Here is a 573,496-nt window from a genome sequence, read left to right as displayed (position 1 = left end):
CTCTGAGAAGGGCAGAATGGAGGGGGATTGGAATTTCGTTGTCCATACCTGATCTTATACATGGCGGGGAGAAGGGAAAAGGCAGGGCGGCCTCGTTAGTGTTTTACACCTAACCTATGGAGTAAAAGATGTCTTCAGTTGGGAGAGAGGGTTGTCCGTGGATGTGGATGAACCGATGTCCCCTGCAGGACTTCTTCCCCCAACCTTAGGTCGCCCTGAAAAGATTATGGGTTTCCTGGAGGGCTCTGGACGCGTTTCCCCACAGATCAGATTCAAATGATTAGAACCAGGGACCCTCCTCTCCCACTAGAGGGGGATATGAAATTGACATTGGCCAATGGAAAGTTTTACTGCTTAAGATAAGTGGTTTGGTCACAGAAGAGGGTGGAGAGCATTTCTATTAGAAAATTCTAATTGTCCCTCAAGCTTGGCTACTAGGACGGAATTGGTTTTCTCCACTTTGGATGCAGGGAGTCACCAGGGTCGATTTGTTGCTAGGCACCGTGTTTTGAAGGAAGCTCATTTTCTGGAATCAAATCTGGATGCTAATTTCACTAAATAGCTATATGAGGTATAATCGCTATTTAACTTCTTAGGTGCCCTCTGGGAATACGAACTTTGGTAGATGGTTGTCAGATTCAAATGACATAAAGTATATAAAGTTCTGACATGTAGAGATGCTTAAAACATGGTAAATTTCATTATATTTTAATAAAATGGAACCAGGTGGACCATTTCAGGAACCAAGGGTATACAGAGATTCTGTTATTTTAAAATTCTCCTTAGATTTCCCTGGTGGCACAGTGGTTTAAGAATCTGCATGCCAGTGCAGGGGACACGGGTTTGATCCCTGGTCCGGCAGCAAAGCAACTGGACCCCTGCGCCAAAACTGAGCCCGCGCACCTGCAGCCGGAGCTCCACAACAAGAGAAGCCACCGCAATGAGAGGCCCGTGCACTGCAACAAAGAGTAGCCCCCTCTCGCGGCAACTAGAGAAAGCCTGAGCGCAGCAGCGAAGACCCAACGCAGCCAAAAATAAAATAAAGTAAATAAATTAAAAAAAAATTCTCCTAATCATCTGTTCACATTCACTCTAAATCTCCTTGGAGCCCTTGGAAAGAGGCAAAGGGAAAAAGCCAGAATGGAAGTTTCAGCATGGATGTTCTTTAGAGCGTTCAGTGAAATACTTGACAAATACATCCCTAGCTTGATAAGGACATAGCAAACTACTACCTCCTCTGTTATAGGAACACCCTTATATCTTAAGTTTGACTGAAGACTATTTGTTCAATAAAGGCCAAGGAAAATTCATTATATTTCTTGATCAATACCTTTTAAAACATTAGTTTTGATGAATTTGCTTACTGTTGATAAATGGGTAATGTCTGACTGGCTATTCCCATTGTCCTTATCCAAGGAAATGTAAGAAACCCCCAAATCTAACCGATTAAACTTCCTCTTCACCCCCTCTTTACCGCAACAGAAGAGCTCAAGCCCATTTGTAGAATGCAGTGATTTCATTATTTATTTATTTATTTTATTTTTGTTTGTGTTGGGTCTTCGTCGCTGTGCGCAGGCTTTCTCTAGTTGCGGTGAGCAGGGGCTACTCTTCGTTGTGGTACGTGGGCTTCTCATTGCAGGGGCTACTCTTGTTGCGGAGCACGGGCTCTAGAGTGCAGACTCAGTAGTTGTGGCACACAGGTTAAGTTGCTCCGCGGCATGTGGGATCTTCCTGCACCAGGGGTCGAACCCGTGTCCCCTGCATTGGCAGGCGGATTCTTAACCACTGCGCCACCAGGGAAGCCCTCATTATTTATTTATTGTTCCTGAAAGAAGGGACAAAAATGGTGTAATGACCTTGGAGAATAAAAATATTTTCTCCACATGGAGAAGTGGTTAAACAGATATGGCTTCCATTTTGGGCCAGGGTCTTCAAGTGCAAAGTGGGGATGATAACACTACTTGTTCAGAACATGAACTGAGAGAAAATAAGCCCCTGACACAGAGCCTGGCACATGACAATTGATCAGTAATGCTTAGCTATTATGATTACTTTTACTATAATATTATGTATGTGAATAAAAGTCTCTGCATCCAGGGTAGCTGTAAGGATTAAAGATCATTAGGTAAAGTGCCTGGCCCAGAGCCTATTTAAACCCATGTTGGTTATTTTATTTCACTCTGATGAAAAAACATTACATTTCATCTTTGTATAACTTTAAAAATAATTCACCTAAAATATTATTTTTTAAAAATTTTGTATATACATGAGATGATGTTCACTAACTTATTGTGGTAATCATTTCATGGTGTATGTAATGTAAGTCAAATCATTACGTTGTATGCCTTAAACTTATACGGTGCTGTATGTCAGTTATATCTCAATAAAAATGGAAGATTAAAAAAAGAAATTATGAGAGAAGGGGAGATGTCCCTGCCCCTCAATATTCTGTGATTAGATGTCACCACTGGTGTATAATTTCTATCAGTTGTGGGGTTCTATGTCACTGTTCCTCAAACACTGAGTGAATTTGGCCAGTTCTGGGGCCCTAGACCTTTGGATGCTTTGGAGCTTTACACCTGTAGGCAGAGGACTAAGCAGTGTGGACATAAGTGGTGTATTTTATAGTGAATAAAAGGATAGCAAGCTTAAAAAAAGAAAGAATTCACCTATCTCTATAACTTTTGTACAGAAGTTATTTTTAGTGGTATACTCAAACGTAGAGCACAATTTAGCTCTGGCTGGTGCATTCAGGCCGCTGAATAAATTACAAAAGTATGTATCTAGTGAGGGTTTGTTCTAACAAAGTGAAGGGGAAAAGCCAAACACACTTATAAAAATGTTGAATCACCCCCACACAACTATCTTAAACTCACAGTTTTTAATGGATAATTTTTTTTATCACAGACCTAATTGTTAGCAGAGCATCATAAAAAATGTTTAACATTTAGTGTTTTTCTGATTATAAAAGTAGTACATGCTCATGACAGTTTGCAAGATGAAGAGAAACACAAAGAAAACAATAAAAACCACCTTAGTCAATAATTTTATTTTTCCTTCTAGCCTTTTTGTGTGCATGTATATATTTACTTTATAAAACTTAGATTAGATAGTGTACACGTTAGCATCCCTCTTTGCTTAACATTCTCTCCAATGTCTTAATATGTCCCCAATGTCGTTAATAAGTCTTCAAAAACATTTTTAGTGGCTATACATTATATAGTATGTATAAACCACAATTTATCCATAATTTATTCAACCAGTCTCCAATTCAGAAATTTCCGACTCTTCTCCGGTAATTCCTTCTTTCAAGAATATTTATTGAGTGCTTATTTTGTATTAGACACTATGCTAGGCATAAGATTTAAGTGGTGAACAGTAACCATAAAAGTAAGGTTTTGATGACATCTTTGTAAATAAATCTTTAATGGCATCTTTCATTCTTGGACTGAATTCCTAAGATTATGAAAACATAACTTCAAAAAGCAATTTTCCAGCTTCAAAGGCAAACTTAAGGAATAAAATTCTGAACTGTAAAATATTAACTTTTTGGAAAATTACCAACAACAGAATTAATATTTATTTTGTGCAAAGTGTGAACTTACCCAGAAGATGCTTTCTCGTTAGTGTCTGTGAAACATCAAGGGTATTTGAAGTGTATTGACTTTGGCTTTTCCCTCTAATTCTTTGCAGGATTTGCAGGTTTTCTCAATAGTGTGAGATCGTTTGAAGTATATGTAAATTGCCCTGCTTCCTCCTCTCACAGTTAAAATGTTAACTATTTTATTTCCAGCTTTCCTCTTGTAAACATAAGGCTTTTCTACATTTCTTTCATTTATCTTCCTGTGTGAAACAGTTTGTATCTTTACACTTTTTAACCTAAAGGCAGACTTCTTTTTTCTAAACCCAAGTTATAACATATATATTCTTATAAGACACTAGATTTAACATATTCTGTAGTTAATTTTGGCCAAGAAACATCATATAAGTTAACCAATGTATTTAGGGAATTTCATAGTAGAGTTTATTAAAGGTAATAATCCCCCCCCAAACACACACACACACACACACACACACACACACACACACACACACATCCTACTATTCTTTGACGATTAAATGTTCATATATAAGGTTGAACCCTATGAAATTGCCATTTGTGAATTAAAAATGGTTAACCAACTTCATATGGTTCTATCTATATAAATATTTCATTAACTAGTTTATAATTTTTCAACTCTCTCCAAATAGTGAACTTCCTGATTACCATACTAAGGATACTAAGGATATCCTTTATTATGTACAAGATTATGTTTGCTTTGACTTTCATAAATGTTGGAATCTAGTCAGGAGAGTGCTATAAAATGTTTGTTAATTATTTCAGAGACAGTAGAGGGAGCCTGGAGCCAAAACGTTGTTATTTTAAGTCTCGAGTAATGATAATTGTCTTCCAATTCTTGATGTGTGGATGAATTTAAATATTAGTATATATGTGAAATAGCAATCTTTTTTTTTTTTTTTTTTTTTTTGCGTTACGCGGGCCTCTGACTGCTGTGGTCTCTCCCGTTGCGGAGCACAGGCCCCGGACGCGCAGGCTCAGCAGCCATGGCTCACGGGCCCAGCCGCTCTGCGGCATGTGGGACCTTCCCAGACCAGGGCACGAACCCGTGTCCCCTGCATCGCCAGGCGGGCTCTCAACCACTGCGCCGCCAGGGAAGCCCTCTCTTTTTTTTTTTTTTTTTAAAGGGTTGGTTGTACTTAATCACTTCAGTAAGATGGGAAGGGGAAGGTTGGCCACCAGTTCAGGCTAGACCCCATCAGAGTTCACAGTGGAACCAACCTGAATCCCACCGTTCTCTGCTCTTCTCTGAGTCATGCTGAAGACAGTACGTGGCCACACTGACAAAGTTGTGCTCCACAGATTTCTGTGGAGCACAGAAATTCCCTAAATACCCATAATGTGGATCACCCCATTTCCATGGGCATTATGTCCTGATTCTTCTTCGTCTTTTTTTTTTTTTTCAGTTTGGCCACACAGCAAGGCATGCAGGATCTTAGTTCCCAGACCAGGGATGGAACCCGTACCTGCTGCAGTGGAAGCACAGAGTACTAACCACTGGACCTCCAGGGAAGTCCCTCCTGATTCTTCTTTATTCCATCAGAACTTTCAAATATGTTATCATCTCCAATTGTGTGTCTTAATTTAAGGTGATTGTAGTTTAGTTGATTGTTTCCTCCAGACATATAAGGAGGCACTTTGATCCTGTCTTCAACTCACATCCTTCTGGGAAGGTTTGTAATAAATGACCAATCCTTTCACAGAGTGGGAAACTTCATTAGCCTTCATTAAAGACATTGTCTCTTGCTGACCTGTCCTCGACCATCTTTATCCTCAGTCCAATCTTTTAATTCCACCCCCTACCCTGCTGTTACAAAAAGGTCCTCAAGGTAGTTGGTGGTGACACCACTCTTCACTGTGGGTAGTCTACAGAGGGCTCCAAGTCCCTGAGGTAACATGAGTCCCTAAATCTAGAGCTAAGATGAAGACCCGCTCTACTGTAAAAACCTTACAGGAATCCACAGAATTTAGATAGAACCAATTTTCCGTGGCAGGGTTTCCTAACAGGTGTTAAGGGGAAATTCTTTTGATGTGTTAACAACAACCAGAGAAAAAAGTATTCTCCAGGAAAATAGTTTGTTTACCAGGGTGGGGATTTTTTGTGGTTTTTTTTTGGGGGGGTTGTTTTTATTTTTGTTTTGCTTAATGTAGGGAGCCTCAGAGGAAGACTTTGTCAGTCTAATATACTTTGTCAGTCTCTCAGAGGGAGATTTCCAATGTATAGCCTTTCTCAAACTTGTTTTACTAGGAAATTTCACTTCTTTTCTTAGCGTCATTTGGGAATTCTTAGAATACTAGATACTTCCTTTGTGATTTGGAAGATAGCTCCGAGTGAGAAAAATGCCCTGTCTCTCCCCAACTCAGTCAGGAGTCAGCTAACCTAAAATTCTAATGGAAAAAGCAGACAAATCTGGGAATTTTAACCAACTATTTATAAGAGGAAGGGTGATATTGTAAAAACTAAATACAAGTAGAAGAGTTTTTCATGAAAGCTGGAAAAGTGGATGTTGGAAAAAATATCCCGTTAGAGTGTAACCCTCTTTTTTTAAAAAAACGACTTCTTTCTTCTCAATTAATAAACAACCTTAAGTCAAATAGCCTTAAAACAAACTAAAATAAATGAAAACCAAAACACTTGGCCCTTGAAAGTTCCCTCTTTCCCTCTCCTCTCTGTGCAAGTCTCCTTACCCATCGGCATCCATCTTCTAATTTTCAGTCACTGCCCAGCGTTGCCGAAACTGCTCTGGTAAACGGTGCCAGCTTCAATGGCGGGGGGGGCGGGGCGCGGGGAACCTTCTGGTTCCTGCCTTCCTAGAGCAGAGGCTGCATTTGACACAGTTACTTCTCACTCCTTTTTGAAACTCTAATCTTTTAGCTTTCATCACATCTTTCTCTCGGTTCTCCTAATTCATGGGCTTCTTTGTAGTGTTTTCTGCCAGTGTGGACCCTCTAAAAACCTTGGTGTGCCCCACGATCCCACTCCACATCATCTCCCTGGGGATTCAGCCACACTAATGGCTCTATCACCTACGTGCTGACTAGCCTTAAACTTTGCACTGGGGGCTTCCCTGGTGGCGCAGTGGTTAAGAATCCGCCTGCCAATGCAGGGGACATGGGTTTGAACCCTGGTCCAGGAAGATCCCACATGCTGCGGAGCAACTAAGCCCGTGCACCACAACTACTGAGCCTGTGCTCTAGAGCCTCTGAGCCACAGCTACTGAGCCTGCATGCCACAACTACTGAAGCCCGTGCGCCTAGAACCCGTGCTCCGCAACAAGAGAAGCCACCGCAATGAGAAGCCCGCGCACCGCAACGAAGAGTAGCCCCTGCTCGCCACAACTAGAGAAAGTCTGCACGCAGCAACGAAGACCCAACGCAGCCAAAAAAAAAAAAAAAAAAGAATCAACTCAAGGGCTACTTTAAATAAACAAAAAAACAAAAAAACTTTCCACTGGGCTTCAGGCTCATATAATCTATGTGCTGGACAGGCCCACTTAAATATCCCACAGGCATCTCAAACTCTGTCTAAACCTGAACTTATTAATTTCCCCTCTGCCCTAAATGTCACTGAGTCACCACGACATTCCTGTCATTAAATCCATCAGGAATTTTTCATTTCATCTTATTTGACCTTTCAGCCGTATTTGATGCTGTTAATACTCCCTTATTCACAAAACACCTCTTGGTTTCTGTGGGTCTATTCCTTGTTGCTGTGACACTATACCTTCCTGATTTTCATCCTATCTCTCTAGCTACCACTTTTTTTTTTCTTTTGGCCAGGTTTTGTTTCTCTACCTGAAATTTAAATATTAGAATTTCTTGACTCTTTCCTGGGCTCCTGCATCCGTGAGTGATCTATTGCTGCATAACCTCAAAATTTTGTGGCATAAACCTAGCAGATATTTTATTTGTTCATGATTCTGTGGGTCAGCAAATTGGGTCTGGCTTGGCTGAGGGGTTCTGTTGCTCTTGCCTGTGGTGACTCAGGCAGCAAAAGTCATCTAATAGCAAATTGAGGCCTGGCTCATCTAACATGAACTTAAGAACATGTGCGGTGGTTAGTGATGGCTGCTGGCTGAATCTCCCTCTCATTGTCACTTATGCTTAAGAAGGCTCATCTAGGCTTCTTAACATGGCAGTCTCAAGGGCAAGAGTGGAAGCTGAAGGCATCTTGATATCTAGGCTCTGATTCCCCCAACATTACTTTCCCTGTTTTCTATTGGTCCAAGCAAGTCACAACACTGGTCCAGCTTTAAGAGATCTGGAGAAATAACATCTACCTCTTCACAGGAGACAAAATCATATTGTAAAGAGTCATGCAAACCAGGATGAGAGGAATATGTGGCCTTTTTTTTTTTTTACAGTATACTACAACCCCTTCTTACTGTGTATTACAATCTTACTCTGTATTCATTTCCTAGCAGAGCTCATACATTCATCTGGCTCATTACCCATGGATAACACCATCAACAACTCCCTAATATATGTGTCCTTCCAGACCTTACCTCTGAACGTGTAGAGCATGTTCCTCCTTAACCTCTTCACTTGGATATATCAATAATACTTCAAGCTCATCAGCTCTAAAAATATAGCAATCATCTTCCTCCAGAAATGTTGTCCTACTTCAGTGTTTACTATCTTAGTGAGTATAACCATTAGCAAGAAGCCTGGACAAATACCTCTTTTTTATTTCTCATTTCTAGTCCATAACTGAGTTAAGTCATGTCATCCTGAATAATTCTCCACGCCATGTGCTTTTCTCCATGTCTACTGCTACCACTTTAGACCAAACTACCAGCACCCCTTACTTGAATTACTGCAACATTCCCCTAAGGTCACTACAACCACTCTTGTCTCCTCCACCAAATCCATTCTCCAAGAGCTGGAGTGATCTTTTAAAATGTGATTTGAGAACTTTTTGCTCAAGATGACAAACTACACACATATTTATCACCTCTTCCTGCCAACACCCTAATAAAGATCATATAAAAATAAAAAAGGTCTAAATCCACAACAAAGAGAAAGGGGGTAGACAGACTGGTCTTAGAGAGTATGATGAGGTAGGAGCTAAAGTCTATAGAAAAATGTACTGCTACAGAATCTAGTAGTGCATTGTGATTACATTTTCTTTCTTGAACAGTCTTTTTTTTTTTTCCTTTCTTTCTGGGTTTTTTTTTTTTTTTCTGTTGTTCATTGTCTGCCTGTATCACATCTTTAAATTCTCAAAACTACATGCTTGGTTAAATCCACAATCCTGGTTAAATCCAGTTCTCTACCTTCTTCCTGCCTGTATCAGCTCAGCAGACTGTGGCTAATGGAAAACACATGACTAGTTTCACTTTAAATTCATTATGGTTAACCAAAAGGGGGTGGTCAATGCTGCCCTACCATCATGCCACATGCCACATGTACATCTGCTCTCCCTCTCCTGAACCAGTGGTCTTCAAACTGTGGTTGCTTTCAAGAAGAGAATAGTTAAGGAAATGGGCTCCTGGATGCTCAACATCTGTCTGGACTCTTTCCTAAAAAGTTTCTGCTTCTCTTCTCACTTTACAAAAGAAAGGCATACCTCTCACCCACCTTAAACCTCAGAGGTGGCCCCCATGCTGTACATGCCTCCTGGGCCAAGTCAAAGGGCAGTTATTTTTCATGATGGAGCAAGTTGTCATAAACATGTTGCATTGTCTGTCTTCCTCTGTTCTAAGTATATTTCAGTTAAAGGAAAACCAGCACTAGAAATAGGGTATTTTGGCCCACACTGATATGTTTTCAGTGTAATATATCATTGAGTGGGGTGGTGGAAGTGATGACAGGTTTTGTTGAAAGACCTAGTCTCCTCCACCCCTGGGACTATTGTCAAGATCCTAGAGCATTCTTGGGGGGAGTTCAGGAGAACAAAGAGGATTGGTGAAAAATATTGAATGCTAAAAATGGCTTTTAAGATGTATTTAGTATTGGCAAATCTTTTTAGCTATTCTCAGTATTCATCCTTAGGGCCATGCCATTAGCTAGAAAGAAAAGAATTTGAACAGCAAATCAGTGTAAGTTAATAACACTGATTCTTTACAGTGTAACTGGAATGATTTCTGGTACTACTAATTTTTAGTAGATGAATTAGATAAAAGCTACAGATAAAACTTTTATGTGATTTCCTTCAGATTGCATGTACATTATTAAATAATGTAGTTAGTACCTATTTTATTAAATCATATCATGAAATATTTATTTCAATTACAGTTAATCCTCATCTTCTAAAGTGTTAAATATTGTCTACGTCCTATTAAAATAATGGTTGCTAGATTCAAATTTTTTTTTCTAGCTGGCTATACATTTCAATTTTGTTAAACAAATAGAAAAATCTAATTATGATGTCTAATTAAATGAATGGAGTTGTTTCTAATTTTTATTTGAAATTTTAATTAAATTATTCTCAAAAACAGAATGTTAGAGATCAATATATACACATAAATATAAATGCTATTATTTAAATAAATAATAACAAGACTAGTTAGCAATGACAATTAGAAGTGATTAATAGTAGGAATAATTAAACAAATATATGTAGAAAAATATAACAATATTTTAAGAGTTCTCCTTTGATATAGCAACTTATTTTATCTTTTTAAAATACTCTATGTTGGATATTTAAATTTTGTAGGCTATGTTATTGTATATTCTTAAGATCTATAAACATTTTAAAAGGAGAATATAAATAAATGCAAAGTATTTTAATTAAACAGATATTATCTGTATTTAATAAAAAATAACAATGACATGTTTTCTTCTGTTTCATGACGTAGTAGGTTATTTTATTTTTATGTGTTTATTTATTTTTATAAATTTATTTATTTATTTTTGGTTGTGTTGGGTCTTCGTTGCAGTGCACGGGCTTCTCATTGCGGGAGCTTCTCTTGTGGAGCATGGACTCTAGGTGCGCGGACTTCAGTAGTTGTGGCACACAGGCTTAGCTGCTCCGTGCCATGTGGTATCTTCCCAGACCAGGGCTCGAACCCGTGTCCCCTGCATTGGCAGGCAGATTCTTAACCACTGCACTACCAAGGAAGTCCTATAGTAGGTTATTTTTAATCTTTCTGTTTTCTTTTCCAGTAATATTTCTATGAACTGCCTACACCCTTTAAGGCATCCATTTTTTCTTTTATGTAATGGTAAAACTGAATACAGTCAAATGTAAATTTTTTTTGACTTGCAACTCTGCTATTATCAAGTCCACTTTATAGAAGTTTATAGATTGAATAGAACTTGCCAAGATTTACATTTGCACTCTGCTGAATCTGCAGACAGATAAACTCTAGCTTTTATTTGGACAAGATATCAACAATATTTTGTGTTTTCTACAGTTTTATTAAAATCTTCATAAAAATCAAGAAAATGATTTGAAACTCCATTTTCAAATTAAAATACCTAAGAGTGGATAAACATTTTTTTGTTGCTGTTATTTGACTCATTTCTATATATTGTAGAAAGCATGATCATAGGTAAGATTTGACAGAATGAGCTCTGCGCCATAAGGGGCTGTACTGGATTGAACAGTGTTCCCCCAGAAGTCATGTCCACCTGGAAGCTGTGAATGTGGCCTTATTTGGAAATAGGGTCAAATTAAAAGGAGGTCATACTGGAATAGGGTGGGCCCTTAATCCAATATGACTGGTGTTCTTGTAAGAAGGAAATTTGCACACACACACACACACACACACACACACACGGAAGATAACCATGGGGAGATGGGGGCAGACATTGGAGTGATGAACCTAGAAGCCAAGGAGTCCCAAGGAGTGCCAGAGCCGCCAGAAACTAGGAGAGAGGCACAAAGCAGATCCTTCCCTAGAACCTCAGAGGCAGCATGGCCCTGCTAACAGCTTGATTTTGGACTTCTAGTCTCCAGAGCTGTGAGGATTAATTTGTTGCTTGTTTGTTTTAAAACACCTGGTTTGCACTAAGTTGCTATGGCAGCCCTAGCAACTTAATACAGAGGCCGACGTACCTGTTCTCAAATTTCCCCACAGGACATTTTATTTCCAACCTATGAATCAGTAAATGGTACTCTACTCAGTTCCACAGCGCCACAAAGGGAATGATACTATCATGCGTGTTGATCGTGTGGTTAGCCCAAATTAATTCTGTGCTCACTATTTTCAAATGAACATTAGTGTTTCTTTGGGAGACCACACAACCGTTTGATTAATTTAGAGGTATTTCCCTGTCTAATCCCAGACTTGTGAAATTCATTCTCCATATGTGTCTTCACAGTGTCCTCCTCTGCCATGTCCAATCCAAAATTATTTTCGGCATATTGTACAGCATGTTCTGGTTCGGCTCTTTTCCTCCCTAATCCAGCTGTATGTGTCCTTCCTTCTATTATTAAAACGACCCAGTCTGGGACTTCACTAGTGGTCCGGTATTAAGACTCCAAAAGGGCGCTTCCACCACAGCGGCCCAGGTTCCACCCCTGGTCAGGAACTAGGATCCCACAGGCTGCACGGAATGGCCAAAATGTAAAAAACAAAAAGCAAAACCAACCAAACAAAAATCCATTTAGCCTCCTGTTTCAGTGATACCTGGGTCATGCCTGTGATATCACAGTAGTTCTCCATCTTCATGATCTGAACTTTCAGAAAACATTGTCACAATATTCACATTAAAAATTAACCTAGCACTATCTCTGCAATAGGAGAGTGGCTCCATTTTGATGTTTGACAGCCAAGAGCTTTAGACCTTATCTCTTCATCTCCCCGTCTGCCCTACATCTGGGCAAGCTTCTAAGAAAGGCTGAGCACTCTCTCCTTTGGTGCTGGCAGAGATTCAAGCCACACAAGTCCCTACTCGTACTGGGAACCCTCACCCCCCACCATCCCCTCACCACAGTAAAAACCCCAAGCCAGTATGTCTCCTATTCAGCTCTCTCAAGGCATTCTGGACCTGCTTGAGAGGCCTGCCTTGCCCTTCTCAGGGACCTCAGTGGTGTAAATAATTAATCTTTCCATAGCCTCTTGGTGTGTGCATCAGTATCAACGTCCGAACCAAATTTCGGGGTGGGGATCTATCCTGATTATTCAAGGTGGCCTCTATAATCTTAATTCAAAGCACAACAGTTAATTCATAGGCCAGGTCAAACTTGGACTGTTAACGCCATGATCACACACACTTACGTTGCACACCTAACTCACATCACTGGAAATGAGGCAACAATGGGTGACCCATTATTGTGAACCGCAAATCGCGGTTGCCAGCATCGGTGGTGAGGGGAAAAATCAGTGAGTGACGGTGACGACTGGACAGATAGTTCATGCTGTATCCGTTTGACACTAAAAACATCCCTGCTTTCAGTCCTTATATTTTTGGCCACTGTACCGGTGTTGTACTACCCCTACTCCTCAATTCTTCACCCATCACCGAAACCCAGAACTTTTTGCATCCTCGGGAGGGGCTTCCCAGGACACAAGACTTTCAGTGCTAAAACTGGGATTATTACAATGAGAGACCTTAAACAAGCACTGTTTGGTTAACCCCCATCGAATTCCTGGCCAACAGAAACCATGAGACATGATAATTAATTCTTGTTTTTTTAAGCCACTAAGTTTTGTGGTGATTTGTTATGCAGTAATAGAGAACTGAAACAGCAACTCAAACCGCCTAAGTTGGGTCCCTGATCTTTTCCCTCAAACCTATTCTTCCCAGTCTTCCCTTCTACTTATATGTCAGCTCCTTTCTTCCAGTTGCTCAGTTCAAAACCTTTATAGTCATTCTAGGCTCCATTTTTTCCCTCTCACATCCAACTATTCACTAATCATGTTGGTTCTACCTTCCAAATATACCCAGATTCTGACCACTTCTCCTATACTTCACTGCTGCAACCCTACTTCAAGCCACTGTCATCTCTTGCTTAGATTATTTCAATTATCTCCTTACTACTTTCCCTGCTTCCTGCCTTGCCCCCTTCAGTCTCTTTCCAACACAATATCCAGAGTGGTCCTGTTAAAATGTACATTAAATTGTGTCACTCCATTGCTCAAAACTCTCTCAAGGTCTCCTATCTCTCCTATAATAAAAGTCAAAGTCCTTGCTATGACTTACAGTGTCCTACACTATCTGCTCCCCATTACTTCTTTCTTTGTTTCTCTCTAAGTCTCCCTCTTGGTCAGTCTGCTCCAGCCACATGAGCTTCCTTGCTCTTGTTTGAACACAGTAAGCACATTCATGTCTTAGGGCTATTGTACTTTCTGTCCCCTTTGCCTAGAATGCTGTTCCCTTTGCCTAGATGGTTGTTTGATTTGCTCCCTTGCTTTCAGAGGCTACCTTCTCAGTGAGGCCTTCCCTGCTCAGAACACCTAAAATTGCAACCCCCGGGCCTGAGTCTTCCTATTCTCCTTCCTTGCTTTACTTTCCTCACAGTACTTTTCACTATCTGTCATACCATACATTCTATATATTTACCTTGTTAATTGTTTGTCTCCTCCACTGACATGAAAGTTCTGAGAGGGCAAGGATTTCTGTCTGTTTTGTTCCTTGTGTTATCCCTAGAGCCTAGAGAACAGTGCCTGAGACACAGCAAACTCTCAAGAAACTTATTGTTCAATGAACAGTCATCATAGTATATGCACTGTATATACTATACATAGTATATACATGCATTGATTTTCAAATATAGAATCAGCACTTAGGAAGATGACAGAAGACAATCATGATTACAGAAAGAATGCAAGTGCTGTTAACCTTAAGGATGTGAAAGTATGATGCAGCGGTTTAGGGATGGAAGGAAGAGGAGAAGTACAAAGAAGGAAGGGATACCAGTATCTCCATCCTGCAAAATATCAGAGCCAAGAGATACTCTCTCTGGTGGTTGGAAAAAGAAGTATCGTTAGGGCTTCCTTGGTGGCGCAGTGGTTGAGAGTCCGCCTGCTGATGCAGGGCACGCGGGTTCGTGCCCCGGTCCGGGAAGATCCCACATGCCGCGGAGCGGCTGGGCCCGTGAGCCATGGCCGCTGAGCCTGCGCGTCCGGAGCCTGCGCTCTGCAACGGGAGAGGCAACAACAGTGAGAGGACCTCATACCGAAAAAAATAAAGTAATGTAGGAATGAAGGAGTAGAGGGATGCCAGGAAGAGGGTGGCCTGGAGTGGCAAATTAGAGTTACCAAAAATGGCTGCAACAGTATCTCCTATCCCATGTGTCCTTGTGCAGGGGGACTTTGTCACTCTCCCTTTAAGAGCTGAGCCTGATTCCCTCCCCTTGAATCTAGGTTAGTCTGAGTGACTCACTTAACCAACACACGTGACTTCCAAGGCAGGTCAGAAAAGGCTTGTAGCTTCCACCTGTCTCTCTCAGAACACTCACGGCCTGGCTGCTTGTCTCAGGACACTCCCTCACAGAGCTCAGCCAATGGTTGTGAAGAGCTGCAAAGAGCCTAAGCCAATGGTTGCCATCCTCACCTGAGCCCAATCTTCAAGTCACCTCAGCTCAGGCATCAGGATGTGTGAATGAGGCAGCCTCCTGGTGGGTCCTCCCTCAGCCATTAAGTTTTCACAGCAGAGGCCCCAGATGTTGTGGATCAGAGACAAGCCATCCTTATTAACCCAGTCGGAATTCCCGACCCACAGAATCTGTGAGCATAATAAGATGACTGTTGTTTTATGCCACTAAGTTTTGGGGTGGTTTTTACACAACAATTGGTAACGAGAATAGAGTTTGGTACCCGGACATGGGATTCTCCCATAACAAAACCCCAAACCCACTGGCTTTTGACTGGGAAGCAGGAAGAAGCTTGTGGAAATAAAGGAAGACCAACCAAATGAGAACAAGCAAAGCTATCTATTCAAAACTTGCTATAGCAAGGGAGTCAGCCACCATCACTTGCGTTTTGGCAGACACTCAAAGGCAGCAGAGGAATGGGACAGTTTTACAGTGGAAAAAAGGGGACGACTTCAAATATGCCCTGATTGGAGGCTGTTGGCATGGGGATACTATAAGCAGACTGACTGGAAGTGGGAAATCCTATCTGATTGGTTAGAATGAATATTTGGCTTTCTCTGGTTGGTCCTAAGTTGGAAACGGGGACAAAAATTAGGGAAGAAGTTGGTTATTAATTAAGTCCTGGTCATTTGGGGCCAATTTTTACAGGAGCTATTGTTTTGTTTCCTGGATTGTTGCCAGAGATAGCCGTCTGATTTCCTAGTCTGTCTTACAGTAGGTTGGCCTTCTGGGCTGGTTACTGTAGATAATAGGTTAGTCTCCTAGGCTGGCTGCTGCAGACTGTGGGTGAGAGTTCCACTTTTATATATTATCTGGCCATTATCTGTTTGTATATTCAGTTTCCCAAGGTCAAATGGCCTTAGAAGTTAGCAAAACCTGGATGGACCTTGAGAAGGCTGTCAGTGAAAGCTAGAGGGACAAAGAGGAAATTATCGTTGGAAGGTGGAAAAAAGATGACATTGCTAAGTTGTAGCAAAAGGTTTAGCAACACTATCACCTGTGGTAACATGAAAAATAGAAACTATACTGAGTGAACTAGTGGATTTGCCTAAGGAGGGAGGTTTCCTGACAGAAAGCTGAAAGTGTCAATGGGTTTCTTTTAGTTACTGATGACAAAATATGGCTATGTTCAATTTTGCAGTAACATTTAGAAGAAGTATAGCGAGCTCAAGTCAGTCTTTCCAATCAGCAAAGCATCCTCAAAGTAAGAAAGGCCCTCAGTGCAAAGGTCGAATCAAGGGTTTGATTAGGAAGACACGGTCTCAGAGTAAAGAGGAAGCCAACGATGTGACTTTAAATACTTTTTCTAAGACCTCAGAATGATTTAAGATGGTGCCTCATGAACCATTTCAGACAGATAGATAATAGGCCTTTAAAGGATCTTAAGACTAGAAGACTCATCTGTTTGGTTCACAAGTCTTCAGACCGCAAGGAATTTCAGTGAAGGGGCCGTGCCTGAGGAAGGCACTGAGAAACCTCATCAGCATTGGACCCAACTAGATAGCAAGATCTTGGAATTTGAATTGATGCAGACTTTGAAGATCTTGGGGATGAGACTTTGGGGTTCTCGAGGGAGGGATGAGGCAATGTATCCGAGAGGCCATGTGAACCGTCATTGCCAGGGTACAGACTGGGGCAGATCATACTTTTCCAAAGACGGCAGCAATGATGGTTCTTTTGCAACGTGAACTTGCTGATCTGGAGTCTACTTTCCCTTCCCTCAAATCTAGGCTAGCCTTGGTGATTTGCTTGTAACCAACAAAATATGGTAGAATTGTCACTCAGTGACTTCTAAAGCTAGGTCTGAAAAGGTCATGTAGCTTCTGCCTGTTCCGGAAGGCTCACTATTGGGATGGTCAATCTCAAGACATTCCTTCTGGGAACCCAGCTGCTATGTTTTGTGAAACCCAAGTCACGCGGGGAGGCCACGAATAGGTGCTCCGGTTGACAGAGTACTCAGCTCAGACTTCAAGTCATTCTAGCTCAGGGACCAGACATGTCAGTGAAGCATCCAGATGAGCCTAACTCCTAGGCATTCAAGTTACCTCCAACTGAGTCATTTCTCAGAAGAGAGACCCAAGACTGTGAGATGAACTACCCCCACTGCGATCTGGGTGAATTCCTGTCCCCCCAAATATGTGAGCATAATACAATGGTTGTTATTTTATGGCATTAAATGTCGAGGTGGTTCTACTTAGCAATGGATAAACCAGAATACCTGGCTATATATACAAGCGTTCATAAGAGTCATACCATTTTCAAGCAGGAAAGGACCTCAAGATATCATCCAGTCCTACTCCTTCCATTTTCAGATAAAGAAATTGACCCTCACAGAATCACATGACTTGCCTAAAGTCAGGCCATTAGCAGCAGACCAAGAGTCTGAACTCCTCTTCCACTGAAGTACAGATGAATCCATTATACAGTGCAGTCACCTATGAACTGGAACAGCTACAGCTACTCCTCACAAAAGGTCCACCTCTCTGGAGGGAAAAGGTCTTGACTTTGGGTAAACCTTTCAGCTAAAACTCCCTATAGGGCCTGTCTAAGGAGTCAGCCCTCTGCATGGGTCACATTACTAGCCTGGCCAACTTGTTTCTTCCCTTTTCAATCTTCCCTGGTCTCTTTCCCTCTCCTCCCCCTGGCTTCTCCCAGTCCACTATTTTCTTCCATTTTCCTTTTTCAGCACTATGTATTGAAACCTTGTGTATCAATGAATGGTTATGCTTAGAGTTCATGTGGTCCAGCCTCATACAGGAGTGGAAGGGATCATCAACCAGCTGGTTAGTGGTTATCAGAGGAGCTCAGAATATGGAACAGAAGGAGAACATCTCATCTATGAGACTCCTGAAGCATCTCATCAGTCACCAGGGGTGCTAAGGAATTACATTTGGAAACCCCTTAAGCTCCCTCCCATTAATAGATGAGGAAACTGATCTCAGAGAAGTAGAGTGATTTGTCTGTGATCATACAAGTCTTGGTGCCTCTGTGTGGATCTCAGGACTAAAATCCCCTCAAATCAAAATGGGCAGTTGTATTTTTCCCCTTAAAGATCGTATCTGTGGCAGGTTAATATTAAAGTCACTGGTATTCAAAGAGTACATTTTCAAATCACAAATTTAGACTTTATAGATAGTGGCATTAAATTGTAGGTTTTAATGGAGCATATGTGTCTTCTCAAGAGTCATACTTTAGATGGATACAAAGAGAGGAAAATATAAACGAGGACACACTTTATGGAGGAAAAGAAATAGGCCTTGTGAAGAAACAGTACAGAAACTCAGATTTTTAAAGACTGAGCTGGGAAGGTATTTGGGGTTGTGTCTAAACTGAACCCAAGTGTAGAGGTTGGCAATTAGTCCTCTGCTCCAATGAGGAGCTGGTACGTAAAATGAAATCATTAAGTTTAAACGTAGTAAAATTGTTGGTTTTGGGTCTATGTTTCTGTTTTTGCCTGTCTTCTAGAAAGCTTTCACATTTCTAGGAAAGAGAGAGGAGTAATGAAACTGAACACACAGAGGAAAGGACTGGAGCATAAAGAGGTAAAATTATGTGATCAAGTTAAGGACTGGCCCATTTAAATCACAGTTCTGCTTTTGGATTATGAACCCTTTTAGAATGTAACTAAGTTTTGTATCCACTGTCCAGAAAAAAAAGTACATCAAGAACTTTGCAAAAAAGAAAAGAAAGGAAAAAAAAAGAACTCGGCATACAGTGCCCATTCATGGACTCCATGTCCATCAATCTCTCCACCAAATATATATACAAATGTAAATACAGACAACAGAATACCATAAAGCAGTTAAAATGATGAACTTCACCTTCTATGTTTTGAAACGGAAAAAGGAACATCACTGAAAGGGTTCAAGGAGTAGACCGTAGTTGTATATAAGTATCGATAGTATAACCCTGTTTATATAAAAGCAAATATTTATATTATACATATAGCAATAGTAGCAGCCTCTTTTTTTACTAAGTGCTTATTCTAAGTTATTTAACCTATATTATCAAATTTAATCCCCTCCAACAACCCTATATATTAGCTACTATTTTTATACGCATTTTGCCAATGAGGAAACCGAGCCTTCGGGAGTTAAGTGGTTTGTCTGAAATCATACAGCTAGGTATGGTACAGACAGTTTACAAACCCAGGAGGAGACACACACACACATACACACACACTCAAGCTAGAAGCCACATGAGGTTAGGAACCATCTCCAGCATATTCATCATTAAGGACAGGGCCGGGAACAGTGCAGGAGATCAATAAAGATGTGTTGATTGAATGAAGGAATGAAAATGTTAACAGTGGTTATTTATGAAGGGGAAGGATAAAGTGGCCCTTTAATTTTCTGCTTGATGTGTTTTTTATTTATTTGGATTTTTACGATGGGTATGTTGGTGGAACACTGTTAGTGTTCAACAGATATCCATGTGCATCTCTATATTTTCCATCCACCACGCATATAGGTGTGTTCATGGGACTAATTCTCACCAAAGGGTAGTAGGTGGAAATAATTTGTCTCCTTCAGTCTGAGGCAGTTATGAGACAAGGACTACTGGGGGCCATTCTTCAGGCTGGAGACCATGAACCATCCAGCAATGTGGCTGAGACTCAGTTTCCCTGCGTGATCTTGTAGGGTAAATGAAGATGAATTTCAAGTTGTTGTTTTATTTTATGATTCCCTGAATTACCTTATTTGTTGGTTTATTTGTTTATTGTGTCTTTAATGCCCTACTAGAATGTCAGTCTCCTGAGAGCAAAAAGCTGGTCTGTCCTGCTCACTGTTGTATGCCCAGGCTCATGTGACTGCCACATGAGAAAAGCCCCATAAATAGTGCAATAAATGAATCACTGAATGACTGAAGTCCTCTGGGTACCTGAGTATGGGCAAAGCTGGAAAGCAGTGATAGAGTTTTCCATAGCAGCATCCTAAGAGGATACCCTTTTGGGGGTGAGAACTCATTTTGAGGACTCCAGCAGACATAGCCTTGGAGGAGCTGGAAAGGTGACACATTGTGACATCTTTTAAAGCCATGTAATTCACAGCTGCCACAGGAAGACTCAGCAGGAGCACTGTGAATACTTGCCTCTGGAAGCACTGTGTGATCCATCAGTTAGGATACTGGTTTAGTTACTGTAACAGATAGCAAATAACAGTGGCTTAAACAAGATGGTCTATTTCTCTCTTAGATAGAAGTCCAGCTGGTAGGCAGCCCAGGAAAGTTGGGCTACTCTGCTTCAAGTGATGGTCTGGGGACTCCTATTCCTTCTGTTTTATTTTTCCAAGATCTTCCAGGGTGTTGCCCTTATCTACATGATTGAGCTGGATGCCCACCACCATATATGCATTCCAGCCTCAGAAAGGGAAGGCTAAAAAAGAAGGGGAGGGCATGCAACTTTCTTTTACGGATGTTACTCAGAAGTGGCATATATCACACAGGCTCACAGCCCATTGGTGGCAACTCAGTCATATGGCTATACCTAACTACAAGGGAGGCTGCCATATGTAGTCTCTAGATGGACAGCCATATGCCTCCCTAAAATTGGGGGATTACTATTACAATAAGGAAGAAGGGAAAGATGGATGCTGGGGGACAGTCTCTCACGAGTGAGGAAGCATCATAGCTGATGCTGAGAAACTCTTTGTCCAAACCTTTATGGTCTACATACATGACTCCATTATTTTTATTGTTTTTGACAAGCTGTGTCAAAAGGTGTGACAGTCACCCTCTAAAATGGCCTCCAATGATTCCCACCTCCTGGTATTTGAATCCTTGTGTAATCTTCTCTTGAGTAACCTTCTTCAAGTGAGTAGCATGTTGATAGGCTGTCACTTCTGTGAATAGATTACAAAAGATGTACTTCCATCTTTCTTTTTCTTAAAAAAAATTAATTTAATTAATTTATTTATTCATTTTTGGCTACTTTGGTTCTTTGTTGCTGTATGCGGCTTTCTCTAGTTGCGGCGAGCAGGGGCTACTCTTTGTCGCGGTGCATGGGCTTCTCATTGAGGTGGCTTCTCTTGTTGTGGAAAACGGGCTCTAGGCACGCGGGCTCAGTAGTTGTGGCGCACGGGCTTGGTTGCCCTGCGGCATGTGGGATCTTCCCAGACCGGGGCTCGAACCCATGTCCCCTGCATTGGTAGGCGGATTCTTCAGCACTGCGCCACAAGGGAAGCCACTTCCATCTTTCTAGTAGACTTTATTGCCTTCCCAGCTTGCATGTTGATGAAGCAAGTGGCCATGTTGGAGAGACCCATGTATCAAGAAACTGTGGGTGGTCTCCAGACTGCAGCCAACAAAGAACTGAGATCCTCAGTCCAACAGCCCACAGAGAACCAAGTCCTGCCAGCAACCACTTAAGTTTGGAAGAATATCCTTCACTGGTCAAGCCTCCAGATGAGACCCCAGTCCCGGCCATCACCTTGATTGCAGCCTTATGAATGTCCCTAAGTAGAGGCTACAGCTAAGAGGCTACAGTCTAAGCTACAGCCTATACTCCTGGTGCACAGAATCTGTGAGATAATAAACATGTGTTGTTTTAAGCCTTTAAGTTTGTGGTATTTGTTATGCAACAAAAGATGACAAATACAGAGGAATCTGCTGAGACAGTTGCCAAGAGCTCTGGATCTAGACTTTTTTACAACTTTTTAACCTATTCCTTCTGAGGTATGGTCCTTCCACGTCCCCAGATCTATCTGTCTTCCACATGACACACACCCAACACCACTATCAGCTCTTTTCCATCAGAGAGGCTCTCTTTTTCTCCTCAGCTCTGGTTTCTTCTACACCCTGCCCTTCTGGTCTTTGCTTTTTTTTTTTTTTTTTTTTTTTTTTTGCCTTTGAATGGTCACTTTAACAATCTTCTAAATGAGTTTACATTTTGATAACATAGGAAGACTGTGGTGGGGGGATGTCTTTAAAAGCTGAAGCAATGAGACTTAGGCGTGTTAGACTGTTAAGGCATTGGGAAGTTGAGATTGCCTCAGAGAAGGCACGAGGCCCAGGATACTGGAAGGGGTAGAGCAGCCAGTTAGCAGCTTCCTAGGACCACCACCCTACCTCTGCCCAAACAGCTAAGGGTAGAAAGGGATCTTGGTCTTGATCTCTGAGTCTTCTCCCACTCTTTGTGATCCTTAACTATCGCTCCCTTTTCTAGGCTGCTGGGTTTCTACTGAGTGTACTTACTCTTTAATGTACCATAGATACATTAGATAATGGTTGCTTCATTTGATTAAGCATGCCCTCAGTTGTCTCCTCTGTTAAATGAGGTCAAACTGGATGATTTTAAAGGTCTTCTCCAACTCCAACCTGTTAAATTCGATTTCTATAAATCCTGGTTGGTGAGATTTATCTGGTCATAGAGAGCTCCCTTGACCTTTCAGGGTTCTGGGGAACTCCTTGGGAATATGCCATAGTCATCATCAACCTAGATTTTTGTTGTCATTCACTAAGTGTCCTCCTAAAGTACCCCAAATCAATGATGGATAGTTTAGATTTCGAGGCACAGGAAGAGGTTCATTCACTGGAAAAAATTTTGGAGCTATTCTCATTTATGTTACAAGTTTCCCTGGTACGGGTAATTCCCAGCATCCTTCTATAATTGCAAAGGTCAGAAATAAAATGTTTTTCAAAGAAATCTTACAAAATCATGCTCTGGTTTGAGAAACAGCCCTGAGATGCACCTTGAGCAAGAAAGATTTGGTGGAGGAGAGGGGCGGGCTGAGGAGGACAGCAGTGAAGTCAGAGGAATTGAAGACCCCGGGTTTAGATAAATATCTACAACTTCCTAAGTTTGAGCCTCTACGAAGAAGCCCTAGGACTCTGTACTTCCCTATCAGTAGTTTTAAAAGACCCCCCCCCTTTTTTTTAGCAAAACAAAGGCTTGAAGCAACTGTGCTTGTGTTTTAGAAGTGCCATCATTGTATTTCTGCAGCACTGAGTGTACAAGTATTTTTCACTCTTAGTGGTAGAGTTTATACGTGCCCTAAGATAATTAGTTATTAATCATCCAATGACACTAAAAAACCAAACTGCTCAGTTAGCTGAGCACTCCTTTGAAGAAAACAGATGTTGTTAAAAGTCACTGTTCCACATTCTTGGGAAAATTCCACTAACATAAAATATGATTGATGATTCAAAAATGTAAATCTTCTATATGTATTAACTACTACTATAAAAGAACAGTTGTATACATAATTGTAGAAGAAGCAGAGAAGAATCACTCTGTAATTAAGACTGTTGCTGTCTTCTCATCAGGAGTTAGAAGATTCTCAGTTGGGTCTCTTGAGCGGGTGAGGGATTTCAGCCAAGTGACCTGTCCATTCTCTATTTCCCCCGAATAGCTTATGAGAAATGTGTTAGGCTTGAATTTGCTTATTTTCCATAGGTTACTCTTACGCATTGTAAAAGGTACAATTTCCTAGACCAGTGGTTCTCAAACCTCAGTGTGCCTCAGAATCACTTTCAGGACTTATTAAAACACAGATTGCTGGGCCCCTTTCCAGAGTTTCTGATTTAGTAACTTGGAAGAATCTGCATTTCTAACAAGTTCCCAAGTGATGCTAATGCTGCTGGTCTAGGGACCACCGTGTCTGGAACGCTCAGCTCCATGTAAAAACCTAAAAGGATTCTGAAGGCTGCAGGTGGAGTCTGTGGACTGCTGTTTATGAAGACAGAAATATTTATGGCACAAAATAGTTTAACATTGTTTCACCTGAAGTAATTTCTTTTTCCTTTTTGTTATAATAGGAATTTCATTACTGGGTTTTTAGTTAGGCCTTGTATTACATTCATCTGTGTATATGTCTTAACTCTTTATGACTGTGAGTTCTTCGGATTATGTTCACCTTTGAATCCTCAATGTACCTTACACCTTGTAAGCTCAAATAAATGTTTGGTGAATTGAATTTAGTTATGCATACATGTTTTGAATTTGTTTTGCCTGAGTTTTCTGCATCTAATAATTATAAATAACAAATACTGAATTAAGTATGCAGCTCACGTATTAATTATATCTATCAACTTGACTGACTTCGAGGGTATGGGGAAAGAATGGTTTCCTTAAATTTAGCTAGGCCACAGTTTGTAAATCTAAATGATTACACCTATATAAGTATTGAAAAGTTACCTATATTTTTCCATCCTGTCATTGTACTGTGAAATTTCCATACGTAAAAACAGGACTTGGTGATATGCACCTTGGTGCAGCATTTACAAAGACTGACACTCCCAGAAGTGTTATTTTCAAAAACCAATATTAAGATCATGTGACTACCTTCTGATATTACTTGCAGAGGGGCTGACTGACTTATCCCAAATTACTCTGCTGCTCTTTAATACCTTTAACTATTTAAGAATACACTATACTGGGGCTTCCCTGGTGGCGCAGTGGTTGAGAATCCGCCTGCCGATGCAGGAGACACGGGTTCGTGCCCTGGTCCGGGAAGATCCCACATGCCGCGGAGTAACTAAGCCCGTGAGCCATGGCCGCTAGGCCTGCGCGTCCGGAGCCTGTGCTCCGCAACGGGAGAGGCCACAACAGTGAGAGGCCCGCATACCGCAAAAAAAAAAAAAAAAAAAAGAATACACTATATTTTCAAAAGCTGGATTTCTGAAATCAGCTGCCAGAATGCCAAGAATATTCATACAGTGGTTGCATTTTTAGTAGCTTTAATAAAATGTATTTGGATTTTTTTATTTACAGATTTTAGATTTGAAGGATTTCAGCTTTGGAAGAGACCATAAAGATCCTCCAAGTCCAACTCAGTCAAGGTCTGCATCTCCCCTACAGCCTACTCATACTAAGCTTTGGTTTAAGGAAGAAAAAACCAACCTGGGGTGAGGCAGGCACTTTCCAGGGGTCCATTCTAACTTTGAGAAAGTGATCAAGCCTTTTCCTTCAGCTTCTACCCAATGGCCCTATTTCCATCCCTTTAGGAACATCCTGTCTAAACAGGATCTTCCAAATGTCTGTTATTCCCCATGGTCGTGTTAATCCCTCTGATCTGTTTCCTTTTTCACTACTTCTAGACCTCTGTGCTACAGAAGCAAGGGGGCAGCTTCCAGCTACTAGCTACTCAGGGCACACAGACTTGCTATTGACAAGCCTGAATCATGATCGATGAAGGGAGTTACTTTCTCCTTACAAAACTTTAGCAACTTTCTACTCCAAACCCAGTCTCGGTACAAAATCTGTCACCAAAATGACTTTCTTGGCAGTTGTCTGAGGTATGGAGAGATGACATGAACTTCATCAAGGATCAAACAGAGGAGAATAAAGGCTTTGAGAGAAAAAGAAACCTCCATCAAATATAATAACCTTAACAAGGAATAAAAATAGATAAATGCTTATAGGTCTTAGTTCACATCCCCTTCATTAAAACCTTAGCTCAATAAATAAAGGGCTATGTTTACAGATTTCGGTAATCTACTTCTTTTGTATGCTTTTTACTAATTAAAATCTATCCAACCTGGTATTACCTCAAACCACAATTCTCTACCATATTTTACAATTTTACTCTCAATTGTCATGGAAATATTTTTTCCATGACAACTGAGAGTAAAATGTTCACAAATCCACAGTAAACAGCAGCCATGTAATGCATAAATAAAACATGATTTGAATCTATAAATAGAACTCTAAATTTAACTCACTCACATGTAAAATTTAGACCAAGGAATATGTGTCTATTAAAAATACAACAGGTTTTAAATAACTGGAGTTTAGAATCCTGTCAAGTCCTGCATTATAGGGAGCAAAATAAAATAATGGGCATAGACACATCAAGAAAAGGAAGAGAGACACACGACACAAGACGAGTTTCCATGCTAGAGATGAACATGGATATGACGAAGACGTGGCATCCACAAGTTAAGAGACATACAGAATATAAGAATAAAACTTACAAAGACAGAAATAAGAGAAATAAGCTTTCATGGTACCTTACATAGAGTTTTAGGTAACTGCCACCAAACACTTTTCAAATTAAGACACTTTTCCCAACCATAAGCATAAATGAGGATTTAGCTTTGATACTTGCCTTGTGAACTGGATGAAATTAAGCTGAGGGCCAGATGTTTTTCATCCGTGTTTTAGATTATGCTAAACACAAAATCATTAGAAAGCATCCATGTGACTGAATGGTTTAACATTGTATTAACAAATCAGGTGGTATCTAGACACTGCCTTAGACCTCAGAAAATTTTAGTGTATTTTTGATGTTAGGGTTTTGGCAACTAATGAAAAAGAATTAAATAGTTTTGCTATAAAACAAACTTCCATTTTATAATGGGCAAACCAAATCTTCATAATGCTGAAACAACTTTTTGAGAAGTGAAAGTTGCAGATTTTTATATACAGGCATCCCTGACTTATGAAAGATTGACATACAATTTTTTGATTTTTATGATGGTGTGAAAGTGATACACATTCAGTAGAAACCAAACTTCAAATTTTGGTCTTTTCCTGGGCTAGCGATATGTTGTAGGGTATTCCTGTGATGCTGGGCAGGGCAGTGAGCCAGAGCTCCCAGACAGCCACGCCACCACCAAGGTAAACAACCGAAACACAATCATCCTGTACCTATATAACCACTCTGTTGTTCACTTTCAGTATAATATTCAATAAATTACATGAGATAGTCAACACCTTGTTATAAAATAGGTTTTGTGTTAGATTTTGCCCAACTGTAGGCTAATGTAAGTGCTCTGAGCATGTTTATGGTAGGCTAGGCTGTGATGCTCGGTAGGTGAGGCGTATTAAACGCATTTTCAACTTCGGTATTTTCAACTCACGATGAGTTTATTGGGAGGTAACCTCATCGTTAGTCAAGGAAGATCTGTATCAAACTAGGAACTTGATTTATTTCCCCTGAATTGAATTCTGGTATTAGGTAGACAACCAAAATATATTAGTTAATATAGTTTATTATGTGTTGTGCAGAAACTACTGCAGTTCACATGCATGGGTTGAATTACGAATTAAGTGTCAAATACCCCATTGAGGATTATGCTTCAGCATAATCACTAAAGAAATGGAAGGAGAAGTATATAAAGTCTAGAAAGGGAAGTCATCAAAATGTCATCATGAAAATGAATACTATATCAATCACCACATGCAAATCTTCAATTGGTAATAAACTGTAACAGTAAAACAACTGTGAAACTATCAAAAAAATTATGAAGGTCGATAGCTGTTTGATTACATCTTTGCTGAGCAATATCACTTACTCATTTTTGGAAGTAACATTATGTAAGTTATTTTACAATGTCCATAAATTAACTTGAAACATTGCTGATTCTTCAAAAACAATCAAGGGAGGAGGAATTGACACAAAGATCTTTATGCAAAAATGTGTCGAGTCTGAATACCAGAGAAAAATATACTATTTACATACACACACACACACACACACACACACACATATATATATTTGTTTTTTTGGCTGCATTGGGTCTTCGTTGCCGTGCACGGACTTTCTCTAGTTGCAGCGAGCGGGAGCTACTCTTCCTTTTGGTGCGCAGGCTTCTCACAGCGGTGGCTTCTCTTGTTGCAGAGCGTGGGCTCCAAGTGCGCGGGCTTCAGTAGTTGTGGCACAAGGCTCAGTAGTTGTGGCTCGCGGGCTCCAGAGCACAGGCTCAGCAGCTGTGGCACACGCGCCCAGTTGCTCTGTGGCATGTGGGATCCTCCTGGACCAGGGATTGAACCCGTGTCCTCTGCATTAGCAGGCAGATTCCTAACCACTGTGCAACCAGGGAAGTCCCTGTTTATATATATTGAATGCCACATGAATCAGGTTACAATTATAGTGGCCTAATAATGAAACCTGTCATTTTGGTGTATTAATCTAAATATATGTCTCATTACCAACATACATCCTTCTATCTAGATGTTTTCCTTATTTGTTCCTAGTTTATCAAACTATGTTGGCACATGTCCTCATGGTAAAGCTGCCCTTGGTTTCATACTCGTTTAAGTTCCTCTCTACCATGCAAACCAGAGGAAGGAAATGACATTTAATAGAACATTAGTATGACTTATTTTGAGTGGCCCTCAATCTGGGACATTAGCAAAGCATAATCACATTTACTAGAAAACAAAGCTTGAGGTTTGAATCTGATTCCACAACAGATGATTTCCCAGTGAGATGATGTCAATTTACCACAACTTGTCATTATTTAATGTGGTGAGCTAACACAAGTAAAAGTGGTTTGCAATTTTAGAGCCCTAAACAACTTAGTAGGTGTTCACGCTAGTGTGAAGGTATAGTTACCGCTAAAGGTTCTGTGAAAGTCTCACAGCAGAACCAAAACAGATGGGAAACACTGAAGATGCTGCTTTAAACTGAGTATCTAAAACCCAACAGTATTAAAATAGAAATGGAGTGCAAATTGGGGTAAAAAACTGCCTTTTCTACAAATACTGTTTCATGTAGGTTTCTGCCAGAAGCAATCTCATCAATATTAATTTTTAAAATAGGCATGTGTTGTCTGATTGACTCAAGGGAAAATAAGTTAAAACAACATACACAACATAGTTATAAGATTTAAACTCTAACTGAAACTAGAAAAGACTTATTTATTAACACGATGGTGAATAATGTAGCGTATTTTCTTTAACATAATTTGCTTTCATTCATTACCAAAACTATTCCAAATTAGTGGTCAGCAAAAGGTGAATTTGCACAATTTTCCCTTGAGAAAAGCAGAAAACTAGACAGTGTTGTTAATAAGTTCAGAAACATACAATTCCAAATTACCTAAATTACTGATAACTCAATTTCTCCATGTTTCCAAGTTTTTGGTCAAATAGTTCATTTATCAATTGTGTTAAACAATGTAATCATATCACACTTATTTTAGAATTTTCTAAAATATGACACTTTACATTATATTTGCATGCTACTAAAACAGTTGCTTAAAAAACAAAATGTCTATTGACATTTAAGGCCATCATTAACATAGTTTCATCAATTGGTTTTTAACTCAATTGAATTTGGTTCTGGGGTTCTTAAGTAAAGCCTTGAATTCAGTTGGTGGATTAAACTTTCTTTTTTGATGATGGCAAAATTCCAAATAAAAAATAAATTTCATTTACATTTAAAAGTAATTTGCTTCTGAACTTCTTTTAATTTGAATGTCATTAAAATTAAGTTAAATGTGCTTAATTTACATCATTTATGCATATATTTCTTGCATACTGATTTATTTTAAAATAATTTTTTAAAGTTATACATGGATAATACCATAGTAGGTTGCAGTTTTATGAACCAAATAAAGCATGCAGTAACAGTTCACGTTTTAAAAGCTTACATAATCTAATACATTTCTTCATCATCAAACTTGTATTTCTGAGCATTTATTAGCTTATTTTTCAGTATAAACATGAAATGTTTTCCTACACTTGGATAATAATATCACATTATTGTGACTTCCTGGCTTTTATTTGGATAATGGCATAAATATTTTTTTCTAAAGTAATTGGAACATAGATTTGCACTGACAATAAGGAACAGTCTTTAGTCTAGAGCCTATATACTTTTACCGAGCTTTTAAAATTTGCAGGTTCAATTACCTAAAAACTAAGAAAGTGATTTGTCATCAAATGACTTCATTCTGCTTTTTAAAATTATAAATATTGTATTTTTAGATAAATTCAATATATTTTATCTTTCTCTTAACCACCACAAAGTTATAAGAAAACTATCTTCCACACCTTATCTGTTTAGATACAAAATTTCATACATTTTACCTATTTTTTCCTCTTAACAACAAAGTTAAAGTTATAAGGAAATTTTATCTTCAACACTTCACCTGTTTGGATGCTAAATGATCGTAGCTGTCAATAATAGCTAGTAGAGTCACTTCAAAATTGCCAGTTTTCTTTCTCTACCAAGAGCATTTTCTTTCACATGAGAGAATCATTTCAAATTTTCCAAAGAAAGCCCTTGGTCTTTTCACTCTCGAACAAGCACTCCTCTTTCCCTATCATCTGCCAAAAATCCTTTTCTGGCTCTGAAGTCAATCCCAGGGCATGGTTCAGATGTGAGAGTTTCTGTAACTCTTCATATAAATTATTCTCAACAGTCTTGATGTAGATTAAGATTACACATTTAAATGCATATTAATGTTACTGTGTAGTAACTTTCTTATTACTATTGCTTGCAAAACTGTCACAGCCTTGAGAATTTAGCCCGCCCAAACTGCCCTTTCCAGGTAAAGAACCCTGAAGACTCACATTCCATGTTGTCATTAAATAGTTCCAAAATCTCTAATGAGAGTAACAGGTTCTAAGGCATAATCCCACAATGATTTTAATAGTTACCACCTTGTCCCAAGTTACAAAATAAAAATGCTATTTCTTAGGAGTATAAAAGTAATTTTCATCTCAACTATGTTGCTGGTTGAGTTTTACTTAATACAGTAAGTCTCAAGCACAACCCTCCTGGTTTTTAAGAACTCACCCTTCAGTTTGGCTTCAAATGAAAGGCAAGGCAACAGCAGTGGGTAAACTGTGAAATCCTATCAATTTATATACACTTCTACTACCATGAAAAAATTATTCAGTTCCATTGAAATTTGGCGTTAATGATGCCAGCCAGTTTAACATAGTAACAAAATTGAGAACCATTTCTTTTCTTTGCTAGTTCTAAATCAGAAGATTAAGGTTTTGGTTTCAGGTTAAAAACTCACATATTAGAAAACGTCCAGGAGTCAGTTGAGTTGAAAAAACACTTGTAAACTTCACATTTAAAACTTCACATTTTAGAGACAGGTGAGAAACCTACTAGATATGAGTATTCCTGGCTCCTCTCTGAGAAAATCTTAGTCTATCGCAGTGATTGAAAAAATAAAGTCCCAAGACACAAAATGGAACTAAACTTCCAGGCCTAGGCAGAAATCCCTAAGAGGCTATTGTGAAACAAGACTGGTAAGATTGCCACAGCAAAAGGATTAAGAAGAAAACAAGCAAGACAAGGTTGTGTATCATGACGGGGCTGAAATACAGGAGAGCCGCTTCTTTCCCAAGCAAAGACCAACCTGAACAAGGGCCCCTAGTTTCTCTGTAACTCTCCAAAATCTCATCTGTGAACAGATCCTTGAGTTAGTAGTACCCCTGCAGACAGCGGCATAGCCGGCTGCCAGGAGGAAGCGCAGCTCGCCTGTGACCTCTGAGAGTACCAACAAAATGGAAAGCCACAGGCAATTTGCCAGATATAAAGATCGTGTATTGTATGTGCAGCAGGTATCAACTTTTAAGAGAAGCCCGACAGTCTCTGGACAAGTCCTAAGGCCGCGTGAGAAACTCAAGGTGGGACTGGAAAATCTTACCCTAATCTCTTTACCACAAAACGGACCCTGCCCTCCTACTTTTTGTATCTTTGCACCCGACACACTTGCCCAGAACCTTCCAAACCAAAGAAGCCTCCGACAGAGGCAGCCTACAGGAGCCTTCAAATTCCCGGTGAAACCTGACAGCTTTGTAAAGCCTCCCGGAAGGAGAAAAGATCAAATGAGACGGGCTCAGCGGGGTCTTCCCGAGGTGACCCCGGAGTTAACGTATTTATTTTCACGCTGCAACTGCTGATTGCTTTACAGAGACATTTCATGCTGTAGCTCTGCATGGAGCTGAGGACAAAAGTAACATTTTAATTAAAGTTATAATTATTATAATTCTTCTTTAAGAAAGCTATTAAATAACCTGTACAAAGCCCGGCCCAGTCCTAGCAAAAAACCCAGCACTATTTCAAATCTCTCAAGGTTCTTCCGCTTTGATTTCAGCAGCGTTTCCTATATACAAAGGTCAGTCCAGGGTAATCCCCCCCACCAAACTGTAGGTCTCCCAGATGGTGGGAATGGTTCAGAGCCTGAAACTGCTCTTTCGCGACGCAGAGCTCTCAACCCTACCTCCCCTGCTCTTCCTGGGCACACGGTCCCTGTCCGCAGGCCGGCCAGGGAGCTGGAGGCCTGGCGTCGCTTTTGGGAGGTGGACAAGCAGGAAGGGGCAAGTAAGTGCCTCTGTTGGGTCTCCTCTCGGCCGGCTGCCCACAGGCCCCCGGAACCTCTCCGAAGAGGTGCTGGGTAGGGAGCCCGAGGTGGGAGAGGCACCGGGTCGCCCCCGGGTGGGCTTACAGGTCCCGCGGGTCCTCCCGCTTGACTCCGGCCTCAGCAACTTTGAGCTTCTTATTCTGGTGCGTCTTCACGTGCTTGGCGAGGTGGTCGCTGCGCATGAAGCGCTTGCCGCACTCCGGACAGGCGAAGCGCTTCTCGCCCGTGTGAGTCCGCAGGTGCCGCTGCAGCTCGTCCGAGCGCGTGAAGCTCTTGCCGCAGAAGAGCCAGTTGCACACGAAGGGCCGCTCGCCCGTGTGCCAGCGCAGGTGCGCCTTCAGGTGCGACGTCTTGCCGTACACCTTGCCGCAGCCTGGCACGTGGCACACGTGCTGCTTCTTCTTGCCCGGCTCTGCCTCCGGGGCGCCGCCCGCCGCCTGGCAGTTGGGGCAGCGGCAGCGACGGCACCTCCTGGCCGTGGCCGCCAGGGGGGCCTTGGTTTGCAGCAGCGCAGCGATCTGGCTCTGGTATTGCGCGAAGTCCGACGGGCCCAACACCAGGCCCCGCTGCAGCGCGGCGGCGGCGGCGGCGGCAGCGGCGGCCGCTGAGGCCGGGAAGCGGGGCGCGTGGGGCCCCCCTGCACAGGCGCCGGAGAGGCTGCCCCCCGGAACCCCCGAGGTTCCCGGACCGGTGCCGGCCTGCGGGATACTCCACCACGGGAGGTCGTCGGGAGCCGAGTTGGGGGACAGCTGGCGGCACGTGGGCGGCGGAGGCGGCGGGGGCGGCGGCAGCAAGTTGGAGTAGCCGGGCGGCAGCGCGGCCTGGGCCGCGTAGGGCACGTAGGCGGGCGCGCAGCTGGCGGGCAGCGCCGCCATGCTCGAGGGCAGCATCTTCACTGGTGAGAACTCGTAGGGGTACGAGGGGTCTGCAGGGGGTGTAAGCGGCAGCTCATGTGCCGCCCCGAAGGACGGCTGCAGGTGCGTTTTCTGCGGCGTCAGCCCCAGGCTGGGGTGCGGGGATGGCAGCGCGCCGGGCGAGTGCGCCGGCATGTCGGCGGTCCAAGGGTGAAAGAGCCTGGAGGGCGAGCCCAGCGCGGGGTCGTACGACACCTGCAGGAAGTCCGGGGGCGCCGTAGCGCCCGGCTGGCCGATCCGGCTACAGGTGGCGGCTAGCAGCGCCAGGGGCGAATGCTTGCCCAGGTCCGGGGAGGCGCTAGGGGTGCGGTCCTGCATAGGCGGCGGCAGGGGAGGGCGAAGAGACAAAAGGTTAGCGCTCCAAGCGCGGTCTCCGGGCCGGCCCGCCACACCCACGCCGCCTATTATACCGCCGCCCCTCCCCCGTCCCGGGTGTCACTCCCCTGCCACCGCACACCACGCACGCACCCACCAGTCCCGGGAAACTTTTGGTGCTTGCGCTACCTGGACGCGGAGCGCGGGAGCGCTTCCTGTGAAACGACTTGGTGCAAAGAGACGCCATCTAGCCTCAGAGGAAGGCAGGCACACAGTGGGAGGGGACAGTGATCCGAAGGGCCACTCCCGGCTCCGCGGCCAGAAAGGGTCTGGAAACACCCACAGCCCGGCTGCCCATCCGCCTTCCCTCGCATCTTTTAAGCTCTCATTTCCACGCTACTCTCGCGCTCCTCCTCCGCCCGCTCCAGGAAGGCCCAGCGGGGTGAGCTGGGACCGGTTCTCATACAGACGCGCACCTCCGAACAACCCCCGGATACGCGCGTCCCACCCCCAAAGGCCACACTCTTGACACCGGGGTTCAGTGTGAAGTTGGTGTGGGCACCCCTAGGTCTCACTCCATTGGCATCCACCGAGCGGGATTCCCTTTGAAATTCAGGGTGCACAGAATATCAGGAAAGATTCAGGAAAGATCCAGACATGACCCTTCCCACCTTTCCCTCGCCCCCTCCGAGCCCAGCCCTGACCTGGAGGAAGGCCTGCAGCGAGTCGTTCCGGAGGACGGCCACGGCGGCCATGGCTATGGCTTGCGGGTCGTTGGCTGAGGAGCAGGGCGCTGCTGAGGCATGGAGACACGAAGGCGAGGTCGAAGGGCCGCCTTAGCGTCCCTCCCGGGCGCCCTCTCTGCGCGCCGGGGCCCTCCCCGCCCGCGCCCCTCGCTGCAACCCGCTCGCTCGCCCCGCGAGCGGTCTGAGCGCTTCAGGCTCACCTCCAAGAATTTGATAAGGACTTTGCTGGGCCGCCAGCCAGTCAGAGGAAAGATTTATGGCTTTGAAGTTTGCCGCTACCCAATCATCAAAGAATAGCGGCTCTTTCAGAAGCGAAAGCAAATCCTTTGAATCCACAAAGCTCCTATGGTGTGTTTGTTGGTCTGGATAAAAGAACTGATTATTAGGGGGGATGGGAAGGGAGGAGATAAAGGCGGGACAATTAATGAAGTAATCACTATGTGGGAAATGTATATACACAAATAATTGGATTTTCCTGATCAAAGGGGGCCTTGCCGCCTGGAGACCCGCGCTTGGGTTGCTTGAGACACTCTATCCCCCTCTTCCCCCACCCCCGCTCCCTTGCAATTAAAGATTTGCGCCAAGGCAGCGCCCAAAGTGACAAAGTATCTTTGCTATCTCCAGAGAAATCTGCCTTCGGCTTCCAGGAGCGGGACTTGGAGACGAAGATGAGGGTAATTCTCTCCTCTCGGTTCCCCGTACTTACACACCCAGCACCCGGACAGCACAGGCACCGGCCCGCACGTCGTCAACCCGAGCACACTTTGGATCCGAGGGAATTCCCGGGGCTGAACGTGGGACGCCCCGCGCCCCGCCCGCCTGGTGCTCCCCCTTCCTCCCCCAGCCCAGCCGACGCGGAGCGGTGAACAGCCCTGGGACCCGGGGCGGGGCCGGGTGGCCGCCCAGGGCGGCGGTGGGTGGCGCGCACGCTCCAAGGCTGCCCGCCTCTCTTGCGACGTTCCTGCTGGCGACTTGGAAGTTCTCGGGCCACAACTTTTGCAAATAGCCTGCGAAAAACACCCGGGCCACGCTTACCCCCAAAGCTAAGCTTGGCGGGACACCAAGAGCAACTCGAGGGGGAAATGTTTGGTGTCTTGCTCTTCTCTCTCGGAGCAGGCAAGCTGACCGCTATTAAGCCCTACTGAAACCCACAGAGATGCTAGAAATCTCCACCCCGGCGCCAAGCCCGGCCAGGCAAGTGCGCACTCCTGCAAGCCGCACACACCTACGGGGAACTAACCGAAAAAAGTAAGGCGCGGTGGAGGAAGCCCGTAGCTGTTCTTGTTGAGTAAACCACAGATAGTACGAGGGTGGCTCACTAACCGGAAAGAAAAGTCAATAAAAACGTGTTCCCAACACCTTTGTAAAGAAAAGAAATTTCTTCACGCGCTGGCCGTGCTTCGCTGGGGTCAGGAAAACGCTCTCCAGAGTGTGGTCTCCCCAAACCCTCGCTGCCAGCCATGCCTGGCCCAGGAGGGACGGCAGGCCACCTGCCTTCCTCCGCGTCCTCCTCACCCGGGAGAGCAGGAGGGGCGCCTCGGTGTCCTCACCGCGCTGGAGGGCATTAGGGGCCGGGAATGGCCTCTGAGGCCTCCCGCCTGCGGCCACGCTCCGTGAACGGCGCAGCAGAGTGGGCCGCCTGGGCTTGGCCAACCCCGCTCCACTTGCGGCCTCCGGGTACACCGCCTCCTCTCTGCGACGCGGCCGACCGGGCAGGGATCCTCTGAGCCAACTCGCGCCCAGGCTTCCTGCGTATGGTCCTCCCAGGTACCGCACAGCAGCCGGGACTGACGTGGAGAGGTCGGATCAGGTGGGCCAACTCGCCGTGCGGCGCCAGCGGTTACCCCAACACCAACAGGCTTTTGCTTTTTTTTTTTTTTTTGTGGTACTTGGGCCTCTCACTGTTGTGGCCTCTCCCGTTGCGGAGCACAGGCTCCGGACGCGCAGGCTTAGCGGCCATGGCTCACGGGCCCAGCCGCTCCGCGGCATGTGGGATCTTCTCGGACCGGGGCACGAACCCGTGTCCCCTGCATCGGCAGGCGGACTCTCAACCACTGCGCCACCAGGGAAGCCCTCAACAGGCTTCTGATTCGGAGTCTGGGCTGTGTATTGGTGCTCTCTGCACTCCCATTAGGGGTCAGGACACTATGCCACCAGGCCATTTCCCCACACCCAGGGCCCGCCAGCAAAATAGAAACATCTTGCTGAAGACGAATGGGCTGAATGCAGCCCAAATACTATGCTTGAGCACTTCGCAAGTCCCATCCTTGCACGCCCCTCTTCTCTGCAACAAGGTGTCACCCAGGAACGGTGAGCAGTGACTGCACAGCTCAGCCGACGCGGTCTGGCTCCTGAAGAGGAGGTCCGAGTGCTCTGGGAGCTAGGAAAGAGAGGGGACTTAGTGTTTTGCTCCGGAGGCCCGCAAGACCTACACTTGTCCACACCGCGTCCAGAAAATCGATTACCCGCGAAGCCTGGGAGGGGAAGGAGCCCTTTCCCGCCTGCAAGTCAGAGGCCGGGGAGTCCCATGGTGCACACACACGCAGGCACCTGTCGGCACTGTCGAAGCGAGGCTGGTCCCTTAGTGAGTTTCCTCTCGGGCTCCTTTGGGCTCTTCGACCTCCACTATAAGTGGTTGCAGGCCAGGCTGGGCCAAGCAGGCTAGAAGGCATTCTCGTTTGCCGAATCTGTTCACTATTTTAACAAAAAGGCAAGAGAAGCCAATTCACATCTCCATAGTCGTTACAGAAGAGAACTTTTTCTCCAAGATGCCCCGTTAGCCAATAAGCCACCATCAATGGCTAGCAGGGTGAGAGTAGTGGGTTGTTGTTAAGAGCTCCAACTCTGAGAATCTGAAGGCCGATTTCTAGATGCCACTTTCTAGTTGATGACCTGGGCCAGCAACTTAACCACTTTGTGCCTCAGTTTCCCAATTTGTAAAATGGGGGTTATAGCAATGCTCACCCTGTAGAGCCCTTGTAGGCTTAAAAGAGGTAAATACATTCAAAGTATTTAGGATTGTGCGGGTGCACGGTAGGCCCTCCCTTGACTGTTTGAAGTCCTGGCTCTGGGCCTCTCCATTTGAGAACACCCGCCGGGATTCCAGCCCTCCCAGGCGCAAGCTGAAGTCTGGAGAGAGCCTTTCACAAAGTGCTGTTTAGCCTCTCTCCCTTTGCACTCGGGGCTCCTGAAAAACTTATTCTTAATGAAGTAATGTTCGGAGCGACCATTAAAAATGCAATGCCGGGAGATCAAAGTACAATATTTATTTCTGAAATTTGTTGCAATCACCAAGAGATACAGGTATTAAGGCCAAATGTCAGTTCCGTTACACAAAGCCCTGTGCCCAGGAAGAGCGTGTGGCTGCTCTGCCATAATGTAAAGAGACATCAAAGACCAAGCGCGCTGCAAAAGTGCGCAGCCGGGAGGAGGGAGTGAGCCCAGGAGGGCCGGGCGAGCCCCAGACGGCGCGGGGGCTGCGGGGGCGGGGTCAGTTCAAAGAGGTATCCGCTGGGGCGCGAGTTCGCAGGAGGGAAGATTTAATGGGCTTTCTTTTGTTGGTGGGTGTGTTTGTGCACCGAGGACCCAGGAACTCCTCTGTGGTCCTCCAGCCCGAGGGCGGAGGCAGGGGGCGGGGGTGGGAAGCGGCGAATGGGGAGCAAACTTTAACCACGGCGAGGGGGGGCGGGGAGGCGGAATATCAGCCTCCCGGCGGCTGCTGGCGCAGCGGAGCCGTTCTCCTAGTAGCTCTCCATGCAGCAGGGTTCCGAGGCTGCGAAGTTGGCCTCGCGGTTTCTTCGCGGGCGGGCAAGTGCTGACCAGGTGCTACCTGCGAGGAGAGGCGGGTAGGTGAACCCGCACAGGCATTAGCGTGATGGACTGACCTGGTGTGCGCGCTCCGGAATCTACTCCAGGAAAAAAAAAAAAGTGTTTACTGAGAGCTCTGGGGTTGCAACTTCGCGCCGAGCCTGGTACCTCGCCTCAGGAGTTTTCTTGCAGCAACCAGGGACTCCTGCCCCTGGGGTCAATCCAACCGGTCTCCCATTTTCAGTTGATTTTTTTAAAGTCTGTACATGATTTAGGTCATTTCGACAAATTCTTAATTCACAGGCTCTTTACAGCAGGGTGTTGCTTGTCCGCCCAGTCTCGCCCCTTATCTGCCAAAGCCTTAACCTTCCAAGATCGCGCATCCACCTAGTTAATACAGTACCAGTCGTTGTTTTATTAAAGGTTCTGGGAGGGGAGGGGGCAGAATTTCCCTCGTGCTGGTAGAGCAGAGTCGCAGGAGGAGGCCAGTGCGTTTCTTCGATCATCTACAACCAAGTATTCTTAGAGCAGTCACTCGGCAGCCTTTTGAAGTTATGCTAGAGCAGAAAGCTGCTATTGTTTTCAGCTCTCAACAGGGAAGAGATCAAACTTTGCCTCTTCAATTTGAAAGTTGTTTTTTTTTTTTTTTTTTAAATAGTGGTGGGTAGGGAGGGGGTGTTGCAATCGGACACACACTTAACTGTGAGGGTTTGGAGCCATCTCACAGTTTAAACTGCAAACCAAATCACAGATGCCCTAATGCTTGCGCCTGAAACAGGGCCGGGACCGTTATTACAGCCGAGAGCATTTAGTAGCAAGGAATTACAATGCTGGGAATCTTTGGAAAACACTGGCTTGGCTTTGGAAAGTTTCAACTAGAAACCTTGAGCTCACTTTAAGATTACTCTTCAAATTTGGATCAGTATGTAACGGAGGAAGAAGTGGAATTCTAAATCTAGGAGGGATACTTTATATCATCCAATTAGACTCCCCCACTTGATGGCAGAAGGAAACAATGTTCACATACATGTGTCATGCCTGTTCAGTGCTGTGAACTTCAGTAGCTATTCAATAGGTGCTTATTGGTGTTGGGTGGTAGTGTAGAATTGTGTGTACCAGTGTTATGTGCATAGTGATTGGTGTCACAGAACACACAAGTGCAGTAGGGACACAGAGGAGAGCACTGGCAAGGGCTGGGGTAGTTAAGGGAGGTTTATCAGGGAGCTGGGGTTTGAAGGAGCCTTTAAGGACCTATGGAATTTTAATTGGGTTCATAGAAGGGAGGGGAAAGTACAGCAAGGAAAGAGAACTCCCATTCTGGGAGGAGCTGAATAATCATGGAAGATGAAATTTTGCATCTTTGATTTGCTGGTATAAACTGGGTGGGGCCGTATTAGAGAATCAGAGAGAAGAGTTTGGCCCTGATGCTATATGTATTCATTAGTAGGACTTTAGGCTCCTGAGCAGGTGAATTACATAAATTCAATTCATTTCTTAAATTTCCTTCTTTAGGAAGGTTGGCTTGCTGAGGGCTTGGAAGGATAGACATGGATGCAGATATCTCTGTGTGAGATGGTAAAGGCCTAATCTGGGAACTGGTGTGGTAGTGAAACAGTGACAGACATTTTAAAGGGAAAAAGAACAAAACTTGATTAACAGGTTGGAATAAGAGATAAAACAAAGGGAAAATATTAAAAAGATCCCTCTCTTGACAAATGGTGCTGGGACAACTGGATATCCACATGTAAAAGAATGATGTCAGACATTTTCCTTACAACATGCATAAAAATTAACTCTAAATGGATCATAGATCTAAATACAAGAGTTAAACTATAAAACTCATAGAAGAAAACATAGGAGTAAGGCCTTATGACCTGGGGTTAGGTAATGCCTTCTTAGATATACCGAAAGCACAAGTGGCAAAAGAAAAAATAGATTAATTGGACTTCATAAAAATTTAAAACTTTGTGCTTCAAAGGATACCATCAAAAAAGTGAAAAAACCCACAGAATGGGAGAAAATATTTGGAGATTATATATCTAATAAGAAACTTGTATCCATAATGTATAAAGAACTCTTGCAACTCAACAATTTTAACCCAATTTTTTAAAAAAGGCAAAGGATTTGAATAGACATTTCTCCAAAGTAGATACGCAAAAGGCAAATAAGCACATGAAAAGATGCTCAACATCATTAGCCATCACTGAAATACAAATAAAAACCAAATGAGGTCCTGGTTTACACCTACAAGGATGGCTATGATGAAAAAGATAGTAAGTTTTGGCAAGGCGTGATAAAACTGAAACTCTCATGAACTGCTGGTAGGAATGTAAAACAGTGCAGCCACTTTGAAATACAATTTGGCAGTTCTCAAAATGTTAACCACATAGTTATAATTCTACTCCTAAATATAGATCAAAGATAATTGAAAACATATGTCCACACAAAAACTTGTATGCATGTCATAGCAGCATTATTCACAAAAACCAAAAGGTAGAAGCAACCCAAATGTCCATCAACTGATGAATACACAAAATGTGTTACATTTATATAATGGAATATTATTCAACTGTAAAAATGTCTTAAATACTGATACCTGTTACAATATGAACTCTGAAAACATTATACTATGTGGAAGAATCCAGTCACAAAAGATTACATATAGTATGTTTCCATTTATATGAAATGTCTAGAATAGACAAATCCAGAGACAGAAAGTAAATCAGTGGTTACCAGGCCCTGTGTGGAGGGGAGAATAGGAAACGATTGTTTGGGGACTTTGGTGGGGGTAAAATATTCTAAGATTTATTGTGGCGATGGTTGTACAATTCTGTGACTATACTAAAACCCATTGAATTGTGCACTTTAAATGGATGAATAGTGTGATACCTGATTATATTTCAATAAAGCTGTTAAAAAATCAAAAGGAACTCAAAGTTTTAGCCTGTGAGGCAGCAAGAATGGTTCAATTGCTGACAAAGTGGCAGATTAAAGAAAAAAGACAGATTGGAGTTAAGTGGAAGTCCTGAATTCAGTTTTGGGCTGAATTGAGTCTAAGATGTAGGCAGGATGTTCATGGGGAAATGCTTGCAGAAAGCCGGAAGTGTGGGGAGTGGGCAGTGCACGCGAGCGAGCGATGGGGCTAGGGATGAGGACTTGTGAATTGGGGGGAAGTAGTAATGGTGGAATACGTGAGCTCACTGAAGTGAGTGGAGGTCAAGCAGGTAGAGAAAAGCTACAGCAGAATTTGCGAGGAAACCCCAATGAGAAGAGGAGAGGGAGAGGAGCCATCAAAGCAGCCAAAGGATAAGGAGTCAAGAAAGCCCAGAGAAGAGGGAGGGAGACGCAAGAGGGAAGAGATATGGGAACATATGTATATGTATAACTGACTCACTTTGTTGTAAAGGAGAAACTAACACACTATTGTAAAACAGTTATACCCAAATAAAGATGTTTAAAAAGAAAGCCCAGAGAAAACAAAAAAATGTAGTGGTGGGAGATGAGTAAGGACACTGGACATGACCAAGGGCATCAGAGGTGGGTTGAAGGGCTAGAGAAAGGGTAGGACGAAACACAGAGTCTGTCTGATCTGGGAGGAAGCTTGGAGAATCCACTCTCAGAACTGAGGTGAGGACAGGAAGCGGATTAGTCTAAGCAGCAGATAGCAGGGTCAAGGCAAAAGCCTCATGTGTGTGTTTTAGGATGTGGTTAAAAGGAAATGTTAGAGAGAGGGGGGCGGTTTTAGGTGGGCAGCCTAGAGGCTGGGTGTTTGCAGTGGAGGTGTGAGGCCTTCCTTTGATGAATTGCCGAGAGAGGCCAGCAAGTGTAACTGCAGGAGGGAACTTCTGATGGTGGGGCATGGCAAATGAAACTCAGGGGGGAAGCTCCTAATTTATTCATTTAAAAGTACAAGGTATGTAGCAACATGGCTGGACCTAGAGATGATCATACTAAGTCAGACAGGAAAAGACAAATATCATGTATCACTTATATGTAGAACCTAAAAAAAATGATACAAATGAACTTATTTACAAAACAGAAACACACTCACAGGCAAAGAAAACAAAGTTACAGTTACCAAAGGGGAAAGGGGGTGCGGAGGCATAAATTAGGAAGTTGGGGATAACATGTACACACTACTGTATGTAAAATAGATAAACAACAAGGACCTAGTATATAGCACAAGGCACTACATTCACATCTTGTAATAACCTATAATAGAAAAGAATCTGAAAAAGAATAAATATATATGTATGTATAACTGCTGTACACCTGAAACTAACACAATATTGTAAATCTTCAATTAAAGAAAAGGTACAAAGTAAAGTCATCGCTGAGAGTGAAGGCGGGTGGTGGGGGGTCCCACGTTAAAAGTGCAGCTGGAAATGGGTTACAGATCAGGCGATGCTTCTACCTACTTGTGCCAGGGCTTGTCCTATGTGTTTTACTTGATTGCATTCAGGCCTCACACACTTAAGCCCTGCCTTCTGGTCCACTCTACCGGCATTTGGATTTCCTCAGACAAGAATGCAGCCCCTCTCCTTACCTTCCTGTCTGGTAAGGAGAGGGGCAGTGCAAATGTCCTGCACTGGGGGCTGTCATGTGGGGCAGGGGGAGAAGCCCTGGGGTGTTACCTGCCTCCCATGGGAGGGAGGTGCCCACATAAACATGCTTTTTGAGGGGAGCATATAAAATTGCTTTCTCTGGGTTGTAGGCAAAAAAATTGCTTTCAACAGCACTACCATGGATATGAGTGATCTTTAGGTACAGACAAGGCCCCCTTACAAAAGACATATCCTAGAAAAGGTAGTACCAAGCTTCCTTTCTTAGTGGTGTTGGTGGTATAGTGGTGAGCTTAACTGGCTTCCAAACTTCCTTTCTTAAGGATATCTTTTCCTATTTTAGTTTATCCATTAATATTCATGTTTTAAAATGACCCCGTGTTTGATTTGTGACAAGGTCCACTTGATGCCAGAAGAAATAAAGGCACAGAGAAGTGTGAGGACTGAGGTCGTGGCAGGAGCCTGCGGAAGCTTAAGCTCATTCTGCAGCTTGTCTCCCATCTTTATTCCTCGGCACTGGGAACCCAGTCTGCACGGAGTACAGAGGATGTGTGCGCAGCTGAGCTGAGGCACAGTGGGGGGTCCGGGAGATAAAGAAGATGTACCCCGCCCTTGGATAGTCTGGAATCCAGTCCTGAGGACAAGAAAGCTCGCAGGGGAGCCACAGTTGGGTCACAGGACCACAGGGAGGATACTGAGGGCAGATGAAAGGACTGAGGCCCAAAGATGTGAGTGGCTTCCTGAGATCACACCACACAGTGGAAGAACTGAGTCGTGCATACATTATTTCTCCAGGGCCAATAGAAAACAGGACTATTGAAAGATTTTCCCACGACCTGTTACTCATTTGTGGGAGTATTTTTTCCCCTTAAAAGAGGAGAAAGTGATAAATCTTTAAGCTATACAGTAAGTTCACACATAAATTTCTGGAAATAGCAATAAAATGAAAACATACATTAATATATAGGAAAATTACTTTGGATGCAGGTCTAATAAAAATTCTGTCTGCATATCAAGAAATGCAAATAAACTCTGGACCCTCCATTTCTAACCCTCTCAGTCCAGTCCCCCTGGATGGAGGGGTGTGTGTGGCCCAGAGGCTAGAAAAAGGAGTGCTGATGAGGTGGTGGGTTTGCACCACGATCTCTCTGGTGTGCTGGTAGTGGTCTCTGGGTGGCCACGGCGTGTGCCCTGTCTGTGCACCAGGCACTTTCACTCACGGTGTGCTTATGTGACTGTGTCCTGTGGGTCACACTGTCACTGCCCATCACAGCAATATAAGGTCTCACCAAATCTCTCACAACCCTATTTTATGGATGGGGGAATTGTTGCACAGAGGGGTTAAGTTATTTGCCCAAGATCCTGTTGCTGGAATTGGATCCAGGTAATGTTACTCCAGAGGGCAACCTTTTAACCCTCAGGATAGAGTGCCACCCTGAGAGAATGCAAGTCTTCCTATTATTAGAAAAAATAATATATGTGTCTATGGGTCTGCAGTGATGGTATTAAATAAGAAGCCTGGGTGATTTATTGGCCACATTACAGGTTGTTTGTTATTTGCCTCGTGGTTAAGATGTCAGATCTACATGAGACGTCTGCTCTCTGTTTTACCCAAGGAGAAAGACAGGTTGACCTCAAGGAGGATAGTATGGATCTATGACCTTTTCTTTCATGGCTAGAGTACTCTTCTCTCCCCCCTCTCCCTCATCCCAAGCCACCAGGGGGCACACAGAATCAGCTATTTACCTTGGAAGGTTTAGGTCTCCAATTTTAAGGATATAAGAATGAGTCCGATATCTTTAGGGGTCCAGCTGGGGACACACTAACACAAACATCAGGTCTCTGAATGTCCCCAGTTCTGTTTAAAAGGTCAGCTCACCCATGGGCCTTTTGCTCTTGAGAAACAACACCCTTTTATGTGGGTTCTAGGATCATGGTTTGGTTTCAAGTAGGAACTGTTCTCTTTACCCTGGACCTTCCCCTGCAGAATCACTCAGACCTAGATGTTACCTTTGGGGACCCTCACTGATCCTCCTCTCCATTTGCTCTCTTCTCTCGCTTTTGCCTTTTCATAGCTGTTCCCTGAAATCTCTCTCATTTATTATTTTTCTAAGATTCACCTATGCGGCCGCTTCACAAGGCCCTAAGACCTACAGCAGGATCCATACTTGTTTCTTGCTTACTGTATGGTCAGGGCTCAGTTAAGTGAGTAGAATTCACTGGACCTAGTTTAAGCATAAAGGGACTTATTCCAAGGTAGCCAGTGTCTTACAGATTGACAGGAGGGCTGAAAAAACAAAGTCTCAGCTGAGCTATTAAGGTGGACAAGGAAACCACTGCCTCTGCCACGATCAGAAGGCTGTGGAATTAGAAAGCTGCCTGCCTACTGGGAAGCCACAGTAACACCTGCCCAGTTTCAGAATTATGCCACCTCTATTGTGGTGGTACCACCTCTATTGTGGTACCTTGTCTCTTGACAACTGTGTATGTAGGGCTGTGACATTAGGACCTCTGTTACAACTGTCATAGAAAAAAAAAAATGTACCAGAACTCTGCTTACTGGTAGAGACAGCAGAAACACAGTTCCTGCCTCACAACTGTTTACTTCTGTCTTCCAAATTCGGTATGCTGCATCTGATTGGAATAATCTAAATCACAGATCTGGAACCCTAGCTGCAAGAGAGTCTGGAAAATATAGAATTTTTTTTTTTTTAACTTTCTGGCCTAGAAAGAGATTAGAGTAGCTACTAAGTGAACAAATCCAAATATTTGCTACATTTGCTGATTATGAGGTTGCTTCACTTTAATTCCTAGTCTACATCCCCAGGTTCTCACTTCTCCTTTAGGGAACTGCCCAGGGATTGATATTCTCTTTCATCTCATTATAAGCACTAATTTGGGTCCAGTCACTCTGGTCCCAGCTACAGTGCAGTTATGTCATTCAACCAATATTTATTGAGTTCCTACCATGTGCACTCCCTTGACCATTTCCTAATCTCATGATTCCCGAATCTGTCTTCAGCTTTAACTTTGACCTTTCTCTAGAACTCCAGCCCTGAATTATTAACTGCCATTCTTGATATATCCTCAAGAATGTCCCGCCAGATCTCCAAAATAAATATATCCCCAGGAAACAGCTCCTCTCCCCACTTTTCAAACCAACTCATCTTCCCAAGATTTCTGGTTGGTGATTTTTAAATTGGTTCATGTCCAAACTCAACTGAGCTTCCTCCTTCTTTAGTCTCCACTTCCATTACTCTAGTTGCATTTCCATGCTGTCATCCAATTCTTACTTCTTTCTTTTCCCATTTCCATTTTCCTGGTTGAAGCCTTCATTATCTTTCAACTCCCTTTTGGTGGCCTTTGTGGCAGACTATATTTTCCAGAGATGATTCCAACAATATCTCTCATCCCACAACCTGACTGGCCTTAGTGACTTGCTTATAACCGATAGGAGGCAGCAGAAGTGACTTCCAAGGCTAGGTCAATAAAGTTCAAGTGGCTTTCACCTGGACTTATTGGAGTGCTTGCTTTCCAGATGCTCCCCCTTGCAACATTCCCTCTTGGAACCCAGCACGAGAAGCCCAAGCTACACGAGAATCTGCCTAGAGGTGCTCTGGTCAACAGTCCCAGCTGAAGGAAGCCTTTGGGTCATCCCAGCCCAAGAGCCAACATGTAAGTGAAGAAGCCTGGGGGTGATTCCAGCCCCCAGGTGTTTCAGTCATCCTAGCCGAGGTGCCAGACATCATGGAGCAGAGATGAGCCATCTTTTCTGTGCTCTGTCCAAATTCTTGACCCAGAAAATCCATAAGTACAATGAAATGGCTGTGGTTTTACTCCACTAAGTGTAGGGTGGTTTGTTATACAGCAATAGGTAAACAGCCCTCAAGTCCATATTGTGCATTGTCTAATGATTACCTTGCCAAAACACCGAGCAGCTCATATTTTTACCTTGCTCAAAAAACTGAAATGTCTCCCCACTGAATATGGAATTAATTGTATGTTTTCCAGGTTTGCATTCAAGGTGCCACATAGTTCTTAATCTTCCTACCTTAGATTCCACTTTCACTACCACCTTTCATTCCAGTCTTACCTGGCCATGCCTGCAGCTTTTTTACCTTGACGAACTTTCACAAGCATTACCCTTTGCCTGGAATTTTCACTTTCTATATGTATCGAACTCCTACCTATCCTTTTATTATTTTTTATTATTATTATTATTTTTTTGCGGTAGGCGGGCCTCTCACGGCTGCGGCCTCTCCCGTTGTGGAGCACAGGCTCCGGACGCGCAGGCTCAGCGGCCATGGCTCACGGGCCCAGCCGCTCCGCGGCACGCGGGATCCTCCCAGACCGGGGCACGAACCCGTATCCCCTGCATCAGCAGACGGACTCTCAACCACTGCGCCACCAGGGAAGCCCTACCTATCCTTCGTAAGCCAGCTCAAATCTCACATCCCCTAAGACTATGCTGTCCAACATGGTAGCCAATAGCCACCTGTGGCTATTTACATGTAAAGTTAAATTGATTAAAGTGAAAATTCAGTTCCTCGGTCTTACTAGCCACATTTCAGTGCTCAGCAGCCACATCCTACAGAACAGCACTACTCTAAGAAGCCTTCTTAGCCTTACCTTTTCCAGTGAATCTCTCCTTTCCCACAGAACCTTAATCTGAAATTTTAGCAATTTTGATCTGAATGACATTTTGAAGGTCATATAATCCAATACCATAAAATTACAAATGTTTCTTGGCTTTCTACTCTTCTAGAGCATTGTTCTGTATATGGTAGGTGGGCTCAAACATTTCTTGAGTTGCAAGGAAGCAGCAATGAACTTATCTGTACTAAGAGGTTTGGATTCAATGACCTCTTAGGACCTTTGCTAGTAAAATATTCAGCAAACAACAAATCATATGTCTTTGACAATATGTAATCTCCCAGGAGAACTGTTTTTCAAATCACAAATGATATGGGAGGAGGGTCTCTTGGGAGGGGCATCTAGGTGTAGCCTTATTTATTTCTCTCCAGCAGCTAACCATTCTAGGGATTTAATTATTTTGGAATGGGTGTGTTTTGTCTCAAAGGATGCCAATTTTTGCTCAGTCCTCGTGACATCTTAGTCAACATGCCAACTCTACATCCCGTCGAACAAGGAGGAATTTCCTTCACACAGTTTTCTCTGACAAAGGAGGACATGGTACCAGCCAGTTACCAGATGGATGAAATTCTATTCAGGTTAAGGTTTTTACCAGTCCCCAAGTTATTAAATTCATACAAATAAGACACATAAAACTAAGCTCTAAAATCATATACTATGTAATAGGACTACTTCATTGTGTGTGTGGGGGGGGGAAGAGAGGGAAGAGAGAGAAATTTTAAGGTTAATCATCTAAATTTCCACTCATATAATAAAGCCTGGTTATTAGGGATGCGGTAGATTCAGTGTGTTCAGGAACACAGCCTTCCACAAGCCCCATAAGGGAGAAGCTTTGACGATTTTATATATGACACTACGTGTTCATGTTAGTAAGTGTTGATCGTTATCATCTCCCTTCACTCATTATCACAGAGTGAAACTCCTATTAAACCTGGGGCATTTTTGAGGTTAATATTTACTTAATTTAAACATTCAGTTTTAACAATAAAACCTGGACTCTGTACCAGAAGCAGTTTTTCAGTTACTCAATTACTTTTATCCGACAGTACTAAATGGGAATTTATTTACCTATTTCTGGAATAGATAATGAAAATTAGCACATAGCTGCCTGTTGAAAACCTCTGGGCCACTCTCCTAACTTAGCTGTCCCTTTAGAATAATTATGACTTCACCCATAATGACAATATTTTATGCTTGCTTAGGTAGGATGGGTTTTTAAGGTGCAGAAAGCATTAATTTTTCTTGATAGTTTAGAAAGGTGCCCTCAGGTCTTAGCACTATTACGCAGCACTTCAGGGAGGCGCCTTTGGGCCTCAGGCATCTCGGTGTGGCCCAGGGCAGGGAGGCAGCCCTCCCGAACTCCCATGTGCTTGCTGAGGGGAGGGCAGCTTTGTCCTTCTGGATCAGGATGGTGCCTGGACTCCCATCCTAGCGCCAGGTCAGGGTTTTAGTAACTTTCCACATCATTTGCCCTAATGATGGTATTATTCTTCAGACATCAACAACTAAAGAATACGATGCCTTCAATTTATGTCTGAAAGGAAGAACTATATGCAATACCTGTGTAGTTTGTTCTCCATAAACCTAATTAACAATTGACAAAAATATATATTGCTCTGTTCCCTTGGCATAACATGAAGAGTTAACATCATTTTCTTCTAAAAGCAGTACAGGGAAACGTGAAGCTCTTTAACCTTCTTATTGCGATTACAAGATAGTAAGAAGTCCAGCCCTCTGTGCATGCACACGGGCAGACCTGAGTGACCCTGGGCAAAGCTCTCAACCATTCTGGGCCTCATTTTCTTCACCTGTGTAATAAGTGACAATTTTTTATTTTTATTTTTTGCTTCTGCTTTTCTTTCCAACACATAGTAATGTGTTTCCAACACATAGTAATGACACTTATTTTTTTGGATATGTTCAATGTGAGGGTTTTAAAATGAGATTAAATTGGGCAGAAAATGCATAACTAAAATTGACCATCTGAATCATTCTAAGTATACAGTTCAGTGGTGTTAAGTAGATTCACATTGTTGTGCAACCAATTTCAGAACGTTTTAATCTTGCAGAACTAAAACTCTATACCCATTAAACAACAACTCCCCATTTCCCCAGCCCTTGGCAACCATCATACTACTTTCTCTTTCTATGAGTTTGCCTACTCTAGTTATCTTATATAAGTGGAATCAAACAATATTTGCCTTTTTGTGACATGATATCCTCAAGTTTCATCCAGGTTGTTGCATGTGTCAGATTTCCTTCCTTTTTGAATCTGAAGCAATGACACTTTTTTTTTTTTTTTTTAAAAGGAAACTTGTTCCTGAAGGTAGATAGGCTCATAAAATTTTAGAGTAGAGATAGGCCTTGAAATCCAATCTATTATTTTACTGATGTGGAAGCTGAGGCCCAGAGAAGTTAAGTGACTCATGCAAGGTCACCCAGCAGTTTCGTGTAGGGGTCTGGGCCAGAACTCAGGCTCTCAGGACTGTCAGCCCAAGTACTTTTTCTACCTTAGGGGATGAGGGGCTGCATTTCAGTACATTCGAAAAGAAGGGTTATGGGGTTTAAAATAGCATTAGGTAGAAGGGAAAATAGCATCAGTTGTGCTGGAAAACAAGGTGTGCACCTGGGAATGTGGGGCAGAGCCAGGGGAAGACATTAGGGTCCGAGGAGGGGATGGGAGAGGAGTAGGAGCAGGAAGACTGACATGGGGAGAGGGCAGTGAACTGGGGGGAAGGGAGGAGTTGGGGGAGAGACAAAAGAGGGAGAGGGGAGGGAAGGAGGAGAGCCAGATGGGAACTCAGTGATGGTCTAAGACCCAGGCTTTAGAACAGGCTAGGGAATCCAACCTGCAAATCTCTCTGCCCCAGAGCAGCTAAACCACATTGACTTCAGGCCCACCGCCTCCAATCAGCTAAGTTTAGTGAAAAATCATGGAGTGGTCTATTTTCCCCATAGCCACCTGTCCATGGATGCTTCAAATACCTGAACATAGGACAAAGGCTTACAGTCTCTTAAACTGAAAATGCTTAGTTAGGGTAAGTTGACTGACACTCTGCCCACTAAACCAATCCCCTTAACAAGTGTAAGTGATTTTATCAGAAACTTTCTTGTTTGGGGCCAGAGAGTGAGCACAACAGGTGGGTTGCTGGGATTGCTAAAAAGGTGGGTATTAATGCAGGAGAGCGAAGGAAGGGGAAGCCAGGAGTGGGGAGATCCGTGCACCTCTGCCTGTACTCGGCCTCAGTTGTCTGCAGTTGTCGTGGGCCTGAGCATTCAGAGGTAGATCTGCCTTGACCAGAACAATGACTATGGACCCAGAGCTTCACAGGATTTATGAAGATTTTACTTTTTCAACCCAGTTAATTCCTTTCACAAGGAAGCTCTGTCCCAGGTGATTCATAAAGAGCGGATCAGGCAACACGTGTTCCATAATATCTACGTTTCCTAGATACCCAGAACGCATTCATGCACACCCTGGGAACTCTAATTGGATGTTCATTTATTTTGAGAGTCTTTGTTTTCCAAGAACTAATTCTTCAAAGACTTGCAGAAGAGAACAGAAGCCGCCACCTTTACGGTGGACACAATTTTCTTTCTCTCCCATGCTCCAACTCCTGGCTGGCTAGAAAGCTACCAGGCTCATTTCCATATCAAACAAAGAGAAGGCAGGAAAATACTCCCCTGATCGACATAAAAAGACACATTACTGGAGACTGTCTAAGAACTTGTTTTTACGGCCAAAATTAGCAAATTATTCACAGTAATAGGTGAGTTGGATGACAATAGTGTTTAAGAGAACAAAGCCACTCATCAGGACTCCGACCCCAAATCCGCCCCACAGCCGGTCCCCAGCTGCCAGAACATCTCTGCGCACAGACAGCCAAGAGGCTATAAAAAAGAAAAAGAGGCAGCCAGGAAGTCTGCCACTTACCCAGATGCAGCTACCAGAAAATGCATTCCAGGGCTCACTCCTGCAGCTGCTTAGAAGGCTCTGTGGGTGGCCACTGTGTTAACGTGGGAGCACACGTGGCTCCTATCTCACTAGGGGTCCCAGGGAAACCAGGGAACTTCAGACGCCCCATATCTATTTCCTTTCTTGATCTGAAACTCTTCGGAGGTTTTGGAGACTTTCAGTGGAAACCTGAGCCGCCAGCTGCCAAGTATAAAGTGCTTGATTTCTTGACCTGCACTTAATCAATACCAATTTAGTAACCCCTTGCAAAAGGTTAACGTCCGCTGGGTTGCAGGGTGGTGAAAACAGGCTTGGCACCTTTCTGTATGAGATCTGTCCCAGAGACAGTTTGTCACCTGGTAAATCACTGTTGGCCATCTGGGTCTCAGCAACCCTTCCTATGAGGTCCTGGTAAAAGATTAAGTAGACAAGGCCTCAAAACTACCTGGGAGCTAGGGCCTCCAGAAAGCGAGGAAAGTCTTAAGGCAGGACTTGGGATCCAACTGTGGACACCTGGGCTAAGGCTTGCAGCGGTAACAGCAAGGAGCTCGGCCAAAGGAGCAAATTGGGAATTGAATGCTGCTAATTGCTGATCATTCCCTCTGCTTTAGGACATCCCTCCCTCAACTCATAACTAACGAGGACCTGTCTGGTATCCTCGCCTCTCAGGGATACATCCTCTGCCAGGTGACAGCTAGCGAATCTCATAAACTTCCTCTTACCTTCTTTTAGGGCCTCTTGAAGATAATAGCTCAACTCAAAAGAGTGCCCCCAGTCATAGGATTCTAGGCACTGTCTCCGAGGTGTTCAACTCTGGCTGCAGGTGAGAATCATTTAGGGAAATTTTCATGCTACTCAAGGCCCCACCCAGACACATTAAATCAGAATCTGTGAGGCCCAGGCACTGGCATTTTAAAGAAACGTTTTATTTCAAAAATAGGTACGGCTTCATAGGACGTTGCAAAAACAGTGTAGAGATGTCCTGTGTATCCTTCATCCCGTGATTACATAATACATAAAACCAGAAAACTGACACTGGTACAATGTGTGTGTATAGTTCTATGTCATTTCTTCACATGTCTAGGTTAGCGTGACCGCCGCAACACTCAAGATACACAACTATTTTATCCTTGCAAGCCTCCTTCCTGCTACCCTATACAGCCACACCTAGCTGCCACCCCTCGCCATCCTCAATGCCGGGGAACCACTGATCTCTTCTTCACCTCTCTAATTTTATCATTTTGAGAATGTTACATAAATGGAATCATACAGTACTTGACCTTTTGAGATTGACTTTTTTCATTGGACATAATGCCCTTGAGTGGGAGCCGTTCAAGTTGCTGCACATGTCAATAGTTTGTTCCTTTTTACTGCTGAGTACTGTTCCATTGTATGGCTATGACACAATTTACCCATTCACTTTTTGATTATTTCCAGTGTTTGATTATTACAAATAAGGCTGCTATACACATTCATGTACAGGGTTTTGTGGGGATATAAGTTTTCATTTCTTTGGAATACTTTTTTTTTTTTTTTTTTTTCCAAAACCTCAGGTCATTCCAATAGGAAGCAGGGCTAAGAACTCTTAGACCAGGGGAAAGTGAAAAAGTAGCTACCACACGTCTCAAACATTTGCTACGTACTCTGTGTGACACTGTGCTGTGAGGTAGGGGGTCTAGAAGAGTAATAAGAGCACAGGTGTTGGAGACAGACGGCCTGGGCTCAAATCCTGGCTCCAACACTTTGTAGCTTGACCTCTCCATGCCTCAGTATCTCATCTATAAAATGGGACAGCAACACCAACCTCAGGGTACTGTTGTGAGCATGCAATGAATATTGCTATGGACTGCATGTTTGTGTACCCCCAAGTTCATATGTTGAAGCCCTAATGCCCAATGTGATGGTATTTAGAGGTGGGATCTTTAGGAGATAATTAGGTTTAGGTGAGGTTGTGAGGGTGGAGCCCCATGATGGTCTCTGCTATAAGACGGGACCAGAGAACTTGCTCTCCCCTTCTGTCTCTCTGCCACGTGAGGATGCAGCGAGACAGTATCCTTCTGCAAACCAGGAACAGAGCTCTTCCCAGGAACAGAATCGGTCAGCACCTTGATCTTGGACTTGCCCAGCCTACGGAGCTGTGAAAAATGAATTTCTATTGTTTAAGCCACTTAGTCTATAGCAGCCCAAGCTATGACAAATACAATTCAAATATAATTCACGTAGAGGCTTAGGACACATTAATAGCTCAGTGAATGCTAGCTAGCACTTATCCTTATCATAGTGGGAACTGAACTTAGGTCACGTCAGTTCCTGGCTTAAAACTCCTCAACGACTATTTTAACACCTCCCCTCAGATCCTACACGCAAGCCTTAGTGAACTTTGCAGCAATCTTGCTGTGGACGTTTTACATGTGCTGCGAGCTGAGGTGAGAGTGGGTGGCACTTCCTCCTGAGAGCCTTCCTCCGGAGTGTGCCCCTCGCTGAGCTCCACAGCGCGCCTGCTTATCCGTCTCTCTTATGACACTTGCTGCCGCATATTGGAACAGCCTCCATCGTCTGTACACTGTGGGCTCCTTGGCGGCTCCTTGGCATGCGTCCTGCTCACCAGTCAATCTCCAGTGCCTGGCACGGTGCCGGTCGGTAGGCTCCCATTAAATGTATGTTGAATGAGAGAACAAATGAATGAACCGGGGGTCCAGTTACTGTGTGTGGTGGGAAAGGACTCAGCCCCCAGTTAGCTCCCTAAGGAGGTCCTGCTATCCTCCTTATTCAGGGTAGTCAAGGTCAGGGAAGCCTGGGCAGAAGGCAGGAGCCTCAAGTTAGTTCCTGACTCCTGTGCTGAGAGTTTCAGGGCTATAATGGGTCATAGAGTGAGCCCTCAGAGTAAACGTGACAGGCTGGAAGGATGCAGACAAGGGCACCAACATCAGCATCATGAAGACTGTCAGAGCAGAAAAAAAGATAGAAGAGGCAAGTTCAAGCTATGTGACTTGGAGTAAATCAAATAACCTTTCAATGCCTGAGCTTATCTGTAAAATGAGGAAAATAATTGGTGTTATACCTTAGGCACTGATCCTGGAGCCAGACTGCCTGGGTGTGAATCCAGCTCTGCCACTTAATGCTTTGTGACCTTGGACACTTTACTTAACCTCTCTGTGCCTCATTTTCTCATCTGTACCAGGGGGATAATAATAGTACCTAGCTTATAGGGTTATGATGATTAAAACAGTTCATAAATGTGAAGGGCTCAGAACAATGCATGAAATTAATGTTAATTAAAAATTTAAACATACATAAATAAATACAAAGGGAATAAAGGATTGCTGTGAGATCAGATGAAAGGAAACTGAAGCCATGTTGCCTGTGATTCTGGCAAGGCTTCCTGAAAAAAGATTTTGTTTTCTATTTTGGTCTACATTCAAAATTCCACACTCTGATAACTATCCGGAAAATAGTGAAGCTGTAGTGGGGAGCCGATGGACACAATGGAACCGATCTGCTCAGGAGGGACCAGAAGATGCTACCATCTGATGTCTGTCTTGCAGCTGCATGAAAGGAGCTGGGGGTGTAAGTCCAGCTCCTAGTGGACAGGTGTTTGAAACCCAGAACCATCCATATAATTGGTACCCTTGGTGAGTTCTCCACAGACGGGCGAGGATTAAGTCAAGGGGAGACCAAATTACTCTTCCACCTGGAGCTGGTAGCCCCAGCAGGCAAGGCTGAGGCTCAGTGACAGAGACTGGGCAACCAGAGTTAAATCCTTCGCTGCTGTGGTCTACACTCTGCCTTGCAGAGATATCTCAAGTTTTGGCCCCCGGAGCAGTCAGTCCAACAACTTTCATAGACACTGTCATGTTCACATTATACTTCCATCTGGCCACAACTGTTTCAAAGAATTAGATGCATCTCTTTTGTTATCAAAAGAATAATATAATTAATGCAAAGTTTTAGACTCTGAATTCTGCTGTCAGAAATGAAGTAAAAAGAGCAGTGTCCTGGATATTACCTTTTCTTTAGAAGTTTTTATTTCAGTCAAAGAAAAGAGAATGCCAGGAAGGAAAGGAGTTTTGAAGTATCTTGTTCTCGTTTTCTGTTAGGAGTTCAGTTTTAGAGTACTGATTTTTATTGATATACAGGGATTTTCAGAACCTAAGTGGAGTGTATAGCCAAAATTAGCAACATAATAAGAAAAGATCTCCCTCTGAAATTTAAATAACATAAGCATGTAGGAGATTATTGTATCTTTGGAAATCTCTCATACTACCAAGAATTAGCCAATGTGATGAAATTGATGTTTCTCCTAGAACTCTCATCTGAACGTGTGACTGACACAGGATGAGCAGTATTCTAATTATTGGTGTTTTGCCTGCCCTGAGACAATGTCGTAAGGTCAGAGGATCATGGTGACATGAACACTGGAACCAGTCTTGAAGAATGAAGTATTTGTCAGTCGTGAGAAGACTGTGCTCAGCCAGCCTGACACAAGCAGTCCTGCCTTCTAGGAAAACATATCCCCGGGGAAGAGGGTAGTTGATGGAGCTGGTGTACCAGGCCATCTTAACTCCACACACTCTCCCTACAATAACCCCCCCTTTGGAGAGTGTGCCTCAGCTCAGACTCCTGGGCCCTACCCCCGGAGACTCTGATCAGTGAGCCTGGACTAGAGCTTGGGACTCTGCAAGCAGGGTGCTTGGCCTGCCATGGTTGTGATGAGGGTGGGTCTCGCCAGCACCCTGAGAAACGTGCTTGCTGCTCCTCTGACCCACTGGCTTCATCCTCCCCAGTCGTCTTAACTTGACCTTCTCAGAGTCTGCACAGTAGGTTTTCCTACTGACAATAAACTGGTATCCTGTTTGATGAACCTGTCTTCTACAAAATTAGGTGGACAGAGGTTTCACCGTGTCTAAAAGGCTAGGAGTTCAGCAGAGGTGCACTAGGGTGTGTGGCATTGGGGAGCTGGAGGAGGAGGGGCTGGGGCCCCCCCTCTGTGCTTCATGGACTTCTGTGATTTCACAGGAAGGAAGTCAAGGGCTCTTGACTTAAAACGTTCTGCAAATTATTGGGTTATATTTATCAATCCTCCAGAGCCGGACCATCCCTTGATAAAGTGATTAAACTGAGCTGAGCTTGCAAAGATGAGGCTGTACCCCTTGATAAGTGGTGACCCCACAAAGGTGCAGGCCCTCATGGGGCTTGGTCTAAGTCATCTAGCTTTTCTCTCACAAAATTAATCCACTGTCTACTCTCACAGAGCCCCTCTTTCTGTATTTGTTGCAAATTCAAATGAAAACATAAAAATAAACCTCATTATCCATCATTTCACCCTCCTAGCCTGTCTCTAGTCATCTTCATATCTATCACCTCCTGTGTTCCCATATATAATACATTGTTGAAACGATAATGTCCATCATATATACTTATCCAGCCAGTCTTGCTTAATATTTTACCATGTTTTCCCATCTTTCTCCGTAATTAACACCATTTTAATTTTTAATAATTGTGGAATAGTCCATGTGTCATAATTTTAAAATGATCTTAATAAAGAAGTTTATAAGACCTTTCCTCTGGATGACTGATGGAGCATCCATCCCAAAAGCTTTTAACAGGAAACAGAACAATTTAAAACAAGATCGGACAATGTTAAAATGATTACACAGAAAAGCATTTTGCATTAGAGAATGAATTAAATTACTATTAGATTTTTTTCAAGCATAAATAATGCAAATTTCTAGTGAAGAAAAAAGAGCCAGTTACTTTCTTTCCTAAGAACAATTATTAAATGTTCAATTCAGAAAGACAACCATTGACAACCTTCTAGGATATGTCCTTCTAATAATTTTCATGGCTACAGAGACCTATTTTAAAATAGAAAATAGTGTCATTTTGCACTTTTTAAAAGCCAGGCTTCTTTTTCCATCTTTCTGAGCCATTTTAAAGACTATACTATATTATCCCATGGTATGGCTACACTATAATATACCTAATTAACACCTTACTATTGAATATTTAAATTGTTTCTAGTTTTTTTGTTATTATATACAATGCTGGGGAAAACAACATTTTGCACGTATCTCAGACCATCCTCTCAGGATGCATGCTTATGAAGAGTGAGGGTAAGCTGTCTTAAGGCTTTTGACATATACACTTAGGTTGCAGGCCAGGAAGTGCATGCTAATTTTTACTACAACCAGCAGAGCTTGAGAGTGCACATTGCCCTGTATTCTCACTAACACTGAGCACTTTAATCCAGGAAAAAAATTGCCATTCTGAAAGTAAAAATAGTATTTTATTTGTAATCTGTTTTATTACTAGAGTTTGCCCTCTTTTCCATAGGCATCAATTTGTATTCTTCTTTGTGAACTGCCTGTGCATGGCTGGTTTTCTTCATTTCTTTTTTGGGGTGTTTTTTGTTAATAGTTTGTGGGAGCTCATTATGGATCTTGAAAGCAAGACTACAACGTCTTGATTTCCATTGTATTCTTTGTGCATCGTAACAGTCAATACATATTCAATGAAAAAGTAGTAAGAATATTAGCCTTTATCATATATGCAACAGATGTTACTTCTGGCTTATATTTGAATTTTAATATTAAAAATATATTTACTGAAAATTACATACAAAATTAAAAAATTACCATTTTAACTATTTTTTAGAGTTTAGTGGCATTAAGTATATTCATATTGTTGTGCAATCATCATCATCCATCTCCAGAACTTTTTCATCTTCCCAAACTGAAACTCTGTGCACATTAAACAATAACTCCCCATTCTACCAGTGCAATTGAATTTATTGTATGGTGTCTTTGACGTGGAGAGCCTTTAAATTTTTATGTAGTCAAATGCATTATTCTTTTTCCTTTAAGTTGCCTTTGATAATACGTTTAGAAAGGTCCCCCTTCCTAAAAACTATGGAAGCATTTGTATATATTTTCTCTTAGATTTTATAGTTTCTTTTTTCTTTCTTTCCTTCTTCTTCTACACTGAACTCTTTCTTTAATCTACCTAGAATTCTTTTTAAATAAAACACTAGCCAATGACTGTCGGGAGATAATTCTCCATGTGTCTCTTGTGTGGCTGCACGTCTTCTTCTGCGCAGAGGCAGTGACTGCGTTTGTTCTGAATTATGTTTTCAGGGATGTGTGCACAGTGATCAGCCTGGGAAAATGTGGACAGTGTCCCCTTAGGAGCAGAGAGTAGGTTGATAGGTTGTCCAATGTAATAAAGATAATGCCTCATTCAGGTCAGAGGTTAGGCAGGCTTACTGCCTATTACAAAAGAATAGAGTTCCTTAAGTTTGGGGTTCCTCTCTGTAACACACCCCACTGTATGTGCAAGTATCATCTGGCCCTCTTTGCATCGCCCTGTGGGAACTGGGGCTCAGGGAAGCAGTGCCAATGCTGATCTTTGGTTATTGCTACTGCACTTTGTCTCTGACCCAGGAGTCTTGTGTCTTTTGCCAACATCCATGAAACTATGGCAGGCTAACTTGTTAGTGTGCAAGTGAGTAAAAGTGTGAGAGCTTCACAGTTCTCGACAAAAACTGAAATTTCTTTTTTCCAAAAGTTTATTTAATTTTCCCAGCACCATTAATTGAATCATTTCTCCACTGATTTGAAATTTCAGCTTTATTAATGAGATATATAGTTGTGTTTATTTCATATTTTTCTTGTCTGTTGCATTTTTAAAATTTGTCCAGTCTGGTGCCAGTAAAATTCTGTTATTTTTTGGAAATTTGACAGCATATTTAAAAAATCCTCCTTTCTTCTTTATTTTCCTATTTCTTGTTTTCTTCTTTTTTTCCCTCCATGTCACCTTCAGTTTTTTTTGTTTGTTTGTTTTTTATCGCTTTGTCCCAGATGAATGGTATCTATTTTGTTCACCATTCTATCTGGCACACAGCAAATATTTAATACATATCTTCCAAATGCTATTAATGACACTGAGAACTATTTGTCAAGTATTTCATCCCTTTTGAATGTTTTTAATTATGTTAATTATAGCAATTAAACTCCAAATAATTTAATTTTTGAATGCACAACTAATTTGTTAAACTGGTCCTGTAAGTGTTAAGGATTTAACTGTTACTGATCTTACAATTTAGGAAAAGAATTTATCTTCTTAGAAAATGTCTAATAAAAACAAAGAGTTCTTGCACTTTTTTGAATTTCAGAGTTTCCTGGATATTTGGAGAATTCTGAAATTAATGACATTTCCTGACAATTCTAAGGAAATTTATGTCAATATTTATTTATTACCTTTTAATGAGTTTTATTATTTCATCATTCCCAGCTTTTCATTAGAATAAAATTTCACTTTTGTCTCTGCTAGGAATGTTACAGTTCACTATATCAGGAGAGATTTCTTAGAAAGAAAAATGATGTCAGAGCATTTATTTATGGGAGAGCATTAAGGAAGCAGCATAAATATGTGGACTTGGTTCATGACAAGAACTGCTACTTAGGTGTCATGGAGATTATTCCTAGAGTTACTCCTTTTTCCATGGGCTACCCTGCTGGTCGCTGCTGGGGCCATAGCCACAGCTGGTGACCTGCCCAGCAGCTGTGGAGGTGAGCTGGGCAGCCATGGCAGTAGGAGTCTAAGTCTAAGCAACCTCTGGATGCTTCCCTCGCCCATAGACAGGGATCCTAACTTTGTTAACCTAAAGACATTTAAAATGGCAACTAGTCCCAAATTTTATGTTGTTCACCACTCCCATATCCCCTGTTGATTTGATGCTATTCAAAGAAAAATAAAAGTATAATACTCTCTAGAGAAACAGATGAATTTTTCAGCACTTGTAAAATCCATGAGTTTCCTCATTCTTCTCTTGTATTCATGGGGAGCGACATTTCTACATTCTGGAAAAACTGGCGAATTGGTGTCAGTGTTTATATTGACTTTAGTACTTGTGACTTATAAGAAATAAAGGTATTGAAATTTTGGAGGTAAGGGCTGGAATTAAATAATAAAATCTGCCTTCCAGTTATGAGATCAACCTAGTTTTCAGATGCAGTGTTAATGCTCCTGTTTCTATAAAGTAAAGCTCCATTAAAATTTTTTTTTTTGCCTACTTGTTTAGTCCCAATAAGTTAGAAAAGCACTCTGTAATGTGTAAGGATAATGCATATAATTTCTGGATGATCATAGTTTAGTGAGGGCCTTATGATGTCTGTGTGAAACCAGTGACTGGAAAACAAAAATGATACAATGAAAAGCCAGAGGCTTTACTACGGATCTCTAGGAAGAACATGCAATTGCTTCTACCACTCTTCCTGAATGCTTTTCCATTGAAAGTGGAGGCCAAGTTTGTTCTCCCCCACATTTAACTGTCAAACTCATCTGCATCATTTAGACATGTTTTTTAGTTGGTGGAGGTCTTTATAGCATTTCTCTCACTCTTTATACAGTGAAGAAGTTATGGGGTTATACAAGCTCGCAGAGTGCAGGAGTCTTTTGTATCTTGTTCACCTCGGGATCCCCAGCTCTTGGCACAGTGCCTGGCCCATAGTAGGTGCTCATTAAAAATGTATCTACTGAATGGTGATCTGGAGTTACAGACTACAGAAAGTACCCTCTAAGGAAGAACTATAATTTATCTAGGGCATTTCACAAATCGTGATAATTGGGGAATTAGAAATGGTATTCTGTTAATTTGGGTGACTAGCTGGATATGTGAACTTATCCTAGATGACTGAGCTAACTTGTTCCAGGTAGAATTATTCATTATTCCTTTCTCCATCACCTACCCCTGGCTAACTCTTTAGAATCCATACATCACTAGTAGTCCTGCAAAGAGGCAAACTGGAAGCTAAGCAAAAGAGATTTACTAAATAAAAATGAATATTGCATATGCTTTAGGCATCTAAAAAGGTGTGTCTCGTTTCTCCTAATTTAATAAGAATTTATATTTTATTGTTGCAATTTATTTGAGACAAACACTCTAGGATCTATAACAGGCCTGTGGACAAAATAAAGCTTTGTCAAATGAGAGTGCCTGTTGCTCAGCCAGGAATCATGGAAATTTTCAAAAAGAGTAGTGTTTGTGGCCAATCAGGGGAGATGCTTTATAAACAAACTCTCTCTCCCATAATTGAGAGTTGCTGTTTAGTGGGGAAAAAATGCCAATTTTACAAAATATTTTAGGCAGGAAAGAAAATCTCTTAGGTCCTGTCCTGAAAATAACTTGACATGAACATTGTTCCCATTCCCTGTGGTCTGGAGCTGGGCTCTGTAATTTACTCGACATGATGGAGGATTCTATGCCATTTTAGACTAATGATGTAAGTTGGAGGGTAGTCACCCCTTCATTCATTATGACAAAGTATTTACTGCCTATGAGAACTAACTTCTAATAAATGTTTAGTTTGCTTCATTTTGTAATGCTGTGCATACTTGCCTTAAAGTGTTATTTGTCAATGAGCGTTAAACACAATAACCAGACAGCTCTTTTTGAAAAACCCAAAATAAAATCCCATGTAAGACCCAATCCTAGATAAAGATACCGATACAAAATACATTTTGCTGGTAGTTAGTCGTCTAATTTGGCAGAGAGGAATTTGTTTTTGAACAAATTCCTTAAAAGTACAATGACAATAAGCTAGTTGATTAGATTTTTTCCCCTTTAACTTTTCATAATGTTTCCAGGCTTTACTACTTGGCAAAGACAATTTGGGACAGATTTCTTTATTTTCTCCTCTGGCCTAAAACAAAAAACCCCCACTTTCCAAACTGTTACCACCGAAGAGTTTATTAAATGGCTGAAAAAGACAGCTGGTCCCACCATCTGTTAAAATTTTTCAGGGGCCAAATAAAACAGGTTACACCTTTAGCCATGCCAAGTCTTGCAATACCCCCTTCCTCTCACAGCCTGGGGAGGGCTAATCTGAATTTCACGCTCTGATTTTGCTATTGCTAATGCCTGAGCTGCTTATGTGTGCTTCTCAGCGTTGCTTCTGTTACCTCTCTTTTTTAGTTACAAAGCTATTCTCACATTTCAACCAAGCTTATTTGCAACCATTACCCTACACCTCTATAGTCTCTATAGTTACACCCAGCAACTAGAAGAGAATCCACAGACACCTAATTTCTGACTTTTCAAGCAAAAGGGAAGAGCCAAAAGTATGTTTCTGTTGTTTTGCAACCATTTATAGCATTTTCTATAAATGCTAATGGTGGTAATTCAGATTTTGGAACAAAGGCTTAGCTCACCACACACTGCAGGTGTGAGAGGGTTGAAACAAAAGAGATGCTAACCCTAATGGTATTTCTTGTCATTAATGATTCTTTGATGTTCACACTGGAGCCTCCCTTTTATCTTTTAGTTTTTCAGCCATCTTTGTTAACGCGCAGCTCAATTGAATCTTTTTTTTTCCCCTGGCCTTTAAAGACATCTGCAAAATGTTTATGCTAAGTTAGTTTCCACTGCATCTTTTAGTACCAAGGCAAAGTAAGATGAGCTAAAGCTTGTGAGGTTATTATTAAAACATCAGTAAGTTTCTATCATTAAGCTGAAGGGGAAGATCAATAAAAAGGGAGCACTTAATGTTACTTTAATAAGGATGAGTTTCCTGTAACAGGACTTGGGATTAACTTTAGTATTACTGAAGTTGGCTTTACAATAAGGATGTTGCTGTGATGAGAAGAGTTTGACTTGCCTTTACCCAATTAAACACTTTGCAAATACTTTGAATGTACTTGATCTATTATTTCCTGTTTTATTAAAAGCTTTCATGATATGGCATATTTCAAGAATATTTGACTATGGCTTTTCCTTCCTTGTAGATCAGTTCCTGGCAGGCTGCCAAAGACCTTCTAAAGGCAGGTTTGCCTCTGTCTGTCCTTCTGTCCATTGAGGATTGGGGGAGGGAGGAGGTGCAATGACAGGGAGTAGAAATGCAGCTTCAAGAAAAGTTTAACTCGCTTTGATGACAGCAAAGAGTAGGGAACAGTCAACGCTACATAATATACCCATAATATACTGTCCTAAGCTATTCAGCGGCGGGATCTGCAGCTAGACAGTGGGTGCAAAGTAGAATCATATGTTTCATGCCAAAATTGTTTGACTGATCTTACTATTCATTTGTATATTTTGCAGTGTTTTAAATAAAGTAGAAATGTTTATTAATTGCTTCTTAATTAATACAGCTTTTCCTTTAACTGCTGGAGGGGACAAAATGTTTAACTAGTTAATTGTTCAACCAGTATAAGTGCTGATCTGGACAGTTAATTTGTTTCCACTTGAGGACTCATTTTTGGCAAGTATTAATTTGCAGCCAGGTTAATACTACCGTTCATAGCTATAATAAATGTGGCAACTCCCTCAGCCTTTATATATAGTTCAGCCCCAAATGTCAAATGCTAGGGAGCAGATAATAAGAAAAGATAAAATACAAATTAATGTTAACAATGTAACTGTTTTATGGTTTTTCTCTCATATTATTTAATAATTCTTAGCATTTATATGATGCTTTTCATCTTCAAAGCACTTTACAAATGTTAGCTAATTAATCACGAGGTAATGAGGCCTGGATAATAATTCTGCAGTAAATTTTCTCTAGCTCAGATTATAAAGTAAAAATGGAGATATATGTATTCATACATTAAAAAAATAACACTAGGTGGTCTTAGAGATTTTTTTGAGTTCAATACACAGGAAATTTATCTCCTATGTATAACTTATGTCTCTCTGTAAAAAATCTTGGGCAATTCAGATGCTCATGAATTGTAAGGATTTTCCCACCTGGCAGGCAGTTGGCAAACTTTCTTTCATCTTAGCCTTGTCTGTCCTTATTCCTTGTTATTTTTACCTTGATCTCTCTCCTCTTACCGAATAACAGAGAAAGGTCTAAAGGTAAGGACATTCACTATTAGGAATTAGGGATAGACACCCATCTTGTTTTTCCCCAAATTTTTCATGTTCTTTTCCCAAATGTTTCCCATGTAGTTTTCAGTTTGTGGACTACATGGTAAAACACTTGTGCTATTTTACACTGTTTTGTATAATGGCACTAGTGCAGGTATATTTCATTACTTTAGAATGGGTGTATATTTGTGCTGTGGGCAGTCTGACTTTGTATAAGACCTAAATTATATAGCTTTTCAAAAGGAAAGCATACTTTATTCAATATGAAATATTACTGGTATAAAATGGACTCCAGTAAGGAAAACTGTTACTAATCAAAGCACTGTAATTCATAGCTGACTTACATTACAAACTAATAAACACACCGCTTTATGAGAATAGAGAATGAATTGCTGCACTCAGGCTCTGAGACCAGGTCTTATTTTGCTGAACCCTTAATTTGGAAACGCCACTAAATTTAATAAGACTCTTCTTATTCATGAATAAGATCTTGACAATTCAGAGGGAATTTTATTTGAACCACAGAAAGTCCTATATACTGTAAGTCAGGGAAAGTTAATTTAGCAAGCATTTATCCTGTATGTTAAAGGATTTCCCCTCTTTTTCCTATGAGTTATGGTATGGAGCTATGTCTATACAACCCACACAAACGACTGATAAGTGGAGGTTTTAGTCTGGACACTGTCCTTCTGAGACTCGGGGAACATGCTGATGCTATTTGGAAAAAGCCCAATGATGACTGGTGTGCCACACACAATGTCCAGATGACGAAGGAACTTTTTCACTTTCCAGTCTATTTCTGAAATCCTGAAATCCAGCATCAGCTTGCATGCCTTCACAATAATAATAGATCACCAAAGAGAAGAATCAATTGCTTAGATACATCAAATCTGGTTCTATAAATGTCTTAGTGATATGGCCTCTTTACCAAAGTAGTACCTGCTGACAGAGTGCACATAAAATGTACCATTATCGGAGGACTGGTTTCCCCCAAAGAAATGAATTATGCACTTAACTTGCCATGACATAACTTGGTCAACTGGAGCTTACAATACGATGATCAGGGAGAAGTGTTTCTGTTACAAATCATGACCTTATCTCCAGCCTTTTATTCCTAAGGATACCCTTAGTGTGGTGTGTCATTATGATGGCTTCAGTCTTCAGATGGGGGTGGAGAGGTCAGGAAGGCCAAGAAACAAAATCAAGATTAATTTTTAACATCAGTGACACCTACTTCCCCCCCACTTCCTATTTGCAGGGGGAAAGAAGTGAACCCCAGTGAAAATGGGAACTGAACCAAGTGCTTTCATACTATTCCAATTAAATCTCTCAAACATTTCTTCACTAACTGATATTGCTTCTGTTGAGATGATCATCACTACATATAACAAGAAACTAACCTGATCCAAGATGCATACATTTGTCTGCAGTTAGTTATTAAGGATATACTGCCAGAAATATACTGCTGAGGTCTTATAGACCTTTGGATTCTTGCAGTGTTTAATGAGAATTGTTTCCTGTTATATGTAGCTTGTATGTATAAATATTGGGGAAGAGATGTGAATTTGCTAATAATTTTTAAGAAGTTGCTAAGTCACCCAGACAGATTATACATACACAAACTAAAGATGTTTAGTTATAGAAGTAAGTAACTGGAAAGACCTAGTCTACTGAATAGATGCTTCAGTGGTTTGATGGTTGTTGATGGCAGGATTCAAGAACACATCCAGATCTGGGAGTGAATGTAGGATGTTAGATTTCAGGACATAAAGTCTTGGGATTTCATGCTGGTTCAGGAAAAGCCAAGGAAGCTACTGATTGAGGGTCCCTGGAAACCCAGGCATCGGCCCCATGGAGAAGACCAGTGCCCTCACTGGACAGAGCAGGAAACTACAGTTCTGAGGGGATTCCTTCCCAGCTCCTTCCCTCTCTGGCCCCTTCGTTCATGTTTTCTCCCCTCTTTTCTTAAGTTGCTCGGTGAGCTGTTCAGCATCCCATACTGTCCTCCTTCTTCCCACAGTCAATGATCAATTAAGGCTTATATTCCATAGTCCAATTTATATATTAGAGTATTAATCACGCAACTTTTAAAAAAAGCGCAACAGAACCATTTTACTAAGTTTTTGGTCCAAGAATTTTTCACTAGGCTAAACCTATTTGATGTCCCCCCAGAATGGTTGGAAAGTGGTTAGAAAAAAGCTCCCCTCCATTTCTCTGAGTAACAGTCTAGGGCAGGGGTTGGCAAACTTTTTCTGTAAAGGGTAGATAGTAAATATTTTAGATTTTGTGGGCCATGAGGGTTTTGTCATGCTGACCTAACGCTGCTGTTACGGTGTGAAAGCAGAGATGGACAACATGCAAATGAATGGGTGTGGCTGTACATCAATAAGACTATCTATAAATAGAGGCTATGGGCCACATACAGCCCATAGGCTATAGTATGTCAACCACTAGCCTTGAGAAATGCCATTTCCCTGCATGGCCACGGTTGGGAATAATTCTGCATATCAGTAGTTAAGAAAGTCCATATTATTTATTTTACTAGCTGGATATTAAATACCAAATAGCGGAGGCAAAAGGCTGATGAGTTTTAGTCTTTGTTTTTTCAGTCTGAATGTTCTGTGAATGAAAGCAGAAGTGACTGTTAACCAAATATTGTGTGCCATAGGAACAGCATGCTATTTCTAATGAAAGCCTTTTGAAAATAAAGACACTGTGAATTTAGAGTTACATTTGTACAACGGTTGGATATTTGCCTGGGTTTTTTAGTTTAGGTTCTAACAGTCAGAACTACTGCCAATAGCTGTCTTTGCACAACATGCCTCAGACTTTCTACTGCCCGTCAATCTCCAAAAAACATGTTTTTCCTGGTTCCTTGTTTCAGCACCAACTCTCAGAAGTTAGCTCATCTGAGAAACTAATCGCAACAGAAGTGTAGATTGTAACAATAGTTTAATGCACTCTTCTTTGGGATAAAAGATGGCTTAGGTGGTCTCCAAACAGAAGGCTCACCATCATTTTCCCCATTGCTTTGTAAATTTTCACCAATAAATCAGGAATTTCTCTGTAAATCCCTGCGGAGGCTATTCCACACTGCCTCAAGACCTCCAGTAATTTCATATTTCATAAGTTAATAGTTGTCTGAAGGCTTCAAGTTTTTTCCCAACTCTGCCCCACTGAGCTCCACTGAACATTTCCACACCTTGGTATTCTATGAAAATGCTACTAATGATGATGATAACATCTATCTAACAAGTTACTGTGAAGATTAAATGGAGTGTTAGGGGTAAAGCACAGGACTTGGCACAAAATGGGTACTCAATACATGCCAGTTATATTATTCTCAGATAAAAATTACATGAAAGCATGAGCATATTTTATATTAAGCTGAGTTTTAGTTAGCTGGCCCCAGAGAGATTGTCATTTAACTATCAGTTAATGGGCAGTGAAATGCAGGCTGCTTGGCTCCTGGAAAGAGCATGGTTTAGGACTCTGATACACCTAGATTTGCAGATAGCTTCTTCCTCCTAGCTCTCTGACCAGGGTCAGGTAGACGTAACCTTTCTGAGCTTTACGTTTATGCTTTTCACCTGCTTAACACAGCTGGTGTGAAGATTAGATAGGAGAATGCCAGTGAAATTGCATTAAATAAATGCATTAAATATTTAAATTCCAATAATGGCTTTAGATGTCCTCAGATTATATCTGTAAATATCTGTTGAGTTCTTGCAAGGCACTAATGTCTGGTATCAACATCTTACATTTTGGGAGAATTAAAGAAATATTTTTGGAAAGAAGAACATCTCTTTTCTAAGTAGGTTATTTGCTGTGTGTACGAATGAGGCAGGTCCTAGATAGTGCGACATCACTGGGAAGGCTGACAGTTTGGTACAGAAAGTACCAGAAAGTAGAATAAACTGACTTAGATTCTTGTCTCTACTCTGTTACTGACTCACTGTGTAACCCCTGAGCAAGTCACTGGACCTCTGCTCTGTCATCTGTAGAAACAGTAGATTGACCTAGGGATCTTCTAAGTCTTCTTACTGTTCCAAAATAGAACCTTTGTATATATAGGGCAGTGACATGTCATTTTTATGTCCATAGACCAGCAAGTGACATCCAACCATCCAATGTTGTCAAGGGAATGTTAATTAGTAGAAATATTTTCTGTTTTTAGCACTGTAGGGTGAGCGGCAAACTTCTATTGTTTTATTTTTGTTCTCCTCCTTTTGTTTTGAACTATATGTGGCCCAGTAAAACCACAAGCGTGTGTGAATGAAGAAGACATTCTCGTGTGACTCAAAAGACAAGCATTCTTGGCTTCCCTGGTGGCACAGTGGTTAAGAATCCGTCTGCCAATGCAATGGTTAAGAATCCATCTGCCAATCCGTCTGCCAATGCCAATGGACACGGGTTCAAGCCCTGGTCCGGGAAAATCCCACGTGCCGCAGAGCAACTAAGCCTGTGAGCCACAACTACTGAGCCTGCGCTCTAGTGCCCGAGAACCACAACTACTGAAATCAGCATGCCTAGAGCCCATGCTCTGCAACAAGAGAAGCCACTGCAATGAGAAGCCTGCGCACTGCAACTAAGAGTAGCCCCTGCTCACCACAACTAAAGAAAAGCCCACGTGCAGCAACAAAGACCCAACGCAGCCAAAAAAAAAAAAAAAAAAAAAAACTAGCATTCTTTGCTGCTATTGATCAAGGGGCTGGTTTGGAGAACAGTAAACATCAGAGGTTTACATAAGTGGGAAGCATTACGCAAGTAAATAAATTAAGCATAGGCTCTCCCCATGTATGGTCCATGTATGTCATGTGTAAATGCACAAAATCCTTCTCTATCTTTAACATAATTTGAGTACACTGAAAACCTGATTTGGCTGGGCCCCTCAGTAAAAACAGCCAAACTGGTGTTTACACATAGACACAGTCTGAACTGATGACCAGGTCAGTCATTCAACCAGTTAGCCTGATCAATAACTAGTCTGACTTTATTGAGAGGTCCTCAATGGATCAAATGACTCTAACCACTCCGTATGATTAGACACAGTTCTATGAGTGAGTCATGGACACAAATAAGAAAATATTTAAGAGGAGATATCTCAACATCCCTTTAAATTTTCTACTTCACACAAATTTGACTTAGGATGAAGACTAATGTAATTTAATAATAGCTATATAGAAAAGGGGCAACATACGTAATTTAAAAAAGAAGAAATCCCCAAACATTTATTTTAGGAAATAGTCTGTGAACTTTGAAATGTATATCTAAAATGATATCTATGATATAACAGTCTCTCTCTTGAAGGTTATGTTAACTGTCATCAGGGAGCTCGCAATAAATACCTTATGAAATCCCACAAAGCAACATTAGCAGTGTGAAACTACAACACACACAGCCCTGAACAAACTACCTTTCAATGATGGCTTTAATGTCCAGTGCAGTCCAGTTATTACAATGATTTTTTACTTCTGAACCTCACCTACTTCATTAACATAAAAAGTTTAATCTCTCCTGTCTTCAGTCTAAACCTCGATCCTAATCCTTCTCTTCAGCCTCTGATTGTTTCCATCCTAAAAATCTGGACAATCCTACTATCAACTGAATTACCTCTCCACCTTTTTCCTTCTTTTTCCTACTAAGTTTCTGGAGAAGTAGTCTGCAGCCACAGGAAACTAAAGTGACTGTCCCAAACATCCAGTTAATAAATTATAGAGCAGTTCCATTTCTTCTCCATAGGGTCATCTTTAATTTATCCCTCCTCATCCCTTCCTTTCCCACCCCCTACCACCCAATATGTAAATGGTAGTTTTGCAAGAGGTATTGGTTTCATACCCTCTTCTGTTACTCTTACTCAGGTCCTCATTGTCTTTTGCTGAACTATCGTGTAAGTCTTCCAGCTGATCTTGCCTCTCACTTCTCCCCTTCACTCTACTGCCAACAAACTTTTGCCAAATCCTAGCTCTGTTCATGGCATCCCTCTGAACAAAGTCCCCATTGGTTTCTTTTTGCCCAGGAGAGTACAGACTCCCTAGCACAGCATTCAAAGTCCTCCATAATCAATGTCTCCAGTTTTACCTCTTATACATATTCTATGCTCTAATCAAGCCAGAACAGGACCTGAATTTTCCTGCTGCTTCAGATTGATGGGGCTCTTCTGGGACACTTTTGGTTGTTCAAGTTGCATAAGGGTGCTTGGGATGGGGAGGGAGGAGGTATTTTTTTTTTCTAGTTCACACTAGGGTTATAGCAGCATCCCTTGAGTCTCACTTTATTGGATGCCAGTCTGTCCTACCTCTGCCCATCTCTGCTGTATCCACCATTCAAGATTCAGGATGAATACTGATTCCTTCATGAAGCATTCCTTTATGGTCCCTGCTCTGACCTTACTTACTCTGCCATTTCCTAGTAAATATTTATGCATATGTCACAACTTCCTTCCTATATTGTGAGCTCGTAGATCAGCTCAATGATAGTGTCTTAAAACAGTAATATCTGGAGGTTAGTCATGAGGTGTAGAACAAATCATTTTTTAAAAATAATAGTTCAGATATTGAACTGTACACTTTAAAAGGGTGAATTGTACCGTATGTGAATTACATCTCAATAAAGCTGCTGTAAAAATAAAAGTTCAAATACTAATATTTGTAAATAATTTTAAATCATTTAAATAATTTTAAGCAGGACAGGTTACAACATAGCAGATAAAGCATGCACATATTTTTATCTCCTATTTCTTGAGACCTCATTTAAATGGCAGTAAAGAGGAACAAAAAAGAATAAACTCAAAGTAATGATGAGAATGGAAGAGGGAATTATCAAGGGAAAAGATTTTAACATATTTCTGGAAGACGAAAAGTAGATAGAAGAAGGTATCTGCTTCCAGTCATAAAGGACTAAGTGATTCAAACTGCCTTTCTTTTGAGGCTAAATAGTAAGTTAGGACAAAATTTAAAATAAACCTGATAAGTCAGACAAAAGAAGACAAATACTGAAATATATCACTTATATATGGAATCTAAAAAATACAACAAACTAATGAATATAATAAAAACAGAAGCAGACTCACAGATATAGAAAACAAACTAGTGGTTACCAGTGGGGAGAGGGGAAGGGGCAATACAGGGATGGGGGAGTGGGAGGTACAAACTACTGGTTGTAAGATAGGCTCAAGGATATATTGTACAACACAGGGAATATAGCCAATATTTTGTAATAACTGTAAATGGAATGTAACCTTTAAAAATTGTATAAGATTATTTTAAAAAACCAAAAAACTTAATAAAATAAAAATTAAAAAAAAATATATATATACCTGACTGAAGGCACTGGAAAGCTAGCAAGAGAGTGAAAAAATACCGAACCAAGGTCTAGGAGAGGACAGAAATTCCGAGAGGATATCTGAGTGCTGGGGGCAACTTTTCTTCTAGGAGACATTTGCCAATTCCAGAAGAGACAACTAAGGAGAAGCTGTTAGGCTGTGCAATGTGGGGTCAAGCGGACAAAAGCTGGAGTCTTGAACACCTACCCCTGCAACACACACACATACTCTGACTTGGGATTGCAAAGAACTCCCCTCTAGCAGAGACGGAACCAGATGCAGACTGCTCTCACAGGGACTGCAGGTCCGTTTCCAACCATCCCAGGCTCTGAAGTTGGAATAAAGTGGTCCTGATTTGTTCATGCCCGCAGCAAATATTACTGTTTTATGGAGGAAGACAATACTACCCTGGGCCTCAAATTACCTTTACAAATAATTTTGCAAATATAATTTCCAGCATGCAATAAATAATAACCAAGAGAGTAAGAAAACACGAATGAGAACCACATCATAGTAAAACTTCTGGAAACCACAGAGAGAGGAAACCTTAAAAGTGGTCATAGGGCTTCCCTGGTGGCGCAGTGGTTGGGAGTCCGCCTGCTGATGCAGGGGACGTGGGTTCGTGCCCCAGTCTGGGAAGATCCCACATGCCATGGAGTGGCTGGGCCCACGAGCCATGGCCACTGAGCCTGCATGTCCGGAGCCTGTGCTCCGCAACAGGAGAGGCCACAACAGTGAGAGGCCTGCGTACCACACACACACACACACACACACACACACACACACACACAAAAGTGGTCACAGAAAAAGACAGATTACCTTCAAAGGAACAACAATTTGGCTTACAACTGACCTTTCATCAGATACAATGAGGACCAAAAGATAAAGTGCTGCCTTTAAAGTTCTAAGAGAAAATAACTGCCAATATAGAATTCTACACTCATCAAAAATATCCTCCAAGAATTAAGGTGAACTGATGACATTTTCAGTTAAACAAAAACTTACAGCAGCAGACTCACACTAAAGGAAACACTCAAGAGTGCTATTTAGGCAGAAGGAAACATTCTAAAATAGAAGGTCAGAGATGTGGGAAGAAATGAAGAGAAATGAAAACAATAATAACATCCTGTGGGACATAAAATGTATATGAAATTGAGATACACCATAACAGTGGCAATATAATCAAGGAAGAATGTATATAATGTAGATAGATTGATAGATAACTACAGATAGTGTTTTAAGGTCCTTGGATTCTTGTGTGATCTAAGAAGAGGTATAAGTAGCACAAGTAACATTAGATTTTGGTAAGTCAAGGGTACACATTGTAATTTCTTGGGTAGTCACAAGAGAATGATAAAATTGTGTGTATATACCTAGTAACATAGCCTCAAAATATATAAAGAAAAAAATATACAAAAATAAAAGGAAAAATAGGCAAATTCATAATCAGAGGGAGATTTTACATACTTCTCTTAATAACTAACAGAAGAAGCAGTCAAAAAATCAGTAAGAATGGGGAAGATGACAATTATCAAACTTGAACTACTGTGCGTATATTGAAGGCTGCAGAATACACCTAATTTTAAAGCATATATGGAATGTTTAGAAAAGTTTTATCCAAAAAGATCATATGCTGGGCCATAAAGTCTCAACAAATCATACTGAATTAGTTTTCTGGCCATAACACAATTAAGCTAGGCTCAACAACAAAAAGAAGAGAAAATGCCTGTATGTTTAGAAATTAATAAATAAAATTCCAAAAATCTCATAAAAAAAGGTCAAAAAAAGGAATGAATGTTTGAAACATGTTTTGAGTCCAATAATAATAAAAATACTTGTATGTTGCTGCTAATTTCATACTTAGAGGGAAATGATAGCTTAAATGAATGTATTAGAAAGGAAGTCTTAAAATTCTAAGAAGTTAGGAAAAATAATGGCAAATTATATCAAAGATATAATAAGTAAAGGAGTAAAGTTTAGTGAAATAGAAATCAAATAGGTAATAAAAAAGATGAACAATATCAAAAGTTGTTTTCCTTAAAAGACTAATAAAATTGACAAACCTGAAAAGACTAGTCAAGGAAAAAGAGAGAGAACACAAATTATCCCCATCACAAATGAAAAAGGGGACCTTACTATAGATTCTACAATATTAAAAATACCTTAAGATATATTTTGAACATACTAACCAAATTTGAAAATGTAGGAGAAATGGACAAATTCCTTGAAAAATGAAACTTACCAAAACTGACACAGGAAGAAATAGAAAACATGAATAGTCATGTTATTAAGGAAATTTAATCCATAATTAAAATTTTCCCCTTATAAAAAACTGGAGGCATGCACTTCCCTGGCAGTCTAGTGGTTAAGACTCTGTGGTTCCCTTGGTCTGGGAACTAAGATCCCACATGCCACGTGCTGTGGCCAAAAATTAAAAAAACACAAAAACAACAACAAAAAAAACTGCAGGCACAAATAGCTCCCTTAGTGAATTTAAAAAATTTTAAGAAGGAGTTAATGTCATTCTTACACCAACTTTTCCTAAGAAAGACAAATTGGCTATTATGAGAATAAAAGTTTTACATGTTAATTTTATCATGAGCATAGCTATAAACATTTTTAAAAAATAACAAATCAAATGCAGCAATATGTAAAAGGATAATACAACACGATAGAGTTGTATATATTGTAAGAATGCAAGATTTATTCACATTAGAAAACCAGTATAACTCACTATTTAACAAAATAAAGGAGAAAAATCATAGGTTTCGCAAATCAACAGAAACACTCAGCCAACCCACAGGAGTTGTGAGAAATACGTGGTTGATTCCGGTGGTTTATAGTGCACCAATAACTAACTGAAACAGGTAGTAAGTCAAGAAAAAACAGAGTATAAATATTGAAAAGGAAGAAAAAGTCCATGGTTATTTGCAGAGATTGTGTATGTAGAAAATCCAAAATTATCTACAGATACATTATTGGAATTAATGAGTAAATTTAGCAAAGTTGATGGATCTCAAGTGCAAAATATCAATTGCATTTCCATATAAGGACGATGTCTTAGTCTGTTCAGTCTGCTATAACAGAATACCATAGACTGGGTGGCTTAAACAACAGAAATTTATCTCCCACAGTCCTGGAGGCTGGGAACTTCAAGATTAGGGTGCTGGAAGATACGGTGTCTGGTGAGAGCCTGCTTCCTGGTTCATAGACAGCCATCTTTTTACTGTGTCCTTACAAGGCAGAAGAGGCAAGCAAGCTCTCTGGGGTATGTTTTACAAGGGCATTAATCCCATTCATGAGGGCTCCATCCTCATGACCTAATCAATTCTCAAAGGCACCACCACCAAATACCATCACACTGGGGCCTAGCTTTCAGCATATGAATTTTTTTGAAATTTATTATATTTTTAATACAGAAGGTTCTTATTAGTTATCTATTTTATACATATTAGTGTATATATGTCAATCCCAATCTCCCAATTCATCCCACCATCCCACCACCCCGTTATCCCCCCTTGGGGTCCATACGTTTGTTCTCTACATCTGTGTCTCTATTTCTGCCTTGCAGACCAGTACATCTGTACCATTTTTCTAGATTCCACATATATGCATTAATAAACGATATTTGTTTTTCTCTTTCTGACTTACTTCACTGTATGACAGTCTGTAGATCCATCCACGTCTATACAAATGACTCAATTTCGTTCCTTTTTATGGCTGAGTAATATTCCATTGTATATATATACCACATTTTCTTTATCCATCCGTCTGTTGATGGGCATTTAGGTTGCTTCCATGACCTGGCTATTGTAAACAGTGCTACAATGAATGTTGGGGTGCATGTGGCTTTTTGAATTATGGTTTTCTCTGGGTATATGCTGAGTAGTGGGATTACTGGGTCATATGGTAATTCTATTTTTAGTTTTTTAAGGAACCTCCATACTGTTCTGCATAGTGCCTGTATCAATTTACATTCCCACCAACAGTGCAAGAGGGTTTCCTTTTTGCCACACCCTCTCCAGCATTTGCTGTTTGTAGATTTTCTGGTGATGCCCATTCTGACCAGTGGGAGGTGATACCTCATTGTAGTTTTGATTTGCATTTCTCTAATAATTAGTGATGTTGAGCATATTTTCATGTGACTCTTGGCCATCTGTATGTCTTCTTTGGAGAAATGTCTATTTAGGTCTTCTGCCCATTTTTGGATTGGGTTGTTTTTTTTAACAATGAGCTGCATGAGTTGTTTATATATTTTGGAGATTAATCCTTTGTCTGTTGATTTGTTAGCAAATATTTTCTCTCATTCTGAGGGTTGTCTTTTCGTTTTATTTATAGTTTATTTGCTGTGCAAAAGCTTTTAAGTTTCATTAGGTCCCATTTGTTTATTTTTGGTTTTTTTCCATTACTCTAGGAGGTGGATCAAAAAAGATCTTGCTGTGATTTATGTCAAAGGGTGTTCTTCCTATGTTTTCCTCTAAGAGTTTTATAGTGTCTGGTCTTACATTTAGGTCTCAAATCCATTTTGAGTTTATTTTTGTGCATGGTGTTAGGGAGTGTTCTAATTTCATTCTTTTACATGTAGCTGTCCAGTTTTCCCAGCACCACTTATTGAAGAGACTGTCTTTTCTCCATTGTATATCCTTGCCTCCTTTGTCATAGATTAGTTGACCATAGGTGCGTGGGTTTATCTCTGGGCTTTCTATCCTGTTCCATGGATCTATATTTCTGTTTTTGTGCCAGTACCATATTGTCTTGATGACTGTAGCTTTGTAGTATAGTCTGAAGTCAGGGAGTCTGATTCCTCCAGCTCCGTTTTTTTCCCTCAAGGCTGCTTTGCTATTCGGGGTCTTTTGTGTCTCCATACAAATTTTAAGATTTTTTCTTCTAGTTCTGTAAAAAATGCCATTGGTAATTTGATAGGGATTGCATTGAATCTGTAGATTGCTTTGGGTAGTAGTCATTTTCACAGAATTGATTCTTCCAATCCAAGAACATGGCATATCTCTCCATCTGTTTGTGTCATTTTGATTTTTTTCATCAGTGTCTTATAGTTTTCTGAGTACACGTCTTTTACCTCTGTAGGTAGGTTTATTCCTAGGTATTTTATTCTTTTTGTTGCAATGGTAAATGGGATTGTTTCCTTAATTTCTCTTCTGATCTTCTGTTGTTAGTGTATAGGAATGCAAGAGATTTCTGTGCATTAATTTTGTATCCTGCAGCTTTACCAAATTCATTGATTAGCTCTAGTAGTTTTCTGGTGGCATCTTTAGCATTCTTTCTATATAGTATCATGTCACCTGCAAAAAGTGACAGTTTTACTTTTTATTTTCCAATTTGTATTACTTTTCTTTATTTTTCTTCTCTGATTGCCATGGCTAGGACTTCCAAAACTGTTGAATAAGAGAGGCGAGAGTGGACATCCTAGTCTTGTTCCTGATCTGAGAGGAAATGCTTTCAGTTTTTCACCACTGAGAATAATGTTTGCTGTGGGTTTGTCATATTTGGCCTTTATTATGTTGAGGTATGTTCCCTCTGTGTCCACTTTCTGGAGAGTTTTTATCACAAATGGGTGTTGAATTTTGTCAAAAGCTTTTTCTGCATCTTTTGAGATGACCATCTGGTTTTTCTTCTTCAATTTGTTAATATGGTGTATCACATTGATTGATTTACATATATTGAAGAGACCTTGCATCCCTGGGATAAATCCCACTTGATGATGGTGTATGATCCTTTTAATGTGTTGTTGGATTCTGTTTGCTACTATTTTGTTGAGGATTTCTGCATCTATATTCATCGGTGATATTGGTCTGTAATTTTCTTGTTTTGTAGTATCTTTCTCTGGTTTTGGTATCAGGGTGAAGGTGGCCTCATAGCATGAGTTTGGGAGTGTTCCTTCCTCTGCAAGTTTTTGGAAGAGTTTCAGAGGGGTAGGTGTTAACTCTTCTGTAAATGTTTGATGGAATTCACCTGTGAAGCCATCTGATCCTGGACTTTTGTTTCCTGGGAGATTTTTAACCACAGTGTCAATTTCATTACTTGTGATTGGTCTGTTCATATTTTCTATTTCTTCCTGGTTTAGTCTTGGAAGGTTATACCTTTTTAAGAATTTGTGCATTTCTTCCAGGCTGTCCATTTTATTGGCATAGAGTTGCCTGTAGTAGTCACTTACGATGCTGTGTATTTCTGCAGTGTCTGTTGTAACTTCTCCTTTTTCATTTCTAATTTTATTGATTTGATTCCTCTCCCTCCTTTTCTTGATGAGTCTGGCTAAATATTTATCAATTTTGTTTATGTTCTCAAAGAACCAGCTTTTAGTTTTATTGATCTTTGCTATCGTTTCCTTCATTTCTTTTTCACTTATTTCTGTTCTGATCTTATGATTTCTTTCCTTCTACTAACTTTGGGTTTTGTTTGTTCTTCTTTCTGTAGTTTAAGTGTAAGGTTAGATTGTTTATTTGAGATGTTTCTTGTTTCTTGAGATAGGATTGGATTGCTATAAACTTCCCTCTTAGAACTGCTTTTGCTGCATCCCATAGATTTTGGATCATTGTGTTTTCATTGTCATTTGTCTCTAGGTATTTGTTGATTTCCTCTTTGATTTCTTCAGTGATCTCTTGGTTATTTAGTAACATATTGTTTAGCCTCCATGTTTTTGTGTTTTTTGCTTTTTTTCCCCTGTAATTGATTTCTTATCTCATAGCACTGTGGTAGGAAAAGATGCTTGATATGATTTCAATTTTCTTAAATTTCCGAGGCTTGATTTGTGACCCAAGATGTGATCTATCCTGGAGAATGTTCCGTGTGCACTTGAGAAGAAAGTGTAATCTGCTGTTTTTGGATGGAATGTTCTATAAATATCAATTAAATCTATCTGGTCTATTGTGTCATTTAAAGCTAGTGTTTCCATATTAATTTTCTGTCTGGATGATCTGTCCATTGGTGTAAGTGAGGTGTTAAATCCCCCACTATTATTGTGTTACTGTTGATTTCCTGTTTTAGAGCTGTTAGCAGTTGCCTTATGGATTGAGGTGCTATGTTGTGTGCATATATATTTATAATTGTTATATCTTCTTCTTGGATTGATCCCTTGATCATTATGTAGTGACCTTCTTTGTAAGATTCTTTATTTTAAAGTCTATTTTATCTGATATTAGTATTGCTACTGCAGCTTTCTTTTGATTTCCATTTGCATGTAATGTCTTTTTCCATCCCCTCCCTTTCAGTCTGTATGTGTCCCTAGGTCTGAAGGGGGTCTCTTGTAAACAGCATATATATGGGTCTTATTTTTGTTTCCATTCAGTGATCCTGTATCTTTTGGTTGGAGCATTTAATCCATTGACATTTAAGGTAATTGTCGATATGTATGTTCCTATGACCATTTTCTTAATTGTTTTGGGTTTGTTTTTGTAGGTCCTTTTCTTCTCTTGTGTTTCCCACTTAGAGAAGTTCCTTTAGCATTTGTTGTAGAGCTGGTTTTGTGGTGCTGAATTCTCTTAGCTTTTGCTTGTCTGTAAAGCTTTTGATTTCTCCATCGAATCCGAATGAGATCCTTGCCAGTTACAGTCATCTTGGTTGCAGGTTCTTCCCTTTCATCACTTTAAATATATCATGCCACTCCTTTCTGGCTTGTAGAGTTTCTGCTGAGAAATCAGCTTTTAACCTTATGGGAGTTCCCTTGTATGTTATTTGTTATTTTTCCCTTGTTGCTTTTAATAATTTGTCTTTAATTTTTATCAGTTTGATTATCATGTGTCTTGGCATGCTTCTCTTTGGGTTTATCCTGCCTGGGACTGTCTGTGCTTCATGAACTTGGGTGGCTATTTCCTTTCCCACGTTAGGTAAGTTTTTGACTATAATCTCCTCAAATATTTTCTTGGGTCCTTTCTCTCTCTCTTCTTCTTCTGGGACCCCTATAATGCAAATGTTGCTGTGTTTAATGTTGTCCCAGAGGCCTCTTAGGCTGTGTTCATTTCTTTTCATTCTTTTTTTTTTTTTTTGGTGGTACACAGGCCTCTCACTGTTGTGGCCTCTCCTGCTGCAGAGCACAGGCTCCGGATGTGCAAGCTCAGCAGCCATGGCTCATGGGCCCAGCAGCTCCGCGGCATGTGGGATCTTCCCGGATTGGGCAACGAACCCGTGTCCCCTGCATCGGCAGGAGGATTCTCAACTACTGCGCCACCATGGAAGCCCCATTCTTTTTTCTTTATCTGTTCCACAGCAGTGAATTCCACCATTCTGTCTTCGAGGTCACTTATCCATTTTTCTGCCTTAGTTATTATTCTGCTATTGATTCCTTCTAGTGTATTTTTCATTTCAGTTATTGTATTGTTCATGTCTGTTTGTTTGTTCTTTAATTCTTCTAGGTGTTTGTTCTTTAATTCTTCTAGGTCTTTGTTAAACATTTCTTGCATCTTCTTGATCTTTGCCTCCATTATTTTTCTGAGGTCCTGGATCATCTTCATTATCATTACTCGGAATTCTTATTCTGGAAGGTTGCCTATCTTCACTTCATTTAGTTATGTTTCTGGGCTTTTATCTTGTTCCTTCATCTGGTACATAGTCCTCTGCCTTTTCATTTTGTCTATCTTTCTGTGAATGTGGTTTTCGTTCCATAGGCTGCAGGATTGTATCTCTTCTTGCTTCTGCTGTCTGCCCTCTCGTGGATGAGGCTATCTAAGAGGCTTGTGCAAGTTTCCTGATGGGAGGGACTGGTGGTGGGTACAGCTGGCTGTTGCTCTGGTTGGCAGAGCTCAGTAAAACTTTAATCTGCTTGTCTGCTGATGGGTGGAGCTGAGTTCCCTCCCTGTTGGTTGTTTGGCCTGAGGCAACCCAGCACTGGATGTTACGGGCTCTTTGGTGAGGCTAATGGTGGACTCAGGGAGGGTTCATGCCAAGGAGTAGTTCACAGAACTTCTGCTGCCAGTGTCTTTGTCCCCTCAGTGAGCCACCGCCACCTCCCACTTCTGTAGGAGACCCTCCAACACTAGCAGGTAGGTCTGGTTCAGTCTCTTATGGGGTCACTGCTCCTCCCCCTGGGACCTGATGCACACACTACTTTGTGTGTGCCCTCCAAGAATGGAGTCTCTGTTTCTCCAGTGCTGTCAAAGTCCTGCAATCAAATACCACTAGCCTTCAAAGTCTGATTCTCTGAGAATTCCCCCTCCCATTGCCAGACCCCAGGTTGGGAAGCCTGACGTGGGGCTCAGAACCTTCATTCCAGTGGGTGGACTTCTGTGGAATAATTGTTCTCCAGCGTTTGAGACACCCACCCAGTGGTTTTGGGATTTGATTTTATTGTGATTGTGCCCCTCCTTCTGTCTCACTGTGGCTTCTCCTTTGTCTTTGGATGTGGGTATCTTTTTTGGTGAGTTCCAGTGTCTTTCTGTAGATGACTGTTCAGCAGTTAGTTGTGATTCTGGTGCTCTCACAAGAGGGAGTCAGCATACGAATTTTGTGGGGACATAGACATTTCATCTATAGCAAGCAACCAATAGTTAGAAAATTTTAAAATAACATCAAATTATATATGGTACATAGGAATAAAACTAACAAAATATGTGTAAGATTTCTCACAGAAAATTATAAACCATGATTGAGAGAAGAAATAACTAAATAAATAGAAGGATATACCATGTTCAAGGATTTAAAAAATCCAATATTGTATTGTATACATGATAATTCCTTTCTGATTGACTTATAGACTCAAGATGATTCCAAGGAAATTCCAACAGGTTTTTTTTTTCCCTCTAGAAGTTGACTATTTAATTCTACAGTATGCAGATGGCCCCACCTAATCACAGGTGTTTTGGAGAAGAGAAACAATGTTGGAAGATTTGCTCCACTATACACTAAGGCCTATTATACAGGTATGGTATTTAAGGTAAGGATAACAGATAGATCAATGGAACAGAATAGAGACTCTGGAAATAGGCCCATAAACACTTGATTTATGTAAATGGTAGTAGTTTAGAACAGTAGGAAAGGGATGGCCTTTTCATTAAATGGGGCTGAGACACTGAGTATCTATTATAGAAAACCGGAAAATTGACCCTTACTGCCCACCATTCACAAAGTCAATTCTGTGTGGGTTGAAGGTCTAAATCTGAGGCAAAACAATATTGCTTCCAGAAGGTAGTAAAGGCAAATATCTTTATGACCTTGGAGTACAAGATTCTTAACAGGCTATAAAAAAGCACTAATCAAAAAGGAAAAGACTGATAAGTTGTACTATGTTAAAATTACAAACTTTTTTTTTAAGCAAAAGTCACTTTAAGAGTAAGCCACCTCATCAAGGAATTATTTGCAACACATGTAACTAACAATATATGATACATTTCTTCAAATTAAAAGAAAAATAGTTAACCAGTTAAAAATGGACATGTAACAAAAGGAGATCTCTAAAATGGTCACTAAACACATACAAATGTGCTCAATATCATTATTAGTCAGCCATGTGTGAGCTATAATCACAGTGAGACTATATACCCATCAGAGTGCCTGTATGAAGAAGACTGATACTAGCAAGAGTCGGTGAGAATGCAGACCAATGGGAGCTCTCTTGTACCACTGGAGCGACTATATATTGGTATATCACTTAGGAAAACAGTTTGGCATCATCTACTGAAGTGAAGGTATGTGTACTTTAGGACCCTGCAATTCTAATCCTAGGTATATAGCCAACAGAAATGCATGCAAATATATACTAAGACACATATACAACAATGTTGTAGTAGCAATTTGCAAAATAGCCCCATATTGGAAACAAGTCATATTTGTCTATCAAAAGCAGAGTGGGTAAATCAATTACAGCATGTTCATATCCTGGAATACTACACAGACATGAAAATGAACTATATTTACATCCCACAACACAGATGAATATCACAAATATAACATTGAATAAAAGGAACATGACCCCCCAAATTACATACAACATGATTCCTCTTATATAAAGTTCCCCAAACCTATTTATAAGAGGTGAAACCTAACTATAGTGTTTAGGGATACATGTAAGTGGTAAAACTATAAAGAAATCAAGGAAGTGTTCACCATAAAAATCATGAGAGTGCTTATCTATGAGGAGGCAGGTGGGGGTAGGAGCAACTGTAAAGGACATGAAGGAGGCAGTTGACAATGTTCTATTCTTGACTGTAGGAGTGGTTACATATATACTCACTTTCTGATAATTTACTGAGCTGAGTCTTCTGATTTGTGCACTTTTCTCTATTTGTATTATATTTAAAAATTAAGTTTAAAAAGTGGATGGAAGTATATGTGCAGATGAACCAAAATGGAGGAAGAAACAGCAGCTCAGAATATGAACATCAATGGTTGTAGTGAAGTTTTAAAAATTGTTCTATTCTCATAATTATTTTTATTTTGTCCAGGGACCATTATTCTATTAGTCTTGACATTACCCTTCAGCCTGTTGGTTTTCTTCATGTCCGCTATCCTCACAGAGACACTATCTAAAGTCAATGGCACAAAAAATAGGTGTTTAATTATATAATTCAAAGTTTAAAAGGTAATAGACAAAAATTTAAAAACAAAATTGTAAGCACTGGAAGAAATAAGACAGAGGGGTGGAGAAATTGAGATAAATGCACATCTTTCATAGAGGGGGAAAGTAGATATTGTCTAAAATGATGAATCAACAACACAGAAGCAAATTATTCAGAGAGATGATGGAAACCATTAAAAGAATTAGAAATAATTTTTAAAAATGATTGCTTCTGGGAGAGGGACTAAGGAGCACAGAGAAGAAGACTGCTCTGGATGATTTGATTTTTGATTTGTTTTTGCCATGTTCATATTACCTTGATAAAACTAGTAAGACATCTATGAAATTCCAGGTTGTATCATTCTAACCTACTGATTTAAGAACTGCTCTTTGAGTTTGTGGCATTATGACTTGTCAAAGAATAATATCTACAGTCTGTCTTCTCTGTGTTGTAGCTGATAATGAACACCATTTCTAAAGTGTTTTTTTTTGGTTTTTTTTTTTTGCGGTACGCAGGCCTCTCATTGTTGTGGCCTCTCCCGTTGAGGAGCACAGGCTCCAGTCGTGCAGGTTCAGCAGCCATGGCTCACGGGCCCAGCTGCTCTGCGGCATGTGGGATATTCCCAGACCGGCGCACGAACCTGTGTCCCCTGCATCGGCAGGCAGACTCTCAACCACTGTGCCACCAGAGAAGCCCTCTAAATTATTTTTAGGAGTTATGGCATTACTGTGGCAATGACCAGTTATTATAGAGCTTGTGAATTATGATTTTATAATGGCTTCTATTTCCTTTTAAACTTTATAGATATATTTTAATTAGAAACAAGGCAAGTATACAATTGTACACTGACAAGTTGGAAGTTACAAACATTTGTATTCAACAGCTTGAAAAGCTAATATTATCAAATCAAAAGTACATGAATTGATGAAAGTGAAATTCCCCAAACCACTCATATTAATAATAACTTTAAATATCTATATATTCTAGATACTATATTTTAAACGATAAAATAAAATTCATTTGTGTTTCTCCTGCTCTACTTGCATACCTTATGAACATTACCTTTGGGGTGAAGATCTGGAAAAAAGATCAAGACTCATTTTTTAAAGAGTAAAGTGTAACTACTGAATAATTGGCTCTATCTATTTCTTTTTCTTGTAACATTACAATTTCTGAGATCTTTAAATGCCTCATTTCATTACGTTTGTAAGATGCTTATTAGAACTCTCCCCTTGAAAGCTCTAGTAACAATTATTTTTTCTATTTCCTCAAGTTTATTTTTCTCAAAATCTGGGTACCCCCATGTGTACTATCTGCCAAATATTTTAAAGTAAGAAGAATTTTTTGGGGGGTGGGGACTTTATTTATTTATTTATAAAACATCTTTATTGGCGTATAATTGCTTTACAACAGTGTGTTAGCTTCTTCTGTATAACAAAGTGAATCAGCTATACATATACATATATCCCCATATCTCTTCCCTCTTGTGTCTCCTCCCACCCTCCCTAACCCACCCCTCTAGGTGGTCACAAAGCACCAAGCTGATCTCCCTGTGCTATGCGGCTGCTTCCCACTAGCTATCTATTTTACATTTGGTAGTGTATATATGTCCATGCCACTCTCTCACTTTGTCCCAGCTTACCCTTCCCTCTCCTCCCTGTATCCTCAAGTCCATTCTCTAGTAGGTCTGTGTCTTTATTCCCATCTTGCCCCAGGCTCTTCATGAACATTTTTTTTTTTTTAGATTCCATATATATGTGTTAGCATATGGTATTTGTTTTTCTCTTTCTGACTTACTTCACTCTGTATGACAGACTCTAGGTCCATCCACCTCACTACAAATAACTCAATTTCGTTTCTTTTTATGGCTGAGTAATATTCCATTGTATATATGTGCCACATCTTCTTTATACATTCATCTGTTGATGGACACTTAGGTTGCTTCCATGTCCTGGCTATTGTAAATACAGCTGCAGTGAACATTGTGGTACACGACTCTTTTTGAATTATGGTTTTCTCAGGGTATATGCCCAGTAGTGGGATTGCTGGGTCGTATGGTAGTTCTATTTTTAGTTTTCTGAGGAACCTCCATACTGCTCTCCATAGTGGCTGTATCAATTTACATTCCCACCAGCAGTGCAAGAGGGTTCCCTTTTCTCCACACCCTCTCCAGAATTTACTGTTTGTAGATTTTTTGATGATGGCCATTCTGACTGGTGTGAGGTGATACCTCACTGTAGTTTTGATTTGTATTTCTCTAATTATTCTTGATGTTGAGCATCCTTTCATATGTTTGTTGGCAATCTGTATATCTCTTTTGGAAAATGTCTATTTAGGTCTTCTGCCCATTTTTGGATTGGGTTGTTTGCTTTTTTGATATTTAGCTGCCTGAGCTGCTTGTTTATTTTGGAGATTAATCCTTTGTCAGTTGCTTCATTAGCAAATATTTTCTCCTATTCTGAGGGTTGTCTTTTCATCTTGTTTATGGTTTCCTTTGTTGTGCAAAAGCTTTTACGTTTCATGAGGTCCCATTTGTTTATTTTTGTTTTTATTTCCATTTCGGTAGGAGGTGGGTCAAAAAGGATCTTGTTGTGATTTATGTAATGGAGTGTTCTGCCTATGTTTTCCTCTAAGAGTTTTATAGTGTCTGGCCTTACATTTAAGTCTTTAATCCACTTTGAGTTTATTTTTGTGTATGGTGTTAGGGAGTGTTCTAATTTCATTCTTGATTTTATGTATTTATTTGGCTGTATTGGGTCTTCATTTCTATGCGAGGGCTTTCTCTAGTTGCGGCGAGCAGGGGCCACTCCTCATCGCGGTGCATGGGCCTCTCACTGCCGTGGCCTCTCCCATTGTGGAGCACAAGCTCCAGATGTACAGGCTCAGCAGTTGTGGCTCACAGGCCCAGCTGCTCCGTGGCATGTGGGATCTTCCCAGACCAGGGCTCGAACCCGTGTCCACTGCATTGGCAGGAAGACTCTCAACCACTGCGCCACCATCGAAGCCCTAATTTCATTCTTTTACCTGTAGCTGTCCAGTTCTCCCAGCACCACTTATTGAAGATACTGTCTTTTCTCCATTGCATATTCTTGCCTCCTTTATCTAAGATAAGGTGACCATATGTGCGTGGGTTTATCTCTGGGCTTTCTATCCTGTTCCATTGATCTATATTTCTGTTTTTGTGCCAGAACCATACTGTCTTGATTACTGTAGCTTTGCAGTATAGTCTGAAGTCTGGGAGCCTGATTCCTCCAACTCCATTTTTTGTTCTCAAGATTGCTCTTGCTATTTGGGGTCTTTTGTGTCTCCACACAAATTTTAAGATTTTTTGTTCTGGTCTGTAAAACATGCCATTGGTAATTTGCTAGGGATTGCACTGAATCTGTAGACTGCTTTGGGTAGTATAGTCATTTTCACAATGTTGATTCTTCCAATCCAAGAACATGGTATATCTCTCCATCTGTTTGTATCATCCTTAATTTCTGTCATCAGTGTCTTACAGTTTTCTGCATACAGGTTTTTTGTCCCCTTATGTAGGTTTATTCCTAGGTATTTTATTCTTTTTGTTGTAGTGGTAAATGGGGGTGTTTCCTTAATTTCTCTGCCAGATTTTTCATCATTAGTGTATAGGAATGCAAGAGATTTCTATGCATTAATTTTGTATCCTGCTACTTTACCAAATTCATTGATTAGCTCTAGTAGTTTTCTGGTAGCATCTTTAGGATTCTCTATGTATACTATCATGTCATCTGCAAACAGTGACAGCTTTACTTCTTCTTTTCCTATTTGGATTCCTTTTATTTCTTTTTCTTCTCTGATTGCTGTGGCTAGAACTTCCAAAACTATGTTGAATAAGAGTGGTGAGAGTGGGCAGCCGAGAAATGGTTTCAGTTTTTCACCATTGAGAAGGATGTTGGCTGTAGGTTTGTCATATATGGCCTTTATTATTTTGAGGTAAGTTCTCTCTCTGCCTACTTTCTGGAGGGTTTTTATCATAAATGGGTGTTGAATTTTGTAGAAAGCTTTTTCTGCATCTATTGAGATGATCATATGGTTTTTCTCCCTCAGTCTGTTAATATGATTTATCATATTTATTGATTTGTACATATTGAAGAATCCTTGCATCCCTGGGATAAACCCCACTTGATCATGGTTTATGATCCTTTTAATGTGCTGTTGGATTCTGTTTGCTAATATTCTGTTGAGCATTTAAGCATCTATGTTCATCAGTGTTATTGGCCTGTAGTTTTCTTTCTTTGTGGCATCTTTATCTGGTTTTGGTATCAGGGTAATGGTGGCCTTGTAGAATGAGTTTGGGAGTGTTCCCCCCTCTGCTATATTTTGGAAGTGTTTGAGAAGGATAGGTGTTAGCTCTTCTCTAAAGGTTTGATAAAATTCGCCCGTGAAACCATCTGCTCCTGGGCTTTTGTTTCTTGGAAGATTTTGAATCACAGTTTCAATTTCAGTGCTTGTGATTGGTCTGTTTATATTTTCTATTTCTTCCTGGTTCAGTCTCAGAAGGTTGTGCTTTTCTAAGAATGTGTCCATTTCTTCCAGGTTGTCCATTTTATTGGCATAGAGTGGCTTGTAGTAATCTCTCATGATCCTCTGTATTTCTGCAGTGTCAGTTATTACATCTCCTTTTTCATTTCTAATTCTATTGATTTGAGTCTTCTCCCTTTTTTTCTGGATGAGTCTGGCTAATGGTTTATCAATTTTGTTTATCTTCTCAAAGAACCAGCTTGTAGTTTTATTGATCTTTGCTATTGTTTCCTTCATTTCTTTTTCATTTATTTCTGATCTGATCTTTATGATTTCTTTCCTTCTGCTAACTTTGGGTTTTTTTTGTTTTTCTTTAGGTGTAAGGTTAGGTTTTTTATTTGAGATGTTTCTTGTTTCTTCTTCTTCTTTTTTTTTTTTTTTTTTTTTGCGGTATGTGGGCCTCTCACTGCTGTGGCCTCTCCCGTCGCAGAGCACAGTATCCAGACGCACAGGCCCAGTGGCCATGGCCCCCGGCCCAGCCACTATGCGGCATGTGGGATTCTCCCAAACCGGGCTATGAAACCGTGTCCCCTGCATCAGCAGGCGGACTCTCAACCGCTGCGCCACCAGGGAAGCCCTCTTGTTTCTTGAGGCAGTATTGTATTGCTATAAACTTCCCTCTTAGAACTGGTTTTGCTGTGTTCCATAGGTTTTGGGTTGCCATGTTTTCATTGTCATTTGCTTCTAGGAATTTTTTTTAATTTCCTCTTTGATTTCTTCAGTGATCTCTTGGTTATTTGTGTATTGTTTAGCCTCCATGTGTTTGTATTTTTTACAGATTTTTTTCCTGTAATGATACCTAGTCCCATAGCATTGTGGTCAGAAAAGATACTTTATATGATTTCGATTTTCTTAAATTTGCCAAGGCTTGATTTGTGACCCAAAATATGATCTATCCTGGAGAATGTTCCATGAGCACTTGAGAAGAAAGTGTAGTCTGCTGTTTCTGGATGGAATGTCGTATAAATTTCAATTAAGTCCATCTTGTTTAATGTATCATTTAAAGTTTGTGTTTCCTTATTTATTTTCATTTTGGATGATATTTCCATTGGTGAAAGTGGGGTGTTCAAGTCCCCTACTATTATTGTGTTACTGTCGATTTCTTGTTTTATGGCTGTTAGCATTTGCCTTATGTATTGAGGTGCTCCTATGTTGGGTGCATAAGTATTTACAATTGTTATATCTTCTTCTTGGATCGATCCCTTGATCATTATGTAGTGTCCTTCTTTGTCTCTTGTAATAGTCTTTAAAGTCTATTTTGTGTGATATGAGAATTGCTACACTAGCTTTCTTTAGATTTCCATTTGCATGGAATACCTTTTTCCATCCCCTCCCTTTCAGTCTGTATGTGTCCCTAGTTCTGAAGTGGATCTCTTGTAGACAGCATATATATGTGTTTTGTTTTTGTATCTATTCAGCCAGTCTGTGTCTTTTGGTGGGAACATTTAATCCATTTACATTTAAGGTAGTTATCGATATGTATGTTCCTATTACCATTTTCTTAATTGTTTTGGATTTGTTACTGTAGGTCTTTTCCTTCTCTTGTGTTTCCTGCCTAGAGAAGTTCCTTTAGCATTTGTTGTAGAGCTGGTCTGGTGGTGCTGAACTCTCTCAGCTTTTGCTTGTCTGTAAAGGTTTTATTTTTTCAGTCAAATCATAATGAGATCCTTGCTGGGTAGGGTAATCTTGGTTGTAGTTTTTTCCCTTTCATCACTTTAAATATGTCCTGCCACTCCCTTCTGTCTTGCAGAGTTTCTGCTGACAGTTCAGCTGTTAACCTTATGGGGATTCCCTTGTATGTTAATTGTTGCTTTTCCCTTGCTGCTTCTAATATTTTTTCTTTGTATTTAATTTTTGATAGTTTGATTAATATCTGTCTTGGCATGTTTCTCCTTGGATTTATCCTGTGTGGGACTCTCTGTGCTTTCTGGACTTGGTTGACTATTTCCTTACCCATATTAGGGAAGTTTTCAACTATAATCTCTTCAAATATTTTCTCAGTCCCTTTTTTTTTCCTCTTCTTCTTCTGGGACCCCTATAATTTGAATGTTGGTGTGTTTTTTGTTGTCCCAGAGATCTCTGAGATTGTCCTCAATTCTTTTCATTCTTTTCTTTATTCTGCTCTGCAGTAGTTATTTCCACTATTTTATCTTCCAGGTCACTTATCTGTTCTTCTGCCTCAGTTATTCTGCTATTGATTCCTTCTAGAGAATTTTAAATTTCATTTATTGTGTTGTTCATCATTGTTTGTTTGCTCTTTAGGTCTTCTAGTTCCTTGTTAAACGTTTCTCATATTTTCTCAATTCTATTTCCAAGATTTTGATTATCTTTACTGTCATTACTCTGAATTCTTTTTCAGGTAGACTGCCTATTTCCTCTTTGGTCTGGTGGGTTTTTACCTTGCTCCTTCATCTGATGTGTATTTCTCTGTCTTCTTATTTTGCTTAACTTACTGTGTTTGGGTTCTCCTTTTCGCAGACTGCAGGTTCGTAGTTTCCGTTGTTTTTGGTGTCTGTCCCCAGTGGCTAAGGTTGGTTTAGAGGGTTGTGTAGACTTCCTGGTGGAGGGGACTGGTGCCTGTGTTCTGGTGGATGAGGGCGGATCTTGTCTTTCTGGTTTGCAGGACCATGTCCAGTGGTGTGTTTTGGGGTGTCTGTGAACTTATTATGATTTTAGGCAGCCTCTCTGCTAATGGGTGGTTTTGTGTTCCTGTCTTGCTAGTTATTTGGCATAGGGTGTCTAGCACTGTAGCTTGCTGGTCATTGAGTGGAGCTGGGTCTTGGCATCGAGATGGATATCTCTGGAAGAGCTTTTGCCATTTGATATTATATGGGGCTGGGAGGTCTCTGGTGGACCAATGTCCTGAACTAGGCTCTCCCACCTCAGAGTCTCAGGCTTGACACTCGGGTAGAGCACCAAGACCCTGTCAGCCACTCAGCTCAAAAGAAAAGGAAGAAAAAATTAAAAAAGAAAGAAAGAAAAATAAAATAAAGTTATTAAAATAGAACAAATTATTAAAAATAAAAACATTGAAAAGTAATATAAAAAGAGAGAGAAAGAAGAGATCAACCAAACCAAAAAACAAATCCACCAATGATAACAAGTGCTAAAAACTATAGAAAGAAAAAAAAAAGGACATTCAGAACCCTAGGACAAATGGCAAAAGAAAAGCTATACAGACAAAATCACACAAAGAAGCATACACATATACACTCACAAAAAGAGAAAAAAGAAAAAAAACATAAATATATATTTTTAAAAAAGGAAGAGAGCAACCAAATCAATAAACAAATCTACCAATGACAATAAGCTCTAAGTACTAAACTAAGATAAACATAAAACCAGAAACAATTTAGACACAGAAAGCAAACCCCAAGTCTACAGTTGCTCCCAAAGTCCATCCCCTCAATTTTGGGATGATTCTTTGTCTATTCAGGTATTCCACAGATGCAGGGTACATCAAGTTGACTGTGGAGATTTAATCCACTGCTCCTGAGGCTGCTGGGAGAGATTTCCCTTTCTCTGCTTTGTTCACACAGCTCCTGGGGTTCAGCTTTGGATTTGGCCCTGCCTCTGCATGTAGGTCGCCTGAGGGTGCTTTTTGGGAAGTCTGAGGTCTTCTGCCAGTGTTCAGTACGTGTTCTGTAGGAGTTGTTCCACATGTAGATGTAGTTTTGATGTATCTGTGGGGAGGAATTTGATCTCCATGTGTTACCCCTCTGCCATCTTGAAGGCGCCCCTCAAGAAGAATGTTAAGAACATCTTTTCTAGAGAAAGGGTCTGATTAGGTTTTCATATCACACAGCAATCTCTCACATATTGTTGTGCACAGAGTAGGTACTCAAAAAGCTTGTTGTATTGAATCACACTGAGTAATATAATATATGGTAAAACATCATTACAATAGGACTAGCCCAAACTTCATTGAAAAATCAGAGCTTATGGTGTAAGAAAAGTGATTAATAGTCTATCACATATAATTGAAAGTAACTTTCCTGTCAGATATGTTGTGTAACTAAGTCTCTCCACTCACTCAAGGGTGGGCATTTACTGGATGTCCTCTCTGTGCCAGGCACTGTGCTAGGCTCTGTGCACAGAAAGGTGGACGAGACAAAATGCTTCCCTTGCAGCCACTCACAGCCTCATGGAGACAGCCAACCAGAGAATGGACAGTTACAAAACGATGTGACACGGACTCTGACAGGTCCAGATTTTCTTTCCGTCTCATTCCTTTCTTTTTACTGCCAAGTTGATGAGGGTGTTTTGGTAAGGCAGAATAAAGAGGCAAAGGCTTTATCAGGATAATAATTAGCAAGAGAGGGGTTCATTTGTCTTAAAGGAAGAACCTGAAAGATTCAGGTTCCCCTGAGCATGAAAAATTATCCTGGCCTCAGAGACCTTGAGTGTACTCCTCAAGGATGGGGGCACTCAGCAATGGAGTCCTGACCCTGGGGAGAGGCAGGATGGGGTAGAAAAGACCAGCAAAGGGAAAGGGGATGCAGTGTAGACGCGAGGAGGAAGAGGACCCCTGGATTTTCACAGGGGCGGATTCTGCATGGAATGACATAGTGGGAAAAATAAAGAATTACCATCAGTGTCCACACGTGAGACTGATACCCTCTTAGATGTTGGGGGCATGAATGATGGTTATTGCTGTAGTGGAGGTGTGCTCAATGTCCCACAGGTACCCATGGGATGAGGAAAGGAGACGTTGCCTAGGTCAGGCTACACAGCAGATGTGGGGAGGGTGATAGAGGTAGGAGTAAATGGTTTGAAATCTGAAAATTGTTCAGTAAGGCTCCAGAACAGACCACATGTCCATAGAAGCTAACCCCATTGCATGACTTTCTTATTAAATGACAATCAGTCAATTACCATGATTTTTCTTACCCTCAAAAGACTTGGGGGGCAGGAAGTATGGCTCAGTGCTTAGCAGAAGATGCTCCCTTTGAGGATGAAGAAAAAAAGAGAGGGTGGGCTGAGCTGTCCTCCTCGGGGATAGAGCCCACAGGTGACAGAGATTTGTAATAGTCATCTTCCCCATCAAGCACTTTGATTTGGCTGCAACAAAGGAAAGAGTTTCAGCAGAAAAAGAAAACAAGTGCAGCAGTCATCAATGGGGCAGCTTAAGTTGTGTGAGTACTTGGAACAGGGTTGGGCCCAAACACTGAGTTGGGGGGCAGCTTACGGTAGCTCAGGGTCCCCCACAAAGCCTTTCACATCTAGGTCACACACTAATAATGGGCCCAATTTAGTGGTATCTGGAAATTGTAATCATATTGCAACTTAATTTATGTGAATTAACTTGTCTGGTTCCCTCTAGATGAGAAAGTTCCCTTCCTGACCTTCTTTAGTTCTCAGACTAGTACCAATTACCTACCTCACTCCTATTCTTTTTTTTTTTAACATCTTTATTGGAGTATAATTGCTTTACAATGGTGTGTTAGTTTCTGCTGTATAACAAAGTGAATCAGTTATACATATACATACGTCCCCATATCTCTTCCCTCTTGCATCTCCCTCCCTCCCACCCTCCCTATCCTACCCCTCTAGGTGGTCACAAAGCACCAAGCTGATCTCCCTGTGCTATGCGGCTGCTTCCCACTAGCTATCTATTTTACATTTGGTAGTGTATATATGTCCATGCCACTCTCTCACTTTGTCCCAGCTTACCCTTCCCTGTCCTCCCTGTATCCTCAAGTCCATTCTCTAGTAGGTCTGTGTCTTTATTCCCGTCTTGCCCCTAGGCTCTTCATGAACATTTTTTTTTTTTTTAGATTCCATATATATGTGTTAGCATACGGTATTTGTTTTTCTCTTTCTGACTTACTTCACTCTGTATGACAGACTCTAGGTCCATCCACCTCACTACAAATAACTCAATTTCGTTTCTTTTTATGGCTGAGTAATATTCCATTGTATATATGTGCCACATCTTCTTTATACATTCATCTGTTGATGGACACTTAGGTTGCTTCCATGTCCTGGCTATTGTAAATAGAGCAGCAATGAACATTGTGGTACATGACTCTTTTTGAATTATGGTTTTCTCAGGGTATATGCCCAGTAGTGGGATTGCTGGGTCGTATGGTAGTTCTATTTTTAGTTTTCTGAAGAACCTCCATACTGTTCTCCATAGTGGCTGTATCAATTTACATTCCCACCAAAAGGGCAAGAGGGTTCCCTTTTCTCCACACCCTCTCCAGAATTTACTGTTTGTAGATTTTTTGATGATGGCCATTCTGACCGGTCTCACTCCTATTCTTAATCGAGATGCTAACAAGCAAATCAGCCACAAACTCCGCAGTGTCCCCGGCTAACCACTGGGGGAAATTCTCCTTTGTGTACCTTTCAGGCCCACAGGTAGGGGAACGTGGGGGAAGGGGCCTGTTTGCACTGCATGGAGTGCTCTGATTTGTGGGAGAGTTTTATACAGCCTGATACATGTCTCAAATTATGAGTACAGTACAATTTCCTGGGATAATTATGAAAAATAACACTTGTCTTTTGGTGGCAAGCAATTTCAGTCTTTTCAGACAGAATAGATTCAAGTTTTGTATACTTGCTACTGTGAAAAGTAGTTTCCAGTGTCAATAATAGTGGTGATATCCCCACTGCATATTTTTAGCAGCCTCTCTGGAAAGTTTTGCATTTTCTATTATATCACAAAGGACCCCTTCTGTTTACAGTTGCTTAGAACTAAGAAGACAGATATTTACCCAAGTTTTCTTGGCTTCCTCTTGCTCCCTTGATATTCTAGAGTTCCCTGTGGAGAGGGCCAAGAACACACAGTCAAAGCAAAGCAGCAAGTCGTTAATTTTTAATTCAAAGTGATTTTGTGTTGAATGCAAGCAGATGCTGATAATATCAGAAGTCACAGCATAATTTTTTTGATCAAAGGGCTCAAGTGAGCCTGATGAAGCATGCATCTTGCTCGTCTTTGATAAACCACATCAATTATTCACCGTGAAGGCAGACATCCTGACATGAAAGCAACAGATAAAGGGCCTAAGCACATGTTCAAGAGGAGAGTATAAGAGAGTGGGGGCGGGGCTGGAGGGGCTGGAACAGGTATTAATAACAGAATTATTAACTGGAAACAAAGCCAGTGAAACAGCTTTATGGCCACTTTGAACTCACATTTAACTGGTTATAGTACATGGTGTCCTCAGGACTACTCAACATTTTGGGCTGCTGACATCTTCGGTGAGGTGTTCGCTGCTTCTGTGCAAGACCATTTTCTGAATCTGCAACAGGATAGCAAAACTTTACTGTAAAGCATCTGAGGTTTTGGGAAAATTGAGTGTAAAATTGCTCATCACATAAATGCACATAGCAGAAACTCTGTCCTATTTTAACGGGCACATTAGAGCTTTGCTAATATTAGAAATATTATGCTACACACACACACACACACACACGGATTGCTAAGTGTAAAAAAGGGCAGCTGTTGGGGACTTTGCCTTCATCTTTCTTATCTGAGTCACAGTCAAGAGTGAAGGAAAGAAGATTGGTTTGTCCCTGCTGGTGAAGTAGAGGTTGGTCGTCAGCCTTTGTAGAGTAGAGAATGCCCTCTTGGTGAGATAACTCAGTTAAGGCAATGAAGGCAATCTGGGGCAGTTTGCACCACATCCTACAGTGAGAGTTCAAAGACATCTGGAGCACACACACTCTTGGGTAGATGAGAAGCAAACCTTTTGGTGGGATACATTTTGGGGGGATACATTTTGGAGGGCAAATGGCTTGAGCTAGTATTTTCTGAAATGCTTTGAACAATGCCACTGATCCATGCAGTCTCTGGAGGTAGCGTAAAGGAGAAGGGGAAAGGATGATTGCACGATTTCATGGAGCAGCCTCTCCGTGTTAGTCCTGATTTTGGAACCCTGGACCAAGAGTGTACTAGAAATTAAGAAACCACAGGTCCAACAAAGTCATGATTTATTTCCCTTCCAAGCAGATGATTTTCATGAAATCTGCTGTCCTTTTGGCACTATATCTGAATCGGGATTCAGCAGTTCTAACTTCTTGCCAACACACACACGCGTGTGCGCGTGCCTGCATGCACGCATACACAGCCGCCATAAAATATTGCTCATGAACGTCATGGTTTGGAGAAGACATATCACTTTCTTGGACCAAGGGTATACCATAAACTAATTATTTATAAAAAAGAGTTGGAGCTTTGTATTTGGAATCATAGTTTGATTTCATTAGAGATTCCTACTATACAAGGAAATTCTGGGGGAATTTTCTAAGTGAAGAATGACTCAGCAAGGACCATAATGAAGAGTGAATTATCAATTTCCTAAGTATGAAGTTTTGCATCTTTTGTTTTTGAATTGGAACATATCTATGTTTGAACAAGACTATTAGAACCTTACAGGACTTTAGGAACCATCCATTCTAAATACCCATTTTTTCACAAAAGGAAAAAATGAACGACACACCCCAGTTCAAGTGGCAGAGCGGGGACCCAACCCTAGATCTCTTACCTCCTGTTCTAGCAGTTAAATAAAAACTACAGCATATTGTCTTTCTTGATAAAAAAAATGTTTTAAAAAGTCAAATTTAAGTAAAAGTAAGCTCCATGAAAATATATTAATTAGCATAGCCATATGATGGTGCTTGCAGAAGGTTCCAGTAACCTTAACAGACATCCCTGTCCACATCTTCAGGAACTGTGCAGAGAACAGGATTCCAGCCTCTCGTACTGGCATCATCCTCAGAGTACAAGGAATCCAGAAATGATAAAGGTACTTTCTGATAGTTCCAACATACCTACCTCCATACGCTTTGTGAAGTTCATATTCTGTAATATGTTAGAACATGAGGTTGTGAGGTTCTTTTATGTTATCTCCTCTGATTCATAGATAAATGAACAGAAACATCTAGAGTTAAGGTTGCTGGTGTCAGCATGCACTGGAGATCTGACATCTACTCCCTCTTAGACTTTCTACTATTACAGGAATTCCAAACTTGACAACTCAAAAGACTGATCTTAAATAGTTTTGGGGTTCAGCTGACATTCAGTCCCATTCAGTTGGACTTTATGTAAAGTTTACAATTGATCAGAAGCTTTTATTTTATATTCTTAACTGGGAATGCTTACTACAAGACATGGTTCTCAACTTTTACTCTTGATGAACTTGCTGTTTCATAGGTGGGTGTTCTTTTCCTGATTCTTAGAAAGAATTCAGTTATTGGATTGAATTTCACCTATTTTAATATTTTCCATAAATTAAGACAAAATGTTGGTATCTGGTGGTATTTATATCATACTAGAATCTAATGTAAGCTGGTGTCTGATTTAGCATCAAATTTTAATTTTCATTATTTTAACTTTTAATATTTCCATATTTCATGATGTTTTGCAAGAAGTGCCACAACTTCCAGGTGCTTTGCCATTGGAACAAATCTGAGTATCACTGATATATGATCGATCACAAGCAACCAAATAAATAATTGGGAAATGAATCATTATTCAATCACTGCTGTTGGAACAACTGGATAGCAATATGCAAAAAATGTAACTTAAATATACACCTTATAAAACTTATTCTATATGTAAGGAACTTTTCTCAGTATTGTAGGGAAGACAAAAAGAAAAAAGACAAGGTCCCTGCCTTCAGTCTAATAGAGGACGTTGAGTCTTAAGAGGTTAAGTGACTTGCCTAAGGCCATAGCTATTGCTGTTGGACTCAGATTAATTTTTTAAAATTCTAAATCTTTTACTTTTCTCAATATACTTCCTGATTCTCACCAGCCACAATAAATTCCAGATGAGTTATATAGTTAAACATTTTAAACATTCCCATAAAAACTTTAGAAGGAAATGAAATAGACTATATATCTTAAATGTGGAAGAAGATATTAGGGACAAGGATGGGTTCAATTATATTCAAGTAAAATATTCTATATGATGGACAGTAACAAAACCTTAAGATGAAAGTGCAACAGAAAGATAAAAACAAATTGAAAAATATAGACACAGAAATCTATTATCCATAATGTGGAAAGGCTGAGGCAGGAGAAAGATGGAGAAATATTTATACATGTTGAAATACAATTATGAAATGAGATATTGAAAAACATTCAGCCACCTTGACAAAGAGCTTCAATTAAAACAATTACTACTGTCTTTCTATTAATTAGGATAAATCAAAAAGTAAAAAGACAATGTGGGAGAGGCCCCAGGTACACAGATGAGTCCATAGGCTACACTTCTCCTGAAGTTATCTGACAATAGATAACAAAAGCTAAGCAACTTGCTCCAAGGAACATGTCCCAACAAAGTAAACCAAAAGAGAACAAAATACCAGTTGTATGAAGATGGATATAATACTTTAACAGAAAAAAGCTAGAAACAATGCTTTCTTTAACAGAAAAAAGCTAGAAACATGATAAAGATTTGATAATTGGGGACAAGTTACTCTGAGATATAAATATGATGTCATACCATGAAGGCACCAATGAGGATAAATATGGGCATGATACTGACAGATGAAAATTCAAAATTCAGAAAAAGAAGCAAATACAAAATAGCATATGGCACACTGATTAAATCTAAGTATGTGTGCACTTTGAGAAGTTTGTCATCATTTTTTCCCTTAAAAATTTAAAAATAAAAAATTAATGAGGCATGTAGGATAAAAATTATGATTTCTTTCAATATATAAAGAAACTATAGGTAAGAAAGGCTAAATCTGTAAGTGGCAGAGTGGAAGCTTAACCCCTGTCTTTTGGCTCTTGAGCCAGTCACTCTGCTCATAGGAGATACAAAACAATAGGGTTATCTGGCACTTTCCTAGTTCATTTGACTAGTTTATGTAGATAAACTGAGCAGTTCAAGTTTGAAGATATACATTAGAATATGAATTATTACTTTGAAAAAAATGATGTTCATATTCTGTAAGTAGCCAACTTCTGTTTCACATACATATTTGTTAAGCCAAGCCAAATTCTCCAGTTTGTAATACTCTGGGTGCTACCTACCTATTGTGCTTTTTAAAAGTATATCATATCATGAATACCAGTTTGAACTTAACATAGGTTCTCTTTCCTTTCAGGAAACCCTGTACATTTCTTTTCCCCCTGCACTTTTTGATTTCATAGTTGAGATCTTGAACACACCCTTCTCTTCTGAGTTGTCACAGAACTCCATAATAAACTGGAGATAAATCTGTCAGAAAATGGAAGAAATATGGAGAGTTTCAAGAGCACCAGGAAATGCATACTCCTTATTCCCTAATTCCCGATCATTGTGTAGCGGCACAATTGGCCAAGTCCTTGGTGAGAGACAAATGGCTGAATTTAGTTGATAGCTTTGTTCCATAACTTTAAACAACTGGTTTGGAAATTTAATATTTCAATTTTCTTTATTGAATATGCAGGTATATCCAAACTAGAGTTGCCAGATCAAATACAGGGTACCCAGTTAAATTTGAATTTCAGATAAACAACCAATACCTCCTGAGTGTAAGTATATATTCAGAACATACTTATATTAAAAAGTGATTGGTTTATCTGAAATTCAGATTTATCCAGGTGTACTTTTTCCCCCCTAAATCTGGCAACCCTAATTCAAACACAATTTTAAGTTACAAATGAGGCTTTCTGTTTTCTCTCGGGGTCTCAGAGATGAAGAAGGAAATGACTTCCTTTGCTCTATTTGACTTGCTGAGTTACAGCTATTTTGGCCACAAATGCTCTTGCCTAACATTGTCCCCTAACACTTAGTTTCACTTTCCATCACCCATTACAGATGTGCGAGCTCTGGTAAATTTCCTAGCTGGGTTTGCAGCGGGGGAAGGACAACCACAGGGATGGCACGATGGCACATGCAGCCCAAATATTCCCCGTCCTGGGTCGGACAGTATGGATTCCAGGTCCATGAGCAGTGGACAGGCAGTGAGCAGGGTTCTTGGGAGAGGGCATACTGGGAGAGCCATAGTCTTTGCACCGTCCTTGAGGGCCCCTGCAGACATGGATACTTTCTGAGCAGTATGACTGCTGATCTGATTGCCATTTTGTGGATGAGGCATTCCCAGGGTCACTTTCCAAGTAAAACATCCCCCTGAGCCCTTGAGGCAAACAGAGTGTTCAGTGTTCTAGATTTACAGATGGCAAATCCTATATAGAGTTACGAGATACACCCTACTTAGGGTCATTCTCTTCACACTACAGTAGATGTTCAGCTTTTTAAAATACCCGTGCTCAGATCAGGACCTTGATAGATCTATCTATCTATCTCATATATATATATATATATATATATGACATATATTTTATCTCCTTAGGTGGTTCTAATGTGCAGCCACGGCTGAGAGACACGGTACTAGACCATCTTAAATCTTCCCTTCCCAATAAGAACCACACTGGCAGAAAGTCTGCAATAATCTGTACTACCTTAAAAATGCAGTCTTTGGAAAATTATGGAATTATGAAATCTATGGAATTAGGGCTGCCAGATTTAGGAAAGAAAAAAAGGACTCCGAGCTAGATTTGAATTTCAGATAAACAACCAATGTGTTGTAAAGCATTTGCTCCTGATCTACTGAGGCATGGGCTATGTCAGGGATGCTCAGAGCCTTGACAGGGAGTAGAAGGGGAGAAATTATGTCTGGGAGTTCAAATTTGCAATTCTAAGTTATGACATGGAGGATGATAACCTTTGTGGTTAGGTTCCTTGCTTTTATATCTTAGGGGTCTGAAGCCCAGGTAGCTTGGGCCCCTCTGCTGGTCTCCCCTCAGAGCCTAGCCTTGGACTCAGGTCTTTTGATTCAAACCTCAAGGCCCAGGCCATGGCCTCTATTATGATGCTTTTTCTTTAAATGAGACGTTCTTATAAGTTTTCACCTTACCACATCTAACTTCAGGAGGGATGAAGGAATTCAGTAGGCTTTTGTAAAACACACACACACCACCAGAAAGAGAGATTTTCTCCTGGGGTGCATGTAATTCAGATCTTCCTTTCTAAGATGAAAGGAAAGCTACAAATTTTCCCAGTTGCCATGTTATGTCATGAACAATCTTCTTCAAAATTGCAAAATTGCTACAAAGAAAACATCCCTGAGTTAAATTAGTGCCTGTGGAAGATGGTGGAGTTATAAATTTTCTATATGGAATTCTCCCCTTATTAGTTAGGGAAGTGGTAATAACTTCTGCTGAAACGATTTCACAGCTCAGGTCCTGGCACACACTCAACAAACAATGAATAAATGAATGAATGAATGGTTACTATTCATCATTCTTGTTAAGGTCTGTTGCATCACTGTGGTCCACTCTTTGTTTCTGTCAATTGGAATATTATTGCCAAGGACTTTCTTATCCTGGGACATCGCTGGGGAACCTTAGTCTACCAAGGAGGGGGGTGACATTGGCCTTTTAAAAACAAGGTTCATTAAGTATTTTTTTCTTAATATCCTTTCAATATTTTTTCTAGGAATATGTATTCACATTTTTGGCCAAAAAAACCAAAACCAAAACTTAATCATTCATCTAATTTGTTACTACTTTTCCCCACACTTAACAATAAAGTCATAAATGTTTTCCCATGATTCAATCTACTTTAAAAATAGTATTATACTTCTAGAGTTACATTTTTTAAAGTAATGAATGAACATGATGTTCAAATAAGCAGTGAAAAAAAATCCAATCCCATTCCCATAGTAGTAGCAAATGATGGAACAAGTTTCTTATCTGTCTTTCAGTTTAGTCTAAATGGCATCATCTCTAATAGTTGCATGCTATTTCATTTTATGAATGAACCATGATTAACTTATACAATTTCCTGTCTGGGGCATGGAAGTTGTTTCCAATGTTTTTCTCTAAAAAGCAATGCTGTGAGGAACATACTTATAGTTTGATCTTTGAAAATTCACATTATTTTCTTAGGATAAATCCCTAGAAGTGGAATTACTGGCCGAAGACTATACGTATTTTAAAAACTTACAATTTTATTTCCAATTGCCTTCTAGGAAGTGGGTAGCAAAATATACTTCTACCACCTGTACCTGAGATTACCTGTTTTTGAAGGCCTTCACCAGCATGGGTCAGCACCTTTAAGAAAAAGCCTGACAATTCAATAGGTGAAAAAATGGCACGTCATTTGTTTTGATTTGCATTTCATTGATTACTTGAGAGGGTAAGTGCCCTTCCTTTCCCCCTTCCCATATTATTAGCCATTTGTGTTTCAGGATTCCTCTTGAGTTGCAAGCAGCAGCAAAGTTCAAAGCTCCCGGCTGGACCTAAAAAGGATGGAACTAGTTGCCTGTCTGGTGTGAAAGGATGAGGGGTCCCATTGGCTGATAGGTGTAGAGATGCCCATTTTTCAAAATTACCATGTGTGGGAAAGTATTTCTCAAACGTCTGCATTCATCTGCCACTTATTTTTTGCTATATTCGAGACACCTGTACTATTCTTTATTTAATATTTTAAAGTCAGCCAATTTCTTTTTCTCTTAAATACATTTCTTTAAAAATGAAACTACTACTGTAAAGGGAAAACACGTGTCATTTGCCATAAATAGAAGTAAACCGTAAAGTAAATACAGTAAGAACAAAACAATATTCTCACAGCTGAGCTAGGTTCTGTTTCCCACAGAACATTCTGAGCTTCTTAAAGGTTTGTTAAAAAGACAGGTGAGTAAATGTGAAAGGAGTTTAAGACATACTAATATCACTACGACTTTCTCCTTAACCTGAAAATTTAAACTGAGGATTGTAAAAGGAGTAACTTTCTTCTACACAATTCAGTGTTATTTAAGGTCACATCCACACACCATGTAAAATCAACTTGCAGACCACCAGAGGTCCATGTCCCACACTTTGAGAAACATGAATGTTACAGAAGAAAAAGAAAGTCAGAAAAACCTGACTATGAATCCCATCTCTAGCACTTGTTAGAAGTTTGAACTCACTGATGATCACGCAAGTAAGGCTGTAGTGAGGATGACAGATAATGTATGAAAAGAGAAAGCATGGCACCCGAGGCAGAGCAGGTGCGCCTAAGGGGTTGTTGTGGTTATTGTTATATGAGAGTGAGTCTCCGTCCTGGTTGTACATTAGTATCACCTGAAGGCCTTTTGAAAGACAGCCTTATCCCTGGAGATCCTAATTCAGTTGGTTAGGGTTAGGTCTCTGGCATTTTTATTGTTTAAAAAATGACCCTCCCTCTTTCAGATGATTTTAATTTTTAGCCAGGGTTAGAAAAACCGATTTAACTCTTTCCTAAGAGCTTAGGTTGATTTTGCAGATTAGCTAGCTGCATCTTGAAAAGTTGGCCTAGGGTCAGAGAGGTTTTGAGATGGAAGAAGGAATTCTGGGAAGGGGAAGCATCTCCAGTAGAGCCCCCGGCATCGTCAAGCATTTTCTTTGCACTGGAAGCTGCATCAAATGGCTTGAGCCCAAAGCAAACATTAATTTCCCTGGACACTGGGAAAATAATTTCTCTTATTCCAAGAGAACAGTTTTGCTGATCATGGAAACATGTCTGGTTTCCAGAGGTATGATGCTACTCAGTGATCTTCTGGAGGGTTCAGTATGAATGCATGACAAAACTGAAAAGCCATTTGGACCTAGTAAGACTCCTTTTAGAGCAAAGCCTAAAACTCAGCTGTCAGGAGATTTGAAACTAGTCAAAAAAAAAAAATCAGTTATACAGATTCTAATGGGTTTGCTGTTGGTTTTCTTTTTGTTTTACTTTGCATATTGGTCAGATTGTTTGTATCATGTCCCATCTCTCTGCTTTTAGGAGTTTTCTAACTGCTTATTTTGATGTCTCACAATATTCCTTTCCAGCCAGGTGTCTTCATGTGGGATGACTGACTTCCTCTGTACCCTCCCCGACAATGGCTCTTCTCTAACTTTGGTCTTGTGGGGGGTGGGGGCAGGAATAAAGGCCAAAATGGCCACCCAAACTGTGCCCAGTGGGAAAACAGCATTAATTCAGCTTTTTCAAAAATGTCAACATGAAAAAAAAAAAATCTAAGACCTGGATCTAATGCTTAGTGGACCCACAGCGCCAGGCAGCAGGCTGGGAGATGTCATTTCTGGAGCTCCTAATGAGATGCAAATCACCTAGTGAACTCCTCGGAAGCTGGGAAACAATGTCCTAGGTAAAAGCAGATAAAAATGGAACAGAAGAGTGTCTTTGAAGATTGGAATGACATTTTAAATGCTTGAGGATATGGGACACCAGATAGTGCTGGTTTTTACTATACTAATTGTGAATGGGTCTTTGATTCCTCGTGGCAGTGGATTCTGGGGTGTTCATCCCCAGCTCTGCCTGGCTCTCTAAATTGGGGACCTGGTTCCGGTACCTGCTGTTAGCGTGCAAAGGGCCGGTCAGCTGTAGTGACACCAGCACTGGACTTGGGGTCAGAAGGCCTGGGCATAGTTCAAGTTCTGGGACTTACTGGTATGTGACCTTGGGTGAATTGCTTAGCCCCCTGGGCTGCCATGTTTTATCTGTGAAACAGGGGGTTGGACTGATATAGTGAGTTTTTCAAGAGGGTGGTGATGTGGGACATTACAGCTGTTCTTGCCTGGAGATTCTGAGCTGTTCTCCTAGGAGTCATGCTCCTTCCCAATGTGTGAGCAACTGTGTGCAGTGAAAGATGTACTTGATGGAGGTTTGTTGCATGAAACCAGTGTGAAAGCAGGTAAAGGGTGAGAACCATTAGTTGAGAGGCTCTTTAAGGTCCCTGCCAACTTTAAGATGCTGTGACTACACATTTCCTGCCGCTTAGCCTCTTAGTACCTCATCTGCAAAATGGACATAAATGCTATTGACCTTACTGGCTTGTTGGAATTTAAAGATGACCAAACAAAATGCATTCAGGGCATCAGGGAGGAAAATTCTCCATAACTACACAAGAACTTTATTCTAACGCAATTCACTCATTTAAAAAGCAATGCTAGAGACGGCTTAAAGATGGCGGAAGAGTAAGACGCGGAGATCTCCTTCCTCCTCACAGAGACATCAGAAATACATCTACACATGGAACTTCTCCTATAGAACACCCACCGAACGCTGGCAGAAGACCTCAGACCTCCCAAAAGGCAAGAAACTCCCCACGTACCTGGGTAGGGCAAAAGAAAAAAGAATAAACAGAGACAAAGAATAGGGACGGGACCTACACCAGTGGGAGGGAGCTGTGAAGGAGGAAAGGTTCCCACACACTAGAAGCCCCTTCACGGGCGGAGACTGCGGGTGGCGGAGGGTGAAGCTCCGGAGCCGCGGAGGAGAGCGCAGCCACAGGGTGCAGAGGAAAAAGCGGAGAGATTCCCGAAGAGGATCGTTGCCGACCGGCACTCACCAGCCCAAGAGGCTTGTCTGCTCCCCCGCCGGAGCGGGCGGGGGCCGGGAGCTGAGGCTCGGGCTTCGGTCGGATCCCAGGGAAAGGTCTGGAGTTGGCAGAGTGAAAACAGCCTGAAGGGGCTAGTGCGCCAAGCCTGGCCGGGAGGGAGTCCGGTTGAAGTCTGGAGCTGCCGAAGAGGCAAGAGACCTTTTCTTCCCTCTTTGCTTCCTGGGCGCGAGGAGAGGGGATTAAGCGCGCCGCTTAAAGGAGCCCCAGAAATGGGCGCGGAGCTGCCGAAGAGACAAGAGACTTTTTCTTGCCTCTTTGCTTCCTCGGGCACGAGGAGAGGGGATTAAGAGCACCGCGTAAAGGAGCTCCAGAAACGGGCGTGAGCCACGGCTGTCAGCACGTACAGTAGAGACGGGTGTGGGACGCTGAGGTTGCTGCTGCCGCCACCAAGAGGCCTGTGTGTGAGCACAGGTCACTCTCCACACCGGCCCTCCCGGGAGCCCGTGCAGCCCGCCACTGCCGGGGTCCCGGGATCCAGGGACAGCTTCCCCGGGAGAACGCGCGGCGCGCCTTGGGCCGGTGCAGCGTCACGTTGGCCACTGCTGCCGCGGACTCGCCCCGCACCCGTGCCACTCCCTGCCCCCAGCCTGAGTGAGCCAGAGCCCCCGAATCAATTGCTTCTTTAACCTCGTTCTGTCTGAGTGAAGGGCAGACGCCCTCGGACGACCTACACGCAGAGGCGGGCCCAAGGCCAAAGCTGAACCCCAGGAGCTGTGCGAACAAAGAGGAGAGGGGGAGTTCTCTCCCAGCAGCCTCAGAAGCGGCGGATTAAAGCTCCACAATCAACTTGAAGTGCCCTGCATCTGTGGAAAACCTGAATAGACAACGAATCATCCCAAGTTGAGGAGGTGGACTTTGGGAGCAAGATATACTATTATTTTCCCCTTTTTTCTTTTTGTGAGTGTGTATGTGTGTGCTGCTGTGTAAGATTTTGTCTGTATAGCTTTGCTTTGACCATTTGTCCTAGGGTTAGACCGACCCGTTTTTCTGTGTTTTTTTTTAATAGAAAATTTTCTTCTTAATAATTATTTTTTATTTTAATAACTATACTTTATTATTTACTATTTATTATTATTTATTTAAGTATTATATACTTTATTTATTATTATTTTGTCTTCTCCCTTTCTTTCTTCCTTTCTTCCTTCCTTCCTCTCTTCTGTCCTCCCTTCCTTCCTCCCTCTCCTCCTTCCTTCCTTTCTTGCTTTCTTCCTTCCTTCCTTTCTTCCTTCCTCCCTTACTTCCCTCCCTCCCTCCTTCCTTCCTTCTTTCCTTCCTTCCTTTTCTTTCCTTTCTATTTTTTCTCCCTTTTATTTTGAGCCGTGTGGATTAAAGGCTCTTGGTGCCCCAGCCAGGCGTCAGGGCTGTGTCTGTGAGGTGGGAGAACCAACCTCAGGACACTGCTCCACAAGAGACCTCCCAGCTCCACGCAATATCAAACAGCAAAAATCTCCCAGAGATCTCCATCTCAACACCAAGACCCAGCTTCACTCAAGGACCAGCAAAGAACAGTGCTGGACACCCTATCCCCAACAAAGAGCAAGACAGGTCTACAGCCCCATCCATTAGCAGAGAGGCTGCCTAAAATCATAATAAGGCTACCAACATCCCGATACACACCACCAGACGTGGACCTGCCCACCAGAAAGACAAGATCCAGCCTCATCCACCAGAACAGAGGCACTAGTCCCCCCAACCAGGAAACCTACTCAACCCACTGAACCAACCTTAGCCACTGGGGACAGGCACCAAAAACAATGGGAACTACGAACCTGCAGCCTGCAAAAAGGAGACCCCAAACACAGTAAGATAAGCAAAATGAGAAGACAGAAAAACACACAGCAGATGAAGGAGCAAGATTAAAAACACACCAGACCTAATAAATGAAGAGGAAATAGGCAGTCTACCTGAAAAAGAATTCAGAATAATGATAGTAAAGATGGTTCAAAATCTTGGAAATAGAATAGACAAATTGCAAGAAACAGTTAACAAGGACCTAGAAGAAATGAAGAGGAAGCAAGCAACGATGAGCAACACAATAAATGAAATGAAAATTACTCTAGATGGGATCAATAGCAGAATAACTGAGGCAGAAGGACAGATAAGTGACCTGGAAGATAAAATAGTGGAAATAACTACTGCAGAGCAGAAGAAAGAAAAAAGAATGACAAGAACTGAGGACAGTCTCAGGGACCTCTGGGACAACATTAAACGCACCAACATTCGAATTATAGGGGTCCCAGAAGAAGAAGAGAAAAAGAAAGGGACTGAGAAAATATTTGAAGAGATTATAGTCGAAAACTTCCCTAATATAGGAAAGGAAATAGTCAATCAAGTCCAGGAAGCACACAGAATCCCATACAGGATAAACCCAAGGATAAACATGCCAAGACACATAATAATCAAACTGTCAAAAATTAAATACAAAGAAAACATATTAAAAGCAGCAAGGGAAAAACAACAAATAACACACAAGGGAATCCCCATAAGGTTAACATCTGATCTTTCAGCAGAAACTCTACAATCCAGAAGGGAGTGGCAGGACATATTTAAAGTGATGAAGGAAAAAAACCTACAACCAAGATTACTCTACCCAGCAAGGATCTCATTCAGATTTGATGGAGAAATTAAAACCTTTACAGACAAGCAAAAGCTGAGAGAGTTCAGCACCACCAAACCAGCTCTACAACAAATGCTAAAGGAACTTCTCTAGGCAAGAAACACAAGAGAAGAAAATGACCTACAAGAACAACCCCAAACAATTAAGTAAATGGTAATAGGAACATACATATTGATAATTACCTTAAATGTAAATGGATTAAATGCTCCCACCAAAAGACACAGACTGGCTGAATGGATACAAAAACAAGACCCATATATATGCTGTCTACAAGAGACCCACTTCAAACCTAGGGACACATACAGACTGAAAGTAAGGGGATGGAAAAAGATATTCCATGCAAATGGAAATCAGAAGAAAGCTGGAGTAGCAATTCTCATATCAGACAAAATAGACTTTAAAATAAAAACTATTACAAGAGACAAAGAAGGATACTACATAATGATCAAGGGATCGATCCATGAAGAAGGTATAACAATTGTAAATATTTATGCACCCAACATAGGAGCACCTCAATACATAAGGCAAATACTAACAGCCTTAAAAGGGGAAATCGACACTAACACAATCATAGTAGGGGACTTTAACGCCCCACTTTCACCAATGGACAGATCATCCAAAATGAAAATAAATAAGGAAAAACAAGCTTTAAATGATACATTACACAAGATGGACTTCATTGATATTTATAGGACTTTCCATCCAAAAACAACAGAATACACATTTTTCTCAAGTGCTCATGGAACATTCTCCAGGATAGATCATATATTGGGTCACAAATCTAGCCTTGGCAAATTTAAGAAAATTGAAATCGTATCAAGTATCTTTTCTGACCACAATGCTATGAGACTAGATATCAATTACAGGAAAAGATCTGTAAAAAATACAAACACATGGAGGCTAAACAATACACTACTTAATAACGAAGTGATCACTGAAGAAATCAAAGAGGAAATCAAAAAATACTTAGAAACCAATGACAATGGAGACACGACGACCCAAAACCTATGGGATATAGTAAAAGCAGTTCTAAGAGGGAAGTTTATAGCAATACAATCATACCTTAAGAAACAGGAAACATCTCGAATAAACAACCTAACTTTGCACTTAAAGCAATTTGAGAAAGAAGAACAAAAAACCCCCAAATTTAGCAGAAGGAAAGAAATCATAAAGATCAGATCAGAAATAAATGAAGAAGAAATGAAGGAAACAATAGCAAAGATCAATAAAACTAAAAGCTGGTTCTTTGAGAAGATAAATAAAATTGATAAACCATTAGCCAGACTCATCAAGAATAAAAGGGAGAAGACTCAAATCAATAGAATTAGAAGTGAAAAAGGAGATGTAACAACTGACACTGCAGAAATACAAAAGATTATTAGAGATTACTACAAGCAACTGTATGCCAATAAAATGGACAACCTGGAAGAAATGGACAAATTCTTAGAAATGCACAACCTGCCGAGACTGAACCAGGAAGAAACAGAAAATATGAACAGACCAATCACAAGCACTGAAATTGAAACTGTGATTAAAAATCTTCCAACAAACAAAAGCCCAGGACCAGATGGCTTCACAGGCGAATTCTATCAAACATTTAGAGAAGAGCTAACACCTATCCTTCTCAAACTCTTCCAAAAGATAGCAGAGGGAGGAACACTCCCAAACTCATTCTATGAGGCCACCATCACCCTGATACCAAAACCAGACAAAGACGTCACAAAGAAAGAAAACTACAGGCCAATATCACTGATGAACATAGATGCAAAAATCCTTAACAAAATATTAGCAAACAGAATCCAACAGCACATTAAAGGATCATATACCATGATCAAGTGGGGTTTATTCCAGGAATTCAAGGATTCTTCAATATACGCAAATCAATCAACGTGATACACCATATCAACAAACTGAAGGAGAAAAACCATATGATCATCTCAATAGATGCAGAGAAAGCTTTTGACAAAATTCAACACTCATTTATGATAAAAACCCTGCAGAAAGTAGGCATACAGGGAACTTGCCTCAATATAATAAAGGCCATATATGACAAACCTACAGCCAGCATCGTTCTCAATGGTGAAAAACTGAAACCATTTCCACTACGATCAGGAACAAGACAAGGTTGCCCACTCTCACCACTCTTATTCAACATAGTTTTGGAAATTCTAGCCACAGCAATCAGAGAAGAAAAAGAAATAAAAGGAATCCAAATAGGAAAAGAAGAAGTAAAGCTGTCACTGTTTGCAGATGACATGATACTATACATAGAGAATCCTAAGGATGCTACCAGAAAACTACTAGAGCTAATCAATGAATTTGGTAAAGTAGCAGGATACAAAATTAATGCACAGAAATCTCTGGCATTCTTATACACTAATGATGAAAAATCTGAGAGTGAAATTAAGAAAACACTCCCATTTACCATTGCAACAAAAAGAATAAAATATCTAGGAATAAAGCTACCTAAGGAGACAAAAGACTTGTATGCAGAAAACTATAAGACACTGATGAAAGAAATTAAAAATGATACAAATAGGTGGAGAAATATACCATGTTCTTGGATTGGAAGAATCAACATTGTGAAAATGACTCTACTACCCAAAGCAATCTACAGATTCAATGCGATCCCTATCAAATTACCACTGGCATTTTTTAGAGAACTAGAACAAAAAATTTCACAATTTGTATGGAAACACAAAAGACCCCGAATAGCCAAAGCAATCTTGAGAACAAAAAATGGAGCTGGAGGAATCAGGCTCCCTGACTTCAGACTATACTACAAGGCTACAGTAATCAAGACAGTATGGTACTGGCACAAAAACAGAAATATAGATCAATGGAACAGGATAGAAAGCCCAGAGATAAACCCCCACACATATGGTCACCTTATCTTTGATAAAGGAGGGAAGGATATACAATGAAGACAGCCTCTTCAATAAGTGGTGCTGGGAAAACTGGACAGCTACATGTAAAAGTATGAAATTAGAACACTCCCTAACACCACACACAAAAATAAACTCAAAATGGGTTAAAGACCAAAATGTAAGGCCAGACACTATCAAACTCTTAGAGGAAAACATAGGCAGAACACTCTATGACATAAATCACAGCAAGATCCTTTTTGACCCATCTCCTAGAGAAATGGAAATAAAAATAAACAAATGCGACCTAATGAAACTTAAAAGCTTTTGCACAGCAAAGGATACCATAAGCAAGACCAAAAGACAACCCTCAGAATGGGAGAAAATATTTGCAAATGAAGCAACTGACAAAGGATTAACCTCCAAAATTTATAAGCAACTCATGCAGCTCAATAACAAAAAAACAAACAACCCAATCCAAAAATGGGCAGAACTAAATAGACATTTCTCCATAGAAGATATACAGATTGCTAACAAACACATGAAAGAATGCTCACCATTATTAATCATTAGAGAAATGCAAATCAAAACTACAATGAGATATCATCTCACACCGGTCAGATTAGTCATCATCAAAAACTCTAGAAACAATAAATGTTGGAGAGGGTGTGGAGAAAAGGGAACCCTCTTGCACTGCTGGTGGGAATGTAAATTGATACAGCCACTATGGAGAACAGTATGGAGGTTCCTTAAAAAACTAAAAATAGAACTACCATACGACCCAGCAATCCCACTACTGGGCATATACCCTGGGAAAACCATAATTCAAAGAGTCATGTAACAAAATGTTCATTGCAGCTCTATTTACAATAGCCAGGACATGGAAGCAACCTAAGTGTCCATCAACAGATGAATGGATAAAGAAGATGTGGCACATATATACAATGGAATATTAGCCATAAAAAGAAATGAAACTGAGTTATTTGTAATGATGTGGATAGATCTGGAGTCTGTCATACAGAGTGAAGTAAGTCAGAAGGAGAAAAACAAATACTGTATGCTAACACATATATATGGACTCTAAGAAAAAAAAATGTCATGAAGAGATTAGTGGTAGGACGGGAATAAAACACAGACTTACTAGAGCATGACTTGAGGATATGGGGAGGGGGAAGGGTAAGCTGTGACGAAGTGAGAGAGTGGCAGGGACATATATACACTACCAAATATAAATTAGATAGCTAGTGGGAAGCTGCCACATAGCACAGGGCGATCACCTCTGTGCTTTGTGACCACCTAGAGGGGTGGGACAGGGAGGGTGGGAGGGAGGGTGACACAAGAGAGAAGAGAAATGGGAACATATGTATATGTATAACTGATTCACTTTGTTGTAAAGGAAAAACTAACACACTATTGTAAAACAGTTATACTCCAATAAAGATGTTTAAAAAAAAAAAAAAGCAATGCTGCACCAGGTGGCCTTATCCGAACCCCTTTCTGGATCATTTGGTCACCGATGGACTAAAAGACCACATTTTAACCAGTTACTTAGCCTTTCCCCAGCTGTGAGCAAAAACTGCAATGTACAGGTTAATATCATACAGCTGTACAAACACCCACCAAGGTTCATAAATTCTAAAATATTTTTACAGGTAGACAGACAATTCTTAGTATGGATGAGTTGGTTGGGGGCGATTATACACACAAATGACTGGCAGGTGTGTGAGCGTGCCTGTGGGCAACAGTAGAGAATGTGAATAACACGAAATGAAATCACAGGTATGACTTTTGTTTGCATTAAACTAATGAGATGCAAAAAGTGAGATCAATGCAGTATTAGTGGTGAAAAAGTAGATCGCTCTGGTGCTTTCAGTTTTAATCTCCAAAAAAACCAATAAAATAGGAAGTGTCTGGGGGAAACAAAGTTAAATAGAAAATAATTATATTGGGGTTATTTTCCTATCTGTGCTTCATGTTGGAAAAAAATTCCTTAGTACACTGTAAATTAAATCTGGTTCAACTATTCAGTAAACATTTAAAGATTTATAAAAATAGTGAGACACAAAGCTCCCAGTTCTCTGCTCAGATCAAGTTTAGACTTCGGTTCCTTAGGCACATATAGAATTATTTAATTTCTTTGCCTTGTTTTCTTACAATTTGATATGAGGTTAATGAAAACCCTTGATGAAACCATACACGAATAATGACCTCTCAAGCTCTCCACTTCCCTCTATTCTCCATTAGGTACCCTCTAATGGTAGGTTATTTTGTCATGAGCAGGTCCTGAGAGATCTGAGTTTGAGTTTCTCCACTGGACTCAAGATCTTTCAACAAACTAATGTCATCAGCTTTCTTCTCTTTTAAATCCCCCTTCTCTGAGTCACCTGACCAGTATGTTGCAAAAAATACATTCCAGCATGTTGCAAAAAAACAAGCCAAGCTTAACCGAAGTAAATACAGCTATTATCTGCATACCTGAAATGGGTATCTCCCGTGTTATACAGTGATTTAGGCCTACACAAGGAAATTATCACCTTCACTCAGGCTTCTTTGTAGTGACTTTGTATACTGACACATATGATCTGCTCTGATCACTAAGTTCGACCAGACTAAAAGACAGTTCCAGTGCAATTTAATTTTAAGTTTCCAAACTAACATATTTCAGGGGATTCATATCAGTAGTCCTCAACTCTTGAACCCTACAGGAAATGCTCTTTCAGTGTTTCCTGGCTTAGTCAAATGAAATTTTAACAATCTGAAGCCTGGTAGCATTTATCTGACAACAGAGTGAAAACCATGTTAACAGGAGCTTTCCACTGGAGCAAGGTTGGACATGCGTGATGGCACCGGGAAACGTGCCACCAGCTCTGGAAGGGCGGGAGCTCCTGGATGGCTTGGCACCTTCCCACTTCCAGCTCTCATTGCCTCTCGCCCTGCGTGAGATGGGGACCCAGCAGGGAGGGGTTAAATGGGTTGAGGAGCCAGTCCAGCTGGGGGTCATTAGCAATCAAGGAGCAGCATTAAAAGGCAGCAGGAGACTAAGGGTCTCTGACAGGCTTGGCTCTGTGCACCATCTGGAAGGACAGAGGCTGTCAAAGCTGGATTTTTTTTTTTTTAAAGACTTCATGGAGACCCCTTTCTTGGAGATACAAACATGAACAGTGACGTCGTTTTCCAAGTCGGTTCTTCCTTTTTGAGAGTAGGTCCAGGTAGCCACATTTCCAGGTCAATCCCTGGCCATAATGGACCAGTCATTGGCACCTGAGGTGGGACCAGCCCAAGAAACTCTGACTAATGGTTTGCTAGCGGCTAGTGATCAGAACACCCATGCTGGATAATGAGGTACCAGCACTGTGAAGCCTGAAGTGTGGGGCAGAGTTCATAGCAAATAACACATTTAACTGTAGTCTGTGCATTATAATCCAATCTGTGATGAAAAAGAGAAAACCTGACAGCTTTACTTAGGATATGCACAAGTTGATCATTCAAACTATAATTTTTGACACAATAAAAATTTAAAAACAACTCATGGTTCACTTCCTAAGTCATTCTAAGGCCATCTGTACAAAGAGGTGGCAGATACAGGCAGTCACAAATGTCACAATTGCCCCTACCTGGTCACTGACAGTTCACATTATTCATTAAGTTGCTTTTCTCTTCTTTTTCTTTTTAGACTTTTGGGTCCCCCTCCCCCCTCACCTTATCTATAAATAAGAAAGAAAAATTGTTTAAAATACAGAATTTTATTTCTTTTGGTCATAGATTGTAGGCTTATAGAATAAAGAAGCCTCATAACATGATCTTTAAGATATATTACAATACTAATTTAGAACAAGCTGCTAATCTCTTTGTCAGAATCATTAATATTATAGTTGAATTTGCATTCCAGCTCATTATTGTATGATTCTAACACTGGTCTTTGGTATACCTTTAAATTCTGATAACAAAGCAGCCAGTGCAAGGAAAAGGACTCAGGGTTGTATTTGTTTTTGCATGGTGGATGTACTGTACTGGTATTGTTAAGAATAAATAGTAGCTAAAATTATCCTCATGGAGCTTTTGGCAAGTTTACAGACGCCTGGGAAAGGGAAAAAGTAACAAGGAAGATCTAAGACACTGTGGTCTCTCAGATTCAGGGTCACCAGAGTGGAGTGGAGGGTCAGGTGACATTGCCTGCTGACCCAGGCAATAGACATTATTTGGAAAAGAAATCAAGGTGGTTAGCAGACCAGTAGAAACACAAGATTCTGAGAGTTGGGATTTGGATAATTTTTAGTAAACTCTGGACAAATTTACATCCATTAGTGGCTAGCCTGTCAGAAATCGTGTTTTAATTAAAGGTCCAGTCACACAGAACAGAGCTTGTTTAAAAAGAGACATGCAAATACCCAGAGATAGAACATTGTGGATATAATGCATGGAGGAATCCTATCCTTAAAGTTCTGTGGTTGGACTGGACATATACCCTAAGAAAACCGTAATTCAAAAAGAGTCATGTATCACAATGTTCATTGCAGCACTGTTTACAATAGCCAGGACATGGAAGCAACCTAAGTGTCCACTGACAGATGAATGGATAAAGAAGATGTGGCACATATATACAATGGAATATGACTCAGCCATAAAAAGAAACGAAATTGAATTATTTGTAGTGAGGTGGATGGACCTAGAGACTGTCATACAGAGTGAAGTAAGTCAGAAAGAGGAAAACAAATACCGTATGCTAATACATATATATGGAATCTAAAAAAAAAAAATGGTTCTGAAGAACCTAGGGGCAGGACAGGAATAAAGATGCAGACGTAGAGAATGGACTTGAGGACACGGGGAGGGGAAAAGGTAAGCTGGGATGAAATGAGAGAGTGGCATGGACATATATACACTACCAAATGTAAAACAGCTAGCTAGTTGGAAGCAGCCACATAGCACAGGGAGATCAGCTCGGTGCTTTGTGACCACCTAGAGGGGTGGGATAGGGAGGGTGGGAGGGAGATGCAAGAGGGAGGGGATATGGGGATGTATGTATACATATAGCTGATTCACTTTGTTACACAGCAGAAACTAACACACCATCGTAAAGCAATTATACTCCAATAAAGATGTTAAAAATGATTAATTAATTAATTTTTTTTAAAAAGAGAGGGCCAGGAAAGGAGGCTATAAAAATGTAAAGAAAATAATAATAATGATAAAATTAAAACGTGTGATGCGAGAAGAAAAATGTTCTGTAGTTGGGTTCATGCTGATTTTGACAGTTCTCATGGGAGGTTTTCTTAGGTAAGTGTGACTATCTATGTGAACATGACTTTTAAATAATGGAAACAGCACTGATTAGGGTTATGGGTTCCTGGGAACGGATATGAGAAGTTTCTTTTAAATACATTGTTTGGTAAAAATATCCAACCTTGATGCAAACTTGCTGCCAATCTTATACTAAAACTTTACAAAAGATTTGTCTACTGATTACTACTGTTGTCTCTTTACTGTGCTATCTTTTATTTATTTTATTGAATGCAATAGCAGAGGGCGTTTTGAGCTCTTATGCATGTCCTCTCCCATCTCCAGGAATGGACTTCTCAGAGAGGAAATACTGAACTGCTCCTGATTTCATTTCCAATCTGTAGAGTTCCCTTAGGCTCCACTGTGCTTGAAGCTCCCATTTTGTGCAAATGGTGAAGTTTTGTTGCAATAAACATTATTCCAGGAGTTAGTTGCTGGACATTCCATTTTTTCAAATGACTCTAGCCCTTGCTATTTAAATGGATAAACCAAAAAAGCATAATCATTTAAGACATATGACTTGTTGATAGAACCTTTATTTAAACAAGTTTCCCCAATCATGGGTTAAATGTCCTGCTTCTAAGTGATGTTATGTAAGTTATTATGAGGCACAGTGTTTTAGGTCAGCCAAATCTCTGCTCCATGAGGATCTAGGTGATGCCTCATCTAATTGCCAACAGAGCTGACCTGCTAATTCTGTCCATTCCAGAACATGGTTTGTTTGCAGTGCTGATGAATTTGCTGTGCTGTTAGCTGGGGTTGATCTGTGAATCCTACATGAAGGTTAGTAAAGTCAAACTATGCTTATCCTGCCTCCCAAGCAGTAAAATAGACTCAGTGAATCTTTCTGACCTTCCAGATCTACAACTACTTACTTGCTTCAGAGATTTTAGTCTCTTTTCTGTGATAGCATAGTTTTGAACAGTATATTTCCATCTTGTCTCCATGTACTGAGAATTAAATATACTAGGTTCGTAATATATAAATTGCTCAGTAATTAGAACTGGCATTTCACATGAAAATATGCAATTCAGATTCTATCTACTACCCAAATGCAAAATCCTCAAGAGGGCTGAGTTATGAAATTATTCAAACAGAGAAGTATTTTTAAAGTTCTCAACTGATAAAAAGTACTATACCCGGTTTCTTTCTCCTGGGTATGACTTAGTAAGTATTAGGATACTTAGTGCAAATATGTTCCACGAACTAGAATAATACTTAAACACATATAGGGAAATAAAAAGAAAGTGACTTTGAGAGAGCTACTATAGCTGTAAAAGGAACATCCATAGGTGCCTCATTTCTGCTATTCAAGACCCACAGGGAGTTTTTGTTTAGAACTTGATAGAAAACTACCCACAACCTGATGGAGGGTAGTCAATTTTGTCAGAGCTTAGACTTGTTGTGTAATCACAGAGATCTCTGCCTTGGTCTCCCCTTCTGAAAATTAGCTACATTCAGCAACTAGCATGATGAATATGATGGGAATAAAAGTTTCCAGGTGGATACTGGTTGTTTTGCCCTAATATCTCCTCCCCTCTGCTTTGGTAAAAGAGCTTCCTCTTTCCTGTGGGGAACACCTTTCAGGAATGTGGATGTGGCTGCCCTCCCCTCCTCTGCCTCTTCCTCAGACCAGGCTGAACACGTGACCCAGGCCTGGCTGGCAGAGTCCCCCTTTCCCACCCATGGTGACTAGTTCAGGGGTGGACACACAAGCCACAGGGCTAGAGTTCCTCTAGGAGATCTGAGTGTGGACACTGGAGGAGAGAGAGCCCTTTGTCCTTTGGGATCAAGTTCTATGAAGTGGATATTGGCTCAGGGCTGGCAGTGGCCAATTTACCAATATTGAAAGTGGCAGCCCAAAAGGGGTAAGCAGTACTGAGAGAGAGAGGGAGAGACAGGGGCCTAATGACATTGTCTAAACCCTAACAAAGTGCATATGGCCTAAGCTAGTATGAGATGGATTTCTGGTTCTTGGATCTAAATGAATTCTTGCAATGTCCTTACAGAGGAGTAACTTACATAGTTATTGCCCTCTCTGATAATCACCAGCATTGACACTCCACACCTACACCTGGCGTGGAGTCCACCAGGGTCCACCGTCAGCAATGCCTAAGTTTCTCAGATGGGTGTAGTCCATCACAGATTAGGTCACTAGGTCCTTCTGAGCCACTAAAAAGTTAATACATGGAGGTTCCTAAAAAATATCATGCTTAAGAAAAAAATCATGCTTATACGGTGTGTGTGTGTGTTTGTAGCATTTCGTGATTTTAATGTTAGCTAGAAGTGAAACAAGCCAAGTGTGCCAGTGTAATCTTTGAGACATCCATTTCTTATTAATGAAGTAAACAGAGGCATTTGTGAGGAAGCATGAGCAAGGAACTCAGCAAACACGTGGCCAATTTCCCACCTACATCAGACAAAACATGAAAGAGCAACTCTTAATTACAACCAAATATTAGCTCTGGCCCCTGGGAACTCATCATCCCATCTCAAGGTCTATATTTATGAAAATTTAAGCAATGTCTTAAAACATGTTAATTTGTTCTTTGTTTATTTCTTTCCCTGACAGATTAATTTATTCCTAGGGACTTTGGTTCTCAAGCCCTCATATATCGATTGGGTCCATGTACGACATAACTAACAGCCTGGGGAGGAGATTTTGGTGGAAAACAAAAGTCTTTCTTGTAGCTTTCCTTAGGTAATTAACTTTGTATTTGTGGGCCCTGGAATGCTTCCAGTTTTCTCTGGATTTGCATCCCTTGACTTTTAGATCAATGGTTAATTTCATGAGGGAGAGGGTGGGAGCATGGGGAGAGGGGGGAAGGGAGGGAGAAAGGACTTCAGGCTCCAATGAGCCACTCAGAGCACATGGAGACCATAAGTGTTTTTTTAATTTTATTTTTCCCAAGAGTTTCTATGTAAAAAACATTTAGACATTAATAAGAACCTGCAGTACTGGCGCTGGAGAAGGGCAGGTGAGGAGGCTGTGAGAAATGCTATTTATCATTTATGGACACTTCTCTCTGTGAGTTTTGGATCCCTCCATCTTATATAATCCCACTGGGAAGTCAAAGCAATGCTTACAAAGTGCCATCCTTTCAAAGTCTATTAATTGATTATCAGTTATTTTGTAGTCCATGAACTGTGCTGAGAAGTCTGTGGAACTTACACTCTATAAATTTTTGTATCTTTTAGAAAGAGAAAGTACATAGCAAGTAAGACATGGGATTAGCCCCACACCGTGTTCCATACCAACCTCATGCCTATAACTATATCCACAAGACTAACTAGCAGAATAGAAAACCTCAAAAAATGCACCTGTTCCCAAAATTCAGGCAACTTCTTAAACATCCCTGGATTTTGTCTATAGGTTGTTTTAAAGGTATACGAGTTTTTGTTTGTTTGTTTGTTTTTGCGGTACGCGGGCCTCTCACTGTTGTGGCCTCTCCCATTGCGGAGCACAGGCTCCGGACGCGCAGGCTCAGCGGCCATGGCTCACGGACCCAACCGCTCCTCGGCATGTGGGATCTTCCTGGACCGGGGCACGAACCCATGTCCCCTGCATCGGCAGGTGGACTCTTAACAACTGCACCACCAGGGAAGCCTGGTATACGAGTTTTAAAAATTACATAAAAATCAGCAACCCCTAATGATATTATTTCCCCTTCACTAAACAAATCTTTCAAATTAGCAAGCAGAGAGATTTCTGTCACTCTTTAGAATTCCTGATTTCTATGAGCTTTGTGCCTTCTCCTAGAGCTTGTCATTAAATACAACAAACTTACATTATTATGTATAAAATGCTAAATACAAGTCAGAACACTAAGGTAGATATTTTTACTATATAATATTGCTTTTACAAATGGGCTAAAGGGCATAAACCTAGTCCATTTTACAACTAGGACATATACTTGAAGTATAGGTACCTACTATCAGGTGGAAGCAGTAATTGCTCAGGATTACTATAATAGACTATTACTTTTATACCAAATATTTCTATTGCCACCCCTAAAGTGCATCTCCCAGTAGAAAGACTCACATCACCACCCTGTTGAACTCAGGAGTGGTCCTGTGACTTTTTCAGGCCAGTGAAAACCCACAAAAGGATGTTTGTATTTCTAGGTAGAAGCTAGAATGTGGTTCACCAAATCTCTGCCGCAACTACCAGCAATGATCTAGACAGAAACCACTACACCAGCCTGGGCCCTGGAGTGAAGATAACACACAGCAAAGCCACAGCCGAGCCATAGTGGCGCAGTAGGAGTGAGAAATGAGCCTTTGTGGTTGTAAACCACTAAGGTGTGGGAGCGTTTGTTTCTGCAGCATAATCTAATGTATCCTGAAACAATGGCTTAAACCAGAGAGAGACACTTTATTTAACTGTTTATTAGCTGGCACCTTATGAAATTGCCATTGGTAGTAACAAATGATCTAATAGCAGCAATCTCATGTGATTCAAATTATTATAATTGAGAAAAATTGGAACGTAAATTTGTATTCATGAATGTTTTTCCTTCTAAGGTGTAATTGCTTATTAAGAGAAGAACATAATTATTACTTTTAGTTTCCTTTTATAAGGAACATCATAGCAGAGTTAGAAAATGGTGGCAATTTAAATATTTATTCCTAAAACCATAGCAATATCAATGATCAACTGAGTGTCTTCCATGTGTCAGTTCCTAGGGATGCATTGGTAGGCAAGACAGGCATGATCCCTGCCTTCATGGGGATTTCATTCATTCTAGTGATGGAGTCCAACTCTAAACAGGTAGATTATTGCAAATGATCTTAAGTGCAAACAAGAGAACAAATAGGCTGTTTTAAGTCACAATTACATAGGAAAAGGAGCTAAAGGATAGGGTGTTAGGAGATGATCCCTCTGAAAAGGTGACAGTTAAATGAGGCCTAAAGAAGGACAAGAGCCAGCCACGCGAAGAGAAGGTAAAAGTGGGGGTGGGGAGCATTCCAGGCTGAGGGAACAGCATATACAGACACCGTGTCTGTGTCCTCCAGGCAGGTCAGATCTGACCACGGTGGCTGTAGTGAGGAAAAGGACCATAACGTGAGATAAAGTTGGAGAAACAGGCTGTGGACAGATCATCCAGGGCTTTGATGGCCATGGAGGGAATTTGAATTTGAATTCAATGGGAAGCTACTGAAGGAGATGGGAAGAAAAAAGACATGAGACAGTTTATTTCTTTAACGAAGAGCATTTTCTCTGGCTGGAGTTCCATACGTGTGGAGGCACAAGTATGGAAGCAAGAAGACCAGTGAGGAGGCCACTGTAGGTCAGAGGTGATGGCTGTCTAGACCAGGTTGTAGTGGTGAAGAGGAAGAGATGGGGACAAAATCAAGATATATGTTGTAAGTCAAAACAAAAACAGAACTTGAAGGGCTGGATGTGGAAGGTGAGGAAAAGGGCACGGCCAAGAATGACTTCCAGACTTCTGGCTTGGGTCCTTGAGTGCATGCTATGCCATATACTAAAATAGGGAACACCCAGGGAAGATGGAGGTTTCTGAGGCTGTGGGGAAATCAAGGGTTCGGTTTTGGACACGTGAAGCATGGGATGCCTGCGAAATGTCTGAGCGGAGATGTTGAGTGGGAAGCATGTCTGCAATGCGGAGAAACGATCTGGGCTGGACACAGGAACTGAGGAGTCATCAACACATCAGTGGGATTTCAGGTTTGGGGAATAAATGTAGGTGGAGAAGAAAGAAGGTTTTTGGATGCCTGAGGAACCCCGGCATTTAGAGGTTTTAGTAGGAAGCAAAGAGTAGCCATGAGGTTGGGGCAAAGCCAGGAGGGTGCGTCTTCACAGACACTAAGAAAAGGGAATGGTTTATGAAGGCTGAGAGAGGTGGAATAAGAAAAGGACAGAGAAGGTCCTTTGGACCTAGCAAACTGGAGGTGTCCAGCGACCCTGAAAGTGTGATTCAGGAGAGTGATGAGTCCAAGGAGTTCTGCAGGGGAGGAAATACAGGCAATAGGTACAGTAAAAAATGTTTTAAAATTTGGGATTGACATATACACACTATATATAAAATAGATAACTAATAAGGACCTGCTGTATAGCACAGGGAACTCTACTCAATACTCTGTAATGACCTACATAGGAAAAGTATCTAAAAAAGAGTAGATATATGTATACGTATAACTGATTCACTTTGTTGTACACCTGAAACTAGCACAACATTGTAAATCAACTATACTCTCTAATAAAATTTTTTTTAAAGTTCATTTGCAAAATCTAAAACGGCAAAAAGAAATTGGCTAAGAAGTAGAAAAGTGAAGAAGGGTAAAGGAGGAGAGCCCAGAATTAACAGTATTTATTTTAAAAAGACTATGAAAAATCCTGGAAATGACTGAGTTTACCTGGAAGCTACCAGATTGTTTTCTTCCATCAGCAAAAATGTAGGCTTGAGAACTAGCTAACCAGTTATAATCCTGCACATCTGCATGATGTGGCCGGTTTCTGAAATACTATGCTCCTCAAGCATCGCCTCCTGCTCCACTTTCTTTTCCTATATTTATGGAAAATGCTGACCTAGCTGGTTTCTGTATCTCTTGGTACAGTTCACTTCCCTGTTAGCTTAAGGGTTATTAAACGAGAGTAAAATTTCATTATATATTTTAGTAAAAACAATGTTTAATTAATATTTTTAATTGAAAAATGTACACACTTTAGGTATAGGAAAAAGACAAATAGCACAAAAGATTATAGAATGAATAAGAAGTCCTCTCCAGACCCCCAGTCCTTGCTCCAGAGGAAACCACTGGCATTACTGTACTGTGTGACATAGTCTATGCATACAATTCTAAAGCTATAGCTCCTATTGTTAGAGCAAAACCCCAACCCCCAAGCCCCTCAGGTGTGGGCATATTTCTGCACTCTGTACCTTGCTTTCCTCATATTCCAATATAATATGGAGGCTGTTCCATAGGAATACAGATGGATACAACTCATTCTTTTTTGTGGCTTCCTAGTATTACATTTTTATGGTTGTGCCATCATTTAATAAGTTTTCTGTTGACGAAGATGTAGGTTTTTATTAGCATCTTAAAACCATAAGATAAAAAATGTTTTTAAGTGATTACATAAGACCGTTGCCCAAGAATACACAAAACTTTTGCCCAACGTTAATTAAACAGTTGTTATTCCCAATCCCAGAGAAGGTTAGACTGGGAATAACTGATATTTTTATAGTTTGTGATAAGAAAGATGGCTGGTGTTTTGGTGACTTTTTCACTATGACATCTGGGGATAACAGCAACCCTAGCCTTTAGGAATAATAAGCATAAGTCATAGGAATAATAAGGAAAGAACAAATATGAAAGTTTTAAGACATTTAGAAAAAAAATCCTTTAGAATAAAGAAATAGTATATGGGCTATCAAATGGCTTATATAACAAGTATGTGGTGTTTTTTTTTTTTTCTTTTCTTGGCTAATATGCTACAAGACTTTTTCAAAATGGCAAAGTTTTCTAAAGATGCTTTCTTTCAAACTTTATATTACTTCCTCACTGGCCATCTCTCATTAGCAGGGAGACCACATGTGGTCTGAATGGACCCAGGTCCTCAGCCTGTAGCCACAAACATGGTTCTTGGTAGAAGGGCTGTAGTTCTGAATTTCCACACAGGATGGCTGGATTCTCCAAGTGCCATGAAGCATCAGGCTAAGCTAGGAGACTGAGAGACTAAAAAAAGGAAAAGCTGCCACAAAAGAAATGGTCTTTCTCGGCCTTCTACTTTCCAGTGACCAAACTGCACTCTGTTTATTCAGATGGAGGCGGACTCTGGTGCCAAGCACTGTACATTGAAGGGGAATTCGTTTGTGAGGTCCTTTGAAGTCCCATGCATCCCAGGAACACCCAGCTAAAACAGGGAGAGCTGCTTCATGTTTATGCCTCTAAATAAAACCATTTGAGTACACAGACCAAAGACCTGGTCTGGGAGCACTGCGTTTTCTCCGATAGGGTGATTCATTACTAATGTCTTCATTTTGGACACTGCAGTTGAATGTGAAGCCATATGCTTTAAATTAAAAGCACACTAAACAAATCACAAGTTTTTCAAGATGGTGCTTAAAGTCCGTTTTGGCATCTGTTGGTTGCCAAAAAGACCCATATGATCCTGTAATTAAACAACAAATATTTTCTGCAAAATCAATCACTTTAGCTGTCCCCAAATGCTCTGATTACGTTTAGATGCTATGTTGAGAAACAAGTTGCACAACTAGGCCTTTTTTAGAATTGTTTGTTCCCTACTCCAATACTGTCCTGATCTTTCTCTTAGCCATTTAATTCCAATTCATTATATTAGAATGCAAAGCTTTTTAGTTACATGAGCTATAAACAGCAGAGCCCCAGAGGCAGAAACGTTGGCGGCAGAACCATCACTAATAGATACTGTTATACCTACGTGGTCAGAAGATTCCTTCACCATGTGGTTGGTAGCAGAATCAACTATGGGTCTTGGCTGCAGTCATCAGACACCAACTGAGGTCATCTTAAGTAAAAAGGGGAATTCACTGGAAGGAAGTCAGGGACTCACAGAACTGAAGGGGAGGTAGCCAGCCTGGACAACAGGTTGGATCCAGAGGCAGTTTGGAAAGCCAGGGAGTGGAAAGAAGCACGGCCACTGCTATGCTGATGCCTCCACCTCCTCCCCATGTCTTTGCCTGGTTGGCTCAAGAGTCTGGGGGGCACCAGCTCGGCAGGGCCTCTTTTAAGGGCTGCTCTGTAGTAGAAGTGGAGGTTGCCCGTACTTCCCACCTAGATAGTGAGGAAATTCCCCCAGGTGGATGGGGTTGCTAAAAGCAAGGCAAGGTCAATGCTAGGCAGCCAAAGATTCTGGTACCACACTCCTAAAATGGAGACCATTTCCGTTTTCAGGCCATGTTTTCCGACCTAAGCAGGAAAATGTGTGGATAGAAAACCAACTCTATGAGGGTCACAGAAGAGGTAAAGGTAGGATGCAGCACCTAATGAGCAGGCACCAGCAAGTGAAAGAGACTCCTTCCTGAAGGAATCGAAGCTTATTTCACAGGCTTGTGGCTGGTGAATGTATGTTTAGAACAATGGCTTCTTAGGCCTACTTCAGCTGGGAGGCGGCCTTCTACACAATGCATCATTTCTTATCGCCTTTAAAGGGCCTTCTCCGCCCTGGAGGCAGTGAGGTGGGTGGGATAGTGGTAGTTGAGGGGCGGTGGGTTGGGGGGAGAACAGAAGAAGAGATGCTTATTTAAAATGGGTCATTCTTCCGCCTGTGAATGTTATGGGTAAGAGAAAACATATAATCAGAATTAAGGAATTTCATGGCAAAATTCAGGCCAATTAGGAATGTAGGGTAATGCTTAGGTGCGTGGAACAGCTAGAAACAGTGTTCCGCACGATTTACTTTGCGCTCAGAGGCCCAGCTGAACGTAGGTAAAAGCCCGCTCAGGTGAGCAGGGACAGAGAGACCACCTGAGGGTGAGGCGCGTGGGGCGCCAGGGCCGGCTTTCTTTCAGTCCTGGTACCGGAAATGACAGCTTTCTTGGGGAGAGGGGTTAAGGTAGGGATGCCCCTCAGAATGGTTGTGATGGGGCTTCTTAGATTATTTTCAGTATTCGAAAAAACCCGGCCAGCATCAAAGTCAGGCTAATTAGAACTTCACGTTTCTTTCCTTTTGGCCTGAAATGAACTCACTCAATGTAGTGCTCTTGACTTTATCATGCTGGTGGGTTAAGCCCTAATGGCAAACATTCCCATAATTAATAAAGTGGGGCAGTTAATTTTACTAAATAAACTGTGTGCTTGGAAGAAGATATAAATTTCAAAATAGCCACAAGAGAGAATAATAGAAGGTGTTAAAAGTGACAAGAAATGTTGGGAACACCTGGATTTGGGCATTTTGACTGCAGAGGTCTCCACTAAAATGCAACCAGATTTAGGAAGAGTGGATTCATTAGGAATAGCGACTAGAGGCCTCATTCATTCATTAGACTAGCTGAGAAAGGGGGAAGAAGTGGTTGGGGTTAAGAGTAAGAAGGGAGGCTGATGAAGGCCCAGATGGTATGTCCTTTGGAGCTAGGAGATGTCCGAATGCCCTTAGAGCCCTTGGAGAGTAACAGTAAATGAGGAGAAGTGAGCCGTGTGGGGAGAAGGGGCAGGGTGGAGGTATAGGGCCAACAATGGCTTCTACCTCGTCATTCAATCTTGCCTGTCTAAGGACTGGCAGCTCATCTCCCTGGTGGCCACGAGCTTCCCATCCCACCATCTGGCCATCTTCAGTCGAGGAAGCATTGCAAGAACTACTGCCATTTTTTGACCACCTCCTACACACCAGGGACTGGGCTGCCCAATTGGCATATATTATCTTTTCTCCTCCCCCGACCTCTGCAAAATGGTGGCTGTGGTTCCTATTTTACAGATGAAACTTAGGTTCTAGGCGGGTAAGTGACCTGCCCAAGATCCCAAGGCTCGTGGATGTCGGAGCCTGCATCCCTCTCTTGCACAGGTGCTCTGGAGACGCGGGTGTGACCCTGGCCTTAGGGTGCCACACAACCCTCACGGCTGAGTCAAGCGTGGCCGGTGAAGCTTTAATGATCACCTTCTGTGCCTGGTACTGGGCTGCCTTCAGCAAGAGAGAGAGAAAAGTGACAGATGAAGGCGCGTAAGAGTAGCTGGGCACTGAAGGTGTGTGCACAGGGAGGCACTGGGGGGCCGCGAGAGACGGAGCAAAGCACGGGGAACCCTGCGAGGAGGAAGCAGGGGCTGGAACACGGGGGGGACTGAGGTGGCGAATGAGGGGCCGGGCTTGGGGCACGGTTTACCTCGACACATCCGCCGCTGGGTGGGGTGTCGGGGGCTGCTCGGGACCCGCCGCCCTCAGAGAGATGATTCTGTAGCACAAAGGTAGCCATTTTGCTGTTTACTCCCGTGGTAAAATTCCTATTTGCTATTAGATAATGTGTTAAATGTCTGTTAGCTCAGGTGACAGGAGCCAGTTCAAATGTTCTCCTAGCACAGGAAACGTAGGCTTACTGGACAGAACCATCTGGGAGGAAGAGCTGGCTTCAGGTGTTCCAGGGGCTCACATCATGTAACCTGGAATTTCTCCTGCGGTCCTGTACCCCCACGGTCCCCTATTCCTTCTGTCCCTAAGCCCTGCTCCTCCCTAGACATCGACCACACTCTCTTTTACTTCAAACAGCCTCTCTCCACCTGGTGGAGGTGGGAGAGTGACGGTGCTGGAGGATGTGATTTGGGGGAGGGGGAAGCAGCCATACATAAAATCTCAGGTGGACCTAACTTGAGGCGTTTCTCCCACTCTGTACCAATCACAGCGGCCGGGGGTGGGGGCGATCAGGGATGCTGATAGACCAGGCCTGGGTCTCATTTCCAGAGGTCTGACCAGGAGTTGGCATAATTTGAGCATCTCATCAGAACCGCAGCAAGTATGTGTATGTGGGGAGCAATTTCCCAAAGGAAGGCAGGTGACATGATCAGAAGTGGAGGAGAAGGAATGCTGACAACACTAACGGTTGTTGGCTACAGCATCATGAATATCACAGTGTACAAAATCAGAGCTCCATGAAATAATATGGACTCTCTATGAAAAATGGGCAGACGTCTCATGACATAGGAAAATCTTACAGATGCTCCTGACTAATGACTACCAGGGTGCACATCAGAGAGAATTGGAAACAAAACAGTGGAAAGCCAAGGCTGCATCGTGTTCAAGTATATGGAGCTCATTTATTTTAAGATGTGCAGTTCTCTTTTAATTATTTATGATACCTCACAGCCTACTGTAAGTGGATCCCAGTATGCTTTGTGAGGATAATGACGTCGTAGGAGTAATAGACCTCACTTGGGTCTCTGTTCTCCAGCTTTCGCTAAGAATTGAGAGAGAGGCAGTGGAAGTTGATATTCAGATCTGTTTATCTGCTTGGAGATGTATCTTTTCTATGCTGATGTGTGCCAGGGGCCGTGGGCTTTGGAGTCAGTGGACTTAGGGAAACTCTGTGAACCTCGGTAAGCTACGGTGGGTCACTGAACCTCAGTTTTCTCCTTTGTAAAACAGAGGTGGTAAGACTCATTAAAATTGGTGAGGAATTCGTGCCTTACTATGTTCAAACAGTGATGTTTATTGAGCATCTAGCATGGCTGTGTGATGGGCACCAAGGATACAGCACTAAACAGCACGGACAGGATCCCTGCCATCAGTGAAGGAGACCAATGAAAGGAAATGATATTCAAAAGACACCTGGCACAGAGCCTGGTACACAGTAAGTGCTCAGTAAGTGTGAATTGTCTTCCCTTTTCCTGCCAATCCACTCACTCATCCTGTCTTAATCTAAAAATGGTAGCAAATCTCTTAATTTCTCTGAGCCTCAATTTTCTCATGGGGTTAACTGAAGGGTTTGGAGAGATTTTCTGATGTTTCATCTTGCTTTAAAATTCTGCGAATCTTTGGCTCTCTTTCCTCTTCACCCAGGGCACAGAGAATGGGCTTATTAAAGGGAATGTCATTGGGGACTATCACTTGAATCCTGTCTTTAAAGGGCAGCTTTGTTATTGTTGCCAAGCTGGCCCCTATACCATCAACCTGACCCCAATGTAAAGCTTGCAGAGATACTTCTACCCCACCCCATCTAAAACAGCCTCAGGAAGCAACTCTATCAACATAAAGGCACCTATAAGAGTGATTTTACAATACCCATAAGAGGCAGTGTGGTTATGATAAGGGCTTTCATTCAGATAGATTTGGCTGGAGTCTCAGCAATAGTATGGGGTTTTTGGACAAATTATTTAACCTCTTCACGCCTCATTTTCCATATGTGTAAATGGGAAGAAAAAAAAACTACTTCAACAGGGATATTGTGAGGATTGAACAAGATAATGTATGGGGGGTTGCCTGGTGTGGAGTGTATTAGTAAATGGAATATACTACCTTGACTTGAGAAGTGACTGCATGTTAATTGCAAAATGGCAGATGTAAGGAACTCCTGCTGGAAAGTAAAGCACCTGGAGCTAGTTCTAGATTTGTATTATCAGACTTAATGTGTTTTAAATGAGTTTAGTACATAATATTTGTGCATTCTGTGAATACATTATTCTTTTAGCAGAAGGCTGGGGGAAGAGACATTAAGAAGGTTAACTAGGAAGTGTGATGCTTACCTATGAAACAAGAGGGCTGGACTAGGTGACCTCGAATATCCTTATAAATTCTAAAGTTCTAGGATTCCAGGCTTTGGTAAAAGTCTGTGAGGGAATTTACGAAAAAGGAAAAAATATCTTTCATTCTACTCTACCTCACTCTCTCTTCCCACACTGGACCTGCTGACTGATGACTGTTAGCTTTCCTATGTTACCACCAACCTCTGTTGTCATTAAGCTCACGTTTTCATAGAAAGCCCGTTTTGTCCAGGGAAATGTGAAAAGGTGTGGTTTACAACCCCATCATATCTTTGATTTTTAATATTTGATCTCAGAGAAAATGGTTTGAACTCACTTAGCAAGATCATGAGAAACAATAGAGGCCCTATGTACCTTTAACACAGAGAGGCAAGATTTCTAGGCCTCCTAGGAATGAGGTTAGTGTTTGTGAAGGTCTAAAATTGCAGGCACATATTGACACTGTACAAGCTCTTAAATCCACAGGAATCCGCTGGTGCTCAAAGGAGAGCAATCAAAAACCTAAATTAGTAATTGTGTCAATAGATTTTGCTAAGGAAAGGAAAAAATTAGCATGCCTGAGGCTATTGGGAAAAAAAAGTTCCAAGCAGGGAGAAGAGGTAGTAAAATATCCAAAGGCCCAGCTTGATGATGTTCATTTTTAAATGTTGAGAGCAAATGTGGTATTATGACGTTTTTCTTCTATCAGCCCTTTGTGGCAGGACGCTGTGGCCTCTGAATATTGGGCCATAGTCAAGTTAATTTACTCAGGGATCCAGCAACAAAATCAAAAGTGTGAGGGATGGCGAGTGTGAAGAGAGTGGTTCAGCCGAGTGTTTTTCCCAGGAGCACCCTAGAGGCCCTGATGGAGAGAAGCTATTTGAATACTCCAGCCCCCATCCCAGGAGATTCTAAATTTGGTATCAAAGTGTAGCACCGCCCCTCCCACCCTTCCTTCCTGGGTTTAACAGACAGCAGTGGACCATTTTTTTCCCCTCCAAATTCAGCTAGATTTTCTTAGCTCAGTTCTATGTCTTGTCCTTCACAGCGATAAATATGCAGATGAGGAAAGATCTTTCAGGTAACTGGATTTTGTAGATTCAGAGAGATTTGAGGAAACAAAACAAAACAAAAAGAAAAAACAAACAAACAAAAAACTATTTAGTGCATGACTTCTGATAATGGAAAGGAAAATGTTTGGAAAAAATAGTTTGGAGACAGTAGTCTTAGCTGGTGCGAGGAGAGGAGCATTTGTTTCCTGGTCTACTCGGTGCCTGGCTCACTCATTACAGGTGGATTAAGAATAAAATATGTCAATGTAGGGGCAGGGCCATAATGAGGAGTTTCATTAGAGGTAAAACCAAAATATGGAAGAGTAATTCCATTTGTTTTCAAACAGCTTAGGGTGCCAACTCTTATTCTCAAAGGAGAAAAGTTAGGATAGAACTTTTGAGGAAAAAAACCCTCAATATTTGAACATTTGTCCTTTTATTCATAGAAAGCATTCACTCTCCTGTGCCTTTTGGTTGTTCTCAGAGAAAGTAACTGTACCAAGAATTCTGTACTGGAAAGTAATTTCCTATATATATATATAAACATATATATATTTATATATATGTATACTCATATTATTTATATGTATATATAATATGTATATAACGGAAATAATATATAATATATACATACGTGTATATGTATAGAGTGTGTCTATATATATGTATATATATAACAAACACTTTTGTCTCTGAGCTCACTATAATTTGGACAGTGGTTGTGATAAAGAATATTAACTACAGGAAGTAAAACAAGTTTGAGGCATATTTTGACCAAGCTAATACAGACGTAAATCCTCTATGGTTTTGTGTTTGGGAATAGTTGTTTTCTTTCCTTTACCTGTGTTCGTGTGATTTCAGCAAAACAAAAACCCATGTCATGCACTGTGGCACAGGCAGGTGTGAAAAGTTATCTAAGCCTTTTCTGCTACAGTCGGTTGACTTTTCTTTATCACAAATTGCCCCTTCCGAAAAGTGCTGAAATTCTTACTTTGTTGGCGTTGCACAGAGTTGGCAAAGCTGAAAACTAACATACCCATTTATTTTAAAAAATCTGAATTGAGTTCCAAAGCTTTTACTTAAGCGTTGTTACAAACTGTTAACTGGATAATCAACTGTCAAAGTAGCAGTTCCTGGAAGAATTATTTTCCATGAAGCTGCCAAAGTATCTGATTTTTTTCTTTTCTTTCTTTTTTTTTTTTTTTTTTTTTTTTCGGTACGCGGGCCTCTCATGTGTTGTGGCCTCTCCCGTTGCGGAGCGCAGGCTCCGGACGCGCAGGCTCAGCGGCCATGGCTCACGGGCCCAGCCGCTCCGCGTCATGTGGGATCTTCCCAGACTGGGGCACGAACCCGCGTTCCCTGCATCGTCAGGCGGACTCTCAACCACTGCGCCACCAGGGAAGCCCAAAGTATCTGATTTTGACATCAAAATTAATTTCACAAAATCTTAGATTTAGTTTAAATCAAATTTAGACTTGATTCAGAGCCACCAATAATTAAATTTTATGAGCACACAGCAGAATCTCTGGTGCCTGGCAAAGTCTTCAGGGTCACTGAAACTGAAACTTCTACCATGTGACCTTTATTCAGGGGCAGCTCTACTTTTAAATTAAGAACTTTTCATCTCACAGAAAATGAAAAATAATGAGCGATTTCTTTAGGTCACGTATCTCTGTTGCCAGAAAAATAAAAGACATCGAATTTTTCAGTAACATATATAACAGGCACCATTTTTGCTTTTATGTAAAGTATCAATTCCACATGTAATTGCTGAATATTTTCTAAATTAAGAACCCATGTGGTGAGCGGGTGCACACAAAAAGATAATCAGAAAAATCTCGGCATTAAAATATAGCCTGCAAGTAAAAACACATAAATCACTTTGGTGAGGCCCAGCCTGCTGTGAAAATGATGGCTCTCAGCCTTGTATTTCTGTTGAGTCTAGTACAAGGAACCAAAAATCCACTGGGCCTGTGAACTTTAGGTCACAAGGTAAAGGCAACTAAAACAAATAGCTACAGAGCACGAAGTCAAAGACCAAACCCAAAGCAGCATGGAGATCTACTACTGGCTTATAATAGAGTCTGAGCTAGAAGGAGACCTGCATTCTAGTTTCTACTTTTCATTCCACTGCTTAGTAAATTCACTTCACCAATGGCACTGCTTTCCCAAATGAGGATAATAAAACCTCTCCCTGTACCAACACCGTGTGACTTCTTGAAGTGATTTCCAACTCCAAGAGATGTGACTTTGCTTATTTCTTTATTCAGTTGCTTGTTTAGAGACTGTTGCTAGTGAAGTCACAGCTGTAGGTTTTCTGATCACCTGGGTCTGTTCCAATGTCCACAAATGGTACCCTTGATGCTGGCTGGTCATCTCACAAATGTCACTGGGTGGCAAACCCGAGAGCACGCCTGTGCCCCATGTGACCTTGTGTCCACTCCTGGAAAACCATGAAATGGTTTGCAAAAGTGGGGATGGCTCTGCAAGAGCTCAAGGCCCTACAGTGTGGTGAGGGGAGGGGTGGGGGGGTGGGGAAGGTGAGCAGACCTCACAACTGTGCTGCTTCTTGCTGGTCCTGATGCACTTTCCGAGGTGAGCGAGGTATAAGAACTGATTATTTTTGGGCCCCCCGTAAAAGAAAGACATATTCAAGTGACTCCTGAAACTTTTCTTGGCTCAGAACACAAAGAATCACTGGGAGTAACACATTATTCGTCTGCGATGCATTATTCAGGCTAGTAGAAACATTTGCAACCTGAGGACATGCTGGAATTTATGTTCAAGACTTATTTATCAGGTTTCCTCTCTCTGCATGTCCCTGGAGCTGTAAGTTTCAGCCTTGGCTGCACATTAGAGTCATCTGAGGAACTTGAAAATAATCTTGACGGCCAGATCACACCCCGGAACAATTATATCAGACTCTCTGGAGGTGGGACCCAGGCAGCTCGATATTTTTTAAAGCTCCCCTGGTGATTCCAATGTGCAGCCAAGGTTGAGAAGTGCTGTATTAGAGGAATGACAGGTGTATGGACCCCGACTCAGGAGCTGAGAAAGGTGGAAATGCTGTCAGTTATGCTGACTTGTTAAGAGCGTCCCAGATTTCTAGGGTAACTACCTAGTGTCTACTGAAAAGTTATTTCAGTTTTCCTGTTAAGGGTCAGAATCAAAGGCAGACAGCCTAAAAATAACTCATCAGCAGCTTGTTTGGCTGATGAAAATTGTGGAAGCTCTAAGTTGCTTTTTAACTTTAGCTTATTGCCTTCTCCCTTTGAAATACTTCAAGTATTAAGAATCACCTTACAGATCAATAAAAGGTCTTGTTCACCGTGTTAACAAGTGTGAAAGGTCCAAAACAACACACTATGAGTATTCCCCAGTACTGACATAACTTTCCACCTAAAATTCAAGAAACACTTAAAGGAGAAAAAAAAACCCCAGCAAAGATTGTTGAAGAGAACTGTATTCCCTTAAAGGAATGACAAGTGATACATTTTCCACATTAATTTATATCCACCCTTCATCTCCACAGGCTCAATTAATAAAAGTTATGCATAAATCATAGGAGAGATAATTAAATCAACCAGTTCACAGTGCTGTCTAATTGGTAAATAAATACTTCATGAAAATGGTGATGGGTCTACAGATTCTGTTTTTCTTTTTAAAAAAACCAAAATAAACAGAAAAAAACTTTAGTTGTAGCTTTGGTAGAGATAACCACACCTCATCTACTTCGATTTTGTAATACCTCCAAGTTTGTTGGAGGGAATTATACAACAAAGATAGAGCCCCACAGGGTGACCACAGTCCTGGATGAAAAGTTTATAATCAAATGAAAAATTCAGATGTGTTTAATTAGCCAGATGCCTGGTAGCACGTACACAAGACATCCTAAATCTGGATGTTTCCACATTTTCGTTTTGGTCTAGTTGTTTGTCACTGTGTGAACATAACTACAGACAGAGGAAAAGAAAACAAGACAGGCATAGGAGAGGATGAAAATAGATCTTTGCCAGGATAGACTAAAAACAAAAGAGACACTTTGTAAATTAGCTTGCTTTCTGAGGTTTAATTTTTTTTTAAATCTTATAAGGTTACTGCTATATATGAAAATAACATCTTCAGAGATAAAGCCTTTTTTTCCCCTCACCATGAGACCTGAGTCTGAGGTCAGGCTGTACTGCTTGCCCATTGTGTGACCTTGGGCAAGATACTAAATCTCCTTCCCCATCAGGGAAGAAAAATGGTACCTACTTATAAAGATGTTGTCTTATTTAAGATATCGTGTGAAAAACATTTGAACCTGGTGTGGGCACAGGGGAAAATGCTCATGAAATGTTTATTATTGTTGTTACTTACTACGGGTAGACAAGCCTAGTACCCATCTTGATTTTTCTCAGAGAAACTCAATTCTTACAGAAATGGATCCCTCAGAGCAAAGACCTAGATTCAGATGTAAATACAGATCAATGACTCTACATAACATAAATGAAAATTTAGAAGAGTGATGACTCCAGCCTTGACCTGTCATCCCTGTTTCTCATGGAGACCTTGGATGTGGCCAAGGGAATGGTGAAAGCAAATTTAGAAGGGATACAATGTTCCTAGAAGCCAGTGGAGAAGGCTCAGGGAGAAAGGACCCGGCTGCTCACCGAGGGCCTCTGTCCACGGGGAAGCTGAGCTCTCCTCCATAGGGTCAGGATGCAGAGAAGACCAGAGGTGGAAGGAGACTTGGTCCCCGCTCTCAACAACCTGTCAATCTGGTAGGGGAGACCACAGTTAACTATACACACAAATATGCTCAAATGCTAAAATTCAAGCCCATTGAGTTCCATTAGGACCTGGGGGTGGTTTCTGCAGTGTGCTAGCAGTCCAGGGGCAGCAGGAGTGACAGGACTGGCCAGAGGGCCTGGGGCATGGTTGGGTCCCCAGTGCTCTGGCCAGGGCTAGTTTTGCATCTGTGGAGAGGGGTTGTGTCTCTTTGCCAAGCTGCAACGTTCACCCTTTGAAGTGAGCTGTTGCAGAAAAGGGTCTGTCAACCTCCAGGGAGTAAGCTCAGGAGGGCATTCTGTGGGAGAGTGAAAAAAAAAAGTCCCATTGTTCCTCTCCCCAGGGCCCCAAGAGATAAAAGCCACAACAACAATTGTTTTTCTTAATAAAAGGTGTAAATATTGAATGTCTGTTGCTGAGTACTTATTTCACTCTTCTGGGGGACCTTAAAGTCACAACTCCTGCTGGGATTTGTATTTTTTAAAGAAAAAGATGAGAGAGAAGTAGAGGAAGGAAAGGGGGGCAAAAAAGAGAAAGGAGAATTGTGAGGAAAAGCAAGAAACTGTGGGAAACTGGAGAGTCCTCACTGGGTGCTATTTAGAGCGGGACTAGCCAGGGACGTGGTTAAATGCAGCAACTCCAGCAATGGCCCCAGCAATTGGAGAATTGGTGGTGAGGTCATCTTTCCTCAAAAACAGTGCTCTTCCCCCAAGACTTGACTCCATCCCACACATTTGCCCCAAAGCCTATATTGTTTTGTTTTCTTTCCTGAGTCTAAGAAATGAAGCAGTGGTTGTCCACCAAACTTCTATCTCCACCCTCAACCCTTCCTAAACTGCTTCTCTGAGTGACATAAAATCCCAGGAGCTCCTGTTCCTTGCTTCCTGGGAATTTTCCAGACCTACTGGTGGTGTGTCTCTAGCCATCACCAACTTCAATCTACTTACAGTCCTAGAACCTCTTCCTCACAAAGTTATGTTACATTAAAGAGCCTTTTCTTTGCCACTGCAAAAGCTTTTTTTTTTTTTCTTTCTGAAAAGTGGTTAGAAGGTAGTTTATAAATCAACAGGCTGCCTTACAATTGTTGGCCTGTCCAACTTTGGGGTGTATCTTACATTAGATTAAGATAATTCTGACTTTGGGGGTTGTTTTCACTTGTTAATAATGACATGTACCTTTCAGCTCCTTTACACTACATACTTTTTAACAGCTTCATGAAAATTGCCACAAAAGATTCTTGAGTGAAAAGATAGCTCATTAACATATGCCATCACCAAAACCATAATGTTATTATTGTACCTAAAGTAAATATTAGCTTTTGTAATAAATCAGATAGCAGTTAAGTTGCTTAGCCGTAACTGTGAGGGTTCAGCAAGAGCCAAGTTTGCAGAGAAGGCTGAAGCCCATCAGAAGGCCAAATGAGAGGCTGGCACGGCTTTAGGGGTCCCTCCCTATAATCTGCACCTGCAGTCCTTCCACAGCCACCTCAGTAAACACACAGTCTCAGAAGAAGCCATGGGACTACAGTGTAAACACAGCTTCAAAGCCAGTCTTCTAGCAGCTCTCCAACCAGGTTGTGGTCCCTTAATATCTGCCCCTGTGGGGATTCTGGAGCCAGCACTGGCTATAGCTATCAGAGAAGCAGTGTTTGGAGTTTCCTATTTACTGAGGAGATGCATAGAGAGAAAGAAATCCAAGTGACTTTTGTATTAAATCATTTAACAAACATTAATTAATATCTGCCAGTGAGCAAGGAGCCCTATTAAGGTACATGGAAAATGTCTCTAGTATAACATCCTGAATCCTTAGTCTGTTGACAAGACCCGCCCCTTGCCTCCCTCTCCAAGCTTATGGTACACTATACACCAGGTGGACTGAACTTCCTCCAGTCCTTCAAGTTCTGTGAATGTTCCCTGCTTTCTTTTGTCTCCCAGATTTTTCATCATTCCATCTGCGTGGAACACACTTCCCGCTATTTCGTATGAGACTAATTATTTCTCATCCTTTAAATCGAAGCTTAGTTGTAACTTTTCTAGGATAGTCTTCTCTGATCCTTGGGACTAGGCTTTGTTAATTTTCTATTTGCTCCCATAGCCTCCTGAACTTCCCCTTTCAAATAATCCCTTTCATGTTTATCACTGCTTAAATGTCTTTCTTCCCATCTGTAAATTTCATGAGGGGAAAGCCTCTGTCTTCTTTACAACTATGTGCCAACAGCCTAAAACTTCATGCCTAGCACATAAGTTGCTTCATGTTTATTGAATTCTTTAATTGAATATAATGTCCCCTGCCTACAAGGACTCCTATAATAAGAGAGGGGAAAAAAGTAGATAAATGCCAGAGCACATGTGTGCGTGTGCCTATTTAAGTGTACAATTAAAACCTGGCAACAGCAACAATGAAGAAAAAAATTCCAAACCAAGACCTGCCAGTTTCTGGTTCTCCTAATACTGAGTAATATCACATGGGTTTCAATTCCTACCTATGGTCATTGCTACTGTGGCAAATATTCAGCCACTGCCCATGATAATGAGTAAAAGAAACTCAATCTTGGAGTATCAAATCTTGTTCCTCTACAGCTCAAGCCTAATATATATATATATATATATATATATATATATATATATATATATATATATATTTTTTTTTTTTTTTTTCCCCAGGAACACAGCATCCAGTCTTTACCTAGCTTTCCCCACATAGGCAAGTTGTCTGGAGTATTGTGACTAATAGTGAGGTGACAGCACAGGGGCTCTGGCAGACCAAAAGCACCACAGTTAAGAGAGCACCCAAGAACTCTGTCAGTCAGGGTTCTGCATATAAACCTCTGCAAAACATTTACATAAGTCACTGACTCCACAGAACCGTGCTATGCTCTGAGGAAAACTACAAAACTACAGCGAACGCTATAAAGCATTAGCAAGTAAAATTCAGTAGTGTATAAAAAATTACATTATAATCAAATAGAATTCCAGGATTTTAAGGATGCCTCAATATTTTTAAAGTCTTAGTAACGTGTAATACCAACACAGCATACTACCTAGAAATTAAAGAAGAACTTTAGTTCTGTGGTTCATCTAAGTAGATACAGAAATAGCTTTTGACAAAATATACTCTTAAGTATTATCAAACTAGGAATAGAAGATAATATACTTAATCTCATTAAATTAATTTATTTAAAACACAGTAAAAATACTTAGTGGTGAAACTTTAGAGGCATTCTCATTAAGGTCAGGAAATAGTCATACTCATTAGTTCTGCTAATATCCAGTATTGTACTGAAGCTTCTAGACAACATGATGAGGCATGAAAAAAAGAAAGGTATCACTGGAAATGAAGAGAGAATTTTTTTCTCATTTGTAGCAATGTTATAGGCTATATAGGAAGCCTGAGATAATCTATAAACTATTGAAACTAATAAGTGTCCAGCAAGTTGATATTCAGAATCAACATACAAAAATCAACAGTGTTTCAGTGCCATTTATAATAGTAACAGAAAATATAAGTGTGGTAGCCCACCTCCAAGATGGCCCCCAATGGACCCCCCCCCATTCCCTGCCTTCCAGGTATTCCTGTGTAATCAATAGGATACCAAAGAAATAACAATGTGTGACTTCCAAGGTTGAGTTGTAAAAGATATTGTGGCTTCAACCCTTCTCTCCTGGATCCCTTGTGGGTGGAAGCCAGTCACCATGTCACAAGGACACTAAAGCAGCCCTAAAGAGAGGCCCATGTGGTGAAGAAGTGAAGCCTCTTGACAACAACCAGAAAGGAACTGTGGCTTCCTTCCAATAGCCATCTTGGAAGCAGATCCTCCTCCAGCCCTAGTCAAGCCTTCAGATGACTGCAGCCCTGGCTGATATCCTGACTTAAATCTCATGAAAAATCCTGAACCAGAATCATACAGTTAAACTTCTTCTGAATTTCTGACTCTCAGAAACAGGTAAATAAGTTGAGATAGTAAATGTTTGTTGATCTAAGTAACTAAGTTTTGGGGTAATTAGGCAACAATAGTTAAATAAGTTTAACAAAAATTTAAAAAATTAATCTAAGGAAAGATATGAAAGGCTTATAGAAAAAATATTTTTAAAGACATTATTGAATGACATGAAAGACAAACTGAATAGATACAATATTTTTTACTTGAGGATAGAAATTCTTTCAATTTAAACTACATATTCTGGACAAAATCCCAACCTACTTCCTATGCAACTTGATGAGCTAACCCTAAAATTTACATGGATAGTAAGAAGAGCAAGAATATTCAAAAACAATTTGAAGAATAACACCAGGTGTGTGGAGGGGGATAAGCCTTGTCTACCAGCTACCAAAATTTATTACAAAGCTGTTGTAATTAAGATGGTATGGTATTGGCACAAGAACAGACAAATAAACCAATGGAACAGAATAGAAAGCCCAGAAACCGACTTGGAACCTTGACTGATGTGATAGGCAGAATAATGCCCAACCCCACCCACCCACCAAAAGATGCACACATTCCAGTTCTCAGAATCTGTGAATATGTTAGGTTACATAGTAAAGGGGAATTAAGGGTACAGATGGAATTACAGTTGATAACCAGCTGACCTGACTTTAGAATAGGGAAATTATCCTGGATTATCTGGGTGAGCACAATGTAGTCACAAAAGTCTTTTAAAATGGAAGTGGGAAGCAGAAGAGTCAGTGTCAGACAAATGGCACTGTGAGAAGGACGTGGCCTGGCATTGCTGATTTTTAAGATGGAGGAATGGGGTCATGAACCACAGAATGCAGAAGCCATGCAGAAGTTGGAAAGGCAAGGAAATGAATTCTCCCCTAGAACCTCTAGAAGGGATGAAGCTCTGCCTACACCTTGATTTCAGCCCAGCAGGACCCATTTTGGACTTCTAACCTCAAGAATTGTAAGATAATAAATTTGTGTTGTTTTAAGCTACCAAATTAGTGGTAATTTGTTACAGGAGCCATAGGAAATGAATATAATCTATGTTACAAGTCAGTAGGGAAAGAACATACTATTCCACCAATGGAGTGGGACCAACTGGTTTTCCATATAGAAGGAAAGAAAATTAGTTCCCTCTCTCATGTTATATACAAAAATAAATTTGAGGTGGAGTGAATACCTACATGTGAAAAGCAAAATAGTAAAACTTTTAAGAGACATAAAGTTTAATATTTTTATGAGCTTGGAGAGGAAAGACTTCTTAAACAAGGCACAAAAAGCACAAGCTATAAAGAAGAAATTAGTAAAACTATGTTAAAATTAAAATCATCTGCCCAGTAAAAGATACTATACATAAATACAGAAAACAAGACACAGACTAGGAGAATATATTTGCAATGCATCTAAGGCATAAAAAATATCCATAATATAGAAATAATTCTTCCAAATCAGTGAAAGAAAGACAACTCAATAGAAAAATAAATGAAGGACATGAATAGGCAGTTCATAAAAAAGAAATTCAGATACCCATTAACATATAAGAAAGTGCTTTTTTTTTTGCGGTACGCGGGCCTCTCACTGTTGTGGCCTCTCCCTTTGCAGAGCACAGGCTCCAGACGCGCGGGCTCAGCAGCCATGGCTCATGGGCCTAGCTGCTCCGTGGCATGTGGGATCTTCCCAGACCGGGGCACGAACCCGTGTCCCCTGCATCGGTAGGTGTATTCCCAACCACTGTGCCATCAGGGAAGCCCCATCACTGTGTTTCTGACAGGAAAGTTTTTTTTTTAATCTGAAAATTCTTAGGGTTAGTGAGGATATGGAGAAAAGGAAGGCTAATAGTCTTCTGGTATGAGTGCAAATTTGTATATTATTTTTGGAGAGAAATTTGGCAGTATTCTGAACAGCAGACGTGCATCTTGTTGACCCAGTAATTCCTATTTAGGAAGGGATACACCCTTGTACTTTTATATAAGAAGACATGCACAAGAACATCCATCACAGCATCATTTTGAACACTGAAAACTCATGAACAACCTAAATGCCAATGAAAAACAAAATAGATGCTGTGTTGTTTCCATGAAATTAACAAAATACATGTATCAACATGGATAAATATTGGAAATATTTTAAGAAAAAAAAAAGCTTTCAGAGTGATAAATATATTCTGCATTTATAAACTTTAAAAAATATACTATTTATGCTTTTTTTTTTTTGGTGGTACACGGGCCTCTCACCGCTGTGGCCTCTCCTGCTGCGGAGCACAGGCTCCGGATGTGCAGGCTCAGCGGCCATGGCTCAGGGGCCTAGCCGCTCTGCGGCATGTGGGATCTTCCCAGACTGGGGCACGAACCCGTGTCCCCTGCATTGGCAGGCGGACTCTCAACCACTGTGCCACCAGGGAAGCCCACTATTTATGCTTTTGTATATAGAAGCTTGAACAGGACCTGAAGCTTATACAATTTGGGGGGGAGGCCTCATTAAGAAAAATTTTAAATATCAAATAGAATATAAAATTATGTACAAAACTGAATATTAATTTTGAATAAGAAAAACACAACAAATCATAAATTTTAAAAAGCTGACAATACCACGAATAATAAAATCCAGAAAAACCACGTAATATTAACTATTCAGCATACCTCTATAATACAATCTTTTCTTACATTTGTTAGCTTAATTCTCTTTGACTTCAATTTTGTAATAAATTTCTCTATAGAGAGTGTTAAAAGCCAATTCCATCTTTTTTCTAGTAAGGCTGATCAACAAATATAAGAAAAAAAGGATCCTTTAGAAAAGATTCTTTAAGCATCACAACTCTGTAACTTCTCTCCTTCTTGCACAGCAGAATGGCCATTTGACCTTCTGGGCAGGGCTCCCCAGGCAGCCTGGAGCATGGCCCCTGAGCAAGGAGCAGATTCTTCTCACAGGTTGAGGGGAATCAGAGGTGCAGGGAGATCTACCAGGGGCAGAAAATCTCTGGCTGCTGGGAGCTGGAAGGGTACACAGGTCATCCTGGCAGCCCCAGGGCCCCCACTCCAGGCCCAGAGAAGCCCCCCCCCCCCCAATCCTTGGGTGGTGCTCCAGACTTCTACCCTCACAACTTCTGGGTCTTGGAGGAAGGGGTGGGAGTGGCTGCTCCTGAGCCTCAAATTCTTTAGTTTCAGGATAAATTGGCTTCTGCCTATTTTTTTCAACCCTCTTAGGGTCCCTGGCTGGGTCTGAAAATTAGACTGACAAAGACAGATTAACAGGAGAAAAACAAATTTACTTCATATAAATTTTACATGACACGGGAGCCTTCATAAGGAAATGAAGACCCAAAGAAATGGTTAAACTTGAGTGTTTTTATGCTAGGTTTGTTGAAGAGTAGAAAGATGTGCTAGGACAAAGGTGAGCTAAGGGTAGTAAACTGGGGGAAACTTAGCAAGGTGTGTTTGATCAGATTCCTCTCTGTGTCCCTTCTCTTGGTAGACAAGGATGCTCCTTTCCTCTAGGCATCGGGAGGACACCTCTTACATGAGAGTTTCATGATGTGCTTTAGGGGAAGGGCAGAAAGTCCTTCCTGCACATGCCATTTCTCAAATTCCTTCAGCTTGAAATATTCAATATGGTGTCATATTTTGGGGTAGTGTGTCCTGAACCAAGTCACTACACATTTAACAAAAAGTTAATAACATGTTAGGGAAAGAAATGAAAATTCAGAATAGTGATTACCATAGGGATAAGAGAGGAAGGATAGGATTGGGATAGGGTGATGGGGGGTTTCAACAGTATTTTAAATTAAAAAAAAAAACTTGATGCAAACAGGGTGGGATATTAAGACCTCTTATGGGGGTGTTTTAGTACTATTTTTCTTCTTTTCTGCATGTTTGAAAATATTTTATTACTTTATATATATGTATATAAAAACCAAAGCACTGACAATTGGGGTTGTAACTGGCAGTGCCCACTCTGTGCTCAAATGACTTGAAAAGGTCTTGTCCAAGGAAAGAATACTATTTGCAAATTACGGATCTTTAAATTAGGTGATGTTGATTCTCCAGTTCTCTGCTGGTCATAGTTTCTCATTTTATTACACAACCAAGAAGCATATTTTATTGCCTTTCTACGAATAGTTGCTTCTATAGTGACAAGCTCTACAAACATGCTGAGTAATTAAATGCAATCCATAAACATTTTGTTGCCCAGGATTTAGGGACTAATTAGAATATGAATTTCTTAAAAATAATAACTTGTTCCCCATACTATGTAGAATTTCTGTAACAAAGTCATTTCTCTAAGAAAGTGCAAAGCTCTTTGGAGCTACTGCTAAAGATCCAAGCCTTCAGTAAGCTTTCCAGGCCCTCCATGTAATGCCACCATCAGTTGGGGACAACACAATTCCTTGGGGGGTCTGTTCACTTAGACCATAATATCTACTCCTTTAAAGCAAGTTTTGCAAGTGAACAATGTGAATATTTTAGCAGTTAGTTCAGAGAAATGAGTGCAGATTGTGGATAATACAGCAAATATATTACTAACCTAGGATATTTAATATATTTTAAACAAAGTATAAATTATGTAAAATGTAAATTTTGAACAGTAATTAAGAGTGTTCACTGTATTTACCTTAGGATGCTTTTGAAATCCTTTAACAGAAAATATTTATTAACTTTCCAATACCCTCTCAAAGGGAACTACTTTTGATATTATTTATTTAAAACAAAGTACTTCATAGCAGCTCAGGTGAGGGTGAACCTTCAAATATAGAACAGCTGTTCTGTTTTTAAAGTCCAGGCTAGCCCTTAAAATTGTGCTTTAGTAAAACAGATCTAATTAAAATTAAGCTGCTTGGTACGTTTTTGTCCACCCCTGCCTCTTCCCCTGAAACAAACCATGTTGGGTCACCAGATATTATAGCCCTGAGAGAGCACAGCAACCTTGTGTGCATGAGAACCCACATTCTCTCAGGCTGACAGCTTGGCTGTGTTTGGGGGAGGGCACACATACCTCCTACTTCTTCCTAATGAACCCTTGAGAATACCCCAAACAGGTATTGTTTATGCAACCTTGTTTAGAAAGGGTTTGGGCATAATATTCAATTTATCTCAGAAGTATTAAATGGGAAACACACACACACACACACACACACACACAGAGGCATTTTCACATACCCTGCAGTTGTAGAACACTTTGCAGTTAGTGCAAAATCTTTCCTCTTCACATTTAATATCTGGAAATGCTTGAGGTTTGCGGAAAACATTTTCATTAAATGTTTGATGTTGTGAAGGAGCTCCAGGCAGTGGAAGGCTGCTTTGGTTCACATTTCAGTAGCTCCTCAGGATTTGGGAAGAGGAGCTAATGAAGTATTTCCCTATTTAAAGTCACAGGAAAATGAATCTTCTAAAATTTAAGATATTCCATTTTAAAATGAGCAGTAATGTAAAACACTATCCGAAAGCCATGACACTCTGAAGGGAAGTAGGGACCCACCATCTCGTTTGAGGAATTCATATCCTAGTAATCTTCAACCCAATACTGATAAATGGGGTGCTGAGTCATAAGTTACTAGAACTTATTCGTTAAGTCCAGACTGAAGAAACCTAGCCTTCATGTGTGAGCTAGCAACATTAAAGTGAAAACAAAAAAAATTTTAGTCTTCTGACACACCCCAGTTAGCCCATATCTAGCTATCTATCTACTAATACATTCAACCAGCATTTACTGACTGCCTCTCAGGTTACAGATGTTATAAAAGGCCCTACTAGGCATCCAAAAAAGAACGAGTTGGAGACTTTGCCCTCCAGGAGATTGAAGTCTAAGGTAAAAACATTTTGCAAGGGAGTAATAAATCAGAGATAATGGATCCATTCTAGAACTTTTATTACTTCCTAAATAATTAAAACAGTTTGATATAGAATTTTTGCTTCTTATCCCCACAACTTTCACTTCTCCTGATCTGAAGGTCTTGGTACCCAGAGAGGAATGCTTCCAGCTGGGGATATAACAGTGGTCCCACTGAATTGGAAGATGAGACGGCCGCTTGGCATTTGGGGCTCCTTATGCCACTGAACCAAGAGGTTACAGAAAGGGATTACTGAATGGAATGATCCTGATTGTCAGGGAATTGGGAGTACACAATGGGGCAAAGAGGACTCTGGAACTCAGGGCCTTCTTTGGCCCTCTCAGTACTTCCATGTCCAACAGTAAAAGTTAATGGCAAACTAAAGCAGGCAGAAATATGCAGAACCAGTGAAGATTCAGACCCTTCAGGAATGAGGTAAAGATCCTCAGCAAGCTGAGATCCTCAACAAGCTGATCCTCTTGGCTGAGAGATCACAGGTTAAGGAATAAGGAAATTATAAGCATCAACTATGGCTTTATGACCATTTCATTTATAGTAACAAGGACTATAGCAGCTCTATGTATTTTCTTCTTGACTTTCTTATGCACGAGTGTGTATGCACAAGCACACTAATAGTAATACTATTACTATTACTCTCAATTCCACACTCTCTGATGGTAGGGATGGGACCTGACAAATCACTTCTCCTTTGCCATATGACTTCCTATTAGGCTCTGCCAACGGGGGGCGCTAGAGGGAGACTGTGAGGCAGGGGAAGGTGGAACGTGCTTCTTTCTGTTTGCTTCTTGTTCCAATCAGCATCACTGAAGCCACAAATCTTCATCCTGGCAGCACTGTTGACTCCAGCAGTCACAGTTAGTTCCAATGTTCAGCGTGCCCACACACCAGAACTAGCCCCACTGCATCCCCTCAGACACCAGCACCATCTGGACAGTGACTCTTCTCAGAGGTCTGAACTTCAGCTCTGGGAGGCCCCTCATCCAAGCCTAAGTTCTAACAATCACATCTTTTGGTCCTCAAACTTTAGGAGTGGTAGCTGCTTCCTAAAGTTATTATCTCCAGGATACTGCAGGGTCTCCCCTTTTGCCTTTTCAGTTCTCTAATATCGGTTACCAACTAAAGAGTTAAATTCTATCAGTTAAAATATCTGGTGTGGTTTCTGTCTCCTGACTGGACCTTGACTGATAAAATGAACACTGTAACCTCTCCAATATCCTTTCTACCCCTTCTACAATGCCTAGCAGTTGTATTTGGGAGAGACTGATCCTGCCCCTGACCCAGGGATAGGCTCTAATTGGTCTAAATTGGGGCAACTTCATTCCCTTCCTTAGAGTAACTGGTGCATACAACCCAGGCCTCAGCCAATGAGCTCACAGCCACAGGGATTGGTTAGGGGTAGTCCCGTCAAACTGTGGGACATGGAGGCTCTATCTCCATGTGAACAGGGTTTTATTTAAATGTAAAGCCTACAACTGCTGTAGCCACTTTGCCATCTTAAGAGAAACCAAACTAAGAGTGAAGCTAAACCAGGCAGGATGGCAGAGTCAAGGGAATTGCAAAGAACAGAGCCTGAAGTCCTGAGCAAGTCATGCCTCATGTACTCAGGACATTTCAATTAAGTGAGCCAATAAATCCTCTTTATTGTTTCAGCTAGTTTGAGTTAGGTGTGCAATTACTTGCCAGCAAAAGCCTTACAACGAAGTCATCTTGTAATTAAACATATGTGTGACTATAAAGGACCATGTGGGCTTATATTATGATATAGTTTTATATACATGCATTAAGCACTCATAGGGTATATAACCCATATGAGGTGAGTACAGTAAATATTGAAGAATGAGAAGTCCTTCACCTTTATTTGGGTCCTTCAACCAGTTATACTTTATAACCTGTCTTCCCTCTGCACCTTAAAAATAACAAAAACTTTATCTGAATAGGAAAAGTTTTTCTGAGTCTGTTTTTCTGTGGTCATCAGGACATGGGAACCTGTTTATTTTTAAATTTTTGGTTGGTATTTCTAATATTCTGGGGATATGAATTCAGAGCATTAGAACACATACAAGTTCAAATGAATCACAACCTAGAAACTACTTCAACTTCCAACAGCTTCGCTTTCAGCTCCTTATGCTAGCATGTTGATGCGCCAATTGGGAGGAAAGGACCAGGGGCAGCCTGCTCTTATTTCTAAAACCCTGATATCTTGACGCTCTCTCAGGGCCTGCCTCTGCTCTCCTTCTTTTTTCTTTTGTTGGCTGTGCCACGCAGCATGCAGGATCTTAGTTCCCCGTGACTGAACCCGTGCCGCCTGCAGTGGAAGCTTGGAGTCCTAACCACTGAACCGCCAGGGAATTCCCTGCTCTCCTTCTTAAACATTCTTAAACACTGTCAAAGCCTCAGCCTCTAGCCTTTGACTCTTTAGTAAAGAGCAAAGGCACCAGTAATAAAAATTGCCTCTCTGCCACTGATTGCCAGTATCTTGAATGCGTTGTTAAGTTTTGGGAGTCTTCACTTCCTTTTGTAAAATAAAGGGTTGTACTATTCATACATCTCTAAAGACTCTTTTAGCCATGCGATTCTAGGGGGCACTGGGTATGGCAGAAAGGGGTTCTCTGTTCAAAACCTGCCCCTGCCACTTACTTTTGTTAAACTTGGACAAATTCTTTCTTTTAAAAAATAATGCTTATTTTTTTCTTTCTATTATTAGAGTATAATATATGTACTATAGAAAATATAGAACATATAGGCAAGTATATTAAGGAAAAAAATAAGGATCTCTTATAATTCTGCTACCCAGAGGTAATCAGCTATTTTTGGGTGTTTCTTTCAGTGATGTAAATCAGGGGTTGGCAAACTCTGACCCTCAGGCCCACTGCTATTTTTGTATGGCCTGTGACCAAAGAATGATTTTTACATTTTAAATAGTCCAAAAAAAATCAAAAGAGTAATAATATTTTGTGGCTTGTGAAAATTATATGAAATTTAAATTTAGGTGTCCATAAATAAAGTTTTATTGGAATACAGTCATGTTGATTAGCTTATGTATGCTCTATGCTGCTTTTACCTTACAACAACAGATATTATGGCCCACCAAACTTAAAATGTTTACTCTCTGGTTCAACACAGAAAATATTTGCCAACCCTTGATATAGATAAAATATAAATATGTGGGTATATGTAAATATATATGAAAAATTACATTATATATCGTATATTCTACTTTTTTCTCTTAACACTTAACTTAAATACAAACACTTGATGGTAACTAAATATTCTTTGTAAACATCATTTAATAGCTTCCTAATATTACATCATTTAAGAGGTTGTTGGACATTTGGTTTATTAATATTTTTCACTTCTAATTGCCACAAATATCTCTTATTATTTCCTAAAATTAGATTGCTAGAAGGGAGATGACTAGCATAAACTATATGAATAGTTATAGTCTAAAAATGTTGTTTACACATCCATTATTCTTAGTGAGTGAGAGTGCTTATCTCTGTATCCTCTGAGTAACCATCATTAAAGGAGAGAGAGGGGAGAGGAAGGGAGAGGAGGAAGGGGAGAGAGAGAGAGAGGGAGGGAGGAGGAGGTTAAGACTGAGGTTGAGATTAGGTCCAGGTTCATTTGCCTCTATGAGCATATTTCCTCTTCAATGATATGCTGGCAAGAGTTCTAGGACCTAAAAAGTTTGCTTTGAGGGTCAAAAAAGATGTGAAAGCACTTCGTAAACTGTTAAAGCACAATCACTGTCTCATAATTATTATCATGATTCTATGAAAGCTACATATATGAACCAACCAGTAGTTCACCCCGAGGGTGGAAAAGCAACTCACCATAACTGTCCTTTTTATGAAAGAATCGGGTCTTTACAAAGAGTATTTTATCCCTGTGTTACATTCTTAAAATTAGATCCATGTGTTTCTTTTAATTAGTATTTGATACAGTATTAATATTCTTATTTATCTTCTGCATGCCATATGGATTAAATTCTCATTACCTTTGATCTTAATACTTTTAAAATATGTAAATCAGCAGACACCCTCTTTAAAGCAGTGTTTACATCCCTGTCTATTATTGCCTTGGGCAAAAGGAAAATATATGCATTGCAAAAAAATCCCCAAATTGTGTTGAAATCCTGAAAGCCATATATTATACTGGTCAATCTCAATAGGTTAAATAATGGCCAACTGAAAATGAAGCCAATTAGAACTAAATATTGCTTAAACCTGACAAAGGTTAATGAGAGCCCACCATGCATGCACATCAAGATGGTCACATTTATTTCAGGGACAAACTAGTTAAGGCTTTGTGATTTACTTAACTTCAGTAAACAGAACACAATAAAGCTTTTCTGATTAAAAAGATATGCATGCTATGTTAAGTGCTTCAGTGTTCTGGGTGAAAATCTTTATCTTTGTGTTGAGCTATAGCAAGTCATTTCTCTTTCTTGGTCCTTAGTTTCTTCCTCTGTAAAATGGGGTGATTAGGCTGGTGAATTCTAAGGCATATTCCAGCTCTAAGCACTAATAAGAAGTAATAGCAGGACTGTTATCTAACACATTTTAAAGGAACTTTAAACTTTACCGGGACTATAGTTACTAATGAACTCAAGAGGACTGGAGAGGAAAAAGTGCAACTATCGTCAACTGATGGAAATTAATCTTAAACAAGACCCTTTACATATCCTTTTTTATGACTACACAGTCTTTTAGAAGGTCTTTTTCTTTTCTTAAAAAAAATGTATTGTGCAACATATATTGGCATTATCTTTTCACCTCTTAACTTGAAATGTTCTTCTAGCTGATGCTGGGATAGTCTTTCCTTCCCCTTAGAGCTTATTCAGTTAATGGTATAAAATATTTTTAGGGGAAATTTGTGTCAATCAAAGGTCCATAACCTGCACACCACTAAATGTCACAAATTATTCTTGCTCATTTCATAAGGTTAATTGCCTTTTGTCAGCTATTCCTTTTACTTTGGAAGATAAAGTTTCCCAGACTTCTAATGGAGTTGAGAGCCCTCCTTGGTTTGCAGGAGGGCTTATGTTCTTAAGCCCGGATGTAGTTCTTTCTGGAAGAATGCAATCATGTGTTCATCTTGAATTAGTTGCCAAATAGCCAGTCTCTAGTTTCTTGGAATTTAACTGACAAACACCCTACAGCCTACTAGTTATTAGGTAATGCAGTTTGATTCTCAATTCAGTCAAACTTTGCTGATACAACATAGTCTACATACATATCATATCTCCTAGAAGCAGTCTAATCTCCAGAATAACAAGTATCTTCTACAGAGGGTGGTTCTGCTTTAGAGTTTACAATCTAGCTGTATATATATATATATATATATATATATATATATATATATATATATATATGCCTTTTTTTTGGAGCCCTTTTCTTGACTAGTAACACATTGAGACCAATTTCAAGGCACATACAGCTGAATATCAAGTATGGAAGACTGGAGTTTATATGACAAATTACTGAAGGGATAAGGAATATCTAGAGGAAAACCACTCGTGACACAGATTCTTTCTCATAATAGATTGGCATGGAAAAATGAGAACCAAGGATAGATTCACAATACATATTACATTGTGTATTTGTTTCCCCAATTTAGCCAAATATGTTTATAGATATTTATCTTTGTCAAAATTATTTCAAGGAGCATAAGGCCCAGTGGAGCATCTGCCACATTGCATTGGGGGGTGTCTTGCATAAGTGGGTGCCAACCTTGACCATGAGGGTGGGGTCTGTGCCGTTGGTGGGTGGAGGAAATGCCAACCTTTTACAGCCTCCTCCACTTTTCTACCAACTGATCACCAATGTTTCAATTGTATAGTGAAAGATTAACCCTTGTTTCCTATTTATTTCTTTAGCATCATTTCATCATAACCTTAGCAGCTGCCATTGAGACTCACTGCCTTATAAAGTTATTGAAAAGGCATCACTTTTCTGCAGTGTGTTCAGGAAAAGCACAGAAACAAAGGAATCTCATTCCAGGTTCCTCTTTCCACTGCTCCTTACCATACATCAGTCACCAGGCCCTGCACCTTCTACTTTTAGCCTCCGAATGGAAAGCATTCCATCTATCTCACTGCTGTAATGCAGGCCCTCCTCAACTCTTGCCTGGACTACAGTGACTGCCTCTCTGTTAATCTCATCTCTAGTTTTGACCCCATCCTATCTATTCTCCACATGGTAGCCAGAGATAATTTTCAAAATGAGCAAGTCATTCCTCTGCTTAATACCTTCAGTGGTTTTCCATAACTTTCAGGAGATGGCACTCTTCAGCTCAGCACACAAGGCCCTTCCTGATCTGATACCTACTTACCTCTACAGCTCATTTCCTACTATTCCTCAGAGCTCAGCCTATGCTCCAAAACAACAAACTCCATCTGTTAGCCCTGAAGAACCATCTCAGGCTCATCTTCTCTTGGAACCTTCCCTTACTCCTAAGTGCAAGCTGAATGCCCGAACGCTGGGTTCCCATTTCAGCCTGTACATAACAACATAATAACAATTATCCCACCTGACAGCAGGTATAGAATCATATTCATCTTTCTATTTCTGTGGTGTGTATCAAAGCAAATGATAAATGAGTGTATATTCAAGAAATGAACCAATCTTTTAGTTGCTTTTGCTCAAAAACATCCACCAACATCTCCAATTCCTTTAGAAATTACTCATTGCTAGAGGAAAGCCAGCTAGTCTGATAAATTAAATCTAAGCGTTAACTATCTTGAAAAACATAAGGTTATGTAAACAGCAGGCTTTTAGGAGGTAAATCCTAAATCAGCAAGGGAGATGTTATTGGTGAGTCTTTCAGGATGATCAGATAGACTCATTTATTTCACAAAGATTGAGTCCCGACTGTGTTCCGAGCACCGCATTAGGGAACAATGATAGCGAGAGGCTTAAGGAGGAGGCTGTGAGAACTTCAAATTCCTGCCTATCACTTACAGATGGGTTGCTGGGGTGCTGCTAATTTGCAGAATAAATGTTTACACTGATATCTGCAATAATTGAGAAACTGTCCGGAGATCTGCAAAACCACAGTGAAAAACTGCAAATAAAGAATCTAAAAACTAGGCCAGAATAAAACACAAATGATTATTTTCTTAAGGACCAGTAATCAGAAGGGTCACTTGCTAAATAAAATCAGCCCTGCCAGCCATACAACAATAATTAAGGAAAACCACCAAAAAGCAGGGTTAGGTGTCTGCTACAGACTAGAAGTCTGTATCCGTCTCCCCACCCCCACTCCTAAATTCATATGTTGAAATCTTAATCCCTAGTGTGATAGTATTGGGACATAGAGCCTTTGGGAGGTGATGAGGAGCCCTCAGTGGGATTCTGCCCTTATTACAGAGACCCGGGAGAGGTCCCTTACCACTTCTGCCATGTGAGGACACCCAAAAGATCCTTGTCTATGAACCAGGAAGAGAGCCCTCACCAGATACTGAATCTGCCAGCACCGTCATCATGGACTTCTCAGCCTCCAGAACTGCGATAAATCAATGTTTGTTGTTTAAGCCACCTAGCCCGTGGTATTTTTGTTACAGCAGCTGGAACAGGCTGAGACAGTGTGCAACGACACTGAGTTGAATAATCAGTTTGCTGTGGAAGATGACAGAGCACAGTGGTCCACAGCCCAGGCTTTCCAGTGAGAAGAACCCACGTGGAATCCTGGCTCCTGGCTGTGTGAATGTGTGCTAGGCACCTAACCTTTGGGAGCAGCAGTCTCCTCATCTGTGAAATGGGGATATTCTGTTACTTGGTTCACAAAGATCCAATATGAAAAAGATAAATTTTATCCAGAGTAGCCTAAGGCTATCTAGCCTAAGAAAAGGAGCTAAATTAAAAAGGAAGACAGAAAACCAATTGGACTCCAAGCCTTCAAACCAATTTTTTACATGCAGGTTTTCTTTCCTTTAAACACCATTTTCATGCTTCTGTTACAGCAGCTGGGAGAAGCTGGTTTTCTCTCCAAACTGGAAAACTCTTTTTCTTCAGCCAAGAACTTGTGTATGAGATCTAAATCTGATTTCACAATGTCTGAAACAATAGTTCTGGCAGCTCAGTACATTACTCTTGGCTCTTCCCCCCGGATCATACCAGGGTCTGAGTCTCCTTAATCCTCTTCCAAATTAGTTAAATTAGGTTTAGTCGGATGAAGCATTTACCAAATACTCTCGTCTTCAAATAATCCACACCACCTTATAATGAGGACACTTAAAAGGAGCCAGATCCCGCAGAAAAAAAAATTAGCAAAATATCCTGAATTCTAGAATTTAGGGAATAAAAGAGCAAAATATTTCCATGACTCTCAGTTTTCTGTGGACCACAATTCAAAACTTGGAGCTTGAGAAGATAACTCAGTTTGGTTTTACAGAGTCTCTCTCTCTCAAGGTCCCAGGAAGAAAATGACTCCTCTGCTTATGGGTTACAATTCAAGTGCAGCTTCACAGCTTCCAGTGAAATATCCTGCAGAGGCTGTTGGTGATTAAGCATGCGTCTTCTAATATAACAGTTTTTACCTAAGACATCAACCATGTTAGTGCGAGGAGAAGAACATATTACTTGAATATTGCTGGGAGTTGCATTTTTTGGTGGGGAAACGTTGACTTTAGCTAACTTTTGGAAAGATGGGTGAAGAGCTATCAGGAAAAGCTAAATACAGACAAAAGGGAAGCTAAATACAGACAAGGGGAAAAAAAACTGTCACGCTAATGTTCCCTGTAATAATATTCAGGTCCCAGCTAATGGGAAAGTACAGGTATGATGATAAAGTGACATTCACAATTTTATGAATTTCCAGTATGTTAAGTTTTGGTTTTTTTTCTCTCCTCCAACTGCCCTCACCACCAAGGTTGAAAGGGAAAAATGACAGACTGGATGTCTAAAAATATATGTGTATATTAAAAACCAACTTATCTAATAGGACACATATGCTACTGACTTCATTTTTGTAAGCCTCGTCCCTGGCCATCCAACTTTTCAAAGAAACAGTTGCCTTAACCCAAGATCCAGCTGAAACCACTGTTGAGAGTCACTGTAATCTCACTGACAAGCAAACGTATTTTAGGGACAAAAGCCTGTAACTTTGCAAACGTGGGGAGGCAGATTATGAAATACAAACCTGGGAGCTGGATGTTTCAAAGAGCTATGGTTCTCATCTCTTTATTGAGAACAAAAAGATACAAAGGCACACAACAGCTAAACCAATGCCATCTGTTTGGAAATCGTATTTTAAACACAAACAAAATCAAACGCTCCATATGCCGTCACTCCTGAACATTTGCTAGAACTTTTTTGAGTATTTATTGTTAGAGTGTCAGTGTGGTCAAGCGAAGAAAGCAAAAAAGCCCGAAGGGAAGTCCCCTGGACTCCCTCCAGGCCCGTTATCACCACGCATGTCATGTGTCCTTTTAGGGGATGCTGAACTCTTTCTGCCTCTGTTTATTCACTCATAAAATAATTTTACATGTCCCTTCTTTTAGACTTCAGGAATTTTGCAAAGCAGGTTTTTAGCCTCCACCAGGTCATGACACACATAGAAAAGGGGTACTATTCATGTGGCGCAACCCGGCGAGTCAGGCCAAGGGAGGCGCTCCGGTTGCCCAGTTTGGCCTGACTGCTTCGATATCTTGGCACAAGCATAACTCCACAACAACCCACCAGTGCACTGCAGCACATCACGAAGACCGATTGGAAAATGTATTTGCTTCTAGGTGATGTTAACACTATCACTTCTTTAAAAAGCTCCTAAATGGAGTATGAAATTTTTATTTCAAAGCACATAAAAATGTGCATGGCTCTTCATCACCCCACTCCTCAATCTCATCGAGCTTTTCACAGTTTGGGTCTGTGTTAAGACTACTTAAGACTCTACAAACACTTGTAGTTATTTCTGTTCCCCATAAGAAGCAATAAAAGGTGTGGCTTTCCTCACGGTGACATTCACTTTGTGAGTCTGGCTGAGAGTTGTTTTTTCCATTGGACTTTCTTCCTGGAGTCATCTCAGCATCCTGAGATGAGCCACACAGCACATCATTCCTTTCTAACTTTAGACAAAGGACCCAAACAAAACATCTTACGCTGATCAGAAGTGAAGCTCAGTGATTTTGTTCTTTGCGGCTCTGATTCGATCTGTACCCTGTTAACTTTCTTAAACATTTCATTATGTGACTTTTTATATGAGCAAAGGAATGTCATACTTTCAGGTCCAAAGACAGCTTCAAACATTTCTATAAGTCCTTTTCTTTGAATCTCCTGCAATCTTCACTAGCATCACCTAAAATCTATCAGTAGGGGAGAAATTTAACATTTTCAGTTGAGAAACTTAAAGAAATTTACGAAGATCTTATTGAAATTCTTATTGATTTCATTAACACTCATCTAGTTATAATTTTAGTACTAGAATGACAGTTTCAGTAGAATATATTTTTATTATTATTACAAATATATACTAATAAGCTTATAACTAAACATCAAGTTTATAACTGAAATCATTCCTTCTTCTTCCTGCATTGCATCATTTTATTTTTGCTCTTAGAAGGAGTCTCTGGAAAGACAAGACAACACCCTCCTCATGACAATAAATGCAGTTCAAATTGTTTTAACTGAAGGTTGCTTGCAAAAATTCTATAGCCGGTTTCCCACAGGCCACCAGGCTGAGTGTCTCATTTAAAAATACGACAATATTAAAGATTAGATGGTTGACAAATACCCGTGCTAAAGTTCTAAAGCTTTGAGTCTGTGACTCGGGCAGAGAAGGCTGCACTTCTTCATCAGGTCACTGCCCTCCTCTCAAACCTGGACTCAATCATGCCGAGATGTGAGGACTGCATGCACTCTACTAATCTTTCTGACTCACAGGAGGTACCAATAAGACAGCAGGACACTAATCAGAAACATTTGAGCTTCAGAATTATACTGAGAAGATTTACTTACTGAGAGTGAGACCCTCTTCAAAATGCCAACTCTATTCACACTTGGTGTATAATTTTTTAAAAACTGAGTTTTCTTTTGCCAGCCTCGTCTGATAACACCATGGATTTCAATACTTTGAATAAGTTTGGCACAGATAACGTTAATAAATTAGGGGAAAATGCTGTAGAAAAAATTAGGATTTTCTTACCAGCCACTCATAACTTTCTCTGTAAAGTGGATAATAATATTTAGTTGCTGGGGTAAGCAGAACTTAGAAAAATTCAGATGATAGAATTCTAGCCATAATGCATATTCAAAATGAGACTAAAATGTAAGCTTTATTTTCTTTAATTGCCTATACAATTCACATGGTAAAAATTCTCAGGCATTACAATCAATAAAAAAATAATGCCATAGCCATTTTCTAAAACTCATTTTTCTTCTTAGACACCATGTTATATACCTAAAATTGAATTTTCTATCCAAAGTCTTTCTAACTGAGTGGCGTTACTTCATCCTTCCCTTTGTAACACAAACAGTTACGAACTCTTAACCTATTTTAGATGCTTTCTTACATTGAGTGATTTAAACATATTCTGTTGGGAATTGCTGAGAAAATAATGCAACTTGCAGAAGTTTCTAATTCGACATATTTTCATCCTTAAAATCCAAGCGTATTTTAATGTGCTGTAACTTGCTGATATGAAGTCCAATATTTCAAGTTGTCTTCACTGATTACTGTAGCTAAATTCTTTTGCTGCAAAGGTTGGGGGATTTTTCAGGTGTGTTATGGGAAAAGTGTTTGAGCAGAGGAGGAGAAAAGACTTGAAAGCAAGCTACACCTCCTTTCAGCAGGGCCTGAGACCATCTCTCCAGACTATGCAAATTTATCTAAAATGATTATGCTTGTCAATCAGATGACCCAGTTAATTTTTCTCTCACCCAAAGCACAGCATAAGCTGAATAAATCACAGAGCAACCTGATTTGGTCTACCTTGCCCCCTACAGACTTTTCCAAGGCTCACTACTAATCTCTTTCTCCGGTCTTGTTTGGATACCACATTCATTTTCATAGCTAATTTGTACAAAAAAGACAAGAAAGACAGACAAACAAAGAAATCTCATCCCTTAAAGTCTCCCACTGTTCTTGACAGATGGCTGTGCCCTATCTCCTAAGCTCTAGTCCCATAGCTACAAATGTTGACCAGAAATATTTAGAACATGAGACTAAAATGCAAGATACTCTTTGAGACAAAACCTATTTCCCCATAAGTGTCTACCCATCTGACTTAACCTATTGTTTGATAAACACTTATTAAGCACCTACTGTGTGCTAGGTACCATGTCAAGCGCTTCCCTGTTGGTTATCTACCAAAATTCACAGAGTGACCAAGAATTATCATCACTGGGTTCTTTTTATACTTCAATACAACTAGCCACAGAATAGTATATATTGCTTCCAATGTGCTTATCCAATTATGTACAGAGGATAAGTTTATGGAGCAGGTATTGCTGGGCCAAATGATATATTGGCAGGTTTACCCTAAAAGAGGCTGTTGCCCTGCCACAAACTATACTGAGTGCCCTTGTTTCCTCGTTTTCCTGACAGCCCAGGTATTATCTTTTTTTCATCATAGCCTGTTTGATAAGTGAGAGAGATTTTTTCATTTCTCTTATTAAATTTTGAGGTTGAACATTTTTGCATATAGTCATAGGTCATTTGTATTTTTTTCTTTTATGAACGTCCCTTTAAAGCTCTTGGTCAATTTCTTTCTGAAGGGGTGTTTGTTTGTTTGATGAGCAGCAATGGAGTAGAGGGTGTAAATCCTACTATTAATACTAGGATGGGGGCTCCAGCCATTTCGGTTGGATATTAAAGGAAAGGGAGACCTAGAGAATTAAAATACTCAAGAAAAACTGCAGCAGAACCTTAGGCTAATATGATAATAAAACCAATCCTCCCATGCTATCATAAATGCATTATGTAATGTAATATAATTTTAATAGTTATACATTATTCCACAATATAGCGGTATCAAATTTATTTAGTTGTTCTCTTAACTTTTTCTAGACTTTTAAAAGGCAGATTATGAGTAAATTATTGGGATAAAAGATCTGACCATTTTTAAAAGTCCCTCAATATACACTGCAAAATATTTCTGCACAAAAACTGTTCCTTTATACTTGGTTAGCATGCTAACCAAGTGTGTCTTTTCCATTTCTCCCATTTCTAGACTCTACCAGAAATAGTTTCATTTTGTTTGGACAAACTGTTTCAAAGACACACTTGAAAATCTGCCTTACAATTTTATAGCCACCTCTTATAAGTGGCCTTTCTTTCTACTGCAGGCCTTGGTATTCAATGAAGAAAGATCGGAGGCTAAATCTGACCATTCAGGAGGGAATATTTGATTCATATGACTTGAAAATTCCCCAGATCAGAAACCAGCATGAAACTATGTCCTTAGCATATGCACCTGAGATGATTAAATTCTGTCTTGGGTAGACAATATTAGTGTCTACTCAACATTCATTATTTCTTGCTTCTTTCCCAATAGAACGCTTATATCATAGGGGCAACAACATGATCAACTTAAATATTTTTTTTAGGTTCTCCTGCAGATAAAGGAGGGCCATGAGATGTAAACAGAAGGCACTGCATAGGGCCTCTAGGAAAATCCTTTTTGTCCTTTCACAAAGAACACAGCCACGATGGCTGGAGCTCCAGCAGCCATCTTGAGACCATGAAAAAAAAAAAGCCAAGAGAATTGCAGAGGCTTGGCCTTACCTGACATTCTTGATATCCTGAATGAATACCAAAAACTGCCTACCCTCTGGAGTTCTGGTGGCATGAGGAAAATGAACATTTATCTACTGAAGTCACTGTATTCCAATGTCTCTTATTTAAGCATCGAACAATTCCTTACTAAGGCATTATTTTAAAAAATACATTCCAGGGCTTCCCTGGTGGCGCAGTGGTTGAGAATCTGCCTGCCGATGCAGGAAACACGGGTTCGTGCCCTGGTCCGGGAAGATCCCACATGCCGCGGAGCAACTAAGCCCGTGAGCCATGGCTGCTAGGCCTGCGCGTCCGGAGCCTGTGCTCCGCAACGGGAGAGGCCACAACAGTGAGAGGCCCGCATACCGCAAAAAAAAAAAAAAAAAACATTCCAAAGAAGTATTTTTCATCTCTTTGAAAGAGAGTGTGAATTTTTTATTAGGAACTGAAGTTATATTGGATCCTTTTAAATGGTGTAGCATTTCTTCCCAGTAGATCCATTCTCCATCTATTTTTACCATGTTCTCTGACCCAGAAACTAACCTATATGGAGGACTCTGGCTTCCCAGTGGCTTGGCCAATGAAGAGCCCTAGCAGGACATCAAAAGGAAGGAAGAAAGTGAGGAAAGAGAGATAAAATACTCTCTCTTATTTCTCAGCATCTTTCCTGTGTGGTTGTCTTGTGTTGACTGTGTTCTTGACTGAAGGTCATCTCTCTTCTCGAGACCTTTCTACTCACATGGATCTTTCCTTCTGGGTTCCAGATGCCATGACCTTTCCTTGTGTTTTAGGTGTATGTGCTAACAGCTCCACTCTCATTAGCCCCCAGGGTACCATACTATCCTTACTATCCTTTATAGTTTCCTTACATCCTGCCCATAACCTTTTAGAATAATCCTTTTATTAAGCAATCTCCAATCTATCCTAATTTGAGTGTGCAATCTATTTCCTCCTGGGATACTGTCTGATACATTTCTTGAACTTACATAGAATCTTGTAAGTTTAGGGAATTCAGGCATGACTTGGTCCAACCTACTCATTTTTTTAGTGATGGCTAACTGACTGCCTAAAACCAAGTCAAATACCTCATCTCTAGACAATCAGTCAAGTTTGTTTTGGTTATTTGGGGGTTTTATGAGGTTTTGTTATTGTTTTATCTGTATCTTGATTCTTCCTAAATTCTATCTAGTTATAATTCAGCCTTCAATGAAAGAAAAAAACCAAGTGCGATTTTAAAACTCAAAAATACAACATATGAGATTTCTGGGACCGTTAATACTTTTATAAAATTAGTGGCCTAATAAGTCAAAATAGGGTAACATCTAAGTTCAGACTGATATTAATGAGAACACAAAAATACTAATGTATGTTGTGCATAAAGTATCTGAGCATTTACAAGTGGCTCAGAAAATATTAGCCCCACTTTGCAGGGAATTCAAAGTAAAATGTAAAATGATTTTATCTCAGTCTTTATGTTCCATCTTTCAGTCTAGAATTCTACTAAGAATTCTCCTTCTCTCTCTATTAAGTATGGAAAATTGAGCAATAGCTAAGTAATACATTAAAAAAAAATTTTTTTTTTGATATGGACCATTTTTAAAGTCTTTATTGAATTTGTTACAATATTGCTTCTGTTTCATGTTTTGTTTTTTTGGCCATGAGGCATGTGGGATCTTACCTCCCTGACCAGGGATCGAACCTGCACCCCCTGCATTGGAAGGCAAAGTCTTAACCACTGGACTGCTAGGGAAGTCCCCTAAGTAATATTTTTTAATTAAAAAAAGAGTTAAGGTGATGGAGAAATAAACAGAGCTCAATGTTTTAGTCTTTTAGAGAATTCTGAGGTTAAAAAATTTTTTTAAAAAAGGGATCAGTTGTTTTGTTTTGTTCTGTTTTATTTTAATGAAGAAGGAAAATACTATAGCAACCTACCTTGGCATTTTTGAGAACTACACCCCTATCTTTTTTGGATTGCATGTATGTCTTCTAGCCCCAAGACCTTAGATCCTGGCACAAAAATTTCCTAATGTGGCCATCGCTTTTAAGGGTTATTTGATGAATTATAGTGTCAAAGGCCCCAAAGAGAAGTCTCACTGAGAAACCTATAACAATCTGCAGATATTTGAAGAACTAACACGTGGAAAAGGAAGTAGCCATTTTTTTAAATTGTTCTGTTACTGCGAAGCAAGAAGAAAAGCACTTCTGTCAAGCTTTCTAACCATAAAATTGATAGTCTTCAAAATTAGTCAGCTACTCTCACTGGTATAGAGATGCTTAACGCATGATGTAGACCCTTATGGAACCATGAAGATGTTCAGGAAGTCCTTGACATTATGCACAAAATGGTGCAGTTGTGCATTTGTCCATTTTTCTGGGCTTAGGGGGCGTGGATTACATCAGCTTCTCAAAGGGGCTCAGGATATAAAAACGTCTGCAAAAGAATGCATGAAATCAGCCTGCATGACCATTTGTCAGGAGTGCTAGAGAGAAGATAATCACTCTAAGGTCAATATTTATAATTCAGTGGTTACAGATAATGTAATCAAAACTTTTATGCAGTGTGTGTTCAATCCTCTAATCATTCAGCCATTATTTACAGGTTGTTCCTCAAATAATTTGCTCAGAGTGGTGGGTTGGAGGGAGCATCTATTTTAACTCCCCCTTTATGGGGAGAGTTAATGTGATATACTTTTTTCCAGTGCTTTCCCACAGTGTGCGGTAGAAACTGCTACATGAAGTGGGGCCTCCATTAATAAACTGAATAAGAGGATGCAGTCTAGAACAAACAATGGCAGCCCACAACACATGAGAAGAACCTGGACCCCAGACGGCAACCCAAGTTGAAGATCAGAGGGCAGAGTGCAAGTGTGAGGCTGTGAGCTGAACTGTTCTGGGTGTGGATAAATATAGCAGTGAAGGGCAAACAGAAGGGACACTTTGTAATTTGACCCTTGGAGATTTGGAGTGGATCCTTGGATGCTCTGTCCCCCACCCATACCCCAAACTTTCAGACCCTGGGTAATGAGTTAGCATGCAAACTGTCCTTTTGGAGGACATATCAGTTAAGAGCTGAAACAAGCTTAGAGCTCTTTGCACTTATCTGATTTCTGCACAAATGCAGAGTTTGGCATTTAAAGTTGGTGTGTGCCCACTGGGAGAGCCCAGCCATTGTGTCCTGGCATCAAAACTTCTCCTTTGAAATTAGGATAGTGTGTAAACTCATCCCTTAAGAGCTTTGTAGATCTCTTGCATTTGTTTCTGGGGCCTGTTTGAATTTGTTCTTTAAAAGAGGCTGCTTAGAGAAAATAACCGGCACCAGTGTAATGAAAAGGGATATCATTAATTTCTTCCTTTAAAAAGGAAGTGTTCCTTTGGGACCACTGATCTTTGTGTATATTAGGTCAGTCAAACCTAGCCTAATGTCTGGGCCGACTGGCTGTTCTAACTACCGATTGCCAAGCAGCCTAACAGGCCCTCTGCACAGCAGAGAAAGGAAATGGGGCTCTGAGTCGGTGGGAGCTCTAAATAGTCCTTATACCATTTAGGCGGATTACTGAAACATGACTCCTTCCCATTACACAAATTGCCAGACACAGAAAATACCAGCAAATTAGTCCCACGCTTTTTAAATGTGGTAAAGTTCCAAGGTGATAAACTCTTAAGACTCGTGGTGGCATCGAGAAAGAAACAAATGCAGTTTGTAGAAATCTTAGCACACTCCATAAGACTTGACAGTTTTGAATAGAAGGAAGGAAGGAATTGTTAACTTGAAAATTAAGTGCTTTCAGAAGTGATTCACATTTCAGGAGGGAGAAAAGGCAGCGGCAGCAGCTAAACATTTATTAGGTGCTTTACATATGCCAGGCTCTATTCTCACGCATTAAGCCCATAATCTGGCGTCTTATTATTGAAGGACAAAGTTCTGACCCAGAGTTCCCTCAAAGCTGCCAGAGCGTCTCCAACACTCACACACACATGCGTGCGCACACACACACACACATCCTAGGAACACAGATCACAGAGCAGGAAAGTTCAGTGTAATAAAAGTCTTAAATACGAGCAAAGCAGTGGAAATATGGGCAAAATGTGGGAGTGGACAGGTTTGGGGTGGTGGGCAGAGCTCCGGAAGGCTTTGGTTTAGGATAGAGTACAGTGACTTGCAGGTGATCAGGAGATCGCTGTGGATTGTTCTGAGTTGGGAGAAAAACTGTGGGCTCATTTAACATCAATTGTTTATCTTGAACTTCTCCCTCCTGTCATTATCCCAACTTCATGTTCACAGTTTTATAAAAAAATGTATCTGTTCCCTTTTTTAAATCACAAGTAATTTTAATCTAAATCCAGCAGCAGTCTGAGCTAAACAAAACACTTACACCTAATGCCAATAATCCCCCAGGCATGGCTTTATGTCCCTTATTTTGCCTTCTTGCCTTTGAGCCTAATCAGGATAGAGCCCATGAAGTCCTAAACTCTGGCCAGGAACAAAGAGTCAAATAACTTGAGTGTAATGTAGCAAGACTTCAGAGTCTACAACTGAACATACAGCTAAGTGTTAAACCCCTTGAGGTTTCTATTTTTCTCTGTTCCTCTGAAGAGCAAAGAGGAAAATACATTTAAGAGGCTAAAATGGCCATCCAAAGTACCATCAAGAATGATCTGGGCCCTGAGAGCTGGTCCAGAGGCATCACTTCCTTGATTTCTCCCTAGAACACGACTCTGGTTTGGGTTCTAGCTCTGGGTTGACCAACTGGGACTCAGTTTTCTCATCTGTAAAATGAGAGGGTTGAGCAAAAGGATCTCAACCAGATGCCCAGCGACACAAGAATGGATTAATAAAATGGGATATTGTACAGCATTGAAAACAAACACGTTAATCTTAAAATATTATGTTAAGAAAAAAAGAAGAAGAAAAAAAGCTAGAAACCAAAGAATATATACTGTGTGATTCCAGTTATACAAAGCTGAAAAGCAGGCAAAATGAAACTATGATATTTAGGATGCATACTTAGGGGGTGACCTCTAGGGAGGGGGAGGAGAGTCATCATCAGGAAAGGGTAGCAGAAGTCTTCTGAGGTACTGCAGGTTCTCTCTTCTGATCTCAGCTGTAATTGTGCAGGGACTTTATAATAATTCATTATGCTGTCCATCTCTTTTTTAAACCTTTTTTTTTCTGTCAGCATGTTACATTTCAGAATTTAAAACTAGGTTAAAAACAAAACAACCACAATCTGATATCTCTCGTGTGTGAGTGTTTCCTGGTGTGAAGAGGGAACAGGCAGAGGGCCAGAAACATCTTTCACTCTTTGCCTGGCTGGTTCTTGATTCCCCTCCAGTTCTCAGCTTTGGTGTCAGCCCACTGACCCTTCTCTGCTTCCATGAGACCACGAAGGTATCCCTGTCGTAGAACAACTCCAGGGGTCACCAAGGCTCGATCTTACTAACACCCTGGCAGAAGGAGATTTGATTTTAGGTTTACTTATCCATTTCTCCCTAGGAATGTAAACCCACAGGGCAAGCCTGGATCTTGCTGCATTATATACCACCAGCACCCAATATAGCACTTGCCACTTAATAACTGCTCAGTAAACATCAGCTGACTGAGTACCTGAATGAATGAGTAATAAAGGTGCATTTCACTCTCTCCCAGCCCTCTTTGAACTTAAATGGACAATTTCTCTCTTGCTAAGTACAGTTTTTACTGGAAGCAGACAACCCCAGAATCTTCCTGGTCATTCTAGGAGTTCTAGTTACTTAAAAGAGAGTCAAATAAAAATGAAAACAGAGAAAAATCTTACCATGGTTCTACAGTTGTATAACCACAGTGTCTTCCCCCTCATTTAATTTTGGACTATGTCTCTCTTGCCTCCCTATAACACTTAGAATTGATTACATTTAATTCAGGGAACACACTCTTGTCGGGGTCCTCACATATTCAATTACTGAACAACCAATCACCTCGTTCCTCTCAGGCTGTTTCCTTTTCTGGGAAAGGGAGTGGGTGCTATACTAAGATGAGAGCCAGGTTTATTTTAAAACATTTTTCTCCCTGATTATATACATAAAAATTCATTACTGCTCCACAAAACACACTGTTAAGAGAATGAAAAGACAAGCCCCAGACTGGGAGAAATATTTGCAAAACACATATCTCACACAGGACCGGTATCCGAAATATGCAAAGAACTCTTAAACCCTCCAAATAAGAAAACGAACAACACAATTTTAAAATGTGCAAAAGATGTGAACAGACACTTCACCAAAGAAGTTATACAGATAGCAAATAAGCATATGAAAAGATGCTCTACATCAGGGAAATACAAATTAAAACAACAATGAGATACCACTGCACACCTATTAAAATGGCAAAAAGCCAGAACACTGAGAACACCAAATGCTGGTGAGGATGAGGAACAACAGGAACTCTCATTCATTGCTGGTAGGAATGCAAAATGGTGTAGTCATTTTGGAAGACAGTTTGGCAGTTTCTTATAAAACTAAACAGGTACTCTTTTCATATTATCTAGCAATCACACATTTTGGTATTTACCCAAAGGAGTTGAAAACTTATGTCCACACAAAAAAGTTTATAACAGCTTTATTCATAATTGCCAAAACTTGGAAGCAACCAAGATGTCCTTCAGTAGGTGAATTGGTGAACAAATTGTGGTACGTCCATATAATAGATTATTTTCAGCAATAAAAAGAAATAAACTACCAAACCATGTAAAGACATGGAGGAATCTTAAATGCATATTGCTAATGGAAAGAAATCAATCTGAAAAGGCTATATACTGATGTATAATATGTGTGATTCCAACTTTATGACATTCTGGAAATAGCAAAATTATGAAGACAGTAAAAAAAAAAAAAAAAAAGAAAAAGAAAAAGAAAACATTGGTTGCCAGGAGACTAAGGAAAAAGAGGAAGGGATGAATAGGTGGAGCACAGGGGACTGTTAGGCAAATAAAACTATTCTGTTTGACACTGAAATGATGGATACATGTCATTACATATTTGTCAAAACTCACAGACTGTACAACACAAAGAGTGAACCTTAATGTGAATTATGGACCTTGTTAATAATAATAAATCAATATTGGCTCATCATTGTGAACAAACAAGCCACATTAATGCAAGATATTAATAATAGGGGAAACTGGGGGGAGAGGGAGAGGTAAGGGAATATATGGGAACTCAATACACTTTGTGCTCAGTTTTTCTAAAAACCCAAAACTATTAAAGACAAGTATTAATTTAAAAAAAACTCAAAAAATTTATTACTCCCAATCTTGGAAAACAAAAGTAAAAAAGAAAAATCACTCCACACCTACTACACAGCTATGTTTCATTTTAAAGTTGAAAAGAATCCTTTAAAATGAAAGAAATGAGGCAGCCAAGGTTAACAGTGAATTTGTGCTGTTTCAAATACATCGAGTAAGAAAAGAATGTAAAAATAAAATTCCTCTAGGCACGTTTTACAGCCATGTCATCAACGCCCAATTCTGAAAGCCAAGCACCCTAACTTGACTCACACATGCCCCCACCCCTGCCCTGCGTTGTTTGGCAGCTACGTTCCTGACATCCTGGGTCAATGCCAGAACCTAACTTGGCATCAGCAAAGAGGGCATCCTGACCTAATGCACTCAGGAAAGCACCGTAAAAGTTTCTGCTGAACCCTCCTCAGAAATGTTTGCAGTAACAATCTAAGCAGAAATAATGTCCCCAAACTATCCAACTTTGGAACAGCCTTTAATGAGCTGCAAGAATGAGAACAGTCTGTCACAAGGCTGTCCCTGAGGTATGTGACCTTAAGAACTGTGACTGACAAATGACCTCGTGGCTTCTACCTACCAGCCCTCACAGTGGCAGCCACTTTCTCCTCCAGCCTCAACTCCTCCAGTGGAGCCCAAATCTCACTGACTCAGCTGGCTGAGGGGTGGATGCAGTGCTGACCTATGTGGACTGCATCCCTTCTTCCTTATCCTCCACACCCCCAAATCTTTGCCAAAAGGAATCTTTGCCTCTTGGTAAGGTACCGTATCCGGTTCCTGTAGAAAGCCACAATTCTGCACAGAAGCCTCAGCTGGCATTAACTGCTGTGACTGCAATTGATGACCCAAGCACTCTGCATTCTCCAAAATTACAAAATTAAGCAAGACCCAGACAAGATCTAGTAAAATGAGGAAAGTCTTTTAAACAGAATAGGGAAGTTGTGTGTTTAATATAAATGGGGCTAGGTTAGAAATTAAATTTGGGATTAGGAGAACTATAGTCTCTCCTCTTTCTCCTTCCATTCCTCTGCCCTCATGCCTTCAAGCCTCAAACCGTGCATTCCTTATGTTGGCCTTGCCTAAATTCTTTTGCAAAAAGCCAGGACACAAACATTATGGCAATGACATACATATTAGAGGTACAAGCAAATATTCAGATCTGGTAGGGTTTTGAGCACTTTTGCCTTGCGGGAGGCTAGCAGAGGCAGTAGAGTTTATAAAATAAGAAATATCTTTTAAAGGCAGTAATTTCTAATAATTTTAGAAATTGAGACACTTTTAAAAGTCTGGAACACTCCCCTCTTCCTCCTCTATAGCAAAGTTACAAGTAAATGAAACTTTGTTCTTGATAACTTCCTGAGAATTTAATGAGACCACTTGAGATAAATGTGGACACGCAATATGTTACCAAACTTGCTTTGAAAATAACAGCTGCAAAGACCCAGCCATTAGAATTGCATTTGTCTCTTAAGTGTCTTACTTCACTGCTGGGGCTGTGTTTGGCATACAGTAGGTGCTTGATAGGTGTCTGTTAAGTGAAAGAATAGAAAGCCATACATATAAAGTTCACTTTTTCTGATTCAATATAGTATCATAGAGATAGGGGATGTGGTTCCCAAAGGGCAGTCCCCCAACGAGCAGCACCACATCACCTGGGAACATGATAAAAATACAAATCCCCCCTCTCCCATACCCCACACAAAATCGTAAACTATGGAATGGGCCAGCAACTTGTGTTTTCACAAGTGTTCTGGGTGATACTGACATCTACTGAAGTTTGAGAATCACCAGCCTAAAAAAGATCCTTTAACAAAGGTGTTTTTCTACCCCCCCCACCCCCCACAATAAAGGTAAGAATTCTAGGCCTGTAATTCCTTTACCATCTCACTGAGAAAAGTCCTGAGACCGAGGCTTCATGATGAGGGTTTATGGTGAATTCCGTGGCACCCAGGCAAGAAGAAAAGATGGATCAGCTGTATGGGAGCCAAAAAGAGCAGGGATTTGAAACACCAGAGATGACCCATATGTGAGGGCACAAGAGTGGCCTCTAAGCCTTGTGTGTGGCTTTCTGCTATGGCATTGGGTGCGGGACAGGGAGGCCCAGTAGCCTTGCCTCCATAGGGTCTGGTTTCCATGTGCTTTCCCGACAGGGACAGGGATTATGTTGCCTTTGAGTCTCTGTTGTAGGAACACGCTCTCCCTGTCAAATGGGCGACATCTGAACCCTTTATGATCACAGTGGCTGTGGTTTGGCAAACTGCTTGTATCCCCTTCCAAACACAGGCAGCAGTGTGAGGTGGTTCTGTAGCACAGATCCAAGGCTCAGTCTTGCCTGATACAGTGATCTAATTAAAAAAATTAGTTCTCAGCCCAATCAAGTTCAACTTCCAGTATTATTATAGGATGACCAACTTGCCCCCGTTTGCCTGGAACAGTTCCGAAAATCTACATCTTGGAAAACCTTCAGTCCTGGGAAAATTGAGATGCTTGGCCACCCTAAGGATTAAGAGTTCCAAGGATAAAATACAGCCCAAGTTTGCTTTCTGATAGCTGAACTTCTGCCAAGATCAACAAAATTTAGTGATGAGCAGTGAGGAAGGTAAAGGCAAATAACAAAGTAGATGGCATTAGAGAAGTAAGGGGGAAAAGAAAGGGTGTGTGATTTGCTCAGCAAATCTGAAGAAAGATCTGAAACCAGATCCCTAAAGCCCAAAATCAGACTCTCTGGCAGAGGCAGGGGGCTCCACCACACCCTGACACTGCACGCTGCCACTGTGACGCCCTTGGGAGGCTGGTACAATACCACCTGCTCCCCAGCTCCCTAAAAATGTACTAGGCTCCATCTTTTAAAAGCCATGTAGTTAATGTTACTCTTAGCAAATGCAATGACTTTTTGACCTTCAAAAAAATACGAATAATTTATACTACCTGTAGACGGGAAGATAGCCAAGGGCAGGACTACCCCATGTAGGTGAGGTATCACAGGAAACCCAGGGGCAGGCAATGACGGTCCTTGAACAAGCAGGTCACAAACTTAAACTAAACTTGTATACTTCACACTAAGAAAATACAGGTAAAGCACCTAGCATGTGCCCAAAGTCAATACCCACTACATCTGTGGCAGTTCCCTTTCCTTCACTCATTGGGATTTCCTCACACTCCCCCACTCAGATCCCTTTTTTTATTGATAAAATGCAGAAAAAAATGCTTAAAACCTATTTTTTTTTAGGCCACAACCAAGGAGAAAAAGAGAGAAGGTGGAAGGAAAGTATGTTACAAAAAATGAGCACATTAACAATAGCAGGAAACACCAGCTTTGTGTTGAGAGAGGAGAAAGTTAAAATAATTAGGCACATTAAGTAAAAATCATAATGGCTGAGGGTCATTTAATGCACGGGTAGGTGGTGTCATTTCACAATGGTCTCCAAGGATCTCTGCATTACAGCCAGTGTGACAACTGTTGTTAACAATCATGTCCGGAGAAGCTGAGAATAAGGAGAACTGTACAGTACACTTAATATGAAAGGGAGTTGTAGGTTTTAGAAAGTTTCAGCTGTCTGGAAATTGTAACTTACATAGGCTATCTCATACATTGATAGTGTCTGTAGTCTATCCTCAACCCAGTCGCTCCCAATTCACTGAGTTTATACCCTTGCTACTCAAAATGTGGACGGTATCAGCAACACCTGGAAGCTCCTTAGCACGGAGGAATCTCAGGAGCCACCCCGACTCGCTGAATCACAACCTTCATTGTAACCGGATCCCCAGGCTGTTAGGACCTGCGTCAGCTGGCTCCGCACCCCCTATGACACTCTTCCTGCTCTCAGCTCCAATCACCCGGGCTTCCTTCTACTCTTCACATTGTCCACGCAGGCTCTCGCCTCAGGGCATCTGCCTCAGCTGTTTCCTTTGCCTGTAATGCTCTTCTCCTAGACATCCACATGGCTAATTAGGTCACCACCTTCAAGCCTTCTCAGTGCAGCCCACCCTGACCACCCTATTTAAAAGTAAGCCGTCCTCCACACTTTGGCCACTCCCAATCTCTCCTGCTGTATTTTCTCCCCTGTAACACTTTGCCTTTCTAACACCCCATACAACTGACTCATGGATTATGCTTATTATTTACTGTCCCTCTGCTAGAATGTAGCATCATGAGGACAGGACTTTTTTTTTTTTTTTTTTTTTGCGGTATGCGGGCCTCTCACTGCCACGGCCTCTCCCGCTGCAGAGCACAGGCTCCGGACGCGCAGGCCCAGCGGCCACGGCTCACGGGCCCAGTCCCTCCGCAGCACGTGGGATCCTCCCGGACCAGGGCACGAACCCGCGTCCCCCGCATCGGCAGGCGGACCCTCAACCACTGCGCCACCAGGGAAGCCCCAGGACAGGACTTTTTGACCGGGTTGCTCCCTGATGTATCACACATGCCTGGAACAGTGCTACTGAAGTGTGGTCTGCAGGCTGACTCTTGCTACTGGTCCCAACTATCAATAGATCACTAAAGAAATTTAGAGTAATTTAAGTTAGAGCAAGAAATTTTGAAAAGTTTAGATCAATTTGATATGGACACCACACCTACATGTGTGATTAATTTACCTAGTAATTCATTTTTACTATATTTCACAAAAGTATCAGACTGTGCACATTGGAAATTAAAACACCCAACCCAAAACGGGTCTTTTAAAACTGTTTTGAGAGGCACTGGCCCAGGAAAGTTCGTGGTACTTAGTAAGTGTTAATAAATGTTTGCTGAATAAATAAATAGAAGAACAGATGGTTAAAGAATAAATTTTTGGGCGTCCCTGGTGGCACAGTGGTTAAGAATTCACCTGCCAATGCAGGGGACATGGGTTCGAGCCCTGGTCCGGGAAGATCCCACATGCCGCGAAGCAGCTAAGCCCATGCACCACAACTACTGAGCCTGCGCTCTAGAGCCCGTGAGCCACAACTACTGAAGCCTGCAAGCCTAGAAGCCTGTCCTCTACAAGAGAAGCCACCGCAATGAGAAGCCCGCGCACCACAACGAAGAGTAGCCCCCGCTCGCCACAACTAGAGAGAGCCCACGCAGCAAGGAAGACCCAACGCCGTCAAAAATAAATAAATAAATAATTTTTTTTTAAAAAAGTAAATTTTTACATAGTAAAGCCAGATAGGGTCTGTATATATGCCTGTGAGTACAATTAAATAATTTCTGCTTGGATCAGTGGCAAAGGGATTCGTACTATGAACTTCCTGGGTATACTGTGCTTTCCTCTCCTGTATGAGGAATCAGTCGATCTCAGATGGATCAGTTAAGGACCTTCCTGAGATTCTCTGACTAAGGGGCAGAAGACAGCCTTTGTCCAAGCCCCACATCTGCGCTCTTTCACCTGCCTGCTCTAAGCAGAGATGGCCTGATTAAGCAACTTTAGATTTACTCCCAGCCTCCCCCCACCCCCATATCCCCCAGGCCCCTTTATGAAACAGTGAAGTTAGCACTCACGGCCAGGTAGAAGGTAAAGTCGTTGGGTGTTGGTGTTTTCTTAAAATTGAAAAGGTCATAATATTCTCAGGCTTTCACAGAAACATGGATTGAAATAACGGGTCATTTAAGGCAAAGAATTAAACATAAAGGTACAACTGGCTAAAATGTCTCTTGCAGAATAAATATACTCTTAGTTTTGCAGCTTATCACCTTGAAAACGTAAACAAAACTGGAAAACTTTTGTTCTCCAATCCATCTTTGTTTCCTTCTAAGGTCAGGAGGAATCTGATTTATAAATGCTTTTTCCTGCCCAAGCCTTCCTTCCCTCTCCCCCTGCTCAGAATAACAACAGCAACAAAATGAAACGACTTGGATCTTTCCAACTTGTTCCACCAGTATGCTCTACCTATTTGGGGGTGCCTAAAAGATCTTTTATTTTGTTCCAGGATTATTAAAAATACGGTTTAAAACTTTCTTTGACTCATTTACTCAAGAGTTTCATTTCATTCTTGCTTCCACTATATTTCATCACAGCTTTGGATGCTCAAGAATTCAATTTGGGAAAGTAGGCTAGGTTGCAAGGAGAGAATTCAGAAGTGAAAAGATAGGACCCCAGAGAGTTTAAACCCTAGTAGATGCATAAAAATAACTGTAATACAAGGCAGAATGCAATAAGTACTAAAGGAAAGTCAAAGGGCTCAGAGGAAGCCATTGTGGACTCTGAAGAACGGAGAGGATTCAGAATGAACAGTAAAGGAGGACAGGTGGGTCACAGGGAGCAGCATGAACAAAATCACAGTCTCGAGAGAAAGAACACACTGGGCATGCGTGGAGGATAGAGAGTAGTCTGGATATTCTGAAGCACAGGATTTAAGGGAGAGAGATCAGCGGATGATAGAGCTAGAAAGGAAGATTAGGACCAGAACAGAGACAGCCTTGTGTGTCATGCCAAGAAGTTTAGAGATGATGCTGGAGCAATGGGGAGCCACTGAAGATTACAGTGAAAGAGAATGTTATGATCAGGGTATGCTTAAGAAAAGCTCCTCAGATATCTGTGCATGAGGGAAGTTGAAGGAGGAAAAGAATGGAAGCAGGAAGACCACTTAAGATACTGTTTACAAGAGTTTAAGGAGAAGTCATGGTAGGGGTGGCAGACCCAACAGAAAACCATCTGAATTGGAAGGAAGGAGAAACTGTGACAGGAAAGTGCATATGAGCCATTTACAACAAATCAGATGTGAAACTTATTAAAAAGTTTGACTTTTGGGGATACTTTTCTAAAGAGAGGGAAAGATGATTATAATCCAACAAGTCTCTTTAGTAGTTAATTAAAAATGCAATATATTTTTACTACTCCTAAACTATACCATCAAAACTTAATGCCTTACAGTAAGAACTTTATTTCTCTACCCATTTTTTATACTTAATTTGCATTTATATAATATCAATAGCAGTAAATACCACTGCAGCATCTGACACAATAATGTACCCTTACTATGAACCAGACACCATGCTGTGCCCTTTACTCCTACTAACTTATTTAATCCTCAGTACAACCCTTTGGCTATGAGCTACCATTTCCCTATTTTACATGTGTAGTTATTGAGGTAAGGAGTTGTTACATAGCTTTATTAACACTACACAAGAGAGCAGAGATTTTAATCCAGGCAGGTCTGACTCCAGAATCTGTGCCTTTGGTTACTCAACCATGCTTTAAAATTTTCTTTTTACATATATTTTAAAGTAGAATGCTAAAAGAGAACAAAGACTGGATGGGACACACGGAAAACAAATAGCAAGATGATAGATATAAACCAAAATATATCAACAATCTCATTAGATGTAAATGGTCTAAATATCCCAATTAAAAGGTAGAAATTATTTGGACAGAGAAAAATGCCAACCAAATTCGTGCATAATGGTTTCTGTTCCACCCACGATCTTTCTCCTCAATTTTTTTTTTGCACTACTCATACCCCTACCTCATGTGGCCTTATTCCTAAACACTATCTGGCTGTGGGGAAATTAGTCCATTGGACAGTTTTATCATTTTTGGCACAGTCATTTAAAAGGTTCTGCTGTAATACACTAATCCTCTCTCATCTCTCTTGAAGAGTTTGCTTTGTATGAACTGAAGGTCCTAACACATTTATTACGCATTTCCCACTTCATATGGTGCTACTTTGTCACTGAAAAACAGACTAAGAAGAAAATTTGAGAAACCTAAGAAACTACTGCATATTTCAAAAAAATAAATTAGGTCCACAGTAAGTGCAATATTAGTATTTTAAGTTGAAAAGATTTTTTCCTTTGGAATGATCCACCTTGTGCTGAGTTTTTCCTGGTTCATAAATATTTCTTATGATCATGCTTCTATTTTATCTTCCAGAAGTATTGATTATAGCCATACATATGGCCCCAAACTGACTTTTTACCATATTCTGTAGCGAATAATTTAGAAAAGGGGCCAAAAATTCTATTTTCCATAAGAGTGTGGCAAGATGTCTACATTCTTGCTGAAAGAACAGCTGTGTTGCCAAAAGGGCAGAACTTCTCTCTAAATCCATGGTCTTTACCAAGCCCTAGATTTTGACCCTGAACTATCTGCTCCACTGAAAGCTGGTCAACTGTTTATCTTTCCTTTAAGAAAATAAAGTTTAAAAATATGGAACACTTCACAAATTTGCATGTCATCCTTGTGCAGGGGCCATGCTAATCTTCTCTGTACCGTTCCACTTTTAGTATATGTGCTGCCTAAGCGAGCACTAGAAAATAAAGTTTTAAAGCAGTTTCCGAATTTGAGGTTCTTACAAGTAAAGGGAAAAGTATGGCTTTCGATATTCATTTTCTTCCTTCAAAAAAGTAAACTTCAGTGGCACAGGTGGGCGATAAACTACTTTTAATGCAAGTTTTGTTTCCAGTCTTTATGGCTTCCCAAACCTGAACTTTCTGCTAACATTAGGTTATATTACTATCTGCCTTCTACACAGTCCTGCCTAAACAACTCATTAAAAAGTACAAAAGCATGCAAACAGTAGAAACAGCTTGCAATTCAAAATGTTCTTCTTACCAGATTTTGCAGGGGCTCCCCTCGAGGGATTCAGTCCTGGGCGATCTGGAGCAGCATGGCATGTCTGAGAAGACAGAGACTCAGTCTCAGAAACTGAGTGCTTCAGAAAGACCCAGTAAAAGAAACATTATTTTTATCCTCTGATGAGGCAGCCTTAGAACTTGGCTTCCATTTAACTAAGGGACCCTTAACCTCAATGGTACTAGGGAAAAATCTAAGTATATTGGGGTCATGTGGTTAGTTGCACGTGTCTTGCAGTAGAATTGAGTAGAGGTCCTCTCCTTGGGGCAATTAGCTGCAAAGTCTCAACACCTTTTGCTTCATCCATTTCTTTTTCCTCTGAACAAGCCAACCTAGCCCCCTCTTAAATTAATTATAGTCCATATAGAAAACAGCTATGTGTTGATTTTCTCCTATACTAATTTTTATCCCTAAGAAAGAAAAAAGGAAACCTATAGGAAGGTATTAATCTACTTAACATTTCTAAGTATATCATCCAAAGGATTTTGTTTTTTAATCTTACATATGCTCAGCAGAGTTACTGGCAAAAACTGTACATTTTCTTCATTTCATCCTTTCAACATCAAATAGTAGGCAGTAAAAATTGGATCAGACTTCAAAGCCTGCTGTGGGCTCCAAGTCACAGAGAGACGCCTCCATTTCACATATTGAATTCGAGCAGGATATCAAAGTGCTACCAAAGAACCTCAGGTCCTTACTCAAAAAGAGGCTCTAACATCTGTAGAGAGTGGAGTGCACAGACAAATCACCTCAGGGAGCAGCTAGCATTTATTCTCAGCAGCAAATTCCCAGGCTTTTGATTCTCTCTTCACTGTACCTCTCTGTCTCTCTGCTGAACCAAAATTCTTTAGCAAGCTGGGCTTTTGTCTCAAAGCCTTCGAACTATCACTAACAGTTCATGTTTGGATGGCCTGACCAAGCTGCCATAGACAGGCACCATGACCACGGACTCGGAAGAGTCTGTAATAAGGATACACAGTTACTTCAGAATCAAGATGTCCTTCTACCTTATTTGAATGTCCTGCGAAGACATCACACCCTTTTGAAGAACTCTGGGCTTGTGAATGCCTAAAAATAAAAATAATAATAATTTTTAGAAGGCCTGAAAATGATAATTAAAAAAAAAAAACTTAAAGAGGGTTGCTTTCCTCCAAAAATGGATCAGAAAATACTCTTTAATTAAGATTCCATTGTTTTCTATTCCAGTCCTTGGTTAGAAGGGTATGGTCAACTTAAGGAAATGCATCCTACCAGGTGCTGCTCATACACCCACAGTCAGCCTGAGATGCTAAGACCCAAGAAACTGCCCCTTTTAAAGTTGTGTAATCCAATCTAGTTTACTATTGGCGTTCACTGACTTTACCAAGTAGCCAACCAAGTTGATGCAAAGGCTCTACTTCCCACCCAGCACATTAATCACTTTGTTAAATAATTCAAAATCGATCCTGTAGTCAAATAAGTTTGGGAAATGCTGAACTGTACATAGTTTAAGAGGTTTCCTTACTGCAGAATGATCTTTCACAATCACAATATGCATTTATGGGTTTCTAAAGTAGGGTGTATGGGGGGAGAATTCAGTTTCCTAAACTACTGTGACCGAGAAATTTAAAAAGTGATAACCTATTAATATCTAGTAATGTTTCATGGAGCAAACTTTGGAAAAATCAACTGTGCTGTGCCCCAATTTCCAAAAATTGGAACACACTGTATAAAAGTGTGATGATTATAACTCACTGTTATACAAAAAGACTCTTACAACTCCTTTCATATGGAACCCAGGAATGTGGAAAGCACTGACGAGGGGAAGGGAAGTCTGGATTCTAACTCCTGCCTCAAGATCCCTGATCTTCCTCTCTGGTCTCTCTGTCTCTGTCTCTCTGATACACACACACACACACACATACACACACAATTGGGTAAATTTCTGTAGTATTCTGGGTTCTAGTTTTCCTCATCTATGAAATGAAGGGATTGAAATAAGTTATTCCTAAGGGCTCTTCTAGTTCCACATTTAAAATCTTATTCTTTATTTCAACTGACAATTTCATTTTCTGAATTTCTGTGAATGGTTCATTGGTATTACCTTCAAAATGCATCTATATAGATTATAAACAATATACCCATTTAAAAAATATCACATCAGTACCTGGGGAGGAAACTATGATGAATATAAATATATATTTATTTGTGTGTATATAACTGTTTATCATATGTCTCCCACTATGAAATATAAGTTCCAAGAAGGCAGGGACTAGGTCTGCTTTATTCTGCACTCTCTATTAGCACCTAACCCTGTGCCTGGTACACTGTAAGTGCTCAATAAATATTTGACAACTTGAATGAATGAAAGGGCTAGTGGACCCCCAAAATATGGGCCATGAAGAATACCCTTTACATTAAAATTAAATTAAGTAGCATTTAAATAGCACTTCATATTTTTTTAAAATGCTTTTATATATCTAATACGAATTTCACAACCATTTGAGCTAAGTGCTTTAACTGTCCCTATTATATAGCTGAAGAAACTGTAGTTCAGAGAGGGCAAGGGATCTGCCCAGGGATCATGGGACATACCTGGCAGAGCTAAGACACTGACCCCTGTTAGTTTGACTCCAAATCCTCTGCTCTTCCTCTGAACAATGACACCCCCCTCTCCAATGCCCTTGGGTCTCTGTGCATTGGCCCAAGGAACTCACTCCTGTCAGCTTAGGCAGGTCTCAGTGGCAGTGGGACACCTATAGGACAGGTGGATTCAGTTCTTCTAGGAGTCCTGGTGGGCTTTGGAGAAAATCTAAGGAAGAGAGTTTAGCTGTTGAATTACCATGGGGTCTCCAATTTCTGCCTTTCCTGCACCTACAAGAAAATGAAACCTCTTAAGAACTCCTCTTGCTTGCATGGCTTTTCAGGTCCAAAGGTCAGTGCAGATACCCTCCAACAATACACTGGCAGTCGGCTCATCAGTTTGACTACCTTCTTATTCAAGCCTTTGGGAGAATCTAAGGCATCTCAATATAATTTTTACATGTGTTACATGGTTTTAAAAGGCAGAGGCAGGATGGGTGGTGTCCAAAGGCAAATAGATGAGAAAATACTTGACTGTCAAAGTTAGGCAGGTTTCTTCCCCAAGAGGATTTCCAGAACCTTTAACTTAATAATATGCACAGTGAAACCTTAAGAGTGGGAGAGAACAGGCAGCATCCCCCAGACATTATCCTAACAATGCAACCCTCCCCTGGAGCATGTCAGAGGCCCTGGTTCTTATAACATGCCTTAGAAAACACTAATCTGAGCAGCCCTTATTTGAAACAAGTTCCAATTTGCCTTTCAAAAAAGGGTTAAGTCAATTTTCTTCAAAAGCCTAACTGCCTCAACTCTTTCGCAGCAAATTTATCAGATATGTTGTCATTTGCCTCAGGGACTTGAGCCTGGCAACAAATGGATAATGCTTTTGCAAGCTGTCACCATCAAAATGAGGAAAAGCACAATGAAAAAATATCCAATGCTTATTGCCTGCACACATGCCACCAGGCCATGGGCAAAGCATGGATACATGGTTATCTCATCTAATACTTCCAACAACCATGTGGATTGGTTCTATTTTTATACCCGTTTTACAAATTAAGACTCAAGAAGCTAATGACTTGTTTCATGTCATAACTAGTAAGTAAATAGTGCAGCATAAAACCTGCCTACATAGAAAAGGAGACTCCAAGGGAAATTATTGATTCAGATATGAATTATCAGTTACTGATAAAACCTTAGACAAATGATTGATGGTGAACAGGACATGCATATGGTGCCAAAGTACCACTGTACAGATTCCTTCTTTAGGTCACAAGGGGAGCAAGGGAACTGCATATGGGAGAAATTAGGTTACCATCTCAATCCAGTGCAAATCTTAGCACCACTAATGCCCAGACAATACTGTCTTGTGATGTGAGGCAATATGAAATATTTGACATCACTCAGGATATTTATATTTTTTCTTTTAGTCAAAACATTTAACTTTAATCTAATCAAAGCTTTAGATCTAACTTATAGTTTACCCCAAATACAAGGTATAGAGAGAGGGGAAAAGCTAGGACTGCAAAGAATCAAGCAGACAAACATAGAAGGTGAGTTATTTTATGTAATAATTGGCTCATTCTCTTAACAAGTCAGTACCATGAAAAAAGGGAGTATTGTATATTAATAGAGATTTAGGGAAATAACAAGTTGATGTAATGTCCTAGATTAGATCTTGGCTTGGACAAACAGGTGTAAAGGACAATTCTTAGAACAATTGGGAGATTTTGACTGGTATTAGATGATATTAAGGAATTATTCATTTTAAAGCATGATATTATTATTTTGAACCTGCAGGAGAAATTTTCTGAAATAACACTCTTCTCAGCCTCTGTAAGGAATCTGATGCTAAATGACAGAAGCAATACATTTTGTTATCAAAGGGTGGTGAACAGGAGGTAGTTGTCTCTCTAGAAATGATTCACTGCATATTTCTAGGACTCCTGTAGCCTCTCAGAAGTCATGACTGAAGTCTTAAGCAGATTGCCTCCAGGGCTTGGCCACTCTGCTGCTTTACTGCAGTCATTGAACTGTGGGTTCTTGGGGAGACGAAAACTCTCCGTCACCACTGAAAACCCTTCTGCTGGGCCTCTGCCTGAAAAGCCCCCCAGACGAAAGTCACATTTAATTCCCTTTTCTTAACCCCCAATCCCAGTGTGACCGGATGAGAGGCAGGGGGTAGGCTGGCTCCTGAGCACACGGCTGCCAAGAATGCCCTAGCATCTCTCTTGTGCAGCAAAGAACCATGGGGCCAGCTGGCTTAGTCATGCTGGGCTGGCAGCACTAGGTGAAGTCACCTTGTTCCAGAACTGGGTCTCAGCTTTGCAGCCTCCAAAAGTCAGTTCGTTGAGGGGTAATGATTTTTTCGAGAGCTGAGTTGTACTAACCAAGCTCGGAAGAGTCATATTTGAAAAGTAGAATGCCAGTGTGTGATTTTACAGTGAATACAATAATCTGGACTATACTTTCCCCCCCTCACTAGTTGGCTGATACACTCTGGAGACCAAATTACACATAAGAATGAAAACAAAGGAAGCAGGGTGCTCTTCCAGGATCTGACCAATCGGGCTGGTCTTGTAACTGGCCTTTTTCAAGTTTAGGGTTAGAATCAGTCACTTTTTTCTTGGACAGGAATAGAGACACGCTACCCTTTGACTCTCCATTTTCTAAACTTCATTTAAATTTCTTTGCACAGTTTTTATTAACTTTGATAAAATTTGCAAGATTGTGTGTTATCTTTTATCAATTATAATTTAGAATGGCTTCTAGACAAACTGAGAAATCCATTAGTCATCCACAAATGAAAGCCATTAGTCATTCACTTGCAAGCATAATCTAATTTCAAAACAGGATAGGTTGCAGCTTATTCACTGTGGATTGATTTTTCTTAGCTTCCCGCTGTGTCCAGATTTGGGAGAAGTTCTCATTGTAAACTCATGTCTTACTTGGTAGCCCTGGGAGAAAGGCTAATCAGCAGAACCAAGCAAATTTGTTCCTGCCTCTTCAACAGCTCTGAAAAAAATCTTCTGTACGTGGAGCTTTTAATACAAAGAGGTCATTTCTTTTTCCCAAGAATCATCAGCCAATCCACCCTGCAAAAGATATGCTCAGACCAAGATATTTTAACACAGTAGGAGGCCCATGAATCTTGAGGGAGGTAGGTTTCAGACAAATAAGTCATACAACTTTCCTTCTGGAAGTTATTACCATGAAAGATAATAGAAAACATAAACACCTTTAGAAATGGTTTCAATAAGTTCAAGTTCTGAAGGTAAATTAAGACATTTAAGGGATGACATAAGAGAAGAGGACAATGCCCTGTGTAAAAGATCCTGTGCTAACCTGAGTGCTAATAAGGTTTCTATATGAACTGGCCATAGGTTGAATTGGCAACTCAAGCATACTTACTTAGCTCTTACATGGAATCCGAATACTTTAAGGGTTGAGGGTGTAAATGTGGAACAACACTCAGATCTGAACCTACCCACACTGTCACTATGTATCAACTCTTTCCTGATTTATATCCGTTAGGTGTCATTGCATATTCTTCTTACTGCTTATATTTATTTAAATAGCTTTGAAGGCACAGGAGATTGGAAGATAATGTTTTAAGAACACAGATTATTGTGTTAAGTTCGAAGGCACCCAAAGGGTAGAAGTTAATGCATCTATTATTACAAAAACTGAAAGGTTAGGATTTCTAGAAAGCTTTGTTGTTTTCTATTCACCACCACCACCTAAGTATTTGCCAAGCACACACTAAATCTCCCCAGGGTTGTATTCATACTTCTGTGCTTTTACCTGCAATTATCATCTCCTCTCTTGCCCACCTGGCCACTGCATCCATACCCTTTAGCTCAGGGGGTCGGCTGCTCTGAAGAGCCTTTCCTGTCCCATCCCCATCCTGGCCACCTCTTCCACTCAGGGCAGAGTTGGAGGCTCCTTGGTGTGTTCCCACAGTCTACTGAGCATAACCATACTGAAAACTTGGTTCTGTAACTGACTCATCTGGTACCACATCTTGACCAATTAAAAATGCAAATCATCTACCGAAGGCAAGCTTCATCAAATTTTGATCAAGGGAGGGAAAGCAAAGAGCAAGTACCATAATTCACTTGGCTTTTGAGATATCACACTTCTTCTTATTCCTGTGCTCATCGGTGTTATCTTTTCTTCTCTATTTTTTTATTTGATGAAAACGCTCTAAACTCACAAGAGGTCTGAATACTCACCAATCACTAATCAGTGAAAGTGTAGCAATATCTGACTTTCTCCCCAAAGTAAATGACTAAAAGAACTGGAGGTAAAATGTTTTCTTTTTTTTCCTCTGTCTGATTAAAGTTTTTTTCTGATTAAAAAATAATATATATTCCCTGTTGTACTGTATAAAATACAAATATTCAAGGAGAAGAAAATAAAGTTCTGGGAGAATCTCTACACCCAGATATAATATCTTTCTGTATATATTTTCAGATGCTTTTCTATGTATATAATATACACTTAAAAAAATAATGGCTCATGATATATTTGCCATTTTAACTTACCTTTTGTATTATGAGCACCTTCCCATACATTTGTGTGGAATACAACATATGTAAGTGTGCACATATGTCATATTTATGGTTGTACACTATTACATTGGTTGATTATCATAAATGATTTAAGTAATCTCTTTTCTTGGATTTTTAAGTTGTTTCCAGTTTTATGATATTATAAACAATGGGTCATTAAAGATATGTGCATATAGTTATGAGTACCCAGCCAAATCTGACTAGGATAAATCTAAATTTAAGGCCATTAGGTTAAAGGGTGAACAAATTTTCTGTTTTAAGCTTTTGAATTGTATCATCAAATTCTCCTTTAAAAAGCAATAAAAATGAACACTCGTGGCCATAAAACTATGAAAGGACCCATTTGCCATATCACCAACACTGGGTATTATCAGTCTTTTTAACCTTTGCTTACCTCTTTAGCCAAACAACAACAACAAAAAAGTGGTAACTCATGATTATTTAAATTGGCATTTCTTGATTTCCAAAGAGGGAAAACATTATTCCTGGGCTTTAATATATGATATGAAGGAAATACAGAGTATAGGAGAAATGAAAGCAATAATCATGCAAAATAAGATCACCATCACAGTAGGAAAAAAGGGAAACAAAAAGGAATGACAACAGCTTTTGTATTATTTTTTTCTCATTGGATTTGGCTACTTGGTTAACTTTTCTGTTTTGAGTACATACCCTGATTCTCACCCCAAGTCAGTGTCATTACTGAACGAGCTGAATGCAAGTTATACTTAAATTTATGGATATTTGTTTGCTCTTGGACACAATTATTCTAAGTATCAGAACATGGCTCAAGGAGAAATTCATCACAAGGGCTCAAAAAGGCTGATAAATGTTTCATAATGCCATTGCTGTAAGTTAGCACTACTAGTTTATGTACTTATGCTAATTTCCCAAATCCCACTGAGCCCTTTAAATTTGATCATATTTGTTTGCCCCATTGTTTTTTCCCCAACTATGAGCCCATACAGCCTTAATTTGCCACTTTTTGTATTCTCGTTTCTTTTTCTTCCTCCTTTACTATTTTACTGCAGGCAGCTGTCACTGCGTAAAGACTAAGGTAAGAACAGAAGGCTTTTCTTCATTCTGGTGAGAATGCTTTGCCTTATTGGAAAAAAAGGACACTCAATGGAGAGCCCTTAAAGTAACCCACAAAGCTTACTTCAGTTCTTTGCCAGCAACCAAGGGAGCCAAGAGAAAACCCGGCCTCAGGGCTGGGGATGCAATTAAGATGCAGTAGTAAGGAACAGCACATGACCCAGAGGACTGTATGGCCATGGGCTGAGGGCCACAGCACAGCCAGAAGAGCTGACCATTCAATCCTCGCATCCACACTAGAAATGTAGATCCTGCCAGGGTCTCCATTTCACAGCTGGAGCTTGGGCTGTTTGAGGAACCTGCCCAGGAGGTACCCAGATACGCAGACACAAACCCAGATCCTGCGGACACAGAGCGTGTGCTCTCAGCCTCCAGTGCCATTTTGTTACTGGGCTCTTCCAGATATTCACTCAATCATATTTGGGATCTTAATAAATGACACCTGGGGTGACAAACATTTAACTCTAGAAAACCTACCAGGAGGCAGATTAAATTAAATCCAGGCTAGGTCTGGAGGTAATCCTTAACCCCGACCTGCTGACCTATTACTCACCTTATGTCTATGGACTAATATTAAGATTATACACATCTGTGCCACACTCAAGGCTCTAATTTGGTGGCAAGTCTTCTTGAGATTCTCTATGATTATAAGAACGGATATCACATTGTGCAATATAGGGTCCTCGACAGCCTCCCAGACATCACTCATTCATTCCACAAATATTTATTGAGCCCCTTTAATTTGTCTCCTACTGTTTTGGAGGATACAGAAGTGAACAGGAAATCTAAGATGCCTATGCTCATAAGAACCTACATTCTAGCGGGGAAGGTAGATAAATGAAAAAAATAAGTAAATATGTTAGCATGTTCAATAGAAGTAAGGGCCAAAGAAGAAAATTAAAGCAGGGAAAGGGTATAGGAAGTGCTGGTGGCAGGCTCTGCAATTTTAGATGAAGTGGGTACAGTAGATGATATGTGAGTAAAGACCTTAGTAAATAAATGGGAATTGATGTCTTTGAATATGTTTTCAACTGAAAGCGCCTAACGGGTAAAAAACTTTATATGTTATGGCACATAGAGGTCAGAGAACTGATGTAAACACTTGGTAAAAGTTTAGCAACACACTGTATGATATATATATATATTCATGATATATACATACATATTCATGATATATTAGTTCCCAAGCACTTGGGCTAGGGTTGCCATATAAAATACAGAACACTCAGTTAAATGTGAATTCCAGGTACAAGGTGAATAGTTTTTTTAGCATAAAAATTTTCAAGTACTTCATGGGACATACTTATGCTAAAAAGAAATTTGTTGTTTATATAAAGTTCAAATTTCTGTGGGTATCCTGAATCTTGATTTGCCAAAAATGGCAACTCTAACTTGGGCAAATCAGCACCTCACCTTCTTCATTGGCAAAATATGAATAAAAACTCTTGCCAAACTGGGGCAAAAAGATTAATTTGTCCTTTCTGGCAGAATAAAATGAAAATATAAGACAACAGGATTTTAAGAGGATTAAATTGAGAGGTATACATGGTCAGAATTTAGAAATAAAATGCACACTCAGCCAAGTGTTATACTTACTGCACTTCTGAAAGACAAATCCCTGAACTTGGACACTTCAGGCTCGACAGGGTGGAGAATGACAATGACAGGTATCTGGAGTGGCTTCCATTCTGTAACCTTTGTCTCTCCTTCGGGTGGGGTCACAAGGTAACTTGTGGGTTGAGTTACAGTTTTAGCACTTTAAAGAGTGGATTAGGCCAGGCATAGATTTGTGGAGGCAAAGGAAACTTTAGACACCGGTTACTACATATATTTTTCATGTTGTAAGGGGCGTGAGGGTAGAGGAGGAACACTTTAGGGAGTTTTGAAAAAGTGAAGTGAAAAAGCCTGAACAAGATTGTGTGCAGCAGGTGCTGAACAGTCAGCGAGGTCACAGGGGAGAAGCTTGAGGACAGACCCTGAGCAGTGCCATGCTGATGTGGACAGACATGGAGGTGTGGATGGGGAGGGATCAGTTTTTAAAGAGAAAGTGGCTGATGGACTGCCCTGTCTAAAGGAGGGAAGTAGCACTGTCTTACTTTTTTCATTTTAACATTTTATTTTGACCTAATTTCATATTTATAGAAAAGATGCAAGAATTATATAAGGAATTCTGTATCTTCCTCAGCAGGTTCTCCAAATATTAGCAATGTATACATTTGCTTTATCCCCTCTCTGTGTCTCTCTCTGTCTTTCTTTTGGTACATGTATACTGATAACCATACACACATACAAATACATAAAATTTTTTCTGAACCATTTGAGATTCAGTTGCACCTGATACTCCTTTATCCCTAAATACTTCAGTGTGTGTTTCTTAAAAGCAAGGGCACTCGCCTATATGACGATAGTGCAATGATCAAAGTCAGGAAATTAATGTTACTATAATGCTATTATCCAACGTATAGATTATACTCAGATTTTGCCTATTGTCTCAATGATGTCTTCTACAGAAAAAGAAAATTCTGGATCATACATTGCATTCAGTTGTCATGTTCCTTTAATCTCCTTTCATCTGGAACAGTTCCTCAGTCACCTTTGTGTCTGACTTTGAAGCCCATAGGTCAGTCATTTTGGAAGAGGTCCCTTTGTTTGGTTTATCTGCTGTTTCCTCATGATTAAATCAGGTTATGCATATTTGGCAGGAAATCCACAGAAGTGATGTTGTGTTCTTCTCAGTGCGTCCTATCAGGAGGCACATGTTGTCAATTTGTCTGATTACTGGTGATGCTAACTTTCATCACTTGGTTAAGGTGGTGTCTGCCAGATTTCTCCCACTGACCTTTTGTAATTACTAAGCATCTTATGGAAATTTACTCTAAGACTATGCAAATAGCTTGTTACTCCTTAAGCTTTCACCTACCAGTTTTAGCATCCGTTGAAGATTCCTGCCTGAAACAATGATTATTTTGGTAGCTGCCAAATAGTGATTTTATGCCTTCATCATTCCTTTTACATTTATTATCTCACATCTTACTGCAAGGACAAGCAGATTACTGTTTTTTTTTTCCTTCCTCCCCCACTTCCCTTCCTTCCTCTCTCTCTCCCTTCCTTCCTTTCTCCTTTCCTTCATTTCCTCCTTCCTTCTATCAGTGTGGATTCATGAATTCTTACTGTATTCAATATATAATATTCTTTTATTATCATTATTTACTTTGATACTGAAATTGTCCTCAGTTTGGTACTGGCTTAATTTTAAAGGGTTGGGATTAACAGACTTCCAAATAAGGACTTTGGAAGGGAATGTATAATACTAGGGATTACATAAGAAAGGTGAATGCCTCCGAAAGAACAACAGTAACTCTCCCTATTACTACTATTCATGAGTCCTTTTTGTGTGTCAGATGAAATGCCCTGTGCTTTGTATGTGTTCTCTCACTTAACTTTCATGACCTGGTGAGGTAGTCATTATGCCATTTTTATCTTCCATTTAAAGATGAGGAAACAGAGGCTCTGAGAAAATAAGTAAGTTCATCAAGATCTTACCCTCAGTAGTAGCAGGTCTAGTGGAGTCCAGGGCCCCTGCTCTCAACCACCAGGCAACCCTACAAATAGGTGTGGAAACCTTCAGGAAAGGAAAAGGTCTTAGAAGCAAGGCTGCCCTATTACTGAGGGTAGCTGGACATTTGTTCCAGGATCTATAGAGTCATCTGAACTTTATGCACTTTTACAAATGGGGCATTTGGAAACTGCCTACAAGTCTGTCATTAGTCTAGCAACTTCCCTAACCTGCACTGTGTAAAGTGTCCAACCCTGCCTAAAATCCAGGGAGGGAAGCATAAATAAAGTGCTCATTTGTGCCAACGTCAGCTGACACAGTTCGAGAAAGACAAGAATTGGCCAAGTCACCCAGGGAGGCATTCTCATGGGTCAAGACAAGTGAAAGCCAAATTCAGGCAAAGAAGAGAAAACTAAGGGAACAGTAGAGCAAGGATTCTTAAGAAATTAAGTATCTATTCAACTACGGAGATCCCAGGTGAAGACAGTGCTGTGGAGCCCTTCCCCCCAGGCTAACATACTAGATCCTTCTTCCTGCAACAATACCAGAACCTCCATCACCACCACACCACCACTTTTATTATCACATTTCAGATTCTATGCAAATGAACTTGGGTGAAAGAAATATGGTGCATGCTAGTGAAACTAATTCAAACAACCATCCTGCCCTAGAGGGAAAAGCACAACTGAATCTGAGAATAACACCCTTACCCTCCCAGGAGGAACAAACTAAAAATAAAAGACAACAAGGTGCTTCCTTCCAGTCAGTAAATCCAATAAGCAAAGAAGATGCCTCAACCTGGCGCTGGAGAGTTAACAGTCAGCCCGACTCCCTCCACCGGAGAACGGCCATGTGGTTCTCAGAGCTGACAGCTGCCAAGCAGAACCCCTCAGATTAACCCATAGGTGGTGTTGAACCACTTCCCATTAAGATATTTGCAAAGCAAACAAAAATGATAGCCCCATTCTGAGTGCTGGGAGCCGGCCAGGAGTGCTGGCTGTTCTTGTTGACACAAAGAGCTCTCCAGGGAGGGTCTGGGCCAGAGCACGGAAGGCCACTCCTGCCTGCGTCTCCAGACTCTGTTGATCTTAGGCCATTAGAATCTTGGTATCAGGGACTGTTTATTATCTAATTTCCCAATCACAGCAGTTGCTAGAGCTCTGTTTCACCAGAGCTCTCTATTCCTCTCTGTCTCCCTGACCTACACCATTCAGATGAAAAGAAAAAACTCAACTCTCCTCCTGTTATGTCTACTCATCAAGGAGACAAGTCTGAGAAGTTACTAAGATGCACACAGAGAGTGTGGCATTACCACTGTCAACAGCTTCTGTGGCAAACACTCATTCAGGTTCCTTCTGAATTTAAAGTAACCGGAGCAGTGCTAATGGGAAATATGCTGGCATATTTGTGTCCTACTGGTAGGAGCAAACTACTGTTTAGTTCACAAAATACACTTGGAACTGAAACACTAATATTTTTTCCTTCTAACCCAGAGAAGACAATGAAATAAAGTTAAAGAGGCTGTGGACATGTGCAAAGTTAATCTTCTTTCAACCTGAAGGATTATAGTCTCAGTTTCTTTAAGTGTTCATAATGAAGTGCTTTCACACAGAATTCATTTTTTAGGCAAATATTGTTTCCTGCAATATTTTCAACTTGAGCAAATTTTCTTTTCTCAAGTTTCTTTCCTTTCAAAATAGCCTCAATATGAAAAGGTACTTTTGTCAAAAATTCATTCTGAGCTTGAATATAGCAAAGGTCTTAATGAGGATACAAGCACAGTAGATACCAGAGATGTGCTGAATTTCTAGAATTTCCTAAACTCACAAAAAGAGTAATGTAGGAAGGGAACAAGGGATGGTGAAATGGTCAGAAGAATTTGTCAGATTTTGTCATTACTGGAAATTGTCCTTTAGATTGGAAAGCAGAACTTTAGAGATAGAGGTATTAATTCTATAAGAGAGAGATGAAGAAAGAGAGAGAGAGAGAGAGAGAGAGAGAGAGAAACAAGGAAAGAAAGACAGAAGGAAAGGGAGAGAGCTAAAGAGAGGTTGAGATTACTTTAGAAAAAGCAGAGGCATTAGCATACTAAAAATTGACTATTTATAAATAAGAGAACTGCTTGACATTTACAGTATAAAGTTAGAAAGCAGTTTTTTAGACTATATCATTCAGTTTTAGATGATGTTTCTCCAAATAAAAGTAAATGTTGCTGGACCCAAGTTCCCTGTAAATGTGCAAGTTTTCCAGAGAGAAAGTGAATCCAACCCTGCAGGTCAACTTCGCAGAGCTCAAGCCATCATTTGCTGATGTCATCATCATTTGCTGATAGCAAACGTGTTTAGGGACTAATAAGCACAAAAGTCTGTCCACAGGTCATCACGTTAAAGACCTTGGTGGAGTGGTACAGAAACCTCAGTTACGTATGAGATGAGTTGGACGTACTGGATACCCCTTCTGACAGACTGTCCAAATTGTTTCTGGACATGCTCCATCTTTGAGGCACCAGACACAAAATCAGTGCCTTGAAGTAGGGATCTCATGTAGGGGTGGGGGTCGCCAGAGAACCCAAGTCATACATGCGTTCTAACATCATTTCTGCTTAAGTTCACTATGTGCTGATTCCTGGCAACTGACCTTTAAGTTAAGGAATTAACCACAGACAGCTACCTGCCAATAACTGAGCTTTTAAAGAAAATACATAATTAAACATCTTCCCAAACCTGGGCCAGGCTTATTTTTGACTTAGGAAAGCAGATCCATTACAGAAAAACTACACAGTATTAACAGCATCCCCCTTCACTTATTTTGTTAACACTATTGGCTTTTTGAGAAAGCCAGCTTATCAAAAATTAATTATTGTGGGCTTCCCTGGTGGCGCAGTGGTTGAGAATCCGCCTGCCGATGCAGGGGACACGGGTTCGTGCCCCGGCCCGGGAAGATCCCACATGCCGCGGAGCGGCTGGGCCCGTGAGCCGTGGCCGCTGAGCCTGCGCGTCTGGAGCCTGCGCTCCGCAACGGGAGGGGCCACAACAGTGAGAGGCCCGCGTACCACAAAAAAAAAAAAAAAAAAAAAATTAATTATTGTGTTCAAGTCAAACCCAAGATAAATAGGAAGCATTTCTTGAGGACAAAGTAATAAAATTTAGTTTTGGACCCAACTGAAATAAAAATTCAAGAGCACATATGCATTCATCCATTCATTAATTGCTTTTATTTTATGCCTATAATGGGCAAAGATTCTAGATTCTAGATTTGGTGAGTCATACAGAAATATGTGACAGATAGTTTAAGCCCTGGAGTTTACTATGTCGTGTAGAATATAGTAATAACAGCTAATATTTTTTGTGTACTTACTACATGCTAGATAGTTCTCTAACATTTTACTATGGCTTATTCTCACAACCGCCATATAAGGTAAATACCAGTGTTAGAAATACGCTTAACTTGCCCAAGGTCGGACACAGACCTGGGCCTAGAAGAGAAGCAATTTGGCTCCGGAGTCTGTAGCCTACTGTTTTCTCTACCTGCATGGAGGCCCTGTACACATAGGGCAGGAATCAGACTCAGATGCTGGTGGGGTCAGGCCATGAATTAAGCAGGCCAGTGGGTTGGTATCAATGGAAAACAGTCTCTATTCAGTTCTAAGAGATTGCTGCTAGATACTCCAACTTTTCAGGAACCATCAGAAATGTGAATTGTTATATGAAATATTTCTATTTTTATATGTTGGAAACTAACTGAGAATTTCAAAACTATTGTTCAGGCCAAATTAAATGTCTGCAGACCATATTCTACCCAGTGACTGTGGATGTGCATCTCTTGGCTTACAGAATAAAGTCCAAAATATTCATGCAGCTTTTAAGGCTTCCCAAATCCTGGCTCCCATCTGCCTTATTCCCTATAGTAGTTCTCCCTGCATCACACCACTCCCACCCCATCCTCAGTCTTTATCCCACTAGACAGCTCACCCTCCCCAGAATGCCCCCCACCACATACATCCTGCCTCGGGGCCAGGGCCCACTCTATTCTGCCACCTGGGCTGCTCTTCTTTTGGCACTAGTCTGCTTGAAGGCCCTGCAGGAGGTGTCACATGGGTGAGACCTTGAAGGATGGTTAAATATCAACAGGTAAAGAAAGAACTGGCAAGGGATTTCTATTTAGAAGGAACAGCATTAACAGAAATACAGAAATAGGAAAACAAAAGATGTTGAAAACCACCAAACACCTCCAAATATTTTAAAAGGCCTCTGGCCCTTGGAATCTGGTCCTATAAAGAAAACTCTAATTTCTGACATTCTGGACATCCACGGTCCTTCTAAAAGAGTTCTTTGCATAAGGATCACTGATGATTTAAGGTTTATTGAAATAGTCCAGATAAATATTTATGTATAGCCATAAGCAAATCCACAAGGAAAAATATAATTCAAAACAGATGTTTTGTTAAAGCTCCTTTCAGCTGGTGAAAAGATTTCTGGCTTCAAAAAAGTTTTGAAAATAAAATGACCAATTAATATTTTAAACTCTAAGAAGGCTCTAACAATCAAGGAAGCTCTGAAAGTTATCATTTGACGGTGTTGCCAGTGAAACCTGGCCATATTGACAAGGGTGAGTCTTGGGCCCAAAGTCAGTCTCAGATTTATCCCTGAGATAAGAGCCAGGAACATAGGAAAATAAAATTTGGCTCTCAGTTTAAAGCTGTGAGTAAGTATTGTTCTAAAGTGTTGGAATCCTCAATGTTTATTTTAGTCCACAGCTCTAGAGCTAAACCAGAGGGGTCTTGACTCTTTATATCAGGATAGCTTTACAGGAACCTTTTAAATACTACTATCGCTACCATTATTACTACTACTTCTATCACCATGACCAACAACAACTTGCCATCATCTTTAATTGGGCATTTATTATGTCTAGAACTGTGCTAGCTCCTTTGCATAGATTATATCTAATCTTTTTTTTAAGCTCTATCTCAGATAACTGATTTTAAAACACTTTTTTCTCATTTTTTAAAAATTAAATGATATTGGAGTATAGTTGCTTTACAATGTTGTGTTAGTTTCTGCTTACAGCAAAGTGAATCAGCTATACATATACATATATCCACTCTTTCTTAGATTCCCTTCCCATCTAGGTCACCACAGAGCACTGAGTAGAGTTCCCTGTGCTACACAGTAGGTTCTCATTAGTTACCTATTTCATACATACTAGTGTGTATATATGTCAATCCCAATCTCCCAATTCATCCCACCCCCACCTTTCCCCCCTTGGTAACCATAAGTTTGTTTTCTACACCTGTGACTCTATTTCTGCTTTGCAAATAAGTTCATCTGTACCATTTTTCTAGATTCCACATATAAGTGATATTATATGATATTTGTCTTTCTCTGATTTACTTCACTCTGTATGACAATCTCTAGGTCCATCCATGTCACTGCAAATGGCATTATTTTGATCCTTTTCTTGGCTGAGTAATATTCCATCACATATATATACACCACATCTTCTTTATCCATTCCTCTGCTGATGGACATTTAGGTTGCTTCCATGTCCTGGCTATTGTAAATAGCGCTACAATGAACATTGGGGTGCATGTGTCTTTTTGAATTATGGTTTTCTCAGGGTATAGGCCCAGTAGTGGGATTGCTGGGTCATATGGTAGTTCTGTTTTTAGTTTTTTAAGGAACTTCCATACTGTTTTCCATAGTGGCTGTATCAATTTACATTCCCACCAACAGTGTAAGAGGGTTCCCTTTTCTCCACACCCTCTCTAGCATTTACTACTTGTAGATTTTTTGATGATGGCCATTCTGACTGGTGTGAGGCGATACCTCATTGTAGTTTTGATTTGTATTTCTCTAGTAATTAGTGATGTTGAGCATCTTTTCATGTTTTTTTTCTTCTGGCCATATGTATGCCTTCTTTGGAGAAATGTCTATTTAGATCTTCCACCCATTTTTTGATTGGGTTGTTTTTTTTTGATATTGAGCTGCATGAGCTGCTTGTATATTTTGGAGATTAATCCTTTGTCTGTTGTTTCATTTGCAAATATTTTCTCCCATTCTGAGGGTTGTCTTTTTGTTTTGTTTATGGTTTCCCTTGCTGTGCAAAAGCTTTTAAGTTTCATGAGGTCCCATTTGTTTATTTTTGTTTCTATTTTCATTACTCTAGGTGGTGGATCAAAAAAGATCACCGTGATTTATGTCAACGAGTGTTCTGCCTGTTTTCCTCTAAGAGTTTTACAGTGTCTGGCCTTATATTTAGGTCTTTAATCCATTTTGAGTTTATTTTTGTGTATGGTGTTAGGGAGTGCTCTAATTTCATTCTTTTACATGTTGCTCTCCAGTTTTCCCAGCACCATTTATTGAAGGACTGTCTTTTTTTTTTACTATTTTTATTGGAGTATAATTGCTTTACATTGTTGTGTTAGTTTCTGCTGTATAACAAAGTGAATCAGCTATACATATACTTATATCCCCATATCCCCTCCCTCTTGCATCTTCCTCCCACCCTCCCTACCCCACCCCTCTAGGTGGTCACAAAGCACCAAGCTGATCTCCCTGTGCTATGTGGCTGCTTCCCACTAGCTATCTATTTTACATTTGGTCGTGTATATATGTCAATGCCACTCTCTCACTTCATCCCAGCTTACCCTTCCTCCTCCCCACGTCCTTTGGTCCACTCTACATCTGCAGAAGAGACTGTATTTTCTCCATTGTATATTCTTTCCTCCTTTGTCACAGATTAGGTGACCATAGGTGTGTGGGTTTATCTCTGAACTTTCTATCCTGTTCCACTGATCTATATTTCTGTTTTTGTGCCAGTACCATACTGTCTTGATTGCTGTACCTTTGTAGTATAGTCCGAAGTCAGGGAGCCTGATTCCTGCAGCTCCATTCTTCTTTCTCAAGATTACTTTGGCTATTTGGGGTCTTTTGTGTTTCCATACAAATTGTAAAAATTTTTCTTCTAATTCTGTGAAAAATGCCATTGGTAATTTGATAGGGATTGCATTAAATCTGTAGATTGCTTTGGGTAGTACAGTCATTTTCACAATATTGATTCCTCCAGTCCAAGAACATGGTATACCTCTCCTTCTGTTTGTGTCATCTTTAATTTCTTTCATCAGTATCTTATAGTTTTCTGAGTACAGGTCTTTTGCTTCCTTAGGTAGGTTTATTCCTAGATATTTTATTTTATTTTATTTATTTTTTATTTTTTATTTTTTTGTGGTATGCGGGCCTCTCACTGTTGTGGCCTCTCCCATTGCAGAGTGCAGGCTCCGGACGCGCAGGCCCAGCAGCCATGGCTCACGGGCCCAGCCGTTCCACGGCATGTGGGAACCTCCCGGACCGGGGCACAAACCCATGTCCTCTGCATCGGCAGGCGGACTCTCAACCACTGCGCCACCAGGGAAGCCCGATCATACTGTTTTTATTCTTCAATTTGTTAATGTGGTATATTATATTAATTGATTTGCATATACTGAAGAATCCCTGCATCTCTGGGATAAATCTCACTTCATCAGGGTGTATGATCCTTTTAATGTGTTGTTGGATTCAGTTTGCTACTATTTTGTTGAGGAGTTTTGCGTCTATGTTCGTCAGTGATATTAGCCTGTAATTTTCTTTTTTTTGTGCTATCTTTTTCTGATTTTGGTATCAGGGTGATGGTGGCCTCATAGAATGAGCTTGGGAGTATTCCTCCCCCTGCAATTTTTTGGAAGCATTTCAGAAGGGTAGGTGTTAACTCTTCTCTAAATGTTTGATAGAACTTACCTGTGAAGCCATCTGGTCCTGGACTTTTGTTTGCTGGGAGTTTTAAAATCATACTTTCAATTTCGGTACTTGTGATCAGTCTGTTCATATTTTCTACTTCTTCCTGGTTCAGTCTTGGAAGGTTGTACCTTTCTAGAAATTTGTCCATTTCTTCTAGGTTGTCCATTTTATTGGTGTGTAGGCTGCTTGCAGTAGTCTCTTATGATCCTTTGTATTTCTATGGTGCCCGTTGTAACTTCTCCTTTTTCATTTCTAATTTTATTGATTTGAGTCTTCTCCCTTTTTTTCTTGATGAGTCTGGCTAAAAGGTTTATCAATTTTGTATATCTTCTCAAAGAGCCAGCTTTTAGTTTCACTGATCTTTGCTATTGTCTTCTTTGCCTCTATTTCATTTATTTCTGCTCTGATCTTTATGATTTCTTTCCTTCTACTAAGTCTGGGTTTTGTTTGTTCTTCTTTCTCTAGTTGTTTTAGGTGTAAGGTTAGGTCGTTTATTTGAGATTTTTCTTGTTTCCTGAGGTAAGATTATATCTAATCTTTACAATTGTTCCCTTTTTGCAGCCTAGGATACTGCTGTCAGAAAGATGAAGGAACTTGCCCAAGTCTCATAGTTTGTAAACAGTTAAACTAAGATTCAAACCCAGGTCTGTCACCTGATTTTCTACCAGAAGAAGGTAACACATAGCATCACAGGCATCTCATGAAAGAAGGCTACCACCCCTACCTCCTCTTACACCTGCTGCCCTTTCCCCTCTGGTGCCATAGGGGGTCCTCTAATGCTTTAGTGCACTAACTTGGTCAGAGGGGTGGGAAATTTGCTGGAGGGCACTAGCCCCCTGAGGGAGTGAAATGAAAGTGGAAGGAAAAATTAGCATGGGAATTGAAGGGTGGGAGAGGAAACCTCCTCCGGATACTGATATGGAAAGAAAAGTTTTGTTTTGTTGAATCTTCTTAGCACTGCCACGTATTTCTACAATGACCCACCACACAGTCTGTCAAGATATGTAGCAATCTGTACTTCACAGCCCACAGGAAAATCTGGCCCACAGTTGGCCCTAATAGGGAGGCTGTTTCTCTGGCTCATCAATTCTGAGGTCAGCCCGACTGGCTCCAAGCCCTGGGGCCGCAAGGATGACACACGGGAGAAATATGTGCTCATTTTCCCCTCTTGTGAGGTGCCAGCTCCCCTTGAGCTGCCTGAGTCACGAAGGTTCCGATCTCTCTGAGTATGAATCCTCACTGAAGTGGCCCGGGATGAAGCAACTTCTCTGGGGGTGTGTTACAAGCTGCTGGGTAAAAACATCTGCACCAGTACGATCAATCTCCTGCCTCCCTCATAGGGGCTTCTTTTTACACAACAACAGGCTAGCTGTGCTAAAGAATGTCAAATAAAAGCCTTGTGAGAGCTTTGCCATATGCAGGCCAAATTAAATTAGGGGCTAAGGGGCATAATCCTCACTATTGTACTTATCAGCATTAAAATGGAGGATTACCATCAAGGGAACAAAGCACCCCCCCTCGGCCAACATAAAAGACTACTTCCATTCTGTCATTCACTGTACACAGTTACGGGCTCACACAGGAAGTGGAGCAGAGAAGCACCAGGCCAACCACTGACTTCGACTTGCAAAGTGAGCCTTCCTTCTCCCCAGCCAAGTGAGCCCTGCCCCACCATGCACCCATGGGAACACCTTTCCCATGAGGCCAGTGGCTTTCTCCCAAGATTTGGTGCTGGCATCTTCTCCACCAATCACAGGGTGAAAGTTTGATGCTGGTCAGAGTTTACTCCTTAGCTGGCTGTGATTTAAAATGGGTACATATATACAATGGAATACTACTCAGCCATAAAAAGGAATGAAATTGGGTCATTTGTAGAGATGTGGATGAACATAGAGACAGTCATACAGAGTGAAGTAAGTCAGAAAGAGAAAAACAAATATCGTATATTGACGCATATATGTGGAATCTAGAAAAATGTACAGATGAACTGGTTTGCAAGGCAGAAATAGAGACACAGATGTAGGGAACAAACGTGTGGACATCAAGAGGGGAAAGTGGTGGGCGGGGGTGGTGGTGGTGGTGGTGTGATGAATTGGGAGATTGGGATTGACATGTATACACTGATGTGTATAAAATAGATGACTAATAAGAACCTGCTGTATAAAAAATAAAGAAAAAAAAATAAAAGTAAAAAAAAAAAAAAAAAAGGTTTGCTGCAATGACAGTTATAGAGAACATAGAATAGAAAAAGCCCTGGGCTAGGCATTTGGAACCCTAAAGAGGCAACAGAATGTACTGGTTATAAGTGTGGGCCCTGGAGTTAGAAGACCTGTATCCAAATCTTTACTCTGTCACTTTACTGACTAGGTGACAATGGCAAGTTCCTTGTACTCTCTAAATGTCAGAAATTATATTGGGTAATATCTTACTGAAAAACCTGAACAAACTTTTTGGCCAGTCCAATATAATATGCACTTCTCCCATAGGGTTGTTATGAGGATTAAAAAGAATCATGCATGTGAAACACTTAGCATAGTGCCCAGGAAGCTGTTAACAAATATCAAATATTAGTTGTTATTATTGTTGTAGACAGAAGATCTGGATTCAAACCCCAGACCTGCCATTTACTCTCTGTGACACTGGGTGACCCCCATGCTAGATGACTGGGGCAGGAGTAGGTAAATCTGATGCCTCCAACTCATCTCTGGTCCAGAGTTTGGGAGCTACTTGATTAGCCCTCCCCATGTTCAGTTTACTCATCAAGAATGCCACCCAAAAGACCCGTGTGTGAACTATGTGAGATAATTGTGGGAAAGACTTGCCATCACCATAAATGTTGGGTGACCTCAACACGTCCCTGTCGTACTATCCTCACAGTATTTCTTGTCATGTCTGGGTCTTCCTTATAAACTCTTCCTCTGATTTTGCCTTCCCTCCATCATTCCCCAGTACTTATCTGCTCCTATCACTACCCCTTCAGGACTCTTCTGGAAAACTTTGCTGGTTGCTTCTCCAACCCCTTTATTCTTTGAATACTTTCTCTTGCAGAAGCTGAAAATGCTCACTTTCCCAGCCTCCCTTGCAACTCCCCTGTGGCGCCACCTCTGCAAATTCTGGCTGATGAGATGGGATGGGAATGTCCTGGGGACTTCTGGGAAAGGTTCTCCCTCCTGACAAACAGAGAGAGATTCCTGAGGAGAGGCCCTTTTCCATCCATCTCTTCTTTCCTGCTTTGGACAATGCTATGTGAACAAGTGATACTTAGCACATTGCTTCAGCCAACTTGTGCCCATAAGTGGGGGTACCACTGACGTGCTGAGATAGCAGAGCAAAGAGATGGAAGGAGCCTGTGTCCACATCCCTGAGGGGCCGACCCAGCACTGGAACTTCTCTCTTTGGACCTCTTATCCTGAGGGATCCTTGAATCTATTGATTTCTGTTACTTGCCGCTGAGAGCATCACCATTGGCATGACCCAGTTCTCATCTAATTATGCTCTGCCTGCCCACCCCCTCTCCCCCCAAGATTTCCTTCCTTTCAATCCCTGACTTGATCTATCCACAGGGCATTGAGGTGACTATCAAACACAGTGGGAAAAATGAGCCCCCAGTCCCCTGGGGAAGGAATGTCCTGAAAAACTATCTGATACATTATTCTGGATCCTGTTGTTGCCACCACCTCTTAAAGATTGAGGAGGAAGAACATTTCTTTCATAAAAATCTGAATTCTGTAGAGTGGTCTTGGAAGTCAGCTTGACTAAGTTATTGAGACACACTGCATGTACTGGAAATAGGAAGAATGAAGACTCAGCCCTCACCCTTGAGAAGCTGACCTGCTAGCAAATGGTCAACCACAACACCAGGCAAAAACAGGAAGAGCCACAGAGAGTGATACACCAAAGTGTGGTCTGAGGACACAGTCTGTGAATGTTACCACTCACAATGTCATAAGGGCTAGTACCAGAATGCAAGTCAATTCAATTCATTACCAAGTATCTTGTTTCATTTGGCTGAGATTACATATGTGTTTGTGTGTGTGTGTGTGTATTTGGGGGGGGTTGTTGACACAACTTTCTTGATGAAGAAAGCAGTGGATTGATTTACATTTGGACACAAGCTCATTATTTTGTTGTGAACCAGCACATTGGGTAGTACTGTCATAAATGGACTATGACGGTCCAAGGAGTTTTAGAGAGAATTAAGGTCTCTGTGGAAGAAAGGGATATGATGATGTATCTTTATGAAATAGGTAAGAACTGAACAGAAAGGAGTGGAAAGAGAGAACAGAAGTAGGTACATTGGTAGGGACAATATGAAGTCTGACTCCAGGTAGCCAGACGGTGCATATAGGGTCATACAGGAGGTGAGTCTGGAGGACAAATTGGAGCGAGACAGGGAGGGGCTTGCAATAGCAGACTGAGGAATCTGAACCTCTTTTGGTCTAAAATGGGAAGCCATTAATGTTCTTTGAAAAGTCAGAGTATGCTTTAGGACAATTGATCAGGTGTCAGAAATGAGAGCTGGTCTGTAAAGAGGAGCGAGTAGAGAGAGACAGAGATAGACGTAGGCCTGGGCCAGGGAAGGATGATAAGAAAGTGATTGGAATGGGGTTAAGTGAGAGGTAGGGATCACAAATGAGTACCAGGTTTGAAGACCAGGTCACAAGAGAGCACTGACAGAAGTGGCAAGGTCAGGTGAGTCGGGGGAGGTGCTTGGTGGACTTTTCTATTGAGGCTCTGGTATGTGGATCAGGAATCCATGGGCAACAGGAGGTGCGTGTAGGAGTGTGGAGCTCAGAACAGAGATCTGATCATCACACTCACTCATCGGAGAGTTGGCACCAGAATACGCTAGTGAGAGAGGATATCACCCAGGGGAGAAGTAGAGAAAGAAGACAGTCAAGGATTTGGAGAACTGTCTACATTTCAAGGTGGGTGGAAGAGAAGGAGGATAAAGATGGAGTACATCTTGGAGAAAGAAGCTGAGGACCGCGGTGCTGTAGAAACCCACAGAAGAGTGTGGTCCAAAGAAAGCACAGCACATGGCACTGAGAGCTGTAGAGCCTGATGAATATGAGGCTCCTGTGACTGGGAGCTGAGCTTCCCAAGGATTGTTTGAGGGATGTGGTGAGGGCACAGATCAGATTTCAGGTTTAGGGAGGGAGGCGTTGGTGAGGGAATGAGGCAGCTGAGCTGGATGTCAGTCTGAGGAAGTCTGATGGTCAAATAAGAAGAGGGAGCGACAGGGCCAAGGGCAGGCTTTTGTTAGAATGGGGAGAGGAATCAGCAAAAGGCGAGAGGCAGCGGAAAGAGAAGATGTGGCAGAAGGGGCTGGGCTACCTGATGATGGCAGGGCCTGGAGGGCAGGGACACCACGGAGGGGTGAGCCAGGGAGGGAACCTACGGTCTTCTGAGATGGGAGCAAAGGAAGAAAGGACAGCTGAACAGAAGAAGCGATTCTAAGGTGGAGGGAAGGGAAGTGGACGTTGTTCACAGCACTGTCCTGATATTCTGAGTACAGTTAGTCGTCAGCTGACGTTGACAGCAGTCAGGCTGGGGTTGGAGCCATTTCCCAAACTGGTTTACTGACGTGCCCAAGATCAAAGAGCTGGAAAATGCTAGCTTTAGGACCAAAACCCAAGTCTTCCACTGCCAAGTTCAGTGGTCTTTCTGCTGCAACGGAAATTCTAAACTTTGTTATTCTAATATGAGATGTTAGGTCTATACTATTTCATCAAGTACCCTTAAATAAGCTATTCTGACTATTTAGGAAAGGACAATCTGCCCTCCATATGCGTGGGTTTCGCGCACATCCAAGGTTCGTTGAATTTGCGGTTGGAAAACCCATGGATATGGAGGGCAGACTCTACCGTGACATCTTACATATAAGGGACTTGAGCATCTGCAAGTTTTGATGTCCGTGGAGGCTCCTGGAACCAAAGCCCAAGGCTACCGAGAGGCAACTTTAGTGTACTTTGAAAGCAGCTTGAGCAATTTGAGACCACTAGTGAAGGACTGAGAATTTAATTTGTCAAGTTCCAAAAATATTAATAAAATGTCTCAAAAAATTAAGAATTATTTTTTAAAGTTACAAATCAAGGCCACCTCTTTTTCCAGGTGAAAATATGTGAAGAACTTTCTAATGGCCTGCTTATTTCTCCAAAATCCTGGAGTAAACTTGTAATAAAAATGATACACCCTTTTTGCATTAGCTTAAGCCCACAGTTTTGTTTAACCTCAGGCCTATTGCCTTTTTAGGTTAGGCAATTCTTTGCTGTGGAGGCCTGTCCTGTGTACTGTAGGATGTGTAGCAGCATTTCTGGCCTCTACCCACTAGATGCCCTTAGCACAAGCCCCTCTGAGAAGAATTGTGACAACCAAACATGTCCCCAGAAGGAGAGGGGGAGAGGGGCAAAACTGCCCCCAGTTGAGAACCACTGCTTTAACCTAATGAGGGCAAGTACAGGTATCACCACGACAAGAACCCACAGGAGAGGGCTGTAGTCAGGTTGCCCTGTGGAACAAAGACTTTTGCCCACAGAGTAATGACCTCTGACATGGAAGAATCTGATGGGCAACACTTTTTGGCTCCACTCTCTCCAACTCACCAAAATAACACAGTGTAAGAAATACTGTTGTTTCATTATACACTGGAATGAAATCTTATGGATAAGACTCACCGATCTTTCTCAGCGATAGCAGGAGAGTTGCTTGAAGTCTCTGCATGGCCATTGCTGGATTCTGCTTGTGGACTGCTTTTACGATCAATAGAGCCCCTCAGAACTGAGAGAAAGCAAGTAAGTACTTAGAGACTAAGGATAAACTCAGAAGTAGGCAGGGTTTACTCTCCGCCGCACCTCCCTCCCCGTCCTCGTCCTCGTGCTGCTCCCTGACTTTCTGCAGCCTTCGTCTAGGACACCTCATCAAAACTGACCTGCTCTGTGATTACAGGCCTTGTTCAGTACTCGGTCCCAGCCAGCAAATTGGATAAAATGACTCATCTATAGGAAAACAAGCTACCTCTCTTTGCAGGAACTCAGTTCTGTATTGTGATTAAGGACAGCTTACTGGTGAATTTCTCAAGAGTCGGGGGTCACAAATACAATTCCTCCTTCCTGTGACCATGGCATCCATGACTGACTAATCATGGCCCCTCTCTCTTGAACTTTCATTTGGCTTCAAGTTCCTTTCTAACACAACATTTCACATCAGTGGTTCTCAAAGTATGGACCCCACATCATCACGGCTAATCGAGAACACATCTCATGAAGCATCAACATCACTTAGAGACTTGTTAGAAATGCAAATTCTTGGGTCCCAGCCCTGACCTAAGTGAACCAGAAAGTCCGGGGGTGGAGACTGGCAATATGTGTTTTTAACAAGCCCTTGAGGTAATCAGGATCCATGTTTAAGTTTGGGAGACACTGCTCCAGATCAAAATTCTTAATCCTAGCTGTACATTAGAATCACCCAGGAAGATTTTAAATATACCTGAATCCAACTCCCAGAGATTCTGAAACTTATCTGGTGTGGGGTTGGCATCATTTTTTAAAAGCTCTCTAGATAATTTTAAAGTGTGGCCAAGGCTGAGAACCATAGTTCCATGTAGTCACTACCAATCCTTTAGGGTTGTAAAGAGACTCTATGCCTATTTGCTATCCTTGTTTCAGATCATCTAGGAACATCCAAACCAAAATACAACCAATGAAGATAATCTATAAATTTACCAATTGTGACATATTGTGGAAGGTGCATAAAATATAAAAGGTTGATGTTATAATGATGAAACATATAATACAACAAAAATGGAGTACAGAAAAAGAAATCTGGAAATCAATTGGTTTTTGTGTTGTCTATTCTGGAAAGAGTATGCTCTGATTCTACATTATTGGTTTGGTTCCTTAGGCATATTTATCTCTTGTGTAGAAGAAATGTAATGCTTTTTCTCTATCAGTAGTAGATAAGACCATCTGTTGTTGTTATTACTATTGCTATAAACACCAAAAGGATAAAGAGAAAATTTTATATGGAACATTATTACATTTTTATTATTACACACACACACACACACACACACAAACATTATGACCAAACAGTGAAACAACAATATTAAAAGAAGAGGGATAAAAGGAGAAATCAAGAAAAATAGTCTTTTAGAATTTCATGAGCTGATCCCCTCCCCTCCCCTCCCTGCCTTCTCTTGATAGATGAACTCCTCTGGTTAGAGGTCCAGGCAGGTTTCCTCTCCCGGAGATTATAAAACATTGTTTGGCCCAAGCTCACTTGTAATACTGTGATAAGCAGCATAAAATCAAGAACTGACATTTAAAAAAAAAAAGAGAAGCCCACTTCAGGGGCACAAATATCTGTTTCCTTATTAAGAAGGAAAATTGACACAACTCTTTTTTTTTTTTTTTTTTTTGTGGTACGCGGGCCTCTCACTGTTGTGGCCTCTCCTGTTGCGGGGCACAGGCTCCGGACGTGCAGGCTCAGCGGCCATGGCTCACTGGCCCAGCCACTCCGCAGCATGTGGGATCTTCCTGGAGTGGGGCACGAACCTGTGTCCCCTGCATCGGCAGGCAGATTCTCAACCACCGAGCCACCAGGGAAGCCCACCACAACTCATTTTTAACCTTGTTCTCTGGCCCAGTTCAGCAGCACCAAGGGCTACCACTCACTGATCAAACCCTAGATGGTCTTGCCACGTGGGAAGTTGAGTTTGCTATTGTCTGCACCTATTTTGAGATCCTCAGTATGAAAAGGAGCAATTCGGAGAAGAAGAAGCACAAGCAAAGCTAGGAAAGACCACCAACCCCTTTTGGTTTGGGGCTCTCCTTAGGAAGTTGCCCTTTCCACTACCAGGAAGAGAGAAGGCAGTAACACCTTTATTTGGAGCTTAGTAAAACGCCCCCAATTACTTTGCCTGTGTTTCCAGTAAAAACCCATAGAGTTTCTATTCGTGTAATTAAAGGGAAAACTCATTTCTTGTTTTTTATTCACTTGCACTTCAGCCATCAAAATATTGATTTTTTAGAGTTATTTGAAGTTTAAAAACCAAACAGAAACTTACAGAATATTCTTATTAAAGCTTAGATGAAGTCTGCTCCTCCATCTCCCAGCTCTGCCAGAAGAGCAGGGATAAGTATTTGGGTCAGAGTAAAGAGATAAACTTAAATAAGAAGGAAGTAATCATTATGTTGTACACCTGACACAAACATAATGTTGTAGGTCAATTATACCTCAATTTTAAAAGTTTTTCTTTTAATGAATAAAAAATAAGAAGGAGGTTGTCAAACCATTGAGTTCAAAGCAAAATCCTAAATTGTCAAATATTGTTAAATATGTCTGGTGACAGTTGGAATCACCTGGCATCTCTCTGGCCAATTAATTGTTAAACAAGGAGATTGGAGAAATGGAGCTATGGAGAAAAACAGTAGAGTAAAATAGGGTGATTCATTCGAAGTGAGTAGATCAGGTTAAAGGAATTAGACCAGTGACATGGCTGAGAAAACTAAATAATGAACTTCAACAGCAGAAACATTCACAAAATATCAGACTTGAGTATGTGCAGGTGTTACCACAGAGGCTCCTCCAGACATGGGTCTCCTGTCTTCAGGGAAGCATCCTTAAGTATTCTGGTTAAGTGGAATAAAGAAATACTGGGGGGCTTCCCTGGTGGCGCAGTGGTTGAGAGTCCGCCTGCCGATGCAGGGGACACGGGTTTGTGCCCCGGTCCGGGAAGATCCCACATGCCGTGGAGTGGCTGGGCCCGTGAGCCATGGCCGCTGAGCCTGCACGTCCGGAGCCTGTGCTCCACAACGGGAGAGGCCACAACAGTGAGAGGCCCGCGTACCGCAAAAAAAAAAAAGGAATACTAGGAGGGATTTCTCTGGAGGAGTTGAATCCTTCCAAAATCAGGCTGAACTCTAGAGCCATTCCCAGGAAAATTGAGCCAATTCTCCACTGGACCATTTTGAAATAAGATGAAAAAGCATTTGACCATCAGGAGAAAAAAAAACAAGAAAGAAAACAACATAGCAGGTATTGCAAACTCAAAATGCCTTTGGGGTCACTCAGGTAACACGAATATGTGCAGTGTCAGGCAGAGGGTGGGGAGTAGTGGGGTTTGTGGTGAGCCAGAGGACGTACACCCCACCTGAAAACATTCGGGTTCAATGTTTTTGTAAAAAAACTAAACAAAAACTGTGTCTGGCCAAACAAAACATACCTGTGTGCTGATTGCAACAGGAAGACTCCTATTTCTGACTTTTGCTAGGGAGAAAGGGTCTAGACTGCAGGTCTGTAACAGCTAGACATCCTTTTTTGAAAATGAAAAGTGTCTCACTGTCTCCACCACCATGTCTCCTCAAGTTCAAGAAACATTGCTGCTCCTGGGGCTCTCTCTTTCCTTTTTTTCCCACACCCTAACCTCCTTGACCCCAGGTAAAGCTCCAGTTGTGTATTTTCTTGAAACCTAGGCTGGGCAGCAGATTCCAAAGGAGCTGGAAGCGCCCAGAGCCTCGTTACTGGGCCTGGTGGATAAACTGTAGCTACAAACTCTACCGTGAAAACCAGGGCAACTCAGCTTCTCTTTCCATACAATGCTAGCATTAGCGTTAAAGGTCATATTTTTTTAATTCGTAGCTTCTCCTTCAAGCAGAAGTCCAGGGAACTTCAAACTGAAAAATGGGAGGATTCTAATATTTTTTAAATGTTTGAAAACCACTGATTTAGTCCAATTCTCTCATTTTACAATGATGGTAATTAAGGGAAGGCTTAGATCAGATACCCAAGCTTTAACTTCTTGTCCACAGTGTTCCTTCCCCCCATGAATGTTCTCAATATGTTCCAGTGTCAGGACCATAGAAAGATCTTCCTGAGAAGCGAAACTTTCAGAAGGTCTTAAGGTAAATCAGAGAGAAACATGTCAGCGTCTGCTCCAAGAGGATGGGTGGAAGGGAGACAGCTGGTACAGAGAGCTGCAACTAGACCAGTTTCCCCAGTGAACACGTAACTGGGCACCCAGGACAGCTGCGGAGGGAGGGCTTGAGCTTATCTCTGTCTACTCTCTCCCCTTCTGTGAAATCACCTTGCAGGGTCCCCTGCAAGGCTGCCCCTGAATTTAATCAGCTGTCACCTGTAGGAAAAAAAAGAATGCCCGACAGAGGGTCCACATCAGGTGATCATTTCCAGCTCTGGAATCTTCTCTGGAGTGTCCACAAATACAGGACACCCATCCCAAACCTCTAATGACCTCACCTTTGTGGTCGCCGGGCTCACTGCAGTCTTGAACCTGGGCAGTTCCCCTGGTGCCCCCTGCCACGTTGGGGTGTAGGTCACAGCTTTGGTCTGAAGGGCTCCCTGTGGAATGAAACAGAACAGAATCTTCTCTAGGTTATGCCCTACACCTAGACGGATTACCAAAGTGGGAGATACAGGGTGGCTAGGGAAACCCACACTTTTCTTATGGTTTGAGGCTCTGAGGTGATAAATCTCACCCATGGGTTTGGTGTTGTTTTGAAGATTTAATACAGTGTGGTTGTGAAAGGGCACAACCATAGGGAGCAAGAGAATTAGTAACTGTCTTGGCTGGACTCCCTGCTAGCTTGGTGACGTTGGGTAGGTTGGGTAACCTCTCTGTCTCACTGATTGCGTTAGTCAAATAGGGAGCTGGGAGACAAATAGAGGCCATGCGTGTACTAGGCCAGGGCTCCCGGTGTGACAACTGGATGGCTTTCCTGTGGCCTCTCAGTTTCCGCCTGAGAGTAAAAAGAGAGACAGGTCTCCTGCTTCCCTCCAAATGTCTGCTCTAGGGCTGGCCTCTTTTGTCATGCAGTCCTGTTCACTGACCTTTGTGGGTCAACAGTCAATTACTCTGCCGTGGAAAAAACAGGCTACACACAATTCTCAGTCGAGGCATGTCACCACTGCAGCTTTTCATCCTCCAGTTTAGCTTACTTCGCGTTGATGAACACCTAAATACTTCTCTACCAAGACAGCTGATGGCTTGGGTGTAAAGGTGCTAAAGGGATGTTCCCGGCTGTCCCATGTCTTCTTCCATGCTCCACCACCCTCAAGGTCACAATGGGTTGAAGATGTCCCAACATCTCAGACCACCTCAAGTATCTGGAGAGACCAGGTCCTTTCCAACTGGATCCCTTGGCTTTAGAAGAAACCATCCTGCCAGCAGGGCCTCCTCTCCACAGAGGAGACCATCTTCGGGCTCTTCCCTTAGGCATCAACCCTAACTCTGTCCCATCTCCCTTCTCCCTAGCCTGTGATCTAGACCCTGTTTTCTCTCTCGTCTGCGCCTCCTCCTAATTCTGGCTGTTTCCAGTTCTGCTGACAGTGCTTTTAGATATACCATATTAGAATATTTGGGATCTCTGACCTTTCTCCTTTTGTATTTCCTCAGATGTGGTTTTTTTCATGCCGTCCCTCTCCCTCTTTCTGGATGGCTCTCCTGCTTCAAGCATTGCTCTCCCACCCAGCCATGTCTCTCCATTCCTTTTAGGAGGCCTAGTAAACATTCCCGTGTTAACTAATGCCGGCTAACTCAGACTATACTTAAGGAGGCACACACAGTCCCTACCCTCATGGAGCTTGCATTCTGACACAGAGAGTGAGAATAAAAAGAGATATCTACCTGGAACCTCAGAATGTGTGAACTTACTTGGAAATAGGATCTGTGCAGATGTAATTAGTTTAAAACGAGGCCCTACTGGATTAAGGTGGTTCTTAAATCCAGCGATTAGTATTCTTATAAGAAGGCCATGTGAAGACACAGAAAGACACAGGGAGAATGCATGTGACAACAGAAGCTAAGCGTGAAGTGATGGGTCTAACAAGCCAAGTGATGCCAAGGATTGCTAGGACCCAGAAGGAGCTAGGAGAGGGGTATGGAAAGGATTCTCCCTCAGAGCCTCCAGTGGAAACCAATCTCAGTGACACCTTGATTCTGGGTTTCTAGTCTCCTGAACTGTGAGAGAATAAATTTCCGTTGTTTTAAACTACAAAGTTTGTGGTAATTTGTAGCCCTAGGAAACTACAATAATATGAGAAGGGGGAGCTGATGGATGTTAAAGCTTTAACTAGAAGAAAGAGGAGAAAAAGATCAAGTATGTGCATTCAGCTTGAATTGGCTAGCAAGGTGGGGATGGGGTGGTGGGAGAAAAACTAGGAACAGGAGCTAGGGAAATGGCCATTATTTGTATTTAACAAACACAAATGTATTAATTATGATGTTCCATCCATTGTCCTAAGCCCTTTATAAAAATTAACTCATTTAATCCTCATAGGAACTGTAAAAGGCAGAGACCACTATTATTCGAATTTTACAGCTGAGGAAACTGAGGCACAGGGAGGTTAAACGATTTTCCCAAGAATGTCACACACAGCTGGAGAAGGGCGGACTCAGGGTTCAAACCTAAGCAGTTTTGCCCTAAAGTCTGAATTCCTAAATATTACAGGGTAGAGCCCATTTATTTAAACATTTAAAAATGATTAACCTCCACTGTCCTATTTTTTAATTTACCAATGGAAATAAAATTCAGACTATTTCATTCACATGCCTGGGCCTTTAAGGGTCCTACATATTAGCCGCTGCAGAAGGAGGCTCTGGCCTGGTGTTTGATGACCCACCCAGAGGACAGACCCAGGCATTATTTCCAGCAGGGACACTGGGTAGGTTTACTGCTTGGTGATCTAGGCTGGGTAAGCTTTCCTGCCTTCACCATGGACCTGGCGAAGGTGCCCACTGTACCTGGCAGAGAGGGCGCATAAAATGAGGCACAGAAGCCCAGCCTTCCCCTCCTCACCACTGCGGGCCAATGGCGTGAGGACCCTGTGGTTTCTGGCTGGAGTGACGGCTGGTCAGCAGCCATCTTATCAGAATTTAAAGAGGCCAACTTGTTGGAGGTCCAACAGGCAAATGCCACCAAAAGCAGCACAAAGTCGAATTCTTAAAGAATAGAATCTCACTGACACTTTCCCCCCCCCCCCTACAGCTGCATCAGAAACCCTGGCCTCCATCTCCACCACACAAAACAAGTCTAGTAATTTTAGGCCTACGAGAGCATTTTCCACTTTGATTCTTCACTACTTAATTCCAGTTATTATTCCAGTCAAACTTTGACAGAGTTCAAAGAAAGTCTTGTCTGGTAACTGCTTTCTCTAACTTGGAGACTAAGGAGGGAGGCTTTCCCTCACCCTAGAGGTCAGTTTCTTGCCTATCGTGGAGCATCCCTGAGGAATTTCTCTTCCATTCCAGCTTCTAGGGACTGCTGCTCTCTTCCCTCCCGACTCCCAGCAGCCTCAGGTTGGATTCATTTCTTATAATTTATGCCCTGCCTGTTTCCAAAAAGGACTCGGGGGGAGCGTCATAGATCATTTGCTCTTTGTGGCTGTGTTAGTTGGCTCTAGCTTAGTACTCCTCTCAAGCCTGTGGTAGGCGTGTTGGTCCTGGTTCCATCTGAGACTGTCCCCCCTTGTTAAAAAGTCTGTGTTTTTAGAGCAGTTTTAGGTTCACAGCAAAATTGTGGGGAAGGTACAGAGATCTCCTCTAACCCTCTGCCCCCATACATACACAGTCTCCCCATCATCAACATCCCCCATCAAGTGTACGTTTGTTATGGCTGATGAACCTACATTGACACATCATAATTTCCCATTATTACCCAAATTGCACAGTTTACATTACAGCTCACTCCTGGTGCTGTACATTCTATGAGTTTGGACAAAAGTGTAATGACATGTATCCATCATTATGGTACCATACAGAGTATTTTCACTGCCCTAAAAATTCTCTGTGTTCTGCCTGTTCATCCCTTCCCACAGCTCCTCACCCCCTGACAACTACTGATCTTTTTACTGTCTCCGTAGTTTTGCCTTTTCCAGAATGTCATACGCTTGGGATCATACAGTATGTATCATTTTCAGACTGGCTTCTTTCACTTAGTAATATGCATTTAAGATCACTTCATGGGCTTCCCTGGTGGCGCAGTGGATGAGAGTCCGCCTGCCGATGCAGGGGACGTGGGTTCGTGCCGCGGTCCGGGAAGATCCCACGTGCCGCGGAGCGGCTGGGCCCGTGAGCCGTGGCCGCTGAGCCTGCGCGTCCGGAGCCTGTGCTCCGCAACCGGAGAGGCCGCAACGGTGAGAGGCCCGCGTACCGCAAAAAGAAAAAAAAAAAAAAAAAAAAAAAGATCACTTCATGTCTTTTGTGGCTTGATAGCTCACTTTTCTTCAGCGTTGAAAACTATCCCGTTGTATGGATGTGCCACGGTTTATCCATTCGCCTACAGAAGGACATCTTGGTCGCCTCCAAGTTTTGGCATTTAAGAGTAAAGCTGCCTGGGGCTTCCCTGGTGGCGCAGTGGTTGGGAGTCCGCCTGCCGATGCAGGGGACGCGGGTTCGTGCCCCGGTCCGGGAGGATCCCGCGTGCCGCGGAGCGGCTGGGCCCGTGAGCCATGGCCGCTGAGCCTGCGCGTCCGGGGCCTGCGCTCCGCAATGGGAGAGGCCGCAGCGGTGAGAGGCCCGCGTACCACAAAAAAAAAAAAAAAAAAAAAGAGTAAAGCTGCCTGAATCTGTGCAGGTTTCTGTGTGGACACAAGTTTTCAACTCCTCTGGGAAAACACCAAGAAGAACGATGACTGGATCATACAGTAAGAGCATGTTTAGTTTTATAAGAAACCGCCACACTCTCTTCCAAAGTAGCTGCACCATTTTGCATTCCCACCGGCAATGAATGAGACTTCCTATTGCTCCACATTCTCACCAGCATTTGGTGCTGTCGGTGTTCCAGGTTTTGGCTATTCTAACTGGTAAATAGTGGTATCTCACCAATGTTTTAATTTGTATTTCCCTGATGATATATGATGTGGAGCATCAGACTGTCTTCCTCTCTTTTTAAGGGAAAAATAGCCAATATTCTAATGTTGTTTTTGTGACCACCCCCAATGCATCCAGCAGAGTGTTCTTTATAGACAGGATGCTCGGAATGTTTGGGGCGAAGGACAGCAGATCGGGAGTCAGGCAGCCTGAATTGCGGGAGCTTTCTTAGTCACAATCTGTAAAATGGGATAAAATCCCTAACCTACCTCTCAGGGTTACTATGATAATTACAGGAATAAGGTTAGTGGAAGTCCTTTGCATGAACGTATGAATTGTAAATTGCCATGCAAAAAGTATAAGATGTTATAAAAATAAGCATTTCTATTGGTTAATCAAGAAGGAAACAACTCTTACTTCTAGGATCATTCTGGCTTCTTATAAAACAAAGTTATTTACTTTCCTCTAAATTTTTCTTAAAAAGACGAAGTTCTGAAAGTTTATAGTAGCTTCATAATCACAGGAACTGGAAACAAGTGTCCTTTAGCTGGTAAATGGACACAACTGTGGTACATCCACAGACCAGAATTCAGCTCAGCAATGAAAAAGAACAAACTACTGATAAATGTAACAACACTGATGACTCTCAAAAGCATTACGATAAGTGAAAGAGGCCAGATTCAAATATCTACATACTATATGACTCCATTTATATGACATTTTGGAAAATGTAAAATTACAGGGACAGGAAAACCATTAGTGGTCACCAGAAGCTGGGGGTGGGGAAGGGACGGACGACAGAAGGGGCATGAGAGAACTTTTGGAAACGTTCCTTTTCTTGATTGTTGAGGGGGTTACCTGACTATATGTGTTCATCCAATTTTATCAAACTGAGTTTTTACTCTGTATAAATCATACCTCAATAAATCTGACTTGCAAAAAGTTACCAGAATTTTTAAAAAATAAACGGATAAGTCCTCCTTATCCTCAGACTGGATTGTTCCTGGACAGCAGGATGCAATTGCTTCTAACCCACTAGGAGGAGAGTCTGGTGAGGAAAGCCTTGCTGTTGACGAGGGACCCTTCACAACCGTTTGCATCACTGACCATAGCTGGTTTTGACACTAAGCACTTGGCTCAAAGTCTATGAAATTAGCAGGCTCTGGTCGCTTGTACATCTCACCCGTCACAACTTTATTGATGAGAATGGCTACCAGCTGTCACCTCTGCCTCTGCCTCTGTGCTGGGTGATTCAGACTTCATGGCCACAGCAAATCAAGCCGTGAACCTGCAATGGCTCTTCATGTTGGGGTTTGAACTCTTGGCCAAATGGCTGTCGCTCAGTTGTTATGTTGCCAATCACCCGTCACTGTGGGTTAAATGTGACAGGCTCACCAACATCTTCCAACTCTTCAGACATCTGAAAGGCGACTTGCTTTCCACACCAGCAGACAGCAAATCTGGGTGATATTTAACTCCTGGATTTTAGAGTTTCTGACTTCTGGAAGGAGGTGAGGAGGAGACTTGTTATTTTACAGAACAAACTGCAGAAGGGCCTCAAACCCCTGAGTGGGGAAAATGACGTCAGGAGCACACCACCTAAGTCGGAACAATTTTGAGGTCACTGAAAAATGTATCCACACAAATGAACCAAGCTCTCAGCATGATGGAGAATAGCTCTTGATAAAAACAAAACCACCTGAAATCTTTCACATGCTATTATTGTATTTTAATTTTTCCCTGTCAGATAAGCAAGACATAAGTTAAGATTTGGAAAATTCTCTCTTTAATAAAGGTTTTATTGTAACTGTATTTGAGATTTGACATGTACTATTTTTTTCTCCAAAAGTGAGAGAAATAGTTTCATCTTTTTGAAGTTATAACATTATTATTCTAATCATAGAAGAGTATTTCACAGACAATTTTTTTTCCCCCTCAAGTTAAGTTCATACTTAGGAAGGGGGAACAGAGAGGAAACTAACACTGAATATCTGCCACGTGCCGGGTCCCATGCAGGATGCTTTGTGTATATTATCTGCTATCAACTTCACAACAGTCCTGAGAATTAGACCTTAACGAGCCTCTCTTTACAGCTAAGGAAACTAAGGCTCAGAAGTTAAGTAATTTCCCCCAAACCATATGACAAATGGTGGTACAGCCAGGATTTGAAGTCAGTCGTTCTGACTCCGAAGTCCACATGCTTAGGATGGTATATAAAACTCTCCCCAAAGTTTTGACTGGTACTCTATGTCCATGTGCCATATCCAAGATGGAAACCATCTAGTAGAGCATGTTCTACTAGAAAGAGCATTGGGTAAAGAGTCAGAAGAGGGCTCTGATACCAGTCATTATGCTCACGTAACACATAAGTGGAGACAACTTATGTAGACTCTCTGTGCTTCTGTTTCATCTATTTAGGGGGAAACAAAATCTGCCTTTGTACACACAGGAGTCTTCTGAGGAAAAGAGCCTGATAATTCTTGCCATAGCACAGTTAATTTTTCCCCTGAATGTTTCTTTACTGTAACTTGGATAGAGCCCAATAACTAATAAGGGTTAGAAAACGTGATACCACATTTCATGATTCTATGTGAAAAAACATTAAAAGACATAAAGGCAACTCAAGTGTGTTTTTGACACCATTATTAATCAATTATCACTGATCATAAAGTTGTTGCTTCACTCAATGTTGAGGTGGTAAGGATACCATTTGGGGCACTGCCTTTTTGCAGCCAGATTCTAGAGCTCTACATGAGGTCCACAGAGAAGGAAGCAATTCCAAACTGAAGAGGTTCTATCCACGGGGCTTGCTCTGAAATTTAATCTTGAGTCCTGGGATGCCAACTGCTGCACCAAAGTTTCATCCTGAGCATTTCCATGCCATGTCAGTGTGATATCAGGCACAAGTGGACGTCAAACCCACTTTGGCTTTGCAGCTTCTTCTCTATGCATTAGGTGAATAGTACTCTGCCCTCTGGGTGTTTAATTCTAACATAGGCAACACTTTGATTCCATAGCAAAGGACATGCCTTTGCATCACAAGTTATTTCATGGCAAGAATTCTACTGCTTGTGCCCCTTGAGGTTTGGCAGATCCCATTTCTCAACAGAAACCTTGAAGCTACAGCCAGGCCTCCTCTCCGCTATAGACCACTTTCTTGAAGCCAAGCTTCTGGGGCTCTCTCTATGTCCTGACCCTGCTCACAGACAAGGCACATTTTCCCAAAATAAATCACAATGCTTGTCCCCCCATACACTTTCCTCTCTAAAACGTTATGCCTGTGGTTTTCAGACACCAGCCACAGACCTTTATCTACAGAGAGTCAGAGAAAGCCAGACAGTGCAAGTGGACTCAGCAGGACCCTTGTGTAAGCCTGAAGGGCACCCTGCCTTTGGTTAAGCAGAGCTTTAGAAGACAGTGGAGCTAGTGTGAGTTGACAGTTCACCTCAAGCTCAGATGCTCCAGTTAATTCTTTCCCCTACATGCTGCTTTACTCTTGTGTGGAAATGGCCTAAAACACCAGAAAAGGATAGGCAGCTGGCTCCTGCCAAGAAGAGTTCGCAATCTGTCTTCTCTCACATTTTGAGGGGTTATATTTTTTTTTGTGCAAAATGACCAGGAATCTTTCTAAGAGATAGAAACGGAGTGAGTAAAGAAACATTGGAATAGAGGTAGAATGACAAATAGAGATGCATAAAGGAGTGACAAAGGGCAGCTTGTTTTCCTTCTGTCTGTTCAAAGTGGACCTTTCCTCTCGATGGTACATTCGCCTGACTTTCCTCTAGTGTTTGGCTTGTGATCAACAACCTGCTTATGCACAGATTCGACAGACTGAAAAATATCTACCTAATTATTTTCACCTTCAAGAAGCATGGGCCATTTTCAGTGTATATCCTCAGCTTTATTTTATAATGATTTTGATTATTTGGAGTTTTACAGAACTCCCTTCCATTGAATGTTGACATAATATAGAGGACCTTATTATACAAACAGCATCCATTTGAGGGAGAGAATGTTTTTTAGCCCTCTGTTTTGAAGATGGAAAATTTGAGGCCCCAAATGAAATCCTATTGTTCATCTTGGTAGTAGCTCCAACATAAAGCAGGTACTTAAACAGTAGTTGAATAAGTGAATGAAACAAAGAAATTTCCGAATTTAAAATATAGTTGTCCTGCGTGCCTAGGGATATTTCTGGAAATCTCGTTCTAGGAAATTATTGTAATCACCTAGTCATTGCCAAACCACCAACAATGCTAAAGGAACCAGCCTTTCAGAGTTAGAAAAGACCTGGAGGAGGCCTTACCCTGAGAGAGATTTTAAAGTTCAGGCAGTTTTAAACACTAAAAACTTGGTTCCGACATGATGTAGGGGTCGGGTTTCAAAAAGAAGTTAACCTGGAGGAGGGGCAGAGCCTGTCTGGATTCTCTGCTTGCTTTCCTCCCTGGAAGCTGCATTTAAAGCAACTCCCATTGGCTGGAGTCACATGATGCGCTGCCCAGAGGTTCCAGCTCCAGCTGGTTTAAAATGCCTGCTCACAGGCTCAAGGCAGAGGCCCCCTCAGCCTCCGCAAGGTTGAGGCTGCCACTCCAAAAAGCACTCACCCCAAAGGGCATCAGAAGGAGAAACGGCCATAGATTTTAGTGCTGTTATCTCCCGGAGGACCAAGGAGGGGAGTAAGTAGGAAGCTGATCAGAGGACAGAGAGAAAGAGAAAACGACAGTTTCCACAGCACTGAAGCAATTAGATGAAAAAGTGCTATAAACCGGTGGGCTCTTCCTGCTCCAGCGGTGGCTGCGGGGTACAGACGGGAAGGGAGGCTGGAAAAGCCAGCTCCTCCTGGATACACTCTTTGCAGTTCCTTCCCAGCCTCTAGGGCTCCACTGTCACCTACTTGAGGCTTTTCCCCTGTGACATGGGGAGCCCAGCACTTTGCTCTCGCTTAAAAAAAGATTTTGATTTAGAGGGGCAATTTTTTAAAAATTGTGCTTTCAAAAATTTAAAAGACTGAGACACTGTAGATATTTTTAAAAATTCCCTGCAGGTTGTTTGTTTTGATAGTATTTACTGAGGAAGGTATGCAATTTTAGTCGACAAAATCTAGTTATATCCACTTTCTGAAACTTAAGAACTCATTTAAAAAATAATAGATTAGTTAGATGACTCATAAGGACCTACTGTATAGCACAGAGAACTCTACTCAGTACTCTCGAATGACCTATATGGGAAAAGAATCTAAAAAAGAGTGGATATATGTATATGTATAACCGATTCACTTTGCTGTACATCTGAAACTAACACAACATTGTAAATCAACTGTACTCTAATAAAAATTTAAAAAAAAACACTAGAAACTCAAAAAAAAAACAGATTAGTGATGGGATGACATACAACTATTAGTTTTTACTTAGAATACCCTATGTATCTGAACACTAATAGGTGCTCAATTATTTTTCTGATTAAAAAAGTACATTTTTAAAATTCTTTGGTGTTTAAAGGAGTGTGCTTTCCTATGGTAAGAGCCTATTATCAGCATTAATCAATAATAAAAACACAATAAAGCATGCCACTTCTCACCAAGGTGACATTCAAAGTGGTTTCCCTCCCCACCAAAAAAAGAAACTGATAAAGGATACTCTTGCCCAGATCCCCAGCTAGCTGTCTCCCTGCGACCCCACATCTCACAAAGGCCCTTTATTGTCAGCATAATGTTCTGCGCACAGGAAACGTGTGCGCATGTGCGTTTGTTTTCTCTTCCACCATTCTCCCTGGCTGGTGAACAGTTTCGGGCCCACAGAGATCTCGAGACCACCAGCTCATGTATTTGAAAGGGATGTGTTTATTTTGAAAATGCAAATGTGGCCTACCTCAAAGACTGACAGGCAAGAAAAGACCCGAGGAGCAAAGGAAGAGGTTTCCAATCTGGAGTCCCATCCCTCCCTGTATCACACCCAGATCACTAGCTGTCAGAACCACTTAAACAAGCTCCAGGAATCTGAGCGAAGGGCCCACAATTCAAATGGGAAGGCTCATCTCTCCCAAGACTAGCCAGGCGGATCGTTCCTCACCTGCTTTAAAGTACTGATGAGGTAACTTCCAAAAGGACCCTGGGCCTTTGAGATGGTGGCTCCTAGGCCGAGGACTGCCTGGAGGAGGGCCCGTAACAGGGACACCGGCCTCTTAACAACAGCAGCCCGGTCCTGGGGACGGATTCCTGGAGAAAGCCTGGGAAGGTTAATACCTCGACTTTGATCTCTGTCAAGGCATACCAGCAAGAATTAATTTACATTTCAGATGAAAAAGGTTGACAGCATGAAAAGGCATCTTGTTTCTGGTATGTGAATGTGCCGTAATAGATCGGGAATTCTGAAAGGAAGTTCTGAGGAAGCTAAAGGGATAAGCCGTGCGGCTGCTTTTATTGGGAAGGAGATGAAAGGAAAACAAATTTCAATATGTGCTGCTCTGTAGCAACATGTAGGCCAAATGCTTCCTAAATTTCAAGGGCTGTTCTTTTAAAACTATATAACATAGCTCAGCAACACGATTAAAAAAAAAAAGACTATTGGCCAGAACTTGAAATATAAACAAACACATAGCACAGAATCTAAATTTCAAATGAAATGATTTGTTGAAAAAATAATAAATTATAGAATAACCTTAGAAAATATCCAGAAATGGTTGCATTATGATAACATCCCTAAGCCACTTCTGCAGGCTTCAAAAGTAAGAGCACCCCTATGTTTGGGGCTTGTTCTACTTGAAATGTCTTAGTGGCACGAAGAAGAGCTTGGAATGAGAGGATTATGCTTTGGGAAGAGCACACCCCGAAACAGAGACTTTGGAATGAGTTGCTTTGCTTTTTAGATCAACACATTGCCTTTGACTCTGAAGATAAGGAAAACATTCTCAAGTAAAAGTAAACTGCCCATAAAATTGCAAATGTTGTTACCCTATCTAAGTATCTTTACCACTAACGCCACCGAACCAGCGCCTCAGTTCCTGTCCATGGTGTTGGCTGAAGGGCAAAATGATGCTGCCTGCTTTTGCTCTGGCTGCCACACTCTCCTGCCAAGAGGGCAAGGTGGCGTGAGTACCACCCTCAATGACTACACGCCCGCCTAAGCCCCTGCGGACACAGAAGCGCCCGATGCCACTTGATCAGCAGGAACGATGGCTACCAGGCTAAGAAGGGGGGTGCTTGCAAGGCTAAAAGAAAAAAAGAAACAACAAGAGGAAGCTCCTTAAAGAAATGTGTTCTCTGTGGTCCCATGAAACAAAAGTACCCTCCCATGGTACCTATCCCATGGGTGCTGCACTGAAGAGATGAAATCCTGACTGTCCTGCTGTGATGAGGCTGCCCACTTGTCTGTTTTTATGCAGTGTTCACTTGGCAATAACAGAGTGCAAACAGGGAGCCCTCTAAAGATGATTTTCAGAGAGAGAAAATTTGATTTATGATCCCACATACTTTATTTATGATCAGTGGCTCAACAATATATAAGCTCAAAGTTTACATTTGAAAATGTATGTTGAGCTTTGGGCCAAACGGCAAGATCAGTCCAGCATCCTCTCTTAATGGTGGGGGCAGGGGTGGGGAGTACTCTGTGTGTGTGTGTGTGTGTGTGTGTGTGTGTGTGTGTGTGTGTGTGTGTGTTGGGCAGTGGGGAGGTAGAGAAAAAAATGCACTTTGAGTTGTCTTTCTTAAGCTGCAACTAGAATTGCATCTTTCTTCCTGATGCTTTGAAGTTGTAGAGCTTAGAATTCCTAGGGGATGGTGTTAAAAGTTACACATTTGGATTTAAATGACACCCCTTCCTCCCAGATATTTTGGTTTTGAATGAAGCTGTCGGGTCTTTACTGGGCCAGAGAGTTCTGAGGAGTGTCCCTGGAGCCAGGTTCTGGGCAGGGACCTCCTCGAAAAGGTTGAAGCTGTTTTATTTAAACGTTTGCTTCATGCATGGCAGTATCTGAACCCCTCTCCCTCTCCCTGCTGCTGAGTCCACTGGACTGGCCACTTCTCTCTCACTCTGTCTCCGATTTCTTGTGCTCTAGGAGCTCCTGGTGTGCTCTGTGGCCTGTTTCTTCCAGAGCCTCAATTAGGCACACGCAGCTCCAAATGACAGAGGGAGCAGGCCTCGCAGCCACCGTGGCTACTGCCGTTTGCAGAAGAGCAGAAGGACCTGGGGGCCGGGTGCCACAGCTCGAGGTACTCCGGCAGCCACAAGCTGAGCCGCAGTGCTCTCACCCTGGAGGGCCCACAGGACTGCCTTAGCCACGTACAGGTCTGGGTGTGGGAAACTCAGTTAGCCAGGAAAGTCCCTGAGCTGTTCCTGTCTCTGTGATACCAAGAGACAGGTCAAGCATATAATCAGAGAATTCCAAGGTTGGAAGACATCTTTTAGACCTTTTTAGCCAATGCTCTTGCTCACAGACGAGGGACGGGTGACTCCAAGAGGGAAAGGGATTTGTTCAGTTGGCAGTATGCAAAGTGGAATCTATCCAAACTGCCTGTGAACGAATTCTGTGCCTCTGACTAGCTGTATGATCATGGACAAGTTACTTCACTTCTCTGTGCCTCATTTTCCCTCTCTTGTATTCCATAAAATTTGGAATACACGGGTACCTACTTGGAGCATCCTTAGCCAAGTTTGGCATGCAGCCACTTCTCACAATTCTCACATGGGGGGCGGTGTGTGCATCAGAACAAGCACTAGAACGCTCCCTCACTAGAACTCTTGACCCCTATTCCAGTGCTCCTGAATTATTAACATTTCAGCTTTTTGAAACTCATATGAACTTAATCACAGAATATTTCCAAGTGGACACTATGAAAATGATGTTTTAATTACCTGCTTGAATATGAACAGCAGACTCACTCCTTCTGTTGCTTATTTTCTTAAATTTCCTCCGAGCATCATATCCTCTCCAGGCTAAAAATATAAAACCATGTGCTAGGAATGACATTAATTTAAGAATGTGCCAGAGAATTGATATAAGCTGTTTTCCCTCCAATCTATTACCCCTCTCCTCCTCCCTCCTACTTTCTCACTGAACAAAATAAGCAGAGCTACGTGAGTGATGGTGGGGAAGAGGGGCCTCTCTGTACTCTCAGCTTGGCCTCCGAGATGCTTCTTGATAAGGAGTTATTTTGGTTCAGGCAGTGAGTTTCCAGAACCCTCTGGATTCTACTTATGAATCACTTGGGACCCCTATCTAGGTGAGGTGGGTCCCTGTCATTCCCATCCATGGAGGAAGCTCTGTCTTCAGGACTTGGGGGGTGGGAGAGGACTGGAATAGCCCAACCCACTCTATATTTTTTACTGGGAGGAAGGAATGAACATGAAAGTTGAAGGAGAGACAAATAAATAATAATGATTAGTAGCATCACAGTTACATTTGGTAAGGGTGGACTATGTGCAGTGCTGTGCTCAGGGAGGGAACGCATGTGATAGAAAAGAAAAAGGCATGGGAAATGGATGAAGAAAAGAAGAGAAAGGAAAAGGGAACCTGGGAGCAGGGGGTGCGGTGTTAAGTCCTTCAGACAGAGAACCAGGGCACGGAGCCGCCACCAGAAGCGTGGCCAGCTCTCCTTTTCGTTCCCGCCCTGAGCACCACAGCTCTCCAGTTGCTGAGTGAGGTCATGAAGTCCGGAGTGGACATTATGATGCTGGGTTATGAGAACACAAAGGAAATCATCTACTATGTTCAAGACCTGGGGCTTTCACAATCACTCGAGATAGCACAGGAACTCAAATGTTGTTTGTAGCACAAAAGACACACATGTATGTAAAGAGGCACTGACTGGGCTGGGCGTATGACAGAGCCTAGTGATTTGTTCCCTTGGTTTACAAGCTCTGCCTGGGGTAGAAAAGCCTCCTGGACGTGGCAGTAGCAATTCTGATGTTGAAAACCTGGTAATGGACCTGAAGTGTATATGATGTGGCGCATCTGGGAGCTGAGGCACACGTCTGTGTGATTTGGGTTTTACATCCATCCACTGCTACCACCTCTATCTTGCCTCAGGGAGGGATGGCTTGTTTGCTTACCTGGAGGTTAGGGACCATGGTGGTCTTGCTCACAGCTATATCCCCAGGACCTAGCACAAGGTTTGGCCTGCAGTAGATACTCGATAAATATTTGCTGAAGCCAGGAAGAAAGGAAAGAAGAAGGAAGGAACGGAGGGAGGAGAAGGAACCACCGAGAAGAGCAATAGGAGAGTGGCCTCAAGTAATTAATGAAATGCCAAGATTCAGGACCGTTTACCTGACTGGATGGCAACGGCCCCCTTCTCTCTCTTCTCTCTGACTCTTTTGTACCTCCTGGCTCCAAGCCACCCCTTGACATAGGCCTGCAGCACAGCCACTCTGCCTATGACTTCCCGCAGTAGCAAATTTAACTGCTCAACATGGTAATACTTGAGAAAAACCTGAAATGAGACATCAGTTTTAGCATTACATGTGGGCTCCCAAACAGAAATTCACTCTGCTCCAACATATTCTTAACGTAAATATGAAAAGCATCATCTAAATAAAGTTTACAGTGACTTGACTTATGCTAACATTACTGACTTCTTGGAAGCAAATACAATTCCCCTTCTAAGGTAGAGCCTGTGTGGGACTATTGATATAAACAGACGATGAAGTTAACAGGGTTTTAGGAGATCCTAAATGTTCTCCAGGCCAGCCTCAGTTTTGCCATGAGTTCCATTTTCCCAGCTTGATCTCTTTCTCCACAGCTCTGATGGAGGTGCTAACCAACAAAACTGACCCACGGCCAACAGAAATTCAGAGGGATTGGGGCCTGGATGACCCACAGTGATCTAATTATTTCTGCTGAGGGGCAGCAGTGTTGCCATCCACAGTCAGGCGAAGGCTGGCTTTGTAGGGCAATTCAGAACGGACCATAAAGACCTGGGAGCCTGCAGGGACACGATGTTCCCCCGAAAGAAAAGCTAGATATGATGAGACTACTAATCAGAGTGGGCAGGAAATATCACGAGTCTAAAATAAATGGACAAAACTATAAAAGATGCTCATTGTCATTCATATGATTTGTGTATTTGCCTGCGGTGCTGGAATAAGCAGCATTGAAAAAGGGACATTTGAAAATGAGCTCAAAGATCTCATTCTAGAAATGCTAAATGGTTCTCACTACATGCAGAACAGGAGGCAAACTCTCCTCCTCTGGCCCCTGAGGTCCTGGGACTCCTGACCCAAGACCAGCAAAAATCACTGTTAGCTTGGGGTCTTGTCTGCTAAGCTACACAATTTACAGAGCTATTCAAATCACTGATAAGAGACAAAGGTTCACAGCAGAGCAACTCGAGTGACAATCTAAACAACAAAGAAAGAACTACCTTTGTTTTTCCCAGCAGCCAGTGATCTAATCTGGACTTTTCCAAGATAGCGACACAGCTCTCTTTGCTAGCAAGAGGTGTTTGATGTGCTCTGAATGCCAAATAATAATACCTACAAAAGAAAAGAGTGAAATAAAGCATTTTTAGTCACCATTTGATTCAGTATAGTAGAATTACCCTGGGCCCATTGACATATCTTGTTTTTTAATATCAAATATTTCTTGAGCATCAATAATAGTTTACTAGGTAGTGGAATATATACAATTCATGCTTATTGGCTCTTACCTACTTTCATATTTTCTGCTATGTGTATTTCACTTTTAATATTGCTTTGTAATTCATATTCAATACATACTTGGCATCTTTTGCATGCAAAATCAATATATCTAATCCTCTAAAAAACTGAAATTTAGAAAGCTCTCCTAGTAAAAGTTATCATTTTAAATGTCAGTATTACTATTATAAAAATAATTTGTCATCTCATTGTATAAAATTTGACTCTGCTTTGAAAATCCCATCTGAAGCAACATGTAGATAGCAAAAATGATCATAGCCTAATACGACTAATTTTGTCTGTTAAGCTACATGTCTCTCTCAAGGTAAAAACTTGGCGTGTTTTCTTGACACAATCACCAAAACCACATTTGTCTTCCTAAATTACTCATTTTAATGAACTTCCATACTTCCAGATGAAAGAGTTTCTGGGTAGATTCAAAGAACACCACCACAAGGGTTTTTCTCTCCTTTTCTTTCTTCTTTCTTCTCTCTCTCTCTCTCTCTCTCTATATATATATATATATGTATATATGTATATATATATATACACATATATATGTGTGTGTATATATATGTCCATATATATGGACAGATATATGTGTGTATGTATATGTGTGTATCTATGTCCATATATATGTCTATGAATATGCATATATATGTATATAATGTTGAATACATTATCCTTTAGAAAACTTTACCTTAGTTTTTCTTTTAAAAACTTTTAAGGATCTTTCCTCTGCTCTTTGCTGCCATCTATAATTAAATTCAACTGCTCGGAAGTTTAAAAATAAACCTAATTTCCTTGTCAGAGTATTTTCCTATCATTCCTCAGAAAGGGCGATCTGTTATTTTAGAATTGCTTTAAAATGTAGAGTTGTTTTCACTTTTTAAGAAAATCACCAAAACATAAAATATGTCCTTTCCTCCTGCCAAATATTCCCACGTCTTTCTGTTTATGGAAAAATAAACACACCCGATTAACACTTGAGCCATTTAAATTTATCTTAGTGCAACAAGACTGTTTTACAAGTTAGGATTGAATGATGAATTTGCTGAAAACATTTGCATTCAGAGATCCTGGGAATGATTCCAAGGCTTTGGGTCTCTGTTTCCACCTTTGAGAAGGAGGAGCAGTGCTCTCTCAGAACCCCTGAATGGTGGCCAGGACCATGCTAGGTCATTTGGCCAAGCCCAGGAACCTGCTCACAGCAGTTGTCTTCTGGAGCTAAGCAGGAGGAGGGACAGCCAGGAGTCAGGCTTAGGTCTGGGCAGTTCATGGCATCAGCACAATTCTTCAGCCTAGTTTCTTCAGTCTAGTTTCTCCAGGACTGTAGTTTCAGTCATGGCTTCTTGGATTTGGATCTGACCAAAGGCAAAAAGGTTGTGTCCTACAGTGCATGGGGTTGGTGGGAATAAGATGGCAAATCTACAGGGGTGAATGTCTTGGGAAAGCTGAAGTATAGATAGCTTAAGATGTAAAAGTCAGTGGTAACACCAGGACTTCCTACTCTCTTTCCTTTAGGCCTGGCCATTTAGAACATGGGCTCCCTTGGCTTTAATCAGCCAGGATTGCTCAGGATGACTGCTCAATGCTATTGGTGATGAAGTATTTAAAGAGAATCTAATGAATGACCAGCACTGTGCAAGATATAAGAAGATTGCAAGATATGTTCTAGCTCTCCATTCAAGGATTTATACTTGTTTTTTGAGCAACCATGGATGCTTCTTAGCAATTTATAATTTCTAAATAAGCAGAATGTATCTTGAACTAACATAAATACTAGAAATTTACTTTGATTTTTGACTCTTCAACCCAAATCTTTTAATTTATTATGATGATAACATTCATATCTGGCTTAGTTCAGAAAGAGATGGATAACAGTTATTGCAAAGATGTGAAGGTTTCAAAAAATATTGAGGAAACATGTAAGTGATATGCTTACAGGAATCAGGTCAGAGAAATACACTGTGTTTCCTCCACAGAGTAATTCTGTATTCTAGCAGATACCATGGCGGGGGGTGTGGTGGGGAGGAATTTGGCTGAGCTTCTGTGTGCTTCAATATAAGGGCAAACTTGAATGGCACCAAGATAAAGGATCTGCCAGCAAGGGGACATCTTTTGGAGAAGATCCATTCCACCCCCTTCTTGAAGCAGCTTGATGAGTTAAACAAGCAGGAGATATGCAACAGCAAAATAATACATGTAAAGATTTGTCTTGAGGGTCTGGGCACTTGAGAGCATTGTAAAGACCAGTTCCGCTCTGAGCTGTCTCTGGTGGGTAGAATTCATCTCTCAGATTGGAGTTTGAGCCCTGAGTTAAGAATGCTAAAGTCTCTATTTCTAACTGTAGGTAAGTCACTTACCTCTCTATACTTGAATTCTCATAGGTGGCAATGGGAACCAAATAAGTGGTTCTTAACTCTCTTTTTTGGGGGTGGGGAGCAAGACTCTATGAAAATCTGGTAAAAGCTATATACATTCTTTCTTAGGAAGATGCTCTTACACAACACATTGCATACAATGCCAAGGGGTCCACATAGTTCCTGTTGGCCCTCCAAGGACCTAAGAGCTCTTCTCTCCTTCAGAACTCTATGGCAAGTGTTAAATTTCCCAAGACCTCATCTTTTTAAAAAAATTATTATTATTATTAATTTTTTTTTTTGGACATGCTGTGTGGCTTGTGGGATCTTAGTTCCCCAACCAGAGATTGAACCCAGGCCCACTGCAGTGAAAGTGTGGAGTCCTAACCACTGGACTGCCAGGGAATTCCCACATTATTGTTTATTAATAAAACACATTTCTATTCTTGATCTGGTGGTAGATGTGGGTAGTGTGTTCATTTTGTAATCATTCATTGACTGGGTAAGGCCTCATCTTATTAAATCACATAAGCTATTAAAATAGTAAATATCCAGTTGAAAAATATCTCTATTCAAAATGTTATTTAATTTTCTGCCTAAAATGTCTTGTTGCATGGAATGCAGACTTTTCAAGGAAGAGTTTTAAAATACAACAGGCAAAGTGGTTTGTAAAGTGCTAGTAAAAGTAACAGGCAACTAGAGACACATCCTTCTTCATTTAAATGGTAGAATCATAAACTGGAAGGATCTGTATGATCCTAGGATATACTTGTTTTCTGCTGCTACATAACAAATTTAATGTCCTAAAAAGTAGACAGTTATCATCTCACAGTTTGTGAGGGTCAGGAATTTAGGAGCAGCTTATCTGGCAATTCTGGCTCAGGGTCTTTCATGAGATTACAGTCAAGATGTCGGCCAAGGGTGCAGTCATCTAAAGGCTTGACTAAGGCTGGAGGATCTATTTTCAAGATGGTGCAGCCACAAGGCTAAGGGTAGAAAGCCTTAGTTCCTTACTGGCTATTGTCAGGATGCCTCTCAGTTCCTTGGCACATGGGCCTCTGCAGAGGACTGTTTGAGTATCTTCATAACATAGAACATGGCTTCCACCAGAACAAGGGATCCCAGAGAGACAGCAAGAAGGAATTTGCAATGCCATTTATGACTGAGGCTTAGAGGTGATACATCATCAGTTCTTCCATATTCTTCTATTCATTAGAAGCAAGTCACTAAGTCCAGACTGCATATAATGAGAGAGAATTTAAGTTCTACCTCTTAAAGGGAAGAGTATCATGTGATTTGTGGACATATCTTTAAACCACCACAAAGAATCTCTCTAGATCATCAAGTCTTACCAAAAAATGCACAATATAAAGATAAAGTAAGTTAAAAGTAAAAGAAGAAGATATACCATGCTAACACCAGTCAAATTAAAACTGGACTGGCTATATTAATATCAAACAAAGTAGATTTCAGAGCAAAAATATATTAGCAGGGATAAAGAAGTTTATTTCATAGTGATAAAGAGGTCAATTTATCAGAAGAACCTAAAAATTTGAAGCATTTTTGCACGTAAAAACAAAGCTAGAAAATACATGAACCTAAAAGTGTTAATACTGCAAAGAGAAATAAACAAATACACAATTATAGCCAGAGAATTCAATACCCTCTTCCAATAATTGATAGAACAAGTAGGCAAAAAAAAAATCATCAAGGATATAGAAGGTATGAACAACCAACTTAACCTAATGGACATTTATAGAAAATTCTAGCCAACAATAACAGAATACATATTCTTTTCAATTACATATGAAACATTTACCACAACAGGCCATATTCTGGGCCATAAAACATGACTTAATAAATTAAAAATATTCAAGTCACGCAAGGTATGTTCTCTGACCAGAGTGGAATTAGATTAGAAATTAACAAGAAGGTATCTGGAAAATTCCCAAATATTTATGAACAGACTTCTAAATAACCCATATAACAAAGAAGAAATCAAAAGAGAAATTAAATTTGATCGAATGAAAATGAAAACACAACCTGTCAAAATTTGTGGGAGATTGCTAACTAAAGTAGTACTTAGAAGTGTATACCATGAAACACCTATAATAGAAAAAAAGAATAGCCTCAAATACATGATCTCAACCTCCACCATAAATTAGGGGAAAAAAAGCAAATTAAACCCAAAGTAAACAGAAGAAAGGAAATAAAGATCATAGTGAAAAATAATTGAAATAGGAAAGAGACAATGAATGAAATTAAAAGCTGTTCTTTGAGAAGGTTAATAAAATTGATAAGCCTCTAGCCATACAGATCAGGAAAAGGAAAGAAAAGGGAAGGGAAGGGAAGGGAAAGGAAGGGAAGAAAAGAAAACAAAGGTATGAGATTAGTAATGTTCTATAGATTCTATGGATATTAAAAGTATAACGGAATATTATAAACAACTTTATGCCATGTTAACAAGCTAGAAGAGAAAAAGCATATTATCTTTATAAATGAGGAAAAGGATTTGACAAAATCCAATATCCAACACTATTTTTTAAAAAACAAAAATTTTCAATAGGCTCATACTAAAAGGGGATTTCCTCAACCTGAAAAGATAAACTATCTATGACGAACCTACAGCTAACACCATATTCAATGGTGGAAGACTGAATGCTATCCCCCTAAGCTTAGGAACAAGTCATGTAGGCGTTCTATCACCACTTCTATTCAACAATGAAGAGGTTCTAGCCAGTGCAAACAAGAGAAAGAAATAAAAAGCATCTATGTAAGAACGGAATAAGTAGAATTGTCTTAATTTGAAGATGACACAATTGTCTACATAGAAAAGCCAATGAAATTTACAAAACAAAAAATACCCCTACCAGAACTAATAAGTGAATTTAGTAATATTGTAGGTTAAAGATCAATATAACAAAATTATTGTATTTCTATATACTAGCAACAAACAATTGAAAATTGAAATTGAAAAAGCAATATCATTTATAACATTTAAAAATGTGAAATACATAGGGATAAATCTGACAATAAATATGCAAGACCTGTGCACTGAAAATTATAAAACACTGGTTAAGAAAAATGAAAGAAGACCTAAATAGATGGAGAGAGATACTACGTTTCTGGGTCAGAAGAATTAATATTGTTAATATCTGAGTAAAGCAGGTTACCCTCCATAATGCAATGAGCCTCAACCAAGCAGTTGAAAGCCTTAAGAGAAAAGTCTACGGTACCTGAAAAGAAAGAAATTTTATCACCACACTGCCTTTGGACACAAGACTACAACATCAACTCCTGCTGGAATTTCCGGTCTCACAGCCTGCCCTGAAGATTTCTGACTTGCCAGCCTCCAAAATCACATGAGGCAATTCCTTAAAATAAATCAATTTCTCAGAGAGAGAGAGAGAGAGAGAGAGAGAGAGATCTACATCTATACCTATATCTGTATATATAAATACACACACACACACACACACACACACACACACACACACACACACACACACCCTATTGGCCCATTTCTCTGGAGAACCCTAATACAGGTCCAGTTCCCCTTTGCTGTTATTTAAGCACAGAGTAAAGACAGAGCCAACCCTGGTGATAAACTTCTTACAATGTCACCAATGGTAGAGGCAAGTCTTGTGCAAAAACATGAGTTGGTAGAGGTTGTTTTTAAATAACTTCCTTTCCTCTCTCTCACTTCTCCCTTTGTCACTGAACTTCCCAAGTTTCCTACAGATGTTGGGTTTGTGTACTGTACGCTGGCGGGGGGGGGTGTCCAGGACATCCAAATCCAGCTGTTCCTCCTCATGTTTTCACAAACAGATCTTCCCTGTCCTGTGTCAAAACTCTCTGTGCCTGGGCATTGTTGCAGGGCCATCTGTGCAGGGGATTAGCTGGCTCATCTAATAAACATTTGGATCCTGAAGGGAATTTAGAGTCATCAATAAAAATTCTTACTTTGTTTAAAGGAGAAAAGCCTGAGAGAAAGCCAGAGAGCCAGAGCAACTGGCTCAAGGTCACAAACTTAGTAAGAAGAGCTGAGACTTCCCCAGGTCTTCTAATCCCAAATTCAGGCCTCTTTATACTCATTAAACCTATATCTACTCTTAGCTCTTAGTGTATACACCTGATGTATTGTATATACTGGGTAGTATCTTTGACTCTCTAACAGGTACCTTTGATCCTCCAGCAATTTCCAGCTAACTGGAGTGTCTACAGTGATCTGCAATATTGGGCTTTTGACTTAGGAGAAGTGTTGATTTCCTACATCTGAATGTCAGCTGTCAGGCCCTCCTTGACACATGTGTGAGAGATCCAAACAATACTCTACTTGCACTAGTGTATCAGTAAGGTGTTGGTGTTTCAATGGAAAACAACAGACATTGTCTTTAGCGTACTCTCCAGGGTTATCAGATTCTATCCCCATTCATCTTCTTTGAGCAATTCTGCAACACTTTCTAAATTGTAGGTAACTGATAGATACATAAATTCTGTCCATTCTGGTGATGATTTTCATTGACTTCCTCTCCACTGTGGAAAAATCAGTTTTCTCTCTATTCACAATTCATCTCAACATTCCTTTACTTCATATAAGCCTCTGCTAGTTTGACTTTTCGTTTGAACCAATTATTACATCTGCTTGGTTCCCTCATATCATGTGAATAAAATAAATTCTTTAAACATATTCATCTTTACATCTGTATGTAAGTCATGATCTTACCTTCTTCTGAAAATTATCTTTAAACAAGAGAAAGAAAGAAATTGAAAAATTCAGGCTATGGAGGTTTGACCCAAAGGAGCACAAACACATGGGCAGGTGGAAGCAGGAAGTCCTCACAGTTAGGTAGACCCGGTGCTACCAAGCAGTCTAAAAGTCTAGTGTGCTCAGAAATACTGCCACTCTTCTACTTATAACCTTTGAAGTGGAAATATTGGTTAGTGTAATATGTTCATGTCAGAGTTTACCAAAAAAGTCAAGCTGTTTTCCAAAGTGATCACGCCAATTTATAGCCTCACCAGTGGAGTATGAGAATCCTGCTGCTCTCTATCCATGGCAGCCCTAGGGATTGTCAGCCGCACTGATTACTGCCCAAATAGGTGTAAAATGGTATTTAATTGCGGTTTTAATTTGCATTTCCTTAATTAGATGTGGCTGAACTTCCCTTTTGTTTTCAGCAAAGTCTTCTGACAATGATGTACTCCAACAATGGACAATATATAGTACAACGAATTTAATTCCTCTATTTTTTCCTAATGATTACCCATACTCCTGGAAGGGGAAAGGAAAAGAAGAGAGAGAGAACTAAGAGGTATTTATTTTAGGTAAAAATTGTTTTAGCATTGGAGATTGCTTACATTTTTGTAATGCCTGACATTTTTAATTTGTGCCTCTTATCTTAGTTATTCTCCTCCTGCATTTTTATGTTGTTTGTGAAGGATCTGCCTCCTTTAAAGATGTTTTTGAAATCCCAACCTGTAATGAATGAGCTCTGCTTTGATTCATCCCTCCAGTTTGGGTTTTGCACTCAAACACATGCAAAACATCTACACCTCTAAATGGAGATGTGCACAGACCTAAGTCAATAGTGAGACTTTTTAAAAAAGGTTAATTATACATTTTTATTTTCCTATTTTTTTAAAAAAGACAACCTTAATAAAATAACTTCCTTTAGGATGGATCATTCATTCTGTACAGTTTTAGGGCTCTGATATAACCATGCTGTTCCCATTCATCACTTTCTAAATTAAATTGACTTTTCATCTCCACTCTACTCATTTGTTTATTAAATAAAACTTCATTTAGGACCTATTAATGTGCCAGATACTGATGCAAGTGCTGGAATGACATGAGTGACCAAGGCAGACAATTTCCCCACCCTCATAAAGCTTACATTCTAGTGGGGGAGACAAACGTTAAACAAGTACATAAAGGACATCATGTTGAGTAGGGACAAGTGCTATGAAGAATAACAAATCAGGGTAGAGGGGGTTAATGACTATATTTGGGGGTGTATTTTGGCAGGCAGCCTCTAGCAGCTGGGATGGTGAGGGAACTCAAGCCACATTATCTGAGAACTGGTGAAGACATTGGGGGCGTTGAACTCAAGAGACAAAAATACTTAACAGGGTCTTGTACGGGAAGGTAAAGTTTTCTTTGACTCTCTTAGGGTCCTTCCCTGTCTGGGTCTGAGAATTAGACTTTCACAGACAGATTTATAGAAGAGAAGCATACAAATTTATTCAATATAAGTTTTATGTGACACAGGAGCCTTCATAAGGAAATGAAGACCCAAAGAAATGATTAAACTTGAGTGTTTTTATACTAGGTGTGATGAAGGGTAGAGAGCTGTGGAAATGTGAGATAAACAAGGAGTTTGAGCTAAGTATAGTAAACTGGGGAAAACTGAACAAGGCCTGTTTATTCAGATTCTTCTCTGTGTCCCTTTGTCTTCAGAGATAAGGATGCTCCTTTTCTCTAGGTGTATGGAGGGCACCATTCACTAGTTTTTTTTTTTACAGGTACTCAAATATGCCTCAAATTTTAATAAGATCCTCCATACATACATTTATTTACTACTGAAAATTGAAATAGCACATCAAAAATTTTTAATACAATTCAAATTTTTGAAAACCAGAAAATTTAGTTAATACACCTTGCTCTAATTATGCTCTAGCCATACTACCCAATGTTTTCTTTACATTCCTTCCACACAAGTTAATTTGTTTCAAATTCTTTTTTTTTTTTTTTTTTTTTTTTGCGGTACACAGGCCTCTCACTGTTCTCACTGTTGTGGTCTCTCCCGTTGCGGAGCACAGGCTCCGGACGCGCAGGCTCAGCAGCCATGGCTCACGGGCCCAGCCGCTCTGCGGCATGTGGGATCTTCCCAGACCGGGGCACGAACCCGTGTCCCCTGCATCGGCAGGAGGACTCCCAACCACTGCGCCACCAGGGAAGCCCCCGTTTCAAATTCTTGATATTGGGTTTCATCTTACTGACTTCAGGCTGCTAAAACAGGCAATACTTGGGACCTATTAGTGCTTCTTTGTGTCAAATCAAGAAGTGGAACTAAAGTGTATTCAAGTTATTCAAATGCAAACAATCAATCTATAGATTCCTGTATAGTTACCTGTATCAAGATAGAAAAGACATGCAAGAATAAAACACATCACAGAACTTATAGGTTATCAAAATATTGGTACACAGTCTCTCCTAGAGTAGGGTAGCTTTCCCAAGCTGCTTCATAATGATCCTAAAATTATTAGCAAGAAAAAAACAGTACAAGAATAAAGTTTATGGCTCAATCGACTCTGTGTCATAATTATTCTCTGTGATAGTATCCTCAGAAGGATCTCTATGATACAGGCAACAATGACAGCTACATCTAAATCTTTCCATGTTTGACTAAGTCTTAACTTCCTTCTGCCAAGGTTCTCTTTGAGTCAGAGGAAATTGGTTGCCCTAGTGGTATTTAATAACTTGAATCATCCTTTCTTCCCAAGCAGTTAACAATGTCCTCACTCATCTCCTCCTATAGAGTATGCCTTCACCAAGTCTCTGTCCACCCTGTGGAGGTAGATATTCTGGTAGAAAGGAAGGGAATTTGGTACGAAGGTTGAGAGTCAAGTTACAAAGGTTCTTTATTAACACTTCAGAGACAGGTTGAGAGGCAGCTGGAACTTCCTGGGAATTTTCTTCGAGGGGCATATGAGGAGACTCCAGGGTTCAAGTTGGGTTAAACTCTGAAGAGTCCATTGGAAGTCTAGTCACAGCTTGAAGTTACTTTGGGTTCCAGGGGAAGGTGATGCTTAAGATTCTCAAACTGCTACAAAGTAACAAGGAAGAACTATAAATCTGGGAAAGAGTGAGAAAAATCCAAACTCCAACTAACTGTGGTGAGAGAAAAATCTCACACAGGACAGTTTTATGGCCTGTTTCATGGAAGGTCAGAAAGTCCTTCCTACACACGTCATTTCTCAAATTACTTCAGTTCAAAATATTCAATATGCCAAGGTGTCATATTTTGGGGTAGTGTGTCCTGAACATAGTTAGTCTCTTAAACTGTCATGTGCAGACCACTTGCATCAGATCCACCTGGAGATTTCATGAAAGATGTGGATTCCTGGGTCACACTCCAGATACAGAATCAGAATCTCTGTGGTCAGGGCTCAAGAATCTATATTTCAACAAGCTCCTATGGTGATTTTGACGCACTGTAGAGCTTGAGAACCACTGACTGAGGGGAACATAATAGCTGACTGCCATCAAGCGCAGAAGGGAGCTGATTTGTTGTCTGAAGCCCAGAGGGTAGAACTGGGATGAATGTATAGGAGTTTCTGAAGGTTGGTTTTGGTCAAGGTTAGGAAGGACTTGGCTGTGATCAAACATCTGAAACATGGAATGAGCTGCCTCAGGAGCCAGGGAGTAAATTCTTAGACTCAGAGCTGTTCAATAATAGGAATCAGACTGACAAGGTCAAGCATGTTGCCAAAGAAATTCTAGTTTTAGCTAGGTAGTTGAATTGGATGACTCTTTAAGATTCCTTCCAACAAAGATGCCATGGTGACATGTCCCTTGGCCTAAATAATTACTTCTGTGATTTAAAAACTGATGTTTATCATTAACCCAGTACTGTTACTATCACAAATCTTGGGTGATTGTTATTACATTTGGGTAAGCTGGAAGTCTTCTACAGCAGCATCACCTGGAAACTTGCACAGACACCTCCCTGCTGAATCAGAGACTCTGAGGGCAGGGCTCAGCAATCTGTGTTTGAACAGATTAGCCCTCCAGGATAGTTTCATGTGTGAGAAAGTTGAAAAACCACTGTCTTAGACAAACAGAATCCCACAGAAGTGACGTGACTTGTCTACAGTGACCCAGTCTATCTCAGGAAAGAAACTGGCTCCCATGTCTCTCTGTCATCCTTTTTCTTTGTTAGGCCCAAATGACTTTCTGGAGCACATCATTTTCCCTCAGAAAGCGCAACTGTTCAAAACCTACCCTCAAGAAATTCTCACACATGTTTAATATTTAGGATTGTTTATTGAGCCTTGCTGGCAAACAATTGGACACAATGTCAATATCCACCAGGAGAGGGATGGCTAAATAAATATCACAGGTTTCAATGAGGGAGTTAAAAGGAATCTGTTACAGCTATGGAACAACATGGATTTATCTCTAATACATATTGTTAAATAGGAAAGCAAGTTGCCAAACGGTATAAAATGTGTGATTCAAGCTTAAAGTTTAGGGGTTTTTCCCTTTCTCAATCTCTCTCTCTCTCTCAATCTCTCTCTCTCTCTCTCTCTCTCTCTCTCTCTCTCTCTCTCTCTCCCCCTGTGTGTGTGTCTGTATTCTGAAAGGATACAACTACCCCCAAAATAGTGGATACTCTAGAGAGGGGCCATGATGGGGATGCTGGGAAATGGAATTAGGGATACAGAAAAACAGACTTTAGCCTAACATATAATATTTTAAAATTTTAGAGGAAATGGTATTCATACATTATTTTTGCAATTCGAAAATTAATTTCAAACATTAAGTAAAAATTGTTATGGTTTAATTATGATGGGCCCAAATCCTGGTCAAAGAATCCTATATACTAGTTTGATTAATATCTCCTGCATCGAAGTAGAAATATCCCCAATCGTGTGAAGAGTAGCAATCCTTTCCCTATTTTAAAATATCCCTTGAGGGACCCTATATCTGTATCAGTGACCACCCAGATTGTCTACTCAGACACCCAAAATACAGGACAATTATCTGAACAATTAAATCCATATAAATAATTTTCTCTTATGTAGATAATGGAGGGAACTGAGCTATTTTGGCTCGGATAATTTGATAATTACCACCAATTGCCCATTTCCCTTCAGTGTGTATAAAAATCCAGATTTAGTTTATTAAGTTCTTTCTCATATTTACCATAGGGCCTTTTATTTTAATTTTTTTTTCCCTTCATGTTTGGCCTTTAATAAAGACAGAACAGCTGGCCACCATCTGCTACCAAAAAAAAAAAAAAAAGTCATTATATCCGTTATATCCTTAAGAAGACACTTCAAATTTGGACCTTGGGATAAAAAGTCACGTTGATCTATGCTATTAGATTGTGGAAGTCCTGAGATTGTAAATTCTAATTCCGTAGTGCTCACTACAGCACTTGGCACACACGAAAGGTGCTTAATAAATGTTTCTGATGCTGTTGCTGCCTCCTCATATGCTCTAAATGGGAGACTTTCTAAAGAAGGAAAACAGAATTAAAGATTGAGGCTGAGTTTATTCACAGATTAATTTGTAATAGAAAGTTAAGCTTTAAACTGATCATTCTATTTCACAACTAGTAAAATTATGAATGTATTTTTTTCTGCCTGAATTCTACAGATTGATTTTGCCATGAATATTTGGATGTGTTCAACTGTGTCATTTATGTACTATGAGGATGGGCTATGAAATCAGATTGACTCTCATTTCTTATCCCGACTCTACCACAGACTACCTGTGTGACTTTCACCAGTTTCCTCATTTGTAAAAGTGGAATGATTTTATCTATTTGGGGGGCTAGTACCAGTAGTAAGTGAGATGTATATGTAAAGCACTAACATGAAGCCTGCCTTAAGCACATGGTCAATAAATGCTCCTCTCTTCTTTCTTCTCTTCCTTTCTTTGACAAAAATTTATTTTTCTTTTCCCCAACCCAGCTAGAGATTTTTCCTCTGAGTCACCCCTAAACCATGGTTTTCAGTGTTGGGCAGATAGGCACTGTAAAGTGAATAGAATATGCTAGAACAGGAATGACTAAGAGGTCAGCTGTGGGTCAGCTGATGGACTGGGCAGCGGTTTCTCAGGGCACCATATTGGAGGGAATTCCAAAGCCCCATCTGGGCTCTGGAGGAAATGTGCCTGGATTGAGGACCCAGGTCTGCAGCTGGGGCCAGAGAGCAAAGTGGCGCCCATTTGCCATCTCTGTGCCAGGAGGTTTCCTCGCACACTCCTCCTCTTCCACCTTCTCTCTTTTTTGTCCATTATTTTCTTCATTCCGTCTTCCTTCTGTTGCTTCATTGTTATTATCCAACATAAGCTAGTCCCACTGCATTTGTTTAAGGAACCTCCAAAGCAGGGACATAGAGTTTTAATTCATCTACCGATTTTCATAGAATAAGCCGGGCAGCCAATTCAAAAGTCCAGGTTGGCAGTCTTCTCAACTGCACTGATACTGTCTAACATCTTCATAGCATCTTTCTTCTTGTTTTCCTTTATTATTTCTTCACATACTGTTTCCATAGCATGGCCACTGTTCCCTGTGTTTCTTTACTACATGGATTCCTCCCTATAACTGAACTAGCTCATGAGGCTACCCACAGAGCAGACATTAAGGAAATTGGGAAAGACAGCCTGGGCTTATTACTGCTGCTACTCAGTATCTTTGGAGAGTAGTGTGATTGATATTACCTCTTGTATCCACTTTTCAAATCACCACTATAGATTTCAGTCTCAATTTGCAGAGCTATCAGCTACAAAAATGATTTTTCTGATACTTGAATAGATAAGAAACAGCTGTCAGCAGTGTGGGCTCTGTGAGAAAGGGAGGGTCTTAAAAGAATAAGTTTTGGGATTGTGAATCATCTATAGGCAAGTTGGGAGGGATCTTCAGGCCAGGCCAGGCCAGGTTGAGCTCATACTGCACCCTAAGAATGGAGAGAGGTGGTCACAGAAATTCTCTTCAGTTCATAGTAACCTGGAGAGAGGTTACTATGGTAACCTCTCTAAAACTACTAAGGTAGTTTTAGAATGTTTTTTGTTTATTGCACTAACCAAAGTTAAAACAATCGTAATATAAGAGTTAAGGGAGAAAAGAAGTTATCCAAGGTCTCACCTATATAAAAGGCATCAACGCATACACAGTTGGGGAGCGGTGAACAACTCACTCTCAAAACAACAACAACAACAAAAGGGTGGGAATGACAGTATACAAGAACAGCAGTTGTTACAGATTCCTCTCAGAGAATGCCACCACTCAACTGCTGCCCCTAGAAGCTAAATGCAGAGACTGTTCACATAAGCATGCAACATATTTTACTCACAATGCCGAAGCTGTCCATTATCCTCCCTAAGTATTATCTCTTACATGTCTCTCGCAACCACATAAATCAATTTGCAGGGAACTGAGGATTCTGTTCACTTAGCTGCAGGTATAGTAACTTATCTAAATAGCACATTAAGATCTATTTTATGTCAGCCTCTCACCTGTGTGGTTATAGGTGAAAAGAAAAAAAACCCAGGGATGTCCTGGGAGAGATAAGCCATGGCATCGCCATCCTAGCTGCTGGAAGATTTGTGTTTCCTTATTCACTGCTCACTACCCAGAGAAGAAAGTAGCAGCTTTATTTTTTGAAAATTGAAATTTGGATTTCAGTCTTTCTTGAGATGTCTGGATTCTTCGGTGATGCTGATTTTTCTCTCAACTCCTGTTCTGTGAGCCAGTACTAACCCTGGGGCTCTGTAAGAGAATATCAGGGACCCTGTCCTTATAGATAAAGTTTTCACAGTGATAAGTGATGACATTCAGTTCACTTTGCAAGAGCTGAAAGAATTTGTTGCAGGCTTAAAACTGCAAACACATCTTTCCATGGCAATGGGATTAAAGGGTCCTCAAAATCTTGCCTGCTTCCACTCAGGCACTTCTGCACTTTTTAATTCTTAAACTACAATCCTGAGGAAGAAGCTGGTAGCAAGGAGTAAGAAATGAGTGGGTTGTGAGGAACTGAAAGTATTTATTCAAGTTCATTCAGCCCCTTAGTCGTTCAGTCACTCCTTCATTCAATTAATAAACATTAGATTTCTTTTCTGTGACAAGCATAATTAGTGCCTCTCCCATTACCATTCCCACTTCTTCCTAGCTAACTGAACACCAGTTTGTCTTTGGGTCACAATGCACCCATCCCCAGACCTGTTCCCCACTTTCTAAGCCCCTCTTTGTAGCTAGGAATGGTCATGTGACTCAGTCCAGGCCAATGAGAGGTTATGTGAAATGGTTTCTGGGAAAATGTTTTCCTTCCTAATAAAAGCTGGGCAAATGTGTCTGACTTAGCTATTCATCCTGCCCCTTCCCTTTCTTCCTGCCTTGAATGAAGACATAATGCCTGGAAAGGTGGCAGCTACCTTGTAACCATGAGACTATAAGCTAACCCACACACACTAAAGATGGTAAAAAGAAATGAAAGGAGGTCAGAAGATACACAGGCCCCTGACAACATCATTGAACAGCTAATATAACATTAAAAATAGCTTACCTCTCAATTTCTTTTTGTGAGAAACAAACAAACAAACAAATCTATTTGGTAATGGTTCTCAGTTTGGGCAATTTTGCTCCCCAGAGGACATTTGCAAATATCTGGAGACAATATTTATTGTCACAATTTAGGGTAGGGGGGTGTTGCTATTTGCATCTTAAAAGGTAGAAGCCAGGGATGCTGCTGTACATCTTACAAGGCACAGGGATAGCCTTCCACAACAAAGAAGTACCTGGTCCAAAATGTCAGCAGTGCTGAGACTGAGAAACTCTGGGTTAAGCCACTAAAAATATTTATTGTTTGTTATTCACAGTCAAATGCATTCCTAATTGGTAGATTCCCTCATCTGAGAAATACTAAACATACACCATGGCCCAGACACCATACCATACAAGATGCTAGAGATACAAAAATACGTAAGAAGTCAACAGTCAAAGTCCAAATATGAAAGACTTGAAAACAAAGGTCGACTCCAAAAATGTCTGGATGTCTAGAGTTGCTCCAGACAATCCACGGGCAAAAGTATGTGGATCTCAAAGGATTGCTCTAGAATCCAAGAAAGTCAGTTGGTCAACTCTGGAGATGTCCTCAGTGAGGAGTTTTATGGGTCTTCTCTCTTAGAGTATAAATTGAAATAGAAAGAAGGCTTTGTTAAGGGAGTATTAAATCATGGCAAGAATTCTGCAGTATGAAAGGGAAGACGCAGCCTTCCTGAGCAAAGTAATTACTGAAGACTATTTTTAGAGTACAAATAGAGGCCAGGTGAGAGACCCTGACAAAGAAAAGTGACATCCAACACAGTCCTAGATAGGACAAGGCTATCATGACCCATACTGATAAAGAGAAAAGTGTCAAAAATGCAAGAAGATAAATTCAAACTGGGCCAGAATAGATTATAAGTATTTTCTAATCCCTTGGTGAAGTAGAGCTGGAAACTGTTTTCAGAAACCTGCTGTATAGTAGAGCGGTGGTTCAAAAGACAAAGATCCTAAAAAACAAAAAGCCAACTACGCTTAGGTTAACTTAGTAAACTGTATATAGTTCTCATTCCAGAGTTAACACTGTTATTGTCAACAGAACTTTTATTCTTCTTAGAAAATTCTAAATTAAAGATCTCCTCTAGCTACCCAGGTTGGGGTAGACCTTTTGGCACTGTTACAGTTGATTCCAGGGTATGTATTGGTCAGATAAGAGGTAATGAATGCCTATGGTTTTAGCCTATCCACCCTCTTCCTCTCCTTCCTTTAACAGAGCCCCTCAGACCATAGTTCACATAGGGCTGACTCCATGCCTTGGCACTTGACCAAAGACCCTGCCAATAATCCCCCTGGGCACAGTTACTGGTATAAGCACCGGCACACGACCCAAGCTGGGACAACCAGAGAGTTCCTTGTATGGGAACTCTCAGGAACTTGCTTGCTGCTGATGTTGCTAAGCCTTTAGGATGCTTCCTACAGGAGCTTCCAGGGACCGTCTTTGCCAACATGTGAGGAAGAACTGCCTAGCTGACAAGAAACTCAAAAGAGGGAAAGCAAAGCTGCTGAAAAGAAGACAGTGGTTTGGGGCTTCCCTGGTGGCACAGTGGTTGGGAGTCCTCCTGCCAATGGAGGGGACACGGGTTCGTGCCCCGGTCTGGGAAGATCCCACATGCCGCGGAGCGGCTGGGCCCGTGAGCCATGGCCGCTGAGCCTGCGCGTCTGGAGCCTGTGCTCCGCAACGGGAGAGGCCACAACAGTGAGAGGCCCATGTACCGCAAAAAAAAAGAAGACAGTGGTTTGGTCAAATTGCTTGATGTCCTGTATCCAGACATATCTTTGAACTTCCTAGTTATGTAAACCAATATATCATCTCCTTTTAAATTTTGTTTCAATTCACTTCAGTTTCAGTCACTTGTTATTAAAAGATTCCTGACTAATACATCAAGTAAGCAGTCTGCTTTTAGAGGCTCTTGTCTTAATAGGGCATATGGTGTGCTATGTTAGGGAGCTCTAATCTAAAAGATTCCTTCTTTTCTGGAATGTGAGCTAAGAGGTGGGAAGATGAGAAAAGAGGCTAGAAAGGAGCCAGAGCAGAGAATCTCCCTTGTCCTGTGAAGGCTGTCTCTTCTAGAAAAAAAAAAAAAAAAAAAAAAAAATCAGCGTTTACTGTAGAGAGAAGGAAGGAAAGTTTGTTTAAATGTCACCTTTTTAATGTATCAAACTCTAATAATAGCATTTTCAAGCTGGGTAGAGACTTTTTATTAACTTATTATGGTTTCTTACCTTTTCTTGATGGAGAGCTACTTATCACTTACCTGAAATCTTATGCTCTAACAATCTAGATTCTACTTTATAATGCAAAGTAAACTTAACCTCAACAAAGCCAGCTCCATATTCTTGTCATGTACTTCAGAACTGCAAGAACCAGAGTCAGTCAGGAGATGGTAAAAGAAGATAGTGATGAAGGGGAAGGAGTAAAGTTTGATTCAATTCAATAAATATTTATTAAACAACTAATTTCTATCAGGGACAGTGCTGGATAGCTCAGATACAAAGTTGGCTGCAAAATATCCCTGCCTCCCAGTGGTTAATATCAAGGTAAGAGACTGGCAGCTAGTTTCTACCTCAATGTAGTAAGCACTACTGATGAAGCTCATCAGAGAGGCTCCTAACTCAGCCTGGGAGAGTCAAGGAGGGTGTTGCAGGGAAGAAAATGACTGTTCAAAGTCCTGAGGAATGAGCAGGAGTTAGCCAGGTTAAGTCAGCTGACTGAAAACTTGGAGAAGGGGGATTCAGGCACCAAAGCATGAGCACAACATGAGCAAAAGCAGGGAAGCGTGGAATTACGTGGGGTGTCCATAGAACTCTTAAGGAGTTTGGTTTTTGCTGGCATGTGAGCTGAGAGGTGGGAAGACAAGAAAGAAGAGACTGGAAAGGTGGGCAGGATCCAGACAGGGAGACTCCCCATATCAGGCAGAGGAGTTGACGCTCACCCACTGAGGCCTGGGATGGTCATTTCAATTAAGGATTTTAATCAAGGAAGCAACATGATTAAATAGAAATTTTAGGTAAATTGTACTCTGTGGCTCTTTGGAGAACAGAACAGGCATGAAGTCCATTTAGGAAGTTAAGTCAAGAGGGTGGACAAAAGAGCCTCAAAAGGTTTGGAATAGGTATTGATCAATGGGATAGAATTGAGAAGTTAGAAATAACTTATGACCAATTTATGGTCAATTGATTTTTAACAAGGATGCCAAGATAATTCAACAGGTGAAAGAATAGTCTTTTCAACAAATAGTGCTAGGAAAAGCTCGATATCTATGAACAAATGAATTAAGTTGGATCTGTACTTCACACCATACATAAAGATAATTCAAAATGGACCACTGGTCTAAATATAAGACCTAAAACTATAAAAGTCTTAGAAGAAAACATAGGAATAAAGCTTCATGACCTTGGATTAAGCATGGTTTCTTAGATATGACACCAAAAGCATTACTAACAAAAGAAAACACAGAAAAATTTGGCTTCATCAAAATTTTAAACTTTCATTCATGAAAAGATACCATCATGAAATTGAAAAGACAACCCACAGAATAAGAGAGAACATTTGCAAATCATATATCTGATAATGGGCTAGTATCCAGAATATATAAAAATCAATAATTAAATGGGTAAAGGATTTGAATAAATCTTTCTTCAAAGGAAATAATACAAATGACCAATAAGCACATAAAAAGCTGTTCAGATTAGATAGTGGTTATTGTTGCACAACTTGTGAATATACTAAAACCTCAGAACTGTGTACTTTAAAGGGGTGATTTTTATCATATATGAATTATATCTTAAGCTGTTGCTTTATTATTATTATTATTATTATTATTATTATTAAAAGGCCTTGGGAGAAGGGATCGGGAAATTCCCAAGCGAAACTTTTTGAGAAACTTTAGCAGGTAAAGTTGGCAGGACTTTTGATGGATTGTTTGAAGAAAGTGAGAAGACAGAGGTGACCCTAGATTTCTGGAGGAGAGGAAGTAGAGGAATAGAAGGGAGAAGGAGATGAAGGAGATACCAGGGCACATAGCTCTCATGCCATCATGAGAAGAAATGGAAGTTGCTGATGAAGGAGAAGAGGTAAGAGTTTCACTTTGTTCAACAGCCACTGATTTAACAACTGTTATGAATTGGGTCCTGGGAGATGCAGTTCTCCCTCCTGTGAGCTCAATTGGGAGAGGTGGGCCTCTCTGGAAGACTCAGAGGCTAAGGCCCCGGAATCTGCATGTAATCCCTGAAAATCTTTAGGATGTGGGCTCTGTGTATTCCTGACTTCTTATCATGCAGATGATGAAACACCTTTTATAGAAATATTAGGTTACTTGCCAAATACTATATCCAAGAGGAGACGAGAACTCCGATCTCCTCACTAAATTATATTATTTACTACAAGAGTTTAACAAACAAACCATAAGACTTTGAACAACTGAATGTGCTGTGCTACCCTTTAGACATTGGCCAGAACACATCCCAATATGTGCAGTCATATGTGTGTATCCCAGTATAGACCTTCTGCCGGACCATACTTCAGAGCCCATTGACCACAAAGCCAATGAGTGTTCATAGTCATTTTCTGTGATGTCTCAACAGCATGACTTCCAGGAGGTTTCAGCCAGCTGCCCAGCATTGTCAGGTGGCCTTTCTCATGCCTACCTGAGACTAGATAGATGAATGCTTCCAATCCACCTGGCCCCATTGATGAGAGGGTGTTGGAAGTAACCCTTTCTTTGAAGGCTCCATGAATGGAAAATAGAAAGGGCACTTCTAAGTCATTTTGCCAGAAAATTCAAGGATGATGGGGCAAAGAAATGTTTTAGGCTTGGCCATGTCTGCAGACTTGGGTGACTCGGGGAAGTCCTTCTGCATTTGGGAACCCCGACAACATAATCCTCAAAACACTGCCTTTCAGGTGTGCACGTCAGGCTTCAGTCCTGAGTGCCAGAAAATACAAAAAGGTAAAGAGTAACACTAAACAAGTCTTTATCTTTTATTTACCACCACCTGATAAGCCCTGCCTTTGACTGTTTTGTCTGCATATTTCCTGCTAAGAGTTTACAAAACAGCACTCCAGAACAGGAAGATAAGAGGCACACCTATTTGTTGAATAACATCAAGGGGGGAAACCGTTAACTCATCCATTTTGTTGTTAAGTTGCTCAGAAGGATCAAAATACCAATTAACCTGCTGGCTCAGAAATCTCTGATACCCTCAGATTTACTGACATTTTGAAACTCTTGTTCATACTTGCCTATTGGCTTTCTGATTACGAACAAAGAAGTGCCAATCTGTTTAGCATTTGACCTGTTTTCTTAAATATTTTTATGTATTCAACACTTAGTGGCTAAAAATACTTGACTAGTCACATTCATGAGCTAAAATAATCTTTTTTTGTTTGTTTGTTCCACCGCTAAATTTAAGAGGGAAAAAGAGGCTCAAAGACACTTTGTTTTAAAAAGCCATTTCGTTCTTATTTTTAATTTAAAAGCTCTCATTGCAAGGAACATTTTTTGCCTTTGTGTCTCCATGGAATTTAGTGGCATTGGGAAGACCTGATGAAGCGACCTGCCATATTAGGATCCATTCTTCCCTGAGGAAAACATGGAAAAACGACCTTGGGCATAAGTTTCAGAATGGTGGTAAAAAGGAACAGATTTTAAAATGAATATTAATTTTCCTCTCTGGATATCCTCAGACAGTAGTGTTCCTCAGAGATGGTTTTTTGTTATTCTTGTTCCTTATTTCTTCACGGAAAGTTTTGTGAAAATTCTACCTGTAACCATATGCATGTGTAAGGCATACCTATGGCAGCTGTTCAGAAAAGAGCAGCATTTCACTCTTAGGTAAAGGCAGTTTCTGGGTTTAGAAAGCTCTACAGCAATTTTTGCAGTAAGCATTTATTGAATGCAGTAGACAGAGGAGATTAAAAGTGTGGCTGCGATAGCCAGACTGCCTAGGTTCAAATTTTGGCTCAGCCATTTACTAGCATGGGATCTTGGTAAAATCACTTCATTTCCTTCTGTGCTTCAATTTCCGCAACTGTAAAATGGGGATAATAATAAAGCCTAGCTTACAGGGCAGTTGTATGGATCAAAGGAGATTATATATTTGGGACAATTTAGGTGCTATGTAGATGTAAGCTATCATATTATATCGTGCCAGATGCTGGGAGAGGAGTGGATGTCTGGCTGCATTTACATTTGCCAGAATCTTGACCCATTTATGGAGGGATACTTTTGTCATAGTAATTAAATATCTGGAGATTTTGAAACCTAAGGATATATAACAGATAAATATCTATGGACATTTTTATTTTTCAAATGTGATCAGGAGGGAGCTTAACCTGTCCTCCAGATGACTGTATAATTTAGTTGGAGCACAAGAGAAACACAACATTTAAGCAAGTAAATGCTAGCTGGTAACTAGCCAATTACATGTTTGGAGGCAAGTGGGTAGGAGGAGTGATCCCAGGGGACAGAATGGCCTTGGCAGAGCTGCATTTAACATAATGTAGTTCCCAAGATACCAGACTGACCTTTTCACAAACTCTTCGAAGAGGATACGGTGGGAATAACCCTGCTGGCGGATGCTGACCGTCTCTAGGATGCCTGTGGAGCGGAGCTGGGCCCGCACTCTGTCTCGGGTGAACTTCAGTGCCTCTCGGTCATCGTTGGGCTTGATGCAGCGTACAAAGTGGGGCTGTCCCACCACCATTTTGGAGAGCAGATCCATCAGAGAATACTACCAGGGAGAAAAACACTCATGAAATGAGGTTACCACAAACATAATAGATAATTATGACACAGGCCTGCTGGGCCTCCAGGGCAGTTTGTTGGCTTGTAAACAACTCATGGAACCTTTGAGGCTACACAAGAATCCAGCAAAAAGAAGTAACAATATAAGTTCTGACGAGTACTTATCACTGCCCACAGATTCAAAAGTATTCTTTAAACATCACCTGGTGCCAAGCAATATCCCATTTGGCAGAAACTCAGCCGTCTAAGAACTTGCTTAGGTTACCTCCTAACTCCATCACCAGAACTAGCTTGTCTCTGGTATGCCAAGGTGATGTTCATAAACTGTATCCATAATTTAAAATATCCAGCTTTGGCTCCCCAACTCAGGGGTTAGAGCACTGGTCTCATAAAATGTCCAGCTTTCAGGGAAGGGGTCAGTTGCTTCTTCAACCTAACAATCACCAGAAAGTCTAAGCAAATCTTACCAATGTCATTGTTAATAAGGCAGAGGAAAAACAAGAAAAATAAAGAAGGCAAAGAAAACAAGAAAATCAGAGGGAAAAGAGAGATTATAATGAAGATGAACTAACATACACCGAGTGTCTGGCATGTGGCTCTCGCAGAGACAGAGCACGTGGAAAAGCTGAGTGGTGCTCACTGCTCCTCATGGGCATCCACTGTGGCAGCTCCACTTTTGGACATGCCTTCAGGAGCAATTACAAGCCACATGTAAAATCAGTCCCATTATTTCATAATCCTACCTCCTACTAATCCAATACATGGTTATCTAGCTTGGCAATGTGCCTTTTTTTTTAGCATTTGGGGACCAGTATTTTGAGGACACCCAACTGGTTGTTATGGATATATTTCTGAAAATTGTAAGCCAGAGGCTTCTTCTGCTGAAAGAGGGACTCTAGGATCTTGAGAATGACCTCACAGAGTCAATCAGAGCCTCCAAATCCCATGGGATACACACACACACACACACACACACACACACACACACACACACACACACACGCTAGGAGGATATAGTCAAGCCACTAAAGGGACATGATCAGGGTAGGTCTCAGATAAGAAATAAGTGGCAATGAGAAATGTCCAACCATGAGGGACGAAGCAGGGGCTGAAAACCCACCTGCTGGAGAAGGGATCACTGCACAGATGGAGTGCCGGACCCAAAGTCCTCTAGGCCCTTACAATCCATACCCCTGAGGCCAATTCTAGTCTGCCTCTAGAGCACAGTTGGATAAGTCAGACTTCTTAGCTTTACCTCTTTCTTGAACCTGCTGGCTTTTGCTGGAAACTTCTTCCCATGGTGCTGGCTCCCAGGCCCACCCTTCAGCCTGCCTGGCAACTCCAGCTCGTGATTCACTTGACTTAGCACTCCTGCCAAACCCCTTCCTGTGGCCGACCCCACCTTACAACCTTATTTCATTGTCCCTGAGTTCAGTGGTTCCGTCTTTGGCTTAACAGCATGTCCATCGTGAAGCTGCCTGGACCTCAGCTCCCAGTAGTCAATGATCTAAAAGGGGCTTCCAACCCCAGTGCTTCATAATTTGAAGATAAACAAATCTGTTCAAATTAGTACAAAGTGACAGTGTCTTATCTTTCCTGTCTAATGTGCATTTGACAGAGTCCCTCTAGAGATGACGTTTTTACTCAAAGGAGTCATTTCACCCGATGAAACATGAGGAATTGTGGTAACAGAGATGGGAAATAATTGGGCTCAGGCAAAAGGGTCTTGCAATGGGTCAATTCAATCTAGGAAAAGAAAAGTTGAAGCTAAGACATAGCCTCTCATGAACTTGATAAACCACCTTCTGGAATTGTATTAACTACTTTACTTCTCAGTAAATATGCTGGAAAAGTGGCTGACTCCAGTAGTTTTAAGGCCAAGAAGCAGCTGAAATGCTAACAGAATCAGTACATTCAATGGACAGGGTTATGTGCCAGTGGCAGAGAGGGCCTTCTGTAGACACTTGAGGGCTCATCTGGCCTTTCTGAGATCAGAGAACACTGTCCTCAGAGGGAGGTTCCCTGTTATAATTTTCCTCTCCCTACACCACCACCTTTCTTAACTGACTCTTGAGCTTTGCTCTTATTCCAGTGACTCCGTGGTATCTGGGCCTCTTGTGGGAAGGGCTGGCAAGTCCTTTCTGGAAACAGGCAGAATAGAGATCAAGAAGACTCCATACCCGGAAGTAAGAAGCCATGGTCTGCCCCTTCATGTTGGTGGTTTCTTCTGGATGCCGTATCACCTCTAGAGTGTCCACCTGGAACACAGGCAGAGGCGAGTGGTTTGAGGATATAGACAATTTATTTTCCCCAAATCTGAAAGGTTATTTGGTCAAATAACTGAGGCGCCTCGATGTTTAGAACACAACTGTACATACCATGGGGGAGGAGTTTAAAGACATCTAAAAGAAAAACAGAATTCGCACTGTTCTACTCTCTTGACAATGACCACACTCTGTGACATGCTATATGGTCTCAGTACAAACCCCCATCAGTGTTATTTCTGTATTTCTCCATGCTCTAATGGGCCACTATTAAGTTCTCCAATAATGTCACATGAGACCAAATTATTTCTTAAAAGAAAACTGGGCAAAACCCATGAGGCTGGGCGATCACAAAGTCCTGGACCCAAAGCCCCGAACCCAAAGCCCCAAACCCAAAGCCCCAGATGCACCACAGGGCATTAGGGGAGTCCTTTCACCTTCTGGCCATCAGACGCTAACCCTGCCACACCCCTCCTGCCACGCACAGTTACCACATGCTCACTGCGGACCAGAGCTTGGGATACACCTGTTCCCAATCATCTGCCCCAACTACCTGGACCGACTGGAAGGAATTTAGAATGAAAACAATTGTAGCAAACAGTTGTGGCACCCTGTGTTCCATCATTTTATCTCAACAATAAAATCCCTGCTCTCGCACACACAAAGCTATTTGGTTTGCAGAGCACATGAGCAGCGTTTCAGCACCAGCCTCCTCTGTGGCAGCCTCCCATCTGCTCGGAACAGGTGGCAAGGGTATGAAGCACAGACACTTGAACTGGAAGATGCTGCTGTCAGCACGTGTGTTCCACTCAGTGGATTGCTGTCCAGGCAGCCACCTCCCCACGGGGTGAGAATGTCTGTAGCCTTGTTCAACAACAGTGAGAAGTGGGTGCTAGAAGGGACGGGGGCCATGGGGAGGTGGGTGATAATGACGCCTACCTCGAAGGGCATTTAGGAGACTGTGTGCAAAATGGAAGAAAAGGCTTCAACTGGCTTGGATAAAGAAAACAGGTCTGTTTAAGAAAGGGAATAAATGTGGAGCTAAGTTTCCAAAAACTAGAAAAGCAACCTAAATAGTGAGCAGGAATATAAGGGTAACTCTGAGAGAAGTGATGTCAGGGGTTGGGGGTCGGTGCGCGGTGCAGCTTGCATTCTCTAGGCTGCAGATTGGATCTGTTCCCAAAGCCATCATTTCATTTGGATGCAGCTGAAGCAATGGTACAACCGCCTGTAGGTCTGACTTTTTAATTTTTTTAATGAGAAAGGAGGAAATGAAAGCTCTGTGTTGAGAAGGAAGGCTGCTCTCATAGAGAAAAGAGAAAAAAACAAACACACCCGCCCCACCTGCAGAGGTCCTATGGCGTTATCTGCAGGGACCACATGGAAGGTTTCCTCCCCATCTCACCCCCACTTGGAGGATAGGGCTCAGCACTGGTAAGGTTTGGGGAAAGCTAGTTAGGACTGAAGGAAGAAAGATCTTGGCTAGGGTCTGCCTTCGGCCAAATTGTAAATTCTGAGAGTTTTCCTAAACATTCTTTCTCCCCACCTGACCTTCATGTGCACACATCTTTTGGGAATTTCCCACTATTTCTTTTATTCAGAGATCCTCCCTGAAGAACCACAGCTTGCTTTGAACCCTGCTTTTCCTCCTTCCTTTCCCTCCCTTTTCATTCAAATTAGCCAGCGAGTGCCAGCCTCTCAAGCTGTAATTCACTGTGAAAGGGCAGCTGAAAAGCTCATCCATATTTCTCTTACTAGTAGCATTTACCTGTTACCCTTCCTCAGAACATACAGTGGACCCTTGGCATTTGATAATTTAACAGTTTAGTGATCAGAAAAATCTTTGATGTATATTAATTCTGCTAAGATATAATTTTTAAAGTGTGATATGTATTATTTTCAAGATCAGTACCTATCCCCTGCAGCAAATTGGAAAAATACAGAATGAAGCACCAATTTGCAATCCAAGTTATAGGGCTGGTGGGCTCCTGTAGCCACCCAGCACGACTTTAGTTCTCTCCTTATACTCACATACAGAGTAACTCTTGAAAAGTAAGTAAAAACCTATTCTGTGTTATATACAACTTGGAAATGTTAATGCTTGTCTACAGTTCATCATCTACATATTTAGTACTATATTTTAAAGAATAAATAATATGCTTTTGGGGTACCTTCTAATTTAAGAATTTGGAAAGGTCTTGGGTTGGTCAAGGGTCTCTTGCATATTTGCATAGTCATGAAGTTCTCCTGTGCATGGAGTAGATTTAAAAGAGGGAATTTCACTTCGGACAAGGGACATACCAGAAGTTGCCTCTCTTGACCTTTCAAAGTAGGAGACCTCTGTCTGCACTGGGCCTGCCATGAACTCCACAGAATTCAAAAAAACTCGAAAAAAAAAAAAGGGAGATGAGAAGGTTGTTGTCTAACCTAAGAACTTGTCTTTCTGAACTAATTTAGCTAATGGTAGCCTCATTTAATTAAAAAAAAAAATACTCTTAGAAACAATCCAGAAAGTAGGTTCTATTGAGGTCATCATCTAACAAATAGTTCTTTCCAAAGGTGGGGATTTCACAACAAAAAACCAGTCCCCTCCATAGCATCTTATAAGTTTTTACCTGAGATAGGAGGAAAAGAGACAGGAAAGACTTCCTAGGCTCAGGGGGTATGTGTTACAGGGCACAGGGTTTGGAACTGGACACACCTGCTTCAAATTCTGGCTCCTCCGCTTAATAGCTGTATGGACTTGGACTTGTTAGTTAACTTCCCAAAGCCTGTGTTATTTAAAAACCACTGCCTTGCACACACACAAGAGGCCAGTCAGTTCCCCTTCCTTCATTACTGTGTTTGATTCAGTCTTAGCTTAGTGATCAATACTAAGGATGCAGGGTTTTGTTCCATGGAATAAGGTGAGTACTAGCTCCCATGCAATACAGCAAGGACATCTTTTTATTTATTGACAGAGAAAATACTTCCAATGAAAACAATTTCAAAATGATCAGTAGAACTGATATTCTGGATAAAAACATTGTCTTTCTAACCCAGTATACCCTTCTTCTAAACCACCAATTGCTACAACAATATAAGCCAACTGGAGCTAAGCAAGCTTGTTTTTTGCCCACGTGACAAATGTCCTACCCCATTCCTTGTGAGCGGTGCTGGTTAGCCTTCAAAGTAGTCATGAGTAAGCTTTACAAATTGTGGTACAGACCCCAAGCCCACAGGAAATGAGCAAGCTTCTGTATACATATGGACTACACACATGGAATTTTAGATGGTTATCAAAATGTGAGTAATAAAACATTTACTGTTTCCGATGTGAAATCACTATGCTAAACACTTTGCCTACACTATGTCGATGAATTCTTAAAAGGACCCTATGAGGTAAACACTATTATCACTCCTATTCTACATATAAAGAAGTTAAGGCTCAAAGATTTTAGGTAAATTTCCCAGAGTCCTGCAGCTAGTAACTGGCCATGCCTAGATCTGAACCCAGTTCTGATTCTAAAACCCACTCCTTAAACATTACATTATGGCTTTCTGTGTGGTTTGTTACAACTTATAGAATTGGTCTGAAAGCATGGTATTATTAAAAAGATTTGCTTCATCTGTCAACTAAATTTACTTTAGGATAAAGACACAGACTCCAAAAAGTCTCACAAACCATCTAGATCTCAGCAATAAATGAAAAACTGAAGGATTTCTCTTCCCCCTTGGTCTCTGTAAGTACCTACTATCTGCATCCCAAAACCTCAGAAGTATTTATATTTAGGTTCTTGACAAGGCCTTTGGTCAAGAATTTTTACTGCTATCAAGTGATCCATCCCTCTCTCAAGGAAACAGTCCCTACGGCATCACTCCCCTCAAAAGTCTCCACAGCACTGAATGAGGAAACAAGGCTGGCCTTGACACCGGCCCAGTGTGAGGGTGCTGAATGTGGTGGAGGTCAGCTTTCTGCAAGGCCACCTCTGCTATTTCATCTTGGAGAAGGCAAAGAGGAACTGATGGAGTTTTTAAATTGCTGTTGTTACCCTTCATATTTTCTGATGCCTTACTTAGAACTTTCAGCTCATATTCTTTTCCAGGAACAATAAATCTCTAGTCATTTTCAGCTCACCTATATTTATTATAGTGATGTAAATATACACCACACACTCAAGGGCACACTTCTCATGTAGGCAGGGCAGGGAGGGAGATGACAACGTGCTGATACCAAATGTGGAAGGCAGGGGGACAGGTCCTGGCAGAGTCCAGCAGTCAAAAAATCAAACTGAGGAAAGGAGGGGAATATGAGTTGACAGAGAATATTACACAGGAGTCTTTCATCTTTTTGAAAGGAACGTGTCATGATCCTTTTTAGAATCTGGTGGAAGCCAATGACTGCAAAAAAACACATATACAGTTGATCCTCATTATTTGTGGATGCTGTATTTGTGAATTTGCCTACTTGCTGAAATGTATTTGTAATCTCCAAATCAATCAGTGCTCACATGCTTTCACGGTCATTTGCAGACATGCAGAGCAGTGGAAACTTTGACACCTGAGGTGCATGCTTCCAGCTGAGGTTGAACAAGGTGATACTCTGTCTTCTTGTTCCAGCTCTCATGCTGTAAACAAGTGTCTTTTTCAAGGTCTACTTAAGTGCCACGATTTTTGTGCCACATTTTTGTGCTTTTGGCTGGTGATTTTACTGTTTAAAATAGCCCCTGGGGCTTCCCTGGTGGCGCAGTGGTTAAGAATCTGCCTGCCAATGCAGGGGACATGGGTTCGAGCCCTGGTCCAGGAAGATCCCACATGCCACGGAGCAGCTAAGCCCGTGCGCCACAAGTACTGAGCCTGTGCTCTAGAACTCGCATGCCACAACTACTGAGCCTATGTGTCACAACTACAGAAGCCCATGCGCCTAGAGCCTGTGCTCCACAACAGGAGAAGCCACTGCAATGAGAAGCCCATGCACCGCAACGAAGAGTAGCCCCTGCTCTCCACAACCAGAGAAAGCCCACGCACAGCAACAAAGACCCAACGCAGCCAAAACTAAAAATAAAAAATAAAAAAATAAAATTAAAATAGCCCCTAATCATAGCGCTGAAGTACTGTCTAGTGTTCCTAAGTGTAAGAAGGCTGTCATGTGCCTGTTGGAGAACATTTGTGTGTTAGATTAGCTTTGTTCAAGGCATTAGTTATAGTGCCATTGACTTTGAGTTCAAGGATACAAATACTGTACTCGAAATATTGTTTTATGTACAAAGGAATACTACATATAATTAATTATTTATAAGAAGTATCTAGTTGACCTGAGCAACACAGGTTTGAACTGCATGGATGTACTTACACACATATATTTTTCAATGGTAAATACAGTACTACTACATGATCCATAGTTGGTTGAATCTGCATCTGTGGAACCATGGATACAGACAGCCCTCTATAAAGTTATATGTAGATTTTCAACTGTGTGGAGAGTTGGTGCCCCGACCCCCATGTTGTTCAAGGGTCAATTGTATTAAATAAAGTGCCTTTAAATAGAAACACACATAATACAAGATTATGTATTAATCAGTTGAGAAAAGTGTTGTAACCAGAGGCTTGCAAGAACCTAACCATATATCTCCTCTAGGAGCAATGCTCAGGATTTGCTGATTCAGTGTTCACAGTAACTTTACAGAACATAAGTTTTGTGAATAATGAGAATCAACTGTATTTAACACAAACAACATTTTACATGTAATATCAAGAGGCTCTCATAACCACTGAAACTTCTCTGTAAATCTCATTGAGGGGCCTGTATAGCTCATGTTAAATAGCCCTAACATCTTGCCACAAATTCACAAGGTTGAAAAGTAGAATATTCCACAAGATTGTATTAACAATGTGGGTGTAAAAATTATTGTTAAAAAGATGATCTGAAACCCTATTTATGTGCAGGTCTTTTATTCTCAGAGGGAGTAAGTATAGATATGTATGTGTCTATCAATTTGGGGGTAATAGTCAATGGTATTATGTGCTGTTGTATTGATCATTCTTTATTAAATGAATATTTAATATTCAATGTAAACAAAAAGGTAAGAAAATTCAGAGATGTGACCTGTTTATTACTCCATCACCTTTAAGATTATTGTTTCTTGGTGTTACTATTACTACATACAATGAACATTAACCAGCCAGTCCTTGAGATTTGTGCTAAGCATTATCAGGAAGGATGGAAGAGTTAAAAATATTTTACAGTGGGATATTTAGGAACCCTTCTAACACCCCTTTTGCATGGACAAGTGCACCACTCATTTTTCAGAGAGCAAAGCAGAGAAATAGGAGACGGTTTGGTTTCTTTCCTCCCTGCTGACTCCTTTTGTTATCCTCCTCTGTAGGTTGGTGATAGCTTCAAGGAAAAGTGCTTTATCTCTTCCTAGATGGACTTTATTTTCAAGTGTAATTGTTCTGTATCTTAAGTGATATTTCTGAAAATCAGGGAAGGGGTCTAAATATGTCACAGCGGCATAAGGATTATTTTGAACTGAAGACATGTAAGAATCAACAGTTGCAAGAAGAAGCTTTTTGGAACTCCCCTTATCTGCCTAAAAGCAAAGCCTACCAAAAGAATTCAACTGTCTCAAATCCCCTCCAAGAGGGGAGCTTTGCAATCAGAGAAGATTGACTCCTATCACCAGAGATGAGAAGTCAGCACTGGGATAAGAAATTGCCTAAATAGACATTGTCATAAAACTGTTATACCTCCCATCTATTCTCCTAAAGGACCATTTATTTTTCCCAAAAGTCATTTGTTGTCCCAGAAACGTCCTTCTTCCTCTTTTCATCTCCTGTTAAGATGGTATATAAGCCTCAAAATCTAACTGGCCCTTTGAGTCACTTATTTGGTGAACTATTGTATGTATATGATTAAAGTATTTTTTTCCTCTTGCTAATATGTCAGTTTAATTCACATTCCCCCAAATACTGAACTTAAGATGGTAGAGGAAAAGTTTTTTCCCCTGACACAGGGTTGCAAAGGATTCCATGGTGTTGTTTCAAATTTCCTAACCCCTGATTCCTAAATCCCTTCAATCTCTTTTCCAGACTGCCTGGGTAGTGGGCCAGATAAAGGAAACTAATGTTGCCCACCTAGGATAATCCCTAGGGTGGGAACATCTTGTTGTCCACAGTATTTTGAGTACAAACATACTACTTACCTTGGGTTTCCCAGCACTGAAATGCGGAGGCAAAGATCTTGAGGCTGCTGTTATCCTGGCTTTTGTCTGGGCCAAGTTACCTGAGCAAAAAAGACAAAGAAGTTAAGGCAAAGGAAAAGTGAAACAATAGTATGATGAGTAATTTTTCTCTCTGTGCCCTTGCATTTTTCAGAATGTTCTAAATGATCTGCTCTGAATTTGAAAAATTTGGAAAACTTTGAATTTTGAAACTTCAATGATATAAATTGGAAATAAATTATAATAATTATAAGTTATAAATAATTTGTAATATAATTTGAATATATTAGTTTAATAAGCAAATAAGAAAGGACAAAAGGTCTCAAATTCACTTAAACTAGGAATAGAAGGAAATTACAACATAAAAGGGCCATATATGAAAAGCCCACAAATCATGTACTCAACAGTGAAAAACTGAAAGTTTTTCTCTAAGATTAGGAACAAGGCAAGAATGTCCACTCTCACCACTTCTATTCAACATAGTACTGGCAGTCCTAGCTAGATCAGTTAGGTGAGAAATAGAAATAAAAGCATCCAAATTGTAAAGGAAGAAATAAAATTATCTCTGTTCATAGGTGACGTTACCTTATATGTAGAAAACCCTAAAGATCACACACACACACACACACACACACACACACACACACACACACACACACACACCCCTAACAGAGCTAACAAATGAATTCAACAAAGTTGTAGGATATAAAATCAATAGATTAAAAAAATCAGTTGCATTTCTATATACTAACAATGAAAATCTGAAAAGGAAGTTAAGAAAACAATTCCATTTACAATAGCATCAAAAAGAATAAAATACTTGGAAGTAAACTTAACCAAGGAGGTGAAAATTTGTATACTGAAAACTATAAAACAAAAGTAAAAGGAAAACAATTCCATTGTGGGGGAGGAAAAAAAAAATCTTTTTCCTCTACTCATCTTAGGTTCACTGACTGAGGCCCTAAAAATTAGACTGACAGAAGACAGAGTAACAAGAGAAAAACAATCAGTTTATTAACGCATGTATCACACATATACACAGGAGCATTTAGTGATGAGTAACTCAAAGGGGTAGTTAGAACTTGGGCTTACATAACATCTTAACAAAAGAACAATAAATTTATAAAGAAGTGACAAGACAAAGGAAAAGAACTTTGAGTTTCTAGGGGTGGGAAATTGTGGGAAGGTAAATATATAGGGAAGCTAATGGAAGATAAGGGCTAATTCATTATGTAGATTCCTCTGGTGCTGTCTTTGAGTTGATAAGAGTCTAGAGTTGTCCCTGGTGATTAATTTATGTGCTTTCTAGTAGAGAGGAGAGGGGGCATATTTTTGCAAATTTATGCCCTGCTTTTGGGCAAATAGGGGGGAGGGAAAGAGCTTTTTCTCGTATCTGCTTCTTCTCAATTGCCTTCAGCTTAAAATAATTTTAATGACAAAGTGGCATATTTTGGGGTGGCATATTCTGTTACCCTTCACTGTGTTCATTGATTAGAAGACTTAATATTGTTAGAATGTCCATGCTACTCAAAGAGATCTACAGATTCAGTGCAATCCCCATCAAAATCTCAATGGCATTTCTGGAGAAATAGAAAAAATAAAAAAAAAAATAAAAAAAAAATAGAAAAAAAAAAAAAATAAAGTGGCATATTTTGGGGTGGCATATTCTGTTACCCTTCACTGTGTTCATTGATTAGAAGACTTAATATTGTTAGAATGTCCATGCTACTCAAAGAGATCTACAGATTCAGTGCAATCCCCATCAAAATCTCAATGGCATTTCTGGAGAAATAGAAAAAATAATCCTAAAATTCATATAGAACCACAAAGGACTCCAAGACAATCTTGAGAAGGAAAGCAAAAGCTGAAGGCCTTACATTTCCTGATTTCAAAATATATTATAAAGCTCTAGTAATCAAAACAATATGACAAAACAGTACTGACCTAAAGATAAACATACAGACCAATGGAACAGAATACAGAGCCCAGAAATAGACCCATGTACATATGGTCAAATAATCTTTGCAATGGGTGCCAAGATTACACAATGGGGAAAGGATTATCTCTTCAACAAATGGTGTTGGGAATACTGGACATCTACATGCAAAAGAATGAAACTGAAACCCTATCTTACATCATACTGGAAAATCAACTCATACTGGATTAAAGACTTAAATGTAAGACCAGAAACTGTAAAACTCTTAGAAAAAAAAGATAAGGGGAAATCTTCCTAACACTGGTCTTGACAATTATTTCTCGGATAGGACACCAAAAGCACAGGCAACAAAAGCAAAAACAGACAATTGGGACTGTATCAAACTAAAAGTTTCTGCAAAGCAAAGGATACCATCAACAGGGGGGAAAAACAACCCAGAGATGGGAGAAAATATTTGTAAACCAAATATTTGATAAGAGGTTAATTTCCAAAATATATAAGGAACTCCTACAACTCAACAGCAAAAAATAAAATAAAATAAGCTGATTAAAAAATGGGCAAAGAACTTGAATAGACATTTCTCCAAAGATGACATACAAATGGCCTGCAGGTATATGAAAAGATGCTCAACTTCACTAACAGTCAGGGAAATGCAAATCAAAGCCACAATGAGATATCACCTCACACTTGTTAGGGTGGCCATTATAAACGAAGAGGAGCAAAATACACCCCTTTGACATACTGATTACTCTAAGCTGGTTATTTTTATTTTTTTTTAACATCTTTATTGGAGTATAATTGCTTTATAATGGTGTGTTAGTTTCTGCTTTACAACAAAGTGAATCAGTTATACATATACGTATGTTCCCATATCTCTTCTCTCTTGCGTCTCCCTCCCTACCACTCTCCCTATCCCTAGGTGGTCACAAACCACCTAGCTGATCTCCCTGTGCCATGCGGCTGCTTCCCACTAGCTATCCACCCTATGTTTGGTAGTGTATATATGTCCATGCCACTCTCTCACTTCGTCACAGCTTACCCTTCCCCCTCCCAATATCCTCAAGTCGATGCTCTAGCAGGTCTGTGTTTTATTCCCATCCTACCCCTAGGCTCTTCATGACATTTTTTTTCTTAGATTCCATATATATGTGTTAGCATACGGTATTTGTTTTTCTCCTCTGACTTACTTCACTCTGTATGACACACTCCAGGTCCATCCACCTCACTACAAATAACGTAGTTTCGTTTCTTTTTATGGCTGAGTAATATTCCATTGTATATATGTGCCACATCTTCTTTATCCATTCATCTGTTGATGGACACTTAGGTTGCTTCCATGTCCTGGCTATTGTGAATAGAGCTGCAATGAACATTTTGGTACATGACTCTTTTTGAATTATGGTTTTCTCAGGGTATATGCCCAGTAGTGGGATTGCTGGGTCGTATGGTAGTTCTATTTGTAGTTTTTTAAGGAACCTCCATATTGTTCTCCATAGAGGCTGTATCAATTTAAATTCCCACCAGCAGTGCAAGAGTGTTCCCTTTTCTCCACACCCTCTCCAGCATTTATTGTTTCTAGATTTTTTGATGATGGCCTAAGCTGGTTATTTTTTTAAAAATGCAGACACGCGTGAAGCTCTGAAAGCTGAGCAGAAATTACCCTTTTGTAAGAAAAATTTACAAGGGGAATCTCCATATGTAAAGGTGTCTCCCTCTCTGTACCAGAAAGAGATGACTCTAAACCTCTAGAAACTCTTATCAATGGAGAAGGCACCAACTTAAATTTGCATAACAACCTTTCCCTTGTTTACCGTGCTTTTCCTAGTCAACTCCAATAACCAGCCTCCCCACTCCCCAGCATCTTTTGTCTTTAGCTAGATATAATGTTTAAGTTGGTGGCCTGGGCCATTTCAGGGAGTTTAGTCAGTTTTCCCTGGATATCTCCCATGTATACAGGAGGTATACATGTTATTAAATTTCTGTTTGTTTTTCTCCCATTAAATCTGTCTTTTTATTACAGGGGTGTCTCAGCTAAGAACCTAAAAGGGTAGAGGGAAAATTATTTTCCCTCCCCCACATAAAAAACACCACCACCAGCAACAAAAAATAACAAGTGTTGGCGAGGATGTGGAGAAATTGGAACCCTTGTGCACTGTTGGTGGGAATGTAAAATGGTACAGCTGCTACGTCAAATAGTATGGAGCTTCTTCAAAAAAATTAAAACTAGAACTGCCATATGATCTAGTAATCCCACCTCTGGGTACTTATCCAAAAGAACTGAAAGCAGAATCTTGAAGAGATATTTGCAGTCCCATGTTCACTGCAGCATTATTCACAACAGCCAAGCAGTAGAAACAGCTAAATATTCGTCAAAGGGTGAGTGGATAGAGAAAATGTGGCATGTACATACAATGGAATATTTATTCAGCCTTAAAAAAAGAAGGAAATCATGCCATTTGGGGCAACACGGATGAACCAGGAGGACATTATGCAAAGTGAAATAAGCCAGTCACAGAAGGACAAATACTGTTAGATTATTCTTACATGAGGTACCAAAAGCAGTCAAACTCATAAAAGCAAGGAGGAGAAGGTAGTTGCCAGGGGCTGGGGGGACAGGGAAATGGGGAGCTGTTGTTCAATGGGTACAGTTTCAGTCATACAAGGCGAAAAATTTCTCGAGATCTGCTGTACATCAGTGTGCATACAGTAAACAATATCATACTGTATACTTAAACGTCTGTTAAGAGGGTAGATTTCACGTTATAAGTTTTTGCCACAAAAAGTCTCCAATTAGGGCTTACCAGTCACTGAAAGAGACAAATAAGGAAGGAAAAAAGATGCTGGGAGTTTTCCTGAAAGAGAAGGTGGGCAATAGAGAACTCTACTGCCAGGATTTAAGGTACAGACTGATGAGCAGATCTGTCAGTATGGGTCCCTCAGCCTGAAGGGAGGAACCTGACCACCCCCATTGAAACAGCTGATGAAGAGAGAGTTAGGCAGGGGGGACAGCCTCTGAGTCATAGGGGCTGACCTTGAACAAGTTAATTAACATCTCAGAGCTTTGGTTTCTTTGTCTACAACATGAAGACAGTACTTACTACCTAATCCTCAGAGCTGTTTATGGGCATTGGATGAAATAATTCACGAAAAGCACTGTCAACACACAGTTGGTACAAGGTAAGTGCTCACTTTGTGTTACTAGCATCGATATGATGATGATGATGATTTGCTTGAACAGTTCACATAGGTCTCAGGGTAGAAGGTAAGAGAAGAACAGAGAATCTCACTAATTTGCTACTGTGAACACTGGTTTGTTCAAAATATAAAGATGAGAAAAAATGATAAGGCAATTCCATTTTGAACCTCCATGTCTCATCCACTTTAATTCCTACCACATTTTGCCTTTGAAGGGTCTGAATGGCCTGCTCAGACTCCCATCTCCCTTCCTCACCACCCACCCTTCATCTCCTCTCTCATCCCTACCCTCCCAAACCAAGAGAGATCTGTTTGCATTTTTACCTAAAATGTCATTTGATCCTGTAGCAAAATAAAAAGTTGTCAATGAAAGGAAATGCTGCAATTTGTGCATTTGCAAGACACTCAAGATTTCAAAGTTTTTAGCAAGTCTAGCACAAAGATGTCCAAATGTTTTCTCTGGCGATATCTTCAGAGGCTAAACTGTGATTAATAGCCCAGAAAGAACCCTTTGAAGCAGGATTGGTGACATCAAAGTCGTAATCCAGGGGTGGCAGGAGCTTTATAATGAGTGGGAAGCATTTTAACACATTTCAAAGGATTTACAGCATGAATAAACAATAGACCTCGGCAGATGTGCCACACACACCTTTCAGAAACATTACCTATAAGAAGTTTCCATTTTAATTTAAATGTAAATATAGTGTTCACACTTCTTTCAAATGTTAAGCATCCTCATTGCTTCACCCCCCAGACAGCCTCTTTGGCTAAGGATGCCTCATTGCCCCAGAGCACCCTCCTGTGACTGCCTGACGTGTGTTGGGGAGCGAAAACGGAAGTCAGAGGCTTTGGATGGAATTTATATCCTACGTGGGAACTGGGTTAGGAAAGACTCTAAAAAGGAGCTTGCAGTGATCCCACATAATTTCCCTGCTTCCAACTTAAAGGGAAAGAGACAAGTGGTCTGAAGACAGAGCTGAAACTTTTAAAAGATGGCAATTTCCTGCCTGCTTCAGGGGATTTTCAGCTCTTGGAAAGCACCCAGCACCCATGATTTCAGTTGCCTCTTTAAGAATTGCCCAAGATGATGGGTTGTTGTTTTAAATAATCATGCTTGGTACTTGACTTCCCTCTGCTGCCCCCTCTGGGATTAAAAGATTGGTTGCAGGGTTCTGGTGGTAACTGCCTGGTGGGCATTTGTTTGGGAAATTTTCTGTAACACAAGAAATAGGCTAATAAACGACTGCAAAGCAACGCTGAAAAGCAAAAGGCTTGTGTCAAATGCTACTCAAAAGGAGCTGCAAAGAAAACATCCAATGCTTCAGCTATTCTGTTACCAGATTATCTGAGTAGACCTGAGAACTAGAAATGTTGTACCCTACAGTAAGCTTGGATACTGAACACCAAAATCACACCTTCCTGTCTACATGAGAATGACCTTATGTTATTCCAGTCTCCATTAGCATGAATTTCTTCTTCCAGGAGTCTCCTGTCTAGACTGTTCATGGTTTGACTGTTCATTACACGAACTGCCCGAAAGACCCAGGACCCATTAACTCTTCAATGGAAAATGTCCAAAGACAGTTTAAGCCCTATGATTCTATGAATCCCTGTTTTAAAAGCCTCATCTTGTTGTTTCCACCAGTCAAGGACTGGTTGTATTGTGTGTGATCTTTACACAATCCTAATCATGCCCTCTCACTTAGAAAGACCCGCCTTAAATCAAACTTGATCTCTCAATAAATTCTGACCCTGCCTTTCCTTCTCCAAGACACTGCCAAAGCTTTGAGAGGTGGTGGTCTCCCTTAATGTGGTGAGCAATGAACTCCACTTTGTCTAATCAACAGGCAGTGTGAGTAATGGTTAGGGAGTCACCTTGAGACAGACCTATGATGGGGTGATACTTGCAGTGAATGAAATGCTCTAATTTCAGTTAATAACACTGTACCCAATTAAAATGCAAGGGGTTAAATTTAGTAGTTGTATAAAACATACTATAGTATTTTGTATGTTTAAAAAAACCACTTAGATACTGATCTATCCTAAATTTATATAACAAAGACTTGTTTTACGTTTGGTACATTGAGGTAACTTAAAATAGTGACAAAAAATATGACACAGCTGTAGGAGGCCAAGAAAGAAAGTGTAGTGTTAGATTTTGTTCTACAGTTTTCACTTTCTCTCCTGGCATTTATCTATGGCTTTGAGTGTTAATATCAATAAATGGGCAGAGGGGAGGTGGAAGAGCTCCCAGCCCACTTAATTTCCCAAGAAAAGAAGCATGGATAAATTTTATATATATAGAAGGGGCTGTAGTTTTGTGGAGGGAAGAAATAAGAGATCAGCCTGTCCTCCAGGCTGTTCTAATGAAGAAAGATATGCACATATAGCAAATGCTCTTTTCTGAATACACAACCTAGCCTTTACCATGTATGTGGGAAATTCAATGTCCAAAAGAAACATCTTCCTCTTTTCTGTATCTACTTTTAATTGATATTTGTCTGGAAATTTAAGGAATTTCTGCACAGTGAACACCTCTAGACTATCTGTTTGAAGGAAGCCAAACCAAGGTTTTCACTGATTTTTTTTTTTCATTTAAAATTGGAACTATAGCTTTAAATATTTGTGGCCCAGAGATTTCAAAATTGTAGAGCTGAGGGAAAAATAATAACTCTTTTGCTCTTTAAACTTGAAAACTCATAAACAGGATGTCATACAGCAAACAACTGTACCAAATCATCAGAATGTGTCACGGAGGCAATCAGGCTTCCCCTTCTTAACTCAGTCAATAGTAGAGCTGAGGCTCTCTGCTTCCTGCATTTTATTGCCACATTGGTGGAAGTTGCCAGTTCAGCCTATCTTAATAAAGATAGAGCTAGTTTTGAAAAGCCCTGGGTATTGTCTGCCTTCCCCTCATGTTTTGCTTGGAGTTTACTTGGAAATAACACGGCTGCCAAGTGACATGACATGTGTTCACAAAAGTGCTGGAGCCTAGACTGTTGATATCTATCCAAGAAGACCTAACTCATTGAGAAAAAAATGAAATCCACACACACATATCTGCCAGCACCCACGTATCACTGACACGTAAGGATTGCTTATTCCAGTCTCAGAGCAACATCCATACACAGCAGAGCAGTTTCTAGTCCAACCATGGCTAGTCCTGGACAAAACTATAATTTAGGCAAAGGATATATTCAAGGTCCCCCACATGGTTTTTCACATTCCTATTCTCACTTCCAAAGGTGCAACATGTCTTTAATGCTGTGTCTCTTCCCTACCCCCAACAACTAATTCTCCCTATTTCCTTGCCCTACCCTGGAAATCTTCCTGGCAGACTTTCGCTGTCTATGTTCCAAACCTTCAGGTTACTATTCTTTTCTGACAACTAATCCTGATCTAATTTCTTCATGGATGGATAAATGTATTACTTCACTCAGGTGAAATGTTTACATATGCAGGGGAGCAGAATTTGTCACCCCAAAATATACCTCTTTGATAGTATTATTATTTCAGGCTGATTACTTTTAAGAAACAGCAGTCACAGGAGAAACTCTGAAAACTGAGTATAAGTTACCCTTTTGTAAAAAATTTTTGGAGGGCAAAAACATGGAAAAGGAAGGCTTTATTAAGACATCATAAGCTACTTGTGGGACCATGAACAAAAGCTTAGCTAATTTTGCTCTTCCAGGGGCCTTTAGGTAGATACTCATCCAACTGTGTGGCCCAAAGTGAATGGTTTGGATACAAGCCACTAGAGGACTCATACCTGCTAGTTACTACAAGTGTTAATGGGGCCACAGTCTTGAGTAAAATCTCATATGGGTCAGGTTGTTGCAACACAGGGAACTCACATTCCATAGTCTAATAAGACTAGAATCCTAAATAAAATGCCCAGGCAAGAGAGAATAAACTGATTACTACAGATAAAAAAATCTCTCCCTAAAAGCTCTGCTCAACACACCTTATCTATTCACAGTGGGTCAGTTATAGATTTCCCTGTGTAAAGTGTAACATTATGTTTCCTTGTGTTTTCAATTAAGACTGAGAAAGCCACACAGGGCTTCAGAAACAAGAGGCTGTTGACTTCACATTTTGCAGAATGATGATTGAGTGCTTGGAATTATAAGTGCTTCTTTAGTTCTCCCTCTTTAGCCTAGAAGCAATGAAAAGAACACTAGACTTAAAATTGAAAAACCTGAATTCTTATCCCAGGCCTGCCATTGACTTCAGATCACTTCTCTCTATGACTCACCTGTGTTACACATCAAATGAGAAGTTTGAGTAGATTAGTGGTCCTCCACTCATGTGCATTTTGCCATGGCATCCATGAAACAAATCCTCTGTGCTATGCAGCTGCATCTAGATCAATGTCCGGCAATGTGGTGTAAGAGAGGTGGACTCTTGCAAGAGGGAACTACAAGGAACAGCGTAATGTTGACCTAGTACCAAAAAAAGACTGAGTGACATCTGTGGCCAGGACATGTGAGAACTTTACCTAGGCTGTAGATGAGAGAGCTGGTCAAGGTAGTAAATAATATTGTATGAAAAGCAACATCAGGGAAAAAAATTGCAAAAGGCACATCTGATAATGGACTGTTAACCAAAATACATAAAGAACTCTTGAAAACAAGAGTTTTTTTTGTTAGAAAACAAACAACCTGATTTTAAAATGGGCCAAATACTTTAACAGACACCTCACCAAAGAAGATACACAGATGGCAAATAACCACATGAAAAGATGCTCCACATTATATCAACAGGGAAATGCAAATTAAAATGAGATACCATTACACACCTATTAAAATAGCCAACATCCAGAACACTGACATCATCAAAAGCTGCCAAGGATGTGGCGCAAGAGGAACTCTCATTCATTGCTGATGGGAGTGCAAAATGGTGCAGCCACTTTGGAAGACAGTTTGGTGGTTTCTTACAAAAATAAACATACTCTGACATATGATCCAGCAATCATGCTCCTTGGTATTTACCCAAAGGAGTTGAAAACATGTCCACACAGAAATCCCTGTTGCCAAACATTGGAAGCAACCAAGATGTCAGTAGGTGAATAGATAAATAAATTGAGTTACATCCAGACAATGGATTATTTAGTGCTAAAAAGATGAGCTATGAAATCATGAAAAGACATGGAAGAACCTTAAATGTTTATTACTAAGTGAAAAAAGTCATCTGAAGAGGCTACATACTGTATTATTCCAACTGGAAAAGGCAAAACAATGGAGATAATAAAAAGATCATGGATCCAGGGAAGAGATGAATAGGCAAGGCACAGAAGATTTTAAGGATAGTGAAAATACTCTGTATGACTCTATAATGATGAATATGTCATTATACCTTTGTCCAATCCCACAGAACGTACAACATCAAGAGCGAACCATAATGTAAACCATAATGGATTTGGAGTGATGATGATGTGTCAACGTACATTCATCAACTCTAACAAATGTACCACTCTGGTGGGGGATGGTAATAATGGGGGAGGCTGTGCAAGTGTAGTGGCAAAGGGTATATGGGAAATCTCTGTACTTTCAATTTTGCTGAGAACCTAAAACTGTTCTACAACCTAGAGTCTTTTATTTATTTTTTAAATAAAAAAGCAACATCAAGCTGACCAACAAGCACATGAGTAAGAGTAATATCTGTGGATACAAACTGGAGTAAAAAAGGTTGAATAGTGTTGGGCTTCCACTCAGGTCTGAAGGTCTGTCTAAAGGCTGTGAAATACATTTTAAGAGATTGCTGAGGTGGATAAAATAAGAAAGAACAAAATAAAGAGGATAAAACTAAAATCTGCATGATGTGTCATTTCTTCACAGTTTGGCAGGCAACGGAAGGGGGGAGGACGGTGATGACAATGTGGCTTAGATAAATGGAGGAAGCCTAAGTAATGATTTGATGGACGCCTGGATATTTAATTTGCCAACGTTCTCTTCACAGCTGCTCACCATGAGCAGCTAACAATGGCTCAGTTTCTGTCATCTCTTTCTAGTTACTCCTCCTCCTTCCCTTTGCTATTGTAACTAAAGTAAGCTTATTCAGATCTCTAATTTGTGTATCACTCTTCTTCCTTAGCACATGAGCGAGGGGACAGAGGTATAGTTTTTTGCTCCCCGCCAACAATGTTTTTAAGATTAAGTAATTCAAGGTGATAGGGACAGAGTAAAGGAACAAAGTAGGTGATTAAATAGTTAATCCCACTAGCGGACTGTAAATGGAGAAAAAAGTATAGGAGTCCCCTGTAAGTTAATGATCACTCAAGAAAGCAGGCTTGCTAAACAACTAAACCAAGCGGGCTTGCTTAGCAACAAAACAATGCAACAGAAGCATGAGACATGCCCCCAAACAATATGACAATAGAGGAATGAGACCCACATCCTGCCCAGTGAGGTAAGTTAATGATTCCTGGGACATGCTCCTCTGCATGCACTACAAACAAAATTATAGGGAAAGATGACATTATACTAAAACCTGAGATGATTTACCATATTTTAGTATATATTAGTGACTTCTGGGCCATTTCCATAGCACCATGACAGTCCCAGTTTGACCATGTAGGGACAAAATACTCCCCTGCCCGATGTGGAGGAAGAGCTGATGATGGAAGCCTGAAGTCTACTCAAGAATGAAAAAAAAGGTGGTCTTTTCCCATTCCCCACTTTTCCTTTGATTATAAAACTGTAGCCCACTAAGTTCTTGGGGTGGCACTCCCTTGCCTGCCTGCTCGTATCTCTCACAAGCGTCCTATACTAATAAACTCCTTCCTTACCTGTCACTCTGACTCTTGCTAAATTCTTTCTGCACCAACATCTTCAACATCTTCATAATATGTATTCTCTTAGTAAAAAAATTACGATTCTTTCAGTTTGCATATTAGCAAATATCAGTCATTTTGAAAAGCTGGGTGCTAATATGAATGCAATCATCACTTATATAAACATATTTTTTGCTTGAGACACTGAAAGCATTCAAGGTTAACTTCTGATCTGTAGGTATCCAAGTATAATTTTCCCACTTACCAATTCTTTTGCTTTCTTTCAAGGAATGACTATTTCATATCACTTAGCGCCTTTTTAAAAGGACCTAGTCTGAACATTCAGGTGTATATCTTTGAGAAAAAATGTAGCAGCTTAAGAATCCAGAAAAAAAGGACAGGCATACTGAGAAATGCAACACTCTATAGGAAGCAAAGCTTATAACATGCCTAACTGGCCAGCGTGACTCCCATCTGAGCTACACTGCCACAGGTTTTCTTGGACACAAACACACCCACATATTTCTCTCTTTTCTCTCTTCTTTCTCTCTCTCTCTCTCTCAGATTTGTTTTTACCAGTTCATAAAATGGCATTGACCAGAAAGATTCTTCTACTGAAACTGATATGTGTCATGGTGTTGAAGGATGCAGTTAATGTAAGTTTTATTTCGTAAGTACAGACATTGCTTTTTTGAGAGCTTGGCTTTATAGAACTGTGGCATAGCATCCAAAATAACTGCGTGATTTCCAAATCTTCCTAAATTAAAGTCTTATCCTGCAGACTTGGGATGCAATTAATTACTGATTTTTCTTTCAAAGAATAGACCCTATTGAGAATAAAGGCCAACAAAAAAGATTCCTCTGATGAAGGAACTCTACAAGCATCACAATTCTGTGCTAATTCTAGAGGCTGCAGTTATTTAGTGCACTTGTGTCTGAGCCCTTTTGAGTCCTTTTAAATCAATGCAAATATTTTACCTTCTATTGGCATTTATCTTTAGAAATGCTTTGTTTCCTTATATAGGTCACATGGTCTCTGAAGTCAGGCACAGAATTTCTATTCCCATTCATTAATTCAAAAAATATTTCTTTAGCACCTGCTAGAAGATTTGTGAAGTGTGCTACATATAGCAGATGCTGAAAAAAAAAAAAAAGTTTATTGAAGATGCTCCAATGTACCAGAACAACATTTAAGATGATTTCTACCCTTGCCTTCTTTTTTAAAAATATTTTTATTGGAGTATAGTTGACTTACAATGTTGTGTTAGTTTTAGGTGTACAGCAAAGTGAATCCATTATATATATATATATATCTCCATTCTCTTTCTGATTCTTTTCCCATATAGGTTATTACAGAATACTGAGTAGAGTTCCCTGTGCTATACAGTAGGTCCTTATTAGTTATCTATTTTATATACAGTAGATCCTTGCCTTCTATAGATGGATCACATCTACCATCTCTTGGAAAACTTCAGTATCACAGATTCTTCTTTCAGTCATCCAAGAACACCATGGCTCATTATTCCAAAGAAACAGCAATTGACTGTGAACCATTCTACAGAGTTAGTGTATTCAATAGCACCATGGATGAGCAATAAGCCTGAATGAAATAGATTTAGGATTTAAATGTTTCTAAAGAATTCCTAGATGTTCCTTGATGTGACACTGAAAGCCACCCATGAAGCTAATTAACACTGTGTCTGTGACTCCTCACTGGAGTCTAAGCTCCATTAGGACAGGCACTAAGTCCATTCTATCTACCACTTTATAGCTAGAGTTTAGCATAATTAACCTAGCACATAGTAGGCACTCAATAAATATATGTGAATGAATGAGTGAAGGAATAAATTGTGTGGCATTAAATTTTATTTAACATGACATCCAATGCCCTTCTAGGAGCAAGCCCCAGCTCACCTCACTTCCCTCCACGTATCCTGAACTTTTTGCTGGTCTCTGGCCATACCACTCTCCCTTCATATTTCAGAAACTTTGCTCAAGCTATTTGAGGCCTGGATTGCAGAGGTGAAGTGGTTAAGATTGTGAGTTCTAGGGTCAAACCACCTGGGGTTTGTCTCAGCTCTGTCACTTACTTGTTAGGAGGGCTTGAATGAGTTACTTGCCTTCTAAGTATCTGGGTTTCATCATCCAGAAGGCTGGATGAATGTTTATTGAGTTTTGGGGATAAAGTGTTCCCGTTAAATTTATAGTTAACAGAGTTTCAGTGGCGAGTGGAGATGTAGATGTTGCTGGTCTAGGGGATTTGATTAGAGCCACGTGGGGCCCCTAGAGGTCCTAGTTGGCCACGGAGTTTCAGTTTAAGCTAAATCACTTGACTCAGGTTTGTGACCTTCTCTTCAGCATGTATTTTGAGATTTATAAAACGTTATTAATTAGGGGTTTCGGTTAATCAGAGTTTTATAGACTATCCAATTTTCTATTGCCTAGAGCTCATTAAATGCTGGGCTGGATGACTAGAAAAGAAAGCAAATAAACTGAAGATTTAAGGTTTGAGGGTGTATTTTATTCTTTCCTGTCTATATTCTTAAGGTACTATTTTTAAAACAAAGAAATCACAAACTCCCAAAAGAAAGAAAGAGATGAAGGAAGGAAGGAAGGAAGGAAGGAAGGAAAGAAGGAAGGAAGAAAGGAGGGAGGGAGGAGAACCCACAGTACTGTATAACATTATCTACTGTCTTTTAAAACAATTCATCAGAGATAAGGAAATACATGTAGAAATCCACTTATTTTGCCCTATATTTGTCCCTCTGCTCCAGATCAGCAAAGAGTTAACAATACTTAAATACTATAACATTTATTGAATGTTTACAATGTAGTAGATACTATGCTAAGCGTACAGAATAAATTATTTAATACAACATTGTGAGCCGTGTCCCAAGAAAGTTCACCAAGAAAGGAAATGGCAGCAAAGAGTATACAAGCCTACGGCCCAAGGTCAGATATCTGCTGTGCAGAGCACTGAGCAGTGATGTTGAGAGGGCCCATCAACTAGGATGGCCTAATTAAAGATTCTGTGGTTGTTTCAGGGTTTCTGGCCACATTCAAAGGAAACCACTGAGTAACTGAGGGGACTGCTGCCTGATCAAACTGATTGAACCCAACTGATTTTAGATGATGTCTGAATTTTTTAGTCATTTACATACCACACCAGGTGAACGGCACACAGTTCCCATTGATTACCCAGCAATCACTATCCTTGTGGCTAAGCCAAACCTAATCATCTGGAAAACAGTTGATCTGGGTTTTGTGTAACTAGAACTATCTATCCTTGTGAAACGTAAAGAATGGAACCACTCTACTAAATGCAAACCTTAATAAAATCTTAGCGCTCCTCTCCCACTTCCAACTCTCCAGTTAAGTTAAGTGACATTTTATTTAGTTTACTGACATCTCACATGTGCGAGCCAGTAAAGTTCACAATTGTTACTCCACACAGCTGTGGTTTACAGCTTCTCTTCACACACAACACGCTGGCACCAGAGCAAAATGATTAACTTTTATATGCTTCTAACATATGGACCAGACTGTTAGAAGCTGGTCTTGTGTTCTAAAGAGAAAAATAGTTTTTATTAACATGACCCAAATTCCTGGGGAAAAAAGCATTAAGTTGTGATCCATTTCTAAGTAGAGAGATTATAATTATGATGGCTTTGTCTCTAATTCACTTTATCCGAAGTGCCTGGAGTTACCTTTTAGTAAGGTGGGGAGCGGGGAGGATGACCTGAAAGCCCCATGTTAAAGAGATTTTGTAGTGGGATGAATTAATAAACCGTAAATGGCCTTGAGACTTTTCCTCAATATGAGCTATGAAATAAATGCAAAGAACCTTTCATCTTAAATGGGAACATATTTCTTCTCTATGAATAAGAAGGACTCTGGCGAGAGAAGCAGAATTTGTTTTTCTTGCATTTCTGACCATTTGAAAAATCAAAGCTGCCATATTTGCTGTACTTGACAAGATCATTAAAGAAATAAAATAAAATGGCCCTCAACTGTACTGCCACTTAAAAATAAAATGTACATTCACAGTCACATTTAGGAGCTATGAAAAAAGTATTAAAATGTGTTGAGGAAAGATAGTGGATCTGATTCATAACAGATACTTTCCCAATATTAGAGCCATTATTACAACTCATTAGTGAAGGTTATTTTAGTTTTTATCGTTCAAGGACACAACAGCAACAGTGTCCCTAGAGCTAGGAAAGCATGAAGAACTTTTGGAAATGGATTTAAGATCCACACTGAAAGACTGCCCTGGAAAAGAAAGACTCAGGGAGAAAATTTTCTGATCAGCAATGCCTCAGTAAGTCCCACTTGACTCTTGACCCTCAAGATACTTTTTGCAAAAAAGCATCTTACTAGTTTCAGAAGCCCTGTACAGGAGAGCCATCTCTTGGTATTTCTGCAGTAAAGATGCTTATGGAATTTCATACCTAGTATACCCCACACTTTTTGACCATGGAAATCTCTTCCTTACCTCATACTTCATCAAATCCCACAAACCTAGAGTTTCATGAAACATACTCGGGAAAATATTGCTCTTGATACTGATGATATGGGACCTTTCTATCTCTGCAAAGAGAGCCAAGGGAACTTTCAACAAGCTTGTGCTGGAACTCTGCAAATCCAGAACACTGACTTTTGTCACATACTGGGAAATAGGCTGAAGTCTGAATGCAGTAAAATATTATTTTATGAAGAAACAAGAATTTATTTTCTTTGGAAGGACCAGCAAGAAGGGCTCTTTGGCATTTCTGCAATTCTCTTTGAGAGCAGGAATGAGACACATCTGTGGCGAGGGCAGCGATTCTCTGTAGCCACCACGTCATTCAACGTGGTAGCTGCAGAACACATGAAATGTGGTTAGTCCGAACTAGATGTGATGTAAGTAAAAAATACACACCAGATTTCAAAGACTTAGTTTAAAAAAAGAAAAAAGGTAAGATATCTCAATAATTTTTATATTGATTACTTGTTGAATAATATGTTTGATATGCTGAGTAAAGATATATTAGTAAAGTTAATGTTGTCTGTGCTGTAGACTAAATGTTTGTGTTCCCCACCCCCTACAAATTCATATGCTAAATCCTAAACCCCCGGTGTGATGGTATTCAGAGGTAAGGCCTTTGGGAGTTAATTGATTCATGAAGGCAGAGCCCTTATCAATGGGATTAGTGTCCTAATAAAAGAGACCCCTGAGAGCTCCCTCGCCCCTTCTGCCATCTGAGGACACAGTGAAAAGACAGCCAACTATGGACCAGGAAATGGTCCCTCACCAGGCATCAAATCTGTTGGTGCCTTGATCTTGAACTTCCCAGCCTCCAGAATGGTGAGAAATAAATTTCTGTTGTTTATTAGCCACGCAGTCTGTGGTATTGTGTTATAGCACCAAATGGTCTAAGACAACCCGCTTCTTTTTACTTTTGAAAATGTGATGAATAGAACATTTTATATCACACTGGACAGCATGGTGCAATAGACCAATGAACAACAGAGAGCCAATGAGAGCTTTCAAACCACAGTAACTCCAGACTGAAAGTTTGGCCTGGGGATTACTAGAGGTTGGTCTGTTTGACCTTAAGCTTCCTTCTACTTGAGAGGTTCTTCTTCACGCAAAGCCCTCACTTTGCAGATGGGAAGCTAGTTCAGAAAATTGAATTAAACCCGTTGGGTGCAAAGTACCAACCCAGGTCAAACTTAGCCAGTCTCCTGACTTATAGCCCAGGGCTCTTTATTCCACCACAGTTGACTGGGTGGAAGAAACTACAGGTAGACGTTTTAAAAGGAAAGAAACATTTAAGCTGCTTACATTTGAACCAAAAGACAAATAAGCAAAAAAAATAAATAAAAAAAACCCCCAGCACCTGGAGAATACAAACTCAAAACCTACAGGCATTCAGGGATTCGAAAAAACAAACCAAAACAAGAATTTCAAGAGATGATCTCTTGCCTCACAACCACACCACACATACACTTTGTCCTCAACAAGCCTAGCAAAGAAAATCAAAGATTCTTCTAGACAAGGGCTGAAAACCATTAACAAAGGGAGAGGCGGGAAGGTGTGAAGTTTCTCCCCGGACGGTCCAGCGGTTGCCAGGACCCTCTGCCTTCCCCTTCAGCCTGTCAAAGGGCAGAAGGGGACACTGCTCCCCATGGAACCTCACAGAGGCAGCAGAAGTCTCTTGGCTGGTCCTCCCAGTTGGCTGTGGCAGTAATAGAAGGGAGTGCGACCACACGGGCACCCAGAGTCCCCAGGGTGCCCACGTTTCTGAGCAAGTACATGGATCTCGTGCTTCCCAGCAAAGTACTCACAGCACGTGCGTGTGCTGTTTGCTTCTGGGAAAGCCCACCCTGTCCACTCCACCAGGAAGGGGGCCGGTAATCAATCTCAAATGCTAGAGATGTAGCTGTGATTCTATCTGCGCTTCTCTGGCATCTGAGTCCTAATAGGGCTTCACGCGTGTCTCTCCAGATTCAGGATATGGACTTCTAGGTGGAGCTCTGGATTTCACAACTTGTTGAAATAAATCTCTCATGCTGGTGGGCTCCCAGCCAGCACCATAAATCAGGATGACCCAAATACATTTCAAGTGCTCTCAAGACCACAAGGAAATTCCATTCACAAAGTACACTCCCTGCCTGAAAAGACAGACTCGACTCTCCTGAGCACCTCGTATGTGCCAGGCGCCTCTCCAGGAGCTAGAAAGAGGATCCTACTGAATGGACAAAATCCTGTCCTCATGGAACTTACATCCCAGTGGCGCCAGGGATCTCACCCAACCCAGACCAAGAACTTCCTGGAGGAGGTGATGCTAGGGCTGAGTTTTGGAGGAAGAAAAAAGGATTAGGAGGCAGGGATGGGGCAGGGATGGAAGGTGTGGTGATGAGGGTGGGAGCGGGGGACAGAAGTAATCTCAGAGCAGAATTAACATGTGTAATGGCATATGCAACAGTGAAGTACTGTGAACGGTCGTGACTGTATTTTCTGCACATAAATGTAACAGAAGACATGGTCCTTGTTCTCATGAAGCTTACAGTCTTCCCAAGCAGACAAGATGGTTGCATGAGGCACAACTGCACAGCTGCGTAGCCCGAAGTACTGAATTGCACAGCTCTCATGGTAGGCTGTTGGAGATGAGGAACCCATGTGATTAACATTTGCTATTTCCACTGTTTATGAGTAACCCTTGGTGTCATTTGCTCTGTTCCTGAGACAAGAATCTGACTCTCACCCACTCTGGGCTGGTGCTGGGAGGAATCCTCAGCTAGTGATGGAATCTGCCAGCCTTCCAGGGTCACACCTACAGAAAGCTTTGTGGTTCTCTGCTGTGCCTTGAGCATGAAATCAGCATAATGAGGCACCTCCATTCACTCGGGATAAACAAGAAACAGTTCCACTTTTTCCTGTAACTTCCCCACCTCTGCTGACCCCTCACCTTCCTGTGAGGATGGCAGCTCCATTAACTATGTTTCAGCCCATTTCACAGGTTTTCAGATATTTTCTGTTATTAAAGATTACTTTTGGTTTTGAAGGTTCTTTCTTATTTATTTTTAACCCTTAATATCACCTCAAGTCAAAGCTCTTTTTCCCACTGTTCCTTTCCCTTCAGGCTGGACTGATACCATCGTGGCCTGAAGCAGTCTTCTCTCCCATCCCTCTGCTCTGGGCTAGCTGCTCTGGCGTGGGAGGGGGAGGAAGGAAAAAGGCGAGGGCCAAGCTCTCTTTCTCAGACTGGGTGAGGCTGCAAACCCTCTCTGGCTGGACACAACCGTCCCTGGGCTTTATGGGGAAAGGCGGTGGCCCCATATGCCCCCCTGGCAAGGGGGTTCATGTGGAACAGCTCCCTCAGCAATTAGCGATCTGTTAGGGTAGTCCCCACTACCCCGACCGAATTCATATGTTGAATTCCTAATGCCCAGTACACCTCAGAAGGGGACCATATTTGGAGATAGGACCTGGTTCTCTCTAGTTAGTCTTTAACACCCTGTTCAAGTTTTTCTTTCTCACCCTGAAGCTGTTCCCTTCAGGAGCCCACCCTGACCACCCCTAGCATTTTGAATCAGCATCAGGAGCCCATCATCATTTATCCATCCTGCCTCCCTCCCTCTGTCCTGAGTCCTTTCCTCCCCGTCTTGTTCACTTACTCATCCCACTTCCACCTCCCTCTCCTTTCCAGGGCTGTAGACCCTGGCGCAGAATGCCTCATTACACCAGGCTTTACATTCAGTTTTTCTCTAGTCTCCTATTTAAAACAAAACAAAACAAAACAAAAAACTCTTCCAAGAAACCTTTCTTAGTTAAAAGAGCTTTCTCGGGCTTCCCTGGTGGCGCAGTGGTTGGGAATCCGCCTGCCGATGCAGGAGACACGGGTTCGTGCCCTGGTCCGGGAAGATCCCACGTGCCGCGGAGCGACTGGGCCCGTGAGCCATGGCCGCTAGGCCTGCGTGTCCGGAGCCTGTGCTCCGCAACGGGAGAGGCCACAGCAGTGAGAGGCCCGCATACCGCAAAAAAAAAAAAAAAAAAAAAAAAAAAAAGAGCTTTCTCCACATTGAACCATGATATTTCCATGACTTTTCTTTCTACTGATATTTTTACTTGTATAGATACAGTGCTTATATTGCCCTCATTTATTGATTTACATGCCTGTTGTGCATCCCTTAAACATTTTAGGATTTGGCTCTGTTTATCTGTCACTGACTATTCTGGCTGGGATTTTCTTTTATTCCTTCTAGAAGGCACCAGATCTAGAAAGATGATAAGTACATATTGGTTGTTGACTGAGATGTACTCCCAAATTAGAAGAAAGAGGCAGGCCTCTGTACAAGGAGGAACTGACTCACCAGGCTCCCTGACAGAGTCGGCTCATTCGCGCCTCTCCCTTTCAGGAAGAGCGGAGCACTGTCCATGTCTGTGACCTGGAACTTTGTCACTTAGAGTCAGCTCATCTTGCCAGACTCGTGTGCTGAACTTCCAGGATGCAGGAACAGCCATCAGTGGAAAATGAAAACTCTTAGAGATGGCTACAAAAAGGCATCCTCTTAAGAGCTTAATGCTGTTAATTTGGGGAGTTACAGAATCAGAACCAGACCATCCACAGCAAGGATTTCAGCAGTGAAGGTGTTACAGAGCTTTGCAGCTACAGGGTGGGGACTCATCTTGCCTCCACTCCCCATCCAAATAAAAAGGGGAACCAACGGAAGTCAAGACAGAGAAAATTTACTGTTGATTTTTTTTTTTTTTTTTTGCGATACGCGGGCCTCTACTGTGTGGCCTCTCTCGTTGCAGAGCATAGGTTCCCGACGTGCAGGCTCTGGACGCGCAGGCTCAGCGGCCATGGCTCACGGGCCCAGCCGCTCTGCGGCATGTGGGATCTTCCTGGACTGGGGCACGAACCTGTGTCCCCTGCATCGGCAGGAGGACTCTCAACTACTGCGCCACCAGGGAAACCCCTTACTGTTGATTTTTACTGCAAATCAAATTCCAAGGGAGAAACCTAAGAGTCCTCAGACAGAAAAGGGCAACAGAGACAAAATTCAGTTCCAGATTCTGAAGCAAAACCAGACTTTGAGGCTCAGAGAATATCCTCTCCGTGGTACTCTTGTTTTCTCTAGTTTCTCCCAAGTTCCTAACTCCTTTAAAACCCCACACTCCTATTTGGAAGTCAGAATTCATGATTCAAAGACAGAAATGGATTTTTCAAGTTCCTTTTGAAACCTCCTCTTCTCTTTCCTCCCCTGAGCCTTTTGAACTCTTCTCTAGTTTACTTGTAGCAAGTGGAACATTCCCCCAACAGGAAAAAAGGCCATGAAACCTTGTTATAACATCTTTCCTTTTAATGTTTTTCTACCTCCATCATTCAGTTTGAAAAGTCCCAGCTGAAGGGTTGGAAAGCAGTGTTGCTGCCACATCAAATTTTCACATATAAAGTCTTCAGAGAATCTCCTATTAATAGGAAGGATTACAAAGAAAATTTTGACATGTCTGAAGTGGTCAAAGAGTGGTTGCAAAAGCAGAGAGGGGAACAGAGAGCATCCGTCCTGACTGCAGCTGCCTCCGTTTACCTGATGGTCACTGGGCATCTCAGAATGAGAACACACCCTTCCCGCAGAGGTGTGTGCACCACCAGGCGCAGCTGGGCACCCGCAGAAATGGTTGCTGGGAAGGGAGCTGCGGCATCCTGGGACACACTGACCACCCTGGACCCAAGAGCTCATGCTCCACGTTTTTCACCCTTTTCAGTGTTTGGGGATGTAGAACATGAACAGGAAGGTGGGAACAGGAAACTTGAAAATGCCAACTGGATTACTCTCTCTGGTATTACAGTTTTACACAAACATACTCAGAGGTTAATCCTCTTAACCTTGATAAGAGATTAAACCAAGGGCCAATACTTCTATTTGATATCCACCAATGAAAGGACTGTCACCCACCCAGCAGTCCAGGAGAGGAGGCTGACTTTTTTCAAGGAATGTCAGCTGGAGGTTCTCTGATGCCTGTGTTTGAAAGCAAAGGAGAGCAGGAGTCTGGCTACCAGGACACTTGAACTTAACTGGACAGGACACCTTAGATAAAGAAATTTAAAGTTTTTCTTTGCATTTTAAGATTCTTCTCTATCCTTCAGGGAAAAGAAGTATTATCGTGAAATAGATTGCATGTGTATAAAAGTATACAAAATATAAATGTACAGCATAATGAATATTACAGAGCAAAATCCATGCAGCCACCACCAAGACCAGGAGCCAGAGCATTGCCAACATCCCTTAGGGGCCTCTCCTCTTGAAATCGAGGATCCCAACCCTGGACCTCTTTTTAAAGTTTGGGGTTAATAGCGTCCAAGGTTTCCCAACTTTGACCTTTCTCCTTCCTCTCTGTAGTTCATCCCCTAAAAGAAATTTGTAAAGTAATTGTCCCTAATATGTATGCTCACTGAACTATTGTCCTGTTTAAGTATGTAAGGGTTTGAAGCAGGATAAATAAAAATTTAAATAACCAAGAAAATAGTTTTACATGTGCTGAAAATATTAGCATATTCTTTTCCAAAATGCTAGGATGCATGGGACCTTGCTGCCAGCCACAATGCTGAGACAGACAGCTACATCGCCCTTCCTAAAGGGTATGTGCTAGAAACAAGTATTTGCATTTTTAGCAAAAATAATACAACCTATTTCTGTCCAGGTTTTCCCACTTTCAAAGGCTGTAATACAGGGACTTCCCTGGTGGCGCAGTGGTTAAGAATCTGCCTGCCAATGCAAGGGTCACGGGTTTGAGCCCTGGTCTGGGAAGATCTCACATACTGTGGACCAACTAAGCCCGTGTACCACAACTACTGAGCCTGCGCTCTAAAGCCCGCGAGCCACAACTACTGAAGCCTGCACGCCTAGAGCCCATGCTCCGCAACAAAGAGAAGCCACCGCAATGAGAAGCCCACGCACAGCAACGAAGAGTAGCCCCTGCTCACCGCAACTAGAGAAAGCCCATGCACAGCAGTGAAGACCCAATGCAGCCAAAAATAAATTAATTAATAATAATTTTTAAAAGGGTATAATACAATAAAACCAAAAAAAAAATAGAATGTGGAGCATTTAACCTTTAGAAGCTTAATTAATATTCTGACCTTCAACATAGAACAGTCTCTTTAAAACTGAAGTCTGAAGGCAAATATCATCATAAGGAGATAAACTAGTGCCCAATTCTAGATGGAAAGTGATGGTAAAAGAAAGTTCCAGTTGGACAAGCCTCTTAGATAGCCTCATCCACCAGAGGGCAGACAGCAGAAGCAAGAAGAAATACAATCCTGCAGCCTGTGGAACAAAAACCAAATTCACAGAAAGATAGACAAGATGAAAGGCAGAGGGCTATGTACCAGAAGAAGGAACAAGATAAAACCCCAGAAAAACAACTAAATGAAGTGGAGATAGGCAACCTTCCAGAATAAGAATTCAAAATAATGACAGTGAAGATGATCCAGGACCTTGGAAAAAGAATGGAGGCAAAGATCAAGAAGATACAAGAAATGTTTAACAAAGACCTAGAAGAATTAAAGAACAAACAAACAGAGATGAACAATACAATAAATGAAATGAAAACTACACTAGAAGGAATCAATAGCAGAATAACTGAGGCAGAAGAATGGATAAGTGACCTGGAAGACAGAATGGTGGGATTCACTGCTGCAGAACAGAATAAAGAAAAACAGAATGAAAAGAAATGAAGACAGCCTAAGAGACCTCTGGGGCAACATTAAACGCAACAACATTCGCATTATAGGGGTCCCAGAAGGAGAAGAGAGAGAGAAAGGACCAGAGAAAATATTTGAAGAGATTATAGTAGAAAAATTCCCTAACATGGGAAAGGAAATAGCCACACAAGTCCAGGAAGCCTAGAGAGTCCCATACAGGATAAACTCAAGGAGAATCACGCTGAGACACATAGTAATCAAATTGGCAAAAATCAAAGACAAAGAAAAATTATTGAAAGCAGCAAGGGAAAAATGACAAATAACATACAAGGGAACTCCCATAAGGTTAACAGCTGATTTTTCAGCAGAAAGTCTACAAGCCAGAACGGAGTGGCATGATATATTTAAAGTGATGAAAGGGAAGAACCTACAACCAATATTACTCTACCTGGCAAGAATCTCATTCAGATTCAATTGAGAAATCAAAAGATTTACAGACAAGCAAAAGCTAAGAGAATTCAGCACCACCAAACCAGCTCTACAACAAATGCTAAAGGAACTTCTCTAAGTGGGAAACACAAAAGAAAAGGACCTACAAAAACAAACCCAAAACAATTAAGAAAATGGTAACAGGAACATACATATCGATAATTACCTTACACGTGAATGAATTAAATGCTCCAACCAAAAGACACAGGCTTGCTGAATGGATACAAACACAAAACCCATATATATGCTGTCTACAAGAGACCCACTTCAGACCTAGGGACACATACAGACTGAAAGTGAGGGGATGGAAAAAGATATTCCACGCAAATGGAAATCAAAAGAAAGCTGGAGTAGCAATATTCATATCAGATAAAATAGACTTTAAAATAAAGAATGTTACAAGAGACAAGGAAGGACACTACATAATGATCAAGGGATCAATCCAAGAAGAAGATATAACAATTATAAATATATATGCACCCAACATAGGAGCACCTCAATACATAAGGCAAATGCTAACAGCCATAAAAGGGGAAATAGACAGTAACACAATCATAGTAGGGGACTTTTACACCTCACTTACACCAATGGACAGATCATCCAAAATGAAAATAAATAAGGAAACAGAAGCTTTAAATGACACAATAGACCAGACAAATTTAATTGATATTTACAGGACATTCCATCCCAAAACAGCAGATTACACTTTCTTCTCAAGTGTGCACAGAACATTCTCCAGGACAGATCACATCTTGGGTCACAAATCAAGCCTCAGTAAATATAAGAAAACTGAAATCATATTAAGTATCTTCTCTGACCACAACACTATGAGGTTAGAAATATATTACAGGGAAAAATCATTAAAAACACAAATACATGGAGGCTAAATAATACATTACTAAATAACCAAGAGATCCCTGAAGAAATCAGAGGAAATCAGAAAATACCTAGACACAAATGACAATGAAAATATGATGATCCAAAACCTATGGGATGCAGCAAAAGCAGTTCTAAAAGGAAAGTTTATAGCTATACAAGCCTACCTCAAGAAACAAGAAAAATCTCAAGTAAACAATCTAAACTTACACCTAAAGAACTAGAGAAAGGAGAACAAACAAAACTCAAAGTTAGCAGAAGGAAAGAAATCATAAAGATCAGAGCAGAAATAAGTGAAATAGAAACAAAGGAAACAACAGCAAAGATCAATGAAACTAAAAGCTGGTTCTTTGAGAAGATAAACAAAATTGATAAACCATTAGCAGACTCATCAAGAAAAAGAGGGAGAGGACTCAAATCAATAAAATTAGAAATGAAAAAGGAGAACTTACAATGGGCACCATAGAAATACAAAGCATCATAAGAGACTATTACAAGCAACTCTATGCCAATAAAATGGACAACCTGGAAGAAATGGACAAATTCTTAGAAAGGTATATAGAAAGGTATAACCTTCCAAGACTGAACCAGGAAGAAATAGAAAACATGAACAGACCAATCACAAGTAATGAAATTGAAACTGTGATTAAGAATCTTCCAACAAACAAAAGTCCAGGACCAGATGGCTTCACAGGTGAATTTTATCAAACATTTAGAGAAGAGCTAACACCCATCCTTCTCAAACTCTTCCAAAAAATTGCAGAGGAAGGAACACCCCCAAACTCATTCTACCAGGCCACCATCACCCTGATACCAAAACCAGACAGAGATACTACAAAAAAAAGAAAATTACAGACCAATATCACTGATGAATATAGATGCAAAAATCCTCAACAAAATACTAGCAAACAGAATCCAACAACACATTAAAAGGATCATACACCATGCTCAAGTGGAATTTATCCCAGGGATGCAAGGATTCTTCAGTGTATGCAAATCAATCAATGTGATACACCATATTAACAAATTGAAGAAGAAAAACCATATGATCATCTCAATAGATGCAGAAAAACAGCTTTTGACAAAATTCAACAGCCATTTATGATAAAAACTCTCCAGAAAGTGGGCATAGAGGGAACCTACCTCAACATAATAAAGGACATATATGACAAAGCCAGAGCAAACATCATTCTCAATGGTGAAAAACTGAAAGCATTTCCTCTAAGATCAGGAACAAGACAAGGATGTCCACCTTTGCCACTTTTATTCAACATAGTTTTGGAAATGCTAGCCATGGCAATCAGAGAAGAAAAAGAAATAAAAGGAATACAAATAGGAAAAGAAGATGTAAAACTGTCACTGTTTGCAGATGACATGATACTATACATAGAGAATCCTAAAGATGCCACCAGAAAACTACTAGAGCTAATCAATGAATTTGGTAAAGTTGAAGCATACAAAATTAATGCACAGAAAGAAATCTCTTGCATTCCTATACTCTAACGATGAAAAATCTGAAAGAGAAATTAAGGAAACACTCCCAATTACCACTGCAACAAAATGAATAAAATACCTAAGAATAAACCTACCTAGGGAGACAAAGGACCTGTATGCAGAAAACTATAAGACACTGATGAAAGAAATTAAAGATGATACCAACAGATGGAGAGATATACCACATTCTTGATTGGAAGAATCAACATTGTGAAAATGACTATACTACCCAAAGCAATATACAGATTCAATGCAATCCCTATCAAATTACCAATGGCATTTTTTACAGAACTAGAAAAAAAAATCCTAAAATTTGTATGGAGACTCAAAAGACCCAGAATAGCCAAAGCAGTCTTGAGGGAAAAAAAACAGAGCTGGAAGAATCAGACTCCCTGACTTCAGACTATACTACAAACCTACAGTCATCAATACAATATGGTACTGGCACAAAAACAGAAACATACATCAATGGAACAAGATAGAAAGCCCAGAGATAAACCCACACACCTATGGTCAACTAATCTGTGACAAAGGAGGCAAGGATATACAATGGAGAAAAGACAGTCTCTTCAGTAAGTGGTGCTGGGAAACCTGGACAGCTACATGTAAAAGAATGAAATTAGAACATTCCCTAACACCATACACAAAAATAAACTCAAAATGGATTTGAGACCTAAATGTATAAGACCAGACACTATAAAACTCTTAGAGGAAAACACAGGAAGAACACTCTTTGACAGAAATCACAGCAAGATCTTTTTTGATCCACCTCCTACAGTAATGGAAATAAAAACAAAAATAAACAAATGGGACCTAATGAAACTTAAAGCTTTTGCACAGCAAAGGAAACCATAAACAAGAGGAAAAGACAACCCTCAGAATGGGAGAAAATATTTGCAAAGAAATCAACGGACGAAGGATTAATCTGCAAAATATACAAACAGCTCATGAAGATCAATATTAAAAAAACAAACAACCCAATCCAAAAATGGGTGGAAGACCTAAATAGACATTTCTCCAAAGAAGACATACAGATGGCCAAGAAGCACATGAAAAGCTGCTCAACATCACTAATTATTAGAGAAATGCAAATCAAAACTACAACAAGGTATCACCTCACACCAGTTAGAATGGGCATCATCAGAAAATCTATAAACAACAAATGCTGGAGAGGGTGTGGAGAAAAGGGAACCCTCTTGCACTGTTGGTTGGAATGTAAATCGATACAGCCACTATGGAGAACAGTATGGAGGTTCCTTAAAAAACTAAAAATAGAATTACCATATGATCCAGCAATCCCACTACTGGGCATATACCCTGAGAAAACCATAATTCAAAAAGACACATGCACCCCAATGTTCATTGCAGCACTATTTACAATAGCCGGGTCATGGAATGAACCTAAATGCCCATCGACAGACGAATGGATAAAGAAGATGTGGTACATATATAGAATGGAATATTACTCAGCCATAAAAAGGAATGAAATTGGGTCATTTGTTAAGAGGTGAATGGATCTAGAGACTGTCATACAGAGAGTGAAGTAAGTCAGAAAGAGAAAAACAAATATTGTATATTAACGCATGTATGTGGAACCTAGAAAAATGGTACAGGTGAACCAGTTTGCAGGGCAGAATTGAGACACAGATGCAGAGAACAAATGTATGGACACCAAGGGGGGAAAGATGCGGGGGGGGGTGGGAGGGTGGGATGAATTGGGCAATTGGGATTGACATGTATACACTGATGTGTATAAAATTGATGACCAATAAGAACCTGCTGTATAAAAAAATAAATACAATTAAATTAAGTATTAAAAAAAAAGTTCCAGTTGCTTTTAGGGCAAAGCCACATTATCTTTATCTCTATATTCCCCTTTACTGCCTATACAGTGCCTTATTATTAGCAGCTCTTCTATAAATGTTTGTTGATTGAAGGCATTTTTCCATGAATAATTTCAGAAAAAGAAAACAGAATCATGCTTACTAGTTTTGATGTGTATTTGTGGCTTCTTAATTATACTCAAAAGTATAGTGGAGAAGAGAACGTTAAGGATCTCAAAAGAAATTATTATGCATAATATACAACTCAGGAATACAAGGAAGCTTGTCCAGAAAACATGTTTGTTCTAGTCTTAGTTTTCACTTTTGTTTCCTCCAGGTCATGTGGGGTGCAGTTTTAAGGCAAGATGCAGAAAGAGTTATAAGACAGGAGGAAAGTTCTTTCAGAGAAAAGCAAAAATAAGAAGGGGAGGCTTCCTCTTTGTTCTTCTTCCTCCCTGGCTTTTAGGTGATCAAGGGCAACAGCAGGCTGGCTGTAGAGCCTGACTTCTTGCACAGCGCCACCCAGTGACCTAGACTGTGAACTTGTTATTTTGCCAAAGGTTGAAAAATTAGAAATTCCGAAGTTGTGAACAGATTTGACAAGTCATTACTCACATTTATGGGAGGGTATAAATGCTAGCTAACAAATCACTTGGATATATTTTATTTCAAAGAGGACATCTCCATCAAAAATGGCCGTGTCTTTGCTTCTGCACAAGTTACCTAGTGAGTTAATACACCTGAGTGTCTGGTGAGGGAGCCACAGCTGTGCCCATAGCTGCCCAGTCTCCCAGAAGTTGATAATGAATCAAATCCTGGCTATGCCCAACGGAGGTCTGGAGAAGAAGCTGGAGGGCAGCCTTCTGATGGGCACTCTACTATTTTCATTTAAAGGAGCATGTCTGAAAAAAGTTAAGAACATGGTTTCAAAGTAAAGATGAAAAAAACATTGTAGATTATGACTTTTTTCTTAAGCAAGCTTTTCATTCCTCTGCACACTGGTAAAATTCAGGCCTGGCAACCACACTCTTTTAGCTTGCAGAGGCCCCATGCCAGACACACTGCCAATAATTTCATGAGGGATGTGGAAAGAAAAAGAAATTATGAACAATGATAAAGAAGTTTCTCTGCCTCCTTTCTTAAAAGCATATCTGCAGCTGTTTCCAGGCATAGCCTCAAAAACATAAAGCCCTTGAGAGGAGAGCTATGGGAAGATTGAGTCTGCTGCCCAGCCAAAGGCAGAAGAATCCCAGATAAATCAAAGGAGCTTGACCCAATTAGAATCTACTTAGTGAAACAGCAAAGACCAGGATGCTCCATTTTTTGGCTCTAGCTTCCTGCTCCGGCATGAGGGCTGACCGAGCAACTACACGGAGGCTGATTGTAAGTTGACAAAGGCTGTGTATATAGGCCAGTGAAAGACCTGTTCCAAGTTGGTTAGGAGAGCAGTGGGCTGGGGTCGATGACTAGGTGGGAAGTTGGACCAGCTGACCTCTGAGGACCCCATGATTGGATGACTTTGATTGGCCCCAGTCCCATTACTTGAAACAATACATAAATAGAAATAATCTTCCCAATAATTCTAGGTAAACTGAGACCATCCTAGAGTGTTTAGCATAAATTGATAATAACATCTGCTTTATTTATTTATTTTTTATTGGACGCACTGTGTGTCTTGCAGGATCTTAGTTCCCTGACCTGGGATCAAACCTGTGCCCTCTGCAGTGGAAGTGTGGAGTCCTAACCACGGGACTGCCAGGGAATTCCCAAAATACGCTTTTATAAATGGAAGAATGAAGGAAGCAGGCAGGGAAAATGAGAAGTCTAAGAGGTGATGTTATAGAAAGTGTGTGTGTTTGTGTGTGTGTGTGTGTGTGTGTACACATGTATATATAGGCTGATGCTGTGCAATTAGATGCAAAAGAAACAATCACTTTCCTTTTCTTGAACTTAGCTGAATAGACCTTTACCCCCGCTCAAAGTTCAAAATGTTAGTAGTGCAGCCCTGGCAGGATTTAGAAACGAAATGGAAAACCCCAGCAGGGCTTGTAAAAGCATCAGACCCAGGGCTGTCAGGGAGCTTCCAAGTACCTGTTCTGGTCAAAGGGATTGAGAAGAGTTGCTGAAGAAGCTGGTTTTCCGATGTCCTCAGTACAACAACCACATCAGCAGGGAGAGTGTCTCTGTTTTTCTCAAGAACCCCAGAAGCATCATATAATACCTGCAACACGAATAGTAAAGCACAAGTGAGCCAATACCAACCCCATCACTGGAGACAGGGGCACATTGTCCGAGGTCAGTAATTAATCAACCTCTGTAAAGAATTCATCTTGACACAGCCATCCTTTTAAACCCAGATCACCACATAAGGGGGGAAAATTGTAATTTTTGAGAGGCCAGTTTATCTTAACCTCTTGTTCAATTATTCTTTGAAGAAGAGTCCTGTCAAAGATGTATCACATCAGAATAATTGTATCAGGTACTCACAATATAGGAAGCATCCACCCTATGAGGTTAACACTGTTATTATCTCTATTTTACTGTGGGCAAACAGAGGCTTAGAGAGAGGCTGAATAATGTGCCCATGGTCATACCTGGCAGGTATCCCAACCTGGGCAGTTTGGCTCCACGCTCACAACCACTGCACCCTCACTCTTCCCAAGGTTCTCGTGGCACCTGAGTGATGGCTCAGGGATTCTGAGCAGTTCTCGGTTCTCAGGACAGACGGGATCCAGGTCAGTGCAATTTTAAGGGATGTTCCAATGAAATAAGTATTGAGTGACAAATGAATTCAGGAAAAGACACAGAGCCCAGAAGGAAAAGGATCCTATTTTTCCTTTAAAGTCAAGAAAGGACAAGAGGGAGAAAGAGGGAAGAAGAGGGGTGGGTAGGAAATAGGTGAAAAAGGACAGAGAGATGGGAAGAGAGGTGTGAGAAAAGGGACAGGAAGGGAAGGCAGAAGAGCAGAGAGGAATGGGGACGCGGGGATCAGGGTAGATGTCATACGCAGTCAGCCTTCAATGCTAAGGTAAATTAAGATTTTAAGAGCGAAAACTGGATTGCAATTTCTAGCAAAGATCCAAAATAGATACCATGATGTATTATGTGGAGGGAAAAACCACCTTTTCACTTGTATTAGACTGCCTTTTAACCAACCTCCAGTCAGGCAAAATTAATTTCCATGCCATGATGTGAATGTGAAAAATAATTTCAATAAGTCTCAAATCAACAAAATAATCAGAAATGCCTTTTATTGAACTCCTATCCATTTTCTGGACCCAGGGCCTCAGCAGACCCTGCGGGAACCAATTAGCCATAATTCACGCCGCTCCTTTGAGAGTAACGTGCGCAATGAATTGTTGGCTACAGGGGGAAAGAATTTCCTCAATCACTCACTAATTTGCTTCAGGAACTTGAAATTGAGACTTAGGCATAATGGGTGAAAAATGGAAATTTCAGTTAATGTTGTAAAAGCTTAACATCTGGATGATAGAGTTTTTTTTTTTTTTTTCCTTTTCATCTAGACATTTTTGGTGCCCTGTAGACAAACACTTGGGCTACGAAGTACTAAAAATTCAGCCCCACTGTGGCATTAACCCTCCTCCATTACCTACACATCTCCAAATGACTTTTGAGTGTGAACATTCACCACTGAACGCTGCAAAAGCTATAATATGTTTTCCCTCTGGAGAGCTGTCACTTCTAGGCCAAACCTCAGGTGAGAAGCAGATGGCAGCTCTGTGGGCCGCCCCAGTGAGAAAGTGCTTCTTTGCCAGAGGCTACTTTCTGTGAGCAACACCACTGAGAAAGTTTGGGAATTATGATTAGGTATTCAAGAAGAATTAAATGGAGAAAGGAATCTGCAAGCAATTTCGTGAGGGCCACAAACAGGGAACGGTTGACACTTACCCCTTGTCAAGTTCAGGTTTAATAACTGACGTGTCTCACCTTTCCAGCATAGTGCTGAATGCCAAAGCACAGCTCCATTCCTTTGGGCCTCCAGACGTATTTGCATCGGAGATTATCTTCAAATTTATCTGTGTGGATTTTCACGTTTAGAAGTTACAATGTGAACTATTTGGTCCTTCGGACAAAAGTGTGCTCCTCGAACCATGATGACCCAGAATAAGGAATTTCAGAGTAGCCTGATATCATTCTTGTATGTTCAGTGATGGAGAAAGATTCCCCCATGTGATGGGCATTTACAACTGAGTTCTCATTTACTTGTTTCATGTTGTCTTTAGTGTCAGGCTGTTCCCTACGATATCATGCTCTGCTCTGAGAACTCCTAGAATGAACACGGATGCCACCAGGAGACCAGCTAATTAGCTTTAGAACTATGAAGATATTCCACGGAAGGCAAATAACCCTGGTTTATACTCCTCTTGGCAACTTGTGACAATTTTATAGATAAAAGGAAGTCACTTGAGGGTGACAATCTCAACTCCTAGAAGTGAATCTCTCCCACAGATCAATTTTCCATCTGGGAAAAAGGCTTGAAACCTCATCTTCCTCCCTCTACAAATAGTTTTGCTTTTGTTGTGACTGACGACCTACTCTGTGTGAGGAACTGTGCTAACTAGTAAAGGGATGCAAGGGTTGGGGCTTTGTTGCCCAAGGATCTCACAATGTAAGTGAGAGACAGGACCATGTGCAACACTGAAGATTCACAAAGAAGGAGGAGTAGGTCAATGGGTATAGGGGTAAAGCACAGAGGGCATTGAAGGCCAGAAGGAGCTGTTTTACCGTCACTTCACAGATAATGGTAACCTAATGAAAAGGTAGCTTTAGGAAGACTAAATTAGCTGGGATGTCCAGGGTAGAGGGGGAGAATATGAGCCTGGAACCCAGGAGACCAGCAGGGGCTTCTGTACAAACTTGGACTAGAGATGGCTGGGTGTCCAGGTGGAGATACAAGGGAAGGACATGAAAAAGGAGGGGAATCAAGTACTGATTATGGGAAATAAGGGAGCAGAAGGTAGAAAAAATGATCTTGACATAGGGTAAAGGTATTTCCATTTGCAGAAATAGGAAAGTGAGCAAGGTCTGAGAGATGGTGACAGGTTTGCCGTCAAATTCTACCAGGACATGTTCTGAACATTTCAATTCATTAAAAGCAGGGTCTATATTTTCACAATCACCGGGTAGCCAAAATACACAGGAAAGATTCCTTAAACCACATTCATGTGATGACGTGAGCCCAGTAGCCAAGTTCTCTTCTGCACATATATGCCTTTTCCAAAAGGTACCTACCAACCAGGGTCTGGTCCGTTGCTTGGGGAAACCTACTTTCCTCATCCAGAAGTGCAAGCAGTCCCAGAGGTTTCTGGAGGAACATATCCAAGAGGGGGCGATTGTCCTCATACTCCACGGGTGTCACGTCAATGCCCTCATTCTGATACTCCATCTGGAAGGAAACGGATTGTGAATCTCTCCAGCCCAAAACTGGCCTAGGTACCACCGGTTTGCCTGCACTTTTTGTGTCTGGCAACATTGAACAGGGTGTATTTTATTATGTGAGTAGGACAGGGCTCTTCTGCAGTAGGCAGGTGAAGGTGGCAAGAGAAGGGATGGCTCTCTCTCTGTCTCCCAAACACTGACCTGGGGACTCAGAATTGAGAAACTGATGTAGAAAGGAAGGGAAGCTGAAAATTTTTTGTTTTAGTGACCAGTAAGGTTTAAACCAGGAAGAAAGCAGATTTCTATCTTCTGCAAAAGATTCTACAAAGGAATCATCTCAGACTAAAAAACTAGAAAAACTCCAGATATCCCAGGAAGATAAATGGAAGGAAACTGGACTGAAATAAGGTCTAGTTTTGTACAAGTGAGTAGGGAGAAGAGTGCGATACGGATTTATCCAGTTCCAGTGATAAAACTAATACTGGTATTTTTAGTCCATGTCTTTGTGTTTATCTAATCATAGCAGTTTGTGTGTCCTTGCTCCTGTATTAAAACAAGGAGCTTGGTCAGAACGTTTAGCTTGTGCAACTACATACTCCCTCTTCATACAGGAGAGTCTTGGGGTTGGGGTACAGGCTGTGGTGGAGGAGAAGGGCCCCTAGCCTTTGGGTCCACTAGCTTCACATCCTGTTTTATTTACCATTAAACAGGGGAAAGATTTCCATTTTGAGAAAACCAAGAACATCTCTTATTCCTCCCTGAAGACACTCAACCACTTCCTGTGGGGTCTGTTGTGCAAGAGAGGGGATGGGGATGGTCAGTTTGGGAGTTAAGAACAATAAGAACCAGTGTCCTGAGTTCAAGATCATCCTGAGCCATTTTGGACACGAACATAGACATTTTTAGTTAAATAAAGCAGAAGAGAATGTAGCATTCTGAGCAATGCACATGAATCAGTTTGGAAACAACATTTAAATAATTGGCTTGTCACCAGCTTCACTCAAGGGAGGAAATGTACCTTTCCACAGAAATCGAGACCTCTTTTTTTCCAGACTAAATTTAGACTGTTGAGTTATTTTGACAGGACTGCCTCACCAGTGGGGTTTTTTTTTTAACACCTTTTTTGGAGTATAATTGCTTTACAATGTTGTATTCGTTTCTGCTGTATAACAAAGTGAATCAGCTATATGCACATGTATATCCCCATATCCTCTCCCTCTTATGCCTCCCTCCCACCCCTCTAGGTGGTCACAAAGCACTGAGCTGAGTCACCAGTGGTTTTTCTTTGGAGTCTTTGGCTTGTTAACCTAACAGGGTTTCTGCTTCCAACTCTGAGCAGCCTGCAGGCACCTTTCCCACCAGCTCTAGTGCCTTCAGAGTTCACTGTTACCTCCTCAAGAGCAAAAACGTGCTGATTGAAATAGTATTGGATTTGCTCATTGGCGATGTTTATGCAGAGCTGCTCAAATGAATTTCTCTGAAAGTTCTCGAATCCAAAAATATCCAAGATCCCCACGTTCATACCATCGTCTGAAGTACTGCATGAGAGAGAGGAATAAAACCTTTTAGGGGAGGAAACAGCCATCTCAGGACAGTGAGAATATACGTGCCTGCATTTTGTCAACACATGTAGCCACTCGGGGAAATCGGCATCCTGCCACCTTCAGGAGAGAAACTGTCTGTGTGTTAAACCATTGGTTCCTTGAGTTTTTCAACAGTACTTCCAACTTCTTGTTTTAAAGCAGTAGAATCCTTTCAAACCTTCCTCAGAAGCTCCATTTATAAAGAGATTAAAGAGGAACCACTCTATTTGAAGGGGCTGGAGCTGCTGCTCATTTATTCTTCTACTTTCTCACACACAAAGCTTAGTTGGAAGAAGACTCTAGAGTTTGATGTTGTCAATTCTTCCACAATCTAGAAACCACTAATGCTTAGCAAAGAAAAAGCTGTAGTAGTAATAATACTGTGAGATACTGTGCTTTAAACACTTTTCATGAAATGTCTCAGTTGATTCTAAAAGCAACACTATGATGAGGATATTATACTCATTTTACAGATGAGAAAACTACGACCTAGAACATGCACTGATGAAGCTGTGAAGCTTGGATGCAAACCCAGTTTTCTCAGCTCCCAGCCAAGACTGTTCTCTTAAACACTGCACTGTAATGGCCCCGTCAATCAAGAGCCTCTCGGGTATAAACACTGCATCTTTTAAAGGAGATGGCCTGAGATCTTCACTAAAGAAAACCCAAGAGAGAACCAAATGCTTCCTCTTGCAATCTCTAAGAGACACTGGGGTCAATGACAACTTTCCCCAAGGCCTCTGCTCTCCGGGGGAACTTGCCGTAAGTTTTTGTCTGGCTGCAGGAGTGTATTGATACGATTTACGATCCAACTGAAAAGCCTCCCATACAGGGCTTTGGACATGGCATCTCGGACATCCAAGGCCCTGTCGACGGTGTTGGCGCGGATGATGGTCTCACCCCGGGTGACCACGCAGTGTGAGGTAAGGGCCTCCTGGAGCTCTTCAGGGCTGATACAGAGAACCGAGGCAGCTGGAAGAGAGGGTAAGGATGATGCCGGAGAATGCAAACATCCATCTATCCATCCACCCATCCATCCATTCATCTAGACCGTATTTACTCAACACCAGCTACGTGCCAGGCTCATCCTCAGCACTTCAGGGCCAAGGATAAACAAGCCGGGTCCTTAACCCCAAGAAGCACCCAGACTGATGCAATACCTCCCAAACTGTTCTGAAAGTTCTTCACACGTTAGATGAAGAAAATGCGGAAGGAGGTGGCCTTTGGAGCAGTTGCTGGAGAGTATAGTCTGCTCTTAGAGAATCACAAAGCACATTAGTATATTAAAGACCATAAAAAGTGCTATAGTTTAACACAAAAGGTGTTTATTTAAATCAGTTTTTTTCTAACTCAGGATTCTTATTCCTTGTGCCACCATTATTACCTGTGGAACTTTAAAAATAAATAGGTGCCAGCTTTGTCCCCTGAAGATGCTGATTCAGTGAATTTAGAGTGAGGTCCAACCTCTCGTACATTTTTCAAAAATTTGTAGATGATTTTCAAAAGCAGCCATCGGTGAGAATCACTGCCCAGAGTTACCTGGCATGGAATTCTTTTCTGAAGAACATCTATTTGCCACTTGTGAAAAGAACACTGATGTTCTACAAGACAGCCTCTGGGAAATACTGGTTAGTGAAAACGCCCAGAGCCAGTTGAACGACCAGCAACAAAACACCATATTTCAGAGTCTTGAAAAACTCCAAAAGTAAAAGAAACGTGTACTTTAGCCACACAGTGCATAGGTGTCAAATAATTACCATTTTCCAAGGCTTCTGCATTGGGCACCTCACTTTTATCAGTTTGATGTTCAGAGGAAATAGCTGCAAACTCAATGTTTCCAATATTCAAAATCCCAGCCAAAATTCTGTACACTGCGTGCACCTCCTGAAAAGAACATCAAGAACCATGTTTGGTCACTGCCAGTCAATTAGATAGATCACTAGTGCTGTGGTGCAAACTGCTAGTTGCCCACCAACGTCCATCCTCCCCCTTCTACTGGGCACACAAAAAATTTTCCAAGCCTCCCTTGCAGTTAGGCCATGTAACTAAATTCTTAAGAAGGGAGCAAACAGAACAAAGTGGGCCATTTCCCGGCCTGCCTTACAGAATGGAGACTGCCTCCTCCAAGCATTTTGTCCGTTATTGCTGGATGGAGCTCCCAGCAACCCAGCCTCAACCGTACCACTGATTAGGGTGCCCGAGACCAATGACCTGATGGAACAGAGATGTTGTACAACCTGAAACTCTTGCCTTGGAGTGCTTACATTAGAGAGAACTGATCTTCTTTGTTCTTTCAGCCACTTTTAGCCTTTCACCCTAACTAATACCAGCTCCCAAATTCAGATACGGTTCTTTCTTCAAAACAAGAGTGGATATGTTTCCTTAACATAACATTTCCTTTTGAATATAGCTTTTATGAAATAGTTGGCAGGGCATTCACTGATGTTTCACTAGAACATTCAAAGTTAAATTATGGAGTATATAGTCATGAATGAGGTCAGAAAATCTTTTGAAAGACTCACTAGAAATTATCTGTGGTGTTTTAATACAATAATATTGGGTTGGCCAAAAAGTTCATTCGGAATTTTATGAACTTTCTGGCCGGCCCACTATATATTTGGTCTTCATACCCATTTCTGGCACAAGAGTTTTAAAAACTCCAGGAATTTTCTGAGTGATAGGGGTGAGAAGGGTGTTCTTTGTTATTCACGATAAGCCCCTTTCAACCACACTTGAGTCTGTGCTAAAGAGGTGACTCTTGGAGGACAGGTGGGGGAAGGGCTGGTTGCCAGAGGCACCAACGAAGTGATTCAAGGGTTGGAACTTTTAGTGGAACCCCGCACCTCAAGGAAGGGATACTGGCTGGAGATGGAGTTAATCCTCAGTAGGCAATGGCTTGATCAGTCATGCGTATGTAATGGCGCCTCCACTAAAATCACTAATTGACGAGGCTTGGAGCACTTCCGGGTTGGCGAACACAGGAAGGTGGTAAAAGGAGGTGGTGTCCCCTCTCCCAATACCTTGCCCTATGCATCTCTTCCATTTGTCTGTTCCTGAGTTGTATCCTTTATAATAAACCAGTAATAGTAAGTAAACTGTTTTCCTGAGTTCTGTGAGTCCTTCTATCAAATTATTGAACCTGAGGAGGGGGAGGTCTTGGGAACTCCCAATTTATAGCCAGTCCATCAGAAATATGAGAACATGGGAATTGCAACTCGTACCTGAAGTGGGGACAGTCTTGTGGGACAAAGCCCCTAACTTGTGCGATCAGAAGCTAACTCCAGGTTAGATAGTGTCAGAATTGAATTGAATTGTAGGAGAATTGTTTGGTGTGGGGAAGAAAACTCTACACATTTGGTAAAAAGAGAAGTGATGTGGGTAAAAACAGTTCAGCTGCTCTAAGTCCTCTTTTATACTGAAAGTGGAATACGTATATAAGTATCATTAATGGTAAAATAAAGTACAATTATTTATTTAAATATTTGCATTTCCTGTAGGTGAGAAATGAAATACATAGCCAGGAAATTTCTGCGTATTATGTTTATAGATAGAGAAAAGTACTTCCACAAAAAATACTCGGGCAGGGAACTTGATTTAGTACTATACATAGCAGCAAACTAATAGGAACTGTCATTAGACCATTGATAAAGTATTGTCCCCAAATCGAGCCTTCCTGCAAACAATGCTCAGTAAAGCCAAAAAGCTGAACACGGACTGTAACAGTGACATCTGCTGGATACATGACAATGCTACAAAGACAAATGAGAATTTTAAACTGGGCTTCCACTATAGAAAAATACTGTTCTTCAAACTCCTAAATCAAAGGCAAGATGTCATGTTCCTGACTTCAAGAATTACTGTTTTAATCACACAACTTAAAAGTGGCTAAGGAGAACACCTACCAAACAGGTTTTCTGGGACTAGCATGGATTTAACATGACAGCACCTCATTACCTTGATCAATACAGTGTGAGGCTTACAGAATGCATCCAGCAACTCCCCACAGAAGCAGATCCCAGACAGTAAAACAGAGACTCCACAGCAGTGAGTTGTATATCTGTCATTTCTACACACAGTTATCTCAAGAGATTATCTAGGGCTTCCCAGGTGGCGCGGTGGTTAAGAATCCGTCTGCCAATTCAGGGGGCAAGGGGTCGAGCCCTGGTCCGAGAAGATCCCACATGCCACGGAACAACTAAGCCCATGCACCACAACTACTGAGCCTGCACTGTAGAGCCTGCGAGCCACAACTACTGAGCCTGCGTGCTAGAGCACGTGCTCCACAACAAGAGAAGCCACTGCAATGAGAAGCCTGCGCACGGCAACAAAGGGTAGCCCCCGCTAGCGGCAACTAGAGAAAGCCCTCACATAGCAAAGAACACCCAACACAGCCAAAAATAAATAAATTAAATTAATTTTTTAAAAAAGAATGCATTAAAAAAAAGAGCTTATCTAAAACTCTCAATATACTCAGGGAAAAAATTATTTCCTCTAATTAAAACATACACACACACACACACACACCATGTATAACTACACAAGCTATGAAACCTCCCAAAATAAGGCTTCCAGGCATTTCACCACTGGGATGACCATCCCCAAAGGAAATGACAGTCAAAGACCACACCCTCAACTTTTGTGTCTTTGACAATATTCTTTTCAGCATAATGCTTAGATTTCCTCTTTCAAAGAGGAGAACTACCTATAACCTTCAGCAAAAATTTTGGGGTTCAAGCACTGTGCAAAAGACTGAAGTTAACAGCAGACTAGGTCTCCTTCCTTGGTTCAGAGAGGGGAACTCCAGAAGGGGTGACCAACGCTCATCACCTCATTATGGAGGTATTAGCCTTACAGTGCTCCCCTGCTCCATTTCCAGGCTATTCCACTTGACTCTTTAGTCCCATTCTTGGGCTAATTAGTTCTTCTTTTCTGGCCTAGGAACCTACATCCACTCCTGTGTTCAGGTCAAAACATTATTCATATAAGGGTAGAGTTCAATCAGTTGTATGTCCATCTGTGGGATTATTCCTCCCTCCCTAATACTTAATCCAATGTCTCTTCTCTTCCCCGCATAGCCAGCCTGGGAAGGATTTTTCACCTTCCTTACCTTGCTCATTTTCTCTTGCCTCATCTCCAGCTATGAAGCCTTTCTTGGTAACCCTGTCTTTCCTATAGAATCTTGCTAAGCTGCTCTCTTTTTTTATTTCTTACCAATTTCCAACTTTCTATATGATAAAATGGAATCACTTCACTCAGGATGGGAAAATTTATTAAGAAGACTAACAACTCCTCCGATTAGGTTTCCCAATTCACTGTTGATGAGTGTGAATTCAGTTTCACCACCAATCAGGAAAAGTGGGGAAGCATTTCTCCACTAAAGCCCCACGCAGGATGTATGGTCTTGGCTTCTTCTCTCTTTCTCTCAGAAGATACTTCTTTCACTGAGATAGGTATTCTCTCCATAGAGTTGAGGCTAAGTGGAAAGTTGAGAAGAACCCTGGTTTTCTCTGTTAGCCTGGAGCTGATTTAAGGAAATTACCTCTGGCCGGGTTCATGGGCATCTCATGGCAGTTGTGTCTCTGGTATCTCCCTAGGAATTTACTTGCCCTCTCAGTCTCTCTTTACCGTGCTTCTTTTTTAATGTCTTGAGTTTTTCACCAGTTTTGCCCAAAGCACTGCATTAGGCCCAGCTGAAGGGCCTTCTCCCTTACAGGCTCTATTCCAATGCCTTTACTCAGTTCCCTTTTCAGAGGCTCACAACATTTGTAACTTGCAAGTCAGTAGTTGGTTTAAAAAAATTTTTTTTGGCATGTCAATCGTACGTCAATAAAGGTTGTTTTTTTTTTTTTTTTAAAGTCAATGGTAAGTCCTATTGTCTTTAAGACATTTGAAATTCTCAACACCCCCAATTAACATTTTAACATATAACCCTCAGTCTATCCTCAGCAGTACTCTCCCAATTCATAATCTGTTTTGAAGAAAAGGAAAAAAATTTGCCCTAATCACAAAGCCTTCTCCCTAACCTCTTCATCAAGTGATCTGCAGTAAATGTCCAATCTTGACCATCACAGATAACCTGCCAAAAACTCTTCATGTAGTATTAAACATAAACATATCTAAATCTCAATTTATTTAATGTTATGATAATTCATATCCCAGCAAGACAAGAATAATATTAAACAAAAATAGTATAGTTTAATCCAAAAATAAGAGTAGATGGAATAGGGAGGGTGGGAGGGAGATACAAGAGGGAGGGGATATGGGGATATATGTATAGTATAGCTGATTCACTTTGTTATACAGCAGAAACTAACACAACATTGTAAAGCAATTATACTCCAATAAAGATGTTAAGGAAAAAACAAACAAAAACCCAAACAAACAAACAAAGAGTAGAAAAGCACTGATCTTTATCATAGGGTTTTAAGTATAACCCCCCACCCCCATGAGGAACTTCATTGTTATTGGAAGATTCCTTCCACCAGTGAAGTTTCTTTACAATAAACATAGGGTCAAGGGTTCTTTCAGATACTTTTGGCTGGTGTCCCAGAATTCATTTATTTATTTATTTATTTATTTATTTATTTATTTATTTATTTATTAACATCTTTATTGGAGTATAATTGCTTTACAATGGTGTGTTAGTTTCTGCTTTACAACAAAGTGAATCAGTTATACATATACATATGTTCCCATATCTCTTCCCTCTTGCATCTCCCTCCCTCCCACCCTCCCTATCCCTGAAGGGCATCCGAATTAGTGACATTATAAGAAAGGATAGGGACCATCCATAATTTTTATTAAATTGACCAGCTCATTCAAGCTCTGTCTAGAAATGTCCCTCAGAAAAACTTAAGAGAAATTCTGTTACATCAGCTATTTAGCATCTACTGCTTGACTACAGTCAACTGAATCTTTCTGAATTTAGTCAAACTACTTTGAGTTTATAAACATAAAGCAAACTGAGTCAATTCAGCAAAATGGTTTGTCTATAGAGATATAGACAGAGATATAACCGAAGAATTAAGGATAAGAAAGATAAGATCTAGACTCTTCCTTCCATTTCCAGGGCTGCTAACTGACATAAATTGTGTTTATTTCCAGTATGAATTAACAGTGGACATGGTGAATATCTATACATATACATATAATTCCAGTCTGGTTATTCATTTAACAGTCCAGACCAGGCACAAATTAAAAATGTTTACCACCTTTTATGTTTCTTTATTTTCATATCTATTTATGCAGCCACTCATTCATTTCTATAGACTTTTTTTCCCATAGGGGTTAGGGATGGCTTACTTCAAGGATACATACTTACCATTTTTAATTCTGTTTACTTAAAACAGCATCTGTTTTATTATTATTTGCAGCACATTTCTGTCATTGGACAGGGCTGATATTATAGCCTTTCCTCTAAAACTAGTACCAATCTCTCCACAGTATTCTGCAACCATCATTGTACTTATGGAATGCAAAATATTATTAACCCTATGACTGACTTCTCTACTGTTCCTGTAACCCTTTCAATAAAGTATGTCCCTAAACACTCTGGCATGACCCAGGTGACTTTAAGTGGCTCTACTGCCATCTCCACTGAACTCTGACTTTTCTGGTGATGCACCTTTGATAACAACCAGCTCTATAAATTAATAACCATAAAGGTCCATTAATAATGCTGGAACCTGTTTAGTTGCTCTCCTCTAAGGAGCCAAGGGAAATATATTTCTATTTGTATCTGACTTTTGGGATTTTCCACTGTCTGTCAGTTTAAAGTCTGTGGGAGGCTGACAGAGAAAATTAACAGCTGGCTAGAAAGAAGAAAAGTATTTTTATGACTAAAATCAACCATGCTGGGGAGGAAAGGGCTGGCCAAACTCAATAGATTACAAAAGCAATCCTTTATCCAGAGTGGCTGTCCCAGGGTAACTCAAGTGTCTTGTAATCTAATCCCTGAAGATTTAAACACTCTCACTTACCTCCTAATCATTCACCTCCTTTGTTGGAAAAGCAAAAGAATCTGTATATTTTACAAAATTGATGGCAAGAAGCCCAGAAACTATGACATAAATGTACCACAGAGTAATATTTGAGCCTAGGGTAATAAATATTTTCTGTCACCTCTGGCATATATTTAATAGAGACAGCCTGTATCTAGTATGATAAGGGTAGTACAGTACTTAGAGCTATGGCTAATAATGTGCAACTGTGTGCCATGGAGAAGGAAGTGACTTCAAGAAAGTTGAAAAGGTTTAAATTAATTTGTTTGGGGGCACAAGGAACTACTTGCATAAATATACTCCTGTGGCTTGGGGGTAACCTACATATTCCTATACTCTTATTACACAATTCACTCTAACAGCTGGAACAACCCCAACTCAGAAAAGGGCAGCATTGTTTAGGTGTTTGTTATCACAGCTGGCGTGAACTGATGACAGAGAGACAACAATTCACAGGCACGTGGCACTTAACAAGGGTACTTATATTTTAATGTTCACCTCGCATCTTATTAAAATGAAGATTCTGATTCTGCTGTTCTTAGTTGGATCTGAGAGTCTGCATTTCTAACAAGTCTTGTGTAATGACAATGTTTCTCATCCGCGCATCACACTTTTGAGTAGCAAGACCTTATAACATGACCAGCATGGCATTTGAAAAGCAAGTGTCCAGCCCCAAGTTAGAACATTCATATCTTCACTCACATTCACCCAAGAATATTAACACTTGAGTTTCTTTCTCTGCTGACAATCACTTACCTTGTCAGTGAACCCTATAATCCTGAAGCAATGCTGAATTGCTTCAAACTGTCTTCTGTAAGACTCCTTGGAAGTTATGTTGTGCATCACCCTTCCAGTTTCATCAGCTATGTACCTACAGAGAGCATGACCAAACAGAATGAGCACTGACTTGGAAATGGCACCCCAAATACCAGGGCATCATTGGGCTCCTTCTTTGCAAGGGCATTTCCTTACAGTTGTAAAATAATGGTGCACATGCTGAGTAAAATGGCTGCAATTGAGTTTTTGAACTTTCTAGAAAATGCAAAGGGAGATGTAGTTCCTGCCATCTCATGTGGGCATTTCAGCTAAAGGGACTGAGTGTCCAGTTAGGAGAACAGCTCTATTTCCAAGTTTTGTCCATTGCTAATTGTATATTCATTTAAAATTAACAACTAAAACCCCTGACACTTACCTAGGAGGCTTTTCCTCAGGAAGTCTGAACTCAGAAAGTTTCTTTTGGTGATAAAGGCCAGCATAAATATAGTAAAATATGTGAAAATTTTTCTCTCCCCTGGGGAAAAAAAAAAAAAGGAAAGGGACATTACTAACAACATATTCTGGGCTTCCCCACTCCAAGTAATTTATATAGTTTCCTTTCTGTGCAAAATATTATTCTGCAGCAAATTTGCATTTACAGGCAATTAAATATGCTACTTCCCAATTACAGAATAGCAATAGTGATAGGATTAGTATAGTAACTGCCACAATGTCACACTATTAAACACACTTATGTTTACTATATGCAGAAGGAGGTTTTAGAGAATGCAACATTTATAGGTAACAGCTCAGGTTACATATGTTTAGAGATCTTTCCAGAACAAATAATTACGTGTCTGTGCCACTCGTCTTCTGTTTGTAGCCCATGTTGCTTCAGAGACAGTGATGTCCAGCTTAGCGAAATCAGCCAAACTCCCTTCTTTACTGAAGCCCAAGACAGGAAGCAGCTAGCCAGGTGTACAGCAAGTTAGGGAGGGGAATTGGTTGCAGAAGAGAGGTGACTACTCTCTCAAACTTGTATTCTCTCAAATATGATTCAAAATGGCATGCATCCATCCCCTGGTCTCCTGCTATGCACCCTCTTTTAGGCCACCCTGGCCAGGGTTCTTTCGGATGGGTGCTGCTTTCAATGTGGTCTGTGGATTGCTGTCAGCTTATGATAAGACAAGGAACTAGGAAGTCTATGTCTAGACATTTTATAGCAAGTGATATTGCGATGACTTCTAAGAGTATGACAGTTTTTCTGATAATACATTTCAATTACATTTTACGAAAGTATTGGTTCACAATAGATTGTGAACTACTATTGGGGTAGCCCAAAAGTTCGTTCGGATTTTTCCGTAACATCTTAAGGAAAAACCCAAACAAATTTTTAGGCCAACCCAATATTTTTTGAAAAAGCTAGTCTTTCAGCAAAGATAGTTTGAAAAGCCCTGCTCTATATCCCTTTCTCTCCTTTGGAGGAGGTCATTCTCTTCTGTTGATGCCCCAGGATTTTCTCAAATCCTCACCTTGGCCAACGTAGCTCAGTGAAAGAAATCTTGTCTTCCTTCTACCCCTTGCCCCTATCTGTGACAAGGGCCCCACTCTTTTCTTCAGCATCTCCTGGATATCCTAGTCTTCCTCTGGTTGTTTATCCTGTCCAAGCTCTTCTGATACACTCTTAGCTCTGCCCTGTGTTCTAGATGTCTCTACTTTCCATTTCTCACCCATTTGTTCACTCAACTAATAAGCTTATTGAGTGCCAAGCATGGCAGGCACTGCACTAAGTGCCAGGCATACAGGACTCAGAGGATTCATGCCCTCTGGAGCTTCCTTCTAGTGATGGAGTCAGATGAATCAACGGGGAAACTGGTGATGAGGGCTTTGAAAGAAACAAACAAGGGACTGAGATGAACAACGCTGGGGGATGAGGGTCACTTGTGTCAAGTCAAGGGAAGGACTCTGGAAGTAAATAACACTAAAATCAAACTTGGAAGCATGAGAAGGGACTGGAAGGAGCTACAGAGAGAAGGGGGAAGCATTCTGAAGAGAGGGAGCAGCGTACACGAAAAGGCTCTGAGCATGATATCCACGTAGATCAAAAGAAGGCTGGTGAGAAGCGGGTGGGCAGGTGGGCAGGGTCAGCCTACACAAGGCCTTGTCAGGCCATAATGAGGATTTTGTTGGCTATGCAATTAGAATTCTTTGAAGTGTTTTAAACTGTAAGTGTGCGACTAGACTGTAAGAAGTTAAGGTGGATGCAAGGAGACCAATTAGGAGGATCTGGTGAGACAGGGAGTGACTTGGACAGGGTAATGGCAGGGATGATGGAGAAGAAGGGTAAGCTTAAAGATACGTTTTGGAAAAACAACTAAAAGACTGTCCAGGTGGAATGAATGAGGGTGGTGAGGGAAAGGGACCTGGAGGCTGCCTCCCAGTTTTCTACCTTGAGTATCTGGTGATGGTGGCACCATTCACCGAGACGGGAAGGCCTTTACAGGGCTTCAGGAACTGGTATGCCCCGCATGAATGCCAGTTGTTCTTCCGCCTCTGGTAAAAGTGCAGGCATTGGCTGGCCCATCGTGGTCCTACCTTCCTATGGATTTTTGCAGATACTTCTAGTGCTCAATTCTTCCAAGCTTTGCCTACCGACATCCATCTGGTTGCAGTAACAAACATCCCAAGATCTTAGTGGCTTAACTCAATAAAGTCTTACTTCTTGCTCAGAGTACTTGTCTACTGAGGGTCACAGTGCAGGGGGTGGGGAGGTTGCTCATCAGAGTCACTGGGCCCGGGCTGATGGAGCAGCCACCATCTTGCACTTTGCCAGCACTCTGGAGGCTCTTTCCATTAAACGCTCATTTGCCAGAACTAGTCCTATGACCATATCCAGCCACAGGGTTCCAAGAAGGAGAATCCTACTATGTGCTGGAGGAGGACAGAACCAGAAAGGTCAGACAAACAGAACTTGCACAGGTCCCATCTTCTCCTCATCCAATGTCTTCAGTCTATTTTATCCATTAGTGCTATCATATTGACTAAATTTAATAATAATAATAAGTTGTGGTTTATTAGGTACCAATTATGTTTCAGATTCTATATTTGGTAAATATCACATATCATCTCATTTAACTCTCATAACAGCCCTGTGAGGTTGGCTTTATCATGCCCTTTTTGCATATGAGGAAAGTAAAGTATAAGGATAGTTATATTAATAAGTGACATAGCTGTGACTGGAACCCTCCTCACATTTTCCTTATAAAAGACCACTTTACATTGGAACACAGAAAACTATAATTTCCATTCTCTCAGAGATAGCTCCCTAAACTTTAAATTCACCCTAATTTGGGAAGAAAGAAGTATGGACCTCATTAACATTAATCGAGACACCACACGGAAGCTAAAATGACTGACTCTAGCCTTCTGTACATTTGTTTAATTTTCATGTCAGTCCTTATTTTGTGAGGAAACTGCAGGTATATGATAAAAGAAGATGCTGGGGTTCTGAACCTAACACAAGTCCTGTGGGTTCTACTTGCGCAGTATCTCTCAGATGCATCAACTTCCCTGCATCCCCATCTCCACCGCTACCACCTCAGCGCAGGCTAACATTCCCGCTCACATGGATTTGAAACCAGCCTCCTAGTGGTCTCAATGTCATAACTGTACTTCTTGCATCTCCTCCAATCCATTTGCCCCACTGAAGCCAGAGCCATTATTTCATTATACCAAAATGCAAGTTGGTTTTTGAGACTCCCCTTCTTGAAAATGTTAAATGGCTTCCTATTACCTTTAGAATAAGGTTCAGAAGAATTGCCTTTAGAATAAGGTTCCTCAGCCTGGTTCCAAAGCCCTGCATGATCTGGCCTCAGTCTTGTCTTTGCTCTTCTCTCCCTCCTCCCCACTCCTGTCCCCATCTCATCTCGTTGGCTCACTCCTCGTCGTCCTCAGATTCAACGTCTCTTACACAGGGAGCCCTCTCTTCCTGGACTAGGTTATTGCCCTGTCTCCTGTTTTACCTTCATTGCACCTTACTTTGCTTCCTGGTACTTATCACACTTGGTCTGCATTTATGTTTTTTTGTGCTTAATGCCTGCGATTCCCCTGCCACCATCCCCTATCCACTCCAAGCCCCATGAACACTGGGACCTTGTCTATTTTGTTCACTCTTGCAACTCCAACAGAAAGCACAGCACTGGCACACAGCAGGAATTCAACAAATAATTACTGATTAATGCATGAAGGGAGCCATGCCCCTGAGGAAGTCTGGTGTCCTGCAACAGTAATAACAGTGGCTAACTCTCTGATCACATATACCAACCCACATACTTTTTAAAGTCATTTTATATAAACAAACTCACTGATCCTCACAACAAACCCATGAGGTAGGCTCTAGTAGTATCTCCATTTCACAGGTGAGGCACAGAGAGGTTAGGGGACATACCCAAGGTCACACAGTCAAGGTCAGAGCCAGCACTTGAACCAGGGGCAGTCCATGCTATTGGACTATTGCTATACTGTTCTTCTTAAAACAAAAGTTTTTTTCCTCTCTCAATCTAGGGGGAAAATGAACATGTGGAATATTCTCAGTGCTTTTTTTTTGATAGACAAGCTCAATTTTAAGGGACCTAATGAGTTTTAAAAGTAACCGCATATTGTTATATTCTACAAACTCAGGAGGAACGGGCATACCTATCCCAATGTAATCCCATCCAGCCCTTTCTACTATGCTTGTAAACATCTTTTAGGTTAGAAGTCACCACTTATCCTCTGCTTAAATAATTCCTTGCTCTTGGGGAGGCTGCGGGTGGGGATGGGGGGCAAGGATGCTAAGAACAAGGGTGAATGGAGCCATGAAAATTCCCAAAGCCGCCCGGTCTATATTGCAGCGCAAAGCCAGAGTGAGAAAATAGTGCACTTACGCTGCCTGTTTTATAACTCTGGATTTTTCAAGGAGATATTCAGAGATTCTTGCCCCCATCACAGCTCCAGTTGGTGTAAACATCATTTCCAGATATTTTCCAAAACGGCTGGAATTGTCATTGATGGCAGTGCATGCATTTCCAAAGGCTTCCACCAGCGAGTTGACTTGCAGAATTTTCTCTCTCAAGGTCTGATTATTTGCCTGTGCCAAACAAGAACAGTCAGGAGGAGCCTCCAGAAACATTACTCCAATAGAGCTGCCACGCAAGGTCCACCCACACCACCCAGACCAAAGATTTCACATTTATCCTCTGGGGGAAAAACTCCATTTGGGGAAATTAGCATCAATCACCAGCATTGTTTTCTCAGATGAGCATTTCCCCAGGTGTATAAGCATCAGATGAGGCTAGATTAGGTCATTAGTTTTTACAACCAGCTACACTTCTCCTAAAATTCTTGACAGATAAAATGCCTGAAGAGTTTAGAGAGAATTTTAAATAGAGAGATACCATCACTTTTCTCAGTTATTCACTATAATATTCAATAAACCTCATCTGTAAAAAATACTCTTAAATTTGTTCTTAGTCTCATAATACACTAATTCTGAGTATAAGCAACTGCTAGGGTATCTTTAAAGCTATACCTTTGATGTCCATTTCACCAAGCTGAAAATTTCCATTTCCCTCAACTTTTGTTCAGAGAGTTCTATTTTCCAATCCTTTAATCACCTTAGTGGCTCTCCCTGCTCCTGCTCCTAATGTTTAACCACTTTTACTACTTAATGGCTGAATGTTTGTATTACATTGAAAACATGAAAAATTAATTGCCGATAATCTAGTAAATTGGTGCTGGCATTATTTTCTTCACTATGTGAAAGGTGGAGGACATGCTGACATCTTAAGAGGCCTAGCGATCAGGAGGTGAACATAATAAAGATGGAATGTTTCTATGTAACCCCTAATAAAAACCAGTATTTCCATCATTCAGAAAATATGCAGTCTTCTAACCACGATACAGAAAGCAGGTCGTCAATACCTTTCCCAAGAAAGTCAAATGCTGAACTATCAGGTGGGCGCTTTCCGTCTTCCCAGAGCCACTTTCTCCACTGATGACAATGCACTAACACAGAAAATGAAGTGTTGGTGAAGAATTCAAAGCACAGTAAACACCCTGTGTGTTCAGCTATGGTTTTCATATAACATCTACCACTGTATACCTTAAATCTTCACTGAGCAATATATCTTAGGAATCTTTCTATTTCAGTACATTGAGAGCTGCCTCAACCTTTTCAGTCATTTGACGCTCCCTTATATAGATGTAACATAGTCTATTTAACCCGTCCCATATTGATGGATACTTGAGTTTTTCCCGATGTCATTACAAACAATACTGCAATGAATAACCCGATACATAGGTCATTATATTTATATGCAGGTTCATTTGTAGAATAACTTCCCAGAAATGAGGTTGTTGGACCAAAAGGTAAACACGTTTACAAGTCTGACAGATAACACCAAATTGCTTTCCTAAGGACTGTATCAGTATATGAAAGTGTCTGTTCTCCTGCACCCTCACCAAATGGCTATGTTGGATTTTTGCCAGTCTGAGAGGCAAAACGTTATACCTCGGTCCAGTTTTAATTTGCACTTCTTTTATTATGAGTGAGATTGGACATCCTTTTGTAAGTTTAAGGTCATTCATATTTTCCTTTATTTGTGACCAGTCCATATTTTGCCTTTTTAAAAATATATATTATTGGTCTTTTACCATTTGTTTCTAGGACCTCTTTATGTATATATAAAGGAGATTGGTGGGTGTGGTATAATAAAAAACCATATATTTGGTCTTTGTCTCTGGTTCCTGGCACTGAGCTCCTAAAACCCTTGGAATGTCCTGAATAATGGGAGTGATGAGAGCATCCTTTGTTATTCACAAACAAGTCCCTCTCAACCAAACCTAACTGCTCACCAAGTGGTTCAAGGTGGAGCCCAAGACAGCTTCAGGATGGGGGCTGGTTACTAAAAAGACCAAACACATGATTTAGAGGGTGGGAAATTTCACCCCCGCCACCTCAACTTCTGGCGAGGAGAGAAGGGCCAGAGATTGACTGAGTCATCAAAACTCTTGAACAACAAGATTCAGAGAGCTTCTAGTGTGAATATGTTGCAGGCCTGGGAGGATAATGCATGGAAGCTTTACGCCACTTTCCTCCCTGTATCTTGTCCTATGCATCTCTTCCATTTGGCTGCTCCTGAGTTGTATCCCTTATAAAAACCCAGTAACACTAAGTAAAGTGTTTTCCTGAGTTCTGTGAGTCGTTCTAGTGAATTATCAAACCTGTAGGGGGCTGTGAGAATCCCTGAATTTGCAGTCAACCAGGAGGAAATGTAGGTAGCCTGGGTACCCCATTCACAGCTGGTGTCTGAAGTAGGGGCAGTCTTGTGGACTGAGCCCTGAACCTGTGAGGTCTGTGCTAAATATGGATAGTTCGTATCAGAATTGAATGGAACTGAATTGTTAGACATGCAGTTGGTGTCAGGGAATTGGAGAACTGGCTGGTGTTGGTAAAGACACACATTTAGTGTCAGAAAAAAGATAACACAGTGGGGTAACTTTTTAACTTGAGAAACACATATATCACTCTTCATTTCTTTCCTTTCTATGAATTCTATGGACATTTCACAAGTCTCTGCGAAAGGTAAGAATGTGGAAAAGCCAAGTTTCTAACACATAGTGAATCCAGGTACTCCATTTCATAACTGGCACTATTATAATTTCAATCAGCTCCTCAGCAAATCCAAAGCTGGGACTTCACAGGTCTCAGGAAATATACAGATTGTGCTTCTCTCATAAAATTTTCCCACCACATTAGATTGTTTCTATTTCACACAGAATAAAGACAGAAGGGAAAACACACGTATTGAAAGTACAGGATGGGCCAAAGGTTGGATATGCCACCACTGTGAATCAGAGGTCCAGAAAGTTAAAACGTATGGGTGAGCTTTGTGTTTAACTAGCACTGAGTTTAAGATTTGTTCAGTCTTTACCCAATTCATCACAATTTCTCAGCAGCTAAACAGTGTGGTGCAGAACCACTATCAACCTGTGTGCAGTATTTCATACAAAAAGGACTGGACCATGAAATTTCTGAGACCTTCATTGGAAAGAACTTCATGTCCATCATTCTCCATCCCATTTTTATGACAGTCATTGCCATGTCATCAGGTTTGTGTTAGCTCTATGTTCTTATATTCATATTAGAATTATCCTTATTATATTTTACCAGGGGAAATGAGTGCACTTGATAAGGACGTTTCACATTTCTTGAAAAGGGTTTTCACATTTTCCTGCTACTCTGGCTTTATCACTGTTCCTTTTCCACTGAGCTACTATTTTACTGCCTATTTCCTTGAGTCAGCACCAGCAACCAGAATGGAAAGTTTTTAGGAAGACTTAAGAGCTGCAGAGGACAGAACACATCCCACTGTGGGACTTGGTGGGGAAGGGCAGTAAGTTCTTACCTGGTCTTTGTTGAAAGTAACCATGCATTGGTAAGCAGCATCTGCTGATGCAAATATGTGGGGGGGATTTGAGGCACGTTTCACTCCATGATACAGTCTGGAAAACTGAAAAACATTAACTTAAAGAACTCTTCTAATGTCCCAGTGCCTTTTGCCCACAAAACCAAGGCTTTGTCACTTATTAGGGGAATTGTGGCATCAGGGAGGCTGTAGAGCTGAGGCTCTGGAGTCTATAGAGCTGACTTCAAATCCCAATTCTTCACTTACTGGCTTCCTAAGCTTGTGGAAGGGCATTAACTTCACTATGCTAAGTGTCCTCATCTGCCAAATAGGCTTAATAACATTACCTGTCACACAAGTTTGTGAGAGATAAACAAGGTAACCCAGTGCCTGGTATATGGTAAGCACTAAATGAATGTTAGCTGTTTTGCTAACATATTAACTTAAAAAGTTACCCCCAAAATGTAACATCCATCTGTGTTGCATTATTATCTTCAGTTTGGGGTATGTACACCCATAGGATGACATAATTTTATTCTCATTTTTTCTCCCTTTTCATTTTCCCTTGAGATTTCACATTTCCTATTAAGGAGCCACATGCTCATAAAGGATCCCTTACCTGTGGAGAGTATATGTTTAGATTCTGGAAGGGGTTTAAGGCAATTAAGATGTCTCCAACATATGTATAAATCAGTAAGTCCACATAACGCTTCTGCAACTGATGAATAATTGTATCCTAAGAAGAGGAGAAATAGTACTGAGTAAACATTATTTCCAGTCAAGGGAGAGATCCTAAAAATAACAACAAATGTATTCTTACAAGAATATATTTCTCTAAAACATTAAAATAGTCCATTTAAGTCATATCCTATTGATTAGGATCCTAATCATTAGGACCCTGATGATCCTAAATGCAGATATTTGCCTTGAAAAAAGAAAAAATTAGGAATATGCTAAAAGAATTCAGCCCACTTAGGACTTGCTAAGAGACTCTGACATATGCAACAAAGATTTTGTTTGTTATTATGAAAAACATATCTCACCCAACCAAAATGTTCTATTTAGAATTTGATTTAATAGGTCATTACTATTAATAAAGTACAGTCAAATTATAACTTCATTTCTCAAAGCATTACACTTAAAATTTATGTGGTGGGAATGCAGAATTGAACACTTTTATATCACACTTTAGTGATTCATGCATTGCAGTTAAGGGTCCCCAGAGTTAGAATCAGCAGAAGCAGCTCCAGTGCAATTAACAGCTCTATTAAACATGCATATTTTAAATGGAGATTATCACAGTTTCCAAATTTAGAATTCAAGCTATATTAGCTTCACTATTTCCCTAAATGAAGCTCCTCTTTATGAAGAACAAACAACTATCTTAATTTAAGGGTTAAGTTGCACTTTTCTATAAACAGAAGATAATTTCAGCGGATCTAATACATCATTTAAGCCTACAATATAAAGGCCTTTACAGGAAAAGTCCAAATCCTCTTCTCTTTATCATTTAGGACATTTGGGGGACTATAAATGCACATAACACCGGATCATAGTCACAACAACCAAATGTTCCTGAGCTTCACCCCAAGGCTATACAAACAATTAAAGTTTCAAGTGACCTTAGGAGAATATGATCTACAACAGAAAGGTCACACCACTCATGTGAAACAAATGTCATTGGTGAAAATTGTCTATTAAATATTTAGTACCTCGTCCAGAACCTCGAGATTGACCAAATCATCCTCAAGGCAGTATTTTTCAGCATCTTCCACATGATAGGGTCTTCTGGTATGCATCCTTTCATGCCTAGAGTTTATCCAGAGAATATTAGCACTAAGGCAGAAAAAAATATAGCAAAAAGTAGGCAACAAGAACAACTCAGCCACAGTCTTACCACACAATGTGTTCAGAGACTTCAGAGAAGGGACAGGAAGAGCAAGTCCAGTCCAGGTCCCCAGCTCTCTCCCCATCACTGCAGGGCTCCCAGAGGTAAGGGTAGCTCCAGAGCTCAAGCCTTCCGCAGCCATGAGGAGCACAGCCAAGTGGGCCCATCTAACACTTATATCTGCTTTGCTTATGTGCCAACCACAGCACTTCCTTCTATTGTTTTCTGTTCAGTGTCAGGCATGTAATTCTCACTAGGGTACTTCCCTTGAGGTCCCCTCCTGTTGTCCACTAGCACCACCCCACACTTCTTGAGAAATTTTTGAAACTACAGAAAACTTCTGAGAATAATATAGCAGAAAACAACGAATCGATAAATGCTTACATTTTATCTTGTTTATTTTAAATCCCTTTGGGACCCATGTTCCATCCCACACCCCTTTCCTGAGTGACCACTATTTCGTGGGTATCCTTCCAATTTAAAAATATTGGTCATACACATATATGTACCCATAATACACAGATTTGGTATGTTAAATTATAAAAATGATATCATACTGGTGGTTTCACTTCGCAAATTTACCTTTTTTCCATTCAACATCACGATTCCCCACCGCCCCCTTCTCCCATCTCTCTCTTTCCATATATATATATATATATATATATATATATATATATATATGGACCTGTGATGATACTGGGCATAAAAGGTGACAGGGATAGACACACATACATACATACATAGAAAGAAAGACAGGGAACGAGGGAGAGAGAGAGAGAATGAGAGTGTGTGAGCAAGTGACTGTCACTTTAATCACTGGGTAATAGTACATCATATAAAAATATACCAATTTCTTTACCCAGTCTTGATCAACATTTAGGCTGATTCCAACTTTTTGCTATCAAAAACAAAGCAGAACTCAGTATCTTTATGTGCATCTCCTTGTGTACATATGTGAGATTTTTCTCTTGGGAGTGTACTCACCAGGCATTTAAAAAACTTTCTGCGTATTAAATTAAAAGTTACTTCCTAATCCCTATTATTGACAGATTTGAAGGAGTATTTTAAGCATGGTATTAGTCATCTCCAGTGCTAGAACCAATTTTGCTGCTAATTCATATAAAAGTCCAAAGTAAATGAAACTTAATTTTACTTAATAAAGTCAAATTTATAACCTAAGCATTTAAAAATTATTATTAGGCAGAACAGTTTATTCATCTGTATTCTAACATATTAGTGATGTCAAAGAAAAATCATATCTGTTTGAAAAACAGCTTTTTAAAAAACTGAGAGCTGCTTCTATCTAGCCACTTTGCCAAATAAAACAGCAGGAGGGTACACATTTCTGGCCAAATCCTCTTCACATAAAACCCAAGCATTTTTTTCCTTTGAAGTTCACCATAAAACAAAATATTGCAACATATTTTTAATAAATTAAATTCTCATCATATTAAATTCAGCTAGTTTATCTCCTTCCTAAATTTATATCTTGCAATCGTATGAAACAGTCTATGTTAGAGTATATTTCAAGCATCTTTTGACAAAGAAAGTCAGGAATTTTTTAAAAATCCACAGCTCTGGTTTGGGTCAAGATGAAGTAAGCACTCTCCATTCTGTCTCCCCATTGAATGCAACTAAATACCTTGGACAGAATGCATGGTACTCTGAGAAGTATATGGTAACAGGCTGACCGGGGGAATCAGAATTCAAAATATCACTGAGTCAATGGTGAGTTTCCTAAGATTTTTTTTTTTCTCCCAGTAACTCCTGACCTGGACTTGAAATCAGCCTGAACTGCATATAGGGATGTCAAGCTGCACGCTGGATGACATTTTTACAGCCAACTAAAAATGAAACCATTGACAAACCTCACTTGCAATATCACAAATAAATAAACTCTAGTAGAAAGTCGTGACTATAACTGTGAACATGTACAATGCAATACCACCAGGATAGAAACTGTTATCTTCTGAACCCTGAAGAGCTTATCTGTATATCTATCTCACAGATTTAACCTCCAGGAATCATGCAGATGCTGTCCGCAAATCTGAGCTTGCAAGGTATTTCCACTCTGATACAGACCACTTCATTTTCTCACTCAAGGAAAAAAATATATTCCAGCCCTATCTCAGTATTCTGCAACTAGTGTTCTTCTGAAACTGCTACCTGCTTCACTTTCCTGCTTTGGCTATAGCGTTTGGAGAGAATGAAGAGAAAAAAATTATTTATTCCAATTTTTATCTTTTTCAATTTACATTATCCTAGAGTACGTATATTTAATAAAAGTGTTACATTGTTTTATATTTGTCTATTTTTAGTTGAAATTAATCAAAAGAAATTTGGTTTAAATTTTTTTTACAGTTTTCTTTTTTTTTTAAAAATTATTTATTTTTGGTTGCTGCATGTGGGCTTTCTCTAGTTGTGGTGAGTGGGGGCTCCTCCTTGTGGTGGTGTGCGGGCTTCTCACTGTGGTGGCTTCTGTTGTTGCGGAGCACGGGCTCTAGGTGCGTGGGCTTCAGTAGTTGTGGCTCGCGGGCTCCAGAGCGCAGGCTCGGTAGTTGTGGCGCACGGGCTTAGTTGCTCCGCGGCATGTGGGATCTTCCCGGACCAGGGTTTGAACCCGCGCCCCCTGCATTGGCAGGCGGATTCTTCACCACTGCGCCACCCTGCAGTTTTCTTGAGTTAAATAATTTGTTGTTGGGCTTCCCTGGTGGCGCAGTGGTTGCGAGTCCGCCTGCCGATGCAAAGGACACGGGTTCGTGCCCTGGTCCGGGACGATCCCACATGCCGCGGAGCAGCTGGGCCCGTGAGCCATGGCCGCTGAGCCTGTGCTCCGCAACGAGAGAGGCCACAACAGAGAGAGGCCCACGTACAGCCAAAAAAAAAAAATTTGTTGTCATCAGTAACCATCAACTTAAATTTCCTTTAAATTCACAGGCTCCACCTAGTGCCTTACTTGAGAATAGCATCTATTATCAATTCTTGCTGAAGAATTCCTTGTTTAATGTGAAAATTACAGATTTCCAACTAAAAACTTTGGATTGAGTATTCCAAAGCTTAGAGGAATGGAGAGATAGGTAAATGGTTGGATAAAGCAAAAGGCATTCTATTAAATTAAGAGTATATGGTAAGGTATTTTAGTGTTGATGATTTAGAAGATATTTTCAAATCCCAATAAAGTCTATACTGCTTTTTGCTAGATTTTCTATTTGTTTTCATGAAGCCCTAAGTATGTTGTCTGCCAAGCCTGGCTTCCCAGACAAATGGCGTTTTGGGGTTAAAGCTTAGAGAGGATGAGACTCAAAGCCCTGGCTTAGGATGGTTCTTGGAGTTTGGGTTTGGTGTGGCGTGGGGCAGGTAGTGGTGAGAAGGGTTGAGCTAAGGATTCAGGGATCAAGAAAAGAGGAAACTGGTGTCCGAGTCCCCAGTTCAAGTAAGGTGGGAATGAGGGCAATTCTGAAACATCAGGTCTAAGGCACTGGGTGGAGAATAAGAACTGGATCTGAAGAGTGGGTGAGACAGAGCCAGAGGTGGAGACTGGGAGCTCCCCTAAAACAACAGTGGGCACAGATGAGGTAGAGGATGGGGGATTTTTGGAATGTCTTAGGTCCAGCCCCTGATGGGGGAAAGAAGCTGTAGAAGGTACCAGGTTAGTTCAGACACTGGGGGAATAAAGTCCTAAAGTGCTGTTGGCTTCACTATAATTTAATCTCTATACCTGCATTATGGTTAAAACCATTTCTGGGAGTTCTCTTTGATATCTCATCACTGGGCCTGCAGACTTCTTTGTTTGAGCTGCTGGCCCTATGAATAATATTGACAAAATATTATACATTTTGTCCAAAAGTGATTCCTTAATCACTTAGCCTGTTCCTGTCTGTCAACTTTGCCTGTGGAAGCAATAACATCCATGTAGGTGGGTCCACACCGGGCTGCAGGAGCTTCACATAGGTATGGCAGGAGGCATTCTTCCCTTCATGCCAACTATGTTTAAGAACAAAGCATAGAAGGAAGACCTCTAAGTTATAATTCAAGGGTAGGAAGGAAACAAAATCTTTATTTTGTAAGAACAGCCGGTTCTTATTAGTTGCCCATTTTATACACATCAGTGTATACATGTCAATCCCAATCGCCCAATTCATCACACCACCACCCCACCCCCTGCCGCTTTCCCCCCTTGGTGTCCATACGTTTGTTCTCTACATCTGTGTCTCTATTTCTGCCTTGCAAACCGGTTCATCTGTACCATTTTTCTAGGTTCCACATATATGCATTAATATATGCTATTTGAAACAAAATCTTTTAGTCTAAAAATGACAGGGGATGTGCTAGTGAGAGGTGAAAACTCTGCACTGAAAAATGCCTGATGGTCTTTTAGATGGTCGTCCTACGGCAGGAAGACCATTGGGAAGGCCACCTCTACCTCCACTCCTCTACACTCAGGATCAGAGTCCTTCCCTCCATCCAAGAGTGGAACCGGAAGGAGTGGAAAATGACTAACATTCCCACCAGATTCCAGATAAGTAAGTAAAATCTGTTGGGGGTGGAGAAAAAAGGAGTAAAGAAAAGGAGTAAGGGAGAGGGTCCAGGCTCAAAGGTGGTGGTCCTCAAGAGTCTAAGACAAAGGCTTCTGTGGCCACGTACAAAGCTCAGGAACAAGTTGACAATCTGGATAGATTAGAGGAACCATTCCCTTATCACCACATTCAATGGATCTCATATAGTAAGGAAAATGTTACTCAAAATTGGGGATAGAGTACTATTACTCCAACAAAGGTAGTGATGTTGAATATTTCTTCCAAATCATTATTTCCATTTCAGTATACCCCTTGATAACAGAGTGGATGAAAGAGAAACTTTTTACTATAATCACATAATCATGGACCTAGCATGAGAAAAATAATGGCAAACCATCTAGGTGTAACACCATCCTACTGAGATCCAAATATGAGTAAAGTTACCACCTAGATAATTTTAACTACATGAGCTCAATCTTGATCTGAAATTTAAGCTTATATTTATCAAACAAACATTATAATACATAGATTAAAAAATACAAGAATTATTTGGGTGGAAATCTCTATAGTGTCTCCCTATTTTTCCATCCAAGCATTGTTTTTGACCAGAATTTCAATAGATCAGCATCTTATCAATTATATTAAGTGTATTTGATATAGCTATCTTCTCTAGGCAGCAAGACTCAGTGACACCAGCAGAAAATTAAATATTAATTCACTCATTCAGTTATAGATAGACAGAGATAGATAGCAGATTACATCAGGGTATGGATTTATTTCTTGTCTGTTAGGAAAACAGGAAAATCCTTAACCTGCTATGTGGCAAACATCTTCAGCACTTGATGAAGTCATCATTCAAAAGTCATTCATTTGTACAGGATTCCAAGAACCCAACAGTGTATGTAATGTGATGTATGTGTATTTATGTGTGTGGGGGGTGCATGTTTGCAGGTAAAAGAGGAAGCGAGTGAGCAAGACTTACTAGGGAAAGCTCAGCAGTGAAGCAGTGACAAATCTGTTTTTAAGGGCCACTGCTGCTGGTTGAAAAGAAATCAGAAAAGCTGAGGTCATTGTTTTAATCAGCCTCAGTCAAATTGCAAGGGTAGAATCAAAATCCATTAAACAGAGCAGGAAACAACCAGCAACTTAATTGTTCTACCAAGTAATACTTGGTAGTAGACCCTTGGCATTTGAGGGTTTAACATTTGTGGTTTCAGCTAGTCCCAAACCACCCACAGGGGAACAAACAACGTGCTGTGTTTTGCAATTTTCCTGAGGCTAGAAGTTGAGTCCATGATGGGAGGTTGGAAGGTGGGAGTGGGTCGGGTCACAGCACAGCCAACCGGCGCTTTCCCTGCCTCTACTCTAATTGCAGACAGAGGTTTTGCTCTTTTCCCACGAATCCTTGTGAAGTGATTTTTTAAAAAGCATGTTTTCATGTCGACGTCTCTAACTTTGATAGTGACATGATATACCAGATAATATTGATGAATTCAGGGATTTGCAAAAGTGATTTGGGGAAAAATTCCTTTTGAAAGTCAAAGAAATGGGAGCTGATGTAAAGGAAATGACCAAATTGTTTAACAGCATCCCTGACAGGTTAAGTAAAAATGTAGCCCTAAACTATTGTTCACAGAATATTAGGGCTATGTGACTTCCTTTGAGAGAGTCAGCCTTGGATGCATAACCTCTCTACTGTTCCTGAGTCAAACATATGCTATAGAAAAATTATAAATTACTGGAAAAACTTAAATTCCAATGGTTTCACTCATTCAATCAGCATCAGGAAATGGTATCAAATCTCAAATAGTACAATGTCACTTCTCCATAGGTGCCTCATATACATAATGTGCAATGGGAATGGATCACAGTCTGGCTGTCCCAAAAAACTGCACCATTTAGAAGAGCTAGAGCACTTATACCAGGAGAGGAGCAAGCTGTGGGGCCTCACCACTCAAGCTCTTCTTTATACTGTGAATGAAAAATATTGGCTGCCTTATCAGTGAACAGAGGATGTGCAGCCATCAAGCCATCACATTACAGTATCTCCAAAGATGAGTTCTGAGGGAACTGAGGATGGAAACAGGATGCCTGATGCCCACCATTTAGCAGTCAACTGCTGCAGCCATCCCCCAATGGGTGCACCGTGAGGAGACTCAGGATGTGAAAGCACAGGACACTGGCCCCAGATAGCTGAGGTATATATTGAAGGAATGATTCCAGTGAGCCCAGACTCTTGCATCTTCCCATATACAGAAAAGTGCTAAATTCCTTAACTTAAGATATTTGGTTTTCTTTAAGTAACAATCAACCACCTGGTCTTTGCTGCAAAAAACTCCTACATATCGTGGCTCCCCACCTTGCATCTTCAGAGCAGTCTCCCAGAGTTATCTGAGATGCTGTGTCCCAGGCTTAAGTCCTCAGTTTTGTCCACCGAATAAAACGTAACTCTCAACTTTTAAGTTGTGCATTTTTTTTTCAGTCAACAATACACAGCACAGCTTCTGCTCTATTGTGAATGAGCTCCCCATGATTCCTAGCCTTATTCCTGAATATGTGTCTATTTCCTCATCATAACTAGAATGGACCATCTCCCCATAATGTTCCTGCCTCCTTCCACCTTCCATCCACTCGTGGTGAGGGGGTGGGGAAAGGAGTGTCCTCCTTGCTCCCCTCTGCTTTTTTCCATCCCTTGTTCTCCCTAACCAATCTCTCTCGTTCATATCACCCTCTCGTACCATCTTCTCCAGCGCTTGACCCCCTTTTTCCTTTCTCTCTACTCCTTCCCCTAAATTTCAGTCTTTGCTTTTCCCATACCCTACCAATTACTTTGCTAATTCTTCTCACGTTCTAATTTCAAGATTCCTCTTTGTCAATTCTTTAAAAACTTTTATTTCTCCTCCACTGAAGTTGTCCACAAGTTCAACTATGACTAGTTAGTTCCCAGTAATCTCTCAAAAGTTCCCAAGGACTCAGTTCTACAATCTCTTTTCTCACCATCCTCTCACTGAATCTGCTTTTTGTCTTCATTGTAACTGCCAGTCCCCTGACCCAGACCCACATTCAAAGTCAATAAGCCACTCTGGCTTCACTTTCTTCCAAATCTCCAAAAAGACCTCAAGGATACTCTCCTACTCAGATTCTCTTGCCCCCGTGTCCACTCATCAAGTGTCCATCCAAGCCAGTCTCCAGCCTGAAGAAGACCACTGTATCTGCTTTCTCTACTCCTACTCCTGTGGCTAAGAATTGGTAGAGATGATAGATGGAAAAGGTGATGGTGTTGATGGTACAATTTTTCAGAGGTTCTATTGCCAAATGCTCTCCTGAATGTTCTACATGCATTACCTTAAACACTGATTAACTTCACTACAATGTAATGCTATTCAGTTAAGTTTCACCTGGGTTTTCTGTGCTATTGAGCAATCGTTATATCCACCTTTAATGAACCTTTTATTATATTCCTCAGAGCAGCTATTTCAAAGATTTAACACTTCCCTGGAGTCCACAGCTCACTCCCAACTTTGAGACCACTTTGCTTACTTTTTTTTGGAAAGCTAAAGGCCATTCAACATGAGTTTCCTCATAGTATTTCCTCTGTCTCTTGCCCCCGACCCCTCAAATTTTCTGGATATCTTCATCTAACCTTTCCGTGTCTTTCCCAACCTAGAGGTTCTTTCTAAGTTCAATCTTCCTCTTAGGTGCTTAATCTCCCTCTCTCTTGCTTCCTCTGTTACCTTCTCTCTATTTTCAATGTCTCCCTCTATATAAGATCCTCCCCTTCACCTATCCAAGTTCTTCCCCATTCTTTAAGAACCTGCCTTCTTCTCTGCAACCCCCTGAAAATACCAACTTCTTTCACCCCTGGAGAAAGTACTGAAGAGGATAGAACATTCCCTGCCTTTGCAGGAACAGTAAAACAGTAAAAAACAGTGAAAAAATTTCCCCCTGTAGGCTGTAGTTCTCATTTCTCTGCATTAGCTCTCAAAACTAAACAAGTCTCTGCAGCTGGGGGTCCCAGGACTGTTTGGACCATTGAAGAACACTTCTTTGGGCAGAAAGCTCGAAGCTTTGTGTAATATCTGGAAGTACATGGCATTGCATAGGCTATGCATGGCATTTGATAGGATATGAAGAGGAAGCAAAGTAAGTCTTTTTACTGGTCTCTTGTCTCTGAGTGTCTTGCAATTTCTGTTTGATTACAGTCTGAACCAGGGTAGGGAGACAGCCAATTCAGGTAGACCCTGTGACGCTTCTCTCTTTCCCTAATCTCTCTCATCCAATTCACCACTAAGTCTTGACAATACCATTACCTTAATACCTTCTGTTATTTACAACTGCCACAATCTGCCCTCACTAGCCTCCCTAGCTCCAGCCCTGCCCAGATCCATTTCATTCTCCACACTGCAATCAGAACAATCTTCCTAAAGCACGCCTCTGCTTGAAATCCTTCTGTGGCTCCCAAGTGTCTAAGGAACAAATTCAAGCTCCTTAGCCCATCATGCCCTGGCCCCTGCCTGCCTTGTTTCTCCCTCCCCACGTCCCATGCCAAGCTCCAGCAATGCCAACTAATTGTTCACCAAATCCCCTAAGCTCTCTCCAGCCTCTGTGCCTTTACCCTTTGCTCATTCTTTCCTCCACGTGGAATAACCCCCCTTCCCCAACTATCTTCTATTCGTTCTTCAGAACAGTTCAAGGATCACCTTCCCACCAGTTTCCAGGGTCTAGCCTTCCCAGGTACTCTGGGAGGTACTCCGGGCAACCCTCTATCCAGGTACTTTTCATGCTGAGCTCTTCTCATCTGATTCTTGTCTGTTTCACACACTGGACTATTAGCTCTTTATCAGGAACTGTGTCTGATTTCCTCTGTTTGGCAGAGGGCTTGACACATACACACATATAAATATCTCTGGAATGAATACATGAATAAATTAGATTTTAACTAAGAGACAGAAATTTATATTTTTAACATTTAGTATCTCAGTACTGTTTATTTTCATGATGCTGTTTGGTAATAGAGATGAATTTGCACAGATTAAGGCCAAAAGAAACAGAGGACTGAATTAAACAGAGCACAACGTATACAACTTCTACAACTACTGCTACCATTGACTGAGGTTTAACTCTGTTATTAACATTAAGTATTTTTTAATATATTGATTCAACCCTCAAACTAATCTCCATCTTATAGATGAAGAAATTTTGGAACAGAAAAGTTTAATAACTTGTCCATAAGTGGTTGAGCTGGGATTCAAACCTGGCAGAGTCAGGGTTTTTTTAACCACTGCATTGTACCACTTGCTGTGTGACCATAATTGTGCAGAAAAATGTAAATTGGGTATTCGCCTCACTCATCTATGCACTCACCTCAATTATTCTTTGTTTTTTCCACCTTAACTTGGAAATTCACAACTTTTAATATATTGAATTACCAGCATCAAATGATATTTGAGAATTTTTCCAGATGGGCTTAAAAAAACACCCATGTAGCCAACTCCCCGTCACTTGCTAAGAGGAAGTAATAGTGTAGGACAGGTGGTAAGATGTGTTAATTTCATGCATCGTGTTTCCTTCAGAATTTTCCTTTCTCCTAAAGAAGTGGCTGGTTAAAGTTTTGATACCTATTTGTGAGGTTGTATTTTTTTAGTGACTTTTTCAAAGAAACACAAACTTCTGAGTGAAACTGAAGATTACAAAGACCCTGAGGGAAGGGTCTTTGACATATGAGGCCTTTGACATCAAAGGTGTTAACAAAGATAAAGAGAAATTAGAGAGAGGGGGTGAGAGAGCCTGGAGTTCTGGCTTTCTATGGTAAAGGGAGAAAAGTGTTTAAAAAGAGGACACACATCTGGACAGGCAAATTCAGGCAAAAGTGAATAACTTTGCAACTAAGTTTCAGAAATTGTTCTGCAGCAAATCAGAAGAAACAAGAAGATACCTGATTCAACGGAGAGCATTTAAATTCTGAGTTTGTTTTTTTGCTTGGTTTGTACTTTATTTCATCTTCATTTTTGGTGGTGGTGCTGTGTGTGTGTGTGTGTGTGTGTGTGTGTGTGTGTGTGTGTGTGTGTGGTAGCGGGGTGGTGGCTGGTGGATAGGAACAAAAGCATTGGAAGAAAAGAAGATTTCGGTTCCCTGGGGCTTAAACACAAATTCTACTGCTTCAAAAGGCACCAAGTTACAAGAATTTCTCTGCGTTTCTCTACCCCACGGGCAAGCCATAGAAAGAGAAATTGCAGTGGAAAAGGGAAAAGAGTAGGAAAAAATTTGTTTTGAGCTATCAAAAAGGAAACCTGGGTTGGTGGGGGGCGGGAATCAGCAAGATATGGTCACCTTGAAACTATGCCTCTAGCCCCTAGAGTTCTGATGCTTTTTGATTTGTAAACAGTTTTCTGCAGAATACACGAATATTTCCAGAACTTGTGACTTGTGATATTTTAGTTTCTTCACCTCCAGTCATTTGAATGTTCTTTTAGTAATAATGGATTAGAGCTTATCTGCATCCTGGCCAGTTTTGTAAAACCAAATAATTGCTGAGCTGCAGAAGCAGCTTTATTTGCATTTAGTTTTTTTTAAAGAGAAATTCTGCCACCCTCTGGACAGAAACCAAAGATCTATTTCTTAGAGAACACCACAGAATACTGTTTTAAGCAACTGCCCTTGAAAATAAACATTTTTTAAAAATCCACACTATATTGGGCTTCCCTGGTGGCGCAGTGGTTGGGAGTCCGCCTGCCGATGCAGGAGACGCGGGTTCGTGCCCTGGTCCGGGAAGATCCCACATGCCGCGGAGCGGCTAGGCCCGTGAGCCATGGCCGCCAGGCCTGCGCGTCCGGAGCCTGTGCTCCGCAATGGGAGAGGCCACAGCAGTGAGAGGCCCGCATACCGCAAAAAAAAAAAAAAAAAAAAAAAAAATCCACACTATAAAAATAGGAGAGGGGGGAAAATCACAGTTGCTTTAGATAGCATAGATGATATCTGGGGAAAAAAATCATTTAAAAATACTAAATTGCCTCTAAGGAACTTTTAACTAAAGAAAATGGGCTCAGAGCACTTTAGAGAAAAAGCTTCCAGTGTTTAACTTGTAATCTTTCCAAAACCACCTTATACTTATACTTCTACTCTCTAGCCTGCAATAGCCAAGTAAAGATTTCTCACACAATCTCAGCCATGGCTGCTTTCATCCAGTTTTCTTTATTGGTGGAATTTTTAAAGATCTAAATGTATATTAAATATAAATATATATGCACTGGTTTTTAACTAGAACATGAGGGTGGAGTGAGATTTCAGCCACAGTTGAGAGAAATTAGCCATAAGAGCACAAATGGGCAGCTTGTTTCAAGCTCTCCTGCTCTCATCCACCGGGCATGGAGTACTTAATGCCATGTAAATGAAAAAAATGCACGGATGTGATAATTACCAGTAATAATGCTGGGCAAATCAAAACACATGACATGCCGTTTTTTTCATAAATTAACCAGAGAGAGGAAGCAGGAAGACGCCGAGGACCATACCTGGTTTTAACAACAGGATTTAGATGCTTCTGGTCTTGAAGGACCTTGGCCAGCTGTTTTTGCAGAAACAAAACCTTCCCGTAGACTCCCTTAATAAATGGGTGGTCGAGGAGATGTGTGACGGAAGGCCGCTTTTCAAAATCCTTAATAAGACACCTGTTCACAAAAATCAACAAACAACTGAAGTACAATCTTAGAAACCTGGCTCCCCTGTAAATATGGGAGAGAGGAGGAGAAAAAGCTCATTTATAAAACCTGATCACTAACCTTATGTAGCTCTTTCTTTATTCATAGGTACCAGAACAGAAACAACATTCTCTACTAGCTGAATTGATCAAAACATCAGAAATCTATTTTAGTTTGCTTTAAATATATATTGAAAACACAATCAATTTAATTTGAAATATTCAAAGCACTGAAAAATAGACTGGCCAGACTGAATTTTCCGTCTGAATTTTCATTACAGAAAAATGATTACAATGGAGCCAAGTTGATTCGTCTATATACTTTATTTTAGAAGCATGTGAAATGTCCACTATTTGGTGGTGGGGAAAATGCATTTAGGAGTTTGCAAAGATAGAAACGAATCATAAAGAAACTTTCACAGAGAAAATTCAACCCCTTGATTTCTAATATCTTCTGAAGAAGCAGAAAAACCTCAGAACAGGAAGTGACTACAATATAATTCAGTTGAATTGTAATGGAATTATTCAGACTGGGAACAAACAGTCTATACAAAACGGTAAAAATTGGGTTGCATTTAAACTCCTCTGTGGTTAATTGGTTAAAACCACAACGGTATAACCACTTTCTGTTTCAGGTTCAATGCCCTTTTCAAAGAAAACAATGATTCAGTACATTTTGCTGTGTGATGTATATTATTAAAGATGATTTTGACACAGGAAATCTCTAGTGAAATTGAATCTGATGAATACCCCTCCAATTACCATTGCATTTCTATTCTGAGTAGCGGCCCTTGACGGGAGGAAGACATTTCAACATCCGCCCTTTTAAGTTATCAGTTTTTATTTAGCTCACGTTGGAAAGCTTAGGATAAATACTAGATGCCATTCTGCCCACTTCTTGAAATAAATGTTTCCAGTTTTCCCAAGAGTGACATGCCAGCAACATGTAAAACACAACATATTTAAAATGATGAAATGCACTGACAAATGGTAAAATGTTCAGCCTCACCCTGAGCATCCTTTCAAAACATTTAAGCAGAGTTCCTAGAACAACCCTCAACTGTTGGTTTTACAAAAAGGCCTTAATCTTTGCATTTCAAACCACTTGCGCATCCCTCGACTTCTAGTCCTGAAAGATATTCAGTAAATTTCCCAGTCATCCCATTTTAGAATTGATTCAGGGATTTCCTATCTATTGGAACTGGAGCTTTCAGCTAGAAAAGCCAAAAGAACCTAGATTATCTCCATTCTGCTGCCTGCAAGACTATAAATACCACCTCTGTCTCGCTATGGGGAGAAATCAATCATTTGACTTTTATGGGTCCAGGGGCCTTTTGTATAATCTATTATATTTCCAACTAAAAATTAAAACATCAGTGCACATGCTTAAAAAAAAATACTCCGTTCATGTTTTTACATCAGCAATGTTCCCTAGGTTCCATGTATATTAATCCGTATATAATTATGTGACTACCAAAGGAAAATAAATGCTAACATTTCCCTAAGCACCTGGAAAAAAGGAACCTCTTGGTAGTTTATATGGTCAGTAATACAGGTATATGCCTCATCCTCCTAGCTTGAGAGATGGTGTATAAAAACTCCCCAAATAAAGTCTCTGTCCTCTGAGAATTCCTACTGAAGATGGACATGGTGGCTTTGCACATACCCCCGCCCCCCCGCCCCCCCAGAGGGCATGGGTAAGACAGGAGACCAGGAACTGCTGGGACCCCCAGCTAAGCCTGTCCAGGGATCTGGCGCAGGTCACGTTACATCTGTCTCTCATCACCAAACAGACATACTTCCTGTACCCAAGTATATCCCCAAACACAGGGAGACCGATTTCTTAATGGGTTTCCCCACCTTTTTTTTTTTTTTTTTTTTTGCTTTCTGGGCAACTCTCAACTGCTTGTTCACTAGAGCCAAAACTTCAGATGACTAAACTCAAGAGGGCTGAAAGTGGGAGGTGTAACAATTAATAGGAAATAGAGCAGGTGAATGGGAAAGTGAGCAGGCGCTGCCTCTACCTTCTCCCTCAGGACAGGTGCCTTGGAACATTACTCCCGGTAATTAAAGCTCCTTAGATAGGGTTTGAGAGAAGCCAGGAAACCCATACTCCAGCCTTATGAAAATAGGTGTCCGCTAGATTCTGGGGGTGCAATTAAAGGTGCTATATCTTGTTTCATAATTTTAGCATCCAATGGGAGAGCAAGGTTGCAAACAAGGTTGCAAGATCATTTGGTGTTTTGGAAGGGATCTCTCTCTAGATCACAGAGTGAGTAAGAGAAATGAGGACTAAATAATGAAGTGAGATAATCAGACAAGGGAGAAACAACAGTGAATCTGTTGTCCCTGGAGATCCAAAAAATAAAGATGGTAGGCGTTTTACTCTCTGAAGGAATGATCAAGAGGATTTATTTGTTAGTTCTCTCAGTAAGGCCCAAGTGGGCTGAATGTCATACCAGCGGATCAGCAAAACTGACCGAGTGTATATGGGAAGAATGCTAAGCAGAGCTGTGACATATCCAACTGCATTGGCGGATTTTTAGGAGAAGGGCAGGAAGACCTTGAGGGTAGAGCCTTATTCTAAAACACTCTTGCATACTTTTTTTCTCATGGGGAGCAAAGAGCCAGAATGAAATGGACTTATTATTTTACTGATAAATAGAGGAAAGTTCTATGTTAGGAGCAGATATGGCGAAAGTCAAGCATTACTAGATACCAGGTCATTGGAATCATATCATTTCATTGGTTCAGCAAACATTTATTACACAGCTGGAATTAGTCAAAATAGATGAATTCATAAAAAATTATGACCATTTTCCTCAAAGATCAACAATCTTATTATAAAGATGGAAGGACAAGAGAAACACAGGAAACAGCAGAAGCCAGTGTTTGCTTTTATATTTAGAATAAGAAATAGTCACACGAAAGCATAAGGTTTTGGAGCTAGGGGACCACGATTTTCTATTCTAACCCTTCTTTTATGAGGTGAGGAAGTTGAGGTCAAGTCCTGATAGTGATGAGGTCAATTCCCTGGCTCCCATGAGAGAACCCCTCCTACTCTGCAATGTGTTGTTAAAATGGCACAGGTACAACGTGCAAAACAGTATTAGGCAGCAGTGGGTGCAGGGCAGCCAGAGAAGGCTTAATGGAAAGAGTGAGGATTGAGCTGAGTTTGGAGGGAATTTTTGGAACTAAATTGAACTCAATATGTGGAGAAGATGTAGAAGGCATTTTAAGGTTGGGAAACTGGATCAGCAATGAAAGAAGCCAGCCTAGGCAAGCTGTGTAGCCAGGAACTCAGGAGGTCACCAGAACGTTGACCTTCACTCCTAAGCTGCCTCCTTTGAACATCGAAGAACAATTCTTTGCTTTAGTCCTTTTACCAACTTTAACTAGGGCATATTCTTTATTGCTTAAGATGTTGCAGTTTTGTGCCCCAAACTCATACTGTTATGTTTGTCAGCTTGCCATTTCTGTCTTATTCTCCTTTCAGGCAGGGATTAAGTGGATTAAGATAGAATTGACAGCCGGGATGGGTAAGAACTGACAGCCTCCATGTCCTTTTATAAGCATGATTAAATCCTCTAACTTGATTTGGAAAACAAACATGGAAAATTAAGGAAGTTATAATATGCTTATTCATTTTCAGATTGCTATTAAACCAGGAATTGCAAATTCCAGATGCAGAATATTTTCCCCCAGCAGGGGATTGAGCTGTTTTTACAAGAAAATGCATAAAACATTGACCTCTGTATGGGAAAATGGGGGCCAGCCAGTGTGAGGTAAGTTGGGTGAAACACTAGACACATGAGACATTCCACTGAAAAATGAAACTAGTCTTCTGGTCAAAAAGGTTTGGGAAACATTGGTGATTCTCTAAACCAAGTAAATCTGGAGTTTCATAGTGCGTGTGAGCATATTAAATGTTCTTAGAAGTATGGAGGTAAAGAAAACAGCTTAATTTTGTTTAAATCCATGTTTCCAAACTTACTCGGCCACAGATCCGTTTTTGTATCACCAGAACCAGGGCCCTGCAAATGATATCCTTGGAAGCTCTGTTGTGAGAAATCAGTACTAGGCTCTTGAAATTGGCGTCTGAGTCTTTATCTCAGCTGACTGAGGGGAGACACTCAGAGCCCCTAATTGTCACCAGCATGTTTGAGACACCTGTAGACTGCAGTTTCTACAGAAGACTGTCTCGAATTGGGGAAATACATTCACCAAGCTCAGTTCTTCCCAGAATCTTTTACTCTGGGGAAAAAAAAAATTGAACAAGGACTAAACTTAGGGAATGCTGCTTTTTTTGCAAAATCGTAAGTAATTCTTTCAGTCGCAGACTTTTTAAAAGTCATTTAAAAAAATCTGGATTTAGGTGTGGTTATCTCTGTGCTAAGATACAAAACAAAAGAATAAAAAATTAAAGCTACCATGAGATGTATTACCTGGATTTACAAGGCCATGGAAGGTGGTTTGAATATGACAGAAAAGTCCACGAGAAGAAAAAGGAAGCAAATTTCAGCCCTGAAGGAAATTTAATCCATTACCTAATTTGAAATTCTAGTACCTTCCATCATGCATTCTTGGCTGAAGATTAATTCTCAGAATTCATTAGTGTCACCACACTAAACACAGGTTGTTGCAGCCATTTGCTGGGATCTCCCAGCCTGGCCTCTGCCAGAAACAGGCCAAAAGGAGGCATTTCTTTTTAAAAAAAATTTATTTATTTATTTATTTTTGGCTGCATTGGGTCTTCATTGTTGCGCATGGGCTTTCTCTATGTGCGGCAAGTGGGGGCTACTCTTCATTGCGGTGTGTGGGCTTCTCACTGTGGTGGCTTCTCTTGTTGCGAAACATGGGCTCTGGGTGCATGGGCTCGGTAGTTGTGGCTCACTGGCTCTAAAGTGCAGGCTCAGTAGTTGTGGCGCACAGGCTTAGCTGCTCCACGGCATGTGGGATCTTCCCGGACCAGGGCTCGAACCCATGTCCCCTGCATTGGCAAGTGGATTCTTGACCACTGCTCCACCAGGGAAGTCCAGGAGGCATTTCTTAACAAGAAACAAGGTTGGGCTCCTGCGTTGGGCTCTGGAGCTGGCCGTGCTTGTGCTCCTTCCGTTCGCTCCCAAAGGATCATGCTGTCGAGACACGGCTGCCTTGCTACTGTAAACTGCCATTTCATAACCAAAGAATCAGACTCCTGCAAGGGGGAGCTATTTATCAAGAGTCACGAACGGATGTTTACTGATGACTAAACTACAGTTGATAAAGAGAAGCTGATCAAGTCAAAAACTAAAAATACCGGTGAACTTGGTGAGAAAAGCAGGAGGGTGAGCAATCTTATTCCACACATTGGGGCAAAACTAGATGAAAACTTGAGACTTACGTCTCTTCTCATTACTTTTTTAATATTCTGTCTTTTATACTTACTGCTGTTTTCTTGTGGGTTTGCTGCTTAGATTGTTAAGTGTTTGCATTGGCACCAAACATCTAAACGTTTCTGATTTGAGCAAGCATTTCCCTGCCCCGTGATGCACTGCATCTGCAGTTCCTATCATCAGCAGACAGAAGCCTGAGTGACAAAGAGGTCTTTTCATCCAGAGGAGAAATCCTCCAGAGGGTACACGAATTACAGGTTAAATATCAGAGCCCATGGTGCTCTGTATTGGAAGGAAATTTCCATTTTGGAAGACAAGACTATGACAAAAACAGGCATTTTCTCAAGATGACTAATGCCTCAAAAGAAGGCAGGCTGAGAAACTTGACATTGCATATGTTATTTCAGCAAAACCAAACCTTCCCGTTTGGTGGAATACTTAACTCCATTTCAGTTTTCATGAAGTTTGCAAATATTGCACATGGTGGTGTTTTAAAGTCTCACTGGTGAGAACTGAAACTGTACACTAACTTCACATGTGGCGTAGGGAAGTGAGGTCCTAACCTGAAACAGAGAAGTGAGGACCAGGAGCATATTTCTCAGCAAGGCAAATCTAGGGTTATCGATCAGAGAAAAACAGTCAGGATTCACTGAAAGACAACAGTGCTCAGAGGGTAGGACGGAGGGTTTTAGAACAGGAAGCTCAGTTCTTTTTATGAGGTGGGTAATGGAGCAGACCCTGTGTGGCAAGGTGGGAGGGAGGCTACAGGGCAGCAGGACCACAGGGCAGCAGGCATCTTGCCTGGGGTCACTACGGTGAGGAGAAGGCAGGTGCACGGTTAGAAAGATCAGCAAGTCAGCCCTACCTTTAGACAAAGCCATCAGTACTGAAGGTCCAGAGTGAGGCTCAAGGGAACACAGGAAGGAAACAGAAGTGGAAGAACATGGCATTTTCAGAAGCATGAGGCAGGGGAGAGAGAAGAGCCAAATTCTGTCACCCAGAGAAGACTCTCAGAAGGTGAAGAAGATGACTGGAGGAAAAGTGTAGGGTGATTTCAAGCCGAAAGATAAATTCTAAGAACAGGTAGGACAGAATCTCCCTCCAGAGTTAAGGAATGTGCACCGTGGTAGCTGGAGAGAGTCTCAATGCAAAAACAGGGTCCAGGACTGGAGGGCGGTCCTAGGGCAGAGAACCACCACACGTAACCCAGAATGACCCAGGGTCGTGGCCTGCATGACACCTGTGAACACACCTACCTCTTCATGTTACCTTTATGTCTTTGATCCCGTGATCAATAGTAAATAATTAGAAAAGTCCAGACTAACTCATTGTATTCTTAGGGAAGGAGATATGGTAACAGAAATTCTAGATCCTCAAGCATGGCATGTCTGGGGGACAACCTGGGGCCACGGCCAGGAGGGGCCGAGGGAAGAAGAGTTTACCATACCAAGGAAAAAGGCGTAAATTTGCCAAGCCAGGAGGCAAAGTGAGGAGAAGGGTCAAGAGGAACCAGGCCAGAACTGAGGAACAAGACAAGATGGGGCTCAGGGGACACAGAAGCTGTTCAAGGAAAAGCCAATGGAGGGCATGGTGGCAGAGGTGCAGTCTTATTATTGTTGTTACTGTCACTTCCCGCTTCGGTTTCAGCTGTGCTTTCCAAGTTGCAAAGACTGGGGATAAGCACACCCTCCACTGGACATGCTGTAGCCAAGGAAGATCCTGATGTCCATGTCTTAGGACTAAGGCTGCCTTAAGGGCTGTAACCAGTGGCTCCAAGTCACCACCTTCTCACTCCTCTTTGTTTTCATTGTTTCTTTCTTCCTTATTTGGGAAAAGTATCAATACTTTGCAATTAAACATGTTTCTCCAGGCAGCTCTAGCCATGCAATTCAGTCAGGGTGCTGAAAAAAATGAGCCATCACTTCATTGCACAGCCCCAGCAACTAGTTTACTGGACAATTAAATCGGCGTTCAAATCCCACCCTCTGGTTCAAAGAGCTGGGGAAGGCATGGCCCCTGGGAGATGGGGATCCTGTGATGGCTCCATCTCTCAGGCTGCAGTGCTATCGCTTCCCAAGGATCTGGGTATTGGCTGTTGCTGCCTTTTGGGACTTCTGCAAGGGGCTGAGGTTGGCCACAGGTCAGCCCTAGACTCGGCCAGGAGACCAGATGTGGGCCCTGTCTTCTGTTAGAGGTCTTGGCTTCAGGTGGAAATTAAGGAAATATTTGCTTGAAGCAGCCCAGGAAGAGGAGGAGCAGAGGGATGTGATGGCTGAGCTCAGAAGGAACTGTGTACATAAAACGTGGGTGAGTCAGGGCAAAACAGCCTAAATGTTGGCAAGTCCAGTTTTTAAAGATATTCATCTTTATGTTAATTATTAATTGATACAATATAGATTCATGTAACATATATAATGTGTATTATATTATTATATTTAAATTATTATTAATCTCAAATATTTAAAACAGTCTGACATTTAAAAACAGTATAGTTAATCACTATTATTCGCCCAAGCATGACACACGTACTCACTCATTTTTAAAAATGTTTGGTGCCTATCATTGGGGCAGTAATATATAAAGGTTAAAAGTCAGGGGTTAGGGTCAAACCTAACTCTACTTATAGGTATGTGATGATATGCAAGTTAATTTAATTCTCTGGGCCAGTTTCTTCTTCTATAAAATGATAATAATGTCACCGTCAGCAGTAAATGAGATAATCCATGTACAGTACCTGGTACATAGTAAGCACTCAATAAATGCCAACTATGTGGGCCAACCACTGTACTAGATGGTGGGGTTACAGTCAGCGCATTGGAGGAAGACAGCCATAGCATACCCAATTCCAAGCAGGATGAGTGCTATAAAAAGAAATGTTAATGTGCAAAGGGTGCTTGAGCCAGACTTGAATAACAGTGTGCCCATTAATTAGATACTTTTTCTCAATGTGATTCCCATGACTCAGTACAAAATTACTATTTGATAGATGTCCTGATCAGAAGTTTCAAAGTTCAGGGAGAATGGGGACTTTTAGGGTCTGACAACTTAGCAAAAGCAAAGAACTTTGGCATTTTCAAGTTCAGGCCTCTGGGCACTCCTGTTTTTGAATGTCTGGCTAATTTCTTTGATTCAAAAATCAGTTTCCATTTTGACAGACAGTTATGGTCTGCTTCTTAGTCCAGACTTAAGTGCCAGGGAATATATGAATTCTAATCTTTCCCTTAATCCTACTTGCCATGCTGTCCAGAATTAAATCCATAATTCTCATTTGTATGCATTTTTTTCCCTACAAGGGGAAGCAATGGACAGTACCTAGCTAGTACCCAGTACCCTATGAGAAATGAACAACCAGTTCCATAGTGCATGACCATTACATGCTCAGGACTACTCCAGGACTGGGGTGGGGGATAGGAGAGTACAAAACAAACAAAAGATATATGCCTCCATAAAAAATTTATCTTCTGGGATAATACCAAACTTACACATATGAAATATTTATAAACCCAGGTGGAATTCAGTGCACTGATTCATTCAAACACTTACTAGGTATTTACTGTGAATGGCACTGCATCAAGTGCTTGGAAGAAAAGATGCCTGGAGTGAGATGTTAGCTTTCATGGAATTTAGAAACAAGTTGTAGAATAGATATAGACATAATAAAAATAATTCAAGGCTAAAAAGTGTAAGCACTAGAGTGGCTCAGATGAAGTAAACAATCCTAGTTAGGAGAACAAGTGTTTCACATGAGAGATGACACTTGGGTCTTAAAGGATGAAAGGGATATTGACAGAAGTACAGGGGAGGAGCATTCTAAGTGGAGAGTACAGTAGGAATGGAAGCCCATTGGTAAAATGCATGGCTCATATAGGGAACACAGTAGAACAGAATAATGCAATTGTAACAGATGGGGTGAAAATCTGACCACAAACAACTTATTCAGAACCTAGAAGGGCATGCCAGTGAGTTTGGGTTTTCTTTCTCAGTTACAGTGAAGTGGCATTTTTGAGCAGGGAGATAACACAATTAGATTGTAACTCTAAAAAATGAACTGGGATCAGTCAGTCTCCTGGATCTCTGCCTGCAGGGTGTGTTGGAAACAAGCGTAACCCGTGCAGCTGACAGGGTCTTGGTGCTCCGGCCGGGTATCAGGCCTGAGCCTTTGGGGTGGGAGAGCCGAGTCCAGGATATTGGACCACCAGAGACCTCCCAGCCCCAAGCAATATCAATGGGTGAGAGCTCTCCCAGAGATATCTGTCTCTGCTGGGTGGACCCAGCTCCACCCAATGTCCAGCAAGCCCCAGGGCTGGATGCCCCATGCAAAACAACTAGCAGGACAGGAACACAACCCCATCCATTAGCAGAGAGGTGGACTAAAATCATACTAAGTTCACAGACACCCCAAAACATCACTGGATGTGGCCCTGCCCACCAGAAAGACAAGATCCACCCCACCCAAGATTCCCCTCCACTAGGAAGCCTATACAAGCCACTGAACTAACCTCACCCACTAGGGACAGACACCAAAAACAACAGGAACTACGAACCTGCAGCCTGAAACAAGAAGATCCCAAACACAGTAAGTTAAGCAAAATGAGAAGACAGAGAAACACACAGCAGATGAAGGAGCAAGGCAGAAACCTACCAGACCAAACAAATGAAGAGGAAATAGGTAGTCTACCTGAAAAAGAAATCAGAATAACGATAGTAAAGATGATGCAAAATCTTGGAAATAGAATGGAGAAAATACAAAAAACGTTTAACAAGGACCTAGAAGAACTAAAGAGGAAACAAACAATGATGAACAACACAATAAACGAAATTTAAAATTCTCTGGAAGCAATCAATAGCAGAATTACTGAGGCAAAAGAACAGACAAATGATCTGGAAGATAAAATAATGGAAATAACTGCTGCAGAGTAGAATAAAGAAAAAAGAATGAAAAGAATTGAGAACAGTCTCAGAGACCTCTGGGACAACATTAAAAACACAAACATTTGAATTATAGGGGTCCCAGAAGAAGAAGAGAAAAAGAAAGGGTCTGAGAAAATATATGAAGAGATTAGAGTTGAAAACTTCCCTAACATGAGTAAGGAAATAGTCAATCAAGTCCAGGAAGCGCAGAGAATCCCATAAAGTTTAAATCCAAGGATAAACATGCCAAGACACATACTAATCAAACTATCAAAAATTAAATACAAAGAAAAAATATTAAAAGCAGCAAGGGAAAGGCAACAAATAACATACAAGGGAATCCCCATAAGGTTAACAGCTGACCTTTTAGCAGAAACTCTGCAAGACAGAAGGGAGTGGCAGGACATATTTAAAGTGATGAAAGGGAAAAATCTACAACCAAGATTACTCTACCCAGCAAGGATCCTATTCAGATTTGATGGAGAAATCAAAATCTTTACAGACAAACAAAAGCTAAGAGAATTCAGCACCACCAAACCAGCTTTACAACAAATGCTAAAGGAACTTCTCTAGGCAGGAAACACAAGAGAAGGAAAAGACCTACAATAACAAACCCCAAACAATTAAGAAAATGGTAATAGGCACATACATATCGATAACTACTTTAAATGTAAATGGATTAAATGCTCCAAACAAAAGACATAGACTGGCTGAATGGACACAAAAACAAGACCCATATATATGCTGTCTACAAGAGACTGACTTCAGACCTAGGGACACATACAGACTGAAAGGAAGGGGATGGAAAAAGATTCCACACAAATGGAAATCAAAAGAAAGCTGGAGGAGCAATTCTCATATCAGACAAAATGGACTTTAAAATAAAGACTATTACAAGAGACAAAGAAGGACACTATATAATGATCAAGGGATCAATCCAAGAAGATGATATAACAATTGTAAATATTTATGCACCCAACACAGGAGCACCTCAATACATAAGGCAAATGCTAACAGCCATAAAAGGGGAAATTGACAGTAACACAATCATAGTAGGGGACTTTAACACCCCACTTTCACCAATGGACAGATCATCCAAAATGAAAATAGATAAGGAAACACAAGCTTTAAATGACGTATTAGACAAGATGGACTTAATAGATATTTATAGGACATTCCATCCAAAAACAACAACAAACACTTTCTTCTCAAGTGCTCATGGAACATTCTCCAGGATAGATCATATCTTGGGTCACAAATCAAGCCTTGGTAAATTTAAGAAAACTGAAATCGTATCAAGTATCTTTTCCAACAACAACGTTATGAGACTAGATATCAATTACAGGAAAAAAACCTGTAAAAAATGCAAACACATGGAGGCTAAACAATACATCACTAAATAACCAAGAGATCACTGAAGAAATCAAAGAGGAAATTTAAAAATACCTAGAAACAAATGACAATGAAAACACAATGACCCAAAACCTATGGGATGCAGCAAAAGCAGTTCTAAGTGGGAAGTTTATAGCAATACAATCCTACCTCAAGAAACAAGAAAAATCTCAAATAAACAATCTAATCTTACACCTGAAGAAACTAGAGAAAGAAGAACAAACAAAACCCAAAGTTAGTAGAAGGAAAGAAATCATAAAGATCAGAGCAAAAACAAATGAAAAAGAAACAAAGGAAACAATAGCAAAGATCAATAAAACTAAAAGCTGGTTCTTTGAAAGATAAACAAAATTGATAAACCATTAGCCAGACTCATCAAGAAAAAAAGGGAGAAGACTCAAATCAACAGAATTAGAAATGAAAAAGGAAAAGTAACAACTGACACTGAAAAAATACAAAAGATCATGAGAGATTACTACAAGCAACTATATGCCAATAAAATGGACAACCTGGAAGAAATGCACAAATTCTTAGGAAGGTATAACCTTCCAAGACTGAATAAGGAAGAAATAGAAAATATAAACAGACCAATAACAAGCACTGAAATTGAAACTGTGATTAAAAATCTTCCACCAAACAAAAGCCCAGGACTGGATGGCTTCACAGGCAAATTCTATCACACATTTAGACAACTAACACGTATCCTTCTCAAGCTCTTCCAAAAGATAGCAGAGGGAGGAACACTCCTAAACTCATTCTATGAGGCCACCAGCACCCTGATACCAAAACCAGACAAAGATGTCACAAAAAAAGTAAACTCAGGCCAATATCACTGATGAACATAGATGCAAAAATCCTCAACAAAATACTAGCAAACAGAATCCAATAACACATTAAAAGGATCATACACCATGATCAACTGGAATTTATCCCAGGGATGCAAGGATTCTTCAGTATATGCAAATCAATCAATGTGATACACCATATTAACAAATTGAAGAAGAAAAACCATATGATCATCTCAATAGATTCAGAAAAAGATTTAGACAAAATTCAACACCCATTTATGATAAAAAAACCTCTCCAGAAAGTGGGCATAGAGGGAACCTACCTCAACATAATAAAGGCCATATATGACAAACTCACAGCCAACATCATTCTCAATGGTGAAAAACTGAAACCATTTCCTCTAAGATCAGGAACAAGACAAGGTTGCTCACTCTCACCAATATTATTCAATATAGTTTTGGAAGTTTTAGCCACAGCAATCAGAGATGAAAAAGAAATAAAAGGAATCCAAATTGGAAAAGAAGAAGTAAAACTGTCACTGTTTGCAGAAGACATGATGAAGACATAGAGAATCCTAAAGATGCTACCAGAAAACTACTAGAGCTAATCAATAAATTTGGTAAAGTAGCAGGATACAAAATTAATGCACAGAAATCTCTTGCATTCCTATACACTAATGGTGTCAACTCTGAAAGAGAAATTAAGGAAACTCCCATTTACCATTGCAACAAAATGAACAAAATACCTAGGAATAAACCTACCTTAGGAGACAAAAGACCTGTATGCAGAAAACTATAAGACACCAATGAAGGAAATTAAAGATGAAACAAACAGATGGAGAGATATACCATGTTCTTGGATTGGAAGAATCAACATTGTGAAAATGACTATACTACCAAAAGCAATCCACAGATTCAATGCAATCCCTATCAAACTACCACTGGCATTTTTTACAGAACTAGAACAAAAAATTTCACAATATGTATGGAAACACAAAAGACCCCAAATAGCCAAAGCAATCTTGAGAACGAAAAATGGAGCTGGAGGAATTAGGCTCCCTGATTTCAGACTATACTACAAAGCTACAGTCATCAAGACAGTATGGTACTGCCACAAACACAGAAATATAGATCAATGGAACAGGATAGAAAGCCTAGAGATAAACCCACACACATATGGTCACCTTACCTTTGATAAATGAGGCAAGAATATACAATGGAGAAAAGACAGCATCTTCAATAAGTGGTGCTGGGAAAACTGGACAGCTACATGTAAAATAATGAAAGTAGAACACTTCCTAACACCATACACAAAAATAAACTCAAAAGGGATTAAAGACCTAAATGTAAGGCCAGACACTATCAATCTCTTAGAGGAAAACATAGGCAGAACACTCTATGAAATAAATCACAGCAAGATCCTTTCTGACCCACCTCCTAGAGAAATGGAAATAAAAACCAAAATAAACAAATGGGACCTAATGAAACTTAAAAGCTTTTGCACAGCAAAGAAAACCATAATCAAGACGAAAAGACAACCCTCAGAATGGGAGAAAGTATTTGCAACTGACAAAGGATTAATCTCCAAAATATACAAGCAGCTCATGCAGCTCAATATCAAAAAAACAAAGAACCAAATCCAAAAATGGGCAGAAGACCTAAATAGACATTTCTCCAAAGAAGACACACAGATTGCCAACAAACACATGAAAGGATGCTCAACATCACTAATCATTAGAGAAATGCAAATCAAAATCACAAGGAGGTATCACCTAACACTGGTTCAGAATGCCCATCATCAAAAAATCTACAAACAACAAATGCTGGAGAGGGTGTGGAGAAAAAGGAACCACCTTGCACTGTTGGTGGGAATGTAAATTGATACAGCCACTATGGAGAACAGTATGAAGGGTCCTTAAAAAACTAAAAACAGAACTACGATATATGACCCAGCAATCCCACTACTGGGCCTATACCCTGAGAAAACCACAATTCAAAAAGACACATGCACCCCAATGTTCATTGCAGCACTATTTACAATAGCCAGGACATGGAAACAACCTAAGTGTCCATTGACAGATGAATGGATAAAGAAGATGTGGCACATATATACAATGGAATATTACTCAGCCATAAAAAGAAACGAAATTGAGTTATTTGTAGTGAGGTGGATGGACCTAGAATCTGTCACACAGAGTGAAGTTTAAGTCAGAATGAGAAAAACAAATACTGCACGCTAACACACATATATGGAATCTAAAAAAAAAAAAAAATGGTTCTGAAGAACCTAGGGGCAGGACAGGAATAAAGATGCAGATGTAGAGAATGGACTTGAGGACACGGGGAGGGGGAAGGGTAAGCTGGGATGAAGGGAGAGAGTAGCACTGATATATATACGCTACCAAATGTAAAACAGATAGCTAGTGGGAAGCAGCTGCATAGCACAGGGAGATCAACTCGGTGCTTTGTGACCACCTAGAGGGGTGGGAGGGAGGGCAACAGGGAGGGGATATGGGGATATATGTATACATGTAGCTGATTCACTTTGTTACACAGCAGAAACTAACACACCATTGTAAAGCAATTATGCTCCAATAAAGATATTTAAAAAAATCAACTGGCCCCATATTAGAGAGTAAGTTGGAGGGAAGTAGGCACGGAGGGGATCCATTTTGGAAGCATACAGTCTGAATTAAGAATATGGGAGGGCTTCCCTGGTGGCATAGCGATTGACAGTCTGCCTGCCGATGCAGGGAACACGGGTTTGTGCCCTGGTCCGGGAGGATCCCACATGCCACGGAGCGGCTGGGCCCGTAAGCCATGGCCGCTGGGCCTGCACATCTGAAGCCTGTGCTCCACAACCGGAGAGGCCACAGCAGTGAGAGGCCCTCATACTGCAAAAAAAAAAAAAAAAAAAAAGAAAAGAAAAAGAATATGGGAAGAGGTAATTGATGGTTGTAGCTGTCTGTGGAACTTGAAGACAAATCAAGAATATATAAAGAAAAAAGAAGGGACCACCAGTGGACTCTTGGGCCAACTTAAATTTAAATTTAAGTACGGACCTGTAGCTAAATCTTTGTGAACATAACTACTTTGTTACCTTCAGTATCTAACTACAATCTCTCCTGATGGAAACCAAAGGGCTTTAAGTTACCAGTTCAGTGGTCTCTTCTCATTCTACTCAACCTCTCTGTTCACTGACGGTCATTGTTGACCTGCCCCAGAAATATTCTCTTTCCTTGTCTGTAGTGATGCTACATCTTTTAGTTATTCTATTACTTCTCTGACCACTCTTGCTCGTTTAATTTCACTACCAGCTAGAGTAAGATGACAAGATAGAGGAGACAGGGTCTGCAAAAACATGGAAGAGTTGAAGTAGAACAACAGCCTTTATGCCCAGAGGCTTGGAACTTGCCACTGAACAACCACAAGCTTTGCCTAGTGGATCAAATGACCCAAACTAAATAATACAGAGAGAATTTACATCCTATGGAGAAGGCTATCCCTACTCTTGGAGACTCACAATCCCAAACAAGTCTGCAGATCCTGCAGAAAACAAGTGGATTTAACTAGAGTGTGCATGTCTAGCACAAAGTGAAAATTAAAAGTGTAAGAAAAGCAGCAAAACCTACTTCAGAAAATTTACAGTTGATTGCTGCAAATGACTTTTATAACAGCTTTAATGAGATATAATTAACATACCATATAGTTCACTCATTTAAAGTATGCAATTCAAAGTTTTAACATATCCATACAGTTTAACAACCATTACCATAATCAATTTTTAGAATATTTTCATCACCCCCAAAAGGAACTCTGTATACTTTGGCAATCACTCCCAACTTCCCTTCAACCTCCTCAGTCCCAGGAGGCTACCAATCTACTTTCTTTTTCTACGGATTTGCCTAATCTGGACGTTTCATATAATATATGTGGTCTTTTGTGACTGGATTCATTCACTTAGCAAAATATTTTCAAAGTTCATCCATGTTGTAGAATATATCAATACTTCATTCCTTTTATTGCTAAATAATGCTCCACCGTATGGATATACCACATCTTGTTTATCCATTCATCATTTGGGTTGTTTCTACTTTCTAGATATTATGAATAATGCTTCTATGAACATTTGTGTACAAGTTTTTATGTGGACATATGTTTCTCCTGGGTGTATATACCTAGGAGTGGAATTGCTGGATCATATGATAACTTTATGTTTAACCTTTTGAGGAACTAACTACAAGACTATTTTTCAAAGTGTCTGCATCATTTTAAATTCCTACCATCAGATGCAATTGATTTTTAATACTTCATCTTGTTCTAGAAATAATTTAAGGCATCTCACAACAATATGTGCTTAAATAAATAAAGGTATGTGTAATAAGGCAAGATAAAAATAATTAAAAGCAGAAGAGAAAAGTGAAACAAAGGGGAAATTAGGGAACAAAAATAGGAATTAGAATACCAAATAAACTACTTTGTTAGAGGTGGCCACAAATTTGGCTCAGCTCTCAAGCAGCCAATGTGAAACGGAAAATGCAGTCTGTTCTCTATTTCTTAAAATTCATTATATAAAAATAGACCAGCTGCTTGAAGAATGATGATGATGAGAATGAGGATGAGGATGTATTTGTTGACTGGTAAGGAGACTAGAGATACATGTCCTTCCTGGGTTTTCACAGAAATGACTTCATATACTGTAATAAATATTATTTCCCTCCAGTTAACATGGCCATGGGTTTCATAGGGTTGTTTCTTATAACACCCTTTAATCCCAACTGAGATCTTCTTTCAAAGAACCATCTAGTAAAAAATTCTCCCTGGGTGGCCAATTCAAGGAAACACAGAGCTCTCTGATCTTAATCCAGGGCTATATATCTACCAGCAACTTGGTGAATTTTTGTACAGTTAAGTCCCTTGATTCCTGAATGCAGTGCCCAGATGCTGGCATCCATCAAGGAAAAGAAAGGCAGGGTGCCAAGCTACCATGTGCTGTTCATTGCAAAGAATGGAAAGAAGACAGCTTTAAAAGTTTAGTCCATGAATCAAAAGCAACTTGAAAAGGGGGACGGGAGGTTGGGAGAGGGTGGGAAGAGGACTGGAGCATCATGTAAGTGGTCAGGGAAACAACAGGACAGTCACATTTGCCTCTTAAATGATGACAATAATGGTTCCAAATAAAATTTCAGGCCATAGTATATGGTGAAGGTGGAGGAAAGAGGAAAGATAATGGCCTAGTTCAATAGCCTTGCTGGCATTGTGTCTGCCCACATTCAGCACCCTGCCTTTAACGTGTGTTCTTTTGGTAAATACTTAAATTGACTAAACACTTCCCTGGCTGATTGCCAATTATATGAATATTATTAATGGTGTGAGATCAAATTGGGGAAAATAAACTAAGCCAGGTTTTCATTAACAACCTAACCACTACTGAAAAACCTCGAGAAAATACTGTCAGATAATAAGTAGTTGTAAATGTCTTATGCAAATCAGGATTTTGCACAGCTATTGGCTGCCTTGGTTCATGTTCCTGAGGACACAAACCACTACCATGCCTGTCACCTGCCATCTCTCTGCCCAGCTTCTGACAAAAAAACCTTCCAAGGGTGATGAATCACAAGGCCAAAATGATTACCTCTCTTGCTCTGTGGGGAGACAGTTCTTCATGAGGAAGTGGCCACCCAAGGAACCCAGTTAGTGCTGTGCCTCTGTGGTTTTAGACCAAGAAATGAATGCTTCACCCCCTCCCGCCCACACCAAGGACACCAATATGGAGTCTAGTTTAAGCACTAAATTTCCGTAAGACAAAATATTTTTCTTTTTTAGGCAAGGGAGACCAACTGCCAAAGAGAGCCTGGGGAGTCCTCAAAGCCCCTCCATGAACATAAAGGAGAACAGCTCCATCTATTACATCAAAGCCTCATCAGAGACCCTAATCCTTTCGGAAAGGAACTCTCAGGCAGCCAAGCCTTTAATTTGATGAATAATGGGCCCTCTGATTAACCCTTGCAAAACAAAGCATAGGCACATAGACGCTGCAGGGAACAAATATTCCTGGGGGTTGAGAAAGAAAGTGGGGGTGAGTGGATACCTCCTACTCTCACTGTTAGTGAACTAACTCTGTGCATAGATTTCTAAATGGTTAGCTTTCTGTTTTCCTTTTTCACTTTCCCTATTCTCTCTCTCTCCAGGGAACATGCCACTTCCCTGCTTTGGTACTGTGGTGTGTCCTGAGCTTCAAGCCACCGTAATTCAGTGACATGCATAGACAGGTGATGTGGAATGACTGTGTTGCTAAATATACTCATAGAAGCAAATCAGTGACATGAAGGGCTATTTCAGGACTATTTATCCACCCACCCTGCTCTAGGACAAACTACTTGTGCTAAAAAAAACAAAAAACAAAACAAAAAAACAACGAGTAAATTATAGTTCAAGCATTTCTCTGATCTGTTCTAATTAAACAAAAGATGTCTAGCATTTAAAAAGCTGTTGATCCTCTTTGTAGGATCCTATTACTGGAGGTAGACAACTGTATACTATGTTTCCAAGGACAGGTAACAGGCTCGATAGGTCATGGGTTTCACACTAGTGTGCATTAATAAATCACATACAGGGCTTCCCTGGTGGGGCAGTGGTTGAGAGTCCGCCTGCCGATGCACGGGACACGGGTTCATGCCCCGGTCCGGGAAGATCCCACATGCCACGGAGCGGCTGGGCCCGTGAGCCATGGCCGCTGAGCCTGCGCGTCTGGAGCCTGTGCTCCGCAACGGGAGAGGCCACAACAGTGAGAGGCCCGCGTATCGCAAAAAAAAAAATATAAATCACATACATGTTAGACTTCTGGCTCTTTTTATCAGATAATGAGACGAATGATTGAACGTATGACACCATGGTCAATTATCATGTGGATGATATAAATTCTATTCTGCTGAGGACATTTATCTCTGTATTGATCTGCCTTTTCTAGCAAGGATCATAAATTACTAGCCTTCCATAACCATATGATAAATACTCTAATAACAGAATGCCACCAACTCCTGGTTTCCCAATAACTTTCCATATGGTTTCAGTTAGAGAAGTAAAATGCATAGAATCTGGGGTTTTTTAATTTTTATTTTATTGTCAAAATTGTATATATTATGAAGACCATGGAGAAAAGCCTGTCTATCCCAAACAAACAGCAGTATGCTGGACCCAGCAAATACAAGCTCCCTACATATTACTTTTACATTTCCAAGAATTTTGTGAATGGATTGATGTTACATTGGTAGCTTGAAACTGGCCATGGTAGGAGTATTTACCTCACAGAAATCAGTAAAATCAATAAACAATACAAATCAGCCCCCCATCCCCACCCAGTCAGTTGTTAAACATCACTGCTTGTAGAGTAGAGATCCTGGGAAAAACTGTCTGATAATTCAATAATTCATATGCATAGAAATCTCTTTTTACCACCTTTTCCCTCTAATTCTTTTTTCTCATTTCCTGTCTCCTGTTGGATTAATAAAGTTTTCTATAAATCCTTTTTTCCTTCTGTTGGTTTAGAAACTAGACATTATTTTTCTATACTTTATTAGTAATTACCATACATGTTTAACATATTTGCTTAACTATAAATTTTCCAGTAGCTCTATCGTCGTTTTGAGCCCAAGAATCTATGCATGCCATAACCATGCAGTAAACACTGCCCCCCCATTTTTGATTCTTTAGTGTTTACATGTTTTATCCCAAATAGTTTTCCTTCTTATAGTTAATAGTTACTTATTTCACTCCTTCAGATTGTTCCATGAACTTAATTTCATTTCAAATGTATTTATGCTTCATTTGTTGTTTTGGTGGGTTGTTTTGCTTAGCCTTAGATGTCTTCATGTGTTTTGAAATATCAGTTGGCAGGCTCACCGTGAGGAGGAGAAGGATTCTGTTTTCCTTTTCACTTCCTCTGTGTTCACCCTCCTAGTCTAATAATTTTAGGGCTGTGTCTTCTTAGCTCTCTGGGTCTCTAGCCCAGAGCCAGGTGTTAGAATGGCATTTTGTGCACCTGTTCCATAGTTCTATTAGGTATATGGAAGAGCCCATTCCTGTGGCAGAAGGCCCAGCTGCTTCTACCACCTTGAGTCAGAAGCTGGCTAAAAGCCATAGTGCCAGGTGATGGTCAGCACTACCTCAAGTGATGGAGAACAACATGGAAGAAACTGCTATAGTCAGAACACAGGATCATATGACCCCTCCCCTATCCCATTCTTTTCCCAGCCTCTTTTTATCAGCCCTGGAGAACCACCCCAGACACTGCTTCAAGCTGGAGTCCAACTGAATTGCTTAACGTCCTCTTAATTCTTTTATTCACAGGAGCCAAACTCCCAGCCACCACTGCTTGCTTCTGACCCCAGCAGACTATGACTTCAGCCCGTCTGAGCACCTTTTGGTTTTGTCCCGTTCTGATCTGTCACAATATTTAGATTCCTTCCTTTCCTCCGTAGTGGTATGTTTTTGGCCTTTTCTTTTTACATGTGGCCTGTCGTTGTCTGTTTGGAAAAGTGTAAACTTGAAAAGCCCCCTTGACAGAAAATCTCTTACATCTGAAGGCAAAAAAATCCTTAAATATCAAATTTATGGAGTAATTTCTTCTTCTTAACACTACCCTAAATTATTTTTTTAGTAACACCTATAGATGTGACAAATGTATTAAGCTATTAACATATGTGGCCAAGATGAATACCTATGAGACGTGCCCCTGCTTTTATTTTATAGGGAGGAAGCAAAGTTTAGGTCACAGGCCACAAACTTCCCCACACTTTCATTTTCATCCATCACACGTGTGTATTCCCCTAAGCAGCCTTGGTGAGGCAATGTATACACTAGAAGGAAATTTCCAAAATCTATGGGATGCAGCAAAAGCAATTCTAGTGGGAAGAGGAAAGTTTATAGCAATACAGGCCTACCTCAAGAAACAAGAAAAATCTTGAATAAAAAACCTAACAAACCATCTAATGAAATTAGAAAAAGAAGAACAAGCAAAGCCCCAAGTCAGCAGAAGGAAAGAATAATAAAGATCAGAGAGTAAATAAATAAAATAGATACCAAAAAACAATAGAAAAGATCAATGAAACCAATAGTTGGCCTTATGAAAAGATAAACAAAATTGATAAACCTTTGGCCAGACTCATTGAGGAAAAAAAGAGAGAGAACTCAAAAATAAATAAGAAATGAAAGATGAAAAATAACTGATATCACAGAGATACAAAAAAAATCATAAGTGAATACTACAAACAGTTATATGCCAACACATTGAACAACCTAGAAGCAATGGACAAATTTCTAGAAACATAAAATTTTCCAAGACTGAATCAGAAAGAAATAGACAATCTGAACAGACTGAACACTAGTAGTGAAATTTAATTTGTAATTAAAAAAATCCCAGCAAACAAAAGTCCAGAACCAAATAGTTTCAAAGGGGAATTCTACCAAAAATATAAAGAACAGCTAATACCTATACTTCTCAAACAATTCCAAAAAATTGAAGGAGATGGAACATCCCCCAAATTCATTCTATGAGGCCACCATTACTCTGATACCAAAACCAGACAAAGATACTACAAAAAAAGAAAACCATAGGCCAATATCTCTGATCAAAAATCCTCAACAAAATTGTAGCAAATCAAAATCAACAATATATAAAAAGAACCCTGCACCATGATCAAGTGATTTATTCCAGGGATGTAAGTGTGGTTCAATATTCACAAATCAATTAATGGGATATACCACATGAACAGAAGGATGGATAAAAAACACGATTATCTCAACAGACACAGAAAAAGCATTTGACAAAACTCAACATCCAGGACTTCCCTGGTGGTGCAATGGTTAAGAATCTGCCTGCCAATGCAGGGGACATGGGTTCAAGCCCTGGTCCAGGAAGATCTCACACACTGCGGAGCAACTAAGCCCATGCACCACAACTACTGAGCCTGTGCTCTAGAACCCATGAGCCACAACTACTGAAGCCTGTGTGCCTAGAGCCCATGCTCTGCAACAAGAGAAGCCGCTGCAATGAGAAGCCCATGAACCACAATGAAGGGTAGCCCCCACTTGCCACAACTAGAGAAAGCCTGCGCAAAGCAACAAAGACCCAATGCAGCCAAAAATAAATAAATAAATAAATTTATAAAAAACAAAAAACAAAAAACCTCAACATCCATTCATGATAAAAACCCTCATCAAAGTTGGTATAGAAGGAACATATGTCAACATAATAAAGGCCATTTATAATAAACCCACAGCTAACATTATACTCAATGGTGAAAAGCTGAAAGCCATTCCTCTAAAATCAGGAACAAGACAAGGATGTCCATTCTTGCCACCATTATTTAACACAGTATTGGAAGTCCTAGCCACAACAATCAGACCAAAAATAAATAAATAAAAGGCATTCAAATTGGAAGGTAAGGTCACTATTTGCAGGTGACATGATACTACATATAGAAAATCCTAAAAATGAAATTAGTCCTCTACTACTAATGAACTATTAGAAGGAGAAAGCAAGAAAACAGGCCCATTTAAAATCACATCAAAAAGAATTAAATGTCCACTAATAAAATTAACCAAGGAGGTGAAAGACCTGTACTCTGAAAATCATAAAACATTGATGAAGTAAACTGAAGATGATAAAGAGAAATGGAAAGACATCCTATGTTCTTGGGTTGGAGAATTAATATTGTTAAAATGTCCATACTACTCAAAGCAGTCTACAGATTTAATGCAACCCCTATCAAAATACCCATGGCATTTTTCACAGAACTAGAACAAATAATCCTAAAATTTATATGGAATCCCCAAAGATCCTGTATTGCCAAAGTAATCTTGAGAAAAACTAACGAAGCTGGAGGTATCACCCTCCCTGACTTCAGACTATACTACAAAGTTATAGTAATCAAAACAGTATGGTACTGGCACAAAAACAGACTCATAGATCAACAGAGCAGAATAGAGAGGCAAGATATAAGCCCACACGTATATGGTCAACTAATCTATTTCAAAGGAGGCAAGAATATACAATGGAGAAGACAGTCTCGTCAATAAGTGGTACTGGGAAAACTGGACAGTTACAAGTAAAAGAACGAAATTAGAACATTTTCTCACACCATATACAAAAATAAACTCAAATTGGATTAAATACCTAAATGTAAGACTAGAAACCATAAGACTCCTAGAAGAGAACAAAGGCAGAACACTCTCTGACATAAACTGTAGCATTATTATTTTGGATCTGCCTCCTAAGGCTAAAGAAACAGAAGCAAAAATAAAGAAATGGGACCTAATTAAAGTTGAAAGCTTTTGCACAGTAAAGGAAATCATCAACAAAATTAAAAGACAACCTATGGAATGGTAGAAAATGTCTGCAAATGATATGACCAATAAAGGATTAATATTCAAAATATATAAACAGCTCATATAACTCAATTTTTTTAAAGGCCCCAATTAAAAAGTAGGCAGAAGACTTGAATAGACAGTTTCCAAAGAGGATACACAGATAGCCAACAGGCACAAAAAAAGATGTTCAACATCGCTAATCATCAGAGAAATGCAAATCAATACCACAATGAGATATCACCTCACACCTGTCAAAATGGCTATAATCAAAATGTGTACAAATGACAAATGGCGAAGATGTAAAGGAAACCCTAGTACACTATTGGTGGGAATGTAAATTGGTGCAGCCACCATGGAAAACAGTACGGTAATTCCTCAAAAACCTAAAAATAGGACCACCATTTGATATTATCAAGCAATTCTACTCCTGAGTATATATCTGAAGAAAATGAAAACACTAATTTAAAAAGATAGATGCATTCCAAAATTCAGAGCAGCATAATTTATAATAGCCAAAATATGGAAGCAACCTACATGTTCAACAACTGATTATGGATAAAGAAGATGTGGTATATATAGATATACAATGGAATATTACTAAGCCATAAACAAAGAATTAAATTCTGCTATTTGCAACAATGTGGATGGATATAGAGGGTATTATGCTTAGTGAAATAAGACAGAGAAAGAAAAATACTCTATATTATCACGTACATGTGGAATCTAATAAATAAAACAAATGAACGTATATAACAAAAGAGAAACAGACTCACAGATATAGAGAACAAATTAGTGATTACCAGTGGGAAGAGGAAAGGGGGCAGTGGCAAAATAGGGGTGTGGAATTGAGAGATACAATCTACTCTGTATAAAATAAATAACCAACAAGGACATATTGTACAGTACAGGGAAATATAGCCATTATTTTGTAATAACTTTAAATGCAGTATAATCTACAAAATATTGAATCACTATGTTGTATACCTGAAACTAATATAATATTGTAAATCAACTATACTTCAATTTTTAAAAAAGGTGGACGGGGAATTGCCAGCTCTGTAGAATGTCATGTCACTGACTGTGGTCCTGAAACATCATGAGCTACGAGAACATAGCTTTTTCTCTTAATTCTGGGTTCAGAAATGGCTCCTCTTCAACCTTTCCCTGGACTTCTGAACCAGGTGATAAAGGATATCATGTGGGGTAATAATAGAAGTGGATTGGGGTCAGGGGAAAGAAGATGGAAGAAATGGAGAAGAATGGGCAGAGGTTACTGGAGAGGAATAACCACTAAGAGTGCCGGGGAGAGGATTTGTTTTGATGTCATTTCCATATATCCAAAGCAACCAAAAAAAGAATCGACAGCTAACCATGTAGCTGTCATCATTCACTTTTAACAATCCTATCATGTTTCTGACAGTTGCAATTTTATTTTTGCTTTGAGAAAGTGTATGTGTTTTGGGGGGGGTACATTTGACCACCTTTCCACCCCTCATACTCTTCCTAAATATTTTTTTATTTTTTATTTTTAAAACCCCACATTTGTTTATTTATTTATTTTTGTCTGTGTTGGGTCTTCATTTCTGTGGGAGGGCTTTCTCTAGTTGTGGCAAGTGGGGGCCACTCTTCATCGTGGGGCACAGGCCTGTCACTATCGTGGCCTCTCTTGTTGCAGAGCACAAGCTCCAGACGCACAGGCTCAGTAGTTGTGGCTCACGGGCCTAGTTGCTCCGCGGCATGTGGGATCTTCCCAGACCAGGGCTCGAACCCATGTCCCCTGCATTAGCAGGCAGATTCTCAACCACTGTGCCACCAGGGAAGCCCCTCTTCCTTAATATTATGTTTGTGTCTAGAAGAGATTTTCCAAATATCATGAGTCATAACATCCAACTTCTAACCAGGTGCATCATACACTGTGTATAATTTTGAAGATACCACCTCCTTTCTAGGATCCTTGGTTCTTCAGAAGGAACTGGTGCTTACTGAGCTCCTGCAATGTGCCAGAAATTGTGACAGATATTGGGGATACAGAGCAGAAAAGACATTCTCTGCTCCCAAAGTACTCAAAGTTTGAGTGGGGAGACAGATGCACAAACAAATAATTTCAGGATGGCTCGACCTGCTTCTCTCCCCTTCTTATTTGAAGGTCTGTAAAAGGCACCATGCTGACATGAAAGCATGAGGGAAAGGGACCTAATTCAACTTAGGAAGTCAGGGGATGCACCACTTATTCGACTTTGCTAGAATGTGCAAGGAGTATGGAGGAGAGAATGCTATTGCATAGACATATACAGTCTATCCTGAATGACCTTGTGTGTTGAAGAGTTTTGATGTATCCTTTGAGAAATGGGGAGCCAGAATGATTGTGAGGAGCACATGACTTGAACAGTTTGAGGTTTCGGAAAGATCGTGCTGATCATGATCTTTTCAGAAAGATCTTATGTAGGATGGTTTGCAATGACTGTAGTTGTAGAACCAAGGAGAATAACATAAAAGCTGTTGCCCTAGTTACAACACAGAGCTGAGTCCTGTATGATGGAATATCTAGGCACCCAAAAGAAGCCAGATATCAAAACTATGACCCTAAGTTGGGAGCGAATAGGGGAAACCACTTACCCTAGGCTATAGTCAGTGTTCCCGCTTCTAGAGCCTCTGGGTTCTTTGGGACATCCAGGGGGACAGAAGACCATGTCCAAACATTCCTACTTTATATGGGTACAGGGGAAGAAGAAGGGTGAACGCCTGGTATTTCAATAGTCTGGTCATCTTTGGCATTATGCATGGACTGACGGGGGAACTGGAGAAGGTATCTGAACAGCTAGACATGGGTCCTCTTCATATCTCCAAGTGGAGGAAGGTGGTAAGGTGGCTGCTGACATTCTGCCTCAAAACATACATACAGTATCATTCAGCCATAAAAAGCAATGACATACTGATATACGTTACAACAGGAATGAACTTCAAAAACATGCTAAGTGAAAGGAGACAAACACAAAAGGTCACCTATTATATGATCCCATTTATATGAAATATCCAGACTAGGTAAATCCATAAAGAAAGACTAGGCAGAAAGCAGATTAGTGTCTGCCAGGGGCTGGAGGAGAGGTGGAAACAGAGTAATTGCTTAATGGGTATAGAGCTTCCTTTGGAATGATTAAAATGTTTTGGAACTAGATAGAACTGGTGGTTGCACAACGCTGTGGATGCCACTGAACTGCTCATTTTAAAATGGTTAATATTATGTTATGTGAATTTCACCTCAATTACACACACACACACGCACGCACCGCAGCGTCATGAGCCTCAGAACAGATATTGGACTATGATGCCAACCTGGGTTTGACTCTTAGCTCTGCCAGTTTCTAGCAGGTCCAGCTGTGAGAGCTCAGGCTGGTCACTTAACTCCTAAGATGCTCAGCTCCCCGTTTGAGTAGTAACCTGCCTCATATGGCAGCAGTGAGGAGTCAATGAAACAACACATGTAAAGTCCATTTCACTGTGACACATGACAAGCTTTAAATAAATCCTTAAGATTAATGTCTGTACTCTTCACACACACAACCCCAAATTTATTCAACTACTTTTATTTTAACTCTCCAGTACCTTTTAGGATACACCTGATTTAGTTGAGTGTAAGCCTTCTTTGCTTTCCTTGGTGGAATAAGTTTTGCCAAGAACAGAGATTTTCACATAGCAGAGAACATGGTCATAATTAAAAAGAAATGTGAACTCTAAGTCTGTAGTCTATACTCTATAAGCTACAGTTACCCGAGTTCAGGCTCACAGCAAATATCACTAAGTGATCATAATCCTCAATCCTGGAGGTGGCCTCAGAATCCTTCTAAGACAGCATTCTAGGAAAGTGATCAGGTGATTAGTGGTGGGATGCAAGATGATACCAATCTGCCATCTCTTTCTATTGTAATTGCTTCCTCTCAGAGAAGTACATGTGACCATGAAATCTTAGTGCAGAAAGTGTATTTGGTTCTTGAAGTCCTCAATAAAGACCAGCAAATCATTGATAATTACAGAAGTATCCCTCTTTTACTACTGGGCAGTAGGCTTGGGAGGAGGAATTTAACATAAACCCTTAACATTTGAGACATATTAAAAAAGCAAAAAGAGAAACAAAAAAAAAAGGGAAAGGGAAGAAAGGAAGGAAGGAAAGAAAGAAAAGGAAGGATGAAAAAACACTATGGCTTTATGGTGTAATACTAATACTTGAGGTTGTGACGAAACTGTACGTATTAAAGGATTTTACATTTATCCTCACTGGCAGACATTGCTAACCCACAGCTTAGGAATCAGAGGCCTGGAGAGATCAAATGACTTAAGGTCATGTAACCACCAAGTCATGGGCTATATTAGTTTCCTAGGGCTACTGTAACTAAGCACCACAAACTGATATTATTCTCTCACAGGTCTGGAGCCTGGAAGTCTGAGATCAAGACTTAAAATGAGTAGAGCCATGTTCCCTCTGAAGGTGCTACAGAAGGATCTATTCAGGCCTCTTTCCCACCTTCTAATAGTTCCTTGGCTTGTGGTGGCATAACCCCAATCTTCACATGATGTTCTCTCTGGGTGTGTCTGCATCCAAATTTCCTCTTTTTATAAAGACACCAGTTATATTGGATTAGGGGTCCACCCTACTGCAGCATGATCTCATCTTAACTAATTATAGGTGCAATGGCCCTATTTCCAAATAAGGTCACATTCTGAGATACTGAGGCTTGGGACTTCAACATATGAAGTTTTAGGGGTACGATTCAACACATATCATGGGAAGATCAAGGCCAGACTTTCTATACATGTGTGAGGAGCACCAAATGAGCCTAAGGGTTTAAGTTTTGGGCTTCCCTTAAAGGCAAGAATTCTCACTATTCACTAAAATATAGGCTTTTAAATAAAATTTTTCTTTCAAAGAAACATCTAATAGTCCTTCACATCAAAAATCAATTATGGGATTTTTTCCCCCCACTCATTAACCTGGTATGATAGCTATATCATACACCTGATGACCTTAGGAGGTTCCAAATTAAAATACTGAGAGGTCACCAGAAGCCACACACATACCCAAAAGGAGATGAAAGACCAAGAGGATCTATAATGATTTATTATATTTGAAAACACTGTTATAAATTTTGAATCCACTTAAAAAAAAGAGTCTCTCCCATCAGGAAGCTTCACAAGCCTCTTAGATAGCCTCATCCACCAGAGGGGCAGACAGCAGAAGCAAGAAGAACTACAATCCTGCAGCCCGTGGAACAAAAACCACATTCACAGAAAGACAGACAAGATGTAAAGGCAGAGGCCTACGTACCAGATGAAGGAACAAGATAAACCCCCAGAAAAACAAGTAAATGAAGTGGAGAAATCTTCTAGAAAAAGAATTCAGAATAATGATAGTGAAGATTATCCAGGACCTCGGAAAAAGACTGGAGGCAAAGATCGAGGGGCTTCCCTGGTGGCACAGTGGTTGGGAGTCCGCCTGCCGATGCAGGGGACGCAGGTTTGTGCCCCGGTCCGGGAAGATCCCACATGCCGCGGAGTGGCTGGGCCTATGAGCCATGGCCGCTGAGCCTGCACGTCCGGAGCCTGTGCTCCGCAACGGGAGAGGCCACAACAGTGAGAGGCCCGCGTACTACAAAAAAAAAAAAAAAAAAAAAAGATCGAGAAGACGTAAGAAATGTTTAACAAAGACCTAGAAGAATTAAAGAACAAACACCTAGAAGAATTAAAGAACAAACAAACAGAGATGAACATTACAATAATTGAAATGAAAAATACACTGGAAGGAATCAGTAGCAGAATAACTGAGGCAGAAGAAGGGATAAGTGACCTGGAAGACAGAATGGTGGAATTCACTGCTATGGAACAGAATAAAGAAAAAAGAATGAAAAGAAATGAAGACAGCCTAAGAGACCTCTGGGACAATATTAAATGCACCAACATTCACATTATAGGGGTCCCAGAAGGAGAAGAGACAGAGAAAGGACCAGAGAAAATATCTGAAGAGATTATAGTCAAAAACTTCCCTAACATGGGAAAGGAAACAGCCACCTAAGCCCAGGAACTGCAGAGAGTCCCAGGCAGGATAAACCCAAGGAGAAACACACTGAGACACACAGTAATCAAACTGACAAAAATTACAGACAAAGAAAAATTACTGAAAGCAACAAGGGAAAAATGACAAATAACAGACAAGGGAACTCCCATAAGGTTAACAGCTGATTTCTCAGCAGAAACTCTGTAGGCCAGAATGGAGTGGCACAATATATTTAAAGTGATTAAAGGGAAGAATCTACAACCAAGATTACTCTACCCGGCAAAGATCTCATTCAGATGACAGAGAAATCAAAAGATCTACAGATAAGCAAAAGCTAAGAGAATTCAGCACACCACACCAGCTCTATGACAAATGTTAAAGGAATTTCTCTAACTGGGAAACACAAGAGAAGAAAAGGACCTACAAAAACAAACCCATAATAATTAAGACAATGGTCATAGGAACATACATATCGATAATTACCTTAACCGTGAATGGATTAAATGCTCCAACCAAAAGACACAGGCTCACTGAATGGATACAAAAACAAGACCCATATATATGTTGTCTACAAGAGACCCACTTCAGACCTAGGGCACATACAGACTGAAAGCGAGGGCATGGAAAAAGATATTCCATGCAAATGGAAATCAAAAGAAAGCTGGTGTAGCAATACTCATCAAATAAAATAAACTTTAAAATAAAGACTGTTATGAGAGACAAGGAAGGACACTACATAATGATCAAGGGATCAATCCAAGAAGATATAACAATTATAAATATATATGCACCCAACATAGGAGCACCGCAATACATAAGGCAACTGCTAACAGCTATAAAAGAGGAAATTGACAGTAACACAACAATACTGGGGGACTTTAGCACTTCACTTACACCAATGGACAGATCATCAGACAGAAAATTAATAAGAAAACACAAGCTTTAAATGACACAACAGACCAGATAGATTTAATTGATATTTATAGGACATTCCATCCAAAAACAGAAGATTACACTTTCTTTGCAAGTGCACACCGAACATTCTCCAGGATAGATCACATCTTGGGCCACAAATAAAGCCTCGGTAAATTTAAGAACATTGAAATCATTTCAAGCATCTTTTCTGACCACAATGCTATGAGATTAGAAATCAATTACAGGGGGAAAAAAACGTAAAAAAACACAAACACATGGAGGCTAAACAATATGTTAGTAAATAACCAAGAGATCACTGAAGAAATCAAAGAGGAAATCAAAAAATACCTAGAGACAAATGACAATGAAAACAGGATAATCCAAAACCTATGGGATGCAGCAAAAGCAGTACTAAGAGGGAAGTGTATAGTAATACAATCCTACCTCAAGAAACAAGAAAAATATGAAATAAACAATCCAACATCGCACCTAAAGAAATTAGAGAAAGAAGAACAAACCCAAAGTTAGTAGAAGGAAAGAAATCATAAAGATCAGAGCAGAAATAAATGAAATAGAAACAAAGAAAACAATAGCAAAGATCAATAAAACTAAAAGCTGGTTCTTTGAGAAGATAAACAAAATTGATAAAACTTTAGCCAGATTCATCAGGAAAAAGAGGGAGAGGACTCAAATTAATAAAATTAGAAATGAAAAAGGAGAACTTACAATGGGCACCATAGAAATACAAAGCATCATAAGAAACTACTACAAGCAACTCTACGCCAATAAAATGGACAACCTGGAAGAAATGGACAAATTCTTAGAAAGGTATATAGAAAGGTATAACCTTCCAAGACTGAACCAGGAAAAAATAGAAAATATGAACAGACCAATCACAAGCACTGAAATTGAAACTGTGATTAAAAATCTTCCACCAAACAAAAGCCCAGGACCGGATGGCTTCACAGGCAAATTCTATCACACATTTAGAGAACTAACACATATCCTTCTCAAACTCTTCCAAAAGATAGCAGAGGGAGGAACACTCCTAAACTCATTCTATGAGGCCACCAGCACCCTGATACCAAAACCAGAGATACTACAAAAAAAGAAAATTACAGACCAATATCACTGATGAATATAGATGCAAAAATCCTTAACAAAATACCAGCAAAAAGAATCCAACAACATATTAAAAGGATCATACACCATGACCAAGTTGGATTCATCCCAGGGATGCAAGCATTCTTCAATATATGCAAATCAATCCATGTGATACACCATACTACAAATTGAAGAATAAAAACCATATGATCATCTCAATAGATGCAGAAAAAGCTTTTGACAAAATTCAACACCCATTTATGATAAAAACTCTCCAGAAAGTGGGCATAGAGGGAACCTACCTCAACGTAATAAAGGCCACATATGACAAGCCCACAGCAAACATCATTCTCAATTGTGAAAAATTGAAACCATTTCCTCTACAATCAGGAACAAGACAAGGATGTCCACTCTCGCCACTATTATGCAACTTAGTTTTGGAAGTCCTGGCCATGGCAATCAGAGAAGAAAAAGAAATTAAAGGCGTACAAATTGGAAAAGAAAAAGTAAAACTGTCACTGTTTGCAGATGACATGATACTGTACATAGAGAGTCATATCATAAAGATGCTACCAGAAAACTACTAGAGATAACCAATGAATTTGGTAAAGTCGCAGGATACAAAATTAATGCACAGAAATCACTTGCATTCCTATAAACTAACAACAAAAGATCAGAAAGAGAAATTAAGGAAACACTCCCATTCACCACTGTAACAAAAAGAATAAAATACCTAGAAATAAACCTACCTAAGGAGGTAAAAGACCTGTATGCAGAAAACTATAAGACGCTGATGAAAGAAATTAAAGACGATACCAACAGATGGAGAGATATACCATGTTCTTGGATTGGAAGAATCAACACTGTGAAAATGACTATACTACTCAAAGCAATCTACAGATTCAATGCAATCCTTATCAAATTACCAATGGCATTTTTTACAGAACTAGAAAAAAAAATCTTAAAATTTGTATGGAGACACAAAAGATCCCGAATAGCCAAAGCAGTCTTGAGGGAAAAAAACAAGAGCTGGAGGAATCAGACTCCCTGACTTCAGACTATACTACAAAGCTACAGTCATCAAGACAATATGGTACTGGCACAAAAACAGAAATACAGATCAATGGAACAGGATAGAAAGAGCAGAGATAAACCCATATACCTATGGTCAACTAATCTTTGACAAAGGAGGCAAGGATATACAATGGAGAAAAGACAGTCTCTTTAATAAGTGGTGCTGGGAAACCTGGACAGCTACATGTAAAATAATGAAAGTAGAACACTTCCTAACACCATACACAAAAATAAACTCAAAAGGGATTAAAGACCTAAATGTAAGACCAGACACTATACACTATAAAACTCTTAGAGGAAAACACAGGAAGACCACTCTTTGACATAAATCACAGCAAGAATTTTTTTGACCCACCTCCTACAGTAACGGAAATAAAAACAAAAATATACAACTGGGACCTAATGAAACTTAAAACCTTTGCACAGGAAAGGAAACTACAAACAAGATGAAAAGACAACCCTCAGAATGAGAGAAAATATTTGCAAATGAATCAATGGACAAAGATTAATCTCCAAAATACATAAACAGCTCATGCAGCTCAATATTTAAAAACCAAATAACCCAATCAAAAAACGGGCAGAAGATCTAAATAGACATTTCTCCAAAGAAGGCATACAGATGGCCATGAAGCAAATGAAAAGCTGCTCAACATCACTAATCATTAGAAAAACGCAAATCAAAACTACAATGAGGTATCTCACCTCACACCAGTTAGAATGGGCATCATCAGAAAATCTACAAACAACAAATGCTGGAGAAGGTGTGGAGAAAAGGGAACCCTCTTGCACTGTGGTGGGAATATAAATTGATACAGCCACTATGAAGAACAGTATGGAGGTTCCTTAAAAAATTAAAAATAGAATTGCCATATGACTCAGCAATCCCACTACTGGGCATACACCCAGAGAAAACCATAATTCAAAAAAACACATGCACCCCAATGTTCATTGCAGCACTATTTACAATAGCCAGGTCATGGAAGCAACCTAAATGCCCATCAACAGATGAATGGATAAAGAAGATGTGGTACATATATACGATGGAATATTACTCAGCCATAAAAAGGAATGAACTTGGGTCATTTGTAGAGACATTGATGGATCTATAGACTGTCATACAGAGTGAAATAAGTCCGAAAGAGAAAAACAAATATCGTATGTTAACACATATATGTGGAATCTAGAAAAACGGTACAGATGAACGGGTTTGCAAGGCATAAAGAGACACAGATGTAGAGAACAAACGTATGGACACCAAGTGGGGGAAAGTGGCGGGGGTGGTGGTGGGATGAATTGGGAGATTGAGATTAACATATATACACTAATATGTATAAAATAAATAACTAATAAGAACCTGCTGTATAAAAAATAAAATACAAAAATTTTTAAAAAAAAAGCAGCCTTTTCCTCCTTAGTGCCAAAGGGTGATGTATTTTATTTTTAACCCTGCCAGAAATTATCAGTGGGTTGGAAGAATGTAGTACTATGACATGAGCCTTCATTTCCATTTTTAATTAAAATTTTAACTGACTCTGAGCCAGATGTGCTGTTTCACCAGAGCCTGTGGAAACTCCACAGTGGAAACTACAGTGGCCTGGGAATGGAGGAGCAGGCAGGAATCTGGGGCTTAGCATCAAACCAAAAGAACATCATAGCCCTTGGGAGAAGACCCAGGAGGTGTGTGAACCTGGCTGCTCCATGCTCACACCTTGTCCTTAATTTCCTCATCTCTCCCAGGCCACAGGTCAGCTTTGGTGGGGGATTATGACTGCCCTTCCTCAAGATCCACCTCTGTTTTGACTCATCACCGCATAGAACCCTCTGGCTCTGCTTCCTGACTCCCTCATCTCTTGACGTCACCACTATTCTAAGTTACAATATTCATCATGATCACTTACATTTGCTGAGCTCTCAGTCTGTATCTCACTTAATTCTTACAACACTCCATAAAGGAGCATGATTCCAGACTGCTACCTGTCTACACACTCTCCACTTGCCCTAGAGATAGAGCTCTGGTACCAACCTGGGCCTGCAGCTGCCCTGTCCAAAGACTGCATTTCTCAGCTTCTTTTGTAGCTAGGTGTGGCCACGAGATAAACTGCAGCTAACAATATGTTGTATGAAACTGCCAGAAAATCTTCCTAGAGAACGGAAACTTTCATTTTCCTCTCCTTCCATCTGTCCATAAATGTTGGAGCTACAGCAGCCATCTTGGCCCATGAGGTGCCCTTGGGAATGGAAACAACACTTAATGGGGCAGCACGAGGGCAGGAGTCTGGGTGGTTGCCACATACCCTGCCAGACCAGCAGTACATGCATGGTTTGACTCCCAGCTTACTTCATGTGAGAGGAAATAAAAATCTATCCTGTTTAAGCCACTGTTATTTGGGATTTTCTATCACAGCAGACTTGATCTTAATCCCAAGTGGTTAAGAATTAGTACTTCCATTTTACAGACTGAGGCTCAGAGAGGTTAAATAACTTGTTCAAGGTGAAAAATGTCAGTGGCAGTGCTAGGATACAACCTGACTTCAGATCCTGTGCTCTTAATCTCCCCAACATGTATTCTCTGAAAAGACCTTTTCCCATGCTGAAGACAGTGGAGTCATAGTTAACTCTTCCCTCTCTGTAGCACCTGTCTCCTCCCATAGTTAGCTGCCATGCTCTGTGGGTTCTGCTTCCCGGGGTCTTGGCAGCCATTTCCTGCCCCACTGCTCCCTCCTTACCAAGAAAGCTGTGCCCAGCAGACAGCAGAGATAGAGGCCTCAGCCTAGACAAGGTGCGCGCTGGGATGCGGGGAGAGCTAGGGCTGTCTGCACTTCTGTTTGATTCTTGCTGGGGCTGGTCTCTAGGCTGAGCTTGAGGGGCTCTGCTGTTGCCCTTGAGAAGGGAGCTGAGGAGAGTGTGAGTGTGTGTGTGTTTGTGTGTGTGTGTGTCCTGAGCTGTGAAAGTCAGTGAGCTGAAGTCTAAATAAAGAGAAGCTGGACAGCAGGTTGAAATATTCCAGAGGTGTCAAAGATGAGGAGGCACTGACATTTTCTTTTTTTTTTCCGAACAAAAGGTCTCGCACTTTATTACTGAACCTACTAGTGCAAAGGCAAAGAAACAAAGAGAAAAATAATAGCCTCCTCACAAATGTCCAACTGTCCAGATAGTGGTGAGGTTTTCAGCTTGATGGGGTAAGACGTTAGTGGCCTTGGCATCACCACGTGTGCCGTCTCATGTGTGATTCCTAAAGACCCAGCTTGGTTCTTCTCCAATGTCTCCTCTTAGAGTTACACCTGACTTTAAGACCAGTTTTTCCGTGTGAATCCACTAGGGAATGGAAAGGGACAATTCTGCATGTGTTTCTTGGCCAGGAACTGCTTGATCCTGAAAGTCTTGTGAGAAGAACTGAGTCAACCGCATACCCCACAATGGCAGGGAGGGAGGGAGCCAGTGACACTTTCAAAAAAGCAGTTTCAGGATAGTGGTATGGCCAAATGCAAAGAATGACAAAAATAACAGCTACTGTTGGCTGAGCGTGAATATATAGGAAGCAAGTCTTCTGGTGTCCAAATCCCAGCTCCAGTCCTTAATAGCTGTGGTCTTGGGACTTTGGGACTCTTTCAACCTCGATTTCTGTAAAGTGGGGATAATATTAGAACTACTTCATAGGACTGTGAGGATTAAGCCAATTGTGTGATGTGCAGAGAAGAGAGCCTGGCACAAGTAAGAGTTACATATGTTAGTTACTATTTTCTGCCAGGTTCTACATACACATTATATAATTTAATCCTTATAGTAACCCTCTGAGACAGGTATTCTCAGCCCCAATTTGACAATTGAAAAGCAAAGGTCAGAGAGGTTAAATACTTCCCCCCAGGTTACAGAGCTATTTAGTGACACAGCTGGACCGCACACACTGCTCTTCCACAGCTGCCTCTTCTTGATGATGAGCCAGGCAGCACGCGGGGAGGGGCTGAGGGGGAACAGGCTGTGGACGGATGTGTGAGCCACACCCCCATCTCCCCACCCCGAGCCCACACACATCAGGTGCGTGCACATACAGACAGCGCAGAGCTCACTACCACTTGTTTATTTCAACTGCAGATTCTTTTTGATTTACATTATGAAATTCAAGTAAGATTTTTTTTTAAAGAAGAAAGAAACAAAAGCCATTATGGAATAAATGGTACAGACAGTACATTCTAACCTTATCTAAAAGTCACCTAACATCAAAAAATCCACAAACAATAAATGCTGGAGAGGGTGTAGAGTAAAGGGAACCCTCCAACACCGTTGATGAAAATGTAAATTGGTACAACCACTATGGAGACCAGTATGGAGGTTCCTTAAAAAACTAAAAATAGGGCTTCCCTGGTGGCGCAGTGGTTGAGAACCCACCTGCCGATGCAGGGGACGCGGGTTCGTGCCCCGGTCCGAGAAGATCCCACATGCCGCGGAGCGGCTAGGCCCGTGAGCCATGGCCGCTGGGCCTGTGCGTCCGGAGCCTGTGCTCCACAATGGGAGAGGCCACAACAGTGAGAGGCCGCGTACCACAAAAAAAAAAAAAAAAAAAAAAAAACCTAAAAATAGAACTACCGTATGACCCAGCAATCCCACTCCTGGGCATATATCTGGAGAAAACCATAATTTGAAAGGATGCATGCACCCCAATGTTCACTGCAGCACTATTTACAATAGCCAGGACATGGAAGCAACCTAAATGTCCATCAACAAAGGAATGGATAAAGAAGATGTGGTACAAATATACAATGGAATATTACTCAGCCATAAAAAGGAACAAAATAATGCCATTTGCAGCAACATGGATGGACCTAGAGACTGTCATACAGAGTGAAGTAAGAAAGAGAAAGACAAATATCATATAATATCGCTTATATGCGTAATCTAGAAAAATGGTGCAGATGAACTTATTTGCAAAGCAGAAATAGAGTCACAAATGTAGAAAATAAACTTGTGGTTACCAAAGGGGGAAGGGGGGAATGGGATGAACTGGGAGATTGGGATTGACATATATACACTACCTTATATAAAATGGATAACTAATAAGAACCTACTGGATAGCACAGGGAACTCTACTCAGTGCTCTGTGGTGACCTAAATGGGAAGGGGATCTGAAAAAAGAGGGTATATATATATATATATATATATATATATATATATATATATATGTATATATATATACATATATGTATATATGTATATACATATATATATGTATAACTAATTCACTTTGCTGTATAGCAGAAGCTAACACAACATTGTAAAGCAACTACACTCCAATAAAAATTAATAAAAAAATAATAAAAGTCACCTAACATAATGTGCCACAAGGACTAATATGAAATCCATGACATATGCTACAGACCTGGTTTCTTACAAGATCTAAACTCAGCATTTGGTGGGAAATAAACAGAATATGCTGGCTAGAGACTGGAGCACCTACTTTATTATGCATTTTGCTTATTTTGGATGAAGCTAAAACTGTCATTGCCATGGTTCCCAGGACAACAGTATATTCCAGGTATGTGTGAATACTGCACCATGTTTCAAACCTCAAGTCATACTGAGTCACTTCTTGGTTTATACCATGAGAGAAGCAGATTTTATCAGCTGAGTTTGTAAGTGGAGTACAAGTGAGGTCGAATCAGGCCCTCGGTGTCTTTAGATGATCTATTAGGTAATCTAAATTAGATGCTCTTCAGGGAGATATAACCTTGAAACATACAGCTTTATTTGTTCTCCTCATAAAGGAAAAAAAAAATCCCAATTTTTCAAAATGAGAAAGAAGTTGGGTTGCATTTATAAGTATATTGATCAATGTATGCTTAGAGGTGAGAGGAGAATCGGGGTTTTTTTAAATTAGAATTTTTTTTAGCTTCTCCATGAGTTTTTATTAATTCACCAATTCCCTATAGCTCAAGAGATGCTAATTAATTCAAGAAACCATAATAGCTAATCATTGGCTAAATAAATCTAAAATGGAGAGAGTCTGTCACTGGAGATACCACTGCTCATTTGAATTAAAATTACCAATTTGTGAAGTAATGTAAATAAAGGTTACTGTATCCTTCTACTCAGGAAGTATTAACACTGTGCATGGCCACCTGAGAATCCATGAGGACTTAAAAAGCCAAGAATACTTGTGGAATCTTATCAATTTCTGAGTTAGAATATTTATCATTCCAAGTGTGTTGTTCATTGACATTATAAAGCTATGTGGAATTAAGCTGCCTTGAAACACAAAATGGAGAATGGCAAAGGACTAAGAATTGTTGCCTTGAAGGGAATACACTTAATGTCAAGGAATCAACCACCCCAAAATGATTACCCTTATAAACATTCAGGCCTAGAGAAAAGCAGATGTTCCAGGTCTTAGTTTCAATTTTTAAGGCATAGATTTATGCAAATGCCCATTTGTTTTAGCACTTTAGTAGCTAGAGTGATCTCACCTTGTTAACATTCAGTTCAACTGCTTATAGCCAGTCTAATGTCATTTGCAGGGATAGGAAAGGTCGCCTCAACATTTCATGACTAAATGGCAGGGCTCGACCATGATGCTCACTCTAGGAAGTAGACACATCTGCACACTTAGCTGCTCAAGCCAGTCAACCCTGGAAAGCAGTGTGTGTGTGGGCAACCATATAGTTCAAGTCATCACTGAGTCCAAAGCTGAGCAGCCATAGTGCTCTTGATGGATTTGCCCTTGATGAAGAGAAATCCATCTTTATTGTCTCACTAGTCAGCTCAAGAACCATTGATGAAGTCCTAAATATAATTTTTTTTTTTTTTTTTTTTTTTTTTGTGATACGCGGGCCTCTCACTGTTGGCTCATGGGCCCAGTCGCTCTGCAGCATGTGGGATCTTTCCGGACCGGGGCACGAACCCGTGGTCCCCTGTATCGGCAAGCGGACTCTCAACCACTGCACCACCAGGGAAGCCCCTAAATATAATTCTTTATAAAACCCCAAAAGTTTTAGAGGCAAAATGAAAAAGCATAGTTCACAGATACCTTTTGGCTAAAGGATGGGAAACTATTTTTGGTTTTTAGTCCAAAGACCTGAAATTAGTTTGAACTGAAAAAAGAAGTGACATCCTTTAGGACCAAGGTGAAGCTGCGGAAGGAAAATTGTTATCTTATCAAAAGGCTACTTCTGAATGGAGCCTCCTGACGGAAGTCTGGCTGGGACTTGAACCAGATAAACTTGTTATGCAAATAGCTTTAGCCAAAGGGGAAAGGGCTGATAATGAAATCGCCACAAAGCCAACCACACATTACAGAGGTGACAAAAAACATCAAGTGTCGACCTACCATATGGATAAAAAGCAGTGCAGAATTTATGTGAGCATCACGTTTAATTTATCATAACTAAGCTGTCAGGAGTCATGCTTTGACAAATGCATAACTAACACATATAAATGAGTCAATTATCACTAACGACCACAGGTTCAAAACCAAACAGGCTGATGTTTCCTTTCTTTTTTTTTTTTAACCCTCAAAATAGGTTTACTAATAGGATTTCGGACCTTAAAATCTCTCCTCCTGTCTCTAAATTAAGAAGGCTGGAAACACGTCTGAAAAACACTAAGCCATAGCCTGGTACTTAAATCCTGCCTCTGCTCTCTTCTGCACACGCACGCGCGCACACACACACACACACACACACACACACACACACACACACACACACACACACACACACACACACACACACTGTCCCCTGTCCACAGCTGTGATCACTGGGCTGCAGCCTGGTCAATCCCTTCAGACCCCCGCAGCAACAATGAGAAGCCATAAGGTCCTCTGGTGAATGGTGACCATCGTGGACCAAGAAAGACTGTTCAGCAGTCACGTGGGGACAGGGTATTAAAGGTTTTAAAGCTGTTAAAATTTTTCTTGTCCTGTTTATTCTTTAGAAAGAACCAGTTTAGTTTACTCTAATGCAATGCACTGTGGCCCCGTTTACAATGGGAATTGAAGAAATTTTCTGGATAATTCAGGCTAAAAAACTTTTCCTAAATTACCAGATAATCATCTTCCCACATCAGTCCCAGCAATAATGAAAATTTTATAATCTGGAGGTCTTAATCCTTCATCCTTTTTCCCTTTCCCTCCCAATATGAGCAAGGTAAGCATAAAAGTAAACCAAGGCTCTCTCTTTAAATAGACATTTCTAACCCAGTGAGTGTCTTTGTTTACATTTAATTAGAGATTTGAATAAATAGAATGAAATAGAAAATTAAAATTACATTTGGTAGTCTGGCTCCTTTATGAAACCAAAGTACATTATTTGGGAATAGTGGGTAGTTTTCTACCTAAAAATAAAAAATATAATAATTAGTTCCTAATCTTGATAGTTACATTCCTAAAAATCTTGTAAAAGGAAAACTCATGATTGAAGAATCTCAGATGTTATGGGCAAAACAGGACTGGGGGGCTGAGGTCAGGAAAGAATCCATGAACACCTAAAATATATAATATTTTCACTAATAAAACCAATAAGGACAAGTCATTAAATAAATAGAAGACTGATGACATTTTTCCATATCTTAAATTAGTAATAAAGCACACAATCACTTAATTTCTATTTACCTTCCTTGGTTCACTAGAACCTCTTCAGACACTCTACTCTGTAGTTTTAACAAGATGCTTTTGCTTTGCCCCTGATGTATGCATACTAAAGACATTGTTTTCTATGTGAGTCCTCCATTCTAGTATCAACACTTTTCTAAGTCTAAAGCAACTCAGAATGAGCACATTTGGAATTCTCAGAGTTGGGGAAGACATAGGCAGATTTAAATGGCATATAACTGGATTTGCCATAAAGAAAAGTCAACAGTAGAGAGGGATTTCTATACTGTATTTAACTGTGAAAGTCCCAACCCTATCATCAATTATGTACCTTTATTCCCAAATCTATCCAAGCAATACTGTGCTCAGTTTAAGAACACAAACATACGCTTGAAGAAGTATACAGAAACCAAACTCTGGTGAGTGGGTCAAGTCACATTTTAGAGGCATCACGAGGAGCTTGGTATAGGAAAGTGTATCTGTGAATATGTAATGTGGTTTTCCAGGCCAGCAGCTTAGAGAAGGTCAGTCAAGGGCATCTGTGTGCATCAATGGAATGAAAAGGAAAACTCTTTAGCTCCAGCCTTTGCCAGCAAAATCACTGGAACCCTAGGCCCTGGATTTCTTTCCCTGGGGTGATGTGAAATGTGTTCCCAGCCACCAGGATGTCTTTCGCTCTCCAGGGCCTTCCACCTCCTCCTTTGGCTTCCAAATATCAGGAAGTGGCTCTTCCTCTGCTCCTACGTGAGCATCATCCCTCCATCCAACACTGCCCACTGTCACCACCATTGACTTGGGGCTGCTTCTGCATTCTGCAGAGACATCAGAGTGGGGACTGAAGGGACAAGGAAATGTCCTCCATCCCTGGCCTTGAATTTCATGGTCACATTCCGACACAGCCTTGCTTAGTAGAATTCTTGGAGTTCTTTACCCTTCCTCTCTCCTGAGGAAGATGGCAAAAAGCTAGGAGGGATTGACTGGACAATCAAACAATTTCAGGGACCTTGAACTATGTTGCATTGAAATGATAATGAAACACAGGTTCACAGCTCTTTATACAAAACCCTTGGGGCCAAATATGTTTTGGAATTCAGAATTTTATCAAATTTTAGAAGAGTAAACCCATGCATTTACTGTATTTTATGTAACATCCCCAGCAGGATCTGAGGCAGCACACTGTAATCAAACACATTAATATATCTGCAGCAATTCACATGAATATTCACACTGAGTAGGATAAATAATGGCTATAAATAGCCTCAATTCAGTTTAGGTCATGTGTTGCCAACAAATCAGTTCACATAAGGTCAGGGCTTGCAGCTAAAGGACTCAAGTACAAAAAAACTTCCATTTTTCAGAGCTTTTTGGATTTTGGAATTGTGAACAAGGGATTGTATTGTGTTTAAGGAAGGCGATCAAGAGACCCAGTCTGCTTCATTGCTCTGCATCTTGGTGGAAGTTAAATATGCACATAGGTATAATTTAGAGAAATTTTTGTTGACCCTTCCCTACTTCCTGTTTATCAGCTATTTTGGTCACTTCTTTTCTCCTCCCATGACCTCTGAACCCCATGTTTGATAGAGCAGACACTGAGAGCACCTCTTCCCAGCTCCTAGCTGGGATATGGCTTGTAACGGCCTTGTCTAGATTCCTGCCCCTGCAGTTCACCAGGCCCCTTGCTTGGGGTCATAGAGCCCACTCCAACATACTGAGCATCTTCCCCAGAGTCAGGACTAGTGTGGTTCTCTGCCAGGGGAGAGGCCAAAAGCTCATGTTCCCAGCACTCACTCAGTCACCACCCTGTTGGTGCTGCTGTTGATTCTGTTCCTGTCTCAGTCCCATTCAATACTGCCTAGTTCCTGGTAACAGAGCTCCCACCAGGAACATCACCCATCAGTTGGGTTTTCATCTTGTTCTCCACACTCTGAGCACTGGCTGGGGCTCCTCACCTTGGAGCCTCAGGCCTGAGATCTTACTTTGGCCCCTCAATCATCTTGGGAACCGGAGCCCTGCTCCCAAAGCACAGATCCTAAAGCAAAGCCCAACTTCCAAGCTGCAAAACCTCTACTGAAGGCTGCCACCTTCTGTCCCCTCTCTGGCCCAAGTGTGGGTGTCAGATTTTTAGATGGAGTCTCCTCCCTTATTAAACAAGACCCACTGGCAATATTTGCCCCAGGACAGAGCAGAGTCAGATGAATGTGACACATATGATCAGAAGAACTGATTATAACCAAGAGTCAAATGTAACTCCTTATTTCTCAAATCCTGCAGGGGCATCTTCTATCATTTACTGGAACAAATTTTGTGTCATAATGTGCTAGAAGGCATAACAACTTCTAGCGCCAAGTCAATTCCACACCTTGGACTTCTCCAATCACTGTCCAAGGACTTGCTGGATGAGCAATTTTCAGTGGAAGAAATACTCACTGTGAAATGAAGTGGTTGAATTCCTCACACCATTTTTCCGGATGAAGTAAAGTAGGTGGAGGATTTCTGAAAAATAAAAGCAATTTTTTTCTTACAAAGAAAGGGTTCTGTTAAAAGCAAAATATCAACTTGCCTTTACTGATATTGTTCTAAATAGCTCTGATAAAATCTATTCTTATTTCTTCCTGGGTGAGAGTCATTCACCAGTGGTAAATTATAAGGTGCCAGCCCCTACTCATTTAGTGGCTCATTTCCATTGACTGAAGGCCAACCATGTCCACGGCTTTCTGCAGGACCTCTGAGGGCTACACAGATCAACAACATTCCTCAAGGAGCAGACACTGTAATGAAGAGTGAGGCAAGCACATAGCCACTATAACTGAGAGCTGAGTATTATTAGCGCCATAAGAAAGCTATAAACCTAGTGCTAGGGGCTTGAGAGAAATAGACTTTTAATTTTACAGGATTTTCAGATCATTATACTACCATTTGAATTAATTATGTGATGCAATTAAAGTGTACTTATAAATTCACTGGTCACATTTTTAACTCTTTCCTATATGTCAACCTCTGCAATAGGTACTGGAGAAAAAGCAAAACCACTATGACAAGTTTCAGACCCCAAGAAGATCCTGGGTAGCAAGGAGGACAGACACCTAATACAACTAAGTACTGGCGGTCCAAGAGAACTAGAGAACTGTGGAAAGACTCTGGTAACCAGACCATTTCCTGGTGGGAAGGCAGGAAAAGGAAAAAGTAAGAACCCTGAATTTGGCTGAATATTTACCCAAAGAGAATCAATTTTAAAACAGAAGGGACATTACCTTTAGTTGATAAGAAGTTTTTCTTTCTAGCTATTAATGGAAATAGGGGTTTGTGAGCAAGTCAAGTTCAGAAAATGAACAAAGTTACATTTCTGCACTCCTGAATCATGACTGTAAATCTTAAACGCATTATACACCTTTGTATACATAACCCTTCACTTGGGTTCTAACTGCTTCCTAAAGCCATAGATTGCTCAGCCTCCACAGGCAGAGGCAGGGGAAGCAGAAAGAATGGCCAGAAATTTTAAAAATGTATCAGATAATGTGATTGTAATTTGCCTCTTCAATACCATTCCTTTTTTCATTTCTTCTAGTACAATTTTTATTCTGGCACAATGCTGCCATATATGTTTTCCTGAGTTCCTTGCATCTAGATGTGGCCATGTGACTGCATTCTGGCCAAATGATATATTACTAAAATTGTTCTGTGGTGTTTCCAGAAAGTCTTCTTAAAAGATGGGAGACATGCCATTTTTTTCTTCCCCCTATTTGCTTCCTGGAGCATGGATATGATGGCTGGAGCCTGAGCAGTCATTTTGGACATGAAATGAAAATGAGAGCTATGAGTTGAGTATGGCAAAGAAGGTAGATAGGAAACTAGATTCATGATGACATTGTAAAGCTGCCATACCAGCTCTAGACTGCTTCTCCCTAGTCTTCCTTAACAGGAAAGAGAAATAAACTTCCATCTTCTTTAAGCCACTGTTATATGCAATTAATCCTAATTGAGCTGATCATATTTCAGAGTATTATCCTATTACATGATTAGAACATAATTTGATAAGTATATCACAACTACAAAGGTAAGTGGAAGCATAATAAAGGGGCAACTTACCCAGTCTGGGGAGTCCCAGAAGACTTTAAAAAGAAAATGAACTTGAGCTGGCCCCTGAAGATTGGCTCGATTTTTCAAGACAGAGGAGAGGGAAGCCATTTCAGGCTTAGGAAACAAGATGTACCAAGTCACAGAAGTATAAAAAAGTCTGGTAGGTTCAAAGAACATGAGTAATTTTTTGAGGCTAGACTATATGACTCTTTCAGGTCTGGAGAGAGAGTAGAAGGGAAGGATGAGGTGGGAAGGAAGAATGATGAGAGGAAATATATGGTTTCCCCATTCTGCATAAGAATTTAATCATCCTTCAGATCTTCTGATTCAAAGACCCAAAGGAAAATTATCTGTGTGCCCACCTAGAAAGTGGAACAGTTGAAAGTTGCCGTTCAGTTATTTTGGAGGCTGCCTCTATCTCATTCATTTCATTCAACAATATTTGCCTTCATCTTTCCCTGGCTTTCTTTAAATAATAAAAGTACCATCACATAACTTCTGCTTTAATACCAGCATGGTTGACCTGTTCTTACAGGCTCTGGCTGTTTGAGATTGTACATCCACATGTCCTCCCAGTTCACCTCTGTGGGCATCTCTCAGTGAGCAGCTTACCCTACATCATCATCTCTACAGCCCTCTCCAGAGCTCGAACTTCCCTTGCTCTGCTCAGGTTTCCTGCTCATTCTGCTCTCATGGAGGTCAGTTCCACAGAGAAGAGGTTCTCAAGCAATCTATTGTCTAACACACTTCATCCACACCCAAAAACCATTAACCGTTTTTGGGTGTGGATGAAGAAGTTACTTGTAGACAGAGTAACAGACTTGATTAAACCCTAGTAAGCTTGACCTTGGCCAGCCGAGCATGGAGGGGTAACCCTCTACTGCAATTAGAGAATGACTTGGCAAGGGTCCACTGGAGGAATGGATGGAAGTGTCAATACTTGTGTAGAGAACACTGTCCACTGTCCCTTCCCTGTTTTCAGTCTGTCCCTCAGCAGGAACCATGGGCAGGGGCTACTGTTTATGTGTTGGCCTGAACCTCTGTAGTAGGACACAGAGGAAAGCAGCAGATCTCCATCCACCCAGGCCACCACCAATCCATGGTGGCCTCACATGAACCCCACACAAGGAAACACTTTCTCTGAAGCTTGGCATCATAGGAACTTGGTCTTAGAGAAGCTCATTTGAACTTGTAGATGCCCCTCCTTTCCTGGAGTCCATCCATCCATCATACTTCGGTTCAGTAAATTGAGGTCTTGTGAAAGATTACTATCTGAGTATAATGGAAACTAAAAGGAATTTGAAGGCTTTACAGTACTTTGTTTGCATTGGCAATATAAACTCTAGTTCTCCTGCCATCCAGGAAGAGCACCAAATAATAACAATTGCACCTTTTTGGCTCCTCTCAACACTACAGATGCAAACTGCAACCTTGCCCGAAAGGGTCTCTCCCTGAAAGGAGAGATGCTTCATATTCAGTGTGATAGAAGAGTCAGTGCATAGCTGAGATAGGCAGGTATCACTCAGGTATGTGTATGGATGCTGAGAGCAGGGTGTATGAATGGTGAGTGCTGAAAGGTCCACAAACCTGAATAACAAGCGCTCATTTGGATAATGTTTATAAACAGATAATGTTTATAAACATACCAAGGCAATGTAGAAAAGAGGTTAGTCAGTAAAGGAAAATGACTATATTCAATTTGAGGTTTGCCTGCCTGGATTTTATTCCTGTGTTTGGACCCTAATTCAATTTCTACAAAATGATCCCCTGCACACAGACAGGAAGATCTTGCTGCTACATGAGGCTAGCAGCAAGGGGCAATGCCCATTTTTGACATCATAATCCTGGGTCCAAATATGATGTTAACCTTCTTCCCCCAAAGCCTCTGTGGAACAAAATGATTTGCTGAATTCAGTCAAACTGAATTCATTTTAGTTTCTGAAATAGAGAAGCAGCTGATTGGATGAAGGGGGGTACCTGACCTCAGGACAACCAATCCAAATTTAATCTGGTAACCTATGCCAAGGCATGACCCCAAATGATAAGCTGGGTCAATTCGATTCTCTTTAGAAGGTTTTCCTTTTTTTTAACCTTGAACTGAGAAACAAAACAAACAAATAAACAAACAAAAAACCAGGAGAATGAGGCACTTTAGTAATGGGAGCTGAAGCTGAAGGATCCATGATGACGAGGCAGATGGGAGAGACCATGGAGTACACTCTACAAACTGGTTTTAGGAAGAAGATACTAGGAACAGGTAGGAAACCAGGGAATGAGAAGAAAGCAGGCCAAGTAGAGGAGAAAGGAAGAAATGAGCCACAAGGAACCCAGACCCCATGATGGGAGACCATGTAGGCTTTTCTTCAGTTTCTTTTGTGAGTGCTTCTCCCTCTAGTGCACCTACAATATTATTGGCCCCAGCATTCTGTTCTTAGCTCTATTCTCCTCCCGTTCTACACATTCACTGAGGGCTCACTATACGTCATCAGCTTCCTAATCTATTATCTCCCGCCTCAATTTTCCCTCTGCCTTTTGGCTGGTGCATCCAGCTACTTATTAAAAGTTCCATTTTGATTTCCCAGGGGCACCTTAAAGTCAGCATGTTCAAAATCAAACTTATCACTTTCCCCTAAATCTGCATTCTACCTGGTTGATGAAGTCATAAACTTGAGTTCACCCCTCTCCATTGACCTCACATCCAACTTGAAAAGGCAGAATAAGGGTTCCCCTTATTTAAAAAGTCCACATTCTAATGCCCAGAGCCTATGAACATGCTACCTTCCAGGGCAAAAGGGACTTTGTTGATGTGATTAAGGTTAAGGACCTGGAGATGGAAGATTACCTTGGATTATCTGGATGGACTCAATTTAATCTCAAGTCCTTTAAAGCAGAAAAGAGAGGCAGAAAGAAAGAAGAGCCAGGACAGATTCAAAGTGTGAAAGGTGCTCTACTTGCTACTGTTGGCTTTGAAGATGGGGGAAGGAAGCCATGAGCTGAGGAATGCAGGAGGCCTCTGGAAGATGGGAATGGGCCTCAGCTAATACCCAGAAAGGAAATAAGGACCTCAATTCTACAAATGCAAGAAACTGAATTCTGCTAATGACCTGAATGAACAAGGAAATCAGTTCTCCCCTAGAGCCTCCACAAAGGGGTACAGCCCTGCTGACACCCAGATTTTAGCCCAGTGAGATCCATGTCAGATTTCGAAGCTACAGAACTGGAAGACAATAAATTTGTGCTGTTTTAAGATGTTACATTTGATAGAAAAGCAATAGAAAACTAATACATCAATCAAGCACCAATACCTATCAGTTCTACTTCCTAAATTCCTTTCTTATCACCCCATCCCCTCCTTCACAGCCAAGTTCAGTCACATCATCTCCATCAGCCTACTCCAGTAGCCTCCTTATGTTTATCTTTCCTTCTATCCTCATCTCCCTCTAATCCATCTTGCACTTGGCAGGTAGAATTTCTTTATAACATACAAATCTGACCTTGTTATTTTCTTGCTCAAAATTCTTCAGTAGATCTACATTGCCAGCATGATAAAATGTCAACTATTTTGCATGATATACAGATGGCCTTGCCTGCCTATCTACCCAATCCCATCTCAAATCACCTGCCTATGCTCACCCAATGCTGCAGTACTGCACTGTGCAGAACTTGCAGCTCCTAAAGCAAGTCCTGTTCTTTCATGCCTTGGGGGTCTTTGCACATGCTATACCTTCAGTTTTAGAATGCTCTCCCCAATTTGTCAACCTAGCAGGCTCCTACTCATGCTTCATGTGTATCTTTAGTATCCAGCACAGCAGCACTCAGTAAATTTTTGCTGAATGAATGGATGCACACAAACATACATATACTGTAAGTAAACCAAGAAATTATGCCAGGACAAAATATGACCTTGGTCCCCAAGGTAGCATAAAATTAGACAAATATGGAACAGCTCCTTTGGATGTGAGCAACTTCACAGCAAGCAGGGTTTGAGGAACAAAGGAGTCCCCTTAGGTAGTGACTTGAGTTGGATTTGACAATATAAGCCTCAGCTCAGTCTCTCATCATTTGGGCTACCTTTGTATCCCAAATGTCGCCAGGTCCCTGAACATATCTGACTAAAGTGAGCAAATCAATCATGATTTAAACTGCATTACAGACACTATCTAATGTCAGGACCACTATATACATGCATGGGGGTTGGAGACAGAAGAGGATCAATACTAATAATTATCCCATGTTGAGTGGTATAACGGTATACCAAGCTCAATGCCAAGTGCTTCACATGTAGGACAACAGAACATCACAACAATCATATTCCTGTTGAAATAACAATAGGGATTACTATTCCAGTTTCACAGGTGGGGAAAATGCAGCTTAAAAGAAGGAATTTGCTTAAAAACATCCAACTAAAAAGTGGAAGGGTCAGGTTTCAAGGAGGTATTTCTGTCTCCAATGTCTACCACACTGTTCTCTGTATTTCATCTCATGAAGAACCCATTACTCTGGAAGGTGAATGAAGAGAACATACATGCAAAAAATGACAGAAAAACAGCAAGCAATACCTCTAAGAAGGTGCAAAATAAAGTCCTCTAATATTAAAGCACACTCAGGGCTTCCCTGGTGGCGCAGTGGTTGAGGGTCCGCCTGCCAATGCAGGGGACATGGGCTCGTGCCCCGGTCTGGGAGGATCCCACATGCCGCAGAGCAGCTGGGCCCATGACCCATGGCCACTGAGCCTGCGCGTCCGGAGCCGGTGCTCTGCAATGGGAGAGGCCACAGCAGTGAGAGGCCTGTGTACCACAAAAAAACCCCCCAAAAAACCAACAACAAAAAAAACACACTCAACAAGGAGATGCTGAGTAAAAGATTTATCAATGGGACTAAGTTAATTAAGAAAGACTTCCTGGAAGTTGTCAATTTTGAGGCAGGTCCTAAACAGGATATATCAACCAGTTGGTGAGGGGGGGAGGGTGTTAGGAAAGGAGAAGGAGAATATAGGGAGGAAGATATAAAGACTGAAGTATAATAGTTAATAAATAATAACATACAGTTAAATAAACACAGGAGTGTGTTCAAAAGCTATTCTATGTCTTTACTCATAAAAGCAATAAAGCAAGACATTTGAGCACAATGAACTATTCTGAGAGTGTTAAACACAGCAACAACAGAGCTGCCATTCTGACAACTGCGAGATTCATTAATGAGGGTGAGCGGTTAGATACGTGCCTACATCTCATCCTTCAGTATCACCACCTAGCCCCAGCCAAAGATGCTTTTTGCCCTAAGTCACATCTTCCCTGTTCAAAATTAATTATTTCAAAATGTTTGTATTTATTTGTAATACATGACTCCATCTTAATATTAAAAAATTCCCCAATGCAGGGACATAGAAAGCAAAGAGCAAAATACCTCTTCATTACCACCCCTAACCCCAGTCTCCTCCCTGTATCAGTATGGCTTGTATTCTCTCAGACATTTTGTTTTTGCATTTTAAAATATTTGTTATAAATATAATATATATATATATTACTGTGCTATAAATTATAATACAATAAACACAATATAAATTTTATATTAGTATTTATAATATACTTATAGTTGGGGACAGTAGAAATAGGATTATATGCTACATGTAAGTGTCCTGGTACCTATTATTTTCATTCAGTAACATGGCTTAAAGATCATCTCATGCCAGTTTCATACCCAAATAGTTTTCCATAATGTGTGCAAACTATAGTTTAGCCATTCACCCACTGATGGATATTCAGGCTGTTTCTATTTTTTTTTTCACTGTTTGTTAGAAAGAAGGCTGAAATGGTTTACACACGTCATATGTGATTTCTAACTTTTAAAATGTTTTTTAGGTGGCAGACACCTCCTGTCAGTGAACACTTAGGATCCTGGCATGTAACTCAAATGAAGAGAGAGCAAGTGCTGATTGTCTCATTTTCTCGAGGTGACCCAGTGAGCAGTTGTGGAACAGAGGAGAAAGTGACCACCCAAAGGGCTTGTAGGGTTGTGAAGAGCACCCCTGGGTCACCACCCCCCTAGAACACACTGTGAATGAGAACTCTGAGTTATTCAACCCCACCAGGGTCAGACCAAGAACACTGCTGCTGGGGTCCCCTCTGCCCCTTGCAGGCACCTGCTCCCTGGTTCAGACAGTGGGTATCTCTGTGTAATTATCTTGATACATGGGACACAGACCAAGATTTATTCAAAATATACATATAATTCTGCTGAAGAGGAATCATTTGAAAAAATTAAATAGCTGAAGATATTTCTTTAACATCAGAAAAGAGATGATACGAAAATGACACAGAAATCAGAAACACAATGCTACGCACTGCACCCTCAGTAAACGTGAAAGGCAGGTCCAGGCTAGAATGCATACTCATGAAGAGTGCTAACTCCACAGTGAAGGCAGCTCTACCAGGGGCAGTCCTCTGAAGCAGGGAAAAGGAGGAAAGAAAAGGTTTGCAAGGACAACGCTAGATGGGAACATGTCTGGAAAGAAGCAAATGTAGGAAAGGAAAAATACCTTTTCTCCTTCACCCTTCAAGTTCTCAACTGGGGCCTCTGTAATAAAGGACAGACAACAAGAGAAAAGCAAACAAATTTGTTTAATATAAGTTTTACATGCATGGGAGCCCTCATAAGGAAATGAAGGCCCAAAGAAACAGTTAAACCTGAGTATGTTGAACAGTGGAGAGTCTTGGAAAGACGTGATGGAACAAAGAGTATGAGTAAGTGTGGTGAACTGGGGAAACTTAGCAAGGCCTATTCATGCAGGTCCTTTCTGTGTCCACTGTCTTGGTCTTTGGAGGTAAGGATGCTCCTTCCCTCCAGGAGTAGGGAGGAAGAGGGTCTTTTGACCTGCTTGTGGGGAAGGTCAGAAAGCCCTTCCTGCACACATAATTTCTCAAATTCCTTCAGTTTGAAATATTCTATATGCCAAGGTCCCATATTCAAGGGTAGTGTGTCCTGAACCGGGTCACAAAAACAAAATGAGCCTAAGTCATATCTCGGCCTTAGATAACCACTGTCTAAGAAAGTAGAGGTTTTATGATTCATACCTATGATAATTTATTCTACAGTAACAGAAGAAGTTACTAAAAGCAGTGAGGAGAAAAGCAAAGATTTGTACTTAAATTTCAAGCTCGTTGATTCCTTTTTTTTCTGATTCTTAATAACCTAATTTGATCCTGTCCCTTAAATAACACCGTTTGCAGTGTTAAGCTATAATCACTAAAATGTGAAGTTACCACATCAAATCACATGGCTCATAATAAACCCATTTTCAACCATTTACCATCAGTAAGTGACAAGATGTTCATTTCCTCTGGCTTTTCAGCCTAACAAGAATCTGCTTCAAAGATCATCTCAGAATCCCAAGGTTACATTATGCTCTCCATGTCAGGACTGTGCTTGAGATAGGGTGTGTCATGGAGCTTTATTAATCCTTGGCCACTACACTAACGTTTCAAATGTTTACAAAAGGCATGAATTGCATTTTCTAATTCTCTCTAAAGCACATTGGGGTACCTTTCCCTTCTCTGTACTCTCACTATGTAAACACACAGGACACACAGGCAACTCAGCCATGCATGCAGAGTGCGAGAGAAAGTCAAGGACAATAGAAACTGCTATATCAAGTGGTGTGTGGCTCACTGTCTGAGCCAATGTGGTCATTTGCTGACATCCATTCTTCAATTTCCTCCTTCAACAAGAACTCAGCAATGCCATCAAATCCAACTGTTAGTGTCCAATGTGTCAGGGAAGTAGACCTTGCCCAAGGGCTGGCTAATGACCCTTTTCCTTTTCCTCTGTGGTCCTTTATGCACAGAGTGCAAGCCACAAGTCTTTTTTTTTTCACACACAGTTTTAAATGTATGATTTATTAATTCATGATTTTAAAGAGATGTGTTTCAAATAGATGATGTTTTCTAAATGCTTTTCCTATCTTCAAATTCTGGACTGTTTCTGTGGGTTCTGTGGGATTGTACTCATTGAAGGTGATCACTAATGCGTGTCAAAGCACTTTGGAGATAAAGAATCACTCCCCAATTAGGTTAGCATTTTAAGAAAAAACAGCTTTATATGTGGTGGGGTAAAAGTCATGGTGATAAGACAGTGGGCCAGGGAACAGGCAAAACTGAAGAGCATGGGTTAGACACATTATGATTTCCTGGAGTATCCATTTTTCTGGTGATAAGTTATTTAAAGTTGTTTCATATAAAAATCACTGGGGAGTAGGGGAAGGAGAGACAATAAAAAGTAGGACTTCTCCCTGCCTGGGTTCTGAACTAATTGAGGAACAAGAAAAAGTAGTCAGCAGATTGAGTCCAAAATGACACCTTTATTACTGATAGAGCCGATCTCAGAGAATGTGCCTTTTACCTGCAGGAAGTAGGCTTTTTAAGACTGAAAGACAGAGTTAGGCAGACTTATCCAGCTGGTCTTGGGGCCAGGGCTGGGTCCCTCACTCAAGGGCAGAGCCTTGGCCACTGAGCTGAGTGCAGGCTGAGAACAATCCCCCACGGCAGGCTGACTCTCAAAAGAAAGGAGAAGGGAAAGAGCTGGGATCTGCACGTCCAGTGCCTTCCCAAATTCACCATTTGCGTACATCACTTCTGATCCTCTAGGCTCTATCAGTTTGGGTCCAATCAGAAGACAGGAAAAACACCCATAATTTGAATAGGGAAAATTTAATATAAAGAATTACTAACTAGTAATAGGGGATTAGATACTAAGGAGTGAAGAGAACTCTAACAAGTACACAAAGAGCAGATATGGGAGCAGCTACCATGTCTAGATGAGACAGATTATCCGAGGAAGAAACTTATTTGGAAGAGCCCCTGCCCCCAAACTCAAGGCTGAGACTCAGACCTCATTGGAAAAGATGTGATTATGGCCTATGGTGGGTGAAGTTCTCAAGGTAAAACAAGCCAGGGCTGGCAAACAGGAAACCAGCTGCCTGGTGCCTGAGACTCACTAGGAAGCTGCCCAGTGGGTACTGGTAAAACTTGCTGGAGGGTGAGCACCACTGGGTGTCCCAAATGCCATTGATTAGCCAAAGGCCACAGAAACAAGAAGGAAAAGGCTCCCTGAAACCAGGAAGTGGGCCCTTTCCTCTGGCAGTGGCTTTCCAGTGCCCTCTACTGACAAAGCTTAACTTCTGCCGTATGGCAAATGAGAAATGTTTATGAGTCCACTCCGGTATCACAAAGCAGGGGAAAGAAGCATAGATTTGGAGCTGAAAGGCACTAAATTAATAACTGGCACAGGAAAGAAGTGAATAAGAAAACAGAGAGAGGCTAGGAGTCTTACAGAGAGAGGCTAGGAGTCTTACAATGCTCTTTTTTTTTTAAAGATGAAACACCAGATTTTAAGAAATTTCTATTTCAAGGCAGGGGAGGGAAGGATTGGGAGTTTGAGATTAGCAGACGCAAACTAGTATACATAGGATGGATAAACAACAAGGTCCTACTGTATAGCACAGGGAACTATATTCAATATCCAGTGATAAGCCATAATGGAATATAAAAATATGAAAAAGAATGCATATCTATAACTGAATTGCTTTGCTATACAGCAGAAATTATCAATAACACAGCATTGTAAATCAACTATACTTCAATAAAATATTTTTTTAAAAAGAAATTTCTATTTCAGCCTTGCAATAGGTAACTTCCAACCATGATCAACTGAATGAGTCCAGTCTCCTCTGCTTTAGGAGTACCCTTTGCTGGATATATTTTAGAGGTAATGAAGAGATAATGGAAAACTTCTTCTTCCCCCACTTAAAAAATCTGTTTTGTCATGGTGCATCAAATTTCCTCATTAAGACTCATTGCTTTCTATCCCAGAAGCTCCTTATTGAAATAGGAATGTTCTGGGAAGTATCCTATCGTAAACCTTTATTGGCCAAAACTTTACTTGGGATAAAAGGCAGACAAGAATAACAACTTAGAAAAAGGGACCCAGAACAAGGACCAGTGAGGGGACAGGACCACAAATACAAACTTAATCTCTTTGTGATTTTCCATTTCCAGGATTCCAACTTTGTGTGAGATGAAAAAGTGAAGAGTCAGGGGGCATGACACCTCTTTTTACTCTTTCCTGTCTCTCTGCCTCTAAGATTTCTCTTAACACAGAAAAGAAAACAGTGAAACTCAGTGTGGTTCAAAATACTTATTCCAGGATCATGGACACAAAGGGGAACTCCTTTTTCTTCTGGGCCCCCTTTCCCACCAACATAATCACAGTAGTGCTCAGTACAGAATAGGCTGAGGGGAGCTGATAATGGTGCTTCCTCCTATTCTCTCAAGCCCATTCTGGAACCCAAGACTTTCCCTTAAGATGGACCATTTTCTTCTGTACCATCTAATATTATTTGTGGGGTCTGAGTCCTTAATTTCTTGAGAGCTTATTATGTATAATAAGCACTGTGCTAAGAATTCACTCATTTAATCCTCACATAAACTCTCTGAAGCAGGTTATACAACTCCCTATTTTAGAGATAAAGAAACCAAGGCTTAGAGCAGTTCAGAAGCTGGTAATGGTGTGGTCAGGCTTCCAGTGCAGGCAGCCTGATCCCGAAGAACACAATTGCAACCAATGCACCATCCTGCTTCCCCACCTGGGAATTCCTCTTGGTTAATTAGACATCACAGTATCTTTAGATTCTGCCAGAGCAATTTATGTCCTATTAATAGGAGAATATGGGTCGGATTTAATAAGTCAGTTGTCTTTCTGACATCCCTCAACTTAAACACAGTACTCTTCAGATAACCAAGACATTAGCAAGCAAATCCAAAGAACATTTTGTTTGGGATGCAAAATGATCAGTAATAGGGAGTATGAGCTGAGAATGTTTTCATCTGTTGAGTTTTATGCATCCTCTGTCATTCAGCTCCTTCTAAAGTCACAGCTGGTAAAACCAAATGGGTCATTTTACCACAATCAGACTAACGTCACAGTTCAAGAAGCACCATTTGTCCTCTAAGGCAAAGCCATGCACCTAATTACAACACACTGTTAATAAATTTATAATAGACAAACAGAAATTGACTGCTATGGATTTATTTTTCCCCAGCAAAGCAAAACCATTTAAAGGGCATTTTGCACAGCTATTTCTTCTTTTATGTTTCAGTAAAGTTAGCAATATATTCTAGACAGGAAAAAGCAGAGCAGACCTCAGATGAACAGATTGTATCATCAGATCCTACCACATTGTCTCTAATGGGGGAAATTAGCAGCTGAACATCAACACCTGTCACCATGAGCAGACCCTGGCACACACACCAGGTAGGAAGACTGTGCAGCTCCTTAGAGCAATCTGAGCCTAGGCCACCAGAGCCAGTGTGCATGCCAATGCTCACAGAAGCAGGCTCCATTTAAAATCAAGTGGGTATATTAAATGCCAGGGGAGATGCAGTTGCAGTTCCTAAGGACGACTGGGTGTTTTTAAGTGTGAGCTCTAAAGATGTTTTATGGAGATTGTGCTAACTGCCAGTGGAACCACATAAACTTAGGCAGAGAGACTTGCCCCAGTAGAAACCACTGAACATTCATCCCCTTGCAAGGGCAAAAGGTACCACCAGAGCAGCAACCCCCTCTCACATCTGGGTGGCTTGAGTCATGTCTCCAGTGGGCAGATAGGGCCAATTGCTGGACCAACCTCAAGATCAACTGCAGTCATTGAAACTGAATGAATTATGTTGCAAGTCCTAGCAGTCTGTAAGCAAGCCTAAGTGAACAAGCCCACATTATTTCTCTGACATCATAAGCACGTATTTTCTTTACATGGGCTTTGACCATTTTCCTACCTGGTTGCTTAGCAACCTTTTGAAAGAACAGAAATATGGGAGAGGGATGCTGGAGACATACCAATGAATGAATTTGTATTTATTTCACAGATTCCTTTTCAAAAATCAATCTGTTGTCCCTCCTGGGGTGGAGGGGGGGGAGGGGCTGTGATATATTATCATAGTGCTGCTACTCTTATAGCAGGAACATACAATGCCAGCAAGTATATTTATACAAGCATACTCAGCAAACAGAGGGCGGGGGAGGTATCACTGGTTACTGCATGTTAACAATTTTTGTGTGTGTGTGTGGTATGCAGGTCTCTCACTATTGTGGCCTCTCCCGTTGCGGAGCACAGGCTCTGGACGCACAGGCTCAGCGGCCATGGCTCACGGGCCCAGCCGCTCCGTGGCATGTGGGATCTTCCCGGACCGGGGCACGAACCTGTGTGCCCTGCCTCGGCAGGCGGACTCTCAACCACTGCACCACCAGGGAAGCCCAACATGTTAAGAATATTAAGAACAAATATATCAACATCAAGTCAAAAGAAACATATTGAGTAAACACAATGCCCATTTCACTGTTCTCTCTCAGGAAGGTCTCAGACCATGCCTGAGGAAAACCTGTAATCTCTCTCATTTCCTCCTGGTTGTGAGTGGCTGGTGAACAACACAGCATTCTCATCTGCCTGGTATCCTTTCTTTTGCTAAATAGTATTTCCCTACAAAAAGTACCCATTCCATTCAGATGCTCAAGTTTATTTGCAAGGAATTGAGCAAAGTAGCCTCCCATGATTCATTTAATTTCCTCAGTGTCTGTGGTTACTTTCCTCTTTTTTTAAATTTTGTATGTTAAAAATTTATTTTTTCATGATTAGTTAACAATTCATCTATTTTATTATTTTCATCCAAAAAGAGCTTATGATTTATATATTGGTTCTACTGTTTCCCATATTTTTGTTTCATTAATTTCCACTTCTATTTTATTAAATTCCTTCTTCTACTTTACTTGGGTTTAAAAATTTTTTTTAATTTCTTGTGTTGGAAGCTTAATGCATTTACTTTCATTCTTTCTTGATTATTAATATAAGTATTTAGGGCTATGAATTTGCCTCTAATTCCTGCTTTAACTATTTCCTATTAATTCTGATATGTAGTACTTTGATAATGATTACTTTCTACATATTCTTCAACTTTCATTTAGATTTTCTTTTAAGCCTAAGATGTTAAAGATGATTTTGTTTTTTCATACCCAGATGGCAGGTAATTTTTGTTTTCTGTGTTTGTTTATTTCTAGTTTATTTGCACTGTGGACAGTGAATGTTGTCTGTACTGTTTATACTTTTGGAATCTGAGAATGCCTCTGTAGTCTTTGTAATAGGCACAACATAAGTATATATATTTTTATATAATATATGCAAATAATATATCATATATATGATATTTTATATATATATATACATATATATAAAACCTTGTCCCTCAAGAATAGAGAATGCTCCTCTTTTCAAGCACTCCTGAAACATTCATAAAAACTTATAGTATTGCTTACTTTTTTTAATGTATTACAACTGTCATGGAATGAAAGAGGTTCAATAAATAACTTCTGCAATTAGTGTATAACTCCTTGTACTTTCTGCTTTATGAATGTGAAGCCATAAATAGATACACATCTTATATCTTCATTAAAAAATAGCACCTATTAAAAAGTGCCCTTCTTGGACTAATTTAATGTTCTTGGTCCTGAATTCAATATTGTCTCATATTAAGAACACAGTGTTATAATTATTGCTTTACAAAATCATGTATCTTTTAGAGAAATTAAGAGAGAAACTGAAAAAATATATACTTAAAGTTTTCATATTAACACACAAATTTACCATTTCCTGTCTCTCTATTTCTTCCTGTGGACTTCAGTTACCATCTGTTATCATTTCTTTTCAGTATGAAAGACATCCTTTAGTATTTCTTATAAGGCAGGTCAGTTAACAACAAATTTTCTCAGTCTTTGTTTACCTGGGACTGCCTTTATTTTCAATTTTGAAACACAGTTTTGCTGGATATAAAATTTTTATCAGTATTCCCCAGCACTTTGAATATGTCATTCAACTGCCTTCTGACTACCATTTTTCAGGTGCTAAATCAGCCATTAATCATATTGCTGTTCCTCTGCACATTATCAGTTGTTTTTCCCCTGCTGATTTCACGATTTTCTCTTTATCTTTCAACAAACTCATGCCTGTAGGTGGTAAGGTGGTAGCTGTCATCAGGCTCCAAGCCACACTAACAACACAGAATCACATCACTCCACCTATTAAATGATGAGCATTGTTTCTGCAATAATGCACCCACTGCTCTACCTTTCCCACCCACTATACTGGACCCCTTGTATATGACTATTATTTATTTGAGCGCAAGTTTGTCCAAACTCCTTGAAACAATGGAATTTGGTCTAGGGTCACCCATCCCATGGAATACAGCCCAATAAACACATCAGCAGCCCAGTTTCCAGTTCTTCCCAGTCCCAGCCCTCTTCATCCTATTGGCTCATGGCCTTGAACATCTCCTTCACCATGAATCACCACTTCCCAGTCCTGTTTCTGCACTGACTGCAAAGTATCTATGGCTATAATATTTGGCTAAATCAGTAGGTCAGTGGAATGATCTAGAAAGCAGTATTCTGAGAATTTCTAGTTAACTAGTAATGTGGTATTAATACAAACCCAGGTGAAATAAACAGATCAGATTTTCTAGTCCATTTGGCCAGTCTAGGCAAAGTCTAGGCAAAGATGAAGAGAAATTGTCCAGTGTTCACTCTCCACTCTCCAAACTTGTATGCAAATCATAAGTTTCTCAATGAATGTGACCCTCGTAAGTTTTCCAATGACAACTAATGGCACGTTACACTTCACAAAGTTCCTTCATAAATGTATTTCATTTAATCATCATAAAAACCCTGTGATCTCAGAAAAAGTCACATGATTACTCCCATTACACAGATGAGAAAACTTAGAGAGCATAAAGTTACTGAGCTATTTGAGTGCAGAATTGAGGTTACAAACTAATTTTTCTTGCTTCCAAATCACTGAGTTTTTCAGAGTGTTTTCCGTGAATCAGTAGTCCCATGAGAAATGCTGTAGTCAAAAAGTTCAGGAAAATGTGAAGATTCTGCCACGATAAAGTCTCTGGGAAACCCTGAAGTAAAGAAATCTAGTTAACTTTGTTTCCTGCAGTGTTTCTCACACTTATCTGACCATACAACCCCTTTTTTTCTAATAACTGTTAACATGCCATAGAACTTTGGGAAACATTGTCCTACACCAAGCTGCCTTACAGGAAAGCCAGGGAAGGCTAGATTGAGTGAGGCTAGGGGATCCTTGGAGGAACATGCTCCTCTGAGCAACCTCCCCCCTTTCACCAAATATTTCCTCCATCAAACATGATCCCTCTCAAGTAGAAAGGGACTCTGGTGATGAGGAAAAGTGGACTATTAGAATGAGGACAAGGAACAAATCAAAATGTACAGATATACTTACTATAAGATCGGGAAACTTTCTAAAGTGGCCTTAACTCAGTGTTTGTCACAATGGAGTTTATAGTAGCACTTGTGCATCAGAATCATCTAGGGAATCTAGTGACCATGAATATTCCCAGACAACACTCAAACCTGATGAAACAGAATCTCTGGGAATAGGGCCCAGGAATCTGCATTTAACAAGCTTATGAGGTGATTTTGCCATGATTAGAATCTGAGAAGCATAGCCTTAGGTAGTCAACAACAGATGTGAGATACTTTTCCAATTAAATCAAAGTCACAAACCAAAGTGAAAATGATCTGAGATGAATCCAGTAGGGGACTATTTGGTTCCATGGTAAATAACCACATCTCAATAAGACCAGCCTTCCTGGGGAAGACTATTCTATGGTCTATCAGATCTCTTCATTAGGGAACTTCCCTGCTATTCCATCTTAGTAGCTTTCCTTAATTTGATCCTATTACTCCCATGTTTTATACAAAGCTGAGTACAACAGTTATACTCAATAAACAAAAATGCTATATAAATGCCACTCCAGGCTCATTTTTCCACCCAATTACTCTCAAATGGCCACATCTCTCTACAAAGTGAGTGTCGATCTAACTGTCCAAGGCAAGATTCTGTAAGTCTCAAATCTTGATTTGGATCAGTAGTGCCATCTTCAGAGTCAACCGTACAACCATCAGTGGCCCCATTCTTGCAAACAGATGGCATTCTCACAGCTTCTCGGCCACATTACAAAAACTGGGACTCAGAGGGCTGTTCAAGATGGAGGCACTTAAGGAATCTGAAATGCGACCATAACTACTGACTCAGTTATAAATGCTGTGATTTCCTGGCTTTGGGAAAAGGACCACAAACAGGATAACATCGGTATCATGACAATCAAATGGAATGAGCCAAAGCAGCAGGAGAGGTTTGGATCGCACATCAGGAAATACCTGCTGACTATCTAGATTATTAGGAATGGCAATAAGCTGCCAAGATAGGTGGTATGGTATCCTCAAGGTCAATAAAAATAGAAACACAATCTTCCAAGAATATTTCCTGCCCAGGCATAGGTGGGTAAACAAGACAGCCTTTTCAGATTAGAATAAAGACTTTAACAAGTATTCAGAAGATGCATTTAGAGGAGGTTGTTCTGAGGAACAACAACAACAAAAAAGCTCTTTGGAAGAGTAAATGATTCATTTGGAGATCATCTGAAAAATTTCAACAGATTTTCCTGGGAATACCTTGGTTTCAGAGTAACTGGGAAAGACTTCAGCAGATTGATACACCTAAAATAAATAATTAACTGTCTAAATCTGATACACCCCATCATCTATACATACACACACACATACTATATACATATGTATATACATGTGCATATATGGTTGGAGTTTTGAAGGTTGTAACACTAGGAATTTTCAGTTTGGAATACTTGGCAAGTTATTCCACCTAAATTGCAGTAACAATTAATAGTAATCCTGCCTACAAAATAATACTACTAATAATAATGCTTTGGAATCATCTCTGAAATAGCCCAGACATCTGTCATTTTGAGGTCACATTTGTGTTGATCTGCCTAGATCCTGGGAGATAAAGAATGTGATCTTTCCAGGTATTTGTCAGGCCCACAGTTCCAGTCACAGAAAGAAGTTATGGCTGGGAGAACCTGCAAAATGTGGGCTCTTGAGTTGGACTGCCTGGGTTCAAATCCCAGTTCCACTGCTTACTGTCTGCATGAGCCAGGACAATTTCTCAACCCCTGAAGCCTCGGTTTCATCATATGTAAAGTGAGATAGCAATGATACATACAATATTGGGATCAGATGAGATCAGTAAAAATGATTCACATAAAACATTAAATGCAATATCAAGAGCCAAGTAAACATTCAATAGGTGATGTTAAAATTGACCTTACTGTTAAGAACTATAAGTAAATCATGAGTCTCTTCACTCTAACTAATTCTCCAGATAATCCCTGACATTGTACGATAAATTTATGAGGAATCATTCTGCAAAATAAAGCAGACTTCCAGGAATCATAAGATAAATGCTTCTTTTATTTCCTGAAACTTCAGTCTTCTCAAAAGCAAAGGGATGAGGAATTATGTGCTGCTTATGAATCGTGGGAACCAAAAAACAATAGAATAAAAGAGTAAGAACAATAAGGTACATATGATCTGAAGCAAAATTTGCCCTAAATTTGTCCAGTCAGGGCTTTAACCACCCCATACAAATTCCATATAGTTAATGAACTCCTGTAAGGATTGGCTGATGCTATATGAAATATATGGCTATTGGTAGACCAGCCTCGAGGAACATTAGTGGGGACAAAATTGAATAATCTTGAGTAATACAGCCTTAGTGTATTCTTTTATGTATTCTAACACCAGAAATTCACCCCCAGAACAAGATGCTCTTCTTCCAACACTTCCGATTCTAGGATTTCCTATCTCTGTTAACTAACCCAAATCTTACTCTTCCATTAGGACTTGCATTTCCCCATAGCCATCCCAAGACATTTAGCTTAAAATACATTGTTCCTTATGTGAACATTCACTCATTCATTCATTCAATACTGCTTAATTGAGTGCTTGCAAACAAAATATAAAACTCTGTACTCAGAGCTGAATATTGATGTATTTTTGTGTATATATTCCTCCCTTTGAAGCTATATTTTCTGTCCTTAACAAGTTAAAGATCCAATGAAAGATAGTAAGACAGAGCAGCACAATCAAGGGAATTTAGGGGAGGGAGAGAATGCAATGACTGGGATGAGCCAGTAAATGGCACCCTAGCCTGTCTGCAAAGAGATGTCACTAGACAGGGTTAAAGTAGGGAGGGGAAGCACATTTCATAGGGACGAATGCAACTTCAGGTTTCCCCTCAGAATCTAACTCTTTGTGCTGAGTTCATGACAATTTTGGTTGGATGAATACATGATTTAATGAAATAGAGCCTATTTAACCTTCACCAGGAAAATGGGCACATCAGGTCCTAGCTCAAGGTTATTGAGGCCTTCTGCAATGAAGTGCTTGGCAGAATCTAGCCACAGTACCAATTCTAAACTGCACATTAAAGAAGCATAATAAAGATGAGAGCAGGGAGGGGAATGGCCAGCAGGATGTTATTTTTCTGGAAATGGCATGTGAGTTGGGGAAGGGGGGGCAGTGGGGGGAGGCAGTAGGGAGGGAGCACAGCCCCCTCCTTCCCCTCTTATCTGTCAGGCTTCCCCTCTTATCTGTCAAAACCCAAATGGACCCTTGTTTTCTTTCTTTCCTAGGCCAGTATGAACGGCAGTAATTATCCACGCGGGGCTCTGCGTGAGTCACGAGGCAGTGCTGGCTCCCATCTCCTTGCAATTTTGAGCGATGTGTGTATGTGTGTATGTGTGTGTGTGTGTGTGTGTGTGTTCATCCACTACTATTGAGAAGTGGAAAATAGATTACAATTACATTCCAGCTGGCTTTTGAAGACTTGATAGACAGCTGGAGAGAAATCTTCCCTGCAGCTGCCGGAATGAGAGGGTGACCAAGAGGTGGGCGTGGAGAGAGGAAGAGAGGCCTTGTCCAGAGAGAAGGAAACAATACAACATGGATTCAGTACATTCCCAGAGGAGTATTTTTAAAAGATCAGGGTTACTAATATTAAAAATGAATCTGGGGTCCAGGTGGCTGGTTGCATATTTGTGGGAAGTAAGTCCCTTTCAGGATCATTTTGAGTGTTAATTTCCAAAGATGTTCTCACTGGATCATATAGCAGCAAGATCAGACTTGGACAAGGCTGGCCCTGATGATGAGTGCAGCCCACAGCTCCCAGTCAAAGGACTCAGCTGGACATTTCTCCCTCTGCATCTGGAATCACTTTTCTAGGTTACAACTGATATGTTTCTCCAAGAGGTTAGATGAGATGATTTTTATATTCCCTTCCACTCCACCCCATCTTTTTTTTTTGTAAGTGTGTGTTTGGGGGTGGAGGCAGAGGAACTCTCATTTACTTCCTGAGCACTAAATCTTGCCACTAGGCCATACGTTTTACCTACCATCCGTGTAACCCCGACCACTCCCCTGAGAGGGAAAGGTCACAGCCCTCATTTTACAGGGAAGGAAAGTGAAGTTCAGCGAGGTGAAACAACCAGCACAAGGATGTTCAGTGTCAGGGTGAGCAGCCCCGTCAGGGCCACTTCAAACTGAGTCTCCCACCCACAGGGCAATGTTGAGCCTTCATCTGGTCACAGCAGTCACAGTGCTCTACGGTTCTCTGAAACATCATCTCCCAGGCCATCAGAACCTATTACTGAACTTATTACCCCATTATTGAGAAATTGTTGGCCAGAGTGTGGGACACAGGAACAGGCAGTACAGACAAGAAGGGAACAAGAAAGGCCCCATGCCCTGGGTCTGGTTCTGGGAGAAGAGCTTATGTGTGGGGCATGGAAAGACAAGGACGGGAACTGTAGGAGCAGTACAGGTGACAGTCACAAGTAGGGCAGGTCTCTGGAAAGAATGGCAAAGCTGAGCTGCAAAGACAAACTCAACCTACATCCCAGCTTGCCTTAGACCAGCCCTGACTCTGGGTTGTGTGTGCAATCCCACACACATCCATCCTAGACCACACCAACAATTCTGTCTCTACAGCCTGAAGAACTTTCATAGTGAGTGCCCACTATGACCTTATTCTCACAACATCATTGCAAGGGAGGCCTATTCAATATACGAAGACCATAAGTATATCTTTAGATGGAGCTTGTTCAATGAGTCAGACAGCCTCAAACAAACCTGGGTCTCCAGAAATCAAGGTATAAGAATTGTCATACATTCCTCAGACTACAAGAGACCTTGTAAGTCTTCCTTAATCTGCTTGGAGTATCTCTTAAGAGAATTATACCTTAGCCTCTTACTCATAAAAATAAATAAGAAAATGATTTTTTAAAAAACAAAAAATATTCTGCTTTGGAGCAGCTGGCCCACATCTGACCTTTTCCCTGACACACATCTGACCTTTTTCCTGACACACTGGAGTGTGTGCAAGTTGCAGGTTATAGGCAAAAGGAGCAGGTGTGAGGTTTCATTTAGAGCCTGACAAAGAACTATTTATTCTCATTTTGTTTCCAGCTTCCTTTGGATAAGAACAGATAGCTCTGGAACACTAAAAACTGTGGTTAAGGGGGAAGGAGGGAGAAGACAAATACCTCTTCAGTTGCTAATGGTCACCCTGCAGGCTAAATGTAATATGTCTATGGTATTTTACCCAATCATTCCCGTGACTGAAATGGCATGACAAAGCAAGGAGGCAGATCAAACTGGGCATCAAGGATGCAGAAGCACAGTACAGATTTTATTTTTAATTTATAAAATATTATGCAATATTTTGTTTCTATTATTATTTTATTTTATTTTATTTATTTTTTTTTTTATTTTTTTATTTTTTTTTGTGGTACGTGGGCCTCTCACTGCTGTGGCCTCTCCCGTTGCGGAGCACAGGCTCCGGACGCGCAGGCTCAGCGGCCATGGCTCACGGGCCCAGCCGCTCTGCGGCATGTGGGATCTTCCCGGACCGGGGCACGAACCCGCGTCCCCTGCATCGGCAGGCGGACTCTCAACCACTGCGCCACCAGGGAAGCCCTCTATTATAATTTTAAAACTACAAATATGGGAAGCAAGAACGTCAATTAATGGGAACAGTGGAGGGGGCAATGCTAATATGTTTATTTGTCTTTCTAAAAATAGATACCCAGTTGTCTAGGTCCTGCAATTCCATAGTGGTTAAGAAAATAAATACCATGGTTACATCACAAATTAAATATAGATAGCACCTCCATGTATAGTTTACATACATTTGCAGATATGTGGGTATAAAATCCCCACACCACATATGGCACTGGGGAACTGGCCAGCTTTAAATATAACTAGAATTCAGACAATAATAGTAGGTAAACATGGCCCCCAAAGTGCAGGTAGGCATGATTTCCCTGGCTAACAGATGGCAGTGATCTCAACAGGCCTCTAAACTACAGGGAAGGTGGTTAGTACAGTGGTCTGAATGGACCACATGGAGCTGCCAAGTAAAATATTCAGAAAAGTCTCCCATATGCTTAGCTAGTTGCCAATAAATATTTCCTCTCCTTCCCACCAGCCTTCCATGCAGGATTTGCTTTGATGGCATTTTATCTATTGGTTTAGATCAAAATTAGATCACAATTTTAAAACTGGTTTACTAACCACCAGAAGCAATTCCTTTGTCACTGGGGTTGGAACCCTTCCCTAGATGTGAGACATTTACCCACATTTGGTCAGGGACTTCTTTGTTCAGTAATATACTAAACAGGCATAGTAAGCTCCTACTGAAGGCAAGGTGTCATTAAATATCAGAGGCGCTGTCCTTGCACTCTAACTGCTTACAGATTAATAACAGATAAGTAAATGGACCAGTACAAAATGCTGTCTGGGTGTCCCAGCTGGATGGGCCAGAGAAGGATGCTGTGTCAAATTTTTGACTCCCTGTTTTCTTTTCATCCTATCCCAGACTGTGTTCAGAGGTAATCAGTATCATGAAATCACAGCAAACTCTACTCCCCAGAAACATCTGTGACAGTGAAAAGAATGAACACCTAAAGAAATGTGCATCTTAGGATACTTACTATGTGAGTGATGGAAAGGATGGAGAAGAAGGTATGCAAAGGAATGAGACAGACTTAGGTACAAGTAAAGATAATCCTGTGCCAAAACAATATTGGAAAATATGAACGAAGTTAGAGGACTCACACTTCCAGACTTCAAAACTTACTTCAAAGCAATGGTAATCAAAACAGTGTGGTACTGGCATAGGACAGATATATAGACAAAATAGAATTGACAATACAGAAATAAACCCATATATCTATGGCTGACTGATTTTCAACAAGGATGCCAAGACCATTTAATGGGGAAATAACAGTCCCTTCAACAAGTGATGGGGCAACGGGATATCCACATGCAAAAGTGTTGACCCAGACCTCACACCAAATACAAAAATTAACTCAAATGAATCTAAATTTAACAGCTAAAACCAGAGAACTCTTAGAACAGAACAAAGGAGTAAATATTCATGACCTTGGTTTTCGCAATGGATTCTTAGATATGATACTGCAAGCACAAGCAACGAAAGGAAAAAAAAGATGAATTGTGCTTCATAGGATACCATCAAAAAAGTAAAAACAGGGCTTCCCTGGTGGCGCAGTGGTTGAGAGTCCGCCTGCTGATGCAGGGGATGCGGGTTCATGCCCCGGTCCGGGAGGATACCACATGCCGCGGAGCGGCTGGGCCCGTGAGCCATGGCCGCTGAGCCTGCGCGTCCGGAGCCTGTGCTCCACAGCGGGAGAGGCTACAACAGTGAGAGGCCCGCGTACCACAAAAAAAAAAAAAAAAAAAGTAAAAACACAACCCACAGAATGGGAAGAAATATTTCCAAATCATAGGTAAGGACCATTTTTTTAAAAAACTCTTACTACTCAAGAATAAAAAGATAAACAGTTAACTTAAAAAATGGGCAAAGAACTTGAATAGACATTTTCCCAGAGAAAATTTACAAATGGTCAACAACCACATGAAAATATGTTCAACATCATTAGTCATTTGGAAAATGCAAGTCAAAAGCACAATTAGGTACCACTTCAGACCCACTAGGATGGCTATATTTTTAAAATGGAAAATAACAAGTGTTAGAGGGGATGTGGAGAAATTGGAATCTATAGGCATACCTCATTTTATTGCACTTTGCAGATACTGCATTTTTTTTTACAAATTAAAGGTTTGTGGCAACTCTGTGCTTTTCCAACAGCATTTGCTTTTGCTCATTTCGTGTCTCTGTGTCACATTTTGGTAATTTTTGCAATATTTCAAGCTTTTTCATTATTACTCTGCTTGTTATGGTGATCTGTGATCAATGATCTTTGATGTTACTACTGTAATTGTTTTCAGACATCATGAATCGCACCCACATAAGATGACAACCTCAATCTGTAAATGCTGTGTATGTTCTGACTGCTCCACCAACCATTCTCTCCCTCTCCTTGAGCCTTCCTATTCCCTGAGACACGACAATATTGAGATTAGGCCAATTAACAACCCTATAATGGCCTCTACGTGTTCAAGTTAAAGGAAGAATTGCACATCTCTCACTCTAAATCAAAATCTAGAAATGATTAAGCTTAGTGAGGAAGGCATGTGGAAAGTTGAGATAGGCCAAAGGCTAGGCCTCTTGTGCCAAACAGTTAGCCTGGTTATGAATGCAAAGGAAAAGTTCTTGAAGGAAATTAGAAGTGCTACTGCAGTGAACACACGAATGATAAGAAATTGAAACAGCCCTACTGCTGATATGGAGAAAGTCTGAGTGGTCTGAATAAAAGACCAAACCAGCCACAACATTCCCTTAAGCCAAAGCCTGAGCCAGAGCAAGGACTTAAGTCTCCAATTTTACGAAGGCTGAGAGAGGTGAGGATGCATAGAAGAAAAGTTTGAAGCTAGCAGAGGTTGTTCATGAGGTTTAAGGAAAGAAGCCATCTCTGTAACAGAAAAGTGCAGGGTGAAGCAGCAAGTGCTGATGTAGTAGCTGTAGCAAGTTATCAAGAAGATCCAGCTAAGATAATTAATGAAGGTGGCAACATCAAACAACAGATTTTCAATGTAGACAAAACAGCCTTCTATTGGAAGAAGATACCATGTAGGACTTTCATAGCTAGAAAAGACTTCCATGGCTAGACGTGGCCTCTGACTATATTTGAATTTGCGGTCCCTTCTAAAAGAGCAAGCTTCTTTGGGTGGCTTTTGGTGTTGTCTTTCTTGAAGGTTGGGGAAGGGAGGAGTGTGATAGCCTAATTAGGAAAGGTCTTTAGGAATGTGAGAAGGGGTCATTAACCATAATACAGAACTAAGATGGTATTTTTAATACATCAAGGAATAAAAGGATTCTTGAGAGAAGGATGAGAAATGAAATCAACATGAATGTCTGAACCCAGCCCCTTGGACTCTGATGCCCAGAGACCGACATACACCCAGAGTATGCCCAGCACTAAAGATCCTGTCTGCGATCAAGGAGAAAGAAGCATGATCCCTACACAAGTCAAGATTGTTGTGGGAGCAGTGATTTCTGCACATCCACTGATGTAAATATTGGTAGGAGAGTGAGATCTATTCCCACCAGGCCCAGGGAGGTGCCTTTGTGCAGACACAGAGAAGGGTGAGTGTCCATGTCTTACCCTCAGCAACATGGCTACATAAATAATTACAGGAGGCAATGTTTTCTTTGACTTTTGCTTTCAGGTTTCTGAATGCCAGAAAGGCCTCCACAGGGCACCACATACAGCAATTACAGCATCCCCTTGCAATGTTGCTGGAATAGAACATTCAAATTTTCTCAGAAACTGAGAATAGTCTATTATCACTGTATGTTCTGAGACAATGGGGTTCAATAGGGCAAACAAAAGACTGGAAATAGGAGGCCAGTACATTTAAATCATTGCCCTAGGCATTCACTCAAAAAATATTTATCAAGGGCTTCCCTGGTGGTGCAGTGGTTGAGAGTCCGCCTGCCGATGCAGGAGACGCGGGTTCGTGCCCTGGTCCGGGAGGATCCCACGTGCCGCGGAGTGGCTGGGCCCGTGAGCCATGGCCGCTGAGCCTGCGCGTCTGGAGCCTGTGCTCCGCAATGGGAGAGGCCGCAACAGTGAGAGGCCCGCGTACCGCAAAAAAAAAAAAAAAAAAAAAAAAAAAAAAGACCTGGTAAATCACAGGGATTTTGAAATGGAGGAAAGATTATATTACCTGTGAATGAATGAGTGTAAAAGAAATGTTTTCCCCATTTCCATTTGCCTGAAAACACACAGACCTACTTGCAAAAAACAATAAACATAATAATTAAAAGTTTTTTTAATAGATTATTCAAATGTACAAAATGTACGTGGGTACCTAATGACTCTTCATGTACTAAGATGACATCACAGACCCAACTAGAGAAGAACCCGGGTTTGCTTTCCCCCAAAGGGTCATCTGTCCATGCTGTCACTTGGCATCCAGACATGTAATGGCAGATGGGCTAATGTGGGGTCAGAACTGCAGAAGTCCTCCCATCTCACATGAGGACTACATCCCTGGCCTTGGGGTCATGAATGCAGTGCTCCAGCCAACTGAACTCTACTTGACAAGGACATTTTTAAAATCACAAGCAAAACTAATGGCCAGTATTTCCAAGGTTAGACTGTTTGAGTTTGAACTTCCCCACCACACAGACACACATAGACACACACACACACAACTGTGTATGTACACCCATGGACTTTATAAAATAATGAAGAAGGGCTTCACATGGCTCTGACTTGGAAGTTCTAAATGCTGTGGAAGCATGCCCAAAATAAGTCATTAGAAACTGCCATACGCAAATGTTTTGTGATACTCTTCCCACTGAGAGGTGGGGTCTAGGCCCCTATTAATAAGTGGGATCCATGCCCTCACCCCTTGAATCTGGGCCAGCTCTGTGACTATTTTGACCAACAGACTCTTGCAAAAGTGATGTAGTGCCAGTTTGGGAAACCAGACCTTAAAAGAATGGCAGCCTTCACCTCCCGTCTCTTGAAACACTTGCTCGTAGAGTCTTGAACAGCCATGCAGATAACTACCCTGCTGCAGAGACCACATGCATAAGGAGAGGGGTTCAACTGAGCCCAGGCTTCCAGACATTCCCACCAAGGCACAAGGCATGCAGGTGAAGCCATCTTGGACCCTGCAGACTGGACCAGTTACCAGCAGAATATCACTGGGTAACCCTAGGTTATGTCATGTGAAATAAAAGAATCACTCAACTGAACTCTGCCCAAATTCCTAACCCCAAAATCACGAAATGTAATAAAATGTTTGTTGTTTTAACGTTAACAATAAATATGTGGAACAAAAGCTTACAGGATCTCAGGGCTGGGACTACTTGAGTGATGGGCAAGGGGAAAGTGTGCTGGGAAGTATTAATTAGCAGACAGAGGGAAGTCTGTTTCTCTTTCCCCCCATTATTACTGAAGCCTTGATATAATGCTTGGTGACAAGGTTAGGAAACGAGAAGTACAAGGGTTAGACCAGGACTAAATAATCTTCAGTTCTAGTCTGAAGGAAACTGCCTCTGACTTTATCATTGCCACATTCTACTGTGAATAGCCTCTGGAAGAGTAAATGTGGGAAAATAGCCAGAAATATATTAGAAAAAAAGTGAGGATTCACCCTGCCAGCTAAAAAAATGTACCGTAAAGTAATTAAAACAGTATGGTACTGTTTTAAACATGGAACAGAATAGAAAGGGCAGAAACAGACCCATGTATATGTGATATTTCAGTGTGGGATAAGTAGACATTTCACTGGAAAAGGATGAACTATCCTTAACAGTGGTAGAGAATGGAGGACATGTCCTATGGTATTAGGACAATAGGTTATTTATATTTTAATAAATCTAATTACATCCCTACTTGAATTAATCATAAAATAAGTTCCAGATGGACTAAAAATCTAAATAACTAAAAATCTAAATATTTCTATTATCTAAATGCATGACCTCAAATGATAACATAAAGAATACTTTTAAAATCTTGAGATAGGAAAGGGCTTCATGAGCATCATATAAAATTCAAGAGCCATCAATGGAAAAGTTGTCAGATTTAATTACATTAAAATTTCAAATTCTGTATAGAAAAAGATACATTAAACAAAATTATAAAGCCAAAAGAAAACTTGGAAAAAAGTACCTGCAACACATAACAGTCAAAGGGTTAAGAGCCATAATATATTATAACCATCTACAAATTCCTAAGAATATATAAAAGCCCCAGTAGAAAAATGGATGAAAAACATCAATAAGCAATTCACTTAGATGGAGTGCAAATGGCCAAAAACATACAGAAATATGTTCAAATCTACCAATAACCAGAGTAATGAAAATAAAATATAATTTTACCCACCATGTTGATAAGAATTTTGAAGACTGAGAATATCCAGTGTTAATAAAATGCAAAAAGATGGGTATTCTCACACTGTTGGAGGAAAATATAAACGGACACAGCCATCTTTTAGAACAACTTGGTCAAATGTGTTAATATTAAAAATAAATATATCTTTTGACTCATAGGTTCCACTTTCTACTAACTATCCCACAGAAATGCACAGATACACAAATATGTACACAATGATATTCATGGAGGCATTGTCTATAAGAGCAACAAAAAAGAGAAACATCCAAAATATTCATCTCTAAGGGAAAAGTTAAATATTTTATAAAACTTCTGTACTACAGAACACAACACAGCCATTTTAAAGAATAGGTTGATCTGTATAAGACCTGACAAGGAAAGATAGCCTTGATGAAACTGTTAAGTGAAAAAATAAAAGTTAGTAAAATACAAATGGTATGATCATATTTTGGTGAAAAAGCAAATTTACAAAAGTGTGTGTGTATAAGTATATATTAGTATGTGCACAAGAAAAATCTAAGGGTGCACAAACACATAAATACATACACGAGAAAATAGAAAATGTCTGAGATTATATAAACCAAGCTGTAGTCAGGAGCTACCTCTAATAGAGAGATTTACAGTACTTAGTATCTCACAATCTTTTTATAACAAGGACCTAATCATAGTCCTTTTATAATAGAAAAACCAATCAAACAATAAAGTGATCAAAAAGGTTTAGTATTGGGTCAAACTATCTGCTTTTTGTAATTGCATTGTGACACCAAAGCTGCCTTCATCCTTGCCTCATAGTCAATACCTCTACATTTTAACTCTCTCTCCTAAAAAATGCTCAACATCTGAGAGATTAACTAGCATCTAACAGTTGTTTTTGCAAGGACCCATTTTCTAAAGCAGTGATCTCATTGAGGGAGAGTGAAAAATTTAAAATGAAACACGCTTCATGCTCTCCAGATAATACCCTTTCCCCTACCCCTGCCATGGGCTTTTACTAGGATGAACTTCACAACTACGGAAAGTCCCTCCTTTTAGTAGTAGTATATGTTACACCTCTCAGGAGTTTGGAAGCAGGAAGAAGTTTGGGAACCACTGCTCTAAGAACTAGTTAAGTTAGTCCCTTTGAAGTCCCATGTTGAAATTGGGGCTGTTCCCACTATGGGAAGTACTATTGATTGAGATTACACAGTCCCAAAAACAGTTAGCTCATTTAAATTGTGGAAAACAGATAACTAATTCTGTTTTTATTTAAAATAAGTACTTCCACTCCATATAATTTTTTTTCCATTTAAAACTCTTCATAATCATGTTAACTAACATTCATATATTAACTCTAAGAGAAAATACCAGGTGGAGTAAGAGTTAAAGAAATACAAGACCACATACAAAATAAGAATTCTATTCACACAATTTCAGCTTCAACTGTTATTACTCATTGTGCCTATTCCTTTTTCAAAATAAGAAGTCTCGTCGATCCCATTCTCTATGGAAGCATTGTGGGTAAGGGGAATTTTCAGAGCTGCTGAAGGACACATCCAGCTTGGTGGGAAGACTTGCTGATGCCTGCTCCCACACTTGAGTCTTGCTTCAGGGCTTCAGAGAAGTATCCAAAGCTCACAAACACCTACCTATTTAGAGTTTCCCGTAAGGCTCTCATTTGCCTCCTGCTGCTGGCTCTAATTATCTAGCCGGCGCTTAAGAGGGAGAATTCAGGCTCCTGCTTCCACTCAGCCTAATCGGCAGTTCTATGTTGCTTGTTTCCTATAGGCTTTCTCCTCTTTTGAGTGTCATAGACCCTGACACACAAAAAGGCCCTGAAATACTGGGCTGGTGTGTCCCCACCATCACCTGCCGCACGACTCTGCACCACACAATCAGGAAACAATTGCTCATGATAACTGTCATCTGTTATAGCAAGTAGACTATTGAAGATTAGTCATGAAACCACCCAGCAACTCCCAACCGCTGTTTTGTTTCTTGATGGAAGCCGGGATTCTGGCGAAGGGCATTCTCTTTAAAGGATTCTGCCTCTTTCCCCTTCTGATCATTTTAAGCGTAAATTGAATTTAGCATAAGAGTTTGAATGCAGAAAAATTTCTTAGTAACATTCCACCTTAATTGGACTGTGTTTTGTACCCGGAAGTATACACAAATAGGATAATCTGTAACCACTATCAATTCAGTCCGAGGGACTAGGATTCCCTCAAACTTCAGATAAATTACTTGATGTATAAAGTAACCTAAAATATCAACATCCCCAAATTCGACATCCTAATATGTTATTAGGACTAAGTAATTTATTCAAGTCTAGGATATCTTCATTAGTCAACTAGGATGCTTTTTCCTAGGTCTTCAGTCCCCAAAATAAAACCTGGTTGAGCAGCTGGTGTAGATAATTAAGGGCCCTGTGGTCTTTCCAGTTCAGCTGAGGAAGGGATCACCAGACACTGACAAGAAGATTGGTTTAACATTCAGGGAAATTACTCTCATTGCCATCCAGTTGATTCCAGCTCCCCTGTCTGATGGAGCATCTTTCCTAGGCTGAGATGTCTTCTCCACAGGCCGCCTGCACAGATGTAGCCTGCAAGTCTGGTATGCCTGCATGCCAGCACCCACTGCAGTACATCAACTAACTGAAGAAACCCTCTCTTTGTAATTCAGCACCTCTTCTCCAGATTCATTTTGAATCTCCAAGAAATGCCACATGTGGAAATCTGGTTCATCGTCACTCTTAGCTGGAGGACTATAAAAAACAAAAACAAACCCTAACTCTTGAGTCTTACCAAGTAAGTCATTTAAGATGTAAGGTGCTGAATCTCAAAAGGCAGAAGAATACCCTGATGTCTACCTCACTTTTGTTTTATGGGCACTAGTTGAAGTTGGCTGCAGACTAGATGTGCCAGGATGAAAAGCCAGCAAGAATTGGTTTCAATCTTACCATTCTTATTGTTTCCTATAGTGTTTGACCCTCTACTTTTTAAAACCCAAAGGTGAATAGAAGGGGAGAAATAGGTATTCTCACATCTGTAGCACTAAGTCCCTTACTCTGCCACTCTGGCCCAGCCACCAAGTGCCCTTATTACCAACCTCCTAGGGACACCAGCACCTTCTGCATTACTACTCCCCAGAGGGACATGGTTGGCAGGCAGGGGTTGGCATAAGATATGCCATATGGTAAGGATTTAGAAAATGACATATGCTTAGATTGAGGGTTGGAAATGAGTCTTCTCTTGTGGCCCTAAGCCACCTAGTACGGTAGGAAGTAAGGGAGGTGCTTACATGCAGATTATGACTCCATTCTTTTAATACAGGCCATACGCATCTCGGTCCTCTAGCTGACAAGGCACACTATCAAGAACGTTGTCCATCCAAATGTCAGGGGAAAGAGAACATGTAACTCGCTTTTCAAAGGCTTCCACCCAGAAATGTCATGTGTTACCTCCACTCACATTTCCTTGGCCAAAGCAAATCACATGGTCAGACACAATTTCAACGGCGTAGGTGAATGCAATCTGACCCTGTGCCCAGACAAAGGGAACTGGGTTACTGACCAGCTCTATGCACTCCATACTTCAGAGGGGGTTGAATCAGATGAAACAAGATATGAAAGTGCTTTAAAAAACTGCAAACACAACACAACAGTGAGTCCCCTTATTAGTGCATGCCATACCACTGAGAGTATTCAAGACTTTTGCCATACCAAGATTTTATAATCTCATCCTAACAAGGCAAGCACAAATGTTTTTTTGATATTCAGGAGATGCTTCCTAGGCTTTTAGATCTCATCAAAGACCCTAGATAATTCTTCCTGTGATCTAGGGATGTACCTTTTTTCCTTACTAGCCTCTCCCACACTAAAAAGCTTTTTACCCTTATATCTGGAATCCCAGAATTGAGCTCATTTCCATCTATACTCAGTGTCCTGGGAACAAAGGAAAAGAAATGGAAGCTAAACTGCTTGGTTGCAAATTCTGGCTCTAATACTTGCTAGTTATGAAATCTTAGCTAACCTTTCTGAGCCTCAGTTTCCTTCTCTAAAAAGTGGGCATATTAATAGCACCTACTCTGCAAGGGTTTTGAAGGATTAAATGTACATAATAATATGTAAAGTGCTCAGCTCAATGCCTGGCTTACCATAAGCATTCAGTGAATATTTTCCCTTTCTGTTTCTTTCTTTCTTTTTTTTTTTAAGAAAAAAGAAACTTACTGGAAAGTTATTTTAAGGGTCACGGTAGCACTGAAGGTAACTGTTATGTCAGCCAAGCCACTGGCAATGTCCAGGGAACAAGGATGGTCCTAGAAAATGGGACATGAGCCTGCCTCAGTGGATTCATTCATTTAATAAGTTAATCATTCAGGCATTTATTTCCCATTCTCTCTATTTCAGGCACTGTGCTAGGCCTATAACTCCAGAGATAATTAAGACACTATCCTTCCTTCTATGAGTTCATAATCTAGTAGGGAAAGCAGATACATAAATGTACTGTTCCAGAGCATAAGCAACATTTTAAGAGATATAAATCCTATGTAGAGCTAGAGGCAGCTCCTAGTCACCAACCATCCTGAATTCCCATGGCAGGTTATCTTGCTTGAGATTTTCTCCTACAGTTCTAGTCCTTTGGTATAAGGATTTGCCTCTCTTGTTAAAAAGAAAATAGTCCTGAGGGAAGAACCATATTATTCTCACTTCCTCCCATCTAAGACCAACCGTACCAGGGGTATGATCTGGCTGGTCTCTGGGGAGGGCCGTATCCTCAAATTCCTGTCCCCATTCCCGTCACAGGACCCAATAGTTCACTGTCTGAGATTCACTCATTTGGATTACTCTTCAGCCACCTGGGACCTGATTTGGAAATAAAACAAATTACCTCTGAAATGATTCTAATTCTCTGGAAGAAAATTCACAGAGAACAAGCCCTGAAATATATATGGCATATATTTATATCAACACATATACAAATACACATATTTATAAGCCTTCATCAAAATTCTATCAACTCTCCAAATAGTATTTTTAGGACATGATTATCATAATTATTATTTTCTCACCTAATCATTTTTCCTTCATATATTTGTGTCTTTGGTCTCATGATGGCACCTGTGAAAGGCTAGATTTCCTTGTTAAAAGTACGCTCACAAGCTATTCCTATAGTATTGCTGCTGTGCTAATCATGAACAGCGATTAAATATCTTGCCAGCAATTGTAACATTCATCAAACTGATAATGGCAAGAAACAAAGTGGAGCCTTTCAGTGTTTCACCAAATGTGCTAATTCCTTATTACACTATATCGTTCTGGAAACTATTTCTATACACAAACCAAGCTGAAATGTGCTCTTTGCTACAAAAATAAAAGAACAAGTTTAAGCTGCTTGCCACCCTGGGGATAATCACAATCACATTAAAATGCAGCTCAGTGGCTCATCTTTTGTCTTTCCCCTCTATCAGTCAGTAAATTAATTCCTTTATAGACATCAATATTCTATTTTTGTAAAAAGTGCCTTTTTTCAATTACTTCCTGAGAAAAGCAGAGTTACTATGGCAATCTCTGAATTTTGCACTCTGCAGCTTTAGACTACCACTGTTTTATAAATGGAAAGCTATAATTTAGCTCAATTCCTTTTGCAAGGTGTAAAGAGAACAACCACACGTCTTAACCGTCTGTTGCAACAATGCGGGAGAGGGAATGGGGAAAGAACCTTTTCCTAAGGTGAATTTTTATATCCCAGCACCCAGTGAGCCTCAGTCATGAAGGATGCCAAATAAGTTTGTTGAAGATGAAGAGGTAGTTGTGTATTCCCTCCAGGACTCCCTCCTTTTAATAATCCTATTCAACATGCGAAGGAGACCAATTGGTGCAAAGGTTTTGCACTCCTTTGGGCTATGAAGAGTGGTCTCATGGCCCATGAAGACCCCCATACCTCTCCATTACAGCCCTCTGCTCAGTTCTGTAACCTCCTTTTAATCCCACACAATGCTATCCTGCAGCTTCCTAATACCTGGATAACAAGAATCTTCTATAAATCTCCTCTGCTTTACTGTGGAGACATCTAAATAATTCATACTGGAAAGCCCATTCAAACACCCTTCTTATTGTATACCATGTGTGTACAGATGTACCATTAGCCACCAGTGGTTACACAGATGGGTAAGTAACATCTTAGCAACTTATATTTCCACTTCAATTTCTACAAGACTGTTCTTTACAGATCTCTTCTGCTTTAGACCAACTTCTTTTTGCCACTCCTTACTCTTTCAGCTACTCCTTAGACCGGAAGGACAAAATAAGTACTCAACCCACACACAGTCCAGTGCTCTGCTCCTCAGAGTAGGAGCTTAGAAATGGGAATAGGGCCAAAATTCTACATGGAAAGATAGGGTCTTTCTCCCACAAGGAAAGACCTCCCACCTTTGGAGGGCCTATAACAAGTCTTCTTAACCTAGGGCCATGTATGAGCTTCTGAGCATGCACAATCTCTCAAACTAATAGGCAACATTTTATACATTTTCTAGGCAGAAGGTTATATGATTTTCAGCAGGCTCCTATGAGCTCAGGACCCCTGAAATGGGTGAAGCCCAATGGCTTAGCAGAGGTGGGCTTGAGATAGAGACTTGGAGCAGACGGCCAGCATCCTTTGGAATAACATCTTCAACATACTGAGAAAATAGAGCTCTCAACATGGCATTCTATTCCCAGCTAGTTATTTTTCAAAAATGAAGATGTCTTATAATAAAGATAAATACAAGCCACAGACTTAGAGAAGATATTTACAATACATAAAACAATAAAGAACTAGTATCCATAATCTATAAGACGTTCCCATAAATTAATAAAGACAAAAAAACCCTTTGAAATGCAAGTTGCTAATACCTGTTTAAATTGAAGATGTGCATATCCAATAACATAGCTGTTCTACTTCTAGGTATGTCCTCCAGAGAAATCCTCATTGTACATGTACACAAGAAGACAATTACAATATTGTTTGTAATAACAATGTAGATACCCATCAATAAGAACATGGATAAAGTATGATGTATTTGAATAATGGAATACTATGCTGCAGCTAAAATGAACAAATTAGATCTACATGCATCAGCATGGATAAACCTCAAAAACATAATGTTTAGCAAGCTACAAACGAATATGTATAGTATGAGACAGTTTATATAACATTTTAAAAGAATCAAACAATGTACTATTTTATTAATATATGCATATGCAATAAAAGTTTGCAAAAATTCATGGGAAAGATACACACCAATTTTAGTGTGATGGTCACCTATAGGAAAGGAGAGAGAGGAATGATATAGGTAGAGGTCCTTTACCTCTATTTATTACATTCTACTCATTAAGGAAAAGGAATTCAAGCAGATGTAGGAGATTCACAAGTGTCATTTTCTAAGTTTTTCTGTATGTTTTAAATATTTAACACAATAATGAAATCAAAATTTAAGGGACTTCCCTGGTGGCGCAGTGGTTAAGAATCCGCCTGCCAATGCAGGGGACACAGCTTGGAGCCCTGGTCCGGGAAGATCCCGCATGCCGCAGAGCAACTAAGCCCATGTGCCACAACTACTAAGCCTGTGCTCTAGACCCTGTGAGCCACAACTGCTGAGCCCATGTGCCACAAATACTGAAGCCCATGCGCTTAGAGCCCGTGCTCCACAACAAGAGAAGCCACCGCAATAAGAAGCCCACACACCGCAACGAAGAGTAGCCCCCGCTCACTGCAACTAGAGAAAGCCCATGTGCAGCAACAAAGACCCAACACAGCCAAAAATAAATAAACAAACAAATAAATAAATTTATTTAAAAAAATTAAAAAGCCTAGGCCACTCTCTTCAGGGAATAAATCATGTTACCATAAACACCTTTCCCAAAGTTTCCTTTCTCTTTCTTCTTCTCTCCATCATTCACCAAAATTCTGTGAAGGCCTCAGAAAAATCCCCTGTTCTGCCTGCCTCTCTCCCTCCCTGCTCCATACTCCCTCTGAACACCCCCACTGGACTCGAATACTTCTCTGTTATCATAACTACCACACTGACACATATTGGGTTGAACCACAAGAGACTGCTGCTGTTTGCAGGTCAAAAACATTTAAATATTGGGAATGTCATAAAGTTCCACCAATAATTATACTTACATATCTGCCTTTTGTAACTAGACTCTAGGTCCCTTGAATGTTCATGTTAGATTCATTGCTTTGTGCAGGAATGGCACAGAGAGGGTGCTCGGTGGACATTCAAATTGAACAGATCCCAGAAGGACAGGCATTTCCTCTCTGCCTCTCCTTCAGTCCTTTCCCCTAGATTTAAGAGGATAGATGAATGGTATGAACACTCTTCCACTGTATATCAGCAAGGAGCTGTGGAGTGGTCATTGCTGTGGTCTTTGTTTCATGGAGTTCTCTACTTATGGAAGGAACTAAAAACAGAATATGTGAGTGAAGAATTCAAAAGCACTGCTCAGCTGCAGGACAAAAGGGATTCTTGGGAAACTGAAGAGTCAGTTTATTGTAGCAATAATGCATAAAGATGCACATCTATGCATTTTTCATTCATTCTTTCACTTACTCATTTGCTCAGCATCAGTATTCAACTTATCCAAACTTATCAGGAATGACCCAATAATCTGAACATAATATGCCACTTTAACTGCCATTTTCAACTAGAGGCACCAATGCCCACCTCCAGCCTTCTGACATCTGCACAGAGAACTGACCAGAATCTTTTAACCCAGGAACAGGCAATTATGATTGCTGTTAGTGGTAACAATGCTGTTAGTTTCAGGAATGAACCAGTTCGTGCCTGCTTTACAAAGGACCAAAGGATGGTCCACTTGTCCCCTTTCTTCTGCTTCTGTAAAAGCGGGGCGGGCTCCCCTGGTGGCGCAGTGGTTGAGAGTCTGCCTGCCAATGCAGGGGACACAGGTTCGTGACCCGATCAGGGAGGATCCCACATGCCGTGGAGCAGCTGGGCCCGTGAGCCATGGCCACTGAGCCTGCGCGTCCAGAGCCTGTGCTCCGCAACGGGAGAGGCCACAACAGTGAGAGGCCCGCGTACCGCAAAAAAACAAAACAAAACAAAACAAAAAAGGGCGTGTCTCATAACTGCTATTTAAAGCAGGAGATACTCTAACAGGGAAGAACATCATAAAATTTAAACACCATAATGAATTCTTTTTAGTATTTAGGATATTTGGACTCTTATCTAATAGCTTCTAAAGCATTCAGCTGTTGCCAAAAATAGATGTGTGCTAGTTGAATTCCAAAGAGCTGTTTTATAAGGGAAATAGAATGAATCGTAGAAGGGATCCTGCATATAATCCTTTCCTACATCCTTGCTGTATATAGGATTTTAAAATTCTTAAAATTTCAAGCCCTGCTCTGGTTACCTTGGTGATAAATTGGGGATAAAAATTACACATAATTGCTGCTGATGTCACTACTGCCATATTGTTTCCAAGGCTACAGATTGTCTCCAAATAATTGCAATGCTTTGTGCATTGGAAGACCACTATGTGGGTAAAAGCTAAGTACTGAAGTTATTCTTTCTAAATCTATCTAATAAACCATCCATGGCCTCTCAGGGCCTTTGGATAATTATGGGGATAAACAGGCATTGAAAATGCCTCTATCTTAACCTATTCCAGGAACACAAACATAAATTGAAAAATCTAACATATAGAAAAGTTAGTTTCTTTTATGATATATCAGAATATTTCCGTCTAAAATACATTTTCTCTAAATGCTAGCCGGGAAAGCAAATTGCAGAAGAATGTGTGTGTGTGTGTGTGTGTGTGTGTGTGTGTGCGTGTGTGTGTATGTGTGTATTCTGCACGAAAAATACTGACAAATGTGCAGCAAACTGTTGACAGTGCTACTCTCTGAGGGGTAGGATTAAGGCAGGCTTTCATTCTCCATAAGACATGTATTTGTGTAATGTCTGAATTTTTTCAGTCAGCATATATTACTTTTGTAATCAGATAAAACAGTACAGTTAAAACAAAATTCCTAGTTCCCAGCAGAGCTATCCTTGAATTACCAGCCTAAAAGAAATGGTTTCCTAAATTGCATGAATAGATGAAGCCATTTATAAAGGACACACTTCCCTCTAACCGGCTTTCATTTGTAAAAGCAGTGCTCATTGAGTTCTTTGTGCAATCACACTCAGCCACAGTACAGTTACCCTTATAAGTTATATTAGGCACAAATCAAGGATCTCATTGAAAACCAGCAACTGATGTATATTGATTTAGTAACTTTTTTTTTTTTTTTTTTTCATCAACCATAGATGTTGACTGCCCAAGAGATCACCACAAAGCAGTATGGTCAATGAAAAACACCATTAAATTTTAGCTTTTCGGGAAATCCTATTTAAAGCACAATATGCTTGAAAAACAGTCTGGTAATGATGTTATTAACCCTAACAATCATTAGAATAGAGTATGTGTGCTTCCACAGCCCTCAAACCTACTGCTAAGCCTGGGCTTCTAGGTACACCCAGAGCCCCGCATTTCAGACGCTTACTTGACCAACAGCAGAGAGAGCAGGAGCCTTCCGTCCCGGGGCTGCAAGAGCCTGTGCCTCTGGATGACACTGGGCTTCAGCAGTGACCTGTCAGCAGGACATTTTCCACAAGAGCAAACAGAGCTGGTGCTCACTGTATCTTAGCCGCCCCTGCCTGGCTGAGCAGCAGGTTTTGCATAGTAACAATTTACCGTTGGAGCCCATTTACTACATAACGCATAAAATGGCCCATATTTGGGGGGCAGCGAGGGGGTTCACAGAACAGTCCTCATCTTTTAGACTAAAATATACAGAAACCAGAAACAGAATTATGATCCAAATAAATAAATAAATTATAAAGCAAAAACACAGCCCCTTTGTATCAGAGTCCTGACTCTTTTTCGCTGGTGAAATTTACGCTGGAAATTGCTGCTACAAAAGAGATTGGAGATCAAAGAATTATGTTTACAAGGCAGGTAATTGGCTATACTGGCCAGGCATGATTTTATCCACCTGTGAAGAACTGAATACTAACTACCCCCTCTTGTCTTTTTGATGGTCATCACTTTAGGCTCCAGTAATGATTTGATGATCTATTCCTGTGCTTCCTGTAATTGGCCAGGCACTGTGACTATGCCCGCATTCACAACCTAATGACAGCTGCAAACTGTACCATTAAGACGGCAGGACTGTTTAAGCTACAGGGTTTGCAGACTACATAAAATGTTTCCTCATTTTACCAAAGTGGACTTGGGAAGCTCTTAGATAAACATAAGCAAATGAGTTCTACTCTAGAAAGCTTTTTAGGGTATCATGAGACCAGAATTAATATAGCTTGGGTTTTATGAATAAGTAGTCTATCAATAACAGAGGACCCATTCATATTGGTCCAAGGTTCTCTATGTTACCCATTTATTTGCCATTTCAACAGGCTGTACTAGGAACAGTTCATTTAGGTCTTGAACCAACATTAGTTTCCATACCACCCACTCCTGACTTCAGTGAAAGTCTCTTTCTATGACAGCAGGTATAGATGGGAAACCTTTTCCAACTTTTTGTATCACTTCATTTTCTAGAGTGACAATCACTGTTCTAGGAATAATATTTACAAGTGATCTATGAAAAATCCCTTCCAGGAGATGACACTGGCTAGCATAGAAAAGTATGGAACTGCACCTCCAAGGTCCTCACTCATTGCAGCTTGGATTTAGTAAAGATTACAAAATTCTGCTGTTAAAAAAACATAAATGATGGAGAGTATTTAAAGGCCATGACCACTGTAACTATATACAGAATCACTCAGAGGTGCTTATTTTTGTTTTATTTTTCCTTGTGTGAAAAAAATATAAGCACTATTATTTAAGATGAAAATTTCTACCTTTACATCCACAGAATGGCCACTGATTTAACCCATTCATTGTGTGTTTTGTTTTCTGCACAGATTTTACTGGTTTTATGGCACTATGTGTTTTCTGCAAAGCATGAAACAATTCCTTAAGAAACATGCCTCAGAAGTCAAAACAAAAGGTAGGAAAACCATTCCTGCCCTGACAATGAGCCTTCCTTACAAGCACCAAAGACTTATTTTTAAAATAAGCTAGTACTGAACTAATGTATGTGCTATATGGCATAAACATGAAAAGTTCAAGAAGTCCTAGCTCCATGCCTTTCTAAAGTAAAACAAAATAAAATTAATGCAACAACACAGTATTTAGGACATAGTACACATGAAATAAGTCATAATAACAGTAATGATTCAATTAAATCAAGTTCCAAAGCAAAGATGTAGGAAGGGTATGGAAATACCTGATAATTTTGGATAAAATGGGATTGGCAGTAATCTAAGACATTTGCAAATCTCAGTATCTCACTTCATAGACTCTATTCTAAGACATCAGGAAGTCCTGAAATAAGAAAACCTGTTTACTACATCTGATAAGGGGTTAATATCCAAAATGCATAAAGAACTCAAACAACTCAATAGCTAAAAACATTTTTTGCTGCCAATTTAAAAAATGAGCAGACGATCTGAATAGACATTTTTCCAAAGAAGATATACAGATAGCTAACAGGTACATGAAAAGATGCTCAACATCACTAATCATCAAAGAAATGTAAATCAAAACCACCTGTCAGGGGACTTCCCTGGTGGCACAGTGGTTAAGAATACACCTGCCAACACAGGGGACATGGGTTCGTTCCCTGGTCCAGGAAGATCCCATATGCCGTGGAGCAACTAAGCCCGTGCACCACACCTAATGAGCCTGCGCTCTAGAGCCTGCAAGCCACAACTACTGAGCCCGCGCACCACAACGAAGAGTAGCCCCCCCCTCGCCGCCACTAGAGAAAGCCTGCATGCAGCAACAAAGACCCAATGTGGCCAAAAATAAATAAAATAAATTTATACCAAAAAGAACCCCACCTGTCAGAATGGCTACTATCAAAAAGACAAGAAATAACAAGTGTTAGCAAGGATGTGGAGGAAAGGGAACCCTATACACTGTTGGTAGAATGTAAGTTGGTGCAGCCACAATGGAAAACAGTACAGAGGTTGCTCATAAACTTAAAATTAGAACTATCATATGATCCACAAATCCCACTTCTGGAAATTTATCCAAAGAAAATGAAACACAAACTTGAAAAGATATCCAATTCCCATGTTCATCGCAGCATCATTTACAATAGCCAAGATATGGAAACAACTTAAGTGTCCATGGACAATGAATAGATAAAGAAAATGTGGTGTGTGTGTGTGTGTGTGTGTGTGTGTATGCAATATATATATATATGCAATATATATATATGCAATATATATATATGCAATATATATATATATATATGCAGTGGAATATTATTCAGCCATTAAAAAGAATGAAATCTTGCCATTTGCAGCAATGTGAAAGGACCCTAAGGGCATTACGCTAAGTGAAATGAGACAAAGACAGACAAAAAACACATGATCTCACTTCTAAGTGGAATCCAAAACAAAAAAAAAAAACAAGCTCGCTGCATAGCACAGGGAGATCACCTCTGTGCTTTGTGACCACCTAGAGGGGTGGGATAGGGAGGGTGGGAGAGAGGGTGATGCAAGAGGGAAGAGATATGGGAACATATGTATATGTATAACTGATTCAGTTTGTTGTAAAGGAAAAACTAACACACTATTGTAAAACAATTATACTCCAATAAAGATGTTAAAAAATAAATAAATAAATAAAAAATAAAAAAAAAAATAAATAAATAAATAAAGAACTAGTATTTCACAGGATACATTTTGGAAACAATTTTCTAGATGAATGTATAGAAGATGCCAAATGTAGTAAAAAAAAAAAAAAAAAAAACAAGCTCATAGATACAGAAAACAGAACAGATTGGTGGTGATTGCCAGGGGCAGGAATTGGAAGGGGGTGGTTTGCCAAAGTGGGTGAAGGGGATCAAAAGGTACAAACTTCCAGTTATAAAATACATAAAGCATGAGGATGTAATGTACAGCATGGTGACTACAGTTAATAATACTGTACTGTATATTTTAAAGTTGCTAAGACAGCAAATCTTAAAAGTTCTCATCACAAGAAAAAAAATTTGTAACTATATATGGAGGTGGATGTTAACTAGATTCATGATGGTGATCACTTCACAATACATACAATTATCAAATCATTACGTTGAACACCTGAAACTAATATAATGTTGTATGTCATAATACCTCAATTAAAAAAAACAGAAAAACTAAAAAACAAAAAGACCTGCTTACTTTGTTTAAACCAGATTTTCCCAAATGCATTTGATCCTAGCAAGCTTCATAAGCTATAATTGTTGTTGTTTTCAGTTACCCTGTTTAAACATCCTATGAACCAGTGTTTAAGTCTGGGAGATGCTGGCTTAGGATAGTATAATCAATATTGCTTCAAGACCTTAAATCAAATAGTTAATAGGCAAATGTTTAAATGAGGGTCCAGCAGAACCTACAGCTCAGGAAAGTGGATGCATTTCTCTTCAAGCATAATCTCCTGTTTCTAACACTAGTCAGAAGTAGAAAGTGGAGAACTAGTACCTTCTATTTTGGCAGCACTTTGAATAATGTCAAACATGCCAGAAAGCAAAATCATGTTCCAAATCCCTATTATCTGGAGACTAAGGGCACAGGAAATAAAGAAAAAGAGAATTGGATAAACTAAACATTAAAAATGTTTTGAGATTCTTTATTAGGAAATTAATATGTTATGGAGAAAATCTTATTTTACTTTGCTCTTTTTTTTTCTTTCTAATTGATTCATTTATTTAGGTCAAGTTTATTGAGTTATAATTTATGTTCAGCAAAACTCTCCCTTTTTAGGTGTACAATTGTGTGTGTTTTAACAAACATATACAGACATGTAATCACCACCGGAATCAAGATAGAGAACATTTCCATCACTCCAAACAGTTGCCTGGTACTCCTTTGCAGTCAACACCGCCCCCCCAACACACACTTCCCCTACACCTTTCAGTTTTGATTTAAAGCTCTCCTGTTTGCAATGAAGAAAAATCTGTTTCAAATAGCTTGAGCAAAGGGAGTTTTACTTAAGGCTATAGCATTCCAATAAACCTGAGAACACAAAATTACATTCAGACAGGTCCCAAGTGAACCAGGCTGGGAACAGAAAAGGTAAGAAATTTGGATCATACTCCTAAACCATGCTGTCTCACCGACTCCTAGTCAGCTCTGTTCTCTTTTCCTTCCTCTCCCTCCCTCCCTCCTTCCCTCCCTCCCTCCCTCCCTCCCTCTCCCTCCCTCTCTCTCCCTCTCTCCCTCTCTCTCTCTCTCTCTCTCTCTCCCCCTCCCTCCCTCCCTCTCTCTCCCCCCCCCCTCCCTCTCCCCCTCCCTCCCCTTCTCCCCCTCCCCTCCCCCCCTCAGCTGGCACTACTTATCCATCTTGCTATAGGCCAATTATGGCCATCCCAGCCCCAACTCTTTCCAGCTTTTCAGCTCATATACTGCTATAGACTGAATGTTTCCCCTCAAAATTCCTATGTTGAAACCTAGTCCCTCATGTGTTAGTATTTAGATGTGGGGTCTGTGGGAGATGATTACCTCGTGAGAGCAGAATTCTAATGAATGCGACTAGTGCCCTTTTGAAAGGGATTCCAGAGAGCTCCCTCACCCCCTTCATCCATGCGGGGACACAATGAGAAGACTGCTGTCCATGAATGAGGAAGTGGGCTCTCACTAGACACTGAATCTGCCAGAGCCTTGATTTTGGACTTTTCAGCCTCCAGCACTGTGAGAGAGAAATTTCTGCTGTTCATAAGCCAACCAGTCTATATTGATGTTATACCACCAATCAGAAGACTCTCTATGTCTCAGTTAAAATTTCTAAGAGAGGAAATCTGATTGGCCCAGCACCACACTGTGGCTTCCACAGCTACCCTCCTCATTCAAAGTGGAGTCTCCAGGCCTCTTATTATCACCTATGGCCCAGGAAATTGGGGGCATTTCAAGCTCGGGAATGTCTTACTCTGGAAATAAGGAAATTGTCACAAAAAGTATTTCTTAGACCAACATTACGTGATAAATACACGAGCCCAATCCTGCCTGATGGGTTTGAAGAAGGTTTCACAGAGGAGGTGAAATATGAGCTGGGTTTTAAAGGAGGGTCACCATGTAGTTAGTGGCAGGGCCCAAGGGGAATGTGGACGATGTGGAATATGTGAGAACAAGGGGGCAATGAGCATTCCAGGCTAAGGATACAGTATGTGAAAAACATAGAGAACTAGGAAAGAACATGTCTCTCTTAGGAAACTTGATATGAGTGGAGAGCAGGGTGCATTTGGGCAGTGTCAAGAAAAAGCAAGTTGGAACCAGAGTATGAAAGGCCTTATAGGCTGTAGCAAAATATCTGGACTACATACTGTGGGCAATCATGGGTCATTCAGGGATCTGAGGCAAAAGGAAGATCCTAGGTTTGTTAGGATAATATACAGCAAGGACCCAGGGTCCCAGAATTCTCAGATCCCTACATTTGCCTCTAGTTCCCAAGAGAGAAATGCAGAAGGACTGCTCCAGGCTGTTCTGTTAATTATCAGCTGAGGCTTTGACCCTAAACACCTGGATGGTCATTGCATGAGATGGGTCAGACTTCAGAGATCTGAGAAGACCCCTTTTGCCTAGGCTCCAGGCAGCCCTCAGGCTTATACTAAAAGCACACTGAGTAGACTCTATGGATCCTTCTTAGAGAGCCACTCTTGAATCTTGACTCTGTGGATCCTCCTGTCTTAGATAGCAAATAAAGTTGATCTCCAGGAAAACACATACACACCACACAAGCTCATCTAAGAGAAAAGGAAGAAAGATCAGTTACCCAATATTCCTTCTCATAATGGTTACCACCCCCCGACACATGCCCCCATCACTACCAAGGTCTTACTGCATCCATTGCCTGGGGCCACCCCTTGCGAGTGAGTGGAGTAAAGGGGAGAAACTTGGGCTCCCTCTACTGTGTTGAGTGCTCCACTAGTGACTAGACAAAATTGGAAGGCCGACAGTGACGTGGAGAACGGATTGGAGAGGCTGACTTGAAGGTAGGGAGACCAGTTGGGAGGGGCTGCTCCAATGGCTCAGGTCAGGGTTCATGAGGGCCTGCACCAAGGCAGCAGAGGTCTTGGAAAGGAGTCAAGGAGGAATGGCCCACCCTGGTGTTTTCAAGCCTCAGGGAGCATCAGAATAGGCCACAGGGTTTATTAAAACACACATCACTGGGCCGAACCTCCAGTTTCTGATTCAGTAGGTCTGGGCTAGGGTCTGAGAATTTGCATTTCTAACAGGCTCCCAAGTGATGCTGATGCTACTGGTTCAGGGACCAAGCTTTGAGAACCACTGGAAGAGGACCATTCCATGTGCCAAGTCAAAAATGAAGTATTCTCTTTGTTCTCGTTTAGAAAGATAAGTCACCTGTGCTAGAGGCATTAAAATAAAATGTAGAAAAATAATAGTCCCCTACCAGTCAGCTGGCATCTGCAAGGTTCCTAGACACAAAGAGCTATTCTCACATTGTTGTGTACGGAAACCCAGGAACACACAGGCCACCCAGACTTACTAGTCCCCACCCCAAATTCTGAGACTACACTCAAAGCAACTTGAAAAGGCAAAAGCAATTTTAAGGAAGGTTTCCAAATCCCATTGCAGGTATTATCAGAATCACTACTGGGCTTAAAGCGAGAACTCATTAAATTTGTTTTCTTTGTGGTAAAAATTCTCATTATGACTCTTAGCAATTTTTGCAATTTCTTAGACCAGACAAGTAGCACTAATACCTTACTTTTCACAAGATAACTCAGCTTAAGGAATTTCAGGGTTCACTGCATGTTAAAATGGTTCATTCCAGCCACTCAGCATTGGGCCATGTCGTACTCCATCCACTGGGCCACACTTGACACAAGCAGAAGCAGCAGATGGAGGAGGTTAAAAGTATCAAAAACCAATGTATCAACTTTGCTAGGCCACCTCCCTGCATAATTCAGACACTTCTGTTGGAGATTTGAAAATATATTCTAGGCAGATGGACATGTTAACAGAATCATTTCATGGTTCAGTGTCCTCTCACTGTGATTTATCTCTATCTGTAGACACCGGAGGCCCCCCATTCAAAAGATTTATGAGCTACCTATACAATTCTACTTTGTTGAAAGGAAATGTGTGCATTATTGAAAAATGAAATGAAACTATTTAAGATTATGCCACTTTCCAATTAGAAGCTTTAGAGCTAAAACATGTTCACCACCTTTATATTCCCCTACCCATTTCTTTACCCCATTAACAAATACTAAAATAATACCCTGAGGAGAACAGGGAGAGGTCCTTCTCATTTCTGAATTCTTGGACCTGGACTTGAGGTTACAAAAACTGGATGTGATTTCCAAATCTGCTACTTAGGAGCAATCTTTATGGGCTTCAGTTTCCATATCTAGAAAATAAGTATAACACTTCCTTCCAGAGTCTGAGAATTAAGGAAAGAATACATGTGGATACAGTGTGTAAAGGGTGAAGTGTTGCACAACTCCATGGTTGTAGAACTGGTAGCAGTAGCAGGAATGGTAGTTGGAGTAAAACACTTTTCTTTCTCCTCTCTCACATTTACTATACAAATTCAACTAAAGAAAGGCTGATGAAATAAATAATGACAGTTACCAAATGTCTAAGTTCATACAAAGGCTAGACAGGCGGTGTAGCTCCCTTGGTGAGTACCCCCTTTCCTCACAGCTCTGACTCCTCACCCCTACAAAGTCCTATCCTAAGCTACCACCCCATCCCAACACCTTGCAACAACTGGAGGCGACACAAAATAGCGGCTCCACCCATGACTGTCAGGCTATGGAGGGCTTTCACACAGGGCAGGGCCACAAGGACAGGAGCCCAAATTGTGCAAGTTAGTAGATAGCACAGGTTTAAACAGCACTGGGTTAAGAGCAAGGAGTAGAAACATCAAATCCAAAATCTGAGAGAACAGGCTGAGGGAGAAGTAAACAGGTGCCTCAGATTTAAGCGGCCTTGTGTCCAGAGTCTGAGAGCTAAGCAAAATTCAAAATGAACACTTTGAATTCTGTGGCTCTGTCACCCATCAGTATCAGTCTTTCTCATCCAAAATCTAGTCCTGTTTCTCTCAAAACTACTGAACTTATTAGAGACTTATTAGTTCTCTGTTTCTTTTTATAATTTCTCTTTTTAACATAAGTAATACATAAATATATCTCCCATGTAAAAAACTGAAATAATACAGAAGCATAGAATCAGAGCAAAAGTGCTGCTTCTCCTCAGAGGGGAGCACTGTTAACAGTTTGCTATAGTATATCTTTTGAGCCTTTTTCCATGAGTTTATGTCCATTCAAATATGCAGAGATTTGTGGTAACTAGGACCGTACTGTACGTAATGCTCTGCAACTTGTTTTTCTTCATTGAAAGCTGAGCTCTGGAACAGTTGTTCTCAGAGGGTAGACCCCATACCAGCAGCATCATCATTATCACATGAGACTTGTTTAGAAATGCAAATTCTTTCTGCCCTGCTCCCCACCAGACCTCCTGAATCAGAAATCTGGGGACAGGGCCCAGCAATCTGGTTTAAACAAGTCCTGCAGGTGATTCTAATGCACACTAAAGTTTGAGAACCTCTGTTTAAAACCTTTCCAGGTCAGGACATACAGATCTATACATTCTTTTTAATGGATGCATATCATTCCACAGACTGTATATATCATAGTTGGTTAGCCATTCCCCTACTTAAGAGAGTTTTTCCTAATACAAAAACTGCTGTGATGAACCCTCTGGTACATTCACTTCAATGAACTTTTGTAGTATGTCTGTAGACGGATTTCTAAGAGAATTGCTGTGCCAAAGTATATTTCTATTGAGATTTTGATACTGATAAACTGCCCTCCAAATGGCTACCAATACTACTACCATCGACAATGGTAATGCCTGTTTCCCCACATTCTCACCGACACTTGTTATTAGCAGTCTTTCCCTATTTTACAAATCTAATGAGTGAAAAAAAGTGGCACAGTAAAATCACATGTTACTTGTAGGAGAGTGGAGTGTAGGTTCTGAAGTGGTAAGGTAAAAAAAAAACACATAGTCAAAATTACCTCTGAAGATCTCTTAGGAATATGCTACTTTGGTGACATACACACTCGCTTCAAATATGGACAACTCTGTCAGCTTTTTTCCTAAGCTATCTCTGGAGCTCCAGATGAGACGTTTGGGGGCCTTGTCATATGAAAAGTACACATCATTAAACACCAAGCCCACACTCTATTGTGGAGGAATCTCTCACATTAAGAAGGCTTAATGAGATGTGCCACCACCTGAGCAAATAGCAGGTTCCCAGCTCTCATGTTACCTTCACCTGGGCAGAGCTGGATTCAGGTAACTTTCACACCCGATGAAGCAACTCAAGTGTGTCCCATTATTTTATTTCACATTTCCTTGATGTCTTTGTATAGTGATTTGAACAGTTTGAGCATCATGTTTCGATGGGCATTTATATTTCTTCTGTAGAATGCCAATTTCTATCTTTTATCCTTTTTTCAACTGGACTATCTTTTTCTTATTTGAAGGGGGTCCTTATATATTATGGATATTAATTTTTTATCTGTTACATATGTTACAAATATTTTCCTTGCATCTCAGTATTGCTCATTGGTACTCCTTTATACACACACATTTTTCATGTTTCATACGTCTTTCTAACTAGATGACTGTAAGACTGAAGAATAGTGAATGTGTCTTACATTTTAAAATTTATCTCCTCATCCCCTCTAGCCACCAAGGTTGTAGTAGAGTTACCAATAGGCAGAAATGTTCATAAATTGAATGAGTTACTGTACAGAAAAGCAAAGTTTTTTTTTTTTTTTTTTTTTTTTTTTTTTTTTGCGGTATGCGGGCCTCTCACTGTTGTGGCCTCTTCCGCTGCGGAGCACAGGCTCCGGACGCGCAGGCCTAGCGGCCATGGCTCACGGGCTTAGTTGCTCCGCGGCATGTGGGATCTTCCCGGACCAGGGCACGAACCCGTGTCTCCTGCATCGGCAGGCGGATTCTCAACCACTGCGCCACCAGGGAAGCCCAGAAAAGCAAAGTTTTAAGCATATAAACCCCATATTATTCGACATTCAATTTAATAATTTGAACAGTTTCTGCTAGGATTCCTTCTTTCAAACACTCTGTCCATTGGCCACTGTTTTACACTATTACCACCAGAAGAAACCTGTTAAGAACAATATAGGACTGTTTATAGCTCTTATTGACCTTTCTTTAATTTCTGACTCCACAGATGAGAATCCATCATGAACTAAGAATTATGAACTCACTACAGATACCTAGTTACCATGACGCTTTCACAGAACTTGACATCAGTCCTTCCACTCCCCCATGAGACAGAGAAAAGGATAAGTTCACTTCTACATACAAAGAACTGACAAAAACTGTTAAGAAATAGGTCAGAGATGAGCTGTGGAAAAGATTACTTAAGAATATTCTAAAACAAGTCATAATTTCTGGTAGATATCCTACAAAAATATAATTAGTTTAAAACCAACAGTAAACCACCTTGATCAGTTACCTAGAAATCCATTTGTTTAACTCAGGGAGTATACCAGGAAATGACATGGATTAAAGTTAGCTTAAAAATTAAAATTAGATGCTTTACTAACTTTAGATGTGTTTCGTCTTATAGCCAGAGTGGGCATTTAATCTATTACTCTAGAAAATCCCAAAATTAATCTTGTATTAGGCCAAATCACCAGAGAGCTATACATATGAACTGCACTGCTTTATTAATTTTGACTGAATTTTTCTTTATAGTCATAATATCAGTCTACACTGAAAAACCGTTGTTGGATTTACCATGAAGATAGTGAAAACATTGTTTACTATGTTACCTATCCTGAGCACTCTGCTTTTGTTTTTAATCTTCTGAACACTGTGCAAATCATGTAACTGATTGTATTTTGATTTTTGCCTTGACAGGTAGGAAGCTCAGAAACAAATGTGTGGTCCATGAGTGAATAAGAAAGTATGGTGTGTAAGCTGTGACGATGTGAGAGAGTGGCAGGGACATATACACACTACCAAATGTAAATTAGATAGCTAGTGGGAAGCTGCAGCATAGCACAGGGAGTTCACCTCTGTGCTTTGTGACCACCTAGAGGGGTGGGATAGGGAGGGTGGGAGGGAGGGTGACACAAGAGGGAAGAGTTATGGGAACATATGTTTATGTATAACTGATTCACTTTGTTGTAAAGGAGAAACTAACACACTATTGTAAAACAGTTATACTCAAATAAAGATGTTAAAAAAAAAAAAAAAAAAAGAAAGTATGGTGTGCATTTTGTTTATCACCCTCCCCTTGGCTTAATCTTTCTCCTATGTTTGTTTTCTATCTATGCAAATTCCTTCCCTCATGTGTTTTCATCTGATTGCATAGTCTGCATTTTCTTAAATAGCCTTAAATACTTTTTGGAATAAGCCAAGTGATGGAGACATGGATATCTAACTAGAGAGAAGAGAGAAATCAAGGTATAAGAGTGGAAGCTAAAAGTAAGCCCTCAGTAGGATCACAGATTTTCTTCAAGCAACAGAGTCTGGCATTACCTGAACTGTAATCCAACCATGGAACTAAAGTCCTTTAACTCCCTGCCTATCTCTCTACCTTGAAACCCCTGGTTTGGACATCTCTCTGACCTGACAGCTCCTTTACTTTGTATCCTGGCCCCTGCCTTGCCTGACCTTGACTGCCTTCTGCTTGTGACTACCCACACCTTGGCATGGGGACCTGGGGCCCTGGCTGTGTTCCTAAGAACTCTAATTTGCTGATTTTGGCCCCAGCCATGCTATAATTACTCCCAAATTCACATATGATGTAGGTTTTTATCACATTTACCTTCCAAGTTATACAGAAAAGTGCTTTCTTTTAGAATCTTTTTGGAATGCATGAACCTTTTCAGAGTTTTGGAGTCTCCAGTGGTGTGATTTATAGGCAAAGAATTCATAGTACTCTGAAATTAAGGCCAAGACTTAAAAATCTAGAGGAGCTTCAAATTCTTTAAGTGTCTGTGTCCAACCAGAGGGAGACTTTGGAAGGTGAGAGGACAAGAGATCCCTCTATCAGGAGGCAAGAAAAGTTAAAGAGATGGAGTCCTGTTATGAAAGCAAATTTCAACAGCTTTCTAGCTCATAATCACAGCATTCTAAATATGAATCTGTAAAATCTTAAGAAACCTCTTTAAAACCTCTGCCCTCATCAATTATCTCCTTTCATATGTCATTTTCCACCTCTCTGCCTGCCCTTCTGTTTAACCTGATTTCCCCACATGACAGTCCCTTTCACTTTATTTCACCTTTCATTGCCAAGCTGTGCTCGCTGCCCTCAAATCCACTTACAGCTCAACCTTTGCCACTGGCTTTTGCTAATCACCCTGCTTCTACTTTCTCCCAAAGTCAGGCAGTCACGAAACGTTTCTTAAATGTCAAATCCAACAGACGTCCTCTTGCCAATTTTCATCGTACTTATCCTTTGAGTGTGTGTGACAGTAGTAATAATAGTAGCTACTATTTATTGAGCACCTACTACATGCCAGGGCACTTTGCCATATCATCTCTTTCCCTCACAGCACCCAATAACATTGATATTATCTCAGCTAAAAGAGTTCACATAACTTACCCAAAATCACACAACCAGCGATGGCAGAGCCAGGATTCAAATTCAGGAATGTCTGTGTGGTGGATTACAGATGGCTGCAAATTCTCTGCCAGTCCTCCCTCGGAGAGGTGGAGTCTATTTTCCTCCCCTTGAATCTGGGCTGGCCCTGTGATTCGTTCTGACCAGTGGAATGTAGCAGAAGGGATGTGTGTAACTTCCATGGCAGGGCCTTATGAGAGCTGCAGCTCTGCTTTCGTGCACTGGGAAGTTGGCCGCCACATAGGAAGTTCAACAACCCTGAGACCACCATGCTGTGAGGAAGCCGGTGGATAGGGAAGGCCACATGTAGAAGGAGCCCGGGGCATGTAAGTGAAGACTTCTCAGAACTCCCGGGCCCAGTCAACTACTAGCTGAATGTAGCAGCTCCAGCTGAGCCAATACTCCAGCTGATTCTCACTATGTGGAGCAGAAAAACCACCTACCCAAGCCTGAATTCTTGACCCACAGAATCATGAGAAACCATCAACTGTTGCTCAAGTCACTAAGCATTTCAGCCATTTAGGGTTGTTTGCGACACAGCAAAAAACAATCAAAGAAGTCTGATGCTAAAAGTCTATGCCACCTGGCCTCTCTAATTTTCACTGTCTCCTATTTTCCCGTGAACCCATTTCTCTTTCTCTGTTTTCAGACTTATTTAATGATACATCTACCCTCAGTTACCTCAAATTTACTCTTTATTTTAAACAAACTAGAGCACATAGTATGCATACAATTTTGGTCCTAGGTGCTACAACAGATACAAAGATTCATAAAGGTATAGTCCTAGCCCTCAAAGGCCCTTACATCCAATCAGAGAGATAATCAAACTACACAAATGACCCCAGATACACAAAGAAGTGAGTAAAGATGGATTTGAGAGTGAGAACTTGACATGGAAAAGCCCAGGTTCAGGGCTTTTCTGACTGGAACCCTCAGATTTACAGAGAGGCCTCAGTACACGACTGGGGTAAACACACCCACAGAAACCTGGGGATGGATCAGCCTTGATTTCTACCAGCCAACCGTGCCCCACAGCATCAGCAAGTCCAGCCACCTGTGCCCCTGCGACCCCTCCCCTTCCCCCGGAGGTGTGCTGTCTTGCTTGGGCCCTGGCACAGCCTCTGTACGCCCCCCTTGCCTCCCTGCTCGTACTTTCTCCAGTTCATCCTTACTCTGTCTCTAGAGGTATCTTGCTAAAACACAGGTGGAGTTTTTGTCACTGTTCTCCTAAAGGCTAATGGCTTCCAGTTCTCTGCAGTCCCAACAAAATGCTCCAGATGGCCGTCAAGACCCTCAGCATGGGGTCCTCCAAGTCACTTTCAAGTTCCAGCTCTTATGCCTACAACTCCAGTCCTGGACCCACTTTGGCACTTTTCCTCTGCTTGTGCTCTCACTTCGCTTCTGAAGTATCACCTCATCCATCCGTAATGGTTCAGCGCAGGTACCAATCCAGACCTTCCTGGATCTCCTTGGTCAAAATCATTTCTCCTCTTACACCTCCACAGACTTGACACCTTCCCTCTGTCTGCCTTACGTGTACTCTTCGTTACATGAGGGAATTTCAAACAGATTATGAACTCCTGAGGGCAGAAGCTCTGCCTTTCTGATCTCTGCATCTCCACAGGTTCGAGCAATCCTTCATACATTGTCGGTACTTACACATTTATATTCAATTGATGGTATCCTAAATATTTATATCTTTAACTGAGCTTTGATTAAGCTTGCCCAATCTATTTTATTCTCAAACATTTGTATCCTCAACCCCAAAGATGCAGATTAACAACTGAGATTATCAAATCATCCTAGGTGGGACGTAACATTGCTAAATATAGAATCATGCCACAACCAGGCACATGTTTCTCTAGAACATATTTTTCATACTGCATATACTTCATAATGAAAGACTACATCATACCCATAACAAAGACCACAGTCTTATGCATGTGTACTGGCAGTGCCCTACTAATAACACTCACAGATACAAATGACCGCTGAAACTTAGAAAATGTATTCTTTATCTCCTCCTTCAGCTACCATCCCATTTTTCTGCTCCCTTTAGAGCCAACTTATCAAAAGAGTTGTCTCTAATCACTATCTCAACTTCCCCTCCCATTTTGAAATGTTTTATTATGTAATATATCATATATAATCTAAAGCTAGTGTAACTACCACCCAGCTCAAGAAACAGAATATTGCTATCACCTCAGACTCTACTCCAATTTGGTTTTTATCTCCATAGCTCCATTGAAATAGCTCTTGACAGAGTCACTAGTTTCCTCCATGTCATCAGATCCAACAGTCAATTCTCAATCTGTATCTTACTTGACTCATGAGCACTGATACGTTTTGATCATTCTCTCTCTCTCAACCCTTCTTTCTTTGGTTTCTGGAGTACCACCCTCTTTTAGCCCCCCTCTTGTCTCAGTGGCCACTACTTATCAAACTCCTTTCCTGATTTCTCTTCATCTTTCCCATCTCTAAATGTTGGAGTCACCTTCAGGACCTTGTACCTTCTTTATCTACACCCACTGTCTAGGTAAAGTCTACTAGACCCATGACATTAAATATCATGTATATTCTGATGACTCCCATCTGATGACATCAGACCAGATGTCTCCACGGAGCTCCAGACTCCTGTTTCTCACTGCCTGCTCAATAGCTCTACTTGGATGACCAATTTGCATTTCAAACTTAATGTCGGAAACAGAGCACTTAATTCCTGCCCCATCCCCCACCAAGTCAGCTCCTCCTACAACCATCCCCCCCTCAGAAAAAGGCCTGTTTCCAGTTTCTCCAGGCAACAACCTTGAGATCTCCTCACTTTTTCTCACGCCCTACATCTAATCCATCAGCAAGCCTATCAAATCCACCTTCAAATTATATCCATAATCCAGCTACTTCTCACCACCTCCACCTTGGTCTTAAGGTGCCCTTCTCCCTTACCTGTGTTATAACAGGTAAGAGCCTCTTACCTTTCTTGTTTCTCTGCCTGTACTCCTACCCACCCCCCAACATTCCTTTCTCCACGTACTATCCAGAAGATCTCTTTAAATAGAAGTCATTTCATGTCACTTCTCTACTCCGAACTCTAATGGCTTTTGATCTCTTTCATAAAAAATCCAAAACCGTTACAGTGGCCTACAAGGCCCTGCCCTTCTCTCATCATGCTCCAGCTTGGCTTCCTTGCTATCCTAAAACACGCCCACCTCCTTCCCATCTCAGGAACTTTGCCCTTACTTTTTCCCTAGGCATGGCTTGCTCCCTCACTCCTTTTAGACTCTCCCCTCTACCTTATCAGAGAGGCTTTCTTCTCAGCATCTTGTATAATAGTAAATCCCACTCCAGCTGTCACCCTCTACTCCCCTTGTCCCACTTTATTTTCTTCAGTCAGGCACCTATCACCACTTAGCATATTACATATTTTGTTTGTTTATTATTTCTCTCCCCCCTCAAAATAAAAACTCCATGAGGACAGGAAATTAGTTTTGTTCACTGCTATGCCTGACACAGTGCCTGATCACAGTGTACGCTTGATGAATACTGATCAGATGATTGAATAAATTAATTCCGAGCAACAGTTTACAGTCCATTTGTAAGTAGGTCACTACTCACACACATGCTCCTAGTTTTAACTAGGAAACTCTTACATTTTGCCAAACTTATTTGGCAAATATTTTTTACCCTGGAGTCATTCTTCCCTGATTGTAATTTTGTGCCAGATGCACTGATTTATTTTCAACCCCTTTCCGGTTAGAGAGCTTAACATTACCAAGCCAATGAACTATTTCCCTGTTCATATACGTATTTAGTTACAGTTGGGTTTGTTGGTGGTTTTTTCCCCCTTTTAATAGACACAGAAGTACCAAATGTGAACTTCTGGAAGGAAGTGAAGGGGAGAGCCGAAGGAAGACCATGATCTCCAGAGAAGTACATCGTCATCAAGGCAAAGACACAACACACTTTCTACCTGTTCCTTTAAAGTCACTGGCAGAATGGTGAGGCATGCCAAATCAAGGTGGACCACCAAGGCAGAACCAACAACAAATCTAGTGATGAAGGGACAGGCCAATTTCTCCACATTCACCCCTCCTGGCCTTGAAGTTGAACTGAGGAGTCAGAATGTATGGGACTCAGCCATGTATCCCTCTTACTTAGCCACATCACCTAGAGAAACTCTCAGCCTCTGGGCTTCTTCCTCTGCCCATGATTGCAATGGATTACATCAGTGGTTTTAAACGTTTTAGGGTCCTGAACCCCTTTCAGAGTTATGGACCATTGTATTAGTTTCCCAGGGCTGCCATGACAAAGTACTACAAACTGGATGGCTTATGTTTTACCTCTGTCAAGACCATATTTCCAAAGAAGGTCACATTCTGAGGTACTGAAAGTTAGGACTTCAATATAACTTTTGAGGAACACAACTCATCTAATGACAACCATCTTCCTAAAAATGGTCCATTTTGCATTCAATCTTGGGGAGTTTACAGACCACTTGAAGCTCACCCCCTGCTACATATCAGCTTCTGTTAACTGTGTGTCTTGGAGCAAACCATAACTCTTTTGGGCCCTGAATCCTCAACTCTAAAATGACAAAAACCTTACCTATCAGAATTACAGTGGAGATTCAAAAAATTACATTTAAGACAGTAAATGTGAATTGTGAAGGTACAAATGATTTTAGAAGAACTATTTACAGTGGTTGAACTAGGGCCCAAAGCTACATTTAGAAGAGTGTGGTCTCCATATTTTTTTGATTGTATATTTTATCAGTAAGAAATTTTTGAGTGCACCCTCTAATAACAATTTCCTTTCTTATCAATTGCGTACAAGTGTTACTAAATTTAAAAAATGAATAAGATGAAATAAATAATATGTTTTTTAACATTACTCCAAAACATTCAGCAGTTAGACTGCAGAGGTTTGATTGTGACATACTAATGACTTCTTGCACAATATATACTGAGGAAGAGGTTTATCATTAACAGTAGTGGATATAAATCCATAGTTCAGATAGTCTTCATGGTAATTTTGAATTTTAAAAACTGATTTCTTGGCATAGCTGATAAGCTTATCATTGTTTTGAACCTCACATGGCTGATGAAGAGCTGTCCTAGGAGGAGCAGTGTCATCACCCCAGCAATTTCTTTCTGTTGCTCAGATGTGCTTGCAATAGGAGAATCAGATACAATCCAAGGTTGCTTTGCAGAAATCTTTTAAAGCCACTTGTCCACTTTGTGAAGATCTATTTAGTTGACACTTGATGGCATTTGCCATACAACCACTTAATGAGGCACCCTTTAACCTCAGTGCTTTCTAGGTCTCTACAATCGAACCTACAAGTGGTATCTTCTCAGCCCCTTGGCTGTGGAGCTCCCTGGTGATTCATCTGCAGATCAAACCAGAAAGGACCATCCAACACATGGACTGAGTGAAGGCACCAGGGTCAGTCTTTATATTCAGTAATAGGAAAGCATAATTTGTTTCTTGGTTTTTAGATTTAAAATGCATAGATATAGAAGACTTACTAGTTCATCTCTGCACCGAGATGGGTTGTCCTGTATCCTCCCACCCTGGAGACCACTAGACAGTCAGTACCTCTCCTTTATTCAGCTTTGGCCTCAAGTGTAGGTTCACATGAATAAGAGCATCTATTGACTAACTCATGCAACCAAAAGGATTAAGTTTGGAGGAGGGGAAGTACTGAGGAAGGTGGAGGGGGTGGTGTAGGTTTGTTTCCTTTCTGTCTCCTTGGACTGATTAAAAGAATGATGATAAAAACAGAAGAACCTGTTATTCTAGAGGGATTTGATGCTACTCTGTCAAGAGAGGAAGGCCAGAAGCTGACCAAAATGATGAGGCTCTGGGCACAAGTAGAGCTGCACAGGGACGCAAGTGACAGAGTCTAGCTCAGAGCTAGAGAGGCTACTTCCCTTCTTCCGTGTGGAACCAGTGCTTTGGCCTCCAAAGACCAGAACCTTTGGGCATAACCAGAACCAGCAGCCCCATAGGCAGGGGTGTTGAGATGGCGTTTGAGAGGGCAATAGATGTGGGCAAAGAAGAGTCAGACATGAGAGAAATAAAAAGGCAGAGGTCACACAATGATGGTAGCTCAAAATGGCTGTGGGCATAAATGGAGCACACCTTTGAAGATTTCTAAGAATTCCTGGGCAGTATTCTGAGGGGTATTGTAGGCAGAATAATGGACCCCAAAGATGTCCGTGTCTTAACCCCCAGAATCTGTATGTTAGGTTACATTCTTAGGCCACATAGCAAGGGAGAATTAAGGTTGCAGATGGAATGACAGTTGCTAATTAACTGACCTTAAGATGGGAAGATTACCCTGGATTACTCTGCATGGGCCCAGTGTAATCACAAGAGTTCTTAAATGGGAAAGAGGAAGGCAGAAGAGCCAGTGTCAGAGTGACACAATGTGGGAAAGCCTTGACCAGTCATTGCTGGCTTTGAAGATGGAGGAAGAGGCCAAGGAATGCAGGTAGGCTCTAGAAGCTGGAAAAGGCAAAAAATGGATTTCTCCCTAGAGCCTCCAGAATGGACCTCAACCCTGATGACTTCTTGATTTTAGTCAGATTTTAAAGACATCTGACTTTCAGAACTGTAAGATAATAATTTGTGTTGTTTTAAGCCACTTACATTTGTGATCATTTGTTATAGCAGCAGTAAGAAATTAATACAGGGGATGTGCACCTCAGATCTTGCTATTATGGGGCTGTGCCTGAAGACATTAGAAACATATATAAATCAGTATTATCCTGCAGATGCTGAGTGACTTCCAGAAATGTCCAAATCAGGCAGATTCCCTGTGACTTGGTGGCCTAGAGGTAACTAACTTCAAACCTCTCCTCAGTCCTTCAAACACTAGGCTTCCCATCTCCTCACTCCTCCAGAAGGAAGGTGTATAGTAGGGGTGGACTGCAGGATAAGGGCAGCAGGAGAGGCTACACCCATTGAGGTTGATAAGTAATGCAGCAGGCATGCTGGAGCTTCCAACCCAAGGGACAGGTGGCACAGAAAGAGGGGTAGGAGGGGACCAGGACTCCAGAGAGCAGAACCAGAATTCACACCAAGAATATGAGGCCAACGTAAGCAGGAGCTGACAGTTTGGATGCAGAGGAAGCAATAAGGTCACAGGGTCCAGGAGGAGACCCTCCCACACTCACAGTACTCCTCACCGTTCCCTAAACTGGCCACAGGCTAGGTGTGGAGCTAAAGAACAAAACCTGCATGAAGCCTGGTGGAAGGCAACACCTGTATCCCAGAGCTAGGACCAGGCATGATGCTGGGATGCCCATCTGTCCTCTGTGCAGGTGGAGAGGCCCTTTGGGACACAGAGAGCACATAATTCTGCTCCTTGGATTGTGCTCCACTGTGCTTGGCCCTGCCCAGGAAGACACGTGGGTCTTCTGGGACATCCTCACCTGCCTCACAATACCTGTCCCAGATACGTGATAGGCCACCACAGCTACTTCTTAATGCCCCAAGTTCTACTTCTACCATGCGGTTCCCTTTATTCTCAGATGGAGCCATTTCCTTTCATTCTGAGACTCCACTCCACAAGTCCAGAGTCTGGAAGGAACTCAGAGAAGAAATGCAGAGCTCCGTTCTCCATGCTGAGCACTGTGGAAGGGAGGGACTCTTCCCTGTCCAGGTAAGGCTGGATGGGGAGGGAAGTCTTGGCTCAGTGGCCCAGAGCAAGGGAGCGGAGGAACTCTCATGTACCCACTTCCTATCTGAGTCCTGCTAGGCATGGTATGTAAGAACGCCTTGATTTCTACAGAAATACCCCCTGGGGGTTGATGGGAGTAGAAGTCTAGCCAGTCTAACCCTCCCCCACTACCCCTTCCCCCAGGACTCTTATAGGCCAAACATCTCACTCCTATCCCCAACCCCCCAGTCCTAATCATGACTTAGGCAGCCGACCAGGACCAACAGGCTCCAAACAAGATAAAATTGCTGTATTCTTTTCCTTCGGCTGCTGTAACAAAGTATCACAAACTAGGTGCTTAAAACAACAAATTCATTCCCTCACAGCTCTGGAGGCCAGAAGTCCAAAATCAAAGTGTCATCAGGGCCAGGCTCCCTCTGAAGCCTCTAGGGAAAGCTCCTTCCTCATCTCTTCCAGCTTCTGATGGCCCAGGTATTCCTTGGCTTGTGGCAATGTGGCCATCTTCCTGTATGTCTTTGTCTTCATATGTCTGTCTGTGTGTCTAGGTCCAAATCTCACTCTTCTTTTTTTATTTTAATAATTTTTTAAAATATTTATTTATTTATTTATTCATTCATTTATTTTGGCTGTCTTAGTTGCAGCATGCAAGATCTTCATTGCAGCATATGGGGTCTTTAGTTGTGGCATGCGGACTTCTTACTTGCAGCATGCATGAGGGATCTAGTTCCCCAACCAGGGATCGAACCTGGGCTCCCCCACATTGGGAGCATGGAGTCTTACCCACTGGACCACCAGGGAAGTCCCTAAATCTCCCTCTTTTTTTTTTTTTTTTTTGTGGTATGCGGGCCTCTCACTGTCGTGGCCCCTCCGCCTGCGGAGCACAGGCTCCGGACGCGCAGGCCCAGTGGCCATGGCTCACGGGCCCAGCCGCTCTGCCGCGTGTGGGATCATCCCGGACCAGGGCACGAACCCGTGTCCCCTGCATCGGCAGGCGGACTCTCAACCACTACGCCACCAGGGAAGCCCTAAATCTCCTTCTTTTTATAGGGACACCAGTCATATTGGATTAAGGACCATCTCTGCTCCAGTATGACTTCATCTTAACCTAGCTAATTACATCTGCAATGACCTTATTTCCAAATAAGGTCAAATTCTGAGGTCCTGTGGAATTAGGACTTCAACATATCTTTTTGTGGGAGACATACCACAATTCAACCCCAGACAATCACCACTGACTATTCTGCTGAAATGCTTTTTTTCTGCTTGTACTTTCTTCATAATGTACAACACATTCCCATCCATAACATCTCTAATTTCTCAATTCTCAACCAGGCGGTGGGGATGGGGAAGGCAGGAACCAGAATTTTCAGGGGAGACACTGCAGCTTTGAAATATAAATAAACAAACAACAGTCTAATAGTTGTTTCAGTGCAGGGTTTTTTCTCAACCCTGGTTGCACTTCAGAATCGTCTGGGGCAACCTTAAAATACAAAACAATATGCATATTATTAAAAATGTATATATTTGTAAAAATTAATTATATATTAATGTAAATGCTGAGTTTGATTCCAGACTAATTACACTGGAATCTCTGGAGGTGGTGCCTAGGCGCTGGTATTTTTTAAAGCTCCCAGGAGATTGTAAGCTGCAGCGAAGATTAAGGACCTCTGTGCTGGGTGAGACTGGCTGCTTAGGGAATGGCTCCGGCCCTGCAGTTGGTGCCTACTCACGTTTCTCTCTCTTGGTACCCATAAAGTGTAGGGAGGATGCTGAAGGAAACGGTTTACACAGGTCTTGTTATCCGAGTGCAAAACATTCTGCTTAAGGCTGGTGCCATTTCTGCCCCCCTGAGAGGTGAAAGGATGGACTGGTGACAGAGCAAGGGCAGAACCAGAGCTGAGTCCGAATCCCCGTTTGAAAGGCCAGCTTCAGGCCTGCTAGACTTCTGTCTGGGTAAGACTCTCCTGCAGCAGCTTGAGTGTGGTGCCCAGAATGAAGCCATCATTCCAAAGGGGGTCTGGTTGGGATGCAGCCAGTGTAGGCGGGTGTTTGTTCTGACTTCCAAACGTGAACCGTGAAAGACTGTCTTACAGTTTGACCCCTACTGAACTTACAGCCACAATTAAATTCATTTTCTGCCCATGAATTCTCAAGCCGTGGCCCTCTCAGCCTATACAGTTCACCAGTTTCCAAGCCTACTTGCTTGTTAGAGAATCCCATTGTTCTTGGCAGTAGAGGTCTTTGGGGGATTCCAAGTCTGCCATGCAGCATACCAGCTACCCTTATGTGACCAACAGGCTACTATGTCCTCCAACTCATTACACATTTTAAAACATTCAGCAGGCAGGACGTCAGCAGAGCCCTGCCCAAGGCCTCCAGGACTTCTCTCCATGTTGACACCCACACCATTACCCAGTGCTCCTCAACACAATCCTTCCTGGGCTATGATCCATCAACATCACCACCACCATCCTCCAGCCTGTGTTTCTCCATCTTGGCCACAAAGACATCACAATAGATTTTAACCTTAGGGCAATATTCCAAATATATTCTGTATAAAACAGTCCCAATTTGCTTTCATCTTGCAGTAACACCAAACAAGGACATTAGTCGAACATAGCTTATTTTTAGTGAACCCATGCCAATTCCTAGTGATCACAGCTTTTCCTTCTAAGAATTCATAAGCTATTCAAAGAAAAAAAAAGAATCTTAATAATTAGCCCAGCATAAAGTCAAGCTCACCAGATAGTAGTCTGCAGGTCCTGCCTTCTTCCCTTTTCTGAAGAATTAAAACACATTCTCCCTTTCCACTCCTCTAACACTGTTCCTGTCCTCCAGAATTCTTCCAAGATCACTGTCAGTGGGTCAGCAGTCTCATCTGCGCAGTCCCTGGAGTATCACTCCTCCCAGCCAAGAAACTTGAACTCATCTGGAGCAACGAACTTCTCTCCTTACAATCCCCTCACCTGGCTTGGGTTTCAGTCTCCCTTTGCCAATGTTTGTAGCCTTTGCAGGCTGAGCTGGAAAGAAATCATTCCCTCTGGAGGAAAAAGTGGTAGCAAAATGAAACCCAATCTTGACAGAGCTCTTACCATTGTCCCTTTACCTGGGGACATGAAATTTCCAGAACCTGGGGGAAGGTTGTACCTACCAAGAGGGCTGAAGGGACCCTGTAGAGGGAGGCAGCCAAGCCCCCATCACACAACTCACCCACCAAGCACAAAGCTGCCACAAAGATGGAACTGAGAGGAAAGGAAAAGCCCTGCAGCCTCATTTCTCAGAGGATGACAGTATCACTACTCATTGTAGATATAATGGGAATGGGAACCAAGGCCAGCTCTGCTCCCCAAGGGGCAGTCCCATTACCACATTCATGGGTGTGTATGGGGACTGGGGGGGGGCGGTCCACATCTCTTAGGAGTGTGTCTGTTAACAAAGGAGTTGTGACAATGGATATTCAAGGCAGATTCCCTCAGATAGACACAGTGGAAGTTGTAAGGATTTACTGAGAAATCAGTCTTCATTCTCAATTTCCCATATAATCATCAATCAGTCAATTAGCTAAAACCCTCAAATGATTGATCTCACAGGTGGTTCTTTTGAATGGAAGGTGTCAATTCTTGAGCTACAAGGGAAAGCAAATTCCTTACAATATAAATACACTTTTGAGATTTTTTTCTTTTATAGCAGCCAGAAAAAATGGAATGCTTACTATATACTGTTCCGAGCAATTTACATTCATTAATTGCTCCCAGCAACTCTATGAGGCTGATACCATTCATATCTCCATTTTACAGAGAAAGAAACTGAGGTGCAGAGACAAGTGATTTGGTCAAGTTCATACAGCTTGAAAGTAGTAGAACTGGTATTTGAACCCATGCAGACTGACTACAGAACACTGAGGTAAATGAATTGTAAAAATAGCCAGTTTTCTACCACTTCCTGTATCTATGCTTGGAACCCTGTCACCAATGTGAGAAGTGCCCTGGCTAGCCTGCTAGATGATGAGAAGCCACATGTAGCAGAGCCAAGTCATCCTAGACAAGGCAATCCTAGAGCAGCCAGCACCCAGCCAAATCCCCAGCTGACCACAGCTGCATGAGGAAGCCCAGCCAAGATACACCCAAGAACCCACAGACTCATGAGAAATAGTAAATGATTGCTGTTTTAAGCAACTAAGTTTGGGGGTGGTTTGTTACCTACCAGTAGATAAGTGACACAAACACCAATGCTTGACCACTACGCTATATTTCCTTTCCGATGCCATTGGCTTCACCTGACTCCAGGATTCTCCAGGAACGGACAGCTCCAGCTGTGATGAGCCTTCATCCAGATAACCACCTTACCACCCTTCATCCTTGTGCTGCCCCTGCCCTACCACTATGCTAATCCATGAAGACAGTTTATAACTATTCTTCACCTTTACTCCCTGGTTTTCTTTGGAATCAAGAGGAAATGAGGGTGCCTCAAACCCTTTGGTACTATTTCGAGCTCTGTTTCCTTGCCTACCCTCTTTGCCCATCTCTCCACCATTTAGGAGCTAAATGGGAATTAGCCAAAGTGGTGCCAAAATAATGAAATCAGCGTTATGAGGGAGAAAACGCAGATAGTGCTTGAAGTCAATACCTCTCATTCACTGGCCTTTCCCTTCTCTCAAGGTAGGCTTCTTACTTCATGGGGATGGGGACCAGCACTCCCTGGAGGCATGCTCCTGCTTTGCCACCTGATCCCTAGATGAAACCCTGCAAAGCTGAACTTTCCCTGCCTGTCAGGATTCAGGAGGGACATCAAGCTGTACCTCCACAGGAACTAACAGCCCCAGCTGCTCAACTCAAATTAAAGAAGAGTTTGGAAACATGTTCCACAGAGCAGAAGCCTTCTGGGGCATTTCTGCCAGCTGCCTCCAGCTACTATGTTATGTTCTCAAGGAAATGGAGAGGATACCCCACAGGGAAGGAGGGCACCCCCAAGGCATCATGAAGGGTAGGGATTACAATCCACTAAAATGAGACTAGAAAAAACCTAAAGAAAGAAAAAGACTCATAAAAGACCATGGTTTTTCTACTGGAGTATTTCAAAACTTTTTTTGCTCTTAGGCACTCAATAAATGCTAAATGATGCTAATTCTTCTAGCTCTTCTTGCTTTATGGCATTGTGAGGGTTTGTTGCTCAGGCCAATAGCTAAGTGACCTGGGTTGACGAAGAGAAACCAAATTTCCCCAGGGTAAACCCAGCCTTACTGTGCCATTAAACACCCATCCCCCTTCACTCATTACACTCCAACAATAGTTTAGCTTTAATTTCTTTTCCTTATATTTCACAGCCATAAGGGAAAATGTTCTGTGACGATTCTGTAATACTAAGACAATTACTGGTGACTCAGGACTCCCTGCTGCCTCTGTATCTTCTCACAGCTGAGGAGCTGGCTTCCCACCCATGTAGGAACAATTTGCTTTGTGAATTAGGGAATTCAGAATAAAAGAAATCTTTACCCTTTCAAAATGATAGAAATTCAGATGAAATTAGGTGAAAACTCAGCCCAGGGAGTCTGTTTCAGAACAAGAGTCAAATACAGGCATTGAGACCCACAAAGACTCATGCTTTCTGAGCCCTATAGCATCCAGGTAGCCCAAGCGTATCCTCTGTGATTTCTCCTCCTTTCTCCTTTTTCCTGGGTATCCGACTTCTGCCCATTTCACCTCTGCCAATGAATGGGGGAAGGGACAGTAAACTATGTTCTCCCTGAGAGAAAAAAAAACCCTGTCTTATTCATCTTGCAACTCAAGCACTCAGCCCAAGCCTGACTTAGCATGAACAGAGTTAGAGATATCCTAGATTAGAGGGCACACTCATTCCCAAATCCCCAGCAGACTGTGTTCCAAAGCACTTTTGTAAATGGGTAGTTTAGAGCTTGGAAAGCATTTTTTTACATGAAGTTTTTTAGCATGAAGTTCTAGAGACAGGCTATGTCCTCAGACTCAATTATAAAACTCGAGTTGGCCATAAGAGTCTAATAATGCACCAAAAGTGAGAACTTCAGATATTCCATTGCCTCCTCCTAAATAACCATTTAAAATAGTTTCTGTGAGAAAACACATTCCAAATCGGGATGCCAGAAGGAGATTTCCATCAACTCCACAACCAAAGCAAGGTTTTCCTACTGAAAAAATAAGAGGGAGATGAAAGGGAGGAGATGCTGCCCCTACCAGAAACAGCCCTGATGTTCATGGCAGGTGCAGGTTTTGCAAGGAGGGTGGGATGGGACAGAAAGGACTGGGTACCAACAGTGATAACCTGAAATTCTTTAGTTCAAACACTGGTCTTAGGTGTTCTAAAACAGGAACTAAAAGGCAGCTGCTTGAAGGGGAGTTTGGAGAAGGGATGGATTTCTGGTTTGGGTGTCATAAATCAATGAGCCAAGGAGGGCCTGTGCTCACCTATGATGACCCTTGATTTCTGTTCTTCAGTTCCTTGACTGACACACTCACTGATGCTAATAAAATTCTAACTCTCAGGTTTACTATGTCAGTTTGAAATTGGGAGCATGGGGCTTCCCTGGTGGCGCAGTGGTTGAGAATCCGCCTGCCAATGCAGGGGACACGGGTTCGTGCCCCAGTCCGGGAAGATCCCACGTGCCGTGGAGCGGCTGGGCCCGTGAGCCATGGCCGCTGAGCCTGTGCGTCCGGAGCCTGTGCGTCCGGAGCCTGTGCTCCGCAACGGGAGAGGCCACAACAGTGAGAGGCCCGCGTACCACAAAAAGAAAAAAAAAAAAAAAAAAAAAAGAAATTGGGAGCATGGAGAAGGAAGCTGGATTGTGAGCTTCTTAAAGTCCGGGACATCCTATTCATTTCTGTACCTTTTTTTTGCTTTTTTAAAGGTAAATTTTATTCAAGCCAAATATAACTCAGGAACAGCCTCTCAGAAAGCTCCGAGAACTGTTCCTCCCATTCATTTCTTTATACTCCAGTCCCCTTGGTGCTGAATTCATAATTCATCAATAAATAAGTATAATTTAAGGAAGGTCTTTAACTTTTCAGTTTAGTTGCAAAACATGAGGGCTTTGGAGTCAAACTTCACAGATTCAAATCATTTTCCTTCCATAGGTGCAGGACCAGCAGCTTTCTCCCAGGGCTTCCAGTTTTCTCCTCTAGAAAAAAGGGTGGTGATAGCACTTACCTCAAGGGTCACTGTGGGAATGAATGCATTTGTATTTGTGAATCGCATAGCACTGTGCCTGCCACACAGTTAGCACTAGATAAATCTAAGCTATTGTTTTCCCATCATCATGTAGCTACTTGTCCTATATTTTGCCCCCCAAATTAGTTTCTCAGGGAACGTGGTGAACATGAAAGTTGGTTGGTGCAGTGTGTTGAATTGTGGTCCCCTGAAGATATGTCCCCTTGGAACCTGAGAATGTGACATCATTTGGAATAAGGGTCTTTTGCAAATGTAATTAAGACAAGGATCTTGAGACGAAATCATCCTAAATTAGGATGAGACCTAAATCCAATGACGAGTGCCCTTACTAGTCAGACAGAAAAGAAGACACAGAGAGATAGGGAAGAAAGCCACGTGGAAACAGAGGCAGAGACTGGAACTATGCTGCCACAAACCAAAGAGCACTGGAAGCCACCAGAATCTGGAAGGGGCAAGAAGCAGCCTCCTCTAGAGCCTTCAGATGGAGCAGGGCTCTGCTGACATTTTGATTTTGGACATCTGGCCTCTAGAACTGTGAGAGAATACATTTCTGTTAAGACACCAGGTTTGTGGTAATTAGTGGTGGCAGCCCTAGGAAACTAACTTGCTGGGTACAGTTTGGAACAACCTAAATTTGGTGAGGAAAACAAGCCCGAATATGAATTGGAATTATCACAAGTTCTCTTCCCAAATCGTGTACTACAGGGAAATTTCTCTTTACGAAGGAAAAATCACTGGCTTCAGGGACTGGAATGTTCAAGCCATTCTTTCCCATCCACTCCCAACCAAGGACATTTCTGCTGGGAATCTTGAAAACACTCTGCATTTTTCCACAGGAATGCGGTGGAAGCACTCAATGTGCAGTAAGACTGCACAGAGTCAGCAGCTATCTGGCCCCAAATAAATGGGCAGGTGACGTGGCTCCCAGTCCTTGTCCAATAAACACACCCACGCTAGTCCCTGCTGTCTCCCTGACCCCATCTGGGGAGGTCCAAGAGGTCATTAGCCAAAGACTCCAAGCTAAGGAAAGATACCTGGCTGCCAAGAAATGTACATAATTGTATACTCCTAATTCTATGGGCTCTTGCAAATAATCTATGAAACAGATCTCCTTTTAAGTGAAAAATATATCCTGGTCATCTGCAGGATCCTTCTAAGCCTTTGGAATTTACAGTCCTCAGGAGAGAGTCCTGAGAGAGATGTTGTCGAACCCACTGATGCCTAGAGAAATGGTTTTCATTCCTTTCCTTTCTTCTAACTCCTGGAGAGAAATAGCAGCAGACAGAGCAGTGACTGTCAGAGAGGGGTGACTTTTTTAGAGCAGAGGCGTTAGACAAGATGACACATGCTGACAGGCTCAGCAAACAGTGGCTGCTCTGCCAATCAGCAGACAATTTCTGTGTGTCTGCAACTAGGAAAGATTGTCAGTCACGCAGTGTTTCAAAGACAGGTCACGACGACCCCGTGTGTCATCTTCTAATGCCAATCAGCAGACAATTTCCGTGTGTCTGCAATGTAGGAAAGATTGTGAGTCATGCAGTGTTTCAAAGACAGGTCACGACGACCCCGTGTGTCATCTTCTAATGTGAAGGTCAAAAGAAAGGGGAAGGTGGGTGGAGGCAGAGGGGAAAGCAGGAGACCCCTGTGCAGGCAAATCAAGCACATCCAGGCAGGTCTTGACTCCTATTTTCTGACAAAGCCTGGGGAATCCGTGTGATCACCTGCTTCTTTGACATCTGAGGCTCCCACCTCACATGTAACCAGCACTGCATTAATTCCTAAGTCCTTTAGAACTCGTGAAAGTCACTTCTTCCCTGACTGAGGAAAGGTCTTTTATTTCTTTACTTGGTAATTTACTCAATTTATTTCCAGTCAGGAAAGGGTTGTAGGGAAGAGGAGGAAGCCACACACAGTACTCTGGCCCCCAAGAGTGCTCTGCAGTGGACTTCATCGTTTAAATTGAAGAGAATTCCAGAACACGGACAACACTCATAACCAAAAAAAATTCTGAAGCCAAATAGATTCAAAGGATTTTTGTCATTAGCTGTCATTTACTCTTCTCCCATTACAAAAGGAAAGGCTGAGATAGAATGAGAGAGAGAGCCCCATGAAACATACAGGTAGATAACCTGAGTGCCTGTTTAAAATACATAAATGTTAAATCTCTCCACTTTCCATCAAAGAGCTTTTCTGAGGAAAGGATACATTTCTACCACTCAAGATTAAGATAGAGTATACACATGCACACGAACACACATGAGACTGCACTTGGTCAATCCAACAGCCCTTCATAAGAACTGCGTGATTCTAATTAACAGGATACTTTTAAAGTAAATAACTTAGTGATTATAAAAAGCTATACAGTACATACAAATATGTTACATTTTTTTTAAAAAAAACCTCCATCCTTCCTGTCCAGAAATGTCCAGTTGGCCTTTAAGGTTGTGATAAAGGCAAAGTGTTGAGCACACATAATCACACTGAGGGGCCTGCTAACTGACTAGTGTTTATGTGCCCTAGTTCAATCTAATTCATCTCTTGCACAGGAACCAAGAGATGGTAAAAGGGTCGGAGATTACACCAGGAGGAAAGAAAGAAACCTTCAACCTACTTTGGGATAAGGATCCTTGTCACCCCTAAGATCCTTTTCTAGCAATTGCTCTGTTCCTAAAGTTTGCCCTGTCCAGAGGCAAGCAGTAGGGGGCTTGGTTATTTGTGTTTCAGATCTGGAAGCTTCTCCCAAGATGGAAGAAGCGAGGGGAGTGAAAGTATAAAGGTTATTAGATATCAGAGGTTTGGCTGGGCACCACAAGCAAGCTAAGAGGAGTCATTGGAGAGGAAGGGTCTGTTAAACACATACACATTTGCATGTACACACACACACACACACACACACACTTTCTAGGCTGCCTCGTATTTATCACCCTATGAAATTTTTGAACAGTTGCTCTGTACACAAATGCACACTAATAAATAAATAAATAAATAAGACAGAGAGAAAAAACATATCCAAGTAGATGATCTCTTATCAAAAGTACATGTCTTGCTAATCAGAAACCACATCTTAATTTTGATAACTGAGAAATTATGTGGCCACAGTAAATAAAGAGTAAACCATTTGTAAAAAATCAAAACACACAAATCATCCCAGACACCAGTTCTCATTTCCTGACATATTACTGTACACAATACTGTTTTGGGGTCCTGCATTCTTACATTGTTTTGAACATTCATCAGACTATTAATTTTAAAAGCCAGGAGCTTTGTCCTAATCACCAGGACCTGTTTTTGTACTTTGGAAAAGGCAAAAAACCCAACTCTGACTTGGGTGGGAATCATTTTGGGAATAATGGTGGGTGGTTGTTCACATCCGGATTAAGTATAAAACGATAACATTATGATGATGAATGCCACAGAGCCTCATCTGCATATAAATAGACCTAATCAGAAATGCAAATTGCAATCAGGAGACATTTTTAAAGACTGTGATGGCTGTGTGATTGTGCAGATAAGGAAAGGTTAACACTTGTATTGTTAAAGCAGTCAAATGGCTCCCAGCCAGCCCAGGGCCTTCCTTTGAAAGAGACATGTGGAAGGTACAAATCTCCCAACCTGCAACACTCCTGGATGGAGCTCTCCAGAGCTTCATTTTCTATAACTAGAGGCTGGAGCAGGCCAAACATCAGCCCTATTCTGATGAAAGACAAACAACCAAACCTCTTGTACAAACCCTTAATGAATACAGACAATAGAAAATAAACTGTCATTTAAATACCCTTCAAACAGATCTCTTTCAGCACAATTGCCCATTGAGACAGAAATTAAAGGATGGAGAGAAAGTCATGACTGATGTAACATTTTTCTGATATTTTTTAGTGCTGGTATACATTTTTTTTAATCCCTAAATTTTTCAGCATACTGGAGAAAGATTCAAACCGGAAAAAAAAAATAACCAGGCATGATTATATAATTTAAAAAGAAAACACCAGTATTTAGACAGATTACTTAATCCAACACCGCATTTTCAGTCTTCTTGTGCAAAGCGCAAAAAATGAACATGTCAAAAAAATTAGAGTACTGAAAATATGCAATTGTTATGACATAGTCCTATCATTTTTAGAATATGTTACCTTTCAGGGACACCCTCTCCCCCACTTCCCTGCATCCGCCCCCATCTCCCCCCGCAAAAGAAATACATTTTACAATCAGGCTTTCACAGGCTTGGAGAGAAACTGTTTATGAACTATTTATTATCCTTAAAGAGCCTCTTTCACAAAGAACTAATGAGCCAAGAGCGCCATCTTGTGTCCTACCTTGGAATCTTAAAAAGCGTTTTCACAGGATGCATGTCAAAGAGGGGAGGGTCTCCATCCCCCAGTTCAATAGCTGTGATCCCCAAGGACCAGACGTCACAGCGAGCGTCATAGGAAGAGTCATATTGCTGCTCACAAGCAATGACCTATCAGACAAAAGCAGGACACAACACATCAACCCCACCCACTGACACCGCAGATGTCCCTTGGCTGATCTTAGCCCCCTTCTCAGTTCCCTTGGCTATACTGATATTAAATTCCAGTAATAATAAGATGTCCGTTTTCTAGGCCTTATTTGTGTGATGGATTTATCATCTGATATGTTCATTAACTTTTAATAATGTATCAGTTCAGTTCAAGAAACATGCATTGAACCCTCCAGATACCAAGAACAGTGCAAGGGGAGGCACAAGGGTGAATACCTCACCACAGCCACCCTGATGTCCTTTAAGGAAAGGCTTTGTCTAGATCCTTCATCTCATTACCAGCTGCTGAATTCAACAGTGAGGAGCAACTGTTCTCAGAGAAGCCCATCTCCTGCACAAAGTCGCTAGGAGCACAGCATGTGAGCAGAAAGCTGCTGGGAGACTGATGTGCTTAACTTAAAATAAGAACCACTCCCTCCTGTTCCCCTTTTCCAAGAAAATCGGCCCCCTCCTCAAACCCCAACAACTGGTTTGTGCCTCAGCCCAGCCAGCTGCTGCTTCAGGTATTAGCTCTACTAGGTGCAAGAGAAGGGGAACCAGAAAATGCCCTTGGGCTTGTCATTGGTTTGGAAAGTATGGAACCTTGTGGGGAAATCATTTTCTATCAACGTTTTGAGTCAGACAGGAAAAGTTCCACCACTTAGACTCTGGTGGCTATCACAGTGGGGTCAGGAGAAGGCAGCGGTGGGCTAGAGGCTGTGCAGGAACCAAATGCTCCTATTTGACCTTAAATCTGCTTCCTTGACCAAGGATGACCCATGGCTACGAGCAGGTGGGAGACTTTTATTAGAGTCTGATGATGTATGTCCAACAGCCTATGAGGTAGATATACAGCATCACTGGAGACTGCAGCAGGGCCAAAGTGATGGTCCTGCCTGCCCTCTTTGGCCATCAGAAGGTCTTTGACTTTGAGTAAGATGGACCAACTGGCCATGGGGAGTAGAAGAGTGACGGATCTGGCTTATGTATTAACAGGCTACTGTGCTGAGGATACAATAATATGGAACATGAATAGAAGAAGCAAATCTAGTAAAGATGTTACTGCAGACAGTGAGAAATAATCAGATTCTGATTATATAATTTTGAAGGTAGAGTCAACTGGATTGGCTGAATGAGACTTGTAAAAAAGAAGAGTTGAAGAAGAGTTCAGAGTTTTTAACCTGGGCGATTCCAAAATGAGATGGGGAAGACAGTAGGAGAAGTAGGTTTGGGTTGAACAGCAGGAGCTCCACTGGGGACATACTAAGTCTGAGATGACTGTGAGACTTCCAAATGGAGACTTTACTTTTAGCTGGGTAAGACTCAGACTTCTGACCTAGAGAATAAACATGCGTTGTTTGAAGCCACTAAATGTGTGATATTATGATGTCAGTGACAGAAAACTAATACACCTGCTCTCTGCCAGACCCAGTTCACTGGTCTCATGATGCCAGGCAAACATGCCCACCACCTTGCCCAAGACTTGGTGTTCCTTCTCCTATAATTTCCGTCTACCCTACTCTTCTGGTTTCTGAACTAAAGAAGCTTTTTCTATGTTCCCGCATCCTTGGCCTGATCCCAGCCCAATCCTCTGAATAGACTATCCTGCCATAGAACATCCTGTCATACTTTTAACACATTATTTTCAAATATGCATTCAAACTCAAGTTCAAATAATTCTGATTTTGGAAGCAGAGGCCATTACATTGCCCCCCGAAGATCTCAATTTCATCACCTCAATCTGGTGAGAAACTACATTATTCTAAAAGATCTCTAGAGAAGGCTATTTACCACCTTCCCCTCCAGAAATGACATTTCCAAACGTGTAAGACAAACATAATTTTAGACCTGTCAATCAGCAAATAGTTCACCATTCTTATACATTCCTGTGAGAGAAAAAGAAATAAGACTCTATTCTTCCCCAACAGGAGCTATGACCAAGTGAAATTTGAAGTGAATCTATAATAAATTAAATGACAAACCATGACAACTATAAATGTCCTAAGACAATACGTACTGGCATGTCCAATAAAGGATATGGGCTCCAAAAGCTTGCGATATTAGAGGGAGACCAATTCAGGCTAAGCAAGACAACAAAAAGTAACAAGTGCCCATAGTCCACAACTTCCAAAAAGAAATTCAAAATCAACTTCTAGCTATCTTGGATGGGACACAGAAGGCAATTCCAAGAACCCATCCAAATGTGGGAATGGAGATATCCTATCGATTCTCAAGTGCTGTCATAAAATATTCAAAACGTTTATCTGGTTTCCACTTCTCTTTACAGACAGTCCCACACTATCTTCAGCTCAGTCTGATTAATAGAAGAGTATCCGTTGGCCAAATTCTCTTCCTTAAACTCAGCTTGTAATGTGACAAAGGAATTATTTAAGCTTAGCCTTCTAGAGAAGTTTATAGAAAATGTCTCTAGTAAAATAACTCACAAATAATTATTGAGTACCCATGAGCCAGGCATGGTACTAGGTAGGTATATAATCATTCTGTCAGGCAGGTACTACTATCACCTTTTGTAGGTATGGAAACTGAGGCATAGCACAGTTAAATAGCTTCCCCAGTACCCACAGCTAGTCATGGTCAGGGACAGAATTTTAACACAGGCAGAGGAGAGACAAGTAAACAGATTATCACAATGTGATAAAAGTACTCTAAATAATAAAGGTTATATTCAAGAAACAGTTGAATTATCAGCATCTGTACACATTTTTTTTTTTTTTTTTTTTTTTTTTTTTTGTGATACGCGGGCCTCTCACTGTTGTGGCCTCTCCCGTTGCGGAGCACAGGCTCCGGACGCGCAGGCTCAGCGGCCATGGCTCACGGGCCCAGCCGCTCCACAGCATGTGGGATCTTCCCGGACCGGGGCACAAACCCGTGTCCCCTGCATTGGCAGGTGGATTCTCAACCACTGCGCCACCAGGGAAGCCCTGTACAGATATTTTGACCAAACTGATCACGTTTTTGAGATTTTTGTCATCTAAACTCTATCTCTTCAGAGGGAGTCTCTCTTTCCATCTCTCTTTACTGGGTTATATGTGATGGGATTCAAAGAGGTACTCTGAGAGGTTGCATCCCAACTGAAGGTCAACACATCCTAGAACTGGATTCCCTATCAATCCAGCAACAAAGTCTGCAACTATTTCTTTAGGAGAACAAGTAATTTAATTCTCCTTAGCTCAGCATTCTCCTTGTCTCTAGGTAAAATAAAACTGAGTTAAGAATGCTTAAATGGTCGATTGGTCTTGCCCCCAGGAGGAAGAGCTCTCTGAATCAGCTGTTAAAATGTTCCACAAAGAAAAGGAGAGTGGCAATGTCAAGTAAGTGCACTGCCCTGGCACCAGGTTTCCCAGGTTCTGTAAGTCATATTAGAGGGGTGGGGAGAGAGGAGTCTGAAATGGTATTGACACAGGCCCAGGACCCCAAACACCTTGTCCTCTTCCACTCCTCCACCTCACCTCTACTGCCCCCAGGAGGAGACATGCCTAAGGCAAGTGTATTCTCTCCTCTACCTCAAGCCTTTACTTCAGTCATAGGAGTATAAATGATGTTGGTGGCAGTAACAGAATAGGTGTTGAGAGAGAGTTCAAGGGAAGACTTGCAGGACTTCGGAGGCTAGGAAAAGGGACACACCAAGGAAGACTAACATTATGACCCTGCATGACCAGGAGAATGATGGTGCCATTTATAAAACAGGGAAGTCAGGAAGAAGAAGTCAGTTTGGTAGGCAGTATAACAAGTTCAAATTGGGTCTAAGCTCCACCTCTAACTAGGTACAGAAAAATCATGTGTGCTCTTGGAAACTCACTTCTTTTTTTTCACATGTAGATGCAATAAGAAAAACAAAATGCCATCAGGATCAGAAGCAGAATATACTAAAGGGTAACAATAAAGCACTGATGTGTTATCACTGACTTCATGGAGTTTTATATTATAGTAAATATATCTTACATTTCGTTCGGAAAACCCGAACGAACTTTCTGGCCAAACCAATATATCATGAACTTTAACAAAGTGGTATATTTATCTTAATCCAGCACTGTGCATAGAAAAACTGCTAATGAATGTCAATTTTACAAAGTAAGAATTCTCCAAAGTTGATTTTAAAGTCCCACTAGCATGTTCATATGAAGAGGATATGCCTTCTGGAATGTTCCAAAAGATGTAGACTGTTCCAAAAGATGTAGACTGTTTCAAAATATTTAGTGCACCTGGCAAAGGCTAAGAGCACAGAATTAAATGAATCAAAATAAAGAGAGCTCTAGTGCAGTATTTGCTAATGGCCTATTGGCTCCAAGATTAAATTATTTTCTCGCTGAGTCTCAACGAGTTTCAGGATGTTTAAGTCCCTACATACTTCTGCATACTCTCACCTTTAACAATTTTCAACTCTTTGTCATGACATCTGTGAGTGTTTATACTGTTTCTGAGTTTTAATGAGTAGTTTTAGCTACTTGGTGTTAATCTATCATTAACCTCATCACTTCTTCTAGGTTTTAAAGGGGCCAGTCTTAGGATCTCATCAATGTGACCTCTGAAGTAAACAGAAGTAACCCAGGGTAAGGATTATGTCTTATCTTTCTTCCTTCCTCATCCACATCAATTTGTGGCACTCATCAGAGAAGCTTTGTTGAAAAATCTTTGGATTAGAATCAGAAAGTCTGAACTCCATTATTCACCAGCTGGTTCCCTTTGAGCAAGTCCCGTGAAAACTTTGATCTGAGGGTTCTTTAGTTATAGTAACCTCACTTTCTAGATCTATAAGATGGCGAGGTGGGGATGAATCATCTCTACTATCCCTTCCAGCTCTAATATTCTGTGACTTAATGATTTCCAAATAAGTGGCTTTCTTATCTCAAAAAGATATCTCAAACTGAGAGACTAACCTCTCCATGCAAATTACCTAGAGAACAGTAGATCATTCTGGGGTGTGAACTGGGTGGCTGGAACCTTGAGGGGATTTTATTGCCAGTATTTTGTAGAGGTCTTAAGGTCTATGAAAAGATGCTGGTTGCTGTGACAATACCTCTGTTAAGGAAGATGAGCTTCAGCAACAGAGCAATTGTTTGGATGCTGGTTAATGGAGCATGTCCATGTTCCTACCTTGAAATGCAAACTTATGGCTTTTCTGATACGCTTAGACTACACTGCTGCTTATTTTAGGAAGGGGAAAGACACTAATGCTCGGATAACTAGCAATATCTATGCACTAACAGCCTCAGTGCTCAATGCCAATTTTACCCAGAGGTGGGCTTGAGCTTCCCAAATGTTGGTCATTACCACCTTGGCTGCCCAAAACTTCTTTCTGGAGGGAACCAAGGACAAGAAATAAGTTTTCACTATAGTTTAGCTCTACTGGTCTTTGTAGCAAAGGCCACAGTCAGCTTTCTTTGTGAGGGCAGTTCTCCGGTAAGCCTTCTTCAAGCTAACGGGTTCCAAAGTCGTAAACTCTAAATCTTCCCCAGTCACTCCCTCTCCCCTCTCCTAAAGGAGTTTATAGGGTAAAACTGAACCCACAACTTGATAACACAACTGCTTTGACACATGTCATCTCCTTATCCATCCCGGGCATGGTCCCGTGAGTTCTGTTGAGGAGGCTGGCCCTTTCCTCAGCCATGAGCTGGAGAAAAATAACTGTGAAAAGCTCTGGGACTGTGAAAAGACTTGCACCTCTGGATGGTGCAAGAAAATCCCAGAGCAAGCCATCTTCATTTTGGTTGCCACCCCCTCACTGGATAACTTTAGCAAATTATTTAATCTCCCTGTATCTCTTCTTCCTATGCAAACGAAACAATCCCTTCCCTCATGGGTCTTATCTGAAGCACTGCTTTTTCTATGGCACCAAAATGTTAATAGTAGATATCATTAGGTCACTGATGTATGGGTAATATCCACTTAATTTATTTACTTCTTTAAAACTTTTTGCATTTTCTAAAATGTCTACAGGGAACATGGATTATTTCTATAACAAAAAAGAACAAATTTTGTCTGTTTTTCTGTCTTGAAAATGTAAATAAGTATTAGAAAGTTTGCCTTGATCTTCAAGGGTGTGTTTCCTTCCTCAGGGGTATGTACTGGCTGTGGGGATTCTTCATCAGCAAGGTGACAGGTTAAAGGTGTTGTCTTTGTTGTAAAACTAGGGTCCCATGAATTTAAAAAGAATTAAAGAAATTCTCTTCTCAACCATATTCTTTTCATTGTAAGCACCAGACTAGAGTTAGTACTTACACTTTCTCAGGCCACCACGATCCCATGAAATGCCCAATGATTACAGTTTCATTTCAGCCTAGACCAAGAGTAGGGCTTACTGATAAAGTTTCCAAGATAGGGGATGAGATCTACCCTCTATCTCTTGCAGAAAGACTTGGGTGATAAGAACCTTAGAGAGCAGTTTCTCCTCATCTCAAAGACTTCATTATCTATAAAGAACATCTGTATTGAACTGGATGTAAAGGGGATAAAAACCAGTCAACGTATGAACTCCTGCATTCAGAAAACCTAGATTTCTCCAACCTATTTAACTTAAACCATTTATCAAATGATATATCAAAGAGCTGCTGGGCTGAAATCTCTTTCATTAATGTGATTTTTAACCAATACTTTCAAGCAAATAATATTATAGTAGCACCATCCACCATAAGGAAAAATATGTTTTTGCTCTTATAAAAAATGATTTACCAAACTTAAAAAACAATAGATGTTATTCAGACTATTTTATTTTTCCACTAATATTTTTAAATGTCATTAAAATGCAATTAGGTTTGCTTTATATGATATGATTTTTCATCTTACTAGAATTGATCATGTGATCCAAAATTATAACCAAAGGTCAAGATTAAAATTTCACTCAAGTACAGAGGCAAAATGCTGTTATCTCAAGAGCTAAATTTCAGCTTACAAAGAGGCAAATCAAATAAACCTAAAGCTATTAATCTTTGGCTGACCTTGAGCCCCAAAATACAGTCAATAGACTGGCAAATAAGATGGGCTGAAAGGTAGGAAGGCAAATAGGATTCTTAATTTTGCTTACATAATTCACACAGCATAAGTAATAAATGTTATTGATCATAAAGATTTCTAAAATGGAATTTCCCTGGAATTGTAAATTATAGTTATAAATATTCCAGTGGCAAATATTATTCATCAGTTTTACATACAAACATCTTAAAGTGTTACAAGCTGAGATACTGAATAAGCACATGAAATCTCTTCCCTTAGATGAAATATAACTTTGAGGGAGGATACATTTGAGATTTGAGTTTTTTTGCTAAGAGGACGAGGACTAGAAGAACTGAAATTTATGAGGGTTCTTTTTTCTTTTTTTTTTAGTTCATTCATAAAACTCAAGACTAGAACTGCATCTATACTTTGTATGCTGAGAAACTGCCAGAAATAATTTAAATTATACTGTTCTTATGCAATTCAGAAAGGTCTCTAATTAAAGTATGATGCTCTACAAGTCTTTTCTCAGGATCATAACATTCAGCTTATGCCTTTAGAAAAATAAAACAAAGTTCAAATTTAAAACACTCAGGGCATCCCTGGTTGCACAGGGGTTAAGAATCTGCCTGCCAATGCAGGGGACATGGGTCCGATCCCTGGTCCGGGAAGATCCCACATGCCATGGAGCAACTAAGCCCCTGCGCCACAACTACTGAGCCTGTGCTCTAGAGCCCACAAACCACAACTACTGAGCCCACGAACCACAACTACTGAAGCCAGCGCACCTAGAGCCCGTGCTCCACAACGAGAAGACACCACAATGAGAAGCCCGTGCACCGCAACTAGAGAAAGCCCGCATGCAGCAACGAAGACCCAACACAGCCAAAAATAAATAAATAAATTTAATTAATTAATTAATTTTTTTTAAAAAAAGACACAGAACACGCATACACAACACCACTTCCCACCATGGCTAGTGGAGGGCAAAGGGGGACTGTTCTGGGTTTGAGGCCAGCATACACACTGATTTTTGCACTTAAATTCCCCAAAGCCCTGGGAACATATCACTTATACTTAACTATATGGTAAGCCCAGCTCTCAAACTCAGGACCAGTATCACAGAACTCCTCTGTGAAACGTAAATCAGTGACCCCAAATTTTTGTATGTGTCCTTAGTATTCAAAGGCTCCAAAGGAACACATTTGCTTAGAGACCCAGGATATCCCACCACCCTCCCCAGCTCCAGCAGCTTCCCCACATCAGAGACGGATGCTGGAAGGGATCCTAGGATTCATTAAGTCAACACCCCTATTTCACAGGGGAGGAAACTAAGGTGCTGGGGGAGAGCTGACCTGTCCACAGTCACAGAGCTGGTTCGTGGCCAAACCAGGAGAAAACTCCATGGTTCCCGCATGAGGGAAGCATCTCCTGGTGATTATTATAGTACACAGAATGCTGAGCCATTGCCAAAGGGATTTCGTGTTCCATAAGCCATAGCCACACCATACTCTGAGCGTGTAAGCACGCCCTCCATTTAAGCAGATGGAGTTCCTGCCGCCTCTCACTTCCCCTGTCCCCTCACTTTCCCTTCCGCTGCCCCTTTCCTTTGTCAGCTAGTGCTCCAATTCTACCAGAGTTCAGTTAAGGAAAGAATGAGTAGCAGTTCTATAATTCAGTTCATTTTACAGCTGTTAAGTCAGGTATTCTTACCCCAGGTGAGGAAACAGATTCGGATGGGCTAAGAAATTTCTCAAAGTCAGACAGCTAGTAGGTAACGGAACTGAAGCATAAGCCCATGACAAGAAACTAATTGGGGAGGGGGGTTCTCCTCTACAGTACATCTGAAAAACAGGAAGGGAAGCAAATCAAACAGAATATCTGAATGCTCCCGCACAGGCATACCCCTTTATCTGCACGTTGTCTCTGGGTTCTGTCCTCTCCCAAGCTGATGTCACCAGGCAAACCAGGATGCCCTTGGGAATGTCACACATTCCTACCAAAGAGTGATTTCCTTTAACCGTTCAAAACTAAACAAGGTGTGGGGAAAAGCTGGGCCATAATAGAGCACCATAAATACAAGTCTGCACACCCCTACCTGCTCCTGTTTCATCTCCACCCCAAGGCTCCTCTGGGTCCCATTCCTAATGCTGACTGCCCACCTCCCTTTTCTTTCCTCTGACAGCTCAGGGACCATGGGACAGAGGAGCCGATGCAGCATTGGCCTAGCCGTGAACTCCCTTTCCCTTTGTTGGGGCTGAGCCCCTATGCCCTGGGCAGCGCAGTGGAGGCACTGACCAGAAGGTAGCCACCAGGTGATTTGCGACTCAGACCTCAGGAGGAGCAGAGGCGGGCTCTGACGTTTCTTCAGCAAACACTTCTGCCCCTTCAGGGACAGCTCCTCCTCTTTGGTGGATGAAGAAGGGGAAACAGCAGGTGTCTTGCCCTTCTCACCTCCCCAAAGAGGGGTGGGAGGACAGCCTGGAAAGTTCCAAATGCTCATAGAGGCTATTACTTTGAAACGTCTTACTTAGCACTGAACAGAAGGCAGGATGGGGAAGGGGGGAGCTGAGGCCTCAGATGGGGTCCTATATTTAGACCCGCCAGAAGGAGGGTAACAACAAGTCACCGTCACCTCCAGGGCCAGCCCCCCACCTCCACACTGACAGATGACATATGACTCAACCCCCACAGAGCTTCAGCTGAGAGGGGAGCTATCGCTGAAGCTGAGGGTACAATCCGGGGCTGCACCAGTCACTCTGCCTTTGCCCTGGGCCCTTTACCCGCCGGAGCCCCAGGTGCCTGGGTTGTGCTCCAGGCCCCTTGAAGGCAGAACCACTCTGGGAATGCAGACAGGGTCAGCCCCAGAATGAGAAGGGAGGGAATCCCTGCTTCTTAGAGACTGACACAGGAATCTGGAGGGAACCAGGGAACACAAATGGCTACAGAATCTCAGAGGTGAATGTCTTGGGGGAAGACACACAGGTCTTTCAGCCAAGGATCCAAGGTTCTAAACCCCTCACTTGGAGAGTGGCAGGGACATATATACACTACCAAATGTAAATTAGATAGCTAGTGGGAAGCTGCTGCATAGCACAGGGAGATCACCTCGGTGCTTTGTGACCACCTAGAGGGGTGGGATAGGGAGGGTGGGAGGGAGGGTGACGCAAGAGGGAAGAGAGATGGGAACATATGTACATGTATAACTGATTTACTTTGTTGTAAAGCAGAAACTAACACACCATTGTAAAACAGTTATACTCCAATAAAGATGTTAAAAAAAATTAATAAACCCCTCACTTGAACCTGTTGAGCAATCAAAGCCTACATTCCTCACAGTGAAGTAACTGGCAGATGGGATCCCAAGAATCCTCAGCCTTTTAGAACAGAGTCAGGTAAAATCAGACCCTAAAGGTCTCTCCATTGCCATTGTTTCACCCTTATTGAGATCTTGGAGAGATCCCACCTTCCTTATCTGACTAATACCAGAGGCACGGAATGTGAGAGCTGGAAGAGGCTTTTCCCCCTGGAAACCATAAATGTTCTCTGAAACACAGAAGGGACCTAGGAAGCAGAGATTACCCAGGCCAGTCTCCTTCCAGCTGAGAACAGGATAGGGAGGGTTGGGCTCAGGCAATAGGCACCACCATTTTTAAAGCACCTACTATGCTGGGTACTGCAGCAAGCACTTTCAGTACATCGTTTTATTTTGTCCTCTGATGCTGTTGCTCAGTGATTAGGTGGGTAAGCAGGGTATCTATGATTTGCTACCAGGTCTATCTGACTCCAAAATTTGTACTCTTATCTCTTCTACCAAATGTGAAGCCATATTAAAATAACTGAACCGCAATCGCTTTTTAAAAATGAGTGGCAGAGCTGTAACTATTTAAAATCCAAATCTCCTAAATTCTATTCTGAAGAACTTCGTTATTTTATTTTTCCAGATCTTTCCCTTGGGCATTAATTACATTGGTTTCTAGTGTCATGTTGAAATATAGCACTTTCCTCAACATATTAGGAAGTATAACTTTTATCTAAAATAATTTTTAAATTGGAAAAGAAAGATATTCATCTTATCTGGTACACTGGTGGTTGCAAGTAAATGGTTCGCTCTAGTATAGTGGCTAAGAGGGAGGATTTTGGAGCTAAATACCTGGGTTAAAATCCTGGTGGCATCACCTAACAACCTGTCCAAGGACAAGAACAGTACTTTCTGTGACTTATTTACTTTCTCTAAAACATTGGACTAGTAATAGCAGTAACTTTATGGGGTTATTGTAAGGATTACAAATGAATTAATTCATACAAAGCACTTAGTGCCTGGCACATAGTAAGCACTCAACAGATGCTATTAATTCTTATTAGGTACCAAACCCATTAGCTAGAGCTTAGGGAACAAAATGGTAATAATGACAACAATAATATTTCAGCTCTGTAGTGGTTTATGCCTTTCTCAGCCCCTCAACACAAAATATCTCTTTTGTCATTTCTATTCCTGGCAGTGCCAAAGGAAATAGCATTATTGTATCATTTAGCTAGGAATGGCATAATTAACGAAGGCAAGAGTGGTTGCAAAAAGCCTGCGATATTTCTGCATTGGTGTAAGCCAGTTGTTATGGCAACCGTCCCCAGTCAACCCTTTGCCAGGGAGAGAGAGACCCATTTTTGGAGCCGTCACAGCACATCTGTTTCTCCACTCAGCTGATTAGCTCTTGTTTGCAACAATTAGCAGATGGAAGTAAAAATGAAAAAAAAAATTTTTTGAGAAGCATATATTTATTTTATCCACAAGTCTGCTTTCTAACACAGAAACAGACCTTTGGCTATTTTAGGAAGATTCCAAGTAAACTGGATCCTTAATATATAGGCTATTTCTCTCATTGGTGGGATGGCAAAGTGTAGTCAACCTATAAATTACAGGTGATAGGTCCTTCATGTATGTCTTTTAAAATGATGTGTCTCCACCACCACTCCATCTCTGAATGGCTTTGTTGTAGGAGCTGACTCAGCACACACTTTCCACACTGTACATCCCATATGAACACACGGAAGCAGAATACAAGGCTGGTGGGCTAGGAAACCTGAATTCTGGGGGCAAGTCTGCTCTGAACTAGCATGAATAGTATCCTCTCCCTGCCTTAGTTTCTTCACCTGTAAAATGTAACTTGGATTCCCATGCTCTCTGAAAAGCCAACAGCTCCAGTATTTACCTGATATGTGAATTTGGGCACAATACCTCTTACCCCTCTTTGAGCCTCATTTTCCTCAGTGGTAAAATGAAGAAAATAATATCTACTCTAGAGAGCTGCTGTGAGAATGAAATAAAATAATGTATTAAAAAAGCACCCAGGGCTTCCCTGGTGGCACGGTGGTTAAGAATCCAATGCAGGGGAGGCGAGTTGGAGCCCTGGTCCGGGAAGATCCCACATGCCGCAGAGCAACTAAGCCCATGCACCACAACTACTGAGCCTGCGCTCCAGAGCCCTCGAGCCACAACTCCTGAAGCCCAGATGCCTAGAGCCTGTGCTCCGCAACAAGAGAAGCCAACGCAATGAGAAGCCTGTGCACCGCAACCAAGAGTAGCCCCCGCTCACCTCAACTAGAGAAAAGCCCACATGCAGCAACGAAGACTCAATGCAGCCAAAAATAAATATATTAAATAAATAAATTTTTAAAAGAGAAAACTAAATGACTTACTGGGCATACAGTATCTGACACACGTTAGGCACTTAGTTTTTTTTTAAAAAAGCACCCATCCCAGTCCCGGTGCATTAGTGGGTGAGTCCTCAGTAAGTGAAAGTTTCCTTCCCACTGTATACTTGCTTAGTAGGTAGAATACTCCAACTATCTGACAATCAGCTGCACACGGCACTGAAGCTGGTCCTTGAGGTCCCCTTCTCGCCAGACATTACCCCCTGGAGTTGCTGGACCATTAGAAAATCTGGGTGTCCCAGGGGAAGAGACAGGCACCTCTCGTGGCCAAGGAGCACTCAAGGGGTTCTGGATGGCAGCCACTTACCATCTAGAACAGAAGTATTTCAATATTTTAACAATCAGCATGGTTACACCAGTGCATCCCAGCTAACTGTAAGGCGTTATTTTAACAGAGACTACAAATATCCTCAACAAAAACAATAATGATGACGTTGGTTACTTTTCTTCGGTTTCAGTCATTTATAAATATTCAGTTTAATTCTTCACTACATGTGATGGTGGGAAAGGTAGATTAAGGATCAACTACCCCTAACCCCCTGCCATCACTATAAATAAACATACATTAGGCTTGTATCCCTTTTTTGCTATAGACCAGGATATTAATCTGGCACGTGTTTGATGGAAATACTAGCCAAGCAATACCAATACTGACAGTGGGCATGGGTTGTATTGCAAGTGCCTTAGTTCACTGAGTCACAACACGAAGATTCCAGTCACTGTTACCCACCTACCCACCCAGTGTCCCTGGGCACTTAGACTGGCAGAGCCTTGGATTCCTTGTCTATAAAATCAATGTCATCATGCCTAACTGCCATCCTCACAGGTAGTGAGCACTTAAAAATAATATTTGTAAAAGCTCTATGCAGATGTGGGATGTTATTATTCTATTCTTATAAGAAACTGGCTATCAGGAGAGAGGAAAGGAAAAAAGAGGCAATAAACATGGGTAAAGGGAGGACTGTGTTAACATATATATATATGTCTGAGATACAAGCCAATGTGACAGGCAGGGAGGGAGACCAGAGGCTCGATGTCAACAGAAGGTTGAGGGAAGTGACCTGAGCCAAACATCTCAGGAGATAATCCAAAGATGCTTGGCCAGAGAGCAGGTAGGACAGCACAGAATTCTCAAAGTACTGAGGGCTCACGTGAGAAGGCAGTTTGTTATGGTATGTCCAGAAGAACATATGGTACATTCTAGCACATCCAGAAAGAACTGTGTTTGCCTCAAACACCTTAGGCTGAGAGAGATCAGTGTGTGTGTGTGTGTGTGTGTGTGTGTGTGTGTGTGTGTGTGTGTGTGTGCGTGTGCGCGCGCGCGCGCGCGCGCGCGCAGACAGGCAAAGCTGAGCTCTCCAACTAAGCTAGCACCTGTGACATGTGGACCTGTAGGTTGCAAATGACTGACTGATTACCTTGGAAATCTGAATTATTTACTACAGAGGAGGGATGTTAAGTATTTGGAGGGTTGTTATAGGTTGAATCGTGTCCTCCCCCCAAAAAAAAAGATATGTTAAGGTGCTAGCCCCCAGGACATCAGAATGTGAAATTATTTGGAAATAGGGTAGTTGCAGATGTAATTAGTTAAGCTGAGGTCATACTGAAGTAGGTGGGTCCCTAATCCAATATGACTGGTGTCCTTACAACATGATGGCCATGTGAAGACAGACAAACAAGAACTCAATGTGATTACAAAGGCAGATATTGGTGATACGGAGCTGCAGGCAAAGAACGCCAAAGATTGCCAGCAAACCACCAGAAGATAGGAAGAGGCAAGGAATGATCCTAGAGGCTTCAAAGGGAGCATGCCCTGCCAACCCCTTGCTTTTGGACTTCTAGCCTCCAGAACCGTGAGATAATAAATTTCTGTTGTTTTAAACCACCCAGTTTGAGCTACTTTGTATCGCAGCCCTAGGAAACTAGTATGGAGTGGCCATGGTTTTGATCCCAGGACAGGAGGAGAACCCACTTTAACTTCTTGGCTGGCCAAGGGCAGCCCCAAGGGTGTAAAGGGGGTGTCTGTTGGATTGTACCACAGGTGCTTTCACTGGTGGCTGCTAGAATACTGGAGCCCCTGCTGCCCCTCAGACACTCACAGACGATGTTGTCATAACTGCCTCCAGGTCTGTCCCTAACAATGAAGCCATGCAACTAGCAGCAGTCACAGCCAGGGAAATCTAAGAACCTGGGTTTCTGATGGCTTTACTGAGCTGCTGAATCAACAAAGTCTGGAACCACCTACCTCTGTACTCACAGGAGAAACTTCATTTCCTATTGCTGAAGTCATTTTGCTCAGGGTAATCTGTTAAATACAGTTTCTATGTTGAGCATCTTTCTTTCCCTCTTAAAATCATCTTCCCGAGTCATAGTATGCTACTGACGTACTCAGTTTGTAACAAACTGTACTGACGTTGACGTTTAGATTAACTCTTACTATGCCAGCCAATATTTCCCCAGTACCATTGTTTCAAAGTACTATCACACTAAGTGCACCCCCTAAAATTTTTCTTCTCCTACACTGCTGAGTTGATACTGTTTTTACCCAGAATCTTTCAACTTTATGAGTGTCCACATGAGATGGCAAGAGGAAATAAGTGGAGAGTGTTGTGACTATGATAGTCAGTTCATGCTGCAGCTTCAACCTGCCCCGGTGAACTGCTATTTGGACTGCGTGTCAAAGTTTGACGGTGGTCTGGTCACATTCCATTAGTTGCCTGGTTTGAAGCATAGCCTATTTGAATTAAATATTGTAGTTAGGCTGGTGAAATCAAAATGGAAATACAAATGGGAAAAGAATAATTTGGTTCAATTTCTCAAAAATAAAATAGGATCAAGGATCATTCTGCTGCATTTTCAAAATGAAAGCACTGGTGGCATGCAATGGTTTTATTCCACTGGCATTGGCATTGCATACATTACTGTCATATTTAATCTAAATACCAATTATTCACACAAGCAGAAGTGAAAGCATATTAGGATCAATATACTATGCAGGCAACCATACGAAGACAATGTCCATTTGAACCACTACTGATTATACTTTCAAGGACTTGTCTTGACCCAAAGCCTGGCTCACGGAAGAGAGTATAAATGTTTGTTGAATGGAATGCTACTTAGCCATAAAAAATAATGAAATAACGTCATTTGCAGCAACATGGATGGACCTAGAGATTATCATACTAAGCAAAGTCAGTCAGACAGAGAAAGACAAATACCATATGATATCACTTATATATGGAATCTAAAATATGACACAAATGAACTTATCTCCGAAACAGAAACAGAGTCACAGACATAGAGAACAGACTTGTGGTTGCCAAGGGGGAGAAGGCATGAGGGAGGGATGGATTGGGAGTTTGGGATTAGCAGATACAAACTATTATATATAGAATGGATATACAACAAGGATGTACTGTATAGCACAGGGAATTGTGCTCAGTATCCTGTGATAAACCATAATGGAAAGGAATGTGAAAAAGAATATATATATGTATATATATAACTGAATCACTGCTATATAGCAGAAATTAACACAACATTGTAAATCAGCTATACTTCAGTAAGATAAAAATTTTTTCTAAAGTTTGTTGAATTGAACTGACAAATGGAAGATTATTCCTGTGGACACTCTTAAAAGACTCTTTGTTGGAAAGAGTAATTCTCCATTTGGAAAATAAAAATGTGAGGTTTGTGTAGGACTGAGTCTCAAGAACTGCAGCCTGGTCCCAAAGCATCTTGGATGCAAGCACACATCCTGAGATAATCTCTGAGTCAAACACAGAGCAACTGGCACTTGCTCCTGAGAGGCACTGTCAAGGTCTCCGCCCCATAATCTGCCTACTCCTCAATTTATCCACTACAGCAGGCAAGATGCAACACTGGCTTTTCCCTGATGAGAAGGGAACCAGTTCCAGGCAATCTGGGCAACAGAAGCTCACCATGGACCACTAAACTGCCCCTAAATAGAAATACTCCACATATTTTCTTCAACCCAGCTGAAACTGAAACGTCACAAACACCTCATGAGACATGTACAAAGCCAAGAGTAGGTTTCTCTTATTTGTATTTTGTGGTTCTGAGAACACCAACTTGGTGCGGATTGTAATGGGAACACCATCTTCTGAGTTATGCCACATTAAATATTAGTTGAGTGGCCTCAGTTTATGCTTTCCTTTAATAATAAATTAATCAAAATCTACAGAGAAATTTGTGAAAACCAATAGTTTTAAAGCCCTCCTCAAACTACCCTCCAAATTCATCTTCTCCTTTGACTTTTTTACCGATGTATTCATTCATCCAACAGATGCTTATTGAGCATCTAGCCTGTATCAAGCACTACACTGAGAGCTGGGCATCCCAAGTCCCTGACAGAGTTTAGAGTCCAATTGGGAGACCTGCTTACCAACAACTATTGGGTTGGCCAAAAAGTGCCTTTGGTTTTTAAGTAAAAATAAAAGACACATTTTTCATTTTCACCAAGAACTTTATTGAACAATGTATTCAATGCTTTATTCCACTACTTTCTGCCATTTTTCAGGCAAATTCATCATTCCATCTTCCCAAAACATTTTATCTTTTTGAGCAAAGAATTCTTCCAGGTGCCCTTTACAGTCTTACAGGAAACTGACATTTTTTTCCATTAAGAGAATTTTTTAAAGACCAAAATAAATGGAAATCTGAAGGTACAATATCTGGTGAATATGGCGGATGAATCAAAACTTCCCAGCCAAGCTGTAATGGTTTTTGCCTGGTCATCAAAGAAACATGCAGTCTTGTGTTATCCCGATGGAAGATTATGCATTTTCTGTTGACTCATTCCGGATGCTTTTCACTGAAGTGCTGCTTTCATTTGGTCTAACTGGGAGCAGTACTTGTTGGAATTAATCATTTGGTTTTCCAGAAGGAGCTCATAATAGAGGACTTCCTTCCAATTCCACCATATACACAACATCACCTTCTTTAGATGAAGACGGGCCTTTGGTGTGGTGGGTGGTGGTTCATTTCGCTTGCCCCTCAATCTCTTCCATTCTACGTTATTGTACAGTATCCACTTTTCATCGTCTGTCACAATTTGTTTTAAAAATGTAACGTTTTCATTATGTTTAAGTAGAGAATCGCACGTGGAAATACAGTCAAGAAGGTTTTTTTTTTGCTTAACTTATGTGGAACCCAAACATCAAAGCAATGAACATAACCAAGCTGGTACAAATGATTTTCATTGCTTGATTTGGATATTTTGAGTATGTCAGTTATCTCCTGTGTGGTATACCATTGATTGTTCTCAATTAATGTCTCAGTTTGATCGCCGTCAACTTCAACTGGTCTACCCGACCGTGGAGCATTGTCCAGTGAGAAATCTCCAGCACAAAACTTTGCAAACCACTTTTGAAGCGTTCAATCAGTCAGAGCACCTTCTCCATACACTGCACAAATCTTTTTTTTTGCATTTCAGTTGCGTTTTTACCCTTCTTGAAATAATAAAGCATAATATGCCAAAAGTGTTGCACTTTTTCTTCCATCTTCAATATTAAAATGGCTACACAAAAATTCACCAATTTTGATAAGTTTTTAAAAAATGCACACTGATATGACAGCTGTCACAATACAGTCTAACAAAATTGTTTCGAATGAAGTTAAAGACAACTAAGTGTTACTAGAGCCATCTTAAGGAAAAAACCAAACAAACCTTTTGGCCAACCCAATACAGCACAATGGTCATGGTTTGCTAATGGAGGGTATTAAGGCTGCAGTGGAAACTCAGGAAAAAGAACTTCAGTTGGCCAAGGATGAGGGAAGGTTTCCTAGGGGAATTGCATTTGCGCTGAGACTTGAAGATTGAGGAGGAATGTTCCAGAGTTCTGAGGGCCATCCCAGATGATATAACAATATATGGAAAGGTTTAAAGGAATGACACATAAGGATAGATTTGGAGAATTACCTGTTGCTCTCTTCTGCTGAGGCATTAAAAACAAATAAATTGGGGAAAAGTAACCCGAAATGAGGCTGGACAGTACAGCAGCTGGAATATGAAGGGCTTTGTTCCCCATTCAAAGGAATCTTGACTTTACCCTACAGTGTTTCTCAAAGTGGGGTTCATGAGGTCCCTATGAAAATTTTTATGTTTTTGCTTTTGTTTCAATGATAGTTTTATTAATAATAATAAAATGGGAGAAGTTGCAGTAAAAACATGTTCCAGATCATCTGGATGGCTAATTGCCACACAATTTCAGTGCCCATATTTATGTTTATTATTAAGCCGGGACTAAGCCAACAGAGATGTGCCAGTTAGAGGCCAAAGGACGCTGTTTAAACAAAGAGATCACTCTCACTGAGTAAAGTGGTGGGTCACCACATGGTATGTGGTAGTAAGGTTGACAAAATAACTCAAAATAATCCATGCCATCATGCTCTGAAACATATTCACATTGCAAAGGACAACTGAGTTTCACAAAACAATGTCATTTGTCTCATTAAATTAAAGCTGTTTACTTGAACACTGCCAGCTTTGTAGTTTTTTTCATAATACATTTTTTCCCTTTTGGTTTTATAGCATTATAAATATAAATGACTAGATAAGTGTATGTCTAGTTTCATGGTTTTTAAAATCAATTTAAGATTTAAGTAAACACTGGAATCTGCAGGGATTTTCTTTTTCTCTAAAATGGGTCTGCCCATTATCCAAGTATGAAAGAGAAGCCCATTGAGATAGAGTAAATTTGAGCATATTGGCGTAAGCCGATTACTGTGTTAGGAGACCACCTTGACAGTCACACAGAGGAAGGAAAGCCCAGGGACAGAATGGAGATGGAAAGACCTCTAAGGAGATGATTGCCAAGTTCTCTTATTAAAAGAACCCATTTGCTTGATCCAAGAGAGCTGCTCTCAGGCCAGAGTGCTGTGGAATTAAAATGCTGACCTGACAAGCAAAGCTGTACAGTGCCTCTGTTTCAGGGTATGTGGTATCTAGCCCGAAGATTCCCCAAACTTCTACATGTGTCATTTTGTAGAGGATTCTGTGGTAATGCCAGTACTAAATTAGGGCAAAATCCCAGGTTTTACTACAGAGCCAAAAAAGTACACAAGAGAAGTTGCTATATATCTGGTAACAAAAAACCAACCAGATCTATTGGCATATAATTCTGTAAGCCAGCAGGAGCTGAAATCTGTCTCTTCACCAAGCCATGTGTCACTGGGGCTGCATCTATCCAGGGAAGGTGACTTTTTCTAACTTACACAATGGCTGGATGAACTTGTCAAGCCAGGACCCTTGTAGAGGCCTGCATCTTCTGGAGGGGGCACCTTTTTCTAACTGCATGAAGGTATTCTGTGGGCCAGCTGTGACTTAATCCCGATTTTCTGAAATTAAGTTCTGGTTTGTCATCATTATCACTCACCAAACCAGAACTCTCACAGTTCAATGAAGTTAAAGGATTTTCTTCTTCCTGAAAGTTTTGTGAAGTGTGTGACCTTCCCATAAAAAGTCATAGTACCAAGGCTCTCAGCAAATACAAAGAAATAGTTTCCCTCCGCTTACCTCAGGGGCCATCCAGAATGGGGTGCCGACAGATGTGTTTCTCCGCAGACGTGTACTGGTGAGTTGAGCTGAGACGCCTATAAGAAAAGGGTGTCACAATTCAGCAGTAAGCAGAAGATGATGCTAGAACAGGGGCTGGCAAACTTCTTCCATAAAGGGTCACAGTAAATATCTTAGGCTTTGCGAGCCTAAGGCTCTGTCACAGCTACTCAACTCTGCCATTGTAATGTAAAAGCAGCATAGACAACACAGAAGCAAATGAGTGTAGCTGTGTTTCCACAAAAATTTATTTATGGATGCATAGTTTTCACGGTCATAAAATATTTTTCTTTTGATTTTTTTCCCAACCATTTAAAAATGTAAAAACCATTCTTAGTTCACAGGCCGTACAAAAACAGGAGGCAGGTCAGATCGGCTCACAGGCTGTAGTTTGCCAACCGCTGTGTGGGAACATATATCTATCTAAATCACTAGAATATATATTTTTTTCCTAATGAGCACTTCTACCATACTGCTGCAAAACTGGAATCAAAAGAAAACATCAAGAACTAGGATCAACCCAAAATACCTTCCTACTATATTTCCAAAATATTTCAGGTGATATCTTTCTTAAAATGGTGCTTCATTTGATGGAGGAAGAAAATTGGCATGTATTATCTATAATAGAGCATCAGTGTAGATGTAAAAAGTTTTCAGTGCCTTATCTTACCTAGAAGGCTGGAAACCTGACAAGAAAAATACATTTGTCAAATGGAAAAAGAAATTGACTAATAATATTATTATCTAGGGCTCAATGTTGAGGACCTGAATTTTAATATAATTCCAACGTACTTTGTCATAGTCTTCAGCCAGCTCTCTTCTTTATGCCATAATGGATGTAAAGGTACATTGGATTAGGAGTCAGAAGACCTGTTTCCCGTCTCAATTACGTCTTTTCCTAATTGTATGACCTCAAGCAGACAACCTCTCTCTGAGCCTCAGTTTTTTTATATTCAAATTAGGGATAATGCTACTCATCACACCGAACACAAAGAGTTCTTCTTAAATACCAAGTAAGAGAACAACTGTGGGGGCTTCCCTGGTGGTGCAGTGGGGTAAGAATCCACCTGCCTATAGAGGGGACATGGGTTAGAGCCCTGGTCCGGGAAGATACCGCATGCCGCGGAGCAACTGAGCCCATGTGCCACAACTACTGAGCCTGCGCTCTAGAGCCCGTGAGCCACAACTACCAAAGCCCACGCACCTAGAGCCCGTGCTCCACAAGAGAAGCCACCGCAATGAGAAGCCCGTGCACCGCAACGGAGAGTAGCCCCCGCTCGCTGCAACTAGAGAAAGGCTGCGAGCAGCAACGAAGACCCAATGCAGCCAAAAATAAATAAAATAAGTAAATTTTTTTTAAAACGGAACAACTGTGAAAATGATTTATAAATTGAAAAGTATTTTACAAAAATATAAGGTATTCTTTTACACCAAGCAAAATCTAATGCGGCCCTTAAGAGAATAACAATGGTTGCCACTAATGCTGTTGATAAGAACTTAGAAATCTGAATACATGTGCTCATCAGCAAAGAACATACCTTTAAAAACATTAGGCATAGATTTGCCAAGGACCATGGGTTGTTTTTTCAGGGTAGTTGCTGTGCTAACCGCTTGCATTCCTTATTCTTTATTAGGAAGCCAAAGAGGGCTCTTTAAACTCTATTTAAACCCTCTGCAATTTTTCTTTGCTTTTTAGTAAATAAACCAATATACTTAGAGTAATTTCATTTATTTTTGAGTAATTTCTTCTGAGCAAATGATTCACTGATACATTTTAACACTGAATTCTTTCTTACCAATAAAACAATGAATATTCAAAATCATCAATCTTTTCTCCTACTATGCTGACAATGATAAAGAACATTTTAAAAAGTGCTTCTGTAAATGTTTTCTCATTATTTATAACAATCATGCTGAAATACTAACTGTTGTTGAACCTGTTTAGAAGACTAAACCATTCGATAAACTTAAAAAGGAAAACCAAATGGTTTGTTGGTTTGTGACTATCAACACAGGAGTGTCACAAGCAGATATTTAATAGTTCTCTGGCCTTAGGTGATATTGCTCTGCTTTCCTTTCACACTTCCATTTCCTGTTAATGTTTCCAGTTCAACCAGCCTCACATGTAGCAGCAATAATCACAATTTAAAGGGGTGTCAGCTTTCAGACCCAAAGGACTATTTTACCTTCTGCTCACTGGAAATAAGTATGCCTAAGGCTAGAGAAAATCATTTGAAAGACCAAACTGCTTTCTCTTTTCATATGCAAAAAAGAATAGACAAAATATAAATTATAGACAATTGCCCTGAGATGTGAAATCCTTCCCAGAAAACCAAAGTTTTTCCCTCGAATTCTTCTTTGGAAACACTTATATCCTCTTTTAAAAAATTGTTTCTAAAGCTGAAAATAGATTAACAAACAGCATCTCCTAGGGTGATCCATCTGGTGAACCACCCACCATTCTCCAGCCTGTGTGTGACTGGAAAGGCCCTCAGCCTATGGCATAGAAGAGAGGCCCCAGTTTTCTGAGACTGCAATAAATTGTTGCCTTTGGCTAAATCAAGAAAACAAACGACAAGCAGTCATTACCAAAGTCAACGAGCTTAACTCCTCCTTCTGTTGTCAGAAGAATATTATTCCCCTTGACATCACGGTGGATGATTCGGTTATTGTGCAAATGCTGAAGGCCCTGCATGGTGTCCCACCGCCACCAAACAACAGGAAAGAGAAAAGGAAAATTTGCATGGTTATTTTTAAACAGTTTCCCTGCTATTAAAAATCTAATCAAAGTCCACATTTGGCTACACCTCCCTATTATACACCTTGCAAATTATAGGGCAGTTTCCCCTTGTAAATATGCAATGGGGAGCCAACCAATGACAAATTGCTCCCTCTGCCCCCAGCTTGATGGATGTCCTTACCAAGAGGGCCCCATATAAGATGTATGAGATCACTGCTTCATCCAGCCGCTGGCCACACCTGAGTAGACCTTTGACAAGCTCTGTGACGGAGCCCCCATTACACAGCTGCAAGAACAGGTGCCAGGGGAGCGAGACAGCAAGAGAACACATACAAAAAGAAAAGAAAAACACATTAAGAAGAAAAGCCCACTTATTACCGACTCAATGTAGTAAAATAAATTTGCAAACCACAAAACTCCAGGTCAGAACAATTAAACTTCCCTTCTCCATTACACAATCAAATCTCGTTCTGTGTGTGTGTGTGTGTGTGTGTGTGTGTGTGTGTGTGTGTGTTTATTCAAGGTGATGATTTATGAGTGAAAGTGCGTGTCCAAAAACTTGATTTTTAAAATTGTTAAGTGAAGTATAAAATCACAAGACATTAATTAGAAATTAAAAAGAGAAAGCATATAAGGAATCATGGTGACTTATGGGATGTTTTCATTTTACATGAATATTGTCTATTTTTTTAAAAAACAAGCATTTTGAAGGACAGACTGAAAGAGGCAAGATGGACGCCCCTGACACTTAGGAGGGAATACATTTTATTTCAATCTCCCTGTCTCCAGTGCTGGCACTGCAGGTAGCAGAAGCCCAACCAGCAGCTCTTTCTCGAGTTGCCACTGCATGTCAAGTTTATGGAGAGGAGCTGCATCATATGTGCATTTAACCTTTTCATATTCAACTGTAGGAGTTCAGCAACTTTATGCTCTTCTTTTTTTATTCCTGTAATTAAAAACACCGTAGAAGTATATCATATTTGCTCTTTTTACGTATTATACATTACTGAGATTTGAGAATGCGTAAACCAGGCATACTACACTTTCACAGCAATTTAAGGGTTTTCAAGGGTGATTTTGACTAAGTGCAGAAGGCAATGTGCCTGTTTGGGTTTGCTACAAGCCATCTTAAATCAAGGGTTCTTAACTTGTTTGAGCAGGGCTTGTAAATACCTTGAAACTGTAGGCAGCATGTTGTATATGCATCTTGCACTTTTCTGCTGAGAAAATTCAGAGCTTTTGTTGGATACTCAGAGCCCTCCTTGTCCTTATACAGGTTACGACCCTACTTTAGAGACCTAGGTTTCCTCCTGGCACTTTGTCTACAATCTGGGAAAGAGTTAACTAGTGAACAGTGGGGGGTCCTCTGGGTTGTGGCTGCTTGAGTCAACTGGCTTTTCATAAGCAAAGAAATGTGAGGAGCACAGATTAACACCTTTCCTGAAAGAAGACACTCTTTATCAAGATAATAATACATTAGGATCTATACGACTCTAATTACAAACATCTGCAAGGTTTTAATAAATGGTGAGCAGGTGTTTTTGTTTGAAGTGTGTATAGTTCCCTACTACATACGCAGCAGATACCTTGCACACACATTAACAATCAAGATAAACTGAAGGGCTCCCCTGGTGGCACAGTGGTTGAGAGTCCGCCTGCCGATGCAGGGGACACGGGTTCGTGCCCCGGTCCGGGAAGATCCCACATGCCGCGGGGCGGCTGGGCCCGTGAGCCATGGCTGCTGAGCCTGTGCGTCCAGAGCCTGTGCTCCACAACGGGAGAGGCCACAACAGTGAGAGGCCCGCGTACCAAAAAAACGATAAACTGGAGATGAATCTGCCCATGTTATTACCATTTAAGTTGCTCTTAAACAATAGTATTTGACTAAAAATATAATACAAAATTAGGGATCTTTAAAACTAGGATAAAATTACTATCTGTCAGGAATGATTCAGGAAGGAGCCAAGAACAGTGAAATGCACTGAAGGCTATAATGGTCCCATGAGTCTGGGATTATGTAAGTGTCCTTGGAATCCTCTCTCTACCAATGTCAGGTGTAACTTGTAACTCAACACTGATACCTCTCATGGCCCTAATGTTGAGTACCAGGATAATGTCTTCCAAAGGATTCCACATTCTTTTTATTTCAACTATGTCTTACATGACCCTGAAGGGGCACATAACATTCAATGTTCAATCTAATACTCTCTTGAGCAATGAATGCATTTTCAGTGTCATGATTCGTAAAATAATCTTAAAAGCTAAGGTTTCGACAAATATATAATAATTTTCTCAGGACTCCCCAAATTAGATTTATATTTCAAGTAACAAAAATTGGAGAACTGACCACAGAGTCAAATGATGATTATGAAAGAATGTAAGACATGACATGAGGGAAGTTCTCAACCCACAAAAAGAACAGCTTTTCTGGGGCTGATGGCATAGAGCTTGGAGACCTTGAGAGAATAAGATTAGGGTGAGGATGTTCCCTCTTGGGGGTGGTTGTGTAAGGGGATAATGCTAATGAAACCATTTCTTATGAACCTCTTTTTATATGGAAATCTAAGGGGAGACCTCCTCACAGGAGCCTCATGCCAAAAAAGGGGTGTTCATGCTGAGTGGAATGGCAGTAGAGTATGGTGAGGTCCATCAAGGCTGGGATTCTAACAGTTCCCTACAGCCTGCTCATGACTTGCAGGAGATTCAGAACTTAATGCTCCATTAGGGTTCAGGGACAAGGCTAGAGTCTGAATGAGAAGGAAAGACAGTGAGTGCAGACCTCACGATAAGAAGAAGTATCAGGGACCTGGGACATGGGGAGACACCGAAGGCAGACAGTAGAAGGACTTAGGGTCACCAGTTGGAGGTCCCTGACCTCACTGCCATGGTTTTACATGACCATTTGCTGTATCCAAATCCAGATGTCACCCAGGAGAAGGAAAGATGAATGGGGAAAGAGAAAACCACTAAAAAACTAAGTCCTTACCCAAGTGACTAAGCTTTGAACTGGATTGTGAAGACGGGATACAAATTCCCAGAACTTGCCCCTTCCCAAAGAAGTCACTCCATGGACTAAGTTTAACAGGATAAGTTAAAATCAATTGTCTTCTCTAGGCAGGCTGGGGGCTCAAGAACAAAGTTGGGTTTAGTTATTAAAAAGAAAGTTATGTGCCGGGAAAACTGGACAGCTACATGTAAAAGAATGAAATTAGAACACTTCCTAACACCATACACAAAAATAAACTCAAAAGGGATTAAAGACCTAAATGTAAGGCCAGACACTATCAAACTCTTAGAGGAAAACATAGGCAGAACACACTATGACATACATCACAGCAAGATCCTTTTTTGACCCACCTCCTAGAGAAATGAAAATAAACAAATGGGACCTAATGAAACTTAAAAGCTTTTGCACAGCAAAGACAACCATAAACAAGACGAAAAGACAACCCTCAGAATGGGAGAAAAGATTTGCAAACCAAGCAACTGACAAAGGATTAATCTCCAAAATATACAAGCAGCTCATGCAGCTCAACATCTAAAAAACAAACAACACAATCCAAAAATGGGCAGAAGACCTAAACAGACATTTCTCCAAAGAAGACGTATAGATTGCCAACAAACACATGAAAGGATGCTCAACATCACTAATCATTAGAGAAATGCAAATCAAAACTACAATGAGGTATCATCTCACACCGGTCAGAATGGCCATCATCAAAAAATCTACAAACAATAAATGCTGGAGAGGGTGTGGAGAAAAGGGAACCCTCTTGCACTGTTGGTGGGAATGTAAACTGATACAGCCACTATGGAGAACAGTATGGAGGTTCCTTAAAAAACTAAATAGAACTACCATATGACCCAGCAATCTCACTACTGGGCATATACCCTGAGAAAACCATAACTCAAAAAGAGTCATGTACCATAATGTTCATCTCAGCTCTATTTACAGTAGCCAGCACATGGAAGCAACCTAAGTGTCCATTGAGAGATGAATGGATAAAGAAGATGTGGCACATATATACAATGGAATATTACTCAGCCATAAAAAGAAATGCAATTGAGTTATTTGTAGTGAGGTGGATGGACCTAGAGTCTGTCATACAGAGTGAATTAAGTCAGAAAGAGAAAAACAAATACTGTATGCTAACACATATATACTGAATCTAAAAAAAAAAAAAAAGGTTCTGAAGAACCTAGTGGCAGGACAGGAATAAAGATGCAGACGTAGAGAATGGACTTGAGGACACGGGGAGGGGGAAGGGTAAGCCGGGACGAAGTGAGAGAGTAGCACTGACATATATACACCACCAAATGTAAACTAGATAGCTAGTGGAAAGCGGCTGCATAGCACAGGGAGATCAGCTCGGTGCTTTGTGACCACCTAGAGGGATAGGGAGGGTGGGAGGGAGACGCAAGAAGGAGGGGATATGGGGATATATGTATACATATAGCTGATTCATTTTGTTATACAGCAGAAACTAACACACCATTGTAAAGCAATTATACTCCAATAAAGATGTTAAAAAAAAAGTTACCTCTTTGTTCTCAATAGCTTGTGACTGCCCAGTTTATTACCCATTACTCAATCATGAACACAGTGCCTGCCCTCAAAGAGCTCAGCACCAGAAATGAACACATGAGTAATAAGAGTAGCAGATGGAAGAAAGGGTGTGCCCAAGGGGAGTGTGGCAGCACCGAACAGAGAATGGTAACTTCTGTTGTGCTAGGGTGAAGAGGGAACAGTCTGGGAATCTTCCCAGAGGACGTAACACATACAATGAGTTTGAAGGACATAGGACCTTATGGCAGGTGAACAAGAAGAAGAGCATCCCTGGAAAGGGAACACCGTGTACAAAGGAAGGGAGCACAGAAGAATGAGGGGGGAGGTAGTGTGTCTGTCTGCCTGTACGTGTGTGTGTATGTGTCTATGTCTGTGTGTCTGAATTCTACATACTCTGCCACTGTTGGGAGAAAGGGACAGAATCCTAGAGCAGGTAGACAGGGAAAGAAAGGGGGGAACAGGGAATGACAGGTGTGCCCTGCTAAGAAGTGTGGGCTTTATTACTATACAGACACTTATTATGATACCATAATATACCATTGGATAGGAGTGGTAAGCTTTTGACCGGTTTTAGGCAGGAGGTCTGTTCAGATTTCTAGAAAGATGACCTTGGTAGTAGATTGGAGGGTGGACAGAACAGGAAGACACAGGGAGCTGGACACCTGTTAGGAGGTGTTGAAGCAATCGAGAGAAGCAGGGTCAAAAAGTCAAGAGTCTTGAGGATGAAGAGTCAGGGACAGATATGGGGGACTTTTATGACATAGAATCGACAGGAATTTTGTACCAACTGGATAGAGAAAGTTAAGAAGAAACAGTCTAGGGATCTTGTGAGTATAAGAATATCAATAAAGTTCTTTGATCCTCTAAAGCTAAAGCAGCAATAGACATGCAAGGCACTGTAACACCTTCATCAGAACCACTTCTCAGCCTGGCTCCCGTCTCAGGGAGGCACATGCTTTACTGTACTACAAGTGCACTATTAAAAGTCTACCCAGAGAACATTTAAATTAAGTGCTGGGTGATGATCCAAGCTAACTCAACCCTGGAACCTCATTTTAGTCTCTCTCCTGCCCTACTTTAAATCTGTCCATTTCTGCAACAAGAGCCTAGTCAGTGGCATTTTATATAGGTAGCCAACTTATAAACTTTCTTCAAAGCTCTAGAACCTACGGAGGGACTAAGAGCAGCCATTTTGTCAGCAAGATCAAAACTCAGCTGTGGATTTAAGAACAACAAAAAGGATCAGACTCAGTTGGTGCCTTTTGTTCACTAAATGTCAGAGTTTAAGAACTGTCTGGCTTGTGGTTCAAAGAAACATATAAATAAACTGCTCAGGGCACCCTTAGAGGAAGTGGTCCTGTGAAGTTGATAAGCCCACCAACAGGTTTTAAAGGGCAGCCCATGGGTTACAGGGAAAGGACTTTGGGTACCTGGATATAAAAAAGGAAAGCAGGTACATACTGACAATTGTCTAATCAGAGTAAATATTCAGTGAGATGGACTGAACATTTTAAAAGCATGACAAGGAACTATATTTAAATGCATCAAATGAAATAATCCCCTTAGAGTTGTAAGAAGGCAGCCAAGCCCCCTACCCCACCCTTGGGGATTGGCACCTGCAGCCTTTTATTCTTCCTGCCCACCCTGCCAGCCGTCAGACTCAAATACAGAGGGAGGTCTCCATCCCTGCATTCCTCCCGACACCCGCAGCATTCAGGAAATGTGGCAGCTGGATGCATCTAGAATTTAATGAGCATTTTACTCCAAACCAAGAAAAATAGAAAAATCATTTACATTCCATATCTATTTTCTAAAACTTCATTGAATATTGATTCAATCACAGTATGTGCATTTGCTACGATGGCTATAATTTCAAGCAATAAAATGTTCCTTGCTCAATAAGCCATCAACTCTCCTCCATGTTATTAAAGAATGGCCCATGCAACACAATCACCAGACCTTTATTCTAGTCAAAACTGCAACTTTCAAGTAGATTCTATATTGGCATGTTGATTTGCCCTAGTCAGATGGCAGAATTACGAGGAATTTCTTTTCAGTGCTCTTTTGTTTGGTTGACTTTATCTTTCAAGGGTGTTAGGGTCTACAGAGGGCATAAAGCAAAAGTCAAGGGTTGTCAAAATTACTCTAGAAGATGCCTTAGGGAGCACCGTGTTGGACACTGCCCACCTCTCAGGAAGGCCAAGCAACATAGTTTTCCTCCACACCGTTGGGAGAGATTGTGTTGTGTTTTTTCTTTTTTTTTTTTTTTTTGTGGTACGCAGGCCTCTCACTGTTGTGGCCTTTCCCGTTGCGGAGCACAGGCTCCGGACACACAGGCTCAGCGGCCATGGCTCACGGGCCCAGCCGCTCTGCGGCATGTGGGATCTTCCCGGACCAAGGCACGAACCCGTGTCCCCTGCATTAGCAGGCAGACTCTCAACCACTGCGCCACCAGGGAAGCCCAGATTGTGTTTATTTTACTGATACCAGATAAAGTCACTGGCCTGCACCTAGAAGAATGAAGACGATGTCACTTGAAACCCTGGAGTTCCAGTGGGGGTGGGGGGAAGATGCTCACACTATGAGAGGCAGGAGGGCCCCAAGACTCCCGCCTCCCATTTCAGTCTCTCTCCAGGGCACATATACAAACCGGTGGTTGGGCAGAATTGCTCCCACACCTCAGCTCTTTGCTCTCTTGCTTTTGCTGAACACAGAGAGCAGCACATAAATATCAGATGCACCTCAGTTACATTTCACAGTTCTTTCCTTCTCCACTCCCAACTGTTCTGTACTTTCCTCCTGACCCCCAACACTCCAGTGATTCTCATTCTAGAACCCGGCCAGAACCTGCCATCTGAGTCAGTGTTCAGTGCTCCAGGGCTTTCTAACCATCTCTGGCTAATCAAAACATGCCAGAGCTACGTTCCAGACCATCAGTGTCCTGCTAGGACCCTGACTTGTAAATGTGATAAACTTGACTCATGCCACAGTATCAATGCGTGAAAATGGTTTTAAGTGTTAACTTGCAATGATATTGGGACCTAGACTGGACTTTCTAGGGCCTTATATAAATGCAAAAACTGAACAGAGATATCTTTTTTCCCCCCTTCTGGCTTAGATACTGAACTTACACAAAGACCTCTGAGAGGAAAAAACAGGTTAAAAAATTATTCTTTTATCTGGTTTTAAAATATAAGGAGTTTTTTTTTTTTTTTTTTTTTTTTTACTTTACATTCTCATTTACTGACACTCTAAACTCTAAACCATTTCTTTTAAGTTGAATGTGATTCAGGCTGAAATAGTATTTACCTGCTGAAGGTTTTATACTGAAAAGAAAAGAGAAAATTTACTTCATGTCATAGCACATACTAGGTATTTTTTCTGAAATATGGTGTTTTTTATAAAAATGAGGTTTTAAAAATTTATTTGTTTTATTTATTTATCTTTGGCTGCATTGGGTCCTCATTGCTGTGCGTGGGCTTTCTCTACTTGCAGTGAGCGGGGGCTACTCTTCGTTGTGGTGCGTGGGCTTCTCATTGCAGTGGCTTCTCTTGTTGTGGAGTACAGGCTCTAGGCACGTGGGCTTCAGTAGTTGTGGCACACAGGCTCAGTAGTTGTGGCTCGCAGGCTCCAAAGTGCAGGCTCAGTCGTTGTGGTGCACGGGCTTAGTTGCTCCACGGCATGTGGGATCTTCCCGGACCAGGGATCTGACCCATGTCCCCTGCATTGGCAGGCAGATTCTTAACCACTGTGCCACCAGGGAAGCCCCTGGTGCTTTTTCTTAAAAGTCTAATTTCTTATCATGTTTTATTTAGGTGAGAGATAACAGAACTTACAGATTTTCCAAATTTAATATTAATTTAGAATAAAACTTATTCACAAATTTTCCAAAACATTATTATATATGAGTGTTTTCTGCCCATATTTTTCTCCTATAGTAGGTATCTGTTATGCAAGAAAGCTTTGGTTTGCTTTCTGCTAACAATTAGTAATTAATTTCAGAAATGACATTTTTATTTGCTTTTGTTTTCAGAGTTGTGGTGATTTAAGAGGGCTATTAATAACATTTTTCTATCCTCAAGAATTGTTCTTGGAATAGAAGGAATAGCTTCTTCCTGGTCCTTTCATCACATTCAGGCAAGGAAAGAGCAAAGGCAACATAAATTTAATCTCAATATACAGGATGAGGGGAGCAATATTAAACAGATGATAATTTTATTGTGCAAGTCTCCTAAAGTACTGCAAAAAAGTTGCAGACGGAGCAACATGGTCAAGGTGCTGTGTGGACTGTCAGTATATTCCAGTTGTGTGCGTGTGTGTGTGTGTGTGTGTGTGTGTGTGTGTGTGTGTGTAATCAGGAACTGCTGCCATTTAAACCAGAGATCCCAAGTCTGTATTCCCCGGACCTGGCAGACAGCAACAGCAAAGGATGGGAGAAAAGTGCTGAAGTGTTGTCCTCCTCCAGTTCTGCCATATAACTCGTATGGGACCATCAGCATGTCACTCCTTCTTTGGATCTCTGTTCCTCAGCTGAACACTAGGAGAGTGACAGAAGGAAGGCCGAGGTCCCTGTCAGTTCTAGGAGCCCAGGAATCCCTGTGTCTATAAGCATACTGGAGGCACTGGACATACCTACCCCAGCAGCCTGGCATGGATGGCCACTCCTGGACAGAAAAGATTGAGGACATCTGTTCTCCATGCCAGCAACTTTGGCATGGGCCAACACAACCTGCAAAGGGCATAATATCAGCATATTGTATTGCTGAGGTATGAATAATTCAGTGTGCCAGGGCAGCCTCATTATCTGTACTTAGTCACCCTGAAAAAGCAAGAGACAGTCACAGGGGAGCATTTGCACAAGGCTCAGTTCATAGTTCTGGGCTCCTTCTCATCTTTCAAGGCCATGTGTGGCCCTTTCTGGCTGCCTTGGCTGTGTCTGAGGGGCTAACATTTGGTCACTCCTCATCAGGAAGAGCAATTATTCTCCAGGTAGTGGCAGGTCTGAGCAGCCCACCTGCTCTCCTGGTAAAATGGAGGGAGGGAAGGTCCCATTTCAGGCCCTGGAAAATCCCTGGAAGTTCAGTTTTCTACATCTGAATGCAGAGTATTTTTGAGTTGGTGGTAAAGTGAAAAGAAACTAAAACTTCTCAGTCACTGTACTTACATTATTAAACTCTAATGAGGTTTAAAACACTGAGATCTTACAGAGCTTAAGAAGAATATAATCAGGGCTTCCCTGGTGGCGCAGTGGATAAGAATCTGCCTGCCAATGCAGAGGACACAGATTCGATCCCTGGTCTGGGAAGATCCCACATGCCGCAGAGCAACTAAGCCTGTGTGCCACAACTACTGAGCCTGTGCTCTAGAGCCCATGAGCCACAACTACTGAGCCCACGTGCCACAACTACTGAAGCCCGTGTACCTAGAGCCTGTGCTCCACAACAAGAGAAGCCACCACAATGAGAAGCCCACACACCGCAACAAAGAGAAGCCCCCGTTCTCCACAACTAGAGAAAGCCTGCGTGTAGCAATGAAGACCCAATGCAGCCAAAAATAAATAAATAATTAAAAAAAATTTTTTTTTAAAGAATACAATCAGAGACCATAGAAACAATACTTTCCATATCTCATGAAAATGAGCATTAAAAAAATTAACGTTATTCTAGAGCTTCATTGGCAGGATAAAATCTATAATATTCCCAGGGAGGGAGTGGGGAATAATAAAATCCAAAAGGTAATACTATGAGAATATGTTACATGACTTAACCAGCCAACTAAACAGACAAAGATGATTTCTGAAAACCAAAACCCCTTACATATTTATATTCTGAAGAAGGCAATTGATGTGACAGAAATGTTCCCTGCAGATTATTCCATTTGAATACAAGTAAATTCCCCATACATTGTTGCTATGGCAACCAGTATATACTGCCTCATGGCCAGGCCCTCCCAGAGCCAGGTGGAAGGTTTTTGACAAGAGACTCCAGACAGTGAATTGAGGGCTGGTTTCTCCTTTGTTGCTTCTCTCTTAAAGCTTTCACACATGTCCCTGTGCTCATGGATCACACATGTGACCTCAGGCACAGAGGCTGGTTCAGAGGGGCAGAGTCCAGGACAGATCAGGGTGGGCCTATACCCACCCTGAGGCAATACAATAGACCTGTCCTAATATACTAATTTCATATGTTGTCATTGTGTCTTTGCCATGTTAGTTCCATGGAGGAATTGTATTTGTGGGGAATGGACTCTTTTGAATCCAGTTACACACATTCATTCCCATTAACAAGGCAGAAAAAAGGCAAGACTGCACTGGATATAGTGGTGCTCCCTTCAGATTCTCTCTTCAAAGCAGATGCTGCCAGGAATATCAGCTGCTCCCTGCTCCCAAGTCCCAGTGGCACCTCTCACCAGGAATAGTGCCCAACTACAGGGAACTGCCTCCCCCAAGGCCACACCCCCTACCAGGGTGGCATGCACCAAGTGATTGGCTCTTGCAGAGATAAAATCCAGGACAACCCTACAAGAGGATCCCAAGTCTTCTTCTCCCTGAGGATGGGCTAAGACCTCTGCAACCACACTGATGATGTTTAATGTCTCCCTTGCCCAATCCCACCTTCCTTGCACATCTAGCTCCTGTAAGAACTCTCCAATAAACCTTCCATACACAATTCTCAGAGTCCGTTTTCAGGAAACCCAACCTAAGATGAGGATAAATGAACATGAATGGGCTGATTCAAACTTGGCAACCAAGTAAACCTTGTGTTAACAATTTTTGAAAATGAGTTGCATCAATCAGAAGATGTTTTCTGTGAAATTTTCCCAGCCTAGGGTAGAAAATAACCTTTTCCAACTGTGTTCCTGTATTCACTGAATTAGAAGAAGATTATTAAACCTTAGAAGCAGAGAAACGTGCACATTTTCAGCACACAGCCTACCCATAAGAAGGTGGAGAATACCACATCTGGTAAGGTACCTGTGCCATGCAGGAGAGACCACCTCCCCAGATGTGCACCTTACACTATTTAGGCAACAATGAGTCTGTTCACCCCTGGCGCTCTGTTTGAATTGCTGGTTACCCAATGGGAGCCTCTTACCTCCAGGACCAGCCACAGCTGTCCTCCCACACCATGATCTGCTTTGTAAAACATCCCATAAAACTTTACAACGTTGGGGTGATTCGGAAGAAACTGCAAAATGTTGTATTCTGCCTCAATCTCCTCATCCATATCCTACACAAGGTAAAAAGTGCATGCTGGATTCAGTATAATGTGAGAGGAAGGGTACAGGAATGATATCACGATCAACTAACCATTTAATAAAGCATATGTAATCTGTATTTTTAATGTCATCATTACCATATCTTGAAAATACCTAACAATGGACATTCAGATACCAACTAAAGCCTTCTAACTGTTATATCAATAAATGTCTTCATTATATATTCTTAATATTATAAATATCTTTTTTAAATTTTAAAAATGTCTGAATTTTCAAAGCATTTAAGGAGAAGTAGCTCAAAGTGACCCAACCAGGATAGGACACTTACAACCTCACTGTGGTAAACAGTGCACAGCATTATAGGCTCAGTATTCAGTGCTCTGAAATAGGATGCCAGGCTAAGATGACTGAATACCACAAGTCTGGGTCACTTTGTAACTTACAGAGAGATCAGCCTCTGTATAAACCCAACAAATCACTCTTTCCAAGAGATTAACATTTGAAGAGTCCAGGGGACCAAAATCAAAACAATAGTAAAATGGACAAAAGAGAGAATCAAGGGAAGTTTTAACTCCAAATGGAGTCCCTTCATTCAGATGGGCTAAGGAGTCATAACTCATTTTGAGATTTCATGCCAGGTTTCATTATCCCTAGAAAATCATCCCCAGAACAAAGAAAGAAGTTGAAAGTTCAGCATGTATGAAACACTATATTGTGGTTATAATTTATAACTGTTACTTACACTGATTGGATCTAGAATTTTTACTGCAGCCAGGCTCCCATCTCTCTTGTTAGTTACTTTGTAGACCTTGCCATAGGTGCCTTTACCTATGGTCTCTACAATTTCCCAGGTATCTGTGGGATCTGGAAGTGATTCAAGTCCAAGCATCGTGGCACTGTAATGAAACAATCCATACAGATGTTTCCTGGTGGGAAGAAAAGTTTGTTATGTGCAACAGATCACAGGATTAGTGGCATTGGGCTTTTGAACAAGAATATTTTTATTTCTTCAGAATCCAACAGCACATTAAAAGGATCACACACCCTGATCAAGTGGGATTTATCCCAGGAATGCAAGGTTTCTTCAACATATGCAAAACAATCAATGGGATACACCATATTAACAAACTGAAGGAGAAAAATCATATTATCATCTCAATAAATGCAGAAAAAGCTTTCAACAAAATCCAACACCCCTACAGAAAGTAGGCATAGAGGGAACTTACCTCAACATAATAAAGGCCATATATGACAAACCCACAGCCAACATCATTCTCAATAGTGAAAAACTGAAACCATTTTCTCTAAGATCAGGAACAAGACAAGGTGGTTGTCCACTCTAACCACTATTATTCGACATACTTTTGGAAGTTTTAGCCACAGCAATCAGAGAAGAAAACGAAATAAAAGGAACCCAAATCAGAAAAGAAGTAGAGCTGTCACTGTTTGCAGATGACATGATATTATACATAGAGAATCCTAAAGATGCTACCAGAAAACTACTAGAGCTAATCAATGAATCTGGTAAAGTAGCAGGATACAAAATTAATGCACAGAAGTCTCTTGCATTCCTATACACTAATGATGAAAAATCTGAAAGAGAAACTAAGGAAACACTCCCATTTACCACAGCAACAAAAAGAATAAAATACCTAGGAATAAACCTACCTAAGGAGAAAAAATACCTGTATGCAGAAAACTATAAGACACTGATGAAAGAAATTAAAGATGATACAAACAGATGGAGAGATATACCATGCTCTTGGATTGGAAGAATCAACATTGTTAAAGTGACTATACTACCCAAAGCAATCTACAGATTCAATGCAATCCCTATCAAACTACCAAGGGCATTTTTCACAGAACTAGAACAAAAAATTTCACAATTTGTATGGAAACACAGAACACCCCACATAGCCAAAGCAATCTTGAGAAAGAAAAACAGAGCTGGAGGAATCAGGCTCCCTGACTTCAGACTATACTACAAAGCTACAGTAATCAAGACAGTATGGTACTGGCACAGAAAAAGAAATATAGAACAATGGAACAGGATAGAAAGCCCAGAGATAAACCCACACACATATGGTCACCTTATTTTTGATATAGGAGGCAAGAATATACAATGGAGAAAAGACAGCCTCTTCAATAAGTGGTGCTGGGAAAACTGGACAACTACATGCAAAAGAATGAAATTAGAATACTCCTTAATACCATACACAAAAATAAACTCAAAATGGATTAAAGACTTAAATGTAAGGCCAGACACCATAAAACTCTTAGAGGAAAACATAGGCAGAACACACTATGACATACATCACAGCAAGATCCTTTTTTGACCCACCTCCTAGAGAAATGAAAATAAACAAATGGGACTTAATGAAACTTAAAAGCTTTTGCACAGCAAAGAAAACCATAAATAAGACGAAAAGACAACCCTCAGAATGGGAGAAAAGATTTGCAAACCAAGCAACTGACAAAAGATTAATCTCCAAAATTTACAAGCAGCTCATGCAGCTCAATATCTAAAAAACAAACAACACAATCCAAAAATGGGCAGAAGACCTAAATAGTCATTTCTCCAAAGAAGATATACAGATTGCCAACAAACACATGAAAGGACGCTCAACATCACTAATCATTAGAGAAATGCAAATCAAAACTACAATGAGGTATCGCCTCACACCGGTCAGAATGGCCATCATCAAAAAATCTACAAACAATAAATGCTGGAGAGGGTGTGGAGACAAGGGAACCCTCTTGCACTGTTGGTGGGAATGTAAATTGGTACAGCCACTATGGAGAAGAGTATGGAGGTTCCTTAAAAAACTAAAAATAGAACTACCATATGACCCAGCAATCCCACTACTGGGCATATACCCTGAGAAAACCATAACTCAAAAAGAGTCATGCACCACAATGTTCATCGCAGCTCTATTTACAGTAGCCAGCACATGGAAGCAACCTAAGTGTCCATTGAGAGATGAATGGATAAAGAAGATGTGGCACATATATACAATGGAATATTACTCAGCCATAAAAAGAAATGCAATTGAGTTATTTGTAGTGAGGTGGATGGACCTAGAGTCTGTCATACAGAGTGAAGTAAGTCAGAAAGAGAAAAACAAATACCATATGCTAACACATATATATATGGAATCTAAAAAAAAAATAAAAGGTTCTGAAGAACCTAGGGGCACGATAGGAATAAAGACGCAGATGTAGAGAATGGGCTTGAGGACACAGGGAGCGGGAAGGGTAAACTGGGATGAAGTGAGAGAGTGGCATGGACATATATACACTATGAAATGTAAAACAGATAGCTAGTGGAAAGCAGCTGCACAGCACAGGGAGATCAGCTCGGTGCTTTTTGACCACCTAGAAGGGTGGGACAGGGAGGGTGGGAGGGAGACACAAGAGGGAAGAGATATGGGGATAAATGTATACATATAGCTGATTCACTTTGTTATAAAGCAGAAACTAACACACCATTTTAAAGCAATTATACTCCAATAAAGATATTTTTTTTAAAAAAGAATAGTTTTATTTCTTAACCAGCAACCTTGTGGTACTTTTCTCTCTCTCTCTCTCTGTTTTTTTAAAAAAATTTCCCCTTCTATGTTAAGTAGATTTTTTTAAATGAAGGATATGAAGCCTCCTTAAGAAATGGGGGTATTGTGACCACCTAGAGGGATGGGATAGGGAGGGTGGGAGGGAGGGAGACACAAGAGGGAAGAGATATGGGAACATATGTATACGTATAACTGATTCACTTTGTTATAAAGCAGAAATTAACACACCATTGTAAAGCAATTTTACTCCAATAAAGATGTTAAAAAAAAAAAGAAAGAAATGTGTGTAGAAGATGGAGGGGCAGGCAACATGACTCTGAAACATCTTGAAAAACACAGTTCTAAAAGGGGAGATTATATCCACACAGCAGGAGGGAGTAAAAGGGCCAAAGAGGATGTTCAGTCATGACCAGACAACTGTCGTTCTAAGTTGCGGACTGGTGGCTGCTGCTGCAGGGAAAATAGCTGAAAACCAGGGGTCTGAGACTATGTACCCAGGTTATAGTAACCTTGACCAGACCTCTCTGATGGTCATTAGAAACTAGTGTCTATGTGCAAAGTCTGGGCTGTTAAGAAGGAGGATCTGGTGCCTGTACCAGGCACTGAAACCATGTACAAACCCCTGTGTCCCTGTCCTTTGAAGCAGAAGGCTTATGTTTAGTCTTCCAGGCCTCCCTTGAGTCTCAAAAGGCTGGCTCAAGAGTTAATGATTAGGAAATGTGAAGATGTAGAAACAAAGAACAGCTGTTGGACCGGGAAATTGGTAACAACTTAGACTGTAAATCCACCACACAGTAGAATCACTAAACTCCCAGTTCCCTGAAAGGTATGGACAAAGGCCTGACACACATTCTTAAGCTGTTTTTACAGGAAGCAGAGCCCCACCAGATGAAAACTGCTGACCACAAGAACATAGACCCTAGACTGGTTGAAACCAGAAGGTTGGCGATGCTTGAAACTTTACCTTGATGCCAACCAATCCAAGAACTGTGCAGGAGCTGATCATGCACCCTGCAGCTCCCTCCCTCACACTGCCTTTAAAACCCCCTCCCTGAAAGCCATCAGGGAGTTTGGGTCTTTTGAGCATGAGCTGCCCATTCTCCTTGCCTGGCGCCCTGCAATAAATGCTGTACTTTCCTTCACCACAACCAGTGTCTGTAGATGGTTTTGCTGTGCAGACCCATGTTTGGTTTGGTAACAGCATCAGTCAGTGCACAGTATCCATTGCCATCCAGGTCTTGGGTCCTGCAAGGATTAGCCAAGCCCAGATCCCATCCATACAGCAACAGCCTACTGTGGGAACCACACTGAATGGTTAACCAGAAGCTGAAAACTCACTCTGCCTTAGCAGTACTCTATTTAATAAGAACATGGCCCTGTGGAGTTTAAGTACCTTTAAGTACCAACAGCAAGCTTGGCAGGCAAACAAAGTCACCTGAGACTGATCCCACAAAAAAGTCCCTTCAAGTGTAGTTACCCCAAGGCTAGAAGAGGGGTCCCAACCCTAGGCTGCTTCTAACCCTAGGGGAGGGACCATCAGCTCCAACACAAACAGCCACAGCATCCAATCCCCATGCTGTGGCTTGGTGTTCACCCAAGGTGAGCACTTCTGCCTCATGCTGGGCAATCCAATTTGCACTTCTAACTCTAATTATCTTCTAAACTACATTCTCTCAAGACACAGCCTTTTGACTTGGAACAAAAATCCATTGTTTAATCCTTACCCTTTCTGATGGGGACATTTCAAAGATATTGAAAACCATTACCAAAACAAAACAAAACAAAATCCCAATAGCTGTTGTGTTGATACTGAAGGGGAATCTGTCTCTCCAGAGTTCACCTGGCAGGCATACCATGCTCTAAAGCTGTCTCCAACCAGCACCTCAAGAGCCCAGGCCAGGCTCACACTGAGCTGAGACAATGACCCTAAAAGGTCGGCTGGTCAAATGACTCCTGCCTTTCATCCGCTGGTTTCAAGATTCTAACGAAATCTAACCTTTCCTCCCGGCTAGTGTTTCACAAAATCCATCTTTCTCAGCACATGATTCACAATTCTTGCCATATGTGTACATTATCTGTGCTATTAGTTACTAAATACATTTAAATTATTTGCTTTTTCAAATAAATAAATGTCTTTTTAAAAATTATTTTTTGGGGCATGCCGTGCAGCATGCAGGATCTTAGTTCCCCAACCAGGAATCAAACCCGTGCCCCTTGCAGTGGAATTGTGGAGTCTTAACCACTGGACTGCCAGGGAAGTCTCATAAATGTCTTTTAAAGGCACTTTATATCTCTACCCTAAATCATTTGCCATATATCAAAATTAACAGCAGAAAGATGATTATGCTAAAAACAACAATTGTTCAAGTCCAGCCAGATACTGCTGCCCTCTGTTCTTTTGCAAAAAGGGAGATCATGGAGTGATGGGGTAGAATTAAAGCCTAGTATAAACTTTTCCCTTAAAGTCATCGGAAGACATGAAAAAGAATTAGCAAGGGAACAATTTTGTCACTATGTGATTCAGTGTCCTTTATTGCAAGATCACCAAAACCTCTGAACACCTTGAGAACTGCTCTAGGCTCTGCTTCTACAGGAGCAAAAAGCAGGACCAGCAGGGGGTGCTGGTCAAGGCCAGACAAGTGGGGGTGGGGAGGGTACTGAGAGGTCCTTCCTGGAGAGAAGAATCTGGCCCATCAGCCTAGACGGGATTACATTACACTTACCAGGACAGTCCCTGTTTCCCCACTTGCATCTGGGCTCAGCGCCGTGACACAGAGGCACTAAGTCAGACTGCCTTCATGATCCAGGCCCTGCCCTGACCAGCCTGGAGATTTGCCCATTTCTCTGGGCCTCAGTTTCTTCATCGGTGGGGCTGCTGCTGCCACCCACTTCACAGAGTTGCTATGAGGCTAAGAGGATGAAGATAAAATAAAGTGAGCACAGTGAGTGCCTGGCCAGTGTCACCTGCCATCACTAAGGCACGGCACCAAGTTCTGCTTCGGAATAGGCAAGGCTTAACACAGTTTCTTGTTCTGTTTTATTTTACCCTTAGCCACAGACAAAATGAAAAACATATTCGTTTTGCTCCAATCAGTTATTAGTTTCAAACAACTGGCTGAAATTAGGTGTGTGCAAGTGAAATTAAATCATACCGTGTGGCAGCAGGAGAGGACCCTGGAGGCCATTGAATCAGGTGGTTTTTCTAATGATTTGGGGCCACAAGACCCTTTTGTTACATTAAATCTCACTTAGAAGGCTGATGGATAAGCTGAGAGAAGCAGCGCCACTCTGGCTGAGAGAGGCTAGGGAAGCAAGTGCCTGCCCTGTGCCTTCCGTGGGAGACCAGCAGGGTGACCAACCACCCTGGTTTGCCTGGGCTGCTCAGTTCAGCACTGCAAGTTCCATGTCCTGGGAAACCTCAGAACTAGGCAAACCGGGATAGTTTGTCGCCCCAGTCTCTGGGATCTCCTCTGAGCACTATTAGAAAATCAATGGTTAAGTACCCTCTACCACTATCACCTCACCCACTGCTCTGGGCTAAACTGTATCTCACCCCCCGCACCCCAAATTCATATGATGAAGTGTCTTGACCTCTAGTACCTCAGAATGTGACTGTATTTGGAGACAGGGCCTTTAAAAAGAAGTAATTAAGGGAAAATGAGGTTATGGGGCAGAGGGGTAGGGCAGGAGTTAATCCGAATCACCAGTGTCCTTAAAAGAAGAGATGAGGGCACAGACATGCACAGAGGAAAGACCATGTGAAGACAGAGGGAAGGTAGTCATCCACAAGCCAAGAAGAGAGACCTCAGAAGGAACCGACCTTGCTGACGCCTTGATCTTGGACTTCTAGCCTCCAGAGCTGTGAGGAAGTAAAGTTCTGTTGTTGAAGCTACCCAGTCTGTGGTACTTTGTTATGGCAGTCCTAGAAAACTAATAGACTTTTAACTTACAGATGAAGAAACTGAAGCCCAGATTGGTGACAGGACTGTTTAGTAGAAGTACAGGAATGGGAATCCAGGCCTCCCTAGGCCCAAGACCTTTGTTCCACAGAACAGAATGAAGGGAGTCATCTGATTAGCAATGGTTCTGACCAACTGCACCAAATACGGAAAAGTTCTGTGGGGGAAGTACCCTCCCACATGGAGGCCAAATGCCTCATGGACCTAATGAACAGCGCTCTCTGCTCCCTGAAAAACAAGAAAAACTCACCAGAGCGATTCCTCTACAGTTGGCACCAGTAATGGGTGAGCAGGAGGCACGCTCATCAGGTCCCACTCCACACCCATGATGTCCATCCGGACACTCAAAGACAAGGTTAAATAAAGGTGCAACAGAACAGGTGCACATTAATAGGGTTGCCAGTCTTCTCTCTTTAAAATCAACACCCGACTCTATAAACTCTCTGATGATTGATTAACAGCCAGCCCGAACAGTGGATGCTTATATAGCCCTATAAAGATGCTGATAATCGCTCGTGGAGGCGGCCCTTCAGACAGCCAAAAGCTGCTCCTGGCCAGAATGTTAACCTCAGGGTAGACTGTGCTTCTGCCCGTGTCTGTGTCTGGGGCCTCATGGAACTAGCCAGTGGTGACCAAAGAAGGGTCAGGAGCAGTCCGGAGTGAGAGGGATGAACCTGGGACCTCAGGACTCTACAGAACCCTCAGAAGTCTCCTCAGAGGTACCTGGGTTTCCTGCAGTTCCCCAGATGGGGCCTCCATCATTTATTTGGACACAAAATGAAAGGGTGACCTCAGGAGACTAGAAAACTCAAGTTACATGGGCTACTCTCATTGCAAAACAAATAGAAGGACGAATTTATCTGGGAAGAGGTGAGTGATGGCATTTGTCAGCACAGAGGAAACTCATGCAATTTACACACCAATTCAGAAGTCCTATGGGCCTGGACGTGTCTTGCGTGTGCGGCTGTTCTAAAGTGAAGACTTGATGAATATGCTTTGATTTTGCATGTAGCGGTATTACGGAAGTCAATGCCACAAAGAGATTCCTGATCAAAGTCACTACTCTCTCAGAGCAAGATTCTGCTCTCCCCCATCTTCCTGTGGCATCCAAACCCTCCCACTATGGGGAAAGTCCCACTATGGGGATATCTTTCATCTAGGAAAGATATCCCCATCCAGTAAATAAGGGTAACACAGGTATTAAAGGAGTATTTCCCTATCTTTGCCCATACATCGCTATTAACCAAATATCTAGGAAATACCCAACTTCTCATTACTTAGGCCACTAGATAGACAGACACGCAGATAGATAGACAGATAGATAGATATTTAATAAGAGAATTTAAACAACAAGGTCCTGCTGTACAGCACAGGGAACTACATTCAATATCTTGTAATAACCTATAATGGAAAAAGAATCTGAAAAGAATATATATATATATTTTTTAAAAATATATATATATACCAATCACTTTGCTGCACATCAGAAACTAACACATTATAAACCAACCATACTTTAACAGAAAGAAAAAAAGAGACTTTATTCTTGTGGTAACAGAGTCCCTTGGAAGTTAAGAACAATAGTCTTTTTCTTGTTTTGTTTTGTTTTGTTTTTAGAAAGCAAACTCCTAGAGTCAGAGGCCATGTCTGTTTGCAGCAGTTGGGAAAGCAGGCTGTCAATAATATTTTTTCTGTTGATAAGTACAAATGGACTAAAAATGACCTCTGCTTGCAACTAACAGCAGGGGCAGGTCTTACTCCATCACAGAACACCTCAGCTCCAGATCCCTCTACTGCAAGAGAGGGGCACCTTGCCCAGGTTACACTTCACACTGCATTGAGGAGTTTCCCATATGGCTGTAAACTAATAGCACATCTGCTGCTTTATCTTATCAGGATTGAATGTCTAAAGACTTCCGTAGGAGTTCTGGTTTCAATTATCAGCAAAGGATACACTTTTTAAAATAAGTCAAAATATTCCATGCTTAGGTTTTATCAAACATTATACCATAGAGATTTAAATTCCATACATTTCTAGCATCACAAAAAGAAAGTCAGGCATTATGCATTGGCCAAAAAAAAATTAAACCTGAATCTAATCAAGCATCTAGATTACCAATCTACAGGAATAACACAGGTCAGGGCAACATGCTAGGCAACACCATAGGTGTACAATAAGCAAAATCCAGACTCTAAGTAAGAAACTCTCCAGACAAATGACCCAACTTCTTCAAAAACTAAACGGCAAATAAAAATAAATAAACTGAAAGGCATAACCTCAGGATTAAAAGATGCTTAAGATACATACCAAATGTGAAATAAAGGGTGGATTCACAAAAACAAGCTAAAGAAATAACAGTTATGAGATCATTAGAACACCAACTAGTTATCTGATGGTATTAAAGAAACATTGTTAATTATGTTTTAGTTGTGATAACTGTATTTGTGGTTGTGTTTTTAGTCCTTATCTTTTAGCAATACATCCTGAAATATTTACAGGTGTAATAATATGCTGTCTGGAAAAATATGAGTGGAAAAAATAAGGGGCATTCATGATGCAATACTGACCATGGGGGAATATTACTGAACCTAAGTACGTGAGGGTTCACGGTAATGTTGTTTACTTTCGTATGTTTTTCAATTCCTTATTTTAGAAATTATGAAAAGTTTTAAAAATTCTGTGTAATTAACATATGTCAATGTACATTCTAGTATTCATACATGTGGTCAGCCCCACCTCTTCCTGAACTGTCTCCCCACCACCACCCTGGATGATACTCTAAAAAGTCTCTGGACAGCTTCATGTAAAAGAATGAAATTAGAACAGTCTCTAACACCACACACAAAAATAAACTCAAAATGGATTAAAGACCTAAATGTAAGACCATATCCTATAAAACTCCTAGAAAAAAACATAGACAGAATACCCTTTGACATAAGTTGCAGCAATATCTTTTTGGATCCATCTCCTAGAGTAATGGAAATAAAAACAAAAATAAACAAATGGGACCTAAAAGCTCTTGCACAGCAAATGAAACCATAAACAAAATGAAAAGACAGCCTTCAGAATGGGAGAAAATACTTGCAAATGATGCAACTGACAAGGGATTAATCTCAAAAATATACAAATAGCTAATACAGCTCAGTATCAAAAAAACAAACAACCCAAAAATGGGCAGAAGATCTAAATAGACATTTCTCCAAAGAAGACATACAGGTGGCCAAATGGCACATGAAAAGATGCTCAACATCACTAATTCTTAGAGAAATGCAAATCAAAACTACAATGAGGTATAACCTCACACTGGTCAGAATAGCCATCATCAAAATGTCTACAAATAAGAAATGCTGGAGAGGGTGTGGAGGAAAAGGAACCCTCCTACAGTGTTGGTGGAAATGTACCACCAACATTCCCAACCAATGTACCAATGTAAATTGGTATAGCCACTATGGAGAAAAGTATGGAGGTTTCTTAAAAAACTAAAAATAGAGCTACCATATCATCCAGCAATCCCATTCCTGGGCATATATCCAGAGAAAACCATAATTCAAAAGGATACATGCACCCCAATGTTCATTGCAGCACTATTTACAATAGCCAAGACATGGAAGCAACCTAAATGTCCATTGACAGATGAATGGATAAAGAAGATGTGGTATATTTATACAATGGAATATCACTCAGCCATAAAAGGGAATGAAATAATGCCATCTGCAGCAACATGAATGCAACTAGGGATTATCACACTAAGTGAAGTAAGCCAGACAAAGAAAGACAAATATCATATGATATTGCTTACATGCGGAATCTAAAAGAAAACATGATAAAAATGAACTTAAACACAAAACAGAAACAGACCCACAGACATAGAAAACAAACTTATGGTTACAAAAGGGGGAAAAGGGGGGGTAATAAATTAGGATTTGGGGATTAACATATACATACTACTATATATAAAACAGATAACCAACAAGGACCTACTATTATAGCACAGGGAACTATACTCAATATTTTGTAATAACCTATAAGGGAAAAGAATCTAAAACAAATAGTTGTATATGTTTGCATAACTGAATCACTTTGCTGTTCACCTGAAACTAATACAACACTGTAAATGAGCTATACTTCAATAAAAATACGTTAATTAATTTTAAAAAGTCTCAAAGTTTCATGTGGGCTAGCACTTTACTCATGTAAGAAATAGTAAACCACTAATATAAGACCAACAGAAAAACACCCTGGCATTTGATTCTAAAGCACCCACACTCATATTGTCAGAAAGTCACCTTCCCAATTCACCTCTAGGTGACTGAGGCACAGTTAGTCCCCCTCGGTGGCTAATGTCCCAGGCCAAACTGCCGCTAAATGCAGAACTGTAGTTAGGAGAAACTAATGAACCGCTGAATGGCACAGGAAAATCAATAGGCAGAAGGCAAGTCACCTTCTTCCGCCCGTCCAACTCCTGTTCTTTTTTCCTGAAGGAGGAAGAGAGAAACAACATCAATATGCAGACACAGAAATGAACAAAAAGATCTGTGATCTTTTTCATCTGGTCCATGAAAAAGAAACTGCCCAATGGCATGAAGCTGAACCTGCCCAAGGCTAAATGCAGAGTCACATACCCACTAACTAGCTTCGTGGGTGGCCCCTAAGCAGCTAGAGGGAAAAAGAAGGATAATCCAAAGTGAGCCTTGGCTGTGGCAATAAAAGGAAGCCATGGAACAAATTTCATATGGTGCCCTTAAAACTGATATGTTTAGTGAAAAAGAAGGAAAAAAAAATTAATCCAAAGGAAAATGGTACTCCTAATAAATTTCCTGCTCATTCAGCTGAATCTTTTCAGAGGCCCTACGAGCTGATAAACCACAAGGGGTCGAAAGTAAATAGATGAGCTCAGTTCTTCCAAGGTTGAAGTGGGCACTAAACATCCTCACTGTGAAGTGTGGCCATTTTTTCCATGTCCTACTGCTCTTCCCTTGTGCTTTGCCCATCACCTCTGTGGATTAATCAAAAACTAGACTTGGCGATTCCAAGGTGACTGTACCTCAACAATAGGTTATAGATTAGACCAACCTACCATAAAATTTATTACTTATGCATTTAGTAAGTAGTTATTAAATGCCAATTGTATGCAAGCCCTGGACTAGGATCTACAAGAAATATAAGGAAGAATAAGAAGCTCCGCTTTGCTTTTAAGGTTCTAAACTTGTTTAAGAAAGCTTTATGACTTTTGGGGTAAGATGTAAGAGTGAAGTCAGGTATCGAGTTTCCCTAAAACTAAGTGAATGAACATTGTTAACAAAAAAATTGAGATCCAGCAAAGAAAACAAAACAAAACGTACAGCAGTAATCAAACAGAACAAGGGATACAATTTCATGCCACAATCTTTGAAAAGTATCGTTTGGGGAAAGTGAGAGATGGAATATACCAGGAATGACTGCTCTTCTCAACCCAGCTCTCTCTCTTCTCCCAAAGTGTGGTGAGTTTGGGAGATGGTGATTGGACAAAATTCTGAAAAACCTCATTAACACTCCCTATTTAGAGAGAAGTAGAGACAGAGGGTGAATTAGCAGCAGGGAAGTGGGTCCAGGCTCATCACTTATATATGCAATAAGAATTTAGTAGGAACCTTTTGCCTACATTACTCAAACGAAGCTTTGTATGTCCTTAAAAGAAGTAAAAGAAATAATCAGGCTCTATTCTAAAACAAGTTACATTTCCAAATATATGTAGGAAAAGATGCCTCCTGCCAAGTAGAATAATGCTAGCACAGCATTTTAAACAATATTTTGGAAAGAAAAGCAAAGTCAATATCCATCAAGCATGACTGCCCCTAATGTCCAATACCTTGTACTTCAGAAGGCAAAATGAACAGTCCAGACAGACAGATGTTTCCTGGTAAAATTACTGAATATAAAGGATAGATAGAATTTTTCAGGTACAGAGGAGACACACACACACACACACACAAATACATACCCCAAAACAAAATGAAAAGCAAACAAAACAGAACAAAAACTCAGGCTTCTCTCCACACCAACACTCAATACTCAATAGAGGAAAATCTGCAATCCACCTGTAATATATGTGTACAAAAGTTTGAGAGAGAAAAAAGTATGAACAAATATTTTTATATTTAGCCAAAGTGTTGTTTAAGTATAAGGACAACAGACATTTTCAGACATGCAAGAGCTCAGTGACTCCATGAGTCCTACTTAAAAAAAAAAAAAAAAAAAAAGACAAGTCCAAAACCCAGCAAACAAAGAGAATAATGTGGAGCTCTAGTAAAAAGCCTGATAGGGATATCTGAACCTATTTATATTTAGAAATTATGCAAAGCAGCAGTATGAAGTACATTTACAGAGAGAACTGTTATACATTTCAGCAATAAAAAAAAAAAAATAAACCAAATTCATGGGAAGGGGAAAGTTTCTCTACTTTCTAAAGATGATAAATCAAGAAACTGAGATTTAAATATACTATTTAAAATTATAAAATTAACCAAGTGAAATGACAATATTGATAAAAGTAAGGAGAAAGCCTATATGTTAATTTTCTCACTCATGTCACTGAGTCAACAAATAATTGATAAATAGAGGTTAAAACCACTCTACAAAGTTATAAAAGGAATCTCTGAAAGACCAAAAAATAGACTATAAATCCTTGACACTATCATTAAAATGTACACGTACTCATAAAGACACATATGTACACCATATGAAGAAAAGACAACCCATGAGGTAAGAGACAGGGGGAGCATTAAAGATAGAAAATATAATGTAAGTTAAGAAGCATTAAGAATGTAAACATTTATTATATCAATAAATATAGGATTCTTTAATGAGAACAAACCAAATCTATAAAGATCCACACTAAAATAAACTATCTAGGAGTCTTCATGACTCAGAAAGGTTAAAAGTAAAAGGAGGTCAAAGATAAGCCAGTCAGATGGTAACAACCAAAAAAATCATAGTATTATTAACATCAGAAAAGAGTAAATTCAAGGCAAAAACTATTAAAGAACATAAAGTGTTATTAGTACATTCAGAATAATAATTGAGCAATTACTGTGCACCAGGTACTGGTCTACACGCTGTTAGAATACCAAAGTTTAAATCAGTAATGAGTGTTATAAATCTTTCAGCACCAAAAACAAAGTGTTAAAATTTATAAAAGCATAAACCTCTATAAGAAATCAACAAAACACAATAAGAGTAACAGATATTGTCAGTCATGACAGAACAAAGAGACAAAATAATATGAAATATGAATCATACAATCAATATGGTTAACCCAGTAGATACATATCAAAGTGCATAATCTAACATAAGACTTCTTTTCAAGCACTGATGGGATATTTAATTTTAAAAAGAAAGAATACATTAGTCCACAAAGTAAAGTCTTGATGCATTCTAGGAAAGTGGAATTAGAACAATCTTCCCTGACCATACTGCAGTAAAACTAAATATTAATAATAAAAACAAGAAAAAGCCTAACTACCTGAAAATTTTAAAGCTCTTTCAGATCTTGATGCAAAGGAAACAGTTAAAACTGAAATTAGAGTATATAAAAAAATAACAATATTAAAGTATGTAGCAAAAGATTTTAGAAGTTGGGCTCAAGGTAAAACTTTACCAAGCAAATTATAATAAAAATGTATTTAAAAACCATTCTATTTAGAAAGATAGAGATGGCGCTTCCCTGGTGGCACAGTGGTTGTGAGTCCGCCTGCCGATGCAGGGGACACGGGTTCGTGCCCCGGTCCGGGAAGATCCCACATGCTGCGGAGCGGCTAGGCCTGTGAGCCATGGCCGCTGAGCCTGCGCGTCCGGAGCCTGTGCTCCGCAACGGGAGAGGCCACAACAGTGAGAGGCCCTGGATCAACAAAATTAACCTAAGGAAAGTATAAGAAAAAACAAAAGCAGAAACTAATGAATTACAAAACAGAAAAATAAGAGAATACATAATTAAAGGTATGGTTATCTGGGGAAAAACAAAATAAAACAGATAATAATAAACCAGTTTAGCCAAGAAAAGGAGATTGTTTCTAATAGAAAACAAGATACAATCTCAAGGTCCATCATTATGGAGAGATTGTGTGATAAATCCTAATAATTACATAAAATGAAATACCATCTAGACACATGTAACCACTTAAAAGAAAGAAGGTAAGTCTGGTTTCATCTAATATGGAAAGAATGCCTATATGTACAATTACAGTTTTTTAAAAGTACTGAACAATGTGTAAAGGTAACTTTTGCACAAGTAAAAATAAAATCTACACTTATAGCCATTTTATGTATATGTTTATGTGTGTGTATCTCTCTCTGTATGTGTCTTCCTACATTTTCCAGAAGGCTACAAACTCAAACTTTAGGGAAAGGTACCAGGAGTCAGAGAGATTGGAAAAGAGAGAAATTAACATAATTTTTTAAAACTTTATACTTATCTATACTAGTCATGTTTTGCTGGGACATACATTATTTTATTTTAAAAGATAATTTTTTTTTTTTTTAACAAATAAGAGATCTCTAGAGAGGAGATTATTCTGGCCCAGATGCATGCTGAAATCATGCAAAAGCAAAAACCACATGAGGCTGTAGAAGCCCATCTTGAGAAGAACAGGAAAGCAGAGAAGTAAAAAACCAAAGGACCATGCTTGACAGAGGACTGGTGAGTGGGTTCCCTATGAATCCTGTATCCAGGCCCTCTGAAGCCTGCTGAGCTTTGTTGTCTGTCCTTGAATATCCATGAAATTTTCCTATTGCATTCTTCTAAGAAGACCCCCTTCTCAAGAGCCATTCTGAGTCCCTCACAGACTAGCTTTAGTTCCTAACAACCCCAAAGAAGCCTGGCCTGTACCACTGCTGAATACCCTGTGTTATTCCATAGTGGAGGTGCAGCCTTACCTTGCTGAAAATAAAGCGATCTGAAGCTCGTACCCCATGAACTCCTGCGGTCAGTCACGCCTAGTGAGTATGATTTAAATAGAAACTTGTCCAGCAACATTTTGTACTTGTAAGAATATTCATGATGAAGATATCCATTTTTGAGTATGTTACTCAGAATATTTTGTCTATATGTTATAGTATGTTCTATACAAATCACAAATCATAGAACAATGGCTTTCAAAGCTAGAGAACAGCTTTTAAAAAGAAATCAGAAGAGTGAACAGTGAAAGTTCACAGGAAATTAGTACAAATATTAAATATAATAAACATGCAGAGACACACAAAATAAGAAAACATGTAGTACATAAGCATGAACAAGTTAGAGAATAATTCCAAACTAACATATAAGCAAGTACATGATATAACGGCCAAGGCGGGTAAGAAAGAAACTAGGCCCATTTGTAGGAACTGACTTCTTCACAAACAACCTGTCTGCACATGGTTAGATAGAACACACTCAAGGACAGCACAGATGTCATCTCTTCTGGGAGGCCTTTCCTACTTTTCCCAGTAGAGGTGCCCTTTCTTAATGGTCTCACTGTATTATGTACTCTTTTCTAGGAGTTATCACATTGCCTGACATTTACTGTTCACATGTTGGTCTTCTCCACCAGTGACTCCTAGAGGAGGCCATGCCTTAATAATTTCCTCTGCCTCATCGGCAAATACCCAATGTATAATAAGTGCTCAGTAAATGTTTATTTAACATAGGATTAAAAATCAGAATTTTAAAAAACAATGAGGTTTTCTCAATTTTAAAAACAGTTCTAGTTTCATAAAACACTAAAGAAAATAGACAAATAAAAGAATAAAAATATTAATACTCATAAAATTCCACCATCCAAACATAACCACTCTTAACTGTAAATATCATTGCAGATACATACACACACACACACACACTCATATACACTCATATAAAGATGAATGGCTTTGTTTGTTTGTTTGTTTCACAAGGCTGACCATCAGGTTTCTAGCCCAATCTCCTTACCGAATTGCTATTTCAAAGGCTTCTATCAGTCATGAAATTCAAGACACTTAATCCTCATCCTCACCCTCCAGGGCATCAGCCATTGCTCACTGCCTTTACCTTTCTAAAACACTCCCCTCCCTTTGTTTCCTTTACATCTTACTTTCCTGGTTCCTATCCTGCCTCTCCATTCTCCCATTAATGTGGACATTTAAACTGAAGTCCTGCCTTCAGTCCTCCACTTGTCTTCCAAATGGCTCATCTACACCGAAGGTTTTAACCACCATGCCTTGGCACGTGGCGCCATCTTTCCAGCCCTATTTCGTTCGATTCCTCTGGCCCCAGTCCAGGATTACTAACTGCTAGCCACACATCTCCACTTACATGCATAGCACATATGAAACTAAAACAACCACCTGTGCTTCCTCAAAGCCACTACTCAACTCCCAATGTCCATCAGGGGTCCCATCGTTTTCCTGGTAGCCCAAGCTACTGCCTCACTCTCACATTAGTCAGCCATGAAGCCATGTCCATTCTTTGTTCATTCCTGTTGCCTCCATTTTCATCCCCGCTGCTGCCACCTCTATGCATCTCACAAGGGATGGCTACAAAAGCTTTCTTGTCTCCCTTCCTCTAGTCTCCTTCTATTACAACTCCAAATGGACCTCACAACCAGATACAACATCCAAAGCCATCAATTCACTCATGTCACAATCTTGCTTAAACAAATAACCTGTGACGGCTCCCCATTGCTAAATTAAATAAAGACCAAATTCTTCAAATATTTAAGCAACCTAAATGCAGCTTCCATTCCTGTGTCAAAACTCCTTTCATTTCCTTGTGTCAAGCTTATAATGAATTTCAACCTAACCCCTTGCCATTTCCTGAACCATCCTTGGACGTCCACACCTCTGTCATTTTGTCCAGGTGATTTCTGCCCCCAGGAGTGCTCATTCCACCACATCCATTAATCAAGAATCCTGCCAGCCCTTCAAGAGCCAGCTCTCATGTTCCTTAACCCCTCCACAAATAGGCAGCACCTCCTCCTCTGAAACTCTATGGTGCTCATATATGAGGAGCTGTCCTGTGGTGTTGCTCTGTGGATAAACCTCAACACCCAAACAGGCCCTGGGCATCTTATAGACAGAGACTGTCTAATTCATATGAGTCCCCTCTGCACTTGCATCAGCTGTCACTCAACAAATATTTATAAAACCAAAGAAGAGGATGAGTGCAGTTAAACAGAAAGGGCTGAATCTTGGAGTCCCAAAGCAAACACTTAAGCTGACCCTGAAGAAAGTATACGCCTTGAATTAGTGGGGATTGTGGAAAAGACATTCAAGAAAAAAAAAATTAATGGAGGCAGGTTGGGCATTTTCAACAAGAAAGGCCTTCACTGTGCAGGGCTGTCCTGCAAATATCAGGATCCTGCGCCCTATGTCATTCTGTGCCAGCTGCCCTTCCACTGTGACAACCACAGACAGCCCCCGGCCCTGCTTCCAGGTGAGAAGGATTAATTGAAGGCGCTGCAGAGTGAGCTATGGGCACTGGAGAGGGAACTGCTGGACCCTGACAAGATTTGACTGGATCAAAAGAATTACTTCCTTTGAGGAGGTGAGAAGAAAAACACCCAGCACCATCTATCCTTCAACCCCTCCTGCTGCTGTGGAGGAAATAAAGCAACTGACAGCCACTCCTTTTCTTCTTTTTTCCAACAGCTTCACTCACACACACACTGAGAAGCAGTGAAAAATAAGGTGAAGACCGTGGTCTCCAGCCCTGGGTTCAAATCTCAGCTTTTACATTTACTAGCTTTGTTGGCAAGGGGAGAATTGCTTAACCTTCTGTGCCTCTGCTTCCTCATCCATTAAACAGAAATAATGAGAGTACGCACCTTTCAGAGTTGTGTGGTAGTCCCAGCCAACAGAAAGCACAAAACACACTGTTTATTATCACATCTTGGAAAAATCCACTAGCGAGAAAAGAGAGGAATATCACCACTACATACCGTTTTAGTAACCAATAAAACCTCTTCCATCATAGAGAACATTTTCTGAGTAAATACTAGATGCTGGACACAATGCCAGGTGCCGTAACTCCATGAGACAGTAACTATTACTATTTCCACTTTACAGATAGGAAAACTGAGGCATTGAAAGGTTAAGTAAGTTAAGCTGGGAGCCAGGATTTAAATCTTTTTGTTTACCCCACTCTGACTCATTGATTCAACTAATATTTGATGAGCATCTACTAAGTGTTGGGCACTGTTCTAGGTGCTGAGGATACAGCAATGATCAAAAAAGGCTAAAACCATGCCTTCGTGGAGCTTACATTCTCGTAGGGGGAGAGAGAGAATCAACAAAATAAATAAATATAATAAATAGATGATGGGTAGTGATCAACTGCTAGGAGACAATTAAGTAGGGAAGGTGGATAGAAAGAGTGGTGGTAGGTAGGGGAACTGCAACTCTAAAATGCGCGGTCAGAGAAGCATCATTGAGCAGGACGCATTTGAGAAATGAGAGGAAAGAGGTGAAAGAGTAAAACTCTTAGCCAGGTGGTGGGGGTGGGAGCCATTCCAGATAGAGGGTATAGGAGGTCCAAAGGCCCTGAGGCAGGTGTTTGCCTGGCTTACCCAGGTAATAGCAAGAAGCCAGTGCAGCTTCAGTGGAACAAGCAAGGCAGAGAAGTAGGAGTTGGGGGCAGAAAGATATGGGGTGGGGAAAGAAGATCATGTAGGTCTTCATCAGCCTTATTAGGTAAGGACCTGGCTTTAACTTAGACAGATAAAAAGCTGTTGGTGGGATTTGAGCAGGCAGGACATGATCTGACTTATGTTCTAACAAGTTACTCTGGTGGCTGCATGGAGAGTGGACTGAAGGAGATGTCACTTGGAGGTCCCTTAAGAACAGCCAAAGTTACTGGCAAGAACAAAGAAGCAACAATGTCTTCCTCAATTCTAGCAGGTGTGATCACAATGGACTTTTTTTTCAGAGCAAAGTGCTTGGGAAGCCTCTTTCCACTCTATCTAAGATGTTTGTTGAATACATAGGTCATAGGGAACCCTCATCAACTTTACTGTACTGGGATGCTTTCTAAAACAAACTGTCAGGATGCACCCACAGCAGCTGGCTGGAAATTGCTACATTCTCACCCATCACTCCTCAGTGTTTCCCTCACTTTGGGAGGTGAAGCTGAGTACAGAACTGGTTGTCCAGTCTTAGTACAAGGTAGGCCTGCTATGATCGGAACATTAGAACACTGTCGAATGGTAGGACAAAGTCCAAAGAGAGCTAGGCTTAAGCTTAGCCAGATATTCCACAAAATGTATATTGACACCTACTCTGAGCAAGTCAATGAGACACTCTAAAATAAATCAAATTCAGCCCTGACTTAAGGGGGCATACTGTTCAGTATGTGAAAGGATATGACTTGAACACAAGTCACTAGACAGCAATAAGTATACACTACACATGATACACTATATAGTATATTTACTTGAATAGAGTTATATAGTTACTTATAGTTACTGGAATACTTGAATACAAGTAACTACACTGCAAAATAGAAAGGGACAAAGGTCCCATAAGGAGGGAAACAGTCTACCCAGCCCAGAGGATCCAGGGGTGGCATGTGACTTGGCCTTAAAGAGGAAGCGGGCACTAGAGACAAGGAGATGGGCAGCAGGAGAGATGAGAAAGTGGAGGACTCGGGATGGGGACAAAGGTTGGGAGAGTTCCAGGAGACCCACAACATATTTATAATGAAGATTCTGGGCCCACTCCCAGCATTGCTGAGTTGATGGGTGGAGAAATCTGTATTTTCAGCAAGAACCCTCAAGTAATTCTAAAGCAGTTATTTCCCACTCAACTCCACCTCCGCCTCCACTTTGAGAAACACCAGTAGATATGAGTTAAAACCACCCCATGTCGTTTTCCTTATTATTCTCTCTCATATAATCCTGTTTATCTCCTCTACAGCACTAACTATTATAGATAATATTTATATATCCGTTTACTTACTATTGTTTCACTCCACAGGATATGAGCTCTATTAAGTCACCAACATACAACAGATACTGAACACTGGCAGAATGTTGAATGGTAGAGCTGGAACTAAATCCTGGAGGCCTTGAAAACCCCACTAGGTGTGTAAACCTTATTCTAAAGGCAAGTCACTTAACCTCTCTGTGCCTCAGTTCCTTCTTCTGTAGAATATGGATAATAAGAATACCTTCTCTATGGGCTTGTTCTATGGATTAAGATAAACATGAAAATACATGTAAACTTCCTAGATCTATTCCTGGTTCACAGCAAGCTCTCAATAAATTATTATTATTAGCCAGTGGGAAGCTATGGACTTTTACAAACCTAATAGTAACCTAATGGTCCGTTTAGGAAGATTCACCTGGTAGGAGCATGTAAAGATGGATGAAAGGAGGTGACTCTAATTAGGAAGATGAACCAGAAGGCTACTGTGGATTGGGGTTAGAATTATGAGGGCTTGTAGTAAGGCAGAAGTCTCAGGAAGAGAGAGAAGGCTATCTGAGAGAAGATTAGTAGTAGCAGAATCAACAAATTTGGGGTAAAACATAAGCTGTAGAATGAAAAGAAAAAGCAGAATTAAAAAACAGCTAAAGTTTTGAGCCTGGAGAGCTAAGAGACAGTCGACCAAACTGGAGAGCCCTGGAGAAGGCGCGGTTCTGGGGAGAGACTCCAAGTCCTTTTGGGGACCTGCCAAGTTGAAGGATAAGCGACAAGAAGGCAGAATTGGAGCTCAGGAAAGAGGGTGCGCTGAGAGAACTGACTGCAGAACAATCTGTAGAGAGGCATGTTTACCTGTGACCCTGCTGTGGTTCCCAAGGCAGAGGTGGGTGTGGAGGAGAGGGGGCAAGGGCAGAATCTCACACAATCTGTCCACTGAGTGCGGGTTCAGGGCACAGAAGAGGAGCCACAGAAGGGGCCGATGGGGAGGTAGGGAGAGAACAGAGAGCAGAGCTTTGAGAAGTGGGGTTAATACTAGGGCTAAATGCCCCTGAGCGGATAAGGAGGAGAAGGGTTAAGGAAAGGTCTAGAATTTTGTCTTCAAAAAGGAGGCTGCAGGTGAGAGTATGGCCAGGACTTGAACCACCCCATCTGGGAGCTAAAAGCAATTGTTCCTAAATGGCCTCCAGGTGGCGTGGTCAGCCCTGTCCACAGAACTGCATCTTGGGGGGCAGCTGGGCCCAGCACACGGTCACTCTGCCTGGAGAATGGCTCTGAGCTGCAGGGACCCTGTGCTCACAGGGTGGCAGGGAAAGATAATGGATACAAGCCAAACATTTTTTTTTTAAAGGATTACAGAAAAATCAGACAAAAGTCATAGTTTCATGGGTTTGTGATAAAGCCATTGTCACTCAGGCCTCTAACATTTGCAAAATAGCTCCTGTAGATGAAAGTCTCAATTAGCTGCCTAAAAATACTTTTCCAGGTAAAGATGGATGAAAGGAGGTGACTCTAATTTGTGGAAGTGACCGTACTTTACAAAAATTATGAGTGAAAAAAAAGCATTAATAAACAGAACAGGCTCTGTAAAATCCTTGCTTTTACTTAGAGAAATAATCATTTTTCTATGCTGAAATCTTTTCCTCCAAGGCAAAAAGTCACTGCTATGGACTAAATGTTTGTGTCCCCCCCCCCAAATTCAAATGCTGAAGCCCTAACCCCCAATGTGATGGTATTTGGAGGTGGGGCCTTTGAGAAGTGATTAGGTCATGGAGCCTTCAGGAATAGGCTTAGTGCCCTTATAAGAAGAGACAAAGAGAGATGATCGCTCTCTCCCTGCCACATGAAGATACAGCAAGAAGGTGTCAGTCTGCAAACCAAGAAGTGGGCTCTCAACAGAACCCAGCAATGCTGGTACCCTGATTTTGGACTTCCCAGACTCCAGAAACTGTGAGAAATAAATTCCTGTTTTTAAGCCACCTAGTCTGTGGTGTTCTGTTATAGCAGCCTGAACAGACCAAGGTAGTCACCAAGCTATATCAGAGACCAAAACAGAAAACTATCTAATTTCATCATCAAGGGCTATATGTGGATGGGAAGGAAATCTTACAAATTTACAAGATTTCTTATTCCAACAAGTTCTAAATTACTTCACAGATATAACTAATTAATAAGCACTTTTTATGAACAATCAATAAGTCTGGTCAGCTCTACTCTAAAAATACATTCCTGAATCCAGATACCTGTCACCACCACCACCAGGGCCACCACAAGCCCCCGAGGAGCCTTTTGGGCATCTTAGAAAAAGGACCCCTCACCACCTGTGCCAGGCCCCTCCAATCACGGCACTACATGCAGCCCTGCCACCTCCTCCACGGGTCCAAGCCGCTCAGATCCCCCACCTGGACCACAGTCACGGCCTCCCTTCCTGTCTCCGGCTTCTGTTCTTGCTCCCCGTCCCCAACAGTCTGTTCACCACTTAGCTACAAGCAAAATCTGTTTTTAAAATTACACCAAATGCTACTGCGTTTAGAACAGGATCCCACCTCCCGCCACTGCCCACAAGGCCCTTCATCGCCTAGGGCGTTTTCCCTCTTTGACCTCGAACTCTCATCACTGGCGCGTCGTCACCACCACCTCGCTGTCCTGCTGTCCCCTCGGCAAGCGGAGCTCACCCTGCCAGAGGCGGCAGCTGATGGGAAGCATCCCCTACTCCACTCCCGCGGGGCAACGCGGCAACCTCCTCATCACTCACAGCTGTGGCTGTGCTCACACGTCTCGTCCTCAGAGGAAGCTTCTGGAACCACCCGGTTTACTGCAGATCCCAAGGGGTGAGAGGGAGTGTGCTGGATGGTCTGGGGTCCAGGGAAGAGTCAGGCTCAGAGGGACGGAGGTCGGGGTTGGAATGGGTGCGAGGAGGAAGATCGCCGCTGCCTTTTGTGGGGACCCCTGAGCAGCCCCGGGGGGGACCTCGTACAGAACCCTGAGCAGCAGAAAAGAAAAGTGAAAAATTGGTTCGTTTGCTTTTCAACTGTTGAGTCTTACCTGAGACCTTGGGTTGGGCAGAAGGTGACCCTGTTGGGCGACGGCACGGGGAATGGCCCAAGGGGATCCCCGGCGACGAGCGAGGCAGGGAGGCAGGAAGAAGCCAGGTCCTAACCGGAAGTTCTCCCCTCTCCCGCGCCAGGCGGGGCTGCTGCGGCGCAGGGGCTGCTGGGCAGCGGAGCCAGGTGAATTCTAGAGCAGGAGGAACAAGGCCTTTCTTCTCTTGGGTGGTGGAAACTGCGCTCAACCGGAAACCAGGAGACCTGGTCTGGAGAGCAAGCTCGTATTTTTGGAATCCTGCCAAATGTCTTAAGTCTCTTCACCTCTTTGTGCCTCAGTTTCCTCTTCTGAAAAATGAGATGGTTGAACTAATCACTGTTTTCCGAAGTCTGCCCCAGGCACCGCTCACTGAACTTGCTCAAACCCAGAGCTGCTGACATCTGATCTCCAGGGAAGAGACCAGGAATGGATGTTTGACAGAGCTCCCTGGGCGAGTCCAGTGTTCTCTAGGTTTTTCTCTAAGTTCCCATCCCTAGCGTTCTATGAATTTTAAACCTTAAACCTATACAAATAGTCGGAGAAAAAAAGAATCATGGAATAATTGAATTTATCTACTACTATCGTTCAAATTGTCGTTCCCAAATCACAAAGCAGTCACGATGTTGCAGGCACTAAGGAACAATACACACCCACAGCCATGACAAATGATTAACTAAATGCTCAGATTTTTCACTTCCTCACCAATGTATGGGGAAATTTATCTTTGCTTTAGATGCCTTAAACCTGAGTGAAATACATTAAAAGCAACTGCAAGTTACTGATGACTAATGCCCTTCAATTTGGCCTCAAGCTGAGAAATCCTGTGCAGAAATAAAGTGGTTTATAATCCCACAGGTCCATTCTATTATCAACTGCATGTGGCAAATCAAGTGGCTATGAACTATGCTGTGTGCGTGCGTGTGTGTGTGTGTGTGTGTGTGTGTGTGTGTGTGTGTGAAAAATCAATACTCAAGGAGGGTTTTTCTGCGCTCCTTTAATGGTAATTTAACAGCCCAGACAAAAGGCAGATGCTAGTCTTGAGGACCCAGGAATCTGGGTGGTGCCTGAAAAGGGTCTGAGGCCATAGTAACCGTCACCCCCCTCTCCTGCCCACCAGCCAAGGCAGCTGCGCCTGCCCTTTGCAGAAAAGCAATTGAAAGCAAGCACAGAAGAAAGCTGGAAGGAAAATAACTGCAACTCACATTGATGACCTATTTTCTGAATCCGGCTTATCTGAGATTGGATTGTCATTCTTCCAAAAAACAGCTGAACACTTCAGGCCCAGGAAATGGCGTCTTTGAGCAAAGCATGGACCAGAATGTACAACACATCGTCACCAGAGGACTTTCTTCCAACCCAGGTTCCAAGGGGTGTAGCTTCACAGGGCTATTGTGGGAGCGACTGATAAATCTACCAAATCCTTGGGGGTGCTTCACTATTAGCCAAGATTAACGTGATGCTAATTGGTAGTGAACCTGATCTATTTAGTGTCTCCTACCAGCATAAGCAGCAGAATCAAAACCATCCTCCCAGGCTCCAAGTGCACATCCTGTAATATTTCCAATGTTGTATTCCTGCAACTTCAGGCTGCAATGCCCCTTCATTCCAGACATTGCACAATCAAGCTAATCATCTTTTTCTGAATCAAGGGCTCAGTCAAGGCCTGCAGGCAGGTTCACTTTTCTGAGCTGCAGTTGCACCTGGGGGAAATGCCATGAGTTTCTGAATTCCTGAAGAAAGAAAAGTGACTGTTGAACAGCATTCAGCAGCATGCTCTGGGCTAAGAGGAGAGAGGGGGAGCTGGGAACAGGAAGGCAGGGCCTACCTACCTGCCTGCAGTGAGCTTCTTTTCTGGCCAGCCCAGGTGACACACAGGCCCTTGTGAAATAGCTGAAGACTGCAAAGCGTCAGGCAGCAAGAGCAAATAACCTTGGATTACCTAGATCCATAAATTGTGAGGAAGAGTCTCTGCAACCCAAGACGAAGACTCCAGGGGGAATGTTTCCCGGAGCAGATAAATTTAGGTACAGTTTTGAAGGAAAAAGTGAACAGGATTCATGTAGATGAGGCAGGAAGGAAATACAGGGCCAAGAAATAGCTCTCAGAGGATGCAGATGTAAGAGTGTAATTTAGAGAATTCTCATATTATAGCTTGTAGAATCATAACATAGCTGGACTGAACTGATTGATCATCCCATCTATTCGCTGAATGACTAAATGGATGGATGGATGAATGAATGAACAGGATACAAAAAAGAACAAATTCCAGTAGAAGGGTCACTGACATAATCGAGAGATGCGTCAGTATACAGAAATCAGTTGATAGCAGTCTGGCAGCCTGGAGGGCTAAAATTTGAATCCAGAGGTGATAGGGAGCCACACCAGGTTCTTAAGTAGTGGGGTGAAATTGGAAATTTTCTTTGAGAGAGATTCCTGGCAGTTTTCACAGGAAAGAGCAGAACAGGAAGGCCAGTAACATAGTTTCAAAGGTCATTGACAGCCTGCCCAGGCACCAGCAAAGGAGGACCAGCTAAAACATCTTTACCAGGGATTTTCCCTGGGCCCTTCCAGATGACAGTACCCCAGTAACTTATTCTGCCTTCCTTCCCCTCCTCCCCACCCCCTACCGCAGCCCTGACAGTACTTGTCAGCTGACAGTACTGACAGCTCAAAATGGACCGTCTGAAGGAAGGGACAAGCCCCTGCAAATGGCTGAGAGCCTGATCACCTCCAGTTGAGTGTTTTCATCTGAGAAACGAGTTACAGCTCATTCCCCGTGTGAGCGCAGTAGCGACAACCTGACAGCTATTTGCATAATTTCTCTTCTGTAACTGGCTTCAAAATAACAATAGGCAAACTACATAGAATCTATTAATTTTAAACGTGCTTGAGCTGCTAGCTTTCATGGAGCTAGCTATTAAAGCACCATAAACATTTTAAATCCACAAATTATGTAGTGTATCATTTGTTCTCTCCGAGGAGACATTTGGGGAGATTTGTGTTACTATAATTATCAACTGATTGATTCTGGGATTTTGATGGCCACTTGTTTTTGTAGGTGCCGATAAGGCTGGAAGGTAGCTTGCTTAGAAAGTTCATCTAAGAGTGGGAGAAAAAAATCGTATCAAAAATATTATAATGGGGAGACTTCCCTGGTGGTCCAGTGGTTAAGTGCTTCCAATGTAGGGGGCACGGGTTTGATCCCTTCTGGGAACTAAGATCCCACATGCTGCGTGGTACAGCCATATATATAGATAATGGTATCAAGATAACAACAATGATGTAATAATATGGTATCAGGAATAAGATACACCCACATCATGTCAGCAATGACTCAAGAACCCAGAAGCAAAAGAATGTCATAGATGACTTTTGCAGGTGCTGACATCACTACATGGTCTGCAACACTGCGACAGGGACTGTGCCTGACTAGGCCACTATTATATATCCCAGGCTTAACATAGTGCCTGGTATGTGGCTATAATGTTGAAAGATGTGACCAACTGGATGAATGAATAAGTGAATGAAGAACGAATGTGATTTCTTTACATAATAAAGGCAATTAGGATATGTAAGAATTTATGCATAAGATTTATTTTTCAAAATAGATGGAAACAGCAAAAAATTTCAACATATTCATTCATAAGCCTATGTGCCCACATGTTTGCACAACTGCACACACACATCTCAAGTAAAAACACCTTCAGAAGGTAAGGACATCAAAAAGGAGGACTTTAGTTTTTAATTTTTTTATACAGCAGAAACATTTCAAAACTAGCAAAGCATTTTATAACATTTTGAAATGAATTACTGCTGGTTAACATTTTAGTCTCCCCCATGTATTTATGGAGTGCCAGGCACTGCATTTGGTGGCTGAAGAATTGCCAAGGAAGGAAAGAAAGAGCTAACTTTGGGGTTTCTTCCTCTGGATAATTTTTCCAAAGAATATTCTATTATGTTTTACACTAAACAGTTGCATTTTTGGCAGGACCAAAATAATCCATTTTCTGCTCTATTTTAATATCCACATTTTCATTTCATGGGTTTTACCCCTCAATTCCAATGACATTCTAAGTCAAATGAGAACTTAACCAAAGTCATCAGCTGGTACTTTTTAAAAAAGATAGATCTTAATGGTAAAAGGAGATAGGCTCTCTGGATGTTAAGTCTGTCCTGAAGGGAATAGCCATTGAAACACAGGGCAAACAATGTGTTCAATTTGAGATTTTTTAAATTTGGGGGTCTGGAGTTCACCTGTTTTAATACACACACACACACACACACACACACACCAGGTACACAGAGCTCACTTTGTGTGTAAGGACATGAGAGAAAGAATGGCTGAAGAAAGAGGCAGACTGAGGACTGTGGTTTTGTTGTGGGTTATGTTCCCAGGGGGCTGTTCCTACACTTTTATCCTCCTGTCTATGTAAAGGACCATCTTCCTTCATCCTGAATGCTATGGAATTTACTATGATGTTGCCATTCTACTGCCCCAATCATTCATATTTTGGATAACACCAAAATATGAAATCGTTTTGTATTCGGGTTTTTGTTGTTTTTTTTTTTCCTTCAGTACGCGGGCCTCTCACTGTTGTGGCGTCTCCCATTGCGGAGCACAGGCTCCGGACGCGCAGGCTCAGCGGCCATGGCTCACGGGCCCAGCCGCTCCGCGGCATGTGGGATCTTCCCGGACCGGGGCACGAACCCGTGTCCCCTGCATCGGCAGGTGGACTCTCAACCACTGCGCTCCAAGGGAAGCCCTCGTATTTTTAAATTAATCCTTCTAACACGCCCTCTAATCAAAGCATGGTTGGATCCAGTCTATCAGCACTCAGTGTGTCGTGGTGTGACGGGTCCTGGTGATGTAAAGCAGACCCCTTGTGCTCAGGAGTGTCACAGAAAAGGTGTTGTGGGAGCCCAAGACAGAGCTAATTCAGCCCAGGCAGTGCTTCTCCAACTTGGTTGCACATTGGAATCACCTGGGGAGATTTAAAAATACTAATTCTTGGATCCCACCCCTAGAGATTCTGATTTAATTGGTCTAGAGTGTGGTTTTGAGCATCAGCAGTTTCCAAACGTCCCAGACGAGTCTAACATGCTGCATCGTTGAGAATCGTCGCTGCTGGGCAGTGGTCTCCAATTTTAGGGGGCATCAGAATCCCCTTGAGGGCTTGTAAAACACGGATTGCTGGGTCCCAAACCCAGAGTTTGTGGCTGCTGCTGACAAGGGACCACACTATTCTGGGAGATCAGGTCAGGAGGGGAGCTACAGGGATGGGGAAGAAGGGAGCATTCCAGGCAGAACAAAGACCCAGAGGAGAGAGTGCCCAGGGGAACCACACATTCCAGGAACTGAAAGATTTATTCTATGGCCGGCATTTAAGAAGCAAGGAGAGGGTCACGCAGGTCAAAGCTGAGAGATAGGTGGGCATGCACCCTGTTCCTGCCATCCCTGGTTTTGCCTAAGGAGAAAATGACTCCACGAGGCAACAGAGTTTGTGCCCTTCATAGGGACTGGCCCCAGCGGTTGTACAATCAATAGCCCCCTTAAGTCTTAGGTTATTAAAAATCTAGGCTAGCTTGTCATTAAAAAGGATTAATACCCTATGCACTTATAACATTCTATAGCTTTCAGGACACTTTGGCAAATGTTATCTCACTCAGTTCTTAGAGAAGTTCTGAAAGGCGAGAAGGGCTGGCACTCATGTCTTCGCTTTGCTGGCAAGGGAAAAGGAATCAAATGACAGGGCCAGGTCTCAAACCCAAGCATTCAGCCTCCTGGTCTGGTGATCTTCTACAGTTCATTACCCTTCGACTTTAAATCCTACCCACAAATGGAAAAGTCCAGTTCCCTAGGAAAGGTGTCCTCAAAGTGCTAAGAGAAAAAAAAAAAAGAGACGTAAATCAGCTCTCCAGAGAGATTAGGTAACACATACACCAGCTTATAGAATTTGTACATGTGTCACCATAGAATGTTCCAGAGGGCCTTGGACAACTATTTGACTCCAGAAATTCAGTCAGATATAAAGTTGATTTGAAAGAGGGCTAAGATGTTTGTCATCACATTCTAGATGACTTTCTTAGGCACTGGTCCTGAAATTTGAGTAGCTGCCATAAGGGGGCTGCGACGTTTAAGTACTGTCTACTGTAAGCCAAAAAGCTGGGCTTTCCTAAACTATGGATAGCTGAGAGACTGCATGAATATAATGAGCAATTCAGGGGCTTACTGTTTTATTGCCTTTTTGTGTGTCCAAATTAATACTCTTTTTTTTTTTTTTTTTTTTTTTGCGGTATGCGGGCCTCTCACTGTTGTGGCCTCTCCCGTTGCGGAGCACAGGCTCCGGACGCACAGGCTCAGCGGCCATGGTTCACGGGCCTAGCCGCTCCGCGGCATGTGGGATCTTCCCGGACCAGGGCACGAACCCGCGTCTCCTGCATCGGCAGGCGGACTCTCAACCACTGCGCCACCAGGGAAGCCCCAAATTAATACTCTTTTGAAAAGATTGACTCCTACTTTATCTTTTGCATCCTTTTTAAATTTAAGAATGTGTTATTTCCTTTTCTCTGCTTATAAAGTAGTACATGTTTGTAGACAAGATATCGGAAAATACAGGAAAGGACATAAGTGGAAATAAAATCAGCCATAATCTTGCCCCCAACATTATCAATGTTTTAGTATCCTTCCTTCAGACATTTTTAAAAATGCATGTGTGTGTTTACAAAAGTTGACTATCTACTGTTTGACATTTGATTTTAAAAAATATATATATTACACTAGTAGGGTTCTACATCATTAACTATAATTGTGATTCTTAAAAGGGAATATGCCCACTATCAGAGTATCAGAATCACCTGAGAAGGTTCTTTTCAAATCACAATTTTTTCCCAAGCTACATCCCAACCAATCCCACCCCACCTCAAATTAAGACCTGCTGGTGGATAAGTGCTGTTCAGATGAGGGAGAACATCACTTGCCTATCATATGAGAACCGCCAGTCTACCTATGTTACTGACCACTTCTCTTTCCATTATGTGGCTCCACCAAAACGTATCTAACCAATCTCCTGTGGACATTTTGTTGTTTCCAATTTTCCCACATTTAAGAACTATTACAACAAGGTCTTCAAATTCTTGAAAGAATCCTTGTATACATACCTGGTGATTTTAGGCTAAAGTCCTGGAGGTAGAACTGCTGGATCAAAGGAGTTGAATATTTCTAAGGTTTATGCAGAGATTTGGGGGGAAAGACATGGCACAGACTAGAGAATGATCAAAATAAATAGAACCATTTAAATATATTAAGAATTATTTCTCACACTGAATGAGTTGTTTTCAATCACTGGTTCTTCTAGGTAAAAGGCAACCGTAGACTTTCCTGTTTCTTACTTAGGTGTCAGAACCCTCTAGATTTCATGCATGCACACAGCTCCAGGGAAGCTCTCAAATCTACCTCCACTGTGACTCCAGAGATGCTTTGGCCTCTGAAGTCTTAACTACTTGCTTATGCTGTCTCAGGAAGACCCATTAATTAGCCTTCTTAATTCTCCTAAGTACCTCTGACAGTGTCTAGCTGCCTATCCAGGCTCTTCACTGGGAAACCTTCAGCTCCCTTCTTTCAAAGTCACAGTGGAGAGGCTAACTATGATGATATGCACGTCTGCACACGCACAGCCCGACACGTTATTTTTTTTCAGTCAGGAAAGGTTGCCTTGGCAACCATCTACATCACTGCCTCAGCGCCTCCTGCTCAGTAAGTCCCTGATATTAGCAAAGAATAAGACTCTTTCTCTGGAGATTTTACTGCTTTTTCTCCCCCCGCCCCCCCCCCCCCGCCAGAGTATTTCTCTACGTGGGCAGGAACTGTGGCTGTCTTGTTTACCATCAACCGCTGATCTCCCAGTGCCTGGCGATAGTTCTCAAAATATGTCTGCTAAATGAATAGATCTGATTTAGCAACCTCCCTTTTGTATGTAAGACATGAAATTCATAAGCACTTTGAATATTTAAAAACAAACTTGACAAAACAGTTTGCAAATAGCCACATGGTGGTTTCCTCACAAGAGTTGTTAAGAATGAAAATATCGTAGTTTCTCTAATTTGATCTGAACCAAATCAGCAACATATACCCATTGGAAGTAATTTGTAAGAACTGAATACACAGTAGATGTGCTATTTCCCCAACCAGATTACAAAGTGGGAACTGTTCTTACCATGACTGCTGAGTATGAGTGGGGAAGTTGTACGCTGCCCAAAGTCAGCCAGCCAAGGAGACGAGTGGGAGCCAAAATCTAGCTCAACACAGGCTCTGCTCGTCAACACATGTGCCCTGGCATGGGGCTTCATCTACCCAGAGAAAAGGGAAACTTTCTAATGATCACAAAGGCACCGTCACTTACCAAGTTGTATAGCATTTTGTAATTCACACAAAAGCACTAGATGGGTTCTCTGTTTCTTACATTTATTCATATTCCTCAACCGCATGTAGCAAAGTCCTTAAATATTGCAGGAGGTGCTCCATCAATATATCAACTAGACTGAGTGAGTATGGTGTTAACTGATAATTCATAATTTTATTAAAACTATTCTGAAGGGGGAAAAATCCCAGCAGAACAGTGGTTCACTCATTTGGGATCAAATGCCATTTTAGCAATTGAAGAGAATTCAGAAAACATGTCCTTCTCATTTAATAGCAAAAAAGAGGCTCAGAGAGTTGTCTAGATTACTGGGATCTTAGAATAGCACTCTTAGGAAAAGTCAGATATAAATTAAATTTTCCACGAATCTAGGCCCTAAAAAGCTCCTCTGGCAGGACCAACCCTCAGTTCCCAGCTAACCAAGTCTCATGATAAGTGAGCAGCCTTGCAATTCGATGGAGGGCTTTGAATTCCAAGTGGATTGTTATATTGCACAAATTATTTCTCATAACATCAAGATATTCTCCTAACTTTCAAAATGAACTCTGATAGAAAAGAAATAAATCAAACTTTTATAAGATCTAATAGATGTCAGAGTGTTCATTCCTTGACAGGAGTTCCAATTCTTTTCTTGAAAAAAAGATTAATCATCAAAGCAATTTAGTATAAAATTGAAGTTTCTCATTTATATTAAATTTATATTACTTGCCACTTCTATCAACTCTAAAGGGGTCATTTTCTATATTGAATTATTTATATTCTCTTGTAATCAGATATCTGATAAACTTTTAAACATTTATACATCCACCTAATTTAAAGATAAGTGAACTAATACTGAAAATGAAATTCCGCCTATCAGAACTCAGGGCACTATAGAATTTCTGCATGTCTTTCTATCTATCTACTTACCTGCATCCCTACACATACACCTGCATAGCATGTACCTGATCATTGTTAAATGAATGATAAATAAACGTAATAAATACTGTGACTTAAGATGGCAAGTCACATAATGTCCACAATAGTAGAGAAAGTAATTTATTACCACATTATTTCAGCACTCCATGAATTTTTATGCAGCCTACCTTGTTCGTTATTGCCATTTCTATAGAAAACTCTTTAACAGTGTTGGATTTCTCCTATAGTACTAAGACTCTTACAAGCATATTTTAATTTGGTATCAGCCATAAGAATTCCTAATCAAGATATGAGCTTTCAAAAGAGAATTAAATTTACTCCTTTAAAGTGTCAAAAGAAGATAATGTATGTCTTGCTTAACTGTTCTGCCTTTCTGTATTAGTTTCCTATTGCTGCTGTAAATTAACACAAACCTAGTAGCTTAAAATAACATAACCTTACAGTTCTGGAGGTCAGAAGTCTAAATATAGGTATTATTGGGCTAAATTTGACGTGATGGCAGAGCTACGCTCCTTCTGAAGGTTCTATGGTAGCAGAGGATCTGTTTCTTTGTCTTTTCCAGCTTCTAGAGGCTACCCGCCTCCCTCAGCTTGTGGTCTCTTCTCCATCTTCAAAGCCAGCAGCATAGCATCTTCAAATCTCTCTCGGACTATGACCCCTGACTGGCCTAACCCCCTCTTTCTCTTATAAGGATTTTTGTTTTTACGTCAGGCCCACAGATAATCCAGATAATATTCCTATCTCAAGATCCCTAACTTAATCAGTCTGCAAAGTCTCTTTGGCCATGCAAGGTAACATAGTCACAGGTTCTGGGGATTAGGACTTGCACATCGGGACAGGGGCATGGCGTGGCGCATTATTCTGGCTACCACCTGTTCTAAAACTGTGGCTGGCATTTAGCAGAGAGCAGTGCCCTGGGGAGGCAGCCTAGAAATAATGAATGAAACACATTTTGAGAGTGAAGGAAACGAGTGTTTGAATCCTGGCTTTGGCCACTTACTAGCTATAGGGCCTTGGCCAATATATTCAAACTCTCTGAGCCTCAGTTTTTTTTCACTTGTAAAATGGGACCACAGTACCTACTTCATTTTGTCGCTAGAAGGATTAAAGAGAAAACAAACATAAAGCATCTAGCTCCTAATCCACAGTGGGTGTTGAATAAATGTGAGTCAATTCCTCTCGCCTATACATTGAAAGGGTACAGCGGCATTAAAGCCAGTTATATGCTGATTTGTATTACACGGACATGAGGTTAATTACTATGAAATTCAGTGTAGAGAGGATTTCTCTGGCCCAGAAAGTTAAGGATGAACAGTCGATTGTGGGCTTTCTCTGTTAGCCAACACTGTTAAATACCAGCAGGGCTGCTTGAAAACCTGCTCTACTCAGTAGCTTAAATGTCAACCTGATTTAAGACAATGGAAAGGATTTCTCTTTATCTCCAATTCTCAGTTACCTCCTAGGAGAGATGCTTATAGCCAGGAGTCACCAAATCATGTTTTAAATCTGTAGAAAATGATACATTATGGAGGAGTTCATATTAGAGGGCATTTAAAAATGCCAAGTTTCTAAATAATTTCTATTATACTTTTAAAATTTAGAAGTTATATATGCATAATATATGTTGAGTTGACAAAACTGACCAAAGAAAAAAATGCAATAACTATTCGAATGTCATCAATTGGGATGTCATGGATAAAGCATTAGTTTTGGTGTTAGATGACTGTGATTAACAGGAGACCCATGTCCAAGTCCTGCCTATACCACTCCCTGCTGTGTGACCTCAACTGGTTCACACTACCTCTCTGGGCCTTATTTATAAACTCACAGGATTACTACAGGGATTAACTAAGATTTTAAATGTGAAACCACCACATGAGTATAGGATACTGTTATTCTTTATTCATCCAATAAACATTTATTTTATCTTTATACTGTGGTAGATACGAAAATGAAAAGAGAATGAAAAATGAGCAAGACTCTGTTGCCTACCCTCCAGGCTCTCTCAGGCTAAGGGGGAAAGGGACAGAAATATTATTTTTATAAAATTTCTCCTTTAATGTTGTTATTTTTTAGTTGAAGTACAATTTACTTCGAGTGAAATGCTCAGATCTTACATGCACTGTTTAGTCTAATTTTGTCAAGTACACATCAAGTGACAAAACATTTCCACCACCCCAGAATGTTCCCTTGTACCCATTTCCAGTCAATCCACACTCGTTTCTTAAGCAACAACTGATCAGCTTTCTATCATCATAAGTTAGTTTTGCCAGTTCCAAAATTTCATAAAAGTGGAATCATACAGTATTTACTTTTTTGTGTTAGGCTTCTTTCACTCAGCATATTTTTTTACATTGACCCATGTTTTCACACTTATCGGTAGTTCTTTTGTGGTTCGTTGGTGGGTTGATTGGTTGGTTGGTTGGTGTGCTTTGCTGAGAAGTATTCCTTTTCTGGATAAATCACATTCCCCATGGTGCAAGATGGAGTTGCTGACGTTTTGTTTTTGTTTGATATCTACCTTGTCTGTCTCGTTCCCTTTGTAATCTCATTACTTAATATAGTGTCTGGCACATGAGAGGCACTCAGTAAAATTCTGGTAAATAAATAAAGGAATGAATGGTGAGCTGGGCAAAAAGAGGAGCTAGAACTAAACAGCGCCCAAACTGTTTTACCATCTTTGATCCTGCCATCAAGTAGCAACTACCCCTTCAACTCTCAAATCACTTTTCCCAACTATCTGAGTAAGAGTAGAGATATGAGAATTACCACTGTGGCTCTTTTCAAGTCACATAGGCCTACCCCACTGTCCCCTGCCACCCCCAGGTGACAAGCCGGGTGGTTCTCAACCCTGGCTGCACACTGAGCTTTTAAAAACACAAGACCTGGGGCTTCCCTGGTGGCGCAGTGGTTGAGAGTCCGCCTGCCGATGCAGGGGACGCGGGTTCGTGCCCCAGTCCGGGAAGATCCCACATGCCGCGGAGCGGCTGGGCCCGTGAGCCATGGCCACTGAGCCTGCGCGTCCGGAGCCTGTGCTCCGCAACAGAAGAGGCCACAACAGTGAGAGGCCCGCGTACCACACACACAAAAACAAAAACAAAAAAAAAACAAAACATAAGACCTGGCTTCACCCTCAGCAATTCTTATTTAATTGGGCCATGGTGGGGCCCAGGCACCTGTCCACGATGGCTGATGTGATCAGCAACAACAATAGTATCTTGATTATACAGAAATGATCCTATTCAAGTAGTTCATTAAGACTTGTACCATGTTTACTATTATTTACTATGCAGTTGGCAGGCCAGATGCTTAGAGCCAGGAGCAACCATTATATAGGAACAGATTAGAGAAAAATGAGCAGCATCGTGCATTTTATACTCTTAGCATAACCCAAAAGAGAGCACATAATTGGTGGCACATTAAAAATCCTGTACACTGGGTGTACTCTGATGCTTTCACAAAAATGTTCCTATAAAAGGGTTTCATCTTCAAGGAATTCATGGAAAAGAGTCTGACAAGCACAGGTTTCTGGTAACTGACTATACTGATGAACTGAATGAATAAGCATTTTCAGAACTCTAATGGAAAACTGATGAATTCATAAAAGTGCTAACAAAAGATCAAGATGAAAAACAAAATTAAGTACATGGGACTGAGTGAACTGATGAGGATGATTATAATTTTTGTGACTTTCTGTTTGAATAAAAAAAAAATCCCACAAGGGCTCAGAGGCAAAAAATATACAAATCAATTTTCATTGCAAAGTAAAGGAGCTGTTACAGTGGAGGATTACTGGACTGAATGTCAATATTATGACACAGTAAGAGTGTGTTTCGTGTTTGGTAATTGCAATCATTGTTGCCTTTGTTGTGGTCATCCATTTACAATGCTTGGTGTCAGTTTATTTAGCTCTTGTAAAAATAAAATACAGTGTGTGTGAAAAAAAAAAAATCTTGTACAATGAAACCTGCTGCTCCCACCCCAGATGCCAGGGTGGGGAATGATGGTGGTGCAGACCCAGTACGACTGATGTGCTTTTGTAAACAGTGCAGAATTAAGGGCTCGCTGAACCTTTTCCAGGTCAAAATCATTGTGGGGTAGAAGGACAGCACTGGACTGGCAGTGTTCTACACCTGGCTACCTGTCGGATCATCTTGAATTCAAATTATGTGCTAAGCCCTTTCAGGGAAAGAAATGGTGACTAGGTTGATTTCTTTTATTGGGTTTATTTTGAAGGACAAATAAAATCTCAAAGTTTGCATAGTTTTCCAGGCAGAGGGAATTTAGGTAGCAAAAGAAGGAAGCATAAAATGGCATGACACTCTTGGGGAACCACACGTACTTCAGCATAGCCAGGGAGTAAATATCGAGGAGAAGCAGAGGCAGGATGTGGGGACTTAGGCACACCCGTTTCTGACGTGCTCTTGTGTGCCATGCCAGAAAGCTTCAGCTGCATTCAACATAGGCAACTGGAAAGTCATCGAAGAGTTACCATAAAAAACACAGTAACACAGTCATAGCGTGGTTCAGAAAAATCACTCTGGTATCAGAGAGAAAGGGTGGAGGATAGGGAGCAACCCCAACCCAGTGGCAGGAATTCTAATTAAAAAGACTCCTACAGGACTTCCCTGGTGGCGCAGTGGTTGAGAGTCTGCCTGCCGATGCAGGGGACGCGGGTTCGTGCCCCGGTCCGGGAAGATCCCACATGCCGCGGAGCAGCTGGGCCCGTGAGCCATGGCCGCTGAGCCTGCGCGTGTGGAGCCTGTGCTCCGCAACGGGAGAGGCCACAACAGTGAGAGGCCCGCGTACCGCAAAAAAAAAAAAAGACTCCTGCAATCACTTCACCTCTCTGCTCTCAGTGTCCTCATGTGTAAAATGGGCAGTGTATTATGATGCCAATTATAAATGACAGAAACATAACCTCAACTAGCTTTTTTCAAACTAGCTTTTTTTAAAACGTAAAAATGTTTCTTGGCTCACATTCCAGAAACATCCAGGGATCGATGGATTTCAGGCATCACTCAAAGGATTTAATCCGAGTTCTCTCCATCTTTCTAACAGGATCTCTCTACATGGAAAACAAGATGGCCACCAGCCACCCATGGTGTGTAACTTATAGCCTCTCCGGTAGACTAACGGTTCCAAAGAAAGGTCCTAGGGAGGATTCTGATGGGTCTTGTTTGGGTCATGCATCCTTTATTATCCAATAACCCAGTAAACATAAGTAAGTGTTTCCCTAGGTTCTGTGAGCTGTTCTAGCAAGTGATCTAATCCAAGGAGCAAGTCATGGAATCTCTGATTCATGGCCAAGTCAGACAGAAATTGTGGGTAACCTGGAGATCTACTACTTGTGATTGGCATCTGAAATGAAGCTGGGCCCTTTAACTCTGGGGTCTGCACTAACTCTAGGCAGTTAGAATTGCTTGGTTAGAATTGCTTGTCAGAATTGCTTGGTGTGGAAAACTCACACATCTGGCATCAGAAATATTGTGAGTGTGGTAATAGTACAAGAGTAAAGGAGAAACAGGGAGTTTTTCCAAGTCACCACCCCAAGTGAGGGATCTCCAATCAGCTGCACAGGGGGGAATCTGTCCTAGGAAAAGCCCAGTGCAGTACCCCAGACAGTCATCTGTGGCCTGCTTTCTCTTCTTTCTACCATTCCTACTTCCAAGACTGGACAGAGTTTCTCTTTCACTTCTGAGAACTTGATCGAACACAGCCTTGTTCTGCATCTAAAATCCCATATCTGCACACTATCCTCTCAGAGACATACTCCCCTCCTGCCCCCTTAACTGAGATGGACCTGGAATTGGACTGGAATTTTCCATTGCCTTTTGGCCTGGGCGTTCTAACCTGTTGGCCACTGGCCTTTATCTGGGAAGGGGCCATTACTTCTGCCCCAGGGTTTTCCTTACTCGCTTAAGCTCACACTCATATTCCCTGCATGTCTTGTAGGCTATGTTAATCCCTTCCTGGAAAATATTCTTGGTAGAAAGATTAGTGGGGGTCCAGAGTTTCAAAGAAAGGAGAGCAAGAGTTTCAAAGAAAGAGTGATCAGCAGTCTTAAAGGCCACCAGAAGACTGAGGACCAGGAAAAGCCATTTGACTTAGCTAGTGGGGGCTAAAGGTAGCTTTCAAAGATGCTAAGCAACTGAGGCAAAAGACACATGGCAGGAGTGAAGAACAGAGGAGCTGTAAACCACCTTTTCCCCAAAACTCATCAATGACAGGAAGGGAAAAATAGGATGAAGAGAAAGGGGGAGCCATATGGTCAGCTGAAACTTTTTCTCAAGGTAGAAAAACACCTAGAGTTATTTTCCAGCAAAGCATAAAGAAATAGAATATGAAACCAAAGTCTAAGGTGCAATAAAATTTCCCTCTTGTTGCTGAAATATTTCAATTTGTCACCAAGAATTAATTTCACTTTCCAAAAGCTTCATTGAACCAGTAAAGTGTATATAAATATAGGTACTCTTTCACATGGATTTTTGGATTTTGAAAAGCCAATACCTGCAAATCCTTCTAAAATTATAAGCCTTGTAGGACTCTCTGACCCCTTTTGATTACATTCAATTGGCATGAAAAGCAGTAACTGAAGTATTAAGAATCAATTAACAGTGATCTGGCTGATTGTCATTACACCTTTAATTAGTAGTATTGGTTTCAGTATCACAGTGCAATGGTTAGTGGCTGTAAATAAATTGATTGCCCAGCCACCAGCTGACATTTTGAAAACCTTGATACATCATCACTTTTTTCTGCTACTAATTAATATTTATATCTTCCACTGTATTAATATTGCAAACGCCTTAGTGATGAAGGCAGCATTTTTCCACTGCCTTTGTGTCCATGGGTCTCATGGTTACAGTGTAGACACTCTGGGACCACAGACTTGTAAACTCCACCCCAGGACTCAGTTCAAACTGGATGCTCTGCTGATTCATCCAACAGATATTTATAAAAGGACGACCACATGCAAATCACTGTGCTAAATGCTAGGGTAAGGGAGGAGGAGAGAAGGGAATACCAAGATAAATAATGCACTCACCCTGAAGTTAAGAAGTTCATTACTTCTGGAGGATACACACAGTGTAGGTACTCACTGTAATACAGTAGGATGCAAATTACAATAGGCTAGAAATAAAGTGAATAGGGGCACAGATAATGGAGCTATTAGCTCTGATTTCCAACAAGTGACTTTTTAAAATGCCTATTGTCACAAAGATTCAAGGGCTCACCCCTAAGTCATAGAACAGGGAAAGGGGTTTTTTGGGGGTTTTTTTTTGCGGTACGCGGGCCTCTCACTGTTGTGGCCTCTCCCGTTGCGGAGCACAGGCTCCGGACGCACAGGCTCAGCGGCCATGGCTCACCGGCCCAGCCGCTCCGCGGCATGTGGGGTCTTCCCGGACCGGGGCACGAACCTGCGTCCCCTGCATCGGCAGGCGGACTCTCAACCACTGCGCCACCAGCGAAGCCCGGGAAAGGGATTTTTATTGGTTAATTACATGGCCAGTCTGGACATTCATGAAGAAGCAGCTCATCCATCTCCAGCCATAATTGCCCCTCCATGGGGAGCAGTGACCAGTATAGCCGGAGTGTGGCTCTGGCTTGGTTTTCCACTCATTGGCCACAGTGTCAGTGACGGTACCTTGCAGGTCATAAATTCTCACTTCCTCCCAAAGCAGCTCTATGCCAACTGTTGTTGATTTAATAATACTTCTACTGCTATAATTAAATCATTATGTATAAGAATTACTTTGAAAGCATTTTTTTAACATCTTTATTGGAGTATAACTGTTTTACAATAGTGTGTTAGTTTTTCCTTTACAACAAAGTGAATCAGTTATACATATATATATGTTCCTATATCTCTTCCCTCTTGCGTCACCCTCTCTCCCACTCTCCCTATCCCACCCCTCTAGGTGGTCACAAAGCACAGAGCTGATCTCCCTGTGCTATGCGGCTGCTTCCCACTAGCTATCTAATTTACATTTGGTAGTGTATATATGTCCCTGCCACTCTCTCACTTCGTCACAGCTTACCCTTCCCCCTCCCCATATCCTCAAGTCCATGCTCTAGTAGGTCTGTGTTTTATTCCCGTCCTACCACTAATCTCTTCATGACATTTTTTTTCTTAGAGTCCATATATATATATGTTAGCATACGGTATTTGTTTTTCTCCTTCTGACTTACTTCACTCTGTATGACAGACTCCAGATCTATCCACCTCATTATAAATAACTCAGTGTCATTTCTTTTTATGGCTGAGTAATATTCCATTGTATACATGTGCCACATCTTCTTTATCCATTCATCTGTTGATGGACACTTAGGTTGCTTCCATGTCCTGGCTATTGTAAATACAGCTGCAATGAACATTGTGGTACATGACTCTTTTTGAATTCTGGATTTTGGTCTGGAATATACTTTTTTGGTACTGCCTTAATCTAGTTTTGGTATCAGTGCTGGCCTCATAAAATGAGTTGCGAAGTGTTTCTTCCTCTTCTATTTTCTGAAAGAGATAATGTTGGTCTGATTTCTTCTTTAAATATTTGGTAGACTTAGCTAGTGAAACCATCTGGTTTTTGGAAGGCTTTTGATTATGAATTCAATTACTTTTGATAGTTATAAGACTATTCAAGTTATCCATTTCATCTTTGGTTAGTTTTGGTAGTTTTTGGTTTTTTGAAAAACTGGTCCATTTCATCTAAGCTGACATATTTATGTGCATAACAACTGAAGCATCATTTCTGCAGCTGCAAGGAAATGAATTCTGCCAAACAACCTGAGGAAGCTCTTCCCTGGTTGAGACTTTGATGAGGCCACAGACCCAGCTGCAGCCTGTTGAGACCCTGAAGTAGATGATCCAGCTAAGTCATGCCCAGACTTCTGACCTACAGAAACTGTGAGATAATAGATCTCTGCTGTCTTAAGCAAGTTTGCAGTAATCTGTTATGCAACAGAGAAAGCTAATACATTCTTCACCTGTAATACTATATTTGAAGTGAGTTCTTACAGACAGAATACAGGCATGTTTAGGTCATTTACATTTAATATACTTATTGATAAGTTTGTACTTAGGTCTATAATTTTATTGTTTTCTGTTTTTTATTTCTCTGTTGTTCTGTGTGTGTGTTTTTAAATTCATTTTGACAATCTCTGCCCTTAATTAGTATTAGCTGGAGTTAGTTGCCTCTTCTCTGCCTTCTTTTGGGTTATTTGAACATTTTTTATTATTCTATTTAAATTTATTAATGTATTTTCTAACTGTATATTTTTGTATAATTTTTTCAGTGGTTGCTTGAGTGATTACAACTTAACCAACATTCCACTTGAAATGATAAAACACAAGTTGACTATGAAACAAAACACTAAGTATGAATTAGTATTACCAAATGGAAAATGATGTAGTGGAATGGAATGAAATAAAAAGAGCCTGTGGCCCATTGTTCCAACTCAATTCAGAGTACCAAAGTGTCAAGATGCTCAAAAATAAATTTTCTTTTACACTACCAAGTTGAAAAATATTGAAACCTTTCCTAGATCATTTATCTCATGTATTTATGTTCTTTGGCCAGATTTTATATAATCAAGAAATTGGGTTTTTTAATGTTTCTTTCCCCTTCCTCTATAGACCCCCATACCCTGGCTAGAGGTGGGCTTTGTGGGGCCTCTGGCACTGTTTTAAAAAGTGATCACAGTTCAGAAGTGGATCCCAGCAACGTATCTTTCATCACAGGTCAGTCCTTACTGTGTCTAGCAGACTAGACACACCTACCACTGGAAGTCAATGCTATGAGAAAAGTTCAGGCTAAGACAGTAGTTCAGACTCTCAGTCTGGTGGGTATACTGGAGTAAGCCTGAACGAGCCCTGCAGCTCCACAAAGCCCCAAAGCAGATACTGGCCCATTTGCCATCATTTTGAGTTGCACCAGTACACCTCTCTATTCATCCTCTGTCCTTCACCTGAGTGAAGTAGGGTGGTAGCCATGAGTCCTGGCCAATTCGCCCCTCCATATGATAATTGTGTCCAGTGCCATGCCAAGGATCTCTCAGTCCCTGGGCCCTTAGCATTGTCCTCAATGGTGAAGATGTTAGGATTTCTTGAGACTCCAGCATAGAACAGGTCCACACAGTCACCAGAACAGCAGAAGGTAGTGAGAGGTAACTGAGCAGAGAAGTGCCATGTGTGCAGCCAGAGAGAGAACTGTCCAGAGGCCTCACCTTGGCCAGACACAGGCAGCACCTAGAGAGCACCATTTGGATTACTTCAAAGTCCTGTGATGGAGGCAACCTTAATTAAGTCCATTTAGATATACTTGAAAGGTGGGAGGGGGAAGGCACAACTACACTTTCTCACTATTCTGTGAACCTCTGATGACCCTGAGCCCTAAATGCTTAGGGAGGTTCTGTTCCAGTTGCTCTTATCTTGTTTCTTCCTCATTCCTTCCCTTTGACTTTAATTTTCTTCCCCCGAGGTCTATGAACACCAAAGAGGACATGTATACAGTTGTGGTATATCATTTACAGAATCCAAGAGACACAAATAATTACTTAGTACTGAAAAGATTAAACACAAATGGGGAAGCATGAGTTTTTATAGATAGTTTTGTTTGTGTGTAAATGGGCAGGCATACACATGGTTGGCATCTTCTTTTCTCCCTCTATTCCTTCCTTCTTTCCTTCCTTCCTTCCTTCCTCCTTCCTTCTCTCTTCCCTCCCTCCCTCCCCTTCCCTCCTTTCTTTTCTTTTCTCCTTCCCACCTTCCTTCCTTTCCTCCTTCCTTCAATAAATATTAATCAAATATTCACTCCATACCTGGTTCTGTGTTAGGCACTGGGACACTTGTGGTCTAAGAATCATTCTGTAAGAGTTAAAAAACACTACTGCCCATTCTTTCTTTGCATACTTATGTGATTGTAGCTAGGTACATAGTTAGACTGATTTTCCAGTCTCTATTACAGTTATGTGTGGCCATGTGTCCACATTATCCCCCATGGATAATGAGAAGCAATGTGTGACAATTATGACCAAAGCTTTTAAGAAATAGATGTGTGACAACTAGGGCACCTACCAGGCACCGGTGGGGGACCACAGACACCTAAGGGGATGGGAGGAACCCCCAACGACCGGCTTGCAGGATCATGGTTCCCAGGCCAGAGGTCAGGCCTGAGCTCCTGTGGTAGGAGCTCCGAGTCCAAACCACTGGACTAACAGAGAACCTCAGACCCCAGGGAATATTAATCGGAGTGAGGCCTCCCAGGGGTCCTCATCTCAGCACCAAGACCCGACTCTATCCAACTGCCTGCAAACTCCAGTGCTGGACGCCTCAGGCCAAACAACCAGCAAGACAGGAATACAGCCCCATCCATCACACACAAAAAAATGATATGACAAAAACATGTTACAGATGAAGGAGCAAGGTAAAAACCTACAAGACCAAATAAATGAAGATGAAATAGGCAACCTACCTGAAAAAGAATTCAGAGTAATGATAGTAAAGATGATCCAAAATCTCGGAAACAGAATGGAGAAAATACAAGAAATATTTAACAAGGACCTAGAAGAACTAAAGAGCAAACACACAGTGATGAACAACACAATAACTGAAATTAAAAATACTCTAGAAGGAATCAATAGCAGAATAACTGAGGCAGAAGAACGAATAAGTGAGCTGGAAGATAAAATGGTGGAAATAATTGCCAGGGAGCAGAATAAAGAAAAAAGAATGAAAATAATTGAGGACAGTCTTAGAGACCTCTGGGAGAACATTAAACGCACCACCATTCAAATCACAGGGGTCCCAGAAGAAGAAGAGAAAAACAAAGGGTCTGAGAAAATATTTGAAGAGATTATAGTCAAAAACTTCCCTAACATGGGAAAGGAAATAGTCAGTCAAGTCCAGGAAGTGCAGAGAGTCCTCATACAGGATAAACCCAAAGACAAACATGCCGAGACACATATTAATCAAATTATAAAAATTAATTACAAAGAAAAAAATATTAACAACAGCAAGGGAAAAGCAACAAATAACATACAAGGGAGTCCCCATAAGGTTAACAGCTGATCTTTCAGGAGAAACTCTGCAAGCCAGAAGGGAACGGCAGGACATATTTGAAGTGATGAAGGGAAAAACCTACAACCAAGATTACTCTACCCAGCAAGGATCTCATTCAGATTCGATGGAGAAATTAAAACCTTTACAGACAAACAAAAGCTAAGAGAATTCAGCACCACCAAACCAGCTTTACAACAAATGCTAAAGGAACTTCTCTAGGCAGGAAACACAAGAGAAGGAAAAGACTTACAAAAACAAACCCCAAACAATAAGAAAATAGTACTAGGAAAATACATATTGATAATTACCTTAAATGTAAATGGATTAAATGCTCCAACAAAAAGACATAGGCTGGCTGAATTGATACAAAAATAAGACCCGTATATATGCTGTCTAAAAGAGACTCACTTCAGACCTAGGGACACATACAGACTGAAAGGAAGGGGATATAAAAAGATATTCCATGCAAATGGAAATCAAAAGAAAGCTGGAGTAGCAATTCTCATATCAGAAAAAATAGACTTTAAAATAAAGACTATTAAAGAGACAAAGAAGGACACTACATAATGATGAAGGGATCAATCCAAGAAGAAGATATAACAATTGTAAATATTTATATACCCAACATAGGAGCACCTCAATACATAAGACAAATGCTAACAGCCATAAAAGGGGAAATAGACAATAACACAATCATAGTAGGGGACTTTAACACCCCACTTTCACCATGGACAGATCATCCAAAATGAAAATAAATAACGAAACACAAGCTTTAAATGACACATTAAACAAGATGGACTTAATTGATATTTATAGGACATTCCATCCAAAAACAACAGAAAACACATTCTTCTCAAGTGCTAATGGAACATTCTCCAGGACAGATCATATCTTGGGTCACAAATCAAGCCTTGGTAAATTTAAGAATATTGAAATCATATCAACTATCTTTCCTGACCACAACACTATGAGACTATATATCAATTATAGGAAAAAAAACTGTAAAAAATACAAACACATGGAGGCTAAACAATACGTTACTAAACAACCAAGAGATTACTGAAGAAATCAAAGAGGAAATCAAAAAAATACCTAGAAACAAGTGACAATGAAAACACAACAACCCAAAACCTATGGGATGCAGCAAAAGCAGTTCCAAGAGGGAAGTTTATAGCAGTACAATCCTACCTCAAGAAATAAGACACATCTCAAATAAACAACCTAACCTTACATCTAAAGCAATTAGAGAAAGAAAAACAAAAAAAACCCAAAGTTAGCAGAAGGAAAGTAATCATAAAGATCAGATCAGAAATCAATGAAAAAGAAATAAAGGAAACAATAGCAAAGTTCAATAAAACTAAAAGCTGGTTCTCTGAGAAAATAAACAAAATTGATAAACCATTAGCCAGACTCATCGAGAAAAAAAGGGAGAAGACTCAAATCAATAGAATTAGAAATGAAAAAGGAGAAGTAACAACAGACACTGCAGAAATACAAAGGATCATGAGAGATTACTACAAGCAACTATATGCCAAAAAAACCTCGAAGAAATGGACACATTCTTAGAAAAGCACAACCTTCCGAGACTGAACCAGGAAGAAATAGAAAATATGAACAGACCAATCACAAGCACTGAAATTGAGACTGTGATTAAAAATCTTCCAACAAACAAAAGCCCAGGGCCAGATGGTTTCACAGGCGAATTCTATCAAACATTTAGAGAAGAGCTAACACCTATCCTTCTCAAACTCTTACAAAATATAGCAGAGGGAGGAATAATCCTAAACTCATTCTACGAGGCCACCATCACCCTGATACCAAAACCAGACAAAGATGTCACACACAAAAAAACTACAGGCCAATATCACTGATGAACATAGATGCAAAAATCCTCAACAAAATACTAGCAAACAGAATCCAACAGCACATTAAAAGGATTATACACCATGATAAAGTGGGGTTTATCCCAGGAATGCAAGGATTCTTCAATATACGCAAATCAATCAATATGATACACCATAATAAAAAATTGAAGGATGAAAACCATATGATAATCGCAATATATGCAGAAAAATCTTTCAACAAAATTCCACACCCATTTATGATAAAAAGTCTCCAGAAAGTAGGCATAGAGGGAACCTACCTCAACATAATAAAGGCCATATATGACAAACCCACAGCCAACATCATTCTCAATGGTGAAAAACTGAAACCATTTACACTAAGATCAGGAACAAGACAAGGTTGCCCACTCTCACCACTATTATTAAACATTGTTTTGGAAGTTTTAACCACAGCAATTAGAGAAGAAAAAGAAATAAAAGGAACCCAAATAGGAAAAGAAGAAGTAAAGCTGTCACCGTTTGCAGATGACATGATACTATACCTAGAAAATCCTAAAAATGCTACCAGAAAACTACTAGAGCTAATCAATGAATTTGGTAGAGAAGCAGGATACAAAATTAATGTACAGAAATCTCTTGCATTCCTATACACTAATGATGAAAAATCTGAAAGAGAAATTAAGGAAACTCTCCCATTTACTATTGCAACAAAAAGAATAAAATACCTAGGAATAAACCTACCTAAGGAGACTAAAAACCTGAATGCAGAAAACTATAAGGCACTGATGAAAGAAATTAAAGATGATACAAAGAGATGGAGAGATATACCATGCTCTTGGATTGGAAGAATCAACATTGTTAAAGTGACTCTACTACCCAAAGCAATCTACAGATTCAATGCAATCCCTGTCAAACTACCAAGGGCATTTTTCACAGAACTAGAACAAAAAATTTCACAATTTGTATTGTATACAAAAGACCCTGAATAGCCAAAGCAATCTTGAGAAAGAAAAACAGAGCTGGAGGAATCAGGCTCCCGGACTTCACACTATATTACAAAGCTACAGTAATCAAGATAGTATGGTGCTGGCACAAAAACAGAAATATAGATCAATGGAACAGGATAGAAAGCCCAGAGATAAACGCATGCACATATAGTCACCTTATTTTTGATAAAGGAGGCAAGAGTATACAATGGAGAAAAAACAGCCTCTTCAAAAAGTGGGAAAACTGGACAGCTACATGTAAAAGAATGAAATTAGAACACTTCCTAACACCATACACAAAAATAAACTCAAAATGGATTAAAGACCTAAATGTAAGGCCAGACACTATCAAACTCTTAGAGGAAAACATAGGCAGAACACTCTATGACACAAGTCACAGCAAGATACTTTTTGACCTGCCTCCTAGAGAAATGGAAATAAAAACAAAAATAAACAAATGGGACCTAATGAGACTTAAAAGCTTTTGCACAGCAAAGGAAACCATAAACAAGATGAAAAGACAACCCTCAGAATAGGAGAAAATATTTGCAAATGAAACAACAGACAAAGGATTAATCTCCAAAATATACAAGCAGCACATGCAGCTCAATATCAAAAAAAAAAAAAAAAAATCCAGTTAAAAAATGGGCGGATGACCTAAATAGACATTTCTCTAAGGAAGACATACAGATGGCCAAGAGGCACGTGAAAAGATGCTCAACATCACTAATTATTAGAGAAATGCAAATCAAAACTACAATGAGGTATCACCTCACACCCGTCAGAATGGCCATTATCAAAAAATCTAGAAACAGTAAATGCTGGAGAGGGTTTGGTGAAAAGGGAACCCTCCTGCACTGTCAGTGGGAATGTACATTGATACAGCCATTATGGAATACAGTGTGGAGGTTCCTTAAAGACTAAAAACAGAACTACCATATGACCCAGAAATCCCACTACTAGGCATATACCCAGAGAAAACCATAATTCCAAAAGAGAGATGTACCACAATGTTCGTTGCAGCACTATTTACCATAGCCAGGACATGGAAGCTACCTAAATGTCCATCAACAGATGAATGGGGGGCTTCCCTGGTGGCGCAGTGGTTGAGAGTCCGCCTGCCAATGCAGGGGACATGGGTTTGTGCCCCGGTCGGGAAGATCCCACATGCTGCAGAGTGGCTGGGCCCGTGAGCTGTGGCCGCTAAGCCTGCGCGTCCAGAGCCTGTGCTCCACAATGGGAGAGGCCACAACAGTGAGAGGCCCGTGTACTGCAAAAAAAGCACCAAAAAAACCCCCAGATGAATGGATAAAGAAGATGTGGCACATATATACAATGGAATATGACTCAGCCATAAGAAGAAACGAAACTGAGGTATTTGTAGTGAGGTGGATGGACCTAGAGTCTGTCATACAGAGTGAAGTAAGTCAGAAAGAGAAAAACAAATACCATATGCTAATGCATATATATGGAATCTAAAAAAAAGAAAGAAAGAAAGAAAGAAATGGTACTGATGAACCTAGTTGCAGGGCAGGAATAAAGAGGTAGACATAGAGAATGGAGTTGAGAACATGAGGTGGGAGGGGGAAGCTGGGGCAAAGTGAGGGTTGCATCAACATATATACTACCGAATGTAAAATAGTTGGCTGTTGGGAAGCAGCAGCACAGCACAGGGGATCTGTTCCGTGCTTTGTGATGACCTAGAGGGGTGGGATAGGGAGGATGGGAGGGAGGCTCAAAAGGGAGAGGATATGGGGACATGTGTACGAATACGGCTGATACACTTTGTGTGCAACAGAAACTAACACAGTATTGTGAAGAAATTATACTCCAATAAATATCTATTAAAATAAATAAATAAAGTGACTCTCTTATAAATAGAAGAAGAAAAAAAAGAAGTACATGTATCTGTTGGTGGGAATGTAAATTGGTGCAGCCACTATGTAGAACAGTAAGGAGGTTCCTTAAAAAACTAAAAGTAGAATTGCCATATGATCCAGCAATCCCACTCCTGGCATATATCTGGAGAAAACTGTAATTCAAAAAGATACATGCACCCCAATGTTCATAGCACACATGGAAAACAACCTAAATGTCCATCAGCAGATGAATGGATAAAGAAGAAGTGGTATATATATGTATGTGTATGTGTGTATACACACACATACACAATGGAATACTACTCAGCTGTAAAAAAGAATGAAATAATGCTGTTTTCAGCAACATGGATGGACCTAGAGATTATCATACTAGGTGAAGTAAGTCAGAAAGAGAATGACAAATACCATATGATATCATTTATATGTGGAATCTAAAAAATGATACAAATGAACTTACAAAAGAGAAAGAGACTCACAAACATAGAAAACAAGCTTATGGTTACCAAAGGGGAAAGTCGGTGGGGGGAGGAATAAATTAGGAGTTTGGGAGTAACAGGTACACACTGCTGTATATAAAATAGATAACAAAAGAGACTTACTGTAGAGCACAGGGAACTAGGGAACTATATTCAATATCTTGTAATAACTATAATGGAAAAGAATCTGAAAAATATATATATACATATATGTAACGTAATCACTTTGCTGTACACCTGAAACTACTACAACACTGTAAATCAACTATACTTCAATAAAATTATTTATTTATTTATAAAAGAAGTAGATGTGTTTCCTCCATGCTCTTTCCTCTTCTACACATTGGGTACAGGCCAAAATGAGAGGGTGGCAAGGCCCCAAGAGGGAAAGGAAGTACATTGACGCTCCTGAATCCCCATGTAAAGGAGAGCCACTCATCGACCAGTGGTACATATGTACTTTCTATTATGTTTGTGCCATTACATGGCTTTTGGGGTCTTTTTCTTAGCAGTTAGGCTACCCTAACACAGAAATTGGTATCTCAAAGTAGGGAGCTGCTGTTTGAAAAATGTGCTGATGAGAATTGGCTTGGTTGTTTGGTACCAGATAGCAAAGAAACAGATATAGCAGGTTGGAAAGCTAGAAATTCCTCTTATCCCATAGGCAAAATATTTGATAAAACTGTCCTCGGTGTTAACTTATAAGGTTAATCCAATACCTATAAGGTCTGTAGCTCTAGGGCAGGAGTTAGCAAATTAACACTCACGGGCCAAGTTCAGCCTGCTCTCTGGTTGTGTGAATAATGTTTTATTGGAACACAGTCATGCCCATTCCTTCACATATTGTCTATAGTTGCTTTTGCACTATAATGGAAATGTTGAGTAGTTGCAAATCCTAAAATATATACCACTTGGCCCTTTAGGAAGAATTTGCAACCCCTGATATCCTGGTGTTGATAGTGACAGTGATGGGACTTGGGTGATGATGGAGCTAAAGGATGGAAAGTGCCTGGGTCCCTGAATCACTATGTGAGGAGAGTCACCCCCACCCCACACCCTGCAACCAGGACATACACTGTGAAATGAATGAGCAATGAGCTTCTGTATTTGAATCATTATGTGCTTTGGAAATATATTTGTTTCAGCAGTTTAGATGACCCTATCTGAGGCAGACTGATGGCAAAAATGGCTCCAAATCCTCACTCCTCCCTGGATCTCTTTTCTATATAACTTTACAGTGCCTGCCCATCATGGGTGGGGTTTTCTGTCCCACCCCTTAACTCTGGGTTCAGCCATGGAATTTACCATTATCATTGGATGTTAGCAAATACAGCACAAGCAAATGCTTGAAAAAGCACTTACATATTTTCACTTTCTCTCAATTGTTCCTCTGACTCTGCCATGAGAAGAAGCTCAGACTAGCCTGATAGAGGGTGAGACACACAGAACGGAGCTGGGTTGGCAATACTGTCTCAGCCAAGGTCAGCAGAGCCACCCACCCAACTTATTAACTCATAAGCAAAAATAAGTGTTTATTGCTATAGGCCACCAAGATTTTTGTGGTTATTTGTTACACATCATTGTGGTAATGAAACTGAGCAGGGCCCTGTGGGGTCCTCCCGGGTACAAAAGCCTATCCGTGTCCCCTATTTCTTGTTTGTAGAAAAAAAGTTTTAGTCTCCTAGGCTTTCCCCAAATTCCAAACAGCAGACTCAAGCAGTTACTAATTAGAGAAGTGATGGAATGCAGAAACAAAGGAAATCAGTCAAGCAAGAAAAGTAATGATAGCTTAAACAATAGTTCAGAGATAAAACTAAGTCACAGAACTCCTCAAGGGATATACATAACATTGGACATGTATCTTTGAGTTGTTCTGCAGAAACTAGACCCCCCCACCCTGGTGGAAGATGGTGACTATGTGATGACCACAAGAATACAGGCCCCAGACTGGTTGGAACCAGAAGGTTGGTGATTAAGATTCCCAAAACATCACCTTGTTACCTTACCACTAACCAATCAGAAGAATGTCCATGAGCTGATCACACACCCTGTGACCCTCACCCCTAATGCTGCCTTTAAAAACCCTTGCCCAAAAGCCATCGGGGAGTTTGGGTCTTTTGAGCACTAGCTGTCTGTTCTCCTTGCTTGGTGCCCTGCAAATAAACACTGTACTTTCCTTCACCACAGCCCAATGTAAGTAGACTGGTGCATCGGTTGAGCAGATCCTAGCTCAGTTCGGTAACAGTAATAAATAACTGGATATCTACTAATACATACATATGTGTGGTGTTCAGTCTTGTTTATAAGCTGAGGTCCTTATCCTATGTAAAACCTCTCCAAAATCTTATGAGACAGTTACCATGTTCTACTTTCCATATGAGAAAAAATATTCAAGAAGGTGAAGTGACTTGTCCAAGTTGCCCCAATGCCAGAGCTGGGGCTTTAGCTCTGATCTTTCCACTCCACGGCCAGTGGTTTCTGTCACAAAGTCAAAGCAGCCTATCTAACATCCTCAAGTATCATGAATCTAGCGTACTTAGGAGCCAGGCAGGCCACACAAACAGCACAAGGGACCATTCTCATTGGCAGAGAGCTGTCAGGGAGGGGTGAAGACTGAGGGAACTGAAAACCACATGGTCCCTCTAACAAGGCTGCCACAGTTCAACTCAGACTAATTGTTGCGGCACAGAAGCGGGGCCCAGGTTGCCACATGGCTTGGTTTTCAAGAGAAGCCGGAAGTCTAAAATATTATGTAAATCCTTCTATGTATAAACGTTAGCTCTATTTTTTAAAGTACAGTGCAGGCCAAATAAAATACGTGTGCAGTGCTTGGCCCAAGAGCTGCCAGCATGTGGCTGTGGCCTTGTGTTTACACAACACTTCACAGGTTAACAAGTAGTTTTACATCCATTATGTCATTTCTCCCTTGCAAAGCCTTTATAACGACATGAAAAGTAGATATTACATGAATACTTTTAGAGATGTGAAAACTGAGGCTTGCAGAAAGTAAATAATTTGCCCAAGTTCACGTAAACAATTAGTAAGAGTCAAGACTAGCATCCACAGGCCTTCAGGTTTCTGTACCATTTTATTGCTCTTTCACATAAGACACACAGGATGATTGAAAGCTCTCCTGTGTCTGAAGCACAAGGGACAGGCACGCGGAGGCTCCGTTATTTCAGGAAGGCATGGTCTTGTCAAGTCTCCAACGCTCTGTGCTGTGGGCAGATCTTGTTTAAATTAGGGAACTGATTATAGTCACTCCCCCAAAGCGTTTACTTTCTCTATTTTCTTCTTTTTCTCTGTAAGTGAACCATATCTACTTATTTAATTTATAAAACTCTGCCTGCGCATCAAATAGCCTTCGACTATAAAAACAAAGTCATAATTAAGGTATTATAGAGTTTTAAATGCTAGCAGAAATAATGATAAAAGACATAGGCATCAAATCTATAAATTTAGCATCAAATTACATTAAGAAATAATTTCCTCCTAGTATCCAATCAAGGTAGCTCAGCAGACTGCAAAGATAATATCCTATGCAGCAAAGCATCTAATAAATAAATGGCCCTCCTCAAAACAACCATGTAATTTCTGCACAGGAAGCAGTACTGTTGTTACTGATTTACTCTTTAACTGGTTTGTTTGGGTTTTTTAAAAAATAAATTTATTTATTTATTTTTGGCTGCGTTGGGTCTTCGTTGCTGCACACAGGCTTTCTCTAGTTGAGGTGAGCGGGGGCTCATTCTTCGTTGCAGTGCACGGGTTTCTCATTGTGGTGGCTTCTCTTTGTTGCCAAGCATGGGCTCCAGGCACACAGGCTTCAGTAGTTGTGGCATGTGGGCTCAGTAGTTGTGGCACACAGGCTTAGCTGCTCTGTGGCATGTGGGATCTTCCTGGACCAGGCCTGGAACCTGTGTCCCCTGCATTGGCAGGTGGATTCTTAACCACTGCACCACTAGGGAAGTCCCTCCTCTTCAACCAGTTTAGCAATGTTAATATTTGAGAGGGAGGGAGAAGTGTAGGAGGCAGGGAAGATGAGATGACTTTTCACAGTTCACAGCTGGCCAGGAGTGGCCACAGAGGCTTTAGAAGGTCAGGGCATTCCTGGAGTCATCTGGGTCTCTATTCTGAGGGCTCTGGTTTTTCAAATGGGCCTGAAGGTTTGAAGTGAAAGATAGCGTAGGTACACGGAGGCAGCAGCAGGGAGGCACAAGGACAGCCATCCATACCTGCCAGGTATCCATCTTCAGGAGAAAGACCATTTACAGACAGTTCTATTTCCACAAGTGCTAATGAGGCCTTTGACACAACAGCTTATAAACTTACAGCAGTCCACAGATTGCCCAGAAAAGCAAACACAGTTTAGTCGAGCAGAAAATGTGTTTGAGAAATCCCCTTGTTGAAATTTCAGTCGTTTTTCTTATTTTTTTGACAATGAAAAATATATTTGCTTTGGCCTCACTCTGAAAAAAAAAAACGAAAAACCAACCCAAGGTCTTTTTATAGGAGCAAAACAAATAAAGATTCCTCTCTCATCCTGCCAAGCAAATAAAGTGACTACTCGATAATCAGAAATTATACCTCAAGTCCTTAAATAATCAACCCAATACAAGCTCTGTTTGCTACCACTGATTGCTTCTTTTTTCTAAGCAACTCACTCAGCAGAAAATACTTCCAAAACATCAGAGTGATAGAATTGAGTCCTGAGGAGACATGACAACTAGAGAAGTGAGCTGAGGAGAAAGACTAAGGGTGTGGGTTCTCCATCACGAGAGTCCCAGAGCGCTCTGCTTTAGAGTTGAAGCTTTTGAAATGATTCTTTTAGCAGAGCTTTAACCTCTCCCATCAAAGCTATAGCTGGGTGAATCTCCCCTTTGAAGACGGCAGTGTTTCCAAACTCGCTAAAGGTTTGAAGTCTTCAGCCCAGATGCTTGTAGGCGGTTGCTTCCAGGGAGTTTGGGAGCTGCCTCCAAGGGCACTTTGCTGAGCCGGGCAGCGCCTCGAGTCCCGGCTGGCTGAACACTCAGATTATGTGCAATGGGGAGACTGTAAAGGTCAGCTTCCACCCTCCACCAGCAGGTTTGGCACCAGATAAATCCATTAATATTTCCCCTTGAAAGAATCAGGACTTGTCAAATGCAGAGAGGATGGAGCTTCCCTCGCATCCCACAATTGCCGTAATAGATATCTTTAGCAAGTGACCAAATACCAGTATTTAGGATTCCCACAATGGACTCTCTTGGTTAAAATATATATATTCCAGATTTATTTTTCCATACAGACAACCCCTCCTGGGCTCTTGTCTATAATATTCTCTCTAATCAAAGATTACCGGGTTTAAAATGAGAGTTTTATTAGAGCCTGCCTACGTTATATGCAATCAGAGCATTTTAGTTCAAATCCATTGTCCTTTTTACTTAATGTCAAATAGACTGAATCTTAGATAAGCAGCATTTGAACACCAAACAGTTGCCTCCTCCAAAATCACCTTCTTTTCACTATAGATTCATCTCTAATTAGTCACTCCACAAACACCTGTCAAAGGTCACGCTGGGAAAACTGCTGTGTCAGGCCTGGGGACGTGACAGTGAGCAAAACACTGTCCCCACTCCCAATAGATATTATTACAGTCAAGTTGGGGAGATCCTGTGCAAACTGCTTTTTCAGATTCCAAAGAAAGTTTCCTTCTCCCTTCATCTTACGTGAGACTCAGTATCCTACTTCTCTTTCTTATTAAAAACTTCTGATTATGAAAGGTAAATGTACCCACTAAAAAGTTGAAAAAATATTAACAGGTAGGAAAGAGAAAAGTAAAATCATACAGAATCCTCTCACTCAGGGAAAACTGTTAAAACATCAGGGAGGCAACGTCCATGTGTATAAATAATGCCATTTGCAGCAACATGGATGGACCTCGAGACTATCATACTAAGTGAAGTAAGTCAGACAGAGGAAGACAAATATATGACATCACTTATATGTGGAATCTAAAAATATGACCCGAAGAACTCATCTACAAAGCAGAAAGAGACTCACCACATAGAGAACAGACCTGTGGTTGCCAACAAAGGCGGGTGGAGAGGGATAGATTGGGAGTTTGGGGTTGGCAGATGCAAACTATTATATGTAGAATGGATAGACAACAAGGTCCTACTGTATAGCACAGGGAACTATATTCAATATCCTGTGAGAAACCATAATGGAAAAGAAAATAAAAAAGAATGTAAATATATAACTGAGTCACTTTGCTGTACAGCAGAAATTAAACACAACATTGTAAATCAACTATACGTCAATAAAATTAAAAAAATAAAAAACATCAGGGAGGCATATATTTCCAGGCCTTTTTTAGTGTGTGTGCGTGTGTGTTTCTGTAATTATATACACTGTTTTGTTAGGTTTATTGATAAAAGAAAAGGTACAAGAGAGAACAAAGAAGAGAGGGAGAGAAACAGAGACAGATTTAAAAATTTTTATTTTATATTGGAGTATAGTTGATTTACAATGTGGTGTTAGTTTCAGGCATACAGCAAAGTGATTCAGTTATACACATACAGATATCTATTCTTCTTCGGATTCTTTTCCCACGTATGTTATTACAGAGTATCAAGTAGAGTTCCCTGTGCTATACAGTCCGTCCTTGTTGATTATCTATTTTATGTACAGTAGTATATATATATGTTAATTCCAACCTCCTAATTTATCCCCTCCCCTTTTTCCCCTTTGGTAACCATAAGTTTGTTTTCCAAGTCAAAACAGAGACAGATTGATGCAAAGAGAGACAAACAGAGAAAGAGGGAGAGACAGAAAGAAAGAGATAGCAAGCAGGCAGCTTCCCTTAAATCAATGTAGGTCTCCTTCCTCGCCAGGAAGATTAACCAGTCTCAGGGTCCTGGGCCAGCTAATTAATGAGCCAAAAGCATTAATCCTGCTTCTCTTTCCAAGCACACTGTATCTATCTATAAACTAACCCAATCTTGCATGTAAGCTCAAGTATAACCCTCCTGCCACTGAAAATTTGCCCTGGGCATATTAATAGTAAAAAGGGATAAATTAGGAGTATAGGATTAACAGATACAAGCTACTATACATAAAATAGATAAGCAACAAGGACTTACTGTATAGCACAGGGAAGTATATTCAATATCTGGTAATAACCTATAAGGGAAAATAATCTGAAAAAATACAAATACATGTAACTGAATCAGTTTTCTGTACACCTGAAACAACATAATATTGTACATCAACTATATCTCAGTTAAGAAAAGTAAAAAGCATCACTGTTTCCTGACTACTGGTTTAAAAAATTTTTTTTAATATTTAAAGAATATGGGTTTAGCAGTATATTGAATATTGGGAAAATATTAATAATTTCTATCATGCATTTTGATACCAATTTTTTTTGCTTTCTTTATTCTTATATCTTGGTATCTGATTAAACTGTCACTCTATCTCCTGTTTTGACATTAAAAGGGTTTATTTGGCAAAAAAGGCAAAGAAAATGCCTATTCACAATCCAGCTGAAGATTCTGGCCAAACCCAAGGTCATTACTGAAGAAAAGCAAACTAAACATATTCAAAAGCACTAGAGCAAACAGTTTTTGGTTAAAGATACACCCAAGCCATATGTCAAAACCAAGACATAGAAGTACACGGTCTTGTCCAGGAAAAACTGCCCTATGATAACTGAATTTGTTTCTCTTTACGTGGGGGATTGATGTCACATGGAAATGAATGACTGTGTTTCATTCTGGTTAGAAAAGGGGAGCAAAGTCTTTGACGATCCCCATCAAGGGGTCCCCTGCCCTCTGGGATGTCCTCCCAGAAAACATTCTTCGTGTTTCCAGCAGAGGGCTTGACAACATCAAGTAATTACTCCCAAAGCACAAGAAACCACCACCAGGGGTCTCAGGATCATGTGGGACCAGTGGAGCGGAGATGACAAAAGCACTTGGAAGCAACCTAAGTGTCCATCGACAGATGAATGGATAAAGAAGATGTGGCACATATATACAATGGAATATTACTCAGCCATAAAAAGAAATGAAATTGAGTTATTTGTAGTGAGGTGGATGGACCTAGAGTCTGTCATACAGAGTGAAGTAAGTCAGAAATAGAAAAACAGATAACGTATGCTAACACATATATATGGAATCTAAGAAAAAAAAAAAGGTCATGAAGAACCTAGGGGCAAGATGGGAATAAAGACACAGACCTACTAGAGAATGGACTTGAGGTCACGGGAGGGGAAAGGGTAAGCTGTGACAAAGTGAGAGAGTGGCATGGACATATGTACACTACCAAACGTAAAATAGATAGCTGGAGGGAAGCAGCCGCCTAGCACAGGGAGATCAGCTCCGTGCTTTGTGACCACCTAGAGGGGTGGGATAGGGAGGGTGGGAGGGAGGGAGACGCAAGAGGGAAGAGATGTGGGAACATATGTATGTATATGTATAACTGATTCACTTTGTTATAAAGCAGAAAGTAACACACCATTGTAAAACAATTATACTCCAATAAAGATGTTAAAAACAAAACAAAACAAAGAAAAAAAAGCACTTGGGAACAGCCACGCCTGACAAACTGCCCGGACCATTCCAGGTGGCACTGCAGTTGAGCTCCTAGCTCTCACAAAGCCCATCGCCTCCACAGAAAATGTGCTCACCCAGCCCATTTTTGCCTCATCATGAGGAAGGGAGAGCGGCCCAACTACTAGTTTTTCGGTTAAGCATTACCCAAGGTGAACGCACTGAGCCTTTGACGCACCGGTGGTCGCACGCCATGCTCTGTGATCACATAAAAATCCTAACATAACTCTCAAAAGGCAAACAGTGTCTGTCAGTGGGCTGTGTACACCTTAAAACATTACACTGGGAAGGCGGACAGTTTTCTTTAACTGCTTCCTGATGACCGGCTCTTGGATCCCCCTTATCTCTGCCGTCTGAAGACAGCCTGCCAGGGAAGGCACTCCCGACCTGGCTTCTGGGCCAATGAGCGGTATAAACGAGTCTGAGAGCAGTGATTGTAAGGAGGGGAGGAGAGCGACATCCCTCTCTGGTCCCTCTCCACCACCCTCAGCCCCGCAATCTTATCTTCATCTCCAGGCAATACTGCCTTTCCATCAGCTCCTGGAGGCCGGCTTGGGAGGCTGGGAAGAAGGGAGGGTGCTCAGCCTCTGGTGGGTAGAAAGGGGGATAAGACCCCTTCCTTCCACCACCTACCTGTGCTCAGAACCCTGAAGCTTTCCCAGAACATCAGTGGCTGATGGCAGGCTAAAATTTTTGAACTGTAGGCATAAAACCTGATAGATTATTTCTGCTAAGTCCTAAGAAAGAGCAAGAAGGTCTGAGCAATTCAGCAGCCTCCTGCCCCCAAAGTTCCCGTTCAGCAGGGACTAGTCTGCATCTGCATCACGGCCTCCTTTTGGATGGGCTACTGTGGGCCCCTCTCAGCCTGGGAAGGTCTCCCACAGCCAAGGGCAAAGGGAGGTCAGACAGCTTGACTCCCCAGAGGGAGAGCAGGGGAGGCATGTGGAGAGAACACAGCAAACAGTTGTACCAAAAGACCTCATCAAAAGGCAAATTTTTATATTGACTCCGCACAGTTGCACTAAAATTCACAGCTATTGCTGAATATTTGTATGACAAGAACACGTTAAAGAAAAATATATGCTGGGAGGGCACGGTGCACAGCCAGTGGCTTTTAATCATATTTTAAACCAAGTTTACTTAAGCCTCACAAATTTTAACTCTTGTATGGCAGCTGACAAGCATGATCACGTGATCTGCAGATGTAGCTATGTTATTTTTTAAAGGGAAATTCTTCTTTGGGAGGAAAACAAATCACGCATGCCGGAAAGATCAAGCCCAGCTTCTTCACATGGGCCAGGCCTACAGACCAGCTCTCCGGGGTGAAGAAGGTGGCTTTGGGAATTCTTTCTCTTACCCTTTTGTTTTGTTTCCTTTGGTGCTTTCCCTGCTCACCTCCGATGCTGCTGCAACAAACAAGCGAAAAAGCAGAATCGTGACAGCCACCCAACACCTGCGGCCCTCAGCGTGGGCCAGCCCCAGGTGGCTGCCGGTGACACTGGGGTCCAGGCAGTCTTTTCCGCTCCCTCAGCTCCTGGCCAGAGGAGGAAGGGCCTTACCTGCCATCGTTCGACCTGACCAAAGGCAAGACTAACCCCAAGGATGTCCTGCTCCCAAGCTAAATGATGAGAAGAGATGAGTAATGAATAATTCACTGGAACTCGAAGCGGATGGTAAGTGTGAGGCCAGGGTGAATAAAAGAAAGAAACGCTAAACAAAAGGCCATGTTTCATTCATCAGGAGGCTCAGAGATGGGATGTTATGTTCAACTGCTGGGAACCAGAGCCTCTGTTTCCACACACTAGCTTTGCACTGAAAGAAACCACACTTGGGTTCCAAAAAAATCCCAGGGGATGCTTGCCAGGGAAATGCCCTCTGGCGCCTGATCACCCTGGTTCCTGCACCTGGCTTGACAAGCAAGTTCATTCTGAGGAGTCCGTCTGCAAGTTTTGCCCTGTCTTATTAGTTCCATTACTAGGAAACTTCATTTTCAAAACAGTTTACTATTACGGGCACGATGACTCAACTAACGCCATTTGCTGATTCTTCTACCCATGTGTCCTTCATTCAGCACATATTTATGAAGCCTTTCCCTGTGCCAAGCTCTGTGCTAAGACCTGGAGTGTCACAGAACAGGCTCACAGCCTGTGGCTCTAAACACCTGCGTGTGTTAGTGAGCTCCAGGTAGTTGTCTCCAGCCCAGACTTCTCCCCGGAACTCGGAACTCACAGAGCCAAGACCACACTCAGCATCTCTCCTGGATATCTCATGCCGTGAGATAAGATAGCTACATCTGCAAATCAAGTTCGTGATCGTGCTTGTCACCTACGGTACAAGAGTTAACATTTGTGAGGTTTAAGTAAACTTGGTTTAAAATATGATTAAAAGCCACTGGCTGTGCACAGGCATCTAATTGGAATTTGTCCAGATCCAGACTCTAAACCCACTCCTTCCACAGCCTTGTCTGTTTCCATTGAGGCACCTCCATTCTTTCGGTTACTCAAATTTTTCTTGGAGTCATCCATGCTTTCGGCATCAGTCTGTTTGGGAACTAGAAACCATAGCACTCTGTGTTTTTTTGTTTTTGTTTTTGTTTGGCCATGCCACATGCCATGGCGGGATCTTAGTTCCCTGACCAGGGATGAAACCCTCGCCCCCTGCAGTGGAAGCTCGGAGGCCTAACCACTGGACCAGCAGGGAGGTCCCAGCAGTTATTTTAACAGAGTTTAATATAAATCATTAAGCAGGTACTGGAGAACTGAAAAGGCACAAGGGCGGCATGAAGTAGCACAGAGGTCAGGGCAGGGAGCAGCCACCCGCCCTCGGCTGGGGGCACAGAGACAAGAGTCAGGCTCACCTGAACCCACAGCCTGTGAGAAGGGGCCCACAGAGACGGGCCTCCGAGGAGAGAGCCATAGGCAGCGTGCACGGGTACCTCTGGGGGGGCCCCGTGAGGCTGGCTCTGGGAGCACGAGGAAAAGTGGGAAATCAGAACCAGCGATCGTTGCGGTGCCCCAGACGGGAAGGGAAATCAACGCACAGGATGCACTCCTCCCTCCCCAGCCTTGTGTCACCCTCTGGCACCCACTTCCAGCAGAGCTTAACGTGGAGCAAGCTGGCCAGGCTGAAAGGTAGTCTGCCGAGAAACTCGCACTTAAGAACCAGCACAGTCCACCTCTTTGGCTACTTAGCCTCCATCATCTTTTTTTTTGGTTTTGTTTTGTTTTGTTTGTAACATCTTTATTGGAGTATAATTGCTTTACAATGGTGGGTTAGCTTCTGCTGTACAACAAAGTGAATCAGCTATATGTACACATATATCCCCATATCCCCTCCCTCTTGCATCTCCCTCCCACCCCTCTAGGTGGTCACAAAGCACCGAGCTGATCTCCCTGTGCTATGAGGCTGCTTCCCACTAGCTATCTGTTTTACATTTGGTAATGTATACATGTCCATGCCACTCTCTCACTTCATCCCAGCTTACCCTTCCCCCTCCCTGTGTCCTCAAGTCCATTATTTACGTCTGCATCTTTATTCCTGTCCTGCCCCTAGGTTCTTCAGAACCATTTTTTTTTAGATTCCACATATATATGTGTTAGCATATGGTATTTGTTTTTCTCCTTCTGACTTACTTCATTCTGTATGACAGACTCTAGGTCCATCCACCTCACTACAAATAACTCAATTTCATGAAACAACAGAAATTTATTCTCTCACAGTTCGGGAGGCCAGAACTCTGAAATCAAGTGTCAGTGGGGTTCAGACCACTGCAGACCCTTGAGGGAGAATCTGGATGCCCCATGCCTCTCTCCTAGCTTCTGGGGGTTGCTGGCAATCCTTGGCATCCCTTCGTCTTGTAGATGCATCACCCCAATCTCTGTTTCATCTTCTCATTGCCTTCCTCTCTCTGTCTCTGGATTCTTCTGGGTCTATTCCTCTTCTTATAAGGACACCAGTATTGGATTTAGGGCCCATCCTAAATCCACTATGTCATCTCGAGATCCTTAGTTTTACTACATCTACAAAGATTCTATTTCCAAATGAGTTCTCACTCACTGGTACTGGGGGTTAAGACTTCAACCCATTACAGTGATCATATTAAGACAAATCAGATCTTGTCACCCTCTGCTCAAAATCCTCCAATGTTCCATCCTACCCTGAGTAAAATCTGCACTCCTACACAACCTGGACACTCTGCTGCTCTGACCTCCTCTCCTACTTCTCTCACCTTCCTCCCCCCACAGAAGCTCCTCTGTCCCTCAGCTCTCCACTCACAAGCCAGCCTCAGGTCTCTACACAAGCTGCTCCTCCGTGTGGAACATTCTCCCCCCAGATATTCCCATGGTTCTCTCTCTCTTACATCCTTCAGACCTTCATTTGAAAGTCACCTTCTCAGTAAGACTTCCACTAACCACGCTGCATAAAACTGAACCCCCCTCCTCATTTCCTACTTCATTTTTTTTGCCATAGCGCTTAGCAATACAACATACTATACATTTTAAGGTTTATCACTTTATGTCTCCTGCCATTAAAATGTAAGCTCCCTGAGGACAAGCGTTTTTTGTTTTGTTTTGTTTTTTTGTCCATCTCATTCACTGCTATACCTGAAGCACTTAGAATAGTGTCTGGTACCTACAGGCCCTCAGTAATTATACTTGAAAATGCAGCATATACAATTGGAATTGCACAAAAGAGAGTATATCAAAATTCCTGTGTTCGCAGGGCATGGTCCTAGAGTAGCACCAAAAATAGCAAGCATATCGGTAGGTGAAAACGTATGTTTTTGCATCCCAGCAAGTCACATTTTGGCGTATATGATTCACCTTGTCCTGATGATTTCTAATGATACAAAAACAGAATGCATAGTTGTCACCAATGGAGTAAAATACCTTGAAACTTTTCTAAAATGTAAGTAATAAAAACCAGTCTTGGGCTTCCCTGGTGGCGCAGTGGTTGAGAGTCCGTCTGCCGATGCAGGGGACACGGGTTCGTGCCCCGGTCTGGGAAGATCCCACATGCTGCGGAGCGGCTGGGCCCGTGAGCCATGGCCGCTGAGCCTGCGCGTCCGGAGCCTGTGCTCCGCAACGGGAGAGGCCACAACAGTGAGAGGTCAGCGTACAGAAAAAAAAAAAAAAAAAAAAAAGCAGTCTTGATTAACAAAGACAGAGGAAAGGCTGAATACGTTCTATTCTCTCCACAGAAAATAATGTTACAAGATTTTTGTCATATAGAAAGGCAATCAGAGAGTATTCAGCAAAAAAAAAAATTTTTAGAAAAAAAGCATTTTAGATATGTGTCAGAGATTAATTAATAAAAATTCATTTTTTCTGGATTATTTTACTTTTGCAGCCTCTGTTAGCTTTTTAAAACAACTTTTCATTGACTACTGTACTGAGATATAATTGACAGGGAATAAACACATATTTAGAGTGTACAGTTTGACAAGTTTTGGCATTGTTATATGGCCATGAAATTATCACCCACAAGTTAGTGAATCACATCACACATAAGATAGTGAATATAGCCATCACCTTCAAAACTTTCCTTGGGACCCTTTATAAAGCATCCTTTCCTGCTCTTTGATAGGCTGTGGTTTATTTTCATTCAATTTAAAATACTTCCTAATTTTCCTTTTGATTTCTTTGACCCATTTAGAGGTATGCTTTTCAGTTTCCAAAGATATGGAAGTTTTCCAGAGATCTTTCTTTTGTTGGTTTCTTATTTAATTCCATTGTCACCAGAGAACATGCACTGAGTAACTCGAATCCTTTTAAATTCACTGAGACTGCTTTTCCTGCTGTAGAATATGGTCTCTTTTGGCTAATGGACTGTGAAAAGAATGTGAATTCTGCTGTTGTTAGGTGGCATGCTCTCTAAATATCTGTTGAGTTGGTTGATGGTGTTGATCAGGTCTTCTAGATTCTTACTGATTTTCTTATTTTCTCTACTTATTCTATTGATTATTGAGGGAGGGGTAATGAAATATCTAGCTATAATTGAAGATTTGTTTATTTCTCTTTGCAGTTATATTAGTTTTCATGTATTTTAAAGCTTCGTTATTAGGTACATAATACTTAGGATTTTTATGCCCTCTTGATGAACTGGCTCCTTCATCACTAGGAAATGATATTCTGTATTTCTGGTAATACTCTTTTTTTGCAGTACATGGGCCTCTAACTGTTGTGGCCTCTCCCGTTGCGGAGCACAGGCCCCGGACGCGCAGGCTCAGCGGCCATGGCTCACGGGCCCAGCCGCTCCGTGGCACGCGGGATCCTCCCGGACCGGGGAACGAACCCGCATCCCCTGCATCGGCAGGCGGGCTCTCAACCACTGCTCCACCAGGGAAGCCCTGGTAATACTCTTTACTCTGAAATCTACTTTGTCTGATATTAATACAGCCACTACAGTTTTATTTTGATTGAGATTAACATGGTAAGCTTTTCCCATCCTTTTACATTTAACTTATTTTGTGTCTTTATATTTAAAGTGTGCTTATTGCAGGCAATGTATAATTAGTTCTTGCTTCTTTATTCAATTTGATAATCTCTGCCTTTTAATTGGAGTGTTTAGACTGTTTACATTTTATATGATGACTGATAAAGTTAGTTTTAAATCTATCATGTTGTTATTTGTTTTCTATTTGTCCCATCTGTTCTTAATTCTTTCCCCCTATTTTCCTGGTTCCTTTTAGATTGTGTACATTTAAAAATTCATTTTATCTCCTGTGCTGGCTTATTAATTATAACTCTTTGTTATTTTAGTGGCTGCGTTGGGGGATTATATTATACATCTTTAATATATCATGGTGTACTTTCTAGTCATATTATATCACTTTATGCAGTGTATAAGAGCCTTACAATGGTGTTATTTCTAGTTCTTCCCTCTAGGCCTTTATAACATATATTTTCATGCAACCTACTTATACATATGTTATAAAACTCACAGTTAATTGTTATTATCTTTGTTTTGGTTAAAGTTTCATTGAGATATAAATCACATACTATACAATTCACCCTTTGAAAGTGAACATTTTGATGGCTTTTAGTATATTCACAAAATTGTGCAATTATCACCACTAATTCCAGGACATTTTTATCACCCCCAAAGGAAACCCCATACCCTTTAGCCAATAACTCCCCAATCTCCCATCCCTCCAAGCTCAGGGTAATCACTGATCTACTTTCCATCTCTATAGATTTGCCTATTCTAGACATTTCATATAAGTGGAATAGATAATATGTGGTCTTCTGTGACTGGCTTCTTTCACTCACCATAATGTTTTCAAGGTTCATTCAAGTTGTAATATGCATCAATATTTTATTCATTTTTATTCCTGAATAATATTCCATTATATAAATATACCACCTTTTTTATCCAGTCATCAGTTGATGGACATTGGGTTGTTTCCACTTTGGGGCTATTACGAATAATGTTGATGTAAACACTCTTGTGCATGTCTTTGTGTGGATGTGTTTTTATTTCACTTGGTTATGTACCTAGGAGTAAAATTGCTGGGTCATATAGTAATTATGTTTAACCATTGGTGGAACTGCCAGACTGCTTTCCAGAAGAGCTGCACTGTTTTACATACCTACCAGCAGTGGTCCAGTTTCCAGTGTATGAAAGTTCCAATTTCTCTACATCCTCATCAATACATGTTATTATTCATCTTTTTTTTACAATAGCTACCCTAGTAATATTTAGTTGTGGTTTTGATTTGCATTTGCCTGATGACAAATGATCAGTTATCTTTCAAACAGATTTAAATGTAAGATAAACATATATTTACCCATGTAATTATCACTTCCAATACTTTTCAATCCTTTTTGTAGATCCATATTTCCATCTAGTATCATTTTTCTTCTGCCTAACAGACTTCCTTTAATATTTCTTGTACTGGAAGCTTGTTAGTGATAAATTCATTCAGCATTTGTATGTCTGTAAAAGGCTTTATTTTGCCTTCATTCTTGAAAGATATCTTTGCTAGGTATAAAATCTTGTGTAAACAGTTTTTTTTTTTCTTTCAGTTCTTTAAACATGTCACTCTACTGTCTTGTGTTTTGCTTGTGGCTTTTTTGTTGTTGTTGTTCTTGTTGGAGGTTTTTTTTTGGTTTTGTTTTTTGGGTTTGTTTTGTTTTGCTTTGTTTTTTCTGATGAGAAACCTGCTGCCATTATTTTCCTTGTTCCTCTGACTATAACTTGTCATTTTTCCTCTAAGTTGCTTTGAATATTTTCTCAGCAATTTGATTATGGTGTGCTTTGGTGTCATTTTCTCCAGTGTTCTTGTGCTTGGGATTCATTACGTTTCATGTAGTTTTAATGAGATTTGGAAAATTGGGGACCAATATTTTTCAAATAATTTTTCTTTGCCCACTTCCTTTTCAGGATATCTAATTGCTCATGTGTAGGCCACTTGAAGATGTCCCTCAATATATGGATACTCTGTTCATTTTCTTAAATTATTTTTCCCTGTTTGCTTCACTTTAAAATGGCTAAATATTGCTATGTCTTCAAGTTCACTACTCTTCAATGATGTCTAATCTGCCATCAATTCTCTCTAATGTATTGATATTTTTCACTGTAGGTATTGTAGTTTTCATCTCTCGGGATTTAATTTGTATTTTTTATAATTTTCATGTTTCTATTTACCTTAAACATATGTAATACAGTTATAATAGCTGTTCTTATGTCCTTGCCTACCAATTCTAACATCTGTGTGAGTTCTAGTTTGATTGTGATTGATCTTTCTCCTTATTATGGTCATACTTTCCTGCTTATTTGCATACTTGGTAACTTTTTTATTGGATGCCAGTCATGAATTTTTCTTGTTGGCTGTTGGGTATTTTGGTGTTGCTGTAGATATTTTTGGTTTTTTCCTGGGATGCAGTTAATTTACTAGGAAATAGCTTGATTCTTTTTCACCTTGTTTTTAAAAAAAAATTTAGGTGAGAGAAGACCAGTCTTTAGTCTAGAGCTAATCATTTCCTACTACTGAGGCAATTTACTTCTGAGTATTCTATCTTATGTTTCAAGAATCATGAATGTTTCCAGTCTGGCTGGTGGGAAGAGGTACTATTCTTGACCTTGTACAAACACTAGGTACTGTTCCTTCTAATCCTTTCATATGATTCTTTCTCCAGCCTGTGTAGTTTCCTCACACATATGCATTGATGAGTGCTCTGTCAAATACTTAAAAGGGGAACTCTCTGCAGATCTCTGGAATTCTCTCTTCCTACAGCTCTTTCTTCTCCAGGACTCTGTTTATGAACTCTAGTATCTTTTCCCCAGACTTTCAGCTCAACCTCACAATTCAGGTAGTCTACCCGGTTCTTCCTGGATTTCCCTTCTTTGCACTACAGCCTAGAAGCTATAAATGAAGTAAGGTAGGGAGATTGTAAGGTTTATTTCATTTGTTTCCCATTTCTTAGGGATCATTGTCCTTTGCTTCTTGATACCCAGTATCTTGAAAAGTCATTGTTTTATATATTTTGTCCACTTTTTCTGATGGTGTTGTTGGTTGTATCAGTAAATGTGGTACCTGTTACTCTATCTTAGCCCAAAATGGAAGCCTCTGTCTGTTCTTTAAGATTCTCAACTTGTCGTGATTTCTTTTCTCATTCTAAATAAATATTCACTTTTCTACTTAATTTTTATTTGTCATTTTGTATTCTTTTTCTTAAAGAGGGTCCCATACTCAGGTTCTTGAGGTAAACACCCGTGTTGGAATTCTGCCTGAAACACTGACTAGCACTGTGACCTTGACAAGCCTCTGTACTTTAGTTTCCTCATCTATAAAACCAGGACAATAATTGAACCTACTTCAGATGTTGAGTATCAAATAAGTTTTTACATATAAACCACTAACATGCAAAGAAACTAGAAGATAGAAACCACTCAATAAATGTTAGTTATTACTCCTGTTGTTATTTGAGTATCATCAATATATAGGTGGTACTATAATTTATGGAATCACCCATAGAGAGTGTGAAGGCTTAGGATGGAAGACCCCTATATAAGAGGTGAGAGCAGAGAAAGAGTAGGTCACAAAAGAAATAGAGTAGTGGCCAGAGGATGGGATAACCAAAATAATATAGTGTCCTAGAAAACAAAGTAGGCAAACTTCCAAAGGAGGAAGAAGTTAATATGGTCTATGCCACTAAAGATCAAGATGAGGACTTAAAAATGACCCCTGGATTTGGTGATCTAGCAGTCATGACTAGTGTTCTAGAATGCAGACATGAACAGGACCCACCATATATATTAACAATAAGTATTAAATGAGATAATTTGTGCTAATTCCTTAGCACAGTACTTGGCACATATTAAGCATTCAAAAAATATAAGATTTTTTATTACTATTATTACCAATATTATGTTTACTTTTTGTATCACTGGATCCAGGCCATGTCTCACCCTAGTATCAATATGTAAATGTTAGGGCAGATCCAGATTCTTTCTCTGGTACCACTGTTTCCATTTTCCTTGGCTTATCATCACCTATACCCCAAAGTGTGACTCTAGGAGTATTTCTATCACATATACGTTATATGCATGCGCACCCACGCACACACACACATATACACACACACATCACAGACTATCCTACAAAAAAGGCTTGATTTTTCCAAGGGCAATCATTTCCCCCTACCCTGACACTTCTCCCTATCTTATTAAAATAGTGTAGGCTTCACCAAAGATTAGCACCCTCTGTGGATTCAAAAGCCAAGGCTAATCCTGGCTCAATCCTGAGTCACATGCTCACATCCTGTTGGGGCTATGAGAGGTAACTGGGTGTCTCTGGCTTCTATGTGAGAGATAGAGCCCATCTCTCCATCAGGATTCCCTCCATGTAAGGAGGGGAATGGATTCTTAGCAGCCAAAGACCAGTGGCCAGTGTGCCCTACACCCAGCCAATTCCAGGGGTCCAGAACATACCAACCAAACCAAAAAGTTACTTGGTTCTAGCAGATCAAACACCTTGAATTATATTTCTAAACTTTTGTTTTTAATTTGGGGAGGCACCACTTCCATTTGGTCCTTTGTAAGCTCATATGGATTCTAAATGAAAAATTGGTCCTGTGGTTCGGATTCATTGTGTATGAATCACATTAATTCCATTTGCAAATTACACCTTTCAAGATGAGAAGTATACTTTGTATCAAGAGCCAACTGATTTAAACCCTAAACACACCTGCGTTCAAGATGAAAATTTGCTATCTGGGCTTCTCCGAACCTTGTACCTTGAGTCATTCTAGATGACTAAGTCTTCCAATACTTGAAAGTTTATATGAACAGGAAATTTTAGTGATATGAGGCAAAAATCTTCCTAACCAAATATATTCCAACTTCCTAAACAAGGTGAAGTGAACATAATTTTACCTTCTCTTAGAGACTTAGGGTCATCCATTAAAAATATCAGTATCAGTCTAGAGTAGATTTAAGATTCTAAGGGTTCTTTAACCTTATACTAAATGGGTCTAGATAGTTAGTTTTGAGTTCTTGGGACTCTTATAGTAGTTTTTCTGGCTCCTCTCTTGTTGACCCTCATTTCCTGCTGTTATCAGTTTACCTATCTATAGTAGCTTCTTCCACATTTAACTTTCTGCTGCTTTTTATACCTGAGAGCTGAGACAACTTGTGAGAATTATGTATAAAGTTCGTGTAAATGGATTCAAAATGGGGCCCTGAGAGATTTCACATGTGAATGATCTAAATGTGCTCTGACACATTTTTTACAAATAGGTAGGGTATAAATAAATAAAATTAAATGGAACATCTTGTGACATCGACTCTGGAGTCTCAGATGTTTTGTTGGCTTATTTTGTTCTTCTTACTTTGTGATTCTTGGTCATGTCCTATATTGGCAAGGGTGACACGTGATAGGTTTCCACGGTGGAGACTAGGCTTCAGGTGTGCTTCCTTCTCTCTATATAGTCTCGGGCATCAGCTTGGTTGGAAAAAGAACCAGTCACTTGGACAAGCAAATAATTGAAATACCTCTGGAAAAAGCTTGTCAATGTTTGTAGCTGGAGACAGAAAGGCCAGACACGGTCAGAAGGTTACTTCACAATGATTTCCTCATTCTTTACCGAGAATTATAAAAGCATGAGGTCTTGCCCCAGCCCTAGGGTTCGACTGGAAGAAAAACTTTTGTTCCCCTAGGTTTGGCTTCGAGTGAGCCAGTTCCCCATGGGGGACATGGGGCTGTCAGACAGCACACTCTCATCCTGCAGAAATGGCTCCCAAGGGGGGTTTCTCTCACAGCGCCTCTCTCTGCTGCACACCATCCAGCCTCACAATTTCTCGGTACCCGGAGAAAACCCTGCCCAACATGTCAGTATAATCCTGAGGAGCATTTTCAGTGGGTACATGAGCTTCCAACCATTTCATTCCTTAAACAGCAGAAATCTCAACCCTTCCCAGGAGTCTGCGCATTGGCTCAGAAAAGGGCCCTCCCTGCTGCTTCCATTCCCCCCAGACCCCCTGGCACGAGACAGCTAAGGCACCTGGTCATCCCTTAGCACCCTCCTCAGTCTATGGGGGAGTCCCCTGGAGAGGCAGGGACTCATGTCCCCGGAGCTACATCTCAAGTCCCCACTCTCTGCTCCCCAGACAGGCTGGCACATGAGCTTCTTTCCAGCCTTTTCCCTCTGGGCAGCTTCTGGCTTACTTGACCTATTTTCCAAAAGCTCAAGACAGAGGGCATAGAAAAGCACTGCCTCACTAGGGGCTGTGCTGTGTCCCAGGTACAGAGCCGAACTGCAAAGCAAATTACCACCTTTTAGCAGCCCCACACCTCACAGACTTAATGGTTGATTCTAATTAATGACCAGCTTGTGTTTCTTTCCTTTCTCTAGAGTAAGAGGAAAACAAAGTTCTTTTCTTTCAGTAGATTCTAGATTCTAGATTTATAAATATCATTAGAGGCTCTACGTTTTCTTAATGACAGGAAAAGTCAAGATTTCCTCTCTTCACCCAACCAGGACAGAGCTATTTCTCCTTTCATTATTAGGAAGTTTTCTTCCCTTGCCATCTCCAGCTCAGTGCCCTGGGTCTCTAGGTACATGGTAGTTACTCAAGAAATATTCATTGGTTCAAAGAATGGATGGATGGATGGATGGATAGAAAAATGTCTTTGCATCGTTATCCACCAGGATGACTTCCCAGCTTGACAGAGAGCCCTCAGAGTGCTTCCTGGCAGCTCTCTTTCAGGGGCCCACTAATCAAAGGGGCCTCTCTTAAGCCTATGTGGAGATCATACAATAGAATTTAATAATGAAGACACCGTTACTTACTTCTTTGTTTTGCAGAGAGCTGGATGAAAACCTGGCTTCCCTGGGCGCCGGGTAGAATTTCTCCATGAATGGTTGGACAGTTTTGTGTTTCCAGCACAGCTCAGCTCTGTCAGGCACACCTTGGCATCTACTTGGTCCTGGAACGGCTGTGCACAGTCAGTGGCCAGATAGGAGTTTAAATGACTCCTCTGGGGCTCTGCTTTGTTATGAGGTTGCTGGATTTTGTGGTCTTTTTAGAAGTCTTGGAGCTGCTAGCTCACTCTAGAAGCTATCCTTCCTCGGTCATTGCAGGATGCCTCCCCCCCCACTCTGGGAACTCTGCTAAGACAAGGGCCTGGGCTACTGATCCCTCAGAGTGTGGGAGGCCAGGGGCTCAGTTTTACAAAAACAGGCCAAACATCACTAGTGTGGCTCAGTGACTAACTCTCCTGATCTCCCAGCCCCTCTAGTCCATTTTTCCCTTTCCCAGAGCCAAGCCAGGCTTCTGGAGGCAATTTCCCCCTCTTCACAGATCCTCTAATTAACACTTCATCTATCCTCTTTTCCTCTGCTCCAGTTCCATCAGCAGCTTCCTAATCACAGCATTAAAAACCGCAGGTCTGATCCCGCTCCTGATACGGCATACCTGAGAGGACTTTGAGCCAAGAGAAGACGGGCTTGTGGTCACGAGAAGCAGAAAGAGCCTCCCTGAGGGGCTTCCCTGGTGGCGCAGTGGTTGGGAGTCGGCCTGCCAATGCAGGGGACGCGGGTTCGTGCCCCAGTCCGGGAAGATCCCACGTGCCGCGGAGCGGCTGGGCCTGTGAGCCATGGCCGCTGAGCCTGCGCGTCCGGAGCCTGTGCTCCGCAACGGGAGAGGCCACAGCAGTGAGAGGCCCGGGTACTGCAAAAAAAAAAAAAAAAAAAAAAAAAGAAGGAGCCTCCCTGGGATGAAAAGAGGCCATGTCTGTGGCTCTCAGTGTTTGGCTGGGAAAAGTGCCCTCACAATAGTTGCTGCTGGGATATTAATTAAAGTGACTCCCCACACACTGCTTATTAGTGGCAAGGGAAACACGAACAAAAGAGCAGCCAGAATGAAGAAATTGCACAACACCTTGTCCAGGTCCAAATTAACATCATCTGTGCGGGGCAGATCACATTGTGTGGCTCCAGATACCCTGGACAGGACTCACATCACCTGAGATTGTACAACCTCAGTCTAACCAGGATGCAACGCCAGACAAGCACCCAATGAGGAACATGCTATCGAAACCAAATGGTATGTGGTGCTCACTTTAGCAGTAGATATACTAAAATTAGAATAGTATGAAGATCAACATTGCCCCTGCACAAAGATGGCACACAGATACGTGAAGATAAAAAAAAAAAAATGGTGCATGTGAGGGGAAGGGTGGATCAATGTCATAAAAGCCAGATTAAAGGAGGTTAAAAGACATGACAACAAAATCCAAGACCTCACCCCACACTGGATCCTGTGCTGGAAGGCGGAATGCTAGAAAGGACACTGATAAGTCATCTAACAAAATCGATATATGGAGGGAAGATTAGATAAACGTACTTTGTCAGGTATTAAATTATGTTATGGAGTATTGCCATTCTTAGGAAATACACACTGAAACATTTAGGGGTAAAGGGCCATGAAGCAGGTAACTTACTCTCAAATTGTTCAGAAAAACATACTATACTTATTATGATAGATATAGAGATGTATGTTATATTTAATTTTTTCTTAACCATTATATGTATGTGTGTGTGTGTTTTCTTATATATATATATATATGCAGAGTGGAGAAGCATGCAAATAATAAAGCAAGTAGGGAAAAATGATGACAATATAGGGGCTCTTGTACTATTTTTATTTTTGCAAGTTTTTTCTAAGTATGAAATTATTCCAAATAAAAAGCTCAAAAATATAGCTGCTGTTCTTCTGATTCTCACATATGCTTAGAGTTTGAAACTTCTGAACCAGAACAAAAAGGACATGAGGCAACATCTCTGTGAAGCCACTCAGGCTTATAGACGCTCATGAGCTGGGAAGTATTCTGAATTTACCTATAATTCTGAAGCAAGTGTTCTACGATGGCAACCCCTTTGGAGGACAGTGGGCCGCCATGAGGGAAAGGCATCAAAACGGACTCAGGAAGGCACAACCTCATGCCAAGTCCAGTGCAGAAAATAAACAATGCCCTGCTGTCATGATCAACAAAAACAGAGACTGATTTTAAATTCCATTTTGGGGGCAAAAAAGTAGAGATGAGCATAGCACAGAGGCTGAGTATGGCCTGGGTGTCCAGTGGACCACCAGCTGACTCCGGAGGCAAGTTACTGCGCCCCGCTTTGCCACCCCGGCCTCCGTTTCCTTCTCTGGAGAAGCACAGTCCTCAAAGGGTTGTTATGTGGTATAAACGAGGTGGTGCAGGTGAAATGTTAGGCATGTATGAAGTTCAGGCACAGTCAGAACACAGCAACCACTGGGTCGCATTATTATAAAGACAGGGTCCCATCCCCCAACTCTGAGAAGCTGCCAGATGCAGTCTAAGGGCTACAAAGGCTCCACTGGGTCAGAGCTCAGGGCCATCTGGGGGCTGTGGTCCTGGAAACACGGATTCTGCAGGAAGGGCAGGAAGGGGTCCTCAGTGGGAGAAAGCCTAATCTAGAGAGCCCCCTGAGCCACATGGTGTTTGCTCCGAGGGCCTCCCCGGTATTAAAGCCGTGGTCTGCTCAGGACTCTGTCCACTGTCTGAGGAGGACACGATACAGGCGTGCTTTATTCAATCAAAGGGCTGTGCATATTGGACGATTTCACCATCAAAGCCTAATCTCTGCTCAAAGAAGTTACCAATTCCTCCACTTAGGTCAAACTTCTTTGGCCTCCAAAAAATACTTTAAAAAGTGAAAAATGCCGTTAAGAGAATGAACTCCCCTCTAAGAAATCTGGAAGGCATGAAGAAACCGGGGGCACAGAGGGGTGGGGTTGTGCCAGGGTGGAGAGGGCAATACCCCTCTTCTTGCAGCCTGCTCATCACCCAGTCTGGCTCTGTCACCCACTTTCTGGAGGTGCCTGATGGCTTCTCTGTTACAATTTCAAAGACACTGAGCCACGTGTAGATTCTGATTTGGGCCCTAAATGCTTGTTGCCTGGCCACTGTTTGCCTGTTGGGAGCTGGTTCCCTACGTTGCTCAAATTCTCTTCCCATTGCTTTCTGCCTAAATTCTACTCTCAGCACGTGGGACTTAGGATGGCCCATTGTCCACACAGTGCACCAAGAATAGGACGATTTTTCAGCCAGTTCTTTAACTTGGTAAAGAAAAGTCCACTCACACAGTACCTCTGACTTTTTCATGCCCCAGCCATCTACTGACGCCACACTGGGTGCCAGGTCCTGGGCTCGACACTAAGGTGTGGACGTGAATGAGCCATCATCCCTGCCCATCGGGAGCTTGGCATCCAGCCAGTCAGGTGAACACAGACGGCTAAGGCAGGGTAGCACTGCGGCTCCAACACCACTGTTCATCAAAGCAACTTCTGTGCCAGAATTCCTGAGCAGCTTATTGAAGACACAGCATCCAGGCCCCAAACCCCAGACCTACCAAATCAGTCTCTGGGGGTAAGGCCTTGAAATCAGCATTTTTAACAATGGAGTCTTAGACACTCCAATTCTGAAGGGCCAACAAAAGGCACAGGCCCCTTCGGGATCTATCTCTACAGGGTTCCTAGGAGCCCACAGGACTCGAGGAGGATCAATAAAATAGCACAACCCATGAGAACTCTTTAAGAAACGGGAAGCCTGGAACTTTGGGAACACAAGAGAGGATGAAGGGGAGTCACCCCACCCCAACACTGTACAGCTGGGAGACCTCTGGGTGCAGCGTGGAAGGAAGTGACAGAGGCCAGTACACGCGGGGATGGAGGCGCGGGAGCAGAAGTCAAGTGGGCAACGGCGCCACCTCCTGGTGTCAGAGGGGGAAGCAGCCAAGGTCAGTGCTCTGTCCCCCACGACAGCGCTGCAAGCTGGTGCCCTCCTGAACGCGTCAGAAACTGCAGGACGCAGAGAATGGACTTGAGGACACGGGGAGGGGGAAGGGGAAGCTGGACGAAGTGAGAGAGTGGCATGGACATATATACACTACCAAACGTAAAATAGCTAGCTAGTGGGAAGCAGCCGCATAGCACAGGGAGATCAGCTTCCGTGCTTTGTGACCACCTAGAGGGGTGGGATAGGGAGGGTGGGAGGGAGACGCAAGAGGGAGGGGATATGGGGATATATGTATACATATAGCGGATTCACTTTGTTATACAGCAGCAACTAACACACCATTGTAAAGTAATTATACCCCAATAAAGATGTTAAATTTAAAAAGAAAGAAAGAAACTTCAGGAGGTGGGGGTGAACTGTCTGCACCTAAGCTGCCAATGTCTCTGTGAGTTGTCTACTCCGAGAGGAACCTTTCTGGGCATTTCTGAAGTGTCAGGCACCAGAGCTGCTGTGGGCTTCATGACCCAGAGTTCCACTAGGGCCTCCTCCCCCAAGGACTCTGTTACAGGGCCACACGCTGTGTGCTTCTAGATCTGTATCCCAAAAGCGCCATGGTGAGACAAGTCCAAATGCTCAGGTGAGCACAAGTTACACCCAAGCCGAGCCGTCTACACTGGCTTCAACATCGGCCTCATTGTACACACTTGGTTAATGGATTCTGTCCCTGGGAGATCACATAGTTACAACTAGATCATTCCGGCCCTTGATAGCCAGCCAGCCAGCCTCCAACGCCACCAATTCAATGCTGCTTTTTTCCTGACCTTTACATTGGCTTCTGGAAACCGCAATCACTTCAGTCCATTGAATCCCAGCTCTGACACGAACTCATTGTGTGACTTTGGGAAAGTTATTTACCTTCTTCGAGCTTCAGCTGTTTCTTCTATTAAACTTGGATAATAACATGTATATCACAGTGTTTCTTAATAAATTTCAGCTCCTTTCCACTTCTCTATAGTTGAGTGTCATCAGTAATAGACCCATGATTTGCCATTTGAAAAGATACATTTATAATCAGCCATTTTGTTCATATTTTCATATATTGATCTCAGTTTCAACATTTAGTTAATAGAAGAAACTGACACAGTATTGTGAAGAAGTTATACTCCAATAAAGATCTATTTTTTTAAAAAAAGAAAGAAAAGACTTTAGATACAGCAGGAAATCTTCCAAAGATATTTTTCAATGGGTGGTAGGTTTCAAGTGTCTCTAGGCCTTCCGGAATGGATGGTAGACAATTAGCCTGCCTCTTGCCTGAGAAATCAGACTAATTACTAGTGAGGCCTGGCTAATGGGGTCCTTCGGGAACTCCCTTCCTAAATGAGAAATCTTTAACTTTTCACAAAAACTCAATCTCATTTGTGCTGCTGATTCCTAATATTTCTAAATAAATGCTTGGCCTCTGGGCTTTTGTAGTCAAATAACCCAAATCAAACCAGGCTGCTGTGCCAGGAGAAAAATTTATTTTGTGGGAATCTGCTGGAAGAAATGTTTAGAATCAGTTTGGAATCACCATAGGCAAAGACTAGCTGTAGCCCATTCTGAGGCAAGTTTTGTACACCTGGGCTAGGAAGTGAGCTTACCCCATTTGGGCTAAAATGACTTGTTGAGATGCTCAAACAGTAAACCCTGGCATGTTTCAGAGTCCCCAGTGTGCAAGAGGCTGGCTAGTCCCCTGACCCCAAGTCAACTGCCACACATAGGCAGGCTCAGGGTTCCGCATCTAAGGCAGAGGAGACAAAGTCCAGGAAAGCCAGTTACCTGCCCTGCATCAACCTAGAAAGGATGCAAAAGAGCCTCAGAAGGTAGAGGAGTTTGAGGCATGGGGCACCTTAATAATGACAGGGCCATCCACCAGTGGGAGGTCATTTGAAGATAGCCAAACTTGAAGCACAGATACATGTAAACGCTGAGAGGAGGAGAGGGAGAAGCAAGTCAGAGTTCAGCAGAAGTCTGGAGAGGATTCCAAAAGTGACCCAGAGCTGAGCTGTGACCTACATAGCTGGCTGGAGGGACTTGCTCCAGGAGAATCTCCAGTGACGTGGGTGGGGATACTGGAATGATCTACCTACGAGTCCTCCCTTCGTAGTTCTCCCTCATCAAGGACTCTCACAACAACAACTCTTGAAATACAGGGTCAGAGTGGAACTTGGGATTCCTTTTATAACATTAAAATACATTAAATTACTTAGATGACCCCACGCTCTTCCTCTGTTATATTTTTACCAGCTCCTTTGGTTCTTTCCAAAAACTTTAAGAAGGGATGGTTGTTCACCCATAGCTGCTTGGGATATTCTGCATGCCCAATCTGTCCTGACTATGGAATGGAAAACATCCTTCTTTTGGGCTTAATAAAGGCACCATCCCATTTTTTTTTTTCAAAGAAAAAAATTGGTGGAAGATTTCAAGAAGACAAAACAAAGAGGGACAGAAATAGTTTCAGGACATAGGTTTTCATTGTAATGCAAGTGTTTGGCAAAAGTATCCAGTAAACCCCAGTTCCTTTCCCTCTCCTCCACTCCTTCACTTGGCTTAGAACAACCTGACCAAAATCATCTTTAAATCCTTCAGCATCTCCATTCTCCAGTTTCATTCTTTGCGTATGTACCTCCCCTCCAGGAAATAAGCTTAGGCAGAGGCCTCAGTCACCAATGTAAGACTATACAGGTCATTAAAGGTCTGTTCCTAGGGAGAGCAAGAAAGACTCTCATTTCTCAGTGACCATGGCTCTCAACCCATAGTATACATATGGACCACTGGGGGAACTTGTTAAAATGCATAGTCCGGGACCCTTCTTTCAGATTCGGTCTGGGTGGGTCTCAGGAATCTGCATTTAAAAAATTCTAGTAGTTAAATCATTCTGAGTAATTCTGATTCAGGTATAAAGAAGACACATCTGAAAGCCTGTTTTCGGGCTACATCAACATAATGACAGTGAACTTAGAGAACTGGTACAAACTCCTAAGAGAAGTAAAGGATCATTTCCCTCCACTTCTCTAGACCAAAAAGAAGTGATTCCCAGGATCTGGACCCTCAAAATTCTACCTGGTTCAATCCTCCCTCTCCAAGATGGCACTCTGTGACCTCCGTTACCCACAACAGCTGCTGCCTCCTTTTAAAGATCACAAAAAAGCGAGATTCCACAGCCTCCCAGGCAAAGTCATTCTAGTGTTTAATTGCCCTTCAGTTCAGTTCTTTACATTTAATCAATCGTCTCATTGCAAGACTTATCAACTCATGCTCTATTCTCTGTGGAGATGAAAAAACAACAAGCTAGTGTACAATTTCTAACCCTTCATTGTATCAGAGTGTTGGAGCCAAAAGGGATCGCAGATATTATCTGACATGACCTTTTTATGCTACCTATGCGAATGCTTGTCCAAAGACATGTATATATTCAGTGAGTTTTAGTTTCCATTGCCTACAAAACATCAAAAGGAAGCTGTCCAGAAAGTAAAGGTAGCTTTACTAGCCCCCAATACTCTGTATTTTCTATTCTATTGTGTTGCCCTAATTTGGGGATGGGAACATCCTCTTAGCCTTCTCTGTTTCAGAATACACATATAAACTCCTTCATAATTCCTCCAAAAAATGTATATTCCATTCTTGTAATCATTTTAGCTGTTTGTCTTCAGATTTTCCTTTGCTCCAAATAGGGTTGCCTGATATAGCAAATAAAAACTGAGGATACCTAGTTAAATTTGAACTTCAGATAAACAACTAATAATTTTTAGTAAATATTCTCCATGCAATATTTGAGACATGCCTACACTTAAAAAAATGTTGTTTATCTAAAATTCAGTTTTTACAGGGAATCCTGTATTTGTAGCAATTCATCAGTCACTAAGGACACTCCCACCTCATGGTCTTTACATTTGAAGCTCTGTCAGCTAGAGTGTTCTGCCCCCAAATATCTGTGTGGTTTCATCCCCCACTTCAGATCACTGTTCACATTTCTACTTATCAAAGAGGTACACTCCCTGGCCATCTTATAGAAACCTCAGGATCACTTTTTATCCTTCTTATTCTGATTGACTTTTATCACCTGCCATGTTTATCTATTTATATAGTTTTTTTATCTTCTCCCTTGAGTATGAACTCCTTGACCGCAGGCACTTAGCTTTATTCATTGCTATATCCCTAACATGTAGAACAGTGCCTCACACACAATACGTCTATATATTAGTTATTTAATGCTGCATTAAAAAGTACCCCAAAGTCTAGTGGCTTAAACAATAATCATTTATAATCTCTTACTGTTTCTGAGGTCAGGAATTCAGGAGTTGCTTGGCTAAGTGGTTCTGGCCAAGAGCCTCATGAAGTTGTGATCATGTTGGCTAGAGCTACAGACATCGGAAGACTTGATTGGGGCTGCAGGATCCACTGCCAAGGTGGCTCACTCATGTGACTGGAAGATGGCGCAGGCTCTTGGCAGGAGGGTTCAATCCCTTTCCATGTCAGCCTCTTCACAGGGCTACTATGGTCCCTGCGTGAGGCTGTCTTCAGTCACCCACTGTCGCTTCCTTCATATTCCACTGATCACATAGGCCACCTCTGATTTGATGTAGGATAAACCTATATTCCTTTTCTACTGCTGCATAACAAATTACCACAAAAGGAGCAGCTTAAAAGCACACAAATCTGTTATTTATAAGTCAGAAGCCTATGCAGGACTCTTCAGGCTTTTTGCTTAGGATCTCACAAAGCTGAAAGCAGAAACATACACTCACAAAGAGAAAGCAAATTCTAAAATTATAGACCTAAATCTAAACATAATAATTAAATGTAAGTGGTCTAAATATGCAGTTAAAAGATAGATATTGTCAGAATGAATTTTTTTTAAATGTCCCAACTATATGTGGTACCCAAGAAACTAACTTTAAATATGATGATACAGGTAAATTTAAAGTAAAAGGATGAAACAAGATATACCATGCACATATTTTCAAAAAATAAAAAAATGAAAACAAAAACTGAGTGGTTATGTTAATTGTAGACAAAGCAGACTTCAGAACAAAGAAAATGATGAGGCACAAAGAAGGACATTCTATAATGATACAATGATCACTTCACCAAGAAGACATAACAATTCTAAGTGTGTATGCACCAAATAGTAGAGCTTTAAATATAAAGCAAAAACGCAAGAACAGAAAAGAGAAATATCCACAATTACAGTTGGAGACTTGACACTCCTCAGTTATTGACTGAAGTAGTAGACAGAAAATTTGCAAGATTATAGAATTGCTGGTTTGAACAATTACCATTGGTGATTGAACAGCACCATCAGCCACTGGCATCTAATTGATGTTCATAGAATTCTCCACCCAACAACAGCAGAATATTTTTTTCTTCAAGTACACATACACCATTCACCAAGACAGACCACATACTGGGTCATAAAAGAAACCTTAACAAATTTAAAAGAATTGAAATCATACAATATATGTTCTTTGACAATAATGTCATTAAACTATAAGTCAATAACAGAAAGAAAAACCAGCAAAATCTCCAAACAGTAAACGCTTACATTCGAAAAAAAATCTCAAGTCAATAATCTAAGCTTCCACCTTAATAAACTAGAAAAAGAGGAGAAAAATAAACCCAAAGGAAACAGAGGGATGAAATACTAAAACATAGAAATCAATAAAACTGAAAGCAGGAAAATAATAGGGAAACAATCACAAAATCAAAAGCTAGTTCTTTGAAAATAACAATAAAATTGATGGACATCTTTGAAGACTGAAAAGAAAACAAAAATAAAAAACACAAATTCCCAATATCAGGAATGAAAAGATATCATTATAGATTCAATATGCATTAGTAGAATAATGAGTACATACTATGAACATCTCAATTTTTAAAAATTAGATAAAATGAACCAATTTCTTAAAAAATCAAACTACCAAAACTCACCCTAAATGAAATAAATAACCTACATAATCTTAAAACTATTAAATCCATGGTTAAAACGTTCTGAAAAGAAATTCCCATGCCCAGACTGTTTCACTGGTAAATTCCACCTAAAACTTAAAGAAGAAATTGCACACATTCTACACAATGTTCTTCCAGAAAGCAGAAAGAGACGGAATACTTCCCAACTTATTTTATGACACTAGCACTACACTGATACAACAGTACAAGCAAAGTATAGACTAATATACCTCATAAACATAGATGCAAAAATCTTCAGTGAAATATTAGCTAACCAAATTCAGCAATGTAAAAAAATAATAGTATACCACCACCAAGTGGAGTTTATCCTAGAAATGCAAGGCTAGTTTCAATAATCAAAAATCAATCAATGTAATCCACTCTATCAACAGTCTAAAGGCAGCACCAATTGATGCAGAAAAGGAATGTGACAAAATTTTACATCTATTCATGATTAAAACTTTCAGCAGACTAGAAAGAGAAAGGAACTTCTGTTAAAGCAGTGATCCCCAAGCTTTTTGGCACCAGGGACAAGTTTCGTGGAAGACAATTTTTCCACGGATGGGGTGGGGGAGGGGCAGTGGTTCAGGATGTAATGCAAGCGATGGGGTGTGATGGGGAGCAGCAGATGAAGCTTTGCTCGCTGGCCTGCTGCTCACCTCCTGCTGTGTGGCCTGGTTCCTAACAGGCCACCAACCAGTAGTGGTCTGTGGCCCAGGGACTGGGGACCCCTGTATTAAAGCACATCTACAGGACTTCCCTGGTAGCTCAGTTGTTGAGAATCCACCTGCCAATGCAGGGGACACAGGTTCGAGCCCTGGTCCGGGAAGATCCCACATGCCTCAGAGCAACAAAGCCCATGTGCCACAACTACTGAGCCTGCGCTCTAGAGCCCATGAGCCACAACTACTGAGCCCGCATGCCACAACTACTAAAGCCTGCATGCCTAGAGCCCATGCTCCACAACAAGAGAAACCACCGCAATGAGAAGCCCATGCACTGCAATGAAGAGTAGCCCCTGCTCACTGCAACTAGAGAAAGCCCATGCACAGCAATGAAGACCTAATGCAGCCAAAAGTAAAATAAAAATTAAAAAATAAAAATAAAGATCTACAAAAAACCTCTTCCTAACATCATACCTAGTGGTGAAAGGCTGAATACTCTCCCCTTAGATCAGGAACAAGGGAAAGATGTCTGCTCTTACCATTCCTATTCGGTATCATACTTGACATCCTAGCTACTGCAATGAGGCTATAAAAAGTAATAAAAGGCTTACAAGTTAGAAAGGAAAAAACTGTCCCCATTCACAGACAGTATGATTGTCTTCAAGGAAGAATCTGAGAAAGTTACAAAAACCTCCTAGAACTAATAAGTGAGTTTGATAAGGTCACAAGATACAAGACCAACAAACAAAAATAATTCAACTTCTATATATTAGCAATGAACAATTAGAAACTCAATTTAAAAAAAAAATACTGCTTAGAAAATGAAATCTTTATCAAGTACAAATATAATATTCAGCCTTAGATTGTTTTTCAAACTCCTACTATACGAAAGCACTTAAAAGTTCTAAAGTTCAAAAATAGACAAAACTAAGCCATGGTGTTAGAAGACAATAGGTCTTTGGGGAGGAGAAAGGATGTAGCATTTGGGGCAGGGCACAGGGGGATTTCTGGTTTCTCTGGTAGTATTCCATTTCTCCATTTCTTTTTTTTTTTTTTTTTTTCTTTTTTCCTTCAGTACGCGGGCCTCTCACTGCTGTGGCCTCTCCCGTTGTGGAGCACAGGCTCCGGACGCGCAGGCTCAGAGGCCATGGCTCACGGTCCCAGCCGCTCCGTGGCGTGTGGGATCTTCCCCGGACCGGGGCACGAACCTGTGTCCTCTGCATCGGCAGGCGGACTCTCAACCACTGCGCCACCAGGGAAGCCCAGTATTCCATTTCTTGACTTGGGTGATGATATGTTTACTTTGTGACAATTCACTAAAGTAAACAACTATGAATTGTGTACTTTTCTGAATATGCATTCAACATCAAGTTTTTAAGAGTAATGATAAACATAAAATGAAAATATAGAGAACTATCATTTGTTGAAACATTTGTAAAACTGCATTTTGAAATTACAATTTGTATTTGGCATTAACCAGAATGATCTGAGAAGTATGTTGATTTAATTTAACCTTACCTAATTTACAAAGATCATTAGATCTCCATAAAATCCTTTTGTTTCATAAAATTTTCCTCACCCTCACCCATATTTCTCTCACCATTATTACCTATCAAAGACAGCAACTGTTGTTACAATGGTAACGTTAATCGTCCTCACAAAACTTGAGGATGCTTTCATTTGGGGGGGGGGGGTCTTAGGGTCAGAGAGTTGGGATAATCATCTTCCACACACACAATGTCCATCTTTTGTCTTGTTTGTTTCCAGTATCCCCAGTTCTATTTCTCACTCTGTCCTCCCCCTGCCCCCAAACATAAGGACCTAGAGAATGTTTCCTTGAGATTATCTTTGGATGTTAATATATTGTTTAAAATTACAAAGGTACAGGGCTTCCCTGGTGGCGCAGTGGTTGAGGATCCGCCTGCCGATGCGGGGGACACGGGTTCGTGCCCTGGTCCGGGAGGATCCCACATGCCGCGGAGCGGCTGGGCCCGTGAGCCATGGCCGCTGGGCCTGCGCGTCCGGAGCCTGTGCTCCGCAATGGGAGAGGCCACGACAGTGAGAGGCCCGCATACCGCAAAAAAATAAATAAATAAAAAAATAATAATAAAATTACAAAGGTACAAAGTTACAGTTATACAGGATGAAGAACTTCTGGAGATATAATGTACAGCATGGTGATTATAGATAATAAAACTGTATTGTATACTTGAACTTTGCTAAGAGAGTAGATCTTAAATGTTCTCACCACACACAAAAAAACTGGTAACTATGTGAGGTGATGAATAAGTTAATTAGCTTGATTGTGGTAATCATTTCACAATGTATACCTGCATCAAAACATTACGTTGGGGCTTCCCTGGTGGCGCAGCGGTTGAGAGTCCGCCTGCCGATGAAGGGGACGCCAGTTTTGTGCCCTGGTCCGGGAAAATTCCACTTGCCGCAGAGCGGCTGGGCCCGTGAGCCGTGGCCGCTGAGCCTGCGCGTCTGGAGTCTGTGCTCCGCAACGGGAGAGGCCACAGCAGTGAGAGGCCCGCATACCGCAAAAAAAAAAAAAAAAATTACGTTGTACACCATAAATATATACATACATAATTTTCATTATATGTCAGATATACCTCAATAAAGCTGGAAAATTATGTTTTTATGCGTATAAATTTTTAATTTACATAAATGGTTTGTGCTATAAATATTATTCTTTTTTCACCCAACACCACGGTTTTGAACAATCATCTCTCCAGCTATGTATGCTTATAGTTCATTATTTCTGACTGCTACAGAGCTTACTCAATGTGTATCTACTACTTCTGTGATGAATAATAAAAAAACACTGTAAACCTCCTATCCATGTCCTATGCAAAAAGATTCTCTGTAATAAATATCCGGGGTTGGGATAGCTGGGTCATAAATTATGTATATTCATCTTTGCTAGGTACTGCCAGAATACCACACTCTAGTAGAATATCTCATTAGGCTTTCAGTTTGTATTTCCCTGTTAGTGAGGTTGAGTATTTCCTTCACAGACATATTAGTCATTTAGGTTACTGGTTTTGTGAATTGCCTATTCATATCTTTTGCCCATTTTTCTACTAGGCTTCTAAGTACTTTTTACTGATTTAAATAAGTCTTCCCAAAAGCACAAAGTAAACAGTTGATAATTTTGACATCAAAATTAAGCATTTCTCTTTCATGAATAACACTATGGGCAAAACTCAAAGTAAACAGACAGTTAACCAAATGGAGGAAGATCCTGCAGCATCTAAAACATCAAGGGAGTCTCCATTCTAACTTATTCAATCCTCCCAATGAGCCCAGAAGTCAGTGCCCTTAAAACTCCCATTTTATAGGTGAGAAAACTGAGACCAGAGACACTATATAACTTACCCATGATCAGAGAGCTAATTAGAAGATTCTTCGATTCAAAGGTCTATGCTCTGGGACACCTGGTTTCCGTTTCCACAAGCAAGGAGCTTGAGTAGACACTTGGTCTTAAGAAGTAAAACGCTGACAGGCTGAAAAGTCAACTCTCTTGGATCCATAAGAGACGGGAGAACACAAGGCAAACTGCAGCCTCCAAGCCTGGAGAGACAGGCAAATACCGGTAGCTGTAGCTGCTGGAGCAGATTCACAAGCAGAAACAGCTGTGGGAGCCAGTGCTGGGGTAGGAAAACCTGAACTACAATCGACGGCTTGCTGGAGGCTCAGTGCGGACCACAACTCTGAGAGTTAAAACTCCATAAGGACCTGGTCATGGGGAGCCCACAATACTGTGAGATTTACCTCCAGGAGCTTGACCACTTTCCCACAGTAAATATCTGAGAAGAATCCCTCATCCGCGTGTCAGGGGGAGGGGAAAAGCACCAAGCACTGCAATGCACCAGAGCACTCTGTTCTCTTTAACAAGGCCTGAACTCGGCGGGGAAAGTAGTTATCAGAGCCTGACCTGCTGGGGTATTTTCAGAGTCTAAGTGACCAGGGGAAGGAAAATACCCAACTCCAGCCAGCTCTAAGCCATCCTGTACCACCTCAGGGGGGAGAAAAAAAAACTGAGAAACAACCAAATACATCACGTCTGGCTATCAAGATAAAATTACAAGATGTACCAAAAGGTAAAAAAACACAATTTAAAGAGACAGAGGGCTTCCCTGGTGGCGCAGTGGTTGAGAGTCCGTCTGCCGATGCAGGGGACACGGGTTCGTGCCCCGGTCTGGGAAGATCCCACATGCCGTGGAGCAGCTGGGCCCGTGAGCCATGGCCGCTGAGCCTGCGCGTCTGGAGCCTGTGCTCCGCAACGGGAGAGGCCACAACAGTGAGAGGCCCACGTACCGAAAAAAAAAAAAAGAGAGACAGAGCAAGCATTTGAATCAGACATGGCAGGGATGTTGGAATTATCAGACCAGGATTTAAAACAACCATGATTAATATGCTAAGGCCTCTAATGGAAAAAGTAGACAGCATGTAAGAACAGATGGAGAGTGTAGGTAGAGAGATGGAAATCCTAAGAAAGCACCAAAAAGAAATGCTAGGGATAAAAAAACACTGGAACAGCAATGAAGTAGGCCTTTGATAGGCATATGAGTAGACTGGACACAGTTAAGGAAAGAATCTCTGAGCTAGAGGATATAGCGAGAGAATCCTCAAAAACCAAAAAGCAAAGAGAACAAAGACTGAGAAGAAGAAAAAAAAAGAACAAACTATCCAAGGACTGTGGGACAACTACAAAAGGTGAAACATACACATAGTGGGAGTACAAGAGGAAGAAGGAGAGGAAGGAAGAGAAGAAATATCTGAAACAATAATGAGTGAGAATTTCCCCAATTTAGTATCAGACACCAAACCACAAATCCAATAATCTTAAGAACACCAAGCAGGATAAATGTCAAGAACAAACAAATAAAACAAACAAAATAAACTACACCTAGGCATATCATCTTCAGAAACTACAGAAAATTAAAGATAAAGGGAAAATCCTGAAAGAAGCCAGAAGGAGGAAACCTTTACCTATACAGAGGAGCAAAGATAAGAATCACCTCTGACTCCTCCTCAGAAACCATTCAAGCAAGAAGAGAATGGAGTGGAAGACCTAAAGTGTTGAAAGAAAAAACCCATCAGCCTAGAATTCTGTACCCTGTCAAATCATCCTTCAAAAATGAAAAAATAAGGGCTTTCTCAGACAAATAAAAATTGAAGAAATTTGTTGTCCAGTAGACCTGCCTTGAAAGAAATATTAAAAGAAGTTCTTTAGAGAGAAGGAAAATAATATGTCAGAAACTTAGATCTGCATAAAGAAAGGATGAACATCAAAGAAAGAATAAATGAAGTAAAATTAAAATTTTTATTTTTCTTATTCTTAATTGATCTAACAGATAACAGTGTTCAAAATAATAATAGCAACAATGTGTATTAGATTTTATATACACACATGATTTTGTATACTTATATATAAGTGAAATGAATGACAGCAATGGTACAAGGGACTGGAGGAAGGAATTAGGATTATTTTAATATTATAAGGTACTCATACCACCCATAAAGTGGTATAGTGTTATATGAAAATGGACTTGGGTTAATTGTAAATGTGTATTACAAACTCTAGGGCAACCATTTTTAAAAGTATTTTTAAAAAGAAGTATCACTGATACACTAAAAAAGAAAGAAAATGGAATCATATAAAATGCTCAGTTAAAAGCACAAAAGGGGGGCTTCGCTGGTGGCGCAGTGGTTGAGAATCCGCCTGCCGATGCAGGGGACACGGGTTCGTGCCCCAGTCTGGGAAGATCCCACATGCCGCGGAGCGACTGGGCCCGTGAGCCATGGCCGCTGAGCCTGCTCGTCCGGAGCCTGTGCTCCACAATGGGAGAGGCCACAACAGTGAGAGGCCCGCCTAGCACCAAAAAAAAAAAAGCACAAAAGGCAGGAAGAGTGACAGACAAAAATAGGAACAAAGAACAAGTTCAACAAAAAGAAAACAGTAACAAATATGGTAGATATTAATTCAATTATATCAGTAATCACTTTGAATGTCAATGGTCTAAATGCACCAACTGAAAGACAGAGATTGTCAGAGTGGGTCAAAAAACACACCCCACCTGTATGTTGTCTACAAGACACTCACCTTAAATATAAAGATCCATGTAGATTAAACATAAATGGATGAGGAATATGCCATACTAAGACTAATTAAAAGAAAGCAAGAGTAGCTATACTAATTTCAGACAGAGCAGATTTCAAAGCAAGCAAAGTGATCAGGGATAAAGAAGGGCATTATATGGTGGTAAACAGGTTAATTCTTTAAGAAGATGTAACAATTCTTAATGTGTATGTGCCTAACAACAGATCATCAAACAGGCAGAAACTAATAGAACTGCAAGGAGAAATGGATGAATCCACTATCATAGTTGGAAACTTCAACACCCCTCTCTCAGAAATGGACAGATCCAGCAGACAGGAAATCAGTAAGGACACAGTTGAACTCAACAACACCATTAATCAACTGGCTATAGCTGACATCTACAGACTACTTCATCTAACAACAGCAGAAGACACAATCTCCTCAAGCTCTTATGGAACATTTACCAAGATAGACCACATTCTGGGCCATACAACACACTTAAACAAATTTAAAAGAACAGAAATCCTATGAAGTTTCTCTCAGACCACAAGGAATTAAACTAGAAAGCAATAACAGAAAGATAACTGGAAAATCCCAAAATATGTGCAGATTAAATAATACATTTCTAAATAACACCTGGGTCAAAGAAATCTCAAGAGAAATTTTAAAATATTTTGAACTAAAGAAAATGAAAACACAACTTATCAAAATTTGTGGAATGCAGCAAAAGCAGTGCTCAGAGAGAAATTTATAGCATTGACTGCATTTATTAGAAAAGAAGAAAGATCTAAAATTAGTATTCTAAGTTTCCACCCTAGGAAACTAGAAAAAGAAGAGCAAGTTAAGCCCAAAGTAAGCAGAAGAAAAGTCTATGCTTCTAACAGTTACCTTCTATTTCCTCCTGGTAGATTGAGAACATTAGCCCTCTACTTGCCTATCTTGTATCTCTGTTCCCTTTCTCCAAGGTCCATACTCCTCAAGAATATCAGTGTCTCCAATCCTAGGAAGTTTTTATAGATTTTTTTTTTTTTTACTATACTACATTTATAGTTGTTTGTTTTTACTATACTACTAGCCATTTGTGGTTCATACTATAAATGCATTGCTAATTACTGTTTATAGGTAAATTAATGTTTCACCAACCACAGCATAACCCCCTTGAGTATATGTACATTTTACTTCTTTGTATTCCCGGGAACAACCAACATAGGGTCTTGAATTTAAGCAATAAGTACCTGTTGCTTTAAAATAAATAAATACATAAAACACCTCTATATTCCTCTATCCTACTTCCTGTCATCAATTTCCACAGAGACTAAAAGATAGAAATGTTTGATATTTCTTTTAGGCACACTGTCTTGTTTTCATTTGGTCCTTGTCATAAGTATTGGTGAGCTTCTTTTTCTTTTTTTAAAGTGGCTAATTTAGTAAACAGTTACAGCTGAAATATTTGAAAGATTTAATTCTGCCTTTGGCCTGACCATTCACTGGTTGAATCATCTTAGGACAGTTACTTCTGTTACTGTATTTAGTTTTCTTACCAGTAAAGGGTGGAAGATTGTCTGCGTCATGGTCTTTAGGACAGAATAACACAAGAACATACAGCCTACATAAACATGGTGGATGGGGGCTTCCGTGGTGGCGCAGTGGTTGGGAGTCCGCCTGCCGATGCGGGGGGTGTGGGTTCGTGCCCCGGTCTGGGGTGGATCCCACGTGCAGCGGAGCGGCTGGGCCCGTGAGCCATGGCCGCTGAGCCTGCGCGTCCGGAGCCTGCGCTCCGCAATGGGAGGGGCCACGGCGGTGAGAGGCTCGCGTACCGCTAAAAAGAAAAAAAAAACAAAAACCATGGTGGATGGGTGAGTTAAAAAAAGCTCCCTGGGTCATTGTTAAACCCCTTAACTGATGAAATTCTGTCCTATAAATCTATATATGTGGACATATGTAGGTATATCTTTTTATCATATATCTTTTTCAAAATAGTAAAATAAGTATAATGGTGGGGGAAAGAGTATTATTGGAATTGGAAGCTAGCCAGTTAAATCTGGAGGCAAACGGAACTGAATCCAAGAAATTTAAAAAAAAAACAAAAAACTTCAAGGTTGATGCTTAAACACAATTAAGGGGTATTGAGAAAGGCCTCAAATTTGTTGTCAGTCAATAGGTCTAGAACAAAGATATCAAAGAGAGATGGACTGAACAGAATCACCTGCCTTAAAAAATACAGATTTACGGCTTCCCTGGTGGCGCAGTGGTTGAGAATCCGCCTACCGATGCAGGGGACACGGGTTCGTGCCCCGGCCTGGGAAGATCCCACATGCCGCGGAGCAGCTGGGCCCGTGAGCCATGGCCGCTGAGCCTGCGCGTCCGGAGCCTGTGCTCCGCAACGGAAGAGGCCGCAGCAGTGGGAGGCCCGCGTACCACAAAAAAAAAAAAAAAAAAAAAAAATACAGATTTACAGGAAGTTGTAAAGACAGTACAGCGATGACCCTATATCCCGCACCCAGTTTCCCCCAATGCTTACACCTTACATAACAATAGCATGATATCAATACTAGGAAACTACATTGGTAAAATAGGTGTGGGTGTCATTTTATCACATGTGTGGATTTGTATAACCGCTACTACAATCAAATACAGAACTATTCCATCACCATGAAGATCTCCCTCTTGCTACTCTTTACATTCCGAGTTTGCTTTTAAGGAAGACAACAGTAAATAGAGTGAATTAAAAGCCGTGTCTGGGAGCACATCCAGGGAAGTGGGTGTGGAGAAAGTATGTGGAAGAAGACCTAACTGTCGCTAAGCCAGAATCTCCAGTGCATCATGGAATCTTGGTTGCGGACCTCCCACCTTTGCTGGTCGCTCCCGTGAGAGGCAAAACTCTTAAGTGGGAAGGGATATGAATTTCCTGCTACATTGTCCCCAGATCTCCTGCACAATCTTCCTCATCTCCTGCCCTGCATCTCCCCCACCCTGGCCTAGTCACTCACTCTCTGGCCTCCTATTCACTAAGAGACAAGTTGCACTCAATCCTCAAGTCCCTTAGTTAGGGACATCGACTTACCTAGTCTAACAAATACCACCAACAAGTGTACAGTAACCAGACCCCACAATTACCTACAAATTGAAGTATTCCTAAGACTCTGCCCTCTTTCACTGGGTCTTATCCTCATGGCCTCACAGAAGTCACCCCAGGTTTGCATCTCAAGCTCCAGACAACTTCCTGTGAGAAAGCTCCAAGTGTAGGTCATTGGAACCCCAGAACTATCCCAAACTTAACCCTACACTCTTAACAAAAAGTTTCCCCCACCGTGCTCTCTGTTGTTGTGACTTGAATCATTACCCACTCGGTAATTTAATAATTTTTAAAAATAAGTAATTAAAAACAAATAAGAGTTTAGAAGGCTCAGTAACTCAATTCCCGTGTCCCTCACCTCCAGTATCCAGTAGATTGGGCTTTTGAGCACCTTTTTGCAGTTCCTTAGTTTTCTCTCCATTTCCCTCAGATCCTGACTATTTCTCACATGGACCACTAAAATAATGAATCAACCCCTCCTTCACAGTGCCACAGCACTCTTTCCTTCAAATCTCAGAACGGAGCACATCACTCCCCTACAACACCTGGGATAGCTCATCGCTTTTAATGTGAAACTCTTTTTTGGCATTTAAAGGCCTCCATTCCCCAGATACAGTGTGTGCTCTACAGCTAACCCACCTTTGCTTCTGCTGCACTTTATCAGCCCGGAAGGCCCCGATCCCTTTCACCTGTTTAATAAAATCCTATGCATCCTTCAAGGCCACTTTCAAAGCCATCTTCTTGGTTGAGCCTTCTTTGATCTCCCAGATGGAACGAATCCTTCTTGGCATTCCCATGGCACTTCATTCTAACAATTATTTAAGTCTGCCTAGAAATATGGTTCATGCACATTTTTAACATTGTGGCCACCTTAATCATTTTTGATATTGCAAAATATTGAAGACAATAAGTTTGAGTTAAACTAGGGTTTGCGTTCCAACTCCTTTACTGACTGTGTGATGTTGCACCAATTAGCCTCTCAGCCTAATTTCTTCATCAGTAAAATGGGGAAATAATGTCTGTCCAATAGGGTTGCTATAAGAATTAAACAGTATAATGTGGACAAAATGCCAAGCACAATGTCTTCTTACTCACAGTCATGAGCTCACTTCTCTGCTCTGTATACCTGACATCTAAGGCAAGGCTTTACGAACAGCAGGCTGTTAAAATGTTTCTTGAATAAAACATAATACTGATGGGAGAAAAGTGTATCAAAAGAGTCCAAGGGATTATGTAGGGCCTCAACTATACTTACACCCCTACTTCCCTATCGATACTTTTGAGCTTTAAGCTTTTTCGCTGGCAATAAGATAATGGAATGTCCCCGCCCTGGGCAGAAACCGCTCCGAGCAAACAAGTATGGCGGGGGATGAAACCTCAGCAAACCAGTATGGCGGGTGATAAGAATGATTAAGCCAGAGTTTAAAGGTCGCCCTAGCCAACCATAACTCATGTGACTCAACCCCCACTCCGGTAAATGTAAAGCAGGCATCCAACGGCTAACCAATCAAGGAACTAGAGCCAAGTCCCCACTCCGGTCCAGGAACAAACAAACCAATGAGGAAAAAACCCTTGATATATCCACACTTTGCATAATGAAAACTATAAAATGTATGTAATTCCGCTTGGGGGGGTTCCTCTTCGGCCTCCTGCGTGAGGACCAAGGAACCCCGGTGCACCGGCTCCTAATAAACCTCTTGCGTGTTGCAGCGACTCTCGACTCTTGGCGGTTCTTGGGCGAGCTGGGACCCCTCAGAGACCGTTCAGGTCTAACAGATTGGGGGCTCGTCCGGGATCCCCACTCGCCCCGGGTCGCCGGAACCTCGGGAGTTGGAGGTATCAGGTAGGCCTAATTGTCTGTCTGTTCGTCTTTTGTCCTCTGTAAGCCGCCATCAGAAAGAAGCCGTGCGAACCGGCTCTCTGTGAAATCTGTATTGGACTCCTGGCTAGGCAGACGTGCCAATAGCTGGTGTCCACGGACCCTGGGGGACGCCCTGGTGGTCCATCTGGAAGGAGAGACAAATTTTGTCTCCCCTTCATCGGTCCTGGCAGGATATACAAACTGCCATCTGAATCTGAGTTAGTTGCAGTTTTAAAACGAGCTCGCGGCGGCAATATTAATGTGTGTCTTCTGAAATTTTATTGTTCTCCTGTGCTCTATCTTTCTCCTGACGGACGATAATGGGACAAACTATGACGACGCCTCTCTCTCTCACTCTAAGTCACTGGACCGAAGTTAAGTCTAGGGCCCAGCCCGTGGACGGTATGAGGCCGGTAGCGGCCCCCGGCGCGCCGGGCCCGGGTCTTCCCGGAGTCGGGTTGCTTGGGAATGCAGCCCAAAGCGGGTGGTAAACTCCATCTAAGGCTAAATACCGGCACGAGACCGATAGTCAACAAGTACCGTAAGGGAAAATTGAAAAGAACTTTGAAGAAAGAGTTCAAGAGGTAAACGGGTGGGGTCCGCGCAGTCCGCCCAGAGGATTCAACCCGGCGGCGGGTCCGGCCGTGCCGGCGGTCCGGCGGATCTTTCCCGCTCCCTGTTCCTCCCAACCCCTCCCCCCTCGCCTCTCCCCCCGCGTCTCCGCGGGCGGATGGGGACGGGGGGGTCGCGGGGGTAGGCGGGCGGGGCCGGGGGTAAGGCCGGCGGGGGACCGCCCCCCGGCCGGCGACCGGCCGCCGCCGGGCGCATTTCCATCGCGGCGGTGCGCCGCGACCGGCTCCGGGACGGCTGGGAAGGCCGGTGGGGAAGGTGGCTCGGGGGGGGGGCCCCGTCGTCGTCGTCGCGGGCGTCGTCGCGGTCGTCGCGGTCGTCATCGTCTCGGCGGCTGGCCAGCGGCGGCGGCGCCGGCGTCGGCGGCGTCGGCGTCGGCGGCATCGGCGTCGGCGGCGGCGGGCCCACCCCTCCCCGAGTGTTACAGCCCCCCGGCAGCGGGGCTCGCCGAATCCCGGGGCCGAGGGAACCAGACCCGTCGCCGCGCTCTAACACGTGCGCTCATGCTCCACCTCCCCCGGCGCCGCTCGTGGGGGGGCCCAAGTCCTTCTGATCGAGGCCCCTCCAATACTGGCCCTTTTCCTCTGCAGATCTTTGTAACTGGGAGATGCATAACCCTACTTTCTCTGAAAATCCACAGGCTCTCACTGCTTTAATAGAGTCTCTTGTCTTCTCCCACCAACCCACCTGGGACGATTGTCAACAGCTCCTCCAGACTCTCCTCACAACTGAGGAAAGGCAACGGGTTCTCTTGGAGGCTAGAAAGAATGTGTTAGGCGCCAATGGGCAACCTACCCAGTTGCCTAACGAGATTGATGCCGGTTTTCCACTCGTCAGGCCGATTTGGGACTTCAATACCCCAGAAGGTAAGGAGCACCTAAAGATGTATCGCCAGGCTCTGGTGGCGGGTCTCCATGGAGCGGCCAGGCGCCCCACGAATTTGGCCAAGGTAAGAGAGGTAACTCAGGGGCCCCAGGAGTCACCAACCGTGTTCCTAGAACGCTTAATGGAGGCTTTTAGACGGTTCACTCCTTATGATCCAACTTCTGAGGAACATAAGGCCACCATAGCAATGGCCTTTATTGACCAGGCGGCCCCTGACATTAGAAAGAAGTTACAAAGGCTGGATGGCCTACAAGGTTTCTCAATTCAGGACTTAGTAAAAGAGGCAGATAAAGTATGTAATAAGAGGGAAACAGAAGAGGAAAGGGAAGAAAGGAAGCAGAGAGAACAAGAGGCCCGTGAATTAAGGCGGGACAAGCGGCAAGAGAGAAATTTGAGTAAGATACTGGCCACTGTAGTCAGAGGAGGAAATATTAGAGACAGGAATAGACAGGAAGGGCGGACAGGAAGGCGACCATTAGACAAGGATCAATGTGCTTACTGTAAAGAAAAAGGTCACTGGGTAAGAGAATGCCCTAAAAAGAAGAATGGGGGAAAACCAACCAGAGACAAAATTTTACCCCTGGAAGAGGAAGATTAGGGAAGTCAGGGCTCGGACCCTCTCCCCGAGCCCAGGGTAACCCTGAAAGTTGAGGGGGAACCAGTTCAGTTTTTGGTGGATACTGGAGCTCAGCACTCAGTCCTCCTGCAACCAAGAGGGCCTCTCTCAGACAAGCGGTCATGGGTCCAAGGGGCTACAGGAAATAAACAATATTCTTGGACCACCCGCCGGACTGTAGATCTTGGAATGGGGCAAGTGACCCACTCATTTCTGGTCATTCCAGAATGCCCCTATCCGCTGTTGGGGAGAGACCTACTCTCCAAAGTCGGGGCACAGATTCACTTCCAGCCCGAGGGACCCACCATAACGGATAGCCAGGGAAGGCTCCTCCAGATTTTAACTATGAAATTAGAAGATGAACACAGGATCTATGAGAAACCCTCACCTCCACAAACTGATATGCAGGACTGGATGACTAGGTTCCCTCAGGCCTGGGCTGAGACTGCTGGGATGGGGATGGCAAAATACCGCCCCCCGGTGGTAATGGAACTTAAGGCTACTGCCACACCAGTAACAATCCGCCAATACCCTATGAGCAAAGAGGCTCGGGACGGCATCCGTCCGCATATACAGAGACTGCTGGAATTAGGAATCCTGGTGAGATGCCAATCAGCATGGAACACGCCTCTCCTGCCTGTTAAGAAGCCAGGGACTAATGACTACAGGCCAGTACAGGATCTACGAGAGGTAAACAAGCAGGTAACAGACTTGCACCCCACTGTGCCAAATCCTTATAACCTCTTGAGTACTCTCCCACCTCAACATACTTGGTACACTGTCTTGGATCTTAAGGATGCTTTCTTTTGTTTGAGACTTTCCTCCCTCAGCCAGCCCTACTTTGCTTTCGAGTGGAAGGACCCTGCCTCAGGAATGGCAGGCCAGCTGACTTGGACACGCCTGCCTCAAGGATTTAAAAATTCTCCTACCATCTTCGATGAAGCGCTGCATCAGGACCTGGCATCGTACAGAGAATCTAACCCCCAGGTAACTCTGCTTCAATATGTTGATGATATTCTTTTAGCTGCGGAAACCCGAGAGGACTGCATCAAGGGGACTGAAAGACTGCTGACGGAACTTGAAACATTGGGATACCGGGCATCAGCGAAGAAAGCCCAAATCTGTCAGCGACAGGTCAGTTACCTGGGGTATTTACTAAAAGAAGGACAGAGATGGCTCTCAGAAAGCAGAAAAGACACTGTGGCCCGAATACCTGCCCCTAAGAGTCCCAAACAGGTCAGAGAATTCTTGGGGACGGCTGGATTCTGCAGGCTATGGATTCCGGGGTTTGCTGAACTGGCAGCCCCTCTGTACCCCCTAACCAAGAGCGGCACCCCATTCACATGGGGTGACAAGGAACAACGGGCTTTTGACCAAATTAAGAGAGCCTTGCTATCAGCCCCGGCCCTAGGGCTACCCGATGTAACTAAACCTTTTCATCTATATGTGGCAGAAAACAAAGGTATTGCAAAGGGAGTACTGACTCAAAAGCTGGGCCCTTAGAATCGCCCTGTTACATACCTATCAAAGAAATTAGACCCTGTGGCAGCTGGCTGGCCTGCCTGTCTGAAAATAATTGCTGCCGTGGCCACACTGGTAAAAGATGCAGATAAACTGACTTTGGGACAAAATCTGACAATAACTGCACCTCATGCACTAGAAAGTGTAATTCGCCAACCGCCTGATAGATGGCTCACCAACGCCAGAATGACACATTATCAGACTCTGCTCCTGAATTCGGACCGCATTAAATTTACTTCAGCCACGGGGCTGAACCCAGCTACTTTGCTGCCTGACCCTGACCTAGAATGCACCACAATTATCCATGATTGTCAGGAGGTACTAGCGGCAGCCCATAGAACAAGGCCCGACCTGATGGACCAGCCCCTCTCTGACGCCGCCTTCACTTGGTTCACGGATGGAAGCAGTTTTCTGGATAAAGGTAAGCGGCGGGCGGGAGCTGCGGTGGTAGACGGAAAAGAAGTCATATGGGCGGCTGCATTGCCACAAGGAACATCCGCTCAACGGGCTGAACTGATAGCCATGACAAAGGCCTTAGAGTTAGCAGAGAATAAAAAGGTTAACATTTATACGGACAGCAGGTATGCTTTTGCCACTGCACATGTCTACGGTGCCATTTACCAGCAGAGGGGCTTATTGACCTCGGCAGGAAAAGAAATCAAAAATAAGGAAGAAATTGTAGCCCTGCTGGCAGCCCTGATGCTCCCTACAAAAGTTAGCATCATCCATTGTCCCGGACACCAAAGAGGGAATTCACCAATAATAACTGGCAATAATATGGCTGATCGAGTGGCACGAAAAGTAGCTCTGGGGGAAATCATCCTAGAATTAACAGGCTCAGAAACACCAAAGGGTAAAAAGGTAACACCCCCAGCCATAACTAAAGAAACTTTGTCCCCCCAGCAAGCCAAATCTATGCTACAGCAAATTCATAGATGGACTCATTTGGGAACTAAGAAAATGGTATCTCTGATGCAGAAAACAGGATATGATGTCCCGGGACTAACTAAATTAGCCGAGCACATTGCTCGGGAATGTATTCCATGCCAGCAGGTGAACACAAACAAAGGAAATGTGGCCAGCGGTAAGAGGCTCCGAGGAGACCGACCTGGAGCTTACTAGGAAGTCGACTTCACTGAAATCCGTCCAGGAAGATACGGTAACAGATATCTCTTAGTCTTTATAGATACTTTCTCAGGATGGATAGAAGCCTTCCCCACCAAAAAGGAGACAGCGAATGTGGTAGCCAAGAAGATATTAGAAGAAATTTTCCCCAGGTTTGGAGCTCCTAAGGTAATAGGATCTGATAATGGACCCGCCTTCATCGCCCAGGTAAGTCAGGGTGTGGCCAAATACCTGGGGACTGATTGGAAATTACATTGTGCCTATAGACCCCAAAGTTCAGGACAGGTAAAAAGGATGAATAGGACTCTAAAAGAGACCTTGACTAAATTGTCCATAGAGACTGGCGGTACTGATTGGACGGTGCTCCTTCCCCTGGCCCTGTTTCGGGCCAGAAACACTCCTTCTCGCTATCACCTCACTCCTTTTGAAATTCTGTACGGGGCACCTCCCCCTCTGCTCACACTGGGGGAAGGTATCAGCCCCGACTGTCAAAATAACACTGATCTGTATGCCAGGCTGTTGGGGCTCCAGCTGGTCCAGAAGGAAGTGTGGTCTCAGTTGGCAGAGGCATACCGGCCCGGGACCCCTGCAGAAGCCCATCCCTTCCAAGTCGGGGACTCCGTATACGTCCGTCGGCACCGGACCCAGACCCTAGAACCCCGTTGGAAGGGCCCCTACATCGTGCTGCTCACCACTCCAACTGCAGTCAAGGTAGACGGCATAGCCGCCTGGATCCACGCCTCGCACGTTAAGGCGGCCCCAACATCCACCGGAGGCTTGACCCCATTCCCAACTTCAGCAACACCAGAATGGAAAGTCCAGAAAACCAGCAACCCGCTCAAGCTCAAGCTCCTGCGATCATCCGGCTCATAATCCTGACTCTGCTGCCTCAGCTAATCGTGAGTGACTTTAGCCCTCACATGCCCCAGCGGCTGACCTGGCAAGTCATCTCCCAGACTGGAGATGTGATCTGGTCGGTTAGTCACACCGCACCCCCTTGGACTTGGTGGCCTGATCTGTTTCCTGATGTATGTAAGTTGGCAATTGGGATGTCAGCATGGGGCATGTCTGATCATTATGACCTAGCTAACACCCCACATGATAACTCGGATAAAATTTTCCTCAAATTTGGGCCGGAACCTGTGACTCTTACCCTGGCTGTGCTTTTAGGGTTGGGAATGGCGGCTGGAATAGGGACAGGTGCAACAGCCCTTATCCAGCAACCTCACTATTATGATAGCCTGAGACAGGCTGTGGATGTTGAACTCCGGGCATTAGAAAGCTCTATAACTCAGTTAAAGGAGTCACTTACTTCACTCTCTGAGGTAGTGATGCAAAACCGGAGGGGATTAGATCTACTATTTCTTAAAGAAGGAGGACTCTGTGCCGCATTAAAAGAGGAATGTTGTTTTTATATTGATCATTCTGGGGCTATCACCGAAACTATGGACAGGCTTAGGGAGCGCCTGGACAAAAGGCAACAAGAAAGGGAAAATCAAAAAGGATGGTTCCAATCATGGTTTGACAAATCACCCTGGCTTACTACTTTAATTTCCACCTTGTTAGGACCCCTCATTATTTTGTTGCTGCTCTTAACTTTTGGACCATGCATTTTAAATCGCTTGATAGCCTTTATCAGGCAACATGTCAGTGCAATACAAGTGTTAATGCTAAGACAACAATATCAAAGCTTGCAGAGAGAGACTGAAATTTCATGATTGAAATTAGTTGCAAAAAGAAAAGGGGGGAATGTAGGGCCTCAACTATACTTACACCCCTACTTCCCTATCGATACTTTTGAGCTTTAAGCTTTTTCGCTGGCAATAAGATAATGGAATGTCCCCGCCCTGGGCAGAAACCGCTCCGAGCAAACAAGTATGGCGGGGGATGAAACCTCAGCAAACCAGTATGGCGGGTGATAAGAATGATTAAGCCAGAGTTTAAAGGTCGCCCTAGCCAACCATAACTCATGTGACTCAACCCCCACTCCGGTAAATGTAAAGCAGGCATCCAACGGCTAACCAATCAAGGAACTAGAGCCAAGTCCCCACTCCGGTCCAGGAACAAACAAACCAATGAGGAAAAAACCCTTGATATATCCACACTTTGCATAATGAAAACTATAAAATGTATGTAATTCCGCTTGGGGGGGTTCCTCTTCGGCCTCCTGCGTGAGGACCAAGGAACCCCGGTGCACCGGCTCCTAATAAACCTCTTGCGTGTTGCAGCGACTCTCGACTCTTGGCGGTTCTTGGGCGAGCTGGGACCCCTCAGAGACCGTTCAGGTCTAACAATTACAGCTAGAGCCACAAACTGGCCAAAAACTGAGATGAGATCAGGAAGAAAATATTCAAAGAGAGAGAAAAAAAGGGGAAGGATGAGCTTTAGGAAGTAAACTGATAAACAAGGATTCCTGTCGGGGGAGGAGGGCTGTGTGTGTGTGTGTGTGTGTGTGTGTGTGTGTGTCCTAGTGAACACCAATAGTAATAACACAATCAACCTCACCTTAGAGGCATTTGTTCAAATTGTGCTCAAATTTTCTTTTTTTTCCTTTTCCTTTGGTGGTACGCGGGCCTCTCACTGTTGTGGCCTCTCCCGTTGCAGAGCACAGGCTCCGAACGCACAGGCCCAGCGGCCATGGCTCACGGGCCCAGCCGCTCCACGGCATGTGGGATCCTCCCGGACCGGTGCACGAACCTGTGTCCCCTGCATCAGCAGGCGGACTCTCAACCACTGCGCCACCAGGGAAGGCCTGTGCTCGTATTTTCAAATGTTCTCCCATCTTTCTATCTTGTCAAAAATGCTGACCAGTGGGGACACTCCCACTCTTTATTCATCCATTTCAGATTATTTGCAACAGAGCAAGTGCTTTCACAAATGCTTTTCTCAATCACTAGTAGAATTAGTTCACAAGCTTCGCTTTCCTCCTCCAGCAACTCAGGGTCCTGATCTAGCGCTCGCTCTACTGCGCCATCTAGTGGAGTTGGTATAAAGAATCACGGGATAGCTGAGATACGGGAAGTGTACTCCAAAAGTTAGGATAAAATACCGTTGGGTTGTAAAAACTTCCCCAACATACCAGACTAAATATCAGTGAGCTTACAAAACAGGGTTGGGAAATGCCTAAAAACATGTGTGATAGGAGACAGACCTGCTAGCTACCATGAAGTCTTGTTTATTTCCCTCTATAAAATAAAATCAGTATCCCAAGCACCAAATAGGAGAAAAGACATAAAAGAACCAAGAGTTTAATTCCCCTCACACATCTGAAAGAACCTTACTGCTTATATCATCTTATAGAGAAGTAAAATTATGCGTGATGAATTTTTTTAACAGCAGAGTTACTGTATGGTAATATCATAGAAGAGAATGGGAAAATAAACCATTTTTATTTTACAGGTAATTAATAGTGGAAAATTAGGGAGAAAGTAATTTCTTTGAAGCAGCTATTCCTTTAAATAAACAAGAACATTTAGGAGAAATTGCT

The 573,496-nt window shown here is 41.1% G+C and overlaps 2 protein-coding genes, 1 non-coding gene and 2 pseudogenes across 3 annotated transcripts; 1 reads left to right on the top strand and 4 right to left on the bottom strand.

The window, feature by feature from the left end:
• Nucleotides 1-32,236: 32,236 nt before the first annotated feature.
• SP5 (Sp5 transcription factor) lies at nt 32,237-34,174 on the bottom strand. The gene is made up of 2 exons (XM_059053554.2): nt 34,090-34,174; nt 32,237-33,382 (listed from the first exon to the last, which is right to left on the bottom strand). Exons 1-2 carry the CDS (start codon nt 34,138-34,140, stop codon nt 32,237-32,239), a joined length of 1,197 nt encoding a protein of 398 aa, XP_058909537.1. The 5' UTR covers nt 34,141-34,174.
• Nucleotides 34,175-90,840: 56,666 nt separating this feature from the next.
• Nucleotides 90,841-564,083, bottom strand: MYO3B (myosin IIIB). The gene is made up of 38 exons (XM_059053510.2): nt 564,061-564,083; nt 563,413-563,514; nt 563,092-563,157; nt 471,316-471,502; nt 470,450-470,584; nt 458,970-459,074; nt 458,638-458,737; nt 456,010-456,086; nt 435,625-435,770; nt 363,754-363,819; nt 319,589-319,744; nt 307,385-307,481; nt 306,292-306,408; nt 305,673-305,777; nt 303,187-303,270; nt 302,151-302,353; nt 297,662-297,760; nt 297,226-297,340; nt 290,227-290,353; nt 289,231-289,441; nt 288,277-288,424; nt 286,740-286,893; nt 285,435-285,523; nt 283,578-283,707; nt 252,687-252,766; nt 245,419-245,496; nt 243,019-243,224; nt 220,522-220,633; nt 219,429-219,591; nt 218,015-218,095; nt 204,599-204,700; nt 200,020-200,122; nt 174,788-174,848; nt 173,760-173,859; nt 94,481-94,587; nt 94,060-94,106; nt 92,231-92,401; nt 90,841-91,023 (listed from the first exon to the last, which is right to left on the bottom strand). Exons 1-37 carry the CDS (start codon nt 564,081-564,083, stop codon nt 92,263-92,265), a joined length of 4,221 nt encoding a protein of 1,406 aa, XP_058909493.1. The 3' UTR covers nt 90,841-91,023; nt 92,231-92,262.
• On the bottom strand, nt 173,349-173,455 carry LOC131751754 (U6 spliceosomal RNA). Its single transcript, XR_009334312.1, has one exon. It is a non-coding gene; the product is annotated as a U6 spliceosomal RNA (small nuclear RNA).
• Nucleotides 355,981-363,319, bottom strand: LOC131751524 (large ribosomal subunit protein eL39-like; annotated as a pseudogene).
• On the top strand, nt 544,823-544,922 carry LOC131751680 (U6 spliceosomal RNA; annotated as a pseudogene).
• Nucleotides 564,084-573,496: the final 9,413 nt, after the last annotated feature.

The sequence above is a fragment of the Kogia breviceps genome, chromosome 2 (genome assembly GCF_026419965.1).
Source record: "Kogia breviceps isolate mKogBre1 chromosome 2, mKogBre1 haplotype 1, whole genome shotgun sequence".
In the NCBI taxonomy this organism is placed as follows: domain Eukaryota; kingdom Metazoa; phylum Chordata; class Mammalia; order Artiodactyla; family Physeteridae; genus Kogia; species Kogia breviceps.
Note: the sequence above shows the minus strand (reverse complement) of the source record. Positions and strands in the feature narration are given on the sequence as shown.

Excerpts from the sequence above, each read along its gene's own strand:
- SP5 (XM_059053554.2), bottom strand. The coding sequence starts at position 34,140 with ATGGCCGCCGTGGCCGTCCTCCGGAACGACTCGCTGCAGGCCTTCCTC. Across the intron at positions 33,383-34,089 it reads CGCTGCAGGCCTTCCTCCAG|GACCGCACCCCTAGCGCCTC; the intron begins GTCAGGGCTGGG and ends CCGCCTATGCAG.
- MYO3B (XM_059053510.2), bottom strand. The coding sequence starts at position 564,083 with ATGCATAGGATTTTATTAAACAG. Across the intron at positions 319,745-363,753 it reads TTCAACCACTTCATTTCACA|GTGTCTTATTAAGGATTTTG; the intron begins GTGAGTATTTCT and ends TTTTGTGAACAG. Across the intron at positions 306,409-307,384 it reads ATCTCGAGGTTCTGGACGAG|GATACAATTATTCATCAGTT; the intron begins GTACTAAATATT and ends TCCTCTTCTTAG.